Source organism: Saccoglossus kowalevskii, chromosome 3 (assembly GCF_978046115.1).
Source record: "Saccoglossus kowalevskii chromosome 3, keSacKowa6.1, whole genome shotgun sequence".
Classification (NCBI taxonomy): Eukaryota; Metazoa; Hemichordata; class Enteropneusta; family Harrimaniidae; genus Saccoglossus; species Saccoglossus kowalevskii.
Window position 1 is genome coordinate 1,609,671 of NC_140643.1, and position 480,000 is coordinate 2,089,670.

Consider the following 480,000-nt stretch of genomic DNA (forward strand, 5'->3'; position numbering starts at 1 on the left):
AACTTTGCCAGTCTTGTGATTGGTTATTGACAAAATGCGGAACAGGCCACGTCTCAAACTGTGTCGTGCGTTCGGGCAAACCGTTAGGAATTCCTAAATGGAGTCAATTTGTGTAGTTTCTTGATTTATTCTGCAGATATAGGTAAAATGTAGGTAAGGCTTAGGCGAAATTTGAAGGAGCAACTAATATTCTTCAACCTGGTATTTTTATAGATTTTATTTTTCATTCTTTTCGCCTGTTTTTTCGAGTTTAAAAAATATAAGCTGGCTGGAGCCTTCATCCCTTGTCTATTTATTACACTAGATACCAGCCGATACCCCCCCGCTCATAGGGAGTGCATAAGCGTACGGTTTATCATAGTTCCTGGGATCCCTGTGGTCTAACGGCGCTACGACACCCCCCTTCGAGTCTATGGATAAGGCAGATGCTAAGTATGTCACTATGTAAACGTTTTTTCTTTTGGCTCTAGCGTCAGGTAGGCAACGCTCAGAGCTATGGGGCACTGTCCTTTGGCGGACGTGCCTCCTTTATGAATTAAGTTATTTTAAAGACTCGGCTGGGCTTTCTTGCCAGGAATCCCACGCCTCACTTACATAGTGGGCAAGGAGGACCTGCTCTGAGCTGGTACTGCAACTGCACCAAGGTGTCTAGGGGTAGTGAGAAGTGCATGTTTGTCTGTTATGGGCGGGGCAAACAGAGCCACCCTGCTTCAAATATCACTATTTCGCGGTGGATGGTTTATACAGTCTTGGAAGTGTATATTTAACTGCTTCTTCACCGATTCGTTTGGAACGCCATCAGGTAAAGGCACACAAGGTAGGCGGGGTAGCTAACTCATTGGCTTTGATGTATGGGGCCTCGCTCGAGCAGGTGCTTCGAGCAGGGTTCTGGAGATCTCAGAATGTCTTCATAACTATTACCTGAGAGACCTCCAAGCACTGCAGGAGGGTCTCTACAGGTTGGGTCCAGTGGTGACGGGTCAGACAGTGTTCGTTGACCCAGCCCAACCCAGCGTGATAGTGTCTTCAGTCGAAACCAGCCTCCTTTGCTTGACGCTGCCGGTTTCGTTCGGCGCTATCAAACCCCAGCAATACACTGTTTTTGATGCGTTAAAATTGTTCGGGCCCTATTTTATTGTTCAGTTGACCGGCTTGGTAAGCCTCCCCATATTGGGGGGGGGTCTACTTGCGAGGAAGCGGGTCCCTGAAATGTCGCCTAATTGGTTTTATCCGGGGTCAAGACTCCTCATTAGCGAGTAGTTTTAGATTTCCTTTCTTTTTTGTGTCGAAAAATATACATTTCAGCTGTCGGAACTTCTCCACCTCTGGTGAGCGTGCTACTCTGCCTACGAGTAATAAATGAAATTTATTATTTCCACGGACTTTCTGGTAGATGATGTAGTAAACTATTAGGGTTGTACAAACCCGTTTGTTTACCTAATCATACTTACCAGAAAGTCCGTGGAAACCGCACACCTCCCCACAAGCTTCCGGCGGCTCATTGGTGCAGCGGAAACGTTTATGAGAATAAGAATAATCGGATTCGGCCTCACGAGCGTGAGCACCCTTAGGGTGACCCCTTAGGAGAGGCCTTTTTTCTATAGAAAATGCTACCCCAAGGTGTTCTTTGTGAACAGGGTATATTCCCTAATACTCATTCATTAAGACCACAAAATAATACTGCCTATGTCTACAAGTTATGGCATCTCATTCATTGAGACTACAAAATTATTCTGCCTATGTCTACAAGTTATGGCATCTCGCTCATTGAGACCACAAAATTATAGGACCCATGTCTACAAATTATGGCATCTCATTCATTGAGACCACAAAATTATAGGACCCATGTCTAGAAATTATGACATCTCATTCATTGAGACCACAAATTATGGCATCTCATTCATTGCGACCGCAAAATAATAGGACCCATGACTACAAATTACGGCATCTCATTCATTAAGACCACAAAATTATAGGACCCATGTCTACAAATTATGGAATCTCATTCATTCAGACCACACATTATGGCATCTCATTCATTGAGACCACAAAATAATAGGACCCATGACTACAAATTACGGCATCTCAGTCATTAAGACCACAAATTACGGCATCTTATTCATTAAGACCACACAATAATACTGCCTATGTCTATAAGTTATGGCATCTCATTCATTGAGCCCACAAATTATGGCATCTCACTCATTGAAACCACAAAATTATAAGCCCCATGTCTACAAATTATGGCTTCTCATTCATTAAGACCACAAATTATGGCATCTCATTCATTGAGACCACAAAATTATAGGACCTATGTCTACAAATTATGGCATCTCATTCATTATGTCTACAAATTATGGCATCTCATTTATTGAGATCACACAATTATAGGACCCATGACTAGAAATTACGGCATCTCATTCATTGAGACCACACAATTATAGGGCCCATGTACACAAATTACGCATCTCATTCATTAAGACCACAAAATAATACTGCCTATGGTACAAGTTATGGCAAAATAATACTGCCTATGTCTATAAGTTATGGCATCTCATTCATTGAGACTACAAATTATGGCATCTCACTCATTGAGACCACACAATTATAGGCCCCATGTCCACTAATTATGGCTTCTCATTCATTAACACCACAAATTACGGCATCTCATTCATTAAGACCACAAATTATGGTATCTCATTCATTGAGACCTCAAAATTATAGGACCTATGTCTACAAATTATGGCATCTCATTCATTAAGACCACAAATTATGGCATCTCATTCATTATGTCTACAAATTATGGCATCTCATTCATTGACACCACAAAATAATACTGACTATGTCTATAAGTTATGGCATCTCATTTATTGAGATCACACAATTATAGGACCCATGACTACAAATTACGGCATCTCATTCATTAAGACCACAAATTACGGCATCTCATTCATTAAGACCACAAACTAATACTGCCTATGGTACAAGTTAGGCAAAATAATACTGCCTATCTCTATAAGTTATGGCATCTCATTCATTGAGACTACACATTATGGCATCTCACTCATTGAGACCACAAAATTATAGGCCCCATGTCCACTAATTATGGCTTCTCATTCATTAAGACCACAAAATAATAGAACCCATGTCTACAAATTATGGCATCTCATTCATTGAGACCTCAAAATTATAGGACCCATGACTACAAATTATGGCATCTCATACATTAAGACCACAAATTATGGCATCTCATTCATTGAGACCACAACATTATAGTACCCATGACTACAAATTACGGCATCTCATTCATTAAGACCACAAATTACGGCATCTCATTCATTAAGACCACAAACTAATACTGCCTATGGTACAAGTTAGGCAAAATAATACTGCCTATCTCTATAAGTTATGGCATCTCATTCATTGAGACTACACATTATGGCATCTCACTCATTGAGACCACAAAATTATAGGCCCCATGTCCACTAATTATGGCTTCTCATTCATTAAGACCACAAAATAATAGAACCCATGTCTACAAATTATGGCATCTCATTCATTGAGACCTCAAAATTATAGGACCCATGACTACAAATTATGGCATCTCATACATTAAGACCACAAATTATGGCATCTCATTCATTGAGACCACAACATTATAGTACCCATGACTACAAATTACGGCATCTCATTCATTAAGACCACAAATTATGGCATCTCATTCATTGAGACCACAAAATTATAGGACCCATGACTACAAATTATGGCATCTCATTCATTGAGACCACAAATTATGGCATCTCATTTATTGAGACCATAAAATAATAGAACCCATGACTACAAATTATGGCATCTCATTCATTAAGACAACAAATTATGGCATCTCATTCATTGAGACCACAAATTATGGCATCTCATTCATTGAGACCACAAATTATAGAATCTCATTCATTGAGACCACAAAATAATCGGACCCATGTCTACAAATTATGGCATCTCATTCATTGAGACCACAAAATAATAAGACCATGTCTACAAATTACGGCATCTCATTCATTGAGACCACAAAATAATACTGCCTTTGTCTGCAAGTTACGGCATCTCATTCATTAAGACCATAAATTATTGCATCTCATTCATTGAGACCACAAAATTATAGGACCCATGTCTACAAATTATGGCATCTCATTCATTGAGACTACAAATTATGGCATCTCATTCGTTGGGACCACAAAATAATACTGCCTATGTCTAGAAATTATGACATCTCATTCATTGAGACCACAAAATTATAGGACCCATGACTACAAATTATGGCATCTCATTCATTGAGACACAAATTATGGCGTCTCATTCAATGAGACCACAAATTATGGCATCTCATTCGTTGAGACCACAAAATAATACTGCCTATGTCTAGAAATTATGGCATCTCATTCACTGAGACCACAAAATTATAGGACCCATGTACGGTGGCTTATTAGGGCCATTGATAATTTTTTTAATTTTTGACATTTTCACTTGTTATTTCCTAATTTTTTTCCTATTTTCGAAATTTTCTCCAGGAGTTTTCTGCTTTTATTGTGAATTTTCTGCTTTTATTTCGAATATTTGACATTTTCACCAGTATTTACACCGCGGTGAGAATATTTACACCGCGGTTTAAATATTTAAACCGCGGTGAAAATATTTAAACCGCGGTGGGAATATTTAAACCGCGGTGGGAATATTTAAACGGCGGTGAAAATATTTAAACCGCGGTGAGAATATTTAAACCGCGGTGAAAATATTTAAACCGCGGTGAGAATATTTAAACCGCGGTGAGAATATTTAAACCGCGGTGACAATATTTAAACCGCGGTGAAAATATTTAAACCGCGGTGAGAATATTTAAACCGCGGTGAGAATATTTAAACCGCGGTGAAAATATTTAAACCGCGGTGGGAATATTTAAACCGCGGTGGGAATATTTAAACCGCGGTGAGAATATTTAAACCGCGGTGAAAATACGTTTTTTCTATAGCCTCTCTTTCATTTCTCCGCCATTTTATTGTGGGCATCTAGCTTGAGTAACCCGTTCATTCAGAGGTAAATTTTCTGATTATTTTATTTTTCCTCTAGTAAACTCATCCATTTCCTTGAAAATGACATGTTCGTTGTAACAAGTTGATAGATAACATGTGTCTGACACTTTTTGTTAGTCATGGTACTGTCAGACAACACGGCGACGCACTGTACCGCAAGTACCGAGTAAGACTGGTACACCTTCTGTACTCGTCAGAATCATTGTTGTATCTAGCAATGGTAATTCAGTTTGAGTTGTATTGTCTTCCATTTTTTGTTAAAATAGGTTAGTCTCCTCCATTTTTCATAAATGTATGTTATACTATACTGCGGGCAGTATAACGCCCGAAATCAATTGGTTTTAAAAGACTGGGTTATCAACTACGTCGGGAATCTCCAATAAACTTTCTAAATACTGACAAACTACGAACTGTTGTAATGCTGGCAATTATCCACTGCTATCACAATGTGTTTTTGCTAATGTGCAACTTGGCTACCCACTGAAATCTCGAGACTAAAATTAGGCAAAACCGATATATTTGTCGCAAATGGGTCAATTGCTGGATTTAGTTAAGGAGCCAAATGAACCTATTTACGAAGGGCTTTCAACTAAATATAGGAGACAATACACATTGAAATGTGGGGTGAACAAAATTGTATTATTCGTGGAATTTAGTAAGTTGTTCTTTGCCATTGTGGCCAAAGAAATCTTATGTAACCAATGTGCCTTTTCCGGTTCGCAGGTTTTGGCATGTAATAGGATAACATTTATTTCTCAATCTCAGTCATTGTACTAGTGATATTAGCATAGGTAAGGGCCACCTTACTCCCCAGTCCCATGGCTGTGCGACACACTTGTATGAAGTGTTGACTATTAAGTTCTATAAAATCATATCTGTAATTCAATCCTGTTCTTGAATTAGCTTCCTAACAAAACTGGCACCTTCTGGTGGTGATATTTTTCAAGGTTTTCAAAATTGTGCGCTGTACCGTATCGCAGGAGACGATTTTATCCATCTCGATCGGCACCGTGAATTTTTTAATACGCATGTTCATTTTTTTCAGTGTGAAATTTAAATCCGCTATTACAGTTTCACATTTAGGCAGCGTAATTAGTCTGATAATTACTAAAACAATCCGGGCTTTATCGATGCATGACCATAGATAATTACCCTGTACAATCCCTTTGTACTGCAATGGCCATGGGCTGATCAGTTATTACAATACAATGATACCGGGGTGTCTAGTTATTACTATACAATGGTACCGGGGGTGTCTAGTTATTACAATACAATGGTACCGGGGGTGTCTAGTTATTACAATACAATGGTACCGGGGGTGTCAAGTTATTACAATACAATGGTATCGGGGGTGTCTAGTTATTACAATACAATGGTACCGGGGGTGTCTAGTTATTACAATACTATGGTACTGGGGGTGTCAAGTTATTACAATACAATGGTACTGGGGGTGTCTAGTTATTACAATACAATGGTACTGGGGGTGTCTAGTTATTACAATACTATGGTACCGGGTGTGTCTAGTTATTACAATACAATGGTACTGGGGGTGTCTACTTATTACAATACAATGGTACTGGGGGTGTCTAGTTATTACAATACAATGGTACCGGGGGTGTCTAGTTATTACAATACAATGGTACCGGGGGTGTCTAGTTATTACAATACAATGGTACCGGGGGTGTCTAGTTATTACAATACAATGGTACCGGGGGTGTCTAGTTATTACAATACAATGGTACCGGGGGTGTCTAGTTATTACAATACTATGGTACTGGGGGTGTCAAGTTATTACAATACAATGGTATCGGGGGTGTCTAGTTATTACAATACAATGGTACCGGGGGTGTCTAGTTATTACAATACTATGGTACCGGGGGTGTCTACTTATTACAATACAATGGTACCGGGGGTGTCTAGTTATTACAATACTATGGTACTGGGGGTGTCAAGTTATTACAATACAATGGTATCGGGGGTGTCAAGTTATTACAATACAATGGTATCGGGGGTGTCTAGTTATTACAATACAATGGTACTGGGGGTGTCTAGTTATTACAATACAATGGTACCGGGGGTGTCTAGTTATTACAATACAATGGTACCGGGGGTGTCTAGTTATTACAATACTATGGTACCGGGGGTGTCAAGTTATTACAATACAATGGTATCGGGGGTGTCTAGTTATTACAATACAATGGTACCGGGGGTGTTTAGTTATTACAATACAATGGTACCGGGGGTGTTTAGTTATTACAATACAATGGTACTGGGGGTGTCTACTTATTACAATACAATGGTACCGGGGGTGTCTAGTTATTACAATACAATGGTACCGGGGGTGTCTAGTTATTACAATACAATGGTACCGGGGGTGTCTAGTTATTACAATACAATGGTACCGGGGGTGTCTAGTTATTACAATACAATGGTACCGGGGGTGTCTAGTTATTACAATACTATGGTACTGGGGGTGTCAAGTTATTACAATACAATGGTATCGGGGGTGTCTAGTTATTACAATACAATGGTACCGGGGGTGTCTAGTTATTACAATACTATGGTACCGGGGGTGTCTACTTATTACAATACAATGGTACCGGGGGTGTCTAGTTATTACAATACTATGGTACTGGGGGTGTCAAGTTATTACAATACAATGGTATCGGGGGTGTCAAGTTATTACAATACAATGGTATCGGGGGTGTCTAGTTATTACAATACAATGGTACTGGGGGTGTCTAGTTATTACAATACAATGGTACCGGGGGTGTCTAGTTATTACAATACAATGGTACCGGGGGTGTCTAGTTATTACAATACTATGGTACCGGGGGTGTCAAGTTATTACAATACAATGGTATCGGGGGTGTCTAGTTATTACAATACAATGGTACCGGGGGTGTTTAGTTATTACAATACAATGGTACCGGGGGTGTTTAGTTATTACAATACAATGGTACTGGGGGTGTCTACTTATTACAATACAATGGTACCGGGGGTGTCTAGTTATTACAATACTATGGTACCGGGGGTGTCTAGTTATTACAGTACAATGGTATCGGGGGTGTCTAGTTATTACAATACAATGGTACCGGGTGTGTCTAGTTATTACAATACAATGGTATCGGGGGTGTCTAGTTATTACAATACAATGGTATCGGGGGTGTCTAGTTATTACAATACAATGGTACCGGGGGTGTCTAGTTATTACAATACTATGGTACTGGGGGTGTCAAGTTATTACAATACAATGGTATCGGGGGTGTCTAGTTATTACAATACAATGGTACCGGGGGTGTCTAGTTATTACAATACTATGGTACTGGGGGTGTCAAGTTATTACAATACAATGGTATCGGGGGTGTCTAGTTATTACAATACAATGGTACCGGGGGTGTCTAGTTATTACAATACTATGGTACCGGGGGTGTCTACTTATTACAATACAATGGTACCGGGGGTGTCTAGTTATTACAATACTATGGTACTGGGGGTGTCAAGTTATTACAATACAATGGTATCGGGGGTGTCAAGTTATTACAATACAATGGTATCGGGGGTGTCTAGTTATTACAATACAATGGTACTGGGGGTGTCTAGTTATTACAATACAATGGTACCGGGGGTGTCTAGTTATTACAATACAATGGTACCGGGGGTGTCTAGTTATTACAATACAATGGTACCGGGGGTGTCAAGTTATTACAATACAATGGTACCGGGGGTGTCTAGTTATTATAATACAATGGTACTGGGGGTGTCTAGTTATTACAATACTATGGTACCGGGGGTGTCTAGTTATTACAATACAATGGTATCGGGGGTGTCTAGTTATTACAATACAATGGTACCGGGGGTATTTAGTTATTACAATACAATGGTACCGGGGGTGTTTAGTTATTACAATACAATGGTACTGGGGGTGTCTACTTATTACAATACAATGGTATCGGGGGTGTCTAGTTATTACAATACAATGGTACCGGGGGTGTCTAGTTATTACAATACTATGGTACTGGGGGTGTCAAGTTATTACAATACAATGGTATCGGGGGTGTCTAGTTATTACAATACAATGGTACCGGGGGTGTCTAGTTATTACAATACTATGGTACCGGGGGTGTCTACTTATTACAATACAATGGTACCGGGGGTGTCTAGTTATTACAATACTATGGTACTGGGGGTGTCAAGTTATTACAATACAATGGTATCGGGGGTGTCAAGTTATTACAATACAATGGTATCGGGGGTGTCTAGTTATTACAATACAATGGTACTGGGGGTGTCTAGTTATTACAATACAATGGTACCGGGGGTGTCTAGTTATTACAATACAATGGTACCGGGGGTGTCTAGTTATTACAATACTATGGTACCGGGGGTGTCAAGTTATTACAATACAATGGTATCGGGGGTGTCTAGTTATTACAATACAATGGTACCGGGGGTGTTTATTTATTACAATACAATGGTACTGGGGGTGTCTACTTATTACAATACAATGGTACCGGGGGTGTCTAGTTATTACAATACAATGGTACCGGGGGTGTCTAGTTATTACAATACAATGGTACTGGGGGTGTCTACTTATTACAATACAATGGTACCGGGGGTGTTTAGTTATTACAATACAATGGTACCGGGGGTGTCTAGTTATTACAATACAATGGTACCGGGGGTGTCTAGTTATTACAATACAATGGTACTGGGGGTGTCTACTTATTACAATACAATGGTACCGGGGGTGTCTAGTTATTACAATACAATGGTACCGGGGGTGTCTAGTTATTACAATACAATGGTACTGGGGGTGTCTAGTTATTACAATACTATGGTACCGGGGGTGTCTAGTTATTACAATACAATGGTATCGGGGGTGTCTAGTTATTACAATACAATGGTACCGGGGGTGTTTAGTTATTACAATACAATGGTACCGGGGGTGTTTAGTTATTACAATACAATGGTACTGGGGGTGTCTACTTATTACAATACAATGGTACCGGGGGTGTCTAGTTATTACAATACTATGGTACCGGGGGTGTCTAGTTATTACAGTACAATGGTATCGGGGGTGTCTAGTTATTACAATACAATGGTACCGGGTGTGTCTAGTTATTACAATACAATGGTATCGGGGGTGTCTAGTTATTACAATACAATGGTACCGGGGGTGTCTAGTTATTACAATACTATGGTACCGGGGGAGTCTACTTATTACAATACAATGGTACCGGGGGTGTCAAGTTATTACAATACAATGGTACTGGGGGTGTCAAGTTATTACAATACAATGGTATCGGGGTGTCTAGTTATTACAATACAATGGTACTGGGGGTGTCTAGTTATTACAATACAATGGTACTGGGGGTGTCTAGTTATTACAATACAATGGTACCGGGGGTGTCTAGTTATTACAATACAATGGTACCGGGGGTGTCTAGTTATTACAATACAATGGTATCGGGGGTGTCTAGTTATTACAATACAATGGTACCGGGGGTGTCTAGTTATTACAATACTATGGTACTGGGGGTGTCAAGTTATTACAATACAATGGTATCGGGGGTGTCTAGTTATTACAATACAATGGTACCGGGGGTGTCTAGTTATTACAATACTATGGTACCGGGGGTGTCTACTTATTACAATACAATGGTACCGGGGGTGTCTAGTTATTACAATACTATGGTACTGGGGGTGTCAAGTTATTACAATACAATGGTATCGGGGGTGTCAAGTTATTACAATACAATGGTATCGGGGGTGTCTAGTTATTACAATACAATGGTACTGGGGGTGTCTAGTTATTACAATACAATGGTACCGGGGGTGTCTAGTTATTACAATACAATGGTACCGGGGGTGTCTAGTTATTACAATACAATGGTACCGGGGGTGTCTAGTTATTACAATACAATGGTACTGGGGGTGTCTACTTATTACAATACAATGGTACCGGGGGTGTCTAGTTATTACAATACAATGGTACCGGGGGTGTCTAGTTATTACAATACAATGGTACCGGGGGTGTCTAGTTATTACAATACAATGGTACTGGGGGTGTCTACTTATTACAATACAATGGTACCGGGGGTGTCTAGTTATTACAATACAATGGTACCGGGGGTGTCTAGTTATTACAATACAATGGTACCGGGGGTGTCTAGTTATTACAATACAATGGTACTGGGGGTGTCTACTTATTACAATACAATGGTACCGGGGGTGTTTAGTTATTACAATACAATGGTACCGGGGGTGTTTAGTTATTACAATACAATGGTACTGGGGGTGTCTACTTATTACAATACAATGGTACCGGGGGTGTCTAGTTATTACAATACTATGGTACTGGGGGTGTCAAGTTATTACAATACAATGGTACCGGGGGTGTCTAGTTATTACAATACTATGGTACCGGGGGTGTCTAGTTATTACAGTACAATGGTATCGGGGGTGTCTAGTTATTACAATACAATGGTACCGGGTGTGTCTAGTTATTACAATACAATGGTATCGGGGGTGTCTAGTTATTACAATACAATGGTATCGGGGGTGTCTAGTTATTACAATACAATGGTACCGGGGGTGTCTAGTTATTACAATACTATGGTACTGGGGGTGTCAAGTTATTACAATACAATGGTATCGGGGGTGTCTAGTTATTACAATACAATGGTACCGGGGGTGTCTAGTTATTACAATACTATGGTACCGGGGGTGTCTACTTATTACAATACAATGGTACCGGGGGTGTCTAGTTATTACAATACTATGGTACTGGGGGTGTCAAGTTATTACAATACAATGGTATCGGGGGTGTCAAGTTATTACAATACAATGGTATCGGGGGTGTCTAGTTATTACAATACAATGGTACTGGGGGTGTCTAGTTATTACAATACAATGGTACCGGGGGTGTCTAGTTATTACAATACAATGGTACCGGGGGTGTCTAGTTATTACAATACAATGGTACCGGGGGTGTCAAGTTATTACAATACAATGGTACCGGGGGTGTCTAGTTATTATAATACAATGGTACTGGGGGTGTCTAGTTATTACAATACTATGGTACCGGGGGTGTCTAGTTATTACAATACAATGGTATCGGGGGTGTCTAGTTATTACAATACAATGGTACCGGGGGTATTTAGTTATTACAATACAATGGTACCGGGGGTGTTTAGTTATTACAATACAATGGTACTGGGGGTGTCTACTTATTACAATACAATGGTATCGGGGGTGTCTAGTTATTACAATACAATGGTACCGGGGGTGTCTAGTTATTACAATACTATGGTACTGGGGGTGTCAAGTTATTACAATACAATGGTATCGGGGGTGTCTAGTTATTACAATACAATGGTACCGGGGGTGTCTAGTTATTACAATACTATGGTACCGGGGGTGTCTACTTATTACAATACAATGGTACCGGGGGTGTCTAGTTATTACTATACTATGGTACTGGGGGTGTCAAGTTATTACAATACAATGGTATCGGGGGTGTCAAGTTATTACAATACAATGGTATCGGGGGTGTCTAGTTATTACAATACAATGGTACTGGGGGTGTCTAGTTATTACAATACAATGGTACCGGGTGTGTCTAGTTATTACAATGCAATGGTACCGGGGGTGTTTAGTTATTACAATACAATGGTACCGGGGGTGTCTAGTTATTACAATACAATGGTACCGGGGGTGTCTAGTTATTACAATACAATGGTACCGGGGGTGTCTAGTTATTACAATACAGTGGTACCGAGGGTGTCTAGTTATTGCAATACAATGGTACCGGGGGTGTCTAGTTATTACAATACAATGGTACCGGGGGTGTCTAGTTATTACAATACAATGGTACCGGGGGTGTTTAGTTATTACAATACAATCGTACCGGGGGTGTCTAGTTATTACAATACAATGGTCTCAAAGCTGTCTAGTTATTATATTACAATGGTCTTGGTGTTGTGCACTTGACTTTTGTAGTCTCAATGAATGAGATGCATTATTTAACATTACTGTGCGCTTGACTTTTTGCAGTCTCAATGAATGAGATGCATTATTTAACATTACTGTGCACTTAACTGTTGTAGTCTCAATGAATGAGATGCATTATTTAACATTACTGTGCACTTGACTGTTGTAATCTCAATGAATGAGATGCATTATTTAACATTACTGTTCACTTGACTTTGTAGTCTCAATGAATGAGGTGCATTATTTAACATTATTGTTCACTTGACTTTGTAGTCTCAATGAATGAGATGCATTATTCAACATTATTGTTCACTTGACTTTTGTAATCTCAATCAATGAATGAGATGCATTATTTAACATTACTGTTCACTTGACTTTTGTAAGCTCAATGAATGAGATGCATTATTTAACATTACTGTTCACTTGACTCTGTAGTCTCAATGAATGAGATGCATTATTCAACATTATTGTTCACTTGACTTTTGTAATCTCAATCAATGAATGAGATGCATTATTTAACATTACTGTTCACTTGACTTTTTGCAGTCTCAATGAATGTGATGCATTATTTAACATTACTGTGCACTTGACTTATTTGCAGTCTCAATGAATGAGATGCATTATTTAACATTACTGTTCACTTGACTTTGTAGTCTCAATGAATGAGATGCATTATTTAACATGACTGTTCACTTGACTTTTGTAGTCACAATGAATAAGATGCATTATTTAACATTTCTGTTCACTTGACTTTGTAGTCTCAATGAATGAGATGCATTATTTAACATTACTGTGCACTTGACTTTTGTAGTCTCAATGAATGAGATGCATTATTTAACATTACTGTTCACTTGACATTTTGCAGTCTCAATGAATGAGATGCATTATTTAACATGATTGTTCAATTGACTTTGTAGTCTCAATGAATGAGATGCATTATTTAACATTACTGTTCACTTGACTTTTGTAGTCTCAATGAATGAGATGCATTATTTAACATTACTGTTCACTTGACATTTTGCAGTCTCAACGAATGAGGTGCATTATTAACATTATTGTTACCTTGACTTTTTGCAGTCTCAATGAATGAGATGCATTATTTAACATTATTGTTCACTTGACTTTTGTAGTCTCAATGAATGAGATGTATTATTTATTACTATGTATTCCAGACTATACCTGACATCTTATTTTCTTTTCAGAAAGATGACTTCTATTGAAAGTGGTGTAATTTCACCCTGTTTGCAAGACACTTCAAATAGAGATGAGCTTATCGATTACTATTTCAATTGTGGTTTCAAGTATTCAGAAATAATTACTTTTCTCTATGTTGTCCATGATGTCCGTCTCAGCATTAGACAATTAAAGAGGATTCTTAGCGAAAAGCATCTTTTTCGAAGAAAGCAAAAAGACGATATAGAGATTGTTTCTGCGTTTGTTGAGTTGGAACTGAGCAGAACTGGTTCTAGTCTAGGATACAGAGCGATGCATAGCCGCTTAGTTCAAGTCCACGGGATTGTCACCGACAGAGAAACTGTCCGACGAGTACTTCTCGCTATTGACCCATTGGCTGTTTTGTTTCGACGAAATAGAAGAATGGTTCGCCGGGAATATACTGTAAAAGGTCCAAATTATCTATGGCACATCGATGGATGGGATAAACTAAAACCTTTTGGTTTCTGCATACATGGGTGTATAGACGGGTTTTCCCGGAAACTGGTATGGCTTGATGTGTCTGCGTATAACAATGATCCATATGCGGTATGTACGAACTTTGCAGAAGCTGTTGTATCGCTGAATGGCATTCCCTATGTTATTAGAGCAGATAGGGGTACCGAAAATGTCAACATTGAAATAATGCAGTCAATTCTACGGAATGCACATCACGATGATCGCGCGTGCTCACAAACAACCTTTTTATATGGCAAATCAACCAATAATCAACGGATTGAAAGTTTTTGGAGCAAGTTTAAACAGCAAGGTGTCGAGTTTTGGATAAATCACTTCAAGAAATTAGTAGATAGTGGAATAATGGACAATTCAAATGACCTAGATATCCAGTGTGCTCGATTTTGTTTTATGGGATGTATCAGGTCGGAGATGCAAATGGTTATGCAACTATGGAATACCCACTACATAAGGAAAACAATAAATGCCAGGTGCCCACATGGGAAGCCAGATGTTATATTTCATTTCCCAGAAATATATGGTACATGTGACTACCTTCGACATGTCCCATCTGGCGCCATGTTTCATCTGGTCGATGATTTGACATGAGAGGTTCCTGATTGCAGACCTCATGCTTTTGAACTGTTTTCAACGCTTATGGAAGATGCAAATCTTCAAATGCCTACAAATGTGGAGGAAGCTGATGACTTATTTGTTTATCTACTTGATACAATTAGTAATATTCAAGCAGCACATTAAAATAACTATGATGACGTAACTTGCTCCTTTAACATTTGGATGACAGTGGGCATCATACGAAGAGAAAAATATATACTTTTCTTTTTGACTTATTAGACATGTTTGTTGTTTCCAAGACATTTAAAGTTACAAATCAGAGTTAATGAAAATGTTTTGTACTTTGTGCATTATTTAAATACTTTTGATGCAAACAGGTGACAGACTGAACGTCAGTAAGCACTTTTTAAGTTTGTTTAACCATTGTAGTATAACAATATATTTCGTCTAAATCTCATCAATAAAGTTTCACATGTACCACACTTTATCTGGTATTCTGTATTAATGATTTCTTGGCTTTAGTCTTCTCCCCATCAATGCAACATGATCAGTTGCATAATGGCTAATGGAAATGACGCAATGACCTCTAGTTAAGCGCCAAACAATTACGTAAAGCATGAGTATGTGATAGATAGTCGAGAACGGTGCGGTAACTGCTATAATCGCGTTCACCATATGTGTACTTCAAATAATCAATATTACATATTGTATAACACAGCCTTTACCCCTTTGAGCGTTTTGACTTTCAACATTGTAAATATTATTAAGCTACTTTTCCCCCGTTCAACGTCCTGCATGTTAATAATATAACACCGATATATAACATTTGTTTATATTATTAATTTATACAAAAAACACAGAATCCATAATGATATGTGCATGGAGCAAGGCTGTCAGTGACCAATCGCGTTCACCACATGTAAATCATTAAATAATCAATATTACATACCACATAACAGACCCTTAACCCCTTGTGCGTTTTGTCTTTCAACATTGTAAATATCAATAAGCAGCCTTCACACGTTTGTGCCTTCTCCGTATTAAAATTAGAACTCCCCTTGTCTATTGCGCTATATTACCAACGTAAAGGTGTAATCATTTAGTTTATGAACGTATTTGGACACCCAGAGCGTTGCGTGACCAATCGCGGTCACCACATATGAATAACGAATAATCAATATTACAAATGGCATAACACCCCGTATACTAGCTGCAGTCCTGTAGCTCTAGATTTCGCTGGTGTCCGTTTATGGCGTGTTTTGTTGCATCGGTAGTTTGATTCGGTCGTCTACTGGTAATTGCGAAACCCTAGAGCTCAGAGCTACAGAACTGCAGCTAACCGTATACCCTTTGTGCATGCTGTTTCGCAACAGCGTGGACGCGCATTTCCCTTACACGGACAGAAAAATAACTCTATGATTGAGACCTTAATTTTCAGTGTTTAGTTTGATAACAACTAGCCAAAATAATGTCTCGCCTGTTAGGAGCAATCACAGCCATTTTGTCACGTACTATTGTACTGCAAGGTGACGTCGTTTGATTTCTGAGGGACATACTTAGTAATAACTTGTGTACTAATAGATAGCTATCTTCCCCTAAGCAGGTGTACAGGTTGTCATTCCCTCGTGTGTTAATAAATATATTTAAAACAAATTAAAATGCTGACTTCAAATTCAAAACTAAAGTCCTATAATAGTACGTGCCCAAACGCTGAAGTTCACAGTGAAATACCCTGAATATTGATGAAGTTGAAACATCCGTGGAGAACCTCTAGATCTTGCCCCATGAATTTTCACACCAGATTCGGATTCTACATCCCAAAATTGACTTAAACGAACTGGTTTCTTAAATTACTTCTTCTGATGGTACATTCCCCCTTCTGCCACTGAAATATTATTCTAACTTGATAGTAGACACAATGGATCCTCGAGACTTGAAGATAATTTTCTGACAAACAAAGTTACAGTATTTGGAATCGGCGGACCAATACATTCGAAGGGAGGACCACTTATGAGAATTTGCCGTTTTTAATGATATTATTAGGAATTTGTCACCATGTCATGGTATATTTTCCCTTTTAATTTTTTGAGAGCAGACATTTCGTCTTATCAACATCAAAGTTACTTTGACCCAATTCTCAAATACCTTTTTACTTTCCTTCCAGTGCACTTAGATATTGACAAATTACCGCTTGACCCTAAGAAAATTCTCATTTTTATCATGTACATGTAATTGATATAAAAATATTCTAGTCTTTAATGTATACATCTTTTTAGCAGTTTTAATACAATTGGTTAGCATTTGTAACTAGTCTTTTTGTTTTGTAGTTTGGTTCTACATTTTACTTTTCATTGTTCTACTTTTGATCTTCTGTTCTCCATTAGTTACTAGAACTTCAGATCGGTCTCTGAAATTGTGGCTGTTGTTACGTAAATAAATAAATAAATAAATAAATAAATAAATAAATATTTAATATAAGATACCTATGTTTAGTAAGAAGGGACCTTTTCATGGGGGGTAGATCATCTGTCGTGCACAGGGGAGGAATTGTCAGAGTAAAAAGTAAGAGAATGGTGTCTGTAGTTGTTCAACAATTTATTATAACACAATACAATACAACACAATATGTTAATGAATAATATGCAGCACACCTCAAAACCACATGGCCTAGCAATTAAGTGTAACAAAGATTTCACTCTCCATGCTATAGAAACAGGTATGAAATTTAAGCTGCTTATTTTAAAAGGCTTGCTAAAACATAACTGGCATAATTTTGACATGATCCGGTTCATGCTTTTCCAAATCCCACAGCATTTAACACTGCGAATTCAAAGTTTTGTTTAAATTCTTCGTATTCTTCATAAATGATTGGTAATCTCAGTATATTACTGCATGTATTAGCTGTTGGGTATATTGACTGTTCTGCAGGAACCATAAACTCCAGCTTCGGACCTGGTTCAAATCCAAATCAGCTCCTGTAGAAAACATCAAAATGTCCGAAAACTGCAGACTTGCTTCACCATCTGCAAAAATGTTAGCGAGGGTTTATTAGCAAAAATCTCATGATTTCGGATAAACATATAAAGAAACTCTGTACTCTTCAGATATATTAATGGCAGTCAGCAGGTTAAATAATCCTAAACCCATATTATACCAATGACATGACGAACTAAGTATAGTGAGTTATACTAAGTATAATAGTAACTATACCACACACATAAACTTGGCGCGAAAGACGCCAAACACATAGAAAGAACAACAAGTAAATGAATGTTTTTATTGTAGATTTTTGTTAATTCCAGGTTGATGTATTTCCAAACAAAATATTATATGCCTCATTACTAAATAGTAATAAATTATAATATCACACACATAAACTTGAACCATGAAGAAAGACATTTAAATGCATATTTGAGATGAAATAAATATGGTAGTATGAAATTAAGTGGCAATAAAACAATTCATAAACATGCACGTAACTTACCTCTAATGTCCACTAAATATTCATTCCAGTGTGAAAGAGTTGTTAATTCTTTAGGTCTGTAATTATGACCCTCTAGACTTAGATGTGGAACAAATAAATCTACTAGCTTATTCATCGTCAACTCTTCTCCTACCTGACAGAAAACACTTTCAAAGACATCTGGGTTCTCTCTAACCGAATGCAACACGCCCAGTGAGGATAATCCATCAAGAAAACTGAAATAAGCAATAAGTCATTGTAAGAACAGCGGAGAAAATCTAAAGATATGAAATACCATGATATTTTATACCCACAACAACTGTTCTTACTTCGTTTAAACCATATGATGTTTTATTTTTCTATCTGTAAAATATCTTCAACCTAATAGCCATACATGTCTTTAGGTTATTGGAATATTACTCCAATAGCCACAATGCAAATGAGAAATGCGTGTTTGGTTAACTCATAATGTTGCAAATTAGATTTTTAAAGTTAGAGACTGATGAATGAAAAGACCTACCGTTCCATATTTGACCGAGTCCTGTCAATTAAATGAAACTGCACACATGAATTAATAATCCGGTCTTTCCCTTCTATATTAGTGAGTGGAAATGTGCAGCCAGCTAACTCGAGAAATATGCTCATCTTATCTAGAGCAAGGTGAGCTTCGGTGAGATTAGTGGAATCTTGCAACATACTGTCAACAAAATTGAAAAGCTTAACGCCAAATTACTGCAACTCATGCACAAGACTTTCAAATTTGACGAGCAGCATTATATAACGCAATTTATCAAAATGTTTTAAATTTACACTATGAAGCTGATGATAGAGCTCAGTTCCTGGTAACACATCTTCCAGCTTCACTGTGGATTTGACATACTGGTAGCCTTTTGTGATCCACGTGAACACTAATTTGGAGACAAATCTGGGCCCAACACCATTGGCTATTGCAAGAGCTATAATTGTGCCACAGATGAAATACATATCCATTTCCATAGCTGAAAAAAGCAAAAATATCACATGTAGCCTGGTATATCACATGTCACTCCATGACTGTGCTACTTCAGGCGCGCATAGCTGTGAACTGGATGACAAGAACGGCACGCCACCTCGTCATTCCTAAAGAGGACTGGTTCAATGACGTACTCCAACTATGTAGTGGTCTCGGGGAGCTATAGTCAACCAGCAGAGTCACAAACTCAGTGAATGAATAATATTTTACATACAACTGGGCACAGTAAACAAACAAATATTACAAACACGTTATGCACTAATCTAGGGGAGGGGAGAAGGTAGGGGTGAAAACGGTTTAAATATATGTTTAATGTCTAAGTGCCTAAAATGTGTAACGTGCTATTTATATTTCAGAGAACTGGTTGTTAGTATCTGTCTTAGGAAAGCTAAAACGTATTTTCCACTACGAACATATACTGCAATTTATATATGAGAGATATAAAAATGCGGAAAGTAAATATAACGCGGAAATGTAAAAATATCCCAAACCACCATAATGGTATGGCTCACAGAGTCAGTCTAAACAGATGGGTCCATATAAAAAAGACATGCCAATGTAATTCGGTTCACTTGGTAGGTAAAAGTCCAGGGGGGAACATAAACTTAAATTATGGAAATTAGTAATTATCACTATTTCATTTCTGAACCACTTCTCCAATTACCTTGGAATTTTCACAGATATTTGTTTACATTTATTTCCTCAAAACTCATTCTGGATTAAGTATTTACCGTGTTGTGTGATCATTGAGGTCTTCGTAATACAAATATGAGCATTTAAGTAAAAAAACAAAATTACTTAAAGGGGCATGTTTTTAATTTGGATTTATCTTGAAGTTAATATGCCTAAAAGATTATAATTACAATAGAAAACAAAAGACTGCCACTCCCTTGCTGATACAAATCAAGTGCAATCCCAGGATTTGAAATGTCAATTTCTGAAATTACGAGAATGGGCAATATCAAATAAATTCCTGGAATAAATTGTCTTGCTAATAGCTCAATATTTCGGTCAAAGTTCAAATCAACAACCAGATGTATTTAATTTCTGAGAATAACTCTCCTAACTTTTGCCCAAAATTCGCCAAAAATTACATGATTTTTGTTTTGAAATTTCCGGGAACAAAATTTGAGTTTGACACATTTAAGGCTTTCAGAAAATGTATAACATCATTGGAAAATGTCACTTTTGCTCTTATATTGAAATGTTTTAAAACATTTTCCCTTTTTTTCATGTATATCAACCTCTTAAACAGAACTAGTAAAATAAAATGCATTAATGAACTATATAGTAATTAATTTCGTCATCCTGTGTAAGATCCAGTTTCCAATCTGCACAATATTACTACTATACAGTTTATTGCTAGACCATCATGGTGGTTACTTTGATATATTCATGAAACTGGCATGTGTGTAATGTAACCAGTAGGGCCCTCTATACATTCTTTATGATATAAAAAATGCTCTGAAAAATGAGTCTGATTAACCCAGCTATAGCCACCCACATACTTGTACACTGACTGAAGTATCATCATTTCATGTTTCAAACTGATTAATATATATTTGCTATACCTGAATGGTTTGGAACCATCATTTTGTTTCCTGTTGGCCCCATAAACATGGCACTGTCGTGTAGCTCCCTAAAAGCTAAAGTAAAGAACTCTCTTGTGGGGCCTCCTTCGTCTACGGCACCTTCAGATTTACCCTGATCATCCATAAATTTCACTGATAGAGGTCGATCTGGCTCGAAACATGATCTCAATATTGCCCTTCTTGCTCCTTTAATAACATTCCCTCTTATAACATTAATAGGTACTGCTTCTTTACTGATATCCACCTTTGACATTATGTTTGGAATAACTCCAATATCCCTAAAGAGAAATCAAAGATAAAAATGAAATCTTACATCAAGACCATCGTTCAGAAAGTTTGATATTTAATGAAGACAGTTGATTTTATGAAAGGAAACTGCAATTCTTATTGCGGACAGATTAAATTCCCAATGACTTTGTGCATTATTAGTGAAGTTTTACTTACATAACAGTATTGCAACATGCTGTAGGTTCAGCAAAATCTTCTGAAATACTTGCTTGTATAGCTGCCTCAAGTTCCTCTTCAGAATCGGAATATAGCATGAGTTCAGCATATTCTCTGTCAAAATAGACATATCATTCAAATCCAACAAGGGGTTCTCAAGATGAATTATTTCATAACAAAACACATAGTATGCAAATTGGCTAATTAATATGCATGAAGTATGCACCAAGATATTATCTGGGGTTCAAATTATACATTCTTAAGATATCCAATCAGATCTTGTACTTCTCCCATAGTGTAATATGTGTACCAAGTATCATGCCAACTGGCCCTATACTTTTAAGGATTTCATGTTGGTATGACAGATTTCTAAAAACGAATCTACGAGAAGTGAAACCTTACGTGCAGAGACAATGTTAATTTAACTAACTGACCGTTGCGGGTCAAATAATCCTGAGCCACTCGTAGAAGCTTGTTGGTCAGAATGCCCTGAGCTAATGGAAGGTTGTGGTTCAGTAGTAGGAGCCATTTCTGGTGTTGATGTTATTGGCCCTGTTTGGTGGTGATAATGTGCCACCTGTCGAAAGAGGACCTCTCCACTTGGTGTTGCAGCCTCATATTTACTTTGACATGATGCTTCGTCAGAGCTGCAGTCTGAATCTAAAAAAAAACAATTAAAACACTTGGCAATCAACAAACAAACAATCACCACAGATGATGTTATATGTTAGACATACCACATTGAGCATATAATTCCCCACATGTAGAACAATTTGAGTTCTAACAGATGCTACATCACAAAAACCGCTCATCTAAGGAGTTAGTTAGAAGTCAACCATACATCACCAACGAGTGGATATGTGTATTGAAACTTTGACTATGTCATATATACAGTCTTAATGAAGTCAGTATGAGCATAGTGTTTTTTTAAGCAGAATAAACATATCGGCCATTTATTTTTAGCCTGGTTGTAATTAATCAGCAAGCATGTTTTATGTTAAAAAATGGCACCCATCCCACATTTTAACATGAATCACAAAAGTCATAAATGTATAAGAAGCATATAATTATTTACTGAGTCAATCAAAACATTCATCAGTGAAGCATTGAAAGGACCAATTTGTGTGGAAATTGGCAGGGATGTAATAAAATCAATAAATTAATTTTTTGCTTCAAAAGAGTGTTACATTTTATTTATTGATGTTAGACTATACTAATTCTTGTATAACAGAAATAACAATCATACCAATCCAATATCGAAATCGTGTGTCACATAGGGCAAAGTACAATTCCATGGACAAAAAAACGCTGTACAAGAGACACAAACAATACATTACAAACACAGACAAGTCAGTGAAAGAATGACTCAAAGGCATACAGCCATGAAGTTATGTCAGGTATTTGAAAAGCGTGAGCACATCCTGTTATATATAAATCGTATTCAGTCGTATTGTCGTATTGCTACAATTTAACCAATTACCTTCACGATCAACATCAACTGAATACAAGACCATATCCTCAGGTACGCTAAGCAAGTATAGGCGTATGGCCCCAGGGATCTTCTTCTCGTCGATGTAAGTACCCAAAGTAAATGTCATAGCTGACAGAGCAGATCTCACGTTTTCATTACGTCCATTAACAACTTCGCATTGGAAATCTGTGAGATTGCCGACAATAGCATTACTACCATTGACAAATAGTGCATTTTCTATCTTTGACTTCAGCTGTTCATATGATGAATCCAGTGGAAATTCTAATGCAATAAAATTCTTGTCACCAAGTGGAGCCTTAACTGCCTGTGCAGTCCTACATCCATCCTTGTCAATTTTCTTTGAGGTGAGAATCCTCATCCCCACAGTAATCATTCTTGATAGTTTCTTGGGTCTTCCAGCTCTTCGATGTTGTTTATTTCTTTGGAGGGATGGTGAACTTTCGCTTTGACTATTTCGCAACATTTGAAGCAGTCTTTGACGGCGGTTTGTAACATGGGGTGGAACATCAGAATCTGGCACCAAATGACTAGAAGCACTAAAAAAGAACATTATTTGAGACATTACTTTGAATTAAAACGAAACTAAGCATTGTGAAACTCACAGCTCAGAATTTCAAAGTGAACCAAGTCCTCAGAAAATCAATTAAATATACACAGTCCATGTACAGTTCCCACAAATGAACACCTGGTATTTCTCTGCCAAGTTCAGTCATATATTAACAACAATTCTAAATCAAACAAGTATACAAATGAGCTCATGTATTTTTGCATAACATGTGAATATCATGTTTTGTCACATTTGCTAGTCAATAAAGTTGACACATGGTTGTTGCTAATGTCTACACCATGTTTAGTTGCATTTAGACCAATGTGTTCACAAGTTTATTAACCAACAATCAGCCTATCGACTGAGATAGCTCCGCTGTTAGCAATGCACATTTCAATTAAAGAACTGACGATATCATTAGAAAATGAACAATATGTATAGTATCAAAGCAATCGGACTGTTGTGAACAAGAAGTCGAAAATCACTTTTTACCAAAAATGACACAAATATTCATCAAAATTAAATAATTGAAGATATCATCATGAAATGAACAAATCTAAGCGAGGTCTAACCAAGGTACATAAACACCAAGTATCAAAGCATTCCAAGAAGAAGTCGAAAAAGTGAAAAGTTGACACGGACGACGGACGATATGCAAATGAGCTTGCTAACTCGGTTGCAACTGAAAACAAATTTATGTGTATATATAACTTATGGTGTTTTGTCTCTGTTTCCTAAATGTGACAATGATTGACAAAATGACAGACAGCTGGCCCTTGAACCACCATTTCCTTAGTGGGCTCAGCTGAGTGGGCTTTATGTAAATAGTGCATTGGCATGCAAGGAATTACACCAAGTTCCACTGATTACATGTATTCATCATATAGTAGATACATGGCACATTACATAATTTAGATAACAGGTCTCATGATATTAGAGCAACAAATTAAAAACATTGACATCGTTCAAACACCTATTTTAATACGCATGACATTGAACCAGAAACAGGTAGTGCTTATGTAGTAGGTGTGTGTCAAATTTCATTATAATTGGACAAAGAGACGTTGTGTTACCGATCAGCTAATTAATATGCATGAAATTGCACTAAAATCTATTCAGTACATTGTCGTAGCCTGTGGTAAGGCAGAGATGAAACAAACCAAAGTTTGCAGGAACAATCGATAGACTTTACTTTATTCAAAACATGGCTTCACCAACCGACAGGTACAATGCGCATGTGTGAACTACAAGCGCGGGAAATATGCTAATAAGACCAATATACTACATTCCTCTACCCTTAGCTAAAAATTACATTTTGTTTCACAAAAATAATTTTTATAACACCATACAGAAGTAAATGCTTAACGCTAAATTTTAACAAGACTGTATGTATAACAAGCACATACAAAACAAGTACATTAACATTTCTTTAAATGCAACTACTTTTAGTATCTGTCAATACAAAATCTTTAAATCTTTCTGGTATTTTTATCTCTCTTCTTGGTCTACTCACTGCAATACTATCTTTCTCAACGTTACCCCTTTCACTACTGGGTGTAACATGTACAGAAACAGGATTAGAGTTTTCTACAGTATTGTTTTCAATAACAGGTTTATGACTAGTAGAAATAGCACTTGTACTAGTAATATCACTCGGTGAAACATTAAGATCTTCCACTGATTTTACAGGATTTGAACTATTAGTATTTGATAATTCAATTGAAGTTGACTCAAAATGTTTAGAACCAATATGATCAATATGGCGACGAACCCATCGACCATCAGACAATTTCACTGTGTAAGATACAGGACCCGACTTAGATTCTATTTTTCCCTTAACCCAAGGACTACCATAACCATAACTTCGAGTCCAAACTGTATCACCAATGGAACATTGTCTCTTTTTAACATTTTGATCATGGAAAACTTTCATTTTCCTTTGAGATTCAAAAATTTTTTTATTAAACTGTGGGTGTACAGAATCAAGACGAGACCTAAGCTTACGCTTCATTAAAAGTTCAGCGGGTGAAACTTGGGTTCTCGAATGTGGAATGATTCTATAGCGAAATAAAATCTCAGCTAATCTCTCGTCAATAGTACCGTCTTTAACTCTATTAAGACCATCTTTAACAATTTCAACGGCTCTTTCAGCCAAACCATTGGATGAAGGATGGTATGGTGCTACTAAGATTTGTGTAATACCATTTACATTAAGAAAATGTGAAAATTCATTACTAGTAAAATTACTCCCATTATCTGATGCTAAAATTTCAGGAATGCCTAAAGTAGCAAACACTTGTTTCAATTTCAAAATTGTGGCAGCTGAAGTGATGGAGGTCATTCTGTGAGCCTCGATCCACTTAGAATACGCATCAACTATTATTAAAAGATTATATTTTTCATACTCAGCATAATCAATATGAACACGAGTCCAAGGTTTATTAGGAACTTCCCAAGGATGTAATGGAGCTTTTGCTGGAGATTTCTGATTTTGTTGACAAACATCACAACATCTAACTTTATTTTCAATTTCCGCATCCATGGATGGCCACCAAACATAACTACGGGCTAAACCTTTCATACGGTTCATTCCAGGATGTGCTACATGTAGCTCCCTGAGAAGTTCTGTTCTACCTTGTGGTGGAATTACCACACGTGTACCCCAAACAATACATCCATCAACTACAGTAAGCTCATTACGAATTCTGAAAAATGGCCTGTAGCTCTCATTTGGAGGTTTTTCTGGCCAACCACGTAATACAAATTCACGGACATGAGCTAACAAAGGATCACGACTTGTCCAAAACTTTACATCATCAGAAGTAAATGGTGACGAGTCTAACTCGTCCAACATCAAACACATGTGTTCCTCATAATTACACTTTATGTTAGAAATGGGTACTCTACTTAACGAATCAGCATTACCATGGGATTTCCCAGGCTTGTACTCAATAGTATACTCGTATGCTTTTAATATTAAAGACCATCTAGTCATTCGGGCAGACAAGGTAGTTGGCATAGCTTTCAGTTCACTGAAAAGACCCAACAATGGTTTATGATCTGTGACAATAGTAAATTTCTTGCCCAGCAAATATTTGTGAAATTTACGTACACCAAATAGAATAGCACATGCCTCTTTTTCAATATGAGCATAATTACGTTCAGCATTATTTAAAGTTCTGGATGCAAATGAAATTGGTTTCTCACTACCATCTTTGTATTTGTGAGACAGAACAACACCAAGACCAAACGGAGATGCATCACAACTCAGTACTAAATCTTCCTGAGGGTTAAAATGTACTAACAACTGATGTGACTGAAGAAGTTGTTTTGCTCCTTCAAACGATTTGTCCTGACTTGGACCCCAGTGCCACTTTACATTTTTTTTTAATAACAAATGTAATGGTCCTAACACTGTTGAAAGATTAGGTAAAAACCTATGATAATAATTCAAAAGACCTAAAAAAGCTTTAAGCTGAGTCACAGATTTAGGTTTGTCAATTTTTTGTATTGCGTCAATTTTTCCAGTCAAAGGATGAATACCTTCAGAATCTAGCATGTGACCTAAATACACAATTTTATCTTTCATGAACTCAGATTTAGTTTTCTTGAGTTTCAAACCAGCATTGTCTAAACGACATAACACTTTATCTAAGTTTGCAAGATGCTCAGAATCATTTTTCCCAGTTACAATTATATCATCAAAATACACAACAACACCAGGTATGTCACGCAGGACGCCCTCTATAGTTCTCTGAAAAATTGCTGGAGCTGAACTTACACCAAAAGGTAAGCGGTTATACCTAAATAGACCCCTGTGTGTAGTTATTGTAAGAAGTGTTTTAGAATCTTCATCCAAAACTAATTGATTGTAAGCATGGGACAGATCAAGTTTTGTGAACTTTTGTCCACCAGCCAGTTGTGCCATCAAATCATCAAAAGGTGGAATAGGATATTGTTCAACAGGTGATGCTTTGTTGACAGTTAACTTGTAATCACCACAAAGCCTCACAGTACCATCAGTTTTGGGTACAGGTACAACTGGAGTAGCCCAATCAGAATGTGTGACTGGTTCAATAATACCTTCACTAAGTAACCTGTCTAATTCAATGTCAATCTTTTGTTTTTGTACAAAGGCTACGGATCTGGGTTTACAGAATTTAGGTTGGACAGTTTTGTCAACATGAATTTTGGCTTCAAAACCACGCAACTTTCCCAGAGAATCATCAAACAAATTTTCATGCTTATCTAGAACTACTCGCAAATAATTACATGTGGTAGTATCACTATCATTAGAACTTAAGCTTGAAGTACACACCTTTGTTAAATTAATTGGCACTTGTTCAATCCAATTTCTGCCAACAAGGTTGGGACCCTTTCCCTCAACTACATCAAGAGGTAAATTCTTAACACTCTTATTGTCAAACTGAACAGTCACATATTTACGACCTATAATGTTCACACGTTCACCAGTGTAAGTTTTCAGACGAATAGGACTGTCCTGTAACTGTGAATCTTGTAACTTGTGAAACGATGACTGATTCAGCAAGGTAAATGGACATCCAGTATCCACTTCAAAATTAGTGTTCACTCCATCAATCCCTAAATTAACTGTATATCCACCAGACTTGGAATTGCTACACTTTCCAAGTAGTTCATCGGACTGACAGTGACCAAAAACATTGTCATATGGGTATGTTTGGGTATCACTGCTTTCCCCATCTGATTCAGTCATGTGATTGGCAGCCTTAACTCGCTTTAGCTTTTTACATGCGACTTTAATGTGTCCACCTTTTTTACAATAGTGACAAATTTCATTTCGAAATTTGCAAATACTTGGTAGGTGATTTCCTAGACAACGATAACATTGTTCTGCTACTTGCCCTTGATTAGTGCCCACAGACTGTGTTTTCCGACTTGGTGCTGGCTTGCCAGGCTTTCCCTTCCATTTTGACGTCTTGAACGCATTCACACTAACAGGCGGAGTAGAGTCTACAGAGTTCATGTCTTTCAAATTTCGTGTTGTGGTTTCAACTGCAACAGCAATCTTCAGTGCATTTTCCAAAGACAAAGTTGTTTCCATCAGTAATTTACGTTGTGTAGTCTGATCATTAATACCACAAACTAAGCGATCACGTAACATAGTTTCAAGGGTCGTACCAAAATTGCAGTGTTCTGAAAGTCTACGTAATTCAGCCATGTATGATTGTACACTTTCACCGGGTTTACGGACACGCGAGTTAAACTTATAACGTTCAAAAATTTCACTTGGTTTCGGCGTGTAGTGAGCTTTCACAAGCTTTACTAAATCTGCATAGCTGCTTTTTGTTGGTCCGTCTGGCTGGCACAAATTTTTAATCAACGCGTACGTTTTGGGACCCACGGAAGACAATAACACGGCACGTTTTCGATCATTGTCATCAATAGAATTTGCGTGAAAGAACTGGTCCATCACTTCACAGTAGTCTTCCCAAGACTGTTCCTGTGGGTTAAATTGACTCACCGTTCCTATCAGTGAACTCGCCATTTCAAATACTAGTAATTAACGTACGGACGTGTAAAATAGACGTACAGCGCCAACAGTTCAGTTCTGGATGAGTTTTCTATCGACAAGTTTTACCACTTTACGGACTTGCAGAATGTCAAAAACAGTCGTGCCGGTTCTCCAAATACACAGTTTCATCCTCGTCGCCAAATATGTCGTAGCCTGTGGTAAGGCAGAGATGAAACAAACCAAAGTTTGCAGGAACAATCGATAGACTTTACTTTATTCAAAACATGGCTTCACCAACCGACAGGTACAATGCGCATGTGTGAACTACAAGCGCGGGAAATATGCTAATAAGACCAATATACTACATACATGTACTCATCATACCCCCTTTTTACTTAACATGCAGGAGCTAAATATAGGAAAATAGCCTGTTCATGAGCCATTATGCTATTTTACAATAATAAAAAAAGCTTGCCAAACGCATCTCCTAAATCAACTAAATCATATATGACTCCGCCATTAATTACATACAGGGCAGTAGTACAATTGCAAGATCTTCTGTTGCACATATAATTATAATATATACGAATTAGCCATTGTTTAGTAAATCAGTAGTCTGGAAAAAAATATGCGGACAACATTGCGAACCCCTACACGGGAGTCAGACCAGGTGCACGTCAAGGGTGAGCATCTGGATGTAGCAATATCTAATGGTTTTAAACACATCACTGCATATACCTGTCATCTTTACAAAACTGTAGAAGCTTGGCCTGATCACCCTTCGCTTGAAGTCCTAACACTTCTAATTCACCTGATGACAGTAAGAGGGCAGCTTCTGAGTCAATCTGCAATTGAAATTGAAGTATATTTTATGGCAAATATTAATAAATCAAGTTGTGAAGAATACAACATATAAATGTTAGATATATATTAACATATTAAATTTAACACCTAGTATTTCTCTGTCGAGTTCATTCACATTTGTACTAGTAATTTTAAATATGCGAATGAGCTAGTTAATTTGGTTGAAAGTCAAAACAAAATTATCTGTATATGTAACTCATTATACTTTGTCTCCGTGTGCTAAATTTGGCAATGATGAACATTTGCATTAATTAGGTAATTACTTTGCAGGGAATTACATGTACTACACATGAACCACAGTTCTCTAAAGTTGAAGTAACTTTAGCAAAAAGTGAAAATTATGCTTGCTGTTCAACAGTTTGTGACAAAACTGTAATAAAAATAATACCAACAATATTTTGCAACTTTTAACACACCCCAGAAAGGCAGGTCAGGTACATGTATAGTGTTTTAAAAAACATTCTGTGCTTCTAATTGAGGAAATGTGTTAATAGTTTTAAATTTGAAAATATCTCCCACATGTTAGAGAACATATTACAAATCTTTTAAATACACACATTATATATCAGTTCTTTTTATTTAGATCATGGCAATTTTTTGGTCAGAGCGCCCTCTAGTTTTGTGGAGAATCATGTTCATTTGGAATGCTCTGATTGGATGGAAGTTCAAGCCTAGCAAATAGATTCAATAAGCATGAACCACTAATTTGACAGGGAAGTGATACTTATAATGCAGCAAGCTGTTCTAATTGCTGTTGTGGTAGAGTTTTTCTATTTTCCTGTCAAATGCATTTATTGGTCCACTGAAAAATGAAAATAATGTTCCCTGTAACTTAGACTCTTATTGATCAAGGCATTTTAAAAATCATGGGTGTTAACTCCCCTCAAGTTATGACCCGTTGTCCCCTACAGAATAATGGTTGCATCTAATATTAAAATAAAGATGGCGGAGTATAGCGTTGATTCATCTCGTTCTACTCTGGATTACTTGGAGTCAATAAAGATCCTAGAAAGTTAGTATTTATATGCCTGTGTGTTTTTTGTTTGTTTGTTTTTTCACTGTCTTTGACTTTCCCAGTATGTTTGTTGCTGTTGACAACAATTCAGTCCTCTGCCAGGCTTCAGTCAATGTTTTTCTTCACTACCTACCCAACTCCTCGTCGGGCACTATGTAGCTGGTGTGGTATATTTATCACAGACAGTAGGGCAATTGTCACATTTAGTGCTCCAAGAAAATATTCTCTGTCCATGTGTATTTATATAAATAGGTGCAGTTTCTTTGGCTTGAATAACATTCACTGGCTTCGTACATACAGGTATACTGGTTTACCTGTTTCTAGTTGAAATATAGCCAATCTTATTAACCAAGACAGTTGGACATTTGCCACATGTCACAACACTCATTTCCAAGTGCCATAGCTTGAAACAAGTAGTCAAATCTGATATTGGCTGGAGCTTTAGTTTATATGGACATGGTAAATGGCAAACTAGATGGTCAGAAAGTAATAAAAATAATCACAGCTTTACTCCACCCACCCCACTATGAACTAAAAGGCTGTTTATAAGGCCATGTATGATGGTTTCATTTTTCTTATGGAAAACAATTTTAATTAAAAACTTTTATGCTCCTGTACCCAACCGTGGGGGTTCATCACACTAAACAACAGGTGTCACTATTACTAAGATAAATGTACTTTTTTTTCATTAAAATTACTGATATATATATATATATATATATCGCTCATATGTTAACAGCTGGTATTTTTCTAGCAACTTAAAGCACATTTGGGTCAACATTGAACATGATGTTAACAAAAATTAAAAATAAATTAACTAGGCAAATGATGCCCCTTGATTGAGTTGAAACTCAAAAGTATATATCATGTTACATAAAATGTCATATCATATAAAGAAATGTCACAAAATTTGATACCATGTTTGGTAACATCTGGACTAATAGTTCACAAGAAATTAACATAAAATCAAAATTAAATGAATATGCAGATGAGCCCATTACGTTGAAACTCAATGTCACATAGTACATATCTTATAAACAAAGGGGGAAGTGTCTATACAAAGTCTGGTTGCATTCTTTTGAATAATTCACAAAGTAATAACAAAAAATCAAATTAATTAAATATAGAAAAAGCTCGTTAATCAAAATTTGAAATTCAATAATACATTGTGCATACCCTATAAAAAACTATCAAGTTAATAAGATATAAACATAAATTAAAGAAACCTAAATAAGCAAATGAGTGGGATAATTAAGTGCATGCCTCATAAGAATGCTTCTACCACGTTTACTAACACTTGGACCAATAGTTCACAACTTATTAACCAAAAATCAGATTAATCTAAATAAGCAAAGGAGCAAATGAGCTTGATAATTAAGTTGGAACTGAATATTACACAGTACATAAGCAAATGGTTGAGAACGTACAAAGTTTGGTTGCATTTAAACAGTTCACAAGATATTATAACACTAGATGACGCCAGTATTACGTTATTAGTAACGTCATCAATGATGGCAAAAATCCTAGCAAACTTTGTTGATGAAGTCATCAGTACGTTGAACATTGTTTGAGATCACTATTACCTGGACCAATATCAATACCAAAATACATCAAACTGACCTTCCCTAGGATGATGTTCTAAACTTTACTCAATTAAAGCATAACATTCAATGCCAGAAATATTACTTGCTGTAACGCATTAGCTAGCTGTTGCAGCAGTGATATAGTCAATATCATTTTTACCACAATAATGACAACAAATTACCTTATTTTGTCGGAAAGAGAGTACAGTGCCTTGGGATATCCCAATGCTTTGCAGGAAACTGCATACCTGTAGACAAAGAAATATGTTTGTTATCAAATAAAAATCGCATTTTTTACTTGCATTGTGATTCAAAATTGTCAAGAAATATAGTACAGGTAATACCTTTAACATTAAATTATCTGCATCCCTGATTCTGTAAAACTCATTTCATTTTTGTTATGTTTGAACAGAATTTGTGATATATTTTAACATATATTTGGCTTTTCTAATAGTTAATATTACTTTTTGAAAAAGTAACAAAGCAAAAACTATTATAAGAATAATATTTATCACGGGATAAACCCCTAGTGTTTGAGTTTTCTGCAGTCCCCACCAAAAAAAACGCACATGAAAAAAGTTTCACCCCAAAGCTATTACAAGTTTAAATCTCTTCTAAACCCGTAAAATTCACCCTAAACACAGAAAATGTGCTCAGCAGTAAGGGGGTACTGCTGTACACATTCTCAGGAAAAAATATTAAACTGTTAAATTAATATCCTAATTGGTAATATGCACGGATGTGGCCAAACTAAAAATGCAGTTGATTACCTATGTACGCTACCATATTTTATGATTTACAACATTTTGAGTTACAAGTATTGTAAGAAAATACTAAAAATAGTAAAACAGGCAAATTTCCAAATTAACATTTCCCACACACAGTTCTTAGTATAGGGGATTCATTAAAATTTAGCTTTACATCAAATCTGATTGGAAGTCGTACATGGACATGGCCAGCCAGCCACCCCAACAAAATAACACCTTTTTCTATTAGGCACATTGGATTGAAATTAAATTTTATCAAAATTGCGCCATAATAACGTATTGAGCATTTCGTGAATATGGGGTGAGATTAGTGCCAAAATTAAATATTTTCTAATTATTTCTTCATGATTATTTTTATTTCATTGTGTTTACATTACTATTACATTATTGTTTCATTATTATACTATTATTATTTCATTGTGTTTACATTATTATTACGTTATCGTTTCATTACTATACCATTATTATTTCATTGTGTTTACATTATTGTTACGTTATTGTGTAATTATTATACCATTATTGTTTGATTGTTTTCATTGTGTTTACATTATTATTACGTTATTGTGTAATTATTATACCATTATTGTTTAATTATTTCATTGCGTTTACATTATTATTACGTTATTGTGTAATTATTATACCATTATTGTTTCATTGTTAATGAAAAACATACATAATGAAAAACACTCTTAACTCAAACTGATAATTTACTAAGTTAATTCAGGAAAACAAACACACTTGGTGCCACTAGTACTGACTTAAAGACAATGGTTGCCCTTATAAGGAGTGAAAACACGATTACGTAATCATTAAGCAGTCAGCTTTCAAACAAAAAGCATCATACTCTGCTCAGAAAAGTATGCTAGTGCTGTCAGTGGATTCGTATAGTATTGAAAGTTATTATATATGTTATTTAAGCTTTAATGCTTAAGAATTCCCAAAATAGTACAATCATGTAAAAAAATCGGCACAACATGGAGACCACATAAACAACTAAAAATTACATTGAAAACTATCGGTCAAAGTGTGCCAAATTTTTATGTTATTTTTTCGAAATAGAGTGAAACACAAAACTAAGATACTGATCCACAGAGTCAAAAATAAGGTGGGCGACTTGCTGAAATATTTATGTAGAAAATAGTCTCAGAAAACAGGGGCAAACTTGGCGCATACGTGATAACTAGTCTTCAAATTTCATGTTTTCGCAGAAATTATTTTCTGAAACTAACACACAAGTTTCAATAATTTTGCATATCCACTGATAATACTTGTGATTTTAAGGAGAAAATGCATACTTTCCGAGCAGTATATTCATGTTTCCTGTTTGAAAGCCAACAGCATAATGATAACGTAATTATTTTTTCACTTCTTATTAGGGCAACCATTGTCTTTAAGACTATTATCAATAGTCTGTTTTCTCCATTTCAGGGACATGCCACAAACAAATGATTATTAAATATTATTGACCTTCACAGAGTTGCCTGTGTAAAACCTCCACGTGTAAAGTGACCGAGTATAACGTGATTAAAAGTTACAGTGAAATTAAAGCGCGGTAGTCGTCGCGCTGCGCATGTGCGAGATATATGGGTCTCATATAAACAAAAATGGCGACTTTGACTGTTGCGCAGATCAACGAGTACGAACTGAGACATTTCCAAGCTTTAATTAAGTAATTTTCATGTTATTGGAAGGCATCGAAGGAGTCACTGGCGGTAACCAGTGCAAGTCGTGCCCAGGTCAAACCTCATACTTATGATTGCCATTTGAAGAGCGCATTGGATTGTGGGAAAATCAATGTTTATCAACACAAATGTGGCACATGCGCAGCGCGACGACTACCGCGCTTTAACTAACGGGCCCCTATTGTCCTTGTCCCAGGGACACTGATTTACAAGCAACACTTTAAGAATTCATGTTGACAAGAAATTACAGTTAGTGATCTCGAACCTCGCGACACTTTGCATATTTCAAATCCACCAGCAAATTTTAATTTTGGATATACTTCAACCAAAAAGTTTACAACTTCAGCACTATCAAGTCCAATAGGTATGCGTAATTTTCTTTCCCCCAATCCCGCTTTGATCAGTAATCGTCTACCTTCTCGACCTGGCGACGAATGCTGATCTAGGGCTATCAACCATATATAGTGTTGTGTCAATAAATTATTAAATTATGTGACCATGTTATCATACTTTGATATTATTTTAATCACTTATATATTTATTGCTGTAAACCAATAGAACATTTGTACTTCTAAGGATGCAATAAAGTTATTATTATTATTATTATTATTATTATTATTATTATTATTATTATTATTATGTTGGACGAGATACGTTGCTGTCGCCCTAACCATGACGAACTGCACGACGTTTTCTCGTACCGCATCTTCTAGTGCTTGAAGATGACCGGGAAACATCCCCCATAACGACGTCTTCCAAAAGTTATTCTCATTTCGTCTCTGACACAAGCGCTCGGAACGTTTCTTGGATAACAAAAAATGACATAAAGTTATTATTATATGAGTGGTAGGCGAATGTGCCGGTGACTGACTAACTATGTCGATCTATTTTAGGTAATTTTTTTTTGTCCAAGAAACGTTCTGAGCACCTGTTGTCTCTGATGGTGCTGCCCAGATCTATTCTCAGGAGCGGACATATTGGTTTTTCATCGCTTGGTGACCCTCGTGGTGAAATCAAAGGCCTAAAACTCACATAAAACGGTACTTGTTTATGAGACTCCCCTGAACAATGTAACAGGATTACCCCTGCGTGTGTAACATATAGATTTAGGGACCACGTCAAAAGATTGATGTCGGATAAAAAATGAAGTCAAAACAAATCTTGGAGTATTTGGAGTAGTTCGCTTTTTTCTATCCAATCATGGACAAAAAATAACAGATAATGAAAAAAAACACATCCAAGACGAGAAAATGGTTTGGTAAAGTTTTTTTACACCCACCCGACAACCGACTGCTATGCCATACTACTGTCCGATTATCAATTTGTATTTAATGGTGAATGTAGTCTGACGCCATGGTAAATATTTATCAATTAAGTTTTTCATCCTACATTGAACTTTTGATGTTGTCCCTTAGTTGTTCAGGGTTACTTCGAAGTTGAGTTCGTACTGTTTTCTCGAATTTAGCTATTTTCACTGACCCTTCGACGGGCGTTCCACAGCAGCGCGCGCAGAGCCCATAGCTTGAGACTGCGTCCTATCTCTGTCACGATAGACATCCCTGTGAGATGCATATGGTGCTTCTTGAATTACAACTGATCACTGTAAAATATCACTAACGCTTCTTAAATAATTGCAGGCATCTCTGATGCTATCAGAGCTCACATGAACACGTTCTCTCCCGCCAGCGGACATGACAAGGTAGACCCTTTAGGCCTCCATTATATGTTTCTTTCATTTTACGGGTTAGCAAATATTTCCTATTTTTCAGTATGAATTTCATATCATGGGTTTGTTGACAGCTACATGAAATAATCAAAGGAAAATAAATGAATATTAAACTCATCCAACGGGCTGCCTGAAGGTGATAATAATTTTGGTGCTAGCTTAGGGGGTTGTTTATTCATTGATGATAAAATAACGAAAGATTAATGAAACAGTAATGGTATAATAATTTCACAATAATGATAAAATAATGTAAACACAATGAAATAATGATGATATATTAATTTCACAATAACGTAATAATAATGTAAACACAATGAAATGATAGTGGTATAATAATGTAATTATAAAATAATAATTAAATAAAATAATCATGAAGAAATAATTAGAAAATATTTAATTTTGACACTAATCTCACCTCTTACATGAAACACACATTTTCTGTTTTTGATTGCGCCAAGCCGTTGTTCGTTTATAGTAGGCGATCAGTGATTGGTCAAGAGTTTGCTCTGCGATTACCATTACAATAAGCACGAATCGCCATACCCGGGTCACCATACCTAACGCTACAGTAACATTGACGAAATTCGAAATACGCCAAAATACTACAAATCAATGCTTGTTCTGTCTAATCGTGAGTTAGTTGTACTAGCATGGAAGCACGGGTACACCGTCTCAGTCAATTGGTTGGAAACGTCCCCTATATTGTATGTTGTACGGAATCGTGTCGTGTCTCCCACATTAAAAATATATGACAATAGTTTGCGGAAGGCAATCCCCCCAAAAGGCAGTAAACTTACCTCTTCAACTGAACGCATCTCCCACGTTTGATAATTACGAAACAATGGCGACGAAATGAAAGAAAGGCTGTGGGAAAACCGCGGTGAAAATATTTTCACCGCGGTGTAAATATTTCTACCGCGGTGTAAATATTTCTACCGCGGTTTAAATATTTCTACCGCGGTTTAAATATTTCTACCGCGGTTTAAATATTTTCACCGCGGTTTAAATATTCTCACCGCGGTGTAAATATTTTTACCGCGGTGTAAATATTTTCACCGCGGTTTAAATATTCTCACCGCGGTTTAAATATTCTCACCGCGGTTTAAATATTTTCACCGCGGTTTAAATATTCTCACCGCGGTGAAAATACTGGTGAAAATGTCGAAAATTCAAAATAAAAGCAGAACAATTCTGGAGAAAATTTTGGAAATTCGAGAAAAAGCAGGAAAATACAAGTGAAAATGTCAAAAATTAGAAAAATCGTCAATGGCCCTAACAAGCCACCGTATAATACTAATACTAATATTTATTTATTTACCCAATAATAATAATAATAATAACAATAAGAAACACTGAAAAAACAACAAACAAAAGTAAGCCATACAGGAAAACAAATGGTAAGAAAAATACACATATATATATATTGGGTAAAAAAGAAATCAGAAAATAGCTTACTGCTAGTCTAGTCTGATTTCCTATATACATTGGAAGTAAATTGTAACGCATATAGTAGAGGGCCAAAAATAAGGATATTAATATGAAGATTAACTAATCAAATTGATAAATAACTAAACAAATGAATATGAAAGTTAATACAAATCGGTGATGAATAAACATATAGCTTATTAATCAATAAGTGAACAAATATGTCTGTATGGCATCGCGCTTTGCCGAAACAAACACCAGCACCAAACACCGCAGGGCATCCGCGATTGAAATGGTACCGCCAAAACTAAACCTGATGCCATACAGAACTTCTAAGTCTAATATTTATTCAAAGTAAATGTATTATATTGTCATTATTCAAATAAATCGTCAACATTTAAAAATTGTCATTAATCCTGGTTAATCTTACACTTTTGCCTACCGCCCTTGGCGTAAACAAGGGTCACACGCCATTCTGTTGCCTGCTTATTTTCTCAGTAGGCTAGGGCATATCAGAACCGCATCACGTTTGTGTGTCTAATCACAGGGAGTTGGACAAACTTATGTATTTTCATAAATTAATAAATAATAAAATGTTATATAACTTTTCTTTTACCTCCCCCCCTTCCTGGTATCGATTTCAAGTAATCACTGATCTTTGTTATACCACCCTTTCCTTTATCACAACTTTGTTACGCGCTAATGTTATATGCAAATTTTAACGCGCGATGTAGACACAAAATATATTTTACTATGTAATAGCGTGTGCATATAACTTTTGTAAGCCCTTAGTTTACGCTGGATGAAATACATGGTACAGTGGTGCGCGTCTTCATTAGCAACGGGAACGTCTCGTGACGTAGCTCCGCATAGCTTTGCATATAACTCATTTGCATATTCGAATATTACAAGTCCCTGTTGTTTAACAAAGCTATGTTCAAGTCACCTGGTTACTTTAACCAGTTTAATAAAACGTTTTACACCCTAAATCTGGAAGAAATGTTCGGTTAATTAAATTAAAACATGCATGATTTCACGCTAGGAAACAGTAGTCATTTCAAGACATTATATTATAGGATAAATGACTAACTTTATAAAATTACTAGAACCTTTTTGTTCTATTGCTGTTAAACGCGGATATCGAATCCGTTCAAGCTAGAATTTATTTTGAAATATTCACCAGAATACAAGAAAGTACTGTTTAATGTTTTTTTACAAACTATTTACGTTAAAGCGGAGGGGTCATCACCTGCACACGCACGGGATTGAGTCCCAACCGACCATAACAACGCGTGTTTAAAACGCAAACGCCCATCGTTGGACGCGTATACAATGACACGCTATGGCCATCTGTCGCACGCACAGGTGACGACAACTCGCTTTAACAAAACGTTTTTTCTTCCAAGAGTTAGTATATAACGTGCGCCATTTCACTACAATGCAAAACATAGTCCGCGATAAAATGGTTCGTATTTACGTTTTTACTGAAGTCATCAATCAGTTCTCAAAAAATATTGAAAGTAAACTATCAAATGAATATAAACAGACCTGGAAAAATCAAATAGTTAGTTGTAGTAACAATCAAAACGAGGGAAATAAATTACGAACATACAGTTTATTCAAAACAATATTTAAAACTGAAAAATACCTAGAGGGAATAAAGGACTTCAGCATGAGAATAATATTAACAAAATTCAGAATAAGTGACCATAATCTAGAAATTGAATTAGGACGAAGCAGGAAGACAAAAGTGGAAGAAATAAATAGAATATGTACAAAATGTAATGATAAAAAAAGTGGAAAATGAAATCCATGTTATTTTAGACTGTGAACGCTATAAGAAAGAACGAAAATTGCTGTTTATAGAATGTAACATAATAAATAAACAGAATAGAATAAACAATTTTATAAACATATGCAACACAATTTTCCACTAGTTAAATACCTAAAACAAACAATATAGAAAAATTAAAATTTTTGTTTTTTGTATTTTTTTCTTTATAGTATTATTGTAATTTTCTCTTTATTGTTGTATTTTTCTTAACATATATTCACTAATGTTGAATTCTTTTTAAATCAATTTTTATATTTCATGTACTTTTATTATTTACTTTATTAATCTGAAAACCTAAAAGGAAATGTTAACTCTTTCTTTACGGTATTAATAAAGCATTATTCTATTCTTCTATTCTATATTACCAACAGGTGGTAATTGTTGAGTAATAAAGTTATTATTATTATTATTAATAAATAGTTCAGATGTCACACAAGTTTTTCCTCACTTTTTGTAGTTCGGTTTCAAATGAAACAACTGCGGAAAAATGACCGTGCGTAGTGAGGTGATCGACAAAATTGAAGGTTGCCTGTGGCAGAGGTGCTATTGCGTAAAGCGCAAAGACCTATGGGAAGGAGATTCTGCCAGTGGCAGAGGTACTACATTCGCTGGTTCCCGGCGTCCTTTGTGACTGGCCAGTATGATTGTGGCTTGGTACGCCATGACACTTGAGGCGGACACCAGCCAAAGGTACTACATTGCGTGTAGCGCAAAGACCTATGGGAAGGAGTTTGAACCCGAACGAAAAGGAACGGAAGTGAGGGCGCCGCCAGTGTTTGGAGTCTGGTCATTTCCCAGTGTGTCATCAAAAGAAATAGCCAATGTAGTGCGCATCAACTTTTATATAAACGTAAAGATAAACTCAATTCGAGTCCTAACTGACTATTCTAGAAGCTATTCTCGACTCCGGTATTGTATAAGTAGGTAAGTTTTGATCTCCCATACGCACCTTCCTCTTATTTCGTCGGCGCTTCGTCACTCCCAACATGAAAAGACCCAATTCTCAAGCGGAAGGTGCAGCTTTCTTGATTTTACCTCCATGGCTTAGATGTAGTTCGCTACACTTTCGCTTGTTGTCGTCGATATTATTATTTCGTCGGCCTCCCCAACGACGAAGTAACCTTGTACTTATCAACAACAGTATATCATTATAAGATTTGGAGACAACACAGCTGTATAATATACTATAGCAAGTTAGCTGACGATGTTGCTGGTTATATCACAGTCCCTCTACACAGCTGTAGAGGTGTAGACGGACTGATGTACGCCCGGGAATGTACGAAACATATTCGCAGCCACAGTAACAATGATACAAATTATGGGATTCCGCTAATTTCCCCAGTCGAACACCAATAGTGACTAACATATACATAAATATATGTCGCATATCTTTTTCGATAATGAATTATTCCGAGAAAATGGTTGTCACATAAATGCCCAAAATGGATCAATAGAGCTCAGTTCATTTCAAGTCTAACTGAAGTCCTGGTCAAATCATTTTTTTATCGTTATTTTTTGTGTGACTATGAATATTACAACAATGTGTATTTCATAGGTCAAAATGGAAACGGGAAATGCACCACCAATAAACATGTCATCAGAAAAGTTACTTAAAAATCAGTATGAAGTATTAATAATAATAATTTCCAGACATTATGATGACCCAATATTACTACCGGTATTTAGTGTTGACTGGCACAGATAATTTCAGTGCATTAAATAAAGAGCTGTTTAATTAAATGATAATTGTTTCTGCATGTAGAAGTACAAAGTACATGTATTTAAGTTAAGTCATATTATTATACATCTGTAACCATAATGCCATAATTGCCAACCAGCGTGCCATAAATTCACTACGTTCAATTACCCACCATAGACTCCGGTTAGTCAAAATTACTATTTTGAACTGTAGGTATTAATCAGCGATTCTGCCGATGACGGAGAGATAGAATCTAGGTCAGGGGAAGCCCGTGACCAAGGCCATATGGCAGCACCATAGACGGCTGTACAATCACACTTTCTTTCATCTCCGCCTCGTCGGGAATGATTCTGAGCGGTTCTGCCTGGCTCTTTTGCTTTTTCCTGTCCGGGTTTCTAGCTTGGGATGGCGACACTCGACCATTGATCCATACCATCCCTCTATTGGCCAGGTAGCAGGCTCCTTCGTCCACCTGTTTGACGAAGTGGGTTTGCCCCATGCAGCGATCGTTGGCTACAGGTCGGCTTTGTTCCACACCATTGAGAACGTACGGGAACAAGACTAGCCGATTGTCCTATTATCAGGAAACTATTTACTGCTTTCCAGACGCCAAGACCCATACAAGGGAACCGCCCAACTCGGACTTGTTGGCTGTGTTGTCCGCTCTAAGCAGACCGTCCTTTGAGGCTCTCTGATCAGTACCACTCAAATTTTTCGAAGTGGAAAATAGTCTTTCTACTGGCCCTCGTCTCAGGTAGGCGTCGACCAGAGCTGGAGGCATTGTCCTTCTTGGATGATTATCGCCATTATGGACAATCAACTTGTGCAAAAGACACGAATCGGGTTACTCTCCTTTAACCAAATCTCAGGACAAGATCCTCACCCGATCGTCATCCCCCGGCTGTCAAATTTTGTCTGCCCCGAGGGTCAGGAGGAATTGCTTATCTGCCCAGTTCGAGCACGGAGTTGCTACCAAACCCTACTAAGTTTTCAGAACGGAGTGCCAGGCACATGTTTTTGTGTTATGGCCCAGGCAGGCAGGATAGGCCAGCCTCCCCAACTTCCATAACCAGGTGGTTTACTGCAACTGTATTAGAGGTCTATAATACTTTAACTTCCTCGACACAGAGCTTGCAGCGACACCAAGTACGAGCACATGAGGTCTGTGCGATTACTAACTCACTAGTGCTAGCATCAGGTGCCCCCCTCGAGCATACACGAAGGGCAGGCTTCTGGAGAAAGCAGAATGTCTTTATCAACTTCCACCTAACAGATACCGTATCCATTGAGGAAGGTCTCTTTAGGTTGGGTCTCCTCGTAGCAGGTAAGTCTTGGTTTGCTGACCCAGCCCGAACGACCACAAGAGTCCATGCCCATCGGCAATAAGTCAGTCTCGGCATTTTATTCGGACAGATTTCTCTACCGTCAGCACTCCCCTGGAAGCTCCCAGGTCCCGCTTTGCGGCCTATGCCCTCATGCAGAACTGTTTTGGTCTTTACTTCGAAAGCTTACTACCCGCAGTTTTGGGTTGGGGTCTAGCCTTTCTCAGGCACACCGAACCTTGTCACCGTAGCAGCATTTTGGCTTCTTGCTCCGGGGACAGCACAGGCAAGGTAAGACACCACCCTTTTTTGGGCCTTAACCAGGGTGTTGAGTGATTATTATAGAGTGTTTCATCCCAGACTGGGAAAAGACTTTCATCATTTTTCTGTTTGCGCGGAAAACCGGCCACCTATTGGCGTCTGACTCTGCCTAAAGTTCAAAATAATCATTTTGACTGACCGGAGTCTATGGTGGGTAATTGTACATAGTGAATTTAGGCAGAGGGTTCTCCGAACCCGCCTATTCACATAGTTCATACCCACCATAAACTCCGGGTCCCCCCAACCACCCCACTCTTTCCTGTAATATTCATAGTCACATATATTCAATCTTCATGTACAAGCTAATGAAAAATAATTTCACTGTTTACAGCAGGTAGAGTTGAAAGGAACTGAGCTGTTAAGATTAATTATAAAGCCTACATGAGCTTGTAAACAGAAGTTCATTCCAAAGCTTACAAAAAAATCTCTATTATGCAGCAATTAAAGTAGATGGCTGACAGCCACTAACCTGAGTAGAGGTGATTTATGTGCAAGCCTAATGAACAATGAACAATGAACTTTATTGCACAATATCTTATTGTGTTGCATGTAAGTGTGTCATGGTAAAAACAAAGCAGTTTGTCAAAACATAATATATATTATAATATTATATTATAAATAATGTGGCACAACTGTTTTAATATAAAAGAAAATTCAATTAAAAGTGAAATGCTTAAAGCAGCTGCTTCAGAAAAAAGAAATTAACCATTTTTTTTATGTTTAGAAATTTAAACATTGATTTTTTCTTTGTTTACTTTATTGTACTTTTCATCAAAACCTCAAATATGGGTAAGATAGCAATACAAATTCTATTCACTGGGAAATTCTACAACATCATTTAAATCCATCTATTTGAACTCAACATGATGTGTTAAGCTTAAACAGGGTGTAACAGACAGTTTCACAATTAATAAAGGCATGAGGCAAGGGAATGCACTCAGCCCACTTCTTTTCAACATCCATGTAAATGACATTAAAACATCATTAGACTTGGCTCCTAGTGACCCACCAAGTCTCTTAAACACAAGTCTCCCATGACTACTATATGCAGTAGTGTTGTCCCAATCACATATTGGTCTGCTGGAGTCCTAACAACAAGCTTAAAATATATCATCAAATATTGGATCACAAATAATTCTAACCAAAATAGTTCATGAAGCTTACAAACTTGGAATACATCTTGATGAAAGGGGAAATGACAACTGGGTAACAGACATAAAACAAATTTTAGAAAGTTTGAATATGGGAAATATTTGGAAAAACTATAAATCTCTCAGGATGACAAAAAAATCATTGAAACCTTAACATGTAAATTAGAACAATTCTTTGAAATTCCTAGCCAGAAACATTACATGATGACAATAAAGTTACAAACAATATAAACAAGTTACAAACTTGTAGGAAAATTAAAACAGAATTTGCATATGGAAGATATCTGAATACAATTAAAAATCCCAACCATTGAGCTGCTCAAATCAAAAGGGCAGATATAATAGCTGAAGACAGAATTTGCTGAGAAAACCAGGAAATTGAAAATGACAAACATTTCCTTCTTAATTGTAATCTATACAAGGAGGAATGAGAAATCATGATTAAAAATATTAAATACAATAAAACCAAGTCTAAGACAGATGGTGAACACCTAAGATATACTAAAAAAAAAAATAACAAAACAATCATTGAGCTAGGAAAATTTATACACACTTGTTTTAAATTACATCAAGAAAAATCATAAAATGCCAGACTGCCTCACCAACCAGCACATAATTTTAATTTTGTTTTTCTTTACCTTCAAATGTTTGTGATTGTCTAGTTGTACAGTTTGCTTGTTTTTTTTAGTTACTTTATTGTTTTCCCAACCAAGATCCCACTCTGATATACAGTTTCAATAAAGAGTATTATTATTTATGTTTTGACCTTCGTGTTTCCGTGCGTGTTCGCGTCCAGACCTGTATCTTAGAAATGCCTGGACCAATCACAATTGTACTTCACACATATATCATACATGACATTATACATAATATGCACATCAATTTGTTTCACGAATTGCAGCCATTTTTGTACTGAAAAATCATCAAAATTAAACATTTATCGGCTGTTTACAGATGGATTTTGTTCAAACTTTATATATACATTAGACATTATAGGACCTTGATGTGCATCATTTTGTTTTTCAGATAAGATTCAAAATGGCTGACTGGCGGCCATTTTTGTGCTAAAAATTCAAGCATTTCTGGCATTTATGGATGTATTTTGTACAAACTTGGTACAGACCTTAAGACATTACGGGTTCCTGATGCACATCATTTTATTTTTCTGATAAAATTCAAAATGGCTAACTGGCGGCCATTTTTGTGCTAAAAATTCAAGCATTTCTGGCATTTATGGATGGATTTTGTTCAAACTTGGTACATACATTAAGACATTGCGGGTTCCTGATGCACATCATTTTTAGTCCCCGTTCAGGCGCAGTTATAATTCAGGTTTTGTCCGTTTTCCGTCTCCAACATTTTCTCAGAAATTCTACAGCAGGTATCAGTAAAACTTGGCAGGTTGATGAACAAGTGTATTCCAAGTATGCACGTAATTTTTTTTCCAGATCTGAAAATCCCAAGTGGGTCTTTTTCACGATTTTTATCAAAAATTACCTCTCCCGGCAACATTGACAGAACGTCTGCGCATGCTCAGAATAAATTAATTACTGTAAAATACTTTATTTTTGCTTGCAACATTTTTTTGCTATTTTTGGGTGAAGGAATGTTTCAGTTAAAATACCGGTAAAATCCAGCGAATATTCCCTTTTTCCTACATTTTACAGTCAAACTTGTCAAAAATCAATGAAAATAAATTCAATACAAAAAACAGCCAGAAAAAGTCTTTTCAGCGAATGATAATTCCAGCTGAAATAAAATATTTTACAGTAGATTAGATCTGTGAGTAACGCTACAGCACGTGATTTCTTCATTGCGTGCAATTTATTATAGTACTGTTTATACATGTATTCTGTTCGGCTCAGTGGTCTTATTCACTAGTTTCTAGAAGAACTAGTAACCTTATTTGATTTCAAGAACTTCAAGAAGGCAGCATAAGAGACATGTTTGCAAAGGTAAGTTCTCCAGTTTCTACAAAATTGAATGTATTTTGGGGTGCGATTGGTGTACATTCCGTGACGTACGTACGAACGTGAATATTATGATTGCCAGCTTTATATTCTTGTGAAAAGCCAAAAAAGCAAACAATGGTCTCCAATCTACGAAACTAGTTTGTAAATTGTATACCCTGTCAAATTATTGTACACGGACGATTAATTCATGGGGACATAGTTTCAAGTAAAATCGTTATCCGGTCTTTTGCTTGTGTCGCAATTTCCGAAATATCCACAACTAGGGGGGGGGGGATGTCCCTGTGTCGATCAACTTATTCATTATATAATAGTAGGTTTGCCTATGATTATATTCGTATTTTTATGTTGTGAGCATTAAACTGTTAGTTGTAATGAAGATTTTGTCGATCTCGTGCGATTCAACATGGCCGATGTGCAGTGACAACACGTGTATGGACGGTCGGTCGAGTAGTCTGCAACGGACCATGAAATCGCCCGGCGTTTTTTCGGCATTTTTTTATAGTTTTTTTTAAAAATATTTTAGATACTTCATTCACTCCTGGCGCCTAAGAGAGTCTAATTTATATTGTACCATAGTAGTCATTGACACATATTGTGAATAGCCCGAATGGGTAAGCTTCGTTTCGAAGCTGTTATTTCTGCGAACAATGTTAAATTATTCTTTGAATGCTCAGTTTATATTTTGAAAGCAACTAATTTTTTGATTAAAAAAAATCATGCCGTTTTCCCCGTCAAAATCAAAGCATAAAGATCTTGCCAGAACATCGGTAAATCTACTACCGCGTTGCGTTCACCACGAGGTCACTGAACCGTCATTAACATATTTAAATGAGCCACGTGTAAATGAGGACATGGCGGATGTCGTATCTCTTCGAACATTTACATTCGACCTAAATCATGCGTTTATGATGAAACTAAGTTGAATATTACTTCCAATGTATATAAATTCAACGAATTAAATTTTTGTGTGTTTTTATAATCATTACTGAATAATAATCAACAATTGCAATACTTCGAAAACAAGTAAGTTATTCATTTGCGAAACACAGAATGACCAGATTGTGCTACCGTGATCATTCGCTACCGGTACTAACGACTAAGCAATGTATTCGTGTTTGTATTTATTCAAAACTTCTTTTAGAACATACTTTACTTTTCGTTATCAACAAGATTATAAAAAAAATAATGCATGTTACAGTATGTGAATTTTTTGGGGGGATTCAATTCCAACATTTCGCGATGCCTATGAACCAAAGGCATTTCACTCTTCTCTGAGTGTGACACCTAAACCAGAGGTTTTATGGTGTATAAACTGCCACTAAATGAAAAGGCTGTTGAACCTTATTCAAATTTATAAGTACATGTTATTATGTATTTCATTATGAAAACTGACTAAATTAAATGTGATCTTATTTTTAATTATGATTATGATTTATATCGATAATCAAATGACTTTTTCATCCAATATTAATTGTGCAATTGTTAAAATGCCTACCTACACATTTATTGTTTTTGTTTCTGTTGCCCTGAAATAGACATTTGTAAAAAAAAAAAAAAGTAAAAAAATCATGCTTGATTAAAATAAAAAAAAAAAAAGATGTAGTCATGTAGCCCCTTCCTGTTACCTGTTTTCAACTTCTTCCAAAGTAAAACTGGTGAAGCCTTGTAATTGCCATACAATCATCAATTGTGGGAAAACTTGTATGTTATTGAAAATCTTTATTTTGTTGTCTGTGAATTAATATAATATTTGAAATGGTGTAATGGTGCAAAATATTCTCAAACAATCGGTCTTCTGATGACACTACACTGCACATTTATGCACAGTCAGTATCCCAATGCACGATCACAGCTTACTAAGTGATGATGGTGGTTGAAATGGAAAACTGAATACAAAAATCCAGTAATATCGCAAACGCATTTCTGTCTACTGTGAATGCATGTTTCGTTGCATCAAATAAATAACCCAATTTTATGATAGAAGCTTGCAATCTTGTGCCATACAGACCCTGTATGGCACAAGATTGCAAGCTTCTATCATAAAAGTGATTGAGCAATAACAAATGTGATTTTATGTATTAGGTCATTGAATGTATCCAAAAACATGGTACCAATGATCTGAAATTTCAGGAGTGCTCGCTGAAGGTTTATCAATCCTGCATATTGTCTTGTTCTTTTTCAATCCTGCATTTCAGTTACTAGAATTCATACTAAAAAAATAGTTTCTGTTTTTCTTCTAATAATTCTGCCACTTTCAAAAACAAATATTTTTCCATGGTCGAAATGCAAGAAGAATACAAAACTACTGTGATTTCATAGCGATACCTGTAGGGCCATTGTCAATTAGTTCGCCTGATCAACACAGCGTTATACATAGGACTGATATTTAATCACGGAGAGTAAAATCTTGTGATACTAATCTCTGAAACTAACTCAGATTGGTACATATGTCTTATGAACCCACATGTGTATATCTTTGACTATACTCATTTTAAACTTTTTCTTTTTTTACAGTGGTGCTGTGAACTGAATTTTTTCTGGGTTCCTACAACATGGAGTGTCAGGGACTTTATTGAAATGTTGTACACAAATTTCATAAAATCCTGAATATATCTAGAAGTCAAAATTAAATGGTTTACAGTATTTTATACCCATTAATAATAATTGAAATATCACTGCACTAAAAAGTCTTCAAACAATTATTGTTACTTCTCCATTGAAGGTTATGAGCAGACCAACCTTTACTTGCTCTGAAAACATAGCTTTTACAATTGTTTAAATTAACAGATGTTGTTCTATGTACAATGAATACATTTTAAATAATAAACCTTACTGTGTTAATAACAAATTGTATTTGACAACATGAGAATGATTCTGATGCCCAGTGATGATGTTCAAACAAACCCAGGTCCTGGTAATATACTAAGACTTGATTAACAAAGAAGTCATGTACATCAAGGTTCACTCAGATTTATGAATGCAGTTTCTTGAGCAAGTATACATGTATGACAAATAGTTTTGTTGCACTTGTGTACTCTGAGATTCTGAACATGGGTCAGTGGAAGTTTTTAGTTGTCAGTACAAAACTAGATCATCGGAAATCACTTTATGATGAGTTGTATCCACAAAGAGTACATATTTATTCACCTGTTTGCAGATGTTCTTTGTACAACTTTATAATCAAATAACGGGGACTGTGACATTTCATGTCTTGTATTTTTCAGATTGGATTCAAAATGACTGACTGGCGGCCATTTCATTTTAATGAATGGGCTTCTAGAGCCATATTATATACAGATATGTTGGTTTGACGATCCTATTAAAAATGGCCGAATGGTGGCCATTTTTGTGCTATAAAATCATCAAATATCAAGCATTTCTGGCATTTATGGTTGGATTTCGTTCAAACATATAACATACATTAGACATTACGGGTTCCTGATGCACGTCATTTTATTTTTCAGATCGGATTCAAAATGACTGGCGGCCATTTTGTTTTAATTAATGGGCTTTTAGAGCCGTATCTCTGACATGCTTGACTGATTATGTTCAAATTTTATATATTCATTATACATCAAGTTATAGATATATACATGTATTCAAAATGGCTGATTTTGTTTTAATTAAGGCTGTTCTAGAGCAATATCTTTCAATGTGGACAAGTACTCATTTGACGATCAGATACAAATCATTTTAATGTTAAACAATCATCATAGTCATATTCCGGTCAGTCAAAACGACTATTTTGAACTGTAGGCATTTTAATCAGCGATTTTGCCTGTGACAGAGAAATAGAATCTAGGTCAGGGGAAGCCCTATGACCTCAAGATTCTTTTACCGCTTACGTCACGAACCCACGTGACCGAGGCCACATTGCAGCGCCATAGGTAGCCGTCAATCTCTCTGATTTTTTCTCCGCCTCGAGTGGAGATGAAATCTAGCAAGCTCTGCTGGATCGCCTGCTTTTTTTTTTCCTGTCCGGGTTTCTAGCTTGGGTTGTTGCCGCTGAACTGCATCCGACATTGTAGCTGGTAGGATAAGTTTTCTTTGTCACCCCCTAGTGTCGCCTGGCTCTCTTGGGCAGAGCCACTACTGTGCTACGAGATGCAGCCTTAGACGCACGTGTTTTCGCCGACAAGCTGAGCCGGGGTACGTCCCCACCTCAGTGACACAGACTGGACATCCTCCATCCTCTTTGTTCAGGGAATGGTAGGTACAGTCTCGAAGCTTCAGAGTGCAATGAACCAGAAGGTTCAGATCGAATCCGCTAGCCCGTTGGTCCTGCCATGGGCAAGCGGAGGGCACCCCAAACACAGAAAACACAAGGCCCTAGGGTGTCGTCCGCTAGCCAAAGTCAGCCAGGAGGCAAGCGCTTATACCCTTCCTTGGGAGGGAAGGGTTGTGGCGCGCCCTCAGGGAGGTAAGAGCCAGGTGGTGGCTCCTCACCCTCTCTGGGCGGACGTCTACCCGGCAGCAGGGGAAGCATGTTTGACGCTCACCTCTGCAACCCCGGGGTGGGGGGGGGGGGAAGACAGGCACGTGTTTGGTGAGTGGCCAGGTCACAACTTAGTGACTACTTCAGACCTTGGGGAACTCACCTCATGGGGGAAGGGAGCACCTCGCAACTGCCGAACACATGGCCACATATCCCTGTCGTACACAGATTGTGCCGGTGTAGTCCGGTTTGGAGACAGTGAGTGACCGATCCCTGGACCTTTCCAGGTGGTGACATTTTGTTACAGGATACCGCTGAATTCTCCATTTACCCCCGTCAGTGTCTCCCCTGTTGGGCACTGCCAGGGGACTCAATCAGACAGGAAGTAGCAGTTTGCTGGAAAAGACGCCATACACAGGGTACATCAGCCGGAACTAAGTCCAGGCTTCTACCCAAATGTGTTCGTAGTACCAAATCTACAAGTGGCAGGCGCCCAGTTCTGGACCTAGGCAGACTGAATCAGTACGTGCTCCTAGATCGGTTCCACGTGGAGACACCATTCAGGGTTCTTCTCTCCATCCCCCTGTTTTGACTGGCTAGCCCCACTAGACTTAAGCGGGGCCTACCTGCACATACCGGTGCACCCACCGAGTTGCCATTTCTTTCGAATCGCCCAGCTGGGCCCAGTATTCGAATTTCGGGTGCCCCCCCGTTCGGGTTAGGCACAGCGCCCTACGTGTTCACCAGAGTGATGAAACAGGTAGTGCTGCTGCTTCACCAGATGTCGGTACACCTCAATCCGTACCCAGACTACTGGTTACCAACAACCCGGGCATCAGGCTAACACAGGATTTACTTCACCAGTTGGGCTTGTTAGTAAATCGACAAGTCCCACCTCGACCCAACACGCAGTTGGTGTCCCTGGGCATGGAGTTTTGACACAGAGGTAAGCTTGGCTTAGCTATTTCAAGCATGTTACTTAGAGCTAAGCAGCCTAGCCAAATGCCTAGTCAGCGTTCCCTCAGTGTCTCTCCGTGTACTAATGAGGATCATCGGAATGATGACCTCGGTTCAAAGGGTCATTCCCCAGGCCGCACTACGCAGCCGCCCGGTATAACGCTTGTTATAACGCTGAGCTCCTCTATGGGAACTAGATAGGCGGGTTTCGATCTCGGACCAAGTGAAGGAAGCCCTGCCCTGATTGTCGTCACTGGCCAACCTCGGGCAGAGGGGCCCCCTTGGACCCGCTCGCCGCAGGTATGACTCTGGTAACAAATGCCTCCCCCAGGGTTGGGGAGCACATCTATTGGACGAACAAGCCCAAGGATATGACTCCCACGTTAGTTTCGGGACTACCATATGAACTGGCTCGAACTGAGAGCAGTGTACTTAGCACTACCACGCTTTCTACCTGTAGTTCGAGACCACAGAGTCCTGCTCCGCACAGACAACGCAGCGGTGGTCTCCTTCAAGAAGGAGGGGGGTCTCATTCCCCATCGTTGTCAGTCCTAGCGGAGCAAAATCCTCCTTTGGTGCCTGGAATATGTGGAGCTAACCGCACACCACCTTCCAGGGGTGAGGAACAGTCTGGCGTCACCCTTTCATTGCGACTCCGTCTCCAGAACACGGAGTGGCTGATACCCCAGTGGGTGGCCTCCAGGCTGTTTCAGCTGTGGACGGTCCAGGGTTAGACCGGTTTGCCGCACCCCGGAACACCAAGCTCCTGACGTACGTAACACTCCTGTTGACTCCAGGAGCCTGGGTCAGGGTCGCTTTGCTACCCCGCGGACCCACTTAGTTGTGTACGCCTTTCCTCCCTTCCCCCTAGTTTAACGGGCACCGGAGAAAACTTTGACAGGTGCACACCTGCATATTATCATTGGTCGCACCCAATTGGCCAAGCAGGGCCTAGTTTCCACTTCTGTCGGAAACGATAGTCAAAACACCAGCAGTGCTTCCGGACATACCGGACCTGCCGTCCCAACCAGACGGCGCACTACCAACGAGCCCAGCAGGTATCACTTACACGCATAGAGGCTCTCATTAGACCCGCACATACGAAAGCTTTATCTGAGTGGGCTGCCAACGTCCTGGCCAGGGCGAACAGGAATTCCACCAATGCAGCCTATATTTCTAGGCTGCGAGCATACACTGGTTAGTGTAGCGAAAGGGAGATTGATCGATACCATCCCTCTATTGGCCAGGTAGCAGGCTCCTTCGTCCACCTGTTTGACGAAGTGGGTTTTTCCTACGCAGCGATCGTTGGCTGCAGGTCGGCCTTGTCCCCCACCATTCAAACGTACGGGAACAAGACTAACCGATTGTCCTATTATTAGGAGACTATTCACTGCTTTCCAGACGCTGAGACCCCATACAAGGGAACCGCCCAACTGGGACTTGTCGGCTGTGTTGTCCGCCAGTGTTCTCCCCAGGCTCAGAGGCAAGCATGGCGGTCTAATTTGCATGCTAATTTGCATACTAATTTGCATATTTTTCAGGATTCACTCTCACAAAAACAAACATACAAGACAGTATTAAAATGTATGAGAGACTGTATTTAAATTACATAATACTTTACATAATATACCATAATTTGACAAGATCGTCATTTAATGTGAACTGTTCCATAAAACTTAGTCTAAACTAATCCTTCTGACTTTGTTGTGTTCCAAACATTGGCTGCCTTACTGTAGTTAAACTCGTCATAGACGTGCTTTGAGCATTAACTGCACAACATTCCTAGTGGGAAAAAATGAAAAATAATAAAAAAAAAAAATGAGGATTGAGGTTCAAATAAATGTAAACATAACGATTGAATTGTGCCACGATCAGGAACCCAGTGGATAGCATTTCGTCTGCAAAACATGTTGTTTACATGTTGGTTTTGTCAGGTCAACGACAAGGAGACTCGGGACGAGACCAAGACGTTGACAGGCCGCCATCTTGGAAATGCCGACACAGGTCAACATGTGACGGAAGATTACAAAATTCGATTTTTTTTTTGCTTGGACAAATTATAACATACGCGTACCCATTAATCTATGAAGATATCCATAAATAATCTTAAAAAAGTTGACAGTAACGAGTGATGTTTTTTTTTTCATGTCGTGTCTATACCAGCCTCGTGTCTAAGATGTTGATTGAAATCGGTGTAGGCCTACCATGTTCGGTGTTCTTACGATCGGCAAAACATACACACACTGGCATTTTATTTCTAAAATTACGAAATCTTACCTGAACAATTGACCTTAACCAGGGAAATGTCTTTATCCACGATTCATCAAAACCAGCCTCACGCCGTTTCCGTGTTTCTACACGCTTCCGTTTCTGTGCTGTGCTAGCGGTGATTGTACGTTTTAGCCGGGCGGCATCACCTATTTTTCCTTTACATGTTTAGTCGTATAGATCTCGGTGTTTGCAACTTGAGTGACAATTTGTTCCCCATTGACAGCGTCTGTACTTCACACGTGTTTAACAATCGGACTGTTTAATTCGTCTCGGCAAGTTCAAACCGCTGTGGCGTAGATGGTGATAATTTATACAGTGCTACGTGTGAGCGGGTCAAAAGGACGTAAACAATGCATCCTATTAGCATGGCGGTGAAGTTGTAAGCATGGCGGTCCGAGCCCAAGCATGGCGGTACTGCCATGCTTTGTTCTATGTGGGGAGAACACTGTCGCTCTAAGCACCACTCAAATTTTTGACGTGGAAAATAGTCTTCCTACTGGCCCTCGCCTCAGGTAGGCGTCGGCTAGTGCTGGGGGCATTGTTCTTCTCGGATGATGTACTGCCATTATGGACAATCAAGTTGTGCTAAAGACACGAATCAGGTTTCTCGCCTAGAACAAAATCCCAGGACACGATCCTCACCCGATCGTCATCCCCCGGCTGTCAAATTTTGTCTGCCCGGAGGGTCATGAGGAATTGCTTCTCTACCCAAACGACCGTTAGGGTCCCTGCACATAGGCAATAAGTCAGTCCGGCATTTTATGCGGACAGATTTCTCTACCATCAGCACTCTCCTGGTAGCTCCCAGGTCCCGCTTTACGGCCTATGCCCTCATGCAGAACTGTTTCGGTCTCTACTTCGAAAGCCTACTACCCCGCAGAATTTGGTTGGGGTCTAGCTTTCTCGGGCACACCAAACCCTGTCACAGTAGCAGCATTTTGGCTCCTTGCTCTGGGGACAGCACAGGCAAGGTAAGACACCACCCTTTTTTGGGTCTTAACTAGGGTGTTGAGTTTGTTGTCATCCCGGACTGGGAAAAGACTTTCATCCTTTTTTTCTGTTTGCTCGGAAAAACCCGCCACCTATTGGTGTCTGACTCTGCCTACAGTTCAAAATAGTCATTTTGACTGGCCGAAGTCTATGGTGGGTAATTGAACGTAGTGAATTTAGGCGAGGGTTACCTGAACCATCCTATTCACATAGTTCATACCCACCATAGACTCCGGGTCCCCCCAACCTCCCCACTGTTTCCGTTGCATTGGTCTAAGTTCTCGAGGCGGAGAGAAAGGAACCAGAGTGATTGACGGCTACCTATTGGGCTGCCATGTGGCCTCGGTCATGTGGGTTCGTGCTGTAAGGGGTAAAAGAATCTTGAGGTCATGGGGCTTCCCCTGACCTAGATTCTATCTCTCCGTCATTGGCAGAATCGCTGATTAATGCCTGCAGTTCAAAATAGTCATTTTGACTGACCGGAGTCTATGGTGGGTATGAACTATGTGAATAGGCGGGAACCCTCGCCTAATTTTCACTGTTTTTGACAGGTTGAATGTAAAATATAGAAGAAAAAAAGTGTATTCACTGGATTGTATTTTCACTGAATCATTCCTTCAGCGAAAATAGTGAAAATTAATTCCAAGTAAAATAAAGTATTTTACAAACTTATTTAGAATCAATTTCAGTTTAGCTTGTAGATTATCCAAAAGCACCTTTGTACCAGGTTTCATTGCAATGCAATGATTAGTTCTTGAGGTATCAGTACGAAAGATTAAAGAGAAATCAGTATGCAAATTAGGTTATTAATACTCACTGATTTCAAGCCAAACCAAGCCAGCTTCATGCATTGTCCCAGGGCATGTACATGTACGTACCAAGTTTCATTAAAATTTGTTGAGTGGTTATTAAGATATCTATTGACATTGTATAGATTTGATACCAAGCCTAATCAGATTTATTTCAGGGCATTCAAAAACCTTTGGAAAAAAGCTTGCACTTTTCGTGCATTTCTATAAAAAATAAACTAGACTCCCAATGTCAATTGATTTCAATGCTTCAACGTGGAAAGGATGAGGTGTTTCATTTTTACATTCCTAAACACTGTGTTTTGTTTAGGGGTCTGCATGCATTGTCATCACTTGGATGTGTCTGGATTAATAATTCAGTAATTGGTAATTTATTGTGTCTTTCAGATATGTCAAATCTTAGAAGTAGTAAGCATTATATATGGACTACTACAGATGTACTAGGCACCGGCGCTACAGGTGCTGTGTATAAAGGTAGAAATAAGGTTTGTAACCTGGATCATATCACTCTTAAATGATGCTCTTAAAATGAATTATAAAAAGTCTCATGATACATATGTTTCCATGTGACGTCAATGAATTCCTGATTCCTCAATCACCGACAGGCATGATGTAATTCTTTTTGCACATACTTAACCTACCTAGCAACAATCAGGGTTCCAGAAAAACTATATAAGACAGCTGGAAAATACCAGTTGAAAAAGTTGGTATTTGCCGAGTAAATATTGCTGTGACATAAAGGGTTTCAACTCCTGAATACATATACACCAAAAATATGATAACGTTATACTATAGCCAAAGATAATTTGCATGTCCAATATTGCACATGTAACTGTATGAACTGCCTTATATTAATTGCTGGGAGTATTGGCCATTGTAACTATGGGAATGCCTTACAGTTGTTGGTGTAAGTGTTGGCCATTGTAACTTTATGGGAATGCCTTACAGTTGTTGGTGTAAGTGTTGGCCATTGTAACTCTATGGAAATGCCTTACAGTTGTTGGTGGGATTGTTGGCCATTGTAACTCTATGGGAATGCCTTACAGTTGTTGGTGTAAGTGTTGGCCATTGTAACTTTATGGGAATGCCTTACAGTTGTTGGTGGGATTGTTGGCCATTGTAACTCTATGGGAATGCCTTACAGTTGTTGGTGTGAGTGTTGGCCATTGTAACTCTATGGAAATGCCTTACAGTTGTTGGTGTAAGTGTTGGCCATTGTAACTCTATGGAAATGCCTTACAGTTGTTGGTGTAAGTGTTGGCCATTGTAACTCTATGGAAATGCCTTACAGTTGTTGGTGTAAGTGTTGGCCATTGTAACTTTATGGGAATGCCTTACAGTTGTTGGTGTAAGTGTTGGCCATTGTAACTCTATGGAAATGCCTTACAGTTGTTGGTGGGATTGTTGGCCATTGTAACTCTATGGGAATGCCTTACAGTTGTTGGTGGGATTGTTGGCCATTGTAACTTTATGGGAATGCCTTACAGTTGTTGGTGTAAGTGTTGGCCATTGTAACTCTATGGAAATGCCTTACAGTTGTTGGTGGGATTGTTGGCCATTGTAACTCTATGGGAATGCCTTACAGTTGTTGGTGTAAGTGTTGGCCATTGTAACTCTATGGAAATGCCTTACAGTTGTTGGTGGGATTGTTGGCCATTGTAACTCTATGGGAATGCCTTACAGTTGTTGGTGGGATTGTTGGCCATTGTAACTTTATGGGAATGCCTTACAGTTGTTGGTGGGATTGTTGGCCATTGTAACTCTATGGGAATGCCTTACAGTTGTTGGTGTAAGTGTTGGCCATTGTAACTCTATGGAAATGCCTTACAGTTGTTGGTGGGATTGTTGGCCATTGTAACTCTATGGGAATGCCTTACAGTTGTTGGTGGGATTGTTGGCCATTGTAACTTTATGGGAATGCCTTACAGTTGTTGGTGTAAGTGTTGGCCATTGTAACTCTATGGAAATGCCTTACAGTTGTTGGTGGGATTGTTGGCCATTGTAACTCTATGGGAATGCCTTACAGTTGTTGGTGGGATTGTTGGCCATTGTAACTTTATGGGAATGCCTTACAGTTGTTGGTGTAAGTGTTGGCCATTGTAACTCTATGGAAATGCCTTACAGTTGTTGGTGGGATTGTTGGCCATTGTAACTCTATGGGAATGCCTTACAGTTGTTGGTGTAAGTGTTGGCCATTGTAACTCTATGGAAATGCCTTACAGTTGTTGGTGGGATTGTTGGCCATTGTAACTCTATGGGAATGCCTTACAGTTGTTGGTGTGAGTATTGGCCATTGTAACTCTATGGGAATGCCTTACAGTTGTTGGTGTAAGTGTTGGCCATTGTAACTCTATGGGAATGCCTTACAGTTGTTGGTGTGAGTATTGGCCATTGTAACTCTATGGGAATGCTTTAGGGTTGTTAACTCATACAATGTAGTTGCTGCTGACATAGAAAGTAAAGCAAGAAATAACACCAAACAAACGTCATAGTAAATACTATGCGAAATCAAAGTTGTTGGTGGGCGTGTTGGCCAATTTTAGTCCCCGTTTTCGAACTATGTTTTGCCCTGTGTGCGTCCGTGTGTGCGTGCGTCCGTGATCACCTGTATCTCGAAAATGCATGGACCGATTAAGTTCAAACTTCACTCATACATCACACATCATATGGGTCATATGCACATGCATTTTTTTCATGATCTGATTAATGATAGCCAAATGGCGGCCGCTTTAAGGCCGAAAATGCATTGAAATCGCACATTTTCACCATTCCAGACCCGGATCTCAGTTATGCATGAACGGATTTTGTTCAAATTTGGTACATACATTAAACATAATAGGACCTTGATGCACGTCATTTTGTTTTTGGATCCGGTTTGAAATGGCCGACTGGTTATGCATGGACGAATTTTTGTTTAAATTTAGTACATACATTACACATAATAGGATCTTCATGCACGTCATTTTTTTTTTGGATCGGGTTTGAAATGGCCGACTGGCGGCCATTTTGTTTTAAAAAATTCAGTTCTTGATCCGTATCTGAGACATGCCTAGATTGATCGAGTTCAAACTTCACACACACAAGGTACATCATGTCACAAATATGTATGTGCATTTGTTTCATGATCTCATTAACGATAGCCAAATGGCGACCGCTTTAAGGCCGAAAATGCATTGAAATCGCACATTTTCACCATTCCGGATCCGGATCTCAGTTATGCATGGACGGATTTGGTTCAAATTTGGTACATAAATTAAACATAATAGGACCTTGATGCACGTCATTTTTTTCGGATCTAGTTCGAAATGGCCGACTGGTGGCCATTTTGTTTTAAAGAATTCAGTTCTGGATCCATATCCGAGACATGTCTGGATTGATCAAGTTCAAACTTCACACACACATGGTACATCATGTCAAAAACAGATATGTGCATTTGTTTCATGATCCGCTTAACAATAACTGAATGATGGCCATTTTAAGGCCGAACATGCATCAAAATCACGTATTTTTACAATTCCGGAACCGAATCTCAGTTATGCATGGATGGATTTTGTTCAGATTTAGTACAATGTGTTGTACATATGCAGGTGCATTTCGAATCAGACCACTAAAAGTGGTCTGAGATTTCGGTCATGATCTGCTTTGAATGTATATGTCACTCAAATATGAACGGAACAGGGACGTGTCATTGACAATGACTTGTAACTCTATGGGATTGCCTTACAGATGTTGGTAGAAATGTTGGCCATTGTAACTCTATGGGAATGACTTACAGTTGTTGTGGGAGTGTTGGCCATTGTAACTCTATGGGAATGCCTTAGAGTTGTTGATGTGAGTGTTGGCCATTGTAACTCTATGGTAATGCCTTACAGTTGTTGGTTAGTGTTGGCCATTGTAACTCTATGGTAATGCCTTACAGTTGTTGGTTAGAGTGTTGGCCATTGTAACTCTATGGGAATGCCTTACAGTTGTTGGAAGGAGTGTTGGCCATTTTAACTCTATGGGATTGCTTTACAGATGTTGGTAGAAATGTTGGCCATTGTAACTCTATGGACATTTCTTACAGATGTTGGTGTGAGTGTTGGTCATTGTAGCTCTATGGGATTGCTTTACAGTGGTTGGAAGGAGTGTTGGCCATTTTAACTCTATGGGATTGCCTTACAGATGTTGGTAGAAATGTTGGCCATTGTAACTCTATGGAAATGCCTTACAGTTGTTGTGGGAATGTGGCCATTGTAACTCTATGGGAATGCCTCAGAGTTGTTGATGCGAGTGTGGTCATTGTAACTTTATGGGAATGCCTTACAGTTGTTGGTGGGAGTGTTGGCCATTGTAACTCTATGGGAATGTCTTAGAATTGTTGATGCGAGTGTTGGTCATTGTAACTTTATGGGAATGCCTTACAGTTGTTGGTGGAAGTGTTGGCCATTGTAATTCTATGGGAATGCCTTACAATTGTTGGTAGGAGTGTTAGCCATTGTAGCTTTATGGGAATGCTTTAGAGTTGTTGGTGGAAGTGTTGGCCATTGTAACTCTATGGGAATGCCTTAGAATTGTTGATGCGAGTGTTGGTCATTGTAACTTTATGGGAATGCCTTACAGTTGTTGGTGTGATTGTTGGCCATTGTAACTCTATCTGAATGTCTTTGTTGTTCGAGTGTTGGCCATTGTAATTCTATGGGAATGCCTTACAATTGTTGGTAGGAGTGTTAGCCATTGTAGCTTTATGGGAATGCTTTAGAGTTGTTGGTGGAAGTGTTGGCCATTGTAACTATGGAAATGCCTTACAGTTGTTGGTGGGAGTGTTGGCCATTGTAACTCTATGGAAATGCCTTACAGTTGTTGGTGTGAGTGTTGGCCATTGTAACTCTATGGGAATGCCTTACAGTTGTTGGTGTAAGTGTTGGCCATTGTAACTCTATGGGAATGCCTTACAGTTGTTGGTGTGAATGTTGGCCATTGTAACTCTATGGAAATGCCTTACAGTTGTTGGTGGGATTGTTGGCCATTGTAACTCTATGGGAATGCCTTACAGTTGTTGGTGTAAGTGTTGGCCATTGTAACTTTATGGGAATGCCTTACAGTTGTTGGTGTAAGTGTTGGCCATTGTAACTTTATGGGAATGCCTTACAGTTGTTGGTGTGATTGTTGGCCATTGTAACTCTATGGGAATGCCTTACTGTTGTTGGTGTGAGTGTTGGCCATTTAACTCTATGGGAATGCCTTACAGTTGTGGGTGGAAGTGTTGGCTATTGTAACTCTATGGGAATGCTTTACAGTTGTTGGTGTGAGTGTTGGCTATTGTAACTTTATGGGAATGCCTTACAGTTGTTGGTGGGATTGTTGGCCATTGTAACTTTATGGGAATGCCTTACAGTTGTTGGTGTGATTGTTGGCCATTGTAACTCTATGGGAATGCCTTACTGTTGTTGGTGTGAGTGTTGGCCATTTTAACTCTATGGGAATGCCTTACATTTGTTGGTGTAAGTGTTGGCCATTGTAACTCTATGGGAATGCCTCAGAGTTGTTGGTGTGAGTGTTGGCCATTGTAACTTTATGGGAATGCCTTACAGTTGTTGGTGTGAGTGTTGGCCATTGTAACTCTATGGGAATGCCTTACAGTTGTTGGTGTGAGTGTTGGCCATTGTAACTCTATGGGAATGCCTTACAGTTGTTGGTGTGAGTGTTGGCCATTGTAACTTTATGGGAATGCCTTACAGTTGTTGGTGTGAGTGTTGGCCATTGTAACTGTATGGGAATGCCTTACAGTTGTTGGTGTGAGTGTTGGCCATTGTAACTCTATGGGAATGCCTTACAGTTGTTGGTGTGAGTGTTGGCCATTGTAACTCTATGGGAATGCCTTACAGTTGTTGGTGTAAGTGTTGGCCATTGTAACTTTATGGGAATGCCTTACAGTTGTTGGTGTAAGTGTTGGCCATTGTAACTCTATGGGAATGCCTTACAGTTGTTGGTGTAAGTGTTGGCCATTGTAACTCTATGGGAATGCCTTACAGTTGTTGGTGGGATTGTTGGCCATTGTAACTTTATGGGAATGCCTTACAGTTGTTGGTGTAAGTGTTGGCCATTGTAACTCTATGGGAATGCCTTACAGTTGTTGGTGTAAGTGTTGGCCATTGTAACTTTATGGGAATGCCTTACAGTTGTTGGTGTAAGTGTTGGCCATTGTAACTCTATGGGAATGCCTTACAGTTGTTGGTGTAAGTGTTGGCCATTGTAACTCTATGGGAATGCCTTACAGTTGTTGGTGTAAGTGTTGGCCATTGTAACTCTATGGGAATGCCTTACAGTTGTTGGTGTAAGTGTTGGCCATTGTAACTCTATGGGAATGCCTTACAGTTGTTGGTGGGATTGTTGGCCATTGTAACTTTATGGGAATGCCTTACAGTTGTTGGTGTAAGTGTTGGCCATTGTAACTCTATGGGAATGCCTTACAGTTGTTGGTGTAAGTGTTGGCCATTGTAACTCTATGGGAATGCCTTACAGTTGTTGGTGGGATTGTTGGCCATTGTAACTTTATGGGAATGCCTTACAGTTGTTGGTGTAAGTGTTGGCCATTGTAACTCTATGGGAATGCCTTACAGTTGTTGGTGTAAGTGTTGGCCATTGTAACTTTATGGGAATGCCTTACAGTTGTTGGTGTAAGTGTTGGCCATTGTAACTCTATGGGAATGCCTTACAGTTGTTGGTGTAAGTGTTGGCCATTGTAACTCTATGGGAATGCCTTACAGTTGTTGGTGTAAGTGTTGGCCATTGTAACTCTATGGGAATGCCTTACAGTTGTTGGTGTAAGTGTTGGCCATTGTAACTCTATGGGAATGCCTTACAGTTGTTGGTGGGATTGTTGGCCATTGTAACTCTATGGGAATGCCTTACAGTTGTTGGTGTAAGTGTTGGCCATTGTAACTCTATGGGAATGCCTTACAGTTGTTGGTGTAAGTGTTGGCCATTGTAACTCTATGGGAATGCCTTACAGTTGTTGGTGTAAGTGTTGGCCATTGTAACTCTATGGGAATGCCTTACAGTTGTTGGTGGGATTGTTGGCCATTGTAACTTTATGGGAATGCCTTACAGTTGTTGGTGTAAGTGTTGGCCATTGTAACTCTATGGGAATGCCTTACAGTTGTTGGTGTAAGTGTTGGCCATTGTAACTTTATGGGAATGCCTTACAGTTGTTGGTGTAAGTGTTGGCCATTGTAACTCTATGGGAATGCCTTACAGTTGTTGGTGTAAGTGTTGGCCATTGTAACTCTATGGGAATGCCTTACAGTTGTTGGTGTAAGTGTTGGCCATTGTAACTCTATGGGAATGCCTTACAGTTGTTGGTGTAAGTGTTGGCCATTGTAACTCTATGGGAATGCCTTACAGTTGTTGGTGGGATTGTTGGCCATTGTAACTCTATGGGAATGCCTTACAGTTGTTGGTGTAAGTGTTGGCCATTGTAACTCTATGGGAATGCCTTACAGTTGTTGGTGTGAGTATTGGCCATTGTAACTCTATGGGAATGCTTTAGGGTTGTTAACTCATACAATGTAGTTGCTGCTGACATAGAAAGTAAAGCAAGAAATAACACCAAACAAACGTCATAGTAAATACTATGCGAAATCAAAGTAAACATGTCCTGCATGCATGACTCAAATTGACACTCACATGCAGTACCTACATGTAATTACATGTACCTAGTAATTAAGGATGCTTAATAACCAAGCTCACTAGAGCATCATATCTTGTCTACATGTACATAGTTTTATCGTTATTGTTATTGGCATCTGTCCTGTCTGTGTATTATTAGTATTAGATGGCCGCCGGTTTTCAGTATGCAAATGACACTCTAGGTGTTCCACAAAATCACTCTTTAATGATGACCTTTTTTAGACAGTCGTTTTGACTGCTCAAAATGACTGTCAGTCATGGGTTTATGCAAATGCAAGGTTGAGTTGCTTATTCAATCTCTAGGTATGTTTATGAAGTGGTCCGGCCTGAACGAATGGGATGGAACGATCTGAGGTGTGCACGAGAGGGGAGGGACTGTGCATAAACATTCCAATAACTTCCTTAGTGTATGTGCGACAATTTAAAAAGTACAAACGTGTCTCAAAATAAATAAATTGAAAAATGTTGCAAAAATGTTGTGTTCCCTGAACAATATCCCCACAATGAAATGATTGTTGACAGACAACATTGTGTAAAAAAAGGTATTCGGTCTGTGTTTTGTAATGTACGAGTCGCGCATATATTCGTGTATAATTGGCATCGGGCAACTGGGTATGCCCATGCCACACAGCCGTATCACAATGTTTTTTTCTGTTTTTACCTTGCCCGTACCATCAAAGATGGAATGGAAAAATTTCTGTCCGGCGTTGTTGTCGTTAATAATTGTTATTGTGTGCATGATAACTTCACTAATTCTATTCCAAACTTCATCAAATTTGGTCACCTTATTCATCAGTATGAAGTCTTACCTGAGTATGAACGACATATGTCCTGTATGAAAATATCATGCAAAAATTGAGAAAATCTGATAAAATATTTCGACTGTTTCTATTTGACTGATCACTGGTGAGACACATTCAAAAGTCGCACTCTGTTGACATACTCTACATTTGTTTATCTCATTTGATTCACTAAATCACTGACATTTAAATCTTAGTTCATCATCATGATGGGGCAGGGCAATTCATTCAAAAGGTCATCATAACAGAGGCATCAGTCGCGGGATCTAGAAGCATAACTAGATATAATGCCATGACCGAACAAGTTTTAGTTCACAAAGCCAGACGATAATGCCCTCACAAAATTGTTGTATTTTGATATTGAAATCTGTTGTTATTGGCAATGAACCATTTTATTTGATATCTATTTTAGTATTAAATACTTGTTACCTCATAATTTCTCTGCCTTATAAGTACCTTCTTCTTTATTCGTTTCCAAAAACAACAGTTAATCTGCAGCAAGGACATCCTAAAATTAACAGATATTGATAATGCAATAATATAATTTACATGTAAGGACGAAAAAATGTCAGATAATTGTAATGTGAAATATAACAGAAATGGTCTGCTCCAGGCTTCTTGAATACATTGCATTGAGCATTTAACATTAGCACATTCTGCTATCTGTGGAGGCTCTCAGCAGTGTGTTAAAACCACATACCGGTAGTTCTCACGTCATAATTTTTCCTTTTCATAAGAAAACTGGTGATATGGTAGCAGTAAAGACATTTAATCATGTGAGCTTCATGCGACCCTATGAAGTGCAGATGAGAGAATTTGAAGTGCTCTTGAAACTGAATCATGAAAATATAGTCAAGATGTTTGACATTGAAGAGGAGGTTAGTTATGTTTTGTCCTGTGATCAATAAATCTTTATTTAATGAACTCTCACCAAAATGTGGTATAATTTAGTGTCACTAAATATATTCAGAATGAGTGTACCATTAATGTATACATACAATGGGATATATATTATTCTTACTGTAAATCAAGTTAGTCTGGTCAAACCAGATTATTTTGGTCTGTCTTCTTTATGAAAATGTTAGTTTATTTTGGCTAAACTTTAGTTTTGCGCATAAATAGTATACCAGAGTAGTAGCTAAGTTCTCATTAACTGAACTGCAGTACATGGCAGTGATAGTTTAGTTTGATCAGCAAAAGTAGCAAAAGCTGTGGTCGACATTGCAGCCAATAATGTTCAGTTTTCAAAACATCACCAGTATGAAACAAATGGATATATATTCTCAATGCCACTTTTAACACATTGAAATTATTAGTAATTGCAGATCAAAATGGAGGTGTTGTAGATAATATTTGTGAGCTGACATTACTATTAAGTTCTGCCAAGCTAAATTTTCAAAACAAACCATCGCCTGTGGCAAGGGTTGTTTAGTCATAACAAGGCGCTGAATTTTCACTGCCAGTAACTGCTAGTAGTATTGTATTGTTAACACATTTATAGAATTCATGACCGTACATGTATATTAATTTCTGCAGTATGATTTCCGCTATGATTTGGATATGTGGATGATATGACTTGTCAATTGCTTTCAATTTTTGAAACAATATGCTTCATATTGAACTATTGCGCTATAAGTACAGTACAACATGCACTACACATATTTTTTCATCTCAGATTCATTCATCTAGGAATGCACTTGTGCTTGTGTTGATTGACAGGTGGGATATGGAAGTTTCATGTGTTGATTGACAGGTGAACATGGAAATGCCAATGGATTGGCATGTGTTGATTGACACGTGAACATAGAAGTGTCAATTGTCAGGTGGAATATGAAAGTGTCATGTGTTGATTGACAGATGGACATGGAAATGCCAATGGATTGGCATGTGTTGATTGACACATGAACATAGAAGTGTCAATTGTTGATTGTCAGTTGAACATGGAAGTGTTATGAGATTGACATGTGTTGATTGGCAGGTGGACATGGAAGTGTACTTGTATTGACATTTGTTGCTTGAAAGGTGGTCATGGAAGTGTTATGTGTTGATTGACAGTTGGACATGGAAGTGTCAATGGATTGATGTGTGTTGATTGACAGGTGGACTTGAAAGTGCCTTGTGTTGATTGACATGTGGGAAATGGAAGTGTCATTCGTTGATTGACAAGTGGGATGGAAGTGTCATGTTGATTGACATGTGGGAAATGGAAGTGTCATGTTGATTGACAGGTGGGAAATGGAAGTGTCATGTTGACTGACAGGTGGGATATGGAAGTGTCATGTTGATTGACAGGTAGGATATATAAGTGTCAATGGATTGGCATGTGGTGATTCGCAGATGAACATAGAAGTGTCAAGTGTCAATTGTTGATTGTCAGGTGGGACATAGAAGTGTCACATGTTTATTGACAGGTGGACATGGAAGTGTCAATGGATTGACATGTGTTGATTGGCAGGTGGACATGGAAGTGTCATTTGTTGATTGGCAGGTGGACATGAAAGTGTCATTTGTTGATTGGCAGGTGGACATGAAAGTGTCATTTGTTGATTGGCAGGTGGACATGGAAGTGTCATTTGTTGATTGGCAAGTGGACATGGAAGTGTCATTTGTTGATTGGCAGGTGGACATGGAAGTGTCATTTGTTGATTGGCAGGCGGACATGGAAGTGACATTTGTTGATTGGCAGGTGGACATGGAAGTGTCATTTGTTGATTGGCAAGTGGACATGGAAGTGTCATTTGTTGATTGGCAGGTGGACATGGAAGTGTCATTTGTTGATTGGCAGGTGGACATGGAAGTGTCATTTGTTGATTGGCAGGTGGACATGGAAGTGACATTTGTTGATTGGCAGGTGGACATGGAAGTGTCATTTGTTGATTGGCAGGTGGACATGGAAGTGTCATTTGTTGATTGGCAGGTGGACATGGAAGTGTCATTTGTTGATTGGCAGGTGGACATGGAAGTGTCATTTGTTGATTGGCAGGTGGACATGGAAGTGACATTTGTTGATTGGCAGGTGGACATGGAAGTGTAATGTGATTAAAATGGTTATTCTAAATCTGTCATAATAAATTAGGTTTTATTTTATCTCAGCAATCAAGTAGACAGAAGGTTATTGTAATGGAGCTGTGTGAAGGAAGCTTATATACAATGCTTGATGAACCTCAAAATGCATATGGTTTAACAGAGATGGAGTTTAAATCTGTTCTCAAAGATGTTGGTGAGACATGCTCTTCTTCTTAAGTTTTGTTGTTGACTCACTTGTGCATAACACACAATAGGAGTTTTGGGGATTACCCTCTCTGTGTGTACCAGGTATAATGGTAGACAGGCAATCAGTTCTATTCTATTCTATTCTATTCTATTCTATTCTATTCTATTCTATTCTATTCTATTCTATTCTATTCTATTCTATTCTATTCTATTCTATTCAGTCTATTCTATTCTATATAGTCTATTCTATTCTAAATATGGTATTCCTTATTTTTACTGTGCACACCGTCGCTCTAATGCAGTGGTTGGTGTACACTCGGCACAAATCTACAGCTTTCGAAATTACCTTCTTCATCTTCTGTAATTTGTTTACCCATAGTGGAGAATTACAATACCATATATTTCGTGTTCTTTGAAACAGATGGCAATAGCCTGGGTGTAATTTCACTGCAATTTTGTCAGCTAGGATTCAAACCTCCGCTAAGGGACACCGGTTGTTATTGGTGGCATACATTTTTGCCTGTGACTCATAGTTTTTTGCATTGTTTTCTTTCAATCCCGCAATCTCATCAAGTTGGTCACCAGTTAAACTTAAAGATCATGTTTCTTTGTTGGAGGTTCACAATCCATTTCAAAGTCACAACACAGAGAACACAGCGTTCTGGCGTTCGTCTAGGCATCTCACGGTGTTGAATGACGGTGGTTTAGGTTTGTGTGGCGAACGACAATCACCCAACGACCGACGCTCACAACTTGGATCCCGCCATTAACAAAAGCAATACTATGGTTATATATTTTTTCAGATGTTTTTAATTTGGTGTTTTTTCAATATTTTTTTCAAAATCCAACCACTATATTTTCCTAAAAATCAAACACTACCAGTTTTATGTATTTCCTTATTAAACCTGTAGTCAATTCATGTTCCAGGGCCCCTTGGTTTAGCCATGCATTATCAGCCAATATACCATTAATTGCATAAGCAAATTTTGTGTTTGGACCAATCAAATCGATGGATTAACACCATCAATATACTGGTATAATATAATAATATTTCATTGTGCAGAACATTCTCAACTTTGTTTTGAAAATAAATGCTCTACAGCAGAGAGTGAAATGGCTTTATTTTACTATATACCTTATATTCTTAACTATATCTTGCATAGCTGCTGGAATGAATCATCTTAGAGAAAAAAATGTTGTCCATCGTGATCTCAAACCAGGAAATATCATGAAAGTAAAAAGGGAAGATGGCAGAAGTACTTACAAACTGGCTGACTTTGGTGCTGCTCGTGAGCTGGGAGACAGTGAACAATTTATGTCACTTTATGGCACTGAGGAATACTTGGTAAGTCTTTCTGTATCTAAGATATATTGATTATCAGCACTGACCGAGACATTTTGGACACCTGTGTGCAAAGCAAAGAAAGTCTTTGCTATTTTTCTGTCTGCATGTGTGTGTATGTATGTGTTTGTGCATACATGTCTGTCCCACAGATATCTGAAAAACTGACTGCCAGGTTATGATGAATCTTCATACATATTTATTAGGTGCTCTGGGACAAAGCGCAGATTGATTAGTTTTGGGTTAAAATCTGCCCATATTAATTACCAAATTTGCATAATAATTAATACATTTTTGGTTTTTCCATTGATAACTCAAGGTAATCATGCTATTTCACTAAAACTATATTGAGGCTCATGGACAATGCACAGACCTGGGGTTAAAATCTGTGTCATAAATCATATTTCCCAACAAAATTATATATGAGTTTGCTAAAACATTCCCTCGTAATAACATTTTGTATATATTTCATATCAAACCATAATCATGAATAAAGTTAGCAGAACTATATAAAATAATGTGTGTACGTGTATGGTCTAGCAGATCATCAGTACTTTTTGTTTCTTCTACCAGGCAGCATTCTTGAATTGAATTGTTATTTGTTTTCTAGATACTCAAAGGACAAGGCTGTAATAGTAATTTCATCCAATATGTTTTTAGCACTTCCAGATTCTGTTCCAACTCATGACAGATACTTTTATTTTAATGAATATACATGCAATATATTTCTGCAAAAACTTGTTGACATTAATTTAACTGAATACTTTTTTTGTATTAAGCACCCTGATTTATATGAAAGAGCTGTGTTACGGAAGCCCATGGGAAAGATCTTCAATGCTACAGTTGATTTGTGGAGTATAGGTGTGACATTGTTTCATGTGGCAGCTGGTCATCTTCCATTTCGACCTTATGGTGGCAGAAAAAACAGAGAAACGATGTAAGTAAATTTTTTTGAATCAAGAATGCGAAGCACACATGTGAGTCTTTGCAGTGTTTTATGTTCTTGTGTTTCCGATCCAACTCAAAATTGGCGACTGGCGGCCATTTGTTTTTGACCAATGCTGTTTTGGAGCCTCTGACATGTCTTGACCAATCACGTTCAAACTTTTTAGATACAAAATACACATGCATGTATGGGGGTCTAAAAACTAACTCTGCGACGCGATTGTGCGACTTCCTGAATGTTGATAATTGCACTCTGCAACAGAATCGCAGTGTCACTCTGCGAAGAGCACAATTCCTATTGATTGGTGGGTCGAACAGCGCGAATCCCAATGGTCGATGTTCACCGCATGCCTTATAAAAAATTATCTGGTCGGTGATCGGCAAGCACATGGAAGACAAATTGTGGGACCAAACAAATGACACATGGTTTACGGTGATTAGACACATCACACCGCTGGCTAGAAATATTAAATAGTGTAACGTGCACGTTGGTTTTGACAACTTTATCGCCATCTTGGAGTTGAAAGGGTTCGTCCTGACGACTATGCTCATTAGCATAGGCAGCAGTTTCAAAGTGAGAAGAACGCTAAGTACTTTTCACACGTTCTGCAACGAAAGTTTGCACGTCTACTTTGACTTTGTTGAGTGCATCAAGGAAAATAATTTACATGCAGTGAAAAAAAAATCATTCATGATGTGCAACGTTTTGTCATGACAGCAGTCACGGTTGTTTGCAATCGTCTGCCTTCATTTAGATCATAAACGGACTCCAAACTTGTGGTCTACGATCGATTAGCTGGTATTTTAACCAGAAATGAAATACTTTGTAACAGTTGTGAAAAGCAAACAAAAACGGCGTTGGTTTGTGGTATGAATGGAATTATTTTTGTATCATAATTTTCAAAGTCAGTATTACTGAAAATTATGGTTTATTTTTTTTAAATGAACGCCAAATTTCGGTGGTCCATATTGATCTTAAGGTAGCGGGAAGGGGAATTTTTTTTTTTATCTTGATTTTTCAATAATTGATAAAATGGTTACTTTGTACCTTGATTCATCATCCCAGCTTTTCAAAATTTCAGAAAGACTAGTGCTCAAACGCTAACACTATTACCGTTTCGTTAATATTTGCATAATGTTTATAACATGTATATGTATACTACCGGTAATACTCTGTTGTTGACGATTCTGATAGAATGGGTGACAAGCTTCTTGTGGCAAACAATGCATATTAATCTAACGTCCATTGTCAGATGGCGTCCGATGACGAAACCGATATGTGAGACCGTTGAGGGTCGGTGATCAGACGAGGAAGTGAGTACAGAAAATCTGTTGCTCGCCGACATCGGCCAAATAAACAAAGCCATCGTTTCCGTTTATGCAGAGAGCGTGCACCCATCTAATTTTTCGTTGACACTGCCGTTTTAGTTTTCTATCTTCAGCAGTAGTTTCAATCCATTCACATAGCTTTACGTTTTTTTTTCTCTTAATATTCCTAATGAAACGATATTGATTGTCTAGAAACAGTTTGACCCGCTACACACTTTATTTGGGAATTCAAAGTGATGAATATAGTCATAACAAATTATACTTGCTAATGAAAAAAAAAAAGAATGTAACATGTGTGAAACGTACTTCGCGCTCTACTCACTTTAAAGCTGCCGCCTATGCTAATGAGCATAGTTGCGGACGAAGCCTTACAACTTCAAGATAGCGTTAATGTTACCAGCTTCCTGATGTTACACCGTAATAAGGCAGTCAACACCAACGTGCATGTGTTTTGTAACCCTTTTCATCCCCTCCGGGGGATGTTATATATGTTAATTAAACAATGTTAAATACTTGCTGATTACCGAACCGTGCGGCATGTCGTCAGTAAATACTTGTTTACCGTAGTTCAGTGGTTGAAATAATCATTTAAAACTAAATATTTCTATAAGGCATGCTGTGTATCCTTACATTGATCGACCAATGGGAATCGTGCTCTTCACAGAGTGACACTTTGATCCTGTCGCATAGTGCAATAATCGACATTCGGCAAGTCGCACAATCGTTGCACAGTCGCAGAGTTAGTTTTTGGAGCCCCATTCATACCTCAAATACATCATTCGCACATACACATATGTATCAAATTCAAAATAGCCAAATACAAAAAAACAATAATAATTTTGTTGCTCTTAGTTGTTGTGTTGAATACTGTAAACAACCTTAAATGCATATGAATGAAGATGTTCTTTGCTCAATATAAACAGACATTCATGTCTTATCAATTGCATTTTTCAAGGAATTGAGAGGATATTGATGGAAAAATGTCCGACCTCATCAACAATGTTGCTGATAATCAAAACTCAGATGAAGTTAAAAAACGAGGAATTATGATTTTATCAGTCTGTATGTCCATGCATTTATTTGGACCTTTATCTCAGAGATACATCAGCCCAAATGCTGTTATATGCAAATTATGAGTTAAATATTATGTTATGTTTTTGGTTTCGTCTTTCATAGGTTTTTTATTACTACTGAAAAGGCCTCTGGAGTAATATCTGGAATCCAGAAAGATGACGGTGGTGAAATTATATGGAGTAGGGAGTTGCCAAAAACTACACAATTGTCTCAAGGGCTATCAAATGTTGTTACTCCATTGTTGGCTGGTCTCATGGAATGTGATGAATCCCTTACATGGAGTTTTGACAAGTTTTTTTCAGAGACTCAAAAAATATTGTCTATGGAAGTAATTGACGTTTTAAATGTCAGTACTGCTAGACTGCACAGAATATACGTTGAACCTGATGCCACGTGAGTAAAGTTAATGGCCAACTACAGTTCCTCTATCCCCGGTCTGGAAACAACTAGCGTCCTTTTGTCTCAAACCGCGTTGCGAGTAAACAAACCGTTAACACTTGGGCCGAGGGAGTCAGGAAGTCAGACAGATTACGATACCGTTAGAATATTCATTAAAATGGGCAATTTTACCATCATGCAAAATGATACCCCATTGTATGACTTCACCTTGACCTCAAATTAAGGCAACTACAACGTAAACAAAACAAGTAGAAAAATTAGCACTATGAAATTTTGGGTTTTTGAACCCTGATACATATAAAAACCAGTCTATCAACTCATAAACACCCAGTTGCTGCATTGTAAAGCTTAATATCGTGAGTTGTGTTCATCTTTTAGTTTCTTATGTAATAAGGAAAAACAGCACGCACCAACATGCTGACATCGCTCACAAATCTTGTCAAAATGGCGTTGTTCATGTCACCATGGTCGATCGAAAAAACTGTGATATTTTTAGGGACTCATAATAATTCAAGTCAACTATAAAACAACAATGCTTCAATTTTGTATATGAATGATTTTTTTTTAAACAAAGAATAGGATACATTGTCATTTCAAAACATTTGCATTTATGATCAAAAAGAGCATCCATAAAAAACGACCAATTTAACATTAATAAAATGCAGTGTGACAAATAAAAACACATACATCATACATGATATTATACATACACAATGTATGCACATCAATTTATTTCATAATCTGATTGAAGATGGTCGAATGGTGGCCATTTTTGTGCTAAAAAGTCATCAAAATCAAGCATTTATGGATGGATTTTGTTTAAACTTGGTACATACGTTGGACATTAAGGAACCTTGATGCACATCATTTTATTTTTCAGATCTTATTTAAAATGGCCGAATGGTGGCCATTTCGTTTTAATGAATGCAGTTCTAGTGCCATATCTCTGCCATGTTTCGACTGATTATGTTCAAATTTTTAGCTCCGCTGTCCACTTTGTCGAGCGGAGCTTATCATATGAGTGATCGTTCGTCGTCTGTGTCAATGTTTTACTTTTTCGACTTCTTCTTGAAAACTACAAGCCTGAATGATTTGATACTTGGTGTATATGTACCTTGGGTAGACCTCTCTCAGATTTGTTCATTTCATGATCATATCTTCAATTCTCTAATTTTGGTGAATATTTTTGTCATTTTTGGTAAAAAGTGATATTTTCGACTTCTTGTTAAAAACCACAATCATTTATGGTGAAAAATGATATTTTTGAATTTTTGTTGAAAACAGCAAGTCCCATTGCATTGATACTATGCATATTGTTCATTTTCTAATGATATCTTCTGTTCTTTAATTGAAATGTGCATTGCTAACAGCGGTGCTATCTCAGCCGAGAGGCTGCTTGTATATATTCATTATACATCATGACATAGATGTATTGGGTTGGCTATCTGATTTAAAATGGCCAAATGGCGTCATTTTTGTGCTAAAAAATCATCAAAAATCATGCATTTCTGGCATACCAGAACTGGATCTTGGCGTTTATGGATGGATTTTGTTCAAACTTGGTAAATACATTATAGATTCTGGGTTCCTGATGCACGTCATTTAGATGATTCAAAATGGCTGACTGATGGCCATTTTGTATAAATGAATGCGCTTCTAGAGCCATATTTCTGATATGCTTTGACTGATTATGTTCAAATTTTTTATATTCGTTTTACATCATGTTACGGATATATAGATGTATTCAAAATGGCCAACTGGTGGCCATTTTGTTTTAATTAATGCTGTGCCGGAGCAATATTTCTCAATATGGACAAGTACTCGTTTGACGATCAGATACAAAATGTCAATAGTTTTAATGTTAAAAAATCAAGCATCATCTTCTGGATCCATATTTCCATCTTCCCTAGCCAAGGTCTAAGTTTATTCAGCCAAGCCTCTAAACATACCTTGGCAGAACGACCATCAAATATGTGTATTCTAACAGCACCCCTAGTAGTCAGTTGCAGCTATATATTGTCCAATCAGTTTGCGTGTTTCAAATTCCTTTTTGACATTTCATTTTAAACAAAATGGTGGCGCCCATGAATCGTGATATTTGTGATGATAAAATTGCGAAAGTTTTCGGTATTGGTGCCCTCAAGCCTCATCATGTACAGGCAATCAACGCAGTTTTGTGTGGGAAGGATGTCTTCATAGCGACCAAAAACAGGAAGTGAAATTTTGTTTTATTTTTTTGGTATGTCCAAGCTGATTGGGAGCCTTGTTTTGAGGTGCGTCCAATCAGATCTAACTGCTTTTAGCAATTAGCCTATGCGATCCCGCACAGTATCGTGTAGAGGCATGTAGGTCGAAGACACAGGACCGCGCGATTCTGACATGTTTATGTTCCAACTATATTACTGTAAACAAAACTATATATCTTAAATTTGATAACTAACGGGGACTGTGCCATGCATGGCTTGTAATGATATGTTTTGATCATAAAATGTCAAAATCAAAGACCAATATTGGTTTCACGCCGTGAAGAAGGATAAATAAAATAGTTTGTTTCAATTACCCCAAAAGTAAAAAACAAAAAATTTTTGGGTAAAGGTATGAAATTTGCTGGTAAAATAGATGAACTACTTGCCGGCTACAATATGACCTTATACAGATATCCTGATCAAAAAAGTATGTGAAAAAACTTGAATTCTGGAATAAACAACTAAGTTGTAAAAAAACACATAGCAATGACAATGTTAAAAATAGTGACCGGCTGTGTACTGATCACGTGACAAAGCTTTGCGCATACCTGCAACACACCTTTGCCAAGGAAGGAGGCCAATTCACACCTAATACAATGATCGTTTCAAGACCGGGGATAGATGGACTGTGAGCCAACATGTAGCCCACCCACCCCATATGGTGGAGAGTGGTATAAGCTGTTATATAGTTTATGAGGGAAGGTAGAAGAAAGCATAGCCCACCCACCCCATATGGTGGAGAGTGGTATAGGCTGTTATATAGTTTATGAGGGAAGGTAGAAGAAAGCATAGCCCACCCACCCCATATGGTGGAGAGTGGTATAGGCTGTTATATAGTTTATGAGGGAAGGTAGAAGAAAGCATAGCCTACCCACCCCATATGGTGGAGAGTGGTATAGGCTGTTATATAGTTTATGAGGGAAGGTAGAAGAAAGCATAGCCCACCCACCCCATATGGTGGAGAGTGGTATAGGCTGTTATATAGTTTATGAGGGAAGGTAGAAGAAAGCATAGCCCATCCATCCCATATGGTGGAGAGTGGTATAGGCTGTTATATAGTTTATGAGGGAAGGTAGAAGAAAGCATAGCCCATCCATCCCATATGGTGGAGAGTGGTATAGGCTGTTATATAGTTTATGAGGGAAGGTAGAAGAAAGCACAGCCTACCCACCCCATATGGTGGAGAGTGGTATAGGCTGTTATATAGTTTATGAGGGAAGGTAGAAGAAAGCATAGCCCATCCATCCCATATGGTGGAGAGTGGTATAGGCTGTTATATAGTTTATGAGGGAAGGTAGAAGAAAGCATAGCCCACCCACCCCATATGGTGGAGAGTGGTATAGGCTGTTATATAGTTTATGAGGGAAGGTAGAAGAAAGCATAGCCTACCCACCCCATATGGGGGAGAGTGGTATAGGCTGTTATATAGTTTATGAGGGAAGGTAGAAGAAAGCATAGCCCATCCATCCCATATGGTGGAGAGTGGTATAGGCTGTTATATAGTTTATGAGGGAAGGTAGAAGAAAGCATAGCCCACCCACCCCATATGGTGGAGAGTGGTATAGGCTGTTATATAGTTTATGAGGGAAGGTAGAAGAAAGCATAGCCCATCCATCCCATATGGTGGAGAGTCGTATAGGCTGTTATATAGTTTATGAGGGAAGGTAGAAGAAAGCATAGCCCATCCATCCCATATGGTGGAGAGTGGTATAGGCTGTTATATAGTTTATGAGGGAAGGTAGAAGAAAGCATAGCCCACCCACCCCATATAGTGGAGAGTGGTATAGGCTGTTATATAGTTTATGAGGGAAGGTAGAAGAAAGCATAGCCCACCCACCCCATATGGTGGAGAGTGGTATAGGCTGTTATATAGTTTATGAGGGAAGGTAGAAGAAAGCATAGCCTACCCACCCCATATGGTGGAGAGTGGTATAGGCTGTTATATAGTTTATGAGGGAAGGTAGAAGAAAGCATAGCCCACCCACCCCATATGGTGGAGAGTGGTATAGGCTGTTATATAGTTTATGAGGGAAGGTAGAAGAAAGCATAGCCTACCCATCCCATATGGTGGAGAGTGGTATAGGCTGTTATATAGTTTATGAGGGAAGGTAGAAGAAAGCATAGCCCACCCATCCCATATGGTGGAGAGTGGTATAGGCTGTTATATAGTTTATGAGGGAAGGTAGAAGAAAGCATAGCCTACCCACCCCATATAGTGGAGAGTGGTATAGGCTGTTATATAGTTTATGAGGGAAGGTAGAAGAAAGCATAGCCCATCCATCCCATATGGTGGAGAGTGGTATAGGCTGTTATATAGTTTATGAGGGAAGGTAGAAGAAAGCATAGCCCACCCACCCCATATGGTGGAGAGTGGTATAGGCTGTTATATTCCTTATTTACCTCCATATGCCAACAAGAAATCTTTCTTATCTTTCTTTGATGTTATATTTATCATTATTAGATATGCAGTGTTTCAGGACTTGATTGCTGCCCAAACAGACATTAGCAGTGGACACCAAGAACTATTTTATGACTATGAATGTTTCTGTCCTGATGCTCTTGCCCAGTGTTTTACTTATCCCAGAACTACTGAAGAAAATGCTATGATTTTGTTCAGAAAAGATGTTGTGGAATTTCCAGCAGCCATAGCACCCATTATTCGTAAGAACCTTGAATTGTTCATTGATTGTGTGTTGCTAGCTGCTTAGGCTATATTTTTGACATTAATTGATCTATTTCTGTCAAACATGGTACAAAATGATACAAAACACTGGTTAATTTCTCTTGTCTGCTGACCTCAGAAAAAATATTGTGGCATTATATATAATGATTCTATTCTATTCTATTCTATTCTATTCTATTCTATTCTATTCTATTCTATTCTATTCTATTCTATTCTATAATTAAGGATTCTATTCTTCTTATATATAATGATTTGATGATGTTATGAACTGATATCACTTGTTGATTATGAAATAGGCTTGTTAGTGTAAACATGTGTCATATAATGTCTAATTTAGGACACCTGTTTATTTTAAATCATGATTTTTGAGGTTCATATCACAAATTTCATGAAAACTAGAAATACTTCAACATAAACCATCATCTTTATTGTTGCAAAAAACAAAGAATCACATCTAATTTCATACCACAGCAGAATAGAGAAGCGTGTTAATATTCACACTGTACACATGTACATGCAAGGTTTTGGGAAATTACATAAACTATTAAAAAATATGTCAAAGCTACTCGTCTACTTAATTTAATTTACTAAAGTACTTGTGTACTTTCACCTATACTATTAAGTGTTATAATATATACCTGTACCTCCCCAGGTTATTTCTTCTTTATTCCATTATGACTGTGACCTCTGTACACAGAAGCCATTAAGTCCTAACTAGACTTCTTTTGAGTACCATTCAGCTAAACATTCTTAGATCCAAGCAGGATTTACATCTGACACTTTTGTTTTAATTAATAATCTGCATAATGTATTTTTGGGAAGTTAATACCGTATTTATCCGGGTATATGCCCAGGGTCCTGAACATAAAAAATTGCCAAAAAGAAGGGGTTGGCGTTTGGCCGGATATCCCCCGCAAAAAAAACCGAAAAATCGTGAAAATTGGCAACACGCAGATTCACTACGTTCAATTACCCACCATAGACTCCGGTTAGTCAAAATGACTATTTTGAACTGTAGGCGTTAATCAGCGATTCTGCCGGTGACGGAGAGATAGAATCTAGGTCAGGGGAAGCCCCATGACCCCAAGATTCTTTTACCACTTACGTCATGAACCCACGTGACCGAGGCCACCTGGCAGCGCCACAGGTAGCCGTCCATCACTCTTATTTTTTCTCCGCCTCGAGTGGAGATGAAATCTGCTGGATAGCCTGCTTTTTTTTTCCTGTCCGGGTTTCTACCTTGGGTTGTTGCCGCTGCATGGCATCCGACATTGTAGCTGGTAGGATAAGTTTTCCTTGTCATTTTTACCCTCGTATTGTTTTCCCTTTTGTGTGTAGTAGTTTTCACAACAAAGAAATTAAAACCCGGTGCCTCTACGTAACCACTGGTGGGTTTCCTGGTGGCACCTTTTACAACTGTATTTCGTTTTTTTCCCTCATGCATGTCGTCTTTTATTTACAATGTATTTAGCAATGTATAGATGTAATGACAGCACCAGGGCTCGCTGTCGTTTTTCTCCTCGTGTTTCGAGTCGACCGTGCAGTGGTTATATTCAGAATTTACCAGCATAGAACCCGCATCCGAGATACTTTGTTGTAGCTACGTACAGAATTCAGGGTTTTTGCGTGAAGGTGTGTTTTTTTACTGGAGTCCTGAGGCCTGAGATTTTCTTTCAGAGCCATCAAAATCGCTGAGACTGACCGCGTCACAGCAAGGTCGCGCGTCCAGTAAACAAATCGGTTAAAGTGAGTTGCATGCTTTGCATGAGTGGAAAGTCCTCACGCTCGGCTACTGGTACTTCTTGTACCGGGACGTCGAGTAAGAGGCCCGACGGTGGAGGTACCGATATTTTTCTCAGTCTCCCCCGCTGATCGGAGGGCATCCTCACAGTCTGTTTTTTCAGGCTGTGTTTTACCCGATTTTACCGGCTGCAGCGAGGCTGTGCCCCTGGAGGCTTTCCTTCTATGGGGGTGGGCACAGGCACGTGTTTGGTGAGTGGCCAGGTCACAACTTAGTGACTACTTCAGGCCTTGGGGAACTCACCTCATGGGGGAAGGGAGCACCCCCTTCCTCGCAACTGCCGAACACATGGCCACATATCCCTGTCGTACACAGATTGCGCCGGTGTAGTCGGGTTTGGAGACAGCGGGTGACCGATCCCTGGACCTTTCCAGGTGGTGACATTCTGTTACGGGATACTGCTGAAATCTCCATTTCCCCCCATCAGTGTCTCCCCTGTTGGGCACTGCCAGGGGACAGCAATCAGACAGGAAGTAGCAGTTTGCTGGAAAAGGACACCATACACAGGGTACATCAGCCGGAACTAAGTCCAGGCTTCGACCCAAATATGTTCGTAGTACCAAATCTACAAGTGGCAGGCGCCCAGTTCTGGACCTAGGCAGACTGAATCAGTACGTGCTCCTCGATCGGTTCCACATAGAGACACCATTCAGGGTTCTTCTCTCCATCCACCGTTTTGACTGGCTAGCCCCACTAGACTTAAGCGGGGCCTACCTGCACGTACCGATGCGAGTTGCCATCTCCTTCGAATCGCCCAGCTGGGCCAAGTATTCGAATTTTGGGTGCCCCCCCGTTCGGGTTAGGCACAGCGCCCTGCTAAGCAGCCTAGCCGAATGCCTAGTCAGCGTTCCCTCAGTGTCCCTCTGTGAACTAATGCGGATCATCGGAATGATGACCTCGGTTCGAAGGGTCGTTCCCCAGGCTGCACTACGTAGCCGCACGGTATAACGCTTGTTATAACGCTGAGCTTCTCTATGAGAACTAGATAGGCGATCGATCTTGGACCAAGTGAAGGAAGCCCTGCCCTGGTGGTCGTCACTGGCCAACCTCGGGCAGAGGGCCCCCCCTTGGACCCGCTCGCCGCTGGTATGACTCTGGTAACAGATGCCTCCCCCCGGGGTTGGGAAGCGCATCTATTGGACGAACAAGCCCAAGGATATGACTCCTCAAGGATATGGTGTCCTTCAAGAAGGAGGAGAGGACGCATTCCCCATCGTTGTCAGTCCTAGCGGAGCAAAATCCTCCTTTGGTGCCTGGAATATGTGGAGCTAACCGCACACCACCTTCCAGGGGTGAGGAACAGTCTGGCGACGCCCTTTCAGGACGACTCCGTCTCCAGAACACGGAGTGGCTGATACCCCAGTGGGTAGCCTCCAGGCTGTTTTGGCTGTGGACGGTCCAAGGTTAGGCCGGTTTGCCGCACCCCGGAACACCAAGCTCCTGACGTACGTAACACTACTGCTGACTCCAGGAGCCTGGGCCAGGGTCACTTTGCTACCCCGCGGACCCACTTAGTTGTGTATGCCTTTCCTCTCTTCTCGCTAGTTCATCGGGCACCGGAGAAAACTTCGACAGGTGCACACCTGCATATTATCATTGGTCACACCCAATTGGCCAAGCAGGGCCTAGTTTCCACTTCTGTCGGAAACGATAGTCGAAACACCAGCAGTGCTTTCGGACTTACCGGACCTGCCATCCCAACCAGACGGCGCACTACCAACGAGCCCAGCGGGTATCACTTACACGCATAGATGCTCTCATTAGACCCGCACATATGATACGGTAGTTTTATCTGAGGGATTCCACCAATGCAGCCTACATTTCTAGGCTGTGAGCATACACTGGTTAGTGTAGCGGAAGGGAGATTGATCGATACCTTCCCTCTATTGGCCAGGTAGCAGGCTCCTTCGTCCACCTGTTTGACGATGTGGGTTTGTCCTACGCAGCGATCGTTGGCTACAGGTCGGCCTTGTTCCCCACCATTCAAACGTACGGGAACAAGACTAATCGATTGTCCTATTATTAGGAGACTATTTACTGCTTTCCAGATGCTGAGACCCCATACAAGGGAACCGCCCAACTGGGACTTGTCGGCTGTGTTGTCCGCTCTAAGCAGACCGCCCTTTGAGCTTCTCCGATCAGCGCCACTCAAATTTGTGATGTGGAAAATAGTCTTCCTACTGGTCCTCGCCTCAGGTAGGCGTCGGCCAGAGCTGGGGGTATTGTCCTTCTCGAATGATGTACTGCCATTATGGACAATCAAGTTGTGCTAAAGACACAAATCTGGTTTCTCGCCTAGATCCAAATCCCAGGACACGATCCTCATCCAATCGTCATCCCCCGGCAGTCAAATTTTGTCTGCCCGGAGGGTCAGGAGGAATTATTGCTTCTCTACCCGGTTTGAGCACGGAGTTACCACCAAACCGTACTAGGATTTGGAACGGGGTGCCAGGCACACATCTTTGTGTTATGGCCCAGGCAGGCAGGATAGGCCGGCCTCCCCAGGTAGTTTACTGCGACTGTATTAGAGGTCTAATACTTTATATTTCTCGACACGGAGCTCGCAGAGACACCAAGTAAGAGCACATGAGGTCTGTGCGATGGCTAACTCGCTCGTGCTAGCATCAGCCCCCCCCCCCCCCTAAGCACACATGGAGGGCAGGCTTCTGGAGAACGCAGAACGTCTTTATCAACTACCATCTAGGAGACACTGAATCCATTGATAAAAGTTTCTCTAGGTTGGGTCCCATCGTAGCGGGTCAGTCTTGGTTTGCTGACCCAGCCCGAACGGGTGCCTGCGCATAGGCAATAAGTCAGTCAGATTTCTCTACCATCAGCACTCCCCTGGGAGCTCCCAGGTCCCACTTTACGGACTATGCCCTCATGCAGAACTGTTTCGGTCTTTACTTCGAAGCTTACTACCCCCTATAATTTGGTTGGGATCTAGCTTTCTCGGGCACACCGAAACCTGTCACCGTAGCAGCTTTTTGGCTCCTTGCTCCGGGGACAGCACAGGCAAGGTAAGACACCACCCTTTTTTGGGTCTTAACTAGGGTGTTGAGTTTGTTTTTATCCCGGACTGGGAAAAGAGTTTCATCCTTTTTTTCTGTTTGCTTGGAAAAACCTGTCACCTATCGGTGTCTGACTCTGCCTACAGTTCAAAATGGTCATTTTGATTGACCGGAGTCTATGGTGGGTAATTGAACGTAGTGAATTTAGGCGAGGGTTACCCGAACCCGCCTATTCACATAGTTCATACCCACCATAGACTCTGGGTCCTCCCCAACCTTCCCACTCTTTCCGTCACGTTGGTCTAAGTCCTCGAGGCGGAGAGAAAGAAACCAGAGTGATGGGTGGCTACCTGTGGCGCTGCCAGGTGGCCTTGGTCACGTGGGTTCGTGACGTAAGGGGTAAAAGAATATTGGGGTTATGGGGCTTCCCCTGACCTAGATTCTATCTCTCCGTCACCGTCAGAATCGCTGATTAATGCCTACAGTTCAAAATAGTCATTTTGACTGACCCAAGTCTATGGTGGGTATGAACTATGTGAATAGGCGGGTTCGGAGAACCCTCGCCTAAATCGAACTGCGACAGGGAGTAAAACGGCAAATAAAAACAATATGCAGCATTAGAAGTGTAACAAGAAATAATTTTTTGCTTAGAATGTGACAAATATTAAAACCAGAAATAATAAAAATCAACAGTGAAGATTCATTTGTATTAGAATATCCCCGTCAACAAACACGCCGCCCCATACACGTGAACTATTTCCGGTTTTGACAAATACCGGATCAACAGCCATACAAGATCAATAATAATTTATGCAGTATAATTCCGAAAGTTCATAATTGTTAGAAAAAAACCCATCTAAGATCTCTAATTGTACGTTCATTGCTATATTTGTAAAAGTCAAAACCCTGAAATTCCAAGTCAGCGCCACTCTCGCGATCGAACAAAATCCCTACAGCTTCGTCTTGAAGTTTGTTGATGTCGTCACACACAATTTGGACTTAGCACATTTAATCCATGGATTTCGCAGTCTGGTAGCTTGGCACTTTTAATTCACGTCTATTCAGAATAAATGGGGTCGCGGCAAACGACTCGCACAATGCTTTTGTTTATCGTCTGGCAATCATCTTTGACCTTCAAGCATCCGCTTTACCGATTGGCTAAGAATGACATCACTACTAGTGTTTCATCATAGAGATAAATTCAACATCGCTTTTTTATCAGACTAGGCATTTGTTTTATCAATCATGGTGAAAGTTACCATTCAGCAAGTTATATGAATATCGCGGTGGGCTTTGAAATAGGAAGATTTTTTTTTCCAACGACAGAAGAATAATTTCCATGAAATCCAATAGCTGTGGTGAAAGATGGTAAAAAAGTTGTCAGTCTTCGGCGTGACATTACAAAATTGCTGGCCCCAGTTATGGATTCGCAAATATTTTATAAAGCCAAAACAACATGCTTTAAACTACTCTGCATTGTAGGCGACGCTAAAGCCGAACGAGTGCGACACTTGCTTCGTGGCTCTCTATATATTGTAAGATTTGCTTGAATCGTTTCTATAAGGAAACACAAACCTAACGGCCCATTTCAGGGCCATGACATATTTCAAAAAAAAACAACTACCGTTTCTCCTTTAATATACATTTTTTTTGACTCACTGGCTGTTATGTTTCTGATAAAAAATCTTGAAAAAATAAATGTAAACTACGTAAACAGTGGTGAACGCGCTGCCTTATTTATGTCACAGCTATTTTGCGTTCACTCCTCGTTTTACGCAATTGACATTTAGTTTTCAAATTTTGTTATCAGAATCACAACAGACTGCAAGGAAGTAAACTGTTAATACAACGAACAAAAATTTTTTTTTTTATTTTATTACAGGTGTAGAAAAAACACCTCTGGGTGTTTGCTAGGATATGACCTCAACTCCTTTATTTTATCAAAAGTTGTGGGTGGGCGTTTGTCCGGGCATGGGCTCTTATCCGGATATATACGGTATCAATTAGACTAGAGGCTTTGGTTTTTGATATTTTAAATATTCCATATTACTACTTCAGCCTCAGCACATGGGGGTTATTTTTTCAGCTTTCTTTGGTGTAATTTAACATTTATTAAATTTATTTTCAGCTAAATTACCTAAAATGTCAAACACCTACAATCTGGATAATGATGCGATGCAAGCTAAGGTACATTTTGCAATACTTTTTAATACATTTCCTTTACAAACCCTCTGCACAACCATCTGTTTCAGCCTCTGAAAACAGGACCTGCTCCTATCTTCATTTCTTGATTGCACATGAATGTCAACATTGAAACTAAAATCACTATACCTCGGTATTTTAGATGTTAATTTACAAATCATACCCCGCATATCTGTTATATATATTACTGTGTACTGCCTCCATCTGTACAGTAAAGTGTACAGTGTACTGCCTCCATCTGTACAGTAAAGTGTGCAGTGTACTGCCTCCATCTGTACAGTAAAGTGTGCAGTGTACCGCCTCCATCTGTACAGTAAAGTGTGCAGTGTACTGCCTCCTACTGTACAGTAAAGTGTGCAGTGTACTGCCTCCATCTGTACAGTAAAGTGTGCAGTGTACTGCCTCCATCTGTACAGTAAAGTGTGCAGTGTACTGCCTCCATCTGTACAGTAAAGTGTGCAGTGTACTGCCTCCATCTGTACAGTAAAGTGTGCAGTGTACTGCCTCCATCTGTACAGTAAAGTGTGCAGTGTACTGCCTCCATCTGTACAGTAAAGTGTGCAGTGTACTGCCTTCATCTGTACAGTAAAGTGTGCAGTGTACTGCCTCCATCTGTACAGTAAAGTGTGCAGTGTACTGCCTCCATCTGTACAGTAAAGTGTGCAGTGTACTGCCTCCATCTGTACAGTAAAGTGTGCAGTGTACTGCCTCCATCTGTACAGTAAAGTGTGCAGTGTACTGCCTCCATCTGTACAGTAAAGTGTGCAGTGTATTGCCTCCATCTGTACAGTAAAGTGTGCAGTGTACTGCCTCCATCTGTACAGTAAAGTGTGCAGTGTACTGCCTCCATCTGTACAGTAAAGTGTGCAGTGTACTGCCTCCATCTGTACAGTAAAGTGTGCAGTGTACTGCCTCCATCTGTACAGTAAAGTGTGCAGTGTACTGCCTCCATCTGTACAGTAAAGTGTGCAGTGTACTGCCTCCATCTGTACAGTAAAGTGTGCAGTGTACTGCCTCCATCTGTACAGTAAAGTGTGCAGTGTACTGCCTCCATCTGTACAATAAAGTGTACAGTGTACTGCCTCCATCTGTACAGTAAAGTGTGCAGTGTATTGCCTCCATCTGTACAGTAAAGTGTGCAGTGTATTGCCTTCCATCTGTACAGTAAAGTGTGCAGTGTATTGCCTCCATCTGTACAGTAAAGTGTGCAGTGTACTGCCTCCATCTGTACAGTAAAGTGTCCAGTGTACTGCCTCCATCTGTACAGTAAAGTGTGCAGTGTACTGCCTCCATCTGTACAGTACAGTGTGCAGTGTACTGCCTCCATCTGTACAGTGCAGTGTGCAGTGTACTGCATCCATCTGTACAGTAAAGTGTGCAGTGTACTGCCTCCATCCAGGTATGTACGACCTAGAAATAGTGCCGTATGCGAGTACCAAGTTGTGAGTCGCAAGTAGCAAAATATGCCATATGCTAGTGGTAAAAACGGCATATGCGAATGGTAAAATGTATCGTTTGCTAGTAGCAAAAAAGCCCTATGCCAGGGGTAATACAAAGGCTTGTAACGTTTGCTTATAATATAACAACGTACGTTCAATTGTGTTTTATCACAGTAAAATCAAATATTTACCATGGTTATGAAATGATGTGTACATGGTTGGTTAAGATTGGCATGATGCTGTTAAGGTTTTTACTTTAGGGGCGATTCATATATAAAAATAATGGTAGCAAATAGGGGTCAACGCGATCTAGCTTAGGTGTCAACCGGCGCACGCCCCCCTGTACTCAACAGTACAGTAAAGTGTGCAGTGTACTGCCTCCATCTGTACAGTAAAGTGTGCAGTGTACTGCCTCCATCTGTACAGTAAAGTGTGCAGTGTACTGCCTCCATCTGTACAGTAAAGTGTGCAGTGTACCGCCTCCATCTGTACAGTAAAGTGTGCAGTGTACTGCCTCCATCTGTACAGTAAAGTATGCAGTGTACTGCCTCCATCTGTACAGTAAAGTGTGCAGTGTACTGCCTCCATCTGTACAGTAAAGTGTGCAGTGTACCGCCTCCATCTGTACAGTACAGTGTGCAGTGTACTGCCTCCTTCTGTACAGTACAGTGTGCAGTGTACTGCCTCCATCTGTACAGTACAGTGTGCAGTGTACTGCCTCCATCTGTACAGTAAAGTGTGCAGTGTATTGCCCCCATCTGTACAGTAAAGTGTGCAGTGTACTGCCTCCATCTGTACAGTAAAGTATGCAGTGTACTGGGTCCATCTGTACAGTAAAGTGTGCAGTGTACTGCCTCCATCTGTACAGTAAAGTGTGCAGTATACTGCCTCCATCTGTACAGTAAAGTGTGCAGTGTACTGCCTCCATCTGTACAGTAAAGTGTGCAGTGTACTGCCTCCATCTGTACAGTAAAGTATGCAGTGTACTGCCTCCATCTGTACAGTAAAGTATGCAGTGTACTGCCTCCATCTGTACAGTAAAGTGTGCAGTGTATTGCCCCCATCTGTACAGTAAAGTGTGCAGTGTACTGGGTCCATCCGTACAGTAAAGTGTGCAGTGTACTGGGTCCATCTGTACAGTAAAGTGTGCAGTGTATTGCCTCCATCTGTACAGTAAAGTGTGCAGTGTACTGCTTCCATCTGTACAGTAAAGTGTGAAGTGTACTGCCTCCATCTGTACAGTAAAGTGTACAGTGTACTGCCTCCATCTGTACAGTAAAGTGTGCAGTGTACTGCCTCCATCTGTACAGTAAAGTGTGCAGTGTACTGCCTCCATCTGTACAGTAAAGTGTGCAGTGTACTGCCTCCATCTGTACAGTAAAGTGTGTAGTGTACTGCCTCCATCTGTACAGTAAAGTGTGCAGTGTACTGCCTCCATCTGTACAGTAAAGTGTGCAGTGTACTGCCTCCATCTGTACAGTAAAGTGTGCAGTGTACTGCCTCCATCTGTACAGTAAAGTGTGCAGTGTACTGCCTCCATCTGTACAGTAAAGTGTGCAGTGTACTGCCTCCATCTGTACAGTAAAGTGTGCAGTGTACTGCCTCCATCTGTACAGTAAAGTGTGCAGTGTACTGCCTCCATCTGTACAGTAAAGTGTGCAGTGTACTGCCTCCATCTGTACAGTAAAGTGTGCAGTGTACTGCCTCCATCTGTACAGTAAAGTGTGCAGTGTACTGCCTCCATCTGTACAGTAAAGTGTGCAGTGTACTGCCTCCATCTGTACAGTAAAGTGTGCAGTGTACTGCCTCCATCTGTACAGTAAAGTGTGCAGTGTACCGCCTCCTTCTGTACAGTACAGTGTGCAGTGTACTGGGTCCATCTGTACAGTACAGTGTGCAGTGTACTGGGTCCATCTGTACAGTAAAGTGTGCAGTGTACTGCCTCCATCTGTACAGTAAAGTGTGCAGTGTACTGCCTCCATCTGTACAGTAAAGTGTGCAGTGTACTGCCTCCATCTGTACAGTAAAGTGTGCAGTGTACTGCCTCCATCTGTACAGTACAGTGTGCAGTGTACTGGGTCCATCTGTACAGTAAAGTGTGCAGTGTACTGCCTCCATCTGTACAGTAAAATGTGCAGTGTACTGCCTCCATCTGTACAGTAAAGTGTGCAGTGTACTGCCTCCATCTGTACAGTAAAGTGTGCAGTGTACTGCCTCCATCTGTACAGTAAAGTATGCAGTGTACTGCCTCCATCTGTACAGTAAAGTGTGCAGTGTATTGCCCCCATCTGTACAGTAAAGTGTGCAGTGTACTGGGTCCATCTGTACAGTAAAGTGTGCAGTGTATTGCCTCCATCTGTACAGTAAAGTGTGCAGTGTACTGCCTCCATCTGTACAGTAAAGTGTGAAGTGTACTGCCTCCATCTGTACAGTAAAGTGTACATTTGTACAGTGTACTGCCTCCATCTGTACAGTAAAGTGTGCAGTGTACTGCCTCCATCTGTACAGTAAAGTGTGCAGTGTACTGCCTCCATCTGTACAGTAAAGTGTGCAGTGTACTGCCTCCATCTGTACAGTAAAGTGTGCAGTGTACTGCCTCCATCTGTACAGTAAAGTGTGCAGTGTACTGCCTCCATCTGTACAGTAAAGTGTGCAGTGTACTGCCCCCATCTGTACAGTAAAGTGTGCAGTGTGCAGTGTACTGCACTGCCTCCATCTGTACAGTAAAGTGTACAGTGTACTGCATCCATCTGTACAGTAAAGTGTGCAGTGTACTGCCTCCATCTGTACAGTAAAGTGTGCAGTGTACTGCCTCCATCTGTACAGTAAAGTGTGCAGTGTACTGCCTCCATCTGTACAGTAAAGTGTGCAGTGTATTGCCTCCATCTGTACAGTAAAGTATGCAGTGTATTGCCTCCATCTGTACAGTAAAGTGTACAGTGTACTGCCTCCATCTGTACAGTAAAGTGTGCAGTGTAGTGCCTCCATCTGTACAGTAAAGTGTGCAGTGTACTGCCTCCATCTGTACAGTAAAGTGTGCAGTGTACTACATCCATCTGTACAGTAAAGTGTGCAGTGTACTGCCTCCATCTGTACAGTAAAGTGTGCAGTGTACTGCCTCCATCTGTACAGTAAAGTGTGCAGTGTACTACATCCATCTGTACAGTAAAGTGTGCAGTGTACTGCCTCCATCTGTACAGTAAAGTGTGCAGTGTACTACATCCATCTGTACAGTAAAGTGTGCAGTGTACTGCCTCCATCTGTACAGTAAAGTGTGCAGTGTACTGCCTCCATCTGTACAGTAAAGTGTACAGTGTACTGCCTCCATCTGTACAGTAAAGTGTGCAGTGTACTGCCTCCATCTGTACAGTAAAGTGTGCAGTGTACTGCCTCCATCTGTACAGTAAAGTGTACTGGGTCCATCTGTACAGTAAAGTGGGCAGTGTACTGGGTCCATCTGTACAGTAAAGTGTTCAGTGTACTGCCTCCATCTGTACAGTAAAGTGTGCAGTGTACTGCCTCCATCTGTACAGTAAAGTGTGCAGTGTACTACATCCATCTGTACAGTAAAGTGTGCAGTGTACTGCATCCATCTGTACAGTAAAGTGTGCAGTGTATTGCCTCCATCTGTACAGTAAAGTGTACAGTGTACTGCCTCCATCTGTACAGTAAAGTGTGCAGTGTACTGCCTCCATCTGTACAGTAAAGTGTGCAGTGTACTGCCTCCATCTGTACAGTAAAGTGTACTGGGTCCATCTGTACAGTAAAGTGGGCAGTGTACTGGGTCCATCTGTACAGTAAAGTGTGTAGTGTACTGCCTCCATCTGTACAGTAAAGTGTGCAGTGTACTGCCTCCATCTGTACAGTAAAGTGTGCAGTGTACTGCCTCCATCTGTACAGTAAAGTGTGCAGTGTACTACATCCATCTGTACAGTAAAGTGTGCAGTGTACTGCCTCCATCTGTACAGTAAAGTGTGCAGTGTACTGCCTCCATCTGTACAGTAAAGTGTGCAGTGTACTGCCTCCATCTGTACAGTAAAGTGTGAAGTGTACTGCCTCCATCTGTACAGTAAAGTGTGCAGTGTACTACATCCATCTGTACAGTAAAGTGTGCAGTGTACTGCCTCCATCTGTACAGTAAAGTGTGCAGTGTACTGCCTCCATCTGTACAGTAAAGTGTACAGTGTACTGCCTCCATCTGTACAGTAAAGTGTGCAGTGTATTGCCTCCATCTGTACAGTAAAGTGTACAGTGTATTGCCTCCATCTGTACAGTAAAGTGTGCAGTGTACTGCCTCCATCTGTACAGTAAAGTGTGCAGTGTACTGCCTCCATCTGTACAGTAAAGTGTGCAGTGTACTGGGTCCATCTGTACAGTAAAGTGGGCAGTGTACTGCCTCCATTTGTACAGTAAAGTGTGCAGTGTACTGCCTCCATCTGTACAGTAAAGTGTGCAGTGTACTGCCTCCATCTGTACAGTAAAGTGTGCAGTGTACTGCCTCCATCTGTACAGTAAAGTGTGCAGTGTACTGCCTCTATCTGTACAGTACAGTGTGCAGTGTACTGCCTCCATCTGTACAGTAAAGTGTGCAGTGTACTGCCTCCATCTGTACAGTAAAGTGTGCAGTGTACTGCCTCCATCTGTACAGTAAAGTGTGCAGTGTACTGCCTCCATCTGTACAGTAAAGTGTGCAGTGTACTGCCTCCATCTGTACAGTAAAGTGTGCAGTGTACCGCCTCCATCTGTACAGTAAAGTGTGCAGTGTACTGCCTCCATCTGTACAGTAAAGTATGCAGTGTACTGCCTCCATCTGTACAGTAAAGTGTGCAGTGTACTGCCTCCATCTGTACAGTAAAGTGTGCAGTGTACCGCCTCCATCTGTACAGTACAGTGTGCAGTGTACCGCCTCCTTCTGTACAGTACAGTGTGCAGTGTACTGCCTCCATCTGTACAGTACAGTGTGCAGTGTACTGGGTCCATCTGTACAGTAAAGTGTGCAGTGTACTGCCTCCATCTGTACAGTAAAGTGTGCAGTGTACTGCCTCCATCTGTACAGTAAAGTGTGCAGTATACTGCCTCCATCTGTACAGTAAAGTGTGCAGTGTACTGCCTCCATCTGTACAGTAAAGTGTGCAGTGTACTGCCTCCATCTGTACAGTAAAGTGTGCAGTGTACTGCCTCCATCTGTACAGTAAAGTATGCAGTGTACTGCCTCCATCTGTACAGTAAAGTATGCAGTGTACTGCCTCCATCTGTACAGTAAAGTGTGCAGTGTATTGCCCCCATCTGTACAGTAAAGTGTGCAGTGTACTGGGTCCATCCGTACAGTAAAGTGTGCAGTGTACTGGGTCCATCTGTACAGTAAAGTGTGCAGTGTATTGCCTCCATCTGTACAGTAAAGTGTGCAGTGTACTGCCTCCATCTGTACAGTAAAGTGTGAAGTGTACTGCCTCCATCTGTACAGTAAAGTGTACAGTGTACTGCCTCCATCTGTACAGTAAAGTGTGCAGTGTACTGCCTCCATCTGTACAGTAAAGTGTGCAGTGTACTGCCTCCATCTGTACAGTAAAGTGTGCAGTGTACTGCCTCCATCTGTACAGTAAAGTGTGCAGTGTACTGCCTCCATCTGTACAGTAAAGTGTGCAGTGTACTGCCTCCATCTGTACAGTAAAGTGTGCAGTGTACTGCCTCCATCTGTACAGTAAAGTGTGCAGTGTACTGCCTCCATCTGTACAGTAAAGTGTGCAGTGTACTGCCTCCATCTGTACAGTAAAGTGTGCAGTGTACTGCCTCCATCTGTACAGTAAAGTGTGCAGTGTACTGCCTCCATCTGTACAGTAAAGTGTGCAGTGTACTGCCTCCATCTGTACAGTAAAGTGTGCAGTGTACTGCCTCCATCTGTACAGTAAAGTGTGCAGTGTACTGCCTCCATCTGTACAGTAAAGTGTGCAGTGTACTGCCTCCATCTGTACAGTAAAGTGTGCAGTGTACTGCCTCCATCTGTACACTAAAGTGTGCAGTGTACTGCCTCCATCTGTACAGTAAAGTGTGCAGTGTACTGCCTCCATCTGTACAGTAAAGTGTGCAGTGTACTGCCTCCATCTGTACAGTAAAGTGTGCAGTGTACTGCCTCCATCTGTACAGTAAAGTGTGCAGTGTACTGCCTCCATCTGTACAGTAAAGTGTACAGTGTACTGCCTCCATCTGTACAGTAAAGTGTGCAGTGTATTGCCTCCATCTGTACAATAAAGTGTGCAGTGTATTGCCTTCCATCTGTACAGTAAAGTGTGCAGTGTATTGCCTCCATCTGTACAGTAAAGTGTGCAGTGTACTGCCTCCATCTGTACAGTAAAGTGTGCAGTGTACTGCCTCCATCTGTACAGTAAAGTGTGCAGTGTACTGCCTCCATCTGTACAGTACAGTGTGCAGTGTACTGCCTCCATCTGTACAGTGCAGTGTGCAGTGTACTGCATCCATCTGTACAGTAAAGTGTGCAGTGTACTGCCTCCATCCAGGTATGTACGACCTAGAAATAGTGCCGTATGCGAGTACCAAGTTGCGAGTCGCAAGTAGCAAAATACGCCATATGCTAGTGGTAAAAACGGCATATGCGAATGGTAAAATGTATCGTTTGCTAGTAGCAAAAAAGCCCTATGCCAGGGGTAATACAAAGGCTTGTAACGTTTGCTTATAATATAACAACGTACGTTCAATTGTGTTTTATCACAGTAAAATCAAATATTTACCATGGTTATGAAATGATGTGTACATGGTTGGTTAAGATTGGCATGATGCTGTTAAGGTTTTTACTTTAGGGGCGATTCATATATAAAAATAATGGTAGCAAATAGGGGTCAACGCGATCTAGCTTAGGTGTCAACCGGCGCACGCCCCCCTGTACTCAACAGTACAGTAAAGTGTGCAGTGTACTGCCTCCATCTGTACAGTAAAGTGTGCAGTGTACTGCCTCCATCTGTACAGTAAAGTGTGCAGTGTACTGCCTCCATCTGTACAGTAAAGTGTGCAGTGTACTGCCTCCATCTGTACAGTAAAGTGTGCAGTGTACTGCCTCCATCTGTACAGTAAAGTGTGCAGTGTACCGCCTCCTTCTGTACAGTACAGTGTGCAGTGTACTGCCTCCATCTGTACAGTACAGTGTGCAGTGTACTGGGTCCATCTGTACAGTAAAGTGTGCAGTGTACTGCCTCCATCTGTACAGTAAAGTGTGCAGTGTACTGCCTCCATCTGTACAGTAAAGTGTGCAGTGTACTGCCTCCATCTGTACAGTAAAGTGTGCAGTGTACTGCCTCCATCTGTACAGTAAAGTATGCAGTGTACTGCCTCCATCTGTACAGTAAAGTGTGCAGTGTATTGCCCCCATCTGTACAGTAAAGTGTGCAGTGTACTGGGTCCATCCGTACAGTAAAGTGTGCAGTGTACTGGGTCCATCTGTACAGTAAAGTGTGCAGTGTATTGCCTCCATCTGTACAGTAAAGTGTGCAGTGTACTGCCTCCATCTGTACAGTAAAGTGTGAAGTGTACTGCCTCCATCTGTACAGTAAAGTGTACATTTGTACAGTGTACTGCCTCCATCTGTACAGTAAAGTGTGCAGTGTACTGCCTCCATCTGTACAGTAAAGTGTGCAGTGTACTGCCTCCATCTGTACAGTAAAGTGTGCAGTGTACTGCCTCCATCTGTACAGTAAAGTGTGCAGTGTACTGCCTCCATCTGTACAGTAAAGTGTGCAGTGTACTGCCTCCATCTGTACAGTAAAGTGTGCAGTGTACTGCCTCCATCTGTACAGTAAAGTGTGCAGTGTACTGCCTCCATCTGTACAGTAAAGTGTGCAGTGTACTGCCCCCATCTGTACAGTAAAGTGTGCAGTGTGCAGTGTACTGCACTGCCTCCATCTGTACAGTAAAGTGTACAGTGTACTGCATCCATCTGTACAGTAAAGTGTGCAGTGTACTGCCTCCATCTGTACAGTAAAGTGTGCAGTGTACTGCCTCCATCTGTACAGTAAAGTGTGCAGTGTACTGCCTCCATCTGTACAGTAAAGTGTGCAGTGTATTGCCTCCATCTGTACAGTAAAGTATGCAGTGTATTGCCTCCATCTGTACAGTAAAGTGTACAGTGTACTGCCTCCATCTGTACAGTAAAGTGTGCAGTGTAGTGCCTCCATCTGTACAGTAAAGTGTGCAGTGTACTGCCTCCATCTGTACAGTAAAGTGTGCAGTGTACTACATCCATCTGTACAGTAAAGTGTGCAGTGTACTGCCTCCATCTGTACAGTAAAGTGTGCAGTGTACTGCCTCCATCTGTACAGTAAAGTGTGCAGTGTACTGCCTCCATCTGTACAGTAAAGTGTGCAGTGTACTACATCCATCTGTACAGTAAAGTGTGCAGTGTACTGCCTCCATCTGTACAGTAAAGTGTGCAGTGTACTACATCCATCTGTACAGTAAAGTGTGCAGTGTACTGCCTCCATCTGTACAGTAAAGTGTGCAGTGTACTGCCTCCATCTGTACAGTAAAGTGTACAGTGTACTGCCTCCATCTGTACAGTAAAGTGTGCAGTGTACTGCCTCCATCTGTACAGTAAAGTGTGCAGTGTACTGCCTCCATCTGTACAGTAAAGTGTACTGGGTCCATCTGTACAGTAAAGTGTGCAGTGTACTGGGTCCATCTGTACAGTAAAGTGTTCAGTGTACTGCCTCCATCTGTACAGTAAAGTGTTCAGTGTACTGCCTCCATCTGTACAGTAAAGTGTGCAGTGTACTGCCTCCATCTGTACAGTAAAGTGTGCAGTGTACTACATCCATCTGTACAGTAAAGTGTGCAGTGTACTGCATCCATCTGTACAGTAAAGTGTGCAGTGTATTGCCTCCATCTGTACAGTAAAGTGTACAGTGTACTGCCTCCATCTGTACAGTAAAGTGTGCAGTGTACTGCCTCCATCTGTACAGTAAAGTGTGCAGTGTACTGCCTCCATCTGTACAGTAAAGTGTACTGGGTCCATCTGTACAGTAAAGTGGGCAGTGTACTGGGTCCATCTGTACAGTAAAGTGTGCAGTGTACTGCCTCCATCTGTACAGTAAAGTGTGCAGTGTACTGCCTCCATCTGTACAGTAAAGTGTGCAGTGTACTGCCTCCATCTGTACAGTAAAGTGTGCAGTGTACTACATCCATCTGTACAGTAAAGTGTGCAGTGTACTGCCTCCATCTGTACAGTAAAGTGTGCAGTGTACTGCCTCCATCTGTACAGTAAAGTGTGAAGTGTACTGCCTCCATCTGTACAGTAAAGTGTGCAGTGTACTACATCCATCTGTACAGTAAAGTGTGCAGTGTACTGCCTCCATCTGTACAGTAAAGTGTGCAGTGTACTGCCTCCATCTGTACAGTAAAGTGTACAGTGTACTGCCTCCATCTGTACAGTAAAGTGTGCAGTGTATTGCCTCCATCTGTACAGTAAAGTGTACAGTGTATTGCCTCCATCTGTACAGTAAAGTGTGCAGTGTACTGCCTCCATCTGTACAGTAAAGTGTGCAGTGTACTGCCTCCATCTGTACAGTAAAGTGTGCAGTGTACTGGGTCCATCTGTACAGTAAAGTGGGCAGTGTACTGCCTCCATTTGTACAGTAAAGTGTGCAGTGTACTGCCTCCATTTGTACAGTAAAGTGTGCAGTGTACTGCCTCCATCTGTACAGTAAAGTGTGCAGTGTACTGCCTCCATCTGTACAGTAAAGTGTGCAGTGTACTGCCTCCATCTGTACAGTAAAGTGTGCAGTGTACTGCCTCTATCTGTACAGTGCAGTGTACTGCCTCCATCTGTACAGTAAAGTGTGCAGTGTACTGCCTCCATCTGTACAGTAAAGTGTGCAGTGTACTGGGTCCATCTGTACAGTAAAGTGTGCAGTGTACTGCCTCCATCTGTACAGTAAAGTGTGCAGTGTACTGCCTCCATCTGTACAGTAAAGTGTGCAGTGTACTGCCTCCATCTGTACAGTAAAGTGTGCAGTGTACTACATCCATCTGTACAGTAAAGTGTGCAGTGTACTGCCTCCATCTGTACAGTAAAGTGTGCAGTGTACTACATCCATCTGTACAGTAAAGTGTGCAGTGTACTGCCTCCATCTGTACAGTAAAGTGTGCAGTGTACTGCCTCCATCTGTACAGTAAAGTGTACAGTGTACTGCCTCCATCTGTACAGTAAAGTGTGCAGTGTACTGCCTCCATCTGTACAGTAAAGTGTGCAGTGTACTGCCTCCATCTGTACAGTAAAGTGTACTGGGTCCATCTGTACAGTAAAGTGTGCAGTGTACTGGGTCCATCTGTACAGTAAAGTGTTCAGTGTACTGCCTCCATCTGTACAGTAAAGTGTTCAGTGTACTGCCTCCATCTGTACAGTAAAGTGTGCAGTGTACTGCCTCCATCTGTACAGTAAAGTGTGCAGTGTACTACATCCATCTGTACAGTAAAGTGTGCAGTGTACTGCATCCATCTGTACAGTAAAGTGTGCAGTGTATTGCCTCCATCTGTACAGTAAAGTGTACAGTGTACTGCCTCCATCTGTACAGTAAAGTGTGCAGTGTACTGCCTCCATCTGTACAGTAAAGTGTGCAGTGTACTGCCTCCATCTGTACAGTAAAGTGTACTGGGTCCATCTGTACAGTAAAGTGGGCAGTGTACTGGGTCCATCTGTACAGTAAAGTGTGCAGTGTACTGCCTCCATCTGTACAGTAAAGTGTGCAGTGTACTGCCTCCATATGTACAGTAAAGTGTGCAGTGTACTGCCTCCATCTGTACAGTAAAGTGTGCAGTGTACTACATCCATCTGTACAGTAAAGTGTGCAGTGTACTGCCTCCATCTGTACAGTAAAGTGTGCAGTGTACTGCCTCCATCTGTACAGTAAAGTGTGAAGTGTACTGCCTCCATCTGTACAGTAAAGTGTGCAGTGTACTACATCCATCTGTACAGTAAAGTGTGCAGTGTACTGCCTCCATCTGTACAGTAAAGTGTGCAGTGTACTGCCTCCATCTGTACAGTAAAGTGTACAGTGTACTGCCTCCATCTGTACAGTAAAGTGTGCAGTGTATTGCCTCCATCTGTACAGTAAAGTGTACAGTGTATTGCCTCCATCTGTACAGTAAAGTGTGCAGTGTACTGCCTCCATCTGTACAGTAAAGTGTGCAGTGTACTGCCTCCATCTGTACAGTAAAGTGTGCAGTGTACTGGGTCCATCTGTACAGTAAAGTGGGCAGTGTACTGCCTCCATTTGTACAGTAAAGTGTGCAGTGTACTGCCTCCATCTGTACAGTAAAGTGTGCAGTGTACTGCCTCCATCTGTACAGTAAAGTGTGCAGTGTACTGCCTCCATCTGTACAGTAAAGTGTGCAGTGTACTGCCTCTATCTGTACAGTACAGTGTGCAGTGTACTGCCTCCATCTGTACAGTAAAGTGTGCAGTGTACTGCCTCCATCTGTACAGTAAAGTGTGCAGTGTACTGGGTCCATCTGTACAGTAAAGTGTGCAGTGTACTGCCTCCATCTGTACAGTAAAGTGTGCAGTGTACTGCCTCCATCTGTACAGTAAAGTGTGCAGTGTACTGCCTCTATCTGTACAGTACAGTGTGCAGTGTACTGCCTCCATCTGTACAGTAAAGTGTGCAGTGTACTGCCTCCATCTGTACAGTAAAGTGTGCAGTGTACTGCCTCCATCTGTACAGTAAAGTGTGCAGTGTACTGCCTCCATCTGTACAGTAAAGTGTGCAGTGTACTGCCTCCATCTGTACAGTAAAGTGTGCAGTGTACTGCCTCCATCTGTACAGTACAGTGTGCAGTGTACTGCCTCCATCTGTACAGTAAAGTGTGCAGTGTACTGCCTCCATCTGTACAGTAAAGTGTGCAGTGTACTGCCTCCATCTGTACAGTAAAGTGTGCAGTGTACTGCCTCCATCTGTACAGTACAGTGTACTGCCTCCATCTGTACAGTAAAGTGTACAGTGTACTGCCTCCATCTGTACAGTAAAGTGTGCAGTGTACTGCCTCCATCTGTACAGTAAAGTGTGCAGTGTACTGCATCCATCTGTACAGTAAAGTGTGCAGTGTACTGCATCCATCTGTACAGTAAAGTGTGCAGTGTACTGCCTCCATCTGTACAGTAAAGTGTGCAGTGTACTGCCTCCATCTGTACAGTAAAGTGTGCAGTGTACTGGGTCCATCTGTACAGTAAAGTGTGCAGTGTACTGCCTCCATCTGTACAGTAAAGTGTGCAGTGTACTGCCTCCATCTGTACAGTAAAGTGTGCAGTGTACTGCCTCCATCTGTACAGTAAAGTGTGCAGTGTACTGCCTCCATCTGTACAGTAAAGTGTGCAGTGTACTGCCTCCATCTGTACAGTAAAGTGTACAGTGTACTGCCTCCATCTGTACAGTAAAGTGTGCAGTGTACTGCCTCTATCTGTACAGTAAAGTGTGCAGTGTACTGCCTCCATCTGTACAGTAAAGTGTGCAGTGTACTGCCTCCATCTGTACAGTAAAGTGTGCAGTGTACTGCCTCCATCTGTACAGTAAAGTGTACAGTGTACTGCCTCCATCTGTACAGTAAAGTGTGCAGTGTACTGGGTCCATCTGTACAGTAAAGTGTGCAGTGTACTGCATCCATCTGTACAGTAAAGTGTGCAGTGTATTGCCTCCATCTGTACAGTAAAGTGTGCAGTGTACTGCCCCCATCTGTACAGTAAAGTGTGCAGTGTGCAGTGTACTGCACTGCCTCCATCTGTACAGTAAAATGTGCAGTGTATTGCCCCCATCTGTACAGTAAAGTGTGCAGTGTATTGCCTCCATCTGTACAGTAAAATGTGTCGCCATTACAGTTTTCTCATACTTACATGATGTACGTTGATGCCTCATTCATGCCACAAAGTATCTTCTACTCTTGCATAGACTAGATCCTGACTGGTCTATGTATTTACGTAGCGATTCACCAGGCCATTCTTGAGTGCTTTAGTGTTACAATGTTGCTTATATCACAGTGGTTGGCTATGTGTAGCTGCATTTTGTTACAGGCAAGTGTTCAATGTTTGTGTTTTGTTTGTTAATAGATGTCAGCAGCTGTGATGTATTCCATTCTGCGTGTACTGATGCAAGTAATTTGTATCCAGAATCTTATCAAGAAAGCCAAGAAGATATTTCAGTAAGTTTGATATAAAACATCCCCATTCTTTTGCTCTAAATTTATTTTAATTTTCTTTTGTATTCATCAAATGCATTAAATTTTAAACTCTTCACAGATGATACCAGTATGTTACAATTCTTTAATTACAATAATATGATCTGTCTGATAGCCTTTCACTTAATTTACAAATCTCATAAAAAATAAAAATTAACAAACAGCTGCATATTAATAATATTCCTCTGAACCTTACTGAAGTTCTTACTGATTTGAAGGTTTGTCTTGACTCTGACGTATCCTTGAAAATGCATATTTACAGACTAATAAAAGTCTTTTTTTTTAGTTGGCATTGTATAATTTGTTTCAAAATTGATTTTGATTACGATTAACAATTCATTTATTCTACTACACTTGTATATGCTCTAGGATAATAGCCTATTTGTTTCTGTCTGAAATCCTTGCATATTAATTACTTAATTTGTATATTAATTAGACATTTTTATGCTGGATGTGTTAAATCTTATGTGATCTGTGCCATTCACTTTGATGTTATATTTAATTTAAATATTTGTTTCTCTAAATTGTAGATTTACTCTGGTTCAAGAGCTAAAAGAATTGAGGATTTTTCAAAAAGATTTTGAGAGTAAATTTCAGAATACCAACTCGGAAATAGAAAAAATGCGTGACCAAGTAACTGCCAAAGTGCCACACATGGTTGTTGCAATAATTGGCAAAGATGGAAATGAAACAGGAATGCAGTTGAAAGAATTACAAGATGAAGTTATTAGTTTGCAACATAATGCTGCAGAATTATCACACAAGTGTAATCATGTATGTCAGTCTCTGGATGATATCTACCAAGACATTGTCAAAAAGGATGCTCTGGGATCTATATGGAATGAAAAATGTGGTTGTGACCTAAATGAAAAATGGTGAGAGGAAGGCTAGTTAGCCTCCGCCGGATCTGTGATCCGGGCGCGGGGTATTAATTTGGGTCATGTCTGTGCATCCGTGTGTGCACATTTGCACGTTACCAGCTTTTTCTCACACATGTGTGATTCAATTCAGTTCAGAGTTGGTTCAGAGACAGGAATTGATGGTGCTTTGATGCACATCAAGTTATTTTTTCGATTCTTCAAAGTTTCACTGTGTTTTTCCTTGATTTTTAACAATTTTTCTTCAAAATCCGACTTTTCCCGAAATTACCCGAGTTTAATCCGAGTTTTGATGATGCATACGCAGTTCTCGTCTCGGTGAAAATCACAGTCATTTTTGTGTGAGGATATTGTATCCCGGAATTGTATCTTTATTTGCGCAAGGCTTATATGGACAAAATTGTGTCTCGTCAATTTCAAAGGTAAGAAACTGTGCTTGTTATGGTATTTATAAACTTTGTATTATAGTTTGTGTCTCGGGTTTGGTGATCGTGAGAAACTCTTGCTAACCTGGCGAGAGCTTCACTAGAAAAACTGCCTTTCTATTATTGTTGTAGGAACTGATTATGTATTGTGTAAATTGAAAGTTTACCTCGTGATTTAAGAGGTTTGCAGTGCTCTCACTGGGATTCAAACATCGTGGTGGTGTCGGCGCAATGCTGCTCTGAGACGCTTGCCAGACTCTGCCTCGCTCAAAATCATTATTTACATTTGTTTATGATTTCCACAGCTATTGTTCTATGAGATGCGTCCTCGCTGTTCATAAACAGCCATAAACAAGTGTAGTTGGGTCGGCATGTACTCATTGAAAGTGTTGGTTTACTTACGTAATCCACTGATCACGCAATAGGCGAAGTTAAAAATATGTCGCTACTCAGGAGAGCTTGCCCACAATTGCCCATTTTTCCCCAGAAAAATCCCACCCGGTACATTCTTATTTGGGATGGTACATTTATTTATTTTTCTAAATCGGGCTAATTAATTAAAAATCATGCCTTTTTCCCCATGAGAAACGAAGCCAAAAGATCGCACTAAAACATCGGTAAATCTGGTCTTCCATGTTGCTTTCACCATGAGGTCACTGAACTGTTATATTTAAATGCTTTATGGTAATTTGAGCACATGGGCACCATCCAGCATTTTGATTGGTTGATTTGCGACTTGACCTATCTGGTCAATAAACACGTGTCGTGGGCGTGGATAACATGGCGGATATCGTCTTGCATCGAGCGTTAACATGGAACCGAAAACATTTGCTTACGATAAAACTATGTTGAATTTTACTTGCATTTCATAACAATTCAATGAATTTATTTTTTGTACATTAATATAATCACTACTGAGTACTAATCAACAATTACAAGACTTCGAAAACAAGTAAGCTACCGTACCGTGATGATTTGCTACCAACAAAAAAATAATGCATAATAAATATAGTGAACAAGCCGGTAGGCTGGTTGGCGATCCGCTCCGCTCAGAAACAAGCAATATGTTTTTAGCTGTTTCCATGGTGACATAAACGTGAAGCAAACGTTGGTTTATAACTAATACGAAGTTCGCAAACACCATTCAGTCTTTAGAAGTCACTTAGTTTATTACTAGGACCACAGTCACTCTACTAGTAGCGTACTGTATACTAGTATTTGACCCAGATTTGACAAGCGTGGTACAGTTTTTTGCGCGTGTTCGTAATGACGCGCACAAAGGATTGTTGGACAGGGTGCTTTATTTGCTGGCATTCACTCTACTAGTAGAGTGACTGTGCAATGACGTATTCCGCTGTTACATTTATTATTTCCAACTGTTTTGCGATAGCATTTTCTAGAATGAAGTGTTTCCTGTAAATGCTGGAAAGCGAAATAATGAAATAACGAAATGGTAAATATTTTCCTAAAGTACAGTGTGTTGACCTTCATAATAATATACTTCATAATGCAAAACACTAGTCACGGTGAGTTATTTAAACATACAACTCATAATTGGAAAATATGACCACAGTCCAGAATTTCAGACGGATATTAAGCAACCAAAGAGCATGTCAGAAGCATTTACTCTAAAATATAAAAAAAGAACTGCAGTCAATCCTTTGTGCGCGTTATTACGAACACGCGCAAAAAACTGTACCACGCTTGTCAAATCTGGGTCAAATACTAGTATACAGTACGCTACTATCTTGCCACAGATTGTTCAGTAGTGGAGTGTTCGGTGACCATTGAATTAGCCAGTGATTCATATTTTATGTGTATTAATTTATTCATCAATTTTCGTGACTGACAGTACTGCCTAAATTTTAGTCAAAAAAACGCAACTGGTGAAACGGAAGAGCATCGCCAGGCGATGGACGCGGGGCTCTTTGGCAACGACTGCATAGAGGTCAAAATACGCGTTCTATTTTTACGCATTAAATTTGGCTCTTCCGCTTCGCCCCCTCCGGAATGTTCTACTTTCGCAGCCTAATCGCAGGTTTTTTCGAAAAACGTCGAAAAAACACAAGAATGCTGAAAAACTGAGTTGTTGCCTTAGTTATTTGTGTGTGTGTGTGTGTGTGTGTGTGTGTGTATGTGTGTATGTGTGTCCGACTGTTCCACTGCTATCTCAAGAACCATACATCGGTTTTTGATGAAACTTGGTGCATAGATGTTCTGGGCCAATGCGCAGATTTGATTAGGTTTTGGTAAAAATCCATGCTCGTTAATTACCTAATTTGCATGATAATTAGCTAATTTTTAGCTGTTCTATGTCTGTTCCACTGATATCTAAAGAACCACTCATTGGATTTTGATGAAACTTGGTACATAGATGCTCTGAACATGTGCGCAGATTTGATTAGTTTTTGGTAAAAATCCGTGCATATTAATTACCTAATTTGCATGATAATTAGCTGATTTTTAGCTGTTCCATGATTGTTCCACTGATATCTAAACAACCACTCATTGGATTTTGATGAAACTTTGTACATACATGCTCTGAACTAATGCTAGGTTTTGATTAGTTTTTGGTAATAATCCGTGGATAGTAATTACCTATTTTGCATGATTAGTCAATTTTTGGTTTTTCCACTGATATCTCAAGTACTAATCATCACATTTCAATGAAACTTGGTACATAGATGTCATAAGACACTGCACAGACCTGATAGTTTTTATGGTAATATCAGTACATATTAATTACCTAATTTGCATAATTAATTTTCAGCATTTGATATAAGTACTAATCATCACATTTCAATGAAACTTGGTACATAGATGTCATATGACACTTCACAGACCTGATAGTTTTTATGGTAATATCAGTACATATTAATTACCTAATTTGCATAATTAATTAATTTTCAGCATTTGATATAAGTAGTGAGCATTACATTTCATTGAAACTTGGTACTTACATACTCGAGGACTATGCAGAGATTGATTGTTTCTGATAAATATTTGTGCATATTAATCACCTAATTTGCATAATTAGTTAATTTTCAGCTTTTCCACGGGTATCTCAAGTACTAATCATCGCATTTCAATGAAACTTGGTACATAGATCCTTTAGGACTATGCAAAGACCTGATTAGTTTTAGGGCAAATAATTGTGCATATTAATAAATAATTTGCATAATTAATTTTCAGCTTTTCTACTGATATCTAAAGTACTAATCATCACATTTCAATGAATCTAGAATTATGCAGACCCAATGAGTTTCTGACAAATATTTGTGCATATTAATCACCTAATTTGCATAATTAACCAACTTTCACACTGATATCTCGGGTACTAAACATCACATATCAATGAATGTACATGGATGCTGTAGGACAATAGACAGACCTGGATAATTGTGGGTTAAAACCTGTACATATTAATTACCTAATTTGCATAATTAACCAATTTTAAGCTTTCACACTGATATCTAAAGTACTAATTATTCCATTTCAATGAAACTTAGTACAAAGATGCTCTAATTAGTTTGGGGTAAAAATCTGTTCATATTAATTCCCTAATAAGCATAATAATTCATAATTTTTTGGTTCTAGTCACATTTCAATTAAACTTGGAAACATAGATTTTCTGTTACATTGCGCAGACCTCATTAGTTTTACACTCAAATCTGTTCATATTAATTTTCTGATTTGCATAATTAGTTTTCAGCTAAGTAATTTCAAATTATATTTAATGTGTCTCCAATACTCTCAGCACATGGGAGTTCTTTCTAAGCTTTCTTTGATTTTGGCTGTTGCTATGGCAACGGTGGGCCAAAAAATTTTTTTCAGATTTTACCTAATAACTAGGGTGAAGGTGTGACCTACCTGCCAAGTTTGAAAGAAATTGGCCAAGCCAAAAAAATCACAGAAGAAGTCATACTTGAAAACACTGTAAATTTACACACACACACACACACACACACACACACACACACACACACACACACACACACACACACACACACACACACACACACAAAACGACAAAAGTGATTATAAGGGCAATCCTAGCGGAGCGGATCGCCAATATTTTTTGTTGTCATGTGAACAGTTTTTTTGATTGACTGTAATTTTCCAACATTTCATGACGCCCATTGTAGAACCAAATTAGGGCCTTTTACTCCTCCTTGATGCCTATTTAAACGATTATATGGCATCTTGTCGCCAGCCACAAATGTCACACTAGACTAACGTGATCGATACTGCCGACCATTCCATGCATTTTTTATCGACACGACGGCACGCAAATCGAGAAAAGTATTGTCCTTGCAACAATTTCGCGCAATACGTCACCACTATACAGTGACTGATTTTAATTTAACATTAAAACAAACTGCAGTGAGTTGTTCGATGGTCGTATAAAAATAAAATAAACTACATTAAGATACAGCAAAGTTAACCAACTAAACAGAATGCTTAATAAAGCTAAAAAATATTACAAACGCATATAAAATCACAATAAACTTGTACGATACAGTACAATACAATACACAAACTACTATTGCTAAGGAGTTGAAAATCACATTCACATTAGAGTCATAACTATGGAAAGAATATTTTTATATTTGGTGGAGCTGCTCATATATCATTTGCATACATTTTTGTATGTATTGTGCAGTTTCCCAGCCAGTCCGACTCGAGTAGTGATTGGTTTGCTATTCATTACATCTTGCAGCCTTTCAAACATGCATCAATTGTTGTCCATGTATATTCCTAATTGCTCAGTGTAAACTGCAATTTCTTTCTGGCTGGTATAAATATATTAAGTAATATGTTTTTGTACTGAAAAGACGATGCACAAATATCTTTTTTAATTAAATTTAACAGCTAATGGGAGCATATATGCTACAATCTCTGCTTACTTTTCACTAAATGTTTTTCTTTTTTTTCAGGTGCAGAGTCAGAATTTTTTTCTCAGAAAGCAAAGCCACTGAATCTGCATATATTACAAAAGCATACTATTCGCTGCATGTCTGACAATTGTATAAAGTTTTGCAGGTCGTCTTTTTTTTTTTCTTTGAGAAGTGCTGTCAACCAAAGCATAAAAGTTCAATTGCACGCGATTTGTTAATATTAATGTATGATAATAAAAACTTGCTATTTTTTTTCTGGATTCTTGCACTTTATTTGTATGAGAAGTACTCTTGTCCTTATTTAGGGCCACAAACTACATGTAGATCTGTACATGAAGTACATGGGAAGTAAAGTTGTTGACACAGGTAATGTACACCAAGGATCATTGCAGTTTCTCAGTTCCTCATCTGGTGCTAGTACTTGTATGACAAACGGTATCTTTGCCCTGTTACTGTTTAAAATATCAGAAGTTTTTCGCTGGAACAGTTCTGTGATTGACAGTGTTCTTGTATTAGGAATACAGTTGTACAAGGAAGTTTATCCAAACAGACACAACACTGACTCTTCAACATATTTGCAGATCTGATTTGCATACTTGCATGTCATTTTACCTCTTGTACTTGTTTGTTGCTCTCTGGTGTTCTTGCTGAGACCAGGATGGAGAGTGCTATAAACTTGAAAATGCCATAGAAATCATGTCTGGACAAATTATATGTTGCAACTTTCAAATGACAACAAGTGAAGGCAGTGTCATTCATGACCTGTTTGATTGGATAAATTTTTACGACTTGGAGGCCATTTTTTTCCTCAAAAATTAAAAAAAAAACAAGCTTTTTCTAGCTGTTAACAGCTTTTTCTCAGATATGTGTCATCCAGTTTTGTTCAAAGTTGGCACAGGGACAGGTAATAATTGTTTACAAGTGCACATCACATTATATGTTTAACAAGTTATAAATTGTCTCAGAAAAGCCAAATGAATAAATTTTTACCCAACCCCCCTAAAATTGTAACACATCAATTCTGAACAATTAATAACAAAATTTTAATACAGCTCACAATGAATTAATTCACTCTGACACAAACCCAGTTCCATACAAGTTTTTTGAGTGGGGGCTATGACATGACATGTCTTGTTTCAGATGTGTTTATACCATAAACCATTCAGTCTCTGTATATATCTTGTGTCTGTTTGTTCAGATGCAGTCTGTGCATGTATGCATTGATCCATGCCTGGACACATCACATTCATACTTCACACCAATCTGATTAAAATCTGATGTAGTGTACAGGCTTTAATTATTTTGGCTATTAACTTATTTTAATTTTATTTTTTATTACTTTAATTATTAATGCCTTTTTATTTTATTATTTTACTTGATTTGATTTTGTGATTTTTTTAATTCCGCCCTACATACATCTGAACCGACGCCTGTGTAAGTCCCGTTCAAATCTCGCGTAAGTAACAGCCAATCACAGCCCCCCTTTTATTCAGGCTGTTGGTTGCTTACTTTCCAGTGTAGCGATACTCTACGGGCAATCTTTCTGTACATTATATTTTGCCCACTTGAATAAACCATTAATAGAATTGCTAGTAATTTTTTATTTACAAAAGAAATTCCACAGCATTTTCAAATTTTTGTCATTACATTGAATATTTTTTTCACTTCCAACAAATGTGTACACTTCCTGATACATCTTCGCCAGCCAAGGATCGTTTATTCGGTCATCGCTTCAATTTTACATCAAACACTGAGCATAATTATCTAGAACGGAAGCAAAAAAATAAGTAAATCATAATTAGAACACTGTAGACAGTTATAGTAAACAATGCAAACTGATTTTAAATTGTATAACGGTCAAAAAAATATTTCCTGATCAATGATTTTCCAATGATTTTCCAAGTAAAAAATATTTTATTCCAGTCCAAATCAGCTCAATTACTTTAATAAAGAGTTATTGAATAATGTACAAAATGTTGATACATTTTGATGAATATTTACAGCGACTGATGTTCGATCGAACCGGTGGAAACAAAATCGTCACTCCCAGAATAACTACGCAAAATACCGATGTAAACTTAAACCATTCGCGCCACAATATACACATAAAAAAATGACTTTCGTTGCATTTGACAATGATAAACTTACCGAAAAGCCGTGTTTTTCTTGATCGCTAACGTCAATATAATCCGCCATTTTATTTGAGTGTGTTTGTTACCTGACTCTGTCCGGTGACGTCATCATGTGCACTATAGAAGGAGGTCTGTGATTCGTTGACTAAAATCGTTGATAGTGGGTCTCGTTGAAATCTCGTAACATAGGCATCCGGTCAGATGTATGTAGGGCGGAATTAAAAAATCACAAAATCAAATAAAAATAATAAAATAAAAAGGCATTAATAACAAAAGTAATAAATAATAAAATTAAAATAAGTTTATAGCCAAAATAATTAAAGCCCCTACATTACATCAGATTTTAATCAGATTGACTTCACACATGCATCATACATCTTGGGATACATATACATGTCTATTCATTTCAGTATCTGATTCACGATGGCTGATAGACGGCCATTTTCAGGGCAAAAATTCATGAAAATCAATCAATTCTGCCATTCCAGAGCCAGATCTCAGCTATACATGGACAGCTTTTATATTATTATAAGCTTTATAAACATATGTATATACAACAGGACCTAAAACGTGTCAGCACTCAATTTAAAACATGTCAGCACTCAATTTGAAACATGCCATACTCAATTTAAAACATGCCGCACTCAATTTATAACATGTCAGCACTCAATTTGAAACATGCCAGCACTCAATTTAATACATGTCAGCACTCAATTTAAAACATGTCAAAAACTCAATTTAAAACTGCACTCAATTTAAAACATGTCAGAACTCAATTTAAACATGACAGCACTCAATTTGAAACATGTCAGAACTCAATTTAAAACATGACAGCACTCAATTTATAACATGTCAGCACTCAATTTAAAACATGACAGAACTCAATTTAAAACATGACAGCACTCAATTTAAAACATGTCAGAACTCAATTTAATACATGACAGCACTCAATTTGAAACATGTCAGAACTTAATTTGAAACATGTCAGAACTCAATTTAAAACATGTCAGAACTCAATTTAAAACATGTTAGCACTCAATTTAAAACATGTCAGCACTCAATTTAAAACAGCACTCAATGTCAGCACTCAATTTAATACATGTCAGCACTCAATTTAATACATGTCAGCACTCAATTTAAAACATGTCAGCACTCATTTTAAAACATGTCAGCACTCATTTTAAAACATGTCAGCACTCATTTTAAAACATGTCAGCACTCAATTTAAAACATGTCAGCACTCAATCTAAAACATGTCAGAACTCAATTTAAAACAGCACTCAATGTCAGCACTCAATTTAATACATGTCAGCACTCAATTTAAAACATGTCAGAACTCAATTTAAAACATGCCATACTCAATTTAAAACAGCACTCAATTTAAAACATGACAGCACTCAATTTATAACATGTCAGCACTTAATTTAAAACCACTCAATTTAAAACATGTCAGAACTCAATTTAATACATGTCAGCACTAAATTTAATACATGACAGCACTCAATTTAAAACGTGTCAGAACTCAATTTGAAACAGCGGTCAATTTAAAACATGTCAACATTCAATTTAAAACATGTCAGAACTCAATTTAAAACATGTCGGCACTCAATTTAATGTTAAAATTTGTCCATATACAGGGTAAAATGTCATCAATACTGACTTTTTCAATTGCACACTATTGTGCTTCTGCGTCAAATGTAAACAAAGGTTTTTGAGTACACAGCTGAATTTTCTGGACCAATAGGTCATTTTTTTTCCATTATATGTTAGAACTTAACACATCTCTGTCCACTGGAAGTGTGAGATACGAGTTACAACTACAAAGAAGCCATGTGGCAGGTGACAATAATATTATAAACAACATTATTAAAAATGGCTTCAAATATTGTAAAACATGTTGAAAAGGCGACATGCAATTTTTATCGAATTGTGGTAAAATAACGTAATAGCGAAATGTTGATTTAGCGAATCTCTCTTGTAATTGTTAATTTCCTGTTTTCACAATACTTGTCTGTTGCGTGCCAAAACAAATGGGCAGTTATCACCTCGATAAAAACAAAAAAAATCAGTCAAGTGTAATTTGGAAGCACCCCAAATTACTGTATACAAATCCCCAAGCCTTGGCCATTTTGATAATAAAGTCATTAGCGACATCTTGAATTAGAGAATCGGGTCTTTCGCTAAATTTGCTAAAAAGACATGTTTTACAGTAAGTTCATTATGAAATTTATAAACTGTTCTTTATATTAGATTCATATATGTGTTATCAAATATTTATCACAGTACAAGATATCAGGGTTTCTTTCTCAATTTATATTATATTATATTAGATGATTAATTGTCCATGGATCAATTTTTTGTTCATGGTTGAAAGAAACAAACATTGTAAATAATTTATATCATTTCAGTGAGGCAAAGCAAGAAGTGCTTGTGGAGAAAGTTGCAGGGACTGCTGTCCAAAGTAGAAATGACAAGGCATTAAAAAGACTGTCTTACAATGATGAACAAATACACAAGTTTGAGAAGTAAGTCTTTAGTCTAAGTAAGTCAAGCATCCCCCTAATAAAAAAATATTCAAATGTAATTTTTGTTCACCATGTGGCAGATTTGGGGAATTATTAGTCCCCGTTTGGACGAAGTCCGAAAATGGGGACTTGTAATTCGGTCTCTGTCCATCCGTGTGTCCGTGCGTCCGTCCGGAGTCATATCTCATGATACCTTGGGCCGATTCCGTTCATTCTTTGCATGTGCCTAGTACTTTATATGGGACATATGCACATGCAGTGGTTTAGCGATTTGATTCAAAATGGCCGACTGGTAGCTATCTTGTTTTTAGCTCCGCTGTCGACTTTGTCGAGCGGAGCTTATCATATGAGTGATTGTCCGTCGTCGTCCGTGTCAATGTTTTACTTTTTCGACTTCTTCTTGAAAACTACAAGCCTGAATGCTTTGATACTTGGTGTATATGTACCTTGGGTAGACCTCTCTGAGGTTTGTTCATTTCATCTTGATATCTTCAATTCTCTAATTTTGGTGAATATTTTTGTCATTTTTGGTAAAAAGTGATATTTTCGACTTCTTGTTAAAAACCGCAAGTGCAATTGCTTTGATATTATATATATAGGTACTACATGTGGACCTCTCTCAGATTTGTTCATTTTGTAATGTTATCTTTAATTCTCTAATTTTGGTGAATATTTTTGTCATTTTTGGTAAAAAGTGATATTTTCGACTTCTTGTTAAAAACCGCAAGTCCAATTGCTTTGATACTACATATATAGGTACTACATGTGGACCTCTCTCAGATTTGTTCATTTCGTGATGTTATCTTCAATTCTCTAATTTTGGTGAATATTTTTGTCATTTTTGGTAAAAAGTGATATTTTCGACTTCTTGTTAAAAACCGCAAGTCCAATTGCTTTGATACTACATATATAGGTACTACATGTGGACCTCTCTCAGATTTGTTCATTTCGTGATGTTATCTTCAATTCTCTAATATTGGTGAATATTTTTGTCATTTTTGGTAAAAAGTGATATTTTCGACTTCTTGTTAAAAACCGCAAGTCCAATTGCTTTGATACTACATATATAGGTACTACATGTGGACCTCTCTCAGATTTGTTCATTTTGTGATGATATCTTCAATTCTCTAATTTTTGGTGAATATTTTTGTCATTTTTGGTAAAAAGTGATATTTTCGACTTCTTCTTAAAAACCAAAAGTTCAATTGCTTTGATATTACATATATAGATACTACATGTAGACCTTTCTCAGATTTGTTCATTTCGTGATGATATCTTCAATTCTCTAATTTTGGTGAATATTTTTGTCATTTTTGGTAGAAAGTAATATTTTCGACTTCTTGTTAAAAACTGCAAGTCCGATTGCTTTGATACTATACATATTGTTCATTTTCTAATGATGTCTTCAGTTCTTTAATTGAAATGTGCATTGCTAACAGCGGAGCTATCTCAGCCGATAGGCTGCTTGTTTTAAAATGTTGTATTTTGGACATGCTTTGTCAGTTTTCATTCAAATTTAGTACATAGATTATACATGTTAGGATACATGTCCCCGTTCGTTCGTGAGTTCCTGAGTCTATCCGTCCGTCTGTGTGTCCGTCCGTCTGTCCGTCCGTGTGTCCGTCCGTCCGTCCGTGCGTGTGTCCGTCCGTCCGTCCGTCTGTGCGTCAGTCTGTCCAGAGTCATATTTTAGAATCCTGTGGACCAATTCCGTTCATTCTTTGCATGTGCCTAGTACCTTATGTGGGACATATGCACATGCAGTGGTTTAGCGATTTGATTCAAAATGGCCGACTGGCAGCCATCTTGTTTTTTGAAAATGTTGTATTTTGAACATGCTTTGTCAGTTGTCATTCAGACTTGGTACATAGATTATACATGTTCGATACATGTCCATGACGATTTATTTCGCAATTGGATCAAAGATGGCCGACTGGCAGGCATCTTGTTTTTGTTTTTTTTATGCAGTATCTTGGACGTGCTGTCAGTTTTCATTCAAATTTGGCACATACATGTTAGGATGCATGTCCATGACAATTTGTTTCAAAATCTGGTCAAGGATGGCCGATTGACAGCCATCTGACTTTTTGGCCTTACTACTATATTTCCACAATTTATGTACCATTTTCATTCGAATTTGGCACATACATCAGATCAAAGATGGCCGAATAACGGCTGTTTTTATTTTTGGCCATATTGCTACTACACGGAACACGTGTTTTGATGTAAATAAACAATCTGTTGTATACGCCACTTGGAACTCAAGTTTCAAGGACACGCTCGCGACAACCCCTCCGCTTTAATATGACAACTTTCAACTTTAAAAAATTTAACAAGGACTGTGTCATTTTCAATGACTTGTAGTAAAATAAAATTGTGAAATTTGTTGCATACTATTTACAAATACTTTTACAAAGAAGAAACAGAAATATGCACATTTTATTATAATATTATTAACATACCATCGTGCACTAATTTGCATATCTAAGAGCAATGGTGTGTGCGTGTGTGTGCGCGTCCATGTGTGTGTGTGCGCGTGCATGCGTGTGCATGCGTACGTGTGTACGTACGTAGAAGTAGAGCCAGTAGTTCAGACATACACAAACAAAGTGGAGCCCTTTGTACAAGTAGAGCCCCAAACATGGGGCTCCACAATGTTTCATAATTTATATTAATATTTAATCGAATTTAAGTCAGGTTTGCGAAGCTTAGGTTTAGTATCGGGGAAGGTATGGTTCAGTTTATATTAATATTAATGTAATTGTACCAAACCTTACCCCGATACTAAACCTAAGCTTTGCAAACATTTCTATGTTCAGTCACGGGATATTCAACTCTAGTTTAATTAAACTTAATTAAAGTGCAATTATCCATTGCATTGCATTGTAATTGAGTTTATTTAAACTCCAATTAAAATGCAACCCAATATAGGAACCCGTTTTTATCGCAACTATATTAAAAGTTAATTCAACTATATTAAAATTTAATCCAATGGTGGCTCCACAATTCATGGGATAATGAGCTAATTTTTAGCTGTTCCATGACTGTTCCATTGATATCTAAAGAACCACTTATTGGATTTTGATGAAACTTGGTACATGGATGTTCTGAACTAATGCTTGGTTTTGATTAGTTTTTGGTAAAAATTACCTAATTACTAATTACCTAATTTGCATAATGATTAGTCAGTTTTTGGTTTTTCCACTGATATCTCAAGTACTAATCATCACATTTCAATGAAATTTGGTACATAGATGTCATAGGACACTGCACAGACCTGATAGTTTTTAGGGTAATGTCAGTGCATATTAATTACCTAATTTGCATAATTAATTAATTTTCAGCGTTTGATGTTTCAAGTAGTAAGCATTACATTTCAATGAAACTTGGTACTCAAGGACTATGCAGAGATTGTTTTGGGAGAAATATTTGTGCATATTAATTACCTAATTTGCATAATTAGTTAATTTTCAGCTTTTCCACAGATATCTCAAGTACTAATTATCACATTGCAATGAAACTTGGCACATACATGTAGATTCTCTAGGACTAGGACTTGATTAGTTTTAGGGTAAATAATTGTGTATATTCATTACCTAATTTGCATAATTAATTAATTTTCAGCTTTCACACTGATTTCTCAAGTACAATTCATCACATTTCAATGAAACTTTGTACATGGATGCTGAGGACAATAGACAGACCTGGTTAATTGTGGGTTAAAATCTGTACATATTAATTACTAATTTACATAATTAACTACTTTTAAGCTATCACACTGATATCTAAAGTACAAATTATTCCATTTCAATGAAACTTAGTGCAAAGATGCTCTAGGACAATGTACAAACCTGATTAGTTTGGGGTTAAAATCTGTTTATATTAATTCCCTAATTAGTATAATAATTTATAATTTTTTGGGGTTCCAATCACATTTCAATAAAACTTGGTACATAGATGGTCTGTTACATTGCGCAGACCTCATTAGTTTTCCATTAAAATCTGTTCATATTAATTTTCTGATTTGCATTATTAGTTTTCGACTTTTCCATCACTATCACTATCTCTGACAAGTAAATTTGAATTATATTTAATGTATCCCCAATATACCTAGCACATGGGAGTTCTTTCTAAGCTTTCTAAGAAAATGGGGGTTAGTGGAATAAATAGATTTCTAACAACCTTCTATTGAACTAATTACTTTTGGTAATGTTGCTAAATAAAAAAAAAAACACATATTGAAATAGAATAATTTCATTCATAAACTATGGTTTGTAGTTAATAAGTCTCCAAATGCTAAATAAAATATTACTAACTTTTCATCAACAATGGTAGACTTGTCTGCAATTTCTGACTTTTTATTGACAAACCAAGCACTAAACTGCAACAAGAACAGTGAATGAGTGAATCAAAGCAATTTTTGGAAATAGGAAAGAAAAGTGCAATCACATTCCACATGGAAAAACAAAAATCACTGGCTGTCACACTGAGAGAGAAAAAAAAAGTGTTGCCAGGTTGGTGGGTAAAATAATTGACAGATTTTGAAATGGTCTGTTTTGTATGTCGGTTTTCACTGTTTTAAATCTATTTTTTTTGTGCAGGCAAAAAATGTACACATATTGTGTGAAAGGGAACAGTCTTTATCAGGACCACTGTGAACCCAACTTAAGACTTGTGCACAGACAATTGTCAACATGGTTCAAGTAAGTCAAGTATTAATGTAGCTTACACACAATTTTGAAGTAAGTCAAGTACCAGTATTCATATACAGGGATCTCCACAGCCCAATGGGAGTGCTTGGGAGCTATATGAATACTAATGAGCTTGGTCACAGTAATAAGATTATTACTATTGATTACTAAGATTCAAAAAAAATATCTGTTCAAAATGTGGTATCCTTGTAGTTGTTTGCAAGATGAGTAAGCCAAAATACAATAAAGGGTACAAGATACATTTGAAATGTTGCAGCCAGGTATATGTTCATGAGTTATGTTCACAAACTTATTTACAATCTTATATAATCGATTACGAAGTTTACGTCGTGACATAACTCACTTTGCAATGTTATGCACCTGTTATACCATGATGCCTTTTGCAGAGTCAAGATGTCATGCAAAGAATGTCAAATATGAAAGACAAGTAAAATTTTACTTAGTTTTATCGTGAGTTTTTGATCACTTTGGCAAGAAATACAGACAAACCATGATGTTTGTGACACACTAGTTGACCTGCATATTTTTTTTTTTATTAGACGCATAAAATCTTTAGGAAAGGATAAAAAGGGTCTTACAGAAAGAAATTAAAAAAAAAAACTACAATCTAAAAAAGAAAACAAAAAATAAAAACTTTTCTAAAAAAAAATAAATAAAACAAGTCAAAAACAAAAAAAGACAATTTGCAGCCAATGGTGAATACAGAATGTAGAATGAACACAAAATGTGGCCTAATACACTGATAGTTGTTGCTGTTTTGTTCCATAGCTGTTTTTTAAGAAGACAGCTAAGGCTGGTGCTAGAGTATGGTTTGCCATAATCAAAATGAATTTATTCTGACTATTTTCTTTATCAAAATTTGGAATTTTATTTTGTGCAGTCAGGAATAATTTGTCCCTATGGTGACTGTAAGCTGGACATTTCATTACAAAATGTTGCTCATCCTCAACTATATTTTGGCTGCACATATGTCCTTTAACATTATAGATCAAGAATCTCATTAATCAATAAGTTTTTCAAAAGGTAGTGATCATAAAAATTACATTGTGGAAGTAAAACAGTTCAAATGGTCTTTAACCACTCACGCAATAAACACATTTTTTCTTGAGTGTAGCGTAAACATATCGTGATTTTGGTAGGATTTTAGCTTTCAAATTAAGGACTTTGTGTATCGTCAACAAGTATTTAATTACAAACAATGTGGTGTTAATTTTACAAAATTGACCACATCGTGCAACTAGCTCCAAATTCTAATCAGCAACGGCAGGATGCTTGCCGGTCAGTGACTGTCAGGATGCTTGCCAGTCAGCGACTAGCAGGATGCTTGCTGGTCGGTGCATAATAATAATTGGACAATTGTTCTGGATGGAATTCTGAGTATTCCGGTCCGAGTCGACCGAGTGTAGGAAAAAAAAACCTTAGGAAAAAAACCCCTAGAAAAAAAAACCCTAGGAAAAAACCCCCCTAGAAAAAAACACCCATAGTGAAAAAAACACTTTTAGGAAATACTTTTGCAGAATACGGAAGACTTACTAACTTGTTTCTCATAACTATATTCACAGAATTGACATAAATGGTCACACATGTTACTAGTATATTATTGTCTCATTGTGTTATTCTTTGATCTTAGTTGTGAACATCTAGTGTTAATTTGTGTCAATCACTTGCGTTTATAGGCAACCTTTGATCTTGAATGCCTATTCATTGGTGTTTTGTTAAGTGTTTAATTCTATATTGTTGAGGGATGCCTTTGATCTTTACATAAGATAAGTCTTGTTCATTTAGTTTTAAATCTTTGATATAGATTGGTGGATTGATGGACAGGAAAGGGCAAAAGTAAACATCAAGCATTATTACACAGTATTTTTTTTATTTTTCATTATTTATTAAATATTTACAAAATGTGAAACATTAAATTATTCAACTACAAGATTATTATTTAACTACCACACACTGTAATTAAACCCACACCATTATTTCCACCTGGCACAATGTCCCACGGCTTCAAGAAATTGTTGAATGTCTTTTCTTCCTTCAGAAAAATCTTTGCATAAGTTGTGAAGTTTTTCTTGTAGCTGTTTTGTCGCCCTATTGACGCGTTTTCTTGGGGGTACTCCACGGGACATCTGGTATAAAGTAGTTGAAACAAGAGCTGCATCTTTTCTGATTGCATCAACTGCAGCCCATACAGATGGATGGTTATAGCCAATGCATTATTCCAGCTTTCACTCGGGTTGTTTGTTCTGTCTTCGTTGTTGAGTGTTGCTTGATGAACATTCCACAATGATGGCGGAAACAGTGGAGGAATCCTGCGATATCTAAGAAGAGGGATACCGCCACCAGGATATACAGGCGGAGGTTGAATTCTTCTGAAGGAACCTGACACATAGCTGGAATCAAAGTAGTTCAGGAGCTCTTCTAGATGATCTGTGATCTGTGCAAGCAAGATACTGACAATGGGCAAGCATTGGTGATAAAAAACAATTGTTTTTCACTATGGGGTTTTTTTCCTGGTTTTTTTTTTTCCTAGGGTTTTTTTTCCTAGGGGGTTTCTTCCTAAGGTTTTTTTTTCCGGACCCCAAGTCGACTACCACCAACCAATGTATAAATACATGCTACATGAGAATAACTCTATTTAGTGTTCTTATGTTACCTGGGAATACCTTTTAAAACAACCATGTGTTGTACAACCGCTCACATATGTGAGATTTTTTTTGACTTGCGAAAACAGTCAGACTCACATATGTGACATTAAAAACTATTCTCACATACATGACAACAATGCATTGATAATTTCGTGACATTGGCTGGTTTCCATGTCAACTTATGTACATGTACGTGTCAATTGCTGGTTTCCATGTCAACTTATATACGTGACAATTGCTGGTTTCCATGTCAACTTATGTACGTGAGAATTGCTGGTTTCCATGTCAACTTATGTACGTGACAATTGCTGGTTTCCATGTCAACTTATGTACGTGACAATTGCTGGTTTCCATGTCAACTTATGTACGTGACAATTGCTGGTTTCCATGTCAACTTATGTACGTGACAATTGCTGGTTTCCAGTTCAACTTATGTACGTGACAATTGCTGGTTTCCATGTCAACTTATGTACGTGACAATTGCTGGTTTCCAGTTCAACTTATGTACGTGACAATTGCTGGTTTCCAGTTCAACTTATGTACGTGACAATTGCTGGTTTCCAGTTTAACTTATGTACGTGACAATTGCTGGTTTCCAGTTCAACTTAAGTACGTGACAATTGCTGGTTTCCAGTTCAACTTGTGTACGTGACAATTGCTGGTTTCCAGTTCAACTTATGTACGTGACAATTGCTGGTTTCCAGTTCAACTTATATACGTGACAATTGCTGGTTTCCATGTCAACTTATGTACGTGACAATTGCTGGTTTCCATGTCAACTTATGTACGTAACAATTGCTGGTTTCCAGTTTAACTTATGTACGTGACAATTGCTGGTTTCCATGTCAACTTATGTACGTAACAATTGCTGGTTTCCAGTTTAACTTATGTACATGACAATTGCTGGTTTCCATGTCAACTTATGTACGTGACAATTGCTGGTTTCCATTTCAACTTATGTATGTGACAATTGCTGGTTTCCAGTTCAACTTATGTACGTGACAATTGCTGGTTTCCAGTTCAACTTATGTACGTGACAATTGCTGGTTTCCAGTTCAACTTATGTACGTGACAATTGCTGGTTTCCAGTTCAACTTATATACGTGACAATTGCTGGTTTCCATGTCAACTTATGTACGTGACAATTGCTGGTTTCCATGTCAACTTATGTACGTGACAATTGCTGGTTTCCAGTTTAACTTATGTACGTGACAATTGCTGGTTTCCATTTCAACTTATGTATGTGACAATTGCTGGTTTCCATGTCAACTTATGTATGTGACAATTGCTGGTTTCCAGTTCAACTTATGTACGTGACAATTGCTGGTTTCCAGTTCAACTTATGTACGTGACAATTGCTGGTTTCCATTTCAACTTATGTATGTGACAATTGCTGGTTTCCATGTCAACTTATATACGTGACAATTGCTGGTTTCCAGTTCAACTTATGTACGTGACAATTGCTGGTTTCCATGTCAACTTATGTACGTAACAATTGCTGGTTTCCATGTCAACTTATATACGTGACAATTGCTGGTTTTCAGTTTAACTTATGTACGTAACAATTGCTGGTTTCCATGTCAACTTATGTACGTAACAATTGCTGGTTTCCATGTCAACTTAAGTACGTGACAATTGCTGGTTTTCAGTTTAACTTATGTACGTAACAATTGCTGGTTTCCATGTCAACTTAAGTACGTGACAATTGCTGGTTTCCATGTCAACTTATGTATGTGACAATTGCTGGTTTTCAGTTTAACTTATGTACATGACAATTGCTGGTTTCCATGTCAACTTATGTATGTGACAATTGCTGGTTTCCATTTCAACTTATGTACGTGACAATTGCTGGTTTCCATGTCAACTTATGTACGTGACAATTGCTGGTTTCCAGTTCAACTTATATACGTGACAATTGCTGGTTTCCATGTCAACTTATGTACGTGACAATTGCTGGTTTCCAGTTCAACTTATGTACGTGACAATTGCTGGTTTCCATGTCAACTTATGTACGTGACAATTGCTGGTTTCCATGTCAACTTATGTATGTGACAATTGCTGGTTTCCATTTCAACTTATGTATGTGACAATTGCTGGTTTCCAGTTCAACTTATATACGTGACAATTGCTGGTTTCCATGTCAACTTATGTACGTGACAATTGCTGGTTTCCATGTCAACTTATGTACGTGACAATTGCTGGTTTCCATGTCAACTTATGTACGTAACAATTGCTGGTTTCCAGTTTAACTTATGTACATGACAATTGCTGGTTTTCATGTCAACTTATGTACGTGACAATTGCTGGTTTCCATTTCAACTTATGTATGTGACAATTGCTGGTTTCCAGTTCAACTTATGTACGTGACAATTGCTGGTTTCCAGTTCAACTTATGTACGTGACAATTGCTGGTTTCCAGTTCAACTTATATACGTGACAATTGCTGGTTTCCATGTCAACTTATGTACGTGACAATTGCTGGTTTCCAGTTCAACTTATACACGTGACAATTGCTGGTTTCCATGTCAACTTATATACGTGACAGTTGCTGGTTTCCATGTCAACTTATGTACGTGACAATTGCTGGTTTCCATTTCAACTTATGTATGTGACAATTGCTGGTTTCCATGTCAACTTATGTACGTGACAATTGCTGGTTTCCATGTCAACTTATGTACGTGACAATTGCTGGTTTCCATGTCAACTTATGTACGTGACAATTGCTGGTTTCCAGTTCAACTTATGTACGTGACAATTGCTGGTTTCCATGTCAACTTATGTACATGACAATTGCTGGTTTCCATTTCAACTTATATACGTGACAATTGCTGGTTTCCATGTCAACTTATGTACGTGACAATTGCTGGTTTCCATGTCAACTTATGTACGTGACAATTGCTGGTTTCCATGTCAACTTAAGTACGTGACAATTGCTGGTTTCCAGTTCAACTTATGTACGTGACAATTGCTGGTTTCCAGTTCAACTTATGTACGTGACAATTGCTGGTTTCCATGTCAACTTATGTACGTAACAATTGCTGGTTTCCAGTTTAACTTATGTACGTGACAATTGCTGGTTTCCATGTCAACTTATGTACGTGACAATTGCTGGTTTCCATGTCAACTTATGTATGTGACAATTGCTGGTTTCCAGTTCAACTTATGTACGTGACAATTGCTGGTTTCCATGTCAACTTATGTACGTGACAATTGCTGGTTTCCATTTCAACTTATGTATGTGACAATTGCTGGTTTCCATGTCAACTTATGTATGTGACAATTGCTGGTTTCCATGTCAACTTATGTACGTGACAATTGCTGGTTTCCATTTCAACTTATGTATGTGACAATTGCTGGTTTCCATTTCAACTTATGTATGTGACAATTGCTGGTTTCCATGTCAACTTATGTACGTGACAATTGCTGGTTTCCAGTTCAACTTATGTACGTGACAATTGCTGGTTTCCATGTCAACTTATGTACGTGACAATTGCTGGTTTCCAGTTCAACTTATGTACGTGACAATTGCTGGTTTCCATGTCAACTTATGTACATGACAATTGCTGGTTTCCATTTCAACTTATATACGTGACAATTGCTGGTTTCCATGTCAACTTATGTACGTGACAATTGCTGGTTTCCATGTCAACTTATGTACGTGACAATTGCTGGTTTCCATGTCAACTTAAGTACGTGACAATTGCTGGTTTCCAGTTCAACTTATGTACGTGACAATTGCTGGTTTCCAGTTCAACTTATGTACGTGACAATTGCTGGTTTCCATGTCAACTTATGTACGTAACAATTGCTGGTTTCCAGTTTAACTTATGTACGTGACAATTGCTGGTTTCCATGTCAACTTATGTACGTGACAATTGCTGGTTTCCATGTCAACTTATGTATGTGACAATTGCTGGTTTCCAGTTCAACTTATGTACGTGACAATTGCTGGTTTCCATGTCAACTTATGTACGTGACAATTGCTGGTTTCCATTTCAACTTATGTATGTGACAATTGCTGGTTTCCATGTCAACTTATGTATGTGACAATTGCTGGTTTCCATGTCAACTTATGTACGTGACAATTGCTGGTTTCCATTTCAACTTATGTATGTGACAATTGCTGGTTTCCAGTTCAACTTATGTACGTGACAATTGCTGGTTTCCAGTTCAACTTATGTACGTGACAATTGCTGGTTTCCAGTTCAACTTATGTACGTAACAATTGCTGGTTTCCAGTTTAACTTATGTACATGACAATTGCTGGTTTCCATGTCAACTTATGTACGTGACAATTGCTGGTTTCCATGTCAACTTATGTACGTGACAATTGCTGGTTTCCAGTTTAACTTATGTACGTGACAATTGCTGGTTTCCATGTCAACTTATGTACGTGACAATTGCTGGTTTCCATGTCAACTTATGTACGTGACAATTGCTGGTTTCCATGTCAACTTATGTACATGACAATTGCTGGTTTCCATGTCAACTTATGTACGTAACAATTGCTGGTTTCCAGTTTAACTTATGTACGTGACAATTGCTGGTTTCCATGTCAACTTATGTACATGTACGTGACAATTGCTGGTTTCCATGTCAACTTATATATGTGACAATTGCTGGTTTCCATGTCAACTTATGTACGTGACAATTGCTGGTTTCCATGTCAACTTATGTACGTGACAATTGCTGGTTTCCATGTCAACTTATGTACGTGACAATTGCTGGTTTCCAGTTTAACTTATGTACGTGACAATTGCTGGTTTCCATTTCAACTTATGTATGTGACAATTGCTGGTTTCCATGTCAACTTATGTACGGGGAACGTCATTCAGTTTCATTGTTAACGGCAGGTTACACTAGCGCACCGGAAGCATGTGTGCGAATAGAGGTCATAGCCATCGCATCGCGATTTTATAGTAGCTCACATACCGGACTCACACCCTGTTGAAAATTGTCTACCAGTTGTCAATTTTGTAGGGCAGCAGCGGTCCTACTATTTAACGCCCGGACACGCGCGGAGGCGAACAGGGGGGAATACCTAACGCGCGGGGCAGCGGCAGCAATCCTTGTACTGTATAATATTCGTTTATGCTCAAAATTTGAACCGGAATGGCGAATTCGAGCAGCTATCCACACTTTTTATGATCAACACCCGGGCATTCCGGCGAGTCGAGTCCGCCATGTTGTTCACTAATTTTGGTTAGCGTTTAACAATAGGACAATACCATTCGATCCATGGGGGTGACAGTCCTACGAATGTGCCGACATTGTCGAAGGACAAGGACAGGACAAGTTTGTGCAAGTGTGGCGAGACTCCCGTAGTTGTTTAGTAAGATTCATTTAAATTTCTGCTTCAGTCAAATCTCCACATCCATGTATTTTCATGGATAGATTGTAAACAATCTGCCAAGCAAGCAATGTTGTTATGCCTTTATTTGACTTGCATGCTTTCAAACACAATGTACGTTATTTAGAGATATATGCATATGCATACCTGATGTCAATGAAATGAACACACCTAACAAAGATATTTACAACATTTTTAGCTCCTGTGAAACGGAGCTTATGTAGTACCGGTGTCTGTTACTCTGTGACTAAAATTTGTTCCACTGATAACTCAAGATCTACAATTTCAATTCAAATGAAATTTGGCACACAGCTAATATATGATGAGTAGATGTGCTGATTAGATTTTGGTGCAATTTCATGCATATTAATTAGTCAATTATTGCATTAATTAATTTATAACTTAGAGTCTTTAAAGTTTCTTAGTTTCTTAACAAATATTTGACTAGGGTGAGTAGCCTAATTTGCATATTGCAATAACGTATTCTGTCGCAAAAAAAAAACTGGTAATATTCCATTGGAAGGTCTGCAAATTTGCGAATTTTAGTATATAATGATTTATTATATCATGATGGATGTTATTTGAGCAGATACAGCGACTAAAAACATCAAATGTATGCGAGTATGGAGAGTAGGCATGCGCAGTTACAAGAGTGATGCGTCCATTTCTTCAGTTTGACCATGGAGGTAAAAATGGTTTGACGAAAAAGCAGTACCCTTTATGATTTTCATGAACGCAAGTTCAATTTCACTTTGTGCGTCATATTCATCAATAGACAAAATCAAACGATTTTTTTTCAGTATCGTTCCAGACTTTGCAAGAAATTTATATAATAATCACAGTGATCACTACTATTGGGCTCAAAAATTATTAATGGTCATTCAAAATATAGTGGCCATGGCTGTCTGTTCAACCCAGTACTGACCTTCACCGCTATTGCGATGCCATGAGCAGAGAAAAGGAAAGCTGAATCCCTGTGTCTACACTTAATCCATGTATAAGGCAGACACCCGACAGCAACAGCAAGGAAGTTTGTCAGTTTTATTCAAGATATACATTTTCCATTTTACGCATTGGAGCTACACAACATGACTGAAAGCACTTCCAATGTGATCTAATTTGTAAACACTCTCTTTGCACACGACTCCCAGTGTCTTCTCCTTGAGCAGACAGTAATGTTTTACGTTTGTTTTCGCATGGTTTCCATGTTACTCAAATAAAACAAAGCAGTTGATTCCTATTTTACTTATTGTTTATTCTTGTTTGATATTTTTAAACAAAAATGCACTCATTAAACACATAGTAAATATGCGAGTTTTTTGTTTTTGCCGAACGAGGACAGGGAAGACAAAATGGCGGTAGTTTTGTGTAGGGTCGATCGCGATCTTCGGTTTGTATCAAAAGCACGTCTCACAAATAATTTTTTTTTTTTTCGAGCGATAATTTGATAGCAATTAAACAAATTTCAATCGTTGGCGTATGTAAGGGCTGGATCACTTGCTTTCAAGGGCTCAAAGTCCGGACGAACATTAAACTACGATGTTTTTATTTATCTGTTCTAGGTATGTTGTACAGACTTTTTAGTTGTACTATTTTGATGATTTAATTTCAAGAATCTGTCAAGGAAACTCGCTGTTGTTACTTTACATGTTCACATAATTTAGCAGTTTTTATTTGGCAGCGAAAATGGCGAAATTTGTCCATTGCGTCAGGAAGATCTATCCCGATTTGCTGCACTGAGATTAATTGCATTTTTCGATCATAGAGTGCCTCATTAGTGCCCTTTACAAGTATAGTGTCCTTGCATGTTTTTCAAAATGCCCATATCAAAATCATGTGTTTCCATATACAGTATGTCATAGATTCTCAGACATCTTGATCAATTTTATTGATGGATTGACCTACATGCAATTACATTCACTTATTAGGCAAAGCCTATACCTTTATAATACATGCTCTGATCACACGGGAGCTATTTACAGTTTAACTTTGATTATACATATCTGTGGTTGACTTAGGAAGTTGTTCCTGCTCACATTTGACCATATTTTGAATGATCGTAACTATAACAAGTTCTCTAGTATATTGCATAGAACATTTTACATATTATTACTGTTATACAGTAAAATGACTAATTGGGATTTAACATTTTAGGCATATTCAGTGGGTTTTAAATTCACGGTTTTATCAAATAGATAATGTGTTCTATTCTGAATTTACATAGTCACTGAGTTTTAATTTAGCACATTTTCCAATCAGCGAAATGAGCAAAATTAAAACCCAGTGTATAATTAACCCTTTTACAGTACTTATTGCAATGCCCTGATGTCTTAATACACTGTGTGGATGGGTTTCAATCTCTCTGCATGTAATAAACTCTGTTCTTAAGCATCTTTTTTGGGGGAATGGCCAAGGGGCTCGGAAGACGTGAGGTGTAGTATGTGAGGGTCTATTTGAGTCACGTACACAGTACATATTTCCTTTGGTTTGATAATACCATGCCATTTATTCAGTGTTATTTACTTACTGTAATACATGTTGTATTCTTGTTGTAGAACTGCTGTAACTTATCGTAGAGAAATGACCAAAATTGATGGTGAGATGTCTCACCTGTATGATCAACATCAGTTATTTGCAGTGAAAGTAGTTGAAGTGAGTGGTCAGCTCGACTATATGTGTTATCATAGTCATTGTTAGCATATGAGCACACCATTTCATATGGTGCAATATTTTCTCTGTATCATATATCTGTAATATAATCAAAGCTTTTCTTTGATACATGTTGGATAAAATGTTTTACTTCATGACCATGTTGCATATCATTCACAGTAGTAATGTTTCATGTGAAAGTTACTGCACTACTTGTTTCGCATAACTTCCCAATTTGTTGTTTTGAAATCGTCATTAGTTTCACCATACTGACTTTATGACACGCCGTCATATCAAATTAGAAACTGCAATCATTGACAAGAATTCATAGGAAAACACCAATGATTAGATCAGTATTAATTGCAAGATTTTTCAAAAATGGGAACATACACATACATCTACATCTACATCTACATCTTAGGATACATATGCAGGTCTATTTGTTCCATGATTATTTTCAAGATGGCAGAATTGTGACCATTTTTGTGCTAAAAATTCATCAAAATCGAGCATTACTGGCATTACGAAACAGGACATACAGACATTGGACATTATAGGACCTTGATACATGTCATTTTGTTTTTCTGATCAGCTTCAAACGATTGCCTAGTGGCCATTTTAATGTTTAAAATGCATCAAAATCAAAACACTTCTGCTGTTTGGAACCTGGAATGATTATACAATTGTTCAAACTTGGTATTTACATTGAACATTATCTGAAATGTTTGTCAGATCAGATTCAAAATAGTTGACATTTTGTATTAATCAAATCACATATGTTATCATGTGTTTGTTTCACAATGATTGGCTTTGATTTTAAAAACTAATGATCTAATATAACATGACTAATAATATCCGTTTTATTTCAGTTCAAAACAACTTTTATGGAAAAAATGAAAATAATCAATGTAGCAATAGAAAATCTGCTAAAGTCAAGTTTGGAGAAATCCTCATATAATGAGGGTACGAACGCTGGTCATCACACAACTTTGCCACCTAAACACAAAGTTCTTATTCCAAAAGATCTCAAAGAAGAGTAAGTCATTTTTGACTCCCATGTGCGAAGCACAAAATGGGAGTCTTTGCAGTTAGTGTGTCTGTATGTGTGTGTGTATGTGTGTATGTGTATGTGTGTGTGTGTGTATGTGTGTCCGACTGTTCCACTGCTATCTCAAGAACCATACATCGGTTTTTGATGAAACTTGGTGCATAGATGCTCTGGGCCAATGCGCAGATTTGATTAGGTTTTGGTAAAAATCCATGCTCGTTAATTACCTAATTTGCATGATAATTAGCTAATTTTTAGCTGTTCTATGACTGTTCCACTGATATCTAAAGAACCACTCATTGGATTTTGATGAAACTTGGTACATAGATGCTCTGAACATATGCGCAGATTTGATTAATTTTTGGTAAAAATCCGTGCATATTAATTACCTAATTTGCATGATAATTAGCTATTTTTTAGTGGTTCCATGACTGTTCCACTGATATCTAAACAACCACTCATTGGATTTTGATGAAACTTGGTACATAGATGCTCTGAACTAATGCTAGGTTTTGATTAGTTTTTGGTAATAATCCGTGGATACTAATTACCTAATTTGCATAATGATTAGTCAATTTTCGGTTTTTCCACTGATATCTCAAGTACTAATCATCACATTTCAATGAAACTTGGTACATAGATGTCATACGACACTGCACAGACCTGATAGTTTTTATGGTAATATCAGTACATATTAATTACCTAATTTGCATAATTAATTAATTTTCAGCATTTGATATAAGTAGTTAGCATTACATTTCAATGAAACTTGGTACTTACATACTCAATGACTATGCAGAGATTGATTGTTTTCGATAAATATTTGTGCATATTAATCACCTAATTTGCATAATTAGTTAATTTTCAGCTTTTCCACGGGTATCTCAAGTACTAATCATCGCATTTCAATGAAACTTGGTACATAGATCCTTTAGGACTATGCAGAGACCTGATTAGTTTTAGGGTAAATAATTGTGCATATTAATTACCTAATTTGCATAATTAATTTTCAGCTTTTCTACTGATATCTAAAGTACTAATCATCATATTTCAATGAATCTAGAATTATGCAGACCCAATTAGTTTCCGGTAAATATTTGTGCATATTAATCACCTAATTTGCATAATTAACCAACTTTCACACTGATATCTCAGGTACTATACATCACATATCAATGAATGTACATGGATGCTGTAGGACAATAGACAGACCTGAATAATTGTGGGTTAAAATCGGTACATATTAATTACCTAATTTGCATAATTAACCAATTTTAAGCTTTCACACTGATATCTAAAGTACCGTAAAAACTCCAAAATTTCGACCGGTTTTAAATAATTTGTGTTCGATATGTGACGTGTTTTTATAGTCAAAATTAAGGTGCATTTTCGGACGGTCGAATTTTTCAGAATAGAAATCAGCAAATGAAAAAATGGGGATGATAGACAGTGTGCTTCATTAGTTTTTAAAAAATGCAATGTCCGTCAATTGACGTAAACTTCCTCATGTTTCACGGTAAAAGCAAAGGTCGTGGCCGAGTTGTAACTCAAAATCTAAACAAAGTCATCAATCAGTGAGTATTATGACAAGCAAAACAAAACATCAAGACGCGGAGAAGAGGTCAGCACAAAACTAACAGGTCAAAAGACAAAGCTGTCTCGCACTACCTAGAAAAACTTGCGAATGTTCGAAGTACAGGTACCCATTGGACAAAAGATGCATGGAAGTTTAGCAAACTATCTCCCCGACCCAGTGCAATGTATCCGGTTAGAATCAAAGCTCACGTGTCCCTTATTTGAGGGACCAAATTCTGCCGTAAATTCGCCCTTGGATTAAAAAATAAAATGGGATTTAAGAAAATAAAATGGGACTTTTAAGGTGTATTTTGGCGTCATTTTTCGGACATTTCAATCAATCCTGCCGGCTAAAATAGAGTCTAAGTTTTACCGTAGTCATTGACGTTTGTCTATTCAAGAGTACACGTGTATGATTTTTATCGTGACTAGCGTGAGCGGGTAAGCTTCCTTTCGAGAATGAGCTGTTATCACTGTGAACAATGTTAAATTATTCTTCAGATGACCAGTTTATTTTTTAAAAACAACTAATTTTTTTATTTAAAAAAAATCATGCCGTTTTCGCATCAAAATCCAAGCCAAAATATCGTACTACAACACCAATCTCTTCCGCATTGCGTTCAATAACATTAACATATTTAAATAAGCTATGGTAATTTGAACACGTTGGCATCATCCAGCTTTTTGACTGGTTAATTCGCGATTTGACCTATTTGACCTAAGAGAACATGGCGGATATCCTACAGCATCAAACGTTTATACGAGACCGGAATCATTCGCTTACGATGAAACTAAGTTGACTTTTATTTGTATTTCATAACCATTCAACAAATTTATTTTGTGTACATTATTATAATCACTACTGAGTACAGTAATAATCAACAATTCAGAAACGCAGCATGCCGAGATTTTTGTGTTCGTTTTTATTTCAAACTTCGTTTATTTAGAATATATTTTCGTTACCAATAAAATAAAAATCTCTCAGTCAGTCAGAAACCCGGATTCATGCCTTCGAGGAAGGTCCCGTTTGAACGCTCACATCGTTTTTTTTTTTCGTTTGGGGGAAAACTAAAACTGGTCGCAATTTTCGAATAAGAATGAGTCGGCAATTTTTAGTGGAGTCGAAAATTTGTAGGTAAATAAAACACAGAAACCGGCAAATAAATAGGCGGTCGAATTTTTAGAGGGGTCGAAGTTTTGGAGTTTTCACGGTACTAATTATTCCATTTCAATGAAACTTAGTATAAAGATGCTCTAGGACAATGTACAAACCTAATTAGTTTGGGGTAAAAATCTGTTCATATTAATTCCCTAATAAGCATAATAATTCATAATTTTTTGGTTCTAATCACATTTCAATTAAACTTGGAGACATAGATTTTCTGTTACATTGCGCAGACCTCATTAGTTTTACACTCAAATCTGGTCATATTAATTTTCTGATTTGCATAATTAGTTTTCAGCTAAGTAATTTCGAATTATATTTAATGTGTCTCCAATACTCTCAGCACATGGGAGTTCTTTCTAAGCTTTCTTTGATTAGTTTATTTTTGTTAGTGATCATCGCTCAGTACAGTGACCACCTCTCTGTAGAATGACCTTCTTTCCGTACTGTGATCATCTCTCAATACATTGACTGTCTCTCAGTACAGTGATCATCTCTTAGTACTGTGACCATCTTTCAGTACATTGACTGTCTCTCAGTACAGTGATCATCTCTTAGTACTGTGACCATCTTTCAGTACATTGACTGTCTCTCAGTACATTGACTGTCTCTCAGTACATTGACTGTCTCTCAGTACATTGACTGTCTCTCAGTACATTGACTGTCTCTCAGTACATTGACTGTCTCTCAGTACATTGACCGTCTCTCAGTACATTGACCGTCTCTCAGTACCTAGACCGTCTCTCAGTACATTGACCATCTTTCAGTGTATTGACCGTGTCTCAGTACATTGACCGTGTCTCAGTACATTGACCGTCTCTCAGTACATTGACCGTCTCTCAGTACATTGACTGCCTCTCAGTACATTGACCATCTCCTAGTACATTGACCATCTCCTAGTACATTGACCATCTCTTAGTACATTGACCATCTCTTAGTACATTGACCATCTCTCAGTACATTGACCATCTCCTAGTACATTGACCATCCCTTAGTACATTGACCATCCCTTAGTACATTGACCATCTCTCCATACTGTGACCATCTCTCTGTACATTGACCATAACTCAGTATATTGACCATTTCTCAGTATATTGACCGTCTCTCAGTACATTGACCGTCTCTCAGTACATTGACCGTCTCTCAGTACATTGACCGTCTCTCAGTACATTGACCGTCTCTCAGTACATTGACCATCTCTCAGTACATTGACCATCTCTCAGTACATTGACCATCTCTCAGTACATTGACCATCTCTCAGTACATTGACCATCCCTTAGTACATTGCCCATCTCCTAGTACATTGCCCATCTCCTAGTACATTGACCATCTCCTAGTACATTGACCATCCCTTAGTACATTGACCATCCCTTAGTGCATTGACCATCCCTTAGTACATTGACCATCCCTTAGTACATTGACCATCTCTTAGTACATTGACCATCTCTTAGTACATTGACCATCTCTTAGTACATTGACTATTTCTCAGTACATTGACCATCTCTTAGTACATTGACCATCTCCTAGTACATTGACCATCTCCTAGTACATTGACCATCTCCTAGTACATTGACCATCTCCTAGTACATTGACCATCTCCTAGTACATTGACCATCTCCTAGTACATTGACCATCTCCTAGTACATTGACCATCTCCTAGTACATTGACCATCTCCTAGTACATTGACCATCTCTTAGTACATTGACCATCTCTTAGTACATTGACCATCTCTTAGTACATTGACCATCCCTTAGTACATTGACCATCCCTTAGTACATTGACCATCTCCTAGTACATTGACCATCTCTTAGTACATTGACCATCTCTCAGTACAGTGACCATCTCGACGTAGAATGACCATATCTCAGTACATTGATCATCGCCTCTACTGTGATTGTCCCTCTGTAGAATGTCCATCTCTCAGTACATTGACCATCTCTCCATACTGTGACCATCTCTCTGTACATTGACCATATCTCAGTATATTGACAATCTCTCAGTACATTGACCATCTCTCCGTAGAATGACCGTCTCAAAGTATATTGACCATCTCTCAGTACATTGACCATATCTTAGTACATTGACCATCTCTTAGTACATTGACCATCTCTTAGTACATTGACCATCCCTTAGTACATTGACCATCTCTTAGTACATTGACCATCTCTCAGTACATCGACCATCTTTCAGTACATCGACCATCTCTCAGTACATTGACCATCTCTCCGTTGAATGACCGTCTCAAAGTATATTGACCATCTCTCAGTACATTGACCATCTCCCTGTACATTAACCATCTCCCTGTACATTGACCATCTCCCTGTACATTAACCATCTCCTAGTACATTGACCATTTCTTAGTACATTGACCATCTCCTAGTACATCGACCATCTCCTAGTACATTGACCATCTCTCCGTAGAATGACCATCCCTTAGTACATTGACCATCCCTTAGTACATTGACCATCCCTTAGTACATTGACCATCCCTTAGTACATTGACCATCCCTTAGTACATTGACCATCTCTTAGTACATTGACCTTCCCTTAGTACATTGACCATCCCTTAGTACATTGACCATCTCTTAGTACATTGACTATTTCTCAGTATATTGACCGTCTCTCAGTATATTGACCGTCTCTCAGTACATTGACCATCTCTTAGTACATTGACCATCTCTTAGTACATTGACCATCTCTTAGTACATTGACCATCTCCTAGTACATTGACCGTCTCTTAGTACATTGACCATCTCTCAGTACATTGACCATCTCTTAGTACATTGACCATCTCCTAGTACATTGACCATCTCCTAGTACATTGACCATCTCTTAGTACATTGACCATCTCCTAGTACATTGACCGTCTCTTAGTACATTGACCATCTCTCAGTACATTGACCATCTCTTAGTACATTGACCATCCCTTAGTACATTGACCATCTCCTAGTACATTGACCATCTCTTAGTACATTGACCATCTCTTAGTACATTGACCATCTCTTAGTACATTGACCATCCCTTAGTACATTGACCATCCCTTAGTACATTGACCATCCCTTAGTACATTGACCATCTCCTAGTACATTGACCATCTCCTAGTACATTGACCATCTCTTAGTACATTGACCATCTCTTAGTACATTGACCATCTCTTAGTACATTGACCATCTCTTAGTACATTGACCATCTCTTAGTACATTGACCATCTCTTAGTACATTGACCATCTCTTAGTACATTGACCATCTCTTAGTACATTGACCATCCCTTAGTACATTGACCATCCCTTAGTACATTGACCATCTCTTAGTACATTGACCATCTCTTAGTACATCGACCATCTCTCAGTACAGTGACCATCTCGACGTAGAATGACCATATCTCAGTACATTGACCATCGCCTCTACTGTGATTGTCCCTCTGTAGAATGTTCATCTCTCTGTACATTGACCATCTCTCCATACTGTGACCATCTCTCAGTACATTGACCATCTCTCCATACTGTGACCATCTCTCCATAGAATGACCGTCTCAAAGTATATTGACCATCTCTCAGTACATTGACCATCTCTCAGTACATTGACCATCTCTCCATACTGTGAACATCTCTCCATAGAATGACCGTCTCAAAGTATATTGACCATCTCTCAGTACATTGACCATCTCTCAGTACATTGACCATCTCTTAGTACATTGACCATCTCTTAGTACGTCGACCATCTCTTAGTACATCGACCATCTCTCAGTACATTGACCATCTCCCTGTACATTGACCATCTCTCAGTACAGTGACCATCTCTACGTAGAATAACCATATCTCAGTACATTGACCATCGCCTCTACTGTGATTGTCCCTCTGTAGAATGTCCATCTCTCAGTACATTGACCATCTCTCCATACTGTGACCATATCTCAGTATATTGACCATCTCTCAGTACATTGACCGTCTCTTAGTACATTGACTATTTCTCAGTACATTGACCATCTCTTAGTACATTGACCGTCTCTCAGTACATTGACTATTTCTCAGTACATTGACCGTCTCTTAGTACATTGACCGTCTCTTAGTACATTGACCGTCTCTCAGTACATTGATCATCTCTCAGTACATTGACCATCTCTTAGTACATTGACCATCTCTTAGTACATTGACCATCCCTTAGTAAATTGACCATCCCTTAGTAAATTGACCATCCCTTAGTACATTGACCATCCCTTAGTACATTGACCATCTCCTAGTACATTGACCATCTCTTTGTACATTGACCGTCTCTTAGTACATTGACCATCCCTTAGTACATTGACCATCTCTTAGTACATTGACCATCTCTTAGTACATTGACCATCTCTTACTACATCGACCATCTCTCAGTACAGTGACCATGTCAACGTAGAATGACCATATCTCAGTACATTGACCATCGCCTCTACTGTGATTGTCCTTCTGTAGAATGTCCATCTCTCAGTACATTGACCATCTCTCCATACTGTGACCATCTCTCTGTACATTGACCATATCTCAGTATATTGACAATCTCTCAGTACATTGACCATCTCTCCGTAGAATGACCGTCTCAAAGTATATTGACCATCTCTCAGTACATTGACCATCTCCTACTACATTGACCATCTCTCAGTACATTGACCATCTCTTAGTACATTGACCATCTCTTAGTACATTGACCATCCCTTAGTACATTGACCATCTCTTAGTACATTGACCATCCCTTAGTACATTGACCATCTCTTAGTACATTGACCATCTCTTAGTACATTGACCATCTCTTAGTACATTGACCATCACCCTGTACATTGACCATCACCCTGTACATTGACCATCTCTTAGTACATTTACCATCTCCTAGTACATTGACCATCTCCTAGTACATTGACCATCTCTTAGTACATTGACCATCTCTTAGTACATTGACCATCCCTTAGTACATTGACCATCTCTTAGTACATTGACCATCTCTTAGTACATTGACCATCTCTTAGTACATTGACCATCACCCTGTACATTGACCATCACCCTGTACATTGACCATCTCTTAGTACATTGACCATCTCCTAGTACATTGACCATCTCTTAGTACATTGACCATCTCTTAGTACATTGACCATCCCTTAGTACATTGACCATCCCTTAGTACATTGCCCATCTCCTAGTACATTGACCATCTCCTAGTACATTGACCATCTCCTAGTACATTGACCATCTCTTAGTACATTGACCATCTCTTAGTACATTGACCATCCCTTAGTACATTGACCATCCCTTAGTACATTGACCATCCCTTAGTACATTGACCATCCCTTAGTACATTGACCATCCCTTAGTACATTGACCATCTCTTAGTACATTGACCATCTCTTAGTTCATCGACCATCTCTTAGTTCATCGACCATCTCTCAGTACAGTGACCATCTCGACGTAGAATGACCATATCTCAGTACATTGACCATTGCCTCTACTGTGATTGTCCCTCTGTAGAATGTTCATCTCTCAGTACATTGACCATCTCTCCATACTGTGACCATCTCTCTGTATATTGACCATCTCTCAGTACATTGACCATCTCTCCATACTGTGACCATCTCTCCATAGAATGACCGTCTCAAAGTATATTGACCATCTCTCAGTACATTGACCATCTCTCCATACTGTGACCATCTCTCCATAGAATGACCGTCTCAAAGTATATTGACCATCTCTCAGTACATTGACCATCTCTCAGTACATTGACCATCTCTCAGTACATTGACCATCTCTCAGTACATTGACCATCTCTCAGTACATTGACCATCTCTTAGTACATTGACCATCTCTTAGTACATCGACCATCTCTTAGTACATCGACCATCTCTCAGTACATCGACCATCTCTCAGTACATCGACCATCTCTCCGTAGAATGACCGTCTCAAAGTATATTGACCATCTCTCAGTACATTGACCATCTCTCCGTAGAATGACCGTCTCAAAGTATATTGATCATCTCTCAATACATTGACTGTCTCTCAGTACAGTGATCATCTCTTAGTACTGTGACCATCTTTTAGTACATTGACTGTCTCTCTGTACATTGACTGTCTCTCAGTACATTGACTGTCTCTCAGTACATTGACTGTCTCTCAGTACAGTGATCATCTCTTAGTACTGTGACCATCTTTCAGTACATTGACTGTCTCTCAGTACATTGACTGTCTCTCAGTACCTAGACCGTCTCTCAGTACATTGACCATCTTTCAGTGTATTGACCGTGTCTCAGTACATTGACCGTGTCTCAGTACATTGACCGTCTCTCAGTACATTGACCGTCTCTCAGTACATTGACTGTCTCTCAGTACATTGACCATCTCCTAGTACATTGACCATCTCCTAGTACATTGACCATCTCCTAGTACATTGACCATCTCTTAGTACATTGACCATCTCCTAGTACATTGACCATCCCTTAGTACATTGACCATCCCTTAGTACATTGACCATCTCTCCATACTGTGACCATCTCTCTGTACATTGACCATATCTCAGTATATTGACCATTTCTCAGTATATTGACCGTCTCTCAGTACATTGACCGTCTCTCAGTACATTGACTGTCTCTCAGTACATTGACCGTCTCTCAGTACATTGACCGTCTCTCAGTACATTGACCGTCTCTCAGTACATTGACCATCTCCTAGTACATTGACCATCTCCTAGTACATTGACCATCTCCTAGTACATTGACCATCTCTTAGTACATTGACCATCCCTTAGTACATTGACCATCCCTTAGTACATTGACCATCTCTTAGTACATTGACAATCTCTTAGTACATTGACCATCTCTTAGTACATTGACCATCTCTCAGTACATCGACCATCTCTCAGTACATCGACCATCTCTCAGTACATCGACCATCTCTCAGTACATCAACCATCTCTCAGTACATCGACCATCTCTCAGTACATCGACCATCTCTCAGTACATCGACCATCTCTCCGTAGAATGACCGTCTCAAAGTATATTGACCATCTCTCCGTAGAATGACTGTCTCAAAGTATATTGACCATCTCTCAGTACATTGACCATCTCCTAGTACATCAACCATCTCTCAGTACATCGACCATCTCCCTGTACATTAACCATCTCCCTGTACATTGACCATCTCCCTGTACATTAACCATCTCCTAGTACATTGACCATCTCTTAGTACATTGACCATCTCCTAGTACATCGACCATCTCTTAATACATTGACCATCTCCTAGTACATTGACCATCTCTCCGTAGAATGACCGTCTCAAAGTATATTGACCATCTCTCAGTACATTGACCATCTCCCTGTACATTAACCATCTCCCTGTACATTGACCATCTCCCTGTACATTAACCATCTCCTAGTACATTGACCATCCCTTAGTACATTGACCATCTCCTAGTACATCGACCATCTCTTAGTACATTGACCATCTCCTAGTACATTGACCATCTCTCCGTAGAATTGACCATCTCTCCGTAGAATTGACCATCTCTTAGTACATTGACCATATCTCAGTACATTGACCATATCTCAGTACATTGACCATCGCCTCTACTGTGATTGTCCCTCTGTAGAATGTCCATCTCTCAGTACATTGACCATCTCTCCATACTGTGACCATCTCTCTGTACATTGACCATATCTCAGTATATTGACCATCTCTCAGTACATTGACCATCTCTCAGTACATTGACCATCTCTTAGTACATTGACCATCTCTTAGTACATTGACCATCTCTTAGTACATTGACCATCTCTTAGTATATTAACCATCTCTCAGTACATTGACCATCTCTCCATAGAATGACCATCTCTTAGTACATTGACCATTTCTCAGTACATTGACCGTCTCTCAGTACATTGACAGTCTCTACGTAGAATGACCACTTCTCGGTACATTGACCATCTTTCAGTACATTGACCATCGCCTCTACTTTTATTGTCCCTCTGTAGAATAACCATCTCTCAGTATATTGACCATCTCTCCATACTATGACCATCTCTCCTCAGAATGACCATCTCGCAGTACTTTGACCATCTCTCAGTATATTGACCATCTCTACATAGAATGAACATCTCTCAGTACATTGACTATCTTTCCGTACATTGACCATATCTCTGTACTGTGACCATCTCTCCATAGAATAACCATCTCTTAGTACATTGACCACCTCTCAGTACATTGACTGTCTCTCAGTACATTGACCGTCTCTCCATACTGTGACCATTTCTCTGTAGAATGACCATCTCTTAGTACATTGGCCATGTCTCCATACTATGACAATCTCTTAGTACATTGACCATCTCTCCGTACATTGACCATCTCTCCGCAGAATTACTAGCTTTCCGTACTATAACCATCTCTACGTAAAATGACCATCTCTCACTACTATGACCATCTTTCAGTACATTGACCATCTCCCCGTACATTGACCATCTCTCCGTACATTGACCATCTCTCCGTACATTGACCATCTCTTCATACTGTGACCATCTCTCTGTACTGTGACCATCTCTATGTAGAATGACCATCTCTCAGTACTATGACCATCTCTTAGTACATTGATCATCTTTCCGTACATCAACCATCGTTCCGTACATTGACCATCTCCCCGTACTGTGACCATCTCTTCATACTGTGACCATCTCTCCGCAGAATTACTATCTCGCAGTACATTGACCATCTTTCCATACTATGACCATCTCTCAGTATATTGATCATCTTTCTGTACTATGACCATCTCTCAGTACATTGACCATCTCTCCACAGAATGTCCATCTGTCAGTACATTGGCCATCTCTCCATACTGTGACCATCTCTCCATACTGTGACCTTTTTTCCGTACTGTGACCATCTCTCCGTACTGTGACCATCCCTCAGTATATTGATCATCTCCCCGTTGATTTACCATCTTTCCGTACATTGACCATCTCTCAGTACGTTGACCATCTCTTCACAGAATGACCATCTCTCAGTACAATGACCATATCTCAGTATATTGACCATCTTTTCGTACTATGACCATCTCTCCATAGATTGACGATCTCTCAGTACATTGACCATCTTTCAGTACATTGACCATCTCCCTGTACATTGACTATCTCTTCGTACTGTGACCATCTCTCAGTACATTGACCATCTCTATGTAGAATGACGATCTCTCAGTACTAGAATGACTATCTTTCAGTACATTGACCATCTCCCCGTACATTGACCATCTCCCCGTACTGTGACCATCTCCCCGTACTGTGACCATCTCTCCGTACTGTGACCATCTCTCCGTACTGTGACCATCTCTTCGTACTGTGACCATCTCTTCGTACTGTGACCATCTCTCCGTACTGTGACCATCTCTTCGTACTGTGACCATCTCTTCGTACTGTGACCATCTCTTCGTACTGTGACCATCTCTTCGTACTGTGACCATCTCTCCGTACTGTGACCATCTCTTCGTACTGTGACCATCTCTTCGTACTGTGACCATCTCTCCGTACTGTGACCATCTCTCCGTACTGTGACCATCTCTCCGTACTGTGACCATCTCTCTGTACTGTGACCATCTCTCTGTACTGTGACCATCTCTCTGTACTGTGACCATCTCTCCGCTCTGTGACCATCTCTCCGTACTGTGACCATCTCTCCGTACTGTGACCATCTCTCCGTACTGTGACCATCTCTCCGTACTGTGACCGTCTCTCAGTACATTGACCATCGCCTCTACTGTGATTGTCCCTTTGTACATTGACCGTCTCTCAGTATACTGACCATCTCTTAGTACATTGACCATCTCTCAGTACATTGACCATCTCTCAGTACATTGACCATCTCTCAGTACATTGACCATCTCTCAGTACATTGACCATCTCTCCGTACTGTGACCATCTCTTCGTACTGTGACCATCTCTCCGTACTGTGACCATCTCTCCGTACTGTGACCATCTCTCCGTACTGTGACCATCTCCTCGTACTGTGACCATCTCTCCGTACTGTGACCATCTCTCCATACTGTGACCATCTCTCCGTACTGTGACCATCTCTCCGTACTGTGCCCATCTCTCCGTACTGTGACCGTCTATCAGTACATTGACCATCGCCTCTACTGTGATTGTCCCTTTGTACATTGACCGTCTCTCAGTATACTGACCATCTCTCAGTACATTGACCATCTCTCAGTACATTGACCATCTCTCAGTACATTGACCATTTCTCAGTACATTGACCATCTCTCCGTACTGTGACCATCTCCCCGTACATTGACCATCTCTCCGTACTGTGACCATCTCTCCGTACTGTGACCATCTCTCCGTACTGTGACCATCTCTTCGTACTGTGACCATCTCTTCGTACTGTGACCATCTCTCAGTATATTGATCATCTTTCTATACTATGACCATCTCTCAGTACATTGACCATCTCTCCACCGAATGTCCATCTGTCAGTACATTGGCCATCTCTCCATACTGTGACCATCTCTCCATACTGTGACCTTTTTTCCGTACTGTGACCATCTCTCCGTACTGTGACCATCCCTCAGTATATTGATCATCTCCCGTTGATTTACCATCTTTCCGTACATTGACCATCTCTCAGTACGTTGACCATCTCTTCACAGAATGACCATCTCTCAGTACAATGACCATATCTCAGTATATTGACTATCTTTTCGTACTATGACCATCTCTCCATAGATTGACGATCTCTCAGTACATTGACCATCTTTCAGTACATTGACCATCTCCCAGTACATTGACTATCTCTTCGTACTGTGACCATCTCTCAGTACATTGACCATCTCTATGTAGAATGACGATCTCTCAGTACTAGAATGACTATCTTTCAGTACATTGACCATCTCCCCGTACATTGACCATCTCTCCGTACTGTGACCATCTCTCCGTACTGTGACCATCTCTTCGTACTGTGACCATCTCTCCGTACTGTGACCATCTCTTCGTACTGTGACCATCTCTCCGTACTGTGACCATCTCTCCGTACTGTGACCGTCTCTCAGTACATTGACCATCGCCTCTACTGTGATTGTCCCTTTGTACATTGACCGTCTCTCAGTATACTGACCATCTCTCAGTACATTGACCATCTCTCAGTACATTGACCATCTCTCAGTACATTGACCATTTCTCAGTACATTGACCATCTCTCCGTACTGTGACCATCTCCCCGTACATTGACCATCCCTCCGTACTGTGACCATCTCTTCGTACTGTGACCATCTCTTCGTACTGTGACCATCTCTCAGTACATTGACCATCTCTATGTAGAATGACGATCTCTCAGTACTAGAATGACTATCTTTCAGTACATTGACCATCTCCCCGTACATTGACCATCTCTCCGTACTGTGACCATCTCTCCGTACTGCGACCATCTCTCCGTACTGCGACCATCTCTCCGTACTGTGACCATCTCTTCGTACTGTAACCATCTCTCCGTACTGTGACCGTCTCTCAGTACATTGACCATCGCCTCTACTGTGATTGTCCCTATGTACATTGACCGTCTCTCAGTATACTGACCATCTCTCAGTACATTGACCATCTCTCAGTATATTGACCATCTCCCCGTAGATTGACCATCTCCCCGTAGATTGACCATCTTTCAGTACACTTACCATCTCTCTGTACTGTGACATATTGACATTATGCCTATATACATTGTATACACAACACATATGCTATGCCTTGCATTGATTGGTTTGTGCCAATTTCCAGAACTTATCTGAGTGGTTCTGAGCTTGTCTAAATATCGGAAATTTGTTGGGATTTGTTCTCAGTAATTTAATCCTCTGAATATTATTTCTGCTGTCATCAAAGATGATCTCCACAGGGGTCATTATCGTCTGTCATCTGTTGATCATCTACAATTATATTTTCAACATCTTCTCAAAAAGCCTGATTGCTTTGATACTTAATATTGCAGGTACCTTTGGTTAATTTTTGAACCCATCAATGTATTTACGATTAGAGACACATTGACAACATTTTAACTAAATTGTGGACAGTGATTTTTGTGAATATTCTCTGTTATTCGACAAGCAGTATCAACAGTTCATTGCAAAATATGCCATTGCAATTGCCACTGTAAAGTGAGCAATATTTTAAATATCTCTATCCTTATTTAAAATGAAATATTGGCTTGTTAGTTAAATGATACTGTTGTTATAAAGCAAGTATATTCAGATTGATTATATTTTAAACATTTTTCACATAAAATAATATGTCTAGTCTTTACACGACCGTTATTTTAGTGAATAGTTGGTGATGTCACAATTTTAAATTGCATGCAAGCACCAATTAGATTTGCTGCTCAGAGGATGTAATAAGGAAAAATAATGTCACTGCTACTGCTTGATACAACAATTACGATGCATTTGTGATGATATGAAAATCTCTATTCTCTTGTTAGGATCAAAATCTTCAAAAAAGAAATGAAGAGTATGAATGACAAACTGAAGGAAAACAACACTGTCATGCATGCCTATAAGAATTCCGTAGATGAGTTACAGAAGGGTGATGACAAGGATTTTAACTTTGAAAATGGAGATTTAGAGAAATTGGAATAAAGGTTTATTTTTTTTACTTGCGTTGAAAAGAGCATTTCATGTTATCATAATATAATAATTATAATTACCAATTTATTGGACGAACCTTTTGTCAGGGTTTGATGAAATATTTTTTAAAATTGTAATTTATTTCAAATCCATGCACAATATTTTTTAGTTTGTTTAACGATAGTGAAGTAATTGAATATGATGTTTTCATTATGTGGTATTTAGATAGTTACCATTGAAATTTATCACAGTAAATCATTCAAAAAAACATGCAAAATAATCCAAAAAGCAGTCCTTTTGGAGCATTATCCAATGATAGTTTATACTAACATTCGAAATACTACATATCATTTTTTTTTTTTTTTTTGGCATAGGCCACTGAACACAAAATTATTATGAGTTATGATGGAATGTTTATGCAATAGGAAACAATTGTAAACTAATCAAAACAAGGTCATTCGTGAAAATTTGTTTTTTCAGAATTATGAACATTACAGTAACCAAACTCCTTTTTACCTTGCCCGTACCATCAAAGATGGAAGGGAAAGGTATATTAAGGGAACAATTTCTGTCCCGCATTGTTGTCGTTAATAGTTGTTATTGTGTGCACAATAACTTTACTAATTCTATTCCAAACTTCATCAAACTTGGTCACCTTATTCATCAGTATAAAGTCTTCCCCGAATTTGAACAACAGATGTCCTGTATGAAAATATCATGCAAAAATTGAGAAAATCTGATAAAATATTTTGACTGTTTTTACTTGACTTGGAAATATGCATTGTTGTATGTGTTCAATGAAGCAAATCATTTATCTTGTAATAATATCCTTGGTAATGTATCTCCCAAATCACATAGGAATACTATACTGGGTTTCAAAAACAACTCATGGAGAGATTTTTTGCACAGTCTGATACACATTTGCAAACCTACCAATAAAATCTTTACAGAAAACAAGATGTCAGATATCAATATAAGCACTCTTATGAACTGGGTGTCAAACTTTGATCAAGATCTGAAGCTAATAGAAAATCAGTTTAGTTCAAAGTTATCAAATCAAAAACAATACATAAAAAAATACATAAAAAGCAAAACGTATCCACATTTTGAAAAGAAAATTGTACTAAAATATATGTATTCTCGACAAACAGTTCATTTGACAAATGAAAACTCACAGGAATATGTTTCAGCTATTAGAACAGAATGATAGAGTTTTTATAATACTGGTTTAAAAACACACTTCAAAGATTGCAGTGTTTGAAGATGTAGATTCTCAGGAGGCAACAGTACTGTTGAATTCTCTCTCCACTGGACACCAACTAACTATTTAAGTTGATTTGCATACAAAGCAGAGCTTGCAACATGATAGCTATTCATAGAGGGTGTTTTTTTTTACTTTTCATATAATACAGTAGTCACACAATGAGGCAGTTTATATTTGTCTCAGTGAATCACTAATTTTTGACAGACACTTGTACAAAATACTCGGACAAAAGTCAGCTAAGATTTTCTGTTATCTTGCATGTTTTATGAATGTATTCATGTCTAAATGCAGCACTTTTTTTCTGCAATGAAGCATTTGTTTTTATACAAAAATATCTGAATTACTTTGAATAAAGCTGGAAATTATGTCCCTGTAAATAATTTAAACAATTTAGGCACCAATGTTTTTGTAAGATATTTACATCTATCAAAGACATTCGGTAGATTGATTCCCCACTGTTGGTTCAACCCCAAAACTTGTTTGTATTCAAAATTAATTATGACAATGCATTTTTATATTAAAACAAACTATGATAAAGGGAATAATATTATATAACAAAAGGCAAGGTCACCAGAGTTCAACTATGTTGTGGATTTTTGAGTGTTTTTCTAATGGTAACAAACTACATGTACATCACAAAATTTTCTTAGATAATATTACTGTACTTTTTGGCTACTTCTATCCAATTCATGTTATATTCAACTATACAAAACCCCGAGATTGTATATCATATTTTTATAAAAATATTACTACATACCCCAGTATGATAATAACCAGTCTGAAACATAATACAGTTTGTAGCCATCTTGGATTTAATCAATTATTTATGGGCAAGGTTGTAATAGTTACTGTTTTATTGTATACTACAAATTAGAAAACTGATCAGAAAAAGACAATCTTTGTATGTGAATAGTAGTTCTTTATAAATGTTAAAATTCAAGTATAATTTTGTTTGCAGTCTGTTGGCAGTATCCCAAACTTTGCAACAAATTTTTAAGTTTTCAGCAAACACTAAATTTTCAGTTGTATCTGTGGAGTGTGTGCTTCCTGTGTCAGACATCGCTTGACCAGTTCTCTTAACACCTAGTGTGAATACATATGTGAAGATTTCCAGATTGGATAAAAAAAGATTAGCCATTTTTGTCGTAAAAAAACACACTAAAATAAAGTATTTTAACATGTCCGAAACCAGATCTTGGGCACATGTTTATCGAGTTACTTCAAACTTAGTGAGCAGTTAATGCAGGTCATGATTTATAAATTTGACTCAAAATGGCTGACTGGTAGCCATTTTATTTTTTCAGACATATATTCATTGAGCAATTCATTTCATACCTTGTCATCCATTCAAAGATGGCTGACTGCCAACAGGATAGGATTCAAAATGGCTAATTGGAAATGCTGTTCACCAGCCATGACTGATAGCAGTCAAAATTTTCAATTACATCATGTATTTTATTTCAATTTCCTTTGCTTAATAACAGAGTTTATTGCGTGACAGTACGCATATCATTGTCACATGTGTAATGTTTTCAATTAGTGAATGGATATTATGTCTGTCAATATATTTTGTGATTTTAGACGATTTTGTTGAAAATGTGATATCTTTGACATATTATCCTAATACATGTATATTGAGAAATAGTAATTAAATAGTGCTTGGACCAATAAATATGTAGTAGATAATTATTGAGAATAGCTAAACGTTTCAAGCAATTGCTTTTAATGTATAGGTTTGCATCATTAAATAGAACATGTATACTTGCATTAGGTAAAAAACACAGGGAATAAGTTGAATGTGGTTCCAATAAACATTCCTAGTAATACAGCTGAATTCATTATTGACGACAATATCCCCTATGGGTTAATTACACGGGACAGAATCATATTTTCTCCCTCAGATTAGTGTCACAGCACCATGCTGTAGTCTGTATGTGCTGAAATGTAGAACAAGTCTTACCTGTTCTGTGATGTGTGAAATGGTTTTAAAACTATTTTTATCTTGTCTGTGTGTTCACTGATATCTCCATTTTAAGATTTCAATGAAAGTTAGTACGTAGATGCTCTGGAATAATGCTCAGACCTGATTAGTGGTTGGTTAACATAATAACGGCATTTGACAAAATATACAACTGACGTGCCCATACAATATATTTTAACATAAAACTAATTAGGTCTGCATTTTGTTCCAGTGCACATACATGTATCTACCAAGTTTCATTATGTGATTAATTTTTTTTTTAAATCAGTGAAAAGCTAGAAAGTAAATTATTATGAATGTATATACATGTAAACCTAAAACTAATTGGATTGTTTTAGAGTTTTTATGTACCAAGAATCATTGAAATAATATATTTGAGATCAGTGTTAATAAAGCCAAGCAAATTATGTGATTAATATGCACATTTAAATCAAAACTAAGTCAGATCTGGGCATTGTCCTATTACCTCCATGTACATAGTTTCATTGAAATGTTTAACACCAGTGAAAAGCCAAAAAATGACAACCAGTAATCATTTTTACCCCAACCTAATCAGATCTGTGCATGCTCCTACAGCATCTACATATCAAGTTTCCTTAAAAAGTAATGATTGGCACTTGAAATATCAGTGGAAGCAGGTAATATTAATAGATTTTACCCAAAAACTGGTAAAATCTGCAAATTAGTCCAGAGCATCCATGTACCAAGTTTCATTGAAATCCAATGAGTGGTTCTTCAGATATCAGTGTAGTGTATGAAGCTATGTATCCTGCAACACTCGTTGGTTTGACATGTATTTTGAATTGCTACTGGAAACCTATCTATATATATATTCTGTCCCACAACACACCTTTGTGATGGTAAGGGTCTATTGCTGACTTAAAAACTTACAGTACAATTAGGCTTTCTCATTTGGTATATACACCATTTTCAATGTCTGACAACTTCCACCAGAGATCGTGCTTTTCTAAGTGAGGCACAACACTTGATAATCATTCTGAAATAGTTGGGCCAGTTAAAACCTAATCTGCCTGTTTAGGATTCTAGGTCGAATCAGAATGACCAGTGTATTGATAGTGACAGTAGTAGTTAGATTATCATCAAATAAAGTATTTGGCAAAGCTGCGAAACCTGACTGACCATATAATTAATTTAGAAACACTACTTGTAATATGCTGCATGAAAGCAAAATTGTGATTAAGCACTGCTGTAGTGAATAACGGTCATACACATGAACAAAATATGTCATCATTGCTGGGAAAGGATTGACCAGCTTTGTTATTAGTCCAAGAAAATTGTTCAGCTTGTTAACTCAAGTAGCACAGTGAACAATGCTAATTGGATGTGTGCTCAAGTCCTACAACAATGTGGTCCAACAGTTCACACTTGCTAAGACTGATGCAAGTTTTCTTTTTTACTCAAACATAGAACTTTGCATTCTGACTATTGCTATGTTCACAGGACAGCATTTTATCGGAGCCTACGGCTCGAGCCAAGTTTGGCTCCAATAACCCTCAGGGTTGAACTCTGATACAGGGTTGAGCCCCAACATGGCCCGACCATGTATACGCATCAGGGGCCTATTATCAGAGCCCAAATCACGCCTTCAATAGTCTTCTTCAAGTAACCTCTCATTTCATTTATGGAGGAGACAACATCTTTCGTAATTTCATGCAATTTCCGGCTTGACGAAGAGGTACGCATTCTAATATATATTTGGCAGAGTAATGAATTACTGCGATAGATTGATAGCTCAACGGGAAACAGAAAAAAGAAGTACGAAATTATGCGACAAAAACTTGAAAGAACGACTGAACGTAAACTTTTTAAAGACACCAAAGATAAAAATCGTAGAATCGATTACAGTACAGTGACGTGTTCCTCGTAGGTTTAGATTTTTCCAGAGTCCGTCTATTTAGATAGAGAGGATAGAGGGCCTGTGATTCTTCCCAGTAGTTTAGATACATGTATCACTACAGTTGAATAATTACAAAATGGTAATTTTGCACGACAATAACTTAGGCGAATAATAGGCTGTAACACATTTTAGCTGCAGTGTTTCCTGTTTATTCTAGCATGGATTCGAGAAACTTGTACCTCCATGCTCGTACCTAAATCATAACACCAGTGTATTGTCTTTTCTACCTCCATGCTCAGACTCGCAACTGTTTTTTTTTCTCCTATCTCAACAGCATCGTGTCATGTAAAAAAATAGCACAAGCACAAGACCAAAATCGTTTTCAGTCCAGTTTTTTTCATACTAATTATTTGGTGCACTGTTCCGTTTGGCAGATCTCGGCTCTTCGGCTCCCGACCGTATGAACGCATTGGAGATAAGACTTAATTCTTTGTTTACATAGCATAATTGGTATACGATGTACACAGACACAGGGTCTCTATAAAACCCATGAAGGCGCGACAATGTCATATAAATCATTATCGGATAATTATCGTCTAATGAAATTCTGGCAGAGATGTCTAACTTAGACATTTTTAGACGATATTATCGATAATATTGGAGAAAAACGAGCTGTCCCAATAGTTGCCCAGACAGACCTGTCCAACTTAGACATTTTTAGACATTGTTAGGACAGACCTGTCTAACTTTTTCTCCGATATTATCGGCTAATAAAGTCTAAGTTAGACAACCATGTGCGGGCAACTATTGGGTAAGATAGTTTTCATCCGATATTATCGAAATTATCGTCTAAGAATGCCTAAGTTAGACACCCATGCCCATCGGGAACCTTGTCATATCAGTAATGTGACATGCGAGACGTATTTGCTAACTTGTTTCCAGCGTTTCGGTGTTTTGGTGGGAAATGCTTTAAAGCCGAAAGGAAGGAAGACAACTCTACGGCCGTTACGTAAAAACCCAACATACTCGTGTAAGAATTAACTATACTTCATTCCACATTACGAATAAATAGCCATGGAAAAATTTTTCTATGTTCATGGAGACAATAGTAAGATTAACACATTTTACATTTTATCTATCTATTACATATCTATTAAAGTACGTAAACAAGACATGACATGTCATGTCATAGCCCCCGCTCAGAAAAAAATTTAAAAACTTATATTGAACTTAGTTTGTGTCAGAGTGAATTAATTCATTATGAGCTGTATTAAAATTCTGTTATTAAATGTTCAGAATTGATGTGTTACAATTTTAGGGGGTGGGGTAAAAATTTATTCATTTGGCTTTTCTGAGACAATTTATAACTTGTTAAACATATAATGCGATGTGCACTTGTAAACAATTATTACCTGTCCCTGTACCAACTTTGAACAAAACTGGATGACACATATCTAAGAAAAAGCTGTTAACAGCTAGAAAAAGCTTTATTTTTTTTTTATTTTTGAGGGAAAAAATGGCCTCCAAGTCGTAAAACTTTATCCAATCAAACAGGGCATGAATGACACTGAAAGTTGCAACATATAATTTGTCCAGTTTTTGGCATGGATGTAAATTGGCAAACATTGATTCTATAGCATTTTCAAGTTTATAGCACTCTCCATCCTGGTCTCAGCAAGAACACCAGACAGCAACAAACAAGTACAAGAGGTAAAATGACATGCAAGTATGCAAATCAGATCTGCAAATATGTTGAAGAGTCAGTGTTGTGTCTGTTTGAATAAACTTCCTTGTACAACTGTATTCCTAATACAAGAACACTGTCAATAACAGAACTGTTCCAGCGAAAAACTTCTATTTCAAACAGTAACAGGGCAAAGATACCGTTTGTCATACAAGTACTAGCACCAGATGAGGAACTGAGAAACTGCAATGATCCTTGGTGTACATTACCTGTGTCAACAACTTTACTTCCCATGTACTTCATTGTACAGATCTACATGTAGTTTGTGGCCCTAAATAAGGATAAGAGTACTTCTCATATGACAATGATACAAATAATGTGCAAGAATCCAAAAAAATATTATCAAGTTTTTATTACCATGCATTAATATTAACAAATCGTGTGAAATTGAACTTTTATGTACAGAGAAACACATATTTATGCTTTGGTTGACATCACTTCTCAAAGTAAAAAAAGAGGACCTGCGAAACTTTATACAATTGTCAGACATGCAGCGAATAGTATGCTTTGCTTTCAGAGAAAAAAATTCTGGCTCTGCACCTGAAAAAAACAAAAAAACATTTCCTCAAAAGTAAGCAGAGGTTGTAGCATATATGCTCCCATTAGCTGTTAAATTTAATTAAAAAAGATATTTGTGCATCGTCTTTTCAGTACGAAAACATATTACTTAATATATTTATACCAGCCAGAAAGAAATTGCAGTTTACACTGAGCAATTAGGAATATACATGGACAACAATTGATGCATGTCTAGCAATATACTGTTTGAAAGGCTGCAAGATGTAATGAAGTAGCAAACCAATCACTACTCGAGTCGGACTGGCTGGGAAACTGCACAATACATACACAATGTATGCAGATGATATATGAGCAGCTCCACCAAATATAAAAATATTCTTTCCATAGTTATGACTCTAATGTGAATGTGATTTTCCACTCCTTAGCAATAGTAGTTAGAGTATTGTATTGTATTGTATCGTACAAGTTTATTGTGATTCTATATGTGTTTGTAATATTATTTAGCTTTATTTAGCATTCTGTTTAGTTGGTTAACTTTACTGTATCTTAATGTAGTTTATTTTATTTTTATACGACCATAGAACAACTCACTGTAGTTTGTTTTAATGTTGAATAAAAATTAAATCAGTCACTATATAGTGGTGACGTATTGCGCGAAATTGTTGCAAGGACAATACTTTTCTCGATTTGCGTGTCGTCGTGCGTCGATTAAAAATGCATGGAATGGTCGGCAGTATCGATCAAGTTAGTCTAGTGTGACATTCGTGGCTGGCGACAATATGCCGTATAATCGTTTAAATAGGCATCAAGGAGGAGTGAAAGGCCATAATTTGCCAGTGGTTCTACAATAGGCGTCATGAAATGTTGGAAAATTACAGTCAATCAAAAAAACTGTTCACATGACAACAAAAAATATTCACTATATTTATTATGCATTATTTTTTTGTTGGTAGCAAATGATAACGGTACGGTAGCTTACTTGTTTTCGAAGTGTTGTAATTGTTGATTAGTACTCAGTAGTGATTATATTAACGTACAAAAAATAAATTTGTTGAATTGTTATGAAATGCAAGTAAAATTCAACTTAGTTTTATCGTAAGCAAATGTTTTCGGTTACATGTTAACGCTCGATGCAAGACGATATCCGCCAGATAGGTCAAGTCGCTAATTAGTGCGATCTGTTGGCTTCGTTTCTCATGGGGAAAAAGGCATGATTTAGAAAAATAAATTTGTCTGTGGAAAAAATAAACGTTTACAGCCAAAACATTGTCAGCCTGGACGTTCAGTTGCGAGACATAACAAAAAACGCAGGCAGTGATACATTTCGAAAATAAAAATACAAAATAAATGCAATCACAGGCGCCAACCACGCGCGTTGGAAATAAATAGAACGCGTTGTGACACAGTCTTACCACAAGAAAAATGTAAATCAGGCTTGTAATTACTAGTAACTCATCTCGAACGCAATATTCATCACTGTAAAAGTGGATAAATTCGAACGTTGATTCGTGGTGGTAAACTGTTTCGCTGATTTTTCAAAAGATGGACTCGGATATTCAATTCATATTCATCCCAACTTATTTGAATATTCTTTCTGAAATTTGAGACATTGTTAAAAAAAATCCTGTACAGGGATATGTCTGATGTCAACTAATAATACGCAATTATCCAGGCAATACTATGACAGAACCCCACACCCTGCCCGTCACGGGCGCTTGCAACAGGATTTATGGTTAAGGGTAGGGTTGGGTAGGGTTATACACTAATAGAAAAAAAGACCCTGTCGCGCCCGTGCTGCCCGTGGCTTTCGTTGCGTATGGAAGTTATTTTCACGAGTGATGGTGTATCCTGCGGCCGTACTTTCATCTCGAGTGAAAATAACTTCCATACGCAACGAAAGCCACGGGCAGGGTGTGGGGTTCTGTTATTATTACACATGTTCCATATTTGATTATTTCATATTAAAGAAAGAACGTGCAACAAACCGGGATGGAATTTAGGTCGGGGAACCCCATTGCCCATTAATTAATTAGTGTTACGCCCTAGCAGCGCGTGTAAGTGTAAAACGCGCCCGGAGAACGAGTGTCACTGTTTGTTTGAAATTAAAATAATCAGACGTCTAATCTGAGTCACTGTCCGAATAAATAACTCGTTGACGTTTAGTTGGGACCACGACAGAACCAGAACTTGAACTGGACGACTATGATACACAGTTTATGTTGAAGTTAAAAGTTCCGCCACAGAATTGTGCATTGGCAAACATGCCGTGCAACTGCGGTACTTCACTGACGGGATGACTTTCGTCGACAGCGGTCGTCGCTGAGCTGCACACTACAACTTCGTGTGTGATGTTGCTTGCTGGTCGTGGATTGACTGAGTCTTGGTTACCCGTTAAAATATTGCTCTTTAGGCCCTGGTAATTTTTATTTGGAACTGAGTAACGCCGCAACGTCGCCAGCAGAAACTTGGTATCTCGATGTTGATGGTTGCGGCTGCATAGATCGCTGATTTCACTGCTGGTGGATCTTCCGAGAGCCCTTCAAAGATTATAAAACTCAATTTCCAGGTGGTCAACATACATTAAGTTCTCCCAATCGTAGTATTCCATGTGATGTACACCTAACACGCCAAAAATGTTGCCTGACGATTTGAACCGGACAAAAATAGCAGACGAAAATGTATTTACAAAACAAAAATAGTTCGGTAGCCGATGGAAATACCATGTTCATTTGCATATCTACCGTGAAAATACCAAAAACATTATTGCATGGGTGATATGCAAATTAGTTTTTGTCAAAATAAGTAACTGGCTAAAGGTACCATTACTGTTGTTCAAATTTCATTTTACTCGGCAAGTATATTCATATGTACCCCAAGTGAAAAATATCCTACTTTTTGATATTGTTTATTTCTGCTATGTTTTTAAAAACGGTACTCCTGAAGGGACTACTTTGTTTACCCTCAGACCTCATTTGCATATGAGGTGTAGAAATACCGATTTTGATTTCAGGGACGAATCAAAATAAACTGCAGTACATATGTAATACTAGAAATTATTGCTGATACTAATCATGTTTTGTATCTGGAAGTTGGATACTTGAATGTGTAGTTCTCGGGCGTGTAGTAGACGAGCATACGGTTAGTAACCGTGATTGAATGTTTAGTTTAATAATTGATAAACATATATTCAGTGTGAGACTGTTGCTTTAAAGTTGTGTTAATACAAAGATGATTTAAACTTGTCCTTCCGTTGCCAACGTATTCAATATACGGAAATAGCATGCGTGTGCGTTTGCGTGAGTGAAACTTGAAGATGCAGGCCAGATTTCTCGTCGCAACGCGCGTGGTCGGCGCCTTTGATTGCGTTTATTTTGTTCTTTCATTCGTGAAATATATCGCTGGCACCGTTTATTTTGTCATGTCTCACAACTGAATGTCCAAGCTGACTTTGTTTTGGCTGTATATTGGGACATTTAGCGTTGTGGGCAAGCTCTCCTGAGTAGCGACATATTTTTAACTTCGCCTATTGCGTGATCAGTTTCAGAACACTTTCAATGAGTACATGTCGACCCAACTAAACTTGTTTATGGCTGTCTATGAACAGCGAGGGCGCATCTCATAGAACAATAGCTGTGGAAATCATAAACAAATGTAAATGTTGCGGAAATCAAGCATGGCGATAATGATTTTGAGCGAGGCAGAGTCTGGCAAGCGTCTCAGAGCAGCATTGCGCCGACACCACCACGACGTTTGAATCCCAGTGAGAGCACTGCAAACCTCTTAAATCACGAGGTAAACTTTCAATTTACACAATACATAATCAGTTCCTACAACCATAATAAAAAGGCAATTTTTCTGGCGAAACTCTCGCCAGGTTAGTAATAGTTTCTCACGATCACCAAACCCGAGACACAAACGATAATACAAAGTGTATAAATACCATAACAAGCACAGTTTCTTACCTTTGAAATTGACGAGACACAATTTTGTCCATATAAGCGTTGCGTAAATAAAGATACAATTCCAGGATACAATATCCTCACAAAAATGACTGATTTCCACAGAGACGAGAACTGCGTAAGCGTCATCAAAACTCGGATATTCAAGTCGGATTTTGAAGGAAAAATGTTAAAATCAAGGAACAACACAGTGAAACTTTGAAGAATCGAAAAAATAACTTTATGTGCACAATAGCACCATCAATTTCTGTCTCTGTACCAACTCTGAACTGAATTGGATCACACATGTGTGAGAAAAAGCTGGTAACATGAAAATGTGCACACACATTTGCACAGACACAACCCAAATTAAAGGGGCACCTTCCAGTTAAGCCTAATCTCACAACAAATTTACTTTCTGGATTAAAATAACAATGGATAACAAAAGATAGATTAACATTGTAAACAACATAAACAAGTGTCCCATGATTCTTTGGTGCAATCCATGGGATTGAGCAGTGCCCCTTTAATACCCGGGTCGCAGATCCGGCGGGGGCTAATAAACATTTAGTTTATACTATATGTATATATGGCTAATAAACATTTAGTTTATACTATATGTGGCAATGTTATGTACTTCTGTAAAGTCCGCCACTAGTGCAATCCGATCGTTCTTGAATAAATATATTTCGTTACGCTGTCAGTTGTCAAGGATTATTTTTTATACCTAGAAAGATAAAGTATTTGTTGAGGTTTATAATTAATTAATTCTGTAATTTATATTCAAATTAACTGAACGTGGGAAAAGTAAAATTTAGTCATTCCCTTCGAATGTTTTCAACATTCAACGTAATGCTTGGACGCATTGAACGAGCGTTTCGGCTTTTAGTTAAATCTTCTGTACTAATACGGGGAATATAATTCTCAGACTACAAAAAATCCTGGATGATTATAATGAAACATTTATTTCTCGACAAATCGCTGTCCGGGTAAATTACCTTTTTTAGTAGTTTATGCCACTATAAACAATTTTTTAGACATTGTTAGACGATATTATCGAAGAAAAACGAACTGTCGCAATAGTTGCCCAGACAGACCTGCCTAACTTGGACATTTTAAGACTTTTTTTAGACATTATTAGACGATATTATCGGATAACGTTAAAAAGTGCAATGTCGCGCCTTCCTCATGAAACCAGAGATTCAGAGTTTCTGGCATAACAAAACACTCCAGCGTTAAATAGGAAATTATCAATTCAGAGGCTGAAGCGGCCTTACAAAGGTGACCAGCATTCTCCTATATTCAAATTTATGACCATGCTAATCATAAAATCAATCCAAATGTTCCAGTGATCAATTACATTTGTTTAACCCTTAGTAGTAACAATGTAAAGTTTGCATGCGAAAACCATTGAGCAAAAGGCCAATTGGTCTAATTTCTAGAAAGATGGTCACCGGTCAGCCATTTTGTATCCAATCACAGAACTAACAAACATTTGTCAGTAACTCGCCATGAAATGTTTTTAGTCCAAAATGACAGAAGACAATTACTTATAGGAACAGCTCTGCTTTGTCATCTTCATGACAGCGGAGCTAATAACTGGCACTGGTCAGCCATTTTGAATCAAATCACAAAACAAAATGATGTGCATCAGTAACCCATCATGAGCCATGTTCATACTAAGTTTGAATGAAATCAGCACAGCCATGGCTGAAAAAGAGTTGATCACATGTTAAAATGTTGTCATTTTTTTTACCAAATTTAAGCCAAATCTGTTAAAAAATATGATAAAGAGGCAAAAAAGAAAAAGGCCATTTTGAATCCAAGTATGAAACAAATGCATGAGTAACCCAGCATGAGTGATGTCAATACCAAATTTGAATTAAAAGTAAAGGCATGCATAAGAAACAGTTTATGACATGTTAAAATGATTTTTGGAACAAAAATAGCCAAAAGTCTGTCAAAGGACAACTAAATAAATAAAAAAAAAAAATGCATAACTTTTCTCCTTTCTTTTCTCCATATGTAATGAGGTTGGGAAATGAATAGTGTCTCATACACGACCTTCAAGGATGTGTAACCATGCTATAATGCCTGTTACAACAAATTATTGTGTGCAATATTTCTGAATCCACAAAACACTTTGGCTAGAACGACTTCAATGATAATAAAAGTATGAAATACTGTGAAAAAAATTGTCAAATAGGGTGTCTTTCATGTTCACAAACCAATGACTGCTCAACTGAACTATACAGCATGTAAGTTGAATAGTAGATCATGTTTATACAGGTTTGAATGTGAAGTTACACACAATAACATAGAACAGCAAAACAAGGGTTGTTTTCAACTATCTGCTTCTTCACTTGAATAATGTGCATATGTAATATATGCATATTGTAGTATCCAGGGGGGGAGTTGCATGACACGATTGGTTGAAATAATTGTCTCATTTGCATAAATTAATATTCATGAGCAATGAAAAACTCGTCTTTTCAGTAAAATTGTGCCAAAATGTTTTCCGATAGCATACATGTTAGTTCTAAATTGACTGATTCTATCGTTACGAGCTGAAAAAATGATCGGAAAAATGATGTAAAAGTATTTTTTGAGACACGTTTTCGATCGGACTCCAGCTAACTGTTGAAAGTAAGCACAGGTTTTCTCTTTACCATGATCATAGCAAGTTGCGATATTCATGGATAATGCAGAGGCACGTTTAAATTTCACTTTAGTACTATTGCTCAAAATGTTTTCAGTGACTTTTATCAGTGACAAGTTACCTAATTAGTATGCATTTCGAGAAACCACAATGTGTGTGCATGCGCAGTTTGAAATGGAACACTTTTGAACGCAATAAAATCACGCGTAGAACTCGGGCTCCAGCAAGAAATTGTGGTGTCAAACTGGTTGTCGGTTGAATTGTTTTGCAATAGACATAATTTTGGAGCCTGTATTTGTCTATGAAATGTTTCTAAGTTTTGTTGAGGATTATTCTGTAAAGAAATTGCTGAAATTATTTGATCTGTTTGTAAACGGGACGTTGTTGCTTTGACGATGGGCTACGGACGACTGACGTCGAAACGTTCCATTCAGATCGGATGGCGCCCTCTCGTGCCAATCCCCCCCTGGTAGTATCGGTAATTAAGTTTTAAATAGGACAGGAAGCTGTTAAACGTATATTCATGTGATAATCAAACAGTGTAAGAAAAGAATACAACAATTATTTATGTCAACCAAAATAGATTAACATTGACAGCCACCAACATAAAACTAAAAACATTTTATTTGCATGTGTTTCCCTGTTTTAAAAATCTAGAAACTGCACATTTTGAACAGACTATACAGAAAGAGTAAAAATTATGCTTCTAAAATGTACAAGTAAATCAGATTTTCTTCACATTTCAGAAACTTTAAATCTCTCGAGAAAACTATTTTGGACTTGTCTCTAGTCTTTCAACCATAGTGTATTTGCTGTCCAATCTGTGAATAAAAAAAAAAATTCATTTCATAAAAAATAATGAGAAATAACACTAAAACTGAACAAGTTCCTATGTTGAAAATGCCATGAATTATGTTTCTGGATATCAGTATTAGTGTCAAGATTCAGATTATATTTTTTTTTTCAGTAATAAGTTTTTTGCACTGCTGAATTAATCCCTATATGTTCACATAGCAATGCAAATGAAATGAATACGGTTGGAATCGGCCCATACAACGATAAATTATCTGTGTTTTGTAGAATAGCAGACAATTGCTATATCTATTCATATATATACCGGTATATATAAATGACAAGTGGGGTCCTTCACTGAGCTCTGATTGGTTACTAACTAAGTAACCAGGTATGTAAGTATAAAGTAGGTATTTAGTCCTGCTTATTTTATATGGACGACATCCTCCCTTTAGTACAGGTTTTCACATGTTTTTCCCCCATTCATAGGTTTTTGTTGGCGATCCGCTCCGCCAGGATTGCCCTTAAAATTCACTTTTGTGTGTGTGATTTCCAGGGTTTTCACATATTAATTCTTCAGCGATTTTTTTGGCTTGGCCGATTTCACTCAAACTTGGCAGGTCACACACCTTTACCCTAGTTATTAGAAAAATAGGCCCATGGCCTGTTGCTCAACAGCTAATGGTGTTATTTCCAGTCTTAAAATAAGCAGTCTGTAAGTTAAATTTAAAATATTCTTAGACAAGCAGCCTATCGGCTGAGATAGCTCCGCTGTTAGCAATGCACATTTCAATTAAAGAACTGAAGACATCATTAGAAACTGAACAATATGTATAGTATCAAAGCAATCAGACTTATAGTTTTTAACAAGAAGTCGAAAATATCACTTTCTACCAAAAATGACAAAAATATTCACCAAAATTAGAGAATTGAAGATGTCATCACAAAATGAACAAATCTGAGAAAGGTCTACATGTAGTATCTATATATGTAATATCAAAGCAATTGAACTATTGGTTTTTAACAAGAAGTCGAAAATATCACTTTTTACCAAAAATTACAAAAATATTCACCAAAATTAGAGAATTGAAGATATCATCACAAAATGAACAAATCTGAGAGAGGTCCACATGTAGTACCTATATATATAATATCAAAGCAATTGCACTTGCGGTTTTTAACAAGAAGTCGAAAATATCACTTTTTACCAAAAATGACAAAAATATTCACCAAAATTAGAGAATTGAAGATATCAAGATGAAATGAACAAACCTAAGAGAGGTCTACCCAAGGTACATATACACCAAGTATCAAAGCATTCAGGCTTGTAGTTTTCAAGAAGAAGTCGAAAAAGTAAAACATTGACACGGACGACGACGACGACGGACAATCACTCATATGATAAGCTCCGCTCGACAAAGTCGACAGCGGAGCTAAAAACTGATATAAGTATCTTTATGAAATAAGCAAATATGACAATTTTGTGCTATGCTACTAAATTTTCTAGTTGGACACCACAAATCAAACTTGGCTGCCAATGGCCAACAGGAAAAAAAAATCAAACTTTGAGGGCTGCTAAAAATATCTAAATAAAGATATCGTCAAGAAATGAAGCACCTGAGATCCTTCAACTATCGAATGTTCTGGAAAGTTTCAAAGCTATATCATTTATCATTTTATTCAGAAGTTGATAGCAACGGACAGTCAGCAATACTGTAAGCTTTGCTTGACAGTGGCATAAGATAAGAAAATAGAAAAATACTGTTTCTGTTGTGCGTGTTCAAGTACGTGTACAATGAATGTATAGGTTTTGACTGCAGTGTTTCTCCACAAACTAATATTGATGGAAGGAGCTTGGTCTGAGAATGTAAAAGTGGGCGTGGCAGTACCAGGCCAGCCAGCCAACCTGGGCGCGGCGCGAACCTGTTTAGCCAGTGTGAGTGGAGCAAGATAAAGGACATGTACATAAATACATTTGTTTTTATTCCCTAGAATACCTAATGTATAGATATCATGTATAGCATATGGTTATTATATTATAACAATTATCTTAATTTGGTGATTAGTTATCACAAACATCAAGTTAAATTCTTCTTCCAATGCTCATTGTCATTTCCTGCATTTGTTTTTCTGATGAGTAGTTATAGTTGCCAACTCAAGAACATGACTATAAGTGCCACTGGTGGTATGGAGTAAAAAATAAATACAACAAAGCTTTGTTGGAGATTCATAATATATATTTGTATTCGTTTTTATATTGCTATTACATGTCATTTCGCTATAGTTAATTCGTTTACCATTTGCATGAAAGATTCCTCTGAGTAATTCTCGACCAATTAGAATCATTTAATTTCAGCCAATCATTTTACTCTGTATTGTATCTTTTTCTCCAGCGTGCTTACATTTTGTATTTCCCGCTTACGTGTTTTCTCTCACGTTCGATACGCACCTATATAAAGGGCTAGTTTCGGAGTTTCGGGGCTCCTTATCATGTTTCTATGCCAGTGTATCCAGCAATAAACCATACCATGTTTTTTGCATCCACATTTGACTGTTTATTCTGTCATCAAGTTCAACCGAAGCGTATTACTGTATCCCCCACATAATTTGGTGACCTAGACAAGGATATCTCAGCTCAACACAATGTCAGAAAAACAGCCACCACAGAACGTAGCTGCAGTTCTGTAGCTCGCTTGGTTTCGCTGTCTGTTATTTTGTTCGTCGTGGTGTTAACGCGAAACCAGGGAGCTACAGTTCCATCCTATGCGAGTTACCCTATTTTACCGACCTGAAATCAGGTCGGGCCGTAACACCTGTGTTTTTTTTCATTATTTTCGCCTCAAGTTTCTACGTTTCTACTGTCGATGGGTCCCGAAACTATTTCATCAATTATTTTGAGGGCGATTGTCCAAAATTGGTCGTTTTCACGACAAAAACTGCGTGAAATGGGGAAACTGACACCTTGTGACGTCACGATAACTTATTCAAGATGGCGGCAAACGAGGGGATTTCGCTGAAGTTTTCCGCGGTTTTCGTCATGAAATCGACCAATTTCGGACTCTCAGGAACGTACAAAAGTTCACCTACCTACGCACCATGCTAAAGGGCGAGGCAGTGCGGACTATTGCTGGACTATCTCTCACTGATGGTAACTACCACCACGCTATTGAACTGCTCTTGGAACAATACGAACGTGACCACCTCATTACCGAGGCACATATGACTTCGCTCTGGCAATTACAACAACCCACCAATGACATCGAAAGTCTGCATAGATTTTACGATGTGCTGGAAGGACATATCCGTGGTCTACAAAGACTCGGAAAACCGGAAAGTTCTTACGCCGACCACGTCATTCCGATCATCTGCGACAAACTACCGGCAACCATTCGAAAGCAAATCGCTTGCGAAATCGGGGAGAAGCATGAAGTTTACCTAATCTACGTAAAGCATTGCTATGCGAAATAACGGCGATCCGATCCGGGAACCCGCTCGACGAGTCGTCAATCAACAATTCACGGTATCAACCAGACAGTACTGCTACATTTCATACAAGTGTGCGATCAACGAAACGCGATCCGAAATGCGTAACGCAAGCGCCAAATGCACCTACTGTAAAGGGACACACTTCACTTCTGCATGTCGCGTAGTAACGGACATAAACAAACGCTGGGAAATAGTCAAATGTGACAAACTCTGTTTTATCAAGCATCGGAATGCAAATCTAAGTTCAACTGTCGTACATGCATCTCCCATGGGACTATCACCTTATTGTTGGTGGGGGTGTTTGCGCGCTTCAGTGACCTGGAGAGCTATGCCGTCGGGAGTCTTGTACTCCTGGTAGGGTCACCCAAGGCGGAAAGGTCGACAGGTAGAAGCCAGACGAAGTATAGTCCCCTGGTCCTCCAGGTTGGGGGTTGAGCTATGGGCTGATAACCCATTCCTGTAAAAAAGTGATTATTACAGAAACCAGAAGCCGAACGAATACTACTGAACCTAACAAGTTGGGGGAAGCCATGACCCCTCCTTACAGGAGTGAGATTAGGATGCGTCTGGGTGAAAACCGAGAGGAGACCCAAAACAACTTGGCGACGCACTGTAGAGAAGGAAAGAAACAAGGCTGGATGGAAGTCATGGGCGGAAGCCAGAGTTGCAGCAGCTGATAGGACAGAATGGAGACATTCGGTGGAGGCCCTATGTGCCACTAGGCATCTGGAGGATAGGTAACAGGTAACAGGTAACATGTAAATGAAGACACCACTCAACACTACACCAAGAAAGCCAACCCGCGACGGACGTTGCAACCTCTGATATAATCCAAATTCACCGGTTCATGTGACATTGACAAAACTCAACGACACCCACAAGAACTCGCCGAATAAAACATGTCTGCGTCCTGTACTTCTCAAGACTGCTATTATTCCAATATCTGTAGGTAATAGCCAGCCACTACAAGCTAATGTACTTTTCGACGAAGGGGCAAGCTGTTCATTCATCTCTCGTAAGTTTGCTAACGATTTGAACTTATCTCCTACACGCACTGAACAAGAATTTCTTTCTACATTTGGCGACAATACTGATCACTCACGAGTGTTAGACTTTGCTAGTGTCACAGCACACGATTTTTCGGGACATACTTCGAATATGTATGTACTGTTCATCTCCGAAATATCAACTAAACTGACAAACCACATCGCGGAATGTATTCACCATGTTGATTATTTGGGGGGACTAACATTGGCGCATCCAGTCACAGAAGATAAATCATTTTCTATTGATTTACTTATCGGAGCAGACCAGTATTGGAATTACGTCGGGGATAACATTATCCGCGGTTTCGTCCAAATTCGGATATTTATTATCTGGGCCAGATAAAAGGGTCAACGACCGCAGATGTAAACATACTACAGGGGCAGTCATTACTACCTTATACTAAAATATGTTTGGATATTTAGATTACTAACAAAATCTCACTTCCGGTCCGGTTGGAGGTAAAGTATGTGTTGGTTCTTGGATATCTAAGCTTCGTCGTCCTGTACTTCGTTTAGTAATTCAAACTTCCCAGTTTGCGTAAAAATGGAGAGTTTCGCGATTTCAACATCGAAAATGCCTTTGCTTCATTATTTGCTGAGGGACGGCCGCTTAAGTATGTGCTCTGTAACTTGCAGCAAATGAACCTAAAAACGTTAGGTAATCAAACAAAAATTATGTTGTATTAAAGTTCAAAAAGTATGTTCAAGTTCTGCATTTTTTCGTAGCATAAAAACGATTTACTTTCTTGCTTATTGTGACACCCTCAAATCAATCGATTTCCATTCCCCTCAAGTGTCAAAATGGTATGTGCCTCCATTTTACCAGGACTGGAAAAAATCTTTATTTGCATGACGTGTTCATTTGCCTTCAATTACGTTTCAGTGGCTAACATTTTGGTTCAAATTCACATAGATATCAACTAAAGCCAATTTGCATAACAATGTTCTGCCCTTGGACACCAGCATACAATTAGTTATTTAAGTCTTAAGTACAGATATGACCTCTGTAGTATTTAGTAAGCTTAAGTGTAGGCATTGAAAGTCATTATACGCAATGAAGGTAGCGGGACTATTATTTGCATACTTGTTTTCATCTTCTAATTGTGACTAAATGACTACAAATAGACCCGGGAAAGTATATATTTTTAGAATCGCCAGACTTCAAGCTTTTCACAAGTGTATTTTGCATGCCCGTATCTGCATTCTACAACACGTTACTCAATCAAAGGTGAAAAATTACTTTTTCTGTATTAAAAAATAATTACGCATTTATGCTGGCGATAAGAATTATTTTTTTCACTTTTCCTAGTTGTTCAATAGTCTGGTAAATTGAATGTGTCTGGTCACTTTTATTCAAGCAACGCGTTTTAAAAAATAGTGTGCTGAATTTCAATTACTGTTTTAGTCGCATTGCCTCCAACTCAAACCACAACTCGGTAAATAATCAATGAAATAGTTTGTCTGGACACATTCAAGTTCCTCTCACTGTCACCTTAAATCTGTGAAAATTTTGTGTTAATCCGACGACAATAAGTATATGTTATTTTTTGTTAAAGACCTTGTATTTTGAAAAACATAAACTCCTAGAAAACGTCCATGAAGTAACAGCAAAGATTTTCAAGCTTGTTTATCGGCACAATCAATTTGTTTTTCCATCAAGGTCTGTTTTAACATGTGTAGGGGCATCCAAATGTGTAAGGCTATTGGAAACCAAAAAAATAAAGGAATGGGATAGCTATAATTGGATAAAATTGGCAGATGAAAACACCAAAATCAATGATTTTTTTTCAGTGGCTGTGTGACCTTGTGTCTGACAGATTCATATGCAAATGACTAATCTGTAAAATAAACAGGGGCGGAGACAAACCACTCAAATGTTTGGAAACACCATTGTGTGTCAAATAGCTACTGATAACACATCCTTACATTGATTTGTCTTGAGTTTATCTTTGGAACTTATAGGCACACAGATTAAACCTGTGTTGTTGATTTTGGAAAACACTACTGAGGCTGCCTTGCTTCCATTCAGAAAATCAACATTTTAACCAACTTACATGACATTCTATGTTATGTTGACTTTATCAGATGAAAGTTTATAGTGCATTTTATCAATTAATAAATAAATGTGAAAATCGTAATTTTCAACACAAATAATAGTCTCGCTACCTTAATTGAGCAAGTGATCAGATGCTAGGCAGACTCCATCTTGTAACAGCACTGTAACGTTTTTTGACTGAGCTGCTTTTCGTGTTTTGATGCCTGATTGACACCTGCAACACATATTCATTCTATTTTTTTCCAAATTTCATATTTTGAACTTTGTCCCATTTTGAAGTTAGTCATTTGTGAAGCATTCAACAATTTTCAAAATAACTTTTCATCAGTGTTGTGGAGTAGAGCTTTGAGTGCTGATCACAGTGTCAAAAATCAAAGAAAGCTTAGAAAGAACTCCCATGTGCTGAGAGTAATGGAGACACATTAAATATAATTTGAAATTACTTAGCTGAAAACTAATTATGTAAATCAGAAAATTAATATGAACAGATTTGAGTGTAAAACTAATGAGGTCTGCGCAATGTAACAGAAAATCCATGTACCAAGTTTAATTGAAATGTGATTAGAACCAAAAAATTATGAATTATTATGCTAATTAGGGAATTAATATGATTTTTACCCCAAACTAATTAGGTCTGTACATTGTCCTAGAGCATCTTTTTACTAAGTTTCATCGAAATGGAATAATTAGTACTTTAGATACGAGTGTGAAAGCAATTAGGCAAATTAGGTAATTAATATGTACAGATTTTAACCCACAATTATCCATGTCCGTCTATTGTCCTACAGCATCCATGTACAAACATTCATTGATATGTGATGATTAGTACCTGAGATATCAGTGTGAAAGTTGGAAATTGGTTAATTATGCAATTAAAACTAATCAGGTCTCTGCATAGTCCTAAAGGATCTATGTACCAAGTTTCATTGAAAAGCAATGATTAGTACTTGAGATACCCGTGGAAAAGCTTAAAATTAACTAATTATGCAAATTAGGTGATTAATTTGCACAAATATTTACCGATAACTAATTGGGTCTCTGCATAATTCTAGATTCATTGAAATGTGATGATTAGTACTTTAGATATCAGTAAAAAAGCTGAAAATTAATTATGCAAATTAGGTAATTAATATGCACAATTATTTATCCTAAAACTAATCAGGTCTCTGCATAGTCCTAAAGGATCTATGTACCAAGTTTCATTGAAATGCAATGATTAGTACTTGAGATACCCGTGGAAAAGCTGAAAATTAACTAATTATGCAAATTAGGTGATTAATATGCACAAATATTTATCCGAAACAATCAATCTTTGCATAGTCCTTGAGTATGTAAGTACCAAGTTTCATTGAAATGTAATGCTCACTACTTATATCAAAAGCTGAAAATTAATTAATTATGCAAATTAGGTAATTATATGTACTTGTATTACCATAAAAACTATCAGGTCTGTGCAGTGTCATATGACATCTATGTACCAAGTTTCATTGAAATGTGATGATTAGTACTTGAGATATCAGTGGAAAAACAGAAAATTGACTAATTATTATGCAAATTAGGTAATTAGTATCCACGGATTATTACCAAAAACTAATCAAAACCTAGCATTAGTTCAGAGCATCTATGTACCAAGTTTCATCAAAATCCAATGAGTGGTTCTTTAATATCAGTGAAACAGTCATAGAACAGCTAAAAATTAGCTAATTATCATGCAAATTAGTTAATTAACAAGCATGGATTTTTAGCAAAACCTGTGCATTGGCCCAGAGCATCTATGCACCAAGTTTCATCAAAAACTGATGTATGGTTCTTGAGATATCAGTGGAACAGACGGACACACATACACACACACACACACACCCACACACACATACAGACACACTAACCGCAAAGACTCCCATTTTGTGCTTCGCACATGGGAGTCAAAAATACTAAAAATGCATGAACCTTATTCAGCATTAATGTGAATACATAACTTAGATAGACAAAATATTACTGTATATTCAAATGAAAATAAATTATTTGTGCCTTGGATGTTTTCATTCTTCATCTTGATTTATTACTGTACTGTATGAATATTGAAGATAACTAGAGTACAAGTACATCAATATTACATAATGCCTTCTGAAACACTGTTGCAGCAAAACAGCAGTGATGCACGAAGGGCTCATGAATGTGTAATAAAGTATTTGCATAATTTTTGGCAGATCGACTTCTCATGAACAAATTACCATCTACACTCATCAAGGCATCAAGGCACACTAAAAATCAAAAAACCAAAAAGTCAAAAATTCGACGGTTTTTGAGAAGAAGTCGTGCACAGACAAGCGACAGACGCAGGACAGAAACCCATCCCATAGGTTCAGCGGACCTATTGTCCGTTGAGCCCAAAAATCTGAAAAAATATTTTGGTCCACTGTTGCCATAGCAACAGCCAAACAAGCAGCCTCTCGGCTGAGATAGCTCCGCTGTTAGCAATGCACATTTCAATTAAAGAACTGAAGATATCATTAGAAAATGAACAATATGTATAGCATGTATGCAATCGGACTTGCTGTTTTCAACAAGAATTCAAAAATATCACTTTTTACCAAAAATGACATAAATAATCATCAAAATTAGATAATTGAAGATATCATCACTAAATGAACAAATCTGAGAGAGGTCCACAGTAGTACCTATATATGTAGTATCAAAGCAATTGGACTTGCGGTTTTTAACAAGAAGTCGAAAATATCACTTTTTGCCAAAAATTACAAAAATATTCACCAAAATTAGAGAATTAAATATATCATCACAAAATGAACAAATCTGAGAAAGGTCCACATGTAGTACTTATATCTGTAATATTAAAGCAATTGGACTTTTGGTTTTTAACAAGAAGTCGAAAATGTCACTTTTTACTAAAAATGACAAAAATATTCACCAAAATTAGAGAATTAAATATATCATTACGAAATGAACAAATCTCAGAATCGTCCACATGTAGCATCTATATATGTAATATCAAAGCAATTGGACTTGCGGTTTTTAACAAGAAGTCGAAAATATCACTTTTTACCAAAAATGACAAAAATATTCACCAAAATTAGAGAATTAAATATATCATTACGAAATGAACAAATCTGAGAAAGGTCCACATGTAGTACCTATATAAGTAATATCAAAGCAATTGGATTTTTGGTTTTTAACAAGAAGTCAAAAATATCACTTTTTACCAAAAATGACAAAAATATTCACCAAAATTAGAGAATTTAAGATATCATCACGAAATGAACAAATCTGAGAAAGGTCCACATGTAGTACCTATATATGTAATATCAAAGCAATTGGATTTTTGGTTTTTAACAAGAAGTCGAAAATATCACTTTTTACCAAAAATGACAAAAATATTCACCAAAATTAGAGAATTTAAGATATCATCACGAAATGAACAAATCTCAGAAAGGTCCACATGTAGCATCTATATATGTAATATCAAAGCAATTGGACTTGCGGTTTTTAACAAGAAGTCGAAAATATCACTTTTTACCAAAAATGACAAAAATATTCACCAAAATTAGAGAATTGAAGATATCATCATGAAATGAACAAATCTAAGAGAGGCATACCCAAGGTGCATATACACCAAGTATCAAAAGCATTCAGGCTTGTAGTTTTCAAGAAGAAGTCGAAAAAGTAAAACATTGAAACGAACGACGACGACGACAACGGACAATCACTCATATGATAAGCTCTGCTTGACAAAGTTGACAGCGGGGCTAAAAACTAATTTTGTGAATACTTTCGCGCCAAATGTGTCTCACCCTACATTTCTTTGATTAAAAAGCATGGCTCATTCTACTCCGATTTTTTTGGCTTGGCTGATTTTGTTCATAGTCACTAATTGAAATACTTTCACCCCAAATTTATTACCTCCTACCAGTCTTGTGATAGCAGTGTTCAAATGATCATGCTTTTTATATTGGCTATGTTGCACACCGGTAAGAGATCACCAGCGCCGACATTGTTACACTGTATCAACGTAATCCCAACGCAACTTTGAATTTTGAATGAACTGTGAATGCTGCCTTCAATTTAGAAAATACTATCGCAAAACGGTTGCAAATAATTAATTTACAGCCGTTCTGAGAATTATTCGGACAGTCAGTTAGCAAAATGACTTGCAACTTTGCAAAACACTTTGGTCTTTGCCCAATCTAGACTTGTCGGCGCCACTTGAGTGACGGGCGCGTGGTTTGGGATTACTATTTCATAGGGGTTGTCTGCTTGGTGAATTGTAAGTATTATCTAGCGTGCGTTCACAGCAACCATTCTTTATTTTTTATAATTATATTGTAATTATTTTCAGTAATTTTGAAAATCACAAGTTGGATGTTGCTTAAATCTGTCAAAAAATGTCAACTCCTCGCTCATTTTAGTCAGTTGTACCTGTTACAAAAATGGACTAGACATAATAACGGTCGTTATACCCCGTCATTTTCAAACTGCAGTTGAAAAAGTGATTCGATCAAGGAAGGCGCAGACTTTTGATTTGACAAAATCCATCAAACCATTATAATCGAGTTTTCCGTCTGTGTATCCCTGACATACTCACAGCACCAGTAATGTAAAAACAACTTTTAGTTTGGCCCAAAACTGTCGCGAAACTGCAGCGCGTCCCGCTAAGAAACTTTACTTTGAGCCTTCCCGCTAACGACGAGTTCATTAATACCTTGGGTTACTCAACACTCGGGAGTTGTTTTGTAAATTACGCTATGTCAGGTGGACTCAGATGGTTATAACAATTTAAAATAACACTTTGAATGCATATACAACATATAACCTGTCGAGTATATGGTAACCAACGCGTGTCGTTTTGAAAACAGCGTTTTACCCGCATCTTGCAAGATAATGGAATGATTCCAATTGTGGGCGTGCCAATACAACGGCGCCATCAAGTCTAGATTGGAAAAGACCCAAGTGTTTTGCAAAGTTCCAACATATATTGCTAACTGACTGTCCGAATAATTCTCAGAACGGCTGTAACAGCAGAATACGTCCTAGCAATAAAACAAGTCATTGAAAATGACACAGTCCCCGTTAAGTTCTCTTTGTGCTCGTAATATTAAAGCGCAGGGGTTGTCACGAGCGTGTCCTTGAAACTTGAGTTCCAAGTGGCGTATACAGCAGATTGTTTATTTACATCAAAACACGCATTTCGTGTCATAGTAATATGGCCAAAATAAAAACAGCCATTATTCAGCCATCTTTGATCTGATTATGAAACACACTGATATGTATGATGTATGTGCCAAATACAAATGAAAATGGTACATAAATTGTGGAAATATAGTAGTAAGGCCAAAAAGTCAGATGGCTGTCAATCGGCCATCCTTGACCAGATTTTGAAACAAATTGTCATGGACATGCATCCTAGCATGTATAAAGTACATGTATGTGCCAAATTTGAATGAAAACTGACAGAGCACGTCCAAGATACCGCATAAAAAAACAAAAACCAGATGCCTGCCAGTCGACCATCTTTGATCCAATTGCGAAATAAATCGTCATGGACGTGTATCCTATGTTTGAATGACAACTGACAAAGCATCTCCAAAATACAACATTTTCAAAAAACAAGATGGCTGCCAGCCGGCCATTTTGAATCGAATCGCTAAACCACTGCATGTGCATATGTCCCACATATGGTACTAGGCACATGCGAAGAATGAACGGAATCGATCCACAGGATTCTGAAATATGACGTTGGATAGACTGACGGACAGACGGACACACGGACGGTCGGACGGACAGACAGACACACGGACGGACAGACTCAGGAACTCACGGACAGCCGGGGACATGTATCCTAACATGAATGATCTATGTACTAAATTTGAATGAAAACTGACAAAGCATGTCCAAAATACGACATTTTCAAAAAACAAGATGGCTGCCAGTCGGCCATCTTTGATCCAATTGTGAAATAAATCATCATGGCTGCCAGTCGGCCATTTTGAATCGAATCGCTAAACCACTGCATGTGCATATGTCCCACATAAAGTACTAGGCACATGTAAAGAATGAACGGAATCGGTCCAAGGGATTCTGAGATATGACTCCAGACGGACGGACGGACGGAGACCGAATTATAAGTCTCCGTTTTCGGACTTCGTTCGAACGGGAACTAATAAAGTGACTTCTGAACTGAAGGACTGAATGTTTTTTTGAGAACTTTGTATACGCTTCTTGGTTTTAGTTATAAACCAATGACTTTAGCTTCACGTTCATGTCCTACCATGGCAACAGCCACAAACATGTTGCTTGTTTTTTGAGCGGTACGGATCACCAACCAGCCTACCGACTTGTTTTTTCTGGGCAGTCAATGTGTTCATAGTAGGTGCTTTAGCATTGAAATATCTGTAAGGGGGGAATATATGTAATAAACGTGTGGCTCTGGGTACTGCAACCTACGCATACCTCATTTCATGCTTGTTGTGTTATTTTTTTAAATAAGTGAAGTGAATATGAATATAGTGTAAACAACTATGCTATTTTCTATGCTGTAACATTTTCTTGCGACTTGAAAAGATTCTAGATTTTACTTTATTTTAAAATATCCAAGTTTGAAAATGTTGGTCATAAGGCAATCCTTGGGGGACAAGACAGACTTTCAGGTCCAAATAGTCATTTGCATTACAGGCAAGCTAAAATCTGAAAGTATTTTGATGAATTAAACCACCTAAGGTGCCTATTGAGTTGCAATGCCAAATTAATCATGTTTTCTTGCCAAAAAGTTGAAAATGTAAAGTTGATGCAAACAAGTAATGAAGGTAGAATATGAATAACTCTGCCAATGATAATAAATCTGATATTGTGGGGTGACAAATATCTTCTGTATATTGTGCATTTGATATAGCATTTACTTTGTATAACTGAACTCACCTGGTTCTGATAGGTTGAAGTGTATGCAATATTCTGCTGTCCAGTTTGTTCAGTGATTATATTTGCAGCTGCCAAGGTATGAGTTGCTGAAACAGAAAAATACTGTCGTTATTTTCAAAAATTGGTGTGAACGATCTAAAAAAAAAAGTCGGGTTACAACAGGTTTTTATTTGCTTAATATAACAAACTGAATAATTCAGCCATAATGAATATGATTTGGAAAAACATTAAGGTCCTTTTATGTTCAATGTATATACCAAGATGGACAATATTCAACAGAAATGCTTGATTTTGATGCATACAAATTGCCATTATTTATTTTGCCATCTTAAATCACGTTATCAAACAAATTAATGTACCGGGTAGTAGAGGTTATTGCTATTGCAATTGCATAGCACATTTCTGAAGTAACATATTTTTTGAATCCCATCAAGTTGTATATTTCTGGAAAGCTTACTTTTCAAATAATATGAAATAAATATTCCAACAAAAAAATGGAACCGTGTAATCACGTGATCATTGTGCAAATAGAGAAGTGTTATTTTTGAAGAAACCGAAATAAGGCCACAGAAATGATGTTTGCAGTAATTAGAGATACTATAAAAGGTTTGAATTCAATTTCCCAGTTCATCTACTGTTGCTTGACCTAGATTTCAATTAAAGAACTGAAGATATTAGACAAGCAGCCTTTCGGCTGAGATAGCTCCGCTGTTAGCAATGCACATTTCAATAAAAGAACAGAAGATATTATTAGAAAATGAACAATATGTATAGTATCAAAGCAATGGGACTTGCTGTTTTCAACAAGAATTCAAAACTTTAACTTTCCACCAAAAATGACAAAAACAATCATCAAAATTAGATAATTGAAGATATCACCACGAAATTAACAAATCTGAAAGAGGTCCACATGCATATAAAAGCAATCGGACTTGCGGCTTTCAACAAGAAGTCGAAAATATCACTTTTTACCAAAAATGACAAAAATATTCACCCAAATTAGAGAATTAAAGATATCATTACAAAATGAACAAATCTGAGAGAGGTCCACATGTAGTACCTATGTATGTAATATCAAAGTAATCAGATATTGCTGTTTTTTACAAGAAGTCAAAAACATCACTTTTTACCAAAAATGAACAAATCTGAGAAAGAACCATCCAAGGTACTTGCATATCAAATTTGAAAACATTCTGACTTGCGGTTTCGAAGAAGTTGAAATTGTAACAAGCAGCCAGTCGGCTGAGATAGCTCCGCTGTTAGCAATGCACATTTCAATTAAAGAACTGAAGACATCATTAGAAAATGAACAATATGTATAGTATCAAAGCAATCGGACTTATAGTTTTTAACAAGAAGTCGAAAATATCACTTTTTACCAAAAATATTCACCAATATTAGAGAATTAAGGTTTCATTACAAAATGAACAAATCTGAGAGAGGTCCACATGTGGGACATATATATGTAATATCAAAGCAATTGGACTTGCGGTTTTTAACAAGAAGTCGAAAATATCACTTTTTACCAAAAATGACAAAAATATTCACCAAAATTAGAGAATTGAAGATATCATCATGAAATGAACAAACCTAAAAGAGGTCCAAAATACATATACACCAAGTATCAAAGCATTCAGGCTTGTAGTTTTCAAGAAGAAGTCGAAAAAGTAAAACGTTGACACGGATGACGACGGACAATCACTCATATGATAAGCTCCGCTCGACAAAGTCGACAGCTGAGCTAAAAAGTTGACGACGGCGAACGACATACAATCAGTAATATGAATAGCTCCGCTGTGTCGACTTTGTAGATGAAAAATGGTGCTGATGCATCTTCATGTATACTATCTATATGTACTATCTATATGTACTAAGATTAAATAAATCTGTAAAAGGGGAAAATAATAATATGGGATGGGAACAATTCCGACAAGGACAATAAAGTCTTTGTAATAAAATATTAATTAATATTCATGTTTCTCAAGTAATACTACATATACTGTATAAATCTTTATGTTCCTTGCATAATAATATCACATGAATTGTATAAAAGTTCTTAAAAAATAATAGCAACATATAAGTAAAATTTGGCAATCCCTGTTTTCAACTAGGTCCGACTGGGAACAAACAAGTAATTGCCTAACATGTGAGTTGTTCAAAAATAAGTGTAACGTTTGTGTGCTGAGAAACATAGTACCCATAAGTTTACAACACTGCACATGTTCTTATGCTTGGTTCTCCAAGGGCATTCTCTGACCTACCATAAAATCTGTATTAAAGAAAACTGCACCTCTAATAGAAGCCGCACCCATTGATTGTAAACAATTTAAATTGTGTAGATACTGTAATAGAAACTTAATACCTTCTGTTGCATTATACATGTACCATTTTAATAGAAGCCACAGCTTCTAATACATGTACATATATTACAGTGATGTGATATCTAGAGATCCTTCATGCATAATACAGTCTCAGCAATTTTGTAGATGGTCATATGACCTTTACAGACACAGAAAATGCCAAATTCAGAAGTTATAGTTGACGCAATGCCCAATTTTGGATTCGCAATATCGAGTTTGCAATAACTTGTCCTTTCAAGTAGTTTCTCGTTAGCGTCAATGTTGGAAAATGTGCCCGATTATGTTTTCAGTATCAACAAGACATGACATGTCATGTCATGTCATAGCCCTCGCTCAGAAAAAAATTTAAAAACTTATATTGAACTTAGTTTGTGTCAGAGTGAATTAATTGATTATGAGCTGTATTAAAATTCAGTTATTAAATGTTCAGAATTGATGTGTTACAATTTTAGGGGGTGGGGTAAAAATTTATTCATTTGGCTTTTCTGAGACAATTTATAACTTGTTAAACATATAATGCGATGTGCACTTGTAAACAATTATTACCTGTCCCTGTACCAACTTTGAACAAAACTGGATGACACATATCTGAAAAAAAGCTGTTAACAGCTAGAAAAAGCTTGTTTTTTTTTTTTAGATTTTTGAGGGAAAAAATGGCCTCCAAGTCGTAAAACTTTATCCAATCAAACAGGTCATGAATGACACTGAAAGTTGCAACATATAATTTGTCCAGTTTTTGGCATGGATGTAAATTGGCAAACATTGATTCTATAGCATTTTCAAGTTTATAGCACTCTCCATCCTGGTCTCAGCAAGAACACCAGACAGCAACAAACAAGTACAAGAGGTAAAATGACATGCAAGTATGCAAATCAGATCTGCAAATATGTTGAAGAGTCAGTGTTGTGTCTGTCTGGATAAACTTCCTTGTACAACTGTATTCCTAATACAAGAACACTGTCAATCACAGAACTGTTCCAGCAAAAAACTTCTATTTCAAACAGTAACAGAGCAAAGATACCGTTTGTCATACAAGTACTAGCACCGGATGAGGAACTGAGAAACTGCAATGATCCTTGGTGTACATTACCTGTGTCAACAACTTTACTTCCCATGTACTTCATGTACAGATCTACATGTAGTTTGTGGCCCTAAATAAGGACAAGAGTACTTCTCATATGACAATGATACAAATAAAGTGCAAGAATCCAGAAAAATATTATCAAGTTTTTATTGTCATACATTAATATTAACAAATCGTGTGAAATTGAACTTTTATGTACAGAGAAACACATATTTATGCTTTGGTTGACAGCACTTCAGAAAAAAAAAAAAAAAAGACGACCTGCAAAACTTAAACAATTGTCAGACATGCAGGGAATAGTATGCTTTTGTAATATATGCAGTTTCAGTGGCTTTGCTTTCTGAGAAAAAAATTCTGGCTCTGCACCTGAAAAAAACAAAAAAACATTTAGTCAAAAGTAAGCAGAGGTTGTAGCATATATGCTCCCATTAGCTGTTAAATTTAATTAAAAAAGATATTTGTGTACCGTCTTTTCAGTACGAAAACATATTACTTAATATATTTATACCAGCCAGTAAGAAATTGCAAGTTTTCACTGAGCAATTAGGAATATACATGGACAACAATTGATGCATGTCTAGCAATATACTGTTTGAAAGGCTGCAAGATGTAATGAAATAGCAAACCAATCACTACTCGAGACGGACTGGCTGGGAAACTGCACAATACATACAAAATGTATGCAGATGATATATGAGCAGCTCCACCAAATATAAAAATATTCTTTCCATAGTTATGACTCCAATGTGAATGTGATTTTCCACTCCTTAGCAATAGTAGTTAGAGTATTGTATTGTATCGTACAAGTTTATTGTGATTCTATATGTGTTTGTAATATTATTTAGCTTTATTTAGCATTCTGTTTAGTTGGTTAATTTTACTGTATCTTAATGTAGTTTATTTTATTTTTATACGACCATAGAACAACTCACTGTAGTTTGTTTTAATGTTGAATAAAAATTAAATCAGTCACTATATAGTGGTGACGTATTGCGCGAAATTGTTGCAAGGACAATACTTTTCTCGATTTGCGTGTCGTCGTGCGTCGATAAAAAATGCATGGAATGGTCGGCAGTATCGATCAAGTTTGTCTAGTGTGACATTCGTGGCTGGCGACAAGATGCTGTATAATCGTTTAAATAGGCATCAAGGAGGAGTGAAAGGCCATAATTTGCCAGTGGTTCTACAATAGGCGTCATGAAATGTTGGAAAATTACAGTCAATCAAAAGAACTGTTCACATGACAACAAAAAATATTCACTATATTTATTATGCATTATTTTTTTGTTGGTAGCAAATGATCACGGTACGGTAGCTTACTTGTTTTCAAAGTGTTGTAATTGTTGATTAGTACTCAGTAGTGATTATATTAACGTACAAAAAATAAATTTGTTGAATTGTTATGAAATGCAAGTAAAATTCAACTTAGTTTTATCGTAAGCAAATGTTTTCGGTTACATGTTAACGCTCGATGAGACGATATCTGCCAGATACTGTGGAATACTTTATTTTCGCTGGAATAAATTTTCGCTGAAAAGGCTTTTTGGGCGTTTTGTATGGAATTTATTTTCACTGATTTTTGATGAGGTTAATGTGAAATATAGGAAAGAAAGTATATTCGCTGGATTATATTTTCACGGAATCATTCCTTCAGCGAAAATAGCAAAAATAAATTCCAAGCGAAAATAAAGTATTCTACAGTAGGTCAAGTCGCTAATCAACCAATCAAAATGCTGGATGGTGCCCATGTGCTCAAATTACCATAAAGCATTTAAATATGACAGTTCAGCGACCTCATGGTGAAAGCAACACGGAAGACTAGATTTACCGATGTTTTAGTGCGATCTTTTGGCTTTGTTTCTCATGGGGAAAAAGACATGATTTTTTTTAATCGGATTTAGAAAAATAAATAAACGTACCGTCCCAAATAAAAATGTACTGGGTGGAATTTGTCTGTGGAAAAAATAAACGTACCGGTACGTTTACAGCCAAAACAAGGTCAGCTTGGACGTTCAGTTGCGAGACATAACAAAAAAACGCAGGCAGTGATACATTTCGAAAATAAAAATACAAAATAAATGCAATCAGAGGCGCCGACCACGCGTATTGAAAATAAATTGAACGTGTTGTGACACAGTCTTACCAGCGTCTTTCACTCACGCCATATGATAATGCTATTTCCCAACGCACTTATATTTAATACATTGACAAAAAACACCACAAGAAAAATGTAAATCAGGCTTGTAATTACTAGTAACTCATCTCGAACGCAATATTCATCACTGTAAAAGTGGATAAATTCGAACCAGCCAGCTCATATGACATCTGGTCATCTTTGTTGATTCGTGGTGGTAAACTGTTTAGCTGATTTTTCAAAAGATGGATATTCAATTCATATTCATCCCAACTTATTTGAATATTCTTTCTGAAATTTGAGACATTGTTAAAAAAAATCCTGTACAAGGATATGACTGATGTCAGCTAATAATACGCAATTATCCAGGCAATACTAGAAATTATTGCTGATACTAATCATGTTTTGTATTTGGAAGTTGGATACTTGAACGTGTAGTTCCCGGGCGTGTAGCAGACGAGCATAATCGTACTGTCACATGCTTTTCGTCTTAACCGTCGCAGTCTGCTTCATTGAATGTTTAGTTTAATAATTGATAAATATATATTCAGTGTGAGACTGTTGCTTTAAAGTTGTGTTAATACAAAGATGATTTAAACTTGTCCTTCCGTTGCCAACGTATTCAATATACGGAAATAGCATGTGTGTGCGTTTGCGTGCGTGAAACTTGAAGATGCAGGCGAGATTTCTCATCACAACGCGCGTGGTCGGCGCCTTTGATTGCGTTTATTTTGTTCTTTCATTCGCGAAATATATCGCTGGCACCGTTTATTTTGTCAAATCTCACAACTGAATTTCCAAGCTGACTTTGTTTTGGCTGTATATTGGGACATTTAGCGTTGTGGGCAAGCTCTCCTGAGTAGCGACATATTTTTAACTTCGCCGATTGCGTGTTCAGTGGATTACGTAAATAAACCAACACTTTCAATGAGTACATGCCGACCCAACTAAACTTGTTTATGGCTGTCTATGAACAGTGAGGGCGCATCTCATAGAACAATAGCTGTGGAAATCATAAACAAATGTAAATGTTGCGGAAATCAAGCATGGCGATAATGATTTTGAACGAGGCAGAGTCTGGCAAGCGTCTTAGAGCAGCATTGCGCCGACACCACCACGACGTTTGAATCCCGGTGAGAGCACTGCAAACCTCTTAAATCACGAGGTAAACTTTCAATTTACACAATACATAATCAGTTCCTACAACCATAATAAAAAGGCAGTTTTTCTGGCGAAACTCTCGCCAGGTTAGCAATAGTTTTTCACGATCACCAAACCCGAGACACAAACGATAATACAAAGTGTATAAATACCATAACAAGCACAGTTTCTTACCTTTGAAATTGACGAGACACAATTTTGTCCATATAAGCGTTGCGCAAATAAAGATACAATTCCGGGATACAATATCCTCACAAAAATGACTGATTTCCACCGAGACGAGAACTGCGTAAGCGTCATCAAAACTCGGATTAAACTTGGGTAATTTCGGGAAAAGTCGTATTTTGAAGGAAAAATGTTAAAAATCAAGGAAAAACACAGTGAAACTTTGAAGAATCGAAAAAATAACTTTATGTGCACAATAGCACCATCAATTCCTGTCTCTGTACCAACTCTGAACTGAATTAGATCACACATGTGTGAGAAAAAGCTGGTAACATGAAAATGTGCACACACATTTGCACAGACATGACCCAAATTAATATCCCCTGCCCGGATCGCAGATCCGGCGCAATCGGGGCGGGGGCTAATAACAAAACTTGGATGTTCACAAGCAAGCCACTACAGGACGCTATTGTTCTTATGCATTTTTGTTTAATTTGAAATAAAAGAGGGTCACAATGTTTTTTATTTATTTCTGTAGCACAAAATATAATTTTTCTTGATTACTGTTGACAGCAAGATTTACCCCTACTACTATGTGTTATACACATTTGGAGTCTACTTCTAAACACAATATCTGCTGTATAACCACAGCTTACATTTTAAAAACAATTACCCAATCATAACAATATTGTCTGGCAAGTAACGTGCTGGTATAATAGAATTTGCATTTTCTCAATTTCTCGCCAGAATAAGCAGGACAAAAACAAACTTACAATACTGATCTTCATCCAGTTCTTCTGGCAAAGTTTCTGGTCTGCCACCAGCTGCATTTATCACCTTTTCTCCTTTCATTGACTACAAATAAATGAAATGCACATAAGCATGAATGAGTTGAGGATAACTTGGCCTTTAAAGTCTCTGATTTTTAGATGCACTATGCCTTGCCCTTGTTTATGACAACAGAGTGGAAGCATCCAGCAGAAAAACTAGGATTGTGCCTCTCAAAGTTTTTTAGCTTTCAGATAATTACTAGAATTTTTAATTCAGTTGGCTTTCACTAGTGCATGTATGTATGTGTAAAGTTTGAATGTGATCGAGCAAAGTATGTCAAAATAAGCCATGCATGGCACAGTCCCGTTAGTTATCGAATTTAAGATATATAGTTTTGTTTATAGTAATATAGCTTGAATATAACCATGTCAGGAATATGATTATGATGATTGTTTAACATTAAAATGATTGACATTTGTATCTGATCGTCAAACAAGTACTTGTCCATATTGAAAGAGATGTTGCTCTGGAACAGCATTAAGGATGTAGTAGACTTTCGTTGGGCAAAACAGAAAAAGCTTGATAAAAATAATAATAATGATTAATGACCAACAATTTTTACATGTTATTGTAGCCCTTGCAACACTTTATCCAAAAAATATGATAACACTAATGTCAACGACGTCAATTACGTCACGTGACTGCTAAATAAACAAAATCGATTGTTCTGCTATTTTTACTGCTACTAGAAAACAAAAACAGTTGGCCAACACATTTTTATGAGAAAGGGAAGACTACAATGTTCTCAAACATTATGTAAAATAAATAGTTTCTGAATTGTTTGGTTCTTTTACAAAGTGGTTGAGAAGAAGTCTGTAATAAATTAGAGTACTCCGTTTTCACAGGTCAATTAGTCATAAAATATTACTGATACTTGAAAAAGATTTTACATTTTGTTTTCAATTTCTTGAGTTCAATCTCTGAAAAAAATCAATGAAATCGGACAAGAACAGTTTGCGTAATCATGATTTTTGTGGTCTTAGACATGTTATTTTTCAAAGGGCTAAAAAGACTCAAAAACCAAAAGTAGCACAGTCGAGAGGAGATTTTCTGTTCAGCGCATCGTATTCAGTTATTTGTTTATGTTTAAGATAGCTATTGTGTTGGTTTTATAAAAATCAAAGCAACCTGTTTGGTACATGGCCGATAAAGTTATGAAAAATTAATAATTTGAAAAAAGCAACGTGAAAACGAAGTATGACCACCCTTGAATAAACAGTGTAATTACGTTATCAATTTAAGTTTATTTGCTTGATAAGCTTAGTTTTGAGTGTTATACCATATCAGAACAAACAATTGTTTATGTACAAAATGTGATATGTGACCGTTAAACTTGAACACTGTCATGTCTACACTCCCTTTCTCGCAACTTTATCGTAAAACTATGGCATCTGAACCGAACGAAAATGTCATTAGAGCAGAACTACATAATGAGATGCGAGTACTCTGTTAAGCTACGCTTTTTTTATTTTAACTAAATACCGGCGATGAAACTTTTGTTGTTGAATGTTAATTAAAAATCGTAAAAAAGGGCCTTATATTTGCTGACTAAATCAAGTCAGTCAAGCTTGCAGACAGCACTGTCGTGAATAACAGGTCGTCGTTTTTGCTCTGTAACTAGTTACAACCGAAGTTTCGTTTAGTTTATTTTTGTCAACTTGCAGTATGATTGTTATACAATTATTACCAGCACAAAACAGTTTTCATTTCCAAAAGCTATGAATGTACATGTAACTGCTTTGTCTACGAACCACTGACGCGTCACTCAAATTCACTTAAAAGTCAGTCTGTCGTCCCATACGACACAATGGACCTGATTAGTCTATTTTTGACTACCTCGTATTCTTAGCCAATTCGCGGCCATGTGTTATGTTCAAAAGGCCGCATGTGCACCGGAGACTAAAGTGAGATCCCCAGCCATCATAACAAGATTCTTCATGGATACATATTTTTCCCTTTTTATACCAAGAACATTTACAGTGGTCAGCCAGATTCGTAATCAATATATCCAGGTCGACAAGCCTCGTGTTATTCGCTTCACCGCAAACGTTGCCAGATACTGCAGACTTCGCAGGTGATATTTTTCGTTTCGACATGCTCATCCTGTGTGTTGATGTTGTGTCAATCAGCCTCCAGTGACAGAATAGTGGTGTCATCATCGTCAGAATTAGAGGTGGTTATGGTGGTGTATTCAGTCTCTGGTGTGGTGGAGCAGACTTGTCTGTTGTCGACTCGACCGACTTTGTTTCGTAGAGGGACTGTGCTTCGTAGTAAAAAATATGCTTTCTGATATTAAGAAACTTGCAGGTTTCACTTGTCATTGGAATGCTCGTTTTCCGATTTTTTCCCGTGCCATTTTTCAAAATAAACTTGGTCAACACAAAATAAATGAACAGTAACATATAGTAGAGAAAAGCGATGCGATGAACTATCAGCAACCGGTCATTCGACCGGACGAATAGAAGCGATGTTTATTTGCGGGACTATGCTAATTACAAATGTTATTGTTTTGGCTCATAGGGGCTTAGCCGAAGTGCACATTCCCGGGATTTCAGTTACTTGTAAATTATTTTTTAAAAAGCCGTTTTTTCTTAAAATAAAAACGTGATTTAATTAAAAAACAAGGTCGTCTGGCTGCCTATAACGAAAGTCTACTACATCTTAAATTAAAACAAAATCAGCCATTTTGAATACATGTATATATCTATAACATGGTATATAACGAATATATAAAATTTGAACATAATCAGTCTAAACAAGTCAGAGATATGGGTCTAGAAATCACCAGTCAGCCATTTTGAATCTGATCTGAAAAATAAAATGTGCATCAGGAACCCGTAATGTCTAATGTATGTACCAAGTTTGAACCAAATCCATCCATGCCAGAAATGCTTGATATTTGATGATTTTTTAGCACAAAAATGGCCACCATTCGGCCATTTTGAATAAGATCGTCATCTGTATATCTATGACATGATGTATAATGGATATTCAAAATTTGAATATAATCAGTCAAAACAAGTCGGAGATATGGGTCTAGAAGCCTATTCATTAAAACAAAATGACTGCCAGACAGCCATTTTGAATCCGATCTGAAAAATAAATGATGTACATCAAGGAACCTGTAATGAATATTTAAAATTATGATTGGTCCAGGCATTTCTAAGATACAGGTCCGGATGTATGTGCACACACACACACACACACACGCACACACACACACACACACACACACACACACACACACACACACACACACACACACACACGGGTCAAAACACAAGTCCCAGTTTTCGAACTGCGTCCGAACAGGTACTAATAATGACCCTGGAACTACATTTGGTTAAAAGCAAAGTGGCCACCGGTTGGCCATTTTGAATTGAATTTACAAATCAAAGTGGCATGCAGCAAATTTCCATAATGGTTAATCCTTCGACCAAGTTTGAAGACCATCTTTGACTGAATCACAAAATTATCGCACGCGCATACCAGATAAAGTATTTAGTTTGTGTATGGTGCGCAGAGTATTGTTCCAGAGATACAGCTCTGGAGGGACAGATAGACACCCCAACGAACAGAGACTAAACTATAAGTCTCCGTTTGAAAGGAAACTGATAAATGTAAATGCGCTTTACTTGATCAGTAAATACATAGAAGTGACCTATAGTGTCTTCCCCAAAGCAAACTTGATGTTCTTACATGATATATTAACTATTTTCTATGGTTATTAGTGTTGCAACAGTGTTCTTGCATATCACAATCATGGTAGTTTATTTGGCTGTAGCCATGGCAATTACAATAGTTATCATGTTACAAATCTCATAGAGGTCAACCCATGTACCTTACAGCAAAGCAATTGAAAAGTAGTTTTCAAGAAAAAGTCAAAAATAGCACTTTTTTACCAAAATTGACAAATTGACAGAACTGAAGATATCTTCACAAAAAAATCTGACAGAGGTCCGTCCGTCCGTTCATCCATCCACCCACCCACATACCAAACATCAAAGCAATTGAATAGTAGTTTTCACCAACATTTTGTAAAATATTTGCTAAAAGTAGAGAATTAAATATGACAAGTCATTGTCAATGACACGTCCCTGTTCCGTTCATATTTGAGTGACATATACATTGAAAGCAGATCATGACCGAAATCTGGTTTGATCCGAAATGCACCTGCATATGTAACAACACATTGTACTAAATCTGAACAAAATCCATGCATGCATGCCTGAGATCCGGTTCCAGAATTGTGAAAATACGTGATTTTGATGCATTTTCGGCCTTAAAATGGCCACCATTCAGCTATTGTTAAGCGAATCATGAAACAAATGCACACATCTATTTGTGACATGATGTACCATGTGTGTGTGAAGTTTGAACTTGATCAATCCAAGCATGTCTCAGACACGGATCCAGAACTGAATTCTTTAAAACAAAATGGCCGCCAGTCGGCAATTTCGAACCCGATCCAAAAAAAAAAACAACGTGCATCAAGGTCCTATTATGTTTAATGTATGTACCAAATTTGAACAAAAACGGTCCATGCATAACTGAGATCCGGGTCCGGAATGGTGAAAATGTGCGATTTTGATGCATTTTCGGCCTTAAAATGGCCGCTATTCGGCTATCGTTAATCGGATCATGAAAAAAATGCATGTGCATATGTCCCATATAATGTGTGATGTATGAGTGAAGTTTGAACTTAATCGGTCCATGCATGTTCGAGATACAGTTGATCATGAACGCACGGATGCACGGACACACACACAGGGCAAAACACAAGTCCCTGTTAATAATGTTAGTCACAAAATGTATAAATCTGAAAGAGGTTCACCCAAGCAATTGAGCTATTTGGTTTCAAGAAGTCGAAAATAAAATTGATGGACAATCACCTATATGAATAGCTCTGTCGTGTCATATTTAATGATAGCAAAGCTAATGAAAATACCATACTTGTAACGTAAAAGTTAAAATATATATAAACTTCCTACATTCAATCAATTGACAGAAACTTGCTCATTTTTCAATCAATCTTCTTTGATGCATGACTTTCATTAGTATTCTAGAAATTGACACACTAGTAAAATAACAATTTTTTAGAAACACAAGTTTTTACTGTACTCGAAAAGCTATTACTGATTTCAGCAGTTCTCACCCACAGAGCTATCACTGATTTCAGCAGTTATGACTTGCAGAGCTATCACTGATTTCAGCAGTGCTCACCCACAGAGCTATCACTGATTTCAGCAGTGCTCACCCACAGAGCTATCACTTATTCCAGCAGTTCTCACCCCTAGAGCTATCACTGATTTCAGCAGTTCTCACCCCTAGAGCTATCACTGATTTCAGCAGTTCTCACCCCCAGAGCTATCACTTATTCCAGCAGTTCTCGCCCCTAGAGCTATCACTGATTTCAGCAGTTCTCACCCCTAGAGCTATCACTTATTTCAGCAGTTCTCACCCCCAGAGCTATCACTTATTCCAGCAGTTCTCACCCCTAGAGCTATCACTGATTTCAGCAGTTCTCACCCCTAGAGCTATCACTTATTTCAGCAGTTCTCACCCCCAGAGCTATCACTTATTTCAGCAGTTCTCACCCCAGAGCTATCACTATGCACACAAGGACGTAAACATGTAAATACAGTTCACAATTCAACTTGCGTAGCAAACGTTACAATTTGTCAAGTGATTTGAAGGCGTCTTTGTCCCCCCTCCCAATACAGAGAAGCAATACGCATAGTATTTTAAATCGTCATTAAAACCAAAATTTATTACGAATAAAACAAGTTTACACATACAATGTACGGTCGGTTGGCAAGCGGACGATGTTTCCGAAGCCAGCCATAGCAGGAGCAAGTGAACGCGAGCGAGCGAGCAAGCGAACAAAAGCGAGTGAGCGAGTGAAAAAGAAGCGGTCTGTTTCCGGTCGGAAAGCAGCGAGTGGTCGGAAATTAAGCGATAAGTGGTCGGAAAAAAAGCGATAAAAGCGAGAGGTTGGGTGGAATGAGTACTGTATCACTGTTTTCAGCAGTTGACTCGCAAAGCTATCACTGTTTTCAGCAGTTGACTCGCAAAGCTATCACTGTTTTCAGCAGTTCTCACTCACAGAACTATCACTGATTTCAGCAGTTCTCACTCACAGAACTATCACTGATTTCAGCAGTTGACTCGCAGAGCTATCAGTTTTCAGCCTCGCAAAGCTATCACTGTTTTCAGCAGTTCTCACTCACAGAACTATCACTGATTTCAGCAGTTGACTCGCAGAGCTATCAGTTTTCAGCCTCGCAAAGCTATCACTGTTTTCAGCAGTTCTCACTCACAGAACTATCACTGATTTCAGCAGTTCTGACTCACAGAACTATCACTGATTTCAGCAGTTCTGACTCATAGAACTATCACTGATTTCAGCAGTTCTCACTCACAGAACTATCACTGATTTCAGCAGTTCTCACTCACAGAACTATCACTGATTTCAGCAGTTCTGACTCGCAGAGCTTTCACTGTTTTCAGCAGTTCTGACTGTCAGTTCAGAATTATTATTTTTCGTATCACAACAATCAGAAGAAGGTGCAATATAAATGTAATCTCAAACTTGCCATGCCATGTTGTATTAAGTACTTACCTCCCTGTATTTTTGCAGGTACAGCTTCAGAGGTTCTACATAGTTGTCAAAACCCAAAGTAGACATGGCAAATAAAATATCTTCACCATTGATGGTTTTTCTCTTCTCTTGGTGGCACCGCTCACTTGCTCTGACAAATTATATTTAGGAAAAATCAAAAAGTTGATACCCTTTTATGTTGATTACAGTTGCAACCAACATATTTCATTACATTTCTTGTTAACACATAAATCCAATATGATATTTATAATAAATAAACTAAAGTTATGAAGAGAAGATTTGTGATGATTCAGGCAAGTATCCAAACGTCATTGCAGAGTGTCCAAGCAATGTCCCTTATAAATAATATCATACTAGTAAATAGAATCATATAAAAGTCACCAAATATTAGTACAGTTATAAATATAAGAACAATACTTGACAGAACCATCTCCATTCTGGGAATTCAGGTGTCGGGATACAAGCTTAAACTCATCATCGGGAGTTGTGACTTTAAATACCAAGAGGACTTGTTCATGCATTGAAAATGAGTGAAAAGCACATACACACATGGATTTATTTATAGTACGTTTTTTACGTATAGACAGACTGGATAGCTATCGCTTAGACATTCCACTCAACTAGAGATCAGAGTAATGGATTCAACTCATTGTAGCAAGTTTTATTAACTGCCGACAAAACAGAATAGAATTGAGAGCAATTCAACTACCCCCGACTTAGCTGAAATCATGAAGGCAACTGTACTATTGCATAACAGATTTATGGCGATACACTAATTTTTTTTTATTGTTGTTGAAGTGAGCTTAAAAACTTGATTAATTCACAGTAGTAAAAATAATTATTTTTTCAAGTGCGCAAATTAATAGCATAAAAACGGAAATTATTGGTTTTTGGTGAGCGAATTAAATGAGTACTTTTAGATCGATTCAAAAAGGAACTGTTTGCATAAATTTATTAGTGATTTGTTTTGTTTTCCAATGAACACGATTACAGGACGTTGTTTTAGTGCCTCTGAGACTTCATGGCCAGCATCATTCATGGCATATAGTCGGGCAGAGAACACACATTGCATCAAGGACCATGCACCATGTTACACTTGAAATGGAACAGTGAAATGGCAAAGGTCATTCTGTACACAAACAAACAATAAACACGTGGCTACAAAGTAGCCGTCTGGCTGCACTGCCTTTTTTTATTTTTCTAGGCAGTACCGCCAGACACAAAATAAATATTTATGCATGTGATAGTGCAAGTAAAACGTTACGACGAATTCTCGATAGCACTGAGTTTGAATATTCATTGCGATAAAATCGCAAATTGCTGACCTGATTCTTGGCAAAGCCTGCGACTATGAAGATGATAGTTGGTTTGAAGACTTCACTGCCGACAACCACCTATCAAACAATCAACAACGTTGTTTTTACAACACAAACCAAACAACCCTTTTCAGGGCCACCCACATCCTCCAAAAAGGGATTTACCGTTCAAAATAATGTGTGTGTGTGTGTGTGTGTGTGTGTGTATGTGCGAGATGTTTTAGTCTGGTGTACTGCCGAAGAACAACACAAGTTAACGACTACTTTGTAGCCATGTGTTCATTGTTTACATGATTGTTTTTTTTTTGTCAAGCACTTTCATCTATAAAGAAAATGTGACACGAGGTCAATTGCCCGACCAATCAAAAACGTCAATTTATGCACCATAGGGCAAATCACTTAAATGACGTCATAGAATAAAATCACTTTCCAAAATGACGGACACATGGTCGATGCAACCCTGTGGACTAGCGACTAAAAAGCCCTGTACTAAGCTTTCCATCACGAAAATTCATAATCGATGTGCTGCCCAACATCTGTAGTGTCATGGGGGGTGGGGGGGTGATTTTTTTCAGGTCAAATCTTGACTGAACTTAAACTGCTTGATAACTTAAAGGCTGTGATGACGGAGATCGTCTGCGATTGTGGCGGCTACACCAAGTACTGATAACATAAAAACTCAAACAAAATGTCTGCGAATTAATAGGATACAATTTTGAACATGTTTTTGAATGCAAGACCGCAAATTAATCGAGTTATCAATAAAGTATCCTCCATAATGCACCATTTCCATGCTGTGCGTGTATTTACACAAATCAAATCATCAATTGGTTATGCTACGAGTTCACATTTGTTGACAGATTTTTTCTGGATTTTAATATATAATTCAATAGGTATAGTTCATACATTCTGGATTGGATAGTGAAACTGATTGACATGCATATGTTTCCAAGTATGTGAAAAGGTTCAATGACATCAGCCAAGTTAAGTCCAAGATACAGATGCAGACTGACACAATTCATAATTTTCCTGAGAACTAACAATGACACACAGAAAAAAAAAACTCAACAAGTTTCTTAAAATATTGATGTTTAGTGGCTGGTCTATTGATTTTTTTTTGAAAGTTTCAGAGGTGTTTTACTGTTGAATTCAGACAATTCACACAAAGTTTTGTTGTACACAATTATTGTTCATCATATGAGAAAAGAAACAGTGACTTTGTGTTTGAAATAGCTCTGCTGTTTGAGCAGAGCACAGACTTGCACTAATAAGTGCATGCATAGTTGCTATAACTGTTAGTAAATGTAGTGCAGGTGAGTGAAAAATTGTGCCTGCTTTCAATTAAATGGTTACCAAATCAACTTTCAAGAACAAGCAGCCTCTCTGATGGGATAGCTCCAATGCACATTTCAATCAGAAAATTGAGGATATCAACATGAAATGAACAAATCTGAGAGCAGTTTTAAAAAATGTAAAACATTGACACAAATGAATGGCGACTGACAATCATAGTTACCTATGCTAGAGCACAGCTAAACAATTTATCATGTATGGTAATAAAAAGGATACTCGCTGGTGATAAAACTGATAAATTCAGAAACGCATTCCTGCACACACTCCTTGGCATCTTTCGCTATCTGCAAAAAAAAAAAAAAAGTTGGTTGAAATATAATTACAACTAGGTTCTTTCTATTTTTGTTGACTGATACATATCACGTATACATGTGTACAATAGGTTGCAAAATAAAAATCAGTCAAAATAGGGAGGTGTGTAAATGTACGATAAAACGGCCATTGCGAGCGTCGCTGCGAGTTCGCAATGGCAAAAAACTAACGATTGAGAGTTCGCAATTGTAAACAAGCAGCCTCTCGGCTCAGATAGATCCGCTGTTAGCGATGCACATTTCAATCAAAGAACAGAAGACATCATTAGAAAATGAACAATATGCATAGTATCAATGCAATGGGACTTGCTGTTTTCAACAAGAATTCAAAAATATCATTTTTCACCATAAATGATTGTGGTTTTTAACAAGAAGTCGAAAATATCACTTTTACCAAAAATGACAAAAATATTCACCAAAATTAGAGAATTGAAGATATCATCACAAAATGAACAAATCTGAGAGAGGTCCACATGTAGTACCTATATATGTAGTATCAAAGCAATTGGACTTGCGGTTTTTAACAAGAAGTCGAAAATATAACTTTTTACCAAAAATGATAAAAATATTCACCAAAATTAGAGAATTAAAGATATCATTACAAAATGAACAATTCTGAGAGAGGTCCAAATGTAGTACCTATAGATGTAATATCAAAGCAATTGCACTTGCGGTTTTTAACAAGAAGTCGAAAATATCACTTTTTACCAAAAATGACAAAAATATTCACCAAAATTAGAGAATTGAAGATATCAACATGAAATGAACAAACCTAAGAGAGGTCTACCCAAGGTACATATACACCAAGTATCAAAGCATTCAGGCTTGTAGTTTTCAAGAAGAAGTCGAAAAAGTAAAACATTGACACGGACGACGACGACGGACAATCACTCATATGATAAGCTCCGCTTGACAAAGTCGACAGCGGAGCTAAAAACTGACGATTGTAAGTTCGCAATTGAAAAAAAACTGACGATTGAGAGTTTGCAATGCCACAAAAACAGTCGACTGAGAGTTCGAGTAACGAATAAAACAAAAGACTGATTTATATTGTTGAGCATTGCTGTGGTGGAAAATAGAAAACAGTTTTGAAACGTCGTGTGAACCATCAAAGGTATGCCGACAGTCAACCAATGGTAGATGTGGATTCAGGCAACCCTGCTGTTACATTGTACCAAACATGAAACGGAGGATGTGTGACAGAAAAATATACTTTTACGTTTTTATTTTGTTATTAACACTATTATTTTATTATTATTAGCATTATATTGTTATAATGTACTTGAAAAGGGTTGGCAATCAAACAAAGAGAAAATTGCATGTTGCTTTCTAGTCATATTTAACACAACAGACATATTATAAATTACAATCATACCTTTCCGGTTTTAGGAATAGACTTTTTCATTATTCTATTAACATTGGCAATGGGTAAGAACCTGTCTTGTTCTCGTAATGGTGAACTGCCACTCTTATCAACATCTTCAGTTTCACCTGTACTCACTATACTGTCATCTCCTCCTGGACCTGTCACAGAAACACAGGTTAGTTTATATCTGGTAGAAACAACATTATGCTACATGTATGATGCTTAATTTTCAATGTGGTCCTCGAGTGCTCTAAAATTCGTAGTATCTCAAATACAAATGCACATAGCTTTAGAATATTTTCACAGTGTTCCACGTAATGCGTCACAGGAAAAGGTCAGCATAGTAGACATTTGCATAACAAAATTGAAGTACTGAAAATTTTTGCCAAATATTTTAATATATATATGACACGCATACTACTACATAGCTCTGAAACACACACTGTCAGCATATGACACACATACTACTACATAGCTCTGACACACACTGTCAGCATATGACACATACTACTACATAGCTCTGACACACACTGTCAGCATGACACACATACTACTACATAGCTCTGACACACACTGTCAGCATATGACACACATACTACTACATAGCTCTGACACACACTGTCAGCATATGACACACATACTACTACATAGCTCTGACACACACTGTCAGCATATGACACACATACTAATTACATGGTTCTGACACACACTGTCAGCATATGACACACATACTACTACATAGCTCTGACACACACACTGTCAGCATATGACACGCATACTACTACATAGCTCTGACACACACTGTCAGCATATGACACATACTACTACATAGCTCTGACACACACTGTCAGCATGACACACATACTACTACATAGCTCTGACACACACTGTCAGCATATGACACACATACTACTACATAGCTCTGACACACACACTGTCAGCATATGACACGCATACTACTACATAGCTCTGACACACACTGTCAGCATACGACACACATACTATTACATGGCTCTGACACACACTGTCAGCATACAACACACATACTATTACATGGCTCTGACACACACTGTCAGCATACGACACACATACTATTACATGGCTCTGACACACAATGTCAGCATATGACACATACTATTACATGGCTCTGACACACAATGTCAGCATATGACACATACTATTACATGGCTCTGACACACACTGTCAGCATATGACACACATACCACTACATAGCTCTGACACGTGCACTGTCAGCATACGACACACATACTACTACATGGCTCTGACACGCACTGTCAGCATATGACACGCATACTACTACATAGCTCTGAAACACACGCACTGTCAGCATATGACACGCATACTACTACATAGCTCTGAAACACACACACCGTCAGCATATGACACACATACTACTACATAGCTCTGACACACTGTCAGCATATGACACACATACTACTACATAGCTCTGACACATGCACTGTCAGCATATGACACGCATACTACTACATAGCTCTGAAACACACACACCGTCAGCATATGACACACATACTACTACATAGCTCTGACACACTGTCAGCATATGACGCACATACCACTGCATAGCTCTGACACACACTGTCAGCATATGACACACATACTACTACATAGCTCTGACACACACTGTCAGCATATGACACACATACTACTACATAGCTCTGACACATGCACTGTCAGCATATGACACACATACTACTACATAGCTCTGACACACACTGTCAGCATATGACGCACATACTACTACATAGCTCTGACACATGCACTGTCAGCATATGACACACATACTACTACATAGCTCTGACACATGCACTGTCAGCATATGACACACATACTACTACATAGCTCTGAAACACACTCACCGTCAGCATATGACACACATACTACTACATAGCTCTGACACACACTGTCAGCATATGACACACATACTACTACATAGCTCTGACACACACTGTCAGCATATGACACACATACTACTACATAGCTCTGACACACACTGTCAGCATATGACACACATACTACTACATAGCTCTGACACATGCACTGTCAGCATATGACACACATACTACTACATAGCTCTGACACACACTGTCAGCATATGACGCACATACTACTACATAGCTCTGACACATGCACTGTCAGCATATGACACACATACTACTACATAGCTCTGACACACACTGTCAGCATATGACACACATACTACTACATAGCTCTGAAACACACACACCGTCAGCATATGACACACATACTACTACATAGCTCTGACACACACTGTCAGCATATGACACACATACTACTACATAGCTCTGACACATGCACTGTCAGCATATGACACGCATACTACTACATAGCTCTGAAACACACACACCGTCAGCATATGACACACATACTACTACATAGCTCTGACACACACTGTCAGCATATGACACACATACTACTACATAGCTCTGACACATGCACTGTCAGCATGACACACATACTACTACATAGCTCTGACACTCACACTGTCAGCATACGACACACATACTACTACATAGCTCTGAAACACACTCACCGTCAGCATATGACACACATACTACTACATAGCTCTGACACACACTGTCAGCATATGACACACACACTACTACATAGCTCTGACACATGCACTGTCAGCATATGACACACATACTATTACATGGCTCTGACACACACTGTCAGCATATGACACACATACTACTACATAGCTCTGACACACACTGTCAGCATATGACACACATACTACTACATAGCTCTGACACATGCACTGTCAGCATATGACACACATACTACTACATAGCTCTGACACACACTGTCAGCATATGACGCACATACTACTACATAGCTCTGACACACTGTCAGCATATGACACACATACTACTACATAGCTCTGAGACATGCACTGTCAGCATATGACACGCATACTACTACATAGCTCTGAAACACACACACCGTCAGCATATGACACACATACTACTACATAGCTCTGACACACACTGTCAGCATATGACACACATACTACTACATAGCTCTGACACATGCACTGTCAGCATGACACACATACTACTACATAGCTCTGACACTCACACTGTCAGCATACAACACACATACTACTACATAGCTCTGACACACTGTCAGCATATGACACACATACTATTACATGGCTCTGACACACTGTCAGCATATGACACACATACTACTACATAGTTCTGACACACACTGTCAGCATACGACACACATACTACTACATAGCTCTGACACACACTGTCAGCATATGACACACATACTAATTACATGGTTCTGACACACACTGTCAGCATATGACACACATACTACTACATAGCTCTGACACACACTGTCAGCATATGACACACATACTACTACATAGCTCTGACACATGCACTGTCAGCATATGACACACATACTACTACATAGCTCTGACACACACTGTCAGCATATGACGCACATACTACTACATAGCTCTGACACACACTGTCAGCATATGACACACATACTACTACATAGCTCTGAGACATGCACTGTCAGCATATGACACGCATACTACTACATAGCTCTGAAACACACACACCGTCAGCATATGACACACATACTACTACATAGCTCTGACACACACTGTCAGCATATGACACACATACTACTACATAGCTCTGAGACATGCACTGTCAGCATATGACACACATACTACTACATAGCTCTGACACACACTGTCAGCATATGACACACATACTACTACATAGCTCTGACACATGCACTGTCAGCATGACACACATACTACTACATAGCTCTGACACTCACACTGTCAGCATACGACACACATACTACTACATAGCTCTGACACACTGTCAGCATATGACACACATACTATTACATGGCTCTGACACACACTGTCAGCATATGACACACATACTACCACATAGTTCTGACACACACTGTCAGCATACGACACACATACTACTACATAGCTCTGACACACACTGTCAGCATATGACACACATACTAATTACATGGTTCTGACACACACTGTCAGTATATGACACACATACTACTACATAGCTCTGACACACACTGTCAGCATATGACACGCATACTACTACATAGCTCCGACACACACTGTCAGCATATGACACACATACTACTACATAGCTCTGACACACACTGTCAGCATATGACACACATACTACTACATAGCTCCGACACACTGTCAGCATATGACACACATACTACTACATAGCTCTGACACACACTGTCAGCATATGACACGCATACTACTACATAGCTCTGACACACACACAGTCAGCATATGACACACATACTACTACATGGCTCTGACACACACACTGTCAGCATACGACACACATACCGGATTCGACTGATACCCCGCCCATCCTAAACCCCGCCCATGGGTGATGTTTCAAATAGTGGGCAGTGTTTTGGTTCACACATTGCTTGACTGAACCAACAAACATTTTTACAGACCCCAATTTTCCCGTCCGACATCTTGCATCGAGCGCGCTATTTCAAATATGACACTAAAAATAATTCATTCTGAAGTCGAAACTCGTAAAAATCAAATAAATCCAATGCTGTATATGAATTGTTGTTGCAGGAAAAATGGTATATGTTTGTATTTTATGCAAGTATTTTATGCAAGTATTTATCACCAATTTCAAGAGTGAAAGTCGCAACTTTAGAATGTACGAGTATTATGGCTCGTGAATACATTTCAGTTACGTTTATTACACTCAAATAAAGTCTGCGCTTGAAATGAATGCTATTTACGAAGTTTGAAATACCCAAGCCTTCCTGATTCGAGCCTCTTGGTTGATTTGACAACGGTAGGTATCGTAAATGTTTAATCTTTGTCTGTATCGCATTCCTGACAAAAAGTTCAAGATCGGCAAACAGGAATTGGCGAACTAAAATGTCTCCTGCGTTTCACATGCGACATGATTATTAAAAAACACAGAATTAAGCGGTCGTGTACGTTCTAGAAACTTAACATTGCAAACATAATCTTGTATTTGACGCGGATTTTTTTGTCCAAAAAAGACGTTCCCTTTCAATAAACTCTTTGCGTTCGTGGTATTTGTGAGAGTTGAAAGATTTTTTTAACAAATAACAATTTATTAACTTATAACAACCTACTGAAGGAGGTTAAAGGTTACAACAACAAATTACAGATAAAAATTAATCAAATTACAATGGCTAATATTTAAAAGACAACCCAAAACAGACTAAATTGAAGTTAGTAACGGAAATATATAATAAAGTAAAATGAAGCACCAACAAAAAACTATAAACTGAATATAAAAACGAGAACCCAATGAACACATAACAGGTATAAAACAAAAAAGTCAATGACTAAGTAGGTACTGCTGTCTAATAACAAAGCTGTATTTCAGAATTGTGCCAGAGGAATTGTTAAGTTATTATTTGACATTATTTTTATGAATTTATTTTCAGGCATGAGATTAGTAAAGTCAGGAATAATCTTTTCAGCTTCATTGTATAAAATGACTCAATTTCCTAATGAATGACTGGATTGTGAAATGTGAAGAAAGGCTTTCTTCAGGATATAAGGTATACATGTACCTTTCTTGTGGGTTCCACGACATCAGAAAGGCAGTGAGAATAGTTCCTGGCAATCATCATGCAATACCAGAATTAGAGGCTGATCATGAGGAAGCAGATTCTGGGATGTTCTTACATGTTGCACATGCAAAGCAAGTACTTGGAGTAAATTTTGAATATAACCACTGCACGGTCGACTCGAAACACGAGAAGACAGGAAAGAAAACGGCAGCGAGCCCTGTTGCTGTCATTACATCTGTATATTGCTAAATACATTGTAAATAAAAGACGACATGCATGAGGGAAACAAATTACAGTTGTAAAAGGTGCCGCCATGAAAACCAACTGGTTACGTAGTGGCGCCGGGTTTTAATTTCTTTGTTGTGAAAATTACTACACACAAAGTGGAAAACGACACGAGGGTAAAAATGACAAGGAAAACTTATCCTACCAGCTACAATGTCGGATGCCGTGCAGCGGCAACAACCCAAGCTATAAGCCCGGACAGGAAAAAAAAAGCAGGCGATTCAGCAGAGCTTGCTAGATTTTATGCCATGTGGCCTCGGTCACGTGGGTTCGTGACGCAAGGGATAAAAGAATCTTGAGGTCATGGGGCTTCCCGTGACCTAGATTCTATCTCTCTCCGTCACCGGCAGAATCGCTGATTAATGCCCACAGTTCAAAATAGTCATTTTGACTGACCGGAGTCTATGGTGGGTAATTGAACGTAGTGAATTTAGTAAAGTAATTATGCACACAATAACAATTATTAACAACGACAACGACGATGACGACGACAATGCCGGACAAAATTTTTCCCTTAATATACCTTTCCCTTCCATATTTGATGGTACGGGCAAGGTAAAAACGCAAGTTTTATAAAAAAAAACCTACTGCAATGAACAGTAATGTGTCATAGTTTGAATCAGTTTGCAGTTCCATAGTTTTAGGTCAGAAATCAGATATATTAGATATTAAAGATTGCACATTGGTTCATAAAAATGTTATTACTGAATATTATTTTACCATGTGTACATTTTTGTTGGTGTTTTGCCTATTAAATACTATACATGATATAGTGTCATATTATGTCTACTGTTGTGTTATGATTCATAATCTCGTCAAGCTGCATTTCCTCTTGCATGACATCGCTTGTGGTTCTCCAATACAATAGTTGATATGCTTATATTTTAACATTCTGTATTGCATGGGTATACTCATCGTCAGGTTTGTTAGCTGTATGCTTTCAACCGATAATGAACTAGTTTTCAGAGTGTGACCCTTTTGTGACTTCTAAATAAACTTAAAATCTTGAATGATAGGGTCACTTATTTTTTTTACCTTTCAAATATTTATATTTAGGTACACGTATTCTATTTAAATGGATTACACTATATGTAGAAGGGAATGTGTTGATAATTCATGTCATTTCTTCAAACTACAAGTGTAAAACATGCAATTTTTACCAAATTTGGTCATTTTTCATTATTTTTTATTACTAAGTTGTATTTACTTTTAATAGCTATTTACTATTAAATAGTGAGAGTTGTTTATTTCCTTCCAATTTTCTGATATTAGCATATTTTCATGTGGTATTGTTTACATACGACGTCATAGAAAAAAACTGCACCACTTTCAACATGTACATCCACCCTAGTGATGACCTCCATATATCTGCCTTACATGTGGCACCAATGGAAATTATTTAGCTTATCAACTATACCTACGCACTAACTCTCTTTTTAAATCTGGCAGGTCGACTATAGTTTTAGTCACAGTCATGAATGTTTTTTTTTTTCATTTTCTGTTATTTTTGTCCATGATTGGATAAAAAATAAAAAAAACTACAAATACTCCAAGATTATTTTGACTTCATTAAAAAATAAAATAGTTTTTGTAGGATGGAAACTTTTTGAGGTCAAAATCCTCCCACCCCCAAACTAAAGCAAATAAGTTTTTTATCAGACATCAATTTTTTGACATCGTCCCTTACATACATGGGCTTGATGTAAGTTACTGGGCACGACTATCGGTGCACCAACAGGGCACACCTCACATTCACACATCACACTTTGAACCTTAGTGACTCTGATGTCCACTGAATATGTACTTTTACACAGATGTTGGTTATCAGATGTTGATTACCTGTGTGAGAACATGTTTAATGTGTATCAGTGCGCACTTTGTTTTTATTCTTGTTAAACCCATTTGCGTGTTTTCATATGCGGTGTACTGAGTTTCTAACCAATGGTGTAACATACAATTCACTTGTAGAATTGGCACGTCCCTAAAAGCAGGTTTCTGCTTGGTTGAGGGACTGATCAGTGTCACTTAGAATTTAAATGCTAGCTGTGTCAATGTTTCCAACGTTAACATGTGGATGATATGTGTGCCTGTGTGTGACCATGGTGTAACTTTATTTCAATAAAATATTTGATTGAATGAAACACAGAATATCATCACGACCAGCGTTTTATGTGTACTGAATTATTGCAAAAACTGTTTGGATGATGTGTTGCTTCTGAAAAGTACACGCGTTATTTAGTACCGTATTGGAATCCAATATTATCGAGAGGACATTCCAGTGTTTTAATAGCAGTGGCAATAAAACCAATGTTGCAGCATAAAAAAATCACCCTTTTAGGCTTTTAGAAAAATACTCCTGTGTTGTTGGTTCCCGAAAATCAATCAGTGTAGCCATTAATTCAGCAGCAGAAGACCTTTCTTCTTCATTCTCTGGCCATAACAAACTTACCGTGGTTGTGGTCAACGTCTTGTCCAGTTCGTATGGTTGGTCAACACTAACTACTCGCCATCACTGTAGTATAATAAGCATCTCACTGCGACGTTTGCATTTATGCCAACCAGCAGGCGGCTGTTTGATAAGAAATGTTGATCAGTGTAAACTTGCCCGCAAGTTTTATTATTAACAGAAACTCATCTCTTCTCCAGTTTTTAAAAATAAAAACATCTGCTGTTCATAGTATTATCAAGAACTTTGGCGTGTTTTAGTTTGGCAAACAAACTTTTCAAAAAACGTTATCCCGAAATTTTCGAACTGTTTGGAAATCACTCCAGACTGGGAATTGTCCTGACCAGGCATGCATTCGAAAAGCATATTTTTCACTCGTTTTCGAAAAAATAAAACATCTAATATCCAAAATAATCATATTTTTTAGTTGAATCATACTATTTTCACGAATGTTGGCATGTTGTACAATGTAGTATGGCAAACCATTTTTCAAAAGTCGAAATTTTCCAACTGTTTGAAAATTTTAGGGTCTGTTTGATGAACCTGATTGCATCTTTGGGTCAAATAGGTGATCTATGATAATCATCTCACCATTGCGTGAATTATGTTTTTTGATTGGTCAAGAAACTTTAGGTAGGAAAGAAACAAAAAAAAAAAACGAACGAATCTGACAACGTTCATGCTTGACAATTGCTTGACAAGCACGGTTCTAGATGTGACATTTCATATCAATCAAATATTTATTTTACCTAATAATGTACACTTGTAATTTACAAAACAAAATAAAAGAATCAATTACAAATAGGTACAAGTCATTGTCAATGACACGTCCCCGTTCCGTTCATATTTGAGAGACATACATTCAAAGCAGATCATGACCGAAATGCACCTGCATATGTACAACACATTGTGCTAAATCTGAACAAAATCCATCCATGCATGACTGAGATCCGGTTCTGGAATTGTGAAAATACGTGATTTTGATGCATGTTCGGCCTTAAAATGGCCATCATTCCGCTATTGTTAAGCAGATCATGAAACAAATGCACATATCTATTTGTGACATGATGTACCATGTGTGTGTGAAGTTTGAACTTGATCAATCCAGACATGTCTTGGATACGGATCCAGAACTGAATTCTTTAACAAAATGGCCGCCAGTCGGCCATTTCAAACTTGATCCGAAAAAAAAAAAGACGTGCATCAAGGTCCTATTATGTTTAATGTATGTACCAAATTTGAATGAAATCCGTCAATGCATAACTGAGATCCGGGTCCGGAATGGTGAAAATGTGCGATTTCAATGCATTTTCGGCCTTAAAGCGGCCGCCATTTGGCTATCGTTAATGAGATCATGAAACAAATGCACATACATATTTGTGACATGATGTACCTTGTGTGTGTGAAGTTTGAACTTGATCAATCCAAGCATGTCTCAGATACGGATCCAGAACTGAATTCTTTAAAACAAAATGGTTAACAAAACAACAAGAACGTCAACGTTTCGGTTTACCTGTAGACAATGAACAGATAGCTGCCATTCAGAATTCGCGAGTGCCAAAAAACACGCGTAGATGTACTAACTGGGGAGTGTCTGTGTGGGATGAATGGGGCCGAGCCAGAAATGAACAAGTCGAGAAGCACGGGGTAAGCAGTAGTGACGTGTTCACATTTGTTCTCAGATGCAGTGAACTTGGTGTACGTGAACTTTCATTTTGGTTGTGTCGCTTTGTTGTCAACAAGACGGAACAGAATATCCATCTAATAGCCTGCGTGTGCTTTGTAGTGCAATTCAGAGATATTTACGTGACGAATGCAAAAGAATTGACTTGTGCTTTATGAATAGACATGCTCGAATTTATGGAATTCCATCACACCCTGGACAGTGTAATGAAGAGTATAGACAGACGGGGATAAGGTGTTATTAAACGTCAAGCTGAACCATACACAGATGATGATGAAAACAAATTGTGGGATAAGGTTTTTTCCATAGAGTCTGCTACAAATTTGAGTTATGCAGTCTACTATTATGTGTGTAAAGTGTTCGCTCTCCGAGCAGTAGACGAACATAGTAACCTTACAGCCGAACAGTTCGTACAAGGAGCAGACAATCAAGCTGACTATATTGAATTAAATGGTAGACCGAGTAAAAATAATCAAGGAGGACTGTATTACTCGTGAAAAATCCTGTATAACAATACAGCAATCTTTCCAACACGCGTTGTGTTGTTCAGTTATTGAAACGTTATTTGCAATGTATTCCACCGAAAGGTCCCTTCTGCCGACGTCCACTGACGTCCAGCGGAGGTCTCAAATTTTCTAAACAGAAGATTGGGGTAAATACTTCACGACAATATCCAAAAAGAATGTGTGATATGGCTGGAATAGATGGGCATCATACTGGACACTCTGGTAAGGTAAGTTTGTCTCAAGTGATTCTGGGGAGGGTGGGATCTTGGGATGGGTTCAAATGTGTTTGAATTTCGCCGATTGAAAACAAATATTGTACATTGTGAAAACGTATTTCAAACGCGATGCAAATAAATGTCAGTATATTTACTTCTCAAATCATTCTTTTCATACTTTTAGGTTACTGCGGCGACTTCGTTGTATGAAATAGGCTTTGATGCGCAACTAATCAAAGAACGCACTGGTCACAGATCGGATGATGGGTTGAGAACATATAAACGAACAAGTAACTCTTCAGAAAATCGTATCTGGTGCTCTCTAACCTCCACTACCGAAAGCAAGTACTTCAGCCATCGTAATTGACGATTCCGATTCCGTACACAAGCCTAAAGTTGAAAGATATGAACAGCCAACGCCTGAACCAGTGACTGCAACATCACATGCAGAATTCAGAGAAATGTGTCGTTCAAATGATTGTTGTTCTAAACAAATTAAAATTAAGATCCAGGACGGAAACAAATGTGTCAATATTGAATTGTAGTGTTGTAGTATTTTTTTCCATAGAAAGTATAATTAAATTAGTGCGATTTGCACCCTCCTTGTGATTTGTGTGATTAAATGCATATTTGTAATGCAAATTGTAAACGGTAACGCTTTGATTGATATGCAAATTGTAAATGATTACACTTCTATTGATATGTTAATTGTAAATGCTACACTTTTGATACAAAGTGTAGCATTTACACTTTGCATATGAATAAAAGTGCGACTGTTTACACTACATATTTGCGAATGCGTTGCTTTTTACAATTTGCATATAAATTCACCCTGTTTGCAAGAATAAATCGTTGGCGAGAACAATGATGCACGTGACCAATAGTGGTATAATAATAATAAATAATGATTATTGAATTAATTTTTCTTTAATTTTTAACTTGTATAATTTCTTTGATGTAATGTCTTTTATTTATATTCTGTGGTAGCTGGTTCCAGAGATTTGAGCCAGTATTTTTAATACGGTACTTTGGAATGATTAAATTTCCTTTGATTTTGAACCTAGTATGATAAGTTTTGGGTACATGCTGAAAGAGTTGGGATATAGAATTAGGGAAATGTCCATGAATACTATAAAAAACAAAAAGGGCTAATTGGAACTGGTGTTGTTTGTATATGTCAAGTATATTATAGCTATTAAACAATGGGAGAGCATGTGAAAAAGAAGGTGAACCAGAAATAGTACGTACAATTCGTTTTTGAATAATAAGTATTGGATGTAAATGAGTTTTATAGGAATTTCCCCAGGTTTCCAACATATATGAAATATGTGGCAAAATAAATGAGTTATACAATAATAATAGAGTTGACCTTTGAACAATTTTTCTTAATTTATATATGACACCTGCTTTGACACTTACTTTGCTCATCACATGATCAATGTTTTTTTCCAATTTAAATTGTGGTCCAGCAGCACACCAACATATTTCATACACTCTACCGCACTAATGCTTTGGTTTCTAATTGTCAAACTCCCAAAAGTCACTTTTGTATTTTTACCTCTGAACATTATATATTCAGTTTTGTTAGTATTTATTGTCAGTTTATGACAGTTGCACCAGTCAACTATTTGATTCAACTTTTCATTGACATAATGTAGGTTAATACTGTTCCCAGATTGAAATGTATGAAATAAACTGGTGTCGTCTGAAAACAGATGGATATCAAAGAACATAGATGCTAATGCAATATCATTAACATAAAGAAAAAACAAGGTAGAACCGAGTACAGATCCTTGCGGAACACTGCACAATATTGGAAAACAGTCTGATGTCACACCATTCACGCTTACATGTTTGTTTCCTGTTTTGTAAATAGGTCTCGATCAAGTCTAAAGGAAGGCCTCGAATTCCATATCCAGATAATCACTTAATTTTACTTAGAAAATTAATTAACAGTGTCGAACGCCTTTCTAAGATCCAAAAAAATTCCAAGAACTACATTCCCTTTATCAATTTCATCTAATACCTTTTGTGCTAGGTCTATAACAGTTTTGTACAAAATTTTTCTCTAAAGCCGTACTGCTTGGAATGAAATATATTGAATTTATTTAAATAAACAGTTAATTGTTTAGTTGATTATTTTCTCGAGTACTGAGAGCATTAAGAGCATTTGGAAACGAACCTGAAAAGAATGAAAGATTGCTAATGTGAGAGAGGGGCTAAGACGTATACTCCGCTGCATGTATGAGTAGCTTTATAGCACTTTTTTGATCATAACCAACTGCCTTCTTTTTATCTAACCCTCTCAATATATCTGACACTTCATGCGCTGTGGTTCCACGCAGGAACAACATGACATGTCATGTCATAGCCCCAGCTCAGAAAAAAATTTAAAAACTTATATTAAACTGGGTTTGTGTCAGCGTGAATTAATTCATTATGAGCTGTATTAAGGTAGCAAGAAGGGAAATTTTTTTCTTGATTTTTCAAAAATTGATAAAACGGTTACTTTAGACCTTGATACATCACCCCAGGTTTACAAAAGATCGAAATTGCGAAATAACGTTGCTCAAATTAGTGTTTTAAAACACTAGCAGAAAAGACTACAACTGCCGTTTCATGGATATTTGCATAGTGTTTATCTTTGGAAGGAATTAAATGATAACATCTTATCTGTATACTCTGTTGTTGACGATTCTGATATAACGGGTGATAAGCTTCCAGTTGCAAACAATGCGTGTTTATCTAACGTCCATTGTCAGCATTATTGTCAGTCGAGACTTCGTTGGAGAAACATGGTCATACAGTACTCATTTCGCCCAACCTTCCGCTTTTACATCGACCGCTTATCGCTTAATTTCCGACCACGCGGTCTTGTCCGACCGGAAACCGACCGCATTTTAATCGCGTTTTTTTTTTTTGCTCGCTCGCTCATTGAAAACATTGACCGCTCGCCCAAACACTGAAAACTGGCACATGGGTGGTCGTAATGGTGGTTTTGATAGTAAAGTGTGAACATACAACTATTATTAACTATTATCACATTCTGAACGACACTTCAAATCTAATAGCTGTATTACACTTGTATCGTGAAAGCAACTGAACTGGGACTTCTTGTTACGTGTTTTGGGTGCTTGTTCTAGATGTAATATTTTTATTTTTATTTTAATGAGACAGTTACGTGAAAAAAGCCTAGGTAACTCCTTTTGACAGAGCAGAGAAACGAGGAAATGCGAAACAAAAATTTTAGAGGGGATCAGGTGTTACGTTAATACCCATTGTTCATAATCGCTAACTTGGTTTTATTCAAAACTGCACAAATCCCGCGTTTTCTGATGATATCCGACGATTTCATGAACGAAAATGGCCAGCAGCCAGAATCAAGGGGGATTCGCATAGAGTTCTGGGTAAATCAAGGAAATACTCGCTGTTACGGCACGCCTGATTGGCTGAAAATGAGTATGCGCACTTGATTTACCCAGAACTCTGTGCGAATCCCCCTTGATTCTGGCTGCTGGCCATTTTCGATCATGAAATTGTCGGATATCACCAGAAAACTCGCGATTTGTGCAGTTTTGAATAAAACCAAATTAGCGGTTATGAACAATGGTTATTAACATAACACCTGACCCCTTCTGCACTTTTTGTTTCGCATTTTAAGGTAAGAAATCGACATTTGAAAACGACAGGGTGTCGATTTACTAGGTGCAGTGTTTCACAACTTGTTTATTTATATACATATAGCGGATGATTTTTTTTTGAAAATTAGTATTTATTGATTTTCAGCCCCCAAGTGACTGTGAATTCAAAGTCCTTCAGGGCTGAAAATCATCGACGCTACTCTGGTTTACTTTATTTCACAACTTGCAGAGAAAACTGATTCGCGTGAGCTCTAATGTATCTTAGCCTAGTATTTTCTTTTTGAACTAAGGTCAAATTCCATCAGTTTGTCAAAATATATGTTTTTCAGCGAATAATTTTGAAGCCTGTCACAGCACAAACAACTATGTGAATCGACGCCGGTGATTGGATTGTACGACGACCCTTCAATTAGCGTCAAATATGCTTTGTTACAACATCATTGATTGGCTGAGAGTCACCTGATCGGAGCACGAACTGGGTCACAGAACCATATTTGTCCGTATTATCAACAGGACTTTGCAAAATAACCACACCCACATTTTCAATCATTTTTAGCGCGTAACTTGCCAACAAATGTAAAAAAAATCGTGAATTTCATGGATTCGAATAAAATAAAGCAAGCGATTGATAAGGATGATTATTAATATTTTCCCCGATGCTCTTCGAATTTTTATTTTTTTTTATTTCAAGGTAAGAAATGGCTAGCTGAAGTTGCATCGTCTTCAATGCGGTTGTTTCACCTCGAACAACTCTAGCTCTGTTTTGGGCATGGTTTAGTTTTGCGATGTAAAATAAAATATATATTAAAATAATAATACTTGATTAATTATTTGGGGTTTCAGCCCACAAATTACGGACATGATCTCCATGAATTACGGTCAATGTTTGTCTTCTCTCGGCTGATTGTCACGGTGTTGATCGATGCCCTTCCTAAACTCAGTATGGAGAAACCAACGGGGAATGACATTCCAAACAAACAATCGAAATTATCAACGAAAGACGAGATTTTTCTAGATATGTCATGACAAACATATGTAAAATTAACAAATACACAAAGAGGTGTAATATTAGGTTTTATTTTAGGCTTAGAAATATTTTCTTTCACTCAGCCCATGCATGTAACTGCCATTTAGCTTTACGGTCCTTCAGCATCGGGGGAAAACAACAATAATTATACAAAACACATTGTGAAGACTCAACAATCAGGAAAGAAACCCCAGACAACCCTGTCGTACTTGTGTTGAAATACAATTTGTATTTCACGTTAGATTATTGTTTAAAATAAAATATTCAGTCCAAGCCAAATCGAGGTCAAAGGGTCAGGTTGCGTGCATATAATTATATATAGTTAAAACAAAAAGTATTTGAACTTTTGTCAGCTGTTCAACATCTATAAAAACCAGAAAGACAATTATAAGACAATGTGAACCTCGGAAATTATTCTGTTAGTCCGAATTTTAAATGCGCGCGAGCGAGCAGGTGGGCGGTGATATTTCGGGGTTTGCGCAGTCGAAAACAAAGCGGAAATTGTCCGGTCGAATTCAACAAGCGGTCGCAAAAGCGAGAGAAAAAGGTGATTGGAAAGCGGAAGCGGGCGGGAGGTTGTGCGAAAGGAGTACTGTAACTTTGCACAACTTTCTTTTAAATTGTTTTATTTTCCAAGTCAATATTCTATTTTACTAATACATTTTTTTTCTAACGCAATGGCGAAGAAAAGAAAGAATGCGTTGACAGACGAGGCAATTTTTTTTCAAAAATCGGCCATTTTGTTTCACCATGAAAACCGTTTTATTAGATGTCTTATCTGAGACACTTGAAGGATTAGCTTGTTTGTAAACTGTCAGCGTGTACAGTGGGACAGTAATGTTTGTCAGAGGATTATCCCTCGTTGTTCGTTTGCATAACAATGGAAAACCCGAACGTTCCTGGAGTACGGACTCAAATGCCAGCAGTTTTCTTCATTTTTCGCGCTCGAGCTTGAAATTATTCATTATCTGACACTCTTTATGAGTTCTATGATATCAGTGGTTAATATGTTTGGCCATTTTTAGTTTATATTTATAATAATGCAGCAAATCTACAGTGTTTTATTAACCAAAACTGTTTTTCGCGTTTTTCTCGAGTTGAAGTTTTGATCGAGAACGACTCATTGGGACCGCCGCCAAATCAAGTGCGTTCGGACTAGGACATTCAAACTCGCAGTTATCGTTCAAAAGATAATGATGGTGCGAAATATGTCTGGGTTTTTAAAGAAAATGCTTTGTCACAGAATAATAGTCTGTTAAAGGTGCCAAGTATGAAATAATTTGGGGACAAAAAAACAAACCTGCTTAGAAATCGGAATAATAGGTCTTTTGATTATCGGAGACGCATTTCAATGGACTTGATTACGGACAATGCATAACTTAAATTTCACCAGGAAATTCCGCAGTGTGCTCTCGCAATCGCGTACTTAGTCATTTTTACAAGATTCGCCATTTTTGATGTCACGTGATAATTATGTAAACAATGTCTGTCCAGTTTGTGCAAACTTGCACCTCTATACTTAGTCTTTTGATATATATAACCTAAATTACTGTTCTGACCGAGACAACAGACAGAGAATGTTTTATTTAAAAACGTCACAAAACCTTCTCGCTACCTTAAAATTCTGTTATTAATTGTTCAGAATTGATGCGTTAGAATTTTAGGGGGTGGGGTAAAAATTTATTCATTTGACTTTTCTGAGACAATGTATAACTTGTTAATATATAGAAGATAATATTTGGTAATCGTAGTCCTAAATAACTATTAAAAATAGCTAGACGATTCGAGCAATGGCTCTGTATCGATAGCATAGAAGAAAACATTTTCTTCTATGCTATCATGGACAATCTACATGTAGTTTGTGGCCCTGAATTAGTTTCAATATCTCTAAATAAGGACAAGAGTACTTCTCATATGACAATGATACAAATAAAATGCAAGAATCCAGAAAAATATTATCAAGTTTTTATTATCATACATTAATATTAACAAATCGTGTGAAATTGAACTTTTATTTTATGAACTTTGGTTGACAGCACTTCTCAAAGAAAAAAAAAGACGACCTGCAAAACTTTATACAATTGTCAGACATGCAGCGAATAGTATGCTTTTGTAATATATGCAGTTCCAGTGGCTTTGCTTTCCGAGAAAAAAAATCTGGCTCTGCACCTGAAAAAAAACAAAAAAACATTTAGTCAAAAGTAAGCAGAGGTTGTAGCATATGTGCTCCCATTAGCTGTTAAATTTAATTAAACAAGCAGCCTATCGGCTGAGATACCTCCGCTGTTAGCAATGCACATTTCAATTAAAGAACTGAAGACATCATTAGAAAATGAACAATATGAATAGTATCAAAGCAATCGGACTTACAGTTTTTAACAAGAAGTTGAAAATATCACTTTTTACCAAAAATTACAAAAATATTCACCAAAATAAATTAATTAGAGAATTGAAGATATCATCACAAAATGAACAAATCTGAGAGAGGTCCACATGTAGTACCTATATATGTAATATCAAAGCAATCAGACTTGTGGTTTTTAACAAGAAGTCGAAAATATCACTTTTTACCAAAAATGACAAAAATATTGACCAAAATTAGAGAATTGAAGATATCATTACAACATGAACAAATCTGAGAGAGGTCCACATGTAGTACCTATATATGTAATATCAAAGCAATCGGACTTACAGTTTTCAACAAGAAGTCGAAAATAAAACTTTTTACCAAAAATTACAAAAATATTCACCAAAATTAGAGAATTGAAGATATCACCACGAAATTAACAAATCTGAAAGAGGTCCACATGCATATAAAAGCAATCGGACTTGCGGCTTTCAACAAGAAGTCGAAGATATCACTTTTTACCAAAAATGACAAAAATATTCACCAAAATTAGAGAATTGAAGATATCATTACAACATGAACAAATCTGAGAGAGATCCACATTTAGTACCTATATATGTAATATCAAAGCAATTGGACTTGCGGTTTTTAACAAGAAGTCGAAAATATCACTTTTTACCAAAAATGACAAAAATATTCACCAAAATTAGAGAATTGAAGATATCAACATGAAATGAACAAACCTAAGAGAGGTCTACCCAAGGTACATATACACCAAGTATCAAAGCATTCAGGCTTGTAGTTTTCAATTAGGAATATACTTGAACAACAATTGATGCATGTCTAGCAATATACTGTTTGAAAGGCTGCAAGATGTAATGAATAGCAAACTGCACAATACATACAAAAATGTATGCAGATGATATATGAGCAGCTCCACCAAATATAAAAATATTCTTTCCATAGTTATGACTCTAATGTGAATGTGATTTTCCACTCCTTAGCAATAGTAGTTAGAGTATTGTATTGTACTGTATCGTACAAGTTTATTGTGATTCTATATGTGTTTGTAATATTATTTAGATTTAGCATTCTGTTTAGTTGGTTAACTTTACTGTATCTTAATGTAGTTTATTTTATTTTTATACGACCATAGAACAACTCACTGTAGTTTGTTTTAATGTTGAATAAAAATTAAAATCAGTCACTGTATAGTGGTGACGTATTGTGCGAAATTGTTGCAAGGACAATACTTTTCTCGATTTGCGTGTCGTCGTGCGTCGATAAAAAATGCATGGAATGGTCGGCAGTATCGATCAAGTTCGTCTAGGGTGACATTCGTGGCTGGCGACAAGTTGTCGTATAATCATTTAAATAGGCATCAAGGAGGAGTGAAAGGCCCTAATTTGGTTCTACAATAGGCGTCATGAAATGTTGGAAAATTACAGTCAATCAAAAAAACTGTTCACATGACAACAAAAAATATTCACTATATTAATTATGCATTATTTTTTTGTTGGTAGCAAATCATCATGGTACGGTAGCTTACTTGTTTTTGAAGTGTTGTAATTGTTGATTAGTACTCAGTAGTGATTATATTAACGTACAAAAAATAAATTCGTTGAATTGTTATGAAATGCAAGTAAAATTCAACTTAGTTTTATCGTAAGCAAATGTTTTCGGTTACATGTTAATGCTCGATGCAAGACGATATCCGCCATGTTATTCATGCGCACGAGGCGTGTTTATTGACCAGATAGGTCAAGTCGCTAATCAACCAATCAAAATGCTGGATGGTGCCCATGTGCTCAAATTACCATAAAGCATTTAAATATGACAGTTCAGCGACCTCATGGTGAAAGCAACATGAAAGACCAGATTTACCGATGTTTTAGTGCGATCTTTTGGCTTCGTTTCTCATGGGGAAAAAGGCATGATTTTTTTTAATCGGATTTAGAAAAATAAATAAACGTACCGTCCCAAATAAGAATGTACCGGGTGGGATACGTTTATATTTGGGACATTTAGCGTTGTGGGCAAGCTCTCCTGAATGGCGACATATTTTTAACTTCGCCTATTGCGTGATCAGTGGATTACGTAAATAAACCAACACTTTCAATGAGTACATGCCGATCCAAATAAACTTGTTTATGGATGTTTATGAACAGCGAGGACGTATCTCATAGAACAATAGCTGTGGAAATCATAAACAAATGTAAATGTTGCCGAAATCAAGTATAGCAATAATGATTTTGAGCGAGGCAGAGTCTGGCAAGCGTCTCAGAGCAGCATTGCGCTGACACCACCACGTTTGAATCCCGGTGAGAGCACTGCAAACCACTTAAATCACGAGGTAAACTTTCAATTCACACAATACATAATCAGTTCCTACAACAATAATAGAAAGGCAGTTTTTTTGGCGAAGCTCTCGCCAGGTTAGCAAGAGTTTCTCACGATCACCAAACCCGAGACACAAATGATAATAAAAAGTTTATAAATACCATAACAGGCACAGTTTCTTACCTTTGAAATTGACGAGACACAATTTTGTCCATATAAGCGTTGCGCAAATAAAGATATAATTCCGGGATACAATATCCTCACACAAAAATGACTGTGATTTCCACCGAGATGAGAACTGCATATGCGTCATCAAAACTTGGATTAAACTCTGGTAATTTCGGGAAAAGCCGGATTTTCCAGCAGTTTTGAAGGAAAAATGTTAAAAATCAAAGAAAAACACAGTGAAACTTTGAAGAATCGAAAAAATAACTTGATGTGCATCATAGCACCATCAATTCCTGTCTCTGTACCAACTATGAACTGAATTGAATCACACATGTGTGAGAAAAAGCTGATAACGTGAAAATGTGCACACACGGATGCACAGACACGACCCAAATTAATACCCCCCTGCCCGGATCGCAGATCCAGTGGGGGCTTATGAATTTGTCACATGTGCATTGTAAATGTCGAATGTACGTGGTGGGATTTCGTTTGCAAGGTTCACCCTAACTCTGGTAAAAAAAGTTATTGAACCCATTCACAATTGCATCTTGGTCATTCAGTGTAGTCGTAACGTTGCTACCTAAGTAATGGACATCAATGTGGTCCGGTAATTTTGGTTTTTGTATGTCCTCTTCCTAATATTTCAATTGTTTTTTTCCAAGTTTTTTTCCCGTTTTTTCCATTATATTCAACAAACTGTTCTGAATAGAAATTACGTTTCGCATCTCTTAGAACATTTGTCACATAATTTCTATAGCATTTATATTTAGCCACACTGTCCGCATTATAATTACATCTAACCATTTATTGCCCTTTTTAACTCTATAGTTAACCCGGAATTTGGGGGGATAGTGTGGGAACCAAGTTGTTTGGTAATGAGAGGGGCATGTTTGTTACAAATATTCAAAAAAGTGCCCGAGAATGCATCATATACATTATCAACATCGTTACTACTACACATCGGACCAGTTCTGACTTTCAAGTTCATTTTTAAATTTGATTATATCAAGTTTGGAGTAGTCACGAAATGACATTTTACCAGTTTCCAGAAAATAAGTTTATAAGTCTTGAAAAATTCCAAAAATTAGTAGGTGATTGGATATTTTCACCTCTATTGTCCCTGTACTGACAAAATTTGAATGAATATTTGTGAATAAATGATCAATTACACTATGAGAGTTAGTTGTTATGCGTGTGGGTACATTAATAATTTGTTTAAAGTTGTAGCATGACAATGTGTGACAAAGTTTTCTAACATGACTAGAGTCTAAATTGTTTAAATTAATAAAGTCACCAACTAAGACACATTCGGAATTAATTGGTAAATTATGTAACACTGAATGCTCTAAACTGTCTAAAAACTCAACATTTGTGTTTGGTTTTCTGTAGATTATGACAATTACCAGCGACTTATTCCTACCAACATTAACATTTACCCACAATGTTTCAGTGTGTTGTACCTTGACATCAATCAAATTATAATTTGAATTAGAGGCGGGGAAACATTTGGTTGCAAAACACGTTAAACGCTCTCAAGCAAGTGGTACATGTGGCTACCGTCTTCACTTGAATTCACTTATTGAAATCATTCTTTTTTTGTTTCACAGATTAGTTGTTTGCATATCAATATGTCCAATACAAGTTCACGCTACCACTTTGGAAACTGGTCATTTTGTCATTTTCATCTGACAATTTTACCAAACTAGAGCTCACCCATTTTGTAAATTGTTTGCAATTTCTCTTAATGTTTTGATTACCCTACAATTGCTACAACAGAATTTCATGTGAAAGCAACACACTGGCGTCGATAAACAGGCTCGAAAACGATTGCTGTGACTTCATGTTTTTTGATATTTTTTTTTCAAATTAATAGCGTCTTTAACAAAAAATAGTGTACGTTTAGTGTCGTTAGATTAACACTAAACATAGCTGTAAGATGACATTAAGAGGAATACCTCCATGATCCAGGCAGACTATGATTATTTTTCAACATGTGACCTTTAGTTGGGTACCATGCAACTAAAATTGATCTTCGAATTCAGTATGTTACTTTTTAAAAAGCAGCGCATGAATACAACTGCCAAGATGCATTCAATTGTTAACACTTGACTACTGAACTAATAGGAAGCATGAAGAAACAGCATATTAGCGCAGCAATAATTGTGTAATTCATACAGTTTTAGAAAAAGTAATATTTATATATGAGCATGCCAACCTTGAACCCTGACAATTCTAAAAATATATATGTTACTGGGTCTTTTGTAGCCATTTAGATTGAAAGATGAAATCAAGTATGCCAACAGTAATAATACTCTTGCTACCATATAGATGCAAGAACAACAAACATGCCATTATTTTTCTATCTCCCGTGCGAACGACCAATAAACAATTGCGACCTTCTGATGTTCAAAGCACAACTTTCCTTTTTCAAGACACCATTTAATAATTCAACAGGGATTTGAAAACGTCTTGCATAATTTCTGTGACGTTAGGTGCCGACAACGTGGTTTCATTGATCTCTGACTGAACTGTGAAGAAAATGTACATCGTGCCTACGTCAAAAATGAACAATTTTACTTTGTTGTGGCATTTTACATCTTTAAACATCGCACATGCCTTGAATATAATTATAGTGATTTTATAGTTAGAATTTAGTAATTTAGAATTTAGAGTAAAAAGGTTCGTCACGATCATTATGTCGTATAATGAGACCCATTTTACAAGATCGGGGGTAGAGTGATTCGGCGTGACATTTGTTATCTTATGGTGAACCCTGGCTGGTTCACGCATCGAATCCTGACTCGCAAATCATCAATTTCATAATAGGAAATCGGGATGTCATTGAGACAAGACAAGACAAGACAAGACAAGACAGGCAGAACAGGACAGAAGACAACAATTTAATTCACAGTTAACTTTTTCAGTAACCGCTTCAAACTCACAAATCAAAAGTCAACAAACACGCACACATTTCAATGTTTAATTTACCACTTACCATGCTATATGCAACACATTACGCAAGTTATTCAATCTACACTCATAAACAACAATGTAAGAGCACTGAAACTACCGTAGTTATCTGAGTATAAACTATACAATTTATGCTAATTTATTCATAAACAAATTGTCATGTGTACGATACTACGATGAGTGTCGTCCAAATTAACTTGAGGATCGGCTGTTACGCCCTGGGGTAAATAATCACTCTTGGATGTGAATAAGAGGAACAGCATTCGAAACATCATTCGACCCTGCGTTTCACATGAATATTGGTCTGTTTTGGGGTAACGAAAGTATATTCTAAACAAAGTTTCAAATAACAAGTCATTGTTAATGACACAGTCCCCGTCCAAAATTTTGTGATCTGACATCAATTTGATGCTGATGAAGTCATTGAGATTAGATTAAAATCATTAATAGGAGATGGATTTGTAAAAAATTATGATTTAGTGCTTTTACACAAGAATTGGACATTGGGCAGTCATATTGAATCAAATTACAAAAACAATGTTCATGTTGATGTATCTATTGGTATACTGTCTTTGTACAAAATTTAAACAGAAATGTTCATTGCATTCATGGGAAAGTAGGCATGGGTATCATGAAAAACAAATTGGCCACCAGTCAGCCATATTAGTTTGAATCACAGAAAAAAAATATGACGTGCAACTATAACCTAATATGTATGATCATCATACCAACTTTGATTCAAATTGGCCTAGTCATCTCTGAGAAACAGCTCCAGACATGTAAAAATGACAATTTAGCACTTTCAGATGAAATTTGGGCGTCAGTCAACAATATTGAATCGAATCACAAAAATAATGGTGTAGTTGTATCACTTGTTATACAATCTTTTTAAACAGAAACGTTCATTGCATTCAAGAGAAAGTAGCATGGGTACCATGAAAAACAAAATGGCCGCCAGTCAGCCATATTTGTTTTAATCATGGAAAAAGTATGACGTGCACATATAACCAAATATGTATGATCAACATACTAAGTTTGATCCAAATCAGCCCAGTCATCTCTGAGAAACAGCTCCGGACATGAAAAATTGGGCGTCGGCCAGCCATATTGAATTGAATCAAAAAAATCATGTTGGTGCAGATGAATCTCTTGGTCCACTATTATACGATACTATCTATCGGCCCAGTCATCTCCAAGAAACTGCTGCGCACACATTTAGGTATCAGAAATAGCAAATTTTATATCCAAAATGGTAGCCATCATAAAGTAACTTGACGTGCATATGTAAGACATTATGTATTGTCTTCATGTAAAGTTTGAATGAAACCCGTCACTGGGTGTCCGAGATATAGCTCCAGACGTACGGATGGACAGACGGACGGAACAAACCCAAATTAATAGTCCCCGTTCAGTCCGAAAACTAACATTGCGTAGCAGCAAATGTTCACGGTTGTGCAATCCGGTCATGCTGCGTTTCACAATTGTTGATTACTACTCAGTAGTGATTATAATAATGTACAAAAAAATAAATGAAATGCAAATGAAATTAAACTTAGTTTCATCGTAAGCAAATGATTCCGGTCGCATATAAACACTCGATGCTGTGGGGTATCCGCCATGTTCTTTCTCTTGCACAAGGTGTGCAGGGGGTGTTGTTGTTGTTTATAATCTGATAAATGACTTGCTGTAAATTTGGAGGGGGACTTATACTCGAGCAGGGGTTTATACTCTGACAACTACATTATGTTTTCTGTTGTGGTGAAAAAAACATCAATTATGCCCAAGATCTCGCCGAGTATATTAAAGTGTGCCATATCTGCCTAATCACACCGAGCTCGACCTTGGGCTTGCTCTTTTGAGAGTGAGCCTTTCAATAACCAGGCCACTGGCACGTCACTGGCTGGCCATAGGCTAGACATTGGAGAGACATGGCGCACACACACAAAACTGTCAGCAAACATACTAGTTATAATACTCCTTATAAGCCGCCGATAGCGTCAACACACAATCTTTTACATACCTTCTTGCACATAAAGACTATAATCATTAGACATTGCTAAAGCTGCAGCTCCATCACTACCATGATCACCACCCTCTATAACTGGTATTCTGCAATTAAATATGGACCATAGAAGAAGCAGTATAAATGTTTTTGCACATTGTATTGTAAAGTACATACAGAGTTTCACCTATCAAGGCATGCCTGAAAAATGGTTAAAACAAAATACACTATTTTCTCTACGAGATGTACTAATAAAATTTAAACTGCATTTGGCATCATTAAAATATGACTTACAAAGTCTGACCATGCACAGACACACATAGACACACCTCTGTAATTTACACAGACACACCTCTGTAATTTACACAGACACACCTCTGTAATTTACAGACACCTCTGTAATTTACACAGACACACCTCTGTAATTTACACAGACACCTCTGTAATTTACTAGCCGCGCCTCTGTAATTTATGTTCACACCTCTGTAATTTACCTAGACGCGCCTCTGTAATTTACATAGACACACACCTCTGTAATTTACACAGACACACCTCTGCAATTTACACAGACACACCTCTGTAATTTACATTACATAGACACACCTCTGTAATTTACGTTCACACCTCTGTAATTTACATAGACACACACCTCTGCAATTTACACAGACACACCTCTGTAATTTACATAGACACACCTCTGTAATTTACATACACACACCTCTGTAATTTACATACACACACCTGTGTAATTTACATACACACACCTGTGTAATTTACAAGTCTGTTAACATACAAAAATATATTTGCTCTCGTGGACTATTAAAATATTACATACAAGTCATGAATGACACTGCCTTCGCTAGTTGTCATTCTAAAGTTGCATGGACATAAATTGGCAAACGTGATTTCTATGGCATTTTCAAGTTTATAGCACTCTCCATCCAGGTCAGCATTATTCTCAGCAAGGAAACCAGATAGCACCAAACCAGTACAACAGGTAAAATGACAAGGAAGTATACAAATCAGATCTCCAAATATGTAGAGTCAGTGTTGTGTCTGTTTGGATAAACCAGTTTGTGGCCCGGGATTAGTTTCAATATCTCTAAAAAGGACAAGATTACTTCTCATACGACAATGATACAAATAAAGTGCAAAAATCCAGAAAAATATTATCAAGTTTTTATTATCATACATTAATATTAACAAATCATGTGAAATTTTATGTACAGAGAAACACATATTTATGCTTTGGTTGACAGAACTTCTCAAAGTAAAAAAAAGAGGACCTGCGAAACTTTATACAATTGTCGGACACGCAGTGAATAGTACCGGTATGTTTTTGTAATACATGCAGTTCCAGTGGCTTTGCTTTCTGAGAAAAAAAAATCTGGCTATGCACCTGAAAAAAAACCAAAAAAAACAAAACATTTAGCCCAAAGTAAGCAGAGGTTGTAGCATATGTGCTCCCATTGGCTGTTAGATTTAATTAAAAAAGATATTTGAGTCTTTTTAGTACGAAAAAATATTACTTAATAAATTTATACCAGCCAGAAAGAAATTGCAGTTCACACTGTACTATTTTAAACATGTTCTACCAAAGTCTAGGATGAACTAATTCAACAGTCTGTTTCCACTCTACAAAGTTGGATCAAAAGAAATACAAACAAGCAGCCTGTCGGCTGAGATAGCTCCGCTGTTAGCAATGCACATGGCAATTAAAGAACAGAAGATATCATTAGAAAACGAACAAATCTGAGAGAGGTCCACATGTAGTACCTATATGTATAATATATCAAAGCAATTGGACTTGCGGTTTTCAACAAGAAGTCGAAAATATCACTTTTTACCAAAAATTACAAAAATATTCATCAAAATTAGAGAATTAAAGATATCATTATGAAATGAACAAATCTGAGAGAGGTCCACATGTAGTACCTATATATGTAATATCAAAGCAATTGGACTTGCGGTTTTCCACAAGTCGAAAATATCACTTTTTACCAAAAATTACAAAAATATTCATCAAAATTAGAGAATTAAAGATATCATTATGAAATGAACAAATCTGAGAGAGGTCCACATGTAGTACCTAAATATGTAATATCAAAGCAATTGGACTTGCGGTTTTCAACAAGTCGAAAATATCACTTTTTACCAAAAATTACAAAAATATTCACCAAAATTAGAGAATTAAAGATATCATTACAAAATGAACAAATCTGAGAGAGGTCCACATGTAGTACCTATATATGTAATATCAAAGCAATTGGACTTGCGGTTTTCAACAAGAAGTCGAAAATATCACTTTTTACCAAAAATTACAAAAATATTCACCAAAATTAGAGAATTAAAGATATCATTACAAAATGAACAAATCTGAGAGAGGTCCACATGTAGTACCTATATATGTAATATCAAAGCAATTGGACTTGCGGTTTTCAACAAGAAGTCGAAAATATCATTTTTTACCAAAAATTACAAAAATATTCACCAAAATTAGAGAATTGAAGATATCATTACAAAATGAACAAATCTGAGAGAGGTCGACATGTAGTACCTACATATGTAGTATCAAAGCAATTGGACTTGCGGTTTTCAACAAGAAGTCGAAAATATCACTTTTTACCAAAAATGACAAAAATATTCACCAAAATTAGAGAATTAAAGATATCATTACAAAATGAACAAATCTGAGAGAGGTCCACATGTAGTACCTATATATGTAATATCAAAGCAATTGCACTTGCGGTTTTCAACAAGAAGTCGAAAATATCACTTTTTACTAAAAATGACAAAAATATTCACCAAAATTAGAGAATTGAAGATATCATCATGAAATGAACAAATCTGAGAGAGGTCTGCCCAAGGTACATATACACCAAGTATCAAAGCATTCAGGCTTGTAGTTTTCAAGAAGAAGTCGAAAAAGTAAAACATTGACACGGACGACGACGGACGACGACGACGGACAATCACTCATATGATAAGCTCCGCTCGACAAAGTCGACAGCGGAGCTAAAAAAACTATTGAGAAAAATACAAAAAAAACTAATCAGCAGAGGTAGTGATCATGTAATCAAATTTCCTTTGAACTGGATTGCATTGTCTCAGATTGGATGCTAATTAGCATATTAATTTGCATACTAATTACCATATTGTAGTATTAAAATATATAAAATAATATCCGAAGTTTTGAAAAAAAAAAATTATGACTATTAAGTAAACATCATTAAAATTGAGGATTACGTGAATTTGACCCCCTCCCTAATATTGTTTCACATATCCCTTAAAAACATGTCGGCCGTTAAATCCATCTCAATCGAGGTCCGTAATTTATTTTCCTGCTCATAATGGAGATAAATTATGGTAGCTAAACATTGAAATTGCCACCCTGACTTCAGTACCAAAATAAATAGCTGATTGGGAAAATGTGTCTCTGTTGACAGAGGTTCGATTTACCGATAAACTTCAACACCGCATGGAGCATAGAGGTCCCGGTCACGAGTGCAGTAACGCACGCGGTTATCATATTTACTTCAAAGGTAATTTAACAGCGATGATAGATTCATTGATATTTAATTACAGTACTTTTCAATTTCATCATTGCTTTCGGTTGGCCGAACTTGACTTGTGTTTTCTCGATAATTCTAGTCTAATATGTCGTCACGAAACCAAGTTTCAATCTGCTAGCAGTTGCCAATGAACACCGGCAACAGCAATCGTACATAACAGAATCACGATCAGCGTGTTCTAAACGTTTACGTTTTTATTATTCCAGTATTTTATATGCCAAACGTTATTCCCAAGCCTCCTAAATGACGAGATAAACTTTCGATTTACACGTTTCATAACCAGTTCTTGAACTAATAGCAGGACTGTTTTTCTGGCAAAGTGTGACACTGTGCGATCGCTAGTTTCTCACTAAAGTCAGGACACAAAAGGATAAATCGAAGTTCATAATAAATACCATAAGCACAGTTTCTTACCTTTGAGATAGAATTTAATCTATGTAAATTTAATCTATGTAAGCTATGTGCAAAGAAAGATACAGTCCCGGAATACAATATCCTCAGACGAAATCGACGGCGATTTCCTTAGCGGTTAGACTGGCGCATGCTCAATACGGTATGCCAGTTCTCTTGCGAGATGTCGTTAAAACTCGGATTTTTCCGGCAAATTTCAGCACTTGTACTAGTAAAATGTTGAAAATCACAGAAAAACACAATGAAAGTTTGGCGAATCAAAAAAATACTTGGCGTGCATATGTATGGCATTGAGAATTACATTTGCACCAACTTTGAAAAAAATTGGACAGAGCATATCAAAGTTATAAGAGGTAAAAGACGGACGAACGGACGGAACCCAATCTATAAGCCTTCGGCAGACTTCGTCTGCGAAGGCTAAAAATGTTTCAACTTCTAATTTACATGTAGGTATTTTAAAATAAGTATGTACAATTTAATTCAGTTTCATAATGAGCAAAAGATGTCAATCACTCGAAATTCTGACACAAATCTAGAACTGCCAAGATGCGATTTGTGTGTAGTACTATTAATATTTTCAACAATTGTCTGAATAGTGAAAAGAATGCAAAGTGGTGATTACACAATTATCTAAATCATATTGAGAATGTTTGGCATTGTACAGTACAACGTGTTTGGCTGAATTACAATTTGAGGACAAAAAAAAGAGGGAGAAAATATCAAAACAAAACAAATCAAAGAAAGCTTAGAAAGAACTCCAGTGTGCTGAGAGTATTGAAGACACATTAAAAATTAATTCAAAATTAAATGTACAAGAAATATTGATGGAAAAACTGAAAACTAATTATATAAACCAGGTAACTAATATGAACAGAACAGAACAAAAACATTATGAATTATTATGCTAACTAGAGAATTAATATGAACAAATTTTAACCCAAAATCAATCACGCCTGTCTATTGTCCTAGAGCATTTATGTACCAAATTTAATTCAAATGTGATGATCAGTAATTGAAATATCAGTGTTAATTAATTATGTTAATTAGGTGATTAATAAGCATAAATATTTACCAAAAACTAATTGGGTCTCTGCATAGTTCTCTTCAAAGTTTCATTAAAATCTTAAGTACCAAGTGTCATTGAAATGTGATGATTACTACTTGAAATATCAAAAGCTGAAAATTAATTAATTATGCAAAATAGGTAATTAATATGTACTCACATTACTCTAAAAACTATCAGGTCTGTAGTGTCCTATGACATCTATGTACCAAATTTCATTGAAATGTGATGATTACTACTTGAAATATCAAAAGCTGAAAATTAATTAATTATGCACATTAGGTAATTAATATGTACTCATATTACCCTAAAAACTATCAGGTTTGTGCAGTGTCCTATGATATCTATGTACCAAGTTTCATTGAAATGTGATGATTACTACTTGAAATATCAAAAGCTAATCAAAGAAAGCTTAGAAAGAACTCCCGTGTGCTGAGGGAATAAGGATCATGATGTAATATTCGGGAATATTTGAAAATGATAAACAAATTATGAATAATCTATTAAATAAGGAGCCACCAGTACGGTAGTCATCTACACACATAGACATCGTATACCTACAATAAGCCTACTTAAAAATATGCATAAAAAGTCTACACAAAATTGCAACATTAAAAAGAAAACTGAAATAATTCATAAAACATTGGGGAAAATGAAATGCAACGAAAATAGTAAACAAATAAATGCCCAAAATAAACTTATAGGGCATTTAAAAATATTTTAGAAATTTAGTTAACACTGAAAACGTGAAGTAGCAAGAACAACTATATAAATTTCTGACAAACAATCACAATCTAAAAATTCAAACCACTATCTTAAGATCAATATGTGTGTCAATAAATATTATATTTATTTATTTTCAGTTACGTATATTAATAAGGAAGGCATCACAATCTTTTCGATTGGTTTGTAAATCCCGAAAATCGACATGGTAAAATTACAACCATCGTACAGCTCAGTACCATAACAAATATTAACAATTTACGGCAGACGTACTTCTCGGTACATAAAATTCAAAGTAATCCCCATCGCGTCTCATTTGTTACTGCGTATAAATTGACACTGTTCAATAAAGCTAAGGATATGATCCCAGCATTTGAAAATAAACCTGGAGAGAAAAAATTCATGGAATTGTTACAGAATGAAAACATTATTATACCAGTAGCACAGTTCATAAGTAAAAGCTTTGAAGTCAGGAAGCAGGGTCTTACTTGACATCTTAATGCCTGCTGTCAATTTTGTAATTTTATATTAGATTGTATTTTAGAGATTTTGTATTATTTAGTAATTTAGTGATTGTATTTGTTACTTAGTATATTGTGTTTTTGTTTTGTTTTTTATATATATATATTTCTCCTTGTACTTTGTGACCATTTTCTTTCCCTCCGGGGATTGTGTAAGAGTCAATAAGTAAATAGAAAAAATCTGGGGCACGTCGCACGCGATGAGTACCAACCAAAAATACACACACGGCATTTAAAGTGGCTCAAAACAAAACCTATTCGCTAATTTTCATTTCGAAAACATCTATGATGGCTTAAAACCCTGTACCCCGTCTCGCATGTTTTGTTTTTTTACCAGGCAGGAGACGCCGGTCAGCGTGGCGTTGCCCCAGTGGTTTCCACTGTGCATCCAGTAGTTAATTCCGAAATCACGGTCTATACATTCCACATGAAGCATGATATTCAACTTAACCATATTTTCTTTTTTGCTCCATGGCTTAACTTAATAGGAACAGTAACTCGAGCAATAAATGTGCCTTCCGATTTGAGGGATATAGTGCCGTGTAATATTCAATGCAAAAAATAGTGAAACACGAGGCTCACGCTGGGGGCCCACATAAGGTGTTGCAATAGTGTAAATATAACAAAGCCAAACACCGATTGTTTCCTTTGCTAAGTAAAATCAATGTACAGAATAATCAGATGAAACAACTAAAGTAAACTAGGATATATTATAGCTAATGAATTTGTAATTTCCGACGAAAAGGGCCGGGAAAAAATACCGCTCATAACAAACCACCGTCATAACAAATCACCGTGTTGAAGGGGCGGTGAACAAATGAGACACCGATTGTCAAATTGTTTTGGTAATCATCGTATGTCGATTCATGTCATTTGAATAGGGTACCCTGACACAAAAATAAGGTAAACCAGCTTACTTAGTGATAATGATTTTGTGATTTCCCACACGAAGAACGTTCTCAGAAATAATCCGACATGCTGATCAGCCCACCAACAATCGGCACCAAAATTGATCACTCCTGTCACGGTAAATTCGGTATGTTTCACGAGCTTTTTTTTCTCCAAATCCCAACATGAATTTACACATGTAGGCGAATTTTGACCGCCCTGTGTAAATAGATATTTTTACTGGGAATGTGCCCCATTTTACGTATGAGAAGCCCTTACACAATGACGTAGTCATCAACACACAGACATCCTATACCTACTAATCAACATGATAGCTTTGTAATTTAGGGAAGGTGGGGGTGAAAGTGCACCATGCAAGTTTCCAAATGTGTAAAGGAAAATAAAGGAAAGAAGTACAATACAATGTTGGTAAGCGATACAAAGGAAATATCTCCTTACGACAGCAACTTGATACAACTACATTGATGCTGGAGAGTACCATATTTGTTCTCGCGTTCAATAATACGGTGATAAATCAGGATTCAAAAGTACAACAAATTTACACAACATTTTACCATGAAATCGAACCTACCAACCATTTTCATATCTTCAACACTGCCATAAATAAAAAAATACATAAAAAATGCTAAATTTTAATTAAAATGTAAAATGCAACAATGAATTGCAGCAGCCAATCATTAGTAACATTCTTACCAAGTTACATAAAAATTGTTTTAATGCTTTTTGAGATATAACTGAACTAGCTTAAAATTCACACATTATTATGCATGGATGTCAACCAAAACTAATCAAATCTGCACATTGCCCCAGACAAGCTATATACCAAGTTTCATTGAAATTCGAACATTGGTTCTTGAGATATCGATGGAACAGACACACACACACACAGACAGACACAGACAGACACAGACACACTAACTGCAAAGACTCCCTTTTTGTGCTTCGCACACGGGAGTCAAAAATTCATTAATTATGCAAATTAGGTAATTAATATGTACTCATATTACCCTAAAAATTATCAGGTCTGTGCAGTGTCCTATGACATCTATGTACCAAGTTTCATTGAAATGTGATGATTACTACTTGAAATATCAAAGCTGAAATTTAATTAATTATGCAAATTAGGTAATTAATATCTACTGATATTACCCTAAAAACTATCAGGTCTATGCAGTGTCCTATGATATCTATGTACCAAGTTTCATTAAAACGTGATGATTAGTACTTGAGATATCAGTGGAAAAGCAGAAAATTGGTTAATCATTATGTAAATTAAGTAATTAATATTGCGCAGACTTTTACTCAAAACTAATCACATCTGCGCATTAGTTTGGAGCATCTGTGTGCCAAGTTTCATAAAAATCCAATGAGTGGTTCTTTAGATATCAGTGGAACAGTCATGGAACAGCTAAAAATCAGCTAATTATCATGCAAATCAGGTAAATAATATGCATGGATTTTTACCAAAACCTAATCAGATCTGCACATTAGCCCAGAGCATCTATGCACCAAGTTTCATCAAAAATCAATGTATGGTTCTTGAGATATCAGTGGAACAGACACACACACACACACACACACACACACACACACACACACACACACACACACACACACACACACACACACCCACCCACCCACACACACACACATACACACACATACCCCCCACCCCCCACCCCACACACCAACTGCAAAGACCCTCTTTTTGTGCTTCACACACGGGAGTCAAAAATTCATCAGGTAAGTTGGAGAAATGGATGATAGGAATTGAAAAATAAAAACATAATGACAATCCGTTTACTAAATATCAATGAAATCCCTCAAAAAATTGTTTGAAGAGAAAATAATAGACAACAAGACATGACATGTCATGTCATAGCCCCCGCTCAGAAAAAAATTTAAAAACTTATATTGAACTTAGTTTGTGTCAGAGTGAATTAATTCATTATGAGCTGTATTAAAATTCTGTTATTAAATGTTCAGAATTGATGTGTTACAATTTTAGGGGGTGGGTAAAAATTTATTCATTTGGCTTTTCTGAGACAAATTATAACTTGTTAAACATATAATGCGATGTGCACTTGTAAACAATTATTACCTGTCCCTGTACCAACTTTGAACAAAACTGGATGACATATCTGAGAAAAAGCTGTTAACAGCTAGAAAAAGCTTGTTTTTTTTTTTTTTATTTTTGAGGGAAAAAATGGCCTCCAAGTCGTAAAACTTTATCCAATCAAACAGGGCATGAATGACACTGAAAGTTGCAACATATAATTTGTCCAGTTTTTGGTTTGGATGTAAATTGGCAAACATGATTTCTATGGCATTCTCAGCAAGAACACCAGAGAGCAACAAACAAGTACAACAGGTAAAATGACATGCAAGTATGCAAATCAGATCTGCAAATATGTTGAAGAGTTAGTGTTGTGTCTGTTTGGATAAACTTCTTTGTACAACTGTATTCCTAATACAAGAACACCGTCAATCACAGAACTGTTCCAGCGAAAAACTTCTGATATTTCAAACAGTAACAGAGCAAAGATACTGTTTGTCATACAAGTACTAGCACCAGATGAAGAACTGAGAAACTGCAATGATCCTTGGTGTACATTACCTGTGTCAACAACTTTACTTTCCATGTACTTCATGTACAGATCTACATGTAGTTTATGGCCCTGAATTAGTTTCAATATCTCTAAATAAGGACAAGAGTACTTCTCATATGACAATGATACAAATAAAGTGCAAGAATCAAGAAAAAATATTATCAAGTTTTTATTATCATACATTAATATTAACAAATCATGTGAAATTGAACTTTTATGTACAGAGAAACACATATTTATGCTTTGGTTGACAGCACTTCTCAAAAAAAAAAAAGACGACCTGCAAAACTTTATACACAGTTGTCAGACATGCAGCGAATAGTATGCTTTTGTAATACATTGTATATGCAGTTTCAGTGGCTTTGCTTTCCGAGAAAAAAATTCTGGCTCTGCACCTGAAAAAAACAAAAAAACATTTAGTCAAAAGTAAGCAGAGATTGTAGCATATATGCTCCCATTAGCTGTTAAATTTAATTAAAAAAGATATTTTCGTACTGTCTTTTCAGTACGAAAATATATTACTTAATATATTTATACCAGCCAGAAAGAAATTGCAAGTTTTCACTGAGCAATTAGGAATATACATGGACAACAATTGATGCATTTCTAGCAATATACTGTTTGAAAGGCTGCAAGATGTAATGAATAGCAAACCAATCACGACTCGAGTCGGACTGGCTGGGAAACTGCACAATACATACAAAAATGTATGCAGATGATATATGAGCAGCTCCACCAAATATAAAAATATTCTTTCCATAGTTATGACTCTAATGTGAATGTGATTTTCCACTCCTTAGCAATAGTAGTTAGAGTATTGTATTGTACTGTATCGTACAAGTTTATTGTGATTCTATATGTGTTTGTAATATTATTTAGCTTTATTTAGCATTCTGTTTAGTTGGTTAACTTTACTGTATCTTAATGTAGTTTATTTTATTTTTATACGACCATAGAACAACTCACTGTAGTTTGTTTTAATGTTGAATAAAAATTAAATCAGTCACTATATAGTGGTGACGTATTGCACAAAATTGTTGCAAGGACAATACTTTTCTCGATTTGCGTGTCGTCGTGCGTCGATAAAAAATGCATGGAATAGTCGGCAGTATCGATCACATTCGTGGCTGGCGACAAGATACCGTCTAATCGTTTAAATAGGCGTCAAGGAGGAGTGAAAAGCCCTAATTTGGTGCTACAATAGAAGTCATGGAATGTTGGAAAATTGCAGTCAATCAAAAAAACTGTTCACATGACAACAACAAATATTCACTATATTCATTATGCATTATTTTTTTGTTGGTAGCACGGTACGGTAGCTTACTTGTTTTCGAAGTGTTGTAATTGTTGATTAGTACTCAGTAGTGATTATATTAACGTACAAAAAATAAATTCGTTGAATTGTTATGAAATGCAAGTTTTATCGTAAGCAAATGTTTTCGGTTACATGTTAACGCTCGATGAGACAATATCCGCCATGTTATCCATGCCCACGACGCGTGTTTATAATGACCAGATAGGTCAAGTCGCTAATCAACCAATCAAAATGCTGGATGGTGCCCATGTGCTCAAATTACCATAAAGCATTTAAATATGACAGTTCAGCGACCTCATGGTGAAAGCAACACGAAAGACCAGATTTACCGATGTTTTAGTGCGATCTTTTGGCTTCGTTTCTCATGGGGAAAAAGGCATGATTTTTTTAATCGGATTTAGAAAAATAAATAAACGTACCGTCCCAAATAAAAATGTGCCGGATGGAATTTTTCTGTGGAAAAAATAAACGTACCGGTACGTTTATATTGGGACATTTAGCGTTGTGGGCAAGCTCTCCTGAGTAGCGACATATTTTTAACTTCGCCTATTGCGTGATCAGTGGATTACGTAAATAAACCAACACTTTCAATGAGTACATGCCGACCCAACTAAACTTGTTTATGGCTGTTTATGAACAGCGAGGACGCATCTCATAGAACAATAGCTGTGGAAATCATAAACAAATGTAAATGTTGCGGAAATCAAGTATGGCGATAATGATTTTGAGCGAGGCAGAGTCTGGCAAGCGTCTCAGAGCAGCATTGCGCCGACACCACCACGACGTTTGAATCCCGGTGAGAGCACTGCAAACCTCTTAAGTCACGAGGTAAACTTTCAATTTACACAATACATAATCAGTTCCTACAACCATAATAAAAAGGCAGTTTTTCTGGCGAAACTCTCGCCAGGTTAGCAATAGTTTCTCACGATCACCAAACCGGAGACACAAACGATAATACAAAGTGTATAAATACCATAACAAGCACAGTTTCTTACCTTTGAAATTGACGAGACACAATTTTGTCCATAGAAGCGTTGCGCAAATAAAGATTCCGGGATACAATATCCTCACAAAATTGACTGATTTCCACCGAGACGAGAACTGCGTATGCGTCATCAAAACTCGGATTAAACTCGGGTAATTTCGGGAAAAGTCGGATTTTGAAGGAAAAATGTTAAAAATCAAGGAAAAACACAGTGAAACTTTGAAGAATCGAAAAAATAACTTGATGTGCACCATAGCACCATCAATTTCTGTCTCTGTACCAACTCTGAACTTAATTGGATCACACATGTGTGAGAAAAATCTGGTAACATGAAAATGTGCACGCACATTGCACAGACACAACCCAAATTAATATCCCCCGCCCGGATCGCAGATCCGGCGGGGGCTAAAAATGTATGTACAAGGGATGTAATGGGTTTAAAAACTAAACTCTGTGACGCGATTGTGCGACTCACCGAATGTCGATTATTGCTCTCTGCAAAGAGAATGATTCCCATTTGGTTAATCCCAATGGTTGGTCGTTGCCCATACTACTTACTATTTACAGTGTAAGGGTTCACCACATGCCTTATAGAAAAATTAAGTTTTAAATGGCTATTTCTCTGACTGCTCGTTCTACAACAAATGTTGTACGTCAGCTTTGACTTTGTTGTGTGTATTGTTAATTATAGTCTCCAATAAAATGCAAAAATATTAACAATTCAATTAAAACGTTTACTGTTTATGGCTATGCTTTATCGATGTTAAGTATCAATTTGTTATAACTACGTTCATTACTTTGAGCTCCAAACAAAGCCTGTAGCAGGTCAAACTGTTTCCAGGCAATCAATCAAACGTAAAGCTGTGTAACTGGAATGAAACCACTGCTTAGGATAGACAACTAAAAGGGCAGTGTCAACGGAAAACAAGCCATGCATGGCACAGTCCCCAATAGTTATCGAATTTAAGATATATAGTTTTGTTTATAGTAATATAGCTGGAATATAAACATGTCAGGAATATGATTATGATGATTATTTGATCCGGTTCCGGAATTGTGAAAATAAGTGATTTTGATGCATTTTCGGCCTTAAAATGGCCATCATTCAGCTATTGTTAAGCGGATCATGAAACAAATGCACATATCTATTTGTGACATGATGTACCTTGTGTGTGAAGTTTGAACTCTATCAATCCAGACATGTCTCAGATACGGATCCAGAACTGAATTCTTTAAAACAAAATGGCCGCCAGTCGGCCATTTAAAACCCAAATCCAAAAAAAAAAATGACGTGCATTAAATTCTTATGTTTAATGTATGTACCAAATTTGAACAAAATCCGTCCATGCATAACTGAGATCTGGGTCCGGAATGGTGAAAATGTGTGATTTTGATGCATTTTCGGCCTTAAAATGGCAAAATCCATCTGTAAACAGCCGAGAAATGCTTGATTTTGATGATTTTTAGAACAAAAATGGCTGCCATTCGGCCATCTTGAATCAGATCATGAAACAAATTATATGCATATGTACAATATCATGTATGATGTATGTGTTAAGTTTGATTGTGATTGGTCCCAGGCATTTCTAAGATACAGGTCCGGACACACGTACACACGGAAGTGAGGACACACGGTCGGACATAAGTCAAACATCAGTACTCGTTTTCGGACTTCGTCCGAACTGGGACTAATTAGATGGGTGCACATTCTCTGCATAAATGGAAACAATGGCTTTGTTTATTTGCCTGATGTCAACAAGCAACAGATTTCCTGTACTCACTTTCTCATCTGATGTATCAGTGTTGTCATCATTTTTCCAGGATATTACGGAGACAATACTATTGTGATGCATAATACACTTTGACATAGTCTATTAACAATATTTTATTTTTATTATGACACCTGTGAGTCGAATTTTACCTCGACGAGTCAAGATTATAAACAGCTGATCGGTAATTTGCGTACATGTGCATACAAGTTCCACCCACTGTTGACTTTATAAACATAGCGGTAATCAGCAGCTTGGCTCACAAAGACAGTTTCGCCAACTCCGGAACAACTCCGGTCTGGCACATTCAAAGCGTGTCGTGTGGATTTATTGTTTCGAGAAGAAATCAAGTCATTGAAAATGACACAGTCCCCGTTAAATTTTTGAAAGTTCTCTTTGTGCTCGTCATATTAAAATGGAGGGGTTGTTGCAAGCGTGTCCTTGAAACTTGAGTCCAATGTGTCGTATACAACAGATTGTTTATTTACATCAAATTCGAACACGTGTTGCGTGACGACCCCTCCGGTTTAAGACATAGCAAAGAAAAACATAGATCACAAGTAAAAGCATGTCCAAGTTATCACATTTCAAACAAACAAGATGGCCACCAGTCGGCCATATTTTGATTAAATTGCAAATTGAATTGACATGTACATGTATCCATTTATGACATTCTAAATATCAATGAAAATGATACATGGGTGACAGAGATATAGTAATATGGCCAAAAATAAAAACAGCCGTAATTCGGCCATCTTTGATCTGATTAAGAAACAAAGTGACATGAACATGTATTCTAACATGTATAAAGTATATGCCAAATTTGAATGAAAACTGACAAAGCATGTCCAAGATACCACATTTAAAAAAACAAACAAGATGCCTGATAGTCGGCCATCTTTGATCGGATTGCAAAAGAAATTGTCATGGACATGTATCCTAACATGTATAAACTATGTACCAAATTTGAATGAAAACTGACAAAGCATGTCCAAAATACAACATTTTCAAAAAACAAGATGGCTGCAAGTCGGCTATTTCGAATCAAATCGCTAAACCACTGCTTGTGCACATGTCCCACATAAAGTACTAGGCACATGCAAAGAATGAACGAAATTGGTCCAAAAGATTCTGAAATATGACTCTGCACGGATGCACGGACGGACGGACGGATGCACGGACGCACACACAGACAGTCAGAGGAAATGTATCCTAACATGTATAATCTATGTACCAAATTTTAATGAAAACCGACAAAGCATGTTCAAAATAGAAAATTTCCAAAAAACAAGATGGCTGCCAGTCGGCCATTTTCAATCAAATTGCTAAACCACTGCATGTGCACATGTCTCACATAAAGTACTAGGAACATGCAAAGAATGAAAGGGGACTAAAAAGTAACTGCATTGTCAATCAGCAATAGCGTTAATTACGGGTCAATTTAAAAGTGTGAAACTTTTAGAAGGCATTGTGAAAAAACTATTCAAGTCAAACTTCCATTCGATAAACCTATATGTTCGGAAGTTAAATGTAGTGTAGTTTTAAACACAATTTAACCAATAACGGACATTTTTAACCCATTTTCGATACAATTAGCGACCACAAAAAAATGCATCATACTATTAAAAAGCTGGCAAAATAGGCTTTCAAATGGTAACATGACAAAATTAACGTATTTGTTAGTAGTGTAATTTATTGTTTAAAATTCCTATAAATCATAGGCACCTTAAGGTCAAAATGAATCATCAAAATTTGGCTTTCATTAAAAAAAAATAAACCATAATATTCAATAATACTGACTTTGAAAAATATGATACAAAAATAATTACATTTATAACACAAACCAACGCCGTTTTTGTTTCATGTCCTCTTATGATCTATGATCTAAATGAAGGCAGACGCTTGCTAATAATTACTGCTATCATGGCAAAACGTTGCACGTCGCAAATGAACGTAGTTCACCCAGACTTTCACGATCATGTAATGGCCATTTAAAACTTAATTCTTTTAAAGGCATGTGGTGAACCCTTACACTGTAAGTAAGAAGTAATATGGGGCATATATTGGGATTAACGCTTTTTGACCAACCAACCAATGGGAATCGTGCTATTCGCAGAGTGACACTGCAACCTTATGCAATAATCAACATTGCAGAGTTAGTTTTTAGATCCTTACATGTACATCCTTACATGTACATCCCGAGATGCATCATGTACGAGTGAAGTTTGAATGTGATCAAACCAGTCATGTTCAAGATACACATGAACGATACATGAACGAATACACAGATCAAAGCAATTCATAGAACTAAGACTAAATAACACCAGTGGTCCTACATGTACATGCAACCTTGTTATGATGCAGAATAAAAATGGTTAATTAGAAAGCAAATTAGCAAATCATTAATTAATTACATGTGTTATACATACTGTAAAATTTATAGTGTTAGGAATGATAGTTGCTACATATATACAGACAGACAGACAGACATGTAAATGATACATTTTTCTTAGTTGAAACATGGAGGTAAAAAGGGAGTCGCAGCCAAAATAATCCTCCTTAACTTCTTTTGTTTTAGTCAAGTTTAATCCCATAATTCCCTTAGTCTTATCGTCCTTTCACCCCAGGATAGTCTTTGACGCGTCATTTTCTCTCAAGTGTTGCTGCATACAGTACACACTCCAAGGTCTTGTTTTACGATGTTGCAGTAAATACCAAATGACATAAAGCATGCGCAGATCTTTTATACTTACAGGAATTGTGTTTGTGAAAATGGGAAAGTTGGAATTTTAAAAATCAGAAAATTTCTTGTTAAGTTCATGTCATTTTTCGTCTGTTAGCTTATTTTCCTTTGTATTTTTTAATCTGCAATATTGTAATGTTGCGAAATCTTGCTAGTACTGTTTTTTAGTCCAAAAAAAAAGCTTGTTTAATTATCTTTGCAAATAAACTCCCTGATCTACGTACAAACAGTGGCAACCATTCTGGTACATTTGATCTAACCTTGGCTGTGACTCCTTCTCTTTTTACCTCCATGGTTGAAAAGAAGAAAAAAATATTTACTCTAGTGTTTCAGCATCTCCATCAGTTCCTTGCGCTAAAGCTGATTGCTCTTCAACTGTTGAAGCATCTGCTGAAGCATCCATACTACACAGCAACAAATTATTTGACATGGAACAACAATAATTATTTTTGTTATTAAACAAATTTTCTGTACATACGCGATGCGCAGCATTTATACTAGTTTGTGTCTTAGTACATACTTCATAGACAAAATACAATGTATACTCCTACCATGTTAGGAGTAAACTATTAACCTACATTCACTGATTCTTCATCAGTTGTGTGGGATTCCCCATAATTTTAATAATAATAATAATAATAATTTCATTTATTACACCATAATGAAAGTTAACAAATCATTTTAGACTGTTATGTAATAAATTTAAAAGTTAAAGAAAATTAAGATAAATGCAGTTTAAAATGGCTAATTAGCCTGAGATAGTGTGGTGATATACAGTTACGTATGATAAGTACATGTCTATGTGTCATGTTTCTTGAAACAAAGTTTTAAGTATTTAGTCACATGCTTGATTAATTTATGTTTTTTTGTATTAATATTAGTTTTGAATTTGTATATATTGTTCTCTGATTGAAAAGTGGAGAGTACATTTGTGAATTCTGTATAAAGTATTTCTCTTTCAGTATTATAAAAATCACACCTTGTTACAAAATGTATTTCATCTTCAATTTCTGATGAAGTGCATTTTTTACAGATTCTTTTTTCTGCTGCTATTTTTGGCCTTTTATGTCTGTCAACTTCAATTTGAAGTTTATGGCAGCTCAATCTCAAGTGTGACATTACTTTGATGTCTTCTCTATTATGTAATAAATGCAGATAGGGTGACGTACTGATATCATTTTTAAGGAGGCTGTATGTTCTGGGCTTAGAATCTGTTCTATTAATATCACTAATCCATGAATCTGTGTAGTGGGGTTCTTAGTTTTCTCTAAGAATGATATTTTTGATATGGTAATGGAGTATATATTGTAAATGTTCCTAATTTTGTGTATGCCTTCAATCCATGAGTCTTTATAACAATGTTGTTCAAGTTCCCTAACTGCAAGGTATGTGTAACTGATAGGACCATTGTTCCTAATACTTTGGTAATATTCAACAGATTGTAGCTGTATTTTTGAGATTAATGGTAATCTCCCGAGTTCAAGTCTACAACCAATTGTGCTTGTTCTATTGTTAACATTTAGAATGTGTCTACAGTATTTTATGTGGTATTTTTCAGTTTCAGTTTTGTCCCACTTGTCTGGTTTAATTGTTATTCCCAAATTTCAGATGCATAGAGAAGTATTGGCAGTTGGACTGTTTCAAATAGTTTTGTCTTAATCTTAATGTTGTTTGTATTGTTCTTGTAAATGTTTGCTAGCATATACTCTGTTTTCCTTGCTTTATCCGAGAGTCTGTCCACGGTGTTGATTAAGGAGCCATTTGAGCTAAAAGTTCGTAGTGTTACCATATCTGAATGATGATACATCTGTTTTGTGGTTGTTTTTTGAGAATATTAGAATTTTTGATTTCATCGTGTTCACTTCCAGTCCCTATTTATTGGTGTATTTATAAAGGTTGTCAAGTGATGACTGCAGACCAGTCTTCGATGTTGAGGTGAGTACAATATCGTCGGCAAATAGTAGGCTTGATATTGGTTGGTTGTCAAGTTCCGGCTGATCAACTGCAGTGACATTTAACAATTCGACCTTGTCATTGATAAAAATGCTAAAAAATGCTGGACTGAGTGGGCATCCTTGCTTAACTCCATTATCAGTCTTGAAGGTTGGTGTAATTTTGTCTTTCAGTTTTACATGGAAAATAATGTTGCTGTACATGCTTTTAATTATCTTGTATATATGGCCGTTAATGTTGTTCCTTTGTAATTTGTATAGCAGACCAGTTCTTCACACTGTATCAAAGCATTTTTTCAGGTCGATGAAGCAGAAATACAGGTTTTTATTCTTTGATTGGTATTTTTTTACCATGGTGTGTGGTGTCAGAATATGGTCGACGATACGGTGCTTTTTTCTAAATCGTGCCTGATTTTTATGAATAATATTGTTGTCTTCTAAATATCTGTATATTCTGTTATTCATAATCATTGCAAATAGCTTCCCGATGGTGCTGCTAGTAGAAATGCCTCGATAATTCTCAGGATTTAAGGGGTCATCTTTCTTATGGATTGGAGTGATTGCATTTATGTTCCAAGTATCTGGGTATTGTCCTTTGTGTAATACATGTATGTGGTTATATAGCTTTTGAAGTGCTGTTTCTAGCAGTGGACCGCCAAATTTTAGCATCTCCGCTGGTATCCTATCTATCCCTGAAGATTTTCCCACCTTTAAATGTCTAAGACAGATCATGATTTCTTTGACCGAGATGTCTTCGTTTATAGTTTCATTCTGAATGTTGTTTTCCTCCTCAGAAGTCAGCTGTTTGTTTATTTCTTCTTGTGGGCTGATTGGTATGTTAGAATTTTTACCTATGGACTGAAAATGGTTTATCCATTTGTGATATGGTATGTCTGGTAGTTGCTTTGTTTTGTTCTTGTTGGTGTATTTTCCAATCAATTTCCAGAATTCCTGAGTATTAGTCTTGGTGTTCAAACTATTAATCTTGCCCTGCAAAGTTATCCACTGTTGTTTTTGTAAGGTTTTTACATCTTTTTTGAAGGCTTTTTTCTTAGCATAGTACATATTTCTTGTGTCTTTTTCATATGGTTTATGTTGAATAGTTTGTGCCAGTTTACTCAGTTCTTTTTTCATCAGACTGCACTGTCTATCTGTGTGTAAGTATATTCTCTTCTTTAGCTTTTGGGATTTTCTGTGTTGTTTTTTTTCACAATTAAACAGTCATCTGCAAGTGTTTCTATTGTTTTGCTGGAAATTTCTAGCGATTTCATCAGTTGTAAGTGTAGAGAGATCTTTTTGTATGAACTTATTGATATCTTGTCCTTCTTTGGTTTTTAGATAAAGTGTATACAGATTTTTGGATTCTCTTGACCACTTGTATTTTCCTGGAGTATTTTCTAGATGCTGATTTAAGTTAGTGTTTTTTTCACTGAATCGTGGTAATCTGATCACAGTCGTTATTTGGCAATGGTCTGATGCAATAGTGGGTTCATGTACTTCGAAGTTCATGACATGTTGTTGTAGCTGGTTGTCACAGATTGTATAGTCCACTGTACTTGCACCATTCCATTCATAACATGCGAGTCTTCCTAATCTGTCTCCTATTCCCCTTCCATTTAAAATGACCATCTGATTGGACCTGCACATTTTTATCAAGTTTTCTCCAAATGTATTTTTCTGGGTGTTCATGTTATGTCGCTTTTTGGTTAGTGTATCACATGTGTACATACCGGGTGTTGGTATATAGTTGTTCTCATAGTCTTCTATAGTGTCCACTAAGTTGGCTGTTCGGGCATTGAAATCTCTTTGTAGCATGACATAACCTTTTTGTTTGTAGGTGTTGATTTCTGATTGTAATATACTATAGGGATCTGTATTTTTCTTTTCATAATATGATGAGTTGGATGGTGGGATGTAGACTGTACACAGGTAAATATCCTTTTCCAATTTGAAAAAGTCTTTACACAATCTGCACCACAGAGTAAAGTCACTTGTTTGTTGTTGAATAGTTACACCAAGTTTGATTGATTGTTTAATGAAGATGGTGATGCCGCCTGAGTTGCGCCATGCTTTGTTTGGCTTTTCCCTAATCTTATGGAAAGCGAAATATCCTTCTGAAGTTGGTATAAGATTGATGGAATTATTATCTAGCTAGGTTTCCCTGCAGCCATAAATGTGGTATTCTTGGATTGTTGTTTGTATATTCAGCATTGTTTTGTCTTGTTGTCTTGGGCTGATGTATTAGGTATATAGTTGTAACGTAGTCCTTGTGAGTTTAATTGAGCAATATGTAATAGTTGGTGTTTAATTCTTGTATTTGTTGTACTACCCATAATTATTGCTTCAAGTCTGATTGCAGTGATTGCAGTTGAGTTTCAATGAGTTTCACTCTGGAGATTAGATTATCATTACCAGTTTTTCCCCAAACTTGCTGGAAGTTGTAATGTTTTCCAGGTGTTGCAGCAATAGCTGAGTAACTGGCATCTGTTCCGTCAGTTGAAATGGTGTATGATGGTTTATACATGTAGGTAGTTCTTTCTGGACGGGCTTCAAGGTTAAAATGCTTCATGATGGCTGATTTGATGTTGTTAATAAGGATGACTGAACCCTTTGCTTTACTCACATGGATGCCATCTTTACTTAGATGAGACTAACCAATGTTTGACATACTCACTGTGAATCTGGTGGTCTTGTTGCACATTCTTTCAATTGCTTTGTTGATTGCTTCATAAGATTCCATTGTTTTCCTATTCCAAGTACTTCTTATAGTAACATCACATAGAAATAGTTTGGTATTTGGTAGTTTCTGTTGTACAGTAGATATCAAATCTTTATAATTATCAATGATTTTTTTCTATGCTGCTTCCATTATCTATGTCATTACCACCAATATTAATAGTGGGACTCTTTATGGAAAGTGGAATGTCATTTTCAAGAACAGCTTGTCTCATTGAATCAATGGTTGCTCCTCGATAGATTAATACCATCTGATTTTTTGCTAATCTGGCATTACTGATGTTGGATGTTTGGGAATCGCTCAAGATCAAATGTTCAACTCTTCTAGGGATGTTGCGAATATTACTGTGGTGAGTCTTGTTTGGTGAACTATAAACAGGTGGTACTGAAGCAGGGGGCCTCTCTTTTTGTGTAGCTGTCGCTGGAATTGGTTTATTTGTTGATCTTTGTTTTCTCATTTTCCTGGGTGAGACTACTGTTGTCCAGCCTTTCTCATTATCAGCATTCTCATGTATGGTTATTGCAGGCTTGCTGTTGTTAATGGTATGCGCTGGTATCATTTCCTTTCTTATCACTTCATCTAAATAAGTGTGCAATTTATCAAATCTTTCGTCGATGAAATTGAAATGCTTCTTATCAAGTTCACTTCCGAGGTTATTAATCACTTTTGTCTTATTAGATAGTTCTTCTTTCATTTGTGATAACTGTATTACATTTGTATTATTATCAACAATAAGACTGTTTAATTTCATCTGTAATTATTCTTCTTTCTGTTCTTTGCCCCTCAATGTGTCCTTAAGGTTGTTGATCTCCTGTTTTTGTGTTTTAATTTCTTTTTCTAGAGCAGTAACATCATGGTGATTACACTTACTATGATCTGGTGATGTAAGATTTTTAAGAATCTGGTTACAACCTTCAGTGATCTTTGAGTCTAAATTTGTCATCATTGATGCTTGTGTTTGTTGTATATGTTAAAGTAGACTGATGATATCAAGAAGTGAAGACTGTGGTAGATGTGGTTGTTGTTGAAGTGGTGAACTCAGTAATTCAGGATTATTCCTGACTGGTATTCTGCTTGGAGTAGCATCCTTTACTGTAGGTCTTCTTGTGTCAATTTTAAAAGGTGTATGAATGATATCTTCATCTTTACATGACTTGCTAGGTTTATCTTTGGAGTGTCTGTTGGTCTTGCTAGTTTGTGCTACAGTGTTTGCAATTGTTTTCAGCTTCTCCTTTGTCTCGTCTTCATTTTTCTTGAATTTCCTGTCCACATCTGTCATCTCTAAAGCAAAATATGTTGCTTTATAACGTGAGTTTGGCTGTCTTACACGCTGAGGTCTTTCAGCTATCATTTGTGACACTGTAGGTTGCGTTACCTTTAATTTAATATCTAATAACTGACTAAGTTTTTGAAAGAAAATGTTTCCTTCATTAACAATCCAATTAAAGTAATCAGTGCTCTGTATTAAAACTGTACCATTCTTGTATATTTTAAATGTTACAGTGCTATTATCAGAGTTAATTAGATGAAGTTGTTCACTGCCCTCATTCTTTTTTATACAATAAGTAAACTGTTCTACTGGGTAAACAGATTTGAGAGCCTGGATCCAAATATCCCTGAAATTTGTAGATGATTTAATGCTAACACTACATTTATTAAAAATTATATCTATTTCACTACCTATATACTTCTCAAGAAAATCTTTAACCTGATCATAATTATTTAATGGTTGCTTAGAAGGGGTAATATGAATTAGAGTGAAATCAACACGAAACAGAAGTACAGTGTGTAGTAAACTTGTTAATTTGTGGGTCCATGGGTCCTTTCATAATCGTGTGAAAATGTTACATTTTGTACCACGTAAATATATTCATCGAAAAGAATGGGGCAACCATACTTTTTTGGTCACTGTGGCAACTACATGTATCAGATGATGTCATGGTCCCCTACTGACCACAAAGGCAAAATCAAATCAAATTTACCATACTATTAGAGGAGGACCCACAGACACACAAAATAATAGAAAAGTTTATTTGGACTAAAAAAGGCCCTTACCCTACAATTATAGAGCTCATATAACCTTTTCGCCACCAGTTCCGTCTTTTCATGACAAATTCACAAAATAGACGTGTTTATAGTGCACACTTTCCGAAAATTGGGACAAAAATAGCCAAATTTTTTGAGTAAAAAACTGAAAATTGACTGAATTTTGGCTGAGTCAATTAAGTGAAAAAATGTAACAAAAAAAAAGCACTGTCATTAATGCTAATTCATTTTCAAGAAAGTCTTCTTTTTACTGTGGGTGTACAAAGATGCCCATAGATTTACAGCTGAAGTTACTTCAGTTTGCAGCTTTGTAACGATAGATATTGAAACTAGTGGACATGCAGGAGTGTTTTTATGTGGAAACACTTTCTACTGTCGATGTATTAGCACAGGGAAGACTACTCGTATGTTGGCCTGTACCACCTGTAGTCTCAAGACAATGTAGTTTTAGGCACATTGTTTCATTACCTAGAGTATGAAAATTGCAAAATTGAGAAAAAGGCTTCCATCCACATTAAGTATTAAGTAATATCACGTTTATCTAAGACAATTCCACATATGGCCTTCAACATATAGCAAAAAGCAATCTATTTGCGTAATACAATTGTATATAAGAAAAAAAAAATCCTAAAGAGTTTCGTGAAACTGTATTAAGCAAACTCAACTAAAAAAAATCATCATAAAATCAGTATCGGTAAAATCGTTAAAAAAATTAAACTGATCTTCAAATTTTATTCTTGCCCTCAAATGACTCACTGGTAGACAGCGTTGGCTTTTGACAACAATGCGAGAACAGAAAATATGACAAATCGTGGGGGCGAACGAACGGAGATGACAGTGTTCGAAATATGTCCACTGTGACAAACTATCATGGCACAACTTGTCTTACCTGTATTTACATGAGCTAGACGAAAAGCTATGGTTGGTTGTAGTCCAAATAGGACAGTCGTACTTTCAACCAGTAAGATGTAACGTTAATGAGAAAAAACGCTCTGGTTGGTGTTCGCGGACAAAAGATGCACAACAGCGCCACCGCCGTTATTCTTATTTACGGTGTCACCCAATATCAATATTCTAGGAACAACAACTATTACACAACATATTGGGGAGGAAACTTATTTTAAAACGTTAAATTGATAATAAATATAATGATAAATCGCACAGGAACAAGCATAGATTTGAAATTTGTTGCGAAGTTTCATGCATACGTGTTCGTGTTTGGATAGTGTCGGGAGAATAAACGATTAATGTAATGGCCAAATGGAGATTCTGTCGTTTAGTTCCTGTTTTGAAAGCCCTCTAGTGTTAACCCCTTCAGATTTTTTTGTTTGTATGTCTGAAGTTTTAATTTGAAATAGTCTGCATTTTGTGGTCACAATGGATTTAGCGCAATGGAACAATTATTGTTGCTATGTCTGTAATATAGCCAACTAATTATTTTAATAGGTTTCGATATTGTTAGCTTTCAAATCGGACTACTTCCGGGTTATTGTGCGCCATCTTGGTTATTGTTTCATACCTTGAGATATTATGTTACAGTATATGTAACTGCCAGTGGAAAAGTTGTGTAAGATATGTTGATATACGTGAAAGTCCTTCAGTCGAAAGGAAAAGAATGCAGTATAGAGGTATGTCCGCAAATGTCCTGTCATATTTAATGTTATGTTGACGTAACTATAAAACCAGTTGGAAGTTTAATGTATTTTGAAAAAAAAAAACTCCACAAAAAGCACACAATTTAGAAAATAGGAAACTTAACATTAAAAAAAAGTAAAACGAACAAATATTTAGGCATAACCATAGCAAAAACACTGAATGATCATACACAATTTACTGAAGTGTATAAAAAATGAATGACAATCTTAGCATGTGAGGGCGCTTACGCTGATGGCAAGTCTGTTGGGATTTCGCGGCCACTATATGACTTTCGCGTTCACCCCTCGTTTACGCAATTTATATTTATTTTTCAAGAATGTTTCATCGGAATCGCAACAGACTGCAAGCAAGTCTAAGTATGGTGATGTGTTATGGCATAGCATAATCATGCCATTAATGAATTATGGGTGTGGAATATGGTTTCAGGATAGCAGAGAAATTACAAAGTATTCAGCATCAATTTGGGAAATTTTTATTCAAAGTAAATAGAAATGTGGCAGGACCTGCAGTGTTGGGGGACATAGGATGGGAAGACTTGAATTACATCCAAGATAAAGTGTGGATTTAATACCTGGGTAGACTTGAGAAAATGAAAAACAATAGATGGACTCAAATAGTTTTTTAAGAAATGAATACTGGCTTGGAATTGGTCTAAATATGTAGGAAACATTCTAGTGACTAATGGCATGGATCATATCTATGGAAATGAAATACCCCAAAATCCAAAATGGATAAGAAGTTTTATCAAAATCAGTAAAGAAATCTTTGTAGGACATCTAATCATATAAGAAAGGAAGAAAAAACTACCCAATGATTAGACCTAGCCTGCTAAATAGAAACATACCATTGATGAACCCAATGCTGCATCACCTGTTAATGAGACGGCACTCAGTGATCAGACCATGCAAAGATCAACGACACAACGAATGTTTTCAGAAAATAATGATGTATTTCCAATTTGATGACCTAAAAAAAATTAGCCACACCATTGACAATGCCAGGCAGATCCATCTGTCTATTAATTTGCCCACCTATTTTATTTTCAAAAACTAATTACAGCAAGTCTCAGAAGTATTGGGGCAGCCAATTTGCAAACTTGCTTGTGAATTGGCTAACTACTTCGGTTTTGACTGAACGGTTGTTTTTCGAATTTCGCTGGTTCCGTTCGCTCACTTAAAATCCAAAAGAAAAATTAAATATCGCCATATAACTTGTTTTCAGTATGTGTTTATTGTGTTCACATAACCATCAACTTGGGTAGCTGTGATCACCGGTGATCGTCACAGCTAGCAGAGCTTTGAGTGGGAAAAATAACATTTCATTCACTCATATCAATAAATCTTTTTGCTGGATATTTATATAGTCAATTATTAATATGCATCGAGCAGTAAATATATATTGTGAATTTCCATGATACTTTGTAAGCAATAATATCGAATCAGTATGATAGCCACAGAGTTGAATCGACATGTGTCTGTCATGTTTGAAAGTAAATTCATTCCATACAAGCATCTACTGTAAAATACTTTATTTTAGCTGGAATTAATTTTAAATGAAAAGACTTTTTGGGTGTTTTGTATGGAATTTATTTTCACTGATTTTTGACAAGTTGAATGTAAAATATAGGAAACCTGGTACTGGTATATTCCCTAAATTTTATTTTCTCTGAATCTTTCCTTCAGCGAAAATAGTGCAAATTAAATCCAAGCAAAAATAAAGTATTTTACAGTACTGTGTGGACCACCCGGGTGCATGAATTGACGATTTTGATTGGCCAAGCACGTTAACGCCTGTCATAATTCTGTGATGAGTAGAGCTTCCTGATAGCAACATGTTTAAAAAAAGAAAGAAAAACAAGCCCAAGTCTGTTCTGTCATAGTGCTGTTGCTGGTGTATTTTGTATTATACTGAAAAGGCAACCAGTATGAGAAAAAACAGTCCCCATTACACGTATCATTTGGTACAGTATATCTCTTTGGGAGGATTTTTGACATTTGTTTGGTTGCACCAGGATTTTTTGCTGCAATGAATATTCAAACCCAGAGCTAACGTGAATTATGGATTAAAAATGCTTGGTAGAAGTTAGTTGAATGACCGTCAATGATCTCGTTCAAAGTGTGCATCATTATGCTATTAACAGGGCTGAAAACCATCTTATTTAAAGCAATGCCAAAATAGCCAAAGCGATTGCTGACCTGCTCCTAGACGATGATTGGTTTGAAGCCTTCACTGTCGGTGACCTGTCAAACACAAATTACCGGTAATCTAGTTGTAACTTTTTAGAACACTAACAAAACAGCCCTTTTCAGGGCCACCCATATCCTCCAAAAAGGGGTATGGCATGTACCAAAATATGTGTGTGTAAAAAGTTCCGTTTTGAAAATTGGACGGTTGTTGCCACACATTGACTGTTTGTTTACATATTCATTGCAAAACGGTGCACATTTGCTCCTTCTCTGTCGCACAAAATACAGCAGTCTCACTGATTGGCATTTTTCTTCCTCGCGACCAATTGAATGGCTAGAAAATAACATTTTGAGCGTGGCGTGATGCATGGCTTTTGGTTGGGTTGCCTGCCATCTGCTCTGCTTCCCTGCGATGTTTCTTGTTAGTCACAGTCCCTAAACCATCCAAAGATACGAAAGAATCTTGATCACTATTAAATTGGTGAAAACACAGTCACTCTACTAGGACGGTTAGGAAGCACTATTATTGTTAAAAGGTGTGAACGAGCAGTTTCTGAGAACCTAGGCTGGTCTCAAAACTATGACGTAATTGTCACCAGAGGGCGCATTTTTTCTCCATTATTCATTGCGTTCGATGTTGCTCGAGACGACCGTGAATTTTTAGCTCCGCTGTCGACTTTGTCGAGCGGAGCTTATCATATGAGTGATTGTCTGGCGTCGTCCGTATCAATGTTTTACTTTTTCGTCTTCTTCTTGAAAACTACACGCCTGAATGCTTTGATACTTGGTGTATATGTACCTTGGGTAGACCTCTCTTAGATTTGTTCATTTCATGATGATATCTTCAATTCTCTAATTTTGGTGAATATTTTTGTAATTTTTGGTAAAAAGTGATATTTTCAACTTCTTGTTAAAAAGCGCAAGTCCAATTGCTTTGATATTACATAGATAGGTACTACATGTGGACCTATCTCATATTTGTTCATTTTGTAATGATATCTTTAATTCTCTAATTTTCATGAATATTTTTGTAATTTTTGGTAAAAAGTGATATTTTCAACTTCTTCTTGAAAACCGCAAGTCCAATTGCTTTGATAATACATATATAGGTACTACATGTGGACCTCTCTCAGATTTGTTCATTTTGTAATGATATCTTTAATTCTCTAATTTTAGTGAATATTTTTGTAATTTTTGGTAAAAAGTGATATTTTCGACTTCTTTTAAAAAAATGCAAGTCCGATTCCTTTGATATTATACATACATAGGTACTACATGTGGACCTCTCTCAGATTTGTTCATTTTGTAATGATATCCTTAATTCTCTAATTTTTAGTCCCTGTTCAGGCGCAGCCTGAAAAGGAAACTTTATACTTCAGGTTTTGTCCGTTTTCTGTCTCCAACATTTTCTCAGAAATTCTACAGCAGGTATCAGTGAAACTTGGCAGGTTGATGAACAAGTGTCTTCCGAGTATGCACATAATTTTTTTCCAGATCTGAAAATTCCAAGTGGGTCTTTTTCACGATTTTTATCAAAAATTACCTCTCCCGGCAACATTGACAGAACGTCTGCGCATGCTCAGAATAAATTAATTACCGTAAAATTCCTTTTTGAGGCCGCGGCTTTAATTAAAATTCATTTTTTCAATGGACGAATTCAGATGCGTGAAGTCTTGGTGCGGCTTTAATTAGAGCACTCACTTCGGTAACAGTGGGAATTTTTTTCAGAAAACAAAGGCCAGAAGGGATAATGATATGCTAATGAGATGCACGACACTCGATTGCAACTTTGTTGCAATTCTAAGGCACTTTCGGATTTTTACACGCAGACAAACTTGTACACGAACGAAATTTCACACTGTATAACATACTGCACAATAAATAATATCTACAAATAGATTTGTATGCATTTGCAGATTACGGTACTGTATACTACAATCTCTTGAATAGACTAATTCGTTAGCACCAGTCACTCTTTTAGTAACCGTGCAGACAGCCATCTGACACAGTCGATTGCGGCATGTTCGACTTCCGGCAGAGTGACTGTACATTCTATGTTTAATCTAGACATCGGGGTTTTTAAAATAAAAAAAGTCAATCAAAAAAAAAATGATAACGAAAAAATACTCAGTACATTATTTAATGTAATATATATTTATTTTCTTATTTTTGATAACGAAAAGTATATTCTAAAAGAAGTCAAAACAAAAACGAATGCATTTTATAGTAGCAAATGATCACGGTAACGGTCATGCTGCGTTTCACACAAGTGAATAACTTACTTGTTTTCAAAGTGTTACAATTGCTGATTATTAATCAGTAGTGATTACAATAATGTACAAAAATAAATTCGTTGAATTGTTGTGAAAATTCAACTTAGTTTCACCGCAAGCGAATGATTTTGGTCACATATAAATGCTCGATCGATACGATATCCGCCATGTTAGTTCAAACATCTTTAGTGACTTGAAACTGTTATGTTGACCTGATAGGTCAAGTCGCTAATTAACCAATCGAAACGCTGGATGGTGCCGTGATTAAATTACCATAGTTCATTTAAATATGTTAATGTAGTTCAGCGACCTCATGGTAAAGGAAACACAGAAGAGATTTACCGTTGTTGTAGTGCGATCGTTTGGCTTTGATTTTGATGGGAAAACGGCATGATTTTTTTTAAATCAAGAAATTAGTTCTTTTCGAAAGATAAGCTGAGCATTGAAGAAGAATTTAACACTTTTGAAGATAATAACAGCTCATTGTCGAAACGCAGTTTACCCAGTCACGTTACCCACAATAAACCTGTACTCTGGAATAAGCGTAAATGACTACGGAAAACCTTAATTAGACTCTAATTTAAGCAACAGGAATCATTGAAATGTTCGAAAAATTATGCCTTAATTTAAAATTAAATGGTATATTTTTTTCTGAAATATGTGGTGGCTGGTTTGGTTTGTGAAAGTTTGGGGTGCGGCTTATTTTGCAGACTTTTCCCTGGGATCAAAACTTGTCAATTTCAACATGAAACAATGTCCCAAGTTAGGGGTGCGGCTTCTATTAAAGCTGCGGCCTCAAAAAGAAATTTTACGGTACTGTAAAATATTTTATTTTTGCTTGCAACATTTTGCAAAATCCATCGAATATTCCCTTTTTCCTATATTTTACAGTCAAACTTGTCAAAAATCAATGAAAATAAATTCAATACAAAAAACAGCCAGAAAAAGTCTTTTCAGCGAATGATAATTCCAGCTGAAATTAAATATTTTACAGTAGATTAGATCTGTGAGTAATGCTACAGCACGTGATTTCCGCATTGCGTGCAATTTATTATAGTACTGTTTATACATGTATTCTGTTCGGCTCAGTGGTCTCATTCACTAGTTACTAGAAGAACTAGTAACCTTATTTGATTTCAAGAACTTCAAGAAGGCGGCATAAGAGACGTGTTTGCAAAGGTAAGTTCTCCAGTTTCTACAAAATTGAATGTATTTTGGGGTACGATTGGTGTACATTCCGTGACGTATGTACGGACGTGAATATTATGATGATTGCCAGCTTTATATTCTTGTGAAAAGCCAAAAAAGCAAACAATTGTCTCCAATCTACGAAACTAGTTTGTAAATTGTATACCTAGTCAAATTATTGTACACGGACGATTAATTCATGGGGACATAGTTTCAAGTAAATCGTTATCCGGTATTTTGCTTGTGCCGCGATTTCCGAAATATCTACAACTCGGGGGGGGGGGGGGGGATGTCTCTGTGTCGATCAACTTATTCATTATATAATAGTAGGTTGCCTATGATTATATTCATATTTTTATGTTGTTAATATTAAACTGTTAGTTGTAATGAAGATTTTGCCGATCTCGTGCGATTCGACATGGCCGATGTGCAGTGACAACACGTGTATGGACAATCGGTCGAGTAGTCTGCGACGGACCATGAAATCGCCTGGCGTTTTTTCGGCATTTTTTTTAGTTTTTTTTAAAAATATTTTAGATATTTCATTCACTCCTGGCGCCTAAAAGAGTCTAATTAATATTTTACCGTAATCATTGACACCTATTGTGAATAGCCCGAATGGGTAAGCTTCGTTTCGACAATGAGCTGTTATTTCTGCAAACAATGTTAAGTTATTGTTTGAATGCTCAGTTTATATTTTGAAAAAAACTAATTTTTTGATTAAAAAAAAAATCATGCCGTTTTCCCCGTCAAAATCAAAGCATAAAGATATTGCCAGAACATCGGTAAATCGACTACCGCGTTGCGTTCACCACGAGGTCAACGAACCGTCATTAACATATTTAAATGAGCCACGTGTAAATGAGAGCATGGCAGATATCGTATCGCTTTGAGCATTTACATTCGACCAAAATCATTCGTTTACGATGAAACTAAGTTGAATATTACTTCCAATTTATAAAAATTCAACGAATTAAATTTTTGTGCGTTATTATAATCATTACTGAATAATAATCAACAATTGCAATACTTCGAAAACAAGTAAGTTATTCACTTGCGAAACACAGAATGACCAGATTGTGCTACCGTGATCATTCGCTACCGGTACTAACCACTAAGCAATGTATTCGTGTTTGTATTTATTCGAAACTTCTTTTAGAACATACTTTACTTTTCGTTATCAACAAGATTATAAAAAAAATAATGCATGTTACAGTATGTGAATTTTTTGGGGGGACTCAATTCCAACATTTCGCGAAGCCTATGAACCAAAGGCCTTTCACTCTTCTCTGAGTGTGACACCTAAACCAGAGGTTTTATGGTGTATAAACTGCCACTAAATGAAAAGGCTGTTGAACCTTACTCAAATTTATAAGTACATGTTATTATGCATTTCATTATGAAAACTGACTAAATTAAATGTGATCTTATTTTTAATTATGATTATGATTTATATCGGTAATGACATTTTCATCCAATATTAATTGTGCAATTGTTAAATTGCCTACCTACACATTTATTGTTTTTGTTTCTGTTGCCCTGAAATAGACATTTGTAAAAAAAAAAAAAAAAAAAAAATCATGCTTGATTAAAATTCAAAAAAAAAAAGATGTAGTCATGTAGCCCCTTCCTGTTACCTGTTTTCAACTTCTTCCAAAGTAAAACTGGCGAAGCCTTGTAATTGCCATACAATCATCAGCTGTGGGAAAACTTGTATGTTATTGAAAATCTTTATTTTGTTGTCTGTGAATTAATATTTGAAATGGTGTAATGGTGCAAAATATTCTCAAACAATCAGTCTTCTGATGACACTACACTGCACATTTATGCACAGTCAGTATCCCAATGCACGATCACAGCTTACTAAGTGATGATGGTGGTTGAAATGGAAAACTGAATACAAAAATCCAGTAATATCTCAAACGAATTTCCGTCTGCTGTGAATGCATGTTTCGTTGCATCAAATAAATAACCCAATTTTATGATAGACAATCTTGTGCCATACAGGGTCAAGTGATTGAGCAATAACAAATGTGATTTTATGTATTAGGTCATTGAATGTATCCAAAAACATGGTACCAATGATCTGAAATTTCAGGAGTGCTCGCTGAAGGTCCTGCGTATTGTCTTTTTCTTTTTCAATCCTGCATTTCAGTTACTAGAATTCATACTAAAAAAAATAGTTTCTGTTTTTTTTCTAATAATTCGGCCACTTTCAAAAACAAATATTTTTCCATGGTCGAAATGCAAGAAGAATACAAAACTACTGTGATTGCATAGCGATACCTGTAGGGCCATTGTCAATTAGTTCGCCTGATCAACACAGCGTTATACATAGGACTGATATTTAATCACGGAGAGTAAAATCTTGTGATACTAATCTCTAGAACCAACTCAGATTGGTACATATGTCTTATGAACCCACATGTGTATATCTTTGACTATACTCATTTTAAACTTTTTTTTTTTACAGTGGTGCTGTGAACTGAATTGAACATGTGAACATGGAGTGTCAGGGACTTTATTGAAATGTTGTACACAAATTTCATAAAATCCTGAATATATCTAGAAGTCAAAATTAAATGGTTTACAGTATTTTATACCCATTAATAATAATTGAAATATCACTGCACTAAAAAGTCTTCAAACAATTATTGTTACTTCTCCATTGAAGGTTATGAGCAAACCAACCTTTACTTGCTCTGAAAACATAGCTTTTACAAATTTTTTAAATTAACAGATGTTCTTCTATGTACAATGAATACATTTTAAATAATAAACCTTACTGTGTTAATAACAAATTGTATTTGACAACATGAGAATGATTCTGATGCCCAGTGATGATGTTCAAACAAACCCAGGTCCTGGTAATATACTAAGACTTGATTAACAAAGAAGTCATGTACATCAAGGTTCACTCAGATTTATGAATGCAGTTTCTTGAGCAAGTATACATGTATGACAAATAGTTTTGTTGCACTTGTGTACTCTGAGATTCTGAACATGGGTCAGTGGAAGTTTTTAGTTGTCAGTACAAAACTAGATCATCGGAAATCACTTTATGATGAGTTGTATCCACAAAGAGTACATATTTATTCACCTGTTTGCAGATGTTCCTTGTACAACTTTATAATCAAATAACAGGGACTGTGACATTTCATGTCTTGTAGTAAATATTTTTGTAATTTTTGGTAAAAAGTGATATTTTGGACTTCTTTTAAAAAAACGCAAGTCCGATTCCTTTGATATTATACATACATAGGTACTACATGTGGACTTCTCTCAGATTTGTTCATTTTGTAATGATATCTTTAGTTCTCTAATTTTAGTGAATATTTTTGGTGAAATTTTCAACTTCTCATTGCTTTGATACCTCAGGTAGATCTCTCTCAGATTTGTTCTAATTTTGATGAATATTTTTGGTAAAAAGTGATATTTTTCGACTTCTTGTAGAAAACAGTTAACGGTATTGCATGACGTCTGGGTGCATCCAGTGCCGCGGTTTTGAGACAAAATATATCCTCTTTCATCAGGACTTCTTCAATTTCACTTCCACTGAATTGAAACAATCATCGGCCTCATCTTCACGGACGCATACACAACTTTCCAGTGATGCTATTTTAAAGAATGACCTTTGGCCCAACGTTTTTTTAATATTCCTGGGAGCTCTTGAGGTACGTCTATAATACTGACATCGGAAATATCAGTAGTTCCTTCAAAATTTAGGGCTCATATATGTACCACATATATTCATATTAAAACTCTGTAGACGACAATGTTAACATATGAGGAGATTGCTATATGAAAATGATAAACAAAGTTGAAAACATAGTGCAAAAATGGGAAATCAACATGCCAGTAATCAACCACATGAAAATAACTAACATGTTGGCCAGCTCAAACTCTTGCAAATCTCAGGTAAACAAGACACACGTACTGTATTTGGATTGCACCTAGAAAAATCACTGGAAAAACACCAAGATTAGAACATCCAAATACACACAGAATAAGCCCACAGGTACACAGCCACTAATAAACAAAAGACCACATGTTAGTCTCACGTTTGACCCAGGTGATGCACGCCCAAAGAGGGCGCACCCGAGGAAAAATATTTAAAAAAATGTCATTGGTTCTTGCAAAGCATTTACATTAATTAGTGATTGGTTGATCAGTGGCATGAGACCAAAATACCGTCTGTGTACCACAATTGAAAGTTTGATTTCAGCGAATCCTTGAAAGGTTTGTTGAGGGCAAGATTCAAGGGGTTGCTTCAGATTGGTACAGCAGGCCGCATCAAACACAGTGGCGAGGTTGTTGTCGTGTAGTTTTTTCAAAAAATCTTTGCATTGATGTACTCTGAATACATAAAATATTGCCAGGGCTTTTTTTTTCGGGTAACCGCAGCTTCTGACATGACAATGTCACATACGGAATGATAACAGTGTCTAAATATCAATGCATTGTTTACCATATTTTTTACTTGGCAAAATGGCTGCCGCGCTGGGTGTGAACTGCAGGAATACCGTAAAAACTCGATTAATTCGCGGTCTCTATTAATTCGCGCACCCATTTTATTTTCGAACGCTAATTTTTGACTCCCATGTGCGAAGCACAAAATGGGAGTCTTTGCAGTTAGTGTGTCTGTATGTGTGTGTGTATGTGTGTGTGTGTGTGTGTGTGTGTGTGTGTATGTGTGTCCGACTGTTCCACTGCTATCTCAAGAACCATACATCGGTTTTTGATGAAACTTGGTGCATAGATGCTCTGGGCCAATGCGCAGATTTGATTAGGTTTTGGTAAAAATCCATGCTCGTTAATTACCTAATTTGCATGATAATTAGCTAATTTTTAGCAGCTGTTCTATGACTGTTCCACTGATATCTAAAGAACCACTCATTGGATTTTGATGAAACTTGGTACATAGATGCTCTGAACATATGCGCAGATTTGATTAATTTTTGGTAAAAATGCGTGCATATTAATTACCTAATTTGCATGATAATTAGCTATTTTTTAGTGGTTCCATGACTGTTCCACTGATATCTAAACAACCACTCATTGGATTTTGATGAAACTTGGTACATAGATGCTCTGAACTAATGCTAGGTTTTGATTAGTTTTTGGTAATAATCCGTGGATACTAATTACCTAATTTGCATAATGATTAGTCAATTTTCGGTTTTTCCACTGATATCTCAAGTACTAATCATCACATTTCAATGAAACTTGGTACATAGATGTCATACGACACTGCACAGACCTGATAGTTTTTATGGTAATATCAGTACATATTAATTACCTAATTTGCATAATTAATTAATTTTCAGCATTTGATATAAGTAGTTAGCATTACATTTCAATGAAACTTGGTACTTACATACTCGAGGACTATGCAGAGATTGATTGTTTTCGATAAATATTTGTGCATATTAATCACCTAATTTGCATAATTAGTTAATTTTCAGCTTTTCCACGGTATCTCAAGTACTAATCATCGCATTTCAATGAAACTTGGTACATAGATCCTTTAGGACTATGCAGAGACCTGATTAGTTTTAGGGTAAATAATTGTGCATATTAATTACCTAATTTGCATAATTAATTTTCAGCTTTTCTACTGATATCTAAAGTACTAATCATCACATTTCAATGAATCTAGAATTATGCAGACCCAATTAGTTTCCGGTAAATATTTGTGCATATTAATCACCTAATTTGCATAATTAACCAACTTTCACACTGATATCTCAGGTACTATACATCACATATCAATGAATGTACATGGATGCTGCAGGACAATAGACAGACCTGAATAATTGTGGGTTAAAATCTGTACATATTAATTACCTAATTTGCATAATTAACCAATTTTAAGCTTTCACACTGATATCTAAAGTACCGTAAAAACTCCAAAATTTCGACCGGTTTTAAATAATTGGTGTTAGATATGTGACGTGTTTTTAGAGTCAAAATTAAGGTGCATTTTCGGACGGTCGAATTTTTCAGAATAGAAATCAGCAAATGAAAAAATGGGGATGATAGACAGTGTGCTTCATTAGTTTTTAAAAAATGCAATGTCCGTCAATTGACGTAAACTTCCTCATGTTTCACGGTAAAAGCAAAGGTCATCAATCAGTGAGTATTATGACAAGCAAAACAAAACATCAAGACGCGGAGAAGAGGTCAGCACAAAACTAATAGGTCAAAAGACAAAGCTGTCTCGCACTACCTAGAAAAACTTGCGAATGTTCGAAGTAAAGAACCCATTGGACAAAAGATGCATGAAAGTTTAGCAAACTATCTCCCCGACCCAGTGCAATGTATCCGGTTAGAATCAAAGCTCACGTGTCCCTTATTTGAGGGACCAAATTCTGCCGTAAATTCGCCCTTGGATTAAAAAATAAAATGGGATTTAAGAAAATAAAATGGGACTTTTAAGGTGTATTTTGGCGTCATTTTTCGGACATTTCAATCAATCCTGCCGGCTAAAATAGAGTCTAAGTTTTACCGTAGTCATTGACGTTTGTCTATTCAAGAGTACACGTGTATGATTTTTATCGTGACTAGCGTGAGCGGGTAAGCTTCTTTTCGAGAATGAGCTGTTATCACTGTGAACAATGTTAAATTATTCTTCAGATGACCAGTTTATTTTTTTAAAACAACTAATTTTTTTATTTAAAAAAAATCATGCCGTTTTCGCATCAAAATCCAAGCCAAAACATCGTACTACAACACCAATCTCTTCCGCATTGCGTTCAATAAGATTAACATATTTAAATAAGCTATGGTAATTTGAACACGTTGGCATCATCCAGCTTTTTGATTGGTTAATTAGCGATTTGATCTAATTGACCTAAGAGAACATGGCGGATATCCTACAGCATCAAACGTTTATACGAGACCGGAATCATTCGCTTACGATGAAACTAAGTTGACTTTTATTTGTATTTCATAACCATTCAACAAATTTATTTTGTGTACATTATTATAATCACTACTGAGTACAGTAATAATCAACAATTCAGAAACGCAGCATGCCGAGATTTTTGTGTTCGTTTTTATTTCAAACTTCGTTTATTTAGAATATATTTTCGTTACCAATAAAATAAAAATCTCTCAGTCAATCAGAAACCCGGATTCATGCCTTCGAGGAAGGTCCCGTTTGAACGCTCACATCGTTTTTTTTTTCGTTTGGGGGAAAACTAAAACTGGTCGCAATTTTCGAATAAGAATGAGTCGGCAATTTTTAGTGGAGTCGAAAATTTGGAGGTAAATAAAACACCGAAACCCGGCAAATAAATAGGCGACCGAATTTCTAGAGGGGTCGAAATTTTGGAGTTTTCACGGTACTAATTATTCCATTTCAATGAAACTTAGTATAAAGATGCTCTAGGACAATGTACAAACCTAATTAGTTTGGGGTAAAAATCTGTTCATATTAATTCCCTAATAAGCATAATAATTCATAATTTTTTGGTTCTAATCACATTTCAATTAAACTTAATGACATAGATTTTCTGTTACATTGCGCAGACCTTATTAGTTTTACACTCAAATCTGGTCATATTGATTTTCTGATTTGCATAATTAGTTTTCAGCTAAGTAATTTCGAATTATATTTAATGTGTCTCCAATACTCTCAGCACATGGGAGTTCTTTCTAAGCTTTCTTTGATTAAATGTATCCTTTTAATTTGTGGCGTTCAAAAACATGTTTAAAATTGTATCCTATTAATTCGCGAGCCAGAATAAAGTGGATAACTCGGAATATATTGCATGAAGACATTAAAAATATACAATTCACTACGTTCAATTACCCACCATAGACTCCGGTCACTCAAAATGACTATTTTGAACTGTAGGCATTAATCAGCGATTCTGCCGATGGCGGAGAGATAGAATCCAGGTCAGGGGAAGCCCCATGACCTCAAGATTCTTTTACCCCTTACGTCACGAACCCACGTGACTGAGGCCACCTGGCACCGCCACAGGCAGCCATCAATCACTCTTAATTTCTCTCCGCCTCGAGTGGAGATGAAATCTAGTAAGCTCTGCTGGATCGCCTGCCTTTTTTCCTGTCCGGATTTATGGCTTGGGTTGTTGCCGCTGCTCGGCATCCGACATTGTAGCTGGTAGGATAAGTTTTCCTTGTCATTTTTACCCTCGTGTCGTTTTCCCCTTTGTGTGTAGTATTTTTCACAGCAAAAAAAATCAAAATCCGGCTCCACTACGTAACCAGTTGGTTTTCATGGCGGCACCTTTTACAACTGTAATTCGTTTCCCTCATGCATGTCGTCTTTTATTTTCAATGTATTTAGCAATATATAGATGTAATGACAGCACCAGGGCTCGCTGCCGTTTTCTTTCCGGTCTCCTTGTGTTTCGAGTCGACCGTGCAGTGGTTATTTTCAGAATTTACCAGCATAGAACCCGCATCCTAGATACTTTGTCGTAGCTATGTGCGGGTTTCAGGGTTTTTGCGTAAAAGTGTGTTTTTTTTCACTGGAGTTCTGAGGCCTGAGATTTTCTTTTAAAGCCATCAAAATCTTTGAGACTGACCGCGTCACAGCAAGGTCGCGCGTCCAGTAAACAGATCGGTTAAAGTGAGTTGCGTGTTTGGCATGAGTGGAAAGTCCTCACACTCAGCTACCGGTACTTCATGTACCGGGACGTCGAGTAAGAGGCCCGACGGCGGATGTACCGATATTTTTCTCGGTCTCCCCCGCTGATCGGAGGGCATCCTCACAGTCTGTTTTTTCAGGCGGTGTTTTACTCAATTTTACCGGCTGCAGCGAGGCTGTGCCCCTGGAGGCTTTCCTCCTATGGGGCCCGTTGCGGGTCTCTTTGTGGACCCTTCCTCGCATGGCGCCCGGTTTGCTTCCGAGTTGAGGGCTTTGGTCGAAGGACTGTCGGGGCAATTGCGTCCCTGGCAGGCCGGGTAGATCAGACTCAGTCGGAGCGAGCTGTCTCCACTGTGTCCCCTCGGTGGGCAAGCAGGAAGAGACACGAAAGCATGTTTGCATTCAAACACGTCTCTTCCGGGGAACCCCCGTTCCCAGGCACGGCTCTCCCACTATTTTGGGGGGTGGCCGAGGCTCAGGCTAATTGCACCGGTCCTTCTCTGGATCCTCGGGCACTGAATGCCAACGGGGTGCTGGCAGCCAAGTCTCTGATCTCGGGGCAGGGCTTTCAGGGCAGGGCACACGTTGACCCCCCCTACTTTCAGCCAGCTAGGGTTCGTCACGCGGTAACGGTACAACGGTAATGAATTTTTCCTTGTATCCGGTCCCCGCTGTGGGTTTTGACTCCTTTCTTCCGACCCACGGGCGTCCCCAGAGGGAACCGACACTGTCATGAGACGCACAGTCGAACACGCTCCCTCTCACATATTTAAAGTGAAAGAAGATGCAGTTCGCTCACGTCGAATACAGCCGGTACTCCGGGCAGTCCCCCAGAGTCTTCCATCTATATGACTCGGTGAGCCATGCTTTTGGGGTGAGGTGGTGTATCATCGATCCCAGTGATACGATGTATATACATCCACCCTTGATCCTAGAGCGACCACCTAAGGATCCAAAGCAACCCCGTCGGCAAGTCTCTCCCTGTCCGCCTGAGTGCGGAGTGGGGCGCAGAGCACGCAAACGGTGTTGATGGGCGGCATTGGTCAGCCGCGGAGGATGTAATGCTTAAGGCCCCCGGGTGGGGATAACATTAGGCAACACTTCCCACTGGACTAAAAGCTACCCGGTCGGTGTGGTTTTGGGATCAGACCCCATAGCGTGTGATGAGACCAAAACGCCCCCAACCGGATTCCAAGGCTCCTTCCCCAGACCCCAGTACCACGAATTTGGCAAACCGAGCAAAGGGTGTTAGCCGCGTTCCATGGGTGTCTTTGCCAATTGAAGACGACCCATCCAGCCATGAGGGCAGAGTTGCTTGAGCACATTATTATGCTTGACCAGCACTCTGGAGACCTTGGAGGCAGAACGCACCAGCCTCCTAGACCAGGCAACATTTTTACTGGTGGGTCACCGCACATCTACATGCGACACCCCCTAGTGTCGCCTGGCTCTCTTGGTCAGGGCCACTACCGTGCTACGGGACGCGGCCTTAGACGCACGTGTTTTTGCCGACAAGCTGAGCCGGGGTACGTCCCCCACCTCAGTGACGTAGACTGGACATCCTCAACCCTCTTTGTTCAGGGAATGGTGGGTACAGTCTCGGAGCTTCGGAGTGCAAAGAACCAGAGGGTTCAGATCGAATCCGCTGGCCAGTTGGTCCTGCCATGGGCAAGCGGAGGGCACCCCAAGCACAGAAAACACAACGCCCTAGGGCGTCGTCCGCTAGCCAGAATCAGCCAGGAGGCAAGCGCTTATACCCTTCCATGGGAGGGGAGGCGCATCCCCAGGGAGGTAAGAGCCAGGTGGTGGCTCCTCACCCTCCCTGGGTGGACGTCTATCCGGCAGCAGGGGAGGCATGTTTGACGCTCACCTCTGCAACCGGGGGGGACAGGCACGTGTTCGGTGAATGGCCAGGTCACAACTTAGTGACTACTTCAGGCCTTGGAGAACTCACCTTATGGGGGAAGGGAGCCCCCCCCCCCCCCCCCCGCAACTGCCGAACACATGGCCACATATCCCTGTCGTACACAGATTGTGCCGGTGTAGTCCGGTTTGGAGACGGTGGATGACCGATCCCTGGACCTTTCCAGGTGGTGACATCCGTTTACGAGATACCGCTGAAATCTCCATTTCCCCTCGTCAGTGTCCCCCCTGTTGGGCACTGCCAGGGGACTCCCGCAAGACGGAAGCAATCAGACAGGAAGTAGCAGTTTGCTGGGGAAAGACGCCATACACAGGGTACATCAGCCGGAACTGAGGCCAGGCTTCTACCCAAATGTGTTCGTAGTACCAAATCTGCAAGTGGCAGGCGTCCAGTTTTGGACCTCGGCAGACTGAATCAGTACATGCTCCTCGATCGGTTTCACATGGAGACACCATTCAGGGTTCTTCTCTCCATCCACTGTTTTGACGGGCTAGCCCCGCTGGACTTAAGCGAGGCCTACCTGCAAGTATTGATGCACCCAGTGAGTTGCCATCTCCTTTGTATCGCCCAGCTGGGCCAAGTATTCGAATTTCGGGTGCCCCCGTTCGGGTTAGGTGCAGCGCCCTACATGTTCACCAGTGATGAAACAGGTAGTGCTGCTGCTTCACCAGATGTCAGTACACCTCAATCCGTACCCAGACTTCCAGTTACCAACAACCCGGGCAAGGGGTAATAGCCAAATGCGTCAGGCTAAGACGGGATTTACTCCACCAGTTGGGCTCATTAGTAAATCGACAAGTCCCACCTCGACCCAACGTACAGTTGGTGTCCCTGGGCATGGAGTTTTGACACAGAGGTAAGCTTGGCTTAGCTATTTCAAGCGTATTGCTTAGCGCTAAGCAGCCTAGCCGAATGCCTAGTCAGCGTTCCCTCGGTGTCCCTCCGTGAACTAATACGGATCATCGAAATGATGACCTTGGTTTGAAGGGTCATTTCCCAGGCCGCACTACGCAGCCGCCCGGTATAACACTTGTTATAATGCCGAGCTCTCCTATGGGAACTAGATAGGCGGGTTTCGATCTCGGACCAAGTGAAGGAAGCCCTGCCCTGGTGGTCGTCACTGGCCAACCTCGGACAGGGGAGCCCCTTGGGCACGCTCGCCGCAGGTATGACTCTGGTAACAGCGCATCTATTGGGCCAACAAGCCCAAGGATATGGCCCCCGCATTAGTTTCGGGACTGCCATATCAACCGGCTCGAACTGAGAGCAGTGAACTTAGCACTACCACGCTTTCTACCCGTAGTTTGAGACCACAGAGTCCTGCTCCGCACAAGCAACGCAGCGGTGGTCTCCTTCAGGAAGGAGGGGGGACGCTTTCCCCATCGTTGTCAGTCCTAGTGGAGCAAAATCTTCCTTTGGTGCCTGGAATACAATGTGGAGCTAGCCGCACACCACCTTCCAGGGGTGAGGAACAGTCTGGCGACGCCCTTTCAGGGCGGCTTCGTCTCCAGAACACGGAGTAGCTGATACCCCAGTGGGTAGCCTCTAGGCTGTTTCGGCCGTGGGACGGTTCAAGGTTGGACCGTTTTGCCGCACCCCGGAACGCAAAGCTCCGGACGTACGTAACACTCCTGCTAACTCCAGAAGCCTGGGCCAGGGTCGCTTTGCTCGCCCCGTGAACCCACTTAGTTGTGTACACCTTTCCTCCCTTCCCGCTAGTTCACCAGGCACCGGAGAAAACTTCGACAGGGGCACACCCGCATATTAACATGGGTTGCACCCAATTGGCCAAGCAAGGCCTACATATGTAGTTTCCACTTCTGTTGGAAATGCTAGTCGAAGCGTCAGCAGTGCTTCCGGACTTACCGGACCTGCCGTCCCAACCAGACGACGCACTACCAACGAGCCCAGCAGGTATCACTTACACGCATAGAGGCTCTCTATACGAATACGAAAGCACATACGAAAGCCTTATCTGAGCGGGCTGCCAACGTCCTGGCCAGGGCGAACAGGGATTCCACCTACGCGGCCTACATTTCTAGGCCGCAAGCATACGTTGATTGGTGTAGCGAAAGGGAGATTGATCCATACCAGGTAGCAGGCTCCTTCGTCCACCTGTTTGACGAAGTAGGTTTGTCCTAAGCAGCGAGTGTTGGCTACAGGTCAGTCTTGTCCCCCACCACTCAGAACATACGGGAACAAGACTAGCCGATTGTCCTATTATTAGGAAACTATTTACTGCTTTCCAGACGCCCAGACCCCATACAAGGGAGCCACCCAACTGGGACTCATCGGCTGGGTTGTCTGCTCTAAGCAGACCGCCCTTCGAGGCTCTCCAATCAGCACCACTCAAATTTTTGATGTGGAAAATAGTCTTCCTACTGGCCCTTGCCTCAGGTAGGTGCCGGTCAGAGCTAGGCGCGCGCCGTCCTTCGCAGACGGTTGTGCCACTTTTATGGACGATCAAGTTGTACTAAAGACACGAATCAGGTTTCTTGCCAAGAACCAAATCCCAGGACACAATCCTCAACCGATCGTCATCCCCTGGCTGGGAAATATTGTCAGTCCAGAGGATCAGGAGGAATTGCTTCTCTGCCCGGTCCGAGCGCTGAGTTGCCATGAGAACCGTACCAGGTTTTCTAGACGGGGAACCAAACACATGTTTTTGTGTTACGGCCCTGGCAAACAGGATAAGCCAGCTTCCCCGACTTCCATCTCCAGGTGGATTTACTGCGACTGTACTGGAGGTCTATAATACACTATCCTCCTCAACACAGACCTTGCAGAGACACCAAGTACGAGAACATGAGGTCCGTGCGATTGCTAACTCACTAGCGCTAGCGTCAGGTGCCCCCTCAAACACATTCTGAGGGCAGGCTTCTGGAGAACGCGGAACCTCTTCATCAACTACTACCTAAGAGACACCCAATCTATTGGTGGGTAATTGAACGTAGTGAATTTAGGCGAGGGTTCTCCGAACCCGCCTATTCACATAGTTCATACCCACCATAGACTCCAGGTCGCCCCCAACCTCCCCACTTTTTCCGTCGCGTTGGTCTAAGTCTTTGAGGCGGAGAGAAAGGAACCAAAGTGATGGACGGCTGCCTGTGGCGCTGCCAGGTGGCCTCGGTCACGTGGGTTCGTGACGTAAGGGGTAAAAGAATCTTGAGGTCATGGGGCTTCCCCTGACCTGGATTCTATCTCTCCGTCACCGGCAGAATCGCTGATTAATGCCTACAGTTCAAAATAGTCATTTTAACTGACCGGAGTCTATGGTGGGTATGAACTATGTGAATAGGCAGGTTCAGAGAACCCTCGCCTAATTTTGTTTGAGTTTTTATGTTATCAGTACTTGTTATCAGTGTTGCCGCAATCGCAGATGATCTCCGTCATCACAGCCTTTCAGTTAGCGAGCAGATTTGACCTGAAAAAAATCATTCCCCCACAACACTGCAGATGTTCGGCAAGATTATTACTTAGTCGATAAAAATCCATCGGTTAGCACATCGATTACGAATTTCCATGATGGAAAGCTTAGTACAAGGCTTTTTCGTCGCTGGTCCACAGGGTTGCATCGACCGTGTGTCCACCATTTATTCTATTATGTCATTTAAGTGAACCACCCTATGGTAAATTGACTTTTTTGATTGGTCGGGCGATTGACCTCGTGTCACATTTTCATTATACCGGATTCGGTAAAAAACAGAGTTAAGCGGTCATGTACGTTCTATAAACCTAACCTTGCACACATAATCTTGTACTGAGGTTTTTTTTTTCCCCAAGAAAGACGTTCCTTTTCATTTAACCCCCAGTTAACTCTTCGCATCCATGGTATTTGTGAGAGTTGAAAGATTTTTTGAACAAATGACAAGTAACTATATTGATTTGCGTCAAGCTGGGTGGCCCGAATTTAAATATCAGTGCATGAACTCTGGAGGTCATTGCCCAATGCCGCACGTAGATTCAAACGCATGGTTAAAAAAAACTAATTATCATGAAAGCAATACATTACGAAGTTGAAATATTCAGAGCCGGTACAATATTGTAAACAAATTTGCGTAATGAGAAAAGCAGTGCACTAAGTAAATGACGTTGATATATTCAAAGCCAGTACAGAATTGCATACAAGTTGCGTAATTACAGTACTTTCGGATATAATAACAATTTTACTAGATTGACGCGCGGGCACGAAAGAAAACGGTTGCTAAGGTAACGCGCCAGTTCAGCGGGTGACTTGGGGTCAAACTTCGGTCAACACACACTTGATGTCAGCATCGCCGCGCAGCAAGTTTCGCAAAGAAGTACTTGAAGTTCAAAATGATGTCGCTGATCACTGAGTTGTTGCAGCGTGTGTTGTGTCATGTTCGTGATGCACCACGTTTCGACTTTGGCTTGCTTTTCCTTTTTAGTGCATGTTCTTGTTCACGTAAAATGTGACCTCTCACGAATGTATTGAAACACTTTGAATTTATACTTTGCATGATTATATTTGGTCAACGCGAAACATTATTTTTTCTAAAAATTTTTGAGATCATTTTTATCAACGCAGGGTTATTTTTCCAGACAAGATGGGCTTCGTAATAACTGCCATAGCATCGCCCGGGCGATGCCTAGAAAAATAAAAAAAAGGCAGTGCAGCCAGACGGCTACTTTGTAGCCATGTGTTCATTGTTTGTTTGTGTACAGAGTGACCTTTGCCATATTTCACTGTTTCATTTCAAGTGTAACGTGGTGCGTGGTCCTTGACGCAGTGCGTGTTCTCTGCCCGACTACACGCCATGAATGTCGCTAGCCATGAGTCTCAGAGGCACTAAAAAAACGTCCTGTAATCGTGTTCATTGGAAAACAAAACAAATCACTAATAAATTTATGAAAACAGCTCCTTTTTGAATCGATCTAAAAGTACTCTTCTAATTCGCGCACCAAAAACCAATAATTTCCGTTTTTAAGCTATTAATATGTGCACTTGAAAAAATAATTATTTTTACTACCGCGAATTAATCAAGTTTTTACGGTAGTAGCGATAATCCTTGGACATGTGTTGGATAGTGGAAGTGTTTTTTAATGTGTGAATTAGTAACAAACATTGAATAATAAATGCTCTTTGTTCTTATTTGTTTAGATTCTGTTTTAAATTTATTGACAATCACGTATAAATGAAAGGTCAAAATTGTAATAATTCATCTGCAAGGAGAACGCAAATAATAAAATGCACGAATTAGACAAAATTTGCTTTCACGCACAAATTACATTTCATGAAAATTTCCCGCCCTACAGTATGTTACCGATAATTCACCTTATTTGTAGATAACTTGTTGTTTGCTGCTAGATTAACATTATAATCTTTGAGTAAACGGTGGAAATGATCATGAAACCTTTGATCTTAAACCAGTTGTAACGCCTTTTATACCTCCATGTATAGAGTTAGTTCCATTCATAAGAAAAAAGTTTATTTTCCTTTGGAAATGACTAAGCTTGGGTTCATGAATGTCTTGCACTTATTTGCAGCTCAATTATTCTTGCATATACAATTACTTACAGGTTTCAAGCACAGATACTGTTTTGTTTGTTAAACAGTGTATAGCAGTTCAGTTCAATGTGCCAGTGCTGCAACAGACATTGGTATTTAGAGGCAAGACATTAGCAGGTACATGTAAGCTACAATGTTATCTTCATGCATTATACAATGTACTTATAAATTATTTTCTTAGTAGACTGCTTCATGATTACTATTGGGTGATCTAGAATGTCATTGATTATATGGTACTGTTTTGGTATTGGTATACATGTATACAATATACAACAACTTGGTTAAGACAAATAACCTACATGTACAATCACAACTATAATTAATTGACCAAACATTCCAATTCACAACAGCCATGGTATAAATTAGATATATCATGGTAACTTGATGGTTATGGCACATAGACCACTTTTGCCACACTCGTGAATTTATATGATTCTATTTCTTGTACAGATGATCAATGTCTCAGTTATTATGACATTGAACCAGACACTAAAATACATCTAGTTATTAAGAAATGTGTTACACAGCTATGGGATCAGCTCAAGCCTATACTAAGAAAACATTTTAAAGCTGGAGATATGGATAAAGTTATTGACCATTTTAAACAGGTATTTAAGCTATGAGCATTTTCTTAAGTTTAAAACATTTTGGTAAAAATAGCTATTAGGAGGTGAAGTGCATACTGAGTACGGACAGGAAGATTTTGCCGTACAGTTTACTGAGGCTAAATATTTTTTGACATTGCAACTAGTAGCTTCGCGGTGAGTGGCTTTCACGGTAAGTAGGTTTTGTATCTGGTGGGTTCCGCGAGGAGTAGGGCTTTGTCTCAGTAACTGGTCCTTTCATCTTTGTTGAGAATTGCAGTTTTATTGTTTCTTTAACAACTAGTGTTATTTTGGGAATACCATATTGGCAAGAGTTCCAAAATAAGACCCATACTCTGATAATGCCTCTAGTTTCAAAGACCAATAAACATTACCATTATGATCTTATTGGTGTTGCAAAGGATAGTTGAATATTGTTTATTGAAATTAATAATAATCCCCATTACCGTTTTCCAATATAGTTAAATTGAAGTACGTAACAAACTGTATAACTCAGTCTCAACAATGAAATAAAGGAATGTATATGTATATTTACATTATTACTAATGCATTGCAATTCAAATTGAAAGAAATTGCAATATAAAATATTCCATCAGTAATACTTCTCAAAGGCATATTTCGCGGTCAGTTTTATTTATGAAAATATTTGTTTATAATTTTATACACTTGCTTGGCAATACACACCCCAATTAGATATAATGTGTACATATTTTAATAAATAAAGATATACTAACAAAAATGAAATATTAATTATTTCATATTTTATTATATAACCTGCACAAAAGTAATCAATATTTTTCCTTGCTAGAATGATGTGTAACTTCATACGGGAATCCTGATAAAGTTCACAACTGTTGATTTAGCAATATTAGGGATTGTCAACTTCCTGTGAATTTGATTACCTATCGTTTTGGGGTTCAAGTGCTGCCAGTTAAAGCGCACGTACCTAAACGGCCATCCCCCAGCAAATAATTAAGCAAAGGCATCTTCGATATTGAAATCAAGAAACTTGTGTTTTTACACAATCTGGGAAGTTCAAAATACTAAATGAAGTACAGGACGACGAAGCTGAAATATCCAAGAACCAACACATACCAAAAATCTGTTTAGTATAAGGTAGTAACAACTTGTCAATAATTATGGGATTATTTGTAAGCATGAGATTGTTATGTGAACTCCGTTCATTGATGGAATACTGTGCGATGACGCTATTTTCAGGGCCTAACTGACTCAGACTCCTGTATTGACTATGTCCCGGGCTGTTTTCTAGTAACAACCTACTTACTTGTCAGTGTCTGACTGTTATATACAACCCAGAACACGTCAGAATAGTAAAATCAAAGAAAGCTTAGAAAGAACTTCCGTGTGCTGAGAGTATTGAAGACACATTAAAAATTAATTCAAAATTACTTGTACATGAGATATTGATTGAAAAGCTGAAAACTAATTATGTAAATCAGGTAACTAATGTGAACAGAACAGAACAAAAAAAATATGAATTATTATACTAATTAGAGAATTAATATGAACAAATTTTAACCCAAAATTAATCTTGCCTGTCTATTGTCCTAGAGCATTTATGCACTAAATTTTATTCAAATATGATGATCAGTAATTGAGATATCAGTGTTAATTAATTATATTAATTAGATGATTAATAAGCATAAATATTTACCAAAAACTAATTTGGTTTCTGCATAGTTCTCTTTAAAAGTTTCATTAAAATCCAATTTGTGGTTCTTTATATATCAGTGGAACATGCAAATTAGGTAATTAATATCCAATTAAAACTAATCAGGTCTCTGCATAATCCTAGAAGATCTATGTAGCAAGTCTCATTCAAATATGATGATTACTACTTGATATATCAAAAGCTGAAAATTAATTAATTATGCAAATTAGGTAATTAATATGTACTCATATTACCCTAAAAACTATCGGGTCTGCGCAGTGTCCTATGACATCTATGTACCAAGTGTCATTGAAATGTAATGATTACTACTTGAAATATCAAAAGCTGAAAATTAATTAATTATGCAAATTAGCTAATTAATATATACTGATATTACCCTAAAACTATCAGGTCTGTGCAGTGTCCTATGACATCTATGTACCAAATTTCATTGAAATGTGATGATTACTACTCGAAATATCAAAAGCTGAAAATTAATTAATTATGCTAATTAGGTAATTAATATGTACTTGTATTACCCTAAAAACTATCAGGTCTATGCAGTGTCCTATGACATCTATGTACCAAGTGTCATTGAAATGTGATGATTACTACTTGAAATATCAAAAGCTGAAAATTAATTAATTATGCAAATTAGCTAATTAATATTGGACAGATTTTTACCCAAAACTAATCAAATCTGCGCATTAGTTTGGAGCATCTGTGTGCCAAGTTTAATCAAAATCCAATGAGTGGTTCTTTAGATATCAGTGGAACAGTCATGGAACAGCTAAAAATCAGCCAATTATCATGCAAATTAGGTTATTAATATGCATGGATTTTTACCAAAACCTAATCAAATCTGCGCATTGGCGGACACACACACACATACACACACACACATACAATCTGATTAAAATCTGATGTAGTGTACGGGCTTTAATTTTTTTGGCTATAAACTTATTTTAATTTTATCACTTTTGTTATTAATGCATTTTTATTTTACTTTGATTTTCATTTTGTGATTTTTTTTTTATTCCGCCCTACATACATCTGATCCGACGCCTATGTAAGTCCCGTTCAAATCTCGCGTAAGTAACAGCCAATCACAGCCCCCCTTTTATACAGGCTGTCGGTTGCTTACTTTTCAGTGTAGCTATACTCCACGGGCAATCTTTCTGTACATTATATTTTTCCCACTTGAATAAACCATTAATAGAAAATTGCTAGTATATTTTTATATTACAGAAGAAATTCCACAGCATTTTACAATTTTTGTCATTACATTGAATATTTTTTTCACTTCCAACAAATGTGTACACTTCCTGATACATCTTCGCCAGCCAAGGTTCGTTTATTCAGTCATCGCTTCAATTTTACATCAAACACTGAGCATAATTATCTAGAATGGAAGCAAAAACATAAGTAAATCGTAATGATTAGAACACTGTAAACAGCTATAGTAAACAATACAAACTGATTTTAAATTGTATAACGGTCACCGGCCCACGGCATCGACGCAGAAAATTGGAGCAATAACAAATTTTTTGATCAATTGCGATGTGTTCCAAATAATTTTTTTTTATTCCAGTCCAAATCAGCTCAATTACTTTAATAAAGAGTTGTTATTGTATAATATACAAAATGTTGATACATTTTGATGAATATTTACAGCTATGGCTTCAATACCGTAGACGATTTTGTCCCGATCGTCAACAAAACATCATCGGTCTCCAGGTCAAGCGATTGGAAAAAGACACCGGTGTTCGGTCGAACCGGTGGAAACAAAATCGTCACTCCCAGAATAACTATGCAAAATAACGATCTAAACTCGAACCATTCGATCCACAATATAAACATAAAAAAATGACTTTCGTTGCATTTGACAATGATAAACTTACCGAAAAGCCGTGTTTTTCTCGGTCGCTAACGTCGGTATAATCCGCCATTTTATTTGGGTGTGTTTGCCACCCGACTCCGCCCGGTGACGTCATAATGTGCGTTATAGAAGGAGGTCTGTGATTCGTTGACTAAAATTGTCGACAGTGGGTCTCGTTGTAATCTCGTTATATAGGCATCGGGTCAGATGTATGTAGGGCGTAGTTAAAAAAAAAATCACAAAATCAAAATCAAAATTAAAATCAAGTAAAATAATAAAATAAAAAGGCAGTAATAACAAAAGTAATAAAAAATAAAATTAAAATAAGTTTATAGCCAAAATAATTAAAGCCCGTACACTACATCAGATTTTAATCAGATTGACACACATACAGACACACTAACTGCAAAGACTCCCTTTTTGTGCTTCGCACACGGGAGTCAAAAAGTCAGCAAATGTCAGTTGCTCGTGTGGTCAGAGCTAGCCACAGAACCAAAACAATCTGTCAGCCTTCGTCGTCCACAGCATCGATATGATTTTATAGTGCATAGAAATGAACACTAAATGCAGTTATCCCAGTCAGCAATCGAATTATCAATCTTCACGAGTGATGTGACTGGTATTTCCACCTATTTGCTTAAGGTAGCAGGATAGTTTTTTTGCATGAAAAATGTAAACACCTATAATCGGAATAAATTTTACAAGAAACCATACAATCTATATATGTTTGGAAAGCTCTTGACTTGTATTTTCCTATTATTAATATTTTGTGAACATTGTGTTTGTTTTAGCGTCACGTGATTCTGAAAATCAGCGGGGCTGATAATTTAACTAACGTGAATACAATTTTAATTGTCATCTCTACAGTCATTCATGCGATCAAAAACTTTACACTGTTTTGAAGTAAAGGATATGAAGTTTAAATCCGTATTTCTTTTTTTTGCATTAAGTTTTTTTTTCTTTCCGAAAATCACAAATTTCCATCACGTTTTTTGGTGTTAAAGTTAGAGTATACCGTTGGTTTGCGCGAGGTTTGTGAAAAAACGCAATAGAATTTTGCAAATATGCAAATACGGATATGAAGCCAACATATCAAAGAGTAAGAAAAGCTAAACGGCGACATCGTAGCGCTATTCACTGAAACGCCATTTAAAATTAGGTCAACGGTAATTGCCAAAAAACGAACACCGAGAAATCGGCACTTTTATGATTTCAAACTTCAATCAACGTTAACTCCCGTTTCAGCAGCAAAATTTACATGGGCTAATTGTAAATAAAATGCTTTGAAAGTTGTTTTCGAGAAAAATCATGAACCGACATTTATATCTGTGAAAAACTTTTTTGGCCGTTTTCTTTCATGCTGTGGAGTTTTGTGACGGTCTGTGCTGATAACGAACGGTGACGTCATTCATTAGAGCTTGGATTATGCAAAGTGGGCGGTTCTGTTTGCGAGTAACAAACAATACAGAGACTACACTTGGCAGTTGAAGTGTTTGCAAATACAGTGTATTTATTTTTGGGCCGTAGTGTTTGTAAACTTATTAGTTCAAGCATGCCACGCGTTTCGGAGTCTCCTGGAGGCAGCTCGTACATACTGGCAAAAGGGCGGACCCGTTACTGGTTGAGGTAACCCCTAATAGCTTGACAGTTTCACCAGAGCGCACGTCCCTTTCCAATCGCTCGCATTCCAATGGCAGCCTTTTTATTTATTTAGAAAACTGCTCCCTTCTTTCGAGATGACGGGAAGCTAGGCTGGCTCAGTTTCGATCGAATACAACTGCCTAGACCGTGACGCCTGCGCTCCACTATTGAGATATTGCCTACTTTGCAAAATTGACAAATCTCTTTTTCTAGGGCGCCATTCAACAGTGACATGTCAACGAGTCGAATCTCGCCGTCTTCAAACGATCGGCCATGACATTCACTCTCACTTTCTTCTTCTACGTCGGAAGTTAACAATATTTTCCTGCGAGATACAGACATCTCTCGAACGTTTTGAACAGGAGTATCACCCACTATATCGAAGTCTGATTCATCGGACTCCCAGTGTCACGGTAAAACTTTCTTCGCCCACTTCATGGCTGACACTGGTTTCGACGGGGAAATCCGTTCTGTACGAACCCAGCATCGTCTCTTTCACAATCTTTTTTGACAGGAGTGATCATTCTTTTGATGTTTTTCTTCTTTCTTCCTCGCTTTCTTTTTCTTGGAAATTTTCGCGTGCTTACTATCTCGTCCATAATTAGTGAATGACAACTAAACTAAAGAATTACTGATAATAATTGTAAAATGTGACCCAGTGATGTATGCCGGCATGTAGCATTTCCTGTGCTATTAAAAATCAAACCCCGTGTAACCTCAGGTCTTATACTTGTAGATGAATCTCTTAAAAATTTAATTGTAACCGGACTCACAGTTATCATCTATAAAAACTACCTAGATTTTAGATGATCCTTTTATTTTTTACCGAAGTCGTACGAAAAAGTCAACCCTTGCCTTGCGTGAAACACTGGTCCACTATCCGATGTCAAGACGTCGGTGGGGGGGGGGGGGACGCTACTATTTCATTGCCGTGCATTTTGTTCGCATGAGTACATTAGATAAAACAACCAAGTATTTATCAGACAGATTTAGTACATATAACATAATTTACGAATTTAGAAAAACCTAAGCATGCAAGTATGCCTACTTGGTGAAAACTCCTCTGAAAAATGGATTATATAAATCAGGTCCAAGCATATTCTTATCATTGATCAACCCTTACATGTAGTTTGTGGCCTGAATTAACATGCAATGCATAGCCACCACAGATGGCCGTATTTTATTGTTTGCAACCATATTTTGTAAAAGGGAGCCCCCTCCCAATGTAACTGCATTACTTCTGGACTAAGAAAGTAACGCCGTGGTCAGACACTTTTCAATGACAAAGCCAAGAAAAAAATATTACAGAAATTTTTTTGTAAGTTTTTATTCTGTTAACATATAATTACATTGAAGTGGTACATTCATGTACTTTTTTGATTATTCAAAATTTGTTGTTTCTAAAGCGATTGTTTTGTCTTTGATGTACTTCCTGTCTAGAAAGGCAGCAGTGCACACATCTTATCAGCTGTGTGTAAACTACAAACAGATATCTTATCAGTTGTTTGTAAATAGCAAATAAAGAAAGTGGCCCAACTTAAAACTATTTACCCTCAGTTCAGTTATGTTTGTAAACCATGCATATTAATGAGATGCACTAGTTGGGTGTACACTGGATAAACAAAAACTTGGCCATTTGTTTGCACACTAGAAAAAAATCAGTTTACTTGTACAAGATATTTTTTTTCAATAAAATAAATACACCCATGTATGTAGCATGCCTTCGGGAGCTATTCGTGTGATTTTCAAAAAAAAATGTGAAAAGTGCCCAAAAAAACTATTCTGCTACCTTAAAGCGCGGCTCCGCAATCCCAGGAATTGCACCAGTGCATCATGGGAAATGTAATTTGCATGGTCCGCCCAGTTGTTTACTTGGTACACAGCTGTTATCATTTCAACTGAAGGCGTTAATTCGGTAAGCTAACATCATGCATTACGCTATTATCTGATTTGAAAGGACTTGCTGAATCCCGTTGTTCGACGTTCACTGGGCCTACGCACTCTTTTGAAAGCCGTTTTCTGTGTTTGTTTCGCTCGTGGTCGACTGTAAAGCACAATTTCTGTAAATGGCGTTACGGCATTGTAAAGTTCTCTCTGAATTGAGCTCATGCCTTTGCTTTCTTGCTATTGTACTAATATGTTACAAGTGCGACCTTTTTATACAATGTATTTATTCATTCACTCGTACGTTACGAGTGCGACGTATTCATACTACGTACTGTGCTATGTTGCCGTGGGTTTATTTATAAATATAATTAGTACGTAGTTGCAACAAGCCAGTTATTATTAAAAATCTAAATAGGCAAAGTTATGAGTAAATCAATATAGATACATCGAACATGCAACGTGTGGATCATGAATAAATAGTTATAAGTAAACTTTTGGCAAAAATCCGTTGCCGAAAAGTCGGGGTGGTAAATGGTGACCGAAACTTTCATTCACCACTTCTAACTTGAACAGATCAAAACAACATGGTAATTGTTGCCATTGCTTCCGCAAAATGGCTGGCACAATAAAACAATGGACTACTCTGTTATATTAAGGTAGCGAGAAGGGAAATTTTCACTTTTTTCTTGATTTTTCAAAAATTTATAAAACGGTTACTTTAGACCTTGATACATCACCCCAGGTTTACAAAAGATCGAAATTGCGAAATAACGCTGCTCAAATTTGTGTTTTAAAACACTAGCAGAAAAGACTACAACTGCCGTTTCGTGGATATTTGCATAGTGTTTATCTTTGGAAGGAATTAAATGATAACATCTTATCTGTATACTCTGTTGTTGACGATTCTGATATAACGGGTGATAAGCTTCCAGTTGCAAACAATGCGTGTTTATCTAACGTCCATTGTCAGCATTATTGTCAGTCGAGACTTCGTCGGAGAAACATGGTGATACAGTACTCATTTCGCCCAACCTTCCGCTTTTACATCGACCGCTTATCGCTTAATTTCCGACCACGCGGCCTTGTCCGACCGGAAACCGACCGCATTTTAATCGCATTTTTTTTTTCGCTCGCTCGCTCATTGAAAACATTGACCGCTCGCCCAAACACTGAAAACTGGCACATGGGTGGTCGAAATGGTGGTTTTGATAGTAAAGTGTGAACATACAACTAGTATTAACTATTATTACATTCTGAACGACACTTCAAATCTAATAGCTGTATTACACTTGTATCCTGAAAGCAACTGAACTGGGACCTCTTGTTACGTGTTTTGGGTGCTTGTTCTAGATGTAATATTTTTATTTTTATTTTAATGAGACAGTTACGTGAAAAAAGCCTAGGTAACTCCTTTTGACAGAGCAGAGAAACGAGGAAATGTTAGTGATTAATTCCAAAAATAACGATATCGAATCCACATCGGTCCACGTCTGGTAAAATTTGACATTCAATTTTTAAAATTAAGTCACGATCATTGAATGAGCTCGGTCTATACCGTATACGTACCGCAAAAGTGTTCCCACAAAAAATATTTTCGACTAAAAACGACCACATGCCCTGAAAAAATCGAACAGAGCTTGACATGTATGAATAATTTATTGGGCTTAAAAGAAAAACGTGTCAAATTTAGTTATAGCCATAACTATTTGGTGGCCAGTCGATGAACAATTCAAAGTCCTTCAGGGCTGAAAATCATCGACGCTACTCTGGTTTACTTTATTTCACAACTTGCAGAGAAAACTGATTCGCGTGAGCTCTAATGTATCTTAGCCTAGTATTTTCTTTTTGAACTAAGGTCAAATTCCATCAGTTTGTCAAAATATATGTTTTTCAGCGAATAATTTTGAAGCCTGTCACAGCACAAACAACTATGTGAATCGACGCCGGTGATTGGATTGTACGACGACCCTTCAATTAGCGTCAAATATGCTTTGTTACAACATCATTGATTGGCTGAGAGTCACCTGATCGGAGCACGAACTGGGTCACAGAACCATATTTGTCCGTATTATCAACAGGACTTTGCAAAATAACCACACCCACATTTTCAATCATTTTTAGCGCGGAACTTGCCAACAAATGTAAAAAAAATCGTGAATTTCATGGATTTGAATAAAATAAAGCAAGCGATTGATAAGGATGATTATTAATATTTTCCCCGATGCTCTTCGAATTTTTATTTTTTTTATTTCAAGGAAAGAAATGGCTAGCTGAAGTTGCATCGTCTTCAATGCGGTTGTTTCACCGCGAACAACTCTAGCTCTGTTTTGGGCATGGTTTAGTTTTACGATGTAAAATAAAATATAGATTAAAATAATAATACTTGATTAATTATTTGGGGTTTCAGCCCACAAATTACGGACATGATCTCCATGAATTACGGTCAATGTTTGTCTTCTCTCGGCTGATTGTCACGGTGTTGATCGACGCCCTTCCTAAACTCAGTATGGAGAAACCAACGGGGATCGACATTCCAAACAAACAATCGAAATTATCAACGAAAGACGAGATTTTTCTAGATATTTACAAACATACTGTCATGACAAACATATGTAAAATTAACAAATACACAAAGAGGTGTAATATTAGGTTTTATTTTAGGCTTAGAAATATTTTCTTTCACTCAGCCCATGCATGTAACTGCCATTTAGCTTTAAGGTCCTTCAGCATCGGGGGGAAACAACAATAATTATACAAAACACATTGCGAAGACTCAACAATCAGGAAAGAAACCCCAGACAACCATGTCGTACTTGTGTTGAAATACATTTTGTATTTCACGTCAGAATATTGTTTAAAATAAAATATTCAGTCCAAGCCAAATCGAGGTCAAAGGGTCAGGTTGCGTGCATATAATTATATATAGTTAAAACAAAAAGTATTTGAACTTTTGTCAGCTGTTCAACATCTATAAAAACCAGAAAGACAATTATAAGACAATGTAAACCTCGGAAATTATTCTGTTAGTCCGAATTTTAAATGCGCGCGAGCGAGCAGGTGGGCGGTGATATTTCGGGGTTTGCGCGGTCAAAAATAAAGCGGAAATTGTCCAGTCGAATTCAACAAGCGGTCGCAAAAGCGAGAGAAAAGGTGATTGGAAAGCGGAAGCGGGCGGGAGGTTGTGCGAAAGGAGTACTGTAACTTTGCACAACTTTCTTTCAAATCGTTTTATTTTCCAAGTCAATATTCTATTTTACTAATACATTTTATCTCTAACGCAATGGCAAAGAAAAGAAAGAAAGCGTTGACAGACGAGGCTGACACAGCAATTTTTTTTCAAACATCGGCCATTTTGTTTCACCATGAAAACCGTTTTATTAGATGTCTTATCTGAGACACTTGAAGGATTAGCTTGTTTGTAAACTGTCAGCGTGTACAGTGGGACAGTAATGTTTGTCAGAGGATTATCCCTCGTTGTTCGTTTGCATAACAATGGAAAACCTGAACGTTCCTGGAGTACGGACTCAAATGCCAGCAGTTTTCTTCATTTTTCGCGCTCGAGCTTGAAATTATTCATTATCTGACACTCTTTATGAGTTCTATGATATCAGTGGTTAATATGTTTGGCCATTTTTAGTGTATATTTATAATAATGCAGCAAATCTACAGTGTTTTATTAACCAAAACTGTTTTTCGCGTTTTTCTCGAGTTGAAGTTTTGATCGAGAACGACTCATTGGGACCGCCGCCAAATCAAGTGCGTTCGGACTTGGACATTCAAACTTGCAGTTATCGTTCAAAAGATAATGATGGTGCGAAATATGTCTGGGTTTTTAAAGAAAATGCTTTGTCACAGAATAATAGTCTGTTAAAGGTGCCAAGTATGAAATAATTTGGGGACAAAAAAACAAACCTGCATAGAAATCAGAATAATAGGTCTTTTGATTATCGGAGACGCATTTCAATGGACTTGATTACGGACAATGCATAACTTAAATTTCACCAGGAAATTCGACAGTGTGCTCTCGCAATCGCGTACTTAGTCATTTTTACAAGGTTCGCCATTTTTGATGTCATGTGATAATTATGTAAACAATGTCTGTCCAGTTTGTGCGAACTTGCACCTCTATACTTAGTCTTTTGATATATATAACCTAAATTACTGTTCTGAACGAGACAACAGACAGAGAATGTTTTATTTAAAAACGTCACAAAACCTTCTCGCTACCTTAACTGTACATGTATTTTTTATTTAAAATTATCTTTAAATCGTTTATGTTTTACTTGTTTTGTCTAAAACATTTGCTGCATCAATCTGTTCCAAATATTCGCACGCCAAATATACGTCTTCGAAGTCAGGTTTCGTTTACCGGACCTCCTCCTCGGCGCTCTTGCATTCTGTCCCACAGTCACAGACGTAGCAGGGCGGTCAACATTTTCATTCTGTCGGAGAAAATAATTAAATTGTAACTATAAGATTTGTTAGCCAGTGTCAACAGAAAACGCAATAATTTAGAGTTGGCAACGATGCGGACACAATTACATACCCAGTCAAGGCAGGTGAGATCACTTCGAAATTTGTAGGAATCCCTGAGCTGAAAGTTGATTCTCTTGTCATGGTAAAGTAACGCAACACTGTTGAATGTCTCAACATAGTGAGTGTCTATTCACTGGAAATAATAACAATATGAATCGCTTAGAAAATAAATTGTGGATTTTGTAAATAAATATTGTATTAATTATAATCGTGAAGTAAGCACAACTTACATCGACGTAACTCAACGGGTTTCTGTATATAGAAGTTTGTTTTATAAATTTCTGCAATAAATTAATAGCAACAGGACTTCTCATTATCGTAAACGACGGCTCGTAGTTCGCTTGTGTGCGACATCTCGATGCAGAGTCACAATCAGCATGGTTATTCTGTGAAGTAAATGAAAAAAATATATGTAAAAAGTCAACATTTATTTTAGCTTCAACTTTTAAAGCAACGTTGAAAATCTGTAGATAAATTGTTGTACCTGGTAGTGGTTGACAATATTTTCGAGACTGGCTATCAGTGCGGCAGCGGCGGCATCCCTGTCCCTATTGTTGCCTGCAAGCGTTGTCTTAGCTTTTTTCATGGCCCAATAAAAATGCGTCTTTACGGAAGCAGCTTTTTAAAATAAAGAAAAAGAATTACACATATATATATATATATATATACATTGCACATAAGTCACAATGTTCTAACATTGATAACATTATTCAATATTGACAATACAAAACCACAAATCACGAGTAAGACATACCTTTATCCGACAGTTTTCTGTGCCATGTTTTGTTATGGTTCCTTGCAGCGCCCTTGGTTATGTTTTTTTATTAGTCCCCGTTCGGACGCAGTCCGAAAACGGGGACTTATGTTTTGCCCTGTGTGCATCCGTCCGTCCGTCCGTGCGTTCGTTCGTCCGTGATCACCTGTATCTCGAACATGCATGGACCGATTAAGTTCAAACTTCACTCATACATCACACATTATATGGGACATATGCACATGCATTTTTTTCATGATCTGAATAACGATAGCCGAATAGCGGCCATTTTAAGGCCGAAAATGCATCAAAATCGCACATTTTCACCATTCTGGACCCGGATCTCAGTTATGCATGGACGGATTTTGTTCAAATTTGGTACATACATTAAACATAATAGGACCTTGATGCACGTTGTTTTTTTTTTTGGATCGGGTTCGAAATTGCCGACTGGCGGCCATTTTGTTTTAAAGAATTCAGTTCTGGATCCGTGTCTGAGACATGCTTGGATTGATCGAGTTCAAACTTCACACACACAAGGTACATCATGTCACAAATATGTATGTGCATTTGTTTCATGATCTCATTAACGATAGCCAAATGGCGGCCGCTTTAAGGCCGAAAATGCATTGAAATCGCACATTTTCACCATTCCGGACCCGGATCTCAGTTATGCATGGATGGATTTTGTTCAAATGTGGTACATACATTAAACATAATAGGACCTTGATGCACGTCTTTTTTTTTTTCGCATCAAGTTCGAAATGGCCGACTGGCGGCCATTTTGTTAAAGAATTCAGTTCTGGATCCGTATCCAAGACATGTCTGGATTGATCAAGTTCAAACTTCACACACACATGGTACATCATGTCACAAATAGATATGTGCATTTGTTTCATGATCTGCTTAACAATAGTGAAATGATGGCCATTTTAAGGCCGAAAATGCATCAAAATCACGTATTTTCACAATTCCAGAACCGGATCTCAGTCATGCATGGATGGATTTTGTTCAGATTTAGCACAATGTGTTGTACATATGCAGGTGCATTTCGGTCATGATCTGCTTTGAATGTATATGTCACTCAAATATGAACGGAACGGGGACGTGTCATTGACAATGACTTGTTTTCTTTCCAATTTCTTTGGTAGCTAGGCAATGAACATATTTATTTGATTTAGTAATACAATATCTTAATATATAGCTAAGTGTTCGAAATTAAATCATGTATACGCAACTAATTGTAATGTAAGTAATATATTTACCATGCCATGTGTGGTTGCTACTGACTGTGTCCGGACGTTCCTCTCTCAGGAAATTATTTACGGACATGTTTTTGTCGTGGCCATGAACCAATATTGGTACTCCTGTAAAAGAGACAGCAATATGAATGACGTGGGTTTCGTTGCAGTCTGGTACAATAGATATGAATCATGTTTTAAATCAGCATGTAAATATTACTGTACCTTCACATATACCTAGAGATTGAACAAATAACTCGGGATTAACACCTTACATTTGCATAAACCCATGACTGACAGCCAGTTTGAGCAGTCAAAACGACTGTTTGAATCATGCTTTTCCGTAGCTTTTACGCGGAAATCGCACTGACATCGCACCGAACTCGTAAATTAACATCGCAGTTGTATCGCGGACATATTCATGTTTGTGTACAACATGAAAATAAAGCACCACAGGCGTTAAGATTGCCGAAAAGAGTGATTTTGCGGAGCACCCCGAAGAGATGTTTCACGCTTGAGTGTCATTTGCATACTGAAAAGTGGCGGCCATCTTTCCTTTTATACACCCAGACCCGCGGTTTAAGTGGTCCGTACGTGAATGTTGTCAAGTTTGAGAGTGTGTTTGACGTACATCGACGTGAACATTATTGCTACAATTTTGGGCTTGAACATGTTCTATATTCACCAAAAACAACAACGTACCTGAAACAAAAGTAACCGTCCGATCTAAACAACCTGCGTCTTAACTCTATGAAAATCGAGTCTTATCTCCCTTGCGTTTCCGATCGAAAGAAGGTCGGGCCAATCTACCATGATTGTTTGCTTATCATCAATTCAACACAGCTGTGAGATTGGTTGTTTATTAGAGGTGACTGGGAACCAAAATTTGGGACGTGAATCCCTCCGGTAACAAAAAGGGTGATAATAACCAAGGGGTGAAAGACTTTTTACATCTGTAATAGCGACCGAATAGATTCCGGGACACGCAGAGATCAGACAAATAGAGACCGATATTATTGTCTAATATCGGGTAATGTCTAATAAAGTCTAAGTTAGGCACTCATGTCTAGGCAACTATTGGATATTGGATAATTATTGTCTAATAAAATCTACTGAAATGTTGGCATCACTAACTTGTGTTACGGATTTTCTTTGATATTATCGTCTGATAAAGTCTATAAGTTAGACAACCATGTGTGGGTAACTATTGGGGGAAGATCGTTTATATCCAATATTATTGATAATGTCGAATATTGGAGAAAAACGAACTGTCCCAATAGTTGCCTAGACAGACCTGTCTAACTTTGACATTTTTAGACATTGTTAGACGAAATTATCGATAACATCGGTGAAAAACAAACTGCCTCAATAATTGCCTAAAAAAGGCTTGTTTAAGGTAGCGGGACTATTATTTGCATACTTGTTTTCATCTTCTAATTGTGACCAAATGACTACAAATAGACCCAGGAAAGTATATATTTTTAGAATCGCCAGACTTCAAGCTTTACAAAGGTGTGTTTGCCATGCCCGTATCTGCATTCTATGACCCGTTAAAAATTGCACCATTTTTGCTACCGTCATCAGGGCGGCAATCCTCCGAGCTGACCTTGTGGTTCATGAGAAAGAAGTCGATAACTTCGCTCAGGATCGAGTAATTTGCATTTCTGACGATATCAACTCGAGACCGTAGAGTTGACAATTTGTTTAGCAGTAACCTCTTTTCCTCTGCGGAAGGAGCGGAAAATTCTATCTGACCACGAATAGTTGAGTCACATTGCCTTCGTTGGTTGCGTGCCTTGATTGCTTCTTTAGTCATAGACGGCCTAACATCCATTTTTTTTTATAAATGTTTTCTGTAAAAAAAAATAATTACGCATTTATGCTGGCGATAAGAAGTATTTTTTTCACTTTTTCTAGTTGTTCAATAGTCTGGTAAATTGAATGTGTCTGGTCAGTTTTATGCAAGTAACGCGTTTTAAAAAATAGTGTCCTGAATTTCAATTACTGTTTTAGTCGCATTGCCTCCAACTCAAGCCACAACTCGTTGGTAAATAATCGATGAAATAGTTTGTCTGGACACATTCAAGTTCCTCTCACTGTCACCTCAAAGCTGTGAAAATTTGGTGTTAATCCGACGACAATAAGTATACGTTATTTTTTGATAAAGACCTTGTATTTTGAAAAACATAAACTCCTAGAAAACGTCCATGAAGTAACAGCAAAGATTTTCAAACTTGTTTATCAGCACAATCAATTTGTTTTTCCATCAAGATCTGCTTTAACATGTGTAGGGACATCCAAATGTGTAAGACTATTGGAAACCAAAAAAATAAAGGAATGGGATAGCTATAATTGGATAAATTCGTCATATGAAAACACCAAAATCAATGATTTTTTTTCAGTGACTGTATGACCTTGTGTCTGACACATTCATATGCAAATGACTAATCTATGAAACAAACAGGGGCGGAGACAAACCACTCAAATGTTTGGAAACACTCATTGTGTGTCAGATAGCTACTGATAACACATCCTAACATTGCTTTGTCTTGAGTTTATCTTTGAAACTTATAGGCACACAGATTAAACCTGTGTTGTTGATTTTGGAAAACACTACTGAGGCTGCCTTGCTTCCCTTCAGAAAATCTACATTTTAACCAACTTACATGACATTCTATGTTATGTTGACTTTATCACATGAAAGTTTATAGTGCATTTCATCAATTAATAAATAAATGTGAAAATTGTAATTTTCAACACAAATAATAGTCTCGCTACCTTAACTTAGACATTTTAGACGATAATATCGGATAACGTTAAAAAGTGCAATGTCGCGCCTTCCTCAAATATGTTGTATTTGTTACCTACCTATTGAATTCCTTCATTGAAAACATGTTTAGGCAGAAAATTGGGAAACTTTCTTATGGGACATACTTAAATGTTTTGTAAATGTAAAGTTACACCAGAAATATTGCATAGTGACACCATTTGTATTACTTGATTATAGATTCCCGGGAAACAAATACCGGATTCTGCTGTAAATTCGCTCATCCGAAAAATCGCCGGCAGTTGGACCACCCAAAACGAAAGACGCTATTCAAGTTTCAATTTATTAAATTTTATTCATTTTGTTCTTGCTGGATTAAAAAGTAGACCGCGCATCTTTCTCCCAAAAAATCACATTAACGAACCTTGTGTGCCAAATACAATTATTTTGTTTCATTTTATAACGAAAGTATATTCTAAATAAAAGAAGTTTCAAATAAAAACAAACCCAACTGCATTACTCAGTAGCAAATGATCGCGGTAGCGCAATCCGGTCATGCTGCACTTCACGATTGTTGATTATTACCTAGTAATGATTAAAATAACATGAAAAAAATAAATTCGTTGAATTGTTATGAAATGTAAATAAATTTCAACTTATTTCATCGTAAGCGAATGATTCTGATCGCATTTTCAACACTCAATGCTGTAGAAATGAATATCTACCATGTTTGACCTGGACGGTGTTCCTTGACCTGACAGGTCAAATTGATACTTAAAGATACACTAGCTGTAACGACCTAGTTTTTTGTATTGCAAACGTGTTCTACATGAATAGCAATTATTTCCGTTCTATTAGCTGAAACTAGTTCAATTATTTGGTACCGGGCCCTTCTGTATGCTTTATAAGCTCGCTAAAAGCACTGAATCAACATCGTGAAGTGTTTATTGTACGTACCCTAAGCTCCGTTTGTTAAACCATCATACGTCATTACTGATTGTTTACGCGTGCGCAATTCCGAGTACTTCGTTGTGTCGTCACCGGAAGCGCTGTCCCAGCACAAACCTGTGTCATATGACGCCTTACCGTTGTGTCGTCACCGGAAGCGCTGTCCCAGCACAAACCTGTGTCATATGACGCCTTACCGTTGTGTCGTCACCGGAAGCGCTGTCCCAGCACAAACCTGTGTCATATGACGCCTTACCATTGTGTCGTCACCGGAAGCGCTGTCCCAGCACAAACCTGTGTCATATGACGCCTTACCATTGTGTCGTCACCGGAAGCGCTGTCCCAGCACAAACCTGTGTCATATGACGCCTTACCATTGTGTCGTCACCGGAAGCGCTGTCCCAGCACAAACCTGTGTCATATGACGCCTTACCATTGTGTCGTCACCGGAAGCGCTGTCCCAGCACAAACCTGTGTCATATGACGCCTTACCGTTGTGTCGTCACCGGAAGCGCTGTCCCAGCACAAACCTGTGTCATATGACGCCTTACCGTTGTGTCGTCACCGGAAGCGCTGTCCCAGCACAAACCTGTGTCATATGACGCCTTACCGTTGTGTCGTCACCGGAAGCGCTGTCCCAGCACAAACCTGTGTCATATGACGCCTTACCGTTGTGTCGTCACCGGAAGCGCTGTCCCAGCACAAACCTGTGTCATATGATGCCTTACTAGCCGATTTTGGCTAAAATTCCGCTCCGCCGCCTCTTTACAACAGTGTTTATACGCAGAACTTGATATTGCTTTTTACAATTTGGGTTGCCTTTGAATCACATATTTTAGTGAAATATTGTTTATAAAGTGAAATATTATTGTCATACATAATTCAATCTTTGAAACAACAGAAACTAACACATAATAACGATAATCAAATTTGTGTTTGAAGTTCGAAAGTAGTTGCGTTATTTCCAGTTTCAACTAGTTCGAAAATAGAACGTCCTTGAGCACAATAAAATCACGCGTAGAACTCCATCCGAACCAGCTAAACTTATTGCAATTTGTGCGATTTGGGCCCAGATTGTTCTTACAAGCTTTCTAAGTTTCATTTATCATTATTTAGTAAACAGGTCTCTGAAACGATTTAATATATCCGTAAAATACGTGGCAATCGACAATTGACTTTGAAACGTTCGAAATTTCGAACAAACTCCCGGCACACCTAGCGCGATATGCGTCAGATCGGTGTAGAAGATTCCGAACTGCAGCGTCAATGATTGTTGGAGTTCTTCATCTCGTGATCAGTCAGACCACCTAGAAATATGGCGTTGAGTTCGATCGTGAGCATTTTCTCGGCATTCGTATCCGCACAGAGATCGATGTACATTTTATTATAACAGGAGATAAGCAATTTCAAAGATAAATGTAACAAGTTTTCAACCCAAAATAGTTATTTAGAACGCCGTTAGAGACGTTTTCATTACAGCTACTGGGCCTTTAACCAATGAAAACAATGGATGATGCCAACGTGTTCAAATTACCATAGCTCATATAAATATGTTAATGTTATTGAACGCAGCATGGAAGAGATTTGCCGATGTTGCTGTACGATCTTTTTGCTTGGATTTTGATGGGAAAAAGACATGATTTGTTTTTAAATAAAAAAATTTGTTGTTTTCAAAAGATAAACTGAGCATTTAAAGAATAATTTAACATTGTTTACAGCGATAACAGCTCATTAGCGAAGCTTCCCTGGGAAGTTTGAATTACTAAACGAAGTACAGGACGACGAAGATAAAATATCCAAGAGTCAACACATACCAAAAATTATATCTGAAAAGTGAATATTCGTGGTGTATTTTAGGTCTAACCGGACCATAAGTGTAAATTTGTTAGTACTCTAAATATCCAAACATATTTTAGTATAAGATAGTAATTAGATTCCACCTCAATTATGATAATATGGATCACTTGGTATTTTTTTTAGCAAGCAGTCAAAAATATTTTGTTTAATTACAATGTGCTGTACATGTGTAAGCAGAATTTACATTTATGTTGCACCTGACACATTCAGTTATATGTGATCACTTAATTGTAGAATATTAGACTGATATTTAATACTTCCTATACATAAATATTTACTCATTCTGTATTGTTCATACATGTGAGCTTACAATAAACTAACTATCTGTTGTCTGATAAAGTACCTCTGTTTAAGATACATACAGTCAAATCAAAGCTAATGGGTTAGCCATTTTCAGCCAAGTTGAAATTAGCATTTGTTTAACAGTCAATATTATAAGAATATATTTGTGAGGATGCCACAAACATCAATGAAGAGAACACTACAGCCAGAGAATCAACCTTTTCACCAACAGACTTTCTTTTAAATTTCACACTTTCCCATATATCGTATACGTCAATATTTCTGGAAATAAACCCTAATTTTGGAGAAAAAAATTTGAGTCAATTTTTAATTTTCACTAAAAAAATTTGGCTATTTTTGTCGCTGTCTTCTGAAGGAAAGTACAGACTATAAACAGGACTATTTTGTGAATTTGAGATGAAAAGAAAGAACTGGTGGTGAAAAGATTAAGTATTTTCATTGATATTCAAACCAGGTTTTTGCTGTTTCACAAACTGACCACACAACAACACTTTAATTTGTGGCACAATTTCTAATATAGAAAAAATGTATTAAGCTTTAGCAGAGACTCATAACTTGCTGGTTTTGACATTGCTTTTACTCTGTGCTGTTGTTTTTTTTGCATAATTTCCTGTCAACATATTGAAATTATTATATGAACATGTGATTAAGTTATTAGTCCCCGTTCAGGCACAGCCTGAAAAGGGGACTTTATAATTCAGGTTATGTCCATTTTTCCGTCTCCAACATTTTCTCAGAAATTCTACAGCAGATATCAGTGAAACTTGGCAGGTTGATGAACAAGTCTCTACTGAGTATGCACGTAATTTTTTTTCCAGATCTGAAAATCCCAAGTGGGTCTTTTTCACGATTTTCATCAAAAATTACCTCTCCCGGCAACATTGACAGAACGTCTGCGCATGCTCAGAATAAATTAATTACTGTAAAATACTTTATTTTTGCTTGCAACATTTTTTTGCTATTTTTGCTGAAGGAATGTTTCAGTTAAAATAAAATCTAGCGAATATACCCTTTTCTTATATTTTACAGTCAACTTGTCGAAAATCAATGAAAATAAATTCAATACAAAACACCCAGAAAAAGTCTTTTCAGCAAATGATAATCCAGCTATTATTTTACAGTAGATTAGATCTGTGAGTAACGCTACAGCACGTGATTTCTCCATTGCGTGCAATTTATTATTGTACTGTTTATACATGTGTTCTGTTTGGCTCAGTGGTCTCATTCACTAGTTACTAGAAGAACTAGTAACTTTATTTGATTTCAAGAACTTCAAGAAGGCGGCATAAGAGACATGTTTGCAAAGGTAAGTTCTCCAGTTTCAACAAAATTGAATGTATATTGGGGTACGATTAGTGTACATTCCGTAACGTACGGACGTGAATATTATGATGATTGCCAGCTTTATATTCTTGTGAAAAGCCAAAAAAGCAAACAATTGTCCCCAATCTACGAAACTAGTTCGTAAACTGTCAAATTATTGTACATGGGGGACATAGTTTTCAACTACGGTAAATTGTTATCCGGTCTTTTGCTTGTGTCGCGATTTCCGAAATATCCACAACTCGGGGGGGTGGGGGGGGGGGGGTGTCCCTGTATCGATCAATTTATTCATTATATAATAGTAGGTTGCCTATGATTATATTCGTATTTTTTATGTTGTGAGCATTAAACTGTTAGTTGTAATGAAGATTTTGCCGATCTCCTGCGATTCAACATGGCGGATGTACAGTGACAACACGTGTATTTATGGTCGGTCGAGTCGTCTGCAACAGACTATGAAATCGCCCGGCGTTTTTTCGGCAGTTTTTTTTTTTAATATTTTGGATATTTCATTTACCGTAGTCATTGACACCTATCCAAGAGTATGATGTTATTGTGAATAGCCTGAATGGGTAAGCTTCGTTTCGACAATGAGCTGTTATTTCTGTGAACAATGTTAAATTATTCTTTGAATGCTCAGTTTATTTTTTGAAAACAACTAATTTTTGGATTAAAATCAAAGCATAAAGATCTTGCTAGAACATCGGTAAATCTGCTACCGCGTTGCGTTCACCACAAGGTCACTGAACCGTCATTAACATATTTAAATGAGCCACGTGTAAATGAGAGCATGGCAGATATCGTATCGCTTTGAGCATTTACATTCGAGCAAAATCATCCGTTTACGATGAAACTAAGTTGAATATTACTTCCAATTCATAAAAATTCAACGAATTAATTGTTTGTGCGTTATTATAATCATTACTGAATAATAATCAACAATTGCAATACTTCGAAAACAAGTAAGTTATTCACTTGCGAAACACAGAATGACCAGATTGTGCTACCGTGATCATTCGCTACCGGTACTAACCACTAAGCAATGTATTCGTGTTTGTATTTATTTGAAACTTCTTTTAGAACATACTTTACTTTCGTTATCAACAAAATTATAAAAAAATTATGCATATTACATTATGTGATTTTTTTTTGGGGGGGGGGATTCAATTCCAACATTTTGCAGTGCCTATGAACCAAAGGCCTTTCACTCTTCTCTGAGTGTGACACCTAAACCAGAGGTTTTATGGTGTATAAACTGGCACTAAATGAAAAGGCCATTGAACCTTATTCAAATTTATAAGTACATGTTATTATGTATTTTATTATGAAAACTGACTAAATTAAATGTGATCTTATTTTTAATTGTTTGAACAGAATGATTTATATCGGTAATGACGATTTCATCCGATATTAATTGTGCAATTGTTAAAATGTCTACCTACGCATTTATTGTTTTTGTTTGTAAAATAGACATTTGTAAAAAAAAATTACAAAATCATGTTTGATTAAAATTCAAAAAAAAACAAGATGTAGCCATGTAGCCCCTTTTCTGTTATGTTTCCAACTTCTTCCAAAGTAAAACTGGCGAAGGCATGTAATTGCCATACAATCATCATTTGTGGGAAAACTTGTATGTTATTGAAAATCTTTATTTTGTTGTCTGTGAATTAATATAATATTTGAAATGGCGTAATGGTGCAAAATATTCTCAAACAATCAGTCTTCTGGTGGCACTACACTGCGCATTTATGCACAGTCAGTATCCCAATGCGCGATCACAGCTTACTAAGTGATGATGGTGGTTGAAATGGAAAACTGAATACAAAAATCCAGTAACATCTCAAACGTCTGCTGTGAATGCATGTTTCGTTGCATCAAATAAATAACCCAATTTTATGATAGAAGCTTGCGATCTTGCGCCATACAGGGTCAAGTGATTGAGCAATAAAAAACATGGTACCAATGATCTGAAATTTCAGGAGTGCTCGCTGAAGGTTTATCAATCCTGCGTATTGTCTTGTTCTTTTTCAATCCTGCATTTCAGTTACTAGAATTTATACTAAAAAAAATAGTTTCTGTTTTTCTTCTAATAACTCGGCCACTCTGCTCAATTTCGCAGGGCAATTTTTTCTGGGTTCCTACAACATGGAGTGTCAGGGACTTTATTGAAATGTTGTACACAAATTTCATAAAATCCTGAATATATCTAGAAGTGAAAATTACCGGTAAATGGTTTACAGTATTTTATACCCATTAATAATGATTGAAATGCAATAATATCACTGCACTAAAAAGACTTCAAACAATTATTGTTACTTCTCCATTGAAGGTTATGAGCAGACCAACCTTTACTTGCTCTGAAAACATAGCTTTTACAATTGTTTAAATTAACAGATGTTCTATGTACAATGAATACATTTTAAATAATAAACCTTACTGTGTTAATAACAAATTGTTTTTGACAACATGAGAATGATTCTGATGCCCAATGGTGATGTTGAAACAAACCCAGGTCCTGGTAATATACTAAGACCTGATTAACAAAGAAGTCATGTACATCAAGGTTCAGTCAGATTTATGGATGCAGTTTCTTGAGCAAGTATACATGTATGACAAATAGTTTTGTTGCACTTGTGTACTCTGAGATTCTGAACATGGGTCAGTGGAAGTTTTTAGTTGTCAGTACAAAACTAGATTATGGGAAATCACTTTATGAGTTGTACCCACAAAGAGTACATATTTATTCACCTGTTTGCAGATGTTCCTTGTACTACCTGTACTTTATAATCAAATAACGGGGACTGTGACATTTCATGTCTTGTTTCATAACCTTTGTTCAGGGTTCTTCCAAGCGCTGTATATACTAGGGTTTGCAAACTCTTTGATTTTGGATAAACAATAGAGTTAATTTAGCACAACAATTGAATAAAATAGAAGTGATTAACATATTATATTATATTATAAATATAAATTAACCAGTACTCCATGCTTTTTTCCCTGTAATAACACTATTGTTTGTGTCAGAATGTGACTTTGGATGTTTTATTATTCAAATATGTATAACCATTATGTTAAACACAGCAAATGGAGTGGCCAAATGCACAATAGCAATTCAAAATATGCATGAAAAAAATCAACTTTAGAATATTTTATCTTATTTGCATAGTTTTGCAGTCACTTTAATAATATTCCACAAGCTTATGACTATGAATATCTTCTAAATTATTTGTGAACATGAATTTAAACAATTTTAAGACCCCTTCACTATTTTCAATTTAATTAATAAACATTTTTATTGAGTATATTATTTCTTTTTTTTGTGGTTAACTGCATTTTGTCTTATGGGCGTGCATTACTTGACTTGGCTAGTACAGCAGCTTTTCTTAGATTCATTCAATATTTATTTGGTATAATAGTATGATTTGTCAATGTATTCCCATAGCAGTTCGGGTGAACATTTGTATAATTTGATGGTAATCTTATATCTTGCAGGAATTTGAGAATGCTATGTCCAGTCTTAGTCTTGATGATTTAGAAAGAATATCATCATATAATCTAGAATCAAGACACAGTGTAAAAAGTGGCATATGAGAGCAAAATACAACAAGAATACACACATGTACAACTCTATAATAATTTTACTTGAACTTGAATAAAAAACATATTGATGTGGACCAACAAAGTTTTTGACACAAAATATTGTCATTGCTATATGCATGAAAATATGTGCACATGTGAAAAACTTCTTAATAGCATTCTACTTTAAGTCCCAAAACAAAAAATGTTCAACAGGGGGATATGGTTTCATAAGCCACATCTCCATAACCAAACACTAGAGGGCTTTCTGATTCTATTGAATTTCCACAAAATTTCTTGCATGTATGGGATTGATGTTTTATGGCTAGGGAAGTGAGTGGGACATATGCAGACAACAAACTTGAAAGCTATCTTAAAAGGAAAAAAGCTAAAAACATAATACCCCCAGATGTGTTTTTCCACCAAATGCTCAAATTTTCTAATATTGTATACAATTTATCTGTGTCAGTACGATACATAAGTGATATATTGCCTGTTGACCACAAAAGGGGGACTAAAAGGTGTCATTCTATTTTTAACGACTAAAATAATGATTTTTATTTTGTTTTTACGTTTAATATCTTCACTTTATGTGCATTTTTAACATTCCAATTTTCGTTACTATAATGATATACATGAGTTATATGCACACCCAAACTTTGTACAAATTGGCATCAGTATCTCTCACATTATAGATGAAAGCATTTTCTCAATTTTTCACAACAGTGGATGTGATGTTACACCTTACCCACAATCCTTTGCTGGAGAATCAAGATGACTACATAATATTTGTAAAAGTAAATATCTGGAGAATGAACAGTGATAAACAAAAACTGTAAAATGCATTCCCCTACCTTTGTGGAGCTCTTACCTTGGGGAGCATTATGTTGTCTGGTTTGACTTAGTGTTTTCAACTATAGTTTTATTGGAAGCAATGTCAATAAAATTACTTAACATACAATTCAAAAGAAAACTATATTTTAGAGTATACAAATTAGATATCATCTGTGTACAATTGTCAATCAAGCAAAAGATGATCTTAAAAATGATCACCTTTAGCACGCGACTAGATAATTTATGCAAACCTATAGGTCAATTTTATTGGGACATAAATATGCATACAGGGCAGGAATAACCTGTGATCTGTTTAAATTGCTGCGTAACCTGTCATATCATTTACTTGTCAAAACATCAGACATTGTCATGTGGCAATGACACATTTCTTTTTATTGATTAGCAAGATTTATAATAATTGTTCTTCAGTGAAAACACAATGATTTTGGCACATTGGAACTATACATCTGTCATTCCATGCTGAACTAAGGTCTAAACTAAGCTTGCCACTAGTCATGTAACCAAAATCACCAATAAAAATACTTGTTTACACATAGGGAGCTTTGTGCATATATTTACTTGGTGGTACAGTAATTGAAATTTTTATAAATGAACCTTTATTGATTGTATGTCTTTATATTCAAGTGATATTAAACATCATTAATCAGTACACTTCTGCTCATTTACCTAATTATGTAAATTACTTTTAGTCCCAGTTTTTGACGAAGTGTATTACTACTACTACTTTTATCCAACAAAATCAAGTCTATCTCTATCAGCAATGCTGCTCTGGGATTCACAGACCACTTACTTGTACGTATACATTTATCACACAAACACGTTAGTAACCGTAACCCAGTGTGATGCTTGAGCACATCAGTGCTGGATGACAATGATTATTTGGAAATTATTTCCGAATTTTGGGCTAGCTGGCAGCAACACCGCGCCAATTACGCGAATCTTCAAACTTGGTGGGATTTGGGGAAACAGAAAATCAAGGTGCTCTTGCTGCATTATTGTCATTTCAAACACAATGAGAATAAGCACCAAAAGCTTGAACTCGAAAATGAAATATCAAACATTGAGCATAGCTCGTCATTACGAGTCTCTCTTTCAAACTTATACAGAAAAAAAGAAATTGCTCGCTGAATTCACAAAGGTGGAGGCTCGGGGTGCTGCTACACGCGCTCGTCATCAAGTTATCAACAACTCTGACATGTGTAACTCGTTCTTTTTCAATCTAGAAAAGCAAAAGGGTGCGCGAAAGGCAATTTCCCAACTTAAACGATCTGATGACACTGTTACTGAAAACCAGGTGGAAATCCGCCATCTCACCCGTGATTTCTATAATAGGTTATATTCCTCCGACCCAGTTGATACTAATGCACAGAATATTATTTTGCAGGATTTGCCTTAATTAAATACCAAGGACAAAGATGCCCTCGACCTTGACATCTCCTTTGAGGAATTGAGCAACACAGTTAAACTCCTACCGTCGGGGCGCACTCCCGGTATCGATGGCTTGCCCAATGAGTTTTATAAAAAATGTTGGCGTATTTTGGGGGAGGATTTTCATCGGGTTTTACTTGCGTCAATCAATGATGGTATTTTGCCCGTCTCTTGTAACAGAGCGATTATTACCCTTCTACCCAAAAAAGGTGACAATACTTGTTTAAAAAATTGGCGCCCAGTTAGTTTATTGTGCAGTGATTATAAGATCATCACAAAAACACTTTCACTGCGTCTCCGTCCTCCGTCCGGGAAATATACATTCTGATCAAAGTTGCTGTGTACCAGGCAGGCATATCCACCACAATGTATCCTTGTTGAGGGACAGTATTGATTATGCTAATGAGTTTAACAAGACTTTCGGTATAGTTGCACTTGACCAGGAAAAAGCTTTCGACAGGGTTCATCATACATACCTTATGAACACCCTAAAAGCATTTGACTTTGGAGACTATTTTTTTTAATATCATTGGTTTAATATACAAAAATGCTCAACTATTGATCCGCATAAACGGCTCTCTCACTGCACCCCTCCCACTAGCTAGGGGTATACGCCAAGGCTGTTCACTTTCTGCCCAGCTCTATGTTCTGTATATTGAACCTTTTCTAGATAAAATAAGAAATAAAAGTAAAGTAACTGGACTGGCTATACCTAACAGTAATAGCGAAAATACAAAACTTACTGCTTATGCAGATGATATAGAACTTTTCATAACAAATAACGAAGACTTTGGTGAATTGATAAATTGGCTTGATATCTACCAACGTGCTTCCTATTCCAAGGTTAACTTAAATAAATCTGAAGGCCTGTGGGTCGGGCGGTGGCGCAACCGCGTAGATTCACCACTTGATATCAAATGGAATAACATAGGGCTGAAATTACTCGGTTTTTATCTTGGTAACAACAATGATTACACAGAAAAAAATTGGACCGAGCTTGTACAAAAAACTGAAGGTAAGCTTGAGTATTGGTCCCGCTTTTCGCCCGGCATGTCATATAGAGGGCGCTCGTTAATCGTTAATAACGTTACTTCTTATTTGCTTTATTTGCCGGTCTTTCCCCGCCTATTGAAACTGTTAATTACATGCAGTCTTTACTTGTGAATTTTTTATGGAACAGTCGGCATTGGGTTTCTGCGAAAACTTTGTATCTACCTTTGGAAAAGGGAGGTCAAAATGTTGTTCATCTATTCAGCAAAATTAAAGCTATGCGCATTAAATATGTTCACAAATATTTATATTCAGTATACAGACATCCTTGCTTCAAGTTCACGGATTATTTTTTCAGCCAAGTAGGTAAACTCAAATACACATCACAGTTATTGTTAACCAGCATTGATATTTCATCCTTTCATGGACCTAACTTTTATTCTGATTTCTTTGGATATACGCCACAATGTTAACACCGACAATGTTTCTGACGTTCTTTCAGAACCTATTTTTAAAAATCCTCTAATTTTGCATCCACTTAGAAATGAACCGTATGTGCTCAAACACTTTGTTGATGCTGGTATCACCAAAGTAGGTGATTTGATCGACATACCAGAAAAAGAGTGGCTTCCGTCGCCAGTTTTGTTCAGAAAAGTCGGAATGCAGTCGGAGAGAATCTTTAATCTCAGTCTAAAAATTATGTGCGAGTCCATCCCTGCGTCGTGGAAAGACTGCATTCAAACATACTTTAAAAATGAATCTAGTGACCTGCCTCCAACAACTAAACACAACATTGATCTATATAACTCTGATGATTTACTTAAATCATGAAAATTTGTGCTTACAACTGGTTTTTAATCCGTGTCGAAAACGTGCACAGAATGGTCGTTTTGTGCACGTTTTCGACACGGCTTATCAGCCACCTCAAGTTCCAAATCCATGAAATAAACAACCAATGTCAATAGAGTAGCCTAGGTGTTAAAAATGGATTAAGTACTGGCAAACCAACTTCTGCATAGGTATGTCTCTAAACGCGTGCTTCTTGGTTGATTTAGTCATCTTTTTTGAACTCAGAAGCCCACAAAACCTAATATTACATGTGAGAACGAAACAAATCCGTCGAGATTTCACGTTTTCCCGTGAAAAAGATGCTGGCTTTTCTCTCTCTCTGGATTCCCTCCCCGCGTATACTAGTACTGGTACAACTATCACGGGGGTAATTCTTCTCCCTCTGGGTTCTCCACACGTGTCAGGGGGGAGGGGGTTGAGGTGCGGGATCGGGAAAGTCACTTGTACTTTACAGTCAAATAAGACGCACATAACGAAATACGTTTCAACTCTCGTCTTAGTCGGTCTTTCGAGCACTCTATAAGACACGGCGCCCTGGGGAAAAATCCCCAAGACTATCGCAAGGCTGACCCAAGACTTTTTTAGAATGCGTCAAGGCTCGCCCCAAGTCTCTCCAGGACTGCGTCTATCGTGGAGTACTTGCCAAGACCAACTCAAACTCTCTTTATTCATTTTCAAAACTCTATCCAATTACAAAACAGTAACAAGACTCTAGGGCGTAACCTTCAATCTTAAAGCCAATCACACTAAGTACTGAATACATCATATCTTTTGATTAATCGTTCACTACATTAATAACTACGGATACCAACTGTCAGAATAGCGGCAGTTATCTCGTAATTAGTTCCAAATCACTGAGCCAAGTTCCGTCCAAAACTTCAAATCGGCCTAAACGATGACATTGAAGACATAACACAGCAATTCGCTAATAATCAGCTAATTAAGTCGGTCAACGCGAAAACAAATCCATGACACAACCCTTCACCCAAACTGAGATTATGCCTCCCGGCATTGCACGTTCACAAATCAAAGATACCGTCCTCTACTCATCGTCATACAGGTTAAATACAATACTAAGAAAAGGTATAAATCAAAAAAGAAAACACACTAATGGCGGTCATGGCCTGATACATTTACCTAGTCGCATTGCGTCTTTTCGCATTCACTATATCCAACATTACCTCTACTCCAATGTCAGTCATTCTTGCTTTGTTTTTACAGACTACTTTTTAAAAGTATTCAACCATTTAAACTATGATAAACAGCTATTTATTATCGACATTCCAACACCCAATGTTCACTTACCACAGTTTTATTCTGAGCTGCTAACAGTTTGGTCTTCCCTTTCAACAATCAGGAAAGACTACACTGCACGAGATTGCCCAAGAGCCGTTATTTTTTATTCCTCTAATTATTCACCCAATTCAAAACACACCTTTGAATCTTTTACATTTTTGTGAGGCTGGCCTCACAAAGGTCGGTGACCTTTTTAATAATGGTACATGGTTAGGCGTTGACGCCATTCATAATAAAGTAAATGTGTATTCGAGGCGGCTAGCGGGGATGGCACTTGATGTGATTCATCGGGCCATATCTGTGGAGTGGAATATCTTGCCCGCCTTTTCAATTGCTTTTATTAGATTTATTGTACTTTTAAGTATTTTTAGAATTGTAATTATTTGAGTGTACAGCCATTTGTTATTTTTATCGTTCGATGTTGTACATGTCTCTAACTCACCTCTCGTCGCTTGTTCATTGTTTGTCTGTTTGTAACCTCCGCTAACCACTTGTAATCGTTTAATCGTTTTATTTTGAACCGAGAAATGTGTCAAACGGATGACTGTTATCCCGATGGCACAGGGCAGGGGGTTCGATTCCCCCACTTGGTGTTGGCCTGCCCGCGGGGTTTCTCGGTCTTATTTCTCACTGTCCAGTCGTTATTGATTTATTATTTACCCGTAGAATCAAAAAGGAACTAAATAACTAACTAACTAACTAAATAAATAAATAAATGGTCAAATTAACATTTATTGTAATAATTCATTTGATTCTATCTCAGGTCATATGTGAAGTATCGGGTACTTTCAAGACGAAACAGGTGTATACTATACCAAAAGCAAATAACAAAGTACACGTAGGAATAGATGTGATATGATCTTAGCACAACATTAACAATGCACTTTTTGGTTTGTGTAATGATGCAAACACAGTTATCAATAAATATGGTGTGTGCATGTTTAAAGGTTATTGCTTTTGTTTCTAGGTATATCCATTGTCAATAACAGTTAGAGAAGATGCGAATGCTGTTCAAATCAGCATTAATGCTACCATTCCAACGACGTGCACATTTAAACTTCTAGCACATGAAGGTATCTACTCAAAACGTTTACATTTCTACAGATGGAAGTACCTGATCATTACCTTCACACTTTTTCATAAGCAATTATCTGCGATCCATGATTGAAATCTTATATTATGTGCAGGTCATTTAGACAAGAAGCAGATCATCCGTAAATCAATCATTGACTAATTTAGCATAGTATGATTGGCTAATTCACAACAAGCAGGTCATTGGATAAAGCTTATACACACATGTTTATGGTGCCTGACTTGAGAAGCACATTTGTTGAATAAACTGTTAATTTACTTAGCCCTCCATATATAATGTAAAATGTCGACTTTGTAACGATGTCACAAACAAACAAACGCATTTCCGAATGCAGTGGACACACCAAAAATTGAGTAAACATAGCAATGAGTAACTATGCCAAATTCTGAATTGTCGATTACGTATGTATCATATGGACATGAATATAAGTAACTTTTCATACGAATAACGTGTAAACAAATCATATGCAAATTGCTCATATATACGTGACTAAGATGTTATATTTCAGTGTATCCAGGGCGTCCATAAATAGTTTTTAGTACATGCACAGTTTTCATTGAGTACAAGACGTATGGTCAAACTCAAACCGTTGATATATCTGCTGTAAGAGATTTTTAAATTGACGGTAACCGACTCGTTACTGTTGAGCTGATACCTACTGGTGATTGTTCCGTTGAGCCGACAGAAGGATATTCAATATTGTTTGAGGTATATGATATATATATACATATGTGTCCAGCAAAGACTGCAACAGCACACAAGCAACTTGCAACGTTCCCCTAAATGTGTAAATTCACATTGCTCGTATATCACTATGACGATTCGTTTCCAAATTGTATATCAGTCTTGCATACTAAAACAGGCCATAAGGTAAAATCACGCAATGAGCAACTCGACATTTTCACTTATCATTCTTATATGTGGATGGGTGGTTATTAGCGTTCGCTTTCCGTTTTGCATTAAGTATTCTCAATCTCTAGTTTCTCATCTTTTTAATTGTATATATATCATATTACTGATTGATAGTTAAGCGATTTAAAACCTTAATCTAAAGTTGCAATTTATTTTGCAGGTACTTACTGTTGATTTGGATAATGGGCAGTGTCACTCAACGGGAGATCCACATATGACAACATTCGATAAAATGTATACACGGTGTATTATTATTCCATTCTTTAGAATGTTCGTTGCGTGAATGTAAAAGACATAAACACTGCTTCTCGCATGTAGCACACCTAATCTCTGGTTTTTAGATGTAAATATCGTTTTATTACTGACGACAATGTAACTGTTACAATACTGCGTTTTTATAACTGTTAAGTAATTGAGAATTTAGTCAACCAACAGCAGTAATAATATCACTTCCTAACCAGACAGATGCATTTATTTATCCACAAGTTTGTAGTATCTGCCAAAAACATGTTGAATGACTGTTATAGAAACTCTGACCTAATAAAAATAATTTGATGAAATTGCAGTAAATATACATACGAGATCTATGCTCGATTATGATATGTAAACAATATTGACTGGAGAAATACGAATACTACTCGTAGGGTGTTGGAAGTATACGATGTCAACTCTTTTATCATTTAGTTTAAAAAACGATGACATGTAGTGCCACGTTCAAGGTACATTCAATATATCATAACAGGAAATGCTGATTCATTTGTTTCGTTAAACTTCTTGTTCTGAATGATACATTATTGTAAATGCACCAATAAATTTATATTGGTATTTGAAGTATACATAATCAATTTAATCTATGTGAAATTAAGTTCAGTTCAGCTTTACGATGTGTAGTACTGCGGTGACAAGTGACTTCGTATATCCATATGTGGAGGAAAATATTACTGATATAAATAAATAATCTACTTACCTCAAAATCTCTTGTCAGACTTCTATGTAAAATAAATTCTCCTTGGAGATACGTGTCATAAGTCCTGTTGAGATATAACATCATAATTACCATAATTCTGTGTACACCTGTCTATGAATGCGTGAAACAAACGAATGAACCCCTTTTCGTTGCTCTTGATTGGTTAAATCCTATGAACTACTCGAGTAGTAGACAGTTTGATATATCAGATAATGTTGTAATGCAATTGTATTTGACGGGTCTTCTCGTACTGGTGCGCTCATTTAACAGTAATGTGTTTTTTTCAATATTATTGTTTGATAACTTCATATTGGTGAACAACTTGTACATTGTATATCGTACTTGTATAGTAAGAATTAGTGGCTGCCATGCTTCACAAGCATATCCCACAATACTTTGCTGTTATTATTAGGACAATATATTTGGTGATGTAAAAGGTTATACACCAAAAGCTGTAATTTCTCCTGCGCAGTGAATTTTGTTGTACGTATCAACACTATTGCACATGCGCATTAGAGAATTTTAGTTGAAGATGACTGGTAACTCCGTCCAGTACTCAAATATATATAGGGAGGAGGGGAAATTTGGTACTTAACAACCTCCCATTTTTTTAAACATTTGAATAAATGTAATATGCTCTTACTGTAAATGTAGTATTTTACTTCTGTATTATTGTGACCTTTGACCTTGTCTTGTCTTGTAATTAATTATGCGGGCATGCTCAGTAGCACCTAGCAACCAGGGGTTCAGTCATCAGTTGGTTAAATAAACAAACCAGTCCTTTCCCTCAGATAAACTGTCTCATAATTATTACAGTAAATAGTGTCCTGACTCTCGCAATTCGAACATGACTGACATGAAATGTTTAAAATATGGAATATTTTTTAGGATCGATTAATATAATATATATATATAAAGTGATATGTAGCAACCAGAGTGGTTCGTGATTATGCAATACAATCCAACTGTAAACATATACTAGTATTGTCAGGGGAAACTACTTGAAATGGGTGTGTGATACGGATATTCCTTGAAAGTTACTAAGCATAAATATTTACAGCCAATTTTACGCTCTACGCCGTCTTCTCTTGCGACTCGCACATTATATCATGTAAAACAACTTCTCATCTCATACAATATGTCGCTGTGGGTTGTTATTTATGTGTTATATCATGGAACTATAAACCCCAGGAAGAACAACCACTTCGTTTCCTTTGAACTATGATAGTTGCCGCGATGTCGAATGTTTATTTTGACTGTTTATTTTGTCGCATTAAAAAATAAGCCGATTTACGCAAATGAACGTTTATCTCCGACTATCGGTCATTTTCGGAGTCAATCGGACGACTCCGGGAGATCACGTGACCGAGTTGTTCCGGTTATAGCATAAAAAAAACAATGGCGCCAAGACAAAAACACTGATAAATGATCGACATTCAACGGGAAAAAAAAACACATTGCCACTTCTGGCGATCGAAGGGAAACACGGAATTAGTCGGGATATCTCAACAACAAACAGCTCACCAAACCCCATGTTTCGCAAACTTTCGCAACCTTATTTTTTCGAGGGTTGAAAAAAACAAGAAGTAATCTAAAAACGACATTAAAAATTGTGAAAACTCGCTAAAACTCCGACCCGTTGCATGATTTCCGGTACACGGGGTTTATAGTTCCATGGTTATATCAAATACACTAGAAAAATGTCCCACAAAAAACATAGACACTCATTCATTCACGACGTAGAAAGAGAAATTGATCACGCGACGACTCGGGATGCCAAACATCTGTTTGCTTGCCTCAAGAGACTTTCCCTTCAAGTTTGCCGCAGTTACATGACCATTCTTTTCTAGTGTTAAAGGGGCACCTTCCAGTTAAGCCTAATCTCACAACAAATTTACTTTCTGGATTAAAATAACAATGGATAACAAAAGATAGATTAACATTGTAAACAACATAAACAATAGTGTCCCATGATTTTTTGATGCAATCCCTGGGATTGACGGTTCCAGTGAGAGGAACTTGAATGTGTCCAGACAAACTATTTCATCGATTAGTTGGAGGCAATGCGACTAAAACAGTAATTGAAATTCAGCACACTATTTTTTAAAACGCGTTGCTTGAATAAAACTGACTAGACACATTCAATTTACCAGACTATTTAACAACTAGGAAAAATGAAAAAAATACTTCTTATCGCCAGGATAAATGCGTAATTATTTTTTTTACAGAAAAAGTAATTTTTCACCTTTGGTTGAGTAACGCGTCGTAGAATGCAGATACGGGCATGCAAAATACACTTGTGAAGAGCTTGAAGTCTGGCGATTCTAAAAATATATATTTTCCCGGGTCTATTTGTAGTCATTTAGTCACAATTAGAAGATGAACCCAAGTATGCAAATAATAGTCCCGCTACCTTAATTTCGAACGACACTTCCAAACCACCATACTTTGTTTCGTTCGCGAACGTAACTTGAACTATGACCTCTTGTTATGTGAACGTTCCACAACAAGCTGATAGAACGGGACTGTGTTCCGTTTGAATCCAAGGCTGCTACCTCGTTTCCACAATATGATTATCGAGACAATTACGTGATACAGGCAATGCTAACTCCTTAGGGCAGAGAGCAGAGACACCAGGAACATATTGATGCCACGGCCATGTATTTAAAATGCGAGAGTGCAGACGGGCGATATTTCTGGGTTCGCGCGCTCGAAAAATTAAGCGGAAATTATTCAACATGCGGTTGCAAAAGCGAGTAAAAATAATGATCGAAAAGAAGAAGCGAGCATGAGGTTGGGTAAAATTAGTGCTGTACATTCAGGTCCTTTGTAAAAATACGATCGGCCAAGATCTATATCATTCTGAAGCACGTCAGAGACAGACAAAATGCAGTTTTAAATATTGACACCGTTCGTATTTTTTAAATGAGTCAAAAAATAAATAAATTGTATGCTGCTTAAGCGATGATGGATCGAAACAGACTCATTTTGCAAGTTTTAACGGCTACGTTCTGCTGAAGATATAAGACTTCACTTTCGGAGTTATTACCGATAATAATGTACGACAGCAAAAAAACAAAACATTTGGTTATGTGAAGTAGATTCATGTAGGTCCAATCAGTACTGTTGTATCGTCTATATCGTCTTTCTAAGAGACTTTCCCTTCAAGTTTGCCGCAGTTACATGACCATTCTTTTCTAGTGTTAAAGGGGCACCTTCCAGTTAAGCCTAATCTCACAACAAATTTACTTTCTGGATTAAAATAACAATGGATAACAAAAGATAGATTAACATTGTAAACAACATAAACAATAGTGTCCCATGATTTTTTGATGCAATCCCTGGGATTGACGGTTCCAGTGAGAGGAACTTGAATGTGTCCAGACAAACTATTTCATCGATTAGTTGGAGGCAATGCGACTAAAACAGTAATTGAAATTCAGCACACTATTTTTTAAAACGCGTTGCTTGAATAAAACTGACTAGACACATTCAATTTACCAGACTATTTAACAACTAGGAAAAATGAAAAAAATACTTCTTATCGCCAGGATAAATGCGTAATTATTTTTTTTACAGAAAAAGTAATTTTTCACCTTTGGTTGAGTAACGCGTCGTAGAATGCAGATACGGGCATGCAAAATACACATGTGAAGAGCTTGAAGTCTGGCGATTCTAAAAATATATATTTTCCCGGGTCTATTTGTAGTCATTTAGTCACAATTAGAAGATGAACCCAAGTATGCAAATAATAGTCCCGCTACCTTAATTTCGAACGACACTTCCAAACCACCATACTTTGTTTCGTTCGCGAACGTAACTTGAACTATGACCTCTTGTTATGTGAACGTTCCACAACAAGCTGATAGAACGGGACTGTGTTCCGTTTGAATCCAAGGCTGCTACCTCGTTTCCACAATATGATTATCGAGACAATTACGTGATACAGGCAATGCTAACTCCTTAGGGCAGAGAGCAGAGACACCAGGAACATATTGATGCCACGGCCATGTATTTAAAATGCGAGAGTGCAGACGGGCGATATTTCTGGGTTCGCGCGCTCGAAAAATTAAGCGGAAATTATTCAACATGCGGTTGCAAAAGCGAGTAAAAATAATGATCGAAAAGAAGAAGCGAGCATGAGGTTGGGTAAAATTAGTGCTGTACATTCAGGTCCTTTGTAAAAATACGATCGGCCAAGATCTATATCATTCTGAAGCACGTCAGAGACAGACAAAATGCAGTTTTAAATATTGACACCGTTCGTATTTTTTAAATGAGTCAAAAAATAAATAAATTGTATGCTGCTTAAGCGATGATGGATCGAAACAGACTCATTTTGCAAGTTTTAACGGCTACGTTCTGCTGAAGATATAAGACTTCACTTTCGGAGTTATTACCGATAATAATGTACGACAGCAAAAAAACAAAACATTTGGTTATGTGAAGTAGATTCATGTAGGTCCAATCAGTACTGTTGTATCGTCTATATCGTCAACCGAACGTCCTGGGATGCATGTAATTAGTACATTTCTCGTCAGCCCTGTGATGCATATAATTAGTACATTACTCGTCAGCCCTGGGATGCATGTAATTAGTACATTTCTCGTCAGCCCTGGGATGCATGTAATTAGTACATTTCTCGTCAGCCCTGGGATGCATGTAATTAGTACATTTCTCGCCAGCCCTGGGATGCATGTAATTAGTACATTTGACGTCAGCCCTGGGATGCATGTAATTAGTAGATTTCTTGTCAGCTCTGGGATGCATTAATTAGTACATTTCTCGACAGCCCTGGGATGCATGTAATTAGTACATTTCTCGTCAGCCCTGGGATGCATGTAATTATTACATTTCTCATCAGCCCTGAGATGCATGTAATTAGTACGTTTCTCGTCAGCCCTGGGATGCATGTAATTAGTACATTTCTCGACAGCCCTGGGATGCATGTAATTAGTACATTTCTCGTCAGCCCTGGGATGCATGTAATTAGTAGATTTCTCGTCAGCCCTGGGATGCATGTAATTAGTACATTTCTCGTCAGCCCTGGGATGCATGTAATTAGTACATTTCTCGTCAGCCCTGGGATGCATGTAATTAGTACATTTCTCGTCAGCCCTGGGATGCATGTAATTAGTACATTTCTCGTCAGCCCTGGGATGCATGTAATTAGTACATATCTTGTCAGCCCTGGGATGCATATAATTAGTACATTTCTCGTCAGCCCTGGGATGCATGTAATTAGTACATTTCTCGTCAGCCCTGGGATACATGTAATTAGTACATTTGTCGTCAGCCCTGGGATGCTTGTAATGAGTACATTTCTCGTCAGCCCTGGGATGCATGTAATTAGTAGATTTCTCGTCAGCCCTGGGATGCAAGTAATTAGTACATTTCTCGTCAGCCCTGGGATGCATGTAATTAGTACATTTCTCGTCAGCCCTGGGATGCATGTAATTAGTACATTTCTCGTCAGCCCTGGGATGCATGTAATTAGTACATTTCTCATCAGCCCTGAGATGCATGTATTAGTACATTTCTCGTTAGCCCTGAGATGCATGTAATTAGAACATTTCTCGTCAGCTCTGGGATGCATGTTAGCCCTGGGATGCATGTAATTAGTTCATTTCTCGTCAGCCCTGGGATGCATGTAATTAGTACATTTCTCGTCAGCCCTGGGATGCATTTAATTAGTACATTTCTCGTCAGCCCTGGGATGCATGTAATTAGTACATTTCTCATCAGCCCTGAGATGCATGTAATTAGTACATTTTTCGTCAGCCCTGGGATGCATGTAATTAGTACATTTCTCGACAGCCCTGGGATGCATGTAATTAGTAGATTTCTCGTCAGCCCTGGGATGCATGTAATTAGTACATTTCTCGTCAGCCCTGGGATGCATGTAATTAGTACATTTCTCGTCAGCCCTGGGATGCATGTAATTAGAACATTTCTCGTCAACCCTGCGATGCATGTTAGCCCTGGGATGCATGTAATTAGTTCATTTCTCGTCAGCCCTGGGATGCATGTAATTAGTACATTTCTCATCAGCCCTGGGATGCATGTAATTAGTACATTTCTCTTCAGCCCTGGGATGCATGTAATTAGTACATTTCTCGTCAGCCCTGGGATGCATGTAATTAGTACATTTCTCGTCAGCCCTGGGATGCATGTAATTAGTACATTTCTCATCAGCCCTGAGATGCATGTAATTAGTACATTTCTCGTCAGCCCAGGGATGCATGTAATTAGTACATTTCTCGCCAGCCCTGGGATGCATGTAATTAGTACATTTCTTGTCAGCCCTGGGATGCATGTAATTAGTACATTTCTCGTCAGCCCTGGGATGCATGTAATTAGTACATTTCTCGTCAGCCCAGGGATGCCTGTAATTAGTACATTTCTCACCAGCCCTGGGATGCATGTAATTAGTACATTTCTCGTCAGCCCTGGGATGCATGTAATTAGTACATTTCTCGTCAACCCTGGGATGCATGTAATTAGTATATTTTTCCTCAGCGCTGGGATGCATGTAATTAGTACATTTCTCGTCAGCCCTGGGATGCATGTAATTAGTACATTTCTCATCAGCCCTGGGATGCATGTACATTGTAATTTGTACATGTCTCGTCAGCCCTGGGATGCATGTAATTAGTAGATTTCTCGTCAGCCCTGGGATGCATGTAATTAGTACATTTCTCGTCAGCCCTGGGATGCATGTAATTAGTACATTTCTCATCAGCCCTGGGATGCATGTAATTAGTAGATTTCTCACCAGCCCTGGGATGCATGTAATTAGTAAATTTCTCGTCAGCCCTGGGATGCATGTAATTAGTAGATTTCTCGTCAGCCCTGGGATGCATGTAATTAGTAGATTTCTCGTCAGCCCTGGTATGCATGTAATTAGTACATTTCTCGTCAGCCCTGGGATGCATGTAATTAGTACATTTCTCGTCAGCCCTGGGAAGCATGTAATTAATACATTTCTCGTCAGCCCTGGGATGCATGTAAATTATATGTGCTACTATGTTGGTACAATATCTATAGTGAAGTATAGTAGATCCTGACAACTAAATTATGTGACATTTTTTTGTGCTACTATTTTGGTACAATCTCTATAGTAAAGTATAGTAGTTCCTGACAACTAAATTATATGTGCTACTATTTTGGTACCATTCCTATAATAGTGAAGTAAAGCAGTCCCGACAATTAAATTATATGTGCTACTATTTTGATACCATTCCTATAATAGTGAAGTAAAGCAGTCGCCAACAACTAAATTACATGTGCTACTATTTTGGTACCATCCATATAGTAAAGTAAAGCAGCTTCGCCAACTAAATTATATGTGCCACTATTTTGATACCATCTCTATAGTGAAGTATAGCCCTTCCCGACAACTAAATTATATGTGCTACTATTTTGATACCATCCCTGTAGTGTAGTATAGCAGTTCCCGACAACTAAATTATATGTGCTACTATTTTGGTACCATCCATATAGTAAAGTAAAGCAGCTTCGCCAACTAAATTATATGTGCCACAATTTTGATACCATTCCTATAATAGTGAAGTAAAGCAGTCCCCGACAACTAAATTATATGTGCTACTATTTTAATACCATTCCTATAAATAGTGAAGTATAGCAGTTCCCGACAAATAAATCATATGTGCTACTATTTTGATACCATCCCTATAGTGAAGTATAACAGTCCCCAACAACTAAATTATATGTGCCACTATTTTGGTACTTTATAGTGAAGTATAACAGTCCCCGACAACTAAATTATATGTGCCACTATTTTGGTACTTTATAGTGAAGTATAACAGTCCCCGACAACTAAATTATATATGCCACTATTTTGGTACTTTATAGTGAAGTAAAGCAGTTCCCGACAACTAAATTATATGTGCCACTATTTTCATACCATTCCTATAGTGAAGTATAGTAGTCCCCAACAACTAAATTATATGTGCCACTATTTTGGTACTTTATAGTGAAGTATAACAGTCCCCGACAACTAAATTATATGTGCCACTATTTTGGTACTTTATAGTGAAGTATAACAGTCCCCGACAACTAAATTATATATGCCACTATTTTGGTACTTTATAGTGAAGTATATCAGTTCCCGACAACTAAATCATATGTGCTACTATTTTGATACCATCCCTATAGTGAAGTATAACAGTCCCCAACAACTAAATTATATGTGCCACTATTTTGGTACTTAATAGTGAAGTATAACAGTCCCCGACAACTAAATTATATGTGCTACTATTTTGGTACCATTCCTATAGTAAAGTAAAGCAGTTCCCGACAACTAAATTATATGTGCTACTATTTTGGTACCATTCCTATAGTGAAGTAAAGCAGTTCCCGACAACTAAATTATATGTGCTACTATTTTGGTACCATCCCTATAGTGAAGTATAGCAGTTCCCGACAACTAAATTATATGTTCTACCATTTTTGATACCATTCCTATAATAGTGAAGTATATCAGTTCCCGACAACTAAATCATATGTGCTACTATTTTGATACCATCCCTATAGTGAAGTATAACAGTCCCCAACAACTAAATTATATGTGCCACTATTTTGGTACCATTCCTTTAGTAAAGTAAAGCAGTTCCCGACAACTAAATTATATGTGCTACTATTTTGGTACCATTCCTATAGTGAAGTAAAGCAGTTCCCGACAACTAAATAATATGTGCCAATATTTTGGTACCATATCTATAGTGAAGTATAACAGTTTCCGACAACTAAATTATATGTGCTACTATTTTGGTACAATCTCTATAATGAAGTATAGTAGTTCCAGACAACTAAATTATATGTGCTACTATTTTGGTACCATCCCTATAATAAAGTAAAGCAGTTCCCGACAACTAAATTATATGTGCTACTATTTTGGTACCATTCCTATAGTGAAGTAAAGCAGTTCCCGACAACTAAATAATATGTGCCAATATTTTGGTACCATATCTATAGTGAAGTATAACAGTTTCCGACAACTAAATTATATGTGCTACTATTTTGGTACTTTATAGTGAAGTAAAGCAGTTCCCGACAACTAAATTATATGTGCCACTATTTTCATACCATTCCTATAGTGAAGTATAGTAGTTCCTGACAACTAAATTATATGTGCTTCCATTTTGGTACAATCCCTATAGTGAAGTATAGCAGTTCCCGACAACTAAATTATATGTGCTACCATTTTTGATACCATTCCTATAATAGTGAAGTATATCAGTTCCCGACAACTAAATCATATGTGCTACTATTTTGATACCATCCCTATAGTGAAGTATAACAGTCCCCAACAACTAAATTATATGTGCCACTATTTTGGTACTTTATAGTGAAGTATAACAGTCCCCGACAACTAAATTATATGTGCTACTATTTTGGTACCATTCCTATAGTAAAGTAAAGCAGTTCCCGACAACTAATTTATATGTGCTACTATTTTGGTACCATTCCTATAGTGAAGTAAAGCAGTTCCCGACAACTAAATTATATGTGCTACTATTTTGGTACCATCCCTATAGTGAAGTATAGCAGTTCCCGACAACTAAATTATATGTTCTACCATTTTTGATACCATTCCTATAATAGTGAAGTTTATCAGTTCCCGACAACTAAATCATATGTGCTACTATTTTGATACCATCCCTATAGTGAAGTATAACAGTCCCCAACAACTAAATTATATGTGCCACTATTTTGGTACCATTCCTATAGTAAAGTAAAGCAGTTCCCGACAACTAAATTATATGTGCTACTATTTTGGTACCATCCCTATAGTGAAGTATAACAGTCCCCAACAACTAAATTATATGTGCCACTATTTTGGTACCATTCCTATAGTAAAGTAAAGCAGTTCCCGACAACTAAATTATATGTGCTACTATTTTGGTACCATTCCTATAGTGAAGTAAAGCAGTTCCCGACAACTAAATAATATGTGCCAATATTTTGGTACCATATCTATAGTGAAATATAACAGTTTCCGACAACTAAATTATATGTGCTACTATTTTGGTACAATCTCTATAATGAAGTATAGTAGTTCCAGACAACTAAATTATATGTGCTACTATTTTGGTACCATCCCTATAGTAAAGTAAAGCAGTTCCCGACAACTAAATTATATGTGCTACTATTTTGGTACCATTCCTATAGTGAAATAAAGCAGTTCCCGACAACTAAATTATATGTGCTACTATTTTGGTACCATTCCTATAGTGAAGTAAAGCAGTTCCCGACAACTAAATTATATGTGCTACTATTTTGGTACCATTCCTATAGTGAAGTGTAGCAGTTCCCGACAACTAAATTATATGTTCTACCATTTTTGATACCATTCCTATAATAGTGAAGTATATCAGTTCCCGACAACTAAATCATATGTGCTACTATTTTGATACCATCCCTATAGTGAAGTATAACAGTCCCCAACAACTAAATTATATGTGCCACTATTTTGGTACCATTCCTATAGTAAAGTAAAGCAGTTCCCGACAACTAAATTATATGTGCTACTATTTTGGTACCATTCCTATAGTGAAGTAAAGCAGTTCCCGACAACTAAATTATATGTGCTACCATTTTTGATACCATTCCTATAATAGTGAAGTATATCAGTTCCCGACAACTAAATCATATGTGCTACTATTTTGATACCATCCCTATAGTGAAGTATAACAGTCCCCAACAACTAAATTATATGTGCCACTATTTTGGTACCATTCCTTTAGTAAAGTAAAGCAGTTCCCGCCAACTAAATTATATGTGCTACTATTTTGGTACCATTCCTATAGTGAAGTAAAGCAGTTCCCGACAACTAAATAATATGTGCCAATATTTTGGTACCATATCTATAGTGAAGTATAACAGTTTCCGACAACTAAATTATATGTGCTACTATTTTGGTACAATCTCTGTAATGAAGTATAGTAGTTCCAGACAACTAAATTATATGTGCTACTATTTTGGTACCATCCCTATAGTAAAGTAAAGCAGTTCCCGACAACTAAATTATATGTGCTACTATTTTGGTACAATCTCTATAATGAAGTATAGTAGTTCCCGACAACTAAATTATATGTGCTACTATTTTGGTACCATCCCTATAGTAAAGTAAAGCAGTTCCCGACAACTAAATAATATGTGCCAATATTTTGGTACCATATCTATAGTGAAGTATAACAGTTTCCGACAACTAAATTATATGTGCTACTATTTTGGTACTTTATAGTGAAGTAAAGCAGTTCCCGACAACTAAATTATATGTGCCACTATTTTCATACCATTCCTATAGTGAAGTATAGTAGTTCCTGACAACTAAATTATATGTGCTTCCATTTTGGTACAATCTCTATAGCGAAGTATAGCAGTTCCCGACAACTAAATTATATGTGCCACTATTTTCATACCATTCCTATAGTGAAGTATAGTAGTTCCTGACAACTAAATTATATGTGCTTCCATTTTGGTACAATCTCTATAGCGAAGTATAGCAGTTCCTGACAACTAAATTATATGTGCTACTATTTTGGTACCATTCCTATAGTGAAGTATAGCAGTTCCCGACAACTAAATTATATGTGCTACCATTTTTGATACCATTCCTATAATAGTGAAGTATATCAGTTCCCGACAACTAAATCATATGTGCTACTATTTTGATACCATCCCTATAGTGAAGTATAACAGTCCCCAACAACTAAATTATATGTGCCACTATTTTGGTACTTTATAGTGAAGTATAACAGTCCCCGACAACTAAATTATATGTGCTACTATTTTGGTACCATTCCTATAGTAAAGTAAAGCAGTTCCCGACAACTAATTTATATGTGCTACTATTTTGGTACCATTCCTATAATAGTGAAGTAAAGCAGTCGCCAACAACTAAATTACATGTGCTACTATTTTGGTACCATCCATATAGTAAAGTAAAGCAGCTTCGCCAACTAAATTATATGTGCCACTATTTTGATACCATCTCTATAGTGAAGTATAGCCCTTCCCGACAACTAAATTATATGTGCTACTATTTTGATACCATCCCTGTAGTGTAGTATAGCAGTTCCCGACAACTAAATTATATGTGCTACTATTTTGGTACCATCCATATAGTAAAGTAAAGCAGCTTCGCCAACTAAATTATATGTGCCACAATTTTGATACCATTCCTATAATAGTGAAGTAAAGCAGTCCCCGACAACTAAATTATATGTGCTACTATTTTAATACCATTCCTATAAATAGTGAAGTATAGCAGTTCCCGACAACTAAATCATATGTGCTACTATTTTGATACCATCCCTATAGTGAAGTATAACAGTCCCCAACAACTAAATTATATGTGCCACTATTTTGGTACTTTATAGTGAAGTAAAGCAGTTCCCGACAACTAAATTATATGTGCCACTATTTTCATACCATTCCTATAGTGAAGTATAGTAGTTCCTGACAACTAAATTATATGTGTTTCCATTTTGGTACAATCTCTATAGCGAAGTATAGCAGTTCCCGACAACTAAATTATATGTGCTACTATTTTGGTACCATCCCTATAGTGAAGTATAGCGGTTCCCGACAACTAAATTATATGTACTACCATTTTTGATACCATTCCTATAATAGTGAAGTATATCAGTTCCCGACAACTAAATCATATGTGCTACTATTTTGATACCATCCCTATAGTGAAGTATAACAGTCCCCAACAACTAAATTATATGTGCCACTATTTTGGTACTTTATAGTGAAGTATAACAGTCCCCGACAACTAAATTATATGTGCTACTATTTTGGTACCATTCCTATAGTAAAGTAAAGCAGTTCCCGACAACTAAATTATATGTGCTACTATTTTGGTACCATTCCTATAGTGAAGTAAAGCAGTTCCCGACAACTAAATTATATGTGCTACTATTTTGGTACCATCCCTATAGTGAAGTATAGCAGTTCCCGACAACTAAATTATATGTTCTACCATTTTTGATACCATTCCTATAATAGTGAAGTTTATCAGTTCCCGACAACTAAATCATATGTGCTACTATTTTGATACCATCCCTATAGTGAAGTATAACAGTCCCCAACAACTAAATTATATGTGCCACTATTTTGGTACCATTCCTATAGTAAAGTAAAGCAGTTCCCGACAACTAAATTATATGTGCTACTATTTTGGTACCATTCCTATAGTGAAGTAAAGCAGTTCCCGACAACTAAATAATATGTGCCAATATTTTGGTACCATATCTATAGTGAAGTATAACAGTTTCCGACAACTAAATTATATGTGCTACTATTTTGGTACAATCTCTATAATGAAGTATAGTAGTTCCAGACAACTAAATTATATGTGCTACTATTTTGGTACCATCCCTATAGTAAAGTAAAGCAGTTCCCGACAACTAAATTATATGTGCTACTATTTTGGTACAATCTCTATAATGAAGTATAGTAGTTCCCGACAACTAAATTATATGTGCTACTATTTTGGTACCATTCCTATAGTAAAGTAAAGCAGTTCCCGACAACTAAATTATATGTGCTACTATTTTGGTACCATTCCTATAGTGAAGTAAAGCAGTTCCCGACAACTAAATTATATGTGCTACTATTTTGGTACCATCCCTATAGTGAAGTATAGCAGTTCCCGACAACTAAATTATATGTTCTACCATTTTTGATACCATTCCTATAATAGTGAAGTATATCAGTTCCCGACAACTAAATCATATGTGCTACTATTTTGATACCATCCCTATAGTGAAGTATAACAGTCCCCAACAACTAAATTATATGTGCCACTATTTTGGTACCATTCCTTTAGTAAAGTAAAGCAGTTCCCGACAACTAAATTATATGTGCTACTATTTTGGTACCATTCCTATAGTGAAGTAAAGCAGTTCCCGACAACTAAATAATATGTGCCAATATTTTGGTACCATATCTATAGTGAAGTATAACAGTTTCCGACAACTAAATTATATGTGCTACTATTTTGGTACAATCTCTATAATGAAGTATAGTAGTTCCAGACAACTAAATTATATGTGCTACTATTTTGGTACCATCCCTATAATAAAGTAAAGCAGTTCCCGACAACTAAATTATATGTGCTACTATTTTGGTACCATTCCTATAGTGAAGTAAAGCAGTTCCCGACAACTAAATAATATGTGCCAATATTTTGGTACCATATCTACAGTGAAGTATAACAGTTTCCGACAACTAAATTATATGTGCTACTATTTTGGTACTTTATAGTGAAGTAAAGCAGTTCCCGACAACTAAATTATATGTGCCACTATTTTCATACCATTCCTATAGTGAAGTATAGTAGTTCCTGACAACTAAATTATATGTGCTTCCATTTTGGTACAATCCCTATAGTGAAGTATAGCAGTTCCCGACAACTAAATTATATGTGCTACCATTTTTGATACCATTCCTATAATAGTGAAGTATATCAGTTCCCGACAACTAAATCATATGTGCTACTATTTTGATACCATCCCTATAGTGAAGTATAACAGTCCCCAACAACTAAATTATATGTGCCACTATTTTGGTACTTTATAGTGAAGTATAACAGTCCCCGACAACTAAATTATATGTGCTACTATTTTGGTACCATTCCTATAGTAAAGTAAAGCAGTTCCCGACAACTAAATTATATGTGCTACTATTTTGGTACCATTCCTATAGTGAAGTAATGCAGTTCCCGACAACTAAATTATATGTGTTACTATTTTGGTACCATCCCTATAGTGAAGTATAGCAGTTCCCGACAACTAAATTATATGTTCTACCATTTTTGATACCATTCCTATAATAGTGAAGTTTATCAGTTCCCGACAACTAAATCATATGTGCTACTATTTTGATACCATCCCTATAGTGAAGTATAACAGTCCCCAACAACTAAATTATATGTGCCACTATTTTGGTACCATTCCTATAGTAAAGTAAAGCAGTTCCCGACAACTAAATTATATGTGCTACTATTTTGGTACCATCCCTATAGTGAAGTATAACAGTCCCCAACAACTAAATTATATGTGCCACTATTTTGGTACCATTCCTTTAGTAAAGTAAAGCAGTTCCCGCCAACTAAATTATATGTGCTACTATTTTGGTACCATTCCTATAGTGAAGTAAAGCAGTTCCCGACAACTAAATAATATGTGCCAATATTTTGGTACCATATCTATAGTGAAGTATAACAGTTTCCGACAACTAAATTATATGTGCTACTATTTTGGTACAATCTCTATAATGAAGTATAGTAGTTCCAGACAACTAAATTATATGTGCTACTATTTTGGTACCATCCCTATAGTAAAGTAAAGCAGTTCCCGACAACTAAATTATATGTGCTACTATTTTGGTACAATCTCTATAATGAAGTATAGTAGTTCCCGACAACTAAATTATATGTGCTACTATTTTGGTACCATTCCTATAGTGAAGTAAAGCAGTTCCCGACAACTAAATTATATGTGCTACTATTTTGGTACCATCCCTATAGTGAAGTATAGCAGTTCCCGACAACTAAATTATATGTTCTACCATTTTTGATACCATTCCTATAATAGTGAAGTTTATCAGTTCCCGACAACTAAATCATATGTGCTACTATTTTGATACCATCCCTATAGTGAAGTATAACAGTCCCCAACAACTAAATTATATGTGCCACTATTTTGATACCATTCCTATAGTAAAGTAAAGCAGTTCCCGACAACTAAATTATATGTGCTACTATTTTGGTACCATTCCTATAGTGAAGTAAAGCAGTTCCCGACAACTAAATAATATGTGCCAATATTTTGGTACCATATCTATAGTGAAGTATAACAGTTTCCGACAACTAAATTATATGTGCTACTATTTTGGTACAATCTCTATAATGAAGTATAGTAGTTCCAGACAACTAAATTATATGTGCTACTATTTTGGTACCATCCCTATAGTAAAGTAAAGCAGTTCCCGACAACTAAATTATATGTGCTACTATTTTGGTACAATCTCTATAATGAAGTATAGTAGTTCCCGACAACTAAATTATATGTGCTACTATTTTGGTACCATTCCTATAGTAAAGTAAAGCAGTTCCCGACAACTAAATTATATGTGCTACTATTTTGGTACCATTCCTATAGTGAAGTAAAGCAGTTCCCGACAACTAAATTATATGTGCTACTATTTTGGTACCATCCCTATAGTGAAGTATAGCAGTTCCCGACAACTAAATTATATGTTCTACCATTTTTGATACCATTCCTATAATAGTGAAGTATATCAGTTCCCGACAACTAAATCATATGTGCTACTATTTTGATACCATCCCTATAGTGAAGTATAACAGTCCCCAACAACTAAATTATATGTGCCACTATTTTGGTACCATTCCTTTAGTAAAGTAAAGCAGTTCCCGACAACTAAATTATATGTGCTACTATTTTGGTACCATTCCTATAGTGAAGTAAAGCAGTTCCCGACAACTAAATAATATGTGCCAATATTTTGGTACCATATCTATAGTGAAGTATAACAGTTTCCGACAACTAAATTATATGTGCTACTATTTTGGTACAATCTCTATAATGAAGTATCGTAGTTCCAGACAACTAAATTATATGTGCTACTATTTTGGTACCATCCCTATAATAAAGTAAAGCAGTTCCCGACAACTAAATTATATGTGCTACTATTTTGGTACCATTCCTATAGTGAAGTAAAGCAGTTCCCGACAACTAAATAATATGTGCCAATATTTTGGTACCATATCTACAGTGAAGTATAACAGTTTCCGACAACTAAATTATATGTGCTACTATTTTGGTACTTTATAGTGAAGTAAAGCAGTTCCCGACAACTAAATTATATGTGCCACTATTTTCATACCATTCCTATAGTGAAGTATAGTAGTTCCTGACAACTAAATTATATGTGCTTCCATTTTGGTACAATCCCTATAGTGAAGTATAGCAGTTCCCGACAACTAAATTATATGTGCTACCATTTTTGATACCATTCCTATAATAGTGAAGTATATCAGTTCCCGACAACTAAATCATATGTGCTACTATTTTGATACCATCCCTATAGTGAAGTATAACAGTCCCCAACAACTAAATTATATGTGCCACTATTTTGGTACTTTATAGTGAAGTATAACAGTCCCCGACAACTAAATTATATGTGCTACTATTTTGGTACCATTCCTATAGTAAAGTAAAGCAGTCCCCGACAACTAAATTATATGTGCTACTATTTTGGTACCATTCCTATAGTGAAGTAATGCAGTTCCCGACAACTAAATTATATGTGTTACTATTTTGGTACCATCCCTATAGTGAAGTATAGCAGTTCCCGACAACTAAATTATATGTTCTACCATTTTTGATACCATTCCTATAATAGTGAAGTTTATCAGTTCCCGACAACTAAATCATATGTGCTACTATTTTGATACCATCCCTATAGTGAAGTATAACAGTCCCCAACAACTAAATTATATGTGCCACTATTTTGGTACCATTCCTATAGTAAAGTAAAGCAGTTCCCGACAACTAAATTATATGTGCTACTATTTTGGTACCATCCCTATAGTGAAGTATAACAGTCCCCAACAACTAAATTATATGTGCCACTATTTTGGTACCATTCCTTTAGTAAAGTAAAGCAGTTCCCGCCAACTAAATTATATGTGCTACTATTTTGGTACCATTCCTATAGTGAAGTAAAGCAGTTCCCGACAACTAAATAATATGTGCCAATATTTTGGTACCATATCTATAGTGAAGTATAACAGTTTCCGACAACTAAATTATATGTGCTACTATTTTGGTACAATCTCTATAATGAAGTATAGTAGTTCCAGACAACTAAATTATATGTGCTACTATTTTGGTACCATCCCTATAGTAAAGTAAAGCAGTTCCCGACAACTAAATTATATGTGCTACTATTTTGGTACAATCTCTATAATGAAGTATAGTAGTTCCCGACAACTAAATTATATGTGCTACTATTTTGGTACCATCCCTATAGTAAAGTAAAGCAGTTCCCGACAACTAAATAATATGTGCCAATATTTTGGTACCATATCTATAGTGAAGTATAACAGTTTCCGACAACTAAATTATATGTGCTACTATTTTGGTACTTTATAGTGAAGTAAAGCAGTTCCCGACAACTAAATTATATGTGCCACTATTTTCATACCATTCCTATAGTGAAGTATAGTAGTTCCTGACAACTAAATTATATGTGCTTCCATTTTGGTACAATCTCTATAGCGAAGTATAGCAGTTCCCGACAACTAAATTATATGTGCCACTATTTTCATACCATTCCTATAGTGAAGTATAGTAGTTCCTGACAACTAAATTATATGTGCTTCCATTTTGGTACAATCTCTATAGCGAAGTATAGCAGTTCCTGACAACTAAATTATATGTGCTACTATTTTGGTACCATCCCTATAGTGAAGTATAGCAGTTCCCGACAACTAAATTATATGTGCTACCATTTTTGATACCATTCCTATAATAGTGAAGTATATCAGTTCCCGACAACTAAATCATATGTGCTACTATTTTGATACCATCCCTATAGTGAAGTATAACAGTCCCCAACAACTAAATTATATGTGCCACTATTTTGGTACTTTATAGTGAAGTATAACAGTCCCCGACAACTAAATTATATGTGCTACTATTTTGGTACCATTCCTATAGTAAAGTAAAGCAGTTCCCGACAACTAAATTATATGTGCTACTATTTTGGTACCATTCCTATAGTGAAGTAAAGCAGTTCCCGACAACTAAATTATATGTGCTACTATTTTGGTACCATCCCTATAGTGAAGTATAGCAGTTCCCGACAACTAAATTATATGTTCTACCATTTTTGATACCATTCCTATAATAGTGAAGTTTATCAGTTCCCGACAACTAAATCATATGTGCTACTATTTTGATACCATCCCTATAGTGAAGTATAACAGTTCCCGACAACTAAATTATATGTGCTACTATTTTGGTACCATTCCTATAGTGAAGTAAAGCAGTTCCCGACAACTAAATTATATGTGCTACTATTTTGGTACCATCCCTATAGTGAAGTATAGCAGTTCCCGACAACTAAATTATATGTTCTACCATTTTTGATACCATTCCTATAATAGTGAAGTTTATCAGTTCCCGACAACTAAATCATATGTGCTACTATTTTGATACCATCCCTATAGTGAAGTATAACAGTCCCCAACAACTAAATTATATGTGCCACTATTTTGGTACCATTCCTATAGTAAAGTAAAGCAGTTCCCGACAACTAAATTATATGTGCTACTATTTTGGTACCATTCCTATAGTGAAGTAAAGCAGTTCCCGACAACTAAATAATATGTGCCAATATTTTGGTACCATATCTATAGTGAAGTATAACAGTTTCCGACAACTAAATTATATGTGCTACTATTTTGGTACAATCTCTATAATGAAGTATAGTAGTTCCAGACAACTAAATTATATGTGCTACTATTTTGGTACCATCCCTATAGTAAAGTAAAGCAGTTCCCGACAACTAAATTATATGTGCTACTATTTTGGTACAATCTCTATAATGAAGTATAGTAGTTCCCGACAACTAAATTATATGTGCTACTATTTTGGTACCATTCCTATAGTAAAGTAAAGCAGTTCCCGACAACTAAATTATATGTGCTACTATTTTGGTACCATTCCTATAGTGAAGTAAAGCAGTTCCCGACAACTAAATTATATGTGCTACTATTTTGGTACCATCCCTATAGTGAAGTATAGCAGTTCCCGACAACTAAATTATATGTTCTACCATTTTTGATACCATTCCTATAATAGTGAAGTATATCAGTTCCCGACAACTAAATCATATGTGCTACTATTTTGATACCATCCCTATAGTGAAGTATAACAGTCCCCAACAACTAAATTATATGTGCCACTATTTTGGTACCATTCCTTTAGTAAAGTAAAGCAGTTCCCGACAACTAAATTATATGTGCTACTATTTTGGTACCATTCCTATAGTGAAGTAAAGCAGTTCCCGACAACTAAATAATATGTGCCAATATTTTGGTACCATATCTATAGTGAAGTATAACAGTTTCCGACAACTAAATTATATGTGCTACTATTTTGGTACAATCTCTATAATGAAGTATAGTAGTTCCAGACAACTAAATTATATGTGCTACTATTTTGGTACCATCCCTATAATAAAGTAAAGCAGTTCCCGACAACTAAATTATATGTGCTACTATTTTGGTACCATTCCTATAGTGAAGTAAAGCAGTTCCCGACAACTAAATAATATGTGCCAATATTTTGGTACCATATCTACAGTGAAGTATAACAGTTTCCGACAACTAAATTATATGTGCTACTATTTTGGTACTTTATAGTGAAGTAAAGCAGTTCCCGACAACTAAATTATATGTGCCACTATTTTCATACCATTCCTATAGTGAAGTATAGTAGTTCCTGACAACTAAATTATATGTGCTTCCATTTTGGTACAATCCCTATAGTGAAGTATAGCAGTTCCCGACAACTAAATTATATGTGCTACCATTTTTGATACCATTCCTATAATAGTGAAGTATATCAGTTCCCGACAACTAAATCATATGTGCTACTATTTTGATACCATCCCTATAGTGAAGTATAACAGTCCCCAACAACTAAATTATATGTGCCACTATTTTGGTACCATTCCTATAGTAAAGTAAAGCAGTTCCCGACAACTAAATTATATGTGCTACTATTTTGGTACCATTCCTATAGTAAAGTAAAGCAGTTCCCGACAACTAAATTATATGTGCTACTATTTTGGTACCATTCCTATAGTGAAGTAATGCAGTTCCCGACAACTAAATTATATGTGTTACTATTTTGGTACCATCCCTATAGTGAAGTATAGCAGTTCCCGACAACTAAATTATATGTTCTACCATTTTTGATACCATTCCTATAATAGTGAAGTTTATCAGTTCCCGACAACTAAATCATATGTGCTACTATTTTGATACCATCCCTATAGTGAAGTATAACAGTCCCCAACAACTAAATTATATGTGCCACTATTTTGGTACCATTCCTATAGTAAAGTAAAGCAGTTCCCGACAACTAAATTATATGTGCTACTATTTTGGTACCATCCCTATAGTGAAGTATAACAGTCCCCAACAACTAAATTATATGTGCCACTATTTTGGTACCATTCCTTTAGTAAAGTAAAGCAGTTCCCGCCAACTAAATTATATGTGCTACTATTTTGGTACCATTCCTATAGTGAAGTAAAGCAGTTCCCGACAACTAAATAATATGTGCCAATATTTTGGTACCATATCTATAGTGAAGTATAACAGTTTCCGACAACTAAATTATATGTGCTACTATTTTGGTACAATCTCTATAATGAAGTATAGTAGTTCCAGACAACTAAATTATATGTGCTACTATTTTGGTACCATCCCTATAGTAAAGTAAAGCAGTTCCCGACAACTAAATTATATGTGCTACTATTTTGGTACAATCTCTATAATGAAGTATAGTAGTTCCCGACAACTAAATTATATGTGCTACTATTTTGGTACCATCCCTATAGTAAAGTAAAGCAGTTCCCGACAACTAAATAATATGTGCCAATATTTTGGTACCATATCTATAGAGAAGTATAACAGTTTCCGACAACTAAATTATATGTGCTACTATTTTGGTACTTTATAGTGAAGTAAAGCAGTTCCCGACAACTAAATTATATGTGCCACTATTTTCATACCATTCCTATAGTGAAGTATAGTAGTTCCTGACAACTAAATTATATGTGCTTCCATTTTGGTACAATCTCTATAGCGAAGTATAGCAGTTCCCGACAACTAAATTATATGTGCCACTATTTTCATACCATTCCTATAGTGAAGTATAGTAGTTCCTGACAACTAAATTATATGTGCTTCCATTTTGGTACAATCTCTATAGCGAAGTATAGCAGTTCCTGACAACTAAATTATATGTGCTACTATTTTGGTACCATCCCTATAGTGAAGTATAGCAGTTCCCGACAACTAAATTATATGTGCTACCATTTTTGATACCATTCCTATAATAGTGAAGTATATCAGTTCCCGACAACTAAATTATATGTGCTACTATTTTGATACCATCCCTATAGTGAAGTATAACAGTCCCCAACAACTAAATTATATGTGCCACTATTTTGGTACTTTATAGTGAAGTATAACAGTCCCCGACAACTAAATTATATGTGCTACTATTTTGGTACCATTCCTATAGTAAAGTAAAGCAGTTCCCGACAACTAAATTATATGTGCTACTATTTTGGTACCATTCCTATAGTGAAGTAAAGCAGTTCCCGACAACTAAATTATATGTGCTACTATTTTGGTACCATCCCTATAGTGAAGTATAGCAGTTCCCGACAACTAAATTATATGTTCTACCATTTTTGATACCATTCCTATAATAGTGAAGTTTATCAGTTCCCGACAACTAAATCATATGTGCTACTATTTTGATACCATCCCTATAGTGAAGTATAACAGTCCCCAACAACTAAATTATATGTGCCACTATTTTGGTACCATTCCTATAGTAAAGTAAAGCAGTTCCCGACAACTAAATTATATGTGCTACTATTTTGGTACCATTCCTATAGTGAAGTAAAGCAGTTCCCGACAACTAAATAATATGTGCCAATATTTTGGTACCATATCTATAGTGAAGTATAACAGTTTCCGACAACTAAATTATATGTGCTACTATTTTGGTACAATCTCTATAATGAAGTATAGTAGTTCCAGACAACTAAATTATATGTGCTACTATTTTGGTACCATCCCTATAGTAAAGTAAAGCAGTTCCCGACAACTAAATTATATGTGCTACTATTTTGGTACAATCTCTATAATGAAGTATAGTAGTTCCCGACAACTAAATTATATGTGCTACTATTTTGGTACCATTCCTATAGTAAAGTAAAGCAGTTCCCGACAACTAAATTATATGTGCTACTATTTTGGTACCATTCCTATAGTGAAGTAAAGCAGTTCCCGACAACTAAATTATATGTGCTACTATTTTGGTACCATCCCTATAGTGAAGTATAGCAGTTCCCGACAACTAAATTATATGTTCTACCATTTTTGATACCATTCCTATAATAGTGAAGTATATCAGTTCCCGACAACTAAATCATATGTGCTACTATTTTGATACCATCCCTATAGTGAAGTATAACAGTCCCCAACAACTAAATTATATGTGCCACTATTTTGGTACCATTCCTTTAGTAAAGTAAAGCAGTTCCCGACAACTAAATTATATGTGCTACTATTTTGGTACCATTCCTATAGTGAAGTAAAGCAGTTCCCGACAACTAAATAATATGTGCCAATATTTTGGTACCATATCTATAGTGAAGTATAACAGTTTCCGACAACTAAATTATATGTGCTACTATTTTGGTACAATCTCTATAATGAAGTATAGTAGTTCCAGACAACTAAATTATATGTGCTACTATTTTGGTACCATCCCTATAATAAAGTAAAGCAGTTCCCGACAACTAAATTATATGTGCTACTATTTTGGTACCATTCCTATAGTGAAGTAAAGCAGTTCCCGACAACTAAATAATATGTGCCAATATTTTGGTACCATATCTACAGTGAAGTATAACAGTTTCCGACAACTAAATTATATGTGCTACTATTTTGGTACTTTATAGTGAAGTAAAGCAGTTCCCGACAACTAAATTATATGTGCCACTATTTTCATACCATTCCTATAGTGAAGTATAGTAGTTCCTGACAACTAAATTATATGTGCTTCCATTTTGGTACAATCCCTATAGTGAAGTATAGCAGTTCCCGACAACTAAATTATATGTGCTACTATTTTTGATACCATTCCTATAATAGTGAAGTATATCAGTTCCCGACAACTAAATCATATGTGCTACTATTTTGATACCATCCCTATAGTGAAGTATAACAGTCCCCAACAACTAAATTATATGTGCCACTATTTTGGTACTTTATAGTGAAGTATAACAGTCCCCGACAACTAAATTATATGTGCTACTATTTTGGTACCATTCCTATAGTAAAGTAAAGCAGTTCCCGACAACTAAATTATATGTGCTACTATTTTGGTACCATTCCTATAGTGAAGTAATGCAGTTCCCGACAACTAAATTATATGTGTTACTATTTTGGTACCATCCCTATAGTGAAGTATAGCAGTTCCCGACAACTAAATTATATGTTCTACCATTTTTGATACCATTCCTATAATAGTGAAGTTTATCAGTTCCCGACAACTAAATTATATGTGCTACTATTTTGGTACCATCCCTATAGTGAAGTATAACAGTCCCCAACAACTAAATTATATGTGCCACTATTTTGGTACCATTCCTTTAGTAAAGTAAAGCAGTTCCCGCCAACTAAATTATATGTGCTACTATTTTGGTACCATTCCTATAGTGAAGTAAAGCAGTTCCCGACAACTAAATAATATGTGCCAATATTTTGGTACCATATCTATAGTGAAGTATAACAGTTTCCGACAACTAAATTATATGTGCTACTATTTTGGTACAATCTCTATAATGAAGTATAGTAGTTCCAGACAACTAAATTATATGTGCTACTATTTTGGTACCATCCCTATAGTAAAGTAAAGCAGTTCCCGACAACTAAATTATATGTGCTACTATTTTGGTACAATCTCTATAATGAAGTATAGTAGTTCCCGACAACTAAATTATATGTGCTACTATTTTGGTACCATCCCTATAGTAAAGTAAAGCAGTTCCCGACAACTAAATAATATGTGCCAATATTTTGGTATCATATCTATAGTGAAGTATAACAGTTTCCGACAACTAAATTATATGTGCTACTATTTTGGTACTTTATAGTGAAGTAAAGCAGTTCCCGACAACTAAATTATATGTGCCACTATTTTCATACCATTCCTATAGTGAAGTATAGTAGTTCCTGACAACTAAATTATATGTGCTTCCATTTTGGTACAATCTCTATAGCGAAGTATAGCAGTTCCCGACAACTAAATTATATGTGCCACTATTTTCATACCATTCCTATAGTGAAGTATAGTAGTTCCTGACAACTAAATTATATGTGCTTCCATTTTGGTACAATCTCTATAGCGAAGTATAGCAGTTCCTGACAACTAAATTATATGTGCTACTATTTTGGTACCATCCCTATAGTGAAGTATAGCAGTTCCCGACAACTAAATTATATGTGCTACCATTTTTGATACCATTCCTATAATAGTGAAGTATATCAGTTCCCGACAACTAAATCATATGTGCTACTATTTTGATACCATCCCTATAGTGAAGTATAACAGTCCCCAACAACTAAATTATATGTGCCACTATTTTGGTACTTTATAGTGAAGTATAACAGTCCCCGACAACTAAATTATATGTGCTACTATTTTGGTACCATTCCTATAGTAAAGTAAAGCAGTTCCCGACAACTAAATTATATGTGCTACTATTTTGGTACCATTCCTATAGTGAAGTAAAGCAGTTCCCGACAACTAAATTATATGTGCTACTATTTTGGTACCATCCCTATAGTGAAGTATAGCAGTTCCCGACAACTAAATTATATGTTCTACCATTTTTGATACCATTCCTATAATAGTGAAGTTTATCAGTTCCCGACAACTAAATCATATGTGCTACTATTTTGATACCATCCCTATAGTGAAGTATAACAGTCCCCAACAACTAAATTATATGTGCCACTATTTTGGTACCATTCCTATAGTAAAGTAAAGCAGTTCCCGACAACTAAATTATATGTGCTACTATTTTGGTACCATTCCTATAGTGAAGTAAAGCAGTTCCCGACAACTAAATAATATGTGCCAATATTTTGGTACCATATCTATAGTGAAGTATAACAGTTTCCGACAACTAAATTATATGTGCTACTATTTTGGTACCCTCCATATAGTAAAGTAAAGCAGTTCCCGCCAACTAAATTATATGTGCTACTATTTTGGTACCATTCCTATAGTGAAGTAAAGCAGTTCCCGACAACTAAATAATATGTGCCAATATTTTGGTACCATATCTATAGTGAAGTATAACAGTTTCCGACAACTAAATTATATGTGCTACTATTTTGGTACAATCTCTATAATGAAGTATAGTAGTTCCCGACAACTAAATTATATGTGCTACTATTTTGGTACCATTCCTATAGTAAAGTAAAGCAGTTCCCGACAACTAAATTATATGTGCTACTATTTTGGTACCATTCCTATAGTGAAGTAAAGCAGTTCCCGACAACTAAATTATATGTGCTACTATTTTGGTACCATCCCTATAGTGAAGTATAGCAGTTCCCGACAACTAAATTATATGTTCTACCATTTTTGATACCATTCCTATAATAGTGAAGAATATCAGTTCCCGATAACTAAATCATATGTGCTACTATTTTGATACCATCCCTATAGTGAAGTATAACAGTCCCCAACAACTAAATTATATGTGCTACTATTTTGGTACCATTCCTTTAGTAAAGTAAAGCAGTTCCCGACAACTAAATTATATGTGCTACTATTTTGGTACCATTCCTATAGTGAAGTAAAGCAGTTCCCGACAACTAAATAATATGTGCCAATATTTTGGTACCATATCTACAGTGAAGTATAACAGTTTCCGACAACTAAATTATATGTGCTACTATTTTGGTACTTTATAGTGAAGTAAAGCAGTTCCCGACAACTAAATTATATGTGCCACTATTTTCATACCATTCCTATAGTGAAGTATAGTAGTTCCTGACAACTAAATTATATGTGCTTCCATTTTGGTACAATCCCTATAGTGAAGTATAGCAGTTCCCGACAACTAAATTATATGTGCTACCATTTTTGATACCATTCCTATAATAGTGAAGTATATCAGTTCCCGACAACTAAATCATATGTGCTACTATTTTGATACCATCCCTATAGTGAAGTATAACAGTCCCCAACAACTAAATTATATGTGCCACTATTTTGGTACTTTATAGTGAAGCATAACAGTCCCCGACAACTAAATTATATGTGCTACTATTTTGGTACCATTCCTATAGTAAAGTAAAGCAGTTCCCGACAACTAAATTATATGTGCTACTATTTTGGTACCATTCCTATAGTGAAGTAAATCAGTTCCCGACAACTAAATTATATGTGCTACTATTTTGGTACCATCCCTATAGTGAAGTATAGCAGTTCCCGACAACTAAATTATATGTTCTACCATTTTTGATACCATTCCTATAATAGTGAAGTTTATCAGTTCCCGACAACTAAATCATATGTGCTACTATTTTGATACCATCTCTATAGTGAAGTATAACAGTCCCCAACAACTAAATTATATGTGCCACTATTTTGGTACCATTCCTATAGTAAAGTAAAGCAGTTCCCGACAACTAAATTATATGTGCTACTATTTTGGTACCATCCCTATAGTGAAGTATAACAGTCCCCAACAACTAAATTATATGTGCCACTATTTTGATACCATTCCTATAGTAAAGTAAAGCAGTTCCCGACAACTAAATTATATGTGCTACTATTTTGGTACCATCCCTATAGTGAAGTAAAGCAGTTCCCGACAACTAAATCATATGTGCTACTATTTTGATACCATCTCTATAGTGAAGTATAACAGTCCCCAACAACTAAATTATATGTGCCACTATTTTGGTACCATTCCTATAGTAAAGTAAAGCAGTTCCCGACAACTAAATTATATGTGCTACTATTTTGGTACCATCCCTATAGTGAAGTATAACAGTCCCCAACAACTAAATTATATGTGCTACTATTTTGGTACCATTCCTATAGTAAAGTAAAGCAGTTCCCGACAACTAAATCATATGTGCTACTATTTTGATACCATCCCTATAGTGAAGTATAACAGTCCCCAACAACTAAATTATATGTGCCACTATTTTGGTACTTTATAGTGAAGTATAACAGTCCCCGACAACTAAATTATATGTGCTACTATTTTGGTACCATTCCTATAGTAAAGTAAAGCAGTTCCCGACAACTAAATTATATGTGCTACTACTTTGGTACCATTCCTATAGTGAAGTAAAGCAGTTCCCGACAACTAAATTATATGTGCTACTATTTTGGTACAATCTCTATAATGAAGTATAGTAGTTCCCGACAACTAAATTATATGTGCTACTATTTTGGTACCATCCCTATAGTAAAGTAAAGCAGTTCCCGACAACTAAATAATATGTGCCAATATTTTGGTACCATATCTATAGTGAAGTATAACAGTTTCCGACAACTAAATTATATGTGCTACTATTTTGGTACTTTATAGTGAAGTAAAGCAGTTCCCGACAACTAAATTATATGTGCCACTATTTTCATACCATTCCTATAGTGAAGTATAGTAGTTCCTGACAACTAAATTATATGTGCTTCCATTTTGGTACAATCTCTATAGCGAAGTATAGCAGTTCCTGACAACTAAATTATATGTGCTACTATTTTGGTACCATCCCTATAGTGAAGTATAGCAGTTCCCGACAACTAAATTATATGTGCTACCATTTTTGATACCATTCCTATAATAGTGAAGTATATCAGTTCCCGACAACTAAATCATATGTGCTACTATTTTGATACCATCCCTATAGTGAAGTATAACAGTCCCCAACAACTAAATTATATGTGCCACTATTTTGGTACTTTATAGTGAAGTATAACAGTCCCCGACAACTAAATTATATGTGCTACTATTTTGGTACCATTCCTATAGTAAAGTAAAGCAGTTCCCGACAACTAAATTATATGTGCTACTATTTTGGTACCATTCCTATAGTGAAGTAAAGCAGTTCCCGACAACTAAATTATATGTGCTACTATTTTGGTACCATCCCTATAGTGAAGTATAGCAGTTCCCGACAACTAAATTATATGTGCTACCATTTTTGATACCATTCCTATAATAGTGAAGTATATCAGTTCCCGACAACTAAATCATATGTGCTACTATTTTGATACCATCCCTATAGTGAAGTATAACAGTCCCCAACAACTAAATTATATGTGCCACTATTTTGGTACTTTATAGTGAAGTATAACAGTCCCCGACAACTAAATTATATGTGCTACTATTTTGGTACCATTCCTATAGTAAAGTAAAGCAGTTCCCGACAACTAAATTATATGTGCTACTATTTTGGTACCATTCCTATAGTGAAGTAAATCAGTTCCCGACAACTAAATTATATGTGCTACTATTTTGGTACCATCCCTATAGTGAAGTATAGCAGTTCCCGACAACTAAATTATATGTTCTACCATTTTTGATACCATTCCTATAATAGTGAAGTTTATCAGTTCCCGACAACTAAATCATATGTGCTACTATTTTGATACCATCCCTATAGTGAAGTATAACAGTCCCCAACAACTAAATTATATGTGCCACTATTTTGGTACCATTCCTATAGTAAAGTAAAGCAGTTCCCGACAACTAAATTATATGTGCTACTATTTTGGTACCATTCCTATAGTGAAGTAAAGCAGTTCCCGACAACTAAATTATATGTGCCAATATTTTGGTACCATATCTATAGTGAAGTATAACAGTTTCCGACAACTAAATTATATGTGCTACTATTTTGGTACCCTCCATATAGTAAAGTAAAGCAGTTCCCGCCAACTAAATTATATGTGCTACTATTTTGGTACCATTCCTATAGTGAAGTAAAGCAGTTCCCGACAACTAAATAATAATGTGCCAATATTTTGGTACCATATCTATAGTGAAGTATAACAGTTTCCGACAACTAAATTATATGTGCTACTATTTTGGTACAATCTCTATAATGAAGTATAGTAGTTCCAGACAACTAAATTATATGTGCTACTATTTTGGTACCATCCCTATAGTAAAGTAAAGCAGTTCCCGACAACTAAATTATATGTGCTACTATTTTGGTACCATCCCTATAGTGAAGTAAAGCAGTTCCCGACAACTAAATAATATGTGCCAATATTTTGGTACCATATCTATAGTGAAGTAAAACAGTTTCCGACAACTAAATTATATGTGCTACTATTTTGGTACAATCTCTATAATGAAGTATAGTAGTTCCAGACAACTAAATTATATGTGCTACTATTTTGGTACCATCCCTATAGTAAAGTAAAGCAGTTCCCGACAACTAAATTATATGTGCTACTATTTTGGTACCATCCCTATAGTGAAGTAAAGCAGTTCCCGACAACTAAATTATATGTGCTACTATTTTGGTACCATCCCTATAGTGAAGTAAAGCAGTTCCCGAGAACTAAATAATATGTGCCAATATTTTGGTACCATATCTATAGTGAAGTATAACAGTTTCCGACAACTAAATTATATGTGCTACTATTTTGGTACCATCCATATAGTAAAGTAAAGCAGTTCCCGACAACTAAATTATATGTGCTACTATTTTGGTACAATCCGTATAATGAAGTATAGCAGTTCCTGACAACTAAATTATATGTGCCACTATTTTGGTACCATCCCCATAGTGAAGTATAGCAGTTCCAAGCAATTAAATTATATGTGCTACTATTTCGGCACCATCCCTTTAGTGAATTATAGCAGTTCCCGACAACTAAATTATATGTGCTACTATTTTGGTACCATCCCTATAGTGAAGTATGGCAGTTCCCGACAACAAAATTATATGTGCTACTATTTTGGTACCATCCCTATAGTGAAGTATAACAGTTCTCGACAACTAAATTATATGTGCCACTATTTTGGTACCATCCCTATAGTGAAGTATAGCAGTTCGCGACAACTAAATTATATGTGCCACTATTTTGGTACCATATCTATAGTGAAGTATAGCAGTTCGCGACAACTAAATTATATGTGCTACTATTTTGGTACTTATCCTATAGTGAAGTAAAATTTGTGTGCAATTTTGCTGTTAAAGATTTTTTGTCATCAAATCTAATCTTCAAGAAACATTTAAATGGGAATACACGTTCAATTTATTTTATTATCATGACAAACGTTGTTATTTTAAAATCCACCCACGTACAAACGAGTTGCAAGTAATCTTGGTTTCTAATGGCGGTCGAAAGTAGTCATTGTCCGCTTTCTCATTAGTAGTATTCAATGGGCTTGACTCGCACCTCCTAGGCCGCTCATTATTGACACGGTACCGAAATAGTAGCAAATACCAAAATAGTGGCTTAATAAACGTGTTCAGTGGATGAACACGTTTATATTCTTCAAATCCAAATCTCAAATGTTAATTCGGGAGCGAGTCGAAAAAAAACGAAATCACTCTATACTAATATATACTATTATGACATTGACGATGGAGGGAAGTGCAGCTATATATGGTCGGGTACTTATGCATACTTATGTGCTGCTGCAACCGTTTTTTTTTTTTTTTTTTGCAATGCGAGAATCGATGACTCATAATAAATACCATAACAGCAAATAGATATAATTTCACTCTAGTAATTCCTATTATCATCATATGCGTATAATTTTCCATTTTTGGGTCATATAACAGAGGGCGCGATTTCCCAAGTTCCCAACTGGGGGACCGACTCACGTGAACGCAACTGCTCCCCGGCACGTACCTAGATCCCATAACGTGAATGGAGCAGATATATCTACACAAAGCTAATCACGAATGTTGATTTTTTAAGAATAACTGTATAAGCGACAATGTAAATATCTGTGGTACAGCTAGAAATGTATGTAAATTAGGTATCCGCAGAATTCAATCTTAAACTTGGATCACCTATATTCCTGAGATGCCAGAAAAAAAATGTTAAAAATTTTATGCAAATTAGGAATTTGATATACACACAATGCACGAACACTGTCCTAAAGGTGTGAAATGTAATGTGGGCACACTAACCGACTGGTGTTTTGTGTGAAATGTACTGTGGGCACCCTAACCGACTGGTGTTTTGTGTGAAATGTAATGTGGGCACCCTAACCGACTGGTGTTTTGTGTAAAATGTAATGTGGGCACCCTAACCGACCGGTGTTTTGTGTGAAATGTAATGTGGGCATGTTTTTTGCTATAAATTATTTACATTATTATTGCACGAAATGTTTTTGTTTTCACTGATAATTTTTTCTCTCATGAAGTCAATCATAAGGTAGACTGACTGGCGGCGCTGTGATTGGGCATATCAGTGCAATGTCATATCAAATTATTTTAGCCCTAGCACCACAAATATAATTTCATCAGTTAAGACTTAGTCTAAAAGTCTGATTGTAGTTGGAATATCATCATGACTTATTGTAATGAATATTAAACTGATGCTGTTGTTCATTCGTATTGTATTTGATTGTTGCTAGGCAACGTCGATGTTGGTTTATAGCTTCATTGTCCATATTTACGAGCCTTATCCACAATACCAGCACGCATAAGTCACGTGACGTACGCTTCTCATGCGCGAAATGTGTGGCATAACTTTATCTCCCATTGGCAAGTTCGGCCTTGAATAATGTCAACTTTTATGAGAGTGCCTTGCGAACCTATTGCACCGTGACCAGAAGAGTATTCCAATGATTGTTATTAGCCTAATTAACAAACGTTTTAAACTGTTACGTATCTCGATGTGTTTTAAGCATTCTCTGAATCAAATAGACTTGCATACAGTCTCTTGTTTATTTTTTGATGTTTATTTCAATAAAAAAAAATAACATGGAGTGTGCAAATGACGTTGCCATTTATACACACCAATATTTTATTTTATTGAAAAAATAAATAAAAACTAAATAGGAGGTCAAACTGTTGTGCAGTAAACCCAAACAAAAAAGGAATGATTACACAGTCCCAAAAATATGCATATATACACGCAGCCTATCAACGACTTTGTAAAATGTAACAAGGGTTATTATAATATATTAATGTATCGAATATGTTACATGGTATTATTGACGGCATACCAATTGCAGCATTGAGTAACAGAAAAGAAAATGTATAACTATTTATGAAAATATAATTCATGTTGTCATGGCAAAATACTAGTGTCATACATAACTGCACGTATATTGGGAGAGCCAGTATTTGTTCAGTCCAGCTATGCATGATACAAAGTGTGATAAATAGTTTGTTTATCATTATCGCAATCTGACAACAATTGCAGTACATTGCTCGGATATGTTTAGGAAAGCACCTTTGCACTACATATAGATAAGCGAGACCTGTATTCCGTACCAATCGCCAGTACGACCACTACCTACGATGTGTCCCCATTTTGTGCATACCAACTCACTTTTATGTAGTTCCCACCAAGCAAGTAATTATACGATACAGATTTTAGTACTGGTCAATTTAATTGGTACAAGCATTGAATGCATTGCTTTTCTGATCACACGTGTTATACATTGCTATGGTTTATTTAGGATCAAAGTCTGTTCGTTCTAATCACTTATGTAGAGATCATTTGATAATCTGATGAGATACAGCCTCACCTAGATATCTATTTAGCTACTGTCAAGGGAACTCTAAGTACATTCATCAAGCTCGCTTTGTCTTTAACAATGACTAGTAAATATAGTACACGTTATGGCGATAGTGAGTATGTTTCAACGCCAGAAAAAAACGGTTGCTATCTATCGAAGACCACATTCTGCATTATATGCGTAGTTTTCATTGCATTACTCGTAGGTGTGGCTTTGATATTTTACTTTGGCCCAGAAGAAACACCAAGTGACTGCGATGTTGCTGTTTGTGTTGCACCTTTCCCAGCTGTTCCTGGCGAACCCGTAGAAGAAGAAGAACCATCTTTTACTGGTCGTCTTCCAGAATCGCTAAAACCATACCACTACAACCTCGTGGTTAGAGTATTTCTTGATGAAGAAGATGGCGATGCGCAGTTCACATTTGATGGTAATGTTACGATCTCAATAACATGCGTCGAAACAACGAACGTTATAACTTTACACGCATTCGACATCGAAGTGGACCCATTGGAAACTTTGATTACAGACATGCAGGGAACGGAAATAGGCATATCAAGTCAAACTATTGACGAATTGCACGAATTTTACATCATAGAGCTTAAAACATCTCTGAAAGCAGGAGAGGAGTATTCTGCCTATTTAACATTTGAAGGCATCTTGGGACGCGAACTGCATGGACTTTACAGAAGTAGTTACAATGATCCGGAGACAAAGTAAGTCAATAGTAATTGTTCTTACGTGATTAGACAAATGGATTCAGGTAGCAAGAATTGAAACTTGTCGGGTACTTTACCCGGAGCGCCCTCTACTGACAGGAGAGTCTTGGTACATCTGATGAAAACACCCAGTCCCCTGTATCGCCCAAAGACTCCATTAATCGACGCTAAAAAGCTAACCTGGGGTGGAATACATTATGCCGCTCATAGTATTGGCGTGCTAAAGTATTTTATGAAAATAACAATGACGCCTTTGGTATCTCAGTTTTTAGCGTGTCTAATATGGAAAACAGTTTTATCCCGTAAGATAAATAGATTAACTCAACCGTAACAAAGGTAATTTTTCATGAAAACTCTCTCTTTTAATCGTACATATGGAAATGCACAGCTAAGTAAATCATCGTAGCTATGCAATCAATGTACATGGAGTGGTACTAATTCTCATTAAATACTCTATCTACAATGATAAATGTGTAAATATATATATATATATATACACAAAGTCTTGGTCAAGTGACATCAACTCACAGTGTCAACTTAATAGGAGAGCATAGTGGTCAATTAGTGTTTGGCGAGTTATGTGAAATGATGTTTTACAGTAGTCTGCCGCTATCATGCGAAGAAATGGCGGCTTTGTTTCTCTTAGCCCCCATTTTTACAGTATATTGCGTTATGGGATAGAAGAATGTGCATATGCAAGTATAAGGGCCTCCAATTCTCTAGTCGAAGAGTGGCAATCTAAAGCATTCATTGGTTGAAGTGCGTAAGTTGTCAGTATTCTGCGTTACTTAAGTTACATGGAATCAATTCAAAGAAATCAATGTAAAGACAAGAAATCCAATTATATACAGTGTGTTTTAATTCAATCCACGGGACGGGCCCAGATATATTGCCAAATTTTGTCGCTAGAATCGAAAATTTTCCCATCGACAGGTTTCAATCTGTTATTAAATTAGTGAAAGTATTTGGTGACTAAATAAATTATTAATATTTTGTGTGATTTTTGCTCATCCATTCAATGTGTTTTGTACACTTTTTTCAACAGGTGGTTAGTAGCATCGCAGTTTCAAGCAACTGGAGCACGCAAAATGTTTCCTTGTTTTGATGAACCAAATATGAAAGCCACTTTTGATATGGTAATCGTACATAGAGACACTAGAAATGCGTTATGGAACATGCCACTGGTGAAGACGGTTCCAACTTATGACAACTGGCTTGAAAGTCACTTTGAAACCAGTGTGATAATGCCCACGTATTTACTAGCTGTTGTTGTATCCGACTTTCCATATTTAGAGATCGTGAGGGAAGATGGTCTTGTGGTAAGTTTAATTCAAATACTAAACTTAGAACATTTATAAAAACGACAAACACATAACTATGGTGTGTGTATATATCCTATTTAATACACATACAGTGGAGAAAATGTTATCTCGCAATACTATTACTAAAGAGTTTAAGTGTATGAATATGTCATTGTTACCCTGAATAGGGTCTCATTGTTACCCTGAATAGGGTCTCATTGTTACCCTGAATGTGGTCTCTTTTGATGTATTACATACGTAATTTCATAATATCGTTTGACATGGATGCTTCTCCCGAAAACACATTGTTTAAATTTAAGACTAATAAATAACATTTTACGAACGTTTTTGTATTCGAATGTTATGTTATCAGTCTGATTCTGTTTAGTTCCGGGTTTGGTCCCAACCGGATCTCATCAACGCTGCAAATTACTCTCTTTACGCTGGCAATGCAATACTGGGCTACATGGAGCATTTATACCAAATATCTTATCCACTGACCAAAATGGGTAAGATATATTATATAAAGCATACTATACATATATATATATTGTACATCACAGCTTCCGCCAATGTGACATTATATTATGCAGATTGCTATTCATATATTGTATGTCACAGCTTCCACCAATGTGTCATTATATTATGCAAGATTGCGCTTCATATATTGGACATCACAGCTTCCACCAATGTGACATTATATTATGCAAGATTTCTATTCATATATTGTACATCACAGCTTCCACCAATGTGACATTATATTATGCAAGATTGCTATTCATATATTGTACATCACAGCTTCCACCAATGTGACATTATATTATGCACGATTTCTATTCATATATTGTACGTCACAGCTTCCACCAATGTGACATTACATTATGCAAGATTGCTCTTCATATATTGTACATCACAGCTTCCACCAATGTATCATTATAATATGCAGATTGCTATTCATATATTGTACATCCCAGCTTCCACCAATGTGACATTATATTATGCAGATTGCTATTCATATATTGTACATCACAGCTTCTACCAATGTGCTATTATATTATGCAAGATTGCTCTTCATATATTGTACATCACAGCTTCCACCAATGTGACATTATATTATGCAGATTGCTATTCATATATTGTACATCACAGCTTCCACCAATGTGACATTATATTATGCAAGAGTGCCCTTGATATATTGTACATCACAGCTTCCACCAATGTGACATTATATTATGCAAGATTGCTCTTCATATATTGTACATCACAGCTTCCACCAATGTGACATTATATTATGCAAGATTGCTCTTCATATATTGTACATCACAGCTTCCACCAATGTGACATTATATTATGCAGATTGCTATTCATATATTGTACATCACAGCTTCCACCAATGTGACATTATATTATGCAAGAGTGCTCTTCATATATTGTACATCACAGCTTCCACCAATGTGACATTATATTATGCAGATTGCTCTTCATATATTGTACATCACAGCTTCCACCAATGTATCATTATATTATGCAGGTTGCTATTCATATATTGTACATCACAGCTTCCACCAATGTGTCATTATAATATGCAGATTGCTATTCTTATATTGTACATCCCAGCTTTCACAAATGTGTCATTATATTATGCAAGATTGCTCTTCATATATTGTATATCGCAGCTCCCACCAATGTGACATTATATTATGCAGATTGCTATTCGTATATTGTATATCACAGCTTCCACCAATGTGACATTATATTATGCAAGATTGCTCTTCATATATTGTACATCACAGCTCCCACCAATGTGACATTATTTTATGCAGATTGCTATTCATATATTGTACATCACAGCTTCCACCAATGTGACATTATATTAGGCAGATTGTTATTCATATATTGTACATCACAGCTTCCACCAATGTGTCATTATATTATGCAAGATTGCTCTTCATATATTGTACATCACAGCTTCCACCAATGTGACATTATATTATGCAGATTGATATTCATATATTGTACATCACAGCTTCCTCCAATGTGACATTATATTATGCAAGATTGCTCTTCATATATTGTACATCACAGCTTCCACCAATGTGTCATTATATTATGCAAGATTGCTCTTCATATATTGTACATCACAGCTTCCACCAATGTAACATTATATTATGCAAGATTGCTATTCATATATTGTACATCACAGCTTCCACCAATGTGTCATTATATTATGCAAGATTGCTCTTCATATATTGTACATCACAGCTGCCACCAATGGGACATTATATTATGCAGATTGCTCTTCATATATTGTACATCACAGCTGCCAATGGGACATTACATCATGCTGATTGCTATTCATATATTGTACATCACAGCTTCCACCAATGTGACATTATATTATGCAAGATTGCTCTTCATATGTTGTACATCACAGCTTCCACCAATGTGACATTATATTATGCAAGATTGCTCTTCATATATTGTACATCACAGCTTCCACCAATGTGACATTATATTATGCAGGTTGCTCTTCATATATTTTACATCACAACTTCCACCATAGTATCATTATATTATGCAGGTTGCTATTCATATATTGTACATCACAGCTTCTACCAATGTGTCATTATAATATGCAGATTGCTATTCATATATTGTACATCCCAGCTTTCACCAATGTGTCATTATATTACGCAGATTGCTATTCATATATTGTACATCCCAGCTTTCACCAATGTATCATTATATTATGCAGATTGCTCTTCATACATTTTACAATACAGCTTCCAGCAATATGTCATTACATTATGCAGATTGCTCTTCATATATTGTACATCACAGCTCCCACCAATGTGACATTATATTATGCAGATTGCTCTTCGTATATTGTACATCACAGCTTCCACTAATGTGACATTATATTATGCAAGATTGCTATTCATATATTGTACATCACAGCTACCACCAATGTGTCATTATATTATGCAAGATTGCTCTTCATATATTGTACATTACAGCTTCCACCAATGTGACATTATATTATGCAAGATTGCTCTTCATATAATGTACATCACAGCTTCCACCAATGTGACATTATATTATGCAGATTGCTCTTCATATATTGTACATCACAGCTTCCACCAATGTATCATTATATTATGCAGGTTGCTATTCATATTTTGTACATCACAGCGTCCACCAATGTGTCATTATAATATGCAGATTGCTATTCTTATATTGTACATCCCAGCTTTCACCAATGTGTCATTATATTATGCAAGATTGTTCTTCATATATTGTATATCGCAGCTCCCACCAATGTGACATTATATTATGCAGATTGCTATTCGTATATTGTATATCACAGCTTCCACCAATGTGACATTATATTTTGCAAGATTGCTCTTTATATATTGTACATAACAGCTTCCACCAATGTGACATTATATTATGCAAGATTGCTCTTCATATATTGTACATCACAGCTCCCAACAATGTGACATTATTTTATGCAGATTGCTATTCATATATTGTACATCACAGCTTCCACCAATGTGACATTATATTATGCAGATTGATATTCATATATTGTACATCACAGCTTCCACCAATGTGACATTATATTATGCAAGATTGCTCTTCATATATTGTACATCACAGCTTCCACCAATGTAACATTATATTATGCAAGATTGCTATTCATATATTGTACATCACAGCTTCCACCAATGTGTCATTATATTATGCAGATTGCTCTTCATATATTGTACATCATAGCTTCCACCAATGTGACATTATATTATGCAAGATTGCTCTTCATATATTGCACATCACAGCTTCCACCAATGTAACATTATATTATGCAAGATTGCTATTCATATATTGTACATCACAGCTTCCACCAATGTGTCATTATATTATGCAAGATTGCTCTTCATATATTGTACATCACAGCTGCCAATGGGACATTACATTATGCTGATTGCTATTCATATATTGTACATCACAGCTTCCACCAATGTGACATTACATTATGCAAGATTGCTCTTCATATAATATACATCACAGCTTCCACCAATGTGACATTATATTATGCAAGATTGCTTTTCATATATTGTATATCGCAGCTCCCACCAATGTGACATTGTATTATGCAGATTGCTATTCATATATTGTATATCACAGCTTCCACCAATGTGACATTATATTTTGCAAGATTGCTCTTCATATATTGTACATCACAGCTTCCACCAATGTGACATTATATTATGCAAGATTGCTCTTCATATATTGTACATTACAGTTCCCACCAATGTGACATTATTTTATGCAGATTGCTATTCATATATTGTACATCACAGCTTCCACCAATGTGACATTATATTATGCAGATTGTTATTCATATATTGTACATCACAGCTTCCACCAATGTGTCATTATATTATGCAAGATTGCTCTTCATATATTGTACATCACAGCTTCCACCAATGTGACATTATATTATGCAGATTGATATTCATATATTGTACATCACAGCTTCCACCAATGTGACATTATATTATGCAAGATTGCTCTTCATATATTGTACATCACAGCTTCCACCAATGTAACATTATATTATGCAAGATTGCTATTCATATATTGTACATCACAGCTTCCAGCAATGTGTCATTATATTATGCAGATTGCTCTTCATATATTGTACATCACAGCTTCCACCAATGTGACATTATATTATGCAAGATTGCTCTTCATATATTGTACATCACAGCTTCCACCAATGTAACATTATATTATGCAAGATTGCTATTCATATATTGTACATCACAGCTTCCGCCAATGTGTCATTATATTATGCAAGATTGCTCTTCATATATTGTACATCACAGCTGCCAATGGGACATTACATTATGCTGATTTCTATTCATATATTGTACATCACAGCTTCCACCAATGTGACATTATATTATGCAAGATTGCTCTTCATATAATATACATCACAGCTTCCACCAATGTGTCATAATATTATGCAAGATTTCTCTTCATATGTTGTATATCGCAGCTCCCACCAATGTGACATTGTATTATGCAGATTGCTATTCATATATTGTATATCACAGCTTCCACCAATGTGACATTACATTATGCAAGATTGCTCTTCATATAATATACATCACAGCTTCCACCAATGTGACATTATATTATGCAAGATTGCTTTTCATATATTGTATATCGCAGCTCCCACCAATGTGACATTGTATTATGCAGATTGCTATTCATATATTGTATATCACAGCTTCCACCAATGTGACATTATATTTTGCAAGATTGCTCTTCATATATTGTACATCACAGCTTCCACCAATGTGACATTATATTATGCAAGATTGCTCTTCATATATTGTACATTACAGTTCCCACCAATGTGACATTATTTTATGCAGATTGCTATTCATATATTGTACATCACAGCTTCCACCAATGTGACATTATATTATGCAGATTGTTATTCATATATTGTACATCACAGCTTCCACCAATGTGTCATTATATTATGCAAGATTGCTCTTCATATATTGTACATCACAGCTTCCACCAATGTGACATTATATTATGCAGATTGATATTCATATATTGTACATCACAGCTTCCACCAATGTGACATTATATTATGCAAGATTGCTCTTCATATATTGTACATCACAGCTTCCACCAATGTAACATTATATTATGCAAGATTGCTATTCATATATTGTACATCACAGCTTCCAGCAATGTGTCATTATATTATGCAGATTGCTCTTCATATATTGTACATCACAGCTTCCACCAATGTGACATTATATTATGCAAGATTGCTCTTCATATATTGTACATCACAGCTTCCACCAATGTAACATTATATTATGCAAGATTGCTATTCATATATTGTACATCACAGCTTCCGCCAATGTGTCATTATATTATGCAAGATTGCTCTTCATATATTGTACATCACAGCTGCCAATGGGACATTACATTATGCTGATTTCTATTCATATATTGTACATCACAGCTTCCACCAATGTGACATTATATTATGCAAGATTGCTCTTCATATAATATACATCACAGCTTCCACCAATGTAACATTATATTATGCAGATTGCTCTTCATATATTGTACATCACAGCTTCCACCAATGTGTCATAATATTATGCAAGATTTCTCTTCATATGTTGTACATCACAGCTTCCACCAATGTGACATTATATTATGCAAGATTGCACTTCATATATTGTAGATCACAGCTTCCACCAATGTGACATTATATTATGCAGGTTGCTCTTCATATATTGTACATCACAACTTCCACCATAGTATCATTATATTATGCAGGTTGCTATTCATATATTGTACATCACAGCTTCTACCAATGTGTCATTATAATATGCAGATTGCTATTCATATATTGTACATCCCAGCTTTCACCAATGTGTCATTATATTATGCAGATTGCTATTCATATATTGTACATCCCAGCTTTCACCAATGTATCATTATATTATGCAGATTGCTCTTCATACATTTTACAATACAGCTTCCAGCAATATGTCATTACATTATGCAGATTGCTCTTCATATATTGTACATCACAGCTCCCACCAATGTGACATTATATTATGCAGATTGCTCTTCGTATATTGTACATCACAGCTTCCACTAATGTGACATTATATTATGCAAGATTGCTATTCATATATTGTACATCACAGCTACCACCAATGTGTCATTATATTATGCAAGATTGCTCTTCATATATTGTACATTACAGCTTCCACCAATGTGACATTATATTATGCAAGATTGCTATTCATATATTGTACATCACAGTTTCCACCAATGTGACATTATATTCTGCAAGATTGCTCTTCATATATTGTACATCACAGCTTCCACCAATGTGACATTATATTATGCAGATTGCTCTTCATATATTGTACATCACAGCTTCCACCAATGTGTCATTATAATATGCAGATTGCTATTCATATATTGTACATCCCAGCTTTCACCAATGTGTCATTATATTATGCAGATTGCTATTCATATATTGTACATCCCAGCTTTCACTAATGTATCATTATATTATGCAGATTGCTCTTCATACATTTTACAATACAGCTTCCAGCAATGTGTCATTACATTATGCAGATTGCTCTTCATATATTGTATCGGGAACATTTAGTTACAGTTATTGATTCGTATTTACTCGTATTCTTTCCGCATATATAGTACATCACAGCTCCCACCAATGTGACATTATATTATGCAGATTGCTCTTCATATATTGTATATCACAGCTTCCACCAATGTAACATTATATTATGCAGATTGCTCTTCATATATTGTATATCACAGCTTCCACCAATGTAACATTATATTATGCAGATTGCTCTTCACATATTGTACATAACAGCTTTCACCAATGTAACATTATATTATGCAAGATTGCTATTCATATATTGTACATCACAGCTGCCACCAATGTGTCACTATATTATGCAAGATTGCTCTTCATATATTGTACATCACAGCTTCCACCAATGTGACATTACAGTATGCAAGATTGCTCTTCATATATTGTATATCACAGCTTCCACCAATGTAACATTATATTATGCAGATTGCTCTTCATATATTGTATATCACAGCTTCCACCAATGTAACATTATATTATGCAGATTGCTCTTCACATATTGTACATAACAGCTTTCACCAATGTAACATTATATTATGCAAGATTGCTATTCATATATTGTACATCACAGCTGCCACCAATGTGTCACTATATTATGCAAGATTGCTCTTCATATATTGTACATCACAGCTTCCACCAATGTGACATTACAGTATGCAAGATTGCTCTTCATATATTGTACATCACAGCTGCCACCAATGGGACATTATATTATGATGATTGCTATTCATGTATTGTACATCACAGCTTCCACCAATGTGACATTATGTTATGCAAGATTGCTCTTCATATAATGTACATCACAGCTTCCACCAATGTGACATAATATTATGCAGATTGCTCTTCATATATTGTACATCACAGCTTCCACCAATGTTACATTATATTATGCAAGATTGCTCTTCATATATTGTACATCACAGCTTCCACCAATGTGACATTATATTATGCAGGTTGCTCTTCATATATTGTACATCACAGCTTCCACCAATGTATCATTATATTATGCAGGTTGCTATTCATATATTGTGCATCACAGCTTCCACCAATGTATCATTATATTATGCAGATTGCTATTCATATATTGTACATCCCAGCTTTCACCAATGTATCATTATATTATGCAGATTGCTCTTCATACATTTTACAATACAGCTTCCAGCAATATGTCATTACATTATGCAGATTGCTCTTCATATATTGTACATCACAGCTCCCACCAATGTGACATTATATTATGCAGATTGCTCTTCGTATATTGTACATCACAGCTTCCACTAATGTGACATTATATTATGCAAGATTGCTATTCATATATTGTACATCACAGCTACCACCAATGTGTCATTATATTATGCAAGATTGCTCTTCATATATTGTACATTACAGCTTCCACCAATGTGACATTATATTATGCAAGATTGCTATTCATATATTGTACATCACAGTTTCCACCAATGTGACATTATATTCTGCAAGATTGCTCTTCATATATTGTACATCACAGCTTCCACCAATGTGACATTATATTATGCAGATTGCTCTTCATATATTGTACATCACAGCTTCCACCAATGTGTCATTGTAATATGCAGATTGCTATTCATATATTGTACATCCCAGCTTTCACCAATGTGTCATTATATTATGCAGATTGCTATTCATATATTGTACATCCCAGCTTTCACTAATGTATCATTATATTATGCAGATTGCTCTTCATACATTTTACAATACAGCTTCCAGCAATGTGTCATTACATTATGCAGATTGCTCTTCATATATTGTATCGGGAACATTTAGTTACAGTTATTGATTCGTATTTACTCGTATTCTTTCCGCATATATAGTACATCACAGCTCCCACCAATGTGACATTATATTATGCAGATTGCTCTTCATATATTGTATATCACAGCTTCCACCAATGTAACATTATATTATGCAGATTGCTCTTCATATATTGTATATCACAGCTTCCACCAATGTAACATTATATTATGCAGATTGCTCTTCACATATTGTACATAACAGCTTTCACCAATGTAACATTATATTATGCAAGATTGCTATTCATATATTGTACATCACAGCTGCCACCAATGTGTCACTATATTATGCAAGATTGCTCTTCATATATTGTACATCACAGCTTCCACCAATGTGACATTACAGTATGCAAGATTGCTCTTCATATATTGTATATCACAGCTTCCACCAATGTAACATTATATTATGCAGATTGCTCTTCATATATTGTATATCACAGCTTCCACCAATGTAACATTATATTATGCAGATTGCTCTTCACATATTGTACATAACAGCTTTCACCAATGTAACATTATATTATGCAAGATTGCTATTCATATATTGTACATCACAGCTGCCACCAATGTGTCACTATATTATGCAAGATTGCTCTTCATATATTGTACATCACAGCTTCCACCAATGTGACATTACAGTATGCAAGATTGCTCTTCATATATTGTACATCACAGCTGCCACCAATGGGACATTATATTATGATGATTGCTATTCATGTATTGTACATCACAGCTTCCACCAATGTGACATTATGTTATGCAAGATTGCTCTTCATATAATGTACATCACAGCTTCCACCAATGTGACATAATATTATGCAGATTGCTCTTCATATATTGTACATCACAGCTTCCACCAATGTTACATTATATTATGCAAGATTGCTCTTCATATATTGTACATCACAGCTTCCACCAATGTGACATTATATTATGCAGGTTGCTCTTCATATATTGTACATCACAGCTTCCACCAATGTATCATTATATTATGCAGGTTGCTATTCATATATTGTGCATCACAGCTTCCACCAATGTATCATTATATTATGCAGGTTGCTATTCATATATTGTGCATCACAGCTTCCACCAATGTGTCATTATCATATGCAGATTGCTATTCATATATTGTACATCCCAGCTTTCACCAATGTGTCATTATATTACGCAGATTACTATTCATATATTGTACATCCCAGCTTTCACCAATGTATCATTATATTATGCAGATTGCTCTTCATACATTTTACAATACAGCTTCCAGTAATGTGTCATTACATTATGCAGATTGCTCTTCGTATATTGTACATCACAGCTTCCACTAATGTGACATTATATTATGAAAGATTGCTATTCATATATTGTACATCACAGCTACCACCAATGTGTCATTATATTATGCAAGATTGCTCTTCATATATTGTACATTACAGCTTCCACCAATGTGACATTATATTATGCAGATTGCTATTCATATATTGTACATCACAGCTTCCACCAATGTGACATTATATTATGCAAGATTGCTATTCATATATTGTACATCCCAGCTTTCACCAATGTGTCATTATATTATGCAGATTGCTATTCATATATTGTTCATCCCAGCTTTCACCAATGTATCATTATATTATGCAGATTGGTCTTCATACATTTTACAATAGAGCTTCCACCAATGTGACATTATATTATGCAGATTGCTCTTCATATATTGTACATCACAGCTTCCACCAATGTGACATTATATTATGCAGATTGCTTTTCATATATTGTACATCACAGCTTCCACCAATGTGACATTATATTATGCAAGATTGCTCTTCATATATTGTATATCGCAGCTCCCACCAATGTGACATTATATTATGCAGATTGCTATTCATATATTGTATATCACAGCTTCCACCAATGTGACATTATATTTTGCAAGATTGCTCTTCATATATTGTACATCACAGCTTCCACCAATGTGACATTATATTATGCAAGATTGCTCTTCATATATTTTACATCACAGCTCCCACCAATGTGACATTATTTTATGCAGATTGCTATTCATATATTGTGCATCACAGCTTCCACCAATGTGACATTATATTAATCAGATTGTTATTCATATATTGTACATCACAGCTTCCACCAATGTGTCATTATATTATGCAAGATTGCTCTTCATATATTTTACATCACAGCTTCCACCAATGGGACATTACATTATGCTGATTGCTATTCATATATTGTACATCACAGCTTCCACCAATGTGACAATATATTATGCAGATTGCTCTTCATATATTGTACATCACAGCTTCCACCAATGTATCATTATATTATGCAGATTGGTCTTCATACATTTTACAATAGAGCTTCCACCAATGTGACATTATATTATGCAGATTGCTCTTCATATATTGTACATCACAGCTTCCACCAATGTGACATTATATTATGCAGATTGCTATTCATATATTGTATATCACAGCTTCCACCAATGTGACATTATATTTTGCAAGATTGCTCTTCATATATTGTTCATCACAGCTTCCACCAATGTGACATTATATTATGCAAGATTGCTCTTCATATATTTTACATCACAGCTCCCACCAATGTGACATTATTTTATGCAGATTGCTATTCATATATTGTACATCACAGCTTCCACCAATGTGACATTATATTATGCAAGATTGCTCTTCATATATTTTACATCACAGCTCCCACCAATGTGACATTATTTTATGCAGATTGCTATTCATATATTGTACATCACAGCTTCCACCAATGTGACATTATATTAATCAGATTGATATTCATATATTGTACATCACAGCTTCCACCAATGTGTCATTATATTATGCAAGATTGCTCTTCATATATTTTATATCACAGCTTCCACCAATGGGACATTACATTATGCTGATTGCTATTCATATATTGTACATCACAGCTTCCACCAATGTGACATTATATTATGCAAGATTGCTCTTCATATAATGTACATCACAGCTTCCACCAATGTGACATTATATTATGCAGATTGCTCTTCATATATTGTACATCACAGCTTCCACCAATGTATCATTATATTATGCAGGTTGCTATTCATATATTGTACATCACAGCTTCCACCAATGTGTCATTATAATATGCAGATTGCTATTCTTATATTGTACATCCCAGCTTTCACCAATGTGTCATTATATTATGCAAGATTGCTCTTCATATATTGTATATCGCAGCTCCCACCAATGTGACATTATATTATGCAGATTGCTATTCGTATATTGTATATCACAGCTTCCACCAATGTGACATTATATTTTGCAAGATTGCTCTTTATATATTGTACATCACAGCTTCCACCAATGTGACATTATATTATGCAAGATTGCTCTTCATATATTGTACATCACAGCTCCCACCAATGTGACATTATTTTATGCAGATTGCTATTCATATATTGTACATCACAGCTTCCACCAATGTGACATTATATTAGGCAGATTGTTATTCATATATTGTACATCACAGCTTCCACCAATGTGTCATTATATTATGCAAGATTGCTCTTCATGTATTGTACATCACAGCTTCCACCAATGTGACATTATATTATGCAGATTGCTCTTCATATATTGTACATCACAGCTTCCACCAATGTGACATTATATTATGCAGATTGCTCTTCATATATTGTACATCACAGCTTCCACCAATGTGACATTATATTATGCAGGTTGCTATTCATATATTATACATCACAGCTTCCACCAATGTGTCATTATAATATGCAGATTGCTATTCATATATTGTACATCCCAGCTTTCACCAATGTGTCATTATATTATGCAGATTGCTATTCATATATTGTTCATCCCAGCTGTCACCAACGTATCATTATATTATGCAGATTGGTCTTCATACATTTTACAATAGAGCTTCCACCAATGTGACATTATATTATGCAGATTGCTCTTCATATATTGTATATCACAGCTTCCACCAATGTGACATTATATTATGCAGATTGCTCTTCATATATTGTACATCACAGCTTCCACCAATGTGACATTATATTATGCAAGATTGCTCTTCATATATTGTATATCGCAGCTCCCACCATTGTGACATTATATTATGCAGATTGCTCTTCATATATTGTATATCACAGCTTCCACCAATGTGACATTATATTTTGCAAGATTGCTCTTCATATATTGTACATCACAGCTTCCACCAATGTGACATTATATTATGCAAGATTGCTCTTCATATATTGTACATCACAGCTCCCACCAATGTGACATTATTTTATGCAGATTGCTATTCATATATTTACATCACAGCTTCCACCAATGTGACATCATATTAATCAGATTGTTATTCATATATTGTACATCACAGCTTCCACCAATGTGTCATTATATTATGCAGATTGCTATTCATATATTGTATATCACAGTTTCCACCAATGTGACATTATATTTTGCAAGATTGCTCTTCATATATTGTACATCACAGCTTCCACCAATGTGACATTATATTATGCAAGATTGCTCTTCATATATTGTACATTACAGTTCCCACAAATGTGACATTATTTTATGCAGATTGCTATTCATATATTGTACATCACAGCTTCCACCAATGTGACATTATATTATGCAGATTGTTATTCATATATTGTACATCACAGCTTCCACCAATGTGTCATTATATTATGCAAGATTGCTCTTCATATATTGTACATCACAGCTTCCACCAATGTGACATTATATTATGCAGATTGATATTCATATATTGTACATCACAGGTTCCACCAATGTGACATTATATTATGCAAGATTGCTCTTCAGATATTGTACATCACAGCTTCCACCAATGTAACATTATATTATGCAAGATTGCTATTCATATATTGTACATCACAGCTTCCACCAATGTGTCATTATATTATGCAGATTGCTCTTCATATATTGTACATCACAGCTTCCACCAATGTGACATTATATTATGCAAGATTGCTCTTCATATATTGTACATCACAGCATCCACCAATGTAACATTATATTATGCAAGATTGCTATTCATATATTGTACATCACAGCTTCCACCAATGTGTCATTATATTATGCAAGATTGCTCTTCATATATTGTACATCACAGCTGCCAATGGGACATTACATTATGCTGATTGCTATTCATATATTGTACATCACAGCTTCCACCAATGTGACATTATATTATGCAAGATTGCTCTTCATATAATATACATCACAGCTTCCTCCAATGTGACATTATATTATGCAGATTGCTCTTCATATATTGTATCGGGAACATTTAGTTACAGTTATTGATTCGTATTTACTCGTATTCTTTCCGCATATATAGTACATCACAGCTCCCACCAATGTGACATTATATTATGCAGATTGCTCTTCATATATTGTATATCACAGCTTCCACCAATGTAACATTATATTATGCAGATTGCTCTTCATATATTGTATATCACAGCTTCCACCAATGTAACATTATATTATGCAGATTGCTCTTCATATATTGTACATAACAGCTTTCACCAATGTAACATTATATTATGCAAGATTGCTATTCATATATTGTACATCACAGCTGCCACCAATGTGTCACTATATTATGCAAGATTGCTCTTCATATATTGTACATCACAGCTTCCACCAATGTGACATTACAGTATGCAAGATTGCTCTTCATATATTGTACATCACAGCTGCCACCAATGGGACATTATATTATGATGATTGCTATTCATGTATTGTACATCACAGCTTCCACCAATGTGACATTATGTTATGCAAGATTGCTCTTCATATAATGTACATCACAGCTTCCACCAATGTGTCATTATAATATGCAGATTGCTATTCATATATTGTACATCCCAGCTTTCACCAATGTGTCATTATATTATGCAGATTGCTATTCATATATTGTTCATCCCAGCTTTCACCAACGTATCATTATATTATGCAGATTGGTCTTCATACATTTTACAATAGAGCTTCCACCAATGTGACATTATATTATGCAGATTGCTCTTCATATATTGTACATCACAGCTTCCACCAATGTGACATTATATTATGCAGATTGCTCTTCATATATTGTACATCACAGCTTCCACCAATGTGACATTATATTATGCAGGTTGCTATTCATATATTATACATCACAGCTTCCACCAATGTGTCATTATAATATGCAGATTGCTATTCATATATTGTACATCCCAGCTTTCACCAATGTGTCATTATATTATGCAGATTGCTATTCATATATTGTTCATCCCAGCTTTCACCAACGTATCATTATATTATGCAGATTGGTCTTCATATATTGTATATCGCAGCTCCCACCATTGTGACATTATATTATGCAGATTGCTCTTCATATATTGTATATCACAGCTTCCACCAATGTGACATTATATTTTGCAAGATTGCTCTTCATATATTGTACATCACAGCTTCCACCAATGTGACATTATATTATGCAAGATTGCTCTTCATATATTGTACATTACAGTTCCCACCAATGTGACATTATTTTATGCAGATTGCTATTCATATATTGTACATCACAGCTTCCACCAATGTGACATTATATTATGCAGATTGTTATTCATATATTGTACATCACAGCTTCCACCAATGTGTCATTATATTATGCAAGATTGCTCTTCATATATTGTACATCACAGCTTCCACCAATGTGACATTATATTATGCAGATTGATATTCATATATTGTACATCACAGGTTCCACCAATGTGACATTATATTATGCAAGATTGCTCTTCAGATATTGTTCATCACAGCTTCCACCAATGTAACATTATATTATGCAAGATTGCTATTCATATATTGTACATCACAGCTTCCACCAATGTGTCATTATATTATGCAGATTGCTCTTCATATATTGTACATCACAGCTTCCACCAATGTGACATTATATTATGCAAGATTGCTCTTCATATATTGTACATCACAGCATCCACCAATGTAACATTATATTATGCAAGATTGCTATTCATATATTGTACATCACAGCTTCCACCAATGTGTCATTATATTATGCAAGATTGCTCTTCATATATTGTACATCACAGCTGCCAATGGGACATTACATTATGCTGATTGCTATTCATATATTGTACATCACAGCTTCCACCAATGTGACATTATATTATGCAAGATTGCTCTTCATATAATATACATCACAGCTTCCTCCAATGTGACATTATATTATGCAGATTGCTCTTCATATATTGTATCGGGAACATTTAGTTACAGTTATTGATTCGTATTTACTCGTATTCTTTCCGCATATATAGTACATCACAGCTCCCACCAATGTGACATTATATTATGCAGATTGCTCTTCATATATTGTATATCACAGCTTCCACCAATGTAACATTATATTATGCAGATTGCTCTTCATATATTGTATATCACAGCTTCCACCAATGTAACATTATATTATGCAGATTGCTCTTCATATATTGTACATAACAGCTTTCACCAATGTAACATTATATTATGCAAGATTGCTATTCATATATTGTACATCACAGCTGCCACCAATGTGTCACTATATTATGCAAGATTGCTCTTCATATATTGTACATCACAGCTTCCACCAATGTGACATTACAGTATGCAAGATTGCTCTTCATATATTGTACATCACAGCTGCCACCAATGGGACATTATATTATGATGATTGCTATTCATGTATTGTACATCACAGCTTCCACCAATGTGACATTATGTTATGCAAGATTGCTCTTCATATAATGTACATCACAGCTTCCACCAATGTGTCATTATAATATGCAGATTGCTATTCATATATTGTACATCCCAGCTTTCACCAATGTGTCATTATATTATGCAGATTGCTATTCATATATTGTTCATCCCAGCTTTCACCAACGTATCATTATATTATGCAGATTGGTCTTCATACATTTTACAATAGAGCTTCCACCAATGTGACATTATATTATGCAGATTGCTCTTCATATATTGTACATCACAGCTTCCACCAATGTGACATTATATTATGCAGATTGCTCTTCATATATTGTACATCACAGCTTCCACCAATGTGACATTATATTATGCAGGTTGCTATTCATATATTATACATCACAGCTTCCACCAATGTGTCATTATAATATGCAGATTGCTATTCATATATTGTACATCCCAGCTTTCACCAATGTGTCATTATATTATGCAGATTGCTATTCATATATTGTTCATCCCAGCTTTCACCAACGTATCATTATATTATGCAGATTGGTCTTCATACATTTTACAATAGAGCTTCCACCAATGTGACATTATATTATGCAGATTGCTCTTCATATATTGTACATCACAGCTTCCACCAATGTGACATTATATTATGCAGATTGCTCTTCATATATTGTACATCACAGCTTCCACCAATGTGACATTATATTATGCAAGATTGCTCTTCATATATTGTATATCGCAGCTCCCACCATTGTGACATTATATTATGCAGATTGCTCTTCATATATTGTATATCACAGCTTCCACCAATGTGACATTATATTTTGCAAGATTGCTCTTCATATATTGTACATCACAGCTTCCACCAATGTTACATTATATTATGCAAGATTGCTCTTCATATATTGTACATCACAGCTTCCACCAATGTGACATTATATTATGCAGGTTGCTCTTCATATATTGTACATCACAGCTTCCACCAATGTATCATTATATTATGCAGGTTGCTATTCATATATTGTGCATCACAGCTTCCACCAATGTATCATTATATTATGCAGGTTGCTATTCATATATTGTGCATCACAGCTTCCACCAATGTGTCATTATCATATGCAGATTGCTATTCATATATTGTACATCCCAGCTTTCACCAATGTGTCATTATATTACGCAGATTACTATTCATATATTGTACATCCCAGCTTTCACCAATGTATCATTATATTATGCAGATTGCTCTTCATACATTTTACAATACAGCTTCCAGTAATGTGTCATTACATTATGCAGATTGCTCATCGTATATTGTACATCACAGCTTCCACTAATGTGACATTATATTATGCAAGATTGCTATTCATATATTGTACATCACAGCTACCACCAATGTGTCATTATATTATGCAAGATTGCTCTTCATATATTGTACATTACAGCTTCCACCAATGTGACATTATATTATGCAGATTGCTATCCATATATTGTACATCACAGCTTCCACCAATGTGACATTATATTATGCAAGATTGCTATTCATATATTGTACATCCCAGCTTTCACCAATGTGTCATTATATTATGCAGATTGCTATTCATATATTGTTCATCCCAGCTTTCACCAATGTATCATTATATTATGCAGATTGGTCTTCATACATTTTACAATAGAGCTTCCACCAATGTGACATTATATTATGCAGATTGCTCTTCATATATTGTACATCACAGCTTCCACCAATGTGACATTATATTATGCAGATTCCTCTTCATATATTGTACATCACAGCTTCCACCAATGTGACATTATATTATGCAAGATTGCTCTTCATATATTGTATATCGCAGCTTCCACCAATGTGACATTATATTATGCAGATTGCTATTCATATATTGTATATCACAGCTTCCACCAATGTGACATTATATTTTGCAAGATTGCTCTTCATATATTGTACATCACAGCTTCCACCAATGTGACATTATATTATGCAAGATTGCTCTTCATATATTTTACATCACAGCTCCCACCAATGTGACATTATTTTATGCAGATTGCTATTCATATATTGTGCATCACAGCTTCCACCAATGTGACATTATATTAATCAGATTGTTATTCATATATTGTACATCACAGCTTCCACCAATGTGTCATTATATTATGCAAGATTGCTCTTCATATATTTTATATCACAGCTTCCACCAATGGGACATTACATTATGCTGATTGCTATTCATATATTGTACATCACAGCTTCCACCAATGTGACATTATATTATGCAAGATTGCTCTTCATATAATGTACATCACAGCTTCCACCAATGTGACATTATATTATGCAGATTGCTCTTCATATATTGTACATCACAGCTTCCACCAATGTATCATTATATTATGCAGATTGGTCTTCATACATTTTACAATAGAGCTTCCACCAATGTGACATTATATTATGCAGATTGCTCTTCATATATTGTACATCACAGCTTCCACCAATGTGACATTATATTATGCAGATTGCTATTCATATATTGTATATCACAGCTTCCACCAATGTGACATTATATTTTGCAAGATTGCTCTTCATATATTGTTCATCACAGCTTCCACCAATGTGACATTATATTATGCAAGATTGCTCTTCATATATTTTATATCACAGCTCCCACCAATGTGACATTATTTTATGCAGATTGCTATTCATATATTGTACATCACAGCTTCCACCAATGTGACATTATATTATGCAAGATTGCTCTTCATATATTTTACATCACAGCTCCCACCAATGTGACATTATTTTATGCAGATTGCTATTCATATATTGTACATCACAGCTTCCACCAATGTGACATTATATTAATCAGATTGATATTCATATATTGTACATCACAGCTTCCACCAATGTGTCATTATATTATGCAAGATTGCTCTTCATATATTTTATATCACAGCTTCCACCAATGGGACATTACATTATGCTGATTGCTATTCATATATTGTACATCACAGCTTCCACCAATGTGACATTATATTATGCAAGATTGCTCTTCATATAATGTACATCACAGCTTCCACCAATGTGACATTATATTATGCAGATTGCTCTTCATATATTGTACATCACAGCTTCCACCAATGTATCATTATATTATGCAGGTTGCTATTCATATATTGTACATCACAGCTTCCACCAATGTGTCATTATAATATGCAGATTGCTATTCTTATATTGTACATCCCAGCTTCCACCAATGTGACATTATATTATGCAAGATTGCTCTTCATATATTGTATATCGCAGCTCCCACCATTGTGACATTATATTATGCAGATTGCTCTTCATATATTGTATATCACAGCTTCCACCAATGTGACATTATATTTTGCAAGATTGCTCTTCATATATTGTACATCACAGCTTCCACCAATGTTACATTATATTATGCAAGATTGCTCTTCATATATTGTACATCACAGCTTCCACCAATGTGACATTATATTATGCAGATTGCTCTTCATATATTGTACATCACAGCTTCCACCAATGTATCATTATATTATGCAGGTTGCTATTCATATATTGTACATCACAGCTTCCACCAATGTGTCATTATAATATGCAGATTGCTATTCTTATATTGTACATCCCAGCTTTCACCAATGTGTCATTATATTATGCAAGATTGCTCTTCATATATTGTATATCGCAGCTCCCACCAATGTGACATTATATTATGCAGATTGCTATTCGTATATTGTATATCACAGCTTCCACCAATGTGACATTATATTTTGCAAGATTGCTCTTTATATATTGTACATCACAGCTTCCACCAATGTGACATTATATTATGCAAGATTGCTCTTCATATATTGTACATCACAGCTCCCACCAATGTGACATTATTTTATGCAGATTGCTATTCATATATTGTACATCACAGCTTCCACCAATGTGACATTATATTAGGCAGATTGTTATTCATATATTGTACATCACAGCTTCCACCAATGTGTCATTATATTATGCAAGATTGCTCTTCATGTATTGTACATCACAGCTTCCACCAATGTGACATTATATTATGCAGATTGCTCTTCATATATTGTACATCACAGCTTCCACCAATGTGACATTATATTATGCAGATTGCTCTTCATATATTGTACATCACAGCTTCCACCAATGTGACATTATATTATGCAGGTTGCTATTCATATATTATACATCACAGCTTCCACCAATGTGTCATTATAATATGCAGATTGCTATTCATATATTGTACATCCCAGCTTTCACCAATGTGTCATTATATTATGCAGATTGCTATTCATATATTGTTCATCCCAGCTTTCACCAACGTATCATTATATTATGCAGATTGGTCTTCATACATTTTACAATAGAGCTTCCACCAATGTGACATTATATTATGCAGATTGCTCTTCATATATTGTACATCACAGCTTCCACCAATGTGACATTATATTATGCAGATTGCTCTTCATATATTGTACATCACAGCTTCCACCAATGTGACATTATATTATGCAAGATTGCTCTTCATATATTGTATATCGCAGCTCCCACCATTGTGACATTATATTATGCAGATTGCTCTTCATATATTGTATATCACAGCTTCCACCAATGTGACATTATATTTTGCAAGATTGCTCTTCATATATTGTACATCACAGCTTCCACCAATGTTACATTATATTATGCAAGATTGCTCTTCATATATTGTACATCACAGCTTCCACCAATGTGACATTATATTATGCAGGTTGCTCTTCATATATTGTACATCACAGCTTCCACCAATGTATCATTATATTATGCAGGTTGCTATTCATATATTGTGCATCACAGCTTCCACCAATGTATCATTATATTATGCAGGTTGCTATTCATATATTGTGCATCACAGCTTCCACCAATGTGTCATTATCATATGCAGATTGCTATTCATATATTGTACATCCCAGCTTTCACCAATGTGTAATTATATTACGCAGATTACTATTCATATATTGTACATCCCAGCTTTCACCAATGTATCATTATATTATGCAGATTGCTCTTCATACATTTTACAATACAGCTTCCAGTAATGTGTCATTACATTATGCAGATTGCTCTTCGTATATTGTACATCACAGCTTCCACTAATGTGACATTATATTATGCAAGATTGCTATTCATATATTGTACATCACAGCTACCACCAATGTGTCATTATATTATGCAAGATTGCTCTTCATATATTGTACATTACAGCTTCCACCAATGTGACATTATATTATGCAGATTGCTATCCATATATTGTACATCACAGCTTCCACCAATGTGACATTATATTATGCAAGATTGCTATTCATATATTGTACATCCCAGCTTTCACCAATGTGTCATTATATTATGCAGATTGCTATTCATATATTGTTCATCCCAGCTTTCACCAATGTATCATTATATTATGCAGATTGGTCTTCATACATTTTACAATAGAGCTTCCACCAATGTGACATTATATTATGCAGATTGCTCTTCATATATTGTACATCACAGCTTCCACCAATGTGACATTATATTATGCAGATTGCTCTTCATATATTGTACATCACAGCTTCCACCAATGTGACATTATATTATGCAAGATTGCTCTTCATATATTGTATATCGCAGCTCCCACCAATGTGACATTATATTATGCAGATTGCTATTCATATATTGTATATCACAGCTTCCACCAATGTGACATTATATTTTGCAAGATTGCTCTTCATATATTGTACATCACAGCTTCCACCAATGTGACATTATATTATGCAAGATTGCTCTTCATATATTTTACATCACAGCTCCCACCAATGTGACATTATTTTATGCAGATTGCTATTCATATATTGTGCATCACAGCTTCCACCAATGTGACATTATATTAATCAGATTGTTATTCATATATTGTACATCACAGCTTCCACCAATGTGTCATTATATTATGCAAGATTGCTCTTCATATATTTTATATCACAGCTTCCACCAATGGGACATTACATTATGCTGATTGCTATTCATATATTGTACATCACAGCTTCCACCAATGTGACATTATATTATGCAAGATTGCTCTTCATATAATGTACATCACAGCTTCCACCAATGTGACATTATATTATGCAGATTGGTCTTCATATATTGTACATCACAGCTTCCACCAATGTATCATTATATTATGCAGATTGGTCTTCATACATTTTACAATAGAGCTTCCACCAATGTGACATTATATTATGCAGATTGCTCTTCATATATTGTACATCACAGCTTCCACCAATGTGACATTATATTATGCAGATTGCTATTCATATATTGTATATCACAGCTTCCACCAATGTGACATTATATTTTGCAAGATTGCTCTTCATATATTGTTCATCACAGCTTCCACCAATGTGACATTATATTAATCAGATTGATATTCATATATTGTACATCACAGCTTCCACCAATGTGTCATTATATTATGCAAGAAAGCTCTTCATATATTTTATATCACAGCTTCCACCAATGGGACATTACATTATGCTGATTGCTATTCATATATTGTACATCACAGCTTCCACCAATGTGACATTATATTATGCAAGATTGCTCTTCATATAATGTACATCACAGCTTCCACCAATGTGACATTATATTATGCAGATTGCTCTTCATATATTGTACATCACAGCTTCCACCAATGTATCATTATATTATGCAGGTTGCTATTCATATATTGTACATCACAGCTTCCACCAATGTGTCATTATAATATGCAGATTGCTATTCTTATATTGTACATCCCAGCTTTCACCAATGTGTCATTATATTATGCAAGATTGCTCTTCATATATTGTATATCGCAGCTCCCACCAATGTGACATTATATTATGCAGATTGCTATTCGTATATTGTATATCACAGCTTCCACCAATGTGACATTATATTTTGCAAGATTGCTCTTTATATATTGTACATCACAGCTTCCACCAATGTGACATTATATTATGCAAGATTGCTCTTCATATATTGTACATCACAGCTCCCACCAATGTGACATTATTTTATGCAGATTGCTATTCATATATTGTACATCACAGCTTCCACCAATGTGACATTATATTAGGCAGATTGTTATTCATATATTGTACATCACAGCTTCCACCAATGTGTCATTATATTATGCAAGATTGCTCTTCATGTATTGTACATCACAGCTTCCACCAATGTGACATTATATTATGCAGATTGCTCTTCATATATTGTACATCACAGCTTCCACCAATGTGACATTATATTATGCAGATTGCTCTTCATATATTGTACATCACAGCTTCCACCAATGTGACATTATATTATGCAGGTTGCTATTCATATATTATACATCACAGCTTCCACCAATGTGTCATTATAATATGCAGATTGCTATTCATATATTGTACATCCCAGCTTTCACCAATGTGTCATTATATTATGCAGATTGCTATTCATATATTGTTCATCCCAGCTTTCACCAACGTATCATTATATTATGCAGATTGGTCTTCATACATTTTACAATAGAGCTTCCACCAATGTGACATTATATTATGCAGATTGCTCTTCATATATTGTACATCACAGCTTCCACCAATGTGACATTATATTATGCAGATTGCTCTTCATATATTGTACATCACAGCTTCCACCAATGTGACATTATATTATGCAAGATTGCTCTTCATATATTGTATATCGCAGCTCCCACCATTGTGACATTATATTATGCAGATTGCTCTTCATATATTGTATATCACAGCTTCCACCAATGTGACATTATATTTTGCAAGATTGCTCTTCATATATTGTACATCACAGCTTCCACCAATGTTACATTATATTATGCAAGATTGCTCTTCATATATTGTACATCACAGCTTCCACCAATGTGACATTATATTATGCAGGTTGCTCTTCATATATTGTACATCACAGCTTCCACCAATGTATCATTATATTATGCAGGTTGCTATTCATATATTGTGCATCACAGCTTCCACCAATGTATCATTATATTATGCAGGTTGCTATTCATATATTGTGCATCACAGCTTCCACCAATGTGTCATTATCATATGCAGATTGCTATTCATATATTGTACATCCCAGCTTTCACCAATGTGTCATTATATTACGCAGATTACTATTCATATATTGTACATCCCAGCTTTCACCAATGTATCATTATATTATGCAGATTGCTCTTCATACATTTTACAATACAGCTTCCAGTAATGTGTCATTACATTATGCAGATTGCTCTTCGTATATTGTACATCACAGCTTCCACTAATGTGACATTATATTATGCAAGATTGCTATTCATATATTGTACATCACAGCTACCACCAATGTGTCATTATATTATGCAAGATTGCTCTTCATATATTGTACATTACAGCTTCCACCAATGTGACATTATATTATGCAGATTGCTATCCATATATTGTACATCACAGCTTCCACCAATGTGACATTATATTATGCAGATTGGTCTTCATATATTGTACATCACAGCTTCCACCAATGTATCATTATATTATGCAGATTGGTCTTCATACATTTTACAATAGAGCTTCCACCAATGTGACATTATATTATGCAGATTGCTCTTCATATATTGTACATCACAGCTTCCACCAATGTGACATTATATTATGCAGATTGCTATTCATATATTGTATATCACAGCTTCCACCAATGTGACATTATATTAATCAGATTGATATTCATATATTGTACATCACAGCTTCCACCAATGTGTCATTATATTATGCAAGATTGCTCTTCATATATTTTATATCACAGCTTCCACCAATGGGACATTACATTATGCTGATTGCTATTCATATATTGTACATCACAGCTTCCACCAATGTGACATTATATTATGCAAGATTGCTCTTCATATAATGTACATCACAGCTTCCACCAATGTGACATTATATTATGCAGATTGCTCTTCATATATTGTACATCACAGCTTCCACCAATGTATCATTATATTATGCAGGTTGCTATTCATATATTGTACATCACAGCTTCCACCAATGTGTCATTATAATATGCAGATTGCTATTCTTATATTGTACATCCCAGCTTTCACCAATGTGTCATTATATTATGCAAGATTGCTCTTCATATATTGTATATCGCAGCTCCCACCAATGTGACATTATATTATGCAGATTGCTATTCGTATATTGTATATCACAGCTTCCACCAATGTGACATTATATTTTGCAAGATTGCTCTTTATATATTGTACATCACAGCTTCCACCAATGTGACATTATATTATGCAAGATTGCTCTTCATATATTGTACATCACAGCTCCCACCAATGTGACATTATTTTATGCAGATTGCTATTCATATATTGTACATCACAGCTTCCACCAATGTGACATTATATTAGGCAGATTGTTATTCATATATTGTACATCACAGCTTCCACCAATGTGTCATTATATTATGCAAGATTGCTCTTCATGTATTGTACATCACAGCTTCCACCAATGTGACATTATATTATGCAGATTGCTCTTCATATATTGTACATCACAGCTTCCACCAATGTGACATTATATTATGCAGATTGCTCTTCATATATTGTACATCACAGCTTCCACCAATGTGACATTATATTATGCAGGTTGCTATTCATATATTATACATCACAGCTTCCACCAATGTATCATTATAATATGCAGATTGCTATTCATATATTGTACATCCCAGCTTTCACCAATGTGTCATTATATTATGCAGATTGCTATTCATATATTGTTCATCCCAGCTTTCACCAACGTATCATTATATTATGCAGATTGGTCTTCATACATTTTACAATAGAGCTTCCAGTAATGTGTCATTACATTATGCAGATTGCTCTTCGTATATTGTACATCACAGCTTCCACTAATGTGACATTATATTATGCAAGATTGCTATTCATATATTGTACATCACAGCTACCACCAATGTGTCATTATATTATGCAAGATTGCTCTTCATATATTGTACATTACAGCTTCCACCAATGTGACATTATATTATGCAGATTGCTATCCATATATTGTACATCACAGCTTCCACCAATGTGACATTATATTATGCAAGATTGCTATTCATATATTGTACATCCCAGCTTTCACCAATGTGTCATTATATTATGCAGATTGCTATTCATATATTGTTCATCCCAGCTTTCACCAATGTATCATTATATTATGCAGATTGGTCTTCATACATTTTACAATAGAGCTTCCACCAATGTGACATTATATTATGCAGATTGCTCTTCATATATTGTACATCACAGCTTCCACCAATGTGACATTATATTATGCAGATTGCTCTTCATATATTGTACATCACAGCTTCCACCAATGTGACATTATATTATGCAAGATTGCTCTTCATATATTGTATATCGCAGCTCCCACCAATGTGACATTATATTATGCAGATTGCTATTCATATATTGTATATCACAGCTTCCACCAATGTGACATTATATTTTGCAAGATTGCTCTTCATATATTGTACATCACAGCTTCCACCAATGTGACATTATATTATGCAAGATTGCTCTTCATATATTTTACATCACAGCTCCCACCAATGTGACATTATTTTATGCAGATTGCTATTCATATATTGTGCATCACAGCTTCCACCAATGTGACATTATATTAATCAGATTGTTATTCATATATTGTACATCACAGCTTCCACCAATGTGTCATTATATTATGCAAGATTGCTCTTCATATATTTTATATCACAGCTTCCACCAATGGGACATTACATTATGCTGATTGCTATTCATATATTGTACATCACAGCTTCCACCAATGTGACATTATATTATGCAAGATTGCTCTTCATATAATGTACATCACAGCTTCCACCAATGTGACATTATATTATGCAGATTGCTCTTCATATATTGTACATCACAGCTTCCACCAATGTATCATTATATTATGCAGATTGGTCTTCATACATTTTACAATAGAGCTTCCACCAATGTGACATTATATTATGCAGATTGCTCTTCATATATTGTACATCACAGCTTCCACCAATGTGACATTATATTATGCAGATTGCTATTCATATATTGTATATCACAGCTTCCACCAATGTGACATTATATTTTGCAAGATTGCTCTTCATATATTGTTCATCACAGCTTCCACCAATGTGACATTATATTATGCAAGATTGCTCTTCATATATTTTACATCACAGCTCCCACCAATGTGACATTATTTTATGCAGATTGCTATTCATATATTGTACATCACAGCTTCCACCAATGTGACATTATATTATGCAAGATTGCTCTTCATATATTTTACATCACAGCTCCCACCAATGTGACATTATTTTATGCAGATTGCTATTCATATATTGTACATCACAGCTTCCACCAATGTGACATTATATTAATCAGATTGATATTCATATATTGTACATCACAGCTTCCACCAATGTGTCATTATATTATGCAAGATTGCTCTTCATATATTTTATATCACAGCTTCCACCAATGGGACATTACATTATGCTGATTGCTATTCATATATTGTACATCACAGCTTCCACCAATGTGACATTATATTATGCAAGATTGCTCTTCATATAATGTACATCACAGCTTCCACCAATGTGACATTATATTATGCAGATTGCTCTTCATATATTGTACATCACAGCTTCCACCAATGTATCATTATATTATGCAGGTTGCTATTCATATATTGTACATCACAGCTTCCACCAATGTGTCATTATAATATGCAGATTGCTATTCTTATATTGTACATCCCAGCTTTCACCAATGTGTCATTATATTATGCAAGATTGCTCTTCATATATTGTATATCGCAGCTCCCACCAATGTGACATTATATTATGCAGATTGCTATTCGTATATTGTATATCACAGCTTCCACCAATGTGACATTATATTTTGCAAGATTGCTCTTTATATATTGTACATCACAGCTTCCACCAATGTGACATTATATTATGCAAGATTGCTCTTCATATATTGTACATCACAGCTCCCACCAATGTGACATTATTTTATGCAGATTGCTATTCATATATTGTACATCACAGCTTCCACCAATGTGACATTATATTAGGCAGATTGTTATTCATATATTGTACATCACAGCTTCCACCAATGTGTCATTATATTATGCAAGATTGCTCTTCATGTATTGTACATCACAGCTTCCACCAATGTGACATTATATTATGCAGATTGCTCTTCATATATTGTACATCACAGCTTCCACCAATGTGACATTATATTATGCAGATTGCTCTTCATATATTGTACATCACAGCTTCCACCAATGTGACATTATATTATGCAGGTTGCTATTCATATATTATACATCACAGCTTCCACCAATGTGTCATTATAATATGCAGATTGCTATTCATATATTGTACATCCCAGCTTTCACCAATGTGTCATTATATTATGCAGATTGCTATTCATATATTGTTCATCCCAGCTTTCACCAACGTATCATTATATTATGCAGATTGGTCTTCATACATTTTACAATAGAGCTTCCACCAATGTGACATTATATTATGCAGATTGCTCTTCATATATTGTACATCACAGCTTCCACCAATGTGACATTATATTATGCAGATTGCTCTTCATATATTGTACATCACAGCTTCCACCAATGTGACATTATATTATGCAAGATTGCTCTTCATATATTGTATATCGCAGCTCCCACCATTGTGACATTATATTATGCAGATTGCTCTTCATATATTGTATATCACAGCTTCCACCAATGTGACATTATATTTTGCAAGATTGCTCTTCATATATTGTACATCACAGCTTCCACCAATGTGACATTATATTATGCAAGATTGCTCTTCATATATTGTACATCACAGCTCCCACCAATGTGACATTATTTTATGCAGATTGCTATTCATATATTTACATCACAGCTTCCACCAATGTGACATCATATTAATCAGATTGTTATTCATATATTGTACATCACAGCTTCCACCAATGTGTCATTATATTATGCAAGATTGCTCTTCATATATTTTATATCACAGCTTCCACCAATGTGACATTATATTATGCAGATTGCTCTTCATATATTGTACATTACAGCTTCCACCAATGTGACATTATATTATGCAAGAGTGCTCTTCATATATTGTACATCACAGCTTCCACCAATGTGACATTATATTATGCAAGATTGCTCTTCATATATTGTACATCACAGCTTCCACCAATGTGACATTATATTATGCAAGATTGCTCTTCATATATTGTACATTACAGTTCCCACCAATGTGACATTATTTTATGCAGATTGCTCTTCATATATTGTACATCACAGCTTCCACCAATGTGACATTATATTATGCAGATTGATATTCATATATTGTACATCACAGGTTCCACCAATGTGACATTATATTATGCAAGATTGCTCTTCATATATTGTATATCACAGTTTCCACCAATGTGACATTATATTTTGCAAGATTGCTCTTCATATATTGTACATCACAGCTTCCACCAATGTGACATTATATTATGCAAGATTGCTCTTCATATATTGTACATTACAGTTCCCACCAATGTGACATTATTTTATGCAGATTGCTATTCATATATTGTACATCACAGCTTCCACCAATGTGACATTATATTATGCAGATTGTTATTCATATATTGTACATCACAGCTTCCACCAATGTGTCATTATATTATGCAAGATTGCTCTTCATATATTGTACATCACAGCTTCCACCAATGTGACATTATATTATGCAGATTGATATTCATATATTGTACATCACAGGTTCCACCAATGTGACATTATATTATGCAAGATTGCTCTTCAGATATTGTACATCACAGCTTCCACCAATGTAACATTATATTATGCAAGATTGCTATTCATATATTGTACATCACAGCTTCCACCAATGTGTCATTATATTATGCAGATTGCTCTTCATATATTGTACATCACAGCTTCCACCAATGTGACATTATATTATGCAAGATTGCTCTTCATATATTGTACATCACAGCATCCACCAATGTAACATTATATTATGCAATATTGCTATTCATATATTGTACATCACAGCTTCCACCAATGTGTCATTATATTATGCAAGATTGCTCTTCATATATTGTACATCACAGCTGCCAATGGGACATTACATTATGCTGATTGCTATTCATATATTGTACATCACAGCTTCCACCAATGTGACATTATATTATGCAAGATTGCTCTTCATATAATATACATCACAGCTTCCTCCAATGTGACATTATATTATGCAGATTGCTCTTCATATATTGTATCGGGAACATTTAGTTACAGTTATTGATTCGTATTTACTCGTATTCTTTCCGCATATATAGTACATCACAGCTCCCACCAATGTGACATTATATTATGCAGATTGCTCTTCATATATTGTATATCACAGCTTCCACCAATGTAACATTATATTATGCAGATTGCTCTTCATATATTGTATATCACAGCTTCCACCAATGTAACATTATATTATGCAGATTGCTCTTCATATATTGTACATAACAGCTTTCACCAATGTAACATTATATTATGCAAGATTGCTATTCATATATTGTACATCACAGCTGCCACCAATGTGTCACTATATTATGCAAGATTGCTCTTCATATATTGTACATCACAGCTTCCACCAATGTGACATTACAGTATGCAAGATTGCTCTTCATATATTGTACATCACAGCTGCCACCAATGGGACATTATATTATGATGATTGCTATTCATGTATTGTACATCACAGCTTCCACCAATGTGACATTATGTTATGCAAGATTGCTCTTCATATAATGTACATCACAGCTTCCACCAATGTGTCATTATAATATGCAGATTGCTATTCATATATTGTACATCCCAGCTTTCACCAATGTGTCATTATATTATGCAGATTGCTATTCATATATTGTTCATCCCAGCTTTCACCAACGTATCATTATATTATGCAGATTGGTCTTCATACATTTTACAATAGAGCTTCCACCAATGTGACATTATATTATGCAGATTGCTCTTCATATATTGTACATCACAGCTTCCACCAATGTGACATTATATTATGCAGATTGCTCTTCATATATTGTACATCACAGCTTCCACCAATGTGACATTATATTATGCAGGTTGCTATTCATATATTATACATCACAGCTTCCACCAATGTGTCATTATAATATGCAGATTGCTATTCATATATTGTACATCCCAGCTTTCACCAATGTGTCATTATATTATGCAGATTGCTATTCATATATTGTTCATCCCAGCTTTCACCAACGTATCATTATATTATGCAGATTGGTCTTCATACATTTTACAATAGAGCTTCCACCAATGTGACATTATATTATGCAGATTGCTCTTCATATATTGTACATCACAGCTTCCACCAATGTGACATTATATTATGCAGATTGCTCTTCATATATTGTACATCACAGCTTCCACCAATGTGACATTATATTATGCAAGATTGCTCTTCATATATTGTATATCGCAGCTCCCACCATTGTGACATTATATTATGCAGATTGCTCTTCATATATTGTATATCACAGCTTCCACCAATGTGACATTATATTTTGCAAGATTGCTCTTCATATATTGTACATCACAGCTTCCACCAATGTGACATTATATTATGCAAGATTGCTCTTCATATATTGTACATTACAGTTCCCACCAATGTGACATTATTTTATGCAGATTGCTATTCATATATTGTACATCACAGCTTCCACCAATGTGACATTATATTATGCAGATTGTTATTCATATATTGTACATCACAGCTTCCACCAATGTGTCATTATATTATGCAAGATTGCTCTTCATATATTGTACATCACAGCTTCCACCAATGTGACATTATATTATGCAGATTGATATTCATATATTGTACATCACAGGTTCCACCAATGTGACATTATATTATGCAAGATTGCTCTTCAGATATTGTACATCACAGCTTCCACCAATGTAACATTATATTATGCAAGATTGCTATTCATATATTGTACATCACAGCTTCCACCAATGTGTCATTATATTATGCAGATTGCTCTTCATATATTGTACATCACAGCTTCCACCAATGTGACATTATATTATGCAAGATTGCTCTTCATATATTGTACATCACAGCATCCACCAATGTAACATTATATTATGCAAGATTGCTATTCATATATTGTACATCACAGCTTCCACCAATGTGTCATTATATTATGCAAGATTGCTCTTCATATATTGTACATCACAGCTGCCAATGGGACATTACATTATGCTGATTGCTATTCATATATTGTACATCACAGCTTCCACCAATGTGACATTATATTATGCAAGATTGCTCTTCATATAATATACATCACAGCTTCCTCCAATGTGACATTATATTATGCAGATTGCTCTTCATATATTGTATCGGGAACATTTAGTTACAGTTATTGATTCGTATTTACTCGTATTCTTTCCGCATATATAGTACATCACAGCTCCCACCAATGTGACATTATATTATGCAGATTGCTCTTCATATATTGTATATCACAGCTTCCACCAATGTAACATTATATTATGCAGATTGCTCTTCATATATTGTATATCACAGCTTCCACCAATGTAACATTATATTATGCAGATTGCTCTTCATATATTGTACATAACAGCTTTCACCAATGTAACATTATATTATGCAAGATTGCTATTCATATATTGTACATCACAGCTGCCACCAATGTGTCACTATATTATGCAAGATTGCTCTTCATATATTGTACATCACAGCTTCCACCAATGTGACATTACAGTATGCAAGATTGCTCTTCATATATTGTACATCACAGCTGCCACCAATGGGACATTATATTATGATGATTGCTATTCATGTATTGTACATCACAGCTTCCACCAATGTGACATTATGTTATGCAAGATTGCTCTTCATATAATGTACATCACAGCTTCCACCAATGTGTCATTATAATATGCAGATTGCTATTCATATATTGTACATCCCAGCTTTCACCAATGTGTCATTATATTATGCAGATTGCTATTCATATATTGTTCATCCCAGCTTTCACCAACGTATCATTATATTATGCAGATTGGTCTTCATACATTTTACAATAGAGCTTCCACCAATGTGACATTATATTATGCAGATTGCTCTTCATATATTGTACATCACAGCTTCCACCAATGTGACATTATATTATGCAGATTGCTCTTCATATATTGTACATCACAGCTTCCACCAATGTGACATTATATTATGCAGGTTGCTATTCATATATTATACATCACAGCTTCCACCAATGTGTCATTATAATATGCAGATTGCTATTCATATATTGTACATCCCAGCTTTCACCAATGTGTCATTATATTATGCAGATTGCTATTCATATATTGTTCATCCCAGCTTTCACCAACGTATCATTATATTATGCAGATTGGTCTTCATACATTTTACAATAGAGCTTCCACCAATGTGACATTATATTATGCAGATTGCTCTTCATATATTGTACATCACAGCTTCCACCAATGTGACATTATATTATGCAGATTGCTCTTCATATATTGTACATCACAGCTTCCACCAATGTGACATTATATTATGCATGATTGCTCTTCATATATTGTATATCGCAGCTCCCACCATTGTGACATTATATTATGCAGATTGCTCTTCATATATTGTATATCACAGCTTCCACCAATGTGACATTATATTTTGCAAGATTGCTCTTCATATATTGTACATCACAGCTTCCACCAATGTTACATTATATTATGCAAGATTGCTCTTCATATATTGTACATCACAGCTTCCACCAATGTGACATTATATTATGCAGGTTGCTCTTCATATATTGTACATCACAGCTTCCACCAATGTATCATTATATTATGCAGGTTGCTATTCATATATTGTGCATCACAGCTTCCACCAATGTATCATTATATTATGCAGGTTGCTATTCATATATTGTGCATCACAGCTTCCACCAATGTGTCATTATCATATGCAGATTGCTATTCATATATTGTACATCCCAGCTTTCACCAATGTGTCATTATATTACGCAGATTACTATTCATATATTGTACATCCCAGCTTTCACCAATGTATCATTATATTATGCAGATTGCTCTTCATACATTTTACAATACAGCTTCCAGTAATGTGTCATTACATTATGCAGATTGCTCTTCGTATATTGTACATCACAGCTTCCACTAATGTGACATTATATTATGCAAGATTGCTATTCATATATTGTACATCACAGCTACCACCAATGTGTCATTATATTATGCAAGATTGCTCTTCATATATTGTACATTACAGCTTCCACCAATGTGACATTATATTATGCAGATTGCTATCCATATATTGTACATCACAGCTTCCACCAATGTGACATTATATTATGCAAGATTGCTATTCATATATTGTACATCCCAGCTTTCACCAATGTGTCATTATATTATGCAGATTGCTATTCATATATTGTTCATCCCAGCTTTCACCAATGTATCATTATATTATGCAGATTGGTCTTCATACATTTTACAATAGAGCTTCCACCAATGTGACATTATATTATGCAGATTGCTCTTCATATATTGTACATCACAGCTTCCACCAATGTGACATTATATTATGCAGATTGCTCTTCATATATTGTACATCACAGCTTCCACCAATGTGACATTATATTATGCAAGATTGCTCTTCATATATTGTATATCGCAGCTTCCACCAATGTGACATTATATTATGCAGATTGCTATTCATATATTGTATATCACAGCTTCCACCAATGTGACATTATATTTTGCAAGATTGCTCTTCATATATTGTACATCACAGCTTCCACCAATGTGACATTATATTATGCAAGATTGCTCTTCATATATTTTACATCACAGCTCCCACCAATGTGACATTATTTTATGCAGATTGCTATTCATATATTGTGCATCACAGCTTCCACCAATGTGACATTATATTAATCAGATTGTTATTCATATATTGTACATCACAGCTTCCACCAATGTGTCATTATATTATGCAAGATTGCTCTTCATATATTTTATATCACAGCTTCCACCAATGGGACATTACATTATGCTGATTGCTATTCATATATTGTACATCACAGCTTCCACCAATGTGACATTATATTATGCAAGATTGCTCTTCATATAATGTACATCACAGCTTCCACCAATGTGACATTATATTATGCAGATTGCTCTTCATATATTGTACATCACAGCTTCCACCAATGTATCATTATATTATGCAGATTGGTCTTCATACATTTTACAATAGAGCTTCCACCAATGTGACATTATATTATGCAGATTGCTCTTCATATATTGTACATCACAGCTTCCACCAATGTGACATTATATTATGCAGATTGCTATTCATATATTGTATATCACAGCTTCCACCAATGTGACATTATATTTTGCAAGATTGCTCTTCATATATTGTTCATCACAGCTTCCACCAATGTGACATTATATTATGCAAGATTGCTCTTCATATATTTTACATCACAGCTCCCACCAATGTGACATTATTTTATGCAGATTGCTATTCATATATTGTACATCACAGCTTCCACCAATGTGACATTATATTATGCAAGATTGCTCTTCATATATTTTACATCACAGCTCCCACCAATGTGACATTATTTTATGCAGATTGCTATTCATATATTGTACATCACAGCTTCCACCAATGTGACATTATATTAATCAGATTGATATTCATATATTGTACATCACAGCTTCCACCAATGTGTCATTATATTATGCAAGATTGCTCTTCATATATTTTATATCACAGCTTCCACCAATGGGACATTACATTATGCTGATTGCTATTCATATATTGTACATCACAGCTTCCACCAATGTGACATTATATTATGCAAGATTGCTCTTCATATAATGTACATCACAGCTTCCACCAATGTGACATTATATTATGCAGATTGCTCTTCATATATTGTACATCACAGCTTCCACCAATGTATCATTATATTATGCAGGTTGCTATTCATATATTGTACATCACAGCTTCCACCAATGTGTCATTATAATATGCAGATTGCTATTCTTATATTGTACATCCCAGCTTTCACCAATGTGTCATTATATTATGCAAGATTGCTCTTCATATATTGTATATCGCAGCTCCCACCAATGTGACATTATATTATGCAGATTGCTATTCGTATATTGTATATCACAGCTTCCACCAATGTGACATTATATTTTGCAAGATTGCTCTTTATATATTGTACATCACAGCTTCCACCAATGTGACATTATATTATGCAAGATTGCTCTTCATATATTGTACATCACAGCTCCCACCAATGTGACATTATTTTATGCAGATTGCTATTCATATATTGTACATCACAGCTTCCACCAATGTGACATTATATTAGGCAGATTGTTATTCATATATTGTACATCACAGCTTCCACCAATGTGTCATTATATTATGCAAGATTGCTCTTCATGTATTGTACATCACAGCTTCCACCAATGTGACATTATATTATGCAGATTGCTCTTCATATATTGTACATCACAGCTTCCACCAATGTGACATTATATTATGCAGATTGCTCTTCATATATTGTACATCACAGCTTCCACCAATGTGACATTATATTATGCAGGTTGCTATTCATATATTATACATCACAGCTTCCACCAATGTGTCATTATAATATGCAGATTGCTATTCATATATTGTACATCCCAGCTTTCACCAATGTGTCATTATATTATGCAGATTGCTATTCATATATTGTTCATCCCAGCTTTCACCAACGTATCATTATATTATGCAGATTGGTCTTCATACATTTTACAATAGAGCTTCCACCAATGTGACATTATATTATGCAGATTGCTCTTCATATATTGTACATCACAGCTTCCACCAATGTGACATTATATTATGCAGATTGCTATTCATATATTGTACATCACAGCTTCCACCAATGTGTCATTATAATATGCAGATTGCTATTCTTATATTGTACATCCCAGCTTTCACCAATGTGTCATTATATTATGCAAGATTGCTCTTCATATATTGTATATCGCAGCTCCCACCAATGTGACATTATATTATGCAGATTGCTATTCGTATATTGTATATCACAGCTTCCACCAATGTGACATTATATTTTGCAAGATTGCTCTTTATATATTGTACATCACAGCTTCCACCAATGTGACATTATATTATGCAAGATTGCTCTTCATATATTGTACATCACAGCTCCCACCAATGTGACATTATTTTATGCAGATTGCTATTCATATATTGTACATCACAGCTTCCACCAATGTGACATTATATTAGGCAGATTGTTATTCATATATTGTACATCACAGCTTCCACCAATGTGTCATTATATTATGCAAGATTGCTCTTCATGTATTGTACATCACAGCTTCCACCAATGTGACATTATATTATGCAGATTGCTCTTCATATATTGTACATCACAGCTTCCACCAATGTGACATTATATTATGCAGATTGCTCTTCATATATTGTACATCACAGCTTCCACCAATGTGACATTATATTATGCAGGTTGCTATTCATATATTATACATCACAGCTTCCACCAATGTGTCATTATAATATGCAGATTGCTATTCATATATTGTACATCCCAGCTTTCACCAATGTGTCATTATATTATGCAGATTGCTATTCATATATTGTTCATCCCAGCTTTCACCAACGTATCATTATATTATGCAGATTGGTCTTCATACATTTTACAATAGAGCTTCCACCAATGTGACATTATATTATGCAGATTGCTCTTCATATATTGTACATCACAGCTTCCACCAATGTGACATTATATTATGCAGATTGCTCTTCATATATTGTACATCACAGCTTCCACCAATGTGACATTATATTATGCAAGATTGCTCTTCATATATTGTATATCGCAGCTCCCACCATTGTGACATTATATTATGCAGATTGCTCTTCATATATTGTATATCACAGCTTCCACCAATGTGACATTATATTTTGCAAGATTGCTCTTCATATATTGTACATCACAGCTTCCACCAATGTTACATTATATTATGCAAGATTGCTCTTCATATATTGTACATCACAGCTTCCACCAATGTGACATTATATTATGCAGGTTGCTCTTCATATATTGTACATCACAGCTTCCACCAATGTATCATTATATTATGCAGGTTGCTATTCATATATTGTGCATCACAGCTTCCACCAATGTATCATTATATTATGCAGGTTGCTATTCATATATTGTGCATCACAGCTTCCACCAATGTGTCATTATCATATGCAGATTGCTATTCATATATTGTACATCCCAGCTTTCACCAATGTGTCATTATATTACGCAGATTACTATTCATATATTGTACATCCCAGCTTTCACCAATGTATCATTATATTATGCAGATTGCTCTTCATACATTTTACAATACAGCTTCCAGTAATGTGTCATTACATTATGCAGATTGCTCTTCGTATATTGTACATCACAGCTTCCACTAATGTGACATTATATTATGCAAGATTGCTATTCATATATTGTACATCACAGCTACCAGCAATGTGTCATTATATTATGCAAGATTGCTCTTCATATATTGTACATTACAGCTTCCACCAATGTGACATTATATTATGCAGATTGCTATCCATATATTGTACATCACAGCTTCCACCAATGTGACATTATATTATGCAAGATTGCTATTCATATATTGTACATCCCAGCTTTCACCAATGTGTCATTATATTATGCAGATTGCTATTCATATATTGTTCATCCCAGCTTTCACCAATGTATCATTATATTATGCAGATTGGTCTTCATACATTTTACAATATAGCTTCCACCAATGTGACATTATATTATGCAGATTGCTCTTCATATATTGTACATCACAGCTTCCACCAATGTGACATTATATTATGCAGATTGCTCTTCATATATTGTACATCACAGCTTCCACCAATGTGACATTATATTATGCAAGATTGCTCTTCATATATTGTATATCGCAGCTCCCACCAATGTGACATTATATTATGCAGATTGCTATTCATATATTGTATATCACAGCTTCCACCAATGTGACATTATATTTTGCAAGATTGCTCTTCATATATTGTACATCACAGCTTCCACCAATGTGACATTATATTATGCAAGATTGCTCTTCATATATTTTACATCACAGCTCCCACCAATGTGACATTATTTTATGCAGATTGCTATTCATATATTGTGCATCACAGCTTCCACCAATGTGACATTATATTAATCAGATTGTTATTCATATATTGTACATCACAGCTTCCACCAATGTGTCATTATATTATGCAAGATTGCTCTTCATATATTTTATATCACAGCTTCCACCAATGGGACATTACATTATGCTGATTGCTATTCATATATTGTACATCACAGCTTCCACCAATGTGACATTATATTATGCAAGATTGCTCTTCATATAATGTACATCACAGCTTCCACCAATGTGACATTATATTATGCAGATTGGTCTTCATATATTGTACATCACAGCTTCCACCAATGTATCATTATATTATGCAGATTGGTCTTCATACATTTTACAATAGAGCTTCCACCAATGTGACATTATATTATGCAGATTGCTCTTCATATATTGTACATCACAGCTTCCACCAATGTGACATTATATTATGCAGATTGCTATTCATATATTGTATATCACAGCTTCCACCAATGTGACATTATATTTTGCAAGATTGCTCTTCATATATTGTTCATCACAGCTTCCACCAATGTGACATTATATTATGCAAGATTGCTCTTCATATATTTTACATCACAGCTCCCACCAATGTGACATTATTTTATGCAGATTGCTATTCATATATTGTACATCACAGCTTCCACCAATGTGACATTATATTATGCAAGATTGCTCTTCATATATTTTACATCACAGCTCCCACCAATGTGACATTATTTTATGCAGATTGCTATTCATATATTGTACATCACAGCTTCCACCAATGTGACATTATATTAATCAGATTGATATTCATATATTGTACATCACAGCTTCCACCAATGTGTCATTATATTATGCAAGATTGCTCTTCATATATTTTATATCACAGCTTCCACCAATGGGACATTACATTATGCTGATTGCTATTCATATATTGTACATCACAGCTTCCACCAATGTGACATTATATTATGCAAGATTGCTCTTCATATAATGTACATCACAGCTTCCACCAATGTGACATTATATTATGCAGATTGCTCTTCATATATTGTACATCACAGCTTCCACCAATGTATCATTATATTATGCAGGTTGCTATTCATATATTGTACATCACAGCTTCCACCAATGTGTCATTATAATATGCAGATTGCTATTCTTATATTGTACATCCCAGCTTTCATCAATGTGTCATTATATTATGCAAGATTGCTCTTCATATATTGTATATCGCAGCTCCCACCAATGTGACATTATATTATGCAGATTGCTATTTCGTATATTGTATATCACAGCTTCCACCAATGTGACATTATATTTTGCAAGATTGCTCTTTATATATTGTACATCACAGCTTCCACCAATGTGACATTATATTATGCAAGATTGCTCTTCATATATTGTACATCACAGCTCCCACCAATGTGACATTATTTTATGCAGATTGCTATTCATATATTGTACATCACAGCTTCCACCAATGTGACATTATATTAGGCAGATTGTTATTCATATATTGTACATCACAGCTTCCACCAATGTGTCATTATATTATGCAAGATTGCTCTTCATGTATTGTACATCACAGCTTCCACCAATGTGACATTATATTATGCAGATTGCTCTTCATATATTGTACATCACAGCTTCCACCAATGTGACATTATATTATGCAGATTGCTCTTCATATATTGTACATCACAGCTTCCACCAATGTGACATTATATTATGCAGGTTGCTATTCATATATTATACATCACAGCTTCCACCAATGTGTCATTATAATATGCAGATTGCTATTCATATATTGTACATCCCAGCTTTCACCAATGTGTCATTATATTATGCAGATTGCTATTCATATATTGTTCATCCCAGCTTTCACCAACGTATCATTATATTATGCAGATTGGTCTTCATACATTTTACAATAGAGCTTCCACCAATGTGACATTATATTATGCAGATTGCTCTTCATATATTGTACATCACAGCTTCCACCAATGTGACATTATATTATGCAGATTGCTCTTCATATATTGTACATCACAGCTTCCACCAATGTGACATTATATTATGCAAGATTGCTCTTCATATATTGTATATCGCAGCTCCCACCATTGTGACATTATATTATGCAGATTGCTCTTCATATATTGTATATCACAGCTTCCACCAATGTGACATTATATTTTGCAAGATTGCTCTTCATATATTGTACATCACAGCTTCCACCAATGTTACATTATATTATGCAAGATTGCTCTTCATATATTGTACATCACAGCTTCCACCAATGTGACATTATATTATGCAGGTTGCTCTTCATATATTGTACATCACAGCTTCCACCAATGTATCATTATATTATGCAGGTTGCTATTCATATATTGTGCATCACAGCTTCCACCAATGTATCATTATATTATGCAGGTTGCTATTCATATATTGTGCATCACAGCTTCCACCAATGTGTCATTATCATATGCAGATTGCTATTCATATATTGTACATCCCAGCTTTCACCAATGTGTCATTATATTACGCAGATTACTATTCATATATTGTACATCCCAGCTTTCACCAATGTATCATTATATTATGCAGATTGCTCTTCATACATTTTACAATACAGCTTCCAGTAATGTGTCATTACATTATGCAGATTGCTCTTCGTATATTGTACATCACAGCTTCCACTAATGTGACATTATATTATGCAAGATTGCTATTCATATATTGTACATCACAGCTACCACCAATGTGTCATTATATTATGCAAGATTGCTCTTCATATATTGTACATTACAGCTTCCACCAATGTGACATTATATTATGCAGATTGCTATCCATATATTGTACATCACAGCTTCCACCAATGTGACATTATATTATGCAAGATTGCTATTCATATATTGTACATCCCAGCTTTCAGCAATGTGTCATTATATTATGCAGATTGCTATTCATATATTGTTCATACCAGCTTTCACCAATGTATCATTATATTATGCAGATTGGTCTTCATACATTTTACAATAGAGCTTCCACCAATGTGACATTATATTATGCAGATTGCTCTTCATATATTGTACATCACAGCTTCCACCAATGTGACATTATATTATGCAGATTGCTCTTCATATATTGTACATCACAGCTTCCACCAATGTGACATTATATTATGCAAGATTGCTCTTCATATATTGTATATCGCAGCTCCCACCAATGTGACATTATATTATGCAGATTGCTATTCATATATTGTATATCACAGCTTCCACCAATGTGACATTATATTTTGCAAGATTGCTCTTCATATATTGTACATCACAGCTTCCACCAATGTGACATTATATTATGCAAGATTGCTCTTCATATATTTTACATCACAGCTCCCACCAATGTGACATTATTTTATGCAGATTGCTATTCATATATTGTGCATCACAGCTTCCACCAATGTGACATTATATTAATCAGATTGTTATTCATATATTGTACATCACAGCTTCCACCAATGTGTCATTATATTATGCAAGATTGCTCTTCATATATTTTATATCACAGCTTCCACCAATGGGACATTACATTATGCTGATTGCTATTCATATATTGTACATCACAGCTTCCACCAATGTGACATTATATTATGCAAGATTGCTCTTCATATAATGTACATCACAGCTTCCACCAATGTGACATTATATTATGCAGATTGGTCTTCATATATTGTACATCACAGCTTCCACCAATGTATCATTATATTATGCAGATTGGTCTTCATACATTTTACAATAGAGCTTCCACCAATGTGACATTATATTATGCAGATTGCTCTTCATATATTGTACATCACAGCTTCCACCAATGTGACATTATATTATGCAGATTGCTATTCATATATTGTATATCACAGCTTCCACCAATGTGACATTATATTTTGCAAGATTGCTCTTCATATATTGTTCATCACAGCTTCCACCAATGTGACATTATATTATGCAAGATTGCTCTTCATATATTTTACATCACAGCTCCCACCAATGTGACATTATTTTATGCAGATTGCTATTCATATATTGTACATCACAGCTTCCACCAATGTGACATTATATTATGCAAGATTGCTCTTCATATATTTTACATCACAGCTCCCACCAATGTGACATTATTTTATGCAGATTGCTATTCATATATTGTACATCACAGCTTCCACCAATGTGACATTATATTAATCAGATTGATATTCATATATTGTACATCACAGCTTCCACCAATGTGTCATTATATTATGCAAGATTGCTCTTCATATATTTTATATCACAGCTTCCACCAATGGGACATTACATTATGCTGATTGCTATTCATATATTGTACATCACAGCTTCCACCAATGTGACATTATATTATGCAAGATTGCTCTTCATATAATGTACATCACAGCTTCCACCAATGTGACATTATATTATGCAGATTGCTCTTCATATATTGTACATCACAGCTTCCACCAATGTATCATTATATTATGCAGGTTGCTATTCATATATTGTACATCACAGCTTCCACCAATGTGTCATTATAATATGCAGATTGCTATTCTTATATTGTACATCCCAGCTTTCACCAATGTGTCATTATATTATGCAAGATTGCTCTTCATATATTGTATATCGCAGCTCCCACCAATGTGACATTATATTATGCAGATTGCTATTCGTATATTGTATATCACAGCTTCCACCAATGTGACATTATATTTTGCAATATTGCTCTTTATATATTGTACATCACAGCTTCCACCAATGTGACATTATATTATGCAAGATTGCTCTTCATATATTGTACATCACAGCTCCCACCAATGTGACATTATTTTATGCAGATTGCTATTCATATATTGTACATCACAGCTTCCACCAATGTGACATTATATTAGGCAGATTGTTATTCATATATTGTACATCACAGCTTCCACCAATGTGTCATTATATTATGCAAGATTGCTCTTCATGTATTGTACATCACAGCTTCCACCAATGTGACATTATATTATGCAGATTGCTCTTCATATATTGTACATCACAGCTTCCACCAATGTGACATTATATTATGCAGATTGCTCTTCATATATTGTACATCACAGCTTCCACCAATGTGACATTATATTATGCAGGTTGCTATTCATATATTATACATCACAGCTTCCACCAATGTGTCATTATAATATGCAGATTGCTATTCATATATTGTACATCCCAGCTTTCACCAATGTGTCATTATATTATGCAGATTGCTATTCATATATTGTTCATCCCAGCTTTCACCAACGTATCATTATATTATGCAGATTGGTCTTCATACATTTTACAATAGAGCTTCCACCAATGTGACATTATATTATGCAGATTGCTCTTCATATATTGTACATCACAGCTTCCACCAATGTGACATTATATTATGCAGATTGCTCTTCATATATTGTACATCACAGCTTCCACCAATGTGACATTATATTATGCAAGATTGCTCTTCATATATTGTATATCGCAGCTCCCACCATTGTGACATTATATTATGCAGATTGCTCTTCATATATTGTATATCACAGCTTCCACCAATGTGACATTATATTTTGCAAGATTGCTCTTCATATATTGTACATCACAGCTTCCACCAATGTTACATTATATTATGCAAGATTGCTCTTCATATATTGTACATCACAGCTTCCACCAATGTGACATTATATTATGCAGGTTGCTCTTCATATATTGTACATCACAGCTTCCACCAATGTATCATTATATTATGCAGGTTGCTATTCATATATTGTGCATCACAGCTTCCACCAATGTATCATTATATTATGCAGGTTGCTATTCATATATTGTGCATCACAGCTTCCACCAATGTGTCATTATCATATGCAGATTGCTATTCATATATTGTACATCCCAGCTTACACCAATGTGTCATTATATTACGCAGATTACTATTCATATATTGTACATCCCAGCTTTCACCAATGTATCATTATATTATGCAGATTGCTCTTCATACATTTTACAATACAGCTTCCAGTAATGTGTCATTACATTATGCAGATTGCTCTTCGTATATTGTACATCACAGCTTCCACTAATGTGACATTATATTATGCAAGATTGCTATTCATATATTGTACATCACAGCTACCACCAATGTGTCATTATATTATGCAAGATTGCTCTTCATATATTGTACATTACAGCTTCCACCAATGTGACATTATATTATGCAGATTGCTATCCATATATTGTACATCACAGCTTCCACCAATGTGACATTATATTATGCAAGATTGCTATTCATATATTGTACATCCCAGCTTTCACCAATGTGTCATTATATTATGCAGATTGCTATTCATATATTGTTCATCCCAGCTTTCACCAATGTATCATTATATTATGCAGATTGGTCTTCATACATTTTACAATAGAGCTTCCACCAATGTGACATTATATTATGCAGATTGCTCTTCATATATTGTACATCACAGCTTCCACCAATGTGACATTATATTATGCAGATTGCTCTTCATATATTGTACATCACAGCTTCCACCAATGTGACATTATATTATGCAAGATTGCTCTTCATATATTGTATATCGCAGCTCCCACCAATGTGACATTATATTATGCAGATTGCTATTCATATATTGTATATCACAGCTTCCACCAATGTGACATTATATTTTGCAAGATTGCTCTTCATATATTGTACATCACAGCTTCCACCAATGTGACATTATATTATGCAAGATTGCTCTTCATATATTGTACATCACAGCTCCCACCAATGTGACATTATTTTATGCAGATTGCTATTCATATATTGTGCATCACAGCTTCCACCAATGTGACATTATATTAATCAGATTGTTATTCATATATTGTACATCACAGCTTCCACCAATGTGTCATTATATTATGCAAGATTGCTCTTCATATATTTTATATCACAGCTTCCACCAATGGGACATTACATTATGCTGATTGCTATTCATATATTGTACATCACAGCTTCCACCAATGTGACATTATATTATGCAAGATTGCTCTTCATATAATGTACATCACAGCTTCCACCAATGTGACATTATATTATGCAGATTGCTCTTCATATATTGTACATCACAGCTTCCACCAATGTATCATTATATTATGCAGATTGGTCTTCATACATTTTACAATAGAGCTTCCACCAATGTGACATTATATTATGCAGATTGCTCTTCATATATTGTACATCACAGCTTCCACCAATGTGACATTATATTATGCAGATTGCTATTCATATATTGTATATCACAGCTTCCACCAATGTGACATTATATTTTGCAAGATTGCTCTTCATATATTGTTCATCACAGCTTCCACCAATGTGACATTATATTATGCAAGATTGCTCTTCATATATTTTACATCACAGCTCCCACCAATGTGACATTATTTTATGCAGATTGCTATTCATATATTGTACATCACAGCTTCCACCAATGTGACATTATATTATGCAAGATTGCTCTTCATATATTTTACATCACAGCTCCCACCAATGTGACATTATTTTATGCAGATTGCTATTCATATATTGTACATCACAGCTTCCACCAATGTGACATTATATTAATCAGATTGATATTCATATATTGTACATCACAGCTTCCACCAATGTGTCATTATATTATGCAAGATTGCTCTTCATATATTTTATATCACAGCTTCCACCAATGGGACATTACATTATGCTGATTGCTATTCATATATTGTACATCACAGCTTCCACCAATGTGACATTATATTATGCAAGATTGCTCTTCATATAATGTACATCACAGCTTCCACCAATGTGACATTATATTATGCAGATTGCTCTTCATATATTGTACATCACAGCTTCCACCAATGTATCATTATATTATGCAGGTTGCTATTCATATATTGTACATCACAGCTTCCACCAATGTGTCATTATAATATGCAGATTGCTATTCTTATATTGTACATCCCAGCTTTCACCAATGTGTCATTATATTATGCAAGATTGCTCTTCATATATTGTATATCGCAGCTCCCACCAATGTGACATTATATTATGCAGATTGCTATTCGTATATTGTATATCACAGCTTCCACCAATGTGACATTATATTTTGCAAGATTGCTCTTTATATATTGTACATCACAGCTTCCACCAATGTGACATTATATTATGCAAGATTGCTCTTCATATATTGTACATCACAGCTCCCACCAATGTGACATTATTTTATGCAGATTGCTATTCATATATTGTACATCACAGCTTCCACCAATGTGACATTATATTAGGCAGATTGTTATTCATATATTGTACATCACAGCTTCCACCAATGTGTCATTATATTATGCAAGATTGCTCTTCATGTATTGTACATCACAGCTTCCACCAATGTGACATTATATTATGCAGATTGCTCTTCATATATTGTACATCACAGCTTCCACCAATGTGACATTATATTATGCAGATTGCTCTTCATATATTGTACATCACAGCTTCCACCAATGTGACATTATATTATGCAGGTTGCTATTCATATATTATACATCACAGCTTCCACCAATGTGTCATTATAATATGCAGATTGCTATTCATATATTGTACATCCCAGCTTTCACCAATGTGTCATTATATTATGCAGATTGCTATTCATATATTGTTCATCCCAGCTTTCACCAACGTATCATTATATTATGCAGATTGGTCTTCATACATTTTACAATAGAGCTTCCACCAATGTGACATTATATTATGCAGATTGCTCTTCATATATTGTACATCACAGCTTCCACCAATGTGACATTATATTATGCAGATTGCTCTTCATATATTGTACATCACAGCTTCCACCAATGTGACATTATATTATGCAAGATTGCTCTTCATATATTGTATATCGCAGCTCCCACCATTGTGACATTATATTATGCAGATTGCTCTTCATATATTGTATATCACAGCTTCCACCAATGTGACATTATATTTTGCAAGATTGCTCTTCATATATTGTACATCACAGCTTCCACCAATGTGACATTATATTATGCAAGATTGCTCTTCATATATTGTACATCACAGCTCCCACCAATGTGACATTATTTTATGCAGATTGCTATTCATATATTTACATCACAGCTTCCACCAATGTGACATCATATTAATCAGATTGTTATTCATATATTGTACATCACAGCTTCCACCAATGTGTCATTATATTATGCAAGATTGCTCTTCATATATTTTATATCACAGCTTCCACCAATGTGACATTATATTATGCAGATTGCTCTTCATATATTGTACATTACAGCTTCCACCAATGTGACATTATATTATGCAAGAGTGCTCTTCATATATTGTACATCACAGCTTCCACCAATGTGACATTATATTATGCAAGATTGCTCTTCATATATTGTACATCACAGCTTCCACCAATGTGTCATTATATTATGCAAGATTGCTCTTCATATATTGTACATCACAGCTTCCACCAATGTATCATTATATTATGCAGATTGCTCTTCATATATTGTACATCACAGCTTCCACCAATGTGACATTATATTATGCAGATTGCTCTTCATATATTGTACATCACAGCTTCCACCAATGTGACATTATATTATGCAAGATTGCTCTTCATATATTGTATATCGCAGCTCCCACCAATGTGACATTATATTATGCAGATTGCTATTCATATATTGTATATCACAGTTTCCACCAATGTGACATTATATTTTGCAAGATTGCTCTTCATATATTGTACATCACAGCTTCCACCAATGTGACATTATATTATGCAAGATTGCTCTTCATATATTGTACATTACAGTTCCCACCAATGTGACATTATTTTATGCAGATTGCTATTCATATATTGTACATCACAGCTTCCACCAATGTGACATTATATTATGCAGATTGTTATTCATATATTGTACATCACAGCTTCCACCAATGTGTCATTATATTATGCAAGATTGCTCTTCATATATTGTACATCACAGCTTCCACCAATGTGACATTATATTATGCAGATTGATATTCATATATTGTACATCACAGGTTCCACCAATGTGACATTATATTATGCAAGATTGCTCTTCAGATATTGTACATCACAGCTTCCACCAATGTAACATTATATTATGCAAGATTGCTATTCATATATTGTACATCACAGCTTCCACCAATGTGTCATTATATTATGCAGATTGCTCTTCATATATTGTACATCACAGCTTCCACCAATGTGACATTATATTATGCAAGATTGCTCTTCATATATTGTACATCACAGCATCCACCAATGTAACATTATATTATGCAAGATTGCTATTCATATATTGTACATCACAGCTTCCACCAATGTGTCATTATATTATGCAAGATTGCTCTTCATATATTGTACATCACAGCTGCCAATGGGACATTACATTATGCTGATTGCTATTCATATATTGTACATCACAGCTTCCACCAATGTGACATTATATTATGCAAGATTGCTCTTCATATAATATACATCACAGCTTCCTCCAATGTGACATTATATTATGCAAGATTGCTCTTCATATATTGTATATCGCACCTCCCACCAATGTGACATTATATTATGCAGATTGCTATTCATATATTGTATATCACAGCTTCCAAGAATGTGACATTATATTTTGCAAGATTGCTCTTCATATATTGTAAATCACAGCTTCCACCAATGTGACATTATATAATGCAAGATTGCTCTTCATATATTGTACATTACAGTTCCCACCAATGTGACATTATTTTATGCAGATTGCTATTCATATATTGTTCATCACAGCTTCCACCAATGTGACATTATATTATGCAGATTGTTATTCATATATTGTACATCACAGCTTCCACCAATGTGTCATTATATTATGCAAGGTTGCTCTTCATATATTGTACATCACAGCTTCCACCAATGTGACATTATATTATGCAGATTGATATTCATATATTGTACATCACAGCTTCCACCAATGTGACATTATATTATGCAAGATTGCTCTTCATATATTGTACATCACAGCTTCCACCAATGTAACATTATATTATGCAAGATTGCTATTCATATATTGTACATCACAGCTTCCACCAATGTGTCATTATATTATAGAGATTGCTCTTCATATATTGTACATCACAGCTTCCACCAATGTGACATTATATTATGCAAGATTGCTCTTCATATATTGTACATCACAGCTTCCACCAATGTAACATTATATTATGCAAGATTGCTATTCATATATTGTACATCACAGCTTCCACCAATGTGTCATTATATTATGCAAGATTGCTCTTCATATATTGTACATCACAGCTGCCAATGGAACATTACATTATGCTGATTGCTATTCATATATTGTACATCACAGCTTCCACCAATGTGACATTATATTATGCAAGATTGCTCTTCATATAATATACATCACAGCTTCCACCAATGTAACATTATATTATGCAGATTGCTATTCATATATTGTACATCACAGCTTCTACCAATGTGTCATTATAATATGCAGATTGCTATTCATATATTGTACATCCCAGCTTTCACCAATGTGTCATTATATTACGCAGATTGCTATTCATATATTGTACATCCCAGCTTTCACCAATGTATCATTATATTATGCAGCTTGGTCTTCATACATTTTACAATAGAGCTTCCACTAATGTGACATTATATTATGCAGATTGCTCTTCATATATTGTACATCACATCTTCCACCAATGTGACATTATATTATGCAGATTGCTCTTCATATATTGTACATCACAGCTTCCACCAATGTGACATTATATTATGCAAGATTGCTCTTCATATATTGTATATCGCAGCTCCCACCAATGTGACATTATATTATGCAGATTGCTATTCATATATTGTATATCACAGCTTCCACCAATGTGACATTATATTTTGCAAGATTGCTCTTCATATATTGTACATCACAGCTTCCACCAATGTGACATCATATTATGCAAGATTGCTCTTCATATATTGTACATTACAGTTCCCACCAATGTGACATTATTTTATGCAGATTGCTATTCATATATTGTACATCACAGCTTCCACCAATATGACATTATATTATGCAGATTGTTATTCATATATTGTACATCACAGCTTCCACCAATGTGTCATTATATTATGCAAGATTGCTCTTCATATATTGTACATCACAGCTTCCACCAATGTGACATTATATTATGCAGATTGATATTCATATATTGTACATCACAGCTTCCACCAATGTGACATTATATTATGCAAGATTGCTCTTCATATATTGTACATCACAGCTTCCACCAATGTAACATTATATTATGCAAGATTGCTATTCATATATTGTACATCACAGCTTCCACCAATGTGTCATTATATTATGCAGATTGCTCTTCATATATTGTACATCATAGCTTCCACCAATGTGACATTCTTTTATGCAAGATTGCTCTTCATATATTGTACATCACAGCTTCCACCAATGTAACATTATATTATGCAAGATTGCTATTCATATATTGTACATCACAGCTTCCACCAATGTGTCATTATATTATGCAAGATTGCTCTTCATATATTGTACATCACAGCTGCCAATGGGACATTACATTATGCTGATTGCTATTCATATATTGTACATCACAGCTTCCACCAATGTGACATTATATTATGCAAGATTGCTCTTCATATAATATACATCACAGCTTCCACCAATGTGACATTATATTATGCAAGATTGCTTTTCATATATTGTATATCGCAGCTCCCACCAATGTGACATTATATTATGCAGATTGCTATTCATATATTGTATATCACAGCTTCCACCAATGTGACATTATATTTTGCAAGATTGCTCTTCATATATTGTACATCACAGCTTCCACCAATGTGACATTATATTATGCAAGATTGCTCTTCATATATTGTACATCACAGCTGCCAATGGGACATTACATTATGCTGATTGCTATTCATATATTGTACATCACAGCTTCCACCAATGTGACATTATATTATGCAAGATTGCTCTTCATATGTTGTACATCACAGCTTCCACCAATGTGACATTATATTATGCAAGATTGCTCTTCATATATTGTACATCACAGCTTCCACCAATGTGACATTATATTATGCAGGTTGCTCTTCATATATTTTACATCACAACTTCCACCATAGTATCATTATATTATGCAGGTTGCTATTCATATATTGTACATCACAGCTTCTACCAATGTGTCATTATAATATGCAGATTGCTATTCATATATTGTACATCCCAGCTTTCACCAATGTGTCATTATATTACGCAGATTGCTATTCATATATTGTACATCCCAGCTTTCACCAATGTATCATTATATTATGCAGATTGCTCTTCATACATTTTACAATACAGCTTCCAGCAATATGTCATTACATTATGCAGATTGCTCTTCATATATTGTACATCACAGCTCCCACCAATGTGACATTATATTATGCAGATTGCTCTTCGTATATTGTACATCACAGCTTCCACTAATGTGACATTATATTATGCAAGATTGCTATTCATATATTGTACATCACAGCTACCACCAATGTGTCATTATATTATGCAAGATTGCTCTTCATATATTGTACATTACAGCTTCCACCAATGTGACATTATATTATGCAAGATTGCTATTCATATATTGTACATCACAGTTTCCATCAATGTGACATTATATTCTGCAAGATTGCTCTTCATATATTGTACATCACAGCTTCCACCAATGTGACATCATATTATGCAAGATTGCTCTTCATATATTGTACATCACAGCTTCCACCAATGTGACATTATATTATGCAGATTGCTCTTCATATATTGTACATCACAGCTTCCACCAATGTGTCATTATAATATGCAGATTGCTATTCATATATTGTACATCCCAGCTTTCACCAATGTGTCATTATATTATGCAGATTGCTATTCATATATTGTACATCCCAGCTTTCACTAATGTATCATTATATTATGCAGATTGCTCTTCATACATTTTACAATACAGCTTCCAGCAATGTGTCATTACATTATGCAGGTTGCTCTTCATATATTGTATCGGGAACATTTAGTTACAGTTATTGATTCGTATTTACTCGTATTCTTTCCGCATATATAGTACATCACAGCTCCCACCAATGTGACATTATATTATGCAGATTGCTCTTCATATATTGTACATCACAGCTTCCACCAATGTGACATTACATTAGGCAAGATTGCTCTTCATATATTTTACATCACAGCTCCCACCAATGTGACATTATTTTATGCAGATTGCTATTCATATATTGTACATCACAGCTTCCACCAATGTGACATTATATTAATCAGATTGATATTCATATATTGTACATCACAGCTTCCACCAATGTGTCATTATATTATGCAAGATTGCTCTTCATATATTTTATATCACAGCTTCCACCAATGGGACATTACATTATGCTGATTGCTATTCATATATTGTACATCACAGCTTCCACCAATGTGACATTATATTATGCAAGATTGCTCTTCATATAATGTACATCACAGCTTCCACCAATGTGACATTATATTATGCAGATTGCTCTTCATATATTGTACATCACAGCTTCCACCAATGTATCATTATATTATGCAGGTTGCTATTCATATATTGTACATCACAGCTTCCACCAATGTGTCATTATAATATGCAGATTGCTATTCTTATATTGTACATCCCAGCTTTCACCAATGTGTCATTATATTATGCAAGATTGCTCTTCATATATTGTATATCGCAGCTCCCACCAATGTGACATTATATTATGCAGATTGCTATTCGTATATTGTATATCACAGCTTCCACCAATGTGACATTATATTTTGCAAGATTGCTCTTTATATATTGTACATCACAGCTTCCACCAATGTGACATTATATTATGCAAGATTGCTCTTCATATATTGCACATCACAGCTCCCACCAATGTGACATTATTTTATGCAGATTGCTATTCATATATTGTACATCACAGCTTCCACCAATGTGACATTATATTAGGCAGATTGTTATTCATATATTGTACATCACAGCTTCCACCAATGTGTCATTATATTATGCAAGATTGCTCTTCATGTATTGTACATCACAGCTTCCACCAATGTGACATTATATTATGCAGATTGCTCTTCATATATTGTACATCACAGCTTCCACCAATGTGACATTATATTATGCAAGATTGCTCTTCATATATTGTACATCACAGCTCCCACCAATGTGACATTATTTTATGCAGATTGCTATTCATATATTGTACATCACAGCTTCCACCAATGTGACATTATATTAGGCAGATTGTTATTCATATATTGTACATCACAGCTTCCACCAATGTGTCATTACATTATGCAAGATTGCTCTTCATGTATTGTACATCACAGCTTCCACCAATGTGACATTATATTATGCTGATTGCTCTTCATATATTGTACATCACAGCTTCCACCAATGTGACATTATATTATGCAGATTGCTTTTCATATATTGTACATCACAGCTTCCACCAATGTGACATTATATTATGCAGGTTGCTATTCATATATTATACATCACAGCTTCCACCAATGTGTCATTATAATATGCAGATTGCTATTCATATATTGTACATCCCAGCTTTCACCAATGTGTCATTATATTATGCAGATTGCTATTCATATATTGTTCATCCCAGCTTTCACCAACGTATCATTATATTATGCAGATTGGTCTTCATACATTTTACAATAGAGCTTCCACCAATGTGACATTATATTATGCAGATTGCTCTTCATATATTGTACATCACAGCTTCCACCAATGTGACATTATATTATGCAGATTGCTCTTCATATATTGTACATCACAGCTTCCACCAATGTGACATTATATTATGCAAGATTGCTCTTCATATATTGTATATCGCAGCTCCCACCATTGTGACATTATATTATGCAGATTGCTCTTCATATATTGTATATCACAGCTTCCACCAATGTGACATTATATTTTGCAAGATTGCTCTTCATATATTGTACATCACAGCTTCCACCAATGTGACATTATATTATGCAAGATTGCTCTTCATATATTGTACATCACAGCTCCCACCAATGTGACATTATTTTATGCAGATTGCTATTCATATATTTACATCACAGCTTCCACCAATGTGACATCATATTAATCAGATTGTTATTCATATATTGTACATCACAGCTTCCACCAATGTGTCATTATATTATGCAAGATTGCTCTTCATATATTTTATATCACAGCTTCCACCAATGTGACATTATATTATGCAGATTGCTCTTCATATATTGTACATTACAGCTTCCACCAATGTGACATTATATTATGCAAGAGTGCTCTTCATATATTGTACATCACAGCATCCACCAATGTGACATTATATTATGCAAGATTGCTCTTCATATATTGTACATCACAGCTTCCACCAATGTGTCATTATATTATGCAAGATTGCTCTTCATATATTGTACATCACAGCTTCCACCAATGTATCATTATATTATGCAGATTGCTCTTCATATATTGTACATCACAGCTTCCACCAATGTGACATTATATTATGCAGATTGCTCTTCATATATTGTACATCACAGCTTCCACCAATGTGACATTATATTATGCAAGATTGCTCTTCATATATTGTATATCGCAGCTCCCACCAATGTGACATTATATTATGCAGATTGCTATTCATATATTGTATATCACAGTTTCCACCAATGTGACATTATATTTTGCAAGATTGCTCTTCATATATTGTACATCACAGCTTCCACCAATGTGACATTATATTATGCAAGATTGCTCTTCATATATTGTACATTACAGTTCCCACCAATGTGACATTATTTTATGCAGATTGCTATTCATATATTGTACATCACAGATTCCACCAATGTGACATTATATTATGCAGATTGTTATTCATATATTGTACATCACAGCTTCCACCAATGTGTCATTATATTATGCAAGATTGCTCTTCATATATTGTACATCACAGCTTCCACCAATGTGACATTATATTATGCAGATTGATATTCATATATTGTACATCACAGGTTCCACCAATGTGACATTATATTATGCAAGATTGCTCTTCAGATATTGTACATCACAGCTTCCACCAATGTAACATTATATTATGCAAGATTGCTATTCATATATTGTACATCACAGCTTCCACCAATGTGTCATTATATTATGCAGATTGCTCTTCATATATTGTACATCACAGCTTCCACCAATGTGACATTATATTATGCAAGATTGCTCTTCATATATTGTACATCACAGCATCCACCAATGTAACATTATATTATGCAAGATTGCTATTCATATATTGTACATCACAGCTTCCACCAATGTGTCATTATATTATGCAAGATTGCTCTTCATATATTGTACATCACAGCTGCCAATGGGACATTACATTATGCTGATTGCTATTCATATATTGTACATCACAGCTTCCACCAATGTGACATTATATTATGCAAGATTGCTCTTCATATAATATACATCACAGCTTCCTCCAATGTGACATTATATTATGCAAGATTGCTCTTCATATATTGTATATCGCACCTCCCACCAATGTGACATTATATTATGCAGATTGCTATTCATATATTGTATATCACAGCTTCCAAGAATGTGACATTATATTTTGCAAGATTGCTCTTCATATATTGTAAATCACAGCTTCCACCAATGTGACATTATATAATGCAAGATTGCTCTTCATATATTGTACATTACAGTTCCCACCAATGTGACATTATTTTATGCAGATTGCTATTCATATATTGTACATCACAGCTTCCACCAATGTGACATTATATTATGCAGATTGTTATTCATATATTGTACATCACAGCTTCCACCAATGTGTCATTATATTATGCAAGGTTGCTCTTCATATATTGTACATCACAGCTTCCACCAATGTGACATTATATTATGCAGATTGATATTCATATATTGTACATCACAGCTTCCACCAATGTGACATTATATTATGCAAGATTGCTCTTCATATATTGTACATCACAGCTTCCACCAATGTAACATTATTTTATGCAGATTGCTATTCATATATTGTACATCACAGCTTCCACCAATGTGACATTATATTAGGCAGATTGTTATTCATATATTGTACATCACAGCTTCCACCAATGTGTCATTATATTATGCAAGATTGCTCTTCATGTATTGTACATCACAGCTTCCACCAATGTGACATTATATTATGCAGATTGCTCTTCATATATTGTACATCACAGCTTCCACCAATGTGACATTATATTATGCAGATTGCTTTTCATATATTGTACATCACAGCTTCCACCAATGTGACATTATATTATGCAGGTTGCTATTCATATATTATACATCACAGCTTCCACCAATGTGTCATTATAATATGCAGATTGCTATTCATATATTGTACATCCCAGCTTTCACCAATGTGTCATTATATTATGCAGATTGCTATTCATATATTGTTCATCCCAGCTTTCACCAACGTATCATTATATTATGCAGATTGGTCTTCATACATTTTACAATAGAGCTTCCACCAATGTGACATTATATTATGCAGATTGCTCTTCATATATTGTACATCACAGCTTCCACCAATGTGACATTATATTATGCAGATTGCTCTTCATATATTGTACATCACAGCTTCCACCAATGTGACATTATATTATGCAAGATTGCTCTTCATATATTGTATATCGCAGCTCCCACCATTGTGACATTATATTATGCAGATTGCTCTTCATATATTGTATATCACAGCTTCCACCAATGTGACATTATATTTTGCAAGATTGCTCTTCATATATTGTACATCACAGCTTCCACCAATGTGACATTATATTATGCAAGATTGCTCTTCATATATTGTACATCACAGCTCCCACCAATGTGACATTATTTTATGCAGATTGCTATTCATATATTTACATCACAGCTTCCACCAATGTGACATCATATTAATCAGATTGTTATTCATATATTGTACATCACAGCTTCCACCAATGTGTCATTATATTATGCAAGATTGCTCTTCATATATTTTATATCACAGCTTCCACCAATGTGACATTATATTATGCAGATTGCTCTTCATATATTGTACATTACAGCTTCCACCAATGTGACATTATATTATGCAAGAGTGCTCTTCATATATTGTACATCACAGCTTCCACCAATGTGACATTATATTATGCAAGATTGCTCTTCATATATTGTACATCACAGCTTCCACCAATGTGTCATTATATTATGCAAGATTGCTCTTCATATATTGTACATCACAGCTTCCACCAATGTATCATTATATTATGCAGATTGCTCTTCATATATTGTACATCACAGCTTCCACCAATGTGACATTATATTATGCAGATTGCTCTTCATATATTGTACATCACAGCTTCCACCAATGTGACATTATATTATGCAAGATTGCTCTTCATATATTGTATATCGCAGCTCCCACCAATGTGACATTATATTATGCAGATTGCTATTCATATATTGTATATCACAGTTTCCACCAATGTGACATTATATTTTGCAAGATTGCTCTTCATATATTGTACATCACAGCTTCCACCAATGTGACATTATATTATGCAAGATTGCTCTTCATATATTGTACATTACAGTTCCCACCAATGTGACATTATTTTATGCAGATTGCTATTCATATATTGTACATCACAGCTTCCACCAATGTGACATTATATTATGCAGATTGTTATTCATATATTGTACATCACAGCTTCCACCAATGTGTCATTATATTATGCAAGATTGCTCTTCATATATTGTACATCACAGCTTCCACCAATGTGACATTATATTATGCAGATTGATATTCATATATTGTACATCACAGGTTCCACCAATGTGACATTATATTATGCAAGATTGCTCTTCAGATATTGTACATCACAGCTTCCACCAATGTAACATTATATTATGCAAGATTGCTATTCATATATTGTACATCACAGCTTCCACCAATGTGTCATTATATTATGCAGATTGCTCTTCATATATTGTACATCACAGCTTCCACCAATGTGACATTATATTATGCAAGATTGCTCTTCATATATTGTACATCACAGCATCCACCAATGTAACATTATATTATGCAAGATTGCTATTCATATATTGTACATCACAGCTTCCACCAATGTGTCATTATATTATGCAAGATTGCTCTTCATATATTGTACATCACAGCTGCCAATGGGACATTACATTATGCTGATTGCTATTCATATATTGTACATCACAGCTTCCACCAATGTGACATTATATTATGCAAGATTGCTCTTCATATAATATACATCACAGCTTCCTCCAATGTGACATTATATTATGCAAGATTGCTCTTCATATATTGTATATCGCACCTCCCACCAATGTGACATTATATTATGCAGATTGCTATTCATATATTGTATATCACAGCTTCCAAGAATGTGACATTATATTTTGCAAGATTGCTCTTCATATATTGTAAATCACAGCTTCCACCAATGTGACATTATATAATGCAAGATTGCTCTTCATATATTGTACATTACAGTTCCCACCAATGTGACATTATTTTATGCAGATTGCTATTCATATATTGTACATCACAGCTTCCACCAATGTGACATTATATTATGCAGATTGTTATTCATATATTGTACATCACAGCTTCCACCAATGTGTCATTATATTATGCAAGGTTGCTCTTCATATATTGTACATCACAGCTTCCACCAATGTGACATTATATTATGCAGATTGATATTCATATATTGTACATCACAGCTTCCACCAATGTGACATTATATTATGCAAGATTGCTCTTCATATATTGTACATCACAGCTTCCACCAATGTAACATTATATTATGCAAGATTGCTATTCATATATTGTACATCACAGCTTCCACCAATGTGTCATTATATTATAGAGATTGCTCTTCATATATTGTACATCACAGCTTCCACCAATGTGACATTATATTATGCAAGATTGCTCTTCATATATTGTACATCACAGCTTCCACCAATGTAACATTATATTATGCAAGATTGCTATTCATATATTGTACATCACAGCTTCCACCAATGTGTCATTATATTATGCAAGATTGCTCTTCATATATTGTACATCACAGCTGCCAATGGAACATTACATTATGCTGATTGCTATTCATATATTGTACATCACAGCTTCCACCAATGTGACATTATATTATGCAAGATTGCTCTTCATATAATATACATCACAGCTTCCACCAATGTAACATTATATTATGCAGATTGCTATTCATATATTGTACATCACAGCTTCTACCAATGTGTCATTATAATATGCAGATTGCTATTCATATATTGTACATCCCAGCTTTCACCAATGTGTCATTATATTACGCAGATTGCTATTCATATATTGTACATCCCAGCTTTCACCAATGTATCATTATATTATGCAGCTTGGTCTTCATACATTTTACAATAGAGCTTCCACTAATGTGACATTATATTATGCAGATTGCTCTTCATATATTGTACATCACATCTTCCACCAATGTGACATTATATTATGCAGATTGCTCTTCATATATTGTACATCACAGCTTCCACCAATGTGACATTATATTATGCAAGATTGCTCTTCATATATTGTATATCGCAGCTCCCACCAATGTGACATTATATTATGCAGATTGCTATTCATATATTGTATATCACAGCTTCCACCAATGTGACATTATATTTTGCAAGATTGCTCTTCATATATTGTACATCACAGCTTCCACCAATGTGACATCATATTATGCAAGATTGCTCTTCATATATTGTACATTACAGTTCCCACCAATGTGACATTATTTTATGCAGATTGCTATTCATATATTGTACATCACAGCTTCCACCAATGTGACATTATATTATGCAGATTGTTATTCATATATTGTACATCACAGCTTCCACCAATGTGTCATTATATTATGCAAGATTGCTCTTCATATATTGTACATCACAGCTTCCACCAATGTGACATTATATTATGCAGATTGATATTCATATATTGTACATCACAGCTTCCACCAATGTGACATTATATTATGCAAGATTGCTCTTCATATATTGTACATCACAGCTTCCACCAATGTAACATTATATTATGCAAGATTGCTATTCATATATTGTACATCACAGCTTCCACCAATGTGTCATTATATTATGCAGATTGCTCTTCATATATTGTACATCATAGCTTCCACCAATGTGACATTATATTATGCAAGATTGCTCTTCATATATTGTACATCACAGCTTCCACCAATGTAACATTATATTATGCAAGATTGCTATTCATATATTGTACATCACAGCTTCCACCAATGTGTCATTATATTATGCAAGATTGCTCTTCATATATTGTACATCACAGCTGCCAATGGGACATTACATTATGCTGATTGCTATTCATATATTGTACATCACAGCTTCCACCAATGTGACATTATATTATGCAAAATTGCTCTTCATATAATATACATCACAGCTTCCACCAATGTGACATTATATTATGCAAGATTGCTTTTCATATATTGTATATCGCAGCTCCCACCAATGTGACATTATATTATGCAGATTGCTATTCATATATTGTATATCACAGCTTCCACCAATGTGACATTATATTTTGCAAGATTGCTCTTCATATATTGTACATCACAGCTTCCACCAATGTGACATTATATTATGCAAGATTGCTCTTCATATATTGTACATCACAGCTGCCAATGGGACATTACATTATGCTGATTGCTATTCATATATTGTACATCACAGCTTCCACCAATGTGACATTATATTATGCAAGATTGCTCTTCATATGTTGTACATCACAGCTTCCACCAATGTGACATTATATTATGCAAGATTGCTCTTCATATATTGTACATCACAGCTTCCACCAATGTGACATTATATTATGCAGGTTGCTCTTCATATATTTTACATCACAACTTCCACCATAGTATCATTATATTATGCAGGTTGCTATTCATATATTGTACATCACAGCTTCTACCAATGTGTCATTATAATATGCAGATTGCTATTCATATATTGTACATCCCAGCTTTCACCAATGTGTCATTATATTACGCAGATTGCTATTCATATATTGTACATCCCAGCTTTCACCAATGTATCATTATATTATGCAGATTGCTCTTCATACATTTTACAATACAGCTTCCAGCAATATGTCATTACATTATGCAGATTGCTCTTCATATATTGTACATCACAGCTCCCACCAATGTGACATTATATTATGCAGATTGCTCTTCGTATATTGTACATCACAGCTTCCACTAATGTGACATTATATTATGCAAGATTGCTATTCATATATTGTACATCACAGCTACCACCAATGTGTCATTATATTATGCAAGATTGCTCTTCATATATTGTACATTACAGCTTCCACCAATGTGACATTATATTATGCAAGATTGCTATTCATATATTGTACATCACAGTTTCCATCAATGTGACATTATATTCTGCAAGATTGCTCTTCATATATTGTACATCACAGCTTCCACCAATGTGACATCATATTATGCAAGATTGCTCTTCATATATTGTACATCACAGCTTCCACCAATGTGACATTATATTATGCAGATTGCTCTTCATATATTGTACATCACAGCATCCACCAATGTGTCATTATAATATGCAGATTGCTATTCATATATTGTACATCCCAGCTTTCACCAATGTGTCATTATATTATGCAGATTGCTATTCATATATTGTACATCCCAGCTTTCACTAATGTATCATTATATTATGCAGATTGCTCTTCATACATTTTACAATACAGCTTCCAGCAATGTGTCATTACATTATGCAGGTTGCTCTTCATATATTGTATCGGGAACATTTAGTTACAGTTATTGATTCGTATTTACTCGTATTCTTTCCGCATATATAGTACATCACAGCTCCCACCAATGTGACATTATATTATGCAGATTGCTCTTCATATATTGTACATCACAGCTTCCACCAATGTGACATTACATTAGGCAAGATTGCTCTTCATATATTGTATATCACAGCTTCCACCAATGTGACATTATATTATGCAAATTGCTCTTCATATATTGTATATCACAGCTTCCACCAATGTAACATTATATTATGCAGATTGCTCTTCATATATTGTACATAACAGCTTTCACCAATGTAACATTATATTATGCAAGATTGCTATTCATATATTGTACATCACAGCTGCCACCAATGTGTCATTATATTATGCAAGATTGCTCTTCATATATTGTACATCACAGCTGCCACCAATGGGACATTATATTATGATGATTGCTATTCATGTATTGTACATCACAGCTTACACCAATGTGACATTATGTTATGCAAGATTGCTCTTCATATAATGTACATCACAGCTTCCACCAATGTGACATAATATTATGCAGATTGCCCTTCATATATTGTACATCACAGCTTCCGCCAATGTGACATTACATTATGCAAGATTTCTCTTCATATATTGTACATCACAGCTTCCACCAATGTTACATTATATTATGCAAGATAGCTCTTCATATATTGTACATCACAGCTTCCACCAATGTGACATTATATTATGCAGGTTGCTCTTCATATATTGTACATCACAGCTTCCACCAATGTATCATTATATTATGCAAGATTGCTCTTCATATATTGTACATTACAGCTTCCACCAATGTGACATTATATTATGCAGATTGCTATTCATATATTGTACATCACAGCTTCCACCAATGTGACATTATATTATGCAAGATTGCTATTCATATATTGTACATCCCAGCTTTCACCAATGTGTCATTATATTATGCAGATTGCTATTCATATATTGTTCATCCCAGCTTTCACCAATGTATCATTATATTATGCAGATTGGTCTTCATACATTTTACAATAGAGCTTCCACCAATGTGACATTATATTATGCAGATTGCTCTTCATATATTGTACATCACAGCTTCCACCAATGTGACATTATATTATGCAGATTGCTCTTCATATATTGTACATCACAGCTTCCACCAATGTGACATTATATTATGCAAGATTGCTCTTCATATATTGTATATCGCAGCTCCCACCAATGTGACATTATATTATGCAGATTGCTATTCATATATTGTATATCACAGCTTCCACCAATGTGACATTATATTTTGCAAGATTGCTCTTCATATATTGTACATCACAGCTTCCACCAATGTGACATTATATTATGCAAGATTGCTCTTCATATATTTTACATCACAGCTCCCACCAATGTGACATTATTTTATGCAGATTGCTATTCATATATTGTGCATCACAGCTTCCACCAATGTGACATTATATTAATCAGATTGTTATTCATATATTGTACATCACAGCTTCCACCAATGTGTCATTATATTATGCAAGATTGCTCTTCATATATTTTATATCACAGCTTCCACCAATGGGACATTACATTATGCTGATTGCTATTCATATATTGTACATCACAGCTTCAACCAATGTGACATTATATTATGCAAGATTGCTCTTCATATAATGTACATCACAGCTTCCACCAATGTGACATTATATTATGCAGATTGCTCTTCATATATTGTACATCACAGCTTCCACCAATGTATCATTATATTATGCAGATTGGTCTTCATATATTTTACAATAGAGCTTCCACCAATGTGACATTATATTATGCAGATTGCTCTTCATATATTGTACATCACAGCTTCCACCAATGTGACATTATATTATGCAGATTGCTATTCATATATTGTATATCACAGCTTCCACCAATGTGACATTATATTTTGCAAGATTGCTCTTCATATATTGTTCATCACAGCTTCCACCAATGTGACATTATATTATGCAAGATTGCTCTTCATATATATTACATCACAGCTCCCACCAATGTGACATTATTTTATGCAGATTGCTATTCATATATTGTACATCACAGCTTCCACCAATGTGACATTATATTATGCAAGATTGCTCTTCATATATTTTACATCACAGCTCCCACCAATGTGACATTATTTTATGCAGATTGCTATTCATATATTGTACATCACAGCTTCCACCAATGTGACATTATATTAATCAGATTGATATTCATATATTGTACATCACAGCTTCCACCAATGTGTCATTATATTATGCAAGATTGCTCTTCATATATTTTATATCACAGCTTCCACCAATGGGACATTACATTATGCTGATTGCTATTCATATATTGTACATCACAGCTTCCACCAATGTGACATTATATTATGCAAGATTGCTCTTCATATAATGTACATCACAGCTTCCACCAATGTGACATTATATTATGCAGATTGCTCTTCATATATTGTACATCACAGCTTCCACCAATGTATCATTATATTATGCAGGTTGCTATTCATATATTGTACATCACAGCTTCCACCAATGTGTCATTATAATATGCAGATTGCTATTCTTATATTGTACATCCCAGCTTTCACCAATGTGTCATTATATTATGCAAGATTGCTCTTCATATATTGTATATCGCAGCTCCCACCAATGTGACATTATATTATGCAGATTGCTATTCGTATATTGTATATCACAGCTTCCACCAATGTGACATTATATTTTGCAAGATTGCTCTTTATATATTGTACATCACAGCTTCCACCAATGTGACATTATATTATGCAAGATTGCTCTTCATATATTGTACATCACAGCTCCCACCAATGTGACATTATTTTATGCAGATTGCTATTCATATATTGTACATCACAGCTTCCACCAATGTGACATTATATTAGGCAGATTGTTATTCATATATTGTACATCACAGCTTCCACCAATGTGTCATTATATTATGCAAGATTGCTCTTCATGTATTGTACATCACAGCTTCCACCAATGTGACATTATATTATGCAGATTGCTCTTCATATATTGTACATCACAGCTTCCACCAATGTGACATTATATTATGCAGATTGCTCTTCATATATTGTACATCACAGCTTCCACCAATGTGACATTATATTATGCAGGTTGCTATTCATATATTATACATCACAGCTTCCACCAATGTGTCATTATAATATGCAGATTGCTATTCATATATTGTACATCCCAGCTTTCACCAATGTGTCATTATATTATGCAGATTGCTATTTATATATTGTTCATCCCAGCTTTCACCAACGTATCATTATATTATGCAGATTGGTCTTCATACATTTTACAATAGAGCTTCCACCAATGTGACATTATATTATGCAGATTGCTCTTCATATATTGTACATCACAGCTTCCACCAATGTGACATTATATTATGCAGATTGCTCTTCATATATTGTACATCACAGCTTCCACCAATGTGACATTATATTATGCAAGATTGCTCTTCATATATTGTATATCGCAGCTCCCACCATTGTGACATTATATTATGCAGATTGCTCTTCATATATTGTATATCACAGCTTCCACCAATGTGACATTATATTTTGCAAGATTGCTCTTCATATATTGTACATCACAGCTTCCACCAATGTGACATTATATTATGCAAGATTGCTCTTCATATATTGTACATCACAGCTCCCACCAATGTGACATTATTTTATGCAGATTGCTATTCATATATTTACATCACAGCTTCCACCAATGTGACATCATATTAATCAGATTGTTATTCATATATTGTACATCACAGCTTCCACCAATGTGTCATTATATTATGCAAGATTGCTCTTCATATATTTTATATCACAGCTTCCACCAATGTGACATTATATTATGCAGATTGCTCTTCATATATTGTACATTACAGCTTCCACCAATGTGACATTATATTATGCAAGAGTGCTCTTCATATATTGTACATCACAGCTTCCACCAATGTGACATTATATTATGCAAGATTGCTCTTCATATATTGTACATCACAGCTTCCACCAATGTGTCATTATATTATGCAAGATTGCTCTTCATATATTGTACATCACAGCTTCCACCAATGTATCATTATATTATGCAGATTGCTCTTCATATATTGTACATCACAGCTTCCACCAATGTGACATTATATTATGCAGATTGCTCTTCATATATTGTACATCACAGCTTCCACCAATGTGACATTATATTATGCAAGATTGCTCTTCATATATTGTATATCGCAGCTCCCACCAATGTGACATTATATTATGCAGATTGCTATTCATATATTGTATATCACAGTTTCCACCAATGTGACATTATATTTTGCAAGATTGCTCTTCATATATTGTACATCACAGCTTCCACCAATGTGACATTATATTATGCAAGATTGCTCTTCATATATTGTACATTACAGTTCCCACCAATGTGACATTATTTTATGCAGATTGCTATTCATATATTGTACATCACAGCTTCCACCAATGTGACATTATATTATGCAGATTGTTATTCATATATTGTACATCACAGCTTCCACCAATGTGTCATTATATTATGCAAGATTGCTCTTCATATATTGTACATCACAGCTTCCACCAATGTGACATTATATTATGCAGATTGATATTCATATATTGTACATCACAGCTTCCACCAATGTGACATTATATTATGCAAGATTGCTCTTCATATATTGTACATCACAGCTTCCACCAATGTAACATTATATTATGCAAGATAGCTATTCATATATTGTACATCACAGCTTCCACCAATGTGTCATTATATTATAGAGATTGCTCTTCATATATTGTACATCACAGCTTCCACCAATGTGACATTATATTATGCAAGATTGCTCTTCATATATTGTACATCACAGCTTCCACCAATGTAACATTATATTATGCAAGATTGCTATTCATATATTGTACATCACAGCTTCCACCAATGTGTCATTATATTATGCAAGATTGCTCTTCATATATTGTACATCACAGCTGCCAATGGAACATTACATTATGCTGATTGCTATTCATATATTGTACATCACAGCTTCCACCAATGTGACATTATATTATGCAAGATTGCTCTTCATATAATATACATCACAGCTTCCACCAATGTAACATTATATTATGCAGATTGCTATTCATATATTGTACATCACAGCTTCTACCAATGTGTCATTATAATATTCAGATTGCTATTCATATATTGTACATCCCAGCTTTCACCAATGTGTCATTATATTACGCAGATTGCTATTCATATATTGTACATCCCAGCTTTCACCAATGTATCATTATATTATGCAGCTTGGTCTTCATACATTTTACAATAGAGCTTCCACTAATGTGACATTATATTATGCAGATTGCTCTTCATATATTGTACATCACATCTTCCACCAATGTGACATTATATTATGCAGATTGCTCTTCATATATTGTACATCACAGCTTCCACCAATGTGACATTATATTATGCAAGATTGCTCTTCATATATTGTATATCGCAGCTCCCACCAATGTGACATTATATTATGCAGATTGCTATTCATATATTGTATATCACAGCTTCCACCAATGTGACATTATATTTTGCAAGATTGCTCTTCATATATTGTACATCACAGCTTCCACCAATGTGACATCATATTATGCAAGATTGCTCTTCATATATTGTACATTACAGTTCCCACCAATGTGACATTATTTTATGCAGATTGCTATTCATATATTGTACATCACAGCTTCCACCAATGTGACATTATATTATGCAGATTGTTATTCATATATTGTACATCACAGCTTCCACCAATGTGTCATTATATTATGCAAGATTGCTCTTCATATATTGTACATCACAGCTTCCACCAATGTGACATTATATTATGCAGATTGATATTCATATATTGTACATCACAGCTTCCACCAATGTGACATTATATTATGCAAGATTGCTCTTCATATATTGTACATCACAGCTTCCACCAATGTAACATTATATTATGCAAGATTGCTATTCATATATTGTACATCACAGCTTCCACCAATGTGTCATTATATTATGCAGATTGCTCTTCATATATTGTACATCATAGCTTCCACCAATGTGACATTATATTATGCAAGATTGCTCTTCATATATTGTACATCACAGCTTCCACCAATGTAACATTATATTATGCAAGATTGCTATTCATATATTGTACATCACAGCTTCCACCAATGTGTCATTATATTATGCAAGATTGCTCTTCATATATTGTACATCACAGCTGCCAATGGGACATTACATTATGCTGATTGCTATTCATATATTGTACATCACAGCTTCCACCAATGTGACATTATATTATGCAAGATTGCTCTTCATATAATATACATCACAGCTTCCACCAATGTGACATTATATTATGCAAGATTGCTTTTCATATATTGTATATCGCAGCTCCCACCAATGTGACATTATATTATGCAGATTGCTATTCATATATTGTATATCACAGCTTCCACCAATGTGACATTATATTTTGCAAGATTGCTCTTCATATATTGTACATCACAGCTTCCACCAATGTGACATTATATTATGCAAGATTGCTCTTCATATATTGTACATCACAGCTGCCAATGGGACATTACATCATGCTGATTGCTATTCATATATTGTACATCACAGCTTCCACCAATGTGTCATTATATTATAGAGATTGCTCTTCATATATTGTACATCACAGCTTCCACCAATGTGACATTATATTATGCAAGATTGCTCTTCATATATTGTACATCACAGCTTCCACCAATGTAACATTATATTATGCAAGATTGCTATTCATATATTGTACATCACAGCTTCCACCAATGTGTCATTATATTATGCAAGATTGCTCTTCATATATTGTACATCACAGCTGCCAATGGAACATTACATTATGCTGATTGCTCTTCATATATTGTACATCACAGCTTCCACCAATGTGACATTATATTATGCAAGATTGCTCTTCATATATTGTATATCGCAGCTCCCACCATTGTGACATTATATTATGCAGATTGCTCTTCATATATTGTATATCACAGCTTCCACCAATGTGACATTATATTTTGCAAGATTGCTCTTCATATATTGTACATCACAGCTTCCACCAATGTGACATTATATTATGCAAGATTGCTCTTCATATATTGTACATCACAGCTCCCACCAATGTGACATTATTTTATGCAGATTGCTATTCATATATTTACATCACAGCTTCCACCAATGTGACATCATATTAATCAGATTGTTATTCATATATTGTACATCACAGCTTCCACCAATGTGTCATTATATTATGCAAGATTGCTCTTCATATATTTTATATCACAGCTTCCACCAATGTGACATTATATTATGCAGATTGCTCTTCATATATTGTACATTACAGCTTCCACCAATGTGACATTATATTATGCAAGAGTGCTCTTCATATATTGTACATCACAGCTTCCACCAATGTGACATTATATTATGCAAGATTGCTCTTCATATATTGTACATCACAGCTTCCACCAATGTGTCATTATATTATGCAAGATTGCTCTTCATATATTGTACATCACAGCTTCCACCAATGTATCATTATATTATGCAGATTGCTCTTCATATATTGTACATCACAGCTTCCACCAATGTGACATTATATTATGCAGATTGCTCTTCATATATTGTACATCACAGCTTCCACCAATGTGACATTATATTATGCAAGATTGCTCTTCATATATTGTATATCGCAGCTCCCACCAATGTGACATTATATTATGCAGATTGCTATTCATATATTGTATATCACAGTTTCCACCTATGTGACATTATATTTTGCAAGATTGCTCTTCATATATTGTACATCACAGCTTCCACCAATGTGACATTATATTATGCAAGATTGCTCTTCATATATTGTACATTACAGTTCCCACCAATGTGACATTATTTTATGCAGATTGCTATTCATATATTGTACATCACAGCTTCCACCAATGTGACATTATATTATGCAGATTGTTATTCATATATTGTACATCACAGCTTCCACCAATGTGTCATTATATTATGCAAGATTGCTCTTCATATATTGTACATCACAGCTTCCACCAATGTGACATTATATTATGCAGATTGATATTCATATATTGTACATCACAGCTTCCACCAATGTGACATTATATTATGCAAGATTGCTCTTCATATATTGTACATCACAGCTTCCACCAATGTAACATTATATTATGCAAGATTGCTATTCATATATTGTACATCACAGCTTCCACCAATGTGTCATTATATTATAGAGATTGCTCTTCATATATTGTACATCACAGCTTCCACCAATGTGACATTATATTATGCAAGATTGCTCTTCATATATTGTACATCACAGCTTCCACCAATGTAACATTATATTATGCAAGATTGCTATTCATATATTGTACATCACAGCTTCCACCAATGTGTCATTATATTATGCAAGATTGCTCTTCATATATTGTACATCACAGCTGCCAATGGAACATTACATTATGCTGATTGCTATTCATATATTGTACATCACAGCTTCCACCAATGTGACATTATATTATGCAAGATTGCTCTTCATATAATATACATCACAGCTTCCACCAATGTAACATTATATTATGCAGATTGCTATTCATATATTGTACATCACAGCTTCTACCAATGTGTCATTATAATATTCAGATTGCTATTCATATATTGTACATCCCAGCTTTCACCAATGTGTCATTATATTACGCAGATTGCTATTCATATATTGTACATCCCAGCTTTCACCAATGTATCATTATATTATGCAGCTTGGTCTTCATACATTTTACAATAGAGCTTCCACTAATGTGACATTATATTATGCAGATTGCTCTTCATATATTGTACATCACATCTTCCACCAATGTGACATTATATTATGCAGATTGCTCTTCATATATTGTACATCACAGCTTCCACCAATGTGACATTATATTATGCAAGATTGCTCTTCATATATTGTATATCGCAGCTCCCACCAATGTGACATTATATTATGCAGATTGCTATTCATATATTGTATATCACAGCTTCCACCAATGTGACATTATATTTTGCAAGATTGCTCTTCATATATTGTACATCACAGCTTCCACCAATGTGACATCATATTATGCAAGATTGCTCTTCATATATTGTACATTACAGTTCCCACCAATGTGACATTATTTTATGCAGATTGCTATTCATATATTGTACATCACAGCTTCCACCAATGTGACATTATATTATGCAGATTGTTATTCATATATTGTACATCACAGCTTCCACCAATGTGTCATTATATTATGCAAGATTGCTCTTCATATATTGTACATCACAGCTTCCACCAATGTGACATTATATTATGCAGATTGATATTCATATATTGTACATCACAGCTTCCACCAATGTGACATTATATTATGCAAGATTGCTCTTCATATATTGTACATCACAGCTTCCACCAATGTAACATTATATTATGCAAGATTGCTATTCATATATTGTACATCACAGCTTCCACCAATGTGTCATTATATTATGCAGATTGCTCTTCATATATTGTACATCATAGCTTCCACCAATGTGACATTATATTATGCAAGATTGCTCTTCATATATTGTACATCACAGCTTCCACCAATGTAACATTATATTATGCAGATTGATATTCATATATTGTACATCACAGCTTCCACCAATGTGACATTATATTATGCAGATTGCTCTTCATATATTGTACATTACAGCTTCCACCAATGTGACATTATATTATGCAAGAGTGCTCTTCATATATTGTACATCACAGCTTCCACCAATGTGACATTATATTATGCAAGATTGCTCTTCATATATTGTACATCACAGCTTCCACCAATGTGTCATTATATTATGCAAGATTGCTCTTCATATATTGTACATCACAGCTTCCACCAATGTATCATTATATTATGCAGATTGCTCTTCATATATTGTACATCACAGCTTCCACCAATGTGACATTATATTATGCAGATTGCTCTTCATATATTGTACATCACAGCTTCCACCAATGTGACATTATATTATGCAAGATTGCTCTTCATATATTGTATATCGCAGCTCCCACCAATGTGACATTATATTATGCAGATTGCTATTCATATATTGTATATCACAGTTTCCACCAATGTGACATTATATTTTGCAAGATTGCTCTTCATATATTGTACATCACAGCTTCCACCAATGTGACATTATATTATGCAAGATTGCTCTTCATATATTGTACATTACAGTTCCCACCAATGTGACATTATTTTATGCAGATTGCTATTCATATATTGTACATCACAGCTTCCACCAATGTGACATTATATTATGCAGATTGTTATTCATATATTGTACATCACAGCTTCCACCAATGTGTCATTATATTATGCAAGATTGCTCTTCATATATTGTACATCACAGCTTCCACCAATGTGACATTATATTATGCAGATTGATATTCATATATTGTACATCACAGCTTCCACCAATGTGACATTATATTATGCAAGATTGCTCTTCATATATTGTACATCACAGCTTCCACCAATGTAACATTATATTATGCAAGATAGCTATTCATATATTGTACATCACAGCTTCCACCAATGTGTCATTATATTATAGAGATTGCTCTTCATATATTGTACATCACAGCTTCCACCAATGTGACATTATATTATGCAAGATTGCTCTTCATATATTGTACATCACAGCTTCCACCAATGTAACATTATATTATGCAAGATTGCTATTCATATATTGTACATCACAGCTTCCACCAATGTGTCATTATATTATGCAAGATTGCTCTTCATATATTGTACATCACAGCTGCCAATGGAACATTACATTATGCTGATTGCTATTCATATATTGTACATCACAGCTTCCACCAATGTGACATTATATTATGCAAGATTGCTCTTCATATAATATACATCACAGCTTCCACCAATGTAACATTATATTATGCAGATTGCTATTCATATATTGTACATCACAGCTTCTACCAATGTGTCATTATAATATTCAGATTGCTATTCATATATTGTACATCCCAGCTTTCACCAATGTGTCATTATATTACGCAGATTGCTATTCATATATTGTACATCCCAGCTTTCACCAATGTATCATTATATTATGCAGCTTGGTCTTCATACATTTTACAATAGAGCTTCCACTAATGTGACATTATATTATGCAGATTGCTCTTCATATATTGTACATCACATCTTCCACCAATGTGACATTATATTATGCAGATTGCTCTTCATATATTGTACATCACAGCTTCCACCAATGTGACATTATATTATGCAAGATTGCTCTTCATATATTGTATATCGCAGCTCCCACCAATGTGACATTATATTATGCAGATTGCTATTCATATATTGTATATCACAGCTTCCACCAATGTGACATTATATTTTGCAAGATTGCTCTTCATATATTGTACATCACAGCTTCCACCAATGTGACATCATATTATGCAAGATTGCTCTTCATATATTGTACATTACAGTTCCCACCAATGTGACATTATTTTATGCAGATTGCTATTCATATATTGTACATCACAGCTTCCACCAATGTGACATTATATTATGCAGATTGTTATTCATATATTGTACATCACAGCTTCCACCAATGTGTCATTATATTATGCAAGATTGCTCTTCATATATTGTACATCACAGCTTCCACCAATGTGACATTATATTATGCAGATTGATATTCATATATTGTACATCACAGCTTCCACCAATGTGACATTATATTATGCAAGATTGCTCTTCATATATTGTACATCACAGCTTCCACCAATGTAACATTATATTATGCAAGATTGCTATTCATATATTGTACATCACAGCTTCCACCAATGTGTCATTATATTATGCAGATTGCTCTTCATATATTGTACATCATAGCTTCCACCAATGTGACATTATATTATGCAAGATTGCTCTTCATATATTGTACATCACAGCTTCCACCAATGTAACATTATATTATGCAAGATTGCTATTCATATATTGTACATCACAGCTTCCACCAATGTGTCATTATATTATGCAAGATTGCTCTTCATATATTGTACATCACAGCTGCCAATGGGACATTACATTATGCTGATTGCTATTCATATATTGTACATCACAGCTTCCACCAATGTGACATTATATTATGCAAGATTGCTCTTCATATAATATACATCACAGCTTCCACCAATGTGACATTATATTATGCAAGATTGCTTTTCATATATTGTATATCGCAGCTCCCACCAATGTGACATTATATTATGCAGATTGCTATTCATATATTGTATATCACAGCTTCCACCAATGTGACATTATATTTTGCAAGATTGCTCTTCATATATTGTACATCACAGCTTCCACCAATGTGACATTATATTATGCAAGATTGCTCTTCATATATTGTACATCACAGCTGCCAATGGGACATTACATCATGCTGATTGCTATTCATATATTGTACATCACAGCTTCCACCAATGTGTCATTATATTATAGAGATTGCTCTTCATATATTGTACATCACAGCTTCCACCAATGTGACATTATATTATGCAAGATTGCTCTTCATATATTGTACATCACAGCTTCCACCAATGTAACATTATATTATGCAAGATTGCTATTCATATATTGTACATCACAGCTTCCACCAATGTGTCATTATATTATGCAAGATTGCTCTTCATATATTGTACATCACAGCTGCCAATGGAACATTACATTATGCTGATTGCTCTTCATATATTGTACATCACAGCTTCCACCAATGTGACATTATATTATGCAAGATTGCTCTTCATATATTGTATATCGCAGCTCCCACCATTGTGACATTATATTATGCAGATTGCTCTTCATATATTGTATATCACAGCTTCCACCAATGTGACATTATATTTTGCAAGATTGCTCTTCATATATTGTACATCACAGCTTCCACCAATGTGACATTATATTATGCAAGATTGCTCTTCATATATTGTACATCACAGCTCCCACCAATGTGACATTATTTTATGCAGATTGCTATTCATATATTTACATCACAGCTTCCACCAATGTGACATCATATTAATCAGATTGTTATTCATATATTGTACATCACAGCTTCCACCAATGTGTCATTATATTATGCAAGATTGCTCTTCATATATTTTATATCACAGCTTCCACCAATGTGACATTATATTATGCAGATTGCTCTTCATATATTGTACATTACAGCTTCCACCAATGTGACATTATATTATGCAAGAGTGCTCTTCATATATTGTACATCACAGCTTCCACCAATGTGACATTATATTATGCAAGATTGCTCTTCATATATTGTACATCACAGCTTCCACCAATGTGTCATTATATTATGCAAGATTGCTCTTCATATATTGTACATCACAGCTTCCACCAATGTATCATTATATTATGCAGATTGCTCTTCATATATTGTACATCACAGCTTCCACCAATGTGACATTATATTATGCAGATTGCTCTTCATATATTGTACATCACAGCTTCCACCAATGTGACATTATATTATGCAAGATTGCTCTTCATATATTGTATATCGCAGCTCCCACCAATGTGACATTATATTATGCAGATTGCTATTCATATATTGTATATCACAGTTTCCACCTATGTGACATTATATTTTGCAAGATTGCTCTTCATATATTGTACATCACAGCTTCCACCAATGTGACATTATATTATGCAAGATTGCTCTTCATATATTGTACATTACAGTTCCCACCAATGTGACATTATTTTATGCAGATTGCTATTCATATATTGTACATCACAGCTTCCACCAATGTGACATTATATTATGCAGATTGTTATTCATATATTGTACATCACAGCTTCCACCAATGTGTCATTATATTATGCAAGATTGCTCTTCATATATTGTACATCACAGCTTCCACCAATGTGACATTATATTATGCAGATTGATATTCATATATTGTACATCACAGCTTCCACCAATGTGACATTATATTATGCAAGATTGCTCTTCATATATTGTACATCACAGCTTCCACCAATGTAACATTATATTATGCAAGATTGCTATTCATATATTGTACATCACAGCTTCCACCAATGTGTCATTATATTATAGAGATTGCTCTTCATATATTGTACATCACAGCTTCCACCAATGTGACATTATATTATGCAAGATTGCTCTTCATATATTGTACATCACAGCTTCCACCAATGTAACATTATATTATGCAAGATTGCTATTCATATATTGTACATCACAGCTTCCACCAATGTGTCATTATATTATGCAAGATTGCTCTTCATATATTGTACATCACAGCTGCCAATGGAACATTACATTATGCTGATTGCTATTCATATATTGTACATCACAGCTTCCACCAATGTGACATTATATTATGCAAGATTGCTCTTCATATAATATACATCACAGCTTCCACCAATGTAACATTATATTATGCAGATTGCTATTCATATATTGTACATCACAGCTTCTACCAATGTGTCATTATAATATTCAGATTGCTATTCATATATTGTACATCCCAGCTTTCACCAATGTGTCATTATATTACGCAGATTGCTATTCATATATTGTACATCCCAGCTTTCACCAATGTATCATTATATTATGCAGCTTGGTCTTCATACATTTTACAATAGAGCTTCCACTAATGTGACATTATATTATGCAGATTGCTCTTCATATATTGTACATCACATCTTCCACCAATGTGACATTATATTATGCAGATTGCTCTTCATATATTGTACATCACAGCTTCCACCAATGTGACATTATATTATGCAAGATTGCTCTTCATATATTGTATATCGCAGCTCCCACCAATGTGACATTATATTATGCAGATTGCTATTCATATATTGTATATCACAGCTTCCACCAATGTGACATTATATTTTGCAAGATTGCTCTTCATATATTGTACATCACAGCTTCCACCAATGTGACATCATATTATGCAAGATTGCTCTTCATATATTGTACATTACAGTTCCCACCAATGTGACATTATTTTATGCAGATTGCTATTCATATATTGTACATCACAGCTTCCACCAATGTGACATTATATTATGCAGATTGTTATTCATATATTGTACATCACAGCTTCCACCAATGTGTCATTATATTATGCAAGATTGCTCTTCATATATTGTACATCACAGCTTCCACCAATGTGACATTATATTATGCAGATTGATATTCATATATTGTACATCACAGCTTCCACCAATGTGACATTATATTATGCAAGATTGCTCTTCATATATTGTACATCACAGCTTCCACCAATGTAACATTATATTATGCAAGATTGCTATTCATATATTGTACATCACAGCTTCCACCAATGTGTCATTATATTATGCAGATTGCTCTTCATATATTGTACATCATAGCTTCCACCAATGTGACATTATATTATGCAAGATTGCTCTTCATATATTGTACATCACAGCTTCCACCAATGTAACATTATATTATGCAAGATTGCTATTCATATATTGTACATCACAGCTTCCACCAATGTGTCATTATATTATGCAAGATTGCTCTTCATATATTGTACATCACAGCTGCCAATGGGACATTACATTATGCTGATTGCTATTCATATATTGTACATCACAGCTTCCACCAATGTGACATTATATTATGCAAGATTGCTCTTCATATAATATACATCACAGCTTCCACCAATGTGACATTATATTATGCAAGATTGCTTTTCATATATTGTATATCGCAGCTCCCACCAATGTGACATTATATTATGCAGATTGCTATTCATATATTGTATATCACAGCTTCCACCAATGTGACATTATATTTTGCAAGATTGCTCTTCATATATTGTACATCACAGCTTCCACCAATGTGACATTATATTATGCAAGATTGCTCTTCATATATTGTACATCACAGCTGCCAATGGGACATTACATCATGCTGATTGCTATTCATATATTGTACATCACAGCTTCCACCAATGTGACATTATATTATGCAAGATTGCTCTTCATATGTTGTACATCACAGCTTCCACCAATGTGACATTATATTATGCAAGATTGCTCTTCATATATTGTACATCACAGCTTCCACCAATGTGACATTATATTATGCAGGTTGCTCTTCATATATTTTACATCACAACTTCCACCATAGTATCATTATATTATGCAGGTTGCTATTCATATATTGTACATCACAGCTTCTACCAATGTGTCATTATAATATGCAGATTGCTATTCATATATTGTACATCCCAGCTTTCACCAATGTGTCATTATATTACGCAGATTGCTATTCATATATTGTACATCCCAGCTTTCACCAATGTATCATTATATTATGCAGATTGCTCTTCATACATTTTACAATACAGCTTCCAGCAATATGTCATTACATTATGCAGATTGCTCTTCATATATTGTACATCACAGCTCCCACCAATGTGACATTATATTATGCAGATTGCTCTTCGTATATTGTACATCACAGCTTCCACTAATGTGACATTATATTATGCAAGATTGCTATTCATATATTGTACATCACAGCTACCACCAATGTGTCATTATATTATGCAAGATTGCTCTTCATATATTGTACATTACAGCTTCCACCAATGTGACATTATATTATGCAAGATTGCTATTCATATATTGTACATCACAGTTTCCATCAATGTGACATTATATTCTGCAAGATTGCTCTTCATATATTGTACATCACAGCTTCCACCAATGTGACATCATATTATGCAAGATTGCTCTTCATATATTGTACATCACAGCTTCCACCAATGTGACATTATATTATGCAGATTGCTCTTCATATATTGTACATCACAGCTTCCACCAATGTGTCATTATAATATGCAGATTGCTATTCATATATTGTACATCCCAGCTTTCACCAATGTGTCATTATATTATGCAGATTGCTATTCATATATTGTACATCCCAGCTTTCACTAATGTATCATTATATTATGCAGATTGCTCTTCATACATTTTACAATACAGCTTCCAGCAATGTGTCATTACATTATGCAGGTTGCTCTTCATATATTGTATCGGGAACATTTAGTTACAGTTATTGATTCGTATTTACTCGTATTCTTTCCGCATATATAGTACATCACAGCTCCCACCAATGTGACATTATATTATGCAAGATTGCTCTTCATATATTGTACATCACAGCTTCCACCAATGTAACATTATATTATGCAAGATTGCTATTCATATATTGTACATCCCAGCTTTCACCAATGTGTCATTATATTATGCAGATTGCTATTCATATATTGTTCATCCCAGCTTTCACCAACGTATCATTATATTATGCAGATTGGTCTTCATACATTTTACAATAGAGCTTCCACCAATGTGACATTATATTATGCTGATTGCTATTCATATATTGTACATCACAGCTTCCACCAATGTGACATTATATTATGCAAGATTGCTCTTCATATAATATACATCACAGCTTCCACCAATGTAACATTATATTATGCAGATTGCTATTCATATATTGTACATCACAGCTTCTACCAATGTGTCATTATAATATGCAGATTGCTATTCATATATTGTACATCCCAGCTTTCACCAATGTGTCATTATATTACGCAGATTGCTATTCATATATTGTACATCCCAGCTTTCACCAATGTATCATTATATTATGCAGCTTGGTCTTCATACATTTTACAATAGAGCTTCCACTAATGTGACATTATATTATGCAGATTGCTCTTCATATATTGTACATCACATCTTCCACCAATGTGACATTATATTATGCAGATTGCTCTTCATATATTGTACATCACAGCTTCCACCAATGTGACATTATATTATGCAAGATTGCTCTTCATATATTGTATATCGCAGCTCCCACCAATGTGACATTATATTATGCAGATTGCTATTCATATATTGTATATCACAGCTTCCACCAATGTGACATTATATTTTGCAAGATTGCTCTTCATATATTGTACATCACAGCTTCCACCAATGTGACATCATATTATGCAAGATTGCTCTTCATATATTGTACATTACAGTTCCCACCAATGTGACATTATTTTATGCAGATTGCTATTCATATATTGTACATCACAGCTTCCACCAATGTGACATTATATTATGCAGATTGTTATTCATATATTGTACATCACAGCTTCCACCAATGTGTCATTATATTATGCAAGATTGCTCTTCATATATTGTACATCACAGCTTCCACCAATGTGACATTATATTATGCAGATTGATATTCATATATTGTACATCACAGCTTCCACCAATGTGACATTATATTATGCAAGATTGCTCTTCATATATTGTACATCACAGCTTCCACCAATGTAACATTATATTATGCAAGATTGCTATTCATATATTGTACATCACAGCTTCCACCAATGTGTCATTATATTATGCAGATTGCTCTTCATATATTGTACATCATAGCTTCCACCAATGTGACATTATATTATGCAAGATTGCTCTTCATATATTGTACATCACAGCTTCCACCAATGTAACATTATATTATGCAAGATTGCTATTCATATATTGTACATCACAGCTTCCACCAATGTGTCATTATATTATGCAAGATTGCTCTTCATATATTGTACATCACAGCTGCCAATGGGACATTACATTATGCTGATTGCTATTCATATATTGTACATCACAGCTTCCACCAATGTGACATTATATTATGCAAGATTGCTCTTCATATAATATACATCACAGCTTCCACCAATGTGACATTATATTATGCAAGATTGCTTTTCATATATTGTATATCGCAGCTCCCACCAATGTGACATTATATTATGCAGATTGCTATTCATATATTGTATATCACAGCTTCCACCAATGTGACATTATATTTTGCAAGATTGCTCTTCATATATTGTACATCACAGCTTCCACCAATGTGACATTATATTATGCAAGATTGCTCTTCATATATTGTACATCACAGCTGCCAATGGGACATTACATTATGCTGATTGCTATTCATATATTGTACATCACAGCTTCCACCAATGTGACATTATATTATGCAAGATTGCTCTTCATATGTTGTACATCACAGCTTCCACCAATGTGACATTATATTATGCAAGATTGCTCTTCATATATTGTACATCACAGCTTCCACCAATGTGACATTATATTATGCAGGTTGCTCTTCATATATTTTACATCACAACTTCCACCATAGTATCATTATATTATGAAGGTTGCTATTCATATATTGTACATCACAGCTTCTACCAATGTGTCATTATAATATGCAGATTGCTATTCATATATTGTACATCCCAGCTTTCACCAATGTGTCATTATATTACGCAGATTGCTATTCATATATTGTACATCCCAGCTTTCACCAATGTATCATTATATTATGCAGATTGCTCTTCATACATTTTACAATACAGCTTCCAGCAATATGTCATTACATTATGCAGATTGCTCTTCATATATTGTACATCACAGCTCCCACCAATGTGACATTATATTATGCAGATTGCTCTTCGTATATTGTACATCACAGCTTCCACTAATGTGACATTATATTATGCAAGATTGCTATTCATATATTGTACATCACAGCTACCACCAATGTGTCATTATATTATGCAAGATTGCTCTTCATATATTGTACATTACAGCTTCCACCAATGTGACATTATATTATGCAAGATTGCTATTCATATATTGTACATCACAGTTTCCATCAATGTGACATTATATTCTGCAAGATTGCTCTTCATATATTGTACATCACAGCTTCCACCAATGTGACATTATATTATGCAGATTGCTCTTCATATATTGTACATCACAGCTTCCACCAATGTGTCATTATAATATGCAGATTGCTATTCATATATTGTACATCCCAGCTTTCACCAATGTGTCATTATATTATGCAGATTGCTATTCATATATTGTACATCCCAGCTTTCACTAATGTATCATTATATTATGCAGATTGCTCTTCATACATTTTACAATACAGCTTCCAGCAATGTGTCATTACATTATGCAGGTTGCTCTTCATATATTGTATCGGGAACATTTAGTTACAGTTATTGATTCGTATTTACTCGTATTCTTTCCGCATATATAGTACATCACAGCTCCCACCACTGTGACATTATATTATGCAGATTGCTCTTCATATATTGTACATCACAGCTTCCACCAATGTGACATTACATTAGGCAAGATTGCTCTTCATATATTGTATATCACAGCTTCCACCAATGTGACATTATATTATGCAGATTGCTCTTCATATATTGTATATCACAGCTTCCACCAATGTCACATTATATTATGCAGATTGCTCTTCATATATTGTACATAACAGCTTTCACCAATGTAACATTATATTATGCAAGATTGCTATTCATATATTGTACATCACAGCTGCCACCAATGTGTCATTATATTATGCAAGATTGCTCTTCATATATTGTACATCACAGCTGCCACCAATGGGACATTATATTATGATGATTGCTATTCATGTATTGTACATCACAGCTTACACCAATGTGACATTATGTTATGCAAGATTGCTCTTCATATAATGTACATCACAGCTTCCACCAATGTTACATAATATTATGCAGATTGCTCTTCATATATTGTACATCACAGCTTCCGCCAATGTGACATTACATTATGCAAGATTTCTCTTCATATATTGTACATCACAGCTTCCACCAATGTTACATTATATTATGCAAGATAGCTCTTCATATATTGTACATCACAGCTTCCACCAATGTGACATTATATTATGCAGGTTGCTCTTCATATATTGTACATCACAGCTTCCACCAATGTATCATTATATTATGCAGGTTGCTATTCATATATTGTGCATCACAGCTTCCACCAATGTGTCATTATCATATGCAGATTGCTATTCATATATTGTACATCCCAGCTTTCACCAATGTGTCATTATATTACGCAGATTGCTATTCATATATTGTACATCCCAGCTTTCACCAATGTATCATTATATTATGCAGATTGCTCTTCATATATTGTACATCACAGCTCCCACCAATGTGACATTATATTATGCAGATTGCTCTTCGTATATTGTACATCACAGCTTCCACTAATGTGACATTATATTATGCAAGATTGCTATTCATATATTGTACATCACAGCTACCACCAATGTGTTATTATATTATGCAAGATTGCTCTTCATATATTGTACATTACAGCTTCCACCAATGTGACATTATATTATGCAGATTGCTATTCATATATTGTACATCACAGCTTCCACCAATGTGACATTATATTATGCAAGATTGCTATTCATATATTGTACATCACAGCTTCCACCAATGTGACATTATATTCTGCAAGATTGCTCTTCATATACTGTACATCACAGCTTCCACCAATGTGACATTATATTATGCAAGATTGCTCTTCATATATTGTACATCACAGCTTCCACCAATGTGACATTATATTATGCAGATTGCTCTTCATATATTGTACATCACAGCTTCCACCAATGTGTCATTATAATATGCAGATTGCTATTCATATATTGTACATGCCAGCTTTCACCAATGTGTCATTATATTATGCAGATTGCTATTCATATATTGTACATCCCAGCTTTCACCAATGTATCATTATATTATGCAGATTGCTCTTCATACATTTTACAATACAGCTTCCAGCAATGTGTCATTACATTATGCAGATTGCTCTTCATATATTGTATCGGGAACATTTAGTTACAGTTATTGATTCGTATTTACTCGTATTCTTTCCGCATATATAGTACATCACAGCTCCCACCAATGTGACATCATATTATGCAGATTGCTCTTCATATATTGTACATCACAGCTTCCACCAATGTGACATTACATTATGCAAGATTGCTCTTCATATATTGTATATCACAGCTTCCACCAATGTGACATTATAATATGCAGATTGCTCTTCATATATTGTATATCATAGCTTCCACCAATGTAACATTATATTATGCAAGATTGCTCTTCATATAATGTACATCACACCTTCCACCAATGTGTCATTATATTATGCAGATTGCTCTTCATATATTGTACATAACAGCTTTCACCAATGTGACATTATATTATGCAAGATTGCTTTATATATTGTACATCACAGCTCCCACCAATGTATCATTTATATTATGCAGATTGCTCTTCATATATTGTACATCACAGCTTTCACTAATGTGACATTATATTATGCAAGATTGCTCTTCATATATTGTACATCACAGCTCCCACTAATGTGTCATTATATTATGCAAGATTGCTCTTCATATATTGTACATCACAGCTCCCACCAATGTGACATTATATTATGCAAGATTGCTCTTCATATATTGTACATCACAGCTCCCACTAATGTGTCATTATATTATGCAAGATTGCTCTTCATATATTGTACATCACAGCTCCCACCAATGTGAAATTATATTCTGCAAGATTGCTCTTCATACATTGTACATAACAGCTTTCACCAATGTGACATTTTATTATGCAGATTGCTCTTCATATATTGTACATCACAGCTCCCACCAATGTGTCATTATATTATGCAGATTGCTCTTCATATATTGTATATCGCAGCTTCCACCAATGTGACATTATATTATGCAGATTGCTCTTCATATATTGTACATCACAGCTTCCACCAACGTGACATTATATTATGCAGATTGCTATTCATATATTGTATATCGCAGCTTCCACCAATGTGACATTATATTATGCAGATTGCTCTTCATATATTGTATATCACAGCTTCCACCAATGTGACAATATATTATGCAGATTGCTCTTCATATATTGTATATCACAGCTTCCACCAATGTGACATTATATTTTGCAAGATTGCTCTTCATATATTGTACATCACAGCTCTCATCAATGTGTCATTATATTATGCAGATTGCTCTTCATATTTTGTACATAACAGCTTCCACCAATGTGATATTATATTATGCAAGATTGCTCTTCCTATATTGTACATCCCAGCTTTTACCCAAGTAACATTTTACTTGGACGTTTAATTAATATATGTTCCATGATTTGTTTTAGACATGGTTGCTATACCGCAGTTCTTAGCTGGTGCTATGGAGAATTGGGGGTTGGTTTTGTACAGTGAAGTTGCTATGATTTATGATGAAGAGGTTAACACACCAAGCCGAAAGGAAGTCGTAGCAACTATAGTTTCACATGAACTCGGGCACATGGTGAGTTTCTATTATAGTGGCCAAATATATATCACTGTGTTATTCATAGCGCCCTTTCCAGCAAAAACTAATTTATTTATTATTTGATTGGGTAATTTTAGTGGTTTGGTAATCTTGTAACAATGGACTGGTGGAACCATATTTGGCTGAACGAAGGCTTTGCGACATTCAATGAATACGTCGGAGCTGATTTCGTGGAACCAACATGGCAAATGGTAACATCTTAATTCAATTTCATATTATTTCATAGCTACTCTGAAATGCCCGTTCGTGCCGGATTTGTACTGTGGTTATTCCCACTGACATTAGGACGTGTTCTAGCTTCTTTCTTACTTTGATTTAATACAGTGGGACCAATTCCTGATATCAGCAATGGACTCTGCTTTTACTGCTGATTCTCGGTCGACTACATCAAAACCGTTGATCAGAGAAGCAGGGTGGAATTTACTTGAAATGTTTGATACAATCACATACAGTAAGGTAAAGTTGACGCTGTTTTAATACGTACAACACTAATTAATACACTAATTAAGAATATGCCGATCGGGATTCCCATCTTTTACACAAAAACATAACAGTGCGTCTGGAAAATTATGTGTCACATTCTGTTTAATATAATAGGCAATATGACTTGGAATAGCATGGGTGAGAAAGTATAAAAACATAGAAGGATTTGGAAAACATGGTATGAGTTTCAAGAATAATGAGGTAGAACATGGACCAAATTGTATTAAGAGAACACCGAATGCAGTAGGGTAATAACGAGAAGAATTTGTGATGAAGTTGTAGAACATGAAATTAGGTAGAAGAACATAAAATGATTTCGAAAAAAACATGAAATTTAAAAAAAAAATAGAATGCGTTCGGATAACAAGGAATTAAGTGATAAAATAAGTAATGTAGTGGTAGAAAATTGACGTCTAATAGGAAAAAATGGAATGGAGTATGTTAGTGGTAAACGAATATGTAATAAAGTAAGAAAATATAGAATGGAGAAAGAGAACATGAAATAGGATAAAACGAAATAAACTCCATTGAAAGGAGTCAGGACGATATTCATTGAAGCGGAAAACATTAAATGGTGTACTAGAATATGGAATGAATTAAGGGAATATAGAATGACGTAAAGAGAATTCGGAATGCAGTTGTAAAACATAGATGTTTAATGTAATAGGAGTATGGGAATAAGTACAAACATAAGATATATATGACATGGAGTTGGAGAACGTGGAATGAAATAGATGAAGATAGAAATAATAGGAGAGTATGAAACAAAATAAGATAACATTGAATGAAATAACGTGATCGAGTGAGAGAATATCTTTTGTAGTAGGAAGTCATGAATATGTCAGGAGAGAGATGTAGGAGGTAAGACTGAAGTAACAGAAAGTATGTAGAAGACCATGGAATGAATTAGGATAAATTATAATTAAGTAGGCTATGAAGTATGGATTGTTTGGATATAACTAAGTTGGAACATGGAATGAAGTAGGTGCACATAAGAAGAAGTATGTGATCATGCAATGAAGTAGGTGATCATGGAATAAAGTGGTTGATTATGGAATAAAGTAGATGAACATGGAATGAAGTTGGTGAACATGGAATGAAGTAGCTGGTCATGGAATGAAGTAGGTGAACATAGAATGAAGAGGTGATCATATAATGAAGAGGTGATAAAGGAATGAAGAGGTGATCGAGGAATGAAGTAGGTGAACGAGAATGAAGTAGATGATCATGGAATGATCGTGGAATGAACTAGCTGATCGTGGAATGAAGTAGGTGGTCATGGAATGAAGTGGGTGATCATGGAGTGAAGTAGATAAACATGGAATGAAGTAGGTGATCATGGAGTGAAGTAGGTGATCGTGGAATGAAGTAGGTGATTATGGACTGAAGTAGGTGAACATGGAATGAAGTAGGTGAACATGGAATGAAGTAGGTGGTCATGGAATGAAGTGGGTGGTCATGGAATTGAGTAGGTGAACATGGAATGAAGTAGGTGAACATGGAATGAAGTAAGTGAACATGGAATGAAGTAGGTGGTCATGGAATGAAGTGGGTGATCATGGAATTGAGTAGGTGAACATGGAATGAAGTAGGTGAACATGGAATGAAGTAAGTGAACATGGAATGAAGTAGGTGGTCATGGAATGAAGTGGGTGATCATGGAATTGAGTAGGTGAACATGGAATGAAGTAGGTGATCATGGAATGAAATAGGTGATCATGGAATGAAGTGGGTGAACATGGAATGAAGTAAGATAACGTGAAATAGCGTAGGAGAATATGCAATTAATTACAGGCAAACGAACATTTCCATGACAGCATGCAACATGAGATTCAAACATGCTGACTACTCAACCATACTAACTGACCCAAATAGTATAGCTCTAAATAGCGTGTAGTGAACACGCAGAAATACACAATGAATATATACAACACAACAACTATACACTTATAAAGCCTAGTATTCACGATTTAATACGAACCACTCAGATTATGATTATTCGCGGGTACAAATAATGTCCACCACCAGAGACTGTCGGCTGAGTGAAGAACATGGAATGCATTATGAAAGCATGAAAAAATTAGACGAGCACGAAATGTAAAAGAACATGTAATTAGGTTGACACATTGGAACATGAATGAAAATGTAAAACAAAATGAAGCTGTAGAATGGGAAATAAAGTAAGAGGACAAAAAACGAAAAAAAAATTAAATGAAGTTAGGGAATATGAAATGAACTAGGAGAAGGAGAGTGAATAGTGTCAAGTGAATAACACAGTGTATCTATATAACAACCTATGTATGATAGAATTATTTGCTGTATTGATTCTTGGTAGCATTGATTTTATACTGGCAAAGTCGGGACTTTTTTTTCATTTTACAAAAATAAATATAATTAATTGTCAATTTAGCCTTTTTAACGTGACTGCGAAAACTAGCCAGGCTTCGAAAGAAATCCCCACTGAAAACCGGAGCGGAATTACTTTGGTGATTATGCTAATTAAAAGATGTTGACTAGTATTGACAACGAATCAGAGTGCAGCTGTATACATCATCTCTTATCTATGTTAATGTTTGTGTCCTTTCACTTCTGAGGTCCCGGCGACTACTTATATACATTAGACATTTAAATCAACTTGTTTTTAGTAAACATGGATGAAAGTATCGCCTTCGCACTCAGAAAATTAAAGTATCCATCTATGCGATTTGATCGAATCAACCTTTAAAAGGTCACGTTTAGTTTTTCACACACCGACTTATGAATAATCAACGATATCATGAATAATTAATAGCAGTAAAATACCCACAGATTCGTCCAGTCGGGATTTCTTTAGCGGTCAGGTTAGTTTTCGTGATCACGCTAAAAGGGAATAAAAGAACAATTAATTATTTCTTTTTGTAAAACAAAAAAGAAGTCCCGACTTTGCCAGTCTACATTGATTTGGATGGACCCATCAACCATTAAAACGAGATATTAGCATAATATAATATCTTTCCTATCCCAGTTAACTGAACTTATTGATTTGAGATATTTTGAAAACGTCTCCTGTTACATATCACACCGGCGTTAGAATTATCTAATTCACCATTTTCATACCTATCTTTAAGGGTGGCAGCATCGTTCGTCAATTGGCATCTTTTCTAAGTGATGACGTTATATCAAGAGGCATTAACGACTACCTGACAATCCATTCATATAACAATGTAGTAACTGATGACTTATGGAATGCATTAACAGCGGTATGTTTACATAACAATAGAGATAACATTAATGATATTTAATTTATATATTTGCCCTTCATCAGTATTATATGTCGTTTTAGGCTGACCTTGGTCATAGGAACACTAATGTGAAGATGGTGATGGATACATGGACTCTACAAGCAGGTCACCCAGTTGTCACAGTAAATCGAACAGATGCAGACAATGCTGTAGCTACACAGCGATACTTTATGATGGATCCACATGATTTTTATGATGCGAAATACGACCACATGGGGTATTACACCACTAAATATGTATGACGAATATGGCACATATTTCTTATGATTCATTTGAATATCAACTTTAACATTGTTTGTCTTCTTCCTAGATACACATGGTATGTCCCGTTGACATTAACGCATGGAGGAAATCCTGATTTTGTGGATTTTTCCCTACAGTGGTTGAATGCTAACAGTACAGGTATGCTGTCCCATTATTATCAGTAGAAACAAGTCGGTTCACGTTAATGATCACGACATTATGTTTTGTCATGCACTTATTGCTGCTATGTGATTCCAATATGGTTTATGTAACTGAATCATTATTTGTTGATGACTTAGCAAATCTTGACTTGAGCAACGTTGATGCAAATGACTGGATACTGGTTAATGTCAATAAGTTGGCTTTCTATCGTGTAAATTACGATGACGAGAACTGGAAGAGACTATCAGAACAATTAAAGGACAATCACGAGGTACACTGTTCGTTTAAAAAATGCCCATAATATCGAATATCAACATGTTTACACATTTGGCAACATTGTGACTTCTAAAAACTATATATATATGTTTCTCTAGGTGATAAACCCAAGTTCAAGAGCATCCATAATGGATGATGCGTTCAAGATATCCCAGCCTGGTCACACAGATCACGTCAACGCCCTCCGATTAACAGAATACATGGACAAAGAAGTTGAATACGTAGCATGGGACATAGTTATTGGAAACATTGACTTCACACATAACGCACTACTGCGGACGGCAGAGTTTGGACTTTTTGAGGTAGGACAATTCTATTGTCAATAATATGACCATGTTTAATCATACATGACATGGGGCCCCACGTTATCCGTTTTATACAAATTGTGAAGTTCATATATTTGAACGTAATATGTCAGTTTTATACACCACTCTCAGCAATGCCGTTAAAGTGTTCATTCATATTTTAATTGATTCTGTTTAGTTGTACTGGCGTACTCAAATCACACCACTTTATGAGACACTGGGATGGGATTTTTTACTTGGTGATCATCTTGACTAGTGAGTACAATTGTAACATTTATTTTTATTATCTACAACATCTTACTGCACTTTGTATGCCACCTCTAACCATACTTGTATGTAATGCAATCCAGGTAGATGTTGTTTGATTTAGCCATGCCAGTGCCATGCACATTAACCATACATATATACACATAGCACATAGCATGACATGCAGCACAGGGTATCCTATAGTCATAACTATGTGTTCCTTACAAGTACGAATACGAGGCGCGGAATGTAAATTTATTATTTTGTGTATACTAGAAGAAAACGTGCTAATAATTCAAAATTACGTACGTATTGGAGGCCGTGGCGTGTGTGTTTTAAAATGATGTGTGCATTTTAAAAAAACGGCGTGACTGTGCGTTTTAATGGTATGTGCTTTAAAAAATCATGTGTGTATATTAAATGGCGTGGGTGTTTTAAAAAACGTGTTTTTTTTTTTTTATAAATGATGTGTGAATTAAAAATGATGCGTGTCTTAAAATGACGTGTGTGTTTTACAATTATGTGTATTTAAAAAAAAACGTGTGTGTTTAAAAGGACATGTGTATTTTAAAAATAATGTGCGTTTAAAAACATAACGTGTGTGTAAAAACGATGCGTGTGTTTAAAAACGACGTTTGTGTTTTTAAAAATGATGCGTGTGTTTAAAAACGACGTGCGTGTTTTTAAAAATGGCGTGTGTTTAAACGACGTGCGTGTTATAAAATGACGTGTGTGTTTTTAAAAATCGCGTGTGTTTAAAAGTGATGTGTGTGTTTAAAAACGACGTGTGTGTTTTTAAAAATGGCGTGTGTTTAAAAATGACGTGTGTGTTTTTAAAAATGACGTGTGTGTTTAAAAATGACGTGTGTGTTTAAAAATGACGTGTGTGTTTTTAAAAATGACGTGTATGTTAAAAACGACGTGTGCGTTAAAAAATGACGTGTGTGTTTTTAAAAATGGCGTGTGTGTGGTCGAATGATAATTTCGTGTGTGTAAAAAGAAAAAAACGCGTGAATTAACTTATTTACGCCTGTGGGGGCGCTGTATTACGAGGCGCGGAATGTAAATTTATTTTTTGTGTATCCTCGGGGGCGGAGCTACGTCACGGATGTTCTACGTTGCTAAGACGCGCACCACTGTACCACGTATTTCTATGGGCTTTGTGCGCGCTGCTGTGGAACACCGGTGGAGCCGGTGAAAACTCGAGAAAACAACACAAACTCAACTTTGAAGTAATCCTGAACAACCAAATTCATATATGTTACACACGTAGGGCTAATCTTGTTACATTGTTCAGGGGACTCTCAACAACCATCGCAAAGTACCGTTTTCTGCGAGTTTTTGGTCTTTGTTTTCACCGCGAGGGTTGCCAGGCGGTAGAAAATGCCCGGATGTCCGCCCCCCGAGGATACTAGATGAAAACGTACAAATAATTCAAAATTACGTATGTATTTACGAGGCGCGGAATGTAAATTTATTATTTTGTGTATACTAGAAGAAAACGTGCTAATAATTCAAAATTACGTACGTATTGGAGGCCGTGGCGTGTGTGTTTTAAAATGATGTGTGCATTTTAAAAAAACGGCGTGACTGTGCGTTTTAATGGTATGTGCTTTAAAAAATCATGTGTGTATGGAGTGGCGTGGGTGTTTTAAAAAACGTGTATTTTAAAAATGATGTGTGAGTTTTTAAAAATGGCGTGTGTTTAAAAATGACGTGCGTGTTTAAAAATGACGCGTGTTTAAAAACGACGTGCGTGTTAAAAAATGATGTGTGTGTTTTTAAAAATGCCGTGTGTTTAAAAATGACGTGTGTGTTTTAAAATGACGTGTGTGTTTTTAAAAATGACGTGTGTGTTAAAAACGACGTGTGTGTTTAAAAATGACGTGTGTGTTTTTAAAAATGACGTGTGTGTTTAAAAATGATGTGTGTGTTTTAAAATGACGTGTGTGTTTTTAAAAATGACGTGTGTGTTAAAAACAACGTGTGTTTAAAAATGACGTGTGTGTTTTTTAAAATGGCGTGTGTGAGGTCGAATGAAAATTACGTGTGTAAAAAGAAAAAAAACGCGTGCATTAACTTATTTACGCCTGTGGGGGCGCTGTTTTGAATGATTTTTTTTTCGTGTGTGAGTGCAAAAAAACGCGTGCGTTAACCTTATTACGCCTGTGGGGGCGCAATTTGAGAGATTTATTTCATGTGTGTGTTAAAAAAATCGCGTGCATTAACCTATTCACGCCTGTGGAGGCGTCGTCTCAAGTGGTAGCCATTTTTGTTTGTGGATTTCTATAACGTCAATAAGATACGTAAAAAGGAACTTGTCCAGCACGAGCGTTTTATTCATTTTGCCCTATAAACTTACCGACACTGTGTATACCTCAGAGACCTGGTGATTTATTCGTGTGGTTGGTTGCTAAAGACAATGCGTGGACGTCTGGTACAATGGGGCAGAACAAAGTACTCATACTGGTCTCATAGGCGCTGGGAGGTAGGGAAGCGTTCACACCATGACACCGAAATTGTCCGAAAATAACACGATTTTCAAAATTGTATTTCGATCCATTTCACACAACTCAAGCATGATATCGGTAGAAACAATCGATCGACTGTTATTATATGAGTGGTAGGCAAATGTACCGACGACGCACAGTCACGCCGTTTTTTTAAAAATGCACACATCATTTTAAAACACACACGCCACGGCCTCCAATACGTACGTAATTTTGAATTATTAGTACGTTTTCTTCTAGTATACACAAAATAATAAATTTACATTCCGCGCCTCGTATTACGTACCCGTTATGTGTTCTATTTATCATTGTACATTAGAAAGTATGTTATTATCCAGCCAGTCAACATCGTCTGTTTATTGCTCACTGTGAATAATCTTTTCTTTTTATCCAAACATATTACTAAATGTACAACGTCACAAGTATAACTAATTTGTTGAAAATGGAAAAAAAAAACAATATCATAAATTGCTGGACACAAATCTCATAGAGGAAATTTACAAATCCGAAAAAAACAATACAAATGTCTGACAACAACCCGGTAAAATTTCATTTCTTTCATTATAATAATGTAGTGTGACGAATGACTTCTGATCAGTGAAACTATCATTTTTGGTGAAAGTATTTGTTTTTAAGTAAACTCATTGCACATAATGTTGGGAAACAATCTCCATGACCTAACGACACACCAAGTCATCAAAGTAAAATGCTGTTAAGGTTTGTCTATATTTGTGCTTTTCAAGTTTTCAAAGAATCAATGCTATTGATACAGCCTGTTTATATGGAAATGACGATTGTGTTCAGCAATCCCTTGCACAATACAGAAGTTGGATGGAAACCGGAAATAATACGTAAGTATAGACAGTGTATGTACAATACCCGATGAAAATATCGACAATGTTCACGACACATCAACCACCTGTCTTCATTGCATAAACAATCCATGACACATAAACATTTATTTTTACTGTAGTAATCCATGACATGTCACTCACTTGTTTGTTTCCACTATATAAACCAGAGTTAAGACAACCCATAGCACAAAGTGGTCCGAATTTAATAATTTTAAATTTTAATATAAGTGTAATACAAAATGGATCAATCATGTAAAATTGACATATAAATTAATTCATGAACAGCACCTCGTTTATAGTACAGTGACATATTAAGTTAGTAATCATAATCAATGGATAGGATGGTGTATTGTATAATATTATGCTACATTTGATTACAGTATCAGAGACGAGGTTCGGTCAACTGTTTATTGTACATCTATAAAACACGGGGATGTTGAAGAATGGGAATTTGCATACAACAAGGCTATTGAGAGATTTGCGCCAGTAACTGAGGCCAACAGGCTTCGGTCAGCAATGGGATGCACGGAGAAAGCGTGGTTATTAGAACGGTGAGTAGTGAAACAAGAAAACAGTCTGTGATACATCTGATACATACTGCATAATACATTCCATGGTATATGAATGATGCAGACCACACATTGCATTTCTACAGTATATGTATACATATGACACATCACATTTCTATCTATGATACAGACACAGTCACTTGGGGGCTGAAAATTAATTACATACTAATTTAAAAAAAAAAATCTTCCGGAAGTTTTTTTTTTTTTAATTAGTATTTAATTAATTTTCAGCCCCCCAAGTGACAGTGGATACAGACCACTCATCCTATTCCCATGGTTTACAGACCACACACCACAATTCTAAGATCTATTTATGATATACACAACACATCCAATTTCCATAGTCTATCTATGATACAAACCACACACCCCATTTTCATGGTCTATTTATGATATAGAGCACACAGCCCAGTTCCATGGTCTAGTCATGATACAGACCACAAATCCCATTTCCATGGTATATTTATGATACAGACCACAAATCACATTTCCTTGTTCCATTTATGATACAGATCACACATCACATTTTCATGGTCTATTTATGATATAGATCACGTCACATTTCCATGGTCTATTTATGATATAGACCATACATCCCATTCCCATGGTCTATTTAAGCAATAACCCCCGCCGAAGGCAGGTATACCACGAGATATTGCACAATTCACGACATATATGCACGAGCCGCAGGCTCGTGCATATATGTCGTGAATTGTGCAATATCAAGTGGTATACCCAACTTCGGCGGGGGTTATTGCTATTATATTATACCAGTATATTGACAAATCGATAAATCTTTATTTACTTTCATCTACTGAAAGATCATGATTATGGCCCTTGAACATGAATATTTATAAGAATAGTATGTAGTTGTACGCTGAATGCATACAAAAATTACATGCGCAACACAGTTCAAATTGAATACAAACTAATTTTTATTCCACATGAAAAAAAACACATCCACGTTGAATAGAGCAGCGTAAACACACAAATTAGCATAACAAAGGATGACCTTTCTGACCTTTTACTGACGCACAACGCGATTTGAAATACAGGGTCGTGTACAGTTTGGATCATTTAAACAACGGATTTTCCACGTTTTCATTCCGGTTTTTGTACAATTTGGACTGTAATTTGCCCATTGAAAGAACAGTTGTGAAATAAACCGGTTTTGTGACTCATCATACTACTTGTAACTGTGTATATTTGACGTTCAGCGGTACGCGGCGGGACGAGGTGTATCATGTACGGCGACCGGCACAGCGACCTCAGTTCAAACATCTGACCTGGATACCTTTGGTATAACCAAAGTTTTGTGACAGTATGACTGACAAGTTTTGTCGTTGTTCTGGGGTAAGTTTGATGGTGTAAGATCGGATTTTCACATCGTTTTTGTGACACGTACATGATATGCCTTGTCTCAACTAAGGCCGAAAGACTTTGCACGCCGTCGCTCCAATACAGTGGTTGGTGTACACTCGGCACAAATCTGTAGCTTTCGAAATTACCTTCATCATCTCCTGTAATTTATTCACCCATAGTGAAGAATTGCAATACCATATATCGTCGTTGAATCCTGCGTTGTCCCGTGCTTTTTGAAACAGATGACAATTACCCGGGTGCACTGCAATTTTGTCAGCTGCCGCTACCGGACACCGGTTGTTATTAGTGGCAAACTGGCATACATTTTCGCCTGTGACTCCTAGTTTTTTTGCATTTTTATGTCATTAAATCCCTCAATTATATCTTGTACTTAAAGATCATGTTTTCTTTGTTGGAAGTTCGCAATCCATCTCAAAGTAACAGCACTGAGAACATAGCGTTCTGGCGTTCGTGTCGGCACCTCACGGTGTTAAGGAACGGTGGTTTAGGTTTGCGTGGCGAACGACAATCACCCTACGACCGACGCTCACAACTTGGATCCCACCATTAACAAAAAGCAATATTATAGTTATATAACTTTTCAGATGTTTTTAATTCAGTTTTTTTTTTCAATGTTCTTCTAAAATTCAACCACTATATTTACCTAAAAATCAAATAATACCGGTTTTATGCATTTTCGTATTAAACCTGTAGTCAATTCATGTTCCAGGGCCACTTGGTTTAGCCGTGCATTATCAGCCAATATACCATGGATTGCATATGCAAATTTTTTGTTTGGACTAATCAAATCAATGGATTAACACCATCAATATACTGGTATAATATAATTATAATATAGACCATACATCCCATGTCCATGGTCTATTTATGATATAGACCATACATCCCATTTCCATGGTCTATTTATAATACAGACCACACATCACATTTCAATGGTTTATTTATGATACAGGCCATACATCCCATTTCCATGGTCTATTTATAATATAGACCATACATCCCATTTCCATGGTTTATTTATGATACAGACCATACATCCCACTTCTATGGTCTATTTATGATACAGACCACACATCACATTTCAATGGTTTATTTATGATACAGGCCACATATCCCATTTCCATGGTCTATGATATAGACCACACGTCACATTTCCATGGCCTATTTATGATACAGACCACACATTCCATTTCCATGGTCTATTTATGATGCAGACTACACATCACATTTCCATTGTCTATCTATGATACAGACCACACATCCCATTTCTGTGGTCTATTTATGATACAGATCACACATCCTATTTCCATGGTCTATTTATGATATAGACCACACGTCCAGTTTCCATGGTCTATTCATGATACAGACCACACATCCCATTTCCATGGTCTATTTATGATATAGACCTCACATCCAAATTCCATGTTCAAAATACAAGATCACAACATCATATTGGTATATACATTGTACAATGTATGTGTAAATGTGAAAACAAAAGACTTTTCTATCTTCATACTACATTTCAGATATTTGGAAGATGATAACTTTGCAATATCTGGCACTTTATCGGACATCAGGGATAAATCTTCTACCGGCTATTCAGTTGCTTGGGAATTTACCATGGAAAACTTTGACAAACTTGGGTTAGTCTTTATTTACAGCCATTTTACAACTTTCAATATGCAATTTTAACAAATGAAACAATAAGTTAATGTGTCCTTTCATCTTGGCATGTTTTCTTTAGATTGTCGTACAACACAGTATGGGACTTTCAGACTATTATGAATACTGACTATGACCTCAAACAGGTATGTACATTTACTGATGTAAACAACTGCCATGTATTGTAGCAACAAACCACTGATGTATTTAAACTAATATTTATATCTTTTCAAGTTAACGGCTTTCAGTGTAAATCATCATGATATGGCCGAAGATGATGCAAGAGACTACTATGAGGCTGTAGAAACAGTTGAAAAAAACATTGTTTGGATGAACAGAAATAAACAAAGTATTAAAGAATGGCTATTGGAAGTGACAAGTACCATGAAACATAGTGTACCTACGGACGGTGAACGTCACGTGCCAAAGCCTGATTCATCTGGATTGTATATACAGTATGATGGTTTGATACAAGATGGTCATATAAATGGGAAAAGAGTGCCTCTAACATCTGAGGCAATGCTGCAATTAGTTCATGAACACTAATATATCTAGTTGTTCTGTAATGTTAAGATACAAGATACATTTAAAATACAAGTATGTAATATTCAATTTTGCTGCAATCTGCAAATGATAGCTTCTTGGCCACAAGCCTGAATAAATAGCAACTGACCAGCAAAGTGTCTGTTCACCATATAGGATGCATTTTATTCAAATGATTTCCAAGATAATTATTATCACAAATAGTTCTGAAATTATTATTGTGCATCTTCCAAATAACTACTGAGGTGTTCTGTCAACCCAGATATCTGGCAATTGTTTTTAAACACATGTTTGAGTAAAGTGCTTCAATGGAACCTGCAGTTGGGCAGAGATGTCAATTTCATAAACTAATCATATGGCATGTCACAAACATGCATAACAAGTGATCTGAAACGATGCCTCTTGTATTTAATTTTCAATGTACATATGAAATATTGCTAATTCACAAAGTCCATGCCAATCAAAATAAGCAATTGCATTACATAGCCAATGTGAGTTGACAAGGTTAAGAAATATATAATGTTTTAACATGAACAGTCAGATAATGTCAGAGACACAACTCCAGAAATGCGTTCACTGAAACAAAATGGCCACCAGTCAGCCATTCGATCTGAGAAACAATATGATGTACATTAAGGTTCCATAAAGTTCCATGTTTGAACAAAATCTGTTATGCACGAGAGAGATCCATACCTGGAGTCTCAGAAATGGTTGATTTTGATGAATTTTTAATATTCTGGCATCCAGAATTTTGAATTGAAATGTCAAATGAGTACATGTACCACATGATGCATATCTAAAATTAGCAAATGTCATGTCTAAGATACATCTTTGGTACCAAATTTGTTAAAACAAAATGACCACGAGGCAGCCATTTTGAATCCAATCTAAAAAACAAAATCACTTGCATTTGATGAATTTTCATTACAAAAATGGTCACCATTCGGCCATCTTGAATCTGGTCATGAAACAACTGTCTCCCAAAATATGTGATGTATTTATGAAGTTTGCTTCTCATCCACAAAATAAAATGTAGCAGTTAAAAATGTTTCCTATTAAGATTATTCAATAACACAACAAGATCTATGTCCAAAGTTTAACATTTAGTACATTCAAAAATTGACTAAACATAAGAAAATTATATTCAATCTATTATTTTATACTGATGAGATTTAATTTTATTACTCGCTGTATGGACAAAGTCAGAAACAGGGGCTTATGGTTTAGTCTGTGTGTCGAATTGTACCTGTGTCTCACACTGATTCTCTTCAAATTTTACACATAGCTAGTACCTTGTCTGGCATATGCATTGATTTTGTAATCCAGCCATTTTGAATCGAAAGATACTTTTCTGGACACAATTAGGCTGATTTATTTCAAACTTGGTAGTTTATATATTTTGATTCAAACAGCCGACTGGTGGCCATTTTTTTTAATACACTGTACAAGCACTGTATTGATGTTCTTGAATTATTTTTCGGTTAATAAATTAATCAACTTGATGTGAAAACAAACTTTCAAAAACATTTGAATTATTTAATAATAAAGTTGTGCAATTCTAGTCTTGCTTTCTATTTGAATTTCCTGTCAAGTATTTTCATTCAGTTGAGTTGAATATACATTTGTATGTACTGACATATTGTAATAGTTGAAGAAATAAAATAGCAAATATTGTATCTTCCATACTAAGAGTATCGGTAGTGGTCATCCATACAGGCAAATCAAATTTAACAATTATCTATGAGCTTTGTGTAACACTTGATCACATGATTTATATTGGTTTACAAAACAATTGATAATGTCAGTTTTGTTTACCCATCAAGGACTCCTCCCCAAAATGGGTTGATTTGGACTTGGGCATAATCAGAATATCGTACATCATTTATTAAACCCAGTTATTGTGAGACTAATGCCTGAGATCATAACAATTGTTCAAGTCATTTATTTTTATGTCATAACAGAATAGAACAAGTCATTGTCAATGACACGTCCCCGTTCCGTTCATATTTGAGTGACATATACATTCAAAGCAGATCATGACCGAAATGCACCTGCATATGTACAACACATTGTGCTAAATCTGAACAAAATCCATCCATGCATGACTGAGATCCGGTTCTGGAATTGTGAAAATACGTGATTTTGATGCATTTTCGGCCTTAAAATGGCCATCATTCCGCTATTGTTAAGCAGATCATGAAACAAATGCACATATCTATTTGTGACATGATGTACCATGTGTGTGTGAAGTTTGAACTTGATCAATCCAGACATGTCTTGGATACGAATCCAGAACTGAATTCTTTAACAAAATGGCCGCCAGTCGGCCATTTCGAACTTGATCCGAAAAAAAAAGACGTGCATCAAGGTCCTATTATGTTTAATGTATGTACCAAATTTGAACAAAATCCATCCATGCATAACTGAGATACGGGTCCGGAATGGTGAAAATGTGCGATTTCAATGCATTTTCGGCCTTAAAGCGGCCGCCATTTGGCTATCGTTAATGAGATCATGAAACAAATGCACATACATATTTGTGACATGATGTACCTTGTGTGTGTGAAGTTTGAACTTGATCAATCCAGACATGTCTCGGATACGGATCCAGAACTGAATTCTTTAAAACAAAATGGCCGCCAGTCGGCTATTTCGAACTTGATCCGAAAAAAAAAATGACGTGCATCAAGGTCCTATTATGTTTAATGTATGTACCAAATTTGAATGAAATCCGTCCATGCATAACTGAGATCTGGGTCCGGAATGGTGAAAATGTGCGATTTCAATGCATTTTCGGCCTTAAAGCGGCCCCCATTTGGCTATCGTTAATGAGATCATGAAACAAATGCACATACATATTTGTGACATGATGTACCTTGTGTGTGTGAAGTTTGAACTTGATCAATCCAGACATGTCTCAGATACGGATCCAGAACTGAATTCTTTAAAACAAAATGGCCGCCAGTCGGCTATTTCGAACTTGATCCGAAAAAAATAATGACGTGCATCAAGGTCCTATTATGTTTAATGTATGTACCAAATTTGAATGAAATCCGTCCATGCATAACTGAGATCCGGGTCCGGAATGGTGAAAATGTGCGATTTCAATGCATTTTCGGCCTTAAAGTGGCCGCCATTTGGCTATCGTTAATGAGATCATGAAACAAATGCACATACATATTTGTGACATGATGTACCTTGTGTGTGTGAAGTTTGAACTCGATCAATCCAAGCATGTCTCAGATACGGATCCAGAACTGAATTCTTTAAAACAAAATGGCCGCCAGTCGGCCATTTCGAACCCGATCCAAAAAAAAAAATGACGTGCATCAAGGTCCTATTATGTTTAATGTATGTACCAAATTTGAACAAAATCCGTCCATGCATAACTGAGATCCGGGTCCGGAATGGTGAAAATGTGCGATTTTGAGGCATTTTCGGCCTTAAAATGGCCGCTATTCGGCTATCGTTAATCGGATCATGAAAAAAATGCATGTGCATATGTCCCATATAATGTGTGATGTATGAGTGAAGTTTGAACTTAATCGGTCCATGCATGTTCGAGATACAGGTGATCACGGACGGACGCACACAGGGCAAAACATAAGTCCCCGTTTTCGGACTGCGTCCGAACGGGGACTAATAACCACACTGCCACAAAGTAGATTTGAACATTTATTTGTTTTCTTGCATTAAACAAATTTATCTTTAACATAGATATCTTCAGGAGCAACTGTGTTTGAAAGCAACTCCTCTTCTATGCTCTGCAATGACCAATTGTGCTCAGTAATCTGCAAGGCTTCCCATTCAGCCTACAAGAAAACATTATCAATTGCATAGAATATAATTATATATGCAATAATATGGTAATCACCATTCTGCTTTTGACTGATGCTAAGAAACTATGTGTTAGATGTCTGAAAAGGGTTGCTTTCTGTCATTTATATTTTCATACAAAAAATTTGTGGTACATATATGCAATTCTAATAGAGTAAACTGTAAATCTACTGGCTACATGTTATGACAAAAATGGGTGATGGTGATAACAATTTACTTAGGTGCTCAAATGATGTAACTGATACTTAGTGTTAAGCAAGGCTGACACTTACACGACATTTGGCTATTTTGGGGCACGAACTGAGAGGCTCCCGCACTGTTCACAACAAGTTCACAAATAGTTCACGAATGCGTGCCCATCAGTATCCACATTGACACAAACTGGCACGACGAGTTCACGCACAGTTTGCGCATAGTTTACGCACTTCCCTTATTGGCACAACAAATTTGCACAATTCATACAGGCCTCCCTAACTCCTGGTCATTTTTGGATTTGCTTTGTTTTAGGCATGTTGTCTCTGTGATATAAGTTGTCTCTTCGCTGGCGATCTCTGGAAAGGGGAGCAGTGTCCAGGAAGCCCTATATACTCCTGTGTCAACACGAGCTGAACTGTTGTGCAGTAGTCGTGAACTGCTCGTGCCATTCGCAAACTGTTCCTGAAGTATGTAAACTAGTTGTGAATTGCTCGTGCCATCAATGCGTGAAGTACACGTGACTATGTCAGTGGGAAGGCACCAATTCGTGAACTCGACGTATGGCAGTTCGTGACAGTCATGGCATGGCACGCACTGCCACGCATCGCCTCGTTGAGTTCCCGAACAGTTTGCACATAGTACACGATTCAGTCGCTAAATTTGGACGTGACCAAAATTTTGAACATTTCAAAATTCTTGGCACACCAGTTTACGACTAGTTTGCGCACTGGTACGACTCAAGTTGTGCCAATGCGTGCCACAGAATCGTGCAAGTGTCAGCCTTGTTTTACAAGATTCTGTAATAATGTGTACCTTAAAAGCTTTAGAAGGATCTGGAGGCATAGCCATGGCAGAACCAGACATCTGCTCCTGCATAATACGAGCTTGATCAGCAGCTGTTATAACAAATAAATAACAGACAGTTACAGGCAAAGTGTTAAGTATGCACCAGAATATGAACAGCAGATATTGACACAAACTTTGACCATGATCTGTCAAGACATTTGAGACATGCAAGTATGACCGTGGAACAGCATTTATTAAAATGAAATAGCTACCATTCGGCCATTTTGAATCTAAACTGAAAAACATAATAGTGTGCATGAAGTTCAATATTGTCCAATGTATGCACAAACTCAGAACAAAATCCATTCATTCACAACTGAGTTTAATTCAGGACTGGTGGAAATGCTTGATTTAGATGAATTTAGATGAATCAAATCATGAAATGAATGGATGTGCACATAAATGCCAACACGTGATGCATGAATGTGATCAGTTCAAAGCCATATGTAGGTCAATCATGGGTTTATGTTTTCTGACTTTGTTGAACAGGAACACTGAGGATAAACACATTTCTTTGCATCTGCAGAAACCAAATGGCTGATACCAAGTTTTAATGAAACAAGCCATGCATGGCACAGTCCCTGTTAGTTATCAAATTTAAGATATATAGTTTTGTTTATAGTAATTATAGCTGGAATATAACCATGTCAGAAATATGATTTTTTAACATTAAAATGATTGACATTTGTATCTGATCGTCAAACAAGTACTTGTCCATATTGAGAGATACATATGTATTGCTCTGGAACAGCATTCAAAATCAACCATTTTGAATACATGTATATATATAACATGATTTATAATGAATATATAAAATTTGAACATAATCAGTCAAAGCATTTAAGAGACATGGCTCTAGAAGCCCAATCATTAAAACAAAATGGCCACCAGTCAGCCATTTTGAATCCAATCTGACAAATAAAATGACGTGCATCAGGAACCAGTAATGTCTAATGTATGTACCAAGTTTGACTGGAATCCATCCATAAATGCCAGAAATGCTTGATATTTGATGATTTTTTGATCGTCGAACCAATATATCTGTTTATCTATGACATGATGTATAATGAATATTTAAAATTTGAACATAATCAGTCAAAACAAGTCAGAGATATGGCACGAGAACCACATTCATTAAAACAAAATGGCCTCCAGCCGGCCATTTTGAGTCTTATCTGAAAAACAAAATTATTTGCATGAAGGGCCATAATGTCTAATGTATATACAAAGTTTGAACAAAATCCATCTGTAAACAGCCGAGAAATGCTGGATTTTTAGGATTTTTCAGTACAAAAATGGATGCCATTCGGCCATCTTAAATCAGATCGTAAAACAACATGTTGTGCATCAAGGTCCTATAATGTCCAACGTATATACAAGGTTTGAACAAAATCCATTTTTAACAGCTGGGAAATGCTTGATTTTGATGATTTTTAGCACAAAAATGGCCACCATTCGGCCATCTTAAATCAGATCGTAAAACAACATGTTGTGCATCAAGGTCCTATAATGTCCAACGTATATACAAGGTTTGAACAAAATCCATTTTTAACAGCTGGGAAATGCTTGATTTTGATGATTTTTAGCACAAAAATGGCCACCATTCGGCCATCTTAAATCAGATCGTGAAACAAATTGATGTGCATATGTATAATATCATGTGTGATGTATGTGTGAAGTTTGATTGTGATTGGTCCAGGCATTTCTAAGATACAGGTCCGGACGCACGCACAGACGCACGGAGGTCAAAACATAAGTCCCCATTTTCGGACTGCGTCCAAACGGGGACTAATTAGCCCAGGCAAGCAGACAGCTCAGACAAGAAACAGCCCAGGCAAGCAGACAGCTCAGACAACAAATAGCTCAGGCAAGCAGACAGCCCAGGCAAGCAGACAGCCCAGGCAAGCAGACAGCCCAGGCAGGCAGACAGCCCAGGCAAGCAGACAGCCCAGGCAAGCAGACAGCCCAGGCAAGCAGACAGCCCAGGCAAGCAGACAGCCCAGACAAGCAGACAGCCCAGGCAAGCAGACAGCCCATGCAAGCAGACAGCCCAGGCAAGCAGACAGCCCAGGCAAGCAGGCAGCCCAGGCAAGCAGATAGCCCGGACAAGCAGATAGCCCAGACAAGCAGACAGCCCAGACAAGCAGACAGCCCAGACAAGCAGACAGCCCAGACAAGCAGACAGCCCAGACAAGCAGACAGCCCAGGCAAGCAGACAGCCCAGGCAAGCAGACAGCCCAGGCAAGCAGATAGCCCAGGCAAGCAGACAGCCCAGGCAGGCAAGCAGACAGCCCAGGCAGGCAGACAGCCAGCCCAGGCAAGCAGACAGCCCAGGCAAGCAGACAGCCCAGACAAGCAGACAGCCCAGGCAAGCAGACAGCCCAGGCAAGCAGACAGCCCAGGCAAGCAGACAGCCCAGGCAAGCAGACAGCCCAGGCAAGCAGACAGCCCAGGCAAGCAGACAGCCCAGGCAAGCAGATAGCCCAGGCAAGCAGATAGCCCAGACAAGCAGACAGCCCAGGCAAGCAGCTAGCCCAGGCAAGCAGACAGCCCATTACTTCATGTAGTTTATGGAGACACAAATGAATCAGGAGAAACACAAAATCAAAATTTGTAAAATAGTTACCATTATTTTCTCCAAGGATGAGTGTGTACATACTTCTGAGTCCAAACACATTAAGAAAATACCAGCTAGCTGAACTAACCCATGAAGCATCTAATGAGGCTAATTCAATACCACGTTGAAGCATAGGCTTGAATCGAATTGTCAGTGGAAATGGAACTTTAGCTGTGGGACAATAAAAGCTTCTGTTAGGTAAAATATTAATGAGGTGGATCAACAAACACAAGCATATTTCTAATATGAATACTGCAAGATGCCATAGTATGCCATGTTTTGGGAGACACATTCTCTGATAATGCATACTATCATATGAGAGTGATATGAATGTTATGAACTCACTGGTAATAAAACCTGAAAATGTCCAGTTAATCCAGCCACCAATCATTATCATAGGTAATATATTAGTGACATTGCCCTTCAGCATATCTGTCATCATTGAAGGATCTGGCAAGGATGTAAACACAAATGTTAGTCAGATATACATGAAAGTATAATGCAGCATACACAATGCAGGTTTTTTTTACATAGCTAATAATCAACTGTGACACTTGATTTTTTGATAAAACCAGGATAAAACACCTTTTATTCAGGGCCTGTGTCTGATTTAAACACCCTCCAGTTGTTGAAAATACGTATGGTGTTGACTTGGTTAGTGTGTTGATGTACAATCAACAAACCTGGCTCACACACTCACCATAACAATCTAACTTTTCTAGCATGTGCCAGGAAACATGGGATTGGCTTGTTGAGTGTATGGGCCAGGTTTGTTGAGGCATTTAAGAAGTCAGATTAGATAAGCACTGATTTACCAATAAATTACAAATGTACTGATTTACTGAGCACTACAAAAACCACTAGTTACACTATCACTAACTTGTAAACATAAAGAGAAATACAGAACCTACCTGTCATAGGGTTCTTTACCTGTCCTTGTCTCTTCTGTGTTTTGAAGAATCCCTTTTCCTCATCATTGAAGAAATGTTTTCTCATGACAAATGACTACAAATGAAAGAACAAGTCATTAAAAATACACAGTCCCTGTTACATAACTATCATAACACTAGACATTCCATACAAAAGGTGAAACAATTTCATGCAACTGAAACAAGTAGCCTGTCGGCTGAGATAGCTCCGCTGTTAGCAATGCACATTTCAATTAATGAACTGAAGATATCATTAGAAAATGAATAGTGTCAAAGCAATCAGACTTGCTGTTTTCAACAAGAATGAAAATATCACTTTATATCAAAAATAACAAAAAATATTCATCAAAATTAGAGAATTGAAGATATCATCACAAAATGAACAAATCTGAGAGAGGTCTACCTGAAGTAATATCAAAGCAACCAGACTTGTGGTTTTTAACAAGAAGTCGAAAATATCCCTTTTCACCAAAAATATTCACCAAAATTAGAGAATTAAAGGAAACATCATGAAATGAACAAATCTAAGAGAGGGGTACCCAAGGTACAAGTATCAAAGCATTCAGGCTTGTAGTTTTCAAGAAGAAGTCAAAAAAGTAAAAAGTTGAATACGACGGACAATCGCTCATATTATAAGCGCCGCTCAACAAAGTTGACAGCGGAGCTAATAAATCAAAGAAAGCTTAGAAAGAACTCCCATGTGCTGAGAGTATTGGAGACACATTAAATATAATTTGAAATTACTTAGCTGAAAACTAATTATGCAAATCAGAAAATTAACATGAACAGATTTGATTGTAAAACTAATGAGGTCTGCGCAATGTAACAAAAACTCTATGTACCAAGTTTAATTGAAATGTGATTAGAACCAAAAAATTATGAATTATTATGCTAATTAGGAAAATAATATGAACAGAGTTGTACCCCAAACTAATTAGGTTTGTACATTGTCCTAGAGCATCTTTGTACTAAGTTTCATTAAAATAGAAATTAGTACTTTAGATATCAGTGTGAAAGCTTAAAATTGGTTAATTATGCAAATTGGATAATTAATATGTACAGATTTTAACCCACAATTATCCACTCTGTCTATTGTCCTACAGCATCCATGTATAAACATTCATTGATATGTGATGATTAGTACCCGAGATATCAGTGTGAAAGTTGTAAATTGGTTAATTATGCAAATTAGGTGATTAATATGCACAAATATTTACCAAAAACTAATTGGGTCTCTGCATAATTCTAGATTCATTGAAATGTGATGATTAGTACTTTAGATATCAGTAGAAAAGCTGAAAATTAATTATGCAAATTAGGTAATTAATATGCACAATTATTTACCCTGAAACTAATCAGGTCTCTGCATAGTCCTAAAGGATCTATGTACCAAGTTTCATTGAAATGCGATGATTAGTACTTGAGATACCGGTGGAAAAGCTGAAAATTAACAAATTATGCAAATTAGGTGATTAATATACACAAATATTTATCCGAAACAATCAATCTCTGCATAGTCCTTGAGTATGTAAGTACCAAGTTTCATTGAAATGTAATGCTCACTACTTATATCAAAAGCTGAAAATTAATTAATTATGCAAATTAGGTAATTATATGTACTGATATTACCATAAAAACTATCAGGTCTGTGCAGTGTCATATGACATCTATGTACCAAGTTTCATTGAAATGTGATAATTAGTACTTGAGATATCAGTGGAAAAACCGAAAATTAACTAATCATTATGCAAATTAGGTAATTAGTATCCACGGATTATTACAAAAAACTAATCAAAACCTAGCATTAGTTCAGAGCATCTATGTACCAAGTTTCATCAAAATCCAATGAGTGGTTGTTTAGATATCAGTGGAACAGTCATGGAACCACTAAAAAATAGCTAATTATCATGCAAATTAGGTAATTAATATGCACGGATTTTTATCAAAAACTAATCAAATCTGCGAATATGTTCAGAGCATCTATGTACCAAGTTTCATCAAAATCCAATGAGTGGTTCTTTAGATATCAGTGGAACAGTCATAGAACAGCTAAAAATTAGCTAATTATCATGCAAATTAGGTAATTAACGAGCATGGATTTTTACCAAAACCTAATCAAATCTGCAAATTGACCCAGAGCATCTATGCACCAAGTTTCATCAAAAACCGATGTATGGTTCTTGAGATAGCAGTGGAACAGTCGGACACACATACACACACACATACACACACACTAACTGCAAAGACTCCCATTTTGTGCTTCGCACATGGGAGTCAAAAACAACTACGTATGAAAATGTGTCAATTACAGTTGAAGTGATTAGTATACTTGTGTATTTACCGGTAGTAGAGTGGTGCTACAGATCACCCATGTGCTGTGATTTTTTGCAGCAGGCAATAATACAGACTTGAACTCTGTGCATCTTTCACCAAAGTGAGTTGACAAGAAGCACAACCACACACAGCACATGAATACTACCAATATCTGAGCTATTTGGGATCTGGTTGGTTTGTATCAATAATAAGTTATTTCATCAGAGGTATTGATTTATTTCTGGGCAGACACCAAATTGTTCAGCAGTGTAACTACCGATAGAATGTGTCTTGTGGTTTTACTCATCACAGTACGATTTACATGAATCTGTAAACCTACTTAAAAAATACACATAGTTTTACCTTTGCTTATACATTTTTGAACATGTACATTTACCGTATTTATCTGGCTAAGAGCCCATGCCTGGACAAACGCCCACCCCCCAACTTTTGATAAAATAAAGGAATTGAGATCATATCCTAGCATACGCCCAGGGGTGTTTTTTCTACACCTATAATAAAATAAAATAACAAAAACCTTTTTTTTTTGTTGTATTAATAGTTGACTTCCCTGCAGTCTGTTGTGATTCTGATAACAAAGTTTGACAAATAAATGTCAATTGCATAAAACGAGGAGTGAACGCGAAATAGCTGTGACTTGAATAGAGCAGCGCGTTCACCACTGTTTTACACAGTTTACATTTATTTTTTTCAAGATTTTTTATCAGAAACATACCAGCCAGCGAGTCAACAAAAATATATATTAAAGCAGAAACGGTAGTTCTCTTTTTGAAATATGTCGTGGCCCTGAAAAGGGCCGTTTGGTTTGAGTTTAATTATAGAAACGATTCAAGCAAATCTTATAAGTGTCACACTCGTTCGGCTTTAGCGTCGTCGACAATGAAACCAAAGTTGCAATATTGTAGAAACCCGTACCTGATTGAAAGCACGTTGTTTTGCAATGTCACGCCAAAGCCTTCCAATTTTTTTTTCACCATCTTTCATCACAGCTATTGCATTTCTGTCATGAAAATTATTTTTTCTGTCGTTGGTAAAAAAAAAATCTTCCTATTTTAAGCCCATCGCATTATCCATATAGCTAGAGCATTCAAATAGCCAAAACTTGCTGAATGATAAATTTCACCACGATTGATGAGTGTACAGTCTGATAAACTCTATGATGAAACACTAGTAGTGATGTCACTTTTAGCCAATCAGAAGCAGATGCAGAAAGGTCAAAGATGATTGACAAACTGTAAACAAAATCATTGTGCGCCACTGCAGCAGAGTCGTTTGCCATGAGCCCATTTTTCTTGTCTCTTTATTGTTATTAGACATGAATTAAGAGTGCAACGACAAAGAAATCTGAGGATTAAAAAGGCTAAGTCAAAATTGTGTGCGACGACATCAACTAACTTTGGGACGAAGCTGTAGGTATCTTGCTCGACGGCCCGGGCGATAGTGACGGCAACTTGTACTTCGAAGGTTTTGACGAAGATGTCCATGAACGTACTACAAAATAGAGATCAGATTTTTTTTCGAACTATGAACTTTTGCAATTTTCACTGTGTAAATTCGTAAATTATTATTGTTCGTGTATGACTGTTGATCTGGTATTTGTCAAAATATTTATAATATAATAAATAATATACGAAATAATTTATACTCGTGACATTTTAGTTCATTTTGGGTTCACACGTATTGAGCGTGTTTGACGGCTGGGGAATCCTAAATTCAAATGTTGATTTTTATTATTTCTGGTTTATTTATAAGCATTACATTATTTTTGTTTTACTTCTAAAGTTGCATATTGTTCATTTATTTCTCTTGAGTGTTTTTATTTACCATTCTATTCTCTGTCGCAGTTTCATCTACGTGTTGTCAATTTTCGTGAATTTTCGTTTCTTTTTGCCGAGGATATCCGGACAAACGCTCACCCCTATTTTTTGACAATTTTCCATGTTCAGGACCCTGGGCTTTTACCCGGATAAATACGGTAAGACACAAAATAGAAAAAAGTTTTTATATACGTACATCTTTTGGAAGATATTTTCCATTTTCTCTCAAAAGACGACTTCTCATTAGGGCTTGGCTGTAATATAATCATGTTATATGATGTATGTTAAAACAATAATATATGCTATACATTTGTTGACCTCTGACACGTGCATACAACCTATAAACATACATGTACAAATTTAGCTGAAACAACAACTCCCACTAAACCATGGTTTGATAAATCCCGGTTAATTTTACATTTTCGATTCAGTGTCCTTCGCAATCTGAAATAGCTGGAAGGTGACCAGTCACCTAATTTGCACAATTTGCATACAATATTCTTAGCATTTATATACAAAAGGGCGTTAACGTGCGTTAGTGCATTGAGTAAGCAAGTTTTGAGCTGTACTGTATCATGTGTATGACATGATCAATAATGAATATATAAAATTTTAACACAATCAGTCATTATAAATCCGATCTGAAAAACAAAATAAAGTGCATCAAGGTCCAACGTATGTACCAAGTTTGAACAAAATCTATTCATAAATGCTTGATTTTTGATAATTTTTCAGCACAAAAATGACTGCCATTTGGCCATCTTGAACCAGATCATGAAACAAACTTATGTGCATATGTATAATATTATGTATGATGCATGTGTGAAGTATTAATGTAATCAGTCCAGGCATGTCTGAGATATAGGTTGGGACGCACACACGGATGCACAGATGTACAGATACAAAGGTAAATCCATAAGTCCCAGTTTTAGGACTGCTTCCGAACAGGGACGAACAAATTGACGCCTTAATGCACATTCACCCTTTGGGGGGAACTCAAATTACTCACTTTTGCGTTATCAAAAAGTGGGGACCTCAAATGTAATTTTGCCCCTTTAGATGTATGTGTTGCAAGCAGGGTTCTGCCCAGCCTGATTTGAGTGCCGGTCACTAATTATTAATATTCATGAGCTAATTAATATTCATTTTTTCATTCTACTACATGTAACTACTTTAATTATTTTAACTTTATTTTAAATATTTCAATGTAAAATTAATCTGATTTGATAAAAGTGAAAAAAATATATACACTTTTATTTTCACAATCATGTCTAAAATACGTATTTTGAGACATTGACCTCTGACCTGGCAGCCATATTTGTTCAAAGCATGTCACCCGTTTGTTACAGCCAAAGTGGAAACAATAATTTAATTGTTTTCTTTTCCAATGGAATGCTGGTAAATCGCATTGATAGTGAAAAATAAGTATTCCTTTTATCGCTGACTGAATATAACTTATGAATTTAATTTTATGAACGAATCATGAAGCCAAAAACATCAATGAAGGTTACTACACTCGGGTGCAAGTGCAAGTGCAGATTAAACGAACGACAGCTTGATGCATCGCTGCCGGTGAAGTGAGCAAGTTATTGTTTAAATCAACAAATCCTACAGGTCTCATGTCACTAATCAACCAATGGCTGCTTGAAGCGCTCAATTTAAATGCCTTGCAAGAACCATGGATGTACTAAGAAAGGATGAACCACTGACCAATTTTCTTTGATCTATCTGTTTTGCCGCTGATTATTTTGAAGTAATAAATAAACATTGATGTTTACTTCTAATTACGCTTAAGATCGTAATCGCGTAGCTGGGTGATCCCTAAATCTGTTTGCACTGTGCATTCGGCAGTTCTCGGAGTCGGGTCACGTGCCATTTCAGCCTAAGGAAAGATGACGTCGCACGTAGTGGAGCACATTACCGCTGAAGAAAATGATAGTTTTGATTATAGTGAAATTGAGGCGTTAGAAGAATTTATTCTGAGTGAGGATTCGTTTTGTTTATGTGGAGGTTCGGAAACGAATGAGATGATTTGTTGTGATTCTGGAAATTGCGAGTTTGGGTGGTTTCATTTTGCCTCACACCAGCGATCTCACACCAGCGACCATACCAACAGGCAAATGGTACTGTAAAGAGTGTTCTTCAGGTATTTAATTGCAATTTTGTACATTGTTGACTAAAACTGTTACTTCGTTGAGAAATATTTTAAACCATCTCCAGTGTTGATTGTGTTATAGTAATTTCTATAAATTTTATATTTGTTCTCTTCAGGTTGTAAGACGAAATTTTCCCAGCGAAAACCCAGTAATAACGGCAGTGTCCGTAGGAAAAGCAGTAACGGTAATGTATTGAATATTTATAAGCCTTTTCTCATTTTTTTACATGACCCATAGATTGTTTTCATATACACATAAAATTGGAATTTGGAAACTTCTTTACCCATTTTATTTTTTGAAACCTATAAAAGCTAGGACCAGGTTTATAAACATGTAACTTTTTTTTTCAGTGACCACTAGTCAAGCACTTCCTGAATAAACCTTGGAGAATGCTATTTCTGATCACAGAACAATTCTGTCTAATGCTGTAGATGATGTTTTATCAGATCCAATGCTTCAACTGAATGAAGACATGGAAGAAGATATAGTAAAGGTGTTAACAACTATGAAAGACACTTCCTGTGAAGCTAATAATCTTGGTGTTGCATTGATTAAAGAACTTTGGCAGAGTGCTGAGTCTGTCAAGGAATCTAATTTATCGCTAGACATTATGTGTACTACATTTCACTCTCTCAGCCTTGGTAGTAAATTCCATTGATATTTGATAATTACCTAGAGTCACGCAACTTATGTATACCATCAAGACCAAAACTGTTTTTGTGTCAATTTTTATTAGATTCTCTGTTAAAATGTTTATTGCAAGCGAAACTTGGCAAAGCTTGTACAGAAGTTACCACTGATGTAGATTTAAGTATCACTAAAGAAGAACAGCAAGTACTTCGGTATATTGCAGGTTATGTGCCATTTCATTTACAGAAATTCTATTCCAAGTTTAATAGCAACTTTGCACAAGCTTGCCTAGATGCTATTCAGGATTGGAAAAGTAGGGACAGTTGTGTAGACTCCAACAGTTTTCTGCATTATACCAGGAAATGGATAGATTTTGGAAACCGTGGTGGATTGTAAATGACAATTTTTACCTTTTTATCAGGCGTATAGAGAACGAGGCAAGGAAAAGCCTGAAGATTGATAAAATGCAATCATATAGGGATGTTAATCTAAAACAGAATCTTGTTTCTGCATTATATAAATCAGCTAGCATTGCAGATGGTTGGAATATTGTCTTGAATCATATTGAAAATTGCCACGTTGCCAACTCATTATTTGGTAGAATTATAGATTCATATGCAAGTATTCGATGTAGGTCATATGCTAATGTTTATATGTATTTACGGAAGCTGCAAGACCAGAAGGTTTCAAAAAAGGGGGAAAAAAGTTTAAGGAAACAATTGTGCAAATGAGGTAGCTGTTTTTAAAAATGATGGATTGACATGAAATTTTGGTGGAAAGATTTTAAGACGACTTTCCCAACTTCTTTTCAGAACATATGACAACTGTATATTTAGACTTTTTTGGTATTAATAAAATATTTATTGCCATAATATTCACGAGTATCAATATGTCCATGCATGAAGAGAGCTCAGAAGCCTATATGGTAAATACATCACTGACAGATAGCATTCTTGAACATGCATATAAAACATTTATAGGGCATCAACTGTCAAAACACCATTCACATGACAACACAAATAACAAAATTAATTTTTACTAAAGATGCTAATTTACATTTTTTATTTGAAAAAATTAACCTTGTATTATTCACTAATCATGTGGTTAAAACTGTAATAACATGCCTTTTTTTTAATGACCAGTCCCCCCCCCAAAAAAAAAATTTTGCAAGTGGGAAAAGGAGTTTCCGCTGGGTATATATACAACATAATATCAATGTAGAAATAAATCAAAACAATGTCTGAAATCTTCCTGTCTTTTTTTTGTGGTATAGTGCTAAAAATATTAACAAAATTTACAATTTTTGAAGGTGGATCTCAACACTGATCGTATGGTCAAATATAAATACTGTATCCCCCCCTTTTTTTAAACTAACAAAATATTTGAACCCCTATTAAGCACAACATTGTAATTAATGACAGCAATGGTGTTGCCTGAAGTCTCTTCCTTGGTCTTCTTTGAAGAGGTGTATCAGACAGCAAGAACCAATGAACGTTTTTAAATATTTTTTTCTCTCAGGTGCTCCCTATTTGAGGGCGTGATCACCTGGGTCAAAGGTGAGACCAGCACGTGGTCTTTTTGTTTACTACTTAGCTGTACTGTGTACCTGTGGGTTTATTCTGTGTGTATTCGGATGTTCTAATCTTGGTGTTTTTTCAGTGATTTCTTTAGGTGCAATCCAAATACAGTAGGTGTGTCTTGTTTACCTGAGATTTGCAAGAGTTTGAGCTGGCCAACATGTTAGTTTTTTTCAAGTGGTTGATTACTGGCATGTTGATTTCCCATTTTTGCGCCATATTTTCAACTTTGTTCATCATTTTCATATAGCAATCTTGTCATATATTAACATTGTCGTCTATGGAGTTTCAATTAGTGGTATGAGCCCTACACACAACTAAACATGCAATGGTGATCCTTCTTTCTGTTTATTTATCATTGTCTTCCCTTCTATCATCATGATGGACGATTATTCCGATCTGGTTAGTTTGTTAAAACAGAATGTCAATCGGAGAAGGTTGAAACAAAAACACATTAGGCCAATGTCACATGTGTACGTTGATTTTGAACAGTGGTGTCTTCTTTCAAGTTTTCTTGTGTGTTAATTTTTTGCATTGTGTTGTTATGTGTTAAAACCAACAAGGACAATAGAATAATGGTCCAGTGGCCGACATCATGTGTGTATCATAAACAAATAGAATAGTGCTGGTCGCCAAATTTTTGGGGTCCTACTAAAAAGTGTCCGGGAGAGTCCGGGAGATATATATGTCCGTCCAGGGCTGAACTACGCATCGCAACAACTCCAATTGTGAATATTCGAATACGCTTGATCGTAAAATATGTTTATTCGCTAAAATAATAAGCGATGTACCTTCAGTTGTCGTTTTATTCAACACGATTTGCGACCCACTTTTACCGACCGGTTTGTTCAGTGGGCGGCCATCTTGAATGTTGGATGTCAAGCTGGGACAACACCATTTGCGTCACGGGGGTCGATGACGGCAGCAAGTAGTTATTTGTGACACGCTATAGGTAAGATTAAACCACAGGAACTGTGCAATCGCCGCCTAAGTAAATTTTTAAAAATCAACAAATGATAAATCCAATAATGACACTTGTTTTTGTATGTCTGCTATTATGAAGATTGTTGAGATTGGAGCAGGGGGCTTGGAAAGTTTTGCCAAAAAAATGCAACCATGAGAAAAAAAACAAAAAACAGCGTCCGGATTACTTTCGGAAATTCTGTCGCGTTTCGGAAAGTTTTAATTTTCAAAACTTTTGAATATTTATTTGTGCTTTTAGGTTAGTGAGAAGGTTATAATAATTCTTCATTTCACTTTAACACTGTTTTTACACCCCTCAGACCCCTTTAAAAAGTCACTTCTGGCCATTATAATGGCCACTATTTTCTTAATGGCCAGAGTATTGACCAGAATTTTTTAAGTGGCCAAAATATTTACCAGTGTTTTTAAAATGGTGGTTTTAATGACCCATGTTTTTTATACTGGTCAGAATAATTACTATTGCTTTTTGAATGATGGAGTTGATGAACATTTTTTTTTTATGGGCAGTATAATGGTCATTTTATTTTTCATTACATACATAAAATGACCAGTATTTTTGTTCATTTCTCTAAATATAATGGCCCAGAAAACAGCCTCAATATATGTGTGGGAATTTATTTTTCCCAAGTTTCACTGGCGCTTCCAAGTACACTTAAATGAAATTTCGCGAATATTGCCTTGATCCCCAGTGAAATTTCATAGTAACGCTGATGCCAGTGACTGCTGGTGGACTGCATAACCTGCGGAGTATTTAGATGGTGGTGAATCATAGGACAATTGCAGTACTGCAACTGGCACATCAAGGTATGAATTTGTAATTATTTTACCATTTTACAATGACTTCAATACAATATTAGATACTTTTGTTGTTGTTTATGTAGCAGGATAGTCTTTTGGGGCATTCGTTTTTGTTCAGTCATGGCACACTGTGTAAGTAAATGCTTCATTATTATTCATAATTGTCAAACAACAAGCTCAAGTAGGTGTTAATGAGGATTAGCTCCTATGTTTGTTAATACAAGAAAAGTATAAACTAATAAGTTATTTCCAACTCCTGAAATCTGCAAAAAAACATCAACGTAAATTTGTTTCCATTCATGGCAATGTTTTCAAATTATTTTAATAAAATAATTTAACTGACTGCAAAATGTTTGTTTTTTTAAATTTTTGAAGACTATGTATATTGTTTTTTTTTTCTCTTCAGACAATACCAGCAATAGTGTACTGTACACTGGGAAATCTAATTTAGTAATCATGTATTAACTATACATGTATATATTATGCCCATAACATCAAATACCATACAGAATCCCTTTTTCCTGTAAACTAGTATAGATGATATATGCCTACAGTGTGCAACAGTTCATTTTTATTTGAGCACAAAAGAAAAAAGTAAAACTCATACTCAAAATAACTTTTAATTTAGCATGGATTTAAACTAAATTTCAATTGAATCTAATATTCTTTGCTCATCTTTGAGCCCAATTTGATTTGAATGAGTTGTAGAGATCAATATAAAAGGTAAGTGAACCTAAATGTATGCGCCTAAGGTAGGAATAAACAGAAGACACTTATTCGTAGAATTCACGTAGAGCTCTTTAGCAAAGGCTAAGAGGTCCAATACCTTAACCTGTGCTAAAAAAATGTGCATGAATACAGGCTAAGAAATACTAGGTACAGAGTAAATCTGGTCAGTCCGAAGCCTTAGCACAGGCAAAACAAAACATGCATGAACGCTTAGCTCGGCTAAAAAAACCATTGTATTTAATGTTCATTTAGGAGATTTACTACTATATTCATAACTTTTTATTTTGGTGTGCCATTTCCTGCATGACAATCAACGCTAACACATATAGAGAGATTGACTCAAGAAAAAATGTACCGATGATGAGATACTGTGCTACTTCCTGTTATTCTGCAATTTGCACTTTCTGAATTTGCTTTGGTATTGTTTTATAGCTGTAGAACTAACTTTCCTAGTTACTCTTACTGAGCACTCATAGTTAAAATTTCTGAAGATTTTGCCTATTCTTAATAAGTTTGGGTGTTCCTTACCCCGTGCTAACCATTGTTTCCTTCTGTGCATGAACTCAAACATATGAGATTAGCTTAAATCTTAGCCCGTACTTTGTGTAGCATGAACACTACTATTGAAGATACAGGGGGCAAATGGGCGAGACTTAAACAAAATATAATGAAGGTGTAATATGCAGTCAGTAAATGTCCTAGGCATTTCTGGGTCAGCCAAATTGATTATGGGTACTCTTGCTCAACTTGGACAAAAAAATATTTAGTCTATATAACAATACTTAAATCATAGACCTTAGAGAACAGGCACATGCTACTGTGGCTACCCCTTTCATGTAACCTTAGTTATAATCCCCCTACCCAAATTAACACCTTAGTGAAACTGACAATAAATCTATGTCAACACCACTGTTACATCTTCTCCTGTTTCATAAGCCAAACATGGCTATCGGGGTGTAGCTACACAAAATGAGACAATTTTGTGGTTGGAATATAATCAGAAAAATTAAATTTGATCAAAACTTGAATAGCCAAGTCCATTCTATTGATGTGAGTGAAACTAAAAATTAACAATTTTTATTCCACTATGAAATCAGGAAAGGGAAACAAAATGGTAAGTTTTCTCTGCAAGGAAACAAAACTTCCTAAAAGTAAACAATGACCTGTGGAAATTTGTGTCATTATAACAAGTGGATTTTTCATCATATTTAGAACAGATATAGCATAGTGCACTTGTTATACACTGACTAATGGGAATACTAGTAAAAACTGTTTCAGATGTATAAATCTTCTAGGTACATGTATATAATAATTTTTATAATAATTTTATTCAACACGAAAATCTACTACGAAGAGTAATTTTATGGTTGTAAAACAAGAACAGAAATAATATTTCACACAACTAATATCACAAATGTATTAATGAGATTATACAGGAGGTTATAACCCACATTGCACATTGTCTCAGACAGAAGTTGCATGACCCTGTTTTCTAAGGTTATGCTTAAATCATAACCATCTGAATACCATTATTTCACTTTTCAAACTAAACTGTTTTTATATTTTTAATATCATTATTTTGATTTTGAAAAAAAAAAATAGAAACAATATTACACTTAACATAATTACTCTATTAGCAGCACATGCGCTTATTTATTTATTTTTTTATTTTTTTATTAGACGCATAAAATCCTTAGGAAAGGATAAAAAGGGTCTTACAGAAAGAAATTAAAAAAACAAACTAAAATCTAAAAAAGAAAACAAAAAAGGAAAACTTTTCTAAAAAAAAAAAAAAAAAAAAACAAGTCAAAAACAAAAAAATACAATTTGCAGCCAATGTTGAATACAGAATATAGAATGAACACAAAATGTAGCCTAATACACTTAGGTAAATTACAGGGATCTTCTATGGTCGAAATATGTAGTATTTTTATGATTTAGTATCCACAAATGTAATTTTAGAGCAAATATGGTATTGTATTGGATCATAATTATAATACAATTATTTATTTTGTGAAAGTACCTGGGGATCGATGAAGTTGTACATGCATGGTGGCATTCCCATTGTGGAGGGACTCTATAATTTTGTATGTACACAGCTTCCTACTTTGAAAGACAAAATCATGCAGCTGCATTGTTACATAACATTCTTTTGTCTCTTGTAGGAAGTTAAATCCCCCTATTGTTCTCAGAAATTAGGTTCCCAAGTACAGCAATGTACTGTCCACAGAGGGACTGTGTACTGTTCTAGTCTCTCAAGAGATGAACTGTGTGTATATATGGCACAACCCCTTAATATATTCGGTTAGGAAACAATTTGATGTTATTCTGTTTTATTTGATATTTATATTTTTTCAATCAGAATGTACCGGGTATCATCTTTTTGGAAGTATATCTGAGTTGCATAGGGGAAAAATTGACATATCACAAGATGTCATTTTATCCACATTGTTATTTGTGAGGACAGAAATATGCCAGAATACACAGACACCACAAATTTTTGTTTCCAAAATTGATTACAAAGTGTCTTAATTAAAAACTGGTCATTGTAAGCTAATAGCAATCTGAATTATTTTTTGCAGATAATGACAATTTAAAAAAAGGAAATACTATATAAATGGAACGTAAGAAGTTGAAGAACCAGAATTTATGGACGTTAAGGGGAAAAAAAAGTTTAACCAGTATTGATGGATGCAATGGTTTAGCATTTGCATGTTTATCAGTTTTACATTTGCACACAGATTTTGAAAGTTCCAAGTGTGTAGAGTTACTGTACATTCCTTTTTTTATGTTTTCCCTCAAATAAAAGTGACATCTTTCAACTGGTTTTTCATGATTTTCAGCTATCTTATATAGTTCTTCTTGCTGACCCTTTTGTACACACCCACACTCACTCCACAATCTTTCATCTTCTTAATAATAATTAACAGGAAAATATTATTGAAAAAATCCTGTAGAGATCAAAAACATGAACAAATTTGACACGCCTACACCTTTGAGAAAAAATATTTTACACTAGAAAAAGAATAGCACAAAAACAAAGAGGAGAAAAAACATTTTGCACAGCCCCCTCTTTAAGCTAATCGCCTCTCAAGAAAACTTGATGAATATCTGGAGGAGTATGACATTGCAAACCTAAAATATTATTATCCACTAAAACAGTCTCTATGGCTGTGCACTACATCATGATTTTTCAAAAACAAAACAAAATATTGCTTACATATTCTTGTTTTGTCTAATGTTTTCATTAATTATCCAATTTCTGTACTTTATGTGTTTGTACACTGAGCTGAATAATTAAGATGATGTTTTGAAGCACAGTGATAGAGGGACTGTGTTTGAAGCAATGTTTTAATCCCCCTCCCTCCATATGACATTTTTACTTTGCAAAGCTGTACCTCCCAGATCTTTAGTTGTTTATGCATAGATGGTCTTTGGTTATAAATTATTTACTTTCCAGTCATTTTTGAAGTGTAAACCTTTGTCATATTTTCTGCTGTGTTGACTTCCTGTCACTATGCTTTTGTTTCCCTTTGGTTAGCTAAACATATGAACGCTTGTTGAAAATCACACTTGGAAGTAAGAGTTTCTAATGGAATAGCAAGCAATCTAATCTATTCCTGAAATTGTTAAATTATATATAGTGTTATTTAGAAATGTCAAAGTAAACTTCTAGGAATCTGTTATTCAGTTCAAAAAATAAACTGGTTGCATGCAGAATCTCAGAGAAACAATTGCATGTACATGCAGGAATGTTCGGATGTTGCAGCAGCAGAAGTTTGGGCCTGGACATTCCAGTCGCATTTTTAAAATGATTTTAAATAATGTACGTATTCTTAACAAACTGTTACATGAGAGGGGGCAGAGCATGAAATAATATTTTAGTTTTGGAAACTATGCAAAGATGTGTGTTCAGTAATTCAATACCTTTGATGAGCCATTATTAATACCACACATTAGGTTAGATTTGAATAGATTCCTAGTAAGATTGGTGCATTCTTAATTGTTGTATTTTGTAGGCAGTTCAAAATTGTTAATTATTCATTTGCATACTTTTCATTTGCATAACTTCGTTTGTTTGTTTAATTCCTCCAATGCGCATGATTCTTGTAGCCAATTCGCTTCGTTCTGTTTACATGCACTGTTTACATCGCACGCTGTTCGTGCCCAGTCATTTCTGTTCGGGTTATTTTCACCCACCCACCCACCCACCCATTTTTTCTCGCAGTCATGCCAGCTTGCTTTTCTATCATTTTGTATTAGTATCACGCTTTGTTTTGTTTCGTTCTTGTTTTTGAGTGCTTTTTATCGTTTTGTCACAGTTCTGTTTTGGCCTTTTAATGCTGTATTTCACTGTATGCCAGAAATGTAATTTTAGATTCAACAGAATTAAACTAACTTTTTATTTTCTTTTGCCGCCGATTCCTAGTAAGATTGGTGCATTCTTAATTCAAAAAAACTTAAAAAGTTTTAATACTACTAAATTATACATATGTTTGATATAATTTATTGTAAAACATTAATGTTGTTGTGAAAATAGTTTCATACAAAACGGTGAAAATTTGCCAAAATCCTTATATGTGTTGCCAGTGATATGCTAGTTTCCATTGTTATTTAAATGTACTCATCAGGGAGGTAATCCATTACAAAACATCGCTGATCCACAGTAGTCTGGTTTCAGGCTACACCAAGTCACAGTCATAAGAGGGACTTTGACCAAGTACAGGCTAAGATATAAGTGAATCCCAAATGTTTGCATATCAGCTATACTCAATTGTGTTCACTCACAGGAGGGCCCAACAGTTATAGCACAGGCCACAGTGTTGAGGGTCTGTGTACTGGCTAAGAACACCCAAACTTGTTTCCCAAGGGAGGCAGCAATTATGAACAAACAATTAAACAGCAATGGTACAGTTCTATAACTACACTGTTAACCGAAATAAACCAACCACAAATTATCGAAACAACCACCATATATTTTTCTCCCTTAATATTTTTTTTTTTCATTCCTTTTCCATGTTTTATTGATTTATAATGCTTATTTTTTTTCATTAATATCATCACCAGTTTTTTCAATTGTTTTTTTTTTAAACCATTGTTGTGCTTCCAATACTAGTTTGCTGATAGTTGTTAGAAGGGAATTTTTGTGATGTTGATTGGTACACTCAAAAGCAATATCACATGTGCAATTTACGTTACACTCCAAAACGGCATGTGTGCGCATGCGAAACACCATATCTTCGACTTCTGGGGAAGTCGTCTACTAGTATCCCACCAGTCATTAATTACTCCGTACACGCTTCCACACTGATTGGGTCGCTGTAGTAGAGCATACAACAACGCCAATTTGGTTTGCTGTCTACGACATGCACTAATAAAACTCTGCATTCTGTAACGCCGTTATATACTGTTCCTGTGCATCCAAATAAATCGGTCTGTCTACGCTCATGTTCCAGTGCACTTCGCTTCATAAATTAGAATGAAACATGTCAGCAGCAGAAATTTTGCGTTCGTAAACAGTGCCCCTTAGCCCGTGCTAAGGACTGGCCCTCCCAATGCATGGATGCAATTGGGTCTAGTCAAAATGCAAACATCAACTAAAATCTTAGCCAGTACTTCATGTAGCATGAACACTATTATTGTACAGCATTATAATACCGTGAACAAACAAACATGCCATTCACTGCTAAGTCAGCTAGCTACACACATGGAGCTCTATGCTAGGACCCCCCCCCATATAACTTACTGAACCACCCAACACCGTTTTGTACACATGCAGTAGTCGTGGAATATTTTCACAGATAATTTTCATATCACATTAAACCATTCATAATAGAGAAAATAGCAAAATATAAAAATAAAGCAGAGCATCATGGGTATTTTTTAGTTGACTGTGTCTTAGCCACTTTAAAATCACCTTCCATCAACCCTTCAACTTAAACTTCTACAGTTTATAACACATGTTATGAAAAGTTACTGGTTAAGTATTTCAATTTAAAATGTTATAGTTTGGGTGTATTTGAAGACTAAACTTTAGTTTTTTGTCATTATTAAAATGGAAATTTTGTTTATGTTTGAGCTTAACCCCACTCATAAAGACAGGCTCTTTTTCGGATTAATAACTCGCTGTTTATGTGACTTTTTGGAGTAACTCCCTGTGACTTTTTGGAGTAACCAGCTGTTTATGTGACTTTTTTTGGTGGAAAGTCAGTTGCTGAGTATTTTTCAAAGGTTCAGTAGTGAATGTCTTGTTTGTTTGTTCAAGGTATTAAAATGCTGGATATTGCCTTTATAAGAACAGGATGTAGTACAGAGTCTCATTGTCAGTCCATTTTTATCTCAAGAATAATGTCACAGAATGTGCTTGTATTGATTGTCAAGTTTAGTATAGTTATGAATAAGAATAGTTATGAATAATTTTCAAATGGACATCAAGTACAATGGTATTTTGGGTGATTAGCCTGGGCTCAATGTTTGCACACACTTCATTAGCACCCGTGATAAGGGTCTAGACCGAATTTTGAAAACGGATCATCTTCTATGTTCAATAACCTATTGCATTATACCCGGTACTATATATTATTAAGTCAACAGTATCAAGTGCATGATTTGTTGTGATTTTAAAAACAAATTAACCCAAAACGTTATATTTTTTCAAGATATATAATTCCATATTTCAAATTTTTCAAAATCTTGTATTTTACGTTTACCTACAATTGTACTGGCTTAAAATTGAAGCAAACTGAAGCGAGTGAGGAAAAAGAGGAGAGCTGTCAATCCCCATGTGCCATTATCGGGTATATCTGTGACATGAAAAAAAAATGACCATTTTATTCATGTAATGAAAAATAAAATGATCATTATAATACCCACTAAAAAAATAGATTGTCACCCACTCCATCATTAAATAAAAAATTACTATTATTCTGACCAGTGTAAAAATAGTGGTCATTATAACTACCAGTTTGAAAATACTGGCCAATATTTTGACCATTAAAAAATTTCTGGTTGGTATTCTGGCCATTAAAAAAATAGTGGCCATTACAATGGCCAGAAGTGACTTTTCAAAGGGGTCTGAGGGGTGAAACAAGCAGCCTATCGGCTGAGATAGATCCGCTGTTAGCAATGCACATTTCAATTAAAGAACTGAAGACATCATTAGAAAATGAACAATATGAATAGTATCAAAGCAATCGGACTTACAGTTTTTAACAAGAAGTCGAAAATATCACTTTTTACCAAAAATTACAAAAATATTCACCAAAATAAATTAATTAGAGAATTGAAGATATCATCACAAAACGAACAAATCTGAGAGAGGTCCACATGTAGTACCTATATATGTAATATCAAAGCAATCGGACTTACAGTTTTCAACAAGAAGTCGAAAATATCACTTTTCACCAAAAAATGACAAAAATATTCACCAAAATTAGAGAATTAAAGATATCATTACAAAATGAACAAATCTGAGAGAGGTCCACATGTAGTACCTATATATGTAATATCAAAGCATTTGCACTTGCGGTTTTTAACAAGAAGTCGAAAATATCAGTTTTTACCAAAAATGACAAAAATATTCACCAAAATTAGAGAATTAAAGATATCATTACAAAATGAACAAATCTGAGAGAGGTCCACATGTAGTACCTATATACGTAATATCAAAGCAATTGCACTTGCGGTTTTTAACAAGAAGTCGAAAATATCAGTTTTTACCAAAAATGACAAAAATATTCACCAAAATTAGAGAACTGAAGATATCATCACAAAATGAACAAATCTGAGAAAGGTCTACATGTAGTATCTATATATGTAATATCAAAGCAATTGAACTTTTGGTTTTTAACAAGAAGTCGAAAATATCAGTTTTTACCAAAAATGACAAAAATATTCACCAAAATTAAAGAATTAAAGATATCATTACAAAATGAACAAATCTGAGAGAGGTCCACATGTAGTACCTATATATGTAATATCAAAGCAATTGCACTTGCGGTTTTTAACAAGAAGTCGAAAATATCAGTTTTTACCAAAAATGACAAAAATATTCACCAAAATTAGAGAACTGAAGATATCATCACAAAATGAACAAATCTGAGAAAGGTCTACATGTAGTATCTATATATGTAATATCAAAGCAATTGAACTTTTGGTTTTTAACAAGAAGTCGAAAATATCACTTTTTACCAAAAATGACAAAAATATTCACCAAAATTAGAGAACTGAAGATATCATCACAAAATGAACAAATCTGAGAAAGGTCTACATGTAGTATCTATATATGTAATATCAAAGCAATTGAACTTTTGGTTTTTAACAAGAAGTCGAAAATATCAGTTTTTACCAAAAATGACAAAAATATTCACCAAAATTAAAGAATTAAAGATATCATTACAAAATGAACAAATCTGAGAGAGGTCCACATGTAGTACCTATATATGTAATATCAAAGCAATTGCACTTGCGGTTTTTAACAAGAAGTCGAAAATATCAGTTTTTACCAAAAATGACAAAAATATTCACCAAAATTAGAGAACTGAAGATATCATCACAAAATGAACAAATCTGAGAAAGGTCTACATGTAGTATCTATATATGTAATATCAAAGCAATTGAACTTTTGGTTTTTAACAAGAAGTCGAAAATATCACTTTTTACCAAAAATGACAAAAATATTCACCAAAATTAGAGAACTGAAGATATCATCACGAAATGAACAAATCTGAGAGAGGTCTACATGTAGTATCTATATATGTAATATCAAAGCAATTGAACTTTTGGTTTTTAACAAGAAGTCGAAAATATCAGTTTTTACCAAAAATGACAAAAATATTCACCAAAATTAGAGAACTGAAGATATCATCACAAAATGAACAAATCTGAGAAAGGTCTACATGTAGTATCTATATATGTAATATCAAAGCAATTGAACTTTTGGTTTTTAACAAGAAGTCGAAAATATCAGTTTTTACCAAAAATGACAAAAATATTCACCAAAATTAAAGAATTAAAGATATCATTACAAAATGAACAAATCTGAGAGAGGTCCACATGTAGTACCTATATATGTAATATCAAAGCAATTGCACTTGCGGTTTTTAACAAGAAGTCGAAAATATCAGTTTTTACCAAAAATGACAAAAATATTCACCAAAATTAGAGAACTGAAGATATCATCACAAAATGAACAAATCTGAGAAAGGTCTACATGTAGTATCTATATATGTAATATCAAAGCAATTGAACTTTTGGTTTTTAACAAGAAGTCGAAAATATCACTTTTTACCAAAAATTACAAAAATATTCACCAAAATTAGAGAATTGAAGATATCATCACGAAATGAACAAATCTGAGAGAGGTCCACATGTTGTACCTATATATGTAGTATCAAAGCAATTGGACTTGCGGTTTTTAACAAGAAGTCGAAAATATCAGTTTTTACCAAAAATGACAAAAATATTCACCAAAATTAGAGAATTAAAGATATCAACATGAAATGAACAAACCTAAGAGAGGTCTACCCAAGGTACATATACACCAAGTATCAAAGCATTTAGGCTTGTAGTTTTCAAGAAGAAGTCGAAAAAGTAAAACATTGACACGGACGACGACGACGGACGACAACGGACAATCACTCATATGATAAGCTCCGCTCGACAAAGTCGACAGCGGAGCTAAAAAACAGAGTTAAAGTGAAATGAAAAATTATTATAACCTCCTCACTAGCCTAAAAGTATGAATAAATATTCAAAAGTTGTGAAAATTAAATCTTTCCGAAACGCGACGGAATTTCCGAAAGTTATCCGGACGCTGTTAAAATAACATTTTTTTTTTTTAAATCTTGTCTTTGAGTCACGACTTGTAAAATGTGTAATTTTTATTCACTTGCATTGCCTCTACAAATGTCACTGTTGGTGTATTCCTGGTATCTATTGGAGATTGAATTAGGACTCGTCTCCCCAAATATCTCAACCATGTGTTGAGATTGGCCAAATTAGATTTCTGAAAGGTTACAATTGGAAGATAACATAATTATTAATATTAAGTTATTGAACTTTTTAACAGTGTTGATTTCTTTTCCCTCATAAATATATGAATCTTTGCTAATCAGTTTCTCTATATTTACAGATAGTCTCCACTTTTTAGTGTACAACCACATATTCAGTGAATAATAAAGTCTACATGTATGTATATACCAGAACAATTTTAGGTCAAGAAAATACATAAACAGTGAGAATTTAGCGTTTACAGTGAATAATAAAGTCTATATATACACCAGAACGATTTGATGGTAACACGTGTATAAATATAGACAAGACATGAAACTTAAATAGACACACATTTTTTTTTTCAGGCCCAGAAAACACAGGGAAAAAATGTAAAATAAATGTAAAAACAGATACCGACGCGGAGTATATTAGTCGCTCTTTCAGATGACATCAACAATTTAACTCATACTAAACTCTGCCGAAAACGAAACTGTATTGATCAACCTTGATGTAAAAACATTTCATGCCTCTAATTCAAGATTTTTAACTTTCATTTGATGTCTGGGATTGTTGTAATTTTTGGTCTAAGGCCAAATACTCACACGAAAATGCAATTTGGATTTGTTATGCGGCGGGCGGTAAAAAAAATGAAGATAATATTTTTTTAGCAATTGTTTGTGCTTACAAGTCGGCGGGCGCGAGAAATTACGCTGAAATAAAATTTTATTTTTATTCCATTTTCGGCTCCTGTTCATTCAGCGGGCTCGTGAAACAAAGAATAATAAAAGTCTGGCCTAAAATGCTTTGCAAAACCTTGTTGGACCAATGTTGCTGTAGGCCATTTTTATTAATAATTTATTTGCTTTTATCGAAATTCAAATTGAATTTTGAAATTGGTTTGGAATGTGTATTCATGACTTTCATGGTGGTCAAAACAAAGTTTACCCGCAAAATGAATATCGTATTCTTGAATAGATGTCAATAACGACAAAACAGGCACTCAGAAAAGATTGATTTTTTATAAAAAAAGAATATTTAAGTACGCTATCAAAGCAATCACATTTGTGGATTTTAAAAAGAAGGTGAAAATATTTTACCGAAAATAGGGAAAAAAGAAAAATGAAGATATCACCACAAAATGTACAAATCTGAGTGGGTCCATCTGAGGCACCTATGTATAAAATTTCAAGGCAATCAAATTTATGGTTTCAAATTTTTTTTTTACCAAAAATGACAAAAAAAATCATCAAAAATAGAAAATTGTAGATATCACCCTAAAAAGAACAAATCTGAGTGAAGTACATGTGTACCTTTATTTAAAAAACTAAGTGAGTAAAGTCCACCTGAGGTAAAACCAAAAATGACAAAAAAAATCATCAAAAATAGAAAATTGTAGATATCACCCTAAAAAGAACAAATCTGAGTGAAGTACATGTGTACCTTTATTTAAAAAACTAAGTGAGTAAAGTCCACCTCAGGTACCTACATGTATTTATAAAATATCAAATCATGCTTTTCAACTCAAAAATACCTTTTTACCAATAATGATCAAAATATTTATCAAAAATGGCAAAATAAAGGTGTCGTACATAAAACATCAAAACAATCGGATTAGAGGTTTTCAAGCCAAAAATGTGAAAAGTTGATGTCGACGAACAATCAGTAATTCGATGAGCTCTGCTCGACACCTAAAAATATAATTAAACATAAACACAGGAGACATGGTTTTGTAATAATTTTTATTCACAAACAATTGAACTACATGTCAAGAAATATAATAATTAACGACAAATTACACAACAGTTTACATATCAGTAGAGTATCTGAGAAAAAAAATAATTGGGAAAATAAACACAGGAGACACGGTTTTGTAATTTTTATTCACAAACAAAAAAAAGATAAAATACATTATTGTCCTGGTTCTTGCACGCTTTACTCGCTTTCTTTATCCTGGTTTTTTAGCTGTGGTTGGCGTTTTCGGTATGGTTAGAGCACCATCTGTTGATGTAATTTTTTTTTTTCTTTAGCTGGTGGGCCTCTCCTAAATTTCTTATACAAAATTTCTTTTTCCTCCTCTGTCTTCTGCATACAGTATACATATCTAACTGCAAACTTCGTCATCCACGGTGCTAACTGGTAGTTTCCTTGTCCATAAATGGCACACCGAGCATCAGCCTGTTGTATTTTAACTATCTTGTGAAGTATGTTGACTAAGTCTGGTAGTTTCTGTGTTTTCCATTTTGTTGACAATTTCAGGATATGGTTCATACTTTCACATGAATTGTTCTTCCAGTCTATTGGTATCCAATTGTTGCTTTGTGTTGGCTTGAATATATAATTTTCTATTTTTTCAGACATCTTATTAAAATACGGACAGAATAATGGCACGATAGTTGAATAATTGGTTGAAAGTTGTAATGACTTAACTTGAAAACTGTGTAGATTCTTACTAGAAGTTAGACCATCCTTTCCAAAAATATCTGAATGTATCTTTTTCTGGGTCTTTGCATCCATTCCGACTTTCTGTGATAAGTGGTGACGTAAATTATCTTCTAAATGTCTTGTGCATAAAACCTGCATTGATGGAAAACACTGTTTGATGGCCTTGAGGATTGCAGCTTCTTCATCAGAACCTAAAATGAAATTCTCACGTAACTGAGTCCCTCCAAGATCGGATAATAACCTACTTTGTAAATGGGAAAAAAAACGATGATAAGTTGTGTAAAGTCCATCCCAGTGTAAATACATAGGGCCGAGCATGATGGGGTGGTTCTGCGATGCTTTCCGAATAAGATTGTTGTGATATCTTCTAGCTGATGTTGATGGTATAAAATCACGGATGGTGGTTTGTTTCCTTTCATTTGAATAATTTCCTGGATGAAGGGACTGTCCTGAAATTGGCTAAGCAATACTTGAATATCATCTGCCATGTTCTGTCAGTGATGCCCTTGACTTGGTCTGGACTTCTTCATTACTCGATATTTGGCATTCTGGACTTGCTTCAAATCTCTGGGGGCACACATTGAATCATCTAAAACCATGTCTTCATAAACTTCACGGGGGGCTTGGGTTTTTACCTTGTCATCTATTTTTCTTCTCACATTTCTTGAAGTCCTAATGTAGTCACCTTTATTCTTTTTTGAGTTCCCATGTGGTCCTGAAACACGAGTGTATTTACCTATATATTCTACTAAAGCTAAATTCTTTATACGCGATAAGCCTTCAGGACACTGGACAACTGTTGAAACTCTTTTCTTATAATCTTTATCTTGTTTTAGTGAAGTATAGTATCTCTTAAAAATAATGATATCTTGTTCTTCAGGCTGTGGGTCTAATGGTACTCGTTTTCCTTTGAAATCTTTACAATATGCTCCTTCTTTCAAGTCTACATATTCAAGATGCTGGCCTTGGACGATGTATCGATGTGTTTTTTTTGAGTTGTTACCGGACCAGGCACCACAGTCATCTACATAATTGCATCTATTACCATTTCTTTGATCTGTCACATTGTTTTCATTGTCTAACAAAAAAGAAACATTCTCCTTAACACCATAAGGGACATACATTCCAGTTGGATTACTGTGTGTCATTACATGAAATACCTGATCTGCAGTCTGAATCTTCCACTTCCCTGCATAGCTCCTTCTAGTGACTGGATATCTCCCTTTGGTGGTGTTATGGCTTTACTTGTAGCTGATGACAAAGATGATAGTGATGATGACAATGATGATGGCTGTTGTGGTGGTGGTGGTGGTGGTGGTGATGATGAGGAGGATGATAGTGGTGATGGCAGTGGTGGTGAGGATGGTGATGACAATGATGATAGCAGTGGTGGTGAGGATGGTGATGACAATGATGATAGCAGTGGTGCTGAGGATGTTAATGACAATGATGATAGAAGTGGTGGTGAGGATGGTGAAGGTTGTGATGACAATGGTGATGGCAGTGGTGGTGAGGATGGTGATGACAATGATGATAGCAGTGGTGGTGAGGATGGTAATGACAATGATGATAGCAGTGGTGGTGAGGATGGTAAAGGTGGTGATGACAATGGTGATGGCAGTGGTGATGCCAAGGGTGATACGGTCACTGGTCTATATACAGCAGGCACAAGCACTTTCGATGTTCTTGTTGGTGTTGAACATCGAGGGCTTTTAACCACACTGGCATAGGTGAGCTGGCCATGAGGTCTGAGGATGTTTCTAGCCTGCAGTAGTAAAGGGACAAAATGATTAGGTGACCATGTTTTTTGAGAAGGCTTAGACATACTGGTCCACATGATAAAATAAATTGAAGTGACATGCTTACCAGTTCTCCTTGGACAAAACGTTTTGTTTAAAATACTTACACACCGGTCAAGCAAACCATTGACTGGGGGGTACGTTGATGTTATCCTTGCCCGCAGAACTGTTGCAGCTGCGTGCATGGTCCATGCTGAAGAGTACCCCCCATCTCTAGCACAATCATTAACACTGGAATCATAATCAGGTGATACCAGGTCAATACCATCTCTAATATGCTGCCTTATATAATAATCTTTATACTTTACCATCTCTATACAGGTTTTTACTTTAATTTCTTTGGCCAATGATTCTTCTCCAGTCACTGCTACCGACAGGGCATTGAAGAGGCAATTGCCATCTCCTGACACTGCTGCCGGAACACGCTGTTGTACACCACCTACAAAATAACATAGATATATATTAGTTAAATTAATATTGTTATGTATTTGCATCTCTAGACTCACCTCAAAATGCTGTTACATACATGTACATGCTCTGTAATTATGCACAGATTTGATTATTTTTTGGTTGGAATCTGTTTATTTGAATGTAATGATACTGTAGATGCTCTGGGATAATGTGCGGACCTGATTATATTTTGTTTGAAATCCATGAAAATTAATTATCTAAAGAAGTTTCAATAAAACTTAGGAATATGTATGTATGTTTTTGGTTTGTGTTGTCAACTTCAGTTCGTTGGATCAAATTGCTTCCAACAATGTGATCTTTATGTAACTATTGTTAAATTCGTTAATCCCCCCCCCCCCAACGAGGCTATGTTTTTGGCAGTGTTGGTTGGTTTGTCTAATATTTAGACCAGACCAGTTTAAGCTACATTTTAGTTTTATTCCAAGAACATATTCCAATAAAACTCAAATGGATTGGTGTGATGCTCATCTGATTAGCGCATGGTTTAAATCTATGCAAATTAGAGAGGTAAATTTGCATGCACTTTTGTTGTTTACTTTATTAATCTGAAAACATAAAAATGTATTCTATTCTATTCGTTACCTCTACCAGTAAGGTTAGGCATTTGTTTGTTTGTCTATTACCAAATTTTCAGCCAAAGGACAAGCCCATTAAATTTTGGTGGTGACCTATATCGCCTTCTGGATCGAGGAATTATTTTAAGGATTCTCCATGGGGATTGGAGATGATGACTCTGCACTCTCACAGATTTTTCTAGTTTCCAATATTTCTACACATATGTATCAGCACACAGTACTCAGCATTTTGACGTGTTAGGACTACTGAAATTATCTCAATCAAACTGGATATGGTTATCATGCTTACTGGGTTGCAGACGCATGATTCAAGTACATATGATAGACTTTCAGCTATTTGATGTTTATGGTTTGCATGCCAGTTTCTGTGAAGTGCATTGACCAATTGTGTTTTATTTTGAGTACCGTAGGTACATATATACATGTAATATACTAAGGGATCAATACCTACTAAAGAATGCTTACCAGCAAGGACTGACCCCTTTACTATCAATATAGACAGCTGGTGATGGATCTTGGCCCAAAAAATTAGAACAACTTCTTCAAAACCGGTAGCCAGAATGCTTCAATGCTTGCTATGTAGATGCCTTGGGTGGACCTCTATCAGATTTGTTCATTTCATGACCATATCTTAAATTTTCTATTTTTAGTCCCCGTTCGGATGCAGTCCGAAAACGAGGTATTATGTTTTGACCTTCGTGTGTGCATGCGTCCGTATCTGTATCTTAGAAATGCCTGGACCAATCACAATCAAACTTCACACATACATCATACATGATATTATACATATGCACGTCAGTTTGTTTCACGATCTTATTCAAGATGGCCAAATGGCAGTTATTTTTGTGCTAAAAATCATCAAAATCAAGAATTTCTCGGCTATTTACAGATGGATTTTGTTCACACTTGATATACACATTAGACATTATAGGATCTTGATGCAAATAATTTTGTTTTTCAGATAACATTCAAAATGGCCGACTGCCGGTCATTTTGTTTTAATGAATGGGCTTCTAGACTGACATGTTTTGACTGATTATGTTCAAATTTTATATATTCGTTATACATATATATATATACATGTATTCAAAATGGCTGATTTTGAATGCTGTTCCAGAGCAATATCTCTCAATATGGACAAGTACTTGTTTGACGATCAGATACAAATGTCAATAATTTTAATGTTAAAAAAATCATATTCCTGACATGGTTATATTCCAGCTATATTACTATAAACAAAACTATATATCTTAAATATGATAACTAATTAGGACTGTGCCATGCATGGCTTGTTACTAGTATTTTTGTCATTTTTGGGAAAAAATGGTATTTTTAACTACTTCTTCAAAACCGGTAGCCTGAATGCTTTGATTATTGCTATGTGGGTACCTTGGACAGACCTCTGTCAGATTTGTTAATTTTAAAAGTATCTTCAATTCTCCATTTTTAGCAAATATTTTTGGTTAAATGCTTTTTCCGACTGAGTTTGTGGCACATACAGCGGAGCTATATCAGCCAAAAGGCTGCTTGTTTGTTCTTCAAAACCGGTAGTCCAAATGCTTTCATATGTGGCTTGTATGCATCTTGATTTGCTCATTTCATGACCAGATCTTTGAATCTCAATTTTTGGCAAATATTTTTTGTCATTTTAACAACAATAATGTTTGTCTTTTTTGGTGAAAAATGAAAATTTTAACCACTTCCTAGATTACATTGCATTGATAGGTTGTTGTTATCAGTGACTGTCAGCTATCAGCAATCTAATGTCTGTGCATTGTTTAAACTGCTAACAATATTATTTATTTTATGTTCATATTCACTATGTTAGCCAGTATTAGATTTTTTAGTTGAAAATCCTACTTTTAACTTTTTTTGAATAGTACAACCACATATCATTGATTCTTGATGGTTCACCTATTTGCTTTTTCTCAGTGCAATAACTATTCAATGATTGCATGATAGTGCTTTATATAGACAGAGGATTTATAGCTACAACTTTGTTATTGAAAATAAATTATGAGAATGTTCTTTTTATTACTGCACAAAAAGATATGATGAAATTATCTAATATTATGGGCAAGGTAATCAGAGTTCAACCATGTTTTCATTTTGATCAAATACAAAATGTATGTATGTTGCCAAATAGTTCATGGCAACTTCCTCCCATAGACTAATTATTTATATGCAAATAAAATAATTACCATTCATACATATCAACCAAAAAGTAATCATGTCTGCACATCATCCCTTATGAGTATTTGTGTAATAAGTATCATTTAAAAACAAAAAAAAAATCACAGATTTCTTCCAAAACCAACTCAGGTCTTATTCTAAAGCATCTATTTTCAAGTTCAATTGAATTATAATAGGTACATGTAGTTCTTTTGGTCTTGATGGAATACATTGTAGACATACACACAAAAACTCAAAAATAAATTCATACATCAAGAGCAAACATTTTGTTCACAACTTTTCATTTGTGTCAATATTTTATATTTGACTATTTTTGCAATTCAATTTTATCAACAGAAGGTCATATATGGCCCAATATCATGAATTCAATACTTTCAATAGTGAATGCTTTTTAGTGAATCATATTTAACTAATTTAAATCTGTGATTTGAAATTTTCAAGCATTTTTCATTGTCCAATTTTATCATTTTGATTTGGTATCCAAGTTGTCTATTTTTAGAAATATTTTTGTTATTTGGAATAAAAAGCAACATTTTTGACTGTTCAATTTGTATGTAACATCGTGTCCAATAGTTGGAAATGGAGGAACTATTCAATTCAACAGGTTGATGTCTATAAGTTTGATAGTTCTTGCTTGGGCAAAGACATTACCGGTAGTCATGTGATTATTTTGCATGCATGTTGCTAATACCCAGACACCACACTAAAGGCGTTTAAAGCTTTCTTTGATTATATCATTAGAAAATGTCACTCTACTCACCACACTTTTTCAAAATTTTCTTTGCTGTGTCGTCTTCTCTTTGACCTCCCATGTCCACATACCCCTCTCGAATCGAGGCAGTGTGCCGAAGAAAAATTGACTCCATTTCAGCAGCACTGCCAAGTTTCTTCTTTCGCGCTGCTCTCCTCAAGCAAACCAGAGAATTCTCATAATCAAATATGCCTTTAGTATGCGTGCATGAAGAACAAAAGTAGTCTTCACTGAGACATTCCAACTTCTCTAAATCAACTTCTGATATCTGTTCACACTCTGCATGATACCATACCATACAACCATCACAGAAGACAGAGCCAACAGTACATTCAAGTGCACAGGTACCACATGGCCACTGTACTTGTTTGTACCTAGAACTAGATTTTTTCACCATGATGATTTCTTCCGTAGAATAGCGTTTGGGATAAAAGATTCTGAGATAGCGTTACCAAGCAAATGCATAAGATCAGCTGATCAAAATGATTTACTGTTACCCTTATATAGCACCTACTCCCACCTGATTGGTTGAAGCAAAGATCCAATCAAGATTCATCTCCACGCATATGTAATTAAGCATTTTGCATATGTAATTAGTCATTTTTGCAAAATTAATACTCTTGTCACAAGTAAAGTTCAATTTAAAAGTAATATGTGGTTATATCTTTATATTTAAAAGCACATGAATATCATTTGAACATGCTTTAATCATATGGGAATCAGTAATGAAATCACATAAATATATTTTAATTTCAAAATTCCATAATACACTTCATTCCTGTATGAAACACTGTAGAATTACTTTTTTTGCAAATGTGTTGCTTTAGCCAATTTAAGATTTACTCATTTTGGAAAACTGATATGCTGGTATTTTTTGGCATTTAGCTGAAGTTGAATTCAGTTAATTCTGGATCTGAGACAAATTTCCTTAAATGAAATGTAACTTTCACAGAACGTGGTAGTATGACACAAGAGTAGATTATAGCCAAACAAATATCCTCTGACATTGAAATTCCCAGGAAAAAAATACTCACAATGCAATATTTTCTAAATTTAATTTCGCAAAATTTATTAGCTGTTTATTCAACTAATGGATAATGGTACTTATAATAAATATATTCTACTTCATCTCAGTTAACAAATCTCAGCAATCACATGGACATAGACAACATGGATTAGAAATGAATGAACAGAAAACTTTTTTTTGTTGGTTGTTTTATATTTTTATTTTTTCGCTGCTTTAAATGATCCAGCCGTCATGATATAGTGTTAACAGTGACATGTGCTATGACCTGGCCATATATGGGTGTTAAAAACTTCTAAAAGGAGCACAAAAGGTTTTCAGACTTGAAAACATCTGGCTGCTTTAAGTGATCCAGTCATCATGGTATAGTGTTAACAGTGACATGTGCTATGACCTGGCCATATATGGGTGTTAAAAACTCCTAAAAGGAGCACAAAATGTTTTCAGACTTGAAAACATCTGGCTGCTTTAAATGATCCAGCTGTCATGATATAGTGTTAACCATATGTCCATTTAATGATGAACATCATGTATTTTTTCTGTACAAAAATAGTTTGAAAAATAATATAGCAATCAGGTGATGAAGTATACATATGTAAATGTTAACTGCCACAGAAACAGTGAAGTTTAAATCAACATCAAATTGACATACATGTAAATACGCATACATTAATTAAGATTAATGAAAAATGGAATTCCATGAAGAAGCAGTGATCACGAAAAGAAAATTCAAGTTGATTGTAACTGTCGTTATACATTGTACATAATCATCTCATACAATTTTAATGGGAATTTTATAGAACCTTAATTCTATATTTGTTTAATATAATTCAGTTGAAATTTTAAAGAGTTTTAAAGATAACATGTATATGTACAAAAATTATGCAAATTAGCCCCCCAAAACTCCTTCTATGCTACTATGACACTAAGTGGCCTACAGTGCTGATATTGATAGTGCATGTGCCTTGGGTTGTCCTCTATCAGTTTTGTTAATTTTGTAAGGACATTTTCAATTTCCTAATTTGGGCGAATAATTTAAAATATTAATTTTTGGTCAAAAATCTTATTTTCAACTTCTTCTTCAAGACCGGTAGCCTGAATGCTTTGATACTTGGTGTGTATGTACCTTGTGTTGACATCTACTAGTTTTTTTTCATCCCATGGCCATATCTTTAATTCTCATTCGTTCGCCCCCCCCTTTTTTTTTGTCATTTTTGGTCAAAATTGTTATTTTCGACTTCTTCAAAATGAAAATCGATAATGCTTCAAAATTGCTTGTGCATGTTCCCTGGGCAGGTCTTTCTCAGATTTGAATATTTATGTCAATGTTTTAGACAAATATTTCACATACAAATAATCAAATATGATTGGCATTATCGATTAAAATTCCATTTTTATGGATCAAATCCTCTTCAAATTCTTTTAAATTTTGTATTCCTTGAGTGGGTATGTTGGGTACCTTCAGATTTTCTTCAATATCCCTCTCTGTTCATTGCTTTGTACAGTCACGTACAATGATTGCTGTTCAACCTCTATGCCAGAGGTTGTTTGTTTACTATAATTATTAATTATTTTAGTAATGTTTTTACTTTATACCAGATTTCTTTATTGCCTAATAATGATAATACTCAGTGACACCTTCCTGTCCACCGACATGTACATGCCCTATACTCCATTTGCTAATGATAATATATGACACTTTATAAAAGCAATAATGACAATAAAGTGACAGTAAAAGGGCATACACGTATGTGGCACCATAAATATAGCAAATTGATTATTGTCTGTCCCCTACTTTGCTATCAATGGCATTTTTAGTGCAAACCTGCCATTCTGAATTGCGATTTCATGGAGGTAACTTGCATAGAACAATACAACATACTTGCATGCATTGTACATCAGGTTTGTTAAGTTTATGTATGCATTAGAAGTATTATAATTTAATCAAAATTTATTTTATAATTTTAATTTCATGAAAACCATTCATAAGATTTCTGCTTTCTTACAGGACACATTTGAAAGGCACTTAAAGGTTGTTGTTCAAGGAAGAATTTTTTTTTTAGATAGATTGATTGATTTATTTTTAGCTTGCCCGAAATGATGATAAAAGGAAGATATAGTACTGGAAAAATATCTGTCCGGGTCGTTTTTGTCATCCCCATCGTTAAGACTTTTCTTAAGGTCACAATAACGTGAACAGTTTTTCTTCAATCCTTTCCTAACTAATATATTATTAACCATTAGGAGATCTTGGCCGAGATTGATTTTGGCAAATTTCTTATGTAATTTTTTCAGGATATTGGTGTAAAATCACTTAAAATTGTCTCACCTTGTAGTTATGATAGCTATAACAATTAAAATCTGAGCATCTTTTAACTTGTTAATCTTATCAGATAATATATAGGGTTAAACAAGTAAGTTTTTTGTGTGACTTACCATGTATAATTGTAAATATTATGATTAGATATACACTAAACAAAACTATCAAATAAATTTATTTAATACACAGCTACTGCATAGCATTTTAAATGATCTAAATTACTACAGGGAACCAGAAGTAAGTTCTTGAATTACCTTCAAAGATTTTTATCTGGATTGTACAGTAACTTGATAAGCTACCGGTAGTCATATTTGCCCACCAAAGTTAGAGAAATAAGACCAACATTTTTTGTTTTTTAATCAATTTCTTAAATTGTTTTTTAGCGCATGTGGCTACTGAGGCCTCCACAGACATACAAGTTACATTGTTAAAAAAAAATTGAATGTCGAAGTGTTAAAAAGTGTTTCAATTTTTTCTATTTTTTGCCTACCAGATACATTGCACCATAATCTGATATCCTATTTTCTTTTTTCTAGTATAAATCATTTTTTTCCAAAAAAAGTTTGATAGCATACAGTTGAAAACTGGCTGAAAGGGAAGTTACATTGTACATGTATATCTGAGGTTAAACTGTTTTCTATTATTTTTCCTTTGCTTGCATTTTTTTAAACAAATTACATATAAACAACTTTTTTTGTAGTATCAAACCTTTTTGTTGGCTAGTGCTGACTCGAAAACTTTTTTTTTCAATTCTGACCTGACGACCTCAGATTTTGAATGGCCAGCCCTTATTCAGCCATTCTCACCACTGTTGCCTGACCTCTATTAAACAAGTACTACTGTAAAATCTGTATTAGAAGCAGCGGCTTCAATTAAAATGCTAAGGTAGTATATGAACAGGATGCAGCTTCTATTAGAGTGTCAACACATATGAGAAATGGTAAATTTCTGTTTCTCATTTGTTAAAAAATTATGGGTGCTGTTTCTATTACGGTTTTACGGTAGTATGTTTAAAAGCGTACCCTCTATTTATAGTTGGACCATTCAATATCTCATTTTGTCTTGCAAACTCATCCTGTTTCAATTTTGCACCCCCCCAGATATGGAATGATCCAACTCCATTATTAAAATTCTTAAATTCAAAAAATATTTCACTTTTTGGCTACATGGATCAGTTCACCAACATTTCTGCAAGCAAGCAGTGTAACTTTGCTTATATATTCATTTATTTTATTTTACAAACACATTTGCTTGTTCATAACCAGTTGTCTAACTAGTAGTAGTTAATTGACAGGGACAAAATAGTTTGCTGACAGGGCTGTCAACACTAATATTAAATGTTGTGATGTTGTAGCAAAAGGCAACCCCCATTCATATTGTAGACATTCAATCTAACATTTGTATATATATTTTTTAAATTGTTGGGCCCCTAAAATTACTGTTAGAGATGCACCAATAAGATTGATGAAACCCAGCAGAATTATATATATAATGACAGCTCCTGAATCTCCCACCATTTATTATATTAAGGTCAATGTCTGCAATATACACATTTTTAGATTGAGAGACGGTATATGTTAGAATGCAGTTAAGATATGTTCTTATCCTCAGGCATATATCAAAATTCACCCAGAAGTTTTTTAATATATATATATATATATATATACATGCTTTTGTTCAATGCAAGTAAAAAAATTGTGAAACACTCATGATTAAGAATTTTCAGAATGCATGAAGAGACTTTGGACAAATCAGTACACAGACAACTATAGTTAAGATAACACAAAGAATCCAAAGATTCTACTAAAAGTATTAGGCAGAAGTAAGTTTGTAATACATATTTTACAGAAATGCTGTCGATCTTGATGTATAGGAACAACTAGTACATCCAACGACCAACTTCCAAATGACACACAGTCCAAAGTAAAAAATATGTTAATTATATGTAAATGAGGCACTGGCGAACTGACTGTATGGTATCTATAATGAATTGTGCAAAGAATATATTCATAAGGGTAAGCTGTACATTATTACACTATGTTTTAGTTCTGCTGTCAACGAAAATGACAGAGCGGAGCTGTTCGTATAGGTGATTGTCAGTCGTCACCCGTCCGTCAACAATTGTATTTTCAACTTTTTCAAAACTGGTAACCCAATGCTTTGATATTTGGTTTATAGCTACCTTAGCTGGACCTCTGTCAGATTTGTATTTTTCATGGCCATATCTCAAATTCTCTATTTTCAGCAAATATTTGTTGTCATTTTTGGTCAAAAATGCTATTTTCAACTTCTTCTTCAAAACCAGTAATCTGAATGCTTTGACATTTGGTATATAGGTAACATAGATGGACCTCTCCCTGATTTGTTCATTTTATTACATTATCTTCAACTCTCTATTTTAGCACATACTTTAAAGATGTATACAATTTATAAAACTAACAGCCTAAAATGATCTGTTAACTTTTATTGTGGCATAATGAATTAAATTATTATTACAATGTATTATTATAAAAACAAATAATTAAATATTACAGTCAGGCCATGAATTCTAATAATGTGCTACTCAAGGAAGCTTTTGTGGTTAACCAAAACATTAAAAGTAAATGGTATCTAGAAGAAATTTTGTTATTAAACAATATCCAACAATATCATTCAGTTAACAACTGTGATAAATTAACCTCGGCACAAATGAAACAAATTGATTTTGGCATCAAGGATTTATTCCTAACAAAATGGAAAGGTGAGGTCCATAATGATAACCGCACCAAAGCAAATGAGAAAAACAAACTGAGAGCATATCGGATAATCAAATCAGATTTAAACCCTGAGCCATATTTAGTCAAGCTAAAAAACTTTGAACTGCGTACTGTGCTTACCAAATTTCGTCTTAGTGACCATAGTCTCAAAATTGAAATGGGTCGTCATAAAAAATCCCACTAAACAACAGGGTTTGTGACATGTGTAACAAAGGTCTAATTGAGGATGAAATGCATTTTCTGCTGGAATGCAACAAATATAATGAGTTGCGTGCCAAATTGTTCAATAAAGCTAAGGATATGATCCCAGCATTTGAAAATAAACCTGCAGAGAAAAAATTCATGGAATTAATACAAAATAAAAACATTATTATACCTGTATGAATATGTTTCCTTGATTTGCAAAATGCAGAGATTCTTCAGTGATAATATCAAACATGTCTTTACCTGAGATGTCAATGTTTTTATAATAGATTGACCCAACTGGTGGGACATATAGACTACATAAAAAGAGATTCTTGTATAAACCAAAGAAATCTTTATCCATTTTCACCCATATGGCTTCTTTACATTTACTTTTAATTTTTGTTAGGCCTTCACTTAATATAGACTTGAACATAGCAATTATATGTATGTGCCACCTATCAAATTACCCATACCCATTCTTTATACATTGTCGCCCTTGTAAACATGATTTTGTTGTTTTTTATAGTTCATTTATATACAAATGTACATACTAGCAATTTACATTTATTTCCTCAAAACCTCACCACATCAAATTTTACCAACACCATCGTCGACCCCCCGCGACGCAAATGGTGTTGTCCCAGCTTGACATCCAACATTCAAGATGGCCGCCCACTGAACGTACCAGTCGGTAAAAGTGGGTCGCAAATCGTGTTGAATAAAACGACAACTGAAGGTACATCGCTTATTATTTTAGCGAATAAACATATTTTACGATCAAGCGTATTCGAATATTCACAATTGGAGTTGTTTTGATGCGTAGTTCAGCCCCGGACGGACATATATATCTCCCGGTCACTTCCGGACTCTCCCGGACACTTTTTAGTAGGATCGCCAACTTTTTGTCCTGATCAGAAATTCTGAGTGCTGGTCGCTAGCGGCCAGCGCCGACCAGCGTGGGCAGATCCCTGGTTGCAAGTACACATACATGTACCTAAGTGGCCACAACATAGGGCTATACAGTGTACGAACCGCCGACACAGTCAATATACAGTTAGTCAGCAATAATCATCGAATGGGAGAATACAACCGAACTCGGCCACATTTCAACTCGGCCAAGAGAAATATGCACAACTCGGCCAGTTGTGAATGTCGAGGTGTAAACTGACCAGTCATTGGTCAACAATTGTCACCTTTTTTCACGTCTGTTGCCGTGGCGACATTTTATTTCCAGATGTTATATGCTACACAACACACCCAGTGACGCATCCGTTTCACTGACTGTTTTTGACTAACTCCCGTGGCTGTTCTGTTGTCGATTTCAACAACGCAAGTTTACATACACACACAAACGCTAATGGTTCTTCGGCATGTTCAAGTTGTTGATTTCAACATTGTCGATTTCAGTGACGCAAATTTTCTTTTCAAAGAAAAAACACAGACATTACATCGGAATCACAGACATCACATCGGCGATCGTCTGGCTACGCTGTGTAACAACACAACACACAAAAAAAAGAAACGCTTCTGTTTCCCCGACTGTTGTCCATTTCAGTGACGCAAGTTTTCAAAGAAAAAGCTTTGCTATGTAAAAACACTAAAACTAATGTTTCAATTTGTAGCAGTTTTGTATGGCGCAACATTTTATTGTGTGATCCTTAATGCATTTTATTTTTCAGATCCATTACAAAATATTGTGAAGATTTACGAGTTGCATTTAATAAATCACTTCTGTTATAGATAAACTCTATGTTACGGTAAAATAAACTACTAGTATATATACTACGAGTACGATTCACATGCGTCTTGACTCATGTCACCGTGATAATAAACCATTTGACAAGGCTACAAGTGTGATTCACAATCGGCCCTAACGCATGGTGTGTTTAAATGAACTAATGCAGTAGTGTTTTAGATCGATTCACGGATGGCTTTGGAGTGGATAGTTGTTTATTAAACAAGATTTATGCAAGATTTACTCACCAAAAGTTCTTTATTTTTAACTTGTCATTGTGCTTGGCAAACAGGAAAAGGCTACAATGCTTCATGCACGGAACCAAGCTATGTATACATTGCATATATATTTAAAAACACAACGCGGTTACTACCAGATTATTACATCATCTATACCATTTTTCTCACCCAGTGTGATTACACTCACACATATATATTGTCTGTAGCTGGGAGAGCAGTATATATGAATGCAAATAAAAATAATAAGAACATTATAATGGTTAAAAGTAACTTGTTACTTTCAAAAAAATAATTTTATTTGGGAGAAGGACAGACCAATTTGAACACTGCAATTGGTAAATAAATGCAAATACATCGTTCTTGTAAGATACGAGTTATTGGTAAATAGATGCAAATACACCGTTCTTGTAAGGTACGAGTTATTGGTAAATAAATGCAAATACATCGTTCTTGTAAGATACGACTTATTGGTAAATAAATGTAAATACGCCGTTCTTGTAAGATTTGAGTTATTGGTAAATAAGTGCAATTATGCCGCGCTTATAAGGTACAAGTTGTTGTACATAGGGGAAATTCTATTTTAGTTGTTGAAAGTCATGGGACAACCTGGCAATATCATGAGTGCTTGTGTTTGTGCGTATCTTGAGAGATCGAGCAACCCATAAAATATAAACCAGCAGTAATAAGTTGTGTGTTTCAATAAAAGAATGGACATATTTGCCATAAAATAGGTTGACCCCTACCCTGGGTGAGTGTGCCACAGACTCAATGGGAAGGCCAATTCCACTTGCCGAGATTCATTCACTAACGAATGCGACTTTGGGGGAACCTTGGTTAAGGTCTGCAGGTGCTTATGTTCGACCGGGCCTGGTTGACGCCAGGATAGCGCATTAAAATTGCCATTTGATAGGGAGATGGCCACACAGCCCTGTCATGTAGTCCCAAACAGGAAATGGCTTCTGTGGCAAAATGCACTATGTGTCAGCACTAGCACTTGCAATTTGCACTTACAAAAAAAAAGTCAGGAGAGACAACAGTGACATTCAATGTCCGAAACTGTCGCCTGGCACAAAAACATTTTAAAAGAGCTCCCCTGTCGTATGCCACCAGTCACATTAAAACAAAGGAAAGCTTCTAACATTAATCGCGCCTCGCACAAGGTGTTTATTCATCCATGTCTGTCGATTACAAGTTAGTATGCCCACGCTTGTAGCTATGACGTATTTTACGCACCGATCACGCGAACTCCAATATTTTGTGACCATAAAGTTGAAAAAAAACATGACACAAATTGATAATATACATGAAAATATGAAAACAGTGAAAACTGTTATTTCGAATAACGATTGCGCCACATTTAAAAATAAATCAAGAAACATAATGAGAATTAAAAAACAATTTTGCTTTAGAAACCTACTTTGTTTCCCTGCAAAATATTGAGATGCGCGAAAATCTAACTAAATTCCACCTCTGTGACCATAACTTGAAAATTGAGACACAAAGAAACACCCCCGAAAGAAATGTCCTATTTGAAATGGCAAAAACCAAAATCCAAAACTTTGCCACCAAAGACACAATTCATAGCCTTGCTAAACAACAGTGGTCTAACACTCCCTGTGGCGAGGTACCCGGAAAGAATTGTTTTGAAAAAAGATACCAACCCCAGTGACAATTTTAGTTTGTTTTATTTATTTGTTGTAACCTTTTCTATTGCAAACTATGCCTCGAAAGCGACATGTCGAAGTTTAGTACAGACGGTATCATCAATTACGTACTCACTTCTATTCATGCTGTTAACACCTTCTTTAAGCCGTGATTTTTTTTTCTTTAAACAATGATCTGCCGCCAACCGAAAGGTCATTGTTTGCAATTTAGGTTATAAAGTACTAGAAATCAGGCATTTAACTTGGCGACAAAGTGGGACATCTTGCTACATTGTTACATTCCGACTTCAGTTCTTAATTTATTCACAAAATTCCCCATGAAAACACATCCTAACAAACCACAAAAATGCGGACCCTGAAATGTATTGCTCAACAACCAGAAGCACAACGAGCAAAGAAACAGTTTATTTGTTTATTCACTGATAGACCAATACAGACTATTTTGTCTGCCTACATAAACTGCAACATTCTTTTCCTCTTTCGTTCAACGTTCTCAATTCATCACGTGACAAACCACAAATGAGCATTCGAGCCCTGACTGAAACAAATTTGTATTAGATGTATTAGATGTGTATTCTCGTTATCTGCCTGCGAGCCACACAGGTCCACTGCACAGTGTCAATCACTCGGGACCATATGGTGTCTAGTACAAAGGCGGTGGCGAGTAAATAAAAAAAAACCATCTGCTGCATTGTGTAAAATAGGGTGTTAAATCGTGAAAATGCCTTGCAAAAGACGAAAAATAAGCTGTGAGTAAGATAGTCATACATTCGTTGTGCATTTAATATATTAACATTAGATATGAACGCATATCGAATATAATTTATACCCAATCTGTTTTGAATCGTCCAAACCAGGGTCGGATCGTCATGGCAACATATTGCTTGTTGCTTGCCAACAGCCTAACGCCTACCGGTTTGTACATACAATAACATGGCATAGTTTCAAAACTCTTGTATTTCATTTCCACTGAAGATTACTACATGCCTCTCACCACTCTTGATTCAACCCTTGCCGTCCGTGCAGTATTTATTTTTTACATAAATAACACGGCGCTCGTTGCTGCCGCTTGTGACACGGAAACAATAACAAGCGTCTAACAAAAGAATCACACCTTGCACGATGTGTTAATTAAATTAACCATGAGGGTTACACCACGGTTACTAACCGTGGTTACACAAACCCCAACGTTTTTTGGAACCATAAAGCACTGCGTCACAGAAACCGATAACCCTTGTGGCCATATTTTATTTTTTAACAATCGACAACCCTTTTTTATTTAACAAAGCG

The 480,000-nt window shown here is 36.3% G+C and overlaps 5 protein-coding genes, 5 long non-coding RNA genes and 1 pseudogene across 16 annotated transcripts; 6 read left to right on the plus strand and 5 right to left on the minus strand.

The window, feature by feature from the left end:
* Positions 1–41,017: 41,017 nt before the first annotated feature.
* LOC100372702 (serine/threonine-protein kinase TBK1-like) lies at positions 41,018–145,269 on the plus strand. 2 transcript variants are annotated; one of them, XM_085496675.1, is made up of 16 exons: positions 41,018–41,187; positions 56,579–56,676; positions 65,400–65,540; positions 67,756–67,882; positions 69,039–69,220; positions 69,997–70,154; positions 72,668–72,958; positions 77,672–77,871; positions 84,834–84,892; positions 99,449–99,540; positions 100,107–100,451; positions 110,318–110,434; positions 115,036–115,137; positions 125,697–125,793; positions 126,660–126,826; positions 142,035–145,269. In XM_085496675.1, the coding sequence occupies exons 2-16, from the start codon at positions 56,581–56,583 to the stop codon at positions 142,189–142,191; spliced, it is 2,331 nt and encodes a 776-aa protein (XP_085352801.1). In that variant the 5' UTR covers positions 41,018–41,187; positions 56,579–56,580; the 3' UTR covers positions 142,192–145,269. The 2 variants fall into 2 exon arrangements, with proteins under 2 accessions (XP_085352801.1, XP_085352802.1); XM_085496676.1 differs by having other exon boundaries at positions 41,018–41,183.
* Positions 145,270–156,748: 11,479 nt separating this feature from the next.
* LOC100372553 (nuclear transcription factor Y subunit beta-like) lies at positions 156,749–238,839 on the minus strand. 5 transcript variants are annotated; one of them, XM_085496677.1, is made up of 9 exons: positions 238,698–238,839; positions 231,394–231,477; positions 214,469–214,557; positions 189,162–189,310; positions 187,692–187,759; positions 184,807–184,936; positions 178,127–178,208; positions 170,450–170,535; positions 156,749–156,963 (listed from the first exon to the last, which is right to left on the minus strand). In XM_085496677.1, the coding sequence occupies exons 2-9, from the start codon at positions 231,474–231,476 to the stop codon at positions 156,937–156,939; spliced, it is 714 nt and encodes a 237-aa protein (XP_085352803.1). In that variant the 5' UTR covers position 231,477; positions 238,698–238,839; the 3' UTR covers positions 156,749–156,936. The 5 variants fall into 5 exon arrangements, with proteins under 5 accessions (XP_085352803.1, XP_085352804.1, XP_085352808.1 ...); XM_085496678.1 differs by lacking the exons at positions 231,394–231,477; positions 238,698–238,839 and adding an exon at positions 221,658–221,923; XM_085496682.1 differs by lacking the exons at positions 231,394–231,477; positions 238,698–238,839 and adding an exon at positions 219,657–219,675.
* On the minus strand, positions 206,691–209,602 carry LOC146747436 (uncharacterized). Its single transcript, XR_014928927.1, has 2 exons — positions 209,494–209,602; positions 206,691–206,792 (listed from the first exon to the last, which is right to left on the minus strand). It is a non-coding gene; the product is annotated as an uncharacterized LOC146747436 (long non-coding RNA).
* On the minus strand, positions 224,404–226,672 carry LOC146747437 (uncharacterized). The gene is made up of 2 exons (XR_014929019.1): positions 226,572–226,672; positions 224,404–224,653 (listed from the first exon to the last, which is right to left on the minus strand). It is a non-coding gene; the product is annotated as an uncharacterized LOC146747437 (long non-coding RNA).
* A 456-nt stretch (positions 238,840–239,295) lies between the features above and the next one.
* Positions 239,296–287,678, plus strand: LOC102804505 (ubiquitin-like protein 4A). Of its 2 annotated transcripts, none has more exons than XM_006825306.3 (4): positions 239,296–239,436; positions 261,197–261,302; positions 261,636–261,793; positions 286,091–287,678. In XM_006825306.3, the coding sequence occupies exons 1-4, from the start codon at positions 239,383–239,385 to the stop codon at positions 286,187–286,189; spliced, it is 417 nt and encodes a 138-aa protein (XP_006825369.1). In that variant the 5' UTR covers positions 239,296–239,382; the 3' UTR covers positions 286,190–287,678. The 2 variants fall into 2 exon arrangements, with proteins under 2 accessions (XP_006825369.1, XP_085352810.1); XM_085496684.1 differs by lacking the exon at positions 286,091–287,678 and adding an exon at positions 282,492–282,556.
* On the minus strand, positions 273,162–277,234 carry LOC146747438 (uncharacterized; annotated as a pseudogene).
* Positions 287,679–290,643: 2,965 nt separating the features above from the next.
* LOC144343492 (uncharacterized) lies at positions 290,644–294,571 on the plus strand. The gene is made up of 2 exons (XR_014928928.1): positions 290,644–293,393; positions 293,758–294,571. It is a non-coding gene; the product is annotated as an uncharacterized LOC144343492 (long non-coding RNA).
* Positions 294,572–328,272: 33,701 nt separating this feature from the next.
* Positions 328,273–432,802, plus strand: LOC102803660 (aminopeptidase N-like). The gene is made up of 17 exons (XM_085496638.1): positions 328,273–328,907; positions 329,956–330,226; positions 330,600–330,720; positions 418,418–418,572; positions 418,674–418,787; positions 418,921–419,052; positions 422,187–422,318; positions 422,402–422,577; positions 422,671–422,762; positions 422,903–423,036; positions 423,140–423,343; positions 423,525–423,601; positions 426,846–426,953; positions 427,337–427,507; positions 430,435–430,551; positions 430,653–430,716; positions 430,805–432,802. Exons 1-17 carry the CDS (start codon positions 328,273–328,275, stop codon positions 431,114–431,116), a joined length of 3,015 nt encoding a protein of 1,004 aa, XP_085352764.1. The 3' UTR covers positions 431,117–432,802.
* Positions 432,803–434,775: 1,973 nt separating this feature from the next.
* On the minus strand, positions 434,776–469,198 carry LOC100372785 (uncharacterized). The gene is made up of 8 exons (XM_085496685.1): positions 468,796–469,198; positions 464,158–465,235; positions 443,885–443,942; positions 439,520–439,613; positions 438,954–439,058; positions 438,618–438,779; positions 435,959–436,041; positions 434,776–434,925 (listed from the first exon to the last, which is right to left on the minus strand). The coding sequence occupies exons 1-8, from the start codon at positions 469,181–469,183 to the stop codon at positions 434,806–434,808; spliced, it is 2,088 nt and encodes a 695-aa protein (XP_085352811.1). The 5' UTR covers positions 469,184–469,198; the 3' UTR covers positions 434,776–434,805.
* On the plus strand, positions 445,776–446,239 carry LOC146747439 (uncharacterized). The gene is made up of 3 exons (XR_014928929.1): positions 445,776–445,834; positions 445,960–446,028; positions 446,195–446,239. It is a non-coding gene; the product is annotated as an uncharacterized LOC146747439 (long non-coding RNA).
* LOC102800860 (uncharacterized) lies at positions 452,583–453,384 on the plus strand. The gene is made up of 2 exons (XR_014929020.1): positions 452,583–452,866; positions 453,145–453,384. It is a non-coding gene; the product is annotated as an uncharacterized LOC102800860 (long non-coding RNA).
* Positions 469,199–480,000: the final 10,802 nt, after the last annotated feature.

Bases quoted from the DNA above. Each gene is read 5' to 3' on its own strand.
- LOC100372702 (XM_085496675.1), top strand. From the start codon at position 56,581: ATGTCAAATCTTAGAAGTAGTAAGCATTATATATGGACTACTACAGAT. The intron at 56,677-65,399 runs GTTTGTAACCTG...CCTTTTCATAAG, and splicing joins TGTATAAAGGTAGAAATAAG to AAAACTGGTGATATGGTAGC. The intron at 69,221-69,996 runs GTAAGTCTTTCT...TTTTGTATTAAG, and splicing joins ATGGCACTGAGGAATACTTG to CACCCTGATTTATATGAAAG.
- LOC100372553 (XM_085496677.1), bottom strand. From the start codon at position 231,476: ATGGATGCTTCAGCAGATGCTTCAACAGTTGAAGAGCAATCAGCTTTA. The intron at 178,209-184,806 runs GTAAGTACTTAA...ATTTATTTGTAG, and splicing joins ACCTGCAAAAATACAGGGAG to TCAATGAAAGGAGAAAAGGT. The intron at 170,536-178,126 runs GTAAGTTTGTTT...TTTCTGTTTCAG, and splicing joins ACTGGATGAAGATCAGTATT to CAACTCATACCTTGGCAGCT.
- LOC102804505 (XM_006825306.3), top strand. From the start codon at position 239,383: ATGTTGATATACGTGAAAGTCCTTCAGTCGAAAGGAAAAGAATGCAGT. The intron at 239,437-261,196 runs GTATGTCCGCAA...AATTACTTACAG, and splicing joins GAAAAGAATGCAGTATAGAG to GTTTCAAGCACAGATACTGT. The intron at 261,794-286,090 runs GTATTTAAGCTA...TATATCTTGCAG, and splicing joins TTATTGACCATTTTAAACAG to GAATTTGAGAATGCTATGTC.
- LOC102803660 (XM_085496638.1), top strand. From the start codon at position 328,273: ATGACTAGTAAATATAGTACACGTTATGGCGATAGTGAGTATGTTTCA. The intron at 422,578-422,670 runs GTATTACACCAC...TCTTCTTCCTAG, and splicing joins GCGAAATACGACCACATGGG to ATACACATGGTATGTCCCGT. The intron at 423,602-426,845 runs GTGAGTACAATT...GTGCTTTTCAAG, and splicing joins CTTGGTGATCATCTTGACTA to TTTTCAAAGAATCAATGCTA.
- LOC100372785 (XM_085496685.1), bottom strand. From the start codon at position 469,183: ATGGTGAAAAAATCTAGTTCTAGGTACAAACAAGTACAGTGGCCATGT. The intron at 439,614-443,884 runs GTACGTATATAA...TTTCATTTGTAG, and splicing joins GAAAATATCTTCCAAAAGAT to TCATTTGTCATGAGAAAACA. The intron at 434,926-435,958 runs GTACACATTATT...GTTTTCTTGTAG, and splicing joins ATCCTTCTAAAGCTTTTAAG to GCTGAATGGGAAGCCTTGCA.